The sequence below is a fragment of the Leuciscus leuciscus genome (genome assembly GCF_965113295.1).
Source record: "Leuciscus leuciscus genome assembly, chromosome: 1".
NCBI classification, from domain to species: Eukaryota; Metazoa; Chordata; class Actinopteri; order Cypriniformes; family Leuciscidae; genus Leuciscus; species Leuciscus leuciscus.
The window spans coordinates 21945979-22522694 of NC_138725.1; the positions used below are offsets into that span (position 1 = coordinate 21945979).

The 576716-nt window shown below is 39.0% G+C and overlaps 15 protein-coding genes and 10 long non-coding RNA genes across 45 annotated transcripts in view; 15 read left to right on the forward strand and 10 right to left on the reverse strand.

Moving 5' to 3' along the window:
• Positions 1-56663, reverse strand: part of LOC309493888 (uncharacterized protein) — a gene marked incomplete at its 5' end in the record, with an annotated part of 160197 nt that extends 103534 nt beyond the window's left edge. Inside the window, 8 exons of the mRNA XM_082163171.1 lie at positions 42304-43674; positions 43960-44051; positions 44127-44228; positions 51031-51096; positions 52396-52698; positions 53745-53828; positions 53937-54251; positions 56592-56663. Coding sequence (XP_082019297.1) covers positions 43575-43674; positions 43960-44051; positions 44127-44228; positions 51031-51096; positions 52396-52698; positions 53745-53828; positions 53937-54251; positions 56592-56663 — 1134 coding nt within the window. The 3' untranslated portion in view covers positions 42304-43574. The remainder of the gene's footprint in view (positions 1-42303; positions 43675-43959; positions 44052-44126; positions 44229-51030; positions 51097-52395; positions 52699-53744; positions 53829-53936; positions 54252-56591) is intronic.
• LOC309500899 (uncharacterized protein) lies at positions 2756-22531 on the reverse strand. 3 transcript variants are annotated; one of them, XM_082172715.1, is made up of 4 exons: positions 22410-22497; positions 7746-7999; positions 3743-5628; positions 2756-3413 (listed from the first exon to the last, which is right to left on the reverse strand). In XM_082172715.1, the coding sequence occupies exons 2-3, from the start codon at positions 7801-7803 to the stop codon at positions 4343-4345; spliced, it is 1344 nt and encodes a 447-aa protein (XP_082028841.1). In that variant the 5' UTR covers positions 7804-7999; positions 22410-22497; the 3' UTR covers positions 2756-3413; positions 3743-4342. The 3 variants fall into 3 exon arrangements, with proteins under 3 accessions (XP_082028841.1, XP_082028842.1, XP_082028843.1); XM_082172716.1 differs by lacking the exons at positions 2756-3413; positions 3743-5628; positions 7746-7999 and adding an exon at positions 12650-15052 and having other exon boundaries at positions 22410-22531; XM_082172717.1 differs by lacking the exons at positions 2756-3413; positions 3743-5628; positions 7746-7999 and adding an exon at positions 12650-14992.
• Positions 56664-65079: 8416 nt separating the features above from the next.
• On the reverse strand, positions 65080-65888 carry LOC309482046. The gene is made up of 3 exons (XR_014200177.1): positions 65748-65888; positions 65322-65375; positions 65080-65144 (listed from the first exon to the last, which is right to left on the reverse strand). It is a non-coding gene; the product is annotated as an uncharacterized lncRNA (long non-coding RNA).
• Positions 65889-81512: 15624 nt separating this feature from the next.
• On the forward strand, positions 81513-149005 carry LOC309500794 (uncharacterized protein). The gene is made up of 3 exons (XM_082172528.1): positions 81513-81648; positions 84308-85703; positions 148307-149005. The coding sequence occupies exons 1-2, from the start codon at positions 81570-81572 to the stop codon at positions 85618-85620; spliced, it is 1392 nt and encodes a 463-aa protein (XP_082028654.1). The 5' UTR covers positions 81513-81569; the 3' UTR covers positions 85621-85703; positions 148307-149005.
• On the forward strand, positions 97265-112915 carry LOC309499708 (uncharacterized protein). 2 transcript variants are annotated; one of them, XR_014206321.1, is made up of 3 exons: positions 97265-97545; positions 107046-108658; positions 112019-112915. XR_014206321.1 is itself a non-coding variant. In XM_082171121.1 (2 exons), exons 1-2 carry the CDS (start codon positions 97467-97469, stop codon positions 108590-108592), a joined length of 1626 nt encoding a protein of 541 aa, XP_082027247.1. In that variant the 5' UTR covers positions 97265-97466; the 3' UTR covers positions 108593-108855. The 2 variants fall into 2 exon arrangements, 1 of the variants encoding a protein (XP_082027247.1); XM_082171121.1 differs by lacking the exon at positions 112019-112915 and having other exon boundaries at positions 107046-108855.
• On the forward strand, positions 142646-344493 carry LOC309498402 (uncharacterized protein). The gene is made up of 5 exons (XM_082169118.1): positions 142646-142704; positions 185442-185689; positions 186394-187362; positions 285875-287219; positions 343929-344493. The coding sequence occupies exons 2-5, from the start codon at positions 185632-185634 to the stop codon at positions 344023-344025; spliced, it is 2469 nt and encodes an 822-aa protein (XP_082025244.1). The 5' UTR covers positions 142646-142704; positions 185442-185631; the 3' UTR covers positions 344026-344493.
• Positions 160491-184154, forward strand: LOC309500597 (uncharacterized protein). Of its 4 annotated transcripts, XR_014206633.1 has the most exons (3): positions 161615-161941; positions 180047-183769; positions 183986-184154. XR_014206633.1 is itself a non-coding variant. In XM_082172250.1 (2 exons), the coding sequence occupies exons 1-2, from the start codon at positions 160622-160624 to the stop codon at positions 181399-181401; spliced, it is 1413 nt and encodes a 470-aa protein (XP_082028376.1). In that variant the 5' UTR covers positions 160491-160621; the 3' UTR covers positions 181402-183855. The 4 variants fall into 4 exon arrangements, 3 of the variants coding, with proteins under 3 accessions (XP_082028376.1, XP_082028375.1, XP_082028377.1); XM_082172250.1 differs by lacking the exons at positions 161615-161941; positions 183986-184154 and adding an exon at positions 160491-160679 and having other exon boundaries at positions 180047-183855; XM_082172249.1 differs by lacking the exon at positions 183986-184154 and having other exon boundaries at positions 180047-183855.
• Positions 173147-176151, reverse strand: LOC309503325. Its single transcript, XR_014207613.1, has 2 exons — positions 174860-176151; positions 173147-174812 (listed from the first exon to the last, which is right to left on the reverse strand). It is a non-coding gene; the product is annotated as an uncharacterized lncRNA (long non-coding RNA).
• LOC309503564 lies at positions 215900-221385 on the forward strand. Its single transcript, XR_014207733.1, has 2 exons — positions 215900-216372; positions 217129-221385. It is a non-coding gene; the product is annotated as an uncharacterized lncRNA (long non-coding RNA).
• On the reverse strand, positions 220067-245612 carry LOC309497887 (uncharacterized protein). 7 transcript variants are annotated; one of them, XM_082168291.1, is made up of 15 exons: positions 245531-245612; positions 238718-239069; positions 236999-238631; positions 234207-234566; positions 232752-233186; positions 230012-230446; positions 227108-227554; positions 225237-225494; positions 224894-225148; positions 224564-224806; positions 224155-224412; positions 222568-222870; positions 222226-222474; positions 222064-222147; positions 220067-221761 (listed from the first exon to the last, which is right to left on the reverse strand). In XM_082168291.1, the coding sequence occupies exons 2-15, from the start codon at positions 239049-239051 to the stop codon at positions 221695-221697; spliced, it is 5361 nt and encodes a 1786-aa protein (XP_082024417.1). In that variant the 5' UTR covers positions 239052-239069; positions 245531-245612; the 3' UTR covers positions 220067-221694. The 7 variants fall into 7 exon arrangements, with proteins under 7 accessions (XP_082024417.1, XP_082024418.1, XP_082024421.1 ...); XM_082168292.1 differs by lacking the exon at positions 245531-245612 and adding an exon at positions 244598-245524; XM_082168295.1 differs by lacking the exon at positions 230012-230446.
• Positions 282990-354336, reverse strand: LOC309502391 (uncharacterized protein). 2 transcript variants are annotated; one of them, XM_082174798.1, is made up of 4 exons: positions 354246-354336; positions 284780-285940; positions 284386-284592; positions 282990-284205 (listed from the first exon to the last, which is right to left on the reverse strand). In XM_082174798.1, the coding sequence occupies exons 2-4, from the start codon at positions 284905-284907 to the stop codon at positions 283932-283934; spliced, it is 609 nt and encodes a 202-aa protein (XP_082030924.1). In that variant the 5' UTR covers positions 284908-285940; positions 354246-354336; the 3' UTR covers positions 282990-283931. The 2 variants fall into 2 exon arrangements, with proteins under 2 accessions (XP_082030924.1, XP_082030925.1); XM_082174799.1 differs by lacking the exon at positions 354246-354336 and having other exon boundaries at positions 282994-284205; positions 284386-284495; positions 284544-284592; positions 284780-285082.
• On the forward strand, positions 300779-356369 carry LOC309499641 (uncharacterized protein). 2 transcript variants are annotated; one of them, XM_082171005.1, is made up of 2 exons: positions 300779-301740; positions 354168-356369. In XM_082171005.1, the coding sequence occupies exon 2, from the start codon at positions 354173-354175 to the stop codon at positions 355766-355768; it is 1596 nt and encodes a 531-aa protein (XP_082027131.1). In that variant the 5' UTR covers positions 300779-301740; positions 354168-354172; the 3' UTR covers positions 355769-356369. The 2 variants fall into 2 exon arrangements, with proteins under 2 accessions (XP_082027131.1, XP_082027130.1); XM_082171004.1 differs by lacking the exon at positions 300779-301740 and adding an exon at positions 352055-352144.
• A 6918-nt stretch (positions 356370-363287) lies between these two features.
• Positions 363288-366810, forward strand: LOC309481917. Its single transcript, XR_014200144.1, has 3 exons — positions 363288-363330; positions 363581-363636; positions 366452-366810. It is a non-coding gene; the product is annotated as an uncharacterized lncRNA (long non-coding RNA).
• Positions 366811-383988: 17178 nt separating this feature from the next.
• On the forward strand, positions 383989-390408 carry LOC309499326 (uncharacterized protein). Of its 4 annotated transcripts, none has more exons than XM_082170564.1 (3): positions 383989-384156; positions 385936-389600; positions 390007-390408. In XM_082170564.1, exons 2-3 carry the CDS (start codon positions 389062-389064, stop codon positions 390107-390109), a joined length of 642 nt encoding a protein of 213 aa, XP_082026690.1. In that variant the 5' UTR covers positions 383989-384156; positions 385936-389061; the 3' UTR covers positions 390110-390408. The 4 variants fall into 4 exon arrangements, 3 of the variants coding, with proteins under 3 accessions (XP_082026690.1, XP_082026689.1, XP_082026688.1); XR_014206203.1 differs by having other exon boundaries at positions 383994-384156; XM_082170563.1 differs by having other exon boundaries at positions 385936-390408.
• A 36931-nt stretch (positions 390409-427339) lies between these two features.
• LOC309502181 (uncharacterized protein) lies at positions 427340-437068 on the forward strand. Its single transcript, XM_082174452.1, has 3 exons — positions 427340-427474; positions 435382-435717; positions 435815-437068. The coding sequence occupies exons 1-3, from the start codon at positions 427414-427416 to the stop codon at positions 436243-436245; spliced, it is 828 nt and encodes a 275-aa protein (XP_082030578.1). The 5' UTR covers positions 427340-427413; the 3' UTR covers positions 436246-437068.
• Positions 430591-434105, reverse strand: LOC309497056. 3 transcript variants are annotated; one of them, XR_014205321.1, is made up of 5 exons: positions 433737-434105; positions 433312-433462; positions 432768-432853; positions 431970-432035; positions 430591-430927 (listed from the first exon to the last, which is right to left on the reverse strand). It is a non-coding gene; the product is annotated as an uncharacterized lncRNA (long non-coding RNA). The 3 variants fall into 3 exon arrangements; XR_014205322.1 differs by having other exon boundaries at positions 430591-430743; positions 430791-430927; positions 433312-434105; XR_014205323.1 differs by having other exon boundaries at positions 433312-434105.
• A 996-nt stretch (positions 437069-438064) lies between the features above and the next one.
• LOC309509128 (uncharacterized protein) lies at positions 438065-523872 on the forward strand (the record flags this gene model as incomplete). Its single annotated transcript, XM_082183683.1, has 3 exons — positions 438065-438416; positions 523261-523608; positions 523868-523872. The coding sequence occupies 3 exons, from the start codon at positions 438065-438067 to the stop codon at positions 523870-523872; spliced, it is 705 nt and encodes a 234-aa protein (XP_082039809.1).
• LOC309503384 lies at positions 441703-450530 on the forward strand. Its single transcript, XR_014207627.1, has 6 exons — positions 441703-442104; positions 447499-447561; positions 447993-448073; positions 448238-448266; positions 449770-449838; positions 450155-450530. It is a non-coding gene; the product is annotated as an uncharacterized lncRNA (long non-coding RNA).
• Positions 468860-469521, reverse strand: LOC309510888. Its single transcript, XR_014210452.1, has 2 exons — positions 469453-469521; positions 468860-469048 (listed from the first exon to the last, which is right to left on the reverse strand). It is a non-coding gene; the product is annotated as an uncharacterized lncRNA (long non-coding RNA).
• Positions 501445-502232, forward strand: LOC309509135 (uncharacterized protein; the record flags this gene model as incomplete). Its single annotated transcript, XM_082183697.1, has 3 exons — positions 501445-501840; positions 501938-502144; positions 502228-502232. The coding sequence occupies exons 1-3, from the start codon at positions 501477-501479 to the stop codon at positions 502230-502232; spliced, it is 576 nt and encodes a 191-aa protein (XP_082039823.1). The 5' UTR covers positions 501445-501476.
• On the forward strand, positions 506441-510251 carry LOC309497113. Of its 2 annotated transcripts, none has more exons than XR_014205394.1 (6): positions 506441-506623; positions 506866-506893; positions 507041-507481; positions 507674-507836; positions 509045-509139; positions 509655-510251. It is a non-coding gene; the product is annotated as an uncharacterized lncRNA (long non-coding RNA). The 2 variants fall into 2 exon arrangements; XR_014205395.1 differs by having other exon boundaries at positions 507041-507286; positions 509655-510249.
• Positions 517917-518911, forward strand: LOC309514059 (uncharacterized protein; the record flags this gene model as incomplete). The annotated part of the gene is made up of 3 exons (XM_082190187.1): positions 517917-518284; positions 518382-518729; positions 518898-518911. The coding sequence occupies exons 1-3, from the start codon at positions 517933-517935 to the stop codon at positions 518909-518911; spliced, it is 714 nt and encodes a 237-aa protein (XP_082046313.1). The 5' UTR covers positions 517917-517932.
• A 17-nt stretch (positions 523873-523889) lies between the features above and the next one.
• LOC309503489 lies at positions 523890-530261 on the forward strand. Its single transcript, XR_014207662.1, has 4 exons — positions 523890-524191; positions 526261-526317; positions 526756-527106; positions 530169-530261. It is a non-coding gene; the product is annotated as an uncharacterized lncRNA (long non-coding RNA).
• On the reverse strand, positions 525558-530237 carry LOC309503740. The gene is made up of 4 exons (XR_014207840.1): positions 530164-530237; positions 526753-527102; positions 525992-526077; positions 525558-525868 (listed from the first exon to the last, which is right to left on the reverse strand). It is a non-coding gene; the product is annotated as an uncharacterized lncRNA (long non-coding RNA).
• An 18800-nt stretch (positions 530262-549061) lies between the features above and the next one.
• On the reverse strand, positions 549062-551401 carry LOC309514067 (uncharacterized protein; the record flags this gene model as incomplete). Its single annotated transcript, XM_082190198.1, has 5 exons — positions 549062-549066; positions 549110-549250; positions 549919-550130; positions 550500-550655; positions 551367-551401. 5 exons carry the CDS (start codon positions 551399-551401, stop codon positions 549062-549064), a joined length of 549 nt encoding a protein of 182 aa, XP_082046324.1.
• Between the last annotated feature and the right edge of the window lie 25315 nt (positions 551402-576716).

Sequence of the window (576716 nt, forward strand, 5' to 3'; positions counted from 1 at the left end):
AATAAACCTAGGGGCCACAAATCACGCTTCTTCATTGAAATGCGCCGGTTACTATTCCATTGTTTTTCTATGAAAATACTGGTCTGATGTGCAAAACTGTTCCGCTTGCTACTGTCACATACAATAATCCATAAACCAATTCATGTCCTCATAAACCACGAGTAAACACACAAATGTTGTAATACTCGCGCATGACATGGTGTTCTAAAAACACTGCGCTCAAGTTAAAATCATTTCTACTTGTAAAAAACTCTCGAGACCTTGTGTTTTTCCCCCATTTCACTGCCCATCTCACGTTTTTCTAAGCAAAAACACGTTCTGTATGTATGCTCGTGATTCTTTAGCTCCGCCCACACGGCACGCCTCCAGCCGCTCGATTTTTTCCGGAAAGACTCGGTACAGCCTATCTTTCTTTTATAAATATAATAAAACTAAAGACTTTTTGGAGATATGAAGGATGCAATACTACTCTATAGGTACTCAAGATTAACATGAGATTGACTGAAACTGAGTGTTTCACCTCCCCTTTAAATAACTATTGCACTATATAGTTTTAAATAAAAATAACTCGATCAAGATTTGTCTCTTGTCTCTATGGGGTACAAAAGAAGGATTTCCTACAGTTTTTCTGAATTGCTAAAACACAAAACCCCATTCTCTGAACCAAAATCTCAATAGTCTAAACCAATTTGTCGAATAAATCACTCTTTCTGTAAAACATTAAACAAGTTCAGGTAGTTACAACACTGTTTGCAAATCTCATTCACTTTTTTTTCAAAACTCTAAACACATTCTCACTCACTAAAACACATTTTGCACTGTGATGCACTTATGTTTCAAAATGCTAAACACAGGCAGGCGAAAGTTAAACACAACTGCAACACAGTGGTCATCATTTACACACAACGACTCAAAATTGTTCACACTTATTTCTAATGATGTGACCAAACCAACTGTGCATAATACAAGTCAGTTCAGAGTCCCAACATTTACTCAAAATGTTGCACTGAATGTTGATACCAACAATGGATGGAAACAATATAAGAGGGAGAGAAGGAAGAGGATGAGTAAGAGGAGGTGAACAAGCAGGAAGAGGATGAGGATGAGGACAAGGAAGAGCAAGGTGTGGAGAATTGTCAAGGCTGGATCTGGCTTTAGGGTTTTTCCCTTTGCCTGCAGAGACGACATTGTCTGAGATTTGGAGAAACTCCTCTGGCTGGACCAACATGAAGACATGATGCTGAAGCAGAATAAAATCTCTCTCACTGACCTTGATTCTGCAGTTGCACAACTCTTCTGAGTGTGCTTTACTGTAACATGCTTTTTCATTTAGAGTTTTTTTTACTGTAACCTTTTTGGCTTTTGCAGTTGGGTCACATTTTCACAGTATACAAGTGGTGAATATACAAACATGCGATAAGGCCTACTATTCAATATTCAGTACAATACTATACTTGCAGTGGATACAGTATACAGTTTATTCACCTTACTACTGTAAGTTGTCATTACTAATTGCATGTTTTATGTAATTGCAAAATTTGTTTACTTTGTTACAATATACTTTTTTTTCTGTAACTGCATGCTTTGGATTCTGTGTTGTACATTTTTTGATGTAGTGTCTAATGAATGATCTGTAGTGTTAATAATTTTGACTCGCTGTGTGTATGATCTGAGATCATTGTTTGATTCTGAGCACAGATAAAATGGTTTTGTGGCAATTGTTTGATTTTGCCAGAAGAGTCAGAGGTTCTGTGGATGTGGTTTGAAAATTTGGTTTTGTGTTTAAGGTTTTGAGAAAGTGAGTAATGGTTTCAAGAAATGTGTTTTAGCAATTCAGAAAAACTGTAATTTAAGTTTAAGAAGCATAAAACTAATTTTATAAATGTATCCATTTCATCTAAACTATTTGATAAAAATTGAGTTGGACCAACTCATTTAACTTGGTCAAAATTGAGTTGGACCAACTTAATTTCATTGCATGAATTAGTTTTTTATGAGTTGGGGCTACACAATTTATTGGATGGAAATCCTGCCCTCAATTAAATTGAGTTTGTCCAATGAGTTATTTTTTTGAGTGTGTGGTGAGATGGAGACTCACCACACTGTGTACAAACTGTGTTGTTTAAAGTTCATAGTAATTGTTCTGACTTGTAAATAATAAATGTGAACAATAATACACTGTTGATAAAATGAGTAATGAGTTTAATCAATCATTACATGAAGCAAATACAAACATTAAGTAAAAGTGAAATTGAATGAGATCTCTCTCTTTACTGACACAAAGCATCTCAAGAGAAGAAGAGAAGAAAAGTGTACAGTTTCAAAGATACATGAAAGTATATCTTGCGTTTGCATGGAAGAGTAGAAGTGGAAGAGAAACTAGATGTTCTGATTAAAAAATAAAACAATGAAAAAAAATAGTAATAAAAATTCACGTCTCTCTTAAAAGTGTTATGGCCTTCTTCTCCAGTGTCAATTTTCTGGTGGTCTTTCAGTTCATTTTCTGTAGTAAAGAACTTCTGCACTGAAACACACACCGCTGTGTCTTTTCTGCTGGAATATTACTAATGAATCTTCTCCTTTGAGTGAATCTTCAGGTGTTTCTTCAGGACTGATGCTCAATGAAACTGTTTACCGCACTGATCACAGTTAAATGCTCTTTCTTCAAAATGAGAAGCTGAAGTGATTTCAGAGTGAAAGCCTGAGCCGCTTCTTCCCAGTCTGAACTCTCATGTGTGAATCTTCAGTCTTAAAGCTGCCGTCGGCAACATTTTTTTGATCATATTCAGTGTAATCGACACTATAATCTGACAGAAAAACATAAATAAGGTGGTTTTAGAAAAAAACCCGAGCTTCTAACTCCACCTGGAGCGTGTTATTTGTTTTGCAAAAATCCAGCGCTCCCGCTTCATCAGGTCCAATCAGCGCAGGGGGGTGTGAGATCTGACTGTCAATCACAGGTCGTGCACACGCCACAGATCCCCCCTCACTCGCGCACGTTAATATCACATGCACACGCCACGCCTGAAGTTCGCCTGGAGATTGCATGAAGCGTGATGGCGGAGAGAAAATCTACTAACAAGCTTCCAATTCCTCGGTTATTGCTATCTATGGATAGATTAGCCAGGGCAGCCTACCTCCGAGTCCATGGTGTTGATAGATGCTGAAGAGACGGACGCGTTCACAGAAAATCAGGTACACACGCACAGTGACGCACTGACGAGCACGACCTCGATGGGAGGGTGCTCGCTGGTAGTGGGGAGGGGCATGAGAGTTGTAAACATTCAAAATTTTGGCTAATCGACCCAATCTGCCAGACTTGCAGACGGCAGCTTTAAGCGTTTTTTTACACTGAGGGCAGGAGACAGATTGTTTGGCTTCTGTTTTTCCTTTCTTGTTCACGTCCATCAGATCTAAAAGAAACATTAAATAATGAGATTTCAAATGAGAGACCAATCAAACCTAATTAGACACGAGTGGACCACACTCTGTTAATCAACACAATCAACGAGGTAAGAGGTGTATATATATACTGCAAACTTACCTCCGTTCACTGACAGTTTAACAGCATCCCTCCATCACCTCACTTCAAGTCCTAAATACTCTTACAAAATTTCCAAGCTCGGAGCCCTCCCCGGACAGCACGCCAAATACGCATAATCTTTACTCTGTTTAATTGATGAACCCATGAACTTACACAGGAGAGACTTTAATGCTCAGCACATAAAGATGAACTACTTACTGTGATCTCAGACTGTGATTGTTTTTCATTTGAGTGAGTAACTGAAGATAACTGAAGGAACCTCTCTCCACATGGATCATGGTGATCCGGTTTCTCCATTGTATGGATCCACATGTGACTTTTCAGCTGACTTTTAATAGAGAAACTCTTTCCACACTGATCACACGTGTGCGGCTTCTCTCCAGTGTGGATCCTCTCATGTGTTTTCAGATCTGATGACTGACTGAATCTCTTGTCACAGTGTGAACACTAGTAAAGTTTTCCAGTGTGAATTCTCTGGTGCAGTTTTAAACTGTACGCTAAAGTAAAAGTCTTCCCACACTCAAAGCACATGTACTCTCTCACACCAGTGTGTATTTTCTCATGTTTATGTAAATTATCCAGCAGTGAAAAACTCTTTCCACACACAGAACATGAATGTGGCTTCTCCTTCGTATGAACTGTCAGGTGTGTCTTCAGGTTTGATCCACTATGAAACTCTTCCCGCATTGATCACAAGTGAATGGCTTCTCTCCGGTGTGGATCCTCATGTGAATCTCAAGACTACATTTGTATGTGAAACTCTTTCCACACTAAGTGCAGGTGAAAGATTTCTTGGCTCTACTTTTCTTTAAAAAAAAATTTTTTCTTCTTTGAGTGACTCAAAGGTTTTTCTCCAGTTTTGACACGATGTTCCTCCTTCACTTCACTCAGTTCTTCACTCTCCTCCACTTCACTCAGTTCTTCACTCTCCTCTACTTCACTCAGTTCTTCACTCTCCTCCTTCGCTTCACTCAGCTCTTCACTCTCCTCCTCCACTTCACTCAGTTCTTCACTCTCCTCCTTCGCTTCACTCAGTTCTTCACTCTCCTCCTTCACTTCACTCAGTTCTTCACTCTCCTCCTTCACTTCACTCAGTTCTTCACTCTCCTCCTTCACTTCACTCAGTTCTTCACTCTCCTCCACTTCGCTCAGTTCTTCACTCTCCTCCTTCGCTTCACTCAGCTCTTCACTCTCCTCCTCCACTTCACTCAGTTCTTCACTCTCCTCCTTCGCTTCACTCAGTTCTTCACTCTCCTCCTTCGCTTCACTCAGCTCTTCACTCTCCTCCTTCGCTTCACTCAGTTCTTCACTCTCCTCCTTCGCTTCACTCAGTTCTTCACTCTCCTCCTCCACTTCACTCAGTTCTTCACTCTCCTCCTTCGCTTCACTCAGTTCTTCACTCTCCTCCTTCGCTTCACTCAGCTCTTCACTCTCCTCCTTCGCTTCACTCAGTTCTTCACTCTCCTCCTTCGCTTCACTCAGTTCTTCACTCTCCTCCTTCGCTTCACTCAGCTCTTCACTCTCCTCCTCTACTTCACTCAGCTCTTCACTCTCCTCCTCCGCTTCACTCAGTTCTTCACTCTCCTCCTTCGCTTCACTCAGTTCTTCACTCTCCTCCTTCGCTTCACTCAGCTCTTCACTCTCCTCCTTCGCTTCACTCAGTTCTTCACTCTCCTCCTTCGCTTCACTCAGTTCTTCACTCTCCTCCTTCGCTTCACTCAGCTCTTCACTCTCCTCCTCTACTTCACTCAGTTCTTCACTCTCCTCCTTCGCTTCACTCAGTTCTTCACTCTCCTCCTTCGCTTCACTCAGTTCTTCACTCTCCTCCTTCGCTTCACTCAGCTCTTCACTCTCCTCCTCTACTTCACTCAGTTCTTCACTCTCCTCCTTCACTTCACTCAGTTCTTCACTCTCCTCCTTCGCTTCACTCAGCTCTTCACTCTCCTCCTTCGCTTCACTCAGTTCTTCACTCTCCTCCTCTACTTCACTCAGTTCTTCACTCTCCTCCTTCACTTCACTCAGTTCTTCACTCTCCTCCTTCACTTCACTCAGTTCTTCACTCTCCTCGTTCTCTTCCATCAGGTCTGAAATGAAAGAAAAAAAATCATCAAAAAATAAATAAAAATGAAGTGAAAGGACATTAAAGTAGACAACTGCTATAAAATATTACCATTTTGCTGTTTTTTTTTTTTATATTAATTAAATAAAGGTAAATAAAGTGAGTTTCACTGTGTTCCAGTTTAAGTTTGGCGAATTCAATTCCCGCTCTGCCACAGAAATGTCACACTGTGCCTAAGCCTCTTAGTTTAATTACAAGAACAAGTCAAGTGGAGCAGATTGTATATTATTATATTTTGGATATATTATTTGTTATACATTGAATGTATCCTTGTAAAAAATACACCGCAGAGTGTGACATCTCACGACAGTGTCAGTAGAAATTTCATATGCTGAAAGTCTAGACTGATCGCGGCTTTAACTAGTTTTAAATTACCTATTTTTGAGAATTATCTGTGTCCTACATGTCACTCAACCCTGTTACAGTTGATTTTGAAAACCTTGTGAACCAGATAAATTAAATTAAATAAAAGCTAAAATTATATTTAGTTTGACTTTGACCTGATGTTCACAATCATGGCTGGACTGGCCATTGGGCATACTGGGCATTTTCCCGGTGGGCCGACGTGCTTTTTGGGCCGATACATCTCATACATACTTTTTATTATTATTTATTTTATTTTTTAACGGCCCATAAAATTTGTACATCGGCGGCCCATTCGTTTTGTTTTGTTTTGCTTAATTGGCGGCGCTGGGTTTGTGCCGGTGTAATACATTGGTCAAAAAAAGTCAGTGTAAGTTTTTTTTTTTTCTGACAGACCAGCCCATGAAACATGTAGATCAGCGGCCCATTGGCTCTTTTCTTGATTGACACTGGGCTGGCCCAATCACAACTTTAAACGAGTGAGCGAGCGTGCTGCAGTGTCAGTGTGTATCTGTCAAAATAGTCTGCGAGATGGAGAAGAAACGCCAGGAATGTGCAGAGAAATAGCGTGAAAAAATAGAACCAGGCCCTTGAAGCAGACACTGTAAACTGTGTCAAAATATATGTTTTCTGACCTCCATCAGCTCCAGCGGCAGATGATGATAGTGAGGAGGATCAGGAGAGAGACGAGAAAGTGTAGAGTCCTCGGTAAGCAGAACTACTTTCAAAACACTTAGGCCATGTCATGAGTGTAGGAACCCATAACCCAGTTACAGATTACTTCCACATCTGCATAGTTGACGATTACCGCAATTCACTAGAAATTTAATGAGAGGCGTTTGTAAACCATGTTTTCCGCCAAAATAAAAGCTTGATGCAGTTTGCGTCAAAATAAAAGATCATGTGCTTATCTCTTTCAAGTATAGAAATTGGTACAAAACTAATTATGAAAGTGTCCTTTATTTTTTTGTGCATTTGTTTTACAAAATATGGCTATTACTGTCATTGGATTAATATTATAACTATTATTATGTAGTAGGTGTAATGTAAATAGACACTGTAACTAAAAGAGGTTTGAATTTTTCTTTGTTTAATTTGCACACTGAATATGGGTTGGAGCTTTAAATTTTTAACTCTCAAAGTGCACCAGATTGATGAATTTAACATTAAAATGCACAAAATGTTCTCACACGGGGGGCATGCCCCCGAACCCCCCTAGAAGGACCAAGGTCCCACCACCATAGTTTTAACAAAAATCCTGTAAGAAACACTTGTATTGCTATGCCAATGCAGCTTATAGCTTGTTTCAGGATTCATCACTGTGGAGTATAGTTCAACTGTATTAATAAATGTCAAATTTTACTTATTTAATCTGTTAACTCTCACTCGTTCCTATACTCACTCATTACATTAGTACATTAGGCATTAGTGGTTTTAATGAATAGGAGTTGGTATGCATAAGGGCGTGCAAAGATGGGTGGTGTTTATGATCATATAGTGGGCCGGTCTGGGCCAAAATGCCCGGGCCGATTTTTTGTCCCAGTCCAATAAATATGAACATTTCTCCAACCTCGTTTTACTGACCATTTTTTGAAAACCAAAAATGAAACTTTTGTACCCATTTCAGTTTAACTGTTTATCTAAAAGTGATGAAGAGCGTGAATGTTTCTAACATGAATGTTCTTCAGCATCATGAATGAATGAAGAATAAACACCAACCTCTTTGTTCTTCATGATCTTCAGTGTGTTTCATTCTGCAGGGTTCTGGATCACTCATGTTCTCACTGTCCTCTTTAATAAACTCAGTCTTTACAGATTTCAGCTCTTCCTGATGCTCTGATGCTCGTCTTCACTTGTAGCTGATGGGAATTTACAGCATTTATTGGAGAATTACTGTGGGAGGAGCTTCACTGATGATGTGATTGACATGGGAGGGGCTTTAATTATGGCAAATTTTAGTGGGAGGAGCTGATCTGCCCAAAATAAAAAAAATATATCAGTGACTGAGTTTGTTTCATACTTATTGGTAACAATATAAATAATGTAATTGAATTATTCAAAATATAAATAATGGTAAGAAAAACAGTTAAACGCATAAAGACTAAAGAATTAATGTAACCAAGAAATACCCTCAGCCTGACACCAATTAAATTAGCTTTTAAGTGTCAATTTACAGGAGATCTGAAGACATCAGCATAATAAATGAGGTGAAAACAGGAACTATTGTCATGAAATAAAGAGTGTTTTCAGCAGATCTGTTAATATTGATGAGCCTCAGACTATCAACACTCATTCAACAAGCCATTCAGGATCATCAGCAGATCATCTCACTTTATTCTGAGTGTTTGCTGTTAGAAACACATTATTTGAGTCAGATAGATGACAAAAGCCTGTAAAACTGCTCTATAAGAAAACTTGATAAAGTTTGATTTTATGATAACTACATTGATCACAATGAAGTAATTAGATCATTAAAATGTACAGAAACTGAAAACGATCATTAAACTTTTAAAAACAAAGAGCACCACAAGCAACATTATTCCAAGTGTAATAGATAGAATATTATTTATGTATAGATTTAAAATGTCTCACGTGAGTCATTATAGGCTCAATGTAAAGTATTTAGCAGTATCTGTTGTAGTTTATTTTAACAATGTAAAGTAATTGACACATTTAATCCAAATGTGTTCAAAGAGTAGAAATAAAATGGCAGTAGCAACACTTGAGATCTCAAACCAGTACCAGTTCACCGATATAAAGTTGGTTTGACATTGGAAGTTTGACATTTGTTCAGGTTGTGTTCTGCTTTACTGTATCGCAACCTATACATTTTGTTATGTAAAACAGCAGATAGGGACCGTCTACAAAGTACAAAACGAAGAGGAAAAATGCTCAATTGTTCCATCCATATGCTTTACTCTTAAAAAAGGTGCTCAAACTGTGCACACAAATTTAGGGACTTGTGAACATGTCTGCTGCATATCAAGGGTCAAACTGTTAATAATGTAGACCGACAGCAATCTCATTCAATGTCATTCATGTGTGGTGAATTATCATTTATTAGGCATTTAAAGCTATACTGATAAAAACGTAAAAGTTTAATCAATCATTACATGAAGCAAATACAAACATTAAGTAAAAGTGAAATTGAATGAGATCTCTCTCTTTACTGACTCAAAGCATCTCAAGAGAAGAAGAGAAGAAATGTGTCCAGTTTCAAAGATAAATGAAAGTATATCTTGCGTTTGCATGGAAGAATAGAAGTGGAAGAGAAACTAGATGTTCTGATGAAATTAAAACAATGAAAAAATAGTAATAAAAAAAAAATGTATATCAGATTCATGTCTCTCTTAAAAGTGTTATGGCCTTCTTCTCCAGTGTGAATTTTCTGGTGGTCTTTCAGTTCATCTTCTGTAGTAAAGAACTTCTGCACTGAAACACACACCGCTGTGTCTTTTCTGCTGTAATATTACTAATGAATCTTCTCCTTTGTGTGAATCTTCCAGTGTTTCTTCAGGACTGATGCTCAATGAAACTGTTTACCGCACTGATCACAGTTAAATGCTCTTTCTTCATAAAGAGAAGCAGAAGTGATTTCAGAGTGAAAGCCTGAGCCGCTTCTTCCCGGTCTGAACTCTTATGTGAATCTTCAGACTTGATTTACATGTGAAGCGTTTTTTACACTGAGGGCAGGAGACCTGGGGCCTGTACCATGAAGGTAGCTGAACAAACTCGGGGTTACAGGATTAGTTTTGAGTTGACAAAACCAAACCGATGCAATCAGGCTTTATTGGTACCATGATGCAGCTCATCAACTTTCTCTGTCAACTCAGGCTTTGATCCTCAAGCTATGATTACTCCACGCGCGCGTGCACATAAAAGAGTGACGTCGACACTGAACAACCAATCGCGGGTAGATCGAGAGCGATATATTTTTCCGCGGAGGAGCAAGAGATAATCATTCAGAATTACGATGAATTTAAATATGTATTTCAAGCTCGAAACAATACGGTCTCTGCTGCCAAAGCAAGAGAAGACTGTTGGAGAAAGATTGCTGATTGTTAATGTGTAAGTTAAACAAATAGATATTTATGTAAAATTATGTATATGAATGTAGGCTATGTGTAGCCTATTTATGTGTAATATAGCCTATAGGCTATTTTTATATTATATAAAAAATGTGCATGTATGTACTAAGAAAGATTAATATTCATTGATTTTTAGATGCAACCCCAACTCCAAATGTTCTTGTCAGCAGATAAAGACAAAATATAAAAATATAATTCAAAGTGGTGAGTATTTACCACAACCTTTTATTACTTTTGTGAACATTTTATCACAAACACTTGTTTGCAGCAAACAGAAATAAAGAATTAAATTCAGTAAACCAGAATACACTGTGGCAGAGGAGTTGGCTCTGAGTAGGCAATAAGGGACGGCCGATTATGGATGTGATTACAGGTGCTGTACAATCTGACCCTGGTGCTGGCTCCTCTAAGCAAGTAACACTGGGTATGTGTGCAATACATTACTACTTTTTTAAGTTGTAAATATAGCTGACTATGTTCTGCAGTAGAGGGAAATACAGTGTCCCTGTTGAAGCCAGCACACAGTCTCCCACACAGAGGTCAGTATGCAGCAGACAGAACACCAAACATAACCTGCTTTACAACAGTTATGCTTTACATTGGCCTATTTTTATTTATTAGGGTGGAGAAAATGAAGACACTCTGTCTGTGTGTTCTCAGACAGTTGCTGAGGTGAATGCACTGGGCTTTTTTATTATGGCAAACATTTGAATGTGTGGCATAAAAAAGGGACTGGCCCTTACACATCTCTTTTATTGTAGGATTTTTCACAACCTGCCCCAGAAACTGAGGCCTCTACCTCAATGGGCTTCAGAAGAAATGTGTAAGAATTTAAAACCCTTGACATAAATTACAGTCAGTCCTGTGTTTGTAGGAAGTCAAGGAACTTTTTGTGATTTTGATGAGCCTCCAGAAAACTTGTAATGATCATGTTTGTGGTGGAATTATATTTCAGGTGGAAACCGACTCAGTCAGGGCCCTGTACAAAAGGAGTCTTGAACTAGACTGCACACTAAAGGAGTCTTGAACTTGACTGCACACTAAAGGAGTCTTGAACTAGACTGTTCAGGAGCTGACTGTGAGCTGAGGAGGCTCCAAACAAAATCAAACAGCTTGATAAAACTGATCTCAGTATGTAGTTATATTTTTTATATATATATTAGTATAACTTATTTAACCAAGTAACACTTTAGTATGAATATTTATTAATGCAACTTTCTCTTGCTCTTTCTCCCTCCCATCCCACAAAACCAATAAAACAGTTTGAGACCTATCTGCAGTTTCAGTGTGCTTTTATTAAGTGAAATATTGTATGGTGATTGCATCTACACTGCATACATGTTGCAATGACTTGGGAATCCTATCATAAGATTAACAGAATAATAATAAAAAAGATTCAAAATAATTCTTAACATGTATTATATTGTATAGTAGGCTACATTTGTGAAATTTGCTTTTTAAAAAAAAAAAAACAAGTGTTCATGTGATGTCACCCTATCAATATCTTACTGGCAATTTGATAAAAGCCCTCTTTTATGGACATGATCGATAAATGTCCGGGGAACACTATTAATGAAACTATTCATGTACTCCTGCAGAGCGAGGACCACCTTGCGAATGGTTCGACAAACATATGTTTTCCCCGAGCTTCTGTGCGTCACCCACCGTGCAGGAATGTACCACTTGGGAAAAAAAAACCGCAATACCATTTGCGGTACAGTAAGTGCATGAATTCGACGTGTTAAATTCTTTATGTGCGGCTCAAGAAGTTCGCAAAGATAAGACATTCCTTCCGCGGAAAATCTGTATCTTTCATACAAGTAACTATCAGGAAAGGCAAGGGGATTTTGTCTGGCTAAAAACTCTTTCTCTACGAAGTGCTCGTCAAACAATTTGCGCTGAGATGTCACAGGATTTGGAAGAAAAGGTGAAGTCATTGCAACAGACACTTGGAATAAGTTACGTCACCTATATGTTTCTTTGCTCTCAGCTGATTGGTCAAACTTCAGTCTGAGATCTTGAATCCAGAACATAACCTGCCCCGGAGCAGGTTAGCCGTGCAGCGTAAGATACCATGGCAACGAACACCGATTCAAGCCAAGCTACTTTCATAGTACCTAAAACCCAGGGTTGGCGGAAACTAAGCTGAAACATAGCTGGCTAGCCACCTAATCCGGCTTCATGGTACAGGCCCCTGAAGCGGTGACACATTTTTTGGCTTCTGTTTTTCCTTTCTTGTTCACGTCCATCAGGTCTAAAAGAAACATTAAATCATGAGATTTCAAATGTGAAATAAAAAGTGAATGAGAGTCTAATGAGAGTTAGTAGACATGTAGGTGCAACGCTACTTATAGTCAACAGAATGTGTTAAAGGGACCATCAAAAAAAAATAGTGAAACCTAAATATGTAAGTCAGAATAATGAGAAATGTTGTTATAATTATGACTTAGTATTTTATAATAATTAGAAACGTTCCCGTAATAACTTAACACTGCATAATAATGAGATGCTTTCTCATAATAACGACTTAACATCTCAACATCATCTTTTTTTATTTAATGCCATGTCAGCAATCAGAGCTATCTTCATGGCAAAAATTCAATTACAAAAACACAAATATCATATACAGTGAGGAAAATAAGTATTTGAACACCCTGCTATTTTGCAAGTTCTCCCACTTGGAAATCATGGAGGGGTCTGAAATTGTAGGTGCATGTCCACTGTGAGAGACATAATAAAAAAATTATAATAATAATCCAGAAATCACAATATATGATTTTTTAAAAATATTTATTTTTATGATACAGCTGCAAATAAGTATTTGATCACCTGTCTATCAGCTAGAATTCTGACCCTCAAAGACCTGTTAGTCTGCCTTTAAAATGTCCACCTCCACTCCATTTATTATCCTAAATTAGATGCACCTGTTTGAGGTCGTTAGCTGCATAAAGACACCTGTCCACCCGATACAATCAGTAAGAATCCAACTACTAACATGGCCAAGACCAAAGAGCTGTCCAAAGACACTAGAGACAAAATTGTACACCTCCACAAGGCTGGAAAGGGCTACGGGGAAATTGCCAAGCAGCTTGGTGAAAAAAGGTCCACTGTTGGAGCAATCATTAGAAAATGGAAGAAGCTAAACATGACTGTCAATCTCCCTCGGACTGGGGCTCCATGCAAGATCTCACCTCGTGGGGTCTCAATGATCCTAAGAAAGGTGAGAAATCAGCCCAGAACTACACGGGAGGAGCTGGTCAATGACCTGAAAAGAGCTGGGACCACCGTTTCCAAGGTTACTGTTGGTAATACACTAAGACGTCATGGTTTGAAATCATGCATGGCACGGAAGGTTCCCCTGCTTAAACCAGCAGATGTCAAGGCCCGTTTTAAGTTTGCCAATGACCATTTGGATGATCCAGAGGAGTCATGGGAGAAAGTCATGTGGTCAGATGAGACCAAAATAGAACTTTTTGGTCATAATTCCACTAAACGTGTTTGGAGGAAGAAGAATGATGAGTACCATCCCAAGAACACCATCCCTACTGTGAAGCATGGGGGTGGTAGCATCATGCTTTGGGGGTGTTTTTCTGCACATGGGACAGGGCGACTGCACTGTATTAAGGAGAGGATGACCGGGGCCATGTATTGCGAGATTTTGGGGAACAACCTCCTTCCCTCAGTTAGAGCATTGAAGATAACTAACTGAAGATAACTGAAGGAACCTCTCTCCACATGGATCATGGTGATCCGGTTTCTCCATTGTATGGATACACATGTGTCGCTTCAGGTCACTTTTAAAATAGAAACTCTCTCCACACTGATCACACGTGTGCGGCTTCTTTCTGCTGTGGATCCACTCATGTGATTTCAGATTTGATGGCTGACTGAATCTCTTGTCGCAGTGTGAACAATTGTAAGGTTTCTCTCCAGTGTGGATCATCTCATGGTTTTTCAGATTTGATGACTTATTGAATCTCTTGTCACAGTGTGAACAATTGTAAGGTTTCTCTCCAGTGTGGATTATCTCATGGTTTTTCAGATTTGATGGCTGACTGAATCTCTTGTCACAGTGTGAACACTTGTAAGGTTTCTCTCCAGTGTGGTTCATCTGGTGCAGTTTTAAACAGTTTGCTGTAGTAAAAGTCTTCTCACACTCAAAGCACACGTACTCTCTCACACCAGTGTGAGTTTTCTGATGTCTTTGTAAATATAGCTGCAGTGAAAAACTCTTTCCACACACAGAACATGAATGCGGCTTCTCCTTCATATGAACTGCCAGGTGTTTCTTCAGGTTTGATCCACTATGAAACGTTTTTCCACACTGATCACATGTGAATGGCTTCTCTCCGGTGTGGATCCTCATGTGAATCTTAACGTATGATGATTGTGTGAAACTCTTCCCGCATTGATCGCATGCGTACGGCTTTTCTCCAGTGTGGATCCTCTTGTGAACATTAAGATGTTTTTTTTGTGTGAAGCTCGTCCCGCATTGATCACATGTGAACGGTCTCTCTCCAGTGTGGATCCTCATGTGATGCTCAAGACTTTGTTTGGTTGTGAAACTCTTTCCACACTGATTGCAGGTTTTAGATTTCTTGGCTCTTCTTTTCTTTAAAAATGTTTCTTTAGTCTTTGAGCGACACAAAAGTTTTTTTCCAGGTTTGACATGATGTTCCTCCTTCACTTCACTCAGTTCTTCACTCTCCTCCTTCACTTCACTCAGTTCTTCACTCTCCTCCTTCACTTCACTCAGTTCTTCACTCTCCTCCTTCACTTCACTCAGTTCTTCACTCTCCTCCTTCACTTCACTCAGTTCTTCACTCTCCTCCTCCACTTCACTCAGTTCTTCACTCTCCTCCTTCATTTCACTCAGTTCTTCACTCTCCTCCTTCACTTCACTCAGTTCTTCACTCCCCTCCTTCCCTTCCATCAGGTCTAAAATCAAAGAAAAAAATCATCAAAAAAAAAAGAAAAAAAAAAGAGAAGATGCTTTCCAACAGGTTTTATCGTAGTTTTTGTCCAAGTTTTTTTTTGTGTGTGTTTGACAAAAACTATGATAAAACCTGTTGGAAAGCATCTTTTGCAGCGATTTTTGTGTGAGCATATCAGTAAACACCCCTGACCACTCGGTGAGCTTCACGTCTTTGAATACGAAAGTTTAATGCGTTTTTTGTAAGGATTGTGCCAGTGCCCATAGGCTGCCATTGTGTAGGTGGGGGGGGAGAAGCGAAAGAAACCTAAAATTCTCGGGACAGCAGCATGTGTCCAAATTTTAATCTTAACCATTTTATTTCATCAGAAACGATGTGTAAACAGGGCTTTAAGTGTAAAATACCGAACTTGTCCTTTAACTAGTTTTAAATTACCTATTTTTGAGAATTATCTGTGTCCTACATGTGTCACTCTACATGTGTCACACACAACTGATACAGTTGATTTTAAAAACCTTGTGAAAATCGGACAAACATTCTAGGAGGAATTTGAAAAAGTAGGTTTTAAAAGAAACGCAAGATGGCGGACAGGCAGTTTGGCTGACTATGGCAAAATTGGTATCTATGTTTTCGGCATATCCAAAGGAATCTATTAAGTAGGGGTGTGCACGAATATATTCGATCTGTAATTATTATTCGAAAAATAAAATACTATTCAAATTTTACTACATTGCTTTGCTGGCCGTAAATGCAGTAAATCCATGATAAATCCCAAGCACTAACTCACAGTTATAATTAAATGCACTGGGTAGCGCTGTGGAGTGTGTTAACAAATTGTTTGTATTTGATCACATAATGTTGTTGTCTGCCTCGCAAAGTTTGGAATTACTTGAAAATTATGAAAATTATCTGGAGTCTCTTTAAATAAAGGTGTTGATTACATTATTATTCCAGTAGGTGGCAAAAATCCATTGTTACAATGTTTTTCTTTGAATCATTGAATCAAGACTCGAGAGATTCATTAAAAAATGGTGAATCATTCATTAAATAAGCAAGTATTAATGAATGAGACACTGAATTAATTAATTTTAAAAATGTTTGAATTAATGATTCAAATGAGTTTTTTTTTTTTTTTTTTGACTGGAACATGTTATTCTGATGTATTAATAGGGATCTCCATTTTAAACAAAACAAAAACTATTTTAAACCAAATAGATTCTACGTTTATCCTGAATTAGGGGCTGTTCACATATTGCGTCTAAAAACGTGTGGAAAGCGCAGCTTTGCCGTTGTCCAAAGCGCTTGCGCTCCCGTGGCTTCTGTCGTTGCTATGCAACCATTAACTGCGCTCTCCATGATGACGACGAGGAAGTATCAGCAAAGTATTAATTGATTTCTAGCCCTTGCATTAGCTTTACTACTAGATATATTCATGGAGATGATAAATAAAAACCCGCCCTGTTCGGCCGAGCTTTCGATGTTGTTACGGAAAGGTCGCTTGTTTTTTGTCACATGACCTGCGCACCGCTTGCAGCATTCAGAATCAGAATCAGAAAGAGCTTTATTGCCAAGTGTGCTTGCACCCACAAGGAATTTTTCTTGGTACTGAAGCTTCCAGTGCACATATACAAATACAAATTCAAATACAACAAGAAACATAGTAATGCAAATTCTAAGAATAAAATATATAAAAAAAAATAAAAATAGTATAAAAAGTAAAAAAAGGGGTCACAGTTGGGTTTAGTCTGAATAAACATTTACAGATTATGAACATATTTACAGTATTTTGAGAAGTATGAATAATATAAATATCACCTGAGTTAGAGAATATTACACTAGACAGTGGGAGTCTAGTGCATGTTACAGATTATGAACATATTTACAGTATTTTGAGTAGTATGAATAATATAAATATAAATATCACCTGAGTTAGAGAATATTGCACTAGACAGTGGGAGTATTGCACTTACAGGCATATGCCTTGGGGGACATGTTAAGTGTTCAGAAGGGAAATGGCCTGTGGAAAGAAACTGTTCCTGTGCCTGGATGTTCTTGTGGCCAGTGATCTGTGTCGCCGTCCTGACGGTAACAGTTCAAACAGGGGGTGTCCAGGGTGAGTGGAGTCTGTGATGATTTTACCTGCTCTCTTCCTCACTCTGGAAGAGTACAGGTCCTGGAGGGTTGGCAGGGGGGCACCAATAATCCTCTCTGCAGTCCGGACTGTCCGTTGTAGTCTCCTGATGTCCGATTTGGTAGCTGAACCAAACCAGACAGTGATGGAAGTGCTTAAAACAGACTCAATGACGGCTGAGTAGAACTGGATCAGCAGCTCCTGTGGCAGATTGAACTTCTTCAGCTGGCGAAGGAAGTACAGTCTCTGCTGGGCCTTTTTCACAATGGAGTCAATGTGATTTGCCCACTTCAGGTCCTGAGAGATGGTAGAGCCCAGGAACCTGAATGACTCCACTGCTTCCAGAGTGCTGTTCATGATGGTGAGACGGGGGAGTGCTGGGGATTTTCTCCTGAAATCCACAATCATCTCCACTGTTTTGAGCGTGTTCAGCTCAAGGTTGTTATAGCTGCACCAGACAGCCAGCTGTTCAACCCCCAGTCTGTAAGCAGACTCGTCACCATTTTGGATGAGACCGATGACGGTGGTGTCGTCTGCAAATTTCAGGAGCTTGACAGAGGGGTCTTTAGAAGTGCAGTCATTAGTGTACAGGGAGAAGAGCAGTGGGGAGAGAACGCACCCTTGGGGGGAGCCAGTGCTGATGGTGAGGGTCCTGGATGTGAGCTTCCCCAGTCTCACTCGCTGCTGCCGGTCCGTCAGGAAGCTGGAGATCCACTGACAGATTGAGGATGGCATGGAGAGCTGAGTCAGTTTGGCTGTGAGAAGATCAGGGATGATGGTATTGAAGGCCGAACTGAAGTCCACAAATAAGATCCGTGCATAAGTCCCAGGTCTGTCAAGATGTTGCAGGATATAGTGCAGTCCCATGTTGACTGCATCATCCACAGACCTGTTTGCTCTGTAAGCAAACTGAAAGGGATCCAGAAGGGGTCCAGTGATGTCCTTCAGATAGGCCAACACCAGTCTTTCAAACGACTTCATGACCACAGACGTGAGAGCGACAGGTCTGTAGTCATTAAGTCCAGTGATTTTAGGTTTTTTGGGAACCGGAATGATAGTGGAGCGTTTGAAGCAGCAGGGAACTTCACACTGCTCCAATGATCTGTTGAAGATCTGCGTGAAGACTGGGGCCAGTTGGTCAGCGCAGGCTTTTAGACAAGCAGATGAGATGCCGTCTGGGCCTGAAGCTTTCCTAGTCTTCTGTTTTTTGAAGACTCGGCTCACGTCCTCCACACAGACCTTAAGCTCAGGTTGGATGGCAGAAGGGGGGAGGAGAGGGGTTGCAGGAGGTGATGGTGGATGTGTGAAGTGCACATCAGAGCGGGTGTGAGGTGCGAGTCTGGGCTTCTCAAACCTGCAATAGAATGCATTGAGAGTGTCAGCCAGTTGTTGATTCTCCACAGATTGGGGGGATGGTGATTTGTAGTTGGTGATGTTCCTCAGGCCTCTCAGACTGATGCCGGGTCGTTGGCTGAAAACTGGTTTTTCAAAAGTTAAGATGTTTTCATCTCGCCGAGGCATAGGCGCGCATGGAAAAACAAGCTTGTCGCGACCACGTTGCTTCTATTATGAACGTGCGCCTACATTTGAAATAACGCATTTGCATGCGCAAAAAATATGTGAATGGCCCCAAAGTCAGGAATCGATAAGCGGAAATAGAAATGCGTGCGTCTTATCGAATCGGAAATTTGTTATTGGTTCTAAAATGGAACCGGTTCTCAATACCCAACCCTACATGTGTGTCTAATTTGGTGAAAATATCTTCGTAATTTCGTTTGGGAGTTATGGACATTTATATGTATAAATACATAAAAAATTACCCACACCTGACTCTGTCTGCATTTTCTTGCCACTTACTATTAATATTTTGACATTTGGGCATTAGCGCATAGCCAACGACCTATGTTTACGAACTTCCTTCTGTGGTTTCATTTCAATCGGTCTAACGGTTTCGAAGATATTGGCAAAAGTTTTTTTTAAGCGCTAAATCACAACTTTACACAAATTGTAAGGTATCTTGGTATCTTTGGACTCGGCAAGGATTCAGGAATCTAAGGAGATGACCATGAGTGCTTTGAATGTGAGCATCTTGTATTGAATATGAAAGCAAACGGGTAGCCAATGGAGTCTGCATAGGATAGGAGTTATGTGGTAAGATATATTTGTATATGTGAGTAATGGGCATAACGTGCAAAAAAACATTCAGAGTCTCATCTTCCATTTCTCTTTGAAAGCCAGTTGCGCTCGCGCCATTGCAGATTCGCTATTTACATGACGGAATTTGAAAAAGGAATGACTGAACGCTTCTCTAGCGAAGAAATGGATCTGCTTATGCACGAGGTTAAAGAGCATGTTAGCAGAGTGTGTGTAATAAGTGTATACGCGTTGTGGACCCGCCTATAGGCGCACATTACTAACTCGCTCTTTAATTAACAAAAAAAATATTTGCACAATTGACCTAGACCAGGTTTCACTTGGTCAATGGCTCAGTCTACGTCAGTTTCCTCAAAATAGCAACGCTCCAACAATGCACCTGAACACACTAGTGTTGCACGATGTACCGGTACTAGGAAGGTATCGCCCTAGTACCCTTCTTTCCCAAAGTGCATGGAGAGCTAACTAGGTCATGCACGGCACCTTTTACTGCCGAAAAACGACTTGAGTGGCTCTTGCCCCCTCGCTACCATTGATGGAGGAGCGGTGAAGTGTTATGAGGCTATCCCTCCAGTGGAGTGGTCCGTTGCGACACAACTGTGTCCAACTGCCACTGCATCTTGGACGGGGGATCCTTGTCTCTCCTCACAGGCCTGTGAGCTTGCGTCAGGCTTGACGGTCAGAGCTTACAAAGCTTGCGGGCAAGCCGCTTCCTCTTTGCATGCCATGGCGTTGTTGCAGGTCTACCAGGCCAAGACACTCATGGAAATACACAAGGGTAATCTAGACCGTGCGCTCTTGAGTGAGCTCCGGTGGTACCCAAATTGTCAAGAGAGAAAATTCCTCCGTCCCTGGGTCCCAAGAGGGCGAGGCTGATGGTGTATGACCCTGCAGGACAGCCTTGCACCCCTCAGCCCCCTCTTGTTCGCCAGCCGGCAGCATGGGGTGCTCGAGGACCCGGTTATGCGCCTTCTCATGCATCCCCTGTTGCCCCATGGAGACAGGTAATTGTATGAATACGGAATTAGATGCACGCACCAGTTGCTTTTTAGGTGAGGAGCCAAGTGGCCCCCAAATCAGCAGAGGTCCAGCAGTAGTGGTGAGGGGACTACGTCCTCCGTTCCCTCCTTCAGGGAACGGTGGGTTGCATACGCAACCAGGACATTCCCTTTCAGTCGAGAACGTCAGACGTAGTCGACTGAATGGGGATCTATTTGAAAGCGCTACTAGTGCTGCCACCTTCCAGTGCCTAGACAGAAGCCTCCTGATCCAACTGTGATTTAAGGCAGATAAAGGACAGGGCTTAGGCCAGGGAAGTCAATGCTGTTCCTACAGGACCACTGGGAAAGCGTTCCCTGTACATGGAAGGAAGGGACGCTGCGGAAGCCACATCCTGCTCACAGGGAGATAACATGTGGAGAATACACATATGGACTGGGCGAATTGACAGGCAGTAAAACATAGGAATGTCACTGGGGAGGCTCCAGCCTTTAACCGGGGGGAGCTACTCACCAGACAGTGACGGCGAAAACTCTGCCAAGGGAAGAGAAAGTATACACATATGGGATCACAGTGGGGATCTCAACATATGGACCTAGCCTAGCAAAAGTTCCACTAGTGCATTCGAGTGGTAGGCCTGGCTTCGGATGCTCTGAGTGTTATTGAGTGTCCGTCGCCGGAGGGTGTGGAGGAACTCGACAGGGTTCAGTTTAAGAGGGAACTCTACTGGAGCTGCTCCCGACGAGCTGGATGGCGCCTTGCATGGCTGACACCACCGTCGGTGTATGAATGAGTGAGTAAATGGGTGAATGTGAAGCGCAATATGTAAAGCGCTTTGATGGCCATTGGGTCTGTGAAAGCGCTATATAAATGCAGTCCATTTACCATTTCTGCTGATTTCCTTAACAGACAAGAGCTGGTCTGAGGTCCTAAGGCTTGCATTCTGTGCACGTATAACCGCAATGAAATGGACGGACAGAGAAAGCCAGGACTGGCTTATATTTGTGTACACTCGCAACAAAACAACACCTTGTGCTTTTGTCAAACTGTAAACTTTTTTTTGCAATCGTACACGGTCTAATAATTGGTCTTCAGTGTTAGACTTTTAGTGAAAAGCCTATGGATAGTTTTTGGGGATGCACATAAAAGATTGTATACACCTTCACACACACAAATAAAAAAAATCATACAGACTTGCGAACCCAACCATGCATCCACAAATAAACAAAAAAACACAAACAAAAAATGTATAAAAACCTCGAAATTGCAAGCACAACCATGCACATGCAAACAAACAATACACTCATACAGATGCACACACATTCACTCACAAATATCAATCACACTCAAATCACCTCTCGCTCTCTCTCTCTCTCTCTCTCTCTCCACACACACACTAAAATATAAAAAAGTCAAACTCAACCATGCACATGCAAACAATACACTCTTCACTCATACACACACATTCACTCACTTTAATCATACTCTTTCCTTTTTTTTTTTTTTTTTTAAAAAGGAAACATCTAACTTGAGGATATATAGCCTATGTTCATGTTCCATAAAGGGAATAATTGTTTGAAGAATGCCATTTGGTGGCATACAAACCATTATACTTGCACTGATTAATACGTTTTAACTTCTGAGTTTAATACGTTTTAACTTGCTGTACCTAAATATGAGGCATATTTAGGTACAGCAGCTGTTTCAATATTTTGCATGCTTTTATGTTGGCCTAATTTCAGTTACATTTTAGGCTATGTAGTTTTACATTTTATTTATTTTTTGATTTTTATTGTATTAACAACTCAACTGTATGTGGAGTCCTTTTGAGTAGAGATGCATATTGCAGTTTTTTTTTGTTGCAAATAAAAATCCCATAGTCCGTAACTACTACATTTTTAACTTATTTTAATATATAAATTCAGTTAAATTGTCAAACATTTGTATGACTTGCCAGTGACTTGCTTAACCCAAGCTACGACTCGACTTGAATTGACATAAAGCAGTGACTTGACTTGCTTTTCAGAAAATTGACTTGGACTTGCTTGAGACTTGAAGGTTAAGACTTGAGACTTACTTGTGACTTGCACATGTGTGACTTACTCCCACCTCTGAAATAACACACGCAAACTCGCGGCGGCTTCTGTCAACAGAGATCTCGCGCTTCACCCGGAAGTGATCGGCGCTTCCAGATTCTTGACCTCATGCGGTCAATATCTCCGCCTATGAGAGGTCCGTCTGATGTGTGGCGCGAGCTTAGTTCCGGTTAGATCTGTATTCAAAAGGATTGTCCTTAGTAAAGGCTCGCGCGCTGTGAAGATGGCTTAGAGATTGTGTAAATGCGCACAGAGCGCGTTTCCTCTCAGTTCATTCGAAAAGTTTTTTCTTACCAACGAAAGCTCACAGAAACGTGAAAATGGTCTCATTTGAAAGGTAACATCCTAAGCTAAAAGGTGATATAGATTATGTTTGCGGCTGGCTGAAGCCGTCATCTGAGCTGGAATGTGACACTTTTCTCTGTTATTCCGTTTGATTCTATTTCACTGCGATTCTTTTGAAGATATTTCGATCTATGATTTTCTCACAATGAAATAAACTACATCTAAGGGTGGGCGATATGGTAAAAATATAATATCACGATTCACGATTTTATCACGATTCTTTTTTATGTTGGTTTTGCTATTTTGTGACTGAGCATTACAGCTAAACTAATGTCCATATTTTAAAAATAAAGCCTTAGGTAACAACATATAAAATAAAAAAGAATGGCAGACGGGGCGAAGATAAAAATATTTGTCATTATTTTCTTTGTTATTAAATATTAAGATCAAAGATACACATTACACATATACAAATTAATATACAAATAAACAGTGCTTTATGTTTTCAGCTACAGGTGTATTTAACAGTAGCATTGAAGAAAGTATTTAAACAAACAAATATCAAAATAAAACAAAACAGACTTCACTGTATAAAATATACATTGATACTTATTAAAACTACTATTAAAGTTATCAGTCAAGAGCAGTGAGTGATTTTCTCTTTGCATTTTGTTGTTTTATTAACATTAAAGGAATAGTTCTCCTAAAAATTCTAATTATCATTATTTACTCTCTCAAGTTGTTTTAAACTCGAATAAGTTTCTTTCTTCTGTTGAAAATAAAAGTTATTTGAAAGGATGTGGGTAACCAAACAGTTGATGTACCCCAGTGACTACCATAGTATATTTTTCTCCTGTGGAAGTCAATGGGGACCAGCTACTGTTTGGATAGCCACATTCTTCAAAATATTAATATTAGAAAATATTAGAAGGAAATTAATACAGGTTTGGAACAACATTAGAGTGTTTAAATAATGAGATTTTTATTTGTGGGTGAACTATCCCTTTAAAGGCTTCCGGTAGTGGTCGACACGCGTTCACAGAGATGGATGCTGGCGTAGGACGTAGCGTAGGAAGCGTTGTGACGTAGAACGAACGTAGAGTTTTGTTTTGCTCTGCTCTCTGGCTGCGCTGTCACGTTCATGTTTGCCCAACACTAACTGACATTTGTTAAAGGGCACCTATTATGCAAAATTCACTTTTACATGGTGTTTGAACATAAATGTGTGTTGGCAGTGTGTGAGCAAAACCACCCTAGAATGATAAAAATCCACCCAGTGTTTTTTTTACAATCTCAATAAATCATAAGCACTGTCTCAGAACGAGCTGTTCTAAGATTGCTCTCACTGTGACGTAGAATTGCCTAAGCCCCTCCGACGTGGTTTGATTGACACTGTGGTTTTGGCATAGACCCCGCCCTCGGTGATCTGTACACCATCCTCCATTGTTTCAACGACAGCCAGTAATGTCTTCTAAGAAACATAAGTGTTCTGTTGTGGGATGTAATAATGTACATAGTAGTTTTCACTTACTTCCGACATCAGAGCCACTAAAAACGCAGTGGATGGATTTTATTCACGAAGGAAAGGCGCCACTTAAACTTCCAAAATACGTTTATGTTTGCTCAAATCATTTTCTGACTGACTGTTTTGTGAACGAGGGTCAGTTCAAAGCAGGTCTTGCTTCAAAGTTAATCCTCAAGTTTGGATCGTTGCCTACTGTTCGCGATCCAACATCACCTCCAGAAGAAGTAAGTGTATTTTATGATTTTTGAGCAAATAGTCATTTCAGTCGATGTCAGCCAATTCAACAACAAATGTGTCTAAAGTTGTTGTTGTCGTCGTAGGATGTCTGTGTATTTAATTTAAACCTTGTTTGTATAGTGTGTAACCACACGTTTATAATTTTTTTTTTTAAAAGATATTGTATTAAAAACTGTGTATGTTTTCTGTAAAGACAAGACATCAAAATTGCTATGTTTATACAAAGGCCAGCACATCGACACGAAGCTGTAGAACGAGGGATATTGGCGTGCAGACAGAAACATCACAGCTATGCAGTGTTGGTACACAACTGTCAATGCTTCAAACACACCACAGGAGTATCGGTATGTTGATGTTTTTAACTATATTTATATTATATAAGCCTAGTATGCAATATAATATTATATAATTGTATTAACTAACTGTATTTTTATATGTACATTTCGAAATTCATTTTCTGTAAAGTTGCTTTAAAACAATGTATTGTGAAAAGTACTATACAATTAAATTTGAATTGAATTGAATAGCCACGATAGAGAAAGTGAATCTTTGCTGAAACTTTGCTGAATTATATATTCCAGGTGTCCAGACAGAGACAACATTGTCAAGTTTTGATGTTAGCAAAAAATTAGTTTCTCATACAGCTGTTGTGTATGACTTCCACGACTTCATCAAAGAGACCTTGTCTGGACCTTGAGGAAGATGAAGATATCCTACAGGAATGCTCTCTGTACTGAGTTTGTACAAATTTGTATAATTTGTATTTGTATAGTATCAGAGCCTGAGGAAGCATGGTGTATGATACACTTGTTTTCTGGCATTCCCTTCTCCTTTTCCATGTTGAAGTGGATAGCACCACCACTAAGCCTGAAACAGCATAAAACATTTGATTATCACACCTCCAGAAAAGTACTTGCACAAAATTCTCAAGTAGAATTCCGTGAAAAAGTCCAAATCAGAAAAAGCATGGGATCAAAAGACAAAACAAAACAGCCATATCACCATAAACTTGTTCAATAGAACAATACACTATTTTCAAATCAAAGTTTCTCAGCGCCCCAGAGGCCTAGAAAGGTGGTTGACACATCATTTTAAAGCCCAGACACTGCCTCTTCCAATGCAAATAACAACCGTTTGGATTATAGAAGCATTTTTCTCTCTTGTAGTCACTGAACACCTTACCTTGAGCTAGGATGATATAAGTGTTGATTTATCATGAAAGCTACCATGGATCGGATGCTATCACACATTTTCCAACACTAGAGATGTACCTTCTTGAAAATCAAAAAAAAAATGTAATTCCTCAAAATGGTACCGGTAGCCCAAATTTGGGGTCCCATCTCATGGCCTACATGAGACTAAACATTTATAATGTAAAAAATATTATGTTTATTAATTTACTGTTTACCAACTTTTCTCTATCTGTTGTCAGATATTTGCAGCTATGAAGTTACATCTTTTCAAGTACGACACCTTTCGTCATCATGCACAAATGTGCATTGAGCCTGCTATTGTTTACAAATGGAGAAACTGGCAGGATGAGATGCTACAGCTGTTGGCTCAAAGGGAAAAGGTCATTGTTGGAGGAGATATGAGGGCTGACTCACCAGGTACATTGTGGGACAAATTTACATTGTTTTTTTTAGAAAGAAAAAATAAATAAATAGAATTTTATCTTTTAGACAAGGCACATTGTGTAATAAGAGATTATGTATTTTTGTTTTTGAAGGGCACTCTGCCAAATATGGCAGTTACACAATGATGGACCTGGAGACAAACACCGTTGTTGATGTACAACTGGACAAGGTCTTGACTTTTTGGATGCTCGTGGTGTGACTCTGGTCTGCATTGTGACTGACCGACATCCGCAAATACAAAAATTCCTCAGGGAACGCAATGTCAACCAATTCTATGATGTCTGGCACGTAGAGAAAGGTAAATAACCTTACTACCATCATATCATTTTCTAGATTTTTACAGACTAATAATTGCGATGAAACTGTATTAGCGGATGATTATGTGTTAGCGTAACATTTATTTATATATATATTCATATGTATGTGTATATATATATATATATATATATATATATATATATATATAAACACCACCATTACATTATATGTAATGACACATTGCTCTACTTATTGTGAGTGTTGTCATGTTTGTATTTAATTGCAATCTCCAGGAATTTCAAAGCAGCTGGAAAAAGTGTGCAAGTTGAAGGGTTGTGAGAAAATATGTAAATGGTTGCATAGTATAAAAAAACACATCTATTGGACTGCTGCATCATCAAGCAGTGGACCTGAAAGAGTGGCTAAATGGACGTCTATGCTAAACCATATGCAAAATAAGCACACACACGAAGACAGCAATTTTCCAGCATGTCTACATGGAACAAGGAGAAGTCGAGACACAAAAAAGTGGCTAGCTGCTGGTATGTAGGCTAAAGAAGCAATAGTTACTTTAAAAAAAAATGTATGCAGATCATATAGCTTGCCTTTTTTTTATTTAAAATTACATATCATACTATAATAGGCATGTGCCGGTATCACATTTTCATGCTGCGATTAATTGAGTGATCTTTTATCACGGTATACGGTATTATCACGATATTTTAATTGCACATGAGAAACAGATGGATTTGGGGGGGATGTAAAAAATAAAATAAAACTTGCATCACAAGGTGTAATTGTGATTGTCAAAACATTTGGTAACTAAACTGAATTTTATTAAGTTTAGTGACAACATGTTACAATGACTGGTAGGCTACTGTTTGTATTGCTTAACACAAATTTAACGATTTCAATTCAATACTTGGGATTTGATTTAAATCTTGATTCAATATTGACTTATTTTTGGATAAATATTAGGAAGGCTACAGTAGATAGCCCACATGTTATTTTTTTCTCAATGAAAAAAAAAAAAAATTCACATAATGCTATGTAACCATATAGAGCCCTATCAGCTGGTATTATTAAAGGTTACAAATAACTAATTAAATCAAATATAATGTGGTTTTCATTATAATAACAATTATGTAATGACACAAGTAAAAATATAATAAATATGTAAAAAAGTGCAGAGCACATATTCAGCAAAATACTCCTCTTTATCTATATGTTTTAGTCATCTAACATGCTGCTGGTCATTAAATAGTTTAAATGTAACGTTCTGTGACACAATTGTTCTCCTGTTTCATATTAAAGTAACCTGCTCTGTCTTGTTTGACGGTCTTCGTGTCCTCTTTGCTCCGCGATTTTTCTCTGCGTGAGAAAACGGATGTGTGGCGTGAGCGTGTGAAGAGTCTCAAGCTGAATGCGTCGAGTTGGCAGCTCTGCTTTTAGAAGCGGGATGGATCCGGATAGATCGGCGGCGGCCATAGACTGTAGGCGGCGGCATTCCCCCTTCCGCCATGCTGCTTCTCCATGTGAGGACTGTTTACATTAGACTAGAAGTGCGCACCGGCCGCATGCTTATTATACACGTGGCGATTGTTTACATCAGAGTGCGCACGTGTTTCGCGCAGCATATGCAGTGTTTGTTTAAGCGGTTGATGGAAAATAAGCTATAATGCGCGTTCTAAAAATCTAAATTCGGATCTATTATTTTTCACGGTATTTTGAAGTGCCCGCGATAACAATATCGTGCATATTCATTACCGCGATTTATCGCATTACCGAATACCGGCACATGTCTATACTATAATAACACTTCCAATAATTTAGGAACACTGCCATATTTCAAATTGGAGAGAGTTCTCTCCAACAAGAGAATTTTGAAGGATGTTGCCAAGCTAAGTCCGCACTTCCAGACTTCTTCTATCGAGGTTTTCCACAGTGTAATACTACGGTTTACACCAAAAAATGTGGTTTTTCCATTGTTGTGCAGGTAATGTTATTGTTGTAAAAATAAATTTACTTTTACATACACTGTAGACATTGTATGTTGAAAACGTATTTATTGCTTACAGACTATACCTGGCTGCACTACATTACAATGAGAATGCCGGGCGTCCTCAAGCCACAACAGCAGCTGGTCGACCGGTGTTCAAAGTGACCTTTCCAAAGGCCAAGAAGGGAGAATACCGGGTCAGAGAAGTGAAGACACAAGCAACCTTCAGTATGTATAAAATGAGTTTACTTAACAAATTTAATACAAATGTACATATCTTTTTTGCATTGTTTCTTACAAGCTATTTGAAAACTCAATATTTTACTAATTAAAAATAAAATAAAATGTTATATTGCACAGGATATGTGGATGACCTGCTGGACCTCATATTTGATAAAGTCTTTGTGGATCCTGCACCATATGTGGATGATGTTTTGAGGATACCAATACCACCAGCATTGTGTGCAGAGTATGACCGGCCAGAGAAGGAGGAGGCCATCTCTAGTAGGGTATCTCGGTTTAATCAATAGGTGGTCGAAAACCTACATAACTGCCCTGGGCATCAGGAAACTCTCTTTGAATCCTCAGGACCACACAAGCTGGAATCACAACTCGAACTTTTCGTCCAAGGAAACCCCAGCACCAGCTCACAAAACTCCGATAAGCTAAAAATATGTAACGACTAACGCACACACACAGGCACATTCTCAAAACAGGGTTCAAGGATTTTTCTGTGTTTTTTTCTCTCAAATATCTATCATTTGTTGTCTGGAGTTGAAATATTTGATATTTAATTGATCATGGTTCAATTTATTTTTGGAGGAATGTCCTTTTATTAAAATTATTTTATTTCTAAACTTATATGTATAGTTCAGTGTCTTTATACATAATGTAAAAAAAAAAAATTTGTAATGCAAGTTGTTGTGAAATTATTTAAAGCTATAATATGTTTTGTTTTCACTATAGTTTCCTTTGAATATAACCCGGGAAATGATTGGTTAGCTGGAACAGTGTGTTGTGATTCGCAAAGCTTAGCGTGTATTCAGGAATTGTCCCGCCCCTACATAACCGCAAGCTCTACTCAGATGTAAATATTAACGATCGCATCAATTTCAAACCATTTCAAACCCGTTTCAGACCCTGACAATGTTAACAAACAAGAAGATCGTGCAGAACGGATTTCAAGCATGGACTTTGCAAGCTCGAATTTCACAGGGCATTTCAGAGTGGTATGTTTTTATTTGTATTTTTCTTATAGAAATCAATGAGGTTCATTGTTGTGTTACGCAGCACATCTGTTCTATGATGTATGTTTAAATGTGAATAAAAGTCTAAATTAAATCTGTTCATCATATAAAGCGATTGAGTCTCTTCAGAAAATTTAGACTAAGCCGCTCAATTCATATGGATCAGTTTTGCGATCTCTTTATGCATTTTTTTTTTAAGTGTCAAAGTTGTAGTTGCGTAGCTGTCAATGGAGGAACAGAAATCTACCAGATTTTATTAAAAAGATCTTCATTTGTGTTCTGAAGATGAACGAAAGTCTTACGCGTTTGGAACGACACAAGGGTGAGTAATTAATGACAGAATTTTCATTTTTGGGTGAACTAACCCTTAAAATCTAGTTCCAGACTAAACTGAATGTTTGAGCTGTTTTAACTGAAAGCAACTTGCACTGGCATATCTTAAAATAATTATGTCTGTGCCATTATTTTGTCTCAAAATGCACACCAGTAATGTTTTTTTTTCTTCTAAGACACATTTATAAAAGCTAATTAAAAGTCCTAATTTAACTAAGGCCTAATCCTGGCTTAATCTATGCCCTGTTTGTGAAACCAGGCCTTGAGGTATAAGACAGTGAGAACGTCTTTTATGAGGAAATGAAATGCTTATTACTGATAATCATGTAATTGAATCAGAAACAACAGTATAATGGTCTGTCTTAGAATGGTCTGTTCCTCTATGAATCTTCAAGAAAAAGACTTCTGCTTTGTTGGGAAACAGACTTCTGACCTTAAAAACTGAGGGAGGCCTTCACAGGAAAGAGCTGTTGTGGCAAAAACAATAATTAAACAATCATCAAATTCAAATTGTATTTAAAAGATATTTATTCTCCTCCATGAGGCTTAGTCACAAAATCACAGCAGCTACCCCGTGACGTGAGCAAGACCTGACACCCAGCCCAGGAAATTCCCTTCTTATACTCCTTCTTCAAGGTCTTTTCTCTGTAGTTTTCCACTCACCCAGCATGGCTACATCACATTTAGAATAGAATGACCCCTCTAACCCCCCTTGGCTAAATTATCTTCCATACCTAAAGAGTTAAAGGTTCTTAACCATTTGTCTTACTGTGCATGTCTTGCTTACGCCAGGTGTACAAACATACATATATCCTGTTCACATTCCACAATATAGACATGTGACATTATGTTGCAATATATGTTGAAGATCAATGGAAATCAAATTTTCCCATTACAGAGCCTAGTTGACATTTCAGGACTGCGCTGTCGTCGCAGGTCCTTCATTAGATCTGGATACGGCCTGGATCCGGCGGACTGCGGTAAACCTCGGGATAAAGAGAGAGGCTAATATTAGCGTAGATGACATTCTTCTTATGATGTAATGAGTACATCAGGATTTATGGGAAGTGTTCCTGATTCCGGCTGACCTAATCTATGCAGCCTAACCTTGAATTATAAAAGTCTATAATGTGTTATGTGTATGCTAGGTCAAAGAGATGTGTTTTTAGTCTAGCTTTGAACTGACAGAGTGTGTCTGCTTCCCGGACAATGTTAGGAAGCCTTTTCCAAAGTTTTAGTGCTAAATAGGGAAAGGATCTACCACCAGCAGTCGATTTTGATATTCACTCGTATTGTTTTGAATGGAAGAAAATGCAATGCTCAATATGGCGAATAAGTCCCGCCTTCTAAATAAGAGCCAATCGGAGATTGGTAAAGTTATCGTGTCACTGCAGCTGCTGTTAGAAGCTCCGGTTCCAATAGAAACAATCAGATGCGCTTCCACTGTGCATGTACATTAGCTTGATCCAGCCTGAAAAATGTTGTTCCCTTTCGAGAGGTCTCTCATATTGCGTAAGGCTAGCTTCGCTGACCTCCGGAATAGGAAGCAACTCTCCGCCGTCAAAACACCTCTCAGCGGGATAAAGCTACTGAGGACGCCAGCTTCATTTGCCACCTTCAGCACGCTGTGTCATCCGGCACGCGTATCCTTTTACTGCTTATTCTTGTGTGTTCACCGCTGCGTTCACACTCTAAAAGAGTAATATTTCGAAGGCGTTGTTTCAAATGCCTCGCACCACCTGTGCCTCGTGTAGAGGCCCACTCGTCGGTGGAAACCGCCACATTCTGTGCGCTTCCTGCCTGGGACGCGACCATGCCGAAGCTGCACTCGCTAAGGGCGGCTGCCCTGAATGTGATGCCATGGACTTTACCACTCTGCGGGCTCGACTCGCCTGCTTCGCCAACGATGACCCGCTCCCCGCCCCTTTGCTCGAAGCGGCGCAAGAAGAAGCGCCGCTTACAAGGGAGCTTGAGCGAGCTGAGACGAGCGAGCTCACGCCGGCCCAGTCCCCGCGTGCCTCGGTCTCTCTCCAGCAATCTCCCTCGCCAGTCCTGTTTACACAGGCAGACCAGCGCCCCTCTCTGTGAGCGGTGGACCTTGTGTCGTTCGGGCTTCAGACGAGGAGGAAAAGGATGACAGCCTTTCCCTTGCGGCTTCGGACTGTGATGACTAGGTGGGGTCCGTTTCCGGCCCCCCGCCATCCACACAAGACAGCGTGAGAGCCAACATTGACTCAGAGCTTCTCCGCATGCTCACTAAGGCCGTGGCAGACCTCGGGCTCGACTGGTCTCCACCCAAGCAACCATCACGCAGCAGGATCGACGAGTGGTTCCTACAAGGGCGCTGGCCCCCTTCTTCCCCGAAGTTCACGATGAACTCACGAAATCGTGGAAGGTGCCACACTCCGCTCGCATCAAGCCCTCCTTTTCTTCAGCGCTCTCCAACGCTGACGGCAATAAAGAGAAAGGCTACGAGGCGACCACCCCCCACCTCGAAGAGGCGGTGGGCGCTCACCTTTGCCCAACTACCGCCGCAGGATGGAAGACTAAGGCTTCACATCCCTCCAAGCCTTGCCACGCTACATCCGCCCTCGCTGGCTGTGCCGGTGCTCCATTCGATGGCTGTACTACAAGTCTTCCAGGCCAAACTTCTCCATTCCCTGGACGAGTCTGGACCTGAATCAGAGGCTTTCAAGGACTTGCGCAGCGCCACCGACCTGGCCCTGCGAGGTACTAAGTCTACAGCCCAGGCCATCGTCAGGAGCATGGCCAACCTAACGGTGCTCGAGCGGCACCTATGGTTGAACTTAACGGACATGAAAGAGGCAGATAGGGCGGCTTTCCTGGACTCTCCCATCACCATTTCCGGTCTCTTCGGCCCGGCTGTTAAGAGCTTCTCCGAGCGCTACACGGAGGTGCAGAAAGCATCACAGGCGATGCGCCACTTCCTCCCCAAGTGATCCAGCTCGGCTTCGAGTCACCAGAACAGGAGGAAGCCTCCTCCTCAGCAGCCCAAGCCAGCGCCGCCGGTCACCCAGCCCCGCCCAGCGGCTGAAGTCCGTCGCCGCTCCCGCTCTACTTGACGCGCTCCGTTCCCTGAGAGGCGGGGACCTCGACCCAAGATTGCGTTGGACCCCGGACCTCGTAAGCCGTCCTAGCCACGGGGAGAAAAAGAGAGAATTCGAGTCCCACCGAGGCCTGACCGATCTCTCAAAAATCCCTCAGACATTTTCCAGTTCCCTCTCAGGCGGCTGGAAATGCAAAATCCGCAGCAAATGAGCCTGCCGCGAAGCACGCTCGCCTGCAATCAAACGCCATTTTTAGGCGACACAAATAAAACAAGAAAAGAGCTCTTTTTAAAAGACTGTACGCACAGTGTTTGAGACTGTATGCACAGTGTTTGTGTGTGGAGGTGCAGACCTTGTGGTGGGCACACCTTCTACATCTGTTAAAATCGCAGCCTGTGATGGTGAATTGGTAACTGTGGGGACAGTGCTAGTGTGCAGGTGTGCAAACTTTATAGTGGGCACATGACCTACATATGACACATGGAGAAAAGAGCTCTTTTCTTGTTTTATTTGTGTCGCCGTAAAAACGGCTTTTGATTGCGGGCGAGCGTGCTTCGCGGCAGACTCGTTTGCTGCAGATTTTACATTTCCAGCCGCCTGAGCGGGAACTGGAAAATGTCTGAGGGATTTTTGAGAGATCGGTCCGGCCTCGGCGGGACTCGAATTCTCTCTTTTTCTCCCCGTGGCTAGGACGGCTTATGAGGTTCGGGGTCCAACGCAATCTTCGGTCGGGGTCCCCGCCTATCAGGGAACGGAGCGCGTCTAGCAGAGCGGGAGCGGCGACGGACATCAGCCGCTGGGCGGGGCTGGGTGACCGGCGGCGCTGGCTTGGGCTGCTGAGGAGGAGGCTTCCTCCTGTTCTGGCGACTCGAAGCCGAGCTGGAGCGCTTGGGGAGGAAGTGGCGCATCGCCTGTGATGCTTTCTGCACCTCCGTGTAGCGCTCGGAGAAGCTCTTAACAGCCGGGCCGAAAAGACCGGAAGTGGAGATGGGAGAGTCCAGGAAAGCCGCCCCATCTGCCTCTTTCATGTCCGTTAAGTTCAACCATAGGTGCCGCTTGAGCACCGTTAGGTTGGCCATGCTCCTGCCGATGGCCTGGGCTGTAGACTTTGTAGCTCGCAGGGCCAGGTCGGTGGCGCTGCGCAAGTCCTTGAAAGCCTCAGATTCAGGTCCAGACTCGTCTAGGGAACGGAGAAGTTTGGCCTGGAAGACTTGTAGTACAGCCATCGTATGGAGCGCCGGCACAGCCAGCGAGGGTGGATGTAGCGCGGCAAGGCTTGGAGGGATGTGAAGCCTTAGTCTTCCATCCCGCGGCGGTAGTTGGGCAAAGTTGAACGCCCACCGGCTCTTCGAGGGTGGGGGATCGCCTCGTAGCCTTTCTCTTCAGCGCCGTTGACGTTGGAGAGCGCTGAAGAAAAGGAGGGCTTGATGTGAGCTGAGTGTGGCGCCTTCCACGATTTAGTGAGTTCATCGTGAACTTCGGGGAAGAAGGGGGCGGGCCTCTGCTGAGGGGTCTGCTGGCGCCCTTGCAGGAACCAATCGTCGAGCCTGCTGCGTGATGGTTGTTTGGATGGAGACCAGTCGAGCCCAAGGTCTGCCACAGCCTTAGTGAGCACACGGAGAAGCTCTGAGTCAATGTTGGCTCTCACGCTGTCTTGTGTGGATGGTGGGGGGCCGGAAACGGACCCCACCTAATCATCGCAGTCCGAAGCCGCAAGGGAAAGGCTGTCATCCTTTTCCTCTTCCTCCTCGTCCGAAGCCTGAACGACACAAGGTCCACCGCTCGCAGAGAGGGGCGCTGGTCTGCCTGTGTAAACAGGACTGGCGAGGCAGATTGCTGGAGAGAGACCGAGGCATGCAGGGACTGGGCCGGCGTGAGCTCACTTGTCTCAGCTCGCTCAGGCTCCCTTTGTGAGTGGCGCTTCTTCTTGCGCGGCTCGAGCAAAGGGGCGGGGATCGGGTCGTCGTCGGTGAAGCAGGCAAGTCGAGCCCGCAGAGTGGTAAGGTCCATGGCATCACATTCAGGGCAGCCGCCCTTAGCGAGTGCAGCTTCGGCATGGTCGCGGCCCAGGCAGGAAGCGCACAGAATGTGGCAGTTTCCACCGACGAGTGGGCCTCTACACGAGGCGCAGGTGGTGTGAGGCATTTGAAACAACGCCTTTGAAATATTACTCGTTTAGAGTGTGAACGCAGCGGCGAACACACGAGAATAAGCAGTAAAAGGATACGCGCACTGGATGGCACAGCGACACAGCGTGCTGAAGGTAGCGAATGAAGCCGGCATCTTCAGTAGCTTTACCTGAGAGGCGTTTCGACGGCGGCGAGTTGCTTCCTATTCCAGAGGTCAGCGAAGCTAGCCTTACGCAATACTCGTTCCCTCATTTCAGGGAACTGAGGTTACGTTAGTAACCAAGTAGTTTTCACTGTTATGCTGATGATACTCGGCTCTATATGTCTTCACGCCCAGACGAAACTTACCAATTCACAAAATTAACGGAATGCATAGCTGATATAAAAAAATTGGATGACTAGTAATTTCCTACTACTTAATTCTGAAAAAACAGAGATTCTAATTATTGAACAAAAAAAATCCTCATGTAATAATCTAGAATACTGTCTAACACTTGATGGCTGCTCTGTCAAGTCTTCGTCGTCGGTTAGGAACCTGGGTGTGCTCTTTGATACCAATCTTTCATTTAAAAGTCACGTGTCTAATATCTGTAAAACCGCATTTTTCCATCTTAAAAATATATATAAATTACGTCATATGCTCTCATTGACAAATGCGGAACAATTAGTCCATGTGTTCATGACATCAAGGCTAGATTATTGTAATGCTCTACTGGGTGGTTGCCCTGCATGCTTAATAAACAAATTACAGCTGGTCCAAAACGCAGCAGCTAGAGTTCTTACCAGAACCAGGAAATATGACCATATTAGCTCAGTTCTGTCAACACTGCACTGGCTCCCTATTAAACATCGTATACATTTAAAAATATTGCTGATTACTTACAAAGCACTAAATGGTTTAGCTCCGCAGTACTTGAGCAAGCTCTTAACGCATTATAGTCCTTTACGTCTATTGCGATCTCAAAATTCCGGCCAGTTAATAATACCTAGAATATCAAAATCGACTGCTGGTGGTAGATCCTTTTCCTATTTAGCACCAAAACTTTGGAACAGGCTTCCTAACATTGTCCGGGAAGCAGACACACTCTGTCAGTTCAAAGCTAGACTAAAAACACATCTCTTTGACCTAGCATACACATAACACATAATAGACTTTTATAATTCAATGTTAGGCTGCATAGATTAGGTCAGCCGGAATCAGGAACACTTCCCATAAATCCTGATGTACTCGTTACATCATAAGAAGAATGGCATCTACGCTAATATTAGTCTCTCCGTTTATCCCGAGGTTTACCGCAGTCCGCCGGATCCAGGCCGTATCCAGATCTGATGAAGGACCTGCGCCTGGACGCGACGACAGCGCAGTCCTGAAATGTCCACTAGGCTCTTTCCTGTGAAGGCCTCCCTCCCCTCCCTTTACCTATCTACAGATAAAGCGTTGTCGGGATAATTCCGGTTCACGTGGCTACATAGAAGCGATAAAAATTCTGTATTATTAATTTTAAGGCCAGACAAGTACTATGTTGAGGGTTGATTTGTAGGGAAGGCCATCGGCGTTCTCACTGGTTCGCGTTTTTGAAGTTTGCGCAGAAAGAACGTAATACGCATGTGCACGTCATCGGCATTCTCACTGGTTCGCGTTTTTTGAAGTTTGCGCTGAAAGAACTTAAGAGTTTACTGTTAAAACGTTGTCGTGTTAGCGGCCCCAAAGTTAATAACTAATGATCGTTGTGACGGAAGTGAATCAATCAAACTAACTTAAGCTGGACAATAACTTTATTCTAGAGCTGCTATAAAGCCAAAAACACTTTATTTTAATTTCCTATTATCAATTATCAATATTGTCTGCTTTGGAACAATCTACATTGTTAAAAGCGCTATATAAATGAAGATGACTTGACTTGACTTGACAAGTCATTTCACTCGGCGGCCATCTTTGAGACCCATCTTGGGCATGCAAGTTCAGCTCCTATCTTTTTGAATGGGGAAACATCCAATTCTCCAAAACTGTTCGCCAAGCTTACGATTAAATTTCATACCTTAAATCACCTATGAAATCTGACAACAACTGTCTCATAAATTTAGTTTGTAAACGCTCGAATCATGACAGAAAACTAATGCAATATCTAGATTATAGTCTGTAATCATATCATTAACAATGATTGCTTTTGAAGTAAGTGATCGAATATTCAGTAACCTGAGCTTTATCATTTGTTCATCCGTATTATATCTGTTTTTTATTTGTTGAACATAAATAAAATTTTTACCCTTGAATGGGTTTAGGAGTTTTTTGTATGTACTAATTCGGGGAACAGACACAGTCTCTATATGATGATAGCTAGGTGAAAGAGGCTCTATGTGATGGGATTTATCTGACATTGGTGACGTGACACAGCTAGCAGACGGTCGGTTAAGCCAGTCTGTCTGCTTCCTGACCTGTGCCCCAGATTGTCATGTTTGAGCTCTAAGACTATGTGCCATATTACTAGAGAGAAGAGCAGCACCATCCCAGGAGGGATGAAAACCATCTCTTTTCAACAGGTCAGGTCTGCCCAAAAAACTTTTCCAATTGTCTATGAATTCTATATTATTACGTGGACACCAATCAGACAGCCAGCCATTGAGTGAGGACAATCTACTAACTATCTAATCACTCCAGCGAACAGGAAGGGGGCCAGAGGAAATTACAGTGCCTGACATCGTACTTGCAAGTTCACACACCTCTTTAATGTTAATTTTGGTGATCTCCGACTGGCGGAGTCTAACATCATTAGTGCCGACGTTCAAAACGCCTCTCAGTGGGATAAAGCTACTGAGGACGGCAGCTTCATTTGCCACCTTCAGCACGCTGTGTCGCTGTGCCATCCGGCGCGCGTATCCTTTTACTGCTTATTCTCGTGTGTTCACCGCTGCGTTCACACTCTAAAAGAGTAATATTTCGAAGGCGTTGTTTCAAATGCCTCGCACCACCTGCACCTCGTGTAGAGGCCCACTCGTCGGTGGAAACTGACACATTCTGTGCGCTTCCTGCCTGGGCCGCGACCATGCCGAAGCTGCACTCGCTAAGGGCGGCTGCCCTGAATGTGATGCCATGGACCTTACCACTCTGCGGGCTCGACTCGCCTGCTTCGCCGACGACGACCCGATCCCCGCCCCTTTGCTCGAGCCGCGCAAGAAGAAGCGCCGCTCAAAAGGGAGACTGAGTGAGCTGAGACGAGCGAGCTCACGCCGGCCCAATCCCCGCGTGCCTCGGTCTCTCTCCAGCAATCTCCCTCGCCAGTCCTGTTTACACAGGCCGACCAGCGCCCCTCTCTGCGAGCGGTGGACCTTATGTCAGGCTTCAGACGAGGAGGAAGAGGAAAAGGATGACAGCCTTTCCCTTGCGGCTTCGTACTGTGATGACTAGGTGGGGTCTGTTTCCGGCCCCCCGCCATCCACACAAGACAGCGTGAGAGCCAACATTGACTCAGAGCTTCTCCGCATGCTCACTAAGGCCGTGGCAGACCTCGGCTCGACTGGTCTCCACCCAAGCAACCATCACGCAGCAGGATCGACGAGTGGTTCCTACAAGGGCGCTGGCAGACCCCCCAGCAGAGGCCCGCCCCCTTCTTCCCCGAACTTCACGATGAACTCACTAAATCGTGGAAGGTGCCACACTCCGCTCGCATCAAGCCCTCCTTTTCTTCAGCGCTCTCCAACGCTGACGGCAATAAAGAGAAAGGCTACGAGGCGACCCCCCCCCCCCCTCGAAGAGGCGGTGGGCGCTCACCTTTGCCCAACTACCGCCGCAGGATGGAAGGCTAAGGCTTCACATCCCTCCAAGCCTTGCCACGCTACATCCGCCCTCGCTGGCTGTGCCGGTGCTCCATTCGATGGCTGTACTACAAGTCTTCCAGGCCAAACTTCTCCATTCCCTGGACGAGTCTGGACCTGAATCAGAGGCTTTCAAGGACTTGCGCAGCGCCACCGACCTGGCCCTGCGAGGTACTAAGTCTACAGCCCAGGCCATCGTCAGGAGCATGGCCAACCTAACGGTGCTCGAGCGGCACCTATGGTTGAACTTAACGGACATGAAAGAGGCAGATAGGGCGGCTTTCCTGGACTCTCCCATCACCATTTCAGGTCTCTTCGGCCCGGCTGTTAAGAGCTTCTCCGAGCGCTACACGGAGGTGCAGAAAGCATCACAGGTGATGCGCCACTTCCTCCCCAAGTGATCCAGCTCGGCTTCGAGTCACCAGAACAGGAGGAAGCCTCCTCCTCAGCAGCCCAAGCCAGCACCGCCGGTCACCCAGCCCCGCCCAGCGGCTGAAGTCTGTCGCCGCTCCCGCTCTACTTGACGCGCTCCGTTCCCTGAGAGGCGGGGACCCCGACCCAAAATTGCGTTGGACCCCAGACCTCGTAAGCCGTCCTAGCCACGGGGAGAAAAAGAGAGAATTCGAGTCCTACCGAGTCCTGACCGATCTCTCAAAAATCCCTCAGACATTTTCCAGTTCCCGCTCAGGCGGCTGGAAATGCAAAATCCGTTTGATTGCGGGCGAGCGTGCTTCGCGGCAGACTCGTTTGCTACAGATTTTACATTTCCAGCCGCCTGAGCGGGAACTGGAAAATGTCTGAGGGATTTTTGAGAGATCGGTCCGGCCTCGACGGGACTCGAATTCTCTCTTTTTCTCCCCGTGGCTAGGACGGCTTACGAGGTTCGGGGTCCAACGCAATCTTGGGTCGGGGTCCCCGCCTATCAGGGAACGGAGCGCGTCTAGCAGAGCGGGAGCGGCGACGGACATCAGCCGCTGGGCGGGGCTGGGTGACCGGCGGCGCTGGCTTGGGCTGCTGAGGAGGAGGCTTCCTCCTGTTCTGGCGACTCGAAGCCGAGCTGGAGCGCTTGGGGAGGAAGTGGCGCATCGCCTGTGATGCTTTCTGCACCTCCGTGTAGCGCTCGGAGAAGCTCTTAACAGCCGGGCCGAAAAGACCGGAAGTGGAGATGGGAGAGTCCAGGAAAGCCGCCCCATCTCCCTTTTTCATGTCCGTTAAGTTCAATCATAGGTGCCGCTTGAGCACTGTTAGGTTGGCCATGCTCCTGCCGATGGCCTGGGCTGTAGACTTTGTAGCTCGCAGGGCCAGGTCGGTGGCGCTGCGCAAGTCCTTGAAAGCCTCAGATTCAGGTCCAGACTCGTCTAGGGAACGGAGAAGTTTGGCCTGGAAGACTTGTAGTACAGCCATCGTATGGAGCGCCGGCACAGCCAGCGAGGGTAGATGTAGCGCGGCAAGGCTTGGAGGGATGTGAAGCCTTAGTCTTCCATCCCGCGGCGGTAGTTGGGCAAAGTTGAGCGCCCACCGGCTCTTCGAGGGTGGGGGATCGCCTCGTAGCCTTTCTCTTCAGCGCCGTTGACGTTGGAGAGCGCTGAAGAAAAGGAGGGCTTGATGTGAGCTGAGTGTGGCGCCTTCCACGATTTAGTGAGTTCATCGTGAACTTCGGGGAAGAAGGGGGCGGGCCTCTGCTGAGGTGTCTGCTGGCGCCCTTGCAGGAACCAATCGTCGAGCCTGCTGCGTGATGGTTGCTTGGATGGAGACCAGCCGAGCCCGAGGTCTGCCATGGCCTTAGTGAGCACACGGAGAAGCTCTGAGTCAATGTTGGCTCTCACGCTGTCTTGTGTGGATGGTGGGGGGCCGGAAACGGACCCCACCTAGTCATCACAGTCCGAAGCCGCAAGGGAAAGGCTGTCATCCTTTTCCTCTTCCTCCTCGTCCGAAGCCCGAACGACACAAGGTCCACCGCTCGCAGAGAGGGGCGCTGGTCTGCCTGTGTAAACAGGACTGGCGAGGCAGATTGCTGGAGAGAGACCGAGGCATGCAGGGACTGGGCCGGCGTGAGCTCGCTTGTCTCAGCTCGCTCAGGCTCCCTTTGTGAGCGGCGCTTCTTCTTGCGCGGCTCGAGCAAAGGGGCGGGGATCGGGTCGTCGTCGGCGAAGAAGGCGAGTCAAGCCCGCAGAGTGGTAAGGTCCGTGGCATCACATTCAGGGCAGCCGCCCTTAGCGAGTGCAGCTTCGGCATGGTCGCGGCCCAGGCAGGAAGCGCACAGAATGTGTCGGTTTCCACCGACGAGTGGGCCTCTACACGAGGCGCATGTGGTGTGAGGCATTTGAAACAACGCCTTCGAAATATTACTCGTTTAGAGTGTGAACGCAGCAGTGAACACACGAGAATAAGCAGTAAAAGGATACGCGCACTGGATGGCACAGCGACACAGCGTGCTGAAGGTGGCGAATGAAGCCGGCGTCTTCAGTAGCTTTACCTGAGAGGCGTTTCGACGGCGGCGAGTTGTTAGTAACCAAGTAGTTTTCTGTCATGATTCGAGCGTTTACAAACAAAATTTATGAGACAGTTGTTGTCAGGTTTCATAGGTGATTTAAGGTTAAGGTATGAAATTTAATCGTAAGCTTGGCGAACAGTTTTGGAGGATTGGATTTTTCCCCATTCTAAAAGATAGGAGCTGAACTTGCATGCCCAAGATGGGTCTCAAAGATGGCCGCCGAGTGAAATGACTTGTCAAGTCATCTTCATTTATATAGCGCTTTTAACAATGTAGATTGTTCCAAAGCAGCTTTACATTGATAATAGGAAATTAAAGTAAAGTGTTTTTGGCTTTATAGCAGCTCTAGAATAAAATTATTGTCCAGCTTAAGTTAGTTTGATTGATTCACTTCCGTCACAAGGATCCTTAGTTATTAACTTTGGGGCCGCTAACACGACAACGTTTTAACAGAAAACTCTTAAGTTCTTTCAGCGCAAACTTTAAAAAAACGCGAACCAGTGGGAAACTTCAAAAACGCGAACCAGTGAGAACGCCGATGGCGTGCACGTGCGTATTACGAGTTCAGTCTATAGGTATGCGCGTTTTAATGTGCGCAGGCGTGTAGTCCTTCCCTACAAATCAACCCTCAACATAGTACTTGTCTGGCCTTAAAATTTATAATACCGAATTTTTATCGCTTCCATGTAGCCACGCGAACCGGAATTATCCCGACAATGCTTTATCTGTAGATAGGTAAAGGGAGGGGAGGGAGCCTAGTTGACATTTCAGGACTGCGCTGTCGTCGCGTCCAGGCGCAGGTCCTTCATAAGATCTGGATACGGCCTGGATCCGGCGGACTGCGGTAAACCTCGGGATAAACAGAGAGACTAATATTAGCGTAGATGCCATTCTTCTTATGATGTAACGCGTACATCAGGATTTATGGGAAGTGTTCCCGATTCCGGCTGACCTAATCTATGCAGCCTAACATTGAATTATAAAAAGTCTATAATGTGTTATTGTGTATGCTAGGTCAAAGAGATGTGTTTTTAGTCTAGCTTTGAACTGACAGAGTGTGTCTGCTTCCCGGACAATGTTAGGAAGCCTGTTCCAAAGTTTTGGTGCTAAATAGGAAAAGGATCTACCACCAGCAGTCGATTTTGATATTCTAGGTATTATCTACTGGCCGGAATTTTGAGATCGCAATAGACGTAAAGGACTATAATCCGTTAAGAGCTTGCTCAAGTACTGCGGAGCTAAACCATTTAGTGCTTTGTAAGTAATCAGCAATATTTTAAAATGCATACGATGTTTAATAGGGAGCCAGTGCAGTGTTGACAGAACTGAGCTAATATGGTAATACTTCCTGGTTCTGGTAAGAACTCTAGCTGCTGCGTTTTGGACCAGCTGTAATTTGTTTATTAAGCATGCAGGGCAACCACCCAGTAGAGCATTACAATAATCTAGCCTTGATGTCATGAACACATGGACTAATTGTTCCGCATTTGTCAATGAGAGCATATGACGTAATTTAGATATATTTTTAAGATGGAAAAATGCGGTTTTACAGATATTAGACACGTGACTTTTAAATGAAAGATTGGTATCAAAGAGCACACCCAGGATCCTAACTGACGACGAAGACTTGACAGAGCAGCCATCAAGTGTTAGACAGTATTCTAGATTATTACATGAGGAATTTTTTTGTTCAATAATTAGAATCTCTGTTTTTTCAGAATTAAGTAGTAGGAAATTACTAGTCATCCAATTTTTTATTTCGTTATCTACATGTATATTAAAATCACCAATTAGGACTTTATCTGCAGCCAGTGATAGAAAGTCAGCAAATTGTTTGATAAAGTCTGTATGGTGCACTGGTGGCCTGTATACAGTAGCCAGCACAAATCTCAAAAGTGATTTATCATTTGCAAAAAAAACATTTGCGTATTGCGTGGGCGGAGATTATTAAATGAGAAACATTATGATTTCATAAGATCTGGGAAAATCGCGCTGTAGCCTGAACGAGCCGTTCGTTGCAGTTCTTGAAAAGTGGACTCTGTAAAATAAAATTTAAATATAATATAAAATAATAAAATAGAAAATGGAAAAGCACAACAGGACCCCTTTAAAGCTGGCTCCTCATAACCCAATTGAGTGGCTGCGCTGAGTCTTGGCACTTCCACGGCCAGCATCCACTACACTGGACCTCTGGGACTGCCAGTGGGTCTCTTCCAGTTTCCTGCAACACCATCCATCAACAATCCACATGTCAGGCATGAGGGCAGTGACAGCAACACTGACCTTTATCAGTCAGCTTTGTTCCTGAAGTCAGTCAGCTGTGTTTGTCTAGATCTATTAATTCATTCAGAAATACATTACAAATGCAATTCATACATGCAATGACTAAGATACACCTCTTTTATGATGATCATGTTTAAAATTTCTAAATTAAAATTGATTTTTATATTTTCTTTTCTCTTGAACAAACCCACCAGGTTCCAGATGAATCATATTCCAAACTTACATCCAATCAGAAAAAAAATAAAAGACTTGTGCCCGGTACAGGAGGTTGCTGTCCAGATCAATGGGGTTCATGCCAGGTTTAGTGTGTGGAATCTGCAGAACACAGTGAAGTTGAGTCCCTCTTGTGGACAGGCAGTGGTAAATATGTGTGTGTTCGAGCAGTCTCACCTCCTGTAGTGCTGGCGCACATGCTCCAGCTCGTACACAGAGTAGGGCCGGCTGGACCTGTGAGAGGGCAGTCCCGGGGCAGAGGGCAGGGTGGACATGAGCCTGCAAACATTCACAGACACAAAGCAAAGACGTCTTCTTGAGAATATGACAAGCAGAAACCTTTTAAATATCGATTTAAAATAACAAGTGACAAGGTCTTAGAAAAGTAAATACTGACTCTCAATCCCAGTATTGATTGAATTACTCAAAAAATGTCAAGTGATGCAACCATAAAGTAACATCTTGAATATACTTAAGTATTTTATCTTAATTATCTTAATATATCTTATCTAAAATATTTAACACATAGACATATTAATTCTTAATCATGATATTATACAATTATAATACAATTAGTTGATTTATGTTGTTGTCACAGTGGTGAGTGTTAGGCATTTTACTACGTAATTAATTACTGTAATTTAATTACTTTTCCCTTGAAAAAGTAAAGTAAGGGATTACTCCTAATTTTTCTGTAATTTATTTACAGTTACTTCTGATGTAATTGGATTAAAAACTGTTTTGACTACAACAATTGTATATAAGACAATAGTAACCTCAACATTGATTATGGCCAAGCATGCGCCCTTAAAGATGAACTGAACTGCAAACAAATTTTTTTTATAACGTGTTGTTTATGACAATTAAAAGTAAATTACACTAAAAAAAATTATTAAAAATATCAATATAGCTTTTTTTAAAAGCAACACAAAAATTGCGTTTGTTAGTATAAGAACGCTGGCAATTCTGATGACGTCACTGGAATGGTAGGACCTGCGAAGGTATATGGCAGCTGCAGCTGCAGGTCCTATACACACGAAAATGAGTCATTTTGGTTACGTGTTTGAGCCTGTGAGGGACAGGCCAGTAGTACTGACTACCACCACAAGGAGGACGATCAGTTTCAGGCTCCACCTACAGTACAGGATCGTTTGGGGGGAGAGGCGCGCGCTGTATCGATTCGCCTCACTGATCAAGTGCAAAAGAAACTACGAGCATGCAACGCCGTTACGTTGTAAATTACACGAAATAAAAGTAATGCAGGTATGATCCAGATTGTATTTGCAATGTACATAGTCAATTATTAATGGAGCAATAGTTGTTCATGGTGTTATAAGAGGGAAATGTGGTGGGAGGTTGGAGGGCTGTTGGGTTAGAGGGCCTGTCATGCACTCTCATGTATTGTATACAAGCACATTATGCATTTTATTAAATAGAGACTGCTTATATATGTCGTGTGCATTCAGAGAAAAATACTAAAACATGGTTGAGGTACTGTGCGTTTTAGAAAGTCGAGGCAGATAAATGGCAAATGTGATTGGACGAATTCATCCAATGGGATCGCTTGTTCAGTTAGCTGCACACAAAATGTTAAAATCAAAATACTCCCTGCATCAACAATGTTTCCTGACACGATGAACATCAGCTAGCTTCAGGGTGAGTAGAGAGGGACATTGGATTCTGTTGACAGACCTGCTGTGGTTTAGTTAGCTGCTAGTAATTATTTTTTTTTAATTTACAACTTTACAATAATAATCTGCCAAGTGTCGTTTTTGAAAAGAGATCAAACTCAAGTCTGTGCTCCAAAGCATTCAATATTTATCAGTTTAAGTTAATAAACTACATAAATATAATCTAGTACCATAAAATTGCCTAAAAATACTAAATATTAAATAAAAACTTTATTGAATAAAAATATAGCACAAAATTGGTAAAAACAACTTTTGACTGCCACGCAAGGAACCCCAGAGAGTAAAAAATAAATAAATAAATAATGTGCAATTGGTTGAATCTTTAAAAATAAAATAACAGAAATTATTTTAAAGGTCCCATGACATGCTACTTTTTGTAGGCTTTAATATAGTCCTTAGTGGTCCTTAGTACTGTATCGGAAATCTCTTTCCAAAAACACAGTTATCATCATGTAGCTAACGCGAACCTACTGTTGCCTTTTCATGAGAGATCTGTAACGTCTGTATTTATCTTATTACAATTACATCAAGCTCTGCGATCTTGAAATGCGGATATCGCGCGCGCCATATAACCAACAGGAAAACGGTTATCCAAATAACAAAGAAATGTACAACACTCAGTATGTGTAACTTGATGCTGTCTACCTTTACATTAGCGCAAGTAACTGCATAGCTAATGTGACAGCCACATTACGTGTAAGAAGCTAGGTAACCATAAACAGTAAAGCAACACACTTATATATAATTTGTTGACTTACTTGTCCGACGTTCAGCAAGCCCAGCTCTGTATTGACCATTCGATGTTCATTTGTACATCCAATTATTGAGCAATTATTATGCTTCGCTCGCTCAAAAGCCATGATATCTCTCGTGGACAAACTAAAATCGCGCGCGCGCGTTCTACTTCCTAGCTCATTTTCTCATGGGCGAGAAATATTCTCTGGGCGGGCAAAGCAGAGAAATGGGAGGTAACATTTCTCCTTATGACGTCATAAGGAGGAGATTCAAGATCAGCCCGGTTGAGCCTCCATTTTCTCAAAGGCAGAGAAAAATAGCAAAAGCTCGATTTACACCGATTAAAATTTTTAGAAACTTGGGGACCATATACAGGCTAGGGGAACTCATATTAATGTTAAAAAACCTCAGAAAGTGGAAATTTCATGTCATGGGACCTTTAAATTATTCATTTAAAATATGATTAAAATAGTAGTTAAAGACACTCAATATAAAGTGGGGCTGAAACAAGAAATTATGCCTATTTTAGGATGCATTGTGACATTACAATCAAGGCAATCAAGCACATTTCCACCAAATTCTCATTACCTGTTAAAAATCTCATTCTCATTACTGTAATGGGAAAAATGACCATAATAGCACACTTAACTCTGAACTTATAGAAAAAAGCTGTTATATTAATGTAAAGTTTAGAACAATCCTATCAGTGAGTGATTTAAAATGTACAGGTTCCTAACAGTGGAACAAATATTTCTTACACCATAGCAATGTTAAATGACTTTAAGGAAGAATTGTACCAACAGCACTGCTTCTGTCCATCCTTCTCTCACCTTGCAGTTCATCTCAGTGGAGATCTTCTCGATGAGCTTCTTCTGCCTGCTGATCTTCCCGAGCAGCTCCTGAAACCCTTTATTGTGCTGCTTGATCTGAATGCAGCTCATCTTGCTCTCCATCCTGCTCTTGTTTGTCCGCTTTCTTTTCATCCAGTTCCTCCAAAACAATGGAAAGTCAACATAATTATATAAAACATGTTTGAGTGTGAGGGTACGTTTACATGACAACGATACGCTTAAAAGCGAGAAGTTTTTACTTTGAGTTTTCCGCGCACAGACGACACCATTTTCAAAACGATCCCCATTATTCACACAGATCCGCGGAAACGACTAAAAACGCTGTGTTCTGCTGCCAGTTCATTAGGGGCAGTCATGGCCTAGTGGTTAGGGAGTTGAACTGGTAACCCAAAGGTTGCTGGTTTGATTCCAGGGCCGGTGGGAAATGACTGAGGTGCCCTTGAGCAAGGCACCTAACCCCTAATCGCTCCCCGGGCGCCACACAAAGGCTGCCCGCTGCTCTGGGTGTGTGTATCCACGTTTGCAGTGTGTGTGTGTTAACTACTCACTACTCTGCTCCTAATGTGTGTGCATTAACTTGGATGGGTTAAATGCAGAGGTCAAATTCCAAGTATGGGTTACCATACTTGGCCGTCACGTGTCACTTTCACTTTCACTTAGATGGCGATGAAACACTATAGACTGAACACTAATACGCATGTGCATGACGTCATCGTTTTCACAGATTCATGTTGTTGATGTTTACACGGAGACCGCTTTCAAAAACTTGCACTTTGAAACCCCTTTTTCAAAAGTTGTGTTTTCAGGCACCCAAAACGCCGTTGTCATGTAAACGAAGGACCAAAACGCATAAAAAGTTTTTATGTTTTTAGTTGAAAACGGTGTCGTGTAAACAACTCCTGAGTTTGACCTACATATAATTGATGAAAATAATTGCCAAAATACCAATATGACAGAAGTAAGATAAATCCGACAAAACCATGTGCTGTGTGTCATTCAGAATTGAACTGAGTGAACCATTTAATTTCCAGAATTTTAAAGGAGGTGAAAAAACAGCAATTCGGAACAGAACTTAACAAATTGTCCAAATCATATTTTATAATATAAATCATAAATGCCATTTATAAAATTTGTTTTCCATTTCCACAACTGTACAAAAGTTTGGGGTTGGGAAATGTTTAAATGTTTAAATAAAATAATAAAATAAACTCTTCTGCTCACCAAGCAGTGAGCTTTTGATTAAGCAGTTTTTTTAATACAAAATCCAGTAAAAATAGTAATATTGTAAAATATTAATTTCCCACGGAAAAACATTGTGACGGGTCTAAAATATAAACACTTATAATATGTTTCCCAGACAGCAACATAGTGTCGGCCCAGATCCGGCCCAAATCTGGTACGGCAGGGCTCCAGACGAACTTTTTTTATTAGGAGCGCTGTAGCCCCTGACTTAAAATTTTAGGAGCGCAAGCAGAAAATTTAGGGGCACACCTTAAATCACCTTGCAATGCAATTATTCACATTTCCCCCCCAAATAACTGTATTACTGACACATGCTTTGATAATAAATAGACTTAACATACAGAAATTACAATGTGCATTTTTATTTTAAGTTCAGAGGGCTCCAGACTAACATTTGAGGGCAGCGGCACTAAGTTCTACAGAAAGTATTTGGTAGCACTGTGGGATGACAAAGAACTGAGCTTAATTTGAGGTGTTTTGACAAAGTTAACTTTAATTATTATCATTCATAATGTCTTAATATTAATTCAAAAGCAAAATGAGTGACAAAATAGATATTAGAGAGCAGTGGCGGCTGCTGGTCTTTCAAAGAGGGGAAGCTCATTTTCGGCCTACATCGTAAAAATTGTCAATTTATACGTAAATTCTGCTACTGTTATAACCATAGTATACCATAGTTACAGTTAGTGTTACTACATTAAATCCATGGTGAATGTTGCTGATCTATGGACCTAAAGTCTTCTATAACTTGTTCGTTCATGGCACGATGTTTCTCCTGGTTTCCACGTTAGCGCTGTTTGATCTGATATGGTTTATAACAGAGAATTCTGCGTCGAATCTGAATGTTTCTCACTGGATCTCGCAGCAATGTTATTAATTATGTGGCGAACTCAATGGATTTCTTCACTGGATCTCCACGATGTAACGGTGTTGTCGCGTGATCGAGATCGGCCCGCGACTGGCCAGAGAAGCTCTGCGCTGTCTATTATTGGTTCGAACTATTAAACGGTCCGTGAAGCAGAAATGAGTAGCGCAGTTTTTTTCCACTTTCAACATGTCACGGCATACTCAATGCTTGAGGCTGAGATTGTGTCTATCTAGCGAAGTGCCTGCACTGTCTGCAAACTTTGTGTTCCCCGCAGTTCTGGGGTAGCGCCTGCAACATTCGCAGTTTATGGAGTTCGTCTCCTTACAGTACCTCAACCAGCTGAATTCTCTCAGCCAGTCTTCCCGAAAATGGTGGGTTCGGGCTTTATCACCTCACAAACCTCTGACTCTGAATCATCATCCAACTGTGTCTGTGACATTGATATTTGTCAACAGATGTTTAGGCATGCTCGATTATCTCTAGGACCCTCCCCCTCCACACATTAGCCAGTTACAGTGGCCATTCCCTATTCTTCTCACACTCGTCATCATTGGCCTGCTACACATTCCGGATTCATTGACGCGGCCCTTCCACGTTTAACGTAAAAAAAAAATGACTGGTCGCACATGTGCGACTGGATGTAAAATTCAGTTGCACACTCTCAAATTTTGGTCGCAGTCTGAAGCCCTGTACGCATGTATCAGATGTGGCTCGGATCTGGGCCGACACTATGTTGATGTCAGGGTTACCATAGTGAATCACGGTAAGACAAAAACATGTTTTGGAGGAAGGATTGATGATGTATTTAAATGTTGTTACATAGTGTACCTTCAAATATATTCTCCTATCCCAGTTAGATTGATTGCGCTGAAAAGTGTACAGTGTGTCATTGTGGCTCAATCAATACATTGCTCTGTTTGTTTGAGCATCTCGACATTGGTTGCTCAGTCACCGGCACGAGTTTAGGCTGGACTATCTATTTGACTGACACAAATGACACTTCACCTTTTACAACAATAGAAGTCTAGGGGAAGTTCTGTTTAGATAATTACATAAACTGTACCGATGAAAACAGCCTTTAGAGGAACTTGACTATCATATAATCTGTAGCAGCCCTTGGATCCAAAAAGAGAGTCTCGACTGATGCATAAGGTGTTTCTTTATTTAGTTTGCCAAACCAGCATGACGTTCAACTTTCAATCCATCATCACCTTAGCACCGTGAAAACTCGTTGCGCTCACCAAGGAATGCAAAACAATATACGATAGTCCTTTCTTCCGTCATAAAACGGGCGTCGAGTTCTTTAAGTTCATGAATAAACAATCTCAGATAAAATCCATGTAGGCTCAAACACAGCTGCGTACCATCCACACCTGCCAGCAACTTTTAAAAGCTCATCTTCTCTTGTGCAAACTACGGTGCCACCAAAGGGACAAATTTCAACATCACAGGTGCACAGGATTTCCGGTCAATCACATATAAATAACATTAAAGCGCATACAAAATATAGAATTATCTGAATAAGTTACAAACATTTACACAAATATTTGACCAATAACCCAAACCATATTTCATTTAATCAACAGCATACATTAAAACTCCAAAGTGGTCCTTTACATAATCTAATAACCCTAAACTGTGTTTTTAAAGAGAGGGTTAGAGGAAAGGTTAGGTTGGATTATTTTCTCTCATACCTTCTCTTTATCTTCTAGAAGACTGTCCACAAGAGTCCTCAGATGAATCAGGAATCTGCCGCTCTCCTGCAGATGTCACAAACAAAATGTCAGAAACATACTTACACAAGCATATTAACAAAAAGTAACTTGCCTGTGAATAAAAATTGGGACCCACTTCATATTAAGTGTATTTAAGTGTATTAACTATGCACTTATTGTGTACATTTTTACATTGACCTTGAATTTTTATTAAAAAATACCTGCATGTAATTACAGCTGTAGTTAATTTCTGTAATCACATCTATAATTACACCTTTGCTTTCACCTTAACCCACACTTAAACCTAGCCTGGCTCCGCCCTCCTACATACTTCCGCTCAATTTTCATTTTCCTTCAGTACTCTGACTGGGTTTGCAGTATATTCGTGGGTTTTCTCCGGCCAAATTTTTACCGATCCAATCAGCGAACAGAGGGAGTTGCTGAGAACGATGACGTTAAGGTCGTGCACTAGTTTGAGTTGTACGGTTACGTCACGACCAAACGTTAGCGATTGGTTATGACAGATCCAGAGTGGCTCTGGGCAGATCCAATAGTTTTAAACTTCAACAGAGTACCCGCCTTCAAGGAAGTTAACGCTTGTCAATGGAGTGGCCAGACTCTCTGTACAAATGAAATGTACGAGAGTCTGGTAGGACCAGGCTAACTTAAACCTACCCTTACCACCAAACCTGTCCCTAACCTTACCCGTATCCACCTCAATAGCAGCACAAGTGTTTTGCAATACAACATCAATGCTGTAATTACATTGTACCTAACAAATATTTTTTGATGCAAGTACATAGTAGTTAATATAAAGTGGGACCGATGGATATTTGATTGATTTGCAGGTGTAAAATGCAGATGAAGGCACCTGTAATGCCCATTTTATATTAAAGGGGCTTTATATTGAGTTCAGAAACCCTTGTCATTAGCGACACCGGTGGCTTTTAAGTGAAAAGTCAATTGTTTTTATTATTGTTGTTTTGGACCCCATTGACTTCCATTGAATGGAAAAAAACTGTCTTCAAAATATCTTGTTTTCCATAGATAAAGAAAGCCATACAGGTTTGGAATGCCATGATGGTGAGTAAATAATGACAGAACTATCCTTCTTGTCGGCCCAGATCCGGGCCACATCTGGTACATGTGGATTCGATGTGGGCCGGATCTGGGCCGACACTATGTTGCTGTCTGTGATAAAACTTGTTTTAACATCGGCATCTTTTCAAGCGATAAGCCTCTTTCTATAAATGCCTCTGAATTATAAATGTGATAAGAATTATTATTGAATAATAGAAATAATGCAGGATGTTGTCGGTTGAGACCCTGCTGTGTATGTCGTACCCATTGCAGTGAGGAGATTCTGCAGATGTTGAAGCTGGGTCCGATCAGCCTTGTTTGCTTCCAGCTGTCCCACACGTCCACCTCCTTCAGAGCCTCTACGGCCTCCGGGTAGCGCTTGGCCCCAACGCTGACCCGGCCCGTCGCAGAGCACAGAGCCTCGTCAGACAGGGACTGATGTGGAGAAGAGAGATCTACACCAGGTGTCCCACCTGTACCTGCTCTGTCATCCTTGATCGGGCTACCAAGGTTCAAAGGGAGGACGGGTACGGTGTCTTTAGTGGCTGAGACTGTGCCATGCAAACCCTGAGAACGCAAGAGGGAATGTCATTTACAAAAGCACAGTTCATGCCATCTGAGACTGAGATGAATGTCTTCGTTTTTGGCCTCAGTTTCTGTTTGTAGGTTATAAATTTAGCAAATCATTCATTCAGGTCAATGTTTGCCTCAACTGCAGTTGCCGCCTGCTCTGACAAAACAATGACTGCGATAAGAACCTATGAGATTTAGGATGGTTGTGAAAGGTTACTGGCTTCTGAAAGCTACAGGACACTAAATTGACTGTGTGAATTTAGTGATTACGGCTGTGTGTTGAGTGATTACGGCTGGACGTGCCTCTTGGATCTTCTGCCTCTCGCTGATGAACGTGGTCTGAGAATCGTCCCATGTGACGCTGTATGAGATCAGGGTAGTGGGTTATCTTGTCCTTCAGCACTTTCTGAGAGAGAGGAAAAATGTAATTCGGCATTTTATTAATAAACATGAGTCGACACAATAATTCTCCGACCACATAAAGTCCTTGTTATTGTTCCAGCACAAATCTCGATCATCAGGAACAGTTACCCTCAAGTGGAAAACTCTGACAACACTAACCCTAACATTTACATGAACCCCGCCCCCGGGAATGCGATTTATAGATTATCATGACAGAATATGCTAATCAATGACTAGATTAGAAGATAACTACACATAAGCTACATAAATTCATCAACTAACCATTCAGAAATGTTGTCAACATGTTATGACTTCTTCTTGAGTCTCTTCATCTTTGTCTGACTGCGGTTTGAACATAAAAGGCTAAAAGTTTTTGAAATATTCAGTGCGTGTCTGTGTGAGGTAATCGAAGATGCTCACACGGCGTGTTTTTGCTCACCCTCAAAAAGGGACAATTTTAATATGCTATGCTTTAGGAATCGGCGTGATCTGGAGATCGCGTGAGGGATGTAAAGTGACTTTTGTGTACAAGAGGCTTCATACATTGGCACACTTTTTACAGTGGACTTTCTTTGTTTGTGAAATTTCATGAGGGTGAATTTGAAAAGTTATTTTTGGTTGAACAATTCCTTACTCACCATGGTGTTGTCCCATTCTTGCACTTTGTTGCAATACAGCTCCAATACGGGCACAAGACGGACAACCAGCTCATTCATGTTCAGCTGAGGATGACAACATGTTATCAAGTGCTGAATATAAATGAGCAGAAATGTGAGTGATACTGGTGTGTGTGTGTGTGTGTGTGTGTGTGTGTGTGTGCGCGCGTTCACCTGGCTGAGCTGACCATTCGCCGCATCAGCTTCCAGTCTCAGAGCATTTCTGAACTCTGTGAGCGCCATAACTTCCTGTCTCAGAACATTTGTGAACTGTTCTAGCACCAGAATTTCGTGTCTCAGATCTTCTCTGGACTCTGAGAGCGACTGAACTTCCTGTCTCAGATCATTTCTGGACTCTATGAGCACCTGAACTTCCTTTCTCCAAACATCTCTGGACTCTATGAGCACCTGAACTTTCTTTCTCAGATCATCTCTGGACTCTATGGCCGCCTCGACTTCCTTCAGCAGGTCTTGGATTAAGTCCATACACTGAGGAGGAAACAGTTTTTGAAGATTTACTTGGTTTCATTTCATACCTCTCATACAGTAACTGGGAAACCAACACGCTCTTCAGAGAAAAAGCCCATAATGCCCCTTTGCCTGAACTTTGAAGAGGGATCAAACTCTATGAGAGCACTGCTGAATCAGTTAAGCACATCCTCCGTGTCTCTTTCTTTGGAAAGGCAAGTAATACACTTTCTGAACTTTTGACCTTTAACCCCACCAGAGGTTGCCATGACGGCACACAGCCCTGGGAATCACCCTTGATGTCTAACAGGATGTGGCATCGCTGTCCGCCCACTTTCTGATATGTTTGCGTAACCCCTGATGTCTAACCTGTGTTACTCTTAGTGCTGTTTGCTTCCCTGTGAGCCTCTGTTAGATGGACAAGTTTATCTTGGATGTAACTTTATTAAACTGAAAGGATGACTAGCGTACAGAGTATGGAAGCTTGATTCCACCACAGAATAAGAAATAAAAAAGGTAACTGTGATTTTAATCTCACAATTCTGACTTTTGACACAATTATGAGTTTACATCTCGCCATTGTGAGTTATAAAGTCAGAATTGAGAGATATAAACCCAATTCTGAGAAAAGAAATTCAGTCTTTTTTCCCCTCAGAATTGACCTTTATAACTCTCAATTGCGAGTTTATATGCAAGAAAAAAGGTCTGAAATTGCGAGATAAAAAGTCAGAATTGCGAGATATAAACTCTCAATTGCAGGAATACAGTCAGTATGTCTCGCAATTCTTTATAACTTACTTTATAACTTGCAATTGCAAGTTTATTTCTCACAATTGTGAGATACAAAGTCGCAATTATCTTTTGAATTGTTTTATTCTGTGGAGGAAGTGTAGATGTGTAGATGACAAACATGAATTAGATTATTACACTGACTGTTCAATCCTTCCTTGTCAATGAAAATAAAACTCTAGCAAAAAGAACAAGCTATTAACATGTTTTTGGACAGTACAAGAGTTATACAGTGTTTGTGGACACATAGCATGAAAATATGATTATGTTTTTGAGAATGTTCCATGGTAATATATATATATATATATATAGTTATATGGGAATTTTTTTAGATGTGTATTAATACCCTTTTTATTTATTTATTTATCTATTTTGGTAGTTGGGACATATTACAATGGAAATACTATGCTTATAGACCTTTTTTTTTTAAATCTGGTAATACCCTGTTTTTTTATATAAAATACCATGGAAATACTATGGCTGTGACCTTGTAGTACCTTGTAAACACTATGGTTTATGAATATAGTAATTAGTCAGTTCCATTTCCATATTATGTGATGGTACACCAAATAGTACACCTACAAAACAGTATTAAAAACTACCATGGTAATATTATAGCTTTTGGGAGTACCATGTAAAATACTATTTATAATTCTATTACTATGATATACAGTCATGTGAAAAAGAAAGGATACCCTACTGAATTCTATGGTTTCACGTATTTAGTATTATACATTTACTATAATTTGGGGATTTTGTTTGTTGTCTTAATGTAACATGTTTAGAAAACAATTAGAAAAATTAGAAAAAAAATATTTATTTAAAAGAAAATCATACAGCAAAATGAAAAGGCTTAATTTGCATATTTATTGCAAAAATATTCAGATTATGTTATGCTCCTTATTTATGCAATGCCCTTTTTATACCTAACAGCTGCTGTTATTTCCAAGTGTGATCAAGATGTACATATAGGCTACTCTACTGTTCAAAAGTTTGGGGTCGGTACTGTGTGTGTGTGTGTGTGTGTGTGTGTGTGTGTGTGTGTGTGTGTGTGTGTGTGTGTGTGTGTGTGTGTGTGTGTGTGTGTGTGTGTGTGTGTGCGTGCGTGTGTGTGTGTGTCTTTGAAAATTACAGTAAAAACAGTTATATTGTGAAATATTATTACAATTTTAAAAGCTTTTTCTGTTGTAAAATATATATATATATATTAAAGTGTAATTTATTCCTGTGATCAAAGCTGAGTTTTACAGTACTCTAGTCTTCAGAGTCACATGATCCTTCAGAAATCATTCTTTTGATTATCATATCAATGTTGAGAGGATTTGTGCTGCTTCATATTTCTTTGAAATACACTCTGGGGACATCAAATACTTATTTTACATCTTGTGAAAAGGGCATTATACCACCCCTTTAACTAAAATGTTAACTAACGAACTGTAAAGTGTTACCAGCAAGTTATTAACTGTGTTCTGTGGTGATAGACCTACAGTGTAGTGGAGGTACCATGGTTTTGTAAAGCATACATTTCTAGTTCACATTACTAGATTTTGTAAGTTTCCTCCATTCTCTTACCTGCTCTGACCCTATGTCCTCGTTCCCCAGAGCGATGGGAAGAGCCTTCAGCGCCCGCACTCTCTCCTCCATCAGGGAGGCTCTGATCTGCGGGTGTTCCAGGATGAAGTTTAACAAAGGGCGCAGGGCCCTGAAACCGACCGTTCCGACTTTATATACAATGGAGAGATCCATCAGCTCCTGCAAGCTTTTGTCTGTTGACACGATCTTCAGTAAATCGCACGTTATCGGGCGTTTGCTCTTGTTTGCTCTGTTTACGCTTAGTGTTGTGAGCGGCGGCGTCTTTGGGTGCTTAGCAACTGATTCAGTGGTATGGCGTTCCAATCGAGATGGTGCTCAAGCCTGTTAATGTTAGTGCGAGTTCAACCGTGATGGAAGGACACGTTTTTTTTTGTTTGTTTTTTCGCAAGATGCTGGCATACATAATATTGTATTTTTCTCTAATATTTGTCATGATTATGATTAATTATTTATCGTTTCTGTGACAAACGCGTAAACACTTAATAAGAACATTGCTCACACTATGTGTGTGTTTTTCTAAAAACTGTTGAAACTTTATTTATGTATTATTTTCTCTTTATTACGATGAACAGTTTGGTTGTTTTCCTCACTTTTTAAAGCCACTTTGGACAAAGGCGTCTGCTATATGATTATGTAAATTACTAGACTTAAAAGGCAATGTGAAAGCTTACTATCTTGTCCACCGCATTAACTTGTGTGTTATTTGTGAATTAATCTAAATCATCTGATTAATTTATGAAATAAAAAATAATAAGACTAGGTTACCTAATCTGCCCTTTTTGTACGTAAATGTAAAAGCATAGGCTACTCCAACAGGCCAGTTGTAATTTTTTTTGTTATATTGTAAATTTAAATGGAATATTGACTGTAATTTTGGATAGACTCAACCTTCATGTGATAGGCTATGCATTAAGCTATTTTAATGAAATGGAAACAAGCAGTCCAGTACTCTAAAACCAGCCATGTGACTTCCCACACTAGAGGAAAAACAAGATAACAAATGTGCTCTGAGATTATCCACTCCAACCAAATTTGTGAGAAGATCATTTAAAAGTCACTTGCTCCACTCTCCCACAAGTGTTGAGTTGGATTTATTTGTTTCTATTAGCCTAAATTAGCAAATTGTTCATCTAACATTAAATTAATCCTAAATCCAGATAAAATGTTATAAGAAAAAAAAATATAACATAAGTAGCCTATATCCCAAGAACACAACACTTTTTTTCCACACAACATTTTTGGTATAATAAGATAAAATAATACATTTTAAGAATATATTTCAAGAACACACTACATAACATTGTAACCTTTTACAAAACTCAATCAATATTTATTTTCATAGTACCGGTAGATTCAAGTTCAAGTTGATTTTATTTATACAGCACATTTTATAACAGCCACTGACTGACTTAAGTGCTTTACAGAACTACAAAATTAAAGAGAATAATACTTGCATAACAGCACAACACAGATAAGTGCAGCAAAGCTAAGAGCAGCCTTAAACAGGAGTAGCAAAAACATCATCGGACTTAAAATATAAAATAAGAAAACAGAAATGACAAAACAGTATCGAGACTTATCAATAATAAAACAGAAATGGCAGTGTCAGACTCCGGTAAAAAGGAAAAACAGCATCAGAGTCGTATTCGGACTCTAGAACGCTATCCGTCGCCATCCGTACCAAATATATAGCTCATAAGGAATGAATAATACCTTTTTTTATTTTATTTTCTTCCCCACTGATCTTCAATTGTTTTATTATTAAAGTGTTTTTACCTTGTAAAATTGTATTTTATATTGTACGTATAGCTTTTTTTCAAATAGTAAATAATAATTTACACAAATTACCTTATTACATTTTTTTGTTTGCCATTGTTTCTTGTCAACATATCCGCGCCAGAGAAAAAAGGGCGCCGCCATCTTTAGAATATTGTCTTTGAACTTCCGTTTTCGCAGTCGCTCTGTATATTCCTATGGCATTGCTGTCCAGGAGTAATTCGCTTTTGAAGTGGATTTACTTAATATAAAGTTAACGAAAGTTATCATGAGGATTGTAAGGTTTAAACCAGATGTCTTAACAAATGTCAGTAGACCCGGAAGATTTTAAAACGAGCAGTTCATTCATAAATACGCAAGATCGCTGTGAAAATAAAACCGGAAGTCAAAAGACAACGAGCGCAGCGCTGAAAAGGGGTGGGGCTACATTTACATTTATTCATTTAGCTGACGCTTTTATACAAAGCGACTTACAATTGCTATATATGTCAGAGGTCGCACGCCTCTGGAGCAACTAGGGGTTAAGTGTCTTGCTCAGGGACACATTGGTGTCTCACAGTGGATTCGAACCCGGGTCTCTCACACCAAAGGCATGTGTCTTATCCATTGCGCCACCACCACCCTACATAAGCTACATAAGCTACATAAGGTCTATACTTGTAAAGAACATAGACAGTATAAGAAGGTAAAGAACTTGTAAAAAGTTGTTATAGCATGTATGTAGGCTACTATACACCACTAGGAGTCTCTTGAGTCTTGACCAACACATAATATTTGTAATGTTTAATTTTAGCATTGTAATATTTCGTTTAGAGTTTCGCCGAAGTTTGATTGACAGGTGATTTGACAGTTAACAGAATTATACTTTAAAACAATTATACCTCAAAAGAGAAAGGCGATCACAGTTTATTATTGGGCTGATATTTAGACTAGAATTTAGCAGATACTTAACATTTTAGACCCAGGATTTTTAATTCTCCCTGGTTTTTAACATCACACAAACAACATGTCCTCTGATTCATATGTGCTGTAACTACAAGAGATGATCGATCAGTTCACATGCTGCTTGAACTGAGGCTATACAGTAAAGTCACAAAACAGTCAGTCTATTTATTGTTTTGAATTTATTAAAAGCTGAGCTGCTTCATACGTCCTTCCAGATAGCTAACTACTTATTAACACTATAGCTACTAGGCTACACCTTCACATATAGGAGGAAATTTGAATAGAAAAAACTTATGCTACACCCTTCATTTATTTTACTATTATTATGTTTAAATTAAATGTTCAATAGGCTAATATCTGCTGAACATTTGGAATACAAAATATGCTGAAAACCGAAACACGGCTTAGGCTATTGGTTTATGCTTCTGTTATGAATTTTGAATAGCCTAAATAAATAAACAAACAAACAAACGACGAACTACAGTAAAGTAGGCGTATAGTCTAGCAAGGTCATAAACTGTTTTGTGTTTATACCCTAAAAGTTTGTTTGCAGATTGTAGTTGTAGGCTATTATTTCGGTTATCAGACATTTATTTATTTTTGTTCGTTCTATTCTTACAGGATTTTCAGAAACAATATCATACCAGTCGACAAGATCGAGTTTGGCGACCTCTGATGTTTAAAGGGTAACTAAACCCTAAACCAACTTTTTTTAGTTAATGATCTGTAAGAATGAGGCTTTATTAGTGCTGGTCATTGATTCGAGTAACTTTTTTGACATTTGGGTATGAAGTGTTTTAATTCTACAATATATGGTGTAAAAACCTCTGAGTGCTGCCCTCTTCAGGTTGAACGGTGGCTACTGCAGTTGAATTTTCCTTTTTTTTTTTTTTTTTTTTTTTTTACAGTTTTATAATTTATTTTTAATTTATTTTTATTGCAAAAAAGGTACAAATCACAGGTGACTCACCAAAATATACTTAACAACATAATAAATCATAGAACATAAACAGAGTACAATACAATATTGCCATGGGGAAGCTTATGGGCCATTACAAAGAGAAAGAGGAGCTTTTTGTTGTTGGAGCCAGAAATCAGATTAATATAAAGTACAACTTCATGGGGAAAAATTACAAAATGAGTTTTTTTTGTGCTGAATTTACACTTATGAATGTGAAATTTTGCCAAAAGAATTAATACATTTATAATACAGTACATCTTTTCTTGACTTCTATAAAAGCAAAATACAACATTCATCCACAATAAGGTAAAGTCTTTATAAATATGATCAATGATGAATCTGCTGAAGTTTTGCCAAAATGTTCTGGTGTGTGAGCAAAACCAAAAGAGGTGCAAAGCAGTTTCTGGGTGGTCTTCACAAAAAGAACAGTTTGTATTAATGTCTCTTTTAAATGTAACCATGTAATGATTAGCAGGGTAATATCTGTGAATTATTCTGAACGACACTTCTTTCACCTTGTTTACTATCAAGTATCTGTGAGGAATCATCCAAACCTGTTTGCATTCAATGTCACTAACAAATCGATTCCAATAAAAAGTAACATTTGGAATAGAAACAATTATTTTCTGAAATAATGCACGAATGTTCTTATTATTTTGAGGAAGTTGGGAAAAACTGATTTTTCCAACTGGTGATTCAGCCACATCGGGGAGGGAGACAGAAGTAAGTGTTGTGTTGTGAACTTTTGCAGCACGTTTTTGTATTGTGTTTGTGAGTATTTGGAGCACACTTGTGTTGTGAAACTGAAGAAGATGTTTTCTTAATATGCGGGAGTTTTTTTTCTATTAGCTCTCTCGGCCATCGTATAAAACATTGGTAGACAGCTTGCATTACAGCACTACAAAAAAAGAATAAAGTGAAAAACTGTTGCCTTATCTACTAGTTGTCTTATTGTTGTGGGCTTTGTACAGAGTGAGGCCTAATTGTTATAATACACAAGAGAGCCTAATGGAAATATTATAAATGGGTAGTTGCTTTTTACCTCCAAGCCATAGCCGAGTTCTTTGCCCCGGTAAATAAATACTTTTAAATAAATCTTCGGCACTTATTTTAATAACTCAGCTGTCTGCTATTTGCTCCCAAAATCAAAACGAAATATTAGAACAAGCCTCAGGCCACATAACAAATGAAGTCCTGGAGTGGTTCACATTTTTAAGAAAGAAAGACCCTTGACTTTTAACACTTGTTTTGCTAGCTATTTGAGTAAAACAAAACACAATATTACATTTTAAAAGCACATTCCTCGGCTGCCACAGAACTATCACCCGGCATTTTCTTGTTTTTATTTTATTTTTTAAATCCTGGCGTCACTGGCACGGGATAGGCTAGGCTGCGAAGGATCAACTCGTTCTGTCATTCGTGGCCTTTAAAGGGATACTCCACTTTTTTCGGAAATATGCTCATTTTACAACTCCACCAGAGTTAAACAGTTAAGTTTTACCGTTTTAGAATCCATTCAGCCGAACTCCGGGTCTGACGGTACCACTTTTAGCATAGCTTAGCATAGATCATTGATTCTGACGAGTCCAGTAGCATTTCTTTCAAAATGACCAAAGAGTTTCAATATTATTCCTATTTAAAACTTGACTCTTCTGTAGTTAAACCGTGTACTAAGATCGACGGAAAATGAAAAGTTGCGATTTTCTAAGCCTATATGGCTAGAAACTATACTCTCATTCCTGCGTAATAATCAAGGAACTGTGCGGCCGTACCATGGGTGCAGCAGGCGTAATGATATGACGCAGCACCTGAAAATAGTCCCCAGCTCGGTAACTTCTTCCAACGTGACCGGGACTAAGTTTGTCTAACCTATTAGACCTATTTTCAGGCGCTGCGTCATATCATTACGCCTGCTGCACCCATGGTACGGCTGCACAGTTTTATTCATTTTCTTATCCCAGACATTGTTAAAGATTTAAATCCTTGCCGCCAAGACGCTCCTCTGTCGGTCACGGATTGAAAGTGAAACTTAAATCTGTCACGGGGTGTTTGGATTTATTCACGCACGTTAAAAAATATTTATTAAAAAAGCTTCTTTCTTTGCACATTTTTATATACAGCATTATCATAATAGGCTGAATATTAACGTATTGACAGAAAACCGGTAGTTCTATGTGAAATCAGACATTGAGCGCCCTCATATAGCCAAAGTGGCATGATCCTCGTTTCATAACACCTCTGCGAAGATTCGACCATGAGATCGGTTGTCGAATCAGGCTCCTCCTATCGAAGCATCGAATCTTCGACTATTCGGGGTGACCCCTAGTTTTTGGTATGAACCGATATACTGCCCAGCACTAGCAGAACACATTTTTGTGGAAATTTATGTTGGTGCAGGATGATGTTTTCCCCTCTTTTAATGAGTCTTTTTAGTTTATGTGGCTGTTTCACATCATGCTTGACATTCTCCATTGTGTTTTAAAGCGGTAAATTCTCAATAGAATTCAAATAGCACATTTTATCATCTGCATCGCAATAGGAACGACTCACGCAAACCTTATCACACTTTTTTAGTGCGCTGAGTAGCGGTGATTCACGTTCGTCACTCATTCTCGTTGCTTGTTTTGTTATTACCTCCCCCATCACCTCCACAAACTACGCCCCTAGAGGAGGTGTTGTGTGCGCTGTGTAAACAAACATGATGGTTATTTTAGTCCTAGACTAAATGTGAACATGTATTTACTCATCTCACTTGCAAGATAACATTTAGTATTCCTCAAAATTAATTAAAACAGTCAAATGCAATCTCAGAATTTTATATTTTGAGATTGAGATTGTTATAATTCACTATATTAAATTACACAAATATACTTTATGTACTTAATAAATTCTCACTTTATTAACCAATGTCTTTGCTGCAGACCAATCTGCATTTCCTTTAGCCTGAGAATTATTCATTCCACTTTTGGTGTGAAAGGGCCTTAAAGGTGCTGTATTGCCAATTTTCATTGTCAAATGCACTCTTTCCTGTTGCGTGTCCTCAAACCCCTGGCAACCCGTGTGAGCGACGAGTCTGAGGAAGAAGTAATGTAACATTACTTTTCATAAAAAATAAAAAAATAAAAATATAAATACACACACATATATATATGCATATATATATATAATGCATTACATTTACAAGTAACTTTCCCCAACACTGGGCATTTGTTACCGGGAGATCAACATAAGTGGCCGGTGGGAAACTCTAAGTGACAATGACATCCGCTTGAATAAGTGAAATAAAAATATTTAAACAGAATAATCAAATGTTTACCTAAATTATTGGCATTTCAACCTAAATTCGAGGATGTGAAAAATTGGTCACACTGTTCAAGGGTTTTTTACAGTAACACTGTTGCCAGTAAGTTACTGTAATTAAGAGTTACAGTACCAAACCGTATTTCAGTTTTACAGTACATGGTACTGTAATTGTGTAATACAGTGCATTACTGTAAAAACGAAGCTAATCAGTACACTACTGTAATTATTTTTATTTGTACTAAATATAAATTAGATTTCATAATTTTGATATATGATTAATTTTATTTTTATCCTACATAAGTACCACTGACATACAAACCAATTAGACAAAGTTATCACAGAATACCATTTTTTTATTTAAAACATTTCATATATATCACAAAATTAACATGCCAATGCTGGAAATGATGTGTGAAATTTTTACACATTAATGGGTGAGTTTAGGGACAACATTTTTTGTGTTAATTTTAACTCATTGTGTTAATGATTTTAACAAAGTAAATATGTCAGAAAGGTTAGCACAAAGATGTGTAAACGTGTTAAATTAACACATTATGTGATGTCCTTCACTGCACACATTTTTAAAAACATACATAAAATCCTAAACAAAACGTTAGCATTTGACAAAATGAATGTAGAGTCATTGGTTGTTTAGCTTATACAAGTATTATAATGAAATATCAACCATTACATTCCTAAAACTGCAGAATATAAATACATTTTTAAGCAGTCAAAAAGGAAATGTGCAACACAGGACAAAACACAGTATTGTATTAGTATTCTTTTCACAATACAAGACACATAACCCCACCTTAAAAATAATTTCACTTATTTCCAAAAATGTGTTGGATTCATGTACACTGGTGGCCAAAAGAAGTATTTAAGTGTCTTAATGTTTTTGAAAGAAGTCTCTTTGATGCTCAAGAAACATTTCTTATTATTAACAATGTCTGACTGTCTACTTTTCTACAGCATAGGAATAAAAGTCATCATCAAAATAATCTTTAAAAAGCCAACACAATGTTTTTGTCCACCTTTGCGAATAAATGACCTTCTCCAAAGATTGGTTCCTGTTCAGAACTTGATTGACAACATCAGAATGTTCCCTGGTCTGTATGCGTGTCCACAAACACAAATGTACTCAGTCCTTCAGAGGAGATCCCGGTTCCAACACTATATGAGAGAGAGAGAGAGAGAGAGAGAGAGAGAGAGAGAGAGAGAGAGAGAGAGAGAGAGAGAGAGAGAGAGAGAGAGAGAGAGAGAGAGAGAGAATATTAGTGTCACACTATTTTTAACCTCCTTTTTTGTTAATTTTTATTATTTTCAAAAAAACTTAAGAATATATATTTGTAAACAGCTTTTGTCAATAAATAGCATACAAAAGAACTAAATTAAATTATGCCAGAATAAATTTTAATACTTACAAATCCTAAATTCTAGATTTGGTATGAATGAATTAGTGAGTTTTACTGCAGTGCTTACCTGGATACATTTAATCTGGTGAGACTGAACAAAGACAATGGTCCATCTTCTGATTGGTTCATTTGCTGTGTAATAAATATAAAGTTAGACATGATGCAAAGGTCACTTATTTGATATAAAGTTAGCCAATTTTATAGAGATTTTATAAGATACCTAGTCTGCACCAGTGGCTCCAAAGCAATTTTCACATATTGCTAATCATTTCAGCAAACTTATCTCAAAATATATCCCAAATGGCATACCTCTGGAATCTTGCTAAAAGTCACTGGCGCGAATTGGCGCTTTGTTGCAGTTGCCTTTAAACGCATATAAAAATGGAAGTAAATATTACATTCCATTTAAAAAAAACTATAATATAGTTTGCAAACTAATGCTAAAACTATAAAGGTTCTCAGTAGGCCAACATTATCTACAACCAAAACAGAATTTCACATTAGTTAATTCACATTTATTGGTAATGTAAACGCGTTGCTCGTTGGCATATTTTAACTCGACAATTTAATAATCTAACAAAGTGTGTAAAATGAAACGTTAGCTCAGTTTACCGTGGTAAAGTTCGTTACCGCCATGTTGACGAGTAACGTTAAGCTAACGTTATAACATAGGTTAAACTGGGCACAATCCAGTCAACACACACAGCATGTTTTTTTGTTTTGTTTGTTTTTTACCTTGCTTGCTGATCTCTCTCTCGGTGAAGTGAATTCCGTCTCTTCCCCGGGCCAGACACGAACGTCGCGATCCAACAAAAGACAGACCCCATTACCTACACTGGATGTCTGTCTGACGCGACACGACAAATCCCAGACAGTGTAAAGTGATGCGCCGTGGCCGTTATATTTCTGACGTACGGTACTCCCGAGTCCAAGCGCTCGCGCTATTTCTGACAAGGGACAAACAGGTTTGCATTTTGTATTAAAGGTCCGGTCGCTTCAATGTGTCCAATATAGACAGCCTCTGGGTATTATAGCGTTGTAGACACGCGGTGTAAGGCAAAAATTAGGAAATAAAAAGCACGATGGAATGGTGCCAGCCAGAGAGGCCGTTACGTCAAATACAGTAGTATACAGCAAATTTAAAAAATACAGTAAGTCTCTGTATGTGGTTTTAGACAAATACAGTAGTATACAGCAAATTTAAAAAATACAGTAAGTCTCTGTATGTGGTGTTAGACGTCACAGAAAATTCCCATGATGCAATGGGAATCACAGTTATTTACTGTAAAGAGAAATAGCAGTATAATACTGGGGGATTTAAAGTAAATAACTGTAGAAATTACAGAAAAGTCTAACAGTGCAGATAAATACCTAATTGGAATTAAATTACTTTGTGCACCGAAAATACAGCATGCAGGAAACCTTCTGGATTCAGACGTTGGGACAATTGGTTTGACTACTTTCTGCTATTAAATCGGGCTCATTTTTACGTCCTTTATCTTCATTTCTATCTTATAAGACATGGACTTGCCACCACCTAGTGGTGGTTTAATTGTCATATTTATTTATCCATGACAGGCCTGTACCGAACAAAACAGACTCAGCAAAATAGTTTTTAATTATTGTTATCGGAAAATTCCTAACAAATATTGAGAGATAATTGTATTTCAATATTGCACACCTCTTGGCACTGTTGTATAAATGTTAATATCACATAAAATAATTGTATCATTAATCAAATATATTTAATATTTCTCACTTCAGAAACGTGATTTGTGCCTTAAATGTCTTGAAAATAATAATTGAAATATCAATGTACCTCATTCATGCAATTCATTTATGAAAACAACACCAGAATTATCTTATTTTATAGCAGTCGTCTACTAGTACTATTGCTAAATTAAACCTTTTTCTTTCATTTCAGACCCGATGGAAGTGAAGGAGGAGATTGAAGAACTGAGTGAAGTGAAGGAGGAGAGTGAAGAACTGAGTGAAGTGGAGGAGGAGAGTGAAGAACTGAGTGAAGTGGAGGAGGAGAGTGAAGACCTGAGTGAAGTGGAGGAGGAGAGTGAAGAACTGAGTGAAGTGGAGGAGGAGAGTGAAGAACTGAGTGAAGTGAAGGAGGAGAGTGAAGAACTGAGTGAAGTGGAGGAGGAGAGTGAAGAACTGAGTGAAGTGAAGCAGGAGAGTGAAGAACTGAGTGAAGAACTGAGTGAAGTGGAGGAGGAGAGTGAAGAACTGAGTGAAGTGAAGGAGGAGAGTGAAGAACTGAGTGAAGTGAAGGAGGAGAGTGAAGAACTGAGTGAAGTGGAGGAGGAACATCATATCAAACCTGGAGAAAAACCTTTGAATCGCTCAAAGACTAAAAATAAATTTTTAAAGAAAAGAAGAGCCAAGAAATCTTTCACCTGCACTCAGTGTTGGAAGAGTTTCTCAAACACACGTGATCTTGATCGTCACATGAGGATCCACACTGGAGAGAAACCACACACATGTGACCAGTGCGGGACGAGTTTCACACAATCAGCAAACCTTAAGAAACACATGAGAATCCACACTGGAGAAAAGTCACATATGTGTGTTCAGTGTGGAAACAGTTTCACATTAAAACAAAATCTTGATGTTCACATGAGGGTTCACATCGGAGAGAGAGCGTTCTCATGTGATCACTGTGGAATTTTTTTTTTACTGCATTTAACCTGAAGTCACACCTGTGAGTTCATATGAAGGAGAAGCCACATTCATGTTCTGTGTGTGGAAAGAGTTTTTCAGTGCTGCAAACTCTACATAGACATCAGAAAATTCACACTGATGTGAGAGAGTACGTGTGCTTTGAGTGCGAGAAGACTTTTTCTTCAGTGAACTGTTTGCAACTGCACCAGAGAATTCACACTGGAGAAAAACCTTACAAGTGTTCACGCTGCGACAAGAGATTCAATATGTCAGCAAATCTGACAACACATGAGAGGATCCACACTGGAGAGAAGCCGTTCATATGTGATCAGTGTGGGAAGAGTTTCACACAAAAAACAAATCTGAACGAACACATGATGATCCACACTGGAGAGAAACCACACACATGTGATCAATGTGGGAAGAGTTTTACACGATCAACATCCCTTAGAGTCACATGAAAATCCACACTTGAGAAAAGCCACGTGTGTGTGTTCAGCAGGGTTGGGAGTAATGGAATACATGTAACAGCGTTATGTAATCAGGATACAAAAATCCAGTAACTGTAGTCCGTTACAGTTACGTCAAAAAATGTCGTAATCAGATTACAGTTACATTTTGAAAAAAGGGAATACTTTCAGGATTACAATGGTTTAATTTAAACCTAAATAAATCAGTATTTTGGTATAATATCACTATATTAAGCGCTGCTTGATTATACAATAGTTCCTGGTTCTGTTGCCAGTAATGACTCGCGTGTGCCACCCACTGGTACATGCGCAAATAACAGCTGTCTACAATCTCCTCAGACGCAGATCGAATCACTGCTGCTAGTAGAAGGTAAAAACGCTTTCAGTTCATGGAAATTCCACTGCTATTTTGTTTTCAAAGAAGAAAATGCAAACAACATGGGTGTACTAAAATGTCCTTTCTTAATCTCTTCTCACTTAACAGGATGTTCGCTGTATAGGTAACCGCCAACGCCCCAAGTTCAGTCAGGCAAATTAAGAAAGATCACGGCTTTAGTCAACATGTAGGCCTATTTTAAATAAACTATGTAGATTGTGTAGACATTTTAAATGTTGTGTTTTTATTTTTCCTTGTACATTGTAGATCAATATTGGAATTTTGATAGATATTTTGGACCTACAAATACACTTCCAGATACATACGCACACACACACTTACACTTAGGATGAAAAGGACAGAAGAATGCCCATTAAGGGAGACAATGTTGTCACCAAAAACCCCCTTGACTGAGGCAATAGAAGGTTGATGTCACAAGATTTATTTCCTCTGGAAAAAAACAAAGAAACTGCATAGGAACAATGTAACCCAGTTCTATTGAATCCAATATTGGGTGATAATTCAACATAACAAGTGATTTATAAGCTATTTTTTGTAGGCCGGTCATTTTTGACCGGGAACACCACAAGTGTGACAATGTGTCATTTTGTACAAAATAAAAGTTTTTCAAAACAAAATTTCTGGTGAAATATTAAAGTAGACTAGTGTGATCAACAGTGCCAATTTTCTTCAGATTTTATTTAATATTTCCAAAATTATTATTATTTATTATTATTTTTACAAAATAAATGAGATGCCTACTCTCAAATAAATGAGGCTTACGATTATTCAGATGCAAATTGAAATATAAAACCAGTCCTAATTGAAAGAGAACAAGTTGACAAAAAGATTGAATCCAAGATTCTGTGAAAATATGGTATAATGAGTGATTTATAAGCTATTTATTATAGGCCGGCCATTTTTGTCCGGGAACAACACAGGTGTTATAGGGTTTTGAACACCACATGAGGGTTAAGTCTCTGTTTTACAAAAGATTGAGCTGAACTAAACCACGGAGCAGTCTTTCGACTGAATTATAAGTATGGAAATTTATATACTTATTGTTTAGAACGAATTCGACTGACTTTACCTAACCTGAGAATAAACAAAATAAGGTAGAAGGTGTCTATATTTAAGACCCAAACAAGGGGTTAAATTAAGCACCACAAAACAATAAATATATATATATATATATATATATATATAGGTCTATAGGTCTCCTATAGCAACGAATGAATCTAATTTTTCTTCAAGGAGACTACAATGCACTGCCTGATGCGATACTGTAGTAGACGGTTGTGTAGATATAATTTTCTCCCTGATATTATCAATCTTGTCTTTAAAGAAGTTCATAAAGTCATTACTGCTGTGCTGCTTGGAAACATCTGGGGTTGAAGATTTATTTTTCGTTAGTTTAGCCACCATTTCAAATAAATACCTAGGATTATGTTTATTTTCTTCTAATGGGGTTGAAAAATAAGCAGATCTAGCAGATTTTAAGGCCTCTCTGTATGCAATCGAGCTCTCTTTCTTTTGTTTTCTTCCAGTTGCGCTCCATTTTTCTGGCTGCTCTCTTGAGGTCCTGAGTGTGCTCGTTGTACCACGGCGTTTTACTATTTTCTTTAATCTTCTTTAAGCGCAAAGGAGCAACTGTGTCTAAAGTGCTGGAAAAGAGAGAGTTAAGAGTTTCTGTCGCAAAATCTAGTTCTTCTAAGCTATCTGGGATGCTGAGATGATGAAACTGATCAGGAAGATTATTGATAAAGCAATCTTTAGTGGCATTAGTGATAGGTCTAACATATTGTAACACGGAGTTGGCTTTGAAGCCTTGGCTAAATGAAGTTTACACGAGACTAAATAATGATCTGAGATGTCATCGCTTTGCTGCAGAATTTCAACGGCATCAACATCTATTCCATGTGATAATATTAGATCTAGAGTATGATTGCGACAATGAGTAGGTCCTGACACGTGTTGTCTAACTCCAATAGAGTTCAGAATGTCTTTAAATGCCAATCCTAATGCATCTTTTTCGTTATCCACATGTATATTAAAATCACCAACAATTAGGGCTTTATCTGCAGCCAGTACTAACTCTGATAGAAAGTCCGCAAATTCTTTGATAAAGTCTGTATGGTGCCCTGGTGGCCTGTATACAGTAGCCAGCACAAATGTTAAACGTGATTTATCATTTACACTAGATAGTGTTACATTTAGCAACAACACTTCAAAAGAATTATATTTAAAACAAGACTTCTCAGTAATTCTGAAGATATTACTATAAATTACAGCAACACCTCCCCCTTGCCTTTGAGACAAGATTCATGTTTATAATAGTAATCTTGCGGGGTGGACTCATTTAAAGTAATATAATTGTCTGGTTTTAGCCAGGTTTCTGTCAAACACAGCACATCTAGGTTATAGTCTGTAATCATATCATTAACAATAAGTGCTTTTGAAGTAAGGGATCGAATATTCAGCAACCCAAGCTTTATCAATTGTTCATCTGTATTATATCTGTTATTTATTTGTTGAACATCAATTAAATGTATACCCTTGAATGGGTTTAGGACTTTTTTGTATGTCCTAATTCGGGGAACAGACACATTCTCTATAAGATGATATCTAGTTGAAAGAGGCTCTATGTGATGGGATTTATCTGACCTTGGTGACGCGAGGCCGATAGCAGACGGTCGGTTTAGCCAGTCTGTCTGCTTCCTGACCTGAGCCCCAGATTGTCATGTTTGAGCTCTAAGACTATGTGCCATATTACTAGAGAGAAGAGCAGCACCATCCCAGTAGGGATGAATACCATCTCTTTTCAACAGGTCAGGTCTGCCCCAAAAACTTTTCCAATTGTCTATGAATTCTATATTATTTTGGGGACACCACCGCGACAGCCAGAGATTGAGTGAGGACAATCTACTAACTATCTCATCACTCCGCCGAACAGGAAGGGGGCCAGAGCAAATTACAGTGCCTGACATCGTACTTGCAAGTTCACACACCTCTTTAATATTAATTTTTGTGATCTCCGACTGGCGGAGTCTAACATCATTAGTGTCGACGTGAATAATAATCTTAGAGAATTTACGATTAGCATTAGCCAGCACTTTTAAATTTGCTTTGATGTCAGGCGCTCTGGCTCTCGGCAAACATGTGACTATGGTGGCTGGTGGCTCTATTTTCACGTTCCGTGTAATAGAATCGCCAATAACTAGGGCACAATCAACAGGATTCTCAGTGGGTGTTTCACTGAGTGGGGAGAACCTGTTTGATGTTGTAATCAAAACGGAAGAGTGGTGTTTTGTCCCGCGACTATAGCGTCTCACCGTCACCCAATTGCCCTGCTGCAGAGGCTCTACTTCAGCTGGAACCAAACAATGTACAGAGTTCACTAAGCTAGTCGCATCCAAAGCAGTATCTAAAGCCCTTGCACTCTTACAATTAACCTCGGTTAAAGTTTGGATGCGTGCCTCTAGTTCTGAAATCTTCTCCGCCAGCCTAACTATCTCCCTGCATTTATCACATGTAAAACCTGTGCTGCAGAGAAGGCTATGCTATACATGTTACATGAGGTGCAGGTGACAATGAGAGGAGATGACATGACTCACCGTGTTTGTTGACTGATACTCTTTTTGATGAACTCGTAAAAGGCGCGCGAGAAAAAAATAAATAAATAAAGAGTGCACAGAAGGCGCAAGCGCGCTAGAGAATAAATAAATAAGGAGCGCACGGATGGCGCGCTAACAGGCTAGCGAATTACTAGCGTGTTGTGCTAGCAATAACGATTTAGATTGAAGCTAGCGATGTCAGGTTAATGTGTGATGTTGATTAAGTTATATTTAGCAGTATAAATAACAAGGAATGATAGTAAATAATGATTAAAACAGAAAGATACGAAGTTTACAGACGCAAACTAATGCAACGCAGCAGCAGCAGACAGAAGCAATAGACAGGAGCAATCGATCAAGCCGGTTTCACACTGCACGCGTTAGCAGAGCGTAAGCAGCGCAGGAGCAGTGCGTATGGTGAGCAGGAGCAGGACGTTTTGCTTTCACACTGGCAGCGTTTGTCACGCACGGCTGAACCGCGGCGTGTGTACAGACAGAGTACTCTATAATGGATAAGTTGGCAATGCTTTATTTCGTTTTCAAATACATTTAAGAGAAAAGACTTGTCAAGAAGCTTATTTTATTAATAATTTCATTTATATAACTTTTGGTTCATCTTTGTTTTTATTGTTCTGGCAACAAGTTTGTTTTTGGACATTTGTTTTCTTTTTAAATTGCTGTTGGTCATTTGATTGACTGTTTAAAACACAATAGATATCATCAATGCGCTTTTTGGATAAAACTGCAGTGTTTTTTGGCCATGAACAATGCATTGTCACTTTAATTCAGCGTAAGTGGCGCAGCAAAAATAGACTGGGCGCCGAAACTATCGCGGCACTGCTGCTCCTGCTCTGCTCCTGCTACACACTGCCGCGCCGCCTCTGCGTGCGATGTGAATGCTCTAATCTATTAAAATGGGCGCCGAAAAAAATATGCGCTGCTTACGCTCTGCTAACGCATGCAGTGTGAAACCGGCGTCAGACAGGAGCAATCTGTCTCCTAGAACTTGGGAGAGTGTCCTAGAACTTTTTTGAGTTGGTACAACAGGCCACAAATTTCTGTTTAAAGAAACTACTCTTGGCGTTCCTGACTGCCTGTGTGTACCGGTTCCTTACTTCTCTGAAGAGTTGCATGTCGTATGGATTTTTTTAGGCTAGAGCAGTACGCCACAGGGTGTTTTTGTGCTGGACTAGGGTGGTCAAATCTTGAGCATGTTTGTTCAAAACAGAGAGGAAGGCATTTAAAAAAAATGACCATGCATCCTCAACTGTCGGTATAAGGTCAACGTTCTTCCAAGGTACCCGGGCTAAGTCAATTAGGAAGGCTTGTTCACTAAAGTGCTTCAGTGAGCGTTTCACTCTAATGAGCGGGGGTGGTTTGATTACTGACCCATTACGGATGCATGCAATGAGGCAATGGTCACTGAGATCCTGACTGAAAACAGCAGAGGTATATTTTGAGGGCATATTATTTTTGAGGGCATATAATTATGGAAGTAGAATAATGTCAAATGTTTTTGAAATAAAAAGCCTGTTGAATTGCACTACTTGAAAAAAAATAGGCATTGCATTAACCATGCTTGCATTTTAATGCATTGTATTTTTAGTGCTTACATTTTTATGGGCTGAAATTCAACATGGTTGAATATTTAAGCTGTGAATATTTCAATTAAAAACATTTCAAACACCTTTTCATTATTAAAAATTCAATAATCCATATTCACCTTTCATATTTCACTTCCAAAATATTCAAACTGTTTAAAAATACAACCAATAATATTCAACAGGCAATTTTCGGTCCATTTTATTTCGCTTTGCAAATTCGCTTCCACAAATTCAGTGGTTCAAATTCGACAGTAAATTCAACATTGACGTCCAGGAACTGCAGGAAAAGCAGTAGATTGCCGAGCATACTCTCCATCTGCTGTTAGTCGACCTCACCAGCAGATGGTGCAAAAGCGCGTGTTGAAGACCAGCAACAGTTAGAACAAGTCATTCATTCATAAAACTAATTTACAGCAATGTAAGTCTATTTGTGATTATTATGATGGCTGTTTTATGTTAAATTCAGTGTCTTCACGGTTACTTTTCCTGTGTAGCCTACATGCATCTTTCTCTACCGTGAACGAGATTATAATGTTATTCCCCGATGCGGATACAGATCCAATGTTACATTTTTTAGGTTGACATATATTTCTCTTGGTTGTTTAGTTGCCTTAACTTTATATTGTGGCGATGTGCTGCATGCAGGCCATTAGGGTTTCCCTCAATACTTAAGGATTCCCCTGCTGGACAACGCAACGTAGCTTAAGGGCTACAGTGATGTAAAAGACCAAACTCGCAGGCAAGCAGATGGACTCAGAATAACGCGCAAAGCTTAATGCTGAGCGTTTCCCAGTGATAGACTGGCATACAGATGGCTTGATGTTGGACATTCGCACATTTAGGGACCGTCTCTAAAGTGTATACGACTTTGGTATACACGTTTCTAACTCCGATAGCATTTGAATAGAACGACTTACAGTCATAAAACCAACTGTAAAGTGTTCATGTAGTGTCAGGCATAATGCGCACCCTTTGGATTTTTGATATTTATTCAAATAAATTTAAGTTTGCTATTGAAGTTAGAAACGTGTATGCCAATGTTGTATGCAACTTTAGAGACGGTCCCTAAATGTGCTAATGTCCAATATCAAGCCAATTTTTACATTTAGTCATTTAGCAGACGCTTTTATCCAAAGCGATTTACAGTTAAACTAACAATAGGAGGACAATATGCAAGTGCTGTGACAGTTTAAGCTAATACTGTACACGTATGCATATATATATATATATATATATATATATATATATATATATATATATATATATATATATATATATATATATACATGTATGTGTTGATTTTATGCCAGTATATCACGAAACGCTCAGCATGAAACTTTGCGCGATAAGTTCATATTCTGAGTCCATCTTCTTGCCTGTAGCCTATATAATAGCCTACAGCCTACTTCCCTAATAAGGTGCAAGATTGGTCTTTCATATCATTATCAACGGAAGGGAAATCCTTGAGTATGAGGTATTGAGGGAAACCGATTATAATCCTGTTCATGGTAGAGAAAGCTGATGACATGTAGAATACACAGGGAAAGTAACAATGAAGTTATTGAATGAAACATAAACACAGCTTTTGTGTGTTTATCATCTTTTCCGCATATACTGACACAGATAATCATTTTCATTTTATGAATGAATGTCTTCGTCAGCAACAAGCGCTTTTGCACCATCTGATGGTGAGGTCGACTAACAGCAGATGGAGAGTATGCTCGGCAATCTACTGCTTTTCCTGCAGTTCCTGGACGTCAATGTTGAATTTACTGTCGAATTTGAACCACTGAATTTGTGGAAGCGAATTTGCAAAGCGAAATAAAATGGACCGAAAATTGCCTGTTGAATATTATTGGTTGTATTTTTAAACAGTTTGAATATTTTGGAAGTGAAATATGAAAGGTGAATATGGATTATTGAATTTTTAATAATGAAAAGGTGTTTGAAATGTTTTTAATTGAAATATTCACAGCTTAAATATTCAACCATGTTGAATTTCAGCCCATAAAAATGTAAGCACTAAAAATACAATGCATTAAAATGCAAGCATGGTTAATGCAATGCCTATTTTTTTTTTCAAGTAGTGCAATTCAACAGGCTTTTTATTTCAAAAACATTTGACATTATTCTACTTCCATATATAATGTCAATAAGGGTTCCCATGGACACGTTTTTCAGGTTGTACCGGGTTGGTTCATTGACAATTTGTGTGAGGTTTAGGGCATCTAATTTAGATTGTACATTTGCAGGAATGTTGAGCATGTCCCAGTTTAAATCACCTAATAATATAAACTCAGAGGATAAGTGGGGGGCTAACAATTCACATAAGGTGTCAAGGGCACAACTAGGGGCTGAAGGTGGTCTGTAACAAACAGCAAGAATGAAAGACTTATTTCTGGAAAGGTTCATTTTCAAGACAAGTAACTCAAATTGTTTAGCCACGGACTTAGATAGGACAATAGAACTATCCCTACAAAATACAGCTACCCCCCCTCCTTTAGTGGCTCTATTTTGATGGAAGATGTTATAGTTGGGAATGAGTATATCAAGAGTTTTTTGTTGATTTTCTGAGCCAAGTCTCCGAGACTGCTAAGATGGCAGGGTTAGCGGAATGTACTAGTGTAGTGAGTAGATAAAGTTTGGGCAGTAGGTTTCTAATATTCACGTGCATGAAACCCAAACTGGTACGGTCACAGAAGTCTTTAAATGATAATACCTGAGGGACTGGGGTATTAGTATGGGCTATTGGGCCAGGATTTGACTCTATATCTCCAGAGGATATGAGAAGGACTAGAATGAGCGATCGGGTAATGGCTTTAAAAACTGGTCGTTTAGTACAGTTGTGAACGTGAAAAAGGGGAAAGGATTTCGGGAAAACTAGGATTTCGAGAAGTTAGGTTAACTTGCGTCTCTAAAGTGAATTTACATAAACCATATACATCTTAAAGACGATTATTTTAAATATCTATTTACATCTGACAGGAAAATCTTCAATAAGTATTGCAGAAGAGCACATCACAACATGAAATAGACATCTGAGTGATGTATGTGTGCTATTATGTAGAACAAATCTATAAAGTAACTAAACATAAGTTATCTATTTTATTTGTCCATTAGTACTGTTGATAAATTGAGGAACATTTATGTTGGATAAAAAGTTAAAACAACCTCAACATGTAAATGTAGTGTTGAGCTCATAAATCACAGAGGTAATGTGAATCTTGTCTGGATGTTACAGGGTCAGATGAACAGATGTGTGTTTATCCGGTGGAGAGTGGCTGATGAAGGCTTTGATTGAGTATACTACAGAAATGAATAACAAAATCTATTTAAATATTAAGTTGTAGTTTATTTTAATTATTGTAATTTCAAACAGAGCTATTACATCACTTTTCTGATTCTTGATTTCTGTGCATTTGCTGCAGAGCTTTTGAAGAGCAGGACCTGCAAGGAAAGATGATGGCGGCGTTTGTGAAAAAAAGCGTTTTTGTCTTCTAAATAATACTGAAATCAAATGACATTGTGCGGTTAAAATGACTGCTTTTGTGTTATGTTTGTGCATTTTTGTAGGATCTGAAATGCCAGCAGGCTGGTGTGAAAACTGAGGATGAAGAGCCCAGAGCTGAATCCTTGAGATGGTGCCATAGACGAGTCCCTCCATCACTCCACCTGCCCTTACGAGACCCTCCATCACTCTCCACCTGCCCTTACGAGACCCTCCATCACTCCACCAGCCCTTACGAGTCCCTCCATCACTCCACCTACCCTTACGAGACCCTCCATCACTCTCCACCTGGCCTTACGAGACCCTCCATCACTCCACCAGCCCTTACGAGACCCTCCATCACTCCACCAGCCCTTACGAGACCCTCCATCACTCCACCTGCCCTTACGAGTCCCTCCATCACTCCACCTGCCCTTACGAGTCCCTCCATCACTCCACCAGCCCTTACGAGACCCTCCATCACTCCACCTGCCCTTACGAGACCCTCCATCACTCCACCTGTCCTTACGAGACCCTCCATCACTCCACCACCCCTTACGAGACCCTACATCACTCCACCTGCCCTTACGAGACCCTCCATCACTCCACCAGCCCTTACGAGACCCTCCATCACTCCACCTGTCCTTACGAGACCCTCCATCACTCCACCAGCCCTTACGAGACCCTCCATCACTCCACCTGTCCTTACGAGACCCTCCATCACTCCACCTGCCCTTACGAGACACTCCATCACTCCACCTGTCCTTACGAGACCCTCCATCACTCCACCTGCCCTTACGAGACCCTCCATCACTCCACCAGCCCTTACGAGACCCTCCATCACTCCACCAGCCCTTATTGCCACAGATTGTGAAGCACAACACATCACGCAACAACCTCAGCGCCTTCAGCCTACATACATGATTGTAGTTTCAATAAAGCTTTGTTTCATGTGTTGACTTGTATATGCATTTGTTTATTGTGTGATGGTGACTTTGATTCATTCTTTTACTAATTTATTGTAGAAGAGACTGTAGATGGTTCGCACTCTGAAAAACTAGACAAAGTCTTTAACAAAAAGAATCAATTATTTTAATAGAGCAAGAGCAGACGTTTCAGCCATCCAGCTATTCTCAATGCTCATAGTGAATCAACACCAGACATGCAGTCAATTAATATCCAATAGGTAATCAGGAAACAAGTAACAGGTGCAAAGGGAGGGGCTTCAGCCCAGACCCAGAGAACAAATAGAAACACAATTCTTTATCTCTAAAAAAGAAGAATAAAAGCATTTACAGAAAACATGAATAGTTTATCTCTTCATTCATCCCTTTCGGGAAAAGGCTGTTGAGTTCAAAAATCCAAAAAGATTCTCTCTGTAGCAGTTTTTTATCTACATCACCACCTCTCCTTTTAGGCAAAACTCTTTCAATGCCCAGAAATTTCAGGTCAGAAATTGCATGCTTAGCTGATTGAAAATGTTGGGAAACAGACGAAGTTGCATCACATCTCCTGATTGCACTCAAGTGTTCCAAAATTCTCGTTCGTAAAGCCCTGATAGTTTTGCCTACATACAACAATGGGCAAGGGCAGATCAAAATGTACACCACGTGGGTAGATTTACATGTAATCAATTGCTTGATTTTATATATCTTACGTGTGTGCGGATGTGTAAAAGATTGGAGTTTAAGGTAATGTGAACAAGAAGTGCAACTTTTGCATGGAAAATTACCCTGGGCATTAAAAAGAGTACCAGAAGGAGGCGTGGCAATATCAGCATGGACCAGCCTATCTCTGAGGTTTGAGCTTCTAGAAAAGACACAAAGAGGCAAATTTTGAAAAAGTCCATTCAGTTGATAATCACTTTTAATTATATGCCAATGGGAATTAACAATGTTTCTAATTTCTCTGCTCAAAGGACTGTGGGTCAGTTTTAGAATGCAGCGGTTCTCATTTATTGTAATTTATTGTTCTCATTAATTTATTGTAAAAAACATTGCTGTCAGTAAATAAAATATAATTATTTAATTAATGCTTTATTTATTGTTTGAATGAAAATGTAGATATGTTCACTATATACACATCTAGAATGTATTCATGCATAGCTATTTCATATGACATACATATTAATGATACTTTACCAAAGAAAAATGTTTCGCATATAAAATCAACAGTTTTCTCCAAAGGCAAATCTTTGCACAGCTGCCCTTTGTGCAGACATTACAAATGCTGAGGAAAACCGTTCTAGGTAGAGCTGTCAAGTTACTGATGTTATGAGGTATAGGCTATATATATATATATATATATATATATATATATATATATATATATATATCATGGGTTTGCATACATAATATGATATTTTATACACAGGAAAAAATAACCTACAAGCTTGAATATCTTAATATATCTTTTCTTAAATAGTTCATTATAATACATTTTTAAAAAATGCATTTTTTGTTATTTATACAAGTTTAATCAATATCAAGATATTTACAGATAGATGAATTAAACATGTCGTTCAAATCTTTTAAGTTGTTGCGCTTGTGATAACGCGTCGTGGGTCACATGATAACGTCAACATGGCAGATGTCCGGCTCGCATTCATACTCAACGAGATCTGGCTATAAAGTACCTACTCTTTTAGCGCTCGTTAAGTAAGTACTTATTGAAATTAAGTACCTACTCATTGAGTATGCAGCCAATCTCAATCCATTGTCTCAGTTTTTACACAAACTGTTGCATTGACTATTGATCAACCCTGTTACCAAAGTTACTGTAAGAAGAATCTCTAGAACTATGAAAAAACTTCTACTATTTATGAGAAATGCAACTTCAACAGTAACTATAAATCAGATTTAAACTGAATCTAATGATGATCTAATAATTTTATTGCAATTAATGCAGTTATGAGAAAATCAAACAATGTTTAGATTCATATGGACATATAATGGTGTAGTTATTTACCTGAGTGTCATTCATGTTTTTGTGTTATTGATGTTTTATCCATGTCATATTGTGAACAATACAGTATTGTCTTTCAATAGAGCAGTTTTACAGGCTTTTATCATCTATCCTGACTCAAATAATGTGTTTCTAACAGCAAACACTCAGAATAAAGTGAGATGATCTGCTGATGATCCTGAATGGCTTGTTGAATGAGTGTTGATAGTCTGAGGCTCATCAATATTAACAGATCTGTTGAAAACACTCTTTATTTCATGACAATAGTTCCCGTTTTCACCTCATTTATTATGCTGATGTCTTCAGATCTCCTGTAAATTGACACTTAAAGCTCATTTCATTGGTGTCAGCAGACTGAGGGGATTTGTTGGCTACTATATGTACATTTATTTCTGAGTTTAACTGTTTTTCTTATCATTATTTGTATTTGGAAGAATTTACCTTAAGATATTAATGTTTTTCTTTATTTCTGCATTTTGTAGAATATTATTAACTGGATTAAGTGAAATCTATGAGAATATTATCAAAGAAATGATGCTAGTATATCTGGCTCAGGGCAGAAGCATTAGAGAAGCAAAGCATGCGACTGGACTGGATGGAAATGCTCATATATGGTGAAGGCCTTAGTCTCATTTTCACTGTTTAAAACACAAGTATATGGTATGTATTGATTACCTTTGAGGTGTATATATGTTCGATACTGGACTCTGGAGTTGCTTTTGCAAAAGCACTCGACTTTGTGAGATAAAATAATTTCTTGGATAGTAAAGCTTATTTTCTGGCATCAAAACCCCAAGACCTCAAGATTGATTTTTAATGAAGTGACAGACTCCACAACTATTTTTGAACGAAGAAGGAGAATAATTATGAGAATAATTAGGGTTATGAATTAAATGAGCATCAGTTAATTTATGATAGACAGACAGACATGATGTCCAGATTTTTTAAAGATGTGTCATTTAGTAAAAAAAAAACGAATTTACAGATTTTTGGCAGATCAGCTCCTCCCACAGCAATTGCATCATCAGTGAAGCTCCGCCCACAGCAATTGCATCATTAGTGAAGCTCCTCCCACTGTCATTCATCATCAGTGAAGCTCCTCCCACAGCTCCTCTCCAATAAATGCTGTTGGAGAAACTTTCATATAGATTGTCAACATCAGGTCAAATTATCTCCCTTATTTAGACTTATTTTATATCTGGTTCACCTCTATTTTTTTTTTTACAAACAGTTGTAACAGTTCTGAAAGGCTGTTCCATTTCTTGTGCTGTAATGATACTCCCCGCCTCAAGGGGGATCTAGGGAGGTTTCTACGGGAAGGGCTATCCTTTTAAGAGAGACAAGTAAGAGTGTTTAGAGAGGTACTGGCATGGCTTTGAGTGTTTGCTCAACTGAGCCGGATGCAAGAAACCCTATTATGAGGAACTTTATTGGTTCTACAGCTCAATGTAAGTTGTGTATATTTTGTAATGCTATGTTTATTATGTGTCAGTTGCATATTTTGATTTGTGTGAGCCTATTTGTTCAGAGGGTTCATCAACACATGCATTGATAAAGTAACTCCAATAAAGTAATAGCCTAATTAGCATTTACTTGTTTACATAGGATAATAATGCATTTTATTTGATTTATGCACCTATTGCTAAAAGCACTATATAAATAAAAGTTACTTGACTTAACTAACGTATCAGATTAATGATTTTTTTTAATCAAAGTGCTATGGTAGGTCAAACTACCATTACTTAACATTTTCTTATATTGAACATTTTAATTTCCTGTCATCTCTTGGAATATCTGAAAGCCATGTTTTTGCTAATATGTGTCATTATTAGCAGAACACATTTTGGGGAAATTTATGTTGGTGCAGGATGATGTTTTCCCCTCTTTTAATGAGTCTTTTTAGTTTATGTGGCTTTTTCACATCATGCTTGACATTCTCCATTGTGTTTTAAAGGACACCTATTATGGGATTTAAAATGTTCCTACTATTGTTTTGGGACTCCTACATGCATGCAATGACAAAAAAACACTTTTGTTTTCTTATAATATGCATTTACTTTTACCTGATTTGCTCACCGACTCCCAAATGATTCGTTCAACGACTCATTTTTCCAAACCCCTCCTTTGCGTGACGCTAATCTGCAGTGATTGGTCAGATTACCCAGTCAGTTGTGATTGGTATACTACATAGTTTGTAGTAAAAAATTCAAAATCAGAGAAGGAATTTGAGTTGATTTATGTTAGCGATCATTGCCCAAAGTTCGGTGGTAAACACCCAATCAGTTATTGTTTGCGTTAGCTCAACGCATAAACATATTGATAAAGCACTGCAGTACTACAAGGTATTGCTCTATTCTTTATGACAACTCCAATGACAACTCCATTAACAACGACAAACATTTCACGTATTTCAAAAAAATGGACATTGGAGACCTAGAAGCTGCGCTGAGCGTAACTTGCACAACACAGATACATACTTATTGAGCATGCTACAGAACACATAAAAGCAACAATTATTAATAATACTTACAGGTTGTGATTCGGAGGAGAAAGCTGATCCAAATAAACTTGGTACTGAACCTTCCTTCAGTAGCAACCGGCTCACGAATCCACACTTGAAAGCATTTATGTTTGTAAAGCAATCGTCATTAAAATGACACGAACACAGCACAAGGTTCGGGCTATACTTGTGTGGTATAGTTGTAAATATGAACTCTAGCCACTGATTCTTCACATGCTCGTCCCTGGGTAGTGAAAAAAAGGTCGCTTTTGATTCGCACTTAAGAACACGGCGTCTTGTTGTCGACATGATGTTTTCAAGTTTTCCCTGGTGTCTGCGTGCGCAATGAGTGGACGCGGCCAATTTGATCATTTTTCATCTTGACGTCACAACGAAAAGGAAAATGACTCATTGGAAAACCGATTCATTAAATTGACTCAGATTCGACTCCTACTTTTGAGAGACAATAACTTTTTTTTACGGTGAACTTTCATACATAAAACTTTGCAGGATGTTTTTGTTCACTTAGATCTGTTACACACTACATGAAAGGTAATTTTTTTTATTCCATAATAGGTGCCCTTTAAAGCGATAAATTCTCAATAGAATTCAAATAGAACATTAGTGCGCTGGTGAACGTGTGCTGAGTAGCGGTGATTCACGCGCGTCACTCATTCACATTGCTTGTTTTGTTATTGGGGGGGTTACCTCCCCCCTTCCCCCCCACAAACTACGCCCCTAGAGGAGGTGTTGTGTGCGCTGTGTAAACAAACATGATGGTTATTTTAGTCCTAGACTAAATGTGAACATGTATTTACTCATCTCACTTGCACGATAACATTCATTATTCCTCAAAACTAATAAAAAGTCAAATGCAATCTCAGAATTTTATATTTTGAGATTGAAATTTTTATAATTCACTATTAAATTACACAAATATACTTTATGTACTTAATCTCACTTTATTAACCAATGTCTTTGCTGCTGACCAATATGCATTTCCTTTAGCCTGAGAATTATTCATTCCACTTTTGGTGTGAAAGGGCCTTAAAGGTGCTGTATTGCCAATTTTCATTGTCAAATGCACTCTTTCCTGTTGCGTGTCCTCAAACCCCTGGCAACCCGCGTGAGCGACGAGTCTGAGGAAGAAGTAATGTAACATTACTTTTCATTAAAACAAATAATATATATATATGGGCATTTGTTACCGGGAGATCATCGTTAGTGGCCGGTGGGAAATTCTAAGTGACATTGATATCCGCTTGAATAAGTGAAATAAAAATATTTAAACAGAATAATCAAATGTTTACCTAAATGATTGGCGTTCCCACCTAAATTTGAGGATGTGAAAAATTGGTCAGATAAATAACTAATTGGAATTAAATTACTTTGTGCACCGAAAAGACATTGGATTCAAACGTTGGGGCAATTGGTTTGACCTTGCATTTAAAAAATGTGTCTCCTTTCTGCTATTAAAACGGGCTCATTATTACGTCCTTTATCTTCATATTTCTATCTTATAAGACATGGCCTTGCCACTTTCATATTCGTTTCTTCGAATTATTGATGTGCTGAAAATTAAATTAAACTTTTTTCTTTTATGTCAGACCTGATGGAACTGAAGGAGGAGAGTGAAGAACTGAGCGAAGTGAAGGAGCGAGAAGAACTGAGTGAAGTGAAGGAGGAGAGTGAAGAACTGAGTGAAGTGAAGGAGGAGCGAGAAGAACTGATGGAACTGAAGGAGGAGAGTGAAGAACTGAGCGAAGTGAAGGAGGAGAGTGAAGAACTGAGCGAAGTGAAGGAGGAGAGTGAAGAACTGAGCGAAGTGAAGGAGGAACATCATATCAAACCTGGAGAAAAACCTTTGAGTCGCTCAAAGACTAAAAATACATTTTTAAAGAAAATAAGAGCCAAGAAAACTTTCACCTGCACTCAGTGTGGAAAGAGTTTTTTTGACAAGCGTAATCTTGAGTGTCACATGAGAGTTCATACTGGAGAGAAACCACACACATGTGATCAGTGTGGGAAGAGTTTCACACAATCAGCAAACCTTAAGAAACACATGAGAATCCACACTGGAGAAAAGCCACATATGTGTGTTCAGTGTGGAAAACGTTTCACATTAAAACAAAATCTTGATGTTCACGTGAGAATTCACACCGGAGAGAGACCTTACAAGTGTTCACACTGTAACAAGAGATTCAATATGTCAGCAAATCTGACAACACATGAGAGGATCCACACTGGAGAGAAACCACACACATGTGATCAGTGTGGGAAGAGTTTCACACAATCAGCATCCCTTAAGAGTCACATGAAAATCCACACTGGAGAAAAGCCACATATGTGTGTTCAGTGTGGAAACAGTTTCACATTAAAACAAAATCTTGATGTTCACATGAGAGTTCACATCGGAGAGAGACCGTTCACATGTGATCACTGTGGAAAAACATTTTTTTCTGCATCAAACCTGAAGACACACCTGAGAGTTCATATGAAGGAGAAGCCACATTCATGTTCTGAATGTGGAAAGAGTTTTTCAGTGCTGCAAACTTTACATAGACATGAGAAAATTCACACTGGTGTGAGAGAGTATGTGTGCTTTGAGTGTGAGAAGACTTTTATTACAGCGGACAGTTTAAAACAGCACCAGAGAATTCACACTGGAGAAAAACCTTACAAGTGTTCACACTGTGACAAGAGATTCAATATGTCGGCAAATCTGACAACACATGAGAGGATCCACACTGGAGAGAAGCCGTTCACATGTGATCAGTGTGGGAAGAGATTCACACAAAAAGCAAATCTGAACGAACACATGAGGATCCACACTGGAGAGAAACCACACACATGTGATCAATGTGGGAAGAATTTCACACGATCAACATCCCTTAAGAGTCACATGAAAATCCACACTTGAGAAAAGCCACGTGTGTATTCAGCAGGGTTGAGGAGTAACGGAATACATGTAACGGCGTTATGTAATCAGGATACAAAAATCCAGTAACTGTAATTTGTTACAGTTACGTCAAAAAATGATGTAATCAGATTACAGTTACATTTTGAAAAAAGGAGGAATACATTCAGGATTACGATGGTTTAATTTAAAACTAAATAAATCAGTATTTTGGCATAATATCATTATATAAACCCTCTAGGCGTCACGGTCGAGTTTACTCGACAAGATGCGGCACTGAATAAAATGGCCGATTTTGTCAAATAGGGTGTCAAATTTCATTCGACCTCCCCTCCACTAGATGGCAGACATGTCATACTTCATCCCCGACTCAAAAAAAGTCATGATTCTATACAAAATCTTCGAGCTAGAGCGCATTAAATCAGTGCCAACAAAAGCAGAGCTAGTGTGCGAGTGAACCATTTTATCAGAGCAATATTGTCAATGTCAGCAAGTATTTGCATTAAATTATTATTATTATCATTATTATTATTATCTAATGGCATCAATAAAGCTTACCCGCAATGAAGTGTTGGGTCTTCTATTCGCGGACCCTGATTCTGAAGGGGAATAACGTTATCTGCCTTCAGAAGATGACGGTGATTCTGAAAGTGAAAGTATAGCCCTACACCAAGCACAAACGGTGAATCTTTTGCCCAATGTAGATGGTCCTTTGCCCAATGTCAGTGGTGGGAACAATGTTTCCCAGGGGTCAGAGTGTTCATCGCGAAGTTAGCAGGCCTGTTAGTGTTGTGGGGAACGAGGCAGGAGATTTTTACCGCGCTAGCCATGTAGCTTTGTCTTCTGACCGTGTGCCTCTCTGCAATCGCGGCGACAGTATTGTGGTGGAGACTTTGTCTAATGCCACTGGGTATGTTAGACAAGGTCGAAGTATTCATAGGACAAATAGGGGGCAACGTGGAGGCAGGGTGGGGAGTCGCAATGACAATGACAGTAGTCCGAGCTATGCACACTCGGCGCGCGCGCGCGAGGCAGATCTGGCCGCGCTGCTCGTAGCAGGAGCAGAGGCAGTGTGACACGGAGCAGAGAGGCTATTATGTGTTTGTGTGTCATATGAATAATATATATGTGCCCCATACATGGAATCAGAGTGCCTACTGTATGTAGTAAATGGAAAATCTCTACAGCAAAAGGCCAACCGCTACATGCATTCGGTTTGTTTCTACCATTTATTAGTAATGATTTACACAGTTTGTATACTATTTACTAATTACCTGAGCATTCAGTATTGTGCAATATAGCATACAGAAGGTGAGGGACATTTTGGGGGGAAAGAAGTGCTGCATTTTATCATTTAAACGTGACTTTTCATGAAAATTCAATAATCCAAGATGGCCGCCACCATATGACATCATAATATGCAAATTAGATGGGAAAATGTAATCCCTACATAAACTTTGGGTCATCCTTTTGAAATTAAGATGTCAAAATCGAACGTTTTAGGAAAAAACTCTGGCGCCTAAAGGGTTAAGCGCTGCTTGATTATACAGTAGTTCCTGGTTCTGTTGCCAGTAATGACTCACGTGTGCCACCCGCTGGTACATGCGCAAATACAGCTGTCTACAATCTCCTCAGACGCAGATCGAATCACTGCTGCTAGTAGAAGGTAAAAACGCTTTCAGTTCATGGAAATTCCACTGCTATTTTGTTTTCAAAGAAAAAAATGCAAACAACATGGTTGTACCAAAATGTCCTTTCTTAATTTCTTCTCACTTAACGGGATGTTCGCTGTATAGGTAACGTAGGAACTCCCACTGCCAATGCCCCAAGTTCAGTCAGGCAAATTAAGAAAGATCACGGCTTTAGTCAACATGTAGGCCTATTTTAAAATAAACTGTGAAGATTGTGTAGAAATTTTAAATGTTGTGTTTTTATTTTTTCCTTGTACACTGTAGGACAATATTTGAATTTTGATAGATATTTTGGACCTACAAATACACTTCCAAATACATTCGCACGCACACACTTACACAAAGGCCCAAAGCGCAGAGGATGAAAAGGACGGAAGAATGCTCATTTAAGGGAGACAGGGGGACAAAAAACCCCTTGACTGAGGCAATATAAGGTTGATGTCACAAGATTTATTTCCTCTGGAAAAAACCTAAGAAACTGCATAGGAACAATGTAACCCAGTTCCGTATATATATGACTACTTCTTTGATTTTAAGTAGTTGCATTTTTTTTTTTTTTATGTCGTGTGCATCCCTGGGGAGAAATTGGTTCTCTTCTAGCTCAGTTTTTTTGCTTAAATTGCTCTGCTGTATTTTTATAACTTGAAAAACCTCGGATGAGAACAAGTTATTTTTATTTCTATTGCTTGAATTGCTTACAAGGTAATTAGCCTTTGTAATATCCACTCATACAGGACTGCCCTGTTGAGATTGGATAAGCTGAAGTTTTATAACCTGTAACTTGATGATTTCCTACAAATATTAATCATTGTGTAACCACTATTTTATCTTTTGTTTAAATAAATTTTTATTTCATAAAGACAAGCACTGTTACATTTTTACTTCAGCTTACAAAGACAGTTCTATTAATAATATACAGAGCATTATGATAATTTTTGCAAGACCCAGGACAACAAAGGTTCCAGGAACGATTCTGCTGGAGGGTAAGCATGAATTTGATTCATATGCCTAGTTGTTAATTAATATTATTGTTTATGAGGGTGTAGGGACATCCCTTAGATTTACTGGTATAAATTAAACAAGCTAGTGCTATTCTGGCCTGACAGCAAAATAATACCTAGCAACTTCGATACTAGGGGTTATTCAGGAGGATGAGATAAATACCATAGGGTTGTTCCATAAAAAAAGATTAGAATACAAGCCAGGCTTATTTCGGTTAGTCAGACTTATTGTCAGTTGATTCTGTTTCATAAAGCAAACTTAAAATGGTTAGAACTCAGTTACTCTGGCAACTTATGCTGGGAAACGTCTCAGTTACTAATGTAACCCTCGTTCCCTGAAGGAGGGAACGGGAGACATAACGTCGACGTGACAACGTAAATGGGATGACTTCAGGGAGACCTATCAACTTCGAGTGTCTACAGAATGAGCCAAAGAACGTTGGCGTGCATGAATCGCGTCACACGCCCCCGCCCCACAGTGCGGGTATAAACAGGAAGCGGGCGCACGCACACATTGTTTTTCGCTGAGGAGCCGAGATTTGTGACGGCCATGCAGCGATGGTCAGCAACGGTGGCGATGGGACATTACATCTCCCGTTCCGTCCTTCAGGGAACGAGGGTTACATTAGTAAACGAGACGTTCCCTTTCAGCCGCTCATGTTTGACGTAACTTCGACGTGACGGCGTAATTGGGATCCCTTGAAAAACGCCACGGTTGCTGCCACTTCCAGCGCCCTACGCAAGACTCTCAGACCCCCAATTGGCTGGGGCGGAAGATCTGCGTAGAGGGAGTTCAACGGCTGTTCCATTATACCCCACACAGAGGAACTCTTGGATAACACTGGGAAAGCGTGCCTTTCCAGGGAAAGGACGCTGCGGAGCCACATCCTGCCCGAAGGGAGGTAACGTGGAGAATACAAATATGGACTGGCTGAAGGGGCAGTGCAACATATGGAATGTCACTGGGGTGGCTCCAGCCTGAAGGGGGAGGCTACACTGGACAGTGACCGCAGAGCAGACTCTGCCAAGGGAAAGACACAGCCTCACCGCAGGGAGTTGGTCGTTGAAGAATACACATATGGAACCCAGCCTAGCACAAGTTACACAAGCATACGAGCACTAGGCCTGGCGTCGGACAAACTCACAGAGTTCGCCAAGTGGGGAACTCGACTGGAGCAAAAAACGCACGTATCCGTTCCTAGGAAGGGAGTGGCGCAGCAAGCCGACACTAGAGCGGGAACTTTGGTGTTACTGGCTGATTGAAGCAAGCACACAGGAAGAAACCGGCTCAACACGTAGGCTATAAAACCTAGTGAACGTGTTAGGTGTCGCCCAGGAACCTGATGATCAGGTCGTGCTTTTCCAAAGACTTACCATCAACAGCATTGTGATGTGCGGCAATAGCGGCAACATACACTTTAAGGGTGGAGGGAGACAGCCTTCGCTCCAGCCCTTCTTGCAGGAAGGAAAGCACGGCTCTGATCGAGCAAGATCGGGGGTTCTCCTCATTAGAGGGGGCTCTAGCGGAAGTGATGGTGTCAACTACCGCAGGGGGTAGGTCACCTAGAACCTCCGCGTCCCGTCCAGGGAACAGACATGGAGTTTCCAGAGGTCTGGACACGGGTGCCATAGGGTGCTCCATCTTTGAGAGAGCAGGTCCTCTCTCAGAGGGATGGGCCAGGGAGGGACTGTTGCGAGGAGCACTAGTTCCGGGAACCAGGTCCGGTTGGGCCAATACGGCTCAACTAACAAGACCTGCTCCTCGTCCTCCCTGACTTTGCACAAGGTCTGTGCAAGAAGGCTCACTGGGGGAAACGCATACTTGCGTAGGCCCCGGGGCCAGCTGTGTGCCAGAGCATCCGAGCCAAGGGTCCCCTCGTTCAGGGAATAAAACAACTGGCAGTGAGCCGTGTCCGGGGCAGCAAACAGATCTACCTGTGCGGTCCCGAAGCGCCTGAAAATCAGCTGGACCACCTGGGGATGGAGTCGCCATTCTCCCAGTAGCACCTACTGCCGTGAGAGCTCGTCGGCTGCACGATTGAGCAGGCCCGGAATGTAAACGGCACAAAGCGACCTCAGATGCTTCTGATTCCAGAGGAGGAGATGGCGGGCGAGTTGTGACATGCGGCGGGAGCATAGACCACCTTGGCGGTTGATGTATGCCACGGTCGCCGTGCTGTACGCCGTACGGACCAGTACGTGCTTGCCTAGTAGCAGCGTTTTGAAGCGGCTCAGCGCAAGACGTACTGCTAACAACTCGAGGCAGTTGATGTGCCAATGAAGTTGAGGCCCCGTCCACAGACTTGAAGCTGCATGCCCGTTGTACGTGGCCCCGCAGAGGCATCCGTGGAGACCACAGAGTGCCTGGACACTTGTTACAGGGGAACACCTGCCCGCAGGAACGAAGGGTCCGACCACAAGCTGAGAGTTTAGTGACAGTGCGGAGTCACTTGGACCCGGCACGAGCCGCTCTGCCATGCCCATCTGGGGACTCAATCGTGGAGCCAGTGTTGGAGAGGCCTCATATGAAGCAATCCGAGCGGCGTTACCGCTGCTACAGATGCCATATGCCCCAGGAGCCTCTGAAAAAGTTTCAGTGGTGCCGCTGTTCTGCGTCTGAGCGTGCTCACGCAGTTCAACACTGACTGGACGTGGGCCTCGGTGAGGCACGCTGTCATGTTGATCGAGATCAACTCCATACCGAGAAAAGAGATCCTCTGCCCGGCGGTGAGTTTGCTCTTTTCCCAGCTGACCCGAAGCCATAGGTGGCTGAGGTGATTGAGCACCATGTCCCTGTGTTCGCACAACTGCTCTCCCGACTGGGCCAGAATGAGGTTGAGAATGCGAACGCCACGCTCGCACATGGGAGCAATGGCCGCCTCCGCGACTTTCGTGAAGACATGGGGCGACAGGGCCAGCCCAAAGGGTAAGACCTTGTACTGATATGCCCGTCCCTCGAATGCAAAGCGAAGAAATGGTCTGTGTCGAGGGAGAATCGAGACATGAAAGTACGCGTCCCTCAGGTCGATCGCTGCAAACCAATCTTGGGGAAGGATGCATTGGGGAAAAATGCGTTTCTGCGTAAGCATCTTGAACGGTAGCCTGTGAAGGGACCGGTTCAGGACGCGCAGGTCCAAGATTGGTCATAACCCACCACCTTTCTTGGGTACAATGAAGTACGGGCTGTAGAAGCCGGTCTTCATATCAGCTGGAGGGACCGGCTCGATCGCGTCCTTCACCAGTAGGACAGCGATCTCTGCCCTGAGCACATGGGCATTGTCCGTCAGAATATGGGTGAACAGAATGCCCTTGAAAGCAGGGGGGCGCCGGGCGAACTGAATCGCATAGCCTCGCCGTTAGACCGGACGAGAACTTACAGGCCTTGGACGGGAGGCGTGGATTACCCCACCAAGAGGAGGTGGACGCCGGACACAATTGCATCGTGACGGCCCGCTCCACTAGGGGGATATCCACAAACCCCTTAGCTGCCCCGCCCTCGAGGGTGACAAGGGGGGAGGAGCCACTAGGACGGCTTCGGGCACTATACGGTGCCTTCCACATCCTAGAAAGCTCCTCATGCACCTCCAGAAAGAAAGGTACCGGGGTCGCATACTGAGAACCAGCACGGCCCGCCCCGAGAAACCAATCGCCCAACAGAGAAGGTTCGGGATGTGGTGGAGGGTTCCACGCAAGCCCGACCTTCTCGACGGCCCGGGAAAGCATAGTGTTGAGCTGAATCTCAGAAATGTCTCCTCAGAGAACTACACTTCCCAGAATGCACCAGCAGCAAACCGGCTGCTAGTCACCTGATCAATCATCACTGATTTGGAGCACCTGTGAAGACATGGAGGTCCTCAGTTATTTAGAGGAACAAACTTCACAGAGAAGACACTCCAAGTTCACTCACTCGTAGGTTCGGTCCAAAGACGCCAATGGTTGGTAAAATATTTTATTTACTTTCATGGTGTTTGAAATGGTGTTATTCAATGTAAAAGGCTTAAGTGGGTAATTAATCATAAAATGTATTTAAAATGTTTATTTAAACGTTTAAACTCATTAAAAATGTTTAACTGAAATGTTTAGTTAAAATGATAACTTTTGTTCTCTGTCTTTAAAGGTTTACAACCTAATTCATTGAACATACCAATCAACTGACAAAGCCAAAATAAAAATGATTGAGTTGGAAATTTGAGTTGTCCTTGTGTCCTTTGGAAATTGAACAAGAGTAGGACTGGACAGTTGTAAACCACGCGGAGTGGCCTGGCCCTGAGGATAAACGGCTTCAGATCCAGAAATAAGCTGTTGACGCAGAGGAAGTCAAGATGGCGGAAGATGTCCTGGGGAAGTCGGTCCAGCAGCTCAAAAAGGAGAGGACCACTGCAAAAAGCAGCTTCACCAGACAAGCCAACTTCATTTCAAGAGGAGCAAGGGAAGAGTTAAGGGAAGAATTCACTAAGCTTTCAGTCTGTTTCAGAAAGATGCTCGATGCCAATGATGACTACAGGATTGGACTTGAGGCTGACATTAAGACTGAAGATGATGAAGCAGGTCTTGATGAACAGCAAGAGGCTGACATTGATAGATCTGTAAATGAAGGTGAAGCAAAGTTGGAGGAGATAAGGGACATTGTCCAAACAAACCTGTGGTCGAGGTATGGAAGGAGTGAACTTCTTGTGGCAATCCTGGAAGCAGAAAAAGCTAATGATAAAGCGGCTGATGTACCTGTGGAAAGTGCCAATTTAGAGGGCTATGAAGTGCACCTCGCTCTCTTGGAAAAAAGAATAAAAGAGGCCAGCTCAGTAATGTCAACATGGGAGAGATGGATCCCTGTAGAATTAAAGGACGAATTAGATGGAAGAGTCAAGGACGTAAGAGCATCCTACTACAGGCTTGAGTTAAGGAAAGCCGAATTTGCCACTGCACGGACAATCAACGAGCAAGGCACAGGAGGGAAACTACTACCCCTACCGGCAACATCCACTCCAATAGTGAGAATCAAACCAACCTCTCTACCTATCTTCAATGGAAGCAAGAGAGAATATCACAGATGGAGGAAAGACTGGGAAAGCCTGCAAAAGCACGGAGAGCCATCCGGATCAATTGAAGTGTAGAAAATTCAACTCTTGGGGAGTGTGGATGACAAAATCTCAAAGGACCTCAGACTTTCAACCTACACCACTGCCAGTGACATGTTCAGAGTCCTGGAAAACAGATATGGCTACAAGTCAACCATCATAGTGGAAATCCTTGAGGAGCTGGAGAAGATGCCACATGTGAAAGGGAACCAGCCAAGAAAGGTCATTGACCTCATACAGTCAGTAGAGAAAGCCCTAGCAGATCTTACAGAGTTAGGAAACTCTGGAGCCATAATGAACCCACTGGTAATTAAGACCATTGAAAGCAAGTTGCCTGACTTTATTAAAAGAGACTGGGTGATGTTCATGGTTGAACCCAGAAACAATGTCACATCAGACAACCACTTTGTCATGCTCTTGAAGTTCCTGAAAAGTCAAGAAGAAATACTAGAGAGACTCGAACAGCTCAGAACTGTGGAGAAGGTGGATAAATCAGATCGTTCAGACAAGAAGTATGATCGAAAGATTGCCTCAACAAAAACCACAAAGAAAGAAGAGCTTGATGAGGTATGTGGTGTCTGTGGTGATAGTGGGCACAACAACATAAGCCGCGTTTCCACCGCAGGAACTTTCCCCAGGAACTAGGAACTTTGGGCTGGTACTCGATGCGTTTACACCGCAGGAACCAGGGTCTAAATGAAGTTCCGGGTAAATATTTCCCCTTCCGATAGTCCCTGCTCATGAGGTAGTACTTTTTCAAAGTTCAGGAACTTTCAGGGGTGGGACTTGTGCGCTGCACAAGCTGATTGGTTGTGTTCTCGGCGCATTTTGGTTGGATGATTCCACGCAGCATTTTATTTATTTTTAACCTCCCTTTTAAAAAAATCTATTGTGGTTTGTGTCGTGGCTTCATGCAGTAAGAGTTGTCTATCTGCAAATATGGAATTTAATAAAAAAAACTGGTGGACTGGTGACGAGTTTCAGGCTTTATTAAGGATATTTGTGGAAGAGGAAACTTTCTGCGCGTTCGTCCCAGCCATCTCACGGTCAGTGTCCGCAATAGCTGATAACATACAAACGTTCTGTGTAATAGAATCAGCAATAACTAGGGCACATTCAACAGGATTCTGATTTCTCATAAAATTATCTCGGATTTGGTGAAAAGGACTATAATCTATAATAAGAAAAAGCTATAAAAGTTAACAGAAGCAACCAAAAGCGAGCATAATGTCCAATGACAATAAAAAAAAACAAAAAAAAAACAAAAAAAACAAAAATTTATTTATATATATATATATATATATATATATATATATATATATATATATATATATAAATAGAAAATTGCTATTAGATTTTTCCCCAAATTGTGCAGCCCTAAATGCTTGATATCTGAAAGATACAGTGTATGGAAGAGATTCAATGTTACAAAATCACACTGAGTCTTTCACAGCCTTTCCTTAAGTACTCAGATCAGGATAATTATTCTCCAAATGGAGGCATGGAATAACAGCTGGAGTTTGCATTGACTGGGATCACAGACTGGGGGAGTTCACACCTTGGGAAAAGACACACACACATTAGAAACAGCATCTCTAAACTCTCTCACTTCTTTTACATTTTGTTATGTTTCTCTGGACACGAGAGCATTGTACCAGTCGCACTGAGACTTTTCAAATGATACCAAACATGTAAAGAACATTATATTCTGCTATGATCACTCAGAGTGAACTGAGTGAAGGGGAGAATGGGTAAAGGGACTGAAGTGGGAGAAGGAACGAATGAGAAGGACGGACGGAGGGAAAAAGCTTTCCTGCATCTTCACTCTGTGGGCTGTGAAACAGAAGCCTGTGTGTGTTTGTGTTGTCCGTATCTCAGAAGATCAAAGTATCTGAGGTTATTCCAGCCTTAATCTGTTACTTCTGACATGATTTTCCTCTTTTAAAAACAGAGCATTTGATACATTTAGGAAGCACTATAACAAACTCAAAATGCCGATGTTTTGCGTCGTTTATGGTTGCTCAAATCGATCAAAACACGAGGAGTTTTTATCGTGTATCAAAAGTTGTTGTTCATAAGGGGGACAAATGCAAGAAATTGACCGAAAAACGGTGGAAAAAATGGCTTGCAAACCTACGTCTGTGGTCGGGAGGAGCCGAATCGGAAAACGCCCGTGTGTGCAGTGATAATTTTGTCAAAGGTGAGTTAATACAACTTATGTGGATGTTTGTGTAACGTACCATTTTCAGAACTTTGTAAAGTTAAAGTAATTGTTTCTTCTTTTCTTTGAGTTTGTAAGTTACCCCTGTAACTGAAGACAAACGTAACGTTATTCAGGCAAATCTTTCAATTCAGTTGAAAAATCGCTCCTCTTCATAACGTAAGGATCACGTCCAACATATGTTTCAATTTGTTGTTATATTTTTCTCTTGTAATCGCGTCTAAAGTAGTACAGTTCGGACTTTACTCCATCTCGTCCATTCCGCTCTTCACTTAATGCCCTCCATCTGAATTCCGCGCGTCATCACAATCACGTGACTGCAAACAACCTATAGAGCAGTTTTACAGGCTCTTATCATCGATCCTGACTCAAATAATGTGTTTCTAACAGCAAACACTCAGAATAAAGTGAGATGATCTGCTGATGATCCTGAATGGCTTGTTGAATGAGTGTTGATAGTCTGAGGCTCATCAATATTAACAGATCTGCTGAAAACACTCTTTATTTCATGACAATAGTTCCTGTTTTCACCTCATTTATTATGCTGATGTCTTCAGATCTGCATTAGAGAAGCAAAGCATGCGACTGGAATGGATGGAAATGCTCATATATGGTGAAGCCCTTAATCTAATTTTCACTGTTTAAAACACAAGTATATGGTATGATTTGATTACCTTTGAGGTGTGTATGTTCGATACTGGACTCTGGAGTTGCTTTTGCAAAAGCACTCGACTTTGTGAGATAAAATAATATCTTGGATAGTAAAGCTTATTTTCTGGCATCAAAACCCCAAGACTTCAAGATTGATTTTTAATGAAGTGACAGACTCCACAACAATTTTTGAATGAAGAAGGAGAATAATGATGAGAATAATTAGGGTTATGAATTAAATGAGCATCAGTTACTTTATGATAGATAGACATGATGTCCAGTTTTTTTTTACAGATGTGTCATTTAGTAAAAAAAAAAACGAATTTACTGATTTTTGGCAGATCAGCTCCTCCCACAGCAATCACATCATCAGTGAAGCTCCTCCCACTGTAATTCGCCATCAGTGAAGCTCCCCCCACAGCAATTCTCCAATAAATGCTGTAAATTCCCATCAGCTACAAGTGAAGACGAGCATCAGAGCATCAGGAAGAGCTGAAATCTGCAAAGACTGAGTTTATTAAAGAGGACAGTGAGAACATGAGTGATCCAGAACCCTGCAGAATGAAACACACTGAAGATCCTGAAGAACAAAGAGGTTGGTGTTTATTCTTCATTCATTCATGATGCTGAAGAACATTCATGTTAGAAACATTCAAGCACTTCATCACATTTAGATAAACAGTTCAACTATGAAATGGGTAAATATTTTCAACAAATGTTCAGTAGAGAGAGGTTGGAGAAACTTTCATATAGATTGTCAACATCAGGTCAAATTATCTCCCTTATTTAGACTTATTTTATATCTGGTTCACCTCTTTTTTTTTTTTTTTTTACATACAGTTGTAACAGTTCTGAAAGGCTGTTCCATTTCTTGTGATGTAATGATACTCCCCGCCTCAAGGGGGATCTAGGGAGGTTTCTACGGGAAGGGCTATCCTTTTAAGAGAGACAAATAAGAGTGTTTAGAGAGAAGCAATACGGGCTCTGAGAGAAGCTGGAGGAGCTGAACACGCAGCGCTAGCTGAAGCTTGGGCTCTGATTTCCTTTCTTTTTTTTTTCTTTTTTTTTTTTTTTTTATATATATACATTTATTTATGACTTCCCAATGTGTTCACACCTCAATCCAGTAGATGGCGGTAATGCACAAAGATTGCAAACTGCCAATAAAATTCACTGAAGAAGAAGAAGAAGTGTTTAGAGAGGTACTGGCATGGCTTTGCGTGTTTGCTCAACTGAGCCGGATGCAAGAAACCCTATTATGAGGAACTTTATTGGTTCTACAGCTCAATGTAAGTTTTGTATATTTTGTAATTCTATGTTTATTATCATGTGTCAGTTGCATATTTTGATTTGTGTGAGCCTATTTGTTCAGAGGGTTCATCCCCAGCTAACAAAAAGACGTCCCTAGAACGTCCCTGAACGTCCTCTGCGAACGTCCTCTGGACGTCTTCGTGTAGGGTTCTTTAAACGTTAGCAGGACGTCGCGGGGGACCTTCGCAGGACGTTTGCAGGACCGTCGTGCGACGTCCCGAGGGACCTTAGTGGGACGTTTGGAAAACATTCGGGGACCTTTACAGAACGTTCATTTACATTAGAAGTCCTTTTAACATCCTTGTATCATTTTATTTTACTTCTGGCTAACCAAAGAAAACAGACACGTTGTAAGGAACAAAGTATTTATTTGAACAATTGTAAAGGTGTTGTGCTCTTTCCGTGTGTGTGTGTGTGTGTGTGCGTGTGTCTGTCTTCAAACGCGCTGGCAGCTGTGTGTGTGTGTGTCTCGGTCGGTCAGCTGTGGGGTTAGTCCGTTGGCAATTCTTCCCCCTGGCACCTAAAACAACAAAATGAACACATTCAGTAGTGTTATGATTTTATATGTCTATATATGAATATGTGAAATATAACGTCGTCTCATTTCAGCAACATTTAACGTTAGTTTCGTAGTGTTAGCATAACGGTTAGCAGTGGTAACCCAGCAAACATTTGGACGTGTAATGACCGTTGAAAAGACGTCCGTCCGACATGTCCCGTCATGGTTGAAAAATAGTTCCAAAATGAAAGTTGAACCGACGTCTTTGACGTCATCTGGCCGTGAATTCCACGTCTCTTCAGCGCGTCCCTGGACGTCAGAATTAGTCTTCTTCTGGATGTTTATAAGGTGCGTTGCTGCCAAATGTATATAAGCCTACAAATAAAATAAATCGCACCTATACTGGTTTTACACATCTGAACTTGACAAAGGTCCAAAATCGGTCCGGTCAGACCTGGACGTCTATAGAACGGTTTTAACACGTGTACATGAACACATTATTTGTGGACTAAAGCAAACAAAAAGAATGTCGTAATGTAGCACAACATTTTATTGTGAATATTACACTTGAAATTGTCTCCCAGTTGTTAAACAGCCAGGATTAAAAGAAAGATACAAAAAATAGTTCAATGTGGTAAATTCTGTGGCAATGGCATTTCTCTAACAGTTTTACATCAAGGTTAAGCAACCATGCAATCAAACTAGAATATAACAAAAGTACAGGAACAGTCAACACATTATACGTTACAGTCTTTCTATAATATTCCATCACTGTGTCAGAGCCTTGGCAGTATTAACTTCCAGTTACTAGCAGTCTTGCATTACTGTTAAACAGCCATAAATAAAAGTTTTTAGAGTCTATGAAATTGGTTTATGGCTTTATGGTTTTGTTTATGGCTCATTTTTTATATCCACCACCCCCAACTCTTCTTGGAGTGTGCTTCAGGTGTTCTGCCATTGCTGCATCAATGTCTGAGTCTAGCATTTGTGCTCCTCATCTTCACAGCATCTGAGGGAAGAGAATATGGTTAAACAACAAACAAACAAAAAGGTTAATTTTGAGATAAATGACATGAACTTAAAAAAAAGCCCTCTTCAATACTGTGGTGCCCTTAAGAGAGACCCTTAACTAGGTATGCAACTGTGTAAATGTGAAAAGGACATTTCTGATAAAGACAGGTGGTCTTTTAAAGAATGTCCCCTGAATAGATACAAGTTAATAAAAATTACATTAATATTATACAAAGATTTTTTTTGAATGTCATAAGGCCAAAATTACATCATACAAAGGTGTAGCTTTGAATGGCTTCTTTTGACCACAACACCTCATATTGAAATTTGCTATTACGGCATTTTACATGATTCACACACACACACATTTTTCACCATAAATAGTATGCAGCAATACACTCAAACAATTAAAGGTAAAAACAGACCTTTGTTTACAGATCCACCAACTCTGGACAGCTGCTGAATCTAAATGTGACACCAAAATCAAAATAATGTACGTTAATATATTTTAAAAAGAGCATATATATATACAGTACCAGTCAAAAGTTTGGAAACATTACTATTTTTAATGTTTTTGAAAGAAGTCTCTTATGCTCATCAAGCCTGCAGTAAAAAAAACAAAACAAAAAAAAAAACAGTAATATTATTAAATATTATTACAATTTAAAATAATGGTTCTCTTTTTTAATATACTTTAAAATGTAATTTATTTGTGTGATGCAAAGCTGAATTTTCATCAGCAAGTACTCCAGTCTTTGGTGTCTTATGATCCTTCAGAATTCATTCTAATATGATGATTTATGATCAATGTTGGAAACAGTTGTGCTGCTTAATATTTTTTTTATAACCTGAGATACTTTTTTCAGGATTATTTGATGAATAAAAAGTTAAAAAGAACTGTTATTTATTTAGAATAGAAATCTTTTGTAACAATATACACTACCGTTCAAAAGTTTGGGAACAATAACTATTTTTTTTAAAGAAATTAGTACTTTAATTCAACAAGGATGCATTAAATTGATAAAAGGTGATGGTAACGATTTATATTGTTAGAAATGTTTTTATTTGGAATAAATGCTGTTTTTATGAATAAATGCTGTTAACGTTTTACTCATCAATGAATCCTGAAAAAAGTATTCCAAAAAAATATATTAAACAGCGTAAACTGTTTCCATCATTGATAATAACTGAGTATCAAATCATCATATTAGAATGATTTCTGAAGGATCATAAGACACCAAAGACTGGAGTACTTGCTGATGAAAATTCAGCTTTGCATCACAAAAATAAATTACATTTTAAAATATATTAAAAAAGAGAACCATTATTTTAAATTGTAATAATATTTAATAATATTACGTTTTTTTTTTTTTTTAACTGCAGGCTTGATGAGCATAAGAGACTTCTTTCAAAAACATTAAAAATAGTAATGTTTCCAAACTTTTGACTGGTACTATATATATATGTATATGTATGTGTTTTCCTACAAGTTTAAATGATTTGTGGACTATTATTGGTCCGAACCAATAAACTGTCCGTGAAGCACAAACGAGTAGCGTAGTTTCGTTCCGCTTTCATTTTGTTTACCATTCGCTGCTGGGCAACGTTGCGGTCGCGCCAGCGCGACATATAACACAATTTGGTCACACCAGCAGGAAAAATAGTCGCAAAATGTATAGAACCCTGCCTTTAACCCGATTAACTTTTAGCCTACTAGCTAATTTTATCCAAACTCAAACTACATCTCAGTTGACAATGTGTGAATCATTTATTTTGGTTCCTTCGAGTAAAACTCAATCACATTTATAAAATAACACAAAATGTACTTACCCAAAAGCAGATTTTTTGTAATTCGTCGACTTTCTGTAATTCTGCAACACACGATGCGCCCTCAAGTCCTGCTCGCCTCGTGGTACGGTGGTTGTTCAAAAAGAAAACGCCCCAAATCGCGAGATAATACACTACATCCTATCGCGGGATTTTGCAATATCGCGAGATTTGTTACAACATCTCGGCAGCTGTTTTGACGTCAGTGTACGTCTTTTCAGAACCTCTTAAAAACTACTTGGGGCACTTAAATTAATTATTGTAGTGTTGACCAAGGTGTATGCATAATTGCTTTAGCATATTTCATAGGATTTCATAGAGGGTCATGATGGACTATAAATGCACGTGTAAAGGACGTCACCTAGTGGACGTCCACTTGCGACTGTTTTTGGCCAGGGACACGACGTACGTGCAGTCGGACCAATGTGTGCTGGGTTATTGCAGTATTAATCATGCAAGGATTAAGCATATTTTTTTTGCATATTTCAACACGGATTTCATAGAGGGTCATGATGGACTATAAACGCACGTGTAAAAGACGTCGCCAGGTGACGTCCTCTCACAACCGATACACAACTAGGGTAGATATTGAACTGCACGTAGCTAAAAGTCAAAATAACAACTATACATGCAACCCCAGATAACTGTAGACATGTACAAATGTATCTGAATGCATTTTTAGGAAATGTTCTGTGTTACATATTTTTACCGATTTATGCCGTCCTACCGCGACTATTTTTGGCCAGGGACACGACGTTGCCGTCGGACCAATGTTTGCTGGGAACTTACACGGCGGACAACTTCAGCAAACGTTTTAAAAGGTCAAATTTTCATAATATGTAATGATGTATAGTGGTTACGATAACTAATGTATACTAATCTAAAAATAAAAAATACCTTTTAGACTGTCGAAAGAGAAAACACAAGGCCGCGTCTGAGGAGGACCGTTAACTGTCACTACGCAGCTGAGCGTTGCCATGGATACATGGATACATGCTGCGTGCCACAATGAATGACGTCACTCGCTTAGGTGCATTTGATCGTCACTTGCTAGTGTGTTATGGAAGGGATATTATGCCAAAATTATAGTGTGGGCCAGCTGTATGACACTTTTTTTTTTTTTGTTATTTGAAATGCAATGTGCTATAGGGTTGGGCATCGTTTTGATTTGAACGATTCTGATTCCGATTCCGATTCTTCATTTCGATTTCGGTTCTTTTCGATTCTCGATTCCGATTCTTTGAGGGGTGGAGTCAAAACCTGTCACAGGCTCATTTCACAGAGGAAAATTTTATTTTGATTTAGTTTTAGTTTTGGGAGCTGCAGCCCACGTGGGAGAAAATTAGGAATGCCTCTGCACCAGACCAAAAAACAGATTTATGCAGAACTTGCACCCTGGTCTGGACTCTCTGGACATAACTAACTCAATGTATAAAAGCTCACTTTAAAACACCATTGATTTGTATCATATTCCGGTCGCGGTTTAAAATGGTTTTAAGTAAAAAAAAAAGATGTTGAAATATGTTATATTTAGCATTTTAAATGCAGCTAATAGCTACCTTGCTTAGCACATATACTATAAACATTCTCTATTCATAAAAAAAAAAAACCTCATATCACGTTGGTCCGCGTGAGATGATTTGACAGCTGTACAGCGAATGAGAGAGCGCTGATATCATAAACTGACGCGAATCATTTTACAAACATGTGATGATAAATCATTATTTCTCCAAATATGCGCACCATTGGATTAAGAGCCCTGGCGGATGCTGTTTATTGCATGTATGTGAACACAAATAAACCGGAGGAGACGTGAATGACGCTTTATGAGTGATGATTTCTATTCAAAATAACAAACATTACAGATTAATTATTTTGCACTCGATCCTGGCAACGTTACTAACGTTGGTCGCGCAGGGTTGCCTGAGGAGGACAAGACAGTGGACCAGCGCTCAGAGACAGTGGACATATGTCGAACACGCTACACTCCTTGTAAATTTTGTACACCATGCAGGCGTAACGTTAGGTGTTTAGTCATATTTGTAGTGCATCCGCCCGTGCAAGAAATAAGTTTGTCACATGTGTTGCACTCTGCCGACCCATGCTTTTTTAAGGTGAAATAAAGCCACACTTTTGAGCGCCGCTTACCGTGCTCCATGCCTGCAACAGAACAAGCGGGCGCGGCAAGCACTTCCGGAAATCCAGTGGCCACTATGGAAACCAAAACTTGCGCGTTTGGAACCGATGATCGGAATTGAAAACAAATTTTCTAAACGATTCCAATGGCATCGTTATTTTTTAAACGGTTCCCAGTTGGAACCGGTTCTCGATGCCCAACCCTAATGTGCTATCAGTCTTAAGTGCAATAATTAGAATAATATTTTTCCTAAAATAACTTATTTTGAATAAAACCAGTCATTCGATCGCCTGACTAACATTTTTACAGGTAGCCTAAATTAGGATACTTTTATTTGTCTTACGTGTTATTTTCCACTTTCTTTCCAGCAATGTGCTTTTCCATTCTTCGCATTTTCCTTGGCTGCATTCATCATGTGAAGTCGATGCATTATTTTAGAGCTCCTGAGATTCAACCTTATTTTCTTCATGCGGAATAATAAATTGTAGGCTATTCAATTGAATCACTTCTCATGTTTTTGATGTTTAAATTATTTTGGCTGAAAACAGACTCGTGATTTGATTACATCTTTAATTAGTGATAGAAGTTATAAGTAACATGAAAGTTATTATCTTGACATTAAAATTAAAACACTAACATTTTTAACATTAACTTAATTTTACAATTAATTCAAATAATATTTTTACTATAGTTTATTTGCAGTTATAAAACTGTCAATCTGCAAAACAAAAACATGTTTTTTAGATAAAATCCATTATCACAGTTAATTTAATGGATAAACAAATCCCCATCCACTATGGGTTTATATTTTAGTTTAATTATTCGTTTGTCTGAGTTGCAAGATGTCCGGTCTAATGATAAAAATCAAAGGCATGGGCGACTGGATTGTGTTGTCATGGAAATGGCAGGTGAGGGACGAAATAGACGTTACAAAGCGGACCAAATACGGACGTCCTCCGAAGGTCCGCTCGGGAACGTTACAAAGCGGACCAAATGCGGACGTCCTCCGAACGTCCGCTCGGGAACGTTACATAGCGGACCTAAGGGGACGTTCGAAAAGTCCGGGGGACGTCCCCTGTTAACACATGTGGTATCATCCACACATACATTGATAAAGTAACTGCAATAAAGTAATAGCCTTGTACGCATTTACTTGTTTACATAGGATAATGCATTTTATTTTATTTATGCACCTATTGCTAAAAGCACTATATAAATAAAAGTGACTTGACTTAACTAATGTATCAGTTTAAAGTTTTTTTTTTTTTTATCAAAGTGCTATTGTAGGTCAAACTACCTTTACTTTAACATTTTCTTATATTGATAATGTTAATTTCCTGTCATCTCTTGGAATATCTGAAAGCCATGTTTTTGCTAATATGTGTCATTATTAGCAGAACACATTTGTGTGGAAATTTATGTTGGTGCAGGATGATGTTTTACCCTCTTTTTATTAGTTTTTTTTTTTTGTTTATGTGGCTGTTTCACATCATGCTTGACATTCTCCATTGTGTTTTAAAGCGGTAAATTCTCAACAGAATTCAAATATCAGGATATATTTTAAAGTGTCCAGACTAAAGGCCATTGCACACTGAGTCCGAAATTTTCGTATGCGTATTTTCGTGTTCGTCAGCCTTAAAATTCGTCACGCACAGAAACCTTGCACACTGAGTGCGATGCGTATTTATTAAACCTTTGCGGAAAAAAACGCCAAAAATACAAAATGGATTCGTCAAGCAGTGAGGATGATTTTGTTTTTGTTGCCCTCTTTCTTCTTAAAAAGAGAAAAAGAATGAGGAAATATTGGGTCCATCCAATCCTAAGATTGCGCCGAGAGGAAGGAGAGTTTCACCTCCTTATCAAGGAGTTGCGAAATTATCCCAAACGATTCAAAATTAACCTCAGAATGGAGACTGGCAGTATATGTCTAAGGTATGGGGACGCACGCACGCACGCACGCACGCACGCACGCACACACCAGCGCACACACCAGCACACACCAGCACACACCAGCTGTATACAGGTCATATTTTATACCCAAATAATACATGATTAGTAAGCGAATTGGTTGCTCGATTTTGTCGTTCGCTTGTACGGTTGCTCTGAATTGTCAAAAAACTCTCAAAATACTGGCTGTGGATGCAAAAACGCAGAAAATCGAACCTGATCCGAATTTTTTTTATTACGGACGAAAGTTTCGTAGACAGTGTGCAAGCGTGATTGACATAACGTGATGTTGATTTTTTTTTTTTTTTTTTTTTTGTGCGAAAATTTCGGATGCGAATTTCGGACTCAGTGTGCAATGGCCTTAATACTGCATTATGTTACATGTACTTAAGGAAAGATGTACTGTAGTTTTGTCCGAAGTCAAAGTGCAACACAAAGGCACGAGCATTATTGCTGTTCATTTTTTTTGTTGTCGGATTATCGTACAGGAGGTCTGTGCATCAATGAATTACACGTTTTTGGATATCATGGTGTGTGCATAAACGTGTGTGAAATGCCTGCTAACTAAAACACTTTTTGTTCTTAAATTGGCTCATTCTTACTGTTGACATTGAGAATGATGCATGTGTTTTTCCAAGAGTTAAAGTCATCGGTTAATGAGTTTTTCTTGGAGTGGGCGGGTTTTGGTGAGCTTTTGAGCTGATACTGTGGCACAAATAGCCGAGTGTTTTTATATTATTCATCTCAAGAGTTCGTACAACTTTTTGAGAGTTAAATTTAAAGTTCTTAATATTATCCCATTTAAATGTTCTTTTTAATGTGATGACCAAAAATATACAAATTAGGTTTGTACATGTCAAATGTTTATTCCAAGAATTAAAGCAGCACTCAGTAGCTTTGGGATTTCTTCGCTGTATTCTCGCTTTTTGCTCGCAGGTTTCTCTCTAGAGCTCCCCCCCACGGCTTCGGAATAGATATTTGACAACACTGTTGTAAAAACTCGTTGGTGATTCTCAGACACCAGAGGCTATAGATCAACGACATCAAAGCAGATGGGACATTCTTTAAAACATCTTCTTCATTCGGGTTCGGACAGTGTGAGGGAGCGCAATAATGACAGCATTTTAGCAGATTTCTTTTGGCCGTAAAGCAATTGTTTACATCGCGAGACCTGATATCACGCGAGACTTCCTGATGCAGCGGCCGGCGGCCCGCCGGCTCAAAGTTGCAAGCGCGTATTTTCCGCTCACGGGCACCGGGGGGTGCGAAACGACCACCATTCAACCCGAAATAAGTAATATAACCATTCCAATGACTCCGAAGCTGTTCAGTTAAGGTAAAAAAAAGTTACTTAGTTCACCTTTAAGTGTAATATTATTAGTTACTGCATTTTTTTTATCCAAAACAATAGTAGTTTTATGATTGAATTACCTTGATGATTAAAAATCCCCCCACCCCACCCTAACCTAAACTAAACCATAAATACCTAATTGGAATTAAATTACTTTGTGCACCAAAAAGACAGCATGCAGGAAAGCTTCTACCACACCATTGGATTCAAACGTTGGGACAATTGGTTTGACCTGCATTTAAAAAATGTGTCTCCTTTCTGCCATCACATCGGGCTCATTTTTACATCCTTTATCTTCATATTTCTATCATGGACTTGCCGTCACCTAGTGGTGGTTTAATTGTCATATTTATTTATGACAGGCCTGTACCGAACAAAACACTCAGCAAAATAGTTTTTAATTATTGTTATCGGAAAATTCCTAACAAATATCGAGAGATAATTGTATTTCAATATTGCACACCCCTTGGCAAAATTGTATAAATGTTAATATCACATTAAATAATTGTGTAATTAATCAAATATATTTAATATTTCTCACTTCAGAAACGCGATTTGTGCCTTAAATGTCTTGAAAATAATAATTGAAATATCAATGTACCTCATTCATGCAATTCATTTATGAAAACAACACCAGAATTACCATATTTTATAGTAGTTGTCTACTAGTGCTATTACTAAATTAAACCTTTTTCTTTCATTTCAGACCCGATGGAAGTGAAGGAGAGTGAAGAACTGAGCGAAGTGAAGGAGGAGAGTGAAGAACTGAGCGAAGTGAAGGAGGAGAGTGAAGAACTGAGTGAAGTGAAGGAGGAGAGTGAAGACCTGAGTGAAGTGAAGGAGGAGAGTGAAGAACTGAGTGAAGTGAAGCAGGAGAGTGAAGAACTGAGTGAAGTGAAGGAGGAGAGTGAAGACCTGAGCGAAGTGAAGGAGGAGAGTGAAGACCTGAGCGAAGTGAAGGAGGAGAGTGAAGACCTGAGCGAAGTGAAGGAGGAGAGTGAAGACCTGAGCGAAGTGAAGGAGGAGAGTGAAGACCTGAGCGAAGTGAAGGAGGAGAGTGAAGACCTGAGCGAAGTGAAGGAGGAGAGTGAAGAACTGAGCGAAGTGAAGGAGGAGAGTGAAGAACTGAGTGAAGTGAAGCAGGAGAGTGAAGAACTGAGCGAAGTGAAGCAGGAGAGTGAAGAACTGAGTGAAGTGAAGCAGGAGAGTGAAGAACTGAGTGAAGTGAAGGAGGAGAGTGAAGAACTGAGTGAAGTGAAGGAGGAACATCATGTCAAACCTGGAGAAAAACCTTTGAGTGGTTCAAAGACTAAAAAAACATTTTTAAAGAAAACAAGAGCCAAGAAATCTACAACCTGCACTCAGTGTGGAAAGAGTTTAATGAACAAGCGTAATCTTGAGTGTCACATGAGAATTCACACTGGAAAGAAACCGTTCACGTGTGATCAATGTGGTAAAACATTTGTTGTGTCATCAAACCTGAAGAGACACCTGAGAGTTCATACGATGGAGAAGCCACATTCATGTGTTGTGTGTGGAAAGAGTTATTCACAGCGGTGTCATTTACATAAACATCAGAAAATTCACACTGAGTACGTGTGCTTTAAGTGTGGGAAGACTTTTATTACAGCTCAACAATTAAAACGGCACCAGAAAATTCACACTGGAGAAAAACCTTATAAGTGTTCACACTGTGACAAGAGATTCATCCTGTTTGAAAATCTGAAAACACATGAGAGGATCCACACTGGAGAAAAACCTTACAAGTGTTCACACTGTGACAAGAGATTCAGTCTGTTAGTAAATCTGAAAACACATGAGAGGATCCACACTGGAGAAAAACCTTACAAGTGTTCACACTGTGACAAGAGATTCAATCAGTCAGCAACTCTGAAAACACATGAGAGGATCCACACTGGAGAAAAACCTTACAAGTGTTCACACTGTGACAAGAGATTCAGTCATTCAGCATCTCTGAATACACATAAGAGGATCCACACTGGAGAAAAACCTTACAAGTGTTCACACTGTGACAAGAGATTCAGTCAGTCAGCAACTCTGAATACACATAAGAGGATCCACACTGGAGAAAAACCTTACAAGTGTTCACACTGTGACAAGAGATTCAGTCAGTCATCATCTCTGAAAACACACTGGAGAAAAGCAGTGGAGAGAAGCCAATCTCGTGATCAATGTGGGAAGAGGTTCACACAATCAGCATCCCTTAAGAGTCACATGAAAATCCACACTTGAGAAAAGCCACACGTGTGTTCAGTGTGGAACTAGTTTCAGACACAAAACAACTCTTAACCCCCTGAGGTCTACGGTATCGCCGGCGATACCAGGTCGCTTTTTTTTTATCAATGTAAAAGAAACTCATAAATACTGTTGACTTTGATTTTCCATAGGAGTTTCATACATCAATCGATTCTGTTAAATGTGTATTATTTTTGTGTATACTCACAATAAAAACAAAGTGTTGTGCTTTTTGCCAAATAAAGAAAAATAAACACGAAGCGAGTTCTGCCTTCTCTCTGCCAGTGAAGTCCATTCTGAAACGCGTCCGAAAATGAACAATAACTGAGCGAATACTCAGTCAAACAGGCATACAGACACACAGGCATGAAGCTTGAATTCTCTTCTTTTAAATGAAGTAATTTATATAAAAAACAAATATTCTCATCTTGTGAAATCTGTATTAAAAGAGAGCGATTCCAGTCGAGCTCATCTCATTACGTTATAATCGGCCACGCCCACGGAGAGCGCGCGCTATTCAAACGCAAATGACTGAGACGATCCCATACAAACTGTGAACGCCCACATATCAGCTCGAGAAAACACATCAAGTTTATTCAGATAAGTGTACTTGTCTACACTGTCTCGCAGCGCTGTGAGGAATAATAGTAATGGAAAACTTACCTCAGAAGTGCTGGTATTTCGAGGAGCAACGGATGGAATAATGTAGTACGTTTTTTTTTTCATTCTCAAGTAAATCGCGTTTCTGTGTGAATGAATAAACGCAGAGATGCGCTGTTTACCACAACTCGCAAAAAGACGGTTTAAATTTGAATTGCGTTTCTGTGTGTGAATAAATGATCTGCTTTTAGCAAACTATTTTGCTATACTGAGTAAAATCGATTGAAATATGTTGAAATAAAATGTATTTGTATAAGCAACGTATTAAACTGCAAATTAACATTTATATTCCTTATAATAAAAACGAAAGACCTATGTTACAGACATGAAAGACAACATTTCGTTGATTAGTTTTGGATAGATTACACATTTTTACTGTAAAATATCTGCCACCTCAAATAAGCTTTTGTTTGCCAATTTTTGCTAATATGTTAAATATAGTATGTTTTGTCAATGTAGGCTATATTCGAAGTTTGAAATATGTATGATAAAATGTATACTTTAGTTTTTACAAAGAAAGATTACACTTCAATTGTTGTTGTAATTGTAACCTTTTTAATAAAAAAATATATATTTACAAGGTAGATGTAAACAAATTTTAAAAGGTAAATATAAGCATTTTCTTTAAATAATTTTTATTGTGTTTTATTATTGACAAATTTGGGGAGAGGATACATATTCCAAAACTGAAAATACAGTATGAGAATTAACTGCACAATTAATAGACATGTTTTCCTTGGATATTATACAATTTGCAAGCAAAATTAGTGAAAAAAAAAAAAATTGACATGCTTCCAACTGTGAACCAATTTGGTAGAATATATATATATATATATATATATATATATATATATATATATATAGGCAGGGCCTGAAGTTAACTTTTTTGACCACCAGCCACTGTGGCAGGTGGATTTAAAAAATCCACCTGCCACAGTAACTTTTTACCAGCCAGTTTTTTTTTTTTTTTTTTTTTTTTTTTCATAAAGGTGAAAAATAGAAATCACACAAACATTGTTCTTTAACTTGTAAGAATACACATTTAGGTGCTGCATCTTTTTATTCATTTGTTGTGTCACAGACATAGTCATATGTCATATTCATATATACTGACTGCTGCTAATCTGAGTCCACAAAAAAGGAGCAGATGCACTCCTCTTCCTCCACTGCTGCATCTTCATGAGGTCTGGTCTCCTTGACATGTCCCCACCACTTTTTGACATGTCCCCACCCCCACCAGAACTGGGGCCCCCCACACCCAAGACAAAAATGGTTTGGCCACTGATCAAAATTTGATGTTGTCATTTAATTTGAAGTTCAGTACGCTTAAAATGCCCGTTCAGCACAAGTCCGGTGCTCAGAAGAGGAAAGAAAAGAGAAGAAGAAAATAGAGGTTTTCTAAACATATATAAAAATAAAAAAAAGCGGTGACGGTGAAGCTGGAACTAGTAAAGTCAACGTAAATCAAGGTAAGAAACAGCGCAGCAAACGCTTACGAGCATTGTCAGGAGTTTTCCTGCATTTAAATTTTTGGGGCGGCCGAAGATTTTTGTCCCGCCAAAGCCGTCTCGATTTTTGTCCCGCCCCGCCAAAGCCGTCTCGATTTTTGTCCCGCCAAAGCCTTATTTGATCGGTAAGTGATGTAGAATAGAATGACTGCTGCGCCTGACAGGGCGATAACGAGCAGAGAGAGCCCCGGCCGCGCGCGCGCACTCTCACGTCTTCAAACAACTGGTTGAGCGCTGTCTTGCGCTCTCTCACTCGCGCATATTAATCAAAGTCAGTTGAACCGTTAAGCAGAACTAAATTAATATTAATATTACTGGTAAAGTTACCGGGTACCGGACATTTTCTCACTGGTTCCCAACTCAACATACACACGCACACACATCTGTGTAACTGTCATTGTACCATAACCAACGTCAGCTTTGCTTTATCTCATCTCATCCCATCTCACCAACAGTTTAATACTGTTACTCGCACATCCAAAACATCGTATTTTACGTCGCGGACTTAAAAAAAAAAAAAACAGACGCAAAAAAACCCAACAACTAATGAATCACTCAATTCTCATTGGCTACCCGCCAATGTGGCAGGTAGATTGACAGTTTTACCCGCCAATTGCAAAATTCACCCGCATTTGGCGCGTGGTCGGGTGTTAATTTCAGGCCCTGTATATAGGCCTATACTGTATATATATTGCTCTTGCATTCTTTCTTGTGGCTATAGGTGACACACCTGAATGAATGGCTCATTAAGTATGCGGGCCCCATTGTCTCCTAAGGTGTGAACTACTACATATGCATGATGCTGTTGAATGGTTGACGCCCCTTGCGCATATTGCCTTTACAAACAAAAAGTGTTTTACAAGATTTAAATCAATGTATTGTGTTATGTGAATGATAAGGGCAGGATGATTTTCACATCATTTTGAAGAAAAAACTCTAGGCAAAGACATCAATTAGGCTAGTCAAAAGTCTTATTGACACGTATTTAGTATGTGTTTTGTGGCCTTATTTCAGAAACTTTAGTTTTTAGTTTTTTCAATAACCATGCATAAACATTATTCTCTCAAAAATACAAACATGTACATGCATGTTGCTCACATATTATGGTAGCCCTGTTTGTGCTAAATAGAGTGTAATTATACCTTTGCCATTAATATGTTTATAAGCAACTGAAAAAAGCACAAATGTCAGGGCATGTCAGAACATCTCAAGGACCCCAAAAACCCCTCAGACCTCAGAGGGTTAACCCTCTGAGGTCTGAGCTGTTTTCTGGGCCCTGGAGGTGTTCTGACATGCTCTGACATTTGTGTTTTTTTCTGTTACTTGTGACATTTTCATGGCTAAAGTCTAATTACACTGTATTTAGCACACACTCTGCTACAATAATATATCAGCAGCATGTATGTAAAAGTTTGTAGTTTTGAGATAATGACATTTATGCGTGGTTTGTGAAAATACAAAAAAAAATTTCTCACTGAAATAAGGCCATGAAACCCATACTGATTATTTCTTCACAAGACTTTTGAAAATTGTATGACATAGCCTAGAATATTTGCTCCAAAACTATGTGAAAATCACCCTGACTGCTCATTCAGATAAGACAATATATTGATTTAAAATTTCTAAGACGTGTTTTGTGTGACAAAGCCATATGCGAAGAGGCGTGATCATCTCATGAATATGTAAGCTTTTCACACCTGAGAAAGACAAAGACACTCCCCTAACTGCCCTATTAGGAGCGATCAGGCCCTGTCATTCAGAGCAACCTTGCACAAAGAATGAGGAGATTTAAAAAAGAATGGCTTTTAGATTGTTTGGATTTATTTACAACACAACACAATCCAAAAATACAAATGACAAAAGAGCACATTGAAAACAATGATCCAAAGACAGAGACCTTTGTGCCATTCCTAAAAACATTGTACATACCTTTCATTTCCAAGGTGTTTGATTTTCACTTTACCATGTTCATGTACAGAGACTCATGTGAATGTTGAAGTCAGCAGGACTCAGTTGCATCTGGTCCCTGAAAGAAAAGAATAAAGAAAAAACTGTGAACATACTGATATCAAGAGAAACTATAGGGCTGCACGATTTTGGGAATAGATTTTAGATTTTTCTGGTTAAAATTTCTTTTTAAAATTCACAGAATACACACACACACACATGTTTACAACAATATTTAATGAACACCAGGTTTGTTGTGCCTTGTAGGCATAGGCTACGCAGTGCTGCATAAAATAATAATAACAATAAATTAAATCTTCCAAAAGATTTCAAGAACAACTACGCTAGAGAAAAATATATTGATTATCATATGTTACTTCAAATGTTTCCATTCGTTATGATGATATGAAATGAGATAATAGTAAAAACATAAAGCCTAATGTTTGGTGCATTTTTCCTTTCAAACCACTCGCGCTCCAAAATATGATACATTCAAACGCGATCGCGCTCCAAAATATTAAACATTATGGTTATACGTACATATCTATGTTTGAGCAGATATCCACAAACAGTATTTAACAGGAAACACGGGTCTAAATAGTATAATATTCACCATATATCTAGCAACAGTTCAACTGCAATGTGAAGTTTATGCAACAATACCATAAACTAATAAGTAAGAATTTCTTACCTTACATCTTTCTTGTCATCAAATCGCGTTCTTCTTCTTCTGAGGTAAATTCAATGTAAGCTCAGACGTGTCTTCCAAACTCACGAAAAGCAGAGACTTGTGAAGTGTTTTGGTGTTTTGTGTTTGAGGTAACGAGGGCGTTCGCGTTCCATGTGGAGATTTGCATGTGAATCTCTTTTGCGCGAGTGGGCGTGTCGAATTAAAAAGTAATTAGCAAGCGTTTGAGATACTGGACATCCTGTTGGTTTTATACAAATTACTTAAACAGAGAATATTTGTTTTCAGTTTGAATCCGATCATTTAAAAGTACACACTTAAATGTGTATAAAGGTATATGGCTCATAAATGTGTGAGAAGGATTCGCTGAGTTTTGTTTCAGTTTATAGACGTGCTCAAGAAAAAAAAGTTCACCGCGACGGAGAGGCAGAACGCACACCCTGTTTATTTTCTTTATTTTACAAAAGCACAATGTTTTGATTTGATTGTAAGTGGACACATACAAAAGTAGAAATATCACAGATTATTTTTTTATATTTCTTTTTTCTGTATAACCATAAATGACGGAGTCATTTAAGTTTATGTTGCTGCTATGTGAAAAAAATCCAGCAAAACGCGTCGGCGCGTTTCTCGACCTCAGAGGGTTAAGCGTCACATGAGAGTTCACACTGGGAAGAAGCGGCTCATGCTTTCGCTCTGAAATCACTTCTGCTTCTCATTCTGATGAAAGACCATTTAACTGTGATCAGTGCGGTAAACATTTTCATTGGGCGTCAGTCGTGAAGAAACACTTGAAGATTCACACGAAGGAGAAGATTCATTAATAACATTACGGCAGAAAAGACACAGCAGTGTGTGTTTCAGTGCAGAAGTCCTTTACTACAGAAGATTATTTGAAGATCACCAGAAACTTCACACTGGAGAAGGCCATAAAACACATTTTTGTCTCAGTCCATGCATTGTTTTAGTTTGGCAGCGCCGCCGCTAGCTTAGCTTAGCATAATGAACGGAATCCTTTGTTGCCAGCTAGCATGTCGTGAGTAAAAGGTATGTTAGAGACCTTAGATTATTTTGGTTTTGGAGTATACTTAAAAAAAAAAGCTATTCAGACACTGTACAATGACTGTAACAGCTCAGTTAAGTTATCATATGAAACGTCATCCAGGTTTAAAATCAATAGAGGTATCCGACAAGGCTGTCCCATTTCACTGTTTCTTTTCTTTCTTGTAACACAGACCATGGCCTGAAATAATAATAAAAAAAGCTATTGAGTGCCTTAATATTTTCTCTTCTGTATCTATTTTTTTAAACATTACAAAAAAGTTTGTTATTCCCTTTGAAAACATGTAATCATAATAACATACTTGGTATTCCAGTAAAGGAGATAGTAGATTATTTAGGTATTAATATCTGTAAAGTTAAAAAACAGAGAAATAAATTGAATTTTACACCAATTATTAGGAAAATTAAACAAAAATTAAACTCATGGTTAATGAGAGATCTTTCATTAAAAGGAAGGATATATCCAAAACTGTAAAAATTTATAAAAGAGGTGGATATTTTGTTCAATTTGATTTTGGAAGCACATAAAAAAAATAATAAAAAAAACAGTTTTATGCTAATTGCGTATTTAAGAACAAGTGGATAAAGAACTACTTGAACTCTGTAAATAAGGTTCCGATATCATAAACCGCAAACACTCCATGAGCAAAGCATAGTAGAGCGAGCCTTTAAAGGAACACTCCACCGTTTTTTTGGAATAGGGCTTATTCACCTTCTTTCCTACATTTAGATAGGTGGGCAAATGCATTTTTGTCTCAGTGCATGCGTTGTTTTAGTTTGACAGGGTCAGAGCTAGCTTAGCTTAGCATAATGAAAGGAATCCTTTGTTGCCAGCTAGCATGTCCTGAGTAAAAGTAATAAAAAATAAATTAAAAAAACACCTAATTACTTCTTGTAGCCTGCGTATTCACAACAAGTACTAATAGCGATGCAGATTAACACTAGGCGATTTCCTATGCAGATATTGACTTGGGACTATGTTAGGGGGAAGCACAGGTGAAGCACTGCTACTTGGGCGCAGAGATATCACGCCCAAGTAGCAGTGCTTCGCCTGTGCTTCCCCCTAATATAGTCCCAAGTCAATATCTGCCTAGGAAATCGCCTAGTATTAATCTGCATGTAAGGTACATAAAGGAAATAAAATAGAAGCAAATAAAGTGAGAGACTATACATGTAATAAAGGTCTACACGTATGTCATTTTAATGCTCTGGCCTTTGCAGATATTTAAATATGGCCATCTTTAAGCATGACTCTTTGGATTTATATGAATTGGTAACACTTTACAATACGATTGAATTTTTAGCATTAAAGGTGCTATAAGCGATCGCGGTTGGCGTAACCTCTTGTTGATGTTTGAATTATTATCAAACAAAATGGAGGCTAGCTAGACCCTCCCCCCTCCTCATCCGCGCACTAACCCCCCGAATCCCACCCCACATCATTCTTGTCGGTTATTGGCTGGAACAGTTTGTTATGTTTCGTGCTGCGGGTCGCTCTGTTTGTTGCTCAGTTTGTTTTTGCTGCAGTTTGTGGAGTGTGGGCTGTCTGCAGAGACCGTGTTTTTTTTACAGTGTGTTCAGGGGACAGGCAGCTAGCAGATAGTGAGGAGATGTTTGCGGTATGTGAAAAAAATGTTTTGGCCTAAAAAACGTGTGAGATCGCTTATAGCACCTTTAACTAAGGTTAATTTGTGTTGTAGAAGTATTATTCACTGTTAGTTTATTATTTCAACATTTAGTAATACATTTTAAATTGAGTTGTAATACTATCAGTTATTACCTTAGTTAATGTACTATGAACTAACATGAATGATCAAGGTACAATTGTATCACTCAAAATATTAATACATGCAGTAAAAATGTATATTGCATAATGCATATAGTTCATGAAAGCTAGAATACATCCTTGTTAACAAATGGGACTTGCAAAGTGCAGGGTTTTTCCTGCATAGAGAATTATGAGGCGGTTGCCTCCGTCAAATTTCGTGCCGCCTCCGCTCTCGACAAAACTCGGACAGACAGTCATGGTCAGATACACTTTTTCCACCGGGACGGTTCTGTTGCGGTTACCGCTTGTGTCCATTTTCAAGCCGTATAGTGCTGCGCGGATGATCCGCGGGTCGGGCGGGCCAAGAAATAAAAAAAACATTCCATTCCAATTTTTCAAGGGTGGATGACAGATAAATCATTATGTGTTGAGTTTAATAGAGACACGGAACTCTCATCACGGTAAAACGCAATGAACATATAGTTAAAATTAAGTCACTTGCATTTTAGATGCAATGACTGTTTTTGTTCTGTTTCGGCTGCGAAAATAGTTCCAAACAGATCACAGCAGAACCATAGTGCATCTCACAGCAACACTCAGCCGTGTTTCATTACTGAATGATTCAGCGTTTTGAACGAATCGGTTGAGTTAAAGATTCAATTTCCTATTCACGAGCTGTGTCCCAATGTGAAGGCTACATCCTCCGAAGACCGTATTTGAAGGCCGATTGCGTCACAGCGGCGCGACGAAGGATGTCCCAATTCAAAGGCTGCATCCTTGGAAGGGCGTATTTGAAGGCCGATTGCGTCACCGCGGCGCGATGAAGGCTGTCCCAATTTAATTCTGCATCCTTCGAAGGCCGTATTCGAAGGCCAGTTGCGTCATCGCGACGCGACTAAGGCTACCCTGATTCAAAAGCGACGCCAAATGCACCCTTCGTTTCCCCGTGAAAGTAAGGATACATAAAATGGATCCTAAGTGGCCTTTCCTACCCTATCCTACCCCATGCATTTTTTTTTTTTTTTTTAAAGGCGGCCGCGACTAGAGATCGGTGGTGGACAGCAAATTCACATTTAAATGTAAGTAGTATGTTTCAGAGGTGGGACAAAGTCATTGTTATGCAAGTCACAAGTAAGTCTCAAGTCTTTGCCCTCGAGTCCCGAGTCAAGTCGAGTCAAAGATGAGGCAAGTCCCGAGTCGAGTCAAAAGTCAAAGCCAACAAGTCTCAAGTCGAGTCCAAAGTCCTACCATTTTAGTTTCGAGTCATTTCAAGTCCTCTTACCACAGAAATAAAATTTATACAAATCATGTATGTCTGTAAGATTTGTATTTATTTAAACCTCTTTTTATATAATGACATTAATCAAATACAGTAAAAAACAGAAAATTTTATTTTCACAAATTATTGTATTTCAGCAGCATATTGCACTAGAACAATGCACAGCAGCTTCAGTCCTGTATTGTATTGACCTCATATTGCAAAACAGTTTAACTTTCAAATAGACATGGGTCATTTTAGCCTAAACTTAAACAAAACTTAAGCCTTAACTTAAACATGTCATCAATAAAATCCTCACTCCTCAAAATGATCACTTCTGAAAAACTGGACCAACGTGATAAAATATAATATATATATATATATATATATATATATAGAGAGAGAGAGAGAGAGAGAGAGAGAGAGAGAGAGAGAGAAAATATGCTTGTATTTCAGCAGCATATTGCACTAGAACAATGCACAGCAGCTTCAGTCCTGTATTGTATTGACCTCATATTGCAAAACAGTTTAACTTTCAAATAGACATGGGTCATTTTAGTCTAAACTTAAGGCTAACTTAAACAAAACTTAAGCCTTAACTTAAACATGTCATCAATAAAATCCTCACTCCTCAAAATTATGACTTCTGAAAAACTGGACCAACCTGATAATGAGAGAGAGAGAGAGAGAGAGAGAGAGAGAGAGAGAGAGAGAGAGAGAGAGACGGTGGACAGGTGATGAGCAGAGAGTGAGTGTGTGTGCGCATGCGTGCTGTGGACAGGTGGAGGGAGGCCCCTATACTGCATTGCATTTGCAAAAGATCAAATTGGCCAAAAGTCTGTCAGTCATTTGTGCGCGATGGGGACGCAGAATGATGCCACCATGGCTGAAAACTCGCTCCACTGGAGCACTAGAAGCAGGCACTGCCAAGACTCGGATGGCTACTTGAAAGAGTGAAGGAAGAGTCTTACTGTTCAGTGCCCAGAACAAAAGGGCATTCTGTCCTTCTGCCATGTCAATGTAGTGACTTAGCTGTACTGCTGGTGGGGTCCCAACATCCCTTTTCTGCCTCTTATGGTATGCAGCAAACAGCCCTTCTCCTTCCATGTCTTCTTCAGCAGGCATCGTCACAGGCACAGGTTGCTCCGTCTCTGCAGCATCTTGCAGGATCAATTCTTAAAAAAAAACGTGTCACAACAGTAGAAACAAAAGAGCCCTTATTACCATTACTGATGTTGATGATACTGTGCAAGACTGAAAATTGTTATTATTGTTAAAGTCAGATTAATATCACATTAGATCCTAGATCAGATTAAGATAAAATTATTTTATGTTGCATTTAAGTTGCATTGCAAGTCAATAATATTTACCTTTAACTCGTTGTACCACCTCTGCCTTGATGTCACGGTTGACCAGCACATGGGGCTCAATCCACAGCAGACAAAAGGCTGGATCCAAGGCAGCTGCTTTCAGATAGACTGTGTCTGAAAAGGGGGCAGTGATCCCTTCTTGAGACTGGGCCATCTTCACATTAATGAAGATCCCAAGAAATCTTTTTTTCAGGGATGCCTGCAGACCTCTGACCAGGCCGCTCAGGAAACGAACTTGAGGCTTCAGCTTCTCAAGATGGTGATTGAGGGACAAGACGGATGGAACAACTGCACTGATTGTAATGACTTTCTCCCCCTGTGTCAAATCAGTTGCTTCTCCGAACGGTTTCAAAATGTCCACCAACTCCTTCAGCAGATTCCACTCTCGTGGTGTGAATGACAGTTCTTTATGCCCGGCCTTCTCAAGAACTGCACAGAGCTTTTGCTGATCACAATGAAGGACTGCTTTCACCTGCCGCAGTGTGGAATTCCACCTCGTGCTCACTGCAGCAGGGATGCCTCTGTGCTCCCCAAATTCACCATCGAAGATGTCTTTAAACGTTGTGCTTGTGTGGAGCAGGGAGCTAAGTTTTGATAACTTGGAGAGAGAAGGACATGCCACTTTTGTTTCTTTCAAACCGTCTCCCACAACCAGCTGCAATGTGTGTGCAAAACACTGCAGGCGCTGTTTCTTTGCCATAGCAGCATCGACGGTTTGCTGGTCTTCTAGGGTTAAGTCATGCCATAGCTCAGGATCATCAAGATTATCTCCAGCATCATCATCTTCCTCCTGTTCGCTGGGGAAGCAGACCGTAAATGCCTTGCGCATGTTAGCAGCATTGTCACTAATGATATAGTCCAATTTAGCTTTGATGTTGTATTCATCACATATTGCCTCAAATTGGTCACAGATGCGCTCCGCTGTGTGAGAGCCTTTGAAGCGGTTGCAGGCCAAGAGATTAGTCTTTAGCTGTACCCTCTCTGCATCTCTCTCCATCCAGTGCACAGTGACACCAAGGAATCCCCTCATCTTTCGATCAGACCAAATGTCCACAGTGACTGAAACATAGTCAGTGTTGCTCAATTGAGTTTTTAACTTTAAACGTCTCTCCTCAGCAAGGCTCTCTGTTTTTGTGGTCAGCGTTCGGCGACAGACTGGGGTATACTTGCTGTCCAGCACAGCCAGAAAGTGACGAAAGCTCTTATTTTCCACAATTGACAGAGGAAAATTGCAGTCAATAATCAAGTCAGACAGTATCGCATTGGAGATGGCCTTCTGCTGTGGGTGGCTCATGCTGTAACGCCCTACACGAGTGTCCAGGAATTGTGAGATTGAAGGCTGTTGTGGTTCATCTACGATGCTTTTGTTCATCTGGTATTCTTCATACCTGTAACAGAGAAGAATATGAAACAGATGTCAGAAAATCCCTTATAGCCACACATGTTGTATTTGAAACTATTCTTTACTCATATCAATGTTGTTGTGTTAATATTCATTGTCTATTGTACGCTACGGTATATACGATAATACATATCAGTTTCAGTGTATGCAATATTAAGAATATTTTCACTGCTTCAAAAAAAGTCATAAGAAAGCCCTTTCCCTCAAGAAACTGAAGTCATATGCTTTATAGCAGTGGTTTTCAAAGTGGGGACGGGGACCCCTGGGTGCCGCGAGGGGGTGCTAGGGGGGCCATGGTAAGTTGGCATGAAAAGTATAGCAAAACAAAATAATTGAATAAATTAAATAACTAAAGTAAACCAAATTAAACCAAAAATAAGCTAAACAATATTCCCATTAGTTAATATTATTATTCCAATTAGTTAACACAAATGAAGTAAAAACGATTGAGCCTATTTTGCCGACGTTTTGCACTGGGTGGGGGAGGGGCAAACTTCACGCAATGATTGACAGGGCGGGACGGGCACATGATCGGCTCAGAATGCATTTTCAAATTGCACATTGAATTTTGCTACATTCATTGCGGGACACTTAATGGAAATGCAAATCGCAAGTGTCTTACCTGTGAGTGTAAATGCAATTAAGAAAAAAAATTACATTTAAATTACAATTTTGCTACAGTTTTTGCTTGAATATGTTAAACATATCTAATAATTTCTGTAATACATTTTAATTTTACAACTTATAAAGCGTTAAAATTGTTATTCAATTTACATATTAAAACTAGTGTATGAAATGGCAAATGTATATTATATAATTTAATTTTCATTTTGCACCACACATTGCACAAATGTATGGGGAAATTCAAATTTAAATACAGAAATGCATTGCCATTTTGCATATTACATTTCAAATTGAATATTGCTACACATAAGCTTCCATACAATTCAGCTTAGTTGTGATTAACCAAAATTACATAAACGACCTCAATGAGGCAGCACACCAGCAACTCTGAAACTGAATAATTGAAAGAGTAAAACTGGAAGGCCTGTTTTTGTCTCATGTGTGCTGGAGAGACTGAGATATACATTTGTGTTTATCCGTCTAGCAGCAAGGTAGAAATTGTACTTTAAAACGGACGTTGACATGATGTTGGCGAGGTTTTCCATCTGAGTGTGTTACACTCATGTAACGTTACCTCATATAATCCGGGTTTAAAAATCCCTATTTTTGTTAGCATGAACCAGCAAGGGAGACGTGCGTTTACTGTCTCGTTGATACAGTAAATATGCTGCAGCTATAGTAAGTTACGGTACATCCGATAAGGTGCTTAGCATTCGTTCAAAACTTACCTTTCTTTGTGCAACTTCAGGTGTCGAACAAAGTTGGACGTTGTGGCAGCTCCGTCTGTAATCTTCGACCCGCATGTTTTGCAAATTGCAACTCGTTTTTTGTTGACTACCTCGTAATTTTTATAGCCAAACGAAACTATCTTTGGTATCATTTTGCCAACTGGCGCGTTGTTACTTGTTGCGCTTCAGTGGTTGTCTTTGCTGTCGAATCAAAACGTGGGACTACAGTGATTGGATGTCGTGCAGGCAGCGTGCGCGCTCTCTGCATGCATACAGGTGGTGCACTTTTTTTCACAGATGCAGATACACTGAGAGCGGCGCGGCCGTGTGATTTTTTTTTGGTTTTTTTTTTTTGGTTTTCATGGGAAGTAGCAAGTCTTCTCGAGTCAAAAGGCGCAAGTCCAAGTAAAGTCACGAGTCATTGATGTTAAAGTCCAAGTCGAGTTGCAAGTCTTTGTACATTTTGTCGAGTCGAGTCTGAAGTCATCAAATTCATGACTCGAGTCTGACTCGAGTCCAAGTCACATGACTCGAGTCCACACCTCTGGTATGTTTTCATTTACTCAAATACCTAGCGAAACCAGAGTTAAAGTTTCTTATAAACTTCATCTTAACTCCTTCGTCACCATTGCGTGGCTTCATTTGTCAGGTAGTTGGAGGCAAAACTTGTGCTAATATTAGTTTTACGACCTATTTGTAATATTTGCACTAGTCTATCTCACTTGTTTATTATAAGAAATATCACTCACCCTATAAAGCCCACAACAATAGGAAAAGCAGTAGATTAAGGCAATGGGGTTTCTCTTTTATGTGTTTTTGTAGTGCTGTCATGAAAGCTATGTCTACAAAGGTTTTAACCAAATTTGAGTTTCCAGAAATTATGATTTCTGAAGTATTTTGTATGTGTCACATTCACCGTCTTCTTCCTCATCTGTGTGTGCACTACACTTCCCATCATCCTCCTTGGCACACCTGCACTCTATCAGCCATCATCATCATCACCTGCACTCCCTCGTTGACAAGCCCTATATATTCAGCACTCTCCCTTCACTCCTCGTCTGGTCTCGTCAATACAAGACACACAGACTCCCTTCCTACAAGACTTACCTGAAAACCTACCTGAGACGACCCTCATCAGCCTGTCTACCATCCATCTTCTGAGCCTTCATCATCTGCAAAGAGAGACTTGATTATCATTCAGCTAAGCTTACATTGTTTATCTAATTTCAGTTTACTCACCATTCATCTCTGGATCCAATCCTTTCTGCTAAATAAACAAATTAAACTTACCAACTCGTCTGTTCCCTGTGTGAATCGTGACAGAAAACCAGACCAAGATGCAGAATCCTTCGGATTCCAGAACGAGTCAGCTTTCATTATTCTACGCAGCCCCGTTCATCATCCGGTTGTGTCCAGCCGAGCCGGCATTTCAGTTCGGGTCCAGAACGCCACCCAACCCAGCACTTCACGCCAGTCCAGCCGAGCCTGCCCTTCACACCAGTCCAGCCGAGCCCGCACTTCACGCCAGATCTGCCGAGGCCAAGGCAGTATGCGTCATGCCCGCCGCCCCTGAGACTGTGAGCGTCATGCCCGCCGAGCTAGAGACTGACAGTGTCATGCCCGCAGAGCTAATGTTTTCTTTTATCCCGCCGAGCTTGAAGCTCCCTTCGCCGCTGGTTCCATCCAGCTCAAAGCCCTCTTCACAGCTGGTCCTGCCCAGCTCAAAGCCCTCTTCACCGCTGGTTCCGTCCAGCTCAAAGCCCTCTTCACCGCTGGTTCCGTCCAGCTCAGGGCCGCCTTCGCCGCTGGTCCAGTCCAGCTCAGAGCCCTCTTCCCCGCTGGTCCTGTCCAGTCCTGACCTGCCCTTGCCGCTGGTCTCATCCAGCTCTGACACGCCTTCGCCGCTGGAATTTTCCTACCCGGAACCTAAGCCTGTTAACCAGTGTTAATTTCGTTAACGAAAACTATGACTCAAAATGTTCGTTGATGACCTTTTTTTCCCTGACTAAGACAAGACGATGAGAGACAACACCCACGTCATTAAACAATAACTGTGACTATATCAACACATGCAATATCGTTGACGAATAAAGACAAGACTGAAATGTGTTTAAACATTTTTTTTAAACTTAACCAAAACCACTTGTTTGTGTCAAATAAAGGAGACGACAACACATTGACTGTTTTTTACGTTTTGACTGTAGATTTTAATAATTAAACCTCCAGTCAGAGCTTTTCTGTTAAAAGAACATGTTTTCTACCCGGTCTATTCAATAGTATCTGGCAACCATGCGAGCGCAAGCGTGCGCGCTCTCTACACTGCTGAAGAAGCCCGGATGATCTGAAAACACAGACAAGTAAGCTGGAGTTTAGCGATCTTCATTTGAGATTTTCTACTTAACCCCCTGGGGTTGGCTATCTCGCCGGCGCGATAGGCTCGTTTTTTTCCGTATGAGTGCCAAAAAAAACAAAAAACATTTTTTTATCTTATATGCTTGTGTTATACATCAATCGATCCTGTTTAGTGTGGATTTTTTTTGTGTATGCTCCTAATAAAAACAAAGTGTTGTGCTTTTCGCCAAATAAAGAAAAATAAACATGATGCGAGTTCTGCCTACTCTCCGTCAGTGAAGTCAATTCTGAAACGCGTCCGAAAATGAACTGTAACTCAGCGAATACTCAGTCAAACAGGCATACAGACACACAGGCATGAAGCTTGAATTCTCTTCTTTTAAATGAAGTAATTTTTATAAAAAACAAATATTCACAGTTTATATAATATGTATGTAAAGAGAGAGATGTCAGTCGTTCTCTCAGCTAATTAAGTTTTAATGTGACTCCGCCTACGGAGACCGCGCTATACAAACGCAAATGTGAGGCGATCCATACAAACCTGTGAAACGCCCACATCCGCTGGATAAGGCCGGTGAAACACTGGATGCGTGGCGTAAGCGTCTCAGCTGCGTGGCGTGTCCGTTTTTATTTCGGCTCCCATGTTAACAGTTTAGAGTTTGCACACTGCCTGTGTGAGACGCACGTCTCAGGCGCGGCACGAGCCGCGTGGAAAACGTGTGCATACTAGAAATAGAACCGACGCCTATTTTTCACGCGACACGCAAGCGTCTTGGAAGCGTTTCCATGCAAAATTGAATAGGAAAATCTGTTTATTTGTCATTTTGACACGAATACATATTAATAAATGTCCTTTTGATGTTTAAAAGTGTCTAGGTTTTGACATAAATGCAAATATAAATGTAATTTTACAAAATATGATCGATTTTCAAATACTGCTGTATTGAATGAACAGCTTTTAGCAAACTCTATTGCTATACTGAGATGAGGAATATATACTGTATGTGTTTTGTCAAAAATAAAGTCATCAACTAACTAATGAATCCTTTACTTTGAAATACGTATGATAAAATGTATACTTTAGTTTTGAAAGACGTTGACTAGTTTTGAAAAGATTATAAAGTATGTATGTGCATGCATATATATATATATATATATATATATATATATATGTATATATATATATATATGTGTGTGTGTGTATATATGAAGAGTTCAGATGCAAAAGCCTCTAAATGCCATCTGAAATTTTCTCCTAGAATGATCATTTTTATGAAGCTTGTATATTTAAGTTAGCTATAGGTGACACACCTGAATGAATGGCTCATTAAGTATGCAGGGACATTGTCTCACCAGGTGTGAACTACTAAATATGCATGATGCTGTTGGAGCGTTTACGCCCCATCCGCATATTGGCTTTCCAAACTAAAAGTGTTTCACAAAACTAAAATCAATGTATCGTTTTATGTGAATGATTAGGCAGGATGATTTTCACATCATTTTGAAGAAAAAACTCTAGGCGACGACATCCATTAGTCAAAAGTCTTATTGCCACATATTTAGTATGTGTTTTGTGGCCTTATTTCAGAAACTTTAATTTTTTGTTTTTTCGATAACCATGCATAAACATTATTCTCTCAAAAATGAAAACATGTACATACATGTGGCTCACATATATGAAGTCCTGTTTGTGCTATATAGAGTGAATTTACACCTTTGCCATTAATATGTTTATAAGCAACTGAAAAAAGCACAAATGTCAGGGCATGTCAGAACATCTCAAGGACCCCAAAAACACCCCAGACCCCAGAGGGTTAATTCCGGTCTCTAGTTCATAAACGCCAGAGGAGAACTGGCCCCCGACTGAGCCTGGGTTCTCCCAAGGTTTTTTTTTTCTCCATTAGGTCACCTGACTGAGTTTTTCGGTTACTTGGCACTGTTGCCTTTGGCTTGCTCAGTTGGGGATATTTTGGGGATATTTAATTAAATTTTATCAATCAATAAATTCCACTAGAAACAAAACTTGTTGTATTATTTTAATTTAATACTGTGAAGCTGCTTTGATACAATCTGTATTGTGAAAAGCGCTATACAAATATACTTGACTTGACTTGACTTTAAGATCACTAAATTCGAGGCTTTTGGTCATACCTAGGATATCCAGATCCACCAAAGGAGGGAGAGCATTTTCACATTTAGCTCCAAAACTGATACTGTTTGTTGCTCAGACTCGCTCTCCCAGTTTAAAACTAGATTAAAGACGCATCTCTTCAGCCAGGCATTCATATAATTTTTAATCTTATAGTTAAATCCGGTCTCTAGTTCATAAGCGCCAGAGGAGAACTGGCCCTTTCGCCCCTTTTGCTAACAGAGTCTGTATTTCGGAATGAAGCATGTGACACGCCGCTTCTCACCTAAGTCTCTACAACCGCCTGAAACTTTGGGGGTCTGTGAGCAAATTGGAGCGAGTAGCCTCGCTTTATTGTGTTTATAGCCCAACTCGACACACTGGGAATGGCTTGCCAGGCCAGGGGTCGTGTGGCTAGGGTTTGACACATGTTTTGGGATGGGCCACCTAATGCAGGGTACCCACTGATACCCTTGTTGTTAATAAGGTTCTGACTTTATCTTGTGTTTGTGTTATTATAAGTTATTATCTAGTTTACTGTAGTGTCACTTTCCACTTTACACGTGCCCAGCAACAGTTAGGCCAATCAGCAATCCCCCTTTTTTTTCTCCACCAATCAGACAGTCTCCACTAGTGCATCTCCGGACTGTTGTTAGTATGCATGTAACTTTCATCGGAGACACTCGCTCCATCCCCGATCCGGTATATCTAGGGGGAAATATCTTTTATCTTCAGTTCTGCTTCATGCGTCCATGAGAACGTAAGTCTATGTAAATATTGTTATCTGTTCCTTGATTAGATTAATGTAGTATGTGTACGATTCCTTACACTTTACTTTGCCTATCGATGTGTGCATTCCTGGAGCTAAATAACCAAACCAAATTTAGGCTACATGATAGTTTCACACTTTCCCATATCTTTGATGGTGTTTTGAGCAATTTCACTGTGTTTTTGGCTGTGTGCATCGTAGGCTTTAACTCTGATCACGTGACACCAGCATGCGCTCTCTGCGTGTTTTCGGATGTGGCGTGATTTAACCCCTTCTCGGCCAAATGTTATAGCGCTGAGTTTTGGTGGTTTTCAGCCAACCAGGCAGTTTAATCATTTATGTCTGCGCAATTCAAGACAGTATTATTATGTACCAGTTGTATAGTATTTTGCACTTTTGAGATATATTGTTTATTGTTATATTATATTCATTGTAGTGATTTAGAAATCTTCTTTTCATACCTTAATTGCATTTGGGTCATTCCTGGGATTCGGTAATATTTCAACTTGGACTTTTTAAAATTTTTGAACTACATATGATTACATTTCTAAATACCCCACATTATTAGGCACATATCAAACCTTCAAAAAATCATATTTTCCCATCTCAGGCATTAAAGACTTTTTATTATTTTCAGTTTTTTTCAGATTTGTACACCTTTTATTCTCAACCCCGTAACGGACAAAATTGAATTAGTTTAAACAGGATTTTACACAAAACTTGTTATAAAACAAACATCTACCTACTGCTCATGTGTCCCTCATACCAATTCAATGACTTAAAATGTAACATTTATGATAATTTTCACATTTGTATGTGATGGAAGTTACAAATATCCAAATTGTTTGTCCGTGGTCTCTTTATTTTAGTAAGAAAAAATGTAATTTAGATGTTTCACTAAAACCACAATTTTACTGTGTTAGCCCTTAACATGTCGGGTGGTAATCAGCAAGAAATGCTTTAATTTTTAATTGTCTTCCTTATTTTATTTTCCAAAAATATTAACGTGACAGGGTTGAGAATACTGTGATGGGGTTGAATACTGTAACAGGGTTGAAAGGACACATTGGCCTACTTTTCATTTGTATTTGTTTAATACGAAAATCCCTCTTTGAGACTCAAACAAAACACTATTTTATTTTAGGCAACCATGTAATAAAGACATAGTCATATTTAGTTTTTTTCATTTTTACTTTATTATCTGAACTGCAGTGAGAATTTAAACAAAGAAAACTACTGCAGACAGTACGGTCGTTAGTAACTTTCAAATATTTTTGGTAAGAAAAAAACAAAAATAGATTACCAAACAGAACCTTTTATCAAATGGGCACAATAGGTAAATTTACTAGTGTCTCAAACATTCCTCAATGCTGGAACATAAAACAAAACTGCAGCAGATAACGGCAGATTGGAAGGCCAATCTCTTCCAGCTGGCCTCATAGAGATTCTGGCAAACCGTCCGGCACAGGAGAATACGGCCGATAGTAGAACCTCGGAAGGAACAGTGCGGTTTTCGCCCAGGCCGTGGAACACTGGACCAGCTCTATACCCTTTACAGGGTGCTGGAGGGTTCATGGGAGTTTGCCCAACCAGTCCACATGTGCTTTGTGGATTTGGAAAATGCATTCGACTGTGTCCCTCGCGGCGGCCTGTGGAGGGTGCTCCGGGAGTATGGGGTTCGGGGTCCTTTGCTAAGGGCTGTCCGGTCCCTGTATGACCAAAGCAGGAGCTTGGTTCGCATTGCCGGCAGTAAGTCAGATTTCTTCCCGGTGCATGTTGGACTCCGGCAGGGCTGCCCTTTGTCGCCGGTTCTGTTCATAATTTTTATGGACAGAATTTCTAGGCGCAGCCAGGGGCCGGAGGGTGTCAGGTTTGGGGACAACACGATTTCATCTCTGCTCTTTGCGGATGATGTTGTCGTGCTGGCCCCTTCAGACCAGGACCTTCAGCATGCACTGGGACAGTTTGCAGCCGAGTGTGAAGCGGCTGGGATGAGAATCAGCACCTCCAAATTCAAGGCCATGGTCCTCAGTCGGAAAAGGGTGGCTTGCCCACTTCAGGTTGGTGGAGAGTTCCTGCCTCAAGTGTTTAAGTATCTTGGGGTCTTGTTCACGAGTGAGGGAAGGATGGAACGGCAGATTGACAGACGGATCGGTGCAGCTTCTGCAGTGATGCGGGCGATGTACCAGTCTGTCGTGGTGAAGAAGGAGCTGAGCCGCAAGGCGAAGCTCTCGATTTACTGGTCAATCTACGTTCCTACTCTCACCTATGGTCATGAGCTTTGGGCCATGACCGAAAGACAAGATCCCCGATACAGGCGGCCGAAATGAGCTTTCTCTGCAGGGTGGCTGGGCGATCCCTTAGAGATAGGGTGAGAAGCTCGGTCACTCGGGAGGAGCTCAGAGTAGAGCCGCTGCTCCTCCACATCGAGAGGGGTCAGCTGAGGTGGCTCGGGCATCTGTTCCGGATGCCTCCTGGACGCCTTCCCGGGAAGGTGTTCCCGGCAAGTCCCACTGGGAGGAGTATCCCGGCTGGCCTGGGAATGCCTCGGTGTCCCCCCAGAAGAGCTAGAGGAAGTGTCTAGGGAGAGGGAAGTCTGGGCATCTCTGCTTAGACTGCTACCCCCGCGACCCGGCCCCGGATAAGCGGAAGAAGATGGTATGGTATGGTACATGCTCTAAACTAATTTTCTACTCTCAACTTATTAGTGATGATTTTGGTAATAATATATTTACTGAAATTAAATTTCTAAATTGAAATCATTGACGGTGTTGAGTGTGATGGGGTTGAGTTTTTTTGCTCAAAATGGCCACTGCTCTTAATGTGGTGTAGAAGAGTGGGCCACATGGCAGCAAATGAAATAAGTATATTTTAGATTTTAATGGATTAAAATAAAATTTTGAAAAGTCATCATTTTCCATCTTAATTGTATGTGATGGGGTTGAGTTGTTAAGCTTGACAGTAACCTCCCTGACTATAATACACCTCAAAAAATGAATAAAAAGTGTGATATCACTCATCTTCTTCTGCACCATGCTGTTGAAGAGAGCTGAATGATGCAACTTCCTGTGAATGATGTCACATATGGGTGGAGTCTAAATTATTATGGGCGGAGAATGGTTGGCGTGACGGGGTTGAGTTCAGACTGAGGGACGTAACTTTATAAGTTGTTTTTTATCAAATATCTTGCTTCTTTTTTTTTTCTTTTTTTTTTCAAAAGCAAAGAATACAAATAAATACTTGCATTATTGCCGAAAATTATAGACACTGTGCACATTTGATTAATTATTTTCCAAGTACAAATTCAGCGAAGAACCTCAGGGACATGACAAAATGCTTGCTATAAGACAGAAATAGGTTTTTTTTTTTTATGATAAAAATGATTTAAACGCAATAATTATTTGTATTCATTATAAAGGACATACCAAAGTATTGTGAAAAGCTTTTTCATTTTGGTGAACCACCACTTTCAAAAATCTAGGGGACTGAAATATTACCGAATCCCAGGAATGACCCATTTATTGTTATAATTGTGTATGAATACTTATTATTCATGAGTCCATTCTTTTTCTGTTTTGTTTTAGAAACCATGAACAAAACTCACATCATCTATATCAAACTGTTTCATTAAAGAGTGGCATGAGAGTGTAAAATTCGTCCTCATTATTGTTCTGACCGGACAACCTGGGGAGATTGAGGATTTTGTATCAACCCGAAGTACAGTCCTTCTCAGAGGTCACAAGTTTGGGTCTCCTTCCAGACACCTCCTTTATATTAAGAATACGTTTTATAACGTGCTCTGAGCATTCGACACATCAAGTTGGCTTCAGCCCCGCGACCGTTACTTAGATTAAAACGTACCATTGTATCAGTGCTGCGCGAGCTCTCTCTCTCACACAAACAAGGACGCGCGCACACAGAGAGAGAAGATCATTTTAAAATGAAAATTGACGGGCTATAGTTTAAATTTTGTCCTTGCTTGTTTTTTTTCTGTCAAAATGTCAGAAAACATTTTGTATTATCCATTCATCGTTTTTAAAATTCGTTAAATGACGGACGTTTTACTGTTAACACAGCCCTCGTTATATGTCGGATTTGTCTAACTTATACTTGATATTATTTTTAGAATAAGTGATTCGTTATGCTATTATTGGACTCCTGTCTATTCATTGTCAACTGTTTTCTATAAATATGTTTGTATTGGCTAACATTTATTCAGCTAATGCGTGTCCTGTTTAAAATGTCCAATGTTCAAACGCAAAGACAGCTCGTCACAAATAGAAGCCCTTTTCCAGGTATCATATTTGGATATTGGAATAATAAATTAAGTAGCCTATCTTAATTGTACACAATGTTCCTGTTTTTTGTTTTTGTTTTGTTTTTTACTGTTTTCTAGGGGTTTCTCAATTTTAGACAAGTTGACCAGCACACATTAAATGCAATGCAATGCAATATAATGCATGTGTGTCCTATGTGTGACATATTTTGCACACAGGTAAAGGTGCCCAATATCAGTCATTTCTAAAGTTAAAAAAAAAAGAAAAAAGAAAAAAAAAGTGTTTTGGAAAATAACAGCAATATTAATATCGTTTATTATCGGTATCGGCCACAATTTTCACATCGGTGCATCACTACTTAAGAGTTCAGGAGTCTGCCCATCTGTGCCAACCATAGCATGTTGAAATCCATTTTGCACTTTATTGTGTACTGTATTTTCTATTACAGTAAATCTATCCCAACCAATGTTAAAGAAAACAAAAACAACAAGGCATGTGGTTTAAAAGATGGCAAGTAAAATAAAAAGCACGTCTGTAAATGTCACATTCTCCACCTTCACCGTCTGTCTTCTCTTCACTACACTTCCCAGCATCCCTCGTGTCTTCACACCTGTACCAGAGAATGTCTAATATGGCGAGAAGTTTCACTCTCACTACACTTCCGGCTTCTGAACTGGTTGCAGTTCCACTCTGATTCCATATGAGGGCGCTCACAGGACAAGTGCAGAATGAATGGAGGTCAATGGCGGTATACCCCTCAAAATCCACTTTTCTCAGGATATAATTTTTTGTCTAGTAATTTGAATGTTGTATTCGAAAGGAGATGCAAAGAAATTACACATTGCTGGGTGTTAGATTTTTTAGAGTCACTTATTTGATTTAAAAAAGTCTTTCAAAATGTCAATGACGTCAGAATGCTGACGTCATTAGCAGAATGCTAGCGTGTTATGGGCAACAACAACTCAACCTGTAAGAAATCAAAACGACATAAGTACTCGTTCATTCAACTTTCGACCTAAAACCCATGTTGAACTTGCAAAATCTACAATCACATCTGAGATTTCTCAACGGCAATCGGGTGAAAGAGACAAATTTAGCCGTCTAGCCCCATTGACTCCCATTCATTTTGCACTCATGGCGAGCGCCCCCAGTGGAACTCTGGTGGTACTACAACCAAAATTCGGTACAATAGGGCTTAATAGGGAGTGGACAGGCTCTCCGTAGACGGGCTCTGCCTGTACTCACTCTCCCCTGAGTAATCATCATCACCTGTACCTCGTCATCTCACCCCTTTATATTCAGCACTCACCCTTCAGTCATCGTCTGGTCTCGTCAATTCATGACACTCAGACTCCCCGAACACTCACCTGGTTCCTTACCTGAGACGCGATTGTCACGAGATGACGAAACTCCAACTTTTTCCCTTGCAAGGCGGAACTAATGTTCGCCGAGATTGCCTCCCGCCGGACCCATAACAACGGAACACCGGGCTAGTTCCGGGCAGAGCCATATAGAGAGAGAGTTGCGACAACTCCATTGACAACAATGGAACGCTTTTTTACAGCAATGGCAGCTCGTGGAGCCCCTCAATAGTTCCTGGAAGTAGCAGCAGCGCGGTAGAACGGACCGTTTGTGATGGACTTTTATAAAAGGTGAGACGTTTAAAGAATACGATTGTATATTATCAGTACATCTGAATCAAATTAACTTGTATTAAAGCATGCTAGTTGATTATTGCTCTCTAAATTAATAGTTTTAGGGGACGTTATCAGATAAAAGATAGGTCATTGGATAAAGTTAGTAGCGCATAACAAACCACGAACAGCCTATTAATGGTTAAACCCGTTCTATTAATGCAGTTTTATCCTTTGTTGTGTAATAAGAGGGAAAGGCTTCTAAACGGGTTAAATATAACATTGGGGAATGTGATATGTGGAAGTGATAAAATTAGAATATCCGTTTCATTCCTCATTAAATGTGCAATAACAAAACAAAAAACATTATTTTAGATTGCATTTTTGAGTAACAAAAACGTATGGGTGGAGTTTTTTAGACATTCTGTTTCTGTTGACTATTAGGCTGTCTATATTATGTTTCAGCTCAGCTGATTTTTGGATTGATGGGAAATGGAAGTTTATTTGTGAGATTAAAAACAATGCTTAAAGGCAGCAAGCCATTTTTAAAAACAAATCACACTAGACTTAATGGGGAATCATACTAAATACCACAACATGTAATATATACTACTACTGTATATAATTTGTCCCGTTTTTGTCTCCTTTATCTCTCTCAACACAAGAAGCTCAAAGGGATTCAGTGGATCATGAAGACTCCCTGCACTGACACTGTACCCTCACCTTCAGTTTCAGCATATTTTCTCCTCTCTGTGTCAGACACCACAAGAACAACATAGAGGAAATGACAGACAACATGCTTGACGTGCAGTTAATTAGACATTTATAAATCCCATTGTGCTAAATCAATGCAAAAAAAAAAATATATATATATATATATATATAATATATATTAGGGCTGTCAAAAGATTAATCGTGATTAATCGTATCCAAAATAAAAGTTTGTGTTTAAATAATATATGTGTGTGTACTGTGTATAATTAAATTTGTATCTAGAAATACACACACGCATGTATATATTTAAGAAAAATTTGTTATTTATATATAAAAAAAAATATATTTATATATAATATAAATGATCTATAAATATATTCAGTATGTATGCAAATATTTCTTAAATATATGTGTGTGTATTTATATATACAAAATAATTATACACAGTATACACACATATATTATTTAAACACAAACTTTTATTTTGGATGCGATTAATCGCGATTAATCTTTTGACAGCCCTAATATATATATATATATATATATATATATATATATATATATATATATATATTAAAACTGATGTAATGTATATTTTTGAGTAGTGAACTTTGACTTTTTGAAATTTAAACAAGTTTCAGCTGTAAACATTTCTAAATGTTTAAATTCACCTGACATGGAAAGTGTACCAACCTACCCATACTTGAAAGCAGTTTTTACCATTATTTGAGAGATCTACAACCCTTTTCACTCATCATTAAGGCTCCTCTGGACGATGCATTATCATGTATACTTTAATTACTATAATAAAATAACCAAATAAATAGGTTTTATAGATTAAAGTGATGTAGGTCATGAATTTATCAAATTATGTTAAAAGTAAATGCACATGGACACTAATGAAATAATGTGTGTGTGTGTGTATAATCATGTTTTGTTTGAAAATGTAATATTATACATTAATATTTTATGTATTAATTTATACAGTAATAAGTGCATGGGGTGCATAAGCATTGTAAGCATTAAGATTAATGAAATTTCACTTAAAGGGATAGTTCAGGATTTTAGACATGAATCTCTATAGCTTCCCCATAAGCAGTGTGGTGCATTGACCATGACTTACCCCCGACAGCGTCCTGTGAGCCGAGCTCCGGTCCAGTTTTGGTCAAGATGAAATTAGTCCGGCAAGTTTGCTGGGGTCACGGCAATAAAGTTTTTTTCTTCTCAAATCAATATGTGTTCAAAAGAGTGATATATTTGCAGCACAAAACCGCTGTCTATGGAGAGGTCAGACCTCGTAATGGCTTGGCACTATTTTCTTCCCCGTCATATCACTGCGCGCTGCCGCTACCTACAGCCAGCTGGGAGCCGCGCACGTGTCACTTTGTTTACAGCTCGTAAAGAGAACGATAACATGTCTGACTACAGCAGCGACGATGACAACATTGACTTCGACACACAGCCAAAAGGATATCTTCTTTATCTTCGCCAGTTTGGTGTTCACATTGAAGCCCAGAGCAATGAGCCAAAGTCGCCTCAGAGCAACATCTGCCACAGGAAATCTTTGAAATGTGTGAGGAGAAAGCGCCACATCTTTGTTTGTACAGTCCGGATAGTCACAAGTCCGCACCATTTTCTACAAAGCTTGTACAAACTGATCGCTCTTGGTGAGTAGCTATGTTAGCTCGTTCGTGTAGCTGTTCTGAGCACGTAAACACTGCTGTAAACACTGCCGAACAACTGAAAAAGTGGTGTGCGCCTGCGCAGCTCGCAGCTGGCTGTAGGTAGCGGCAGCGCGCAGTGATATGACAGGGGAGAAAATAGTGCCAAGCCATTACGAGGTCTGACCTCTCCATAGACAACGTTTTAGTGACGCAAATATATCACTCTTTTGAACACATATTGATTTGAGAAGAAAAAAGCTTTATTGCCGTGACCCCAGCAATCTTGCCGGACTAATTTCATCTTGACCAAAACTGGACCGGAGCTCGGCTCACAGGACGCTGTCGGGGGTAAGTCATGGTCAATGCACCACACTGCTTATGGGGAAGCTATGGAGATTCATGTCTAAAATCCTGAACTATCCCTTTAATTAAATTCTACATTTTACTTGTTTGCAATGTATTTTTTTAAGACAATCACGTTACCTGCAAGTCTCTGTCCTTGTGAAACCATAGTGAACATTACGTGATACCTTTAAATATTCTAGTTTAAGAACAAAAAATAGTCAAGTCAAGTCATCTTCATTTATATAGCGCTTTTAACAATGTAGATTGTTTCAAAGCAGCTTTACAGAGATACACGTATAATTTATGGTAACAGGGATTGTTTTGGCTTTATAGCGGTTCTTTAATAAAGTTATTTTCCAGCTAAAGTTATTGTTCATTGATTCGCTTCCGTCGGAACGATCATTTGTTATTAAATTAGGGGCCGCTAAGACGACACCATTCTCTCTACACAGACTTTAAACGCGAAACTAAATGAAATACTTCAAAACAACTGCAACACGGTCTTTAACCAAGGTAACAGTTAACGTACGTAGCCAGAAATATGTTAACAAACGGCAGGCAATGCTGGTTGACCACTATAAACATTAAATACTAGCAGATTTGTATCTTTTAAAAATAAAATTACTGTAACTACAAACACATACTACATTCACATATCAGTGTATTATATACATATTGTAAATCAATTAATTTATTGACTACAAACTACCAAAAGTCAAAGTTCTGCTCTCTAACTCCATCGATTTGAATTGGCGCTGAAGCACTTCCTGGAACTATCTGAGGTCTACGCGAATCACGTGACAACTAAGCATTTTGAACTTCCGTTGTCGCAACTCTCTCTCTATATGGCTCTGGTTCCGGGTTAGCGCAAAATCCCCGCGAATGGGGTGATTAGCCAAAATTGCCGACAGCTGTGCACGAGGGGAATGAAGCCCCGCGATTGGGACACATTGCCATTAGGGGAGGATAAAAGGAGAGAGTACAGACCAAAGAGTGTCAGTTTTGGGGACTGTGTATCTCGGAGGAAGCGTGAGCGGTGGAGAAGAGGAAGTGGGGCTGGCAAACGGGCGTGGCACTGTGAGTTTGGGAGATAGAGCACGCCGACTCAACCGGAAGGAGGAAATTGCTGGACAGTAAGATCGTTTGTGAGAGACTGTGAGTAGTCCAATCGATCTCCATCCTCTCTCTCTTGTCTATGGGACTCCCTGATGTGAATGCCAGGTCAGAAAATGGGCGACGGCCATCTATATATGTATTTCCCACGGAGTGCTGAATTGCAGTGATGAAGTGGTGTGATGCACTGTTTTGATGTGTGAACTTAAACCCGCTGGATGTTCATTACTTGCCTGAGTTTTTTGTCACGTTCTAAAACGTAAAAAGAGGCTAACACTGTTGTACTCCACAGATATTTGAGTGTACTATCTGATAGCCCCTTGTGAAGAGGGGCACGTAGGTGAATGCTTAACCGACTGCTCTACAGTGAAGCCCTCCAGCCGAGAAGAGGATTACGTGCCTGTATACTCACCTGACTGCTTTGCAGTGAAGCTCCCCAGCCGTAAGTTCTCTGTCTGTCATCTGTAGAAGAAGGGGATTGCGTGCCTGTACACTCACCTGACTGCTCTGCAGTGAAGCTCCCCAGCCATGAGTTCTGTCTGTCACCGGTAGAAGAAGAGGATTATGTGCCTGAACACTCACCTGACTGCTCTGCAGTGAAGCTCTCCAGCCGTGAGTTCTCTGTCTGTCATCTGTAGAAGAGGATTACGTGCCTGTATACTTGTAATAGTGTGGAAAATGTATAATTCATCAAACTTTGTTAAATGGATGAGTTGCTTCTCAAATCAGGTGCAGAGAGAGATTGAGCATGATATTGAGAGATGATCCATATTTCATTAAGGTGGGGAAGGTTGGAATATTAATTTGACACAGTATGGAAATTGTAGTATTTAGTCTTTGTGCTTATCAAACGTTATAATTGCACTACTGCCCTGTACTGTATGAGTTTGACTAGAAAGATGTGTTCTTTTGTGTTACCGATTTGGTATAAACCCCCTTTCAACCAATGGTGTATTCCTCACGTGTTGCACTCTTCAGTTTGCGGGAAGCACTCTGAAGAGAGGTATGTGTCTTTGTTAATGGACAACTCGAACAAGGTTTTAGAGCATATTAAATAGCGGTTATGACGAAATCAAAACAAAACATGCTGGTAATACTGTTGATGACCCTGTTGTGTGTTAAATAGATGGTTATTCATGTTTTATATAGTATATAAACTGTATCGCTTTAAAACGTGTGATTGCGTCATATTTCTGTGAGCAGTATAACATCTGAAGTATCAGTTAATGTCCTATGTTAATTTTCATAATTATGAGGACGCTTGTTAATGTTAATCTGAGTTTCACATAAATCTGTTTTGATGACACGAATGGTTAATCTTTGCTGCACAGTGAAATGCGCGCCAGTAAGCGGCGGTGCATTTTGAGTAATGTAGTTCATACTTAAAGCACGTTATGTGTGTTAAGGAGAAGAAACTGAAACTGTGAATTGTTACTTTGATGTTGTAATTCGCCTGCATATTAGAAAGATGGGACAATGTAAATAACTGAATGATGTGCAGATTGTCGATCCAGAACAGATGAATGTAACACTGTCCCATTTTATGCTTGCAGGTATGAGTTGTATTCATTTAGTTTCATTAATGTTTTATTAATTTTCAGAATTCATAAATCTTATTAATTCTACATAAAAAATATGCCTTTAGTGTTATGCATTTTATTAAATGGAACAATTTAAAATACTGTAAAGAAAATACATCTTGTAATATGTGAGTTTGCGGGAAGCACTCTGAAGAGAGATTGTCGATCCAGAACAGATGAATGTAACACTGTCCCATTTTATGCTTGCAGTAAATACACAAGAGCGAAAAGGCATTGCTGGTGTTTCTCTTTATTTGGGCTGATCCTGTGGTGCGTCCAGCGAACTGCTACATACTCACCTGACTGCTTTGCAGTGAAGCCCTCCAGCCGCAAGTTCTCTGTCTGTCATCTGTAGAAGAAGAGGATTACGTGCCTGTACACTCACCTGACTGCTCTGCAGTGAAGCTCTCCAGCCCCAAGTTCTCTGTTTGTCGCCGGACGAAGAAGGGGATTGCATACCCGACTTTCCACCTGACTGCTCGCAGGAATTCCTCTCGTCGTACCCCTCTGTCTACTTCCCGCTGCGAAGAAGAGGAGTACGTACCCGAAGCACGCACTTCAACTGTTCCACCACAGTTCCTCCGGTCGTAAGTCCCGACCCGTCCTCCCCCTGGGAAGAAGGGAGTACGTCACCCGAAATACACACCGGAACTGTCCTGCAGCAGCCTCCTCCCAGTCGTGAGCCCCGACTCGTCCCTTCCATTGGAAGACAGCGAAGCCACTCACTCGAGCACCCCCTATACTGCACCCTGTGGGCCTTCGGCGGGGCTCCGATCCATTCTGCAATTAAACCTTTAAACTAACCATCTTGTCTGTTTCATCTGTAAACCCTGACAGTATGCAGTACAGTTTCATTATTGTTCATTATTATCCAGAGCGGCTTACTATAAATAATTTGTGCGACCAAATCATGTTTTGCACCAGTAACTGAAAAAGTTAGCAGGGCAAGTGCCACCAGTAGAAAAGGTTAGTGTAGTTCCCTGCAAAGAGGGACGTACCTGGAAATTCAAGTTTCGCTTTTCGCGCTTTTACACTCGTGGCACCGTGACGACTGCGAGGGGGAGATTACTCGCGACTGCCGGCAGATTTGAAAGCCTGTTGAAGATGGAGGATCATGCCTATTCTCGAGGACATGTAACAGAGTCGCTAATATACAGAATAACGATAGCACTGATACTTTACTAACATTAGCTTGCCTTCGTTTGGGAACCTGATAGCTGATGTTAGCAATGAAATGGTACCAAAATAACGAAATCGTAAAACTATTATTCGTTTTACATAGAGGTCATAACCTACATGATAACTGACTAAACTAAATGCAATTTGTAATAGTTTTCTAAAGTAACCGCATCAGTTGAAGGAACCCTCATGGTTCTGATATGATATAGCGGTACTGATAGTTGATTGGTGGAACTATTGTTATCAGCAAAAATCCACACTGATGTTTTTTTCCGGGTTGCGTCTGTTGCTGGAGCGGCTGAGAAGAGTGCGCACACAGTGCGAGAGCGCTGAGAAGAGACTGCAGGCATTATACAGAGCGAGAGCGCCCTCTAGAGGACAAATAACAAACTATCACTGGCTGAGTATGTTAACGTGAGGCACGGAAATCACACATACGGCGCTGACACTTCAGATGCACATTTAAAACATTGACAGCGAAACGGTATGAATACAGAACACTACAGTACATGTTGCCATATCATTATAAAGTAATTAATTTGATTAATTAATTTGACTAGATGCTGCATTAGCAGAGAAAGAACAGCCGTGTGTTTGCTGTCGAGGCTGTGAGGACTCTAACATTAGTACCTCAAGCGATTAAAGCAATGTGACAAAAACACATGCAAACCTGATCCAAATGTTTAATGTCGCAATTGTTACCATCTATTTCCATTAGTTTATATCCAGCTGGTCACTTTGTTGCCGGCAAAAGTTGCGTATTTAAAGTGACGTTATTGCTTTCTCAACATTGATAAGTTCATGTAGCCGACAGAAACATAAACAAATCAGAAATGTATTCGATTCAATTCTTTTTTATCACTAAAATACATATTGTAATTTTGATTAAATAATCAAGTGTTCTAATATAAAAGCAAATAAAGTGAGAGACTATGTAATATATATATCTCGGCCACCGTAGAAACAACATCTCTAAACACTCTCACTTCTTTTACATTTTGTTCTGTTTCTCTGGACACGAGATCATTGTACCAGTCGCACTGAGACATTTCAAATGATACCAGACATGTAAAGAACATTATATTCTGCTTTGATCACTCACAGTAAACTGAGTGAAGGGGAGAATGGGTAAAGGGACTGAAGTGGGAGAAAGAATGAATGAGAAGGAAGGACCGGAGGGAAAAAGCTTTCCTGCATCTTCACTCTGTGGGCTGTGAAACAGAAGCCTGTGTGTGTTTGTGTTGTCCGTATCTCAGAAGATCAAAGTATCTGAGGTTATTTCAGCCTTAAACTGTTACTTCTGACATGATTTTCCTCTTTTAAAAGCAGAGCATTTCTAAAATTGTGAAACACTCAGGAAGTGACATCATCTGGACTCTTTCTACTGCATGATGGGAAGACAAGAAAATAATCTCAATCCATTGTCTCAGTTTTGACACAAACTGTAGCATTGACTGTATTCATCAACCTTGTTACCAAAGTTACTGTAAGAAGAATAATCTCTAGAACTATGAATAACTTCTACTATTTATGAGAAATGCAACTTCAACAGTAACTATAAATCAGATTTAAATTGAATATAATGATGATCTAATAATTGTATTGCAATTTGAGAAAATCAAACAATGTTTAGATTAATATGGACATATAATGGTGTAGTTATTTACCTGAGTGTCATTCATGTTTTTGTATTACTGATGTTTTATCCATGTCATATTGTGAGCAATAACAGTATTGTCTTTCAATAGAGTTGTTTTACAGGCTATTATCATCGATCCTGACTCAAATAATGTGTTTCTAACAGCAAACACTCAGAATAAAGTGAGATGATCTGCTGATGATCCTGAATGGCTTGTTGAATGAGTGTTGATAGTCTGAGGCTCATCAATATTAACAGATCTGATGAAAACACTCTTTATTTCATGACAATAGTTCCCGTTTTCACCTCATTTATTATGCTGATGTCTTCAGATCTCCTGTAAATTGACACTTAAAGCTCATTTCATTGGTGTCAACAGACTGAGGGGATTTGATGATTACTATATGTACATTTATTTCTGAGTTTAACTGTTTTTCTTATCATTATTTGTATTTGGAAGAATTTACCCTAAGATATTAATGTTTTTCTTTATTTCTGCATTTTGTAGAATATTATTAACTGGATTAAGTGAAATCTATGAGAATATTATCAAAGACATTATGCTAGTATATCTGGCTCAGGGCAGAAGCATTAGAGAAGCAAAGCATGCGACTGGACTGGATGGAAATGCTCTTATATGGTGAAGCCCTTAGTCTCATTTTCACTGTTTAAAACACAAGTATATAGTATGTATTGATTACCTTTGAGGTGTATATATGTTCGATACTGGACTCTGGAGTTGCTTTTGCAAAAGCACTCGACTTTGTGTGATAAAATAATATCTTGGATAGTAAAGCTTATTTTCTGGCATCAAAACCCCAAGACTTCAAGATTGATTTTTAATGAAGTGACAGACTCCACAACTATTTTTGAATGAAGAAGGAGAATAATTATGAGAATAATTAGGGTTATGAATTGAATGAGCATCAGTTAATTTATGATAGACAGACAGACATGATGTCCAGTTTTTTTACAGATGTGTCATTTAGTTAAAAAAACTCATTTACTGATTTTTGGCAGATCAGCTCCTCCCACTGTAATTCATCATCAGTGAAGCTCCTCCCAGCAATTCTTCAATAAATGCTGTAAATTCCCATCAGCTACAAGTGAAGACGAGCATCAGTGCATCAGGAAGAGCTGAAATCTGCAAAGACTGAGTTTATTAAAGAGGACAGTGAGAACATGAGTGATCCAGAACCCTGCAGAATGAAACACACTGAAGATCCTGAAGAACAAAGAGGTTGGTGTTTATTCTTCATTCATTCATGTTGCTGAAGAACATTCATGTTAGAAACATTCAAGCACTTCATCACTTTTAGATAAACAGTTAAACTATGAAATGGGTAAAGATTTTCAACAAATGTTCAGTAGAGAGAGGTTGGAGAAACTTTCATATAGATTGTCAACTTCAGGTCAGATTATCTCCCTTATTTACACTTATTTTATATCTGGTTCACCTCTTTTTTTTTTTTTTTTTACATACAGTTGTAAGAGTTCTGAAAGGCTGTTCCATTTCTTGTGCTGTAATGTTACTCCCCGCCTCAAGGGGGATCTAGGGAGGTTTCTACGGGAAGGGCTATCCTTTTAAGAGAGACAAGTAAGAGTGTTTGTAGAAGTACTGGCATGGCTCAGTGTTTGCTCAACTGAGCCGGATGCAAGAAACCCTATTATGAGGAACTTTATTGGTTCTACAGCTCAATGTAAGTTGTGTATATTTTGTAATTCTATGTTTATTATGTGCCAGTTGCATATTTTGATTTGTGTGAGCCTATTTGTTCAGAGGGTTAATCAACACATGTGGTATCATCCACACATACATTGATAAAGTAACTGCAATAAAGTAATAGCCTAGTTAGCATTTACTTGTTTACATAGGATAATAATGCATTTTATTTTATTTTATTTTATTTATGCACCTATTGCTAAAAGCACTATATAAATAAAAGTGACTTGACTTAACTAATGTATTAGTTTAAAGTGTTTTTTTTAGTCAAAGTGCTATGGTAGGTCAAACTACCTTTACTTTAACATTTACTTTAACAACATAGTTATCCCATTTCCCCATCACCCCCACAAACTACGCCCCTGGAGGAGGTGTTGTGTGCGCTGTGTAAACAAACATGATGGTTATTTTAGTGTATAAATATAATATAATATAATATATATATATATATATATATTATATTATATATATATATATATATATATATATATATATTATATTATATTATATAAATATATATATATATATATATATATAATATTATATATATATATATATATAGTAATGCATTACATTTACAAGTAACTTTCCCCAACACTGGGCATTTGTTACCGGGAGATCAACGTTAGTGGCCGGTGGGAAACTCTAATGGCGCTTTTCCACTACACAGTACCAGCTCGCCTCGACTCGACTCGGCTCTGTTTGGTTTTCCACTGTGTAAAAGTTGTACCTGTACCTGCTTCCAGGTACTTTTTTTCGTACCACCTCCGGCGAGGTTCTGAGCGAGCTGAGGCGATACTAAAATGTGACGTGAAAACACAGCAGACTGCTGATTGGTCAGAGAGAATCGTCACTATTCACTGCGTCATCATTGCACGCGCCAGACGGAGTATCCTGAATAAAAAACAGCAAAAACAAAAACATGCAAAAACAGCATACACTCGATTTCCTCCATTGTCCTGTGTGTGTGGGTAGCGGGTGTGTCTCGCGTAAAAGATTAAATCACGGCAGTATCCTGCGGCGTCGCTATGACGACCAGGTACTATTGTGGAGGTACTATCTGCAATGGAAAACGGAGCGAAAAGCGAGCCGAGTCGAGTCGACTCGAGTCGAGCTGGTACTGGTAATGGAAAAGCGCCATTAGTGACAATGACATCCGCTTGAATAAGTGAAATAAAAAGATTTAAACAGAATAATCAAATGTTTACCTAAATTATTGGCGTTTCAACCTAAATTCGAGGATGTGGAAAATTGGTCAGATAAATTGGAATTAAATTACTTTGTGCACCGAAAAGACAGCATGCAGGAAACCTTCTACCACACCATTGGATTCAGACGTTGGGACAATTGGTTTGACCTTGCATTTAAAAAATGTGTCTCCTTTCTGCTATTACATCTGGCTCATTTTTACATCATTTATTTTCATATTTCTATTAGGGCTGGGCGATTTAAATCGCGATATTGTTATGCGCATCTCGTCAGTAAAGCCGGTTCCTTGATTAGTAGTAAATCACCATCACCTGCTTTCAGATGGAGCGGCATTTAGGGCTGATGAGATAATTAAGTGATTAATTTAGTGATGATTGAGCATTATTGAAGACACCTGATGTTAACAAGCAGAATCACTGAAGGAGAAAATCACAAATTGTAAGTTACCATTAAGGTGATGGGTGTTTGCTTTAGTTGGGCTCTAGACCATTATGTTTACTTTAATATTTACTGTTGTTTGTCTGCTGTTATTGATTTATAACAGTTAACTGAACAAAGTAAAATGTTATCTTATAGTTTTGGTTATGTTTTGCCATAATCATGCTGTGATCTGAGAAATGAAACTTATTGAGATAGTTTGGTTTAACTTGTTAGCTGCAGTTTTGTGATTCTTCAGCCTATGATTATCAGTACTTTATAATTCAAAATATTTAATAAACATTGTTCTGATCAAAAGACGTTCAGACAAATTCATTTAAAACACAGACATCAATAATCAGCCTGTGAATCTCAACAATGGTGACAATAATAAAGCATGTTGCAGTGGTTGCCACCAATCACAACTCATTAATGGCTCCCATCATGCATTGCGGTATGAATAAATTATGATCTGAATTGTCTATGTAATTTACTTTTCCTAATTGAATATTCTGCTCCTCACCATTGTTGAGATGCATAGACTGAATCTTGACATGTGTGTGTGCCTAAAACAATGTTTCTTTTTTAAACAACTTTTAAGAAATCCTTTATATTATATCAACAATTCTGGGCATTTATGCAGATTCACAGTAATACTGTAACCAACAACAACATAAATCGAAGTCAGAAAGAAGGATTTTAATGAGTTCAGTGATCAAGTTCAAATGATGATTGTCATAATATAACCAACACCATCAGATCACTTTTTTTTCTTTGTTCAACTGGCAGTTATAACTCAGATACCTCAGAGAAACAAAATCTAAAGTTAATAATATATGGGTCAAGAGTCCAACTAAAGCAACCATTGATCGTCATAATGGTGGCTTACAATTTGAGATTTTCTCCTTCAGTGATTCTGCTTGTTAACATCAGGTGTCTTCAATAATGTTCAATCATCACTAAATTAATCACTTAATTATCTCATTAACTTAAACACTTTTGAGTATGGACTCATACACTCCCAGGAGTGTTAATTTAACATTGGAGTTTTTGCTGTGTACAAAGAGCCGTAGTTAACTGACAAGCTGAGCCATATCGCATTAAATATCGCTGGCGATACGTCCGTGATATTGATGTGATTTGGCTCAGCTATTCAGTTAAAGCAGCACTCAGTAGCTTCGGGACTTCTTCGCTGTATTCTCGCTTTTTGCTCGCAGGTTTCTCTCTAGAGCTCCCCCCCACAGCTTCGGAATAGATATTTGACAACACTGTCGTAAAAACTCGTTGGTGATTCTCAGACACCAGAGGCTATAGATCAACGACATCAAAGCAGATGGGACGTTCTTTAAAACGTCTTCTTCATTCGGGTTCGGACAGCGTGAGGGAGCGCAATAATCACCGCATTTTAGCAGATTTCTTTTGGCCGTAAAGCAATTGTTTACATCGCGAGACCTGATATCACGCGAGACTTCCTGACGCAGCGGCCGGCGGCCCGCCGGCTCAAAGTTGCAAGTGCGTATTTTCCGCTCACGGGCACCAGGGGGGTGCGAAACGACCACCATTCAACCCGAAATAAGTAATATAACCATTCCAATGACTCCGAAGCTGTTCAGTTAAGGTAAAAAAAGTTACTTAGTTCACCTTTAACTACGGCTCTTTGTAGTAAATGCCGCTCCATCTGAAAGCAGGTGATGGCGATTTACTACTAATCAAGGAACCGGCTTTACTGACGAGATGTGCATAACAATATCGCGATTTAAATCGCCCAGCCCTAATTTCTATCTTATAAGACATGGACTTGCCGCCACCTAGTGGTGGTTAAATTGTCATATTTATTTATCCATGACAGTACCCTGGTAATCCAGAGTTCTCGCGAGAGCACAAGTTGAATTCAGCGAGTTACTCTGGTGTCGGATAATGTTGCTCATTAAATATGCCCCTTGATCTGAGCTGCACCAATCACATCAGGTTATCTGATATAGGCGGGCCAGAGGTGAGCTAAACAGATGACGACAGCGATGTGACGTCCAAGTCATTAGTAAACATTGCAAGATGGTTATGGATGAACGCCAGTTGTTTGAAACGGCTTTGGCCGCTACAATGAACGAGTTAGACTTGGCTTTTTATCTAAAAAAGGAACAGAAGACGGCGCTCGAATCGTTCCTTTGCAAGAAGGACGTTTTTTGCTGTTTTGCCGACCGGATACAATGAGAGTCTAATCTCCCAGTTAGCTCCGCTGGTAGCTAAGCGTAATGGGTTTATTGCTGTGATTGGTCGTAGTGTTTTTCAATTGTGTGCAGTGAGATTTTCAAATGCATTCTTGGTGCCGCCCCTCGAGCTGGCCGACTTTCATTAGTTGACGCCAGACCATTAATCTTTCAGATTTAGGTCTGGATTTCCAGGCTACCATGACAGGCCTGTACCGAACAAAACAGAATCAGCAAAATAATTGTAATTATTGTTATCGGAAAATTCCTAACACATATCGAGAGAGAATTGTATTTCAATATTGCACACCCCTTGGCACTATAAATGTATAAATGTTAATATCACATTAAATAATTGTGTAATTAATCAAATATATTTAATATTTCTCACTTCAGAAACGTGATTTGTGCCTTAAATGTCTTGAAAATAATAATTGAAATATCAATGTACCTCATTCATGCAATTCATTTATGAAAACAACACCAGAATTATCATATTTTATAGCAGTCGTCTACTAGTACTTTCTGCTATTACTAAATTAAACCTTTTTCTTTTGTGTCAGACCCGATGGAAGTGAAGGAGGAGAGTGGAGAAATGAGTGAAGTGAAAGAGGAGAGTGAAGAACTGAGTGAAGTGAAGGAGGAGAGTGAAGAACTGAGTGAAGTGAAGGAGGAACATCATGTCAAACCTGGAGAAAAACCTTTGAGTCGCTCAAAGACTAAAAAGACATTTTTAAAGAAAAGAAGAGCCAAGAAATCTTTCACCTGCACTCAGTGTGGAAAGAGTTTATTAAAAACACGTGATCTTGACCGTCATATGAGAGTTCACACTGGAGAGAAGCCGTTCTCATGTGATCAGTGTGGGAAGAGCTACTCACGGAAAGATAGTCTAGAGATTCACATGAGGATCCACACTGGAGAGAAGCCGCTCCCCTGCGCTCAGTGTGGGAAGAGTTTCTCAAACACACGTGATCTTGATCGTCACATGAGGATCCACACTGGAGAGAAACCTCACACATGTGATCAGTGTGGGAAGAGTTTCACACTATCATCAAACCTTAAGAAACACATGAGAATCCACACTGGAGAAAAGCCACATGTGTGTGTTCAATGTGGAAACAGTTTCACATTAAAACAAAATCTTGATGTTCACATGAGGATCCACACCGGAGAGAGACCGTTCACATGTGATCACTGTGGAAAAACATTTTTTACTGCATCACACATGAAGAGACACCTGACAGTTCATTCGAAGGAGAAGCCGCATTCATGTTCTGTGTGTGGAAAGAGTTTTTCACTGCTGGAGAATTTACGTAAACATGAGAAAATACATACTGGTGTGAGAGAGTACATGTGCTTTGAGTGTGGGAGGACTTTTAATACAGCTGAACCATTAAAACGGCACCAGAGAATCCACGCTGGAGAAAAACCTTAGAAGTGTTCACACTGTGACAAGAGATTCAATATGTCAGCAAATCTGACAACACATGAGAGGATCCACACTGGAGAGAAGCCGTTCACATGTGATCAGTGTGGGAAGAGATTCACACAAAAAACTAATCTGAACGAACACATGATGATCCACACTGGAGAGAAACCACACACAATGTGATCAATGTGGGAAGAGTTTTACACGATCATCATCCCTTAGAGTCACATGAAAATCCACACCTGAGAAAAGCCACATGTGTGTGTTCAGCAGGGTTGGGGAGTAACAGAATACATGTAACGGCGTTATGTAATCAGAATACAAAAATACAGTAACTGTAATTCGTTACAGTATAGTTTACATTTTGAAAAAAGGGGGAATACTTTCAGGATTACAATGGTTTAATATAAACCTAAATAAATCAGTATTTTGGCATAATATCACTATATTAAAGGGTAACTAAACACTAAACCAACTTTTTAGTTAATGATGTGTTAGAATGGGGCTTTATTAATGTTGTTCATTGATTCAAGTAATTTTTTTTTATGGGCAGAGCAAACTAACAACTTCGAATTAAACTGTAGCGGTATCCGATTATAGATAAAGTTAGATAGATAGCTTTAGTCAACATGTAGGCCTATTTTAAAATAAACTATGTAGATTGTGTTGATAGATCTGCTATTTTCTCTATGATCCTCCTCCTGCTTGTTTCTTCACCTGCAGAACTTCTGACGATTCGGCTGCGCAGTTCCGTCTGGCACTGAGCATGATTCATATGAGCATATGCAAATTTTTGGAGGCGTACATATTAATGATCCCGACTGTTGCGTCACAGTCGGTGTTAAGTGGAGATTCGCCTATTTTTCGGGGGTGTTTTTCAAAAACGAGATTTAAATAAGAAAGAGAAAACTATGGTGTTTGAGACTCACTGTATGTCATCTCCATGTACTGAACTCTTGTTATTTAACTATGCCAAGATAAATTCAATTTCACATTCTAGGGCACCTTTAAGTGATGTATCGGTACTTTTACTGCGCTATTTTCTTTGTACCTGCCGTCACTACATTATATATTTATTTTTATAATAAGTCATGTGACTCCATGCGTGATTCCCGTCAAATCAAATGTCGTGCGCGGAAAACTTAGCATCAGACCAGCATCAAACAGACTTCGAGACACCTGGTGCCAATGTATTTTAATCATGGAGGATGAGGAGGGAGGAAGTGTGGTGGTGGATGCGTCAACATGCAACAGCTCAAATATAGCACTTCAGCATCCTTGGCCATACCTGAAAGAGCTTTTTTGAAGTGAAGACGAAGAAGGGCAATTGTGTGATTGTCATGTCAACTTTGCTTGCCTAAGCCAGTTGAAATCTCGGCATTCAAGAGTTCTTCCTCTAATTTGAAAAAAAACACATTGAGGTAAGTTTCGAATATCTGTATCATATATCTTGTTAAATTGTATAATAAAATTCATCATATAGTGCGCAAGTTTGTTCTTGTAGGCCTATGGGTTTATCATGAGTGTGAATGTTTGACAACCGAAATTATTCTGCCAAAAATAGCAAAAAAAAACCACTGTGAAAAGATCGAATACATTTTACCGGACAATGGTGTTTTTGATGACGCGATCATAGCAACCATGATAGCTACCAGTGAGCCTAGAGTAAGAGGCACGGGCACTTTATAAAGGGATTGTTGCTGGTTAATGTATGATGACTGAAATCATGAAATTGCCTTAAACAATTATTAAAAAAATAAACTGCAAAATGTTACTTTTTTTTAATACACGCACAAATTATATTCTGTTAGCGCTGCACGAGCTTGCGGTGCCATCTGCTGGAAACAGTTCATTTATTTTGTTTGTTTACCAGGCTTCAAAGTGCATTAAGCATAATCTATCATCACTGCTAGATTTTTGTCACTTACATCGATTTCGTTTAGCATGTAAATGCATTAATCTGCTTTCTGTCGACTTATTGAAGTGGATATTTTAATGTAACGTGTTCTCACATGGTGATTTAAAATTTTTGTTCATGTATAGCAAATAACTTTCATAAAACATCAGATTTATATTTAAATCAAGTTTTTTTTTATTTCGTTTTTTTATTTGCGAGCAAAAATGATCAGTGGGGAAAATTGTGTGTTACTCAATTCTGAAGTGTGTTCTTTTTACAGAGAAAACATCCAATGAAATTAAAGCAGTACAATGAATGCATCTTGAAAAGAAAGAAAGAACTCAGAGGAACAGAGGTGTGATTCAGCTGTGAAACAGATGAAGATTAAAGACTTCGCTGTGTCCTGCAGGCAGGTTACTCAGTCCACAATTGACAGGCTTGTAGTTGAGTTTGTCTGTGAGAGCCTTCAGCCCTTTACCATAGTTGAACTTCCTACATTCAAAAATCTAATCTGTACAATGCAACCTAGCTGTACAGTTATGTCCAGACCAACTGTGAAGCTGAGAATCAAGGAAGCAGCCGCAAAGATAAAGAAAAACATCATTGCTGAGATGGCAAAAGTCAGTTATATAGGTACCACTACTGACTGTTGGACAGCACGACAACGCAGTTACATCGGATTGATGAACCTACTCTGGAAAGAAGGTCTGCTTCCATTGCCTTCAGACGCTTGAAAGGTTCACATACATTTGATTTGCTTGCAGGGACCTTGGATGACTTTCACATTTGGAATATGGCAAAAAGATAATGTAATTGATCGTTTAAAAAATGTGTCTTATAAAAGGTCCTAAAAGTATTTCATTTAACTCTGATATGTGCATATCCTTTTAAATCTAACTCATTGTGTTTGTGTTTGTGTTTGTGTTTTTCAGAGACATTGATCTTAGAGGTGGAGAACATGATGGTCATAAAGATGATCATGAAACTGCCTCAGAAGCCATGAATGTGGATCCAGCCAGTGATTCGCTACCACCCAAATGCCCTCGCCTTCTGTCCCGCTACAAGGCACACAAGGAGCGCGGCTCAGTCCAGGATTCAAGTATTGTAACACAGATAAGCAAATTCTTTGCTTATTGACAATGCACTTGTCTTCTGGGCCAAAAACCATGCTAGATTCCCACAACTCCACAATTTGGCATTGAAGGTGCTGTCAGTCCCTGCCTCCTCTGCACCAGTGGAGAGGGTTTACAGTAGAGGAGGCATTATAATGAGACCTCATCGAGCACGTTTAGGTCACAGAATGTTGCAATCTCTCATGTTTCTAAAATGCAACCAAACTTTACTTTAAACTGATTTCCATTGATGTAACTTTTGAGGTGTCCATCTACTCCTCTATTGCAACTACCGTGCAACTATGTGGTTATCCTTGGTCTTGAGCTTGAATTTATGAAGAGTGTTTTGCCACTGCAGTTTTTTAAGGTTTGGCATATGATGAAACTGCTCCCAATTAAACAGTTGTGTATTTTTATGTAGCTTTGAAAACTTATAAAAGCTGACACATTCATTCAAAAGCAAACTTAAATCTGTAAAAGAGAGAAACTTGTGTCTTTAGTTCTTACTGTCGATGATTGTTTCTGAGCATCTACATTTTACATAGACTTACTGTATTCATATTCAGCTTTACTTTTAATGCAGCGGAAACCCCTGGGTGAATGTTTAGATGTTGCTGTATAGATTGACTTTAAAGGTGGGGTAGGTAATCCTGTTCAGAAACACTTTTTTTTATACTGGGTGAAATGGTCCTTCCATCCTGATAGTAGTCAATACATTATGTGTTTAGAAAAAGGAATGAAAAAAATCAGACCTCTGTAGCAGCTGCAGGACAGTAAAAACTCTGACCAATCACTGCCATTCGGTGCGAATGTAAAGAACCAATCAGATGCCTTCATGTCTCGTGCCCGCCCCGAGCCCCACTGCGCGCGCTGCCCTGCGTGCACTCATCACATGTCACCGTTCCCGGAAATATTCAGCTCAAAGCACCTGCATATGCAGTCAGCGAAGGCAAACAAGGCAAAAACTACTTCCTCGGACCCTGCCCGCGCTCTTGAACGACCTCCTCTGCTTCGCCCTCAACCCCGGACCTGTCCTCGAACCGACGATGTGGTACTTTTCTCCGGACTCGGAGTGTACGTTAGTCTTCATTAGAGTCAACAATGTTTTCATCATGGAAACTCTTACATGCAAAACACCGTATATGTTATGAATCTTACACGAAATTCACCTTCATCACAGTGTAACTGATGGTAATGGAAAAACGTGTATCAATGCAACCTGTTTTTAGTTTTGCCTTATAAATATAGCTCGTTACCGAATGAAACTTTACCATTATCGATATGCTAGCTTGATAGTGAGTACTAAAATAAATCTTATTTGTTTATATTCATAGTGATAAAGTTAGGTATTTTATTACATGTGATTCTGACATGATGTCACTGTATGTACTGCGCTCCTTCCTCTCCACTCGTCTCAGGTAATAAATGCGTCTTGTTCCAGCCTGAGCGTTTGGCGTCGCGCGTTCATGTGTTTTGGGGGCGTGGCTTTGGAAGGAGCTCAGAAGGGAGGGGGTGGAGTGAATGGAAATAATGAGCTGTGTTTATTGCAGATTAAAAGGTCTACAGTCACTCGATTTTTAAATTTTCTTTTTCAGAGTACTTACATTTTAATTATGTATTGGTATATAAAGACAGTTTAAACAAATTTGGAATGTTTTTTTTTTAGAAAAATTATTACCTACCCTACCTTTAAAGTTAATGTTTTGAAGTAAGTAATAACTCAAAACAACCATTGAATATGTATCTTGGGCATTTTTGCACACTGTAAAAGATGCTGGATATAATTTACTGTTTTTATAGTTTTTTTTGGTGTTGTGCAACTACTCATCTATGCGTTTATCCATTGCAGTGAGCTTAAATTTATGAAGAGTGTTTTGCCACTGCAGTTTGTTAAGGTTTGGCATATGATGAAACTACTCCCAATTAAATCAACTTTGTACTTTTATAAATCACATGCAGTTAGGCCACTGACTTTCTGACCTCTTTGTATTATATCTTTTGTTGCTTTGATTACACATAAAAGCTATAAAAGACTCTTACTTACAATAGTTGTTCCTAAACATCAACATTTCACATAGAATTACTGTGTTCATTACAATGCACAGCTTCTTTTTTTTTTCTTACACATTTAGCTATGTGGTTAAAAAAAAAAAAAAAAAAAAAGTTTGTTGTTGGTTTAAAAACAACAGAACTTTATGTATTGTTTATAAAAGGCGGAGAAAAGTTAAGACTTTAGTGATGAACAATGAATAATTGTTTTACATTCTGTACTAAATGATGGAAGTCACCCAGGAGTATTGAATAAAGATGGTTAAGTTTATTTTTGCTTTGAGTGTTTAATATCTAGGTGTTTTTTGGGGAATGTGGATCTTTCAGATCAATTTGAGAAGCTCTTTTGATCATGTTTCACATTTTATTGTGTCATGTAGTGTGGGGCGCTGGTCTTGGACTTGACTTGGTCTCAGCCCCTAAAAGTCTTGGTCTTGTCTCGGTCTCGATACACTCTGGTCTTGGTCTTGTCTTGGTCTCGGGTTAGGTGGTCTTGACTACAACACTAGCTAAATCCTGCTGAAGTTTCTTACCTCTCTGAACACTGCATTGTGACGAAGCCTGTATCCATGGCCTTGAACATCCTTCAGTCCGAAAAAAACACTCAGATGGGGTGGCTGCTTCCCACAATCTACCTTTTTGATTCAAAGCTCAAAAAGATGGAGGCTTCAGTCAATGTATGTCTTCCCCTTATTCATGCTCTGCAGCGGGGTCTACAAAAGCGCTTGGGGGAGTTTATGGAAGATCCGGAACTCATCAGTGCTGCAATTCTTCTTTACAAATTCAAAACGTCATGGTCGGATGAGGCCCACATCATAAAAGCAGGTAAGATATTTTGTATATGAGTACAGATTACCTGATGAAATTGATATTATGCCAATATCTGTTAAAGAGCGAAAACATGCAGTTTTTTTTTTTTATGTCAGGAGTCATGGGTACATTTTGCTTATCCATCCCACTTGTAACTTTTCCACTACTGCATATGGGTTTGTGTGGAGTTAAGCTATCGGTTCAATGTTTATTTACTTGCCTACTCTAGCACAGTCAGACTGTGAAACAATGTTAGAAAAGACAAGGGTATAGGGTTATAGGTTGTAAATGCAGCAGTGCTTATGTAGCAAGTGAACAGCTTTATTTAATTTCTAAAATATTCATGAAAACCCCAATACTTGGTCCATACCACACTGGTAAACATGCCATAGTTTGTCTATCAGCATTATCCACAATTATCATTAATTTCTGTATTATGTGTATATGATAGGTATGGATTACATTCTGCGTCATCTTGATGCCATGAAGGACACCCAGGAAAACGAATCACAGCATGTTGTCTCTGACGAGGATGACTTCTTTTCTTCCATTAAGACTGTTCCATCCACAAGAGCATCTGAATTGGATGGATACTTGGTTTGTGCCTCAGAAGAGATGCAACTGCTTCACTCATTTCCTTTGGTGAAAAGGCTAAGCCTTAAACTGAACACACCCTTGCCTGCCTCTGCAGCATGTGAGCGCCTTTTTAGTTGTGCTGGGCAGCTGTTTACACCTAAACGAGCAAGGCTGGACAGTACAAATTTTGAGAATCAGCTCATTGTAAAACTGAACAACAAATTAAAAATGTAAGCTCGTTGACCCCTACATTAAAATTGCAAGTCTTCGTTCATGTTGAGAGACTTTGTCAATTATTGCATGTTATATTCACTTCATTAATCTAATTTGTGCTACCGGCTCATCTTTTTATGTAAAATTGTTAATGTACAATGCTTTGCAACCTTTTTCAATTAACCTGCAAGAAAACCTCTACAGAATGGTTGTCATAAATGTTACCAGATTATTGGTTGCTTTCTCAAATATTACATGGCTGTAGCAGTCAAAAATAAAACTGTTGGAGAAATATTGAAATACTGTTTCTTTTTCTTTCCTTTTTTTTCTTTTTTTTTTTGTTCTTTCTGTGTATCTGGGATAAAAAAGTAAGCTACATTTTCAATTTGCAGGGTATAAGGCTTGCTTTTGGGATTACTAGGGGAGATGTACCTGCTAGAGCGCAGGTTACGGACGGGTAAGGCAATAGTGAGATATTCAGAGAGTTCAGATACAGAGAGTTCAATACAATTTATTTATATATAAAATGGTACCAGTGGGTCAGGCGTCGAGGATGTAGAGGGGGCCAGTCCACTAATGCATATAGGTCGCAATGGTGCATGTTAAAAGCGGAATTGGTGACAAAACAGATGGCACTGTTGTAGACCACATCTAACCTTTTCAGAAGAGAGGTAGAGGCAGTTCTATAAATGACATCGCCAAAATCTAATATTGGTAAGACCAGCGTATGTTTGGCAGCATAAGTGAAAGAGGCTTTGTTTCTGAAAAAGAAGCCAATTCTAGATTTAATTCTGGTTTGAAGCTTGTTAATGTGGAACTGAAAGGTAAGTTAATTATCTAACCAGATACCTAGGTATTTATAGGTGTTCACATAATCTAGTCTAGATCCATCCAGAGTCAAAATACTAGTCAAGTTGGCGGGTACGGGCAGTGTGCGATTTAACAGCATGCATTTAGTTTTGCTGGAATTTAGGAGCAGCTTAAGTCCCCAGAATGCATGTTGAATGGCATCAAAGCTTTTTTGGAGATTGGTTAGCACAGTGTCCAATGTAGGACCAGATATGCATAAAATGGAGTCATCTGCGTAGAGGTGGATCTGAGAGATACCAGCGGCAAGAGCAACATCATTGACATACACAGAGAATAGTATTGGCCAGAGAATCGAACCTTGTGGCACCACCGAGACATCAATAGGTCCAGACATCATACCCTCAGATTTAACAAGTTGAACCCTGTCAGAGAAGTAGTTGGTGAACCAATCGATGCAGTTTTTGATAAACCAAGGCTACCAAGTCTTCCATGAGGATGTGATGGTCGACCGAGTCGAAAGCCTTGGCCAGGTCAATAAATACGGCTGCACAGTAATGTCTTTTATCAATGGCAGTTGTAATGTCATTTAAGACCTTGAGTGTAGCAGAGGTGCAGCCATGACCAGCTCGGAAACCTGATTGCATGGCAGAAAGTGTATTGTGGGATTCAAAATATTTGATCATCTGCTTGTTGATCTGGCTTTCGAAAACTTTGGAGAGACAGGGCAAGATGGATATTGGTCTATAACAGTTGGGGCCCAGTGTGTCACTCCCTTTAAAGAGGGGGATGACTGCTGCTGTTTTCCAATCTTTAGGGATCTCTGAGGATACGATGGAAAGGTTGAACAGACTAGTAATAGGAGTTGCAATGATTGCTGCTGAGAGTTTCAGGAAGGTCGGATTCAGATTATCTAGTCCAGCTGATTTATAAGGCTCAAGCATTTGCAAATCTTTCATGACATCTGCTGGTTGAATTTGTGTGCAGGAAAAATTAGAGGGACTAAGGCAAGGTGATGCGGGGGGTGAAGAGCTTATGGCCATATGGGTAGCCAAATTGAACACATGGCCATCCATAGCAAAATGCTTATTGAGATTTTCAACTATAGCAGTTTTGACAGTGGTGATGGTGTTGTCTAGCCGCAGCGCAATAGGCAGTTGGGAGGAGGTGTTCTTATTCTCCATGGTCTTCACAGTGTCCCAGAACTTTTTTGAGTTGGTACTACAGGCAAATTTCTGTTTAAAGAAACTACTCTTGGCGTTCCTGACTGCCCGTGTGTACCGGTTCCTTACTTCGCTGAAGAGTTGCATGTCGTATGGATGCGTTCAGCCCAGACAAAACGTTGCACAACGTTTTTTAAACAGAAACGGTGATGCGTTGAACACACTGTTCTGATGACGCAAGAGTTGCAACTATGGCAGCTGAGAAGGCCATTCTTTGTGTTCTTTGTGAAGAATTTTCAGAGCCTGATGAAGTCGGTATAAATATGTGTTTAATACTACAAAATATGCCCGATGTTACAGTTACTGCACTTGCCGCCCAGAACAAAAGAGAACATCCCAATCGAGTGAAGGGATTTGTGGAAACTGAAATGGAATGCACACATCTTACCTAATTCAGACTAAAACACATCTATTTAGCCTCACATACTGACTTTATTTGTAGTTCATACTTTTCATATGTAGTTTTAATACCGTGTATTTTCTTTCTCATTTTTAGGAAAAGCACTTAATTACCATTGTTTATTTCTATACCAAATGTCATACACTTGCAATGAAGCTAAAAATATAAACAACTACATCATTATGTTGATATCCTATATTTTTACAATAAAACTTACGACAAACATGTCTTCTAATATCCTCAGTTGTTGCGTATACCGAGCTGCATCGAACACATTTGTAAATTACTTTCCTTGAACCCATTGTGCGAGTTCACTTTAATACCGTGTGCTTTATATACATGTTGCTGCCTATTGGACTGCAGTTCTGACACACCCACCAAACAAGAGAAAACGTATCTCAAACCCCGTTGCACACCGGTGCACGCCGTTTCCAGGAAACATGACGTTCAACCCGGAAACCGTAGCAAAACTTTGCGCACCGTTTTGAACTTGAACATGCCCCTGGTGTGTGCGTGAACCTTCATCGTCTGGAATATACCTCTATTTGTTTGGATCTCTTTTTCTTAATGAACTCCTTTGCATTTGCCCAGCGCTGCGCCGTGACAATATATATAAATGAAAGTTATTATAATATTTGGAATAATAATTTTGTATAATATTTAATACAAATAAATCATAATTATTATTATTAGTCATATTAATATGTTAAGTGCAAACAAGCACAACAAACCTGGTGTTCTTTATAAAAAATATGAAAAATTGGTTAAAAACAATTAAAAAAACAATAATCCAAAATCACAGTTTTAACTAGAAAATTGCAATTAGATGTTTCCCCAAATAGTGCAGCCCTAAATACTTGACTTCTGAAAGATACAGTGTATGGAAGAGATTTAATGTTACAAAATCACACTGAGTCTTTCACAGCCTTTCCTTAAGTACTCAGATCAGGATAATTATTCTCCAAATGGAGGCATGGAATAACAGCTGGAGTTTGCATTGACTGGGATCACATACTGGGGGAGTTCACACCTTATTGAGGAACAGGAGGTCATTTGGTTTTGAGACCCTGGGAAAACACACACACACACACACACACACACACACACACACACACACACACACACACACACACACACACACACACACACACACACACACACACACACACACACACACACACACACACACACACACACACACACACACACATTAGAAACAGCATCTCTAAACTCTCTCACTTCTTTTACATTTTGTTCTGTTTCTCTGGACACGAGAGCATTGTACCAGTCGCACTGAGACATTTCAAATGATACCAAACATGTAAAGAACATTATATTCTGCTATGATCACTCACAGTGAACTGAGTGAAGGGGAGAATGGGTAAAGGGACTGAAGTGGGAGAAGGAACGAATGAGAAGGAAGGACCGGAGGGAAAAAGCTTTCCTGCATCTTCACTCTGTGGGCTGTGAAACAGAAGCCTGTGTGTGTTTGTGTTGTCCGTATCTCAGAAGATCAAAGTATCTGAGGTTATTTCAGCCTTAATCTGTTACTTCTGACATGATTTTCCTCTTTTAAAAACAGAGCATTTCTAAAATTGTGAAACACTCACAAAGTGACATCATCTGGACTCTTTCTACTGCATGATGGGAAGACAAGAAAATAATCTCAATCCATTGTCTCAGTTTTTACACAAACTGTAGCATTGACTGTATTCATCAACCCTGTTACCAAAGTTACTGTAAGAAGAATGATCTCTAGAACTATGATTAACTTCTACTATTTATGAGAAATGCAACTTCAGCAGTAACTTTAAATCAGATTTAAACTGAATCTAATGATGATCTAATAATTTTATTGCAATTAATGCAGCTATGAGAAAATCAAACAATGTTTAGATTCATATGGACATAATGGTGTAGTTATTTACCTGAGTGTCATTCATGTTTTTGTGTTATTGATGTTTTATCCATGTCATATTGTGAGCAATAACAGTATTGTCTTTCAATAGAGCAGTTTTACAGGCTTTTATCATCTATCCTGGCTCAAATAATGTGTTTCTAACAGCAAACACTCAGAATAAAGTGAGATGATCTGCTGATGATCCTGAATGGCTTGTTGAATGAGTGTTGATAGTCTGAGGCTCATCAATATTAACAGATCTGCTGAAAACACTCTTTATTTCATGACAATAGTTCCTGTTTTCACCTCATTTATTATGCTGATGTCTTCAGATCTCCTGTAAATTGACACTTAAAGCTCATTTCATTGGTGTCAACAGACTGAGGGGATTTGTTGGCTACTATATGTACATTTATTTCTGAGTTTAACTGTTTTTCTTATCATTATTTGTATTTGGAAGAATTTACATTAAAGGTGCATTGCGCAAGTCTCTGAGTTTTTGCAGAACTATGCCCCCTCTAGCAGCAAGCGAAACTGCAGCCAGAAGTGTGCACGCTCACGGACAAAAGTTTTCTTTTTTTTATCTTACGTGGAGTTTGCGTTGGTGTTTGAAATGAACTACAAGCCGGTCTCTTAGAATCCATCTTCTACGGAGAATGCCGGCGAATACACAAACCTGCCAGACATAGCCAGGTGAGCGTGCCGTGAACGCGCATGACGTCACGCCCAGTCTAAAATTCCGGCCCGAATCCCTCTTATTTATTTTACTTTACAGGATTATAGAGACAATCTCAGTGATCAGAGAAGGGCTCATTCAGCCCATCAGGCAATTGTTTAAGCATGTATGGGTTAGAAAACGGGTATTTTTAACATGAAAAGTTGCTTAATGCACCTTTAAGATATTAAAGTTTTCTTTATTTCGGCATATTGTAGAATATTTTTTATGATTATTAACTGTATTAAGTGAAATCTATGAGAATATTAACAAAGACATTATACTTTATTATACTTTATTATGCATCAGAGAAGCAAAGCATGCGACTGGAATGGATGGAAATGCTTTAATATGGTGAAGCCCTTAGTCTCATTTTCACTGTTTAAAACACAAGTATATGGTATGTATTGATCATCTTTGAGGTGTATATATTTTTGATACTGGACTCTGGAGTTGCTTTTGCAAAAGCATTCGGCTTTATTAGATAAAATAATTTCTTGGATAGTAAAGCTTATTATCTGGCATCAAAACCCCAAGACTTTAAGATTGATTTTTAATGAAGTGACAGACTCCACAACTATTTTTTAATGAAGAAGGAAAATAATTATGAGAATAATTAGGGTTATGAATTCAACTATAATCAGTTACTTTATGATAGACAGACAGACATGATATCCAGAATTTTTACAGATGTGTCATTAAGTAAAAAGAAAAACTCATTTACTGATTTTTGGCAGATCAGCTCCTCTCACAATTCATCATAAGTGAAGCTCCTCCCACAGCAATTACATCATCAGTGAAGCTCCTCCCACAGCAATTCTTCAATAAATGCTGTAAATTCCCATCAGCTACAAGTGAAGACGAGCATCAGCGCATCAGGAAGAGCTGAAATCTGCAAAGACTGAGTTTATTAAAGAGGACAGTGAGAACATGAGTGATCCAGAACCCTGCAGAATGAAACACACTGAAGATCCTGAAGAACAAAGAGGTTGGTGTTTATTCTTCATTCATTCATGATGCTGAAGAACATTCATGTTAGAAACATTCAAGCACTTCATCACTTTCAGATAAACAGTTAAAGGGATAGTTCACTTTTAAATTAATTTTTGGTATGTTTTAGCTTACCTCAAGGGCATCCAAGATGTAGGTGTCTTTTTTTCCGCAGTAGTTTCAATTTTGATATTTTTAGGTCAAACCGTTCTTGTCTGTCAGTCATATAATGCAGGTCGATGGTCACTGTCTCAAAGAGCATGCACATAGTCCAAATTAAAACAATTCCCCGTTGTCCAAATTAAACAATTCCCCATCATAAGTACACATTGATGGCCTAAGACACGAAACGAGCGGTTTGTGTGAGAAAACGAACAGTATTTATATCGTTTTTACCACTTATACACAGCCATGTCCGAGTGATCTGATCTGACGTGTACGCAGACTGGTGCATAGATATATACACACTAGATGTCGCCTTGTCTACGGCAGTTCATTGGAACGAATGTCTTTAAGGCGACATCTAGTGTATATATCTATGCACCAGTCTGCATACACGTCAGATCAGATCACTCGGACATGGCTGTGTATAAGTGGTAAAAACGATATAAATACTGTTCGTTTTCTCACACAAACCGCTCGTTTCGTGTCTTAGGCCATCAATGTGTACTTACGATAGGGAATTGTTTAATTTGGACGACGGGGAATTGTTTTAATTTGGACTCTGTGCTTGTGTTTTGAGACCGTGACCATAGACCTGCATTATATGACTGACAGACAAGAACGGTTTGACCTAAAAATATAAAAATTGAAACTACTGCGGAAAAAAAGACACCTACATCTTGGATGCCCTTGAGGTAAGCTAAAACATACCAAAAATTAATTTCAAAGTGAACTATCCCTTTAAACTATGAAATGGTACAGATTTTCAACAAATGTTCAGTAAAGGAGGTTGGAGAAACTTTCATATAGATTGTCAACATCAGATCAAATTGTCTCCCTAATTTACACTTATTTTATATCTGTGTCTGGTTTACATACAGTTGTAACAGTTCTGAAAGGCTGTTCCATTTCTTGTGCTGTAATGTTACTCCCCGCCTCAAGGGGGATCTAGGGAGGTTTCTACGGGAAGGGCTATCCTTTTAAGAGAGACAAGTAAGAGTGTTTAGCGAGTTACTGGCATGGCTTTGAGTGTTTGCTCAACTGAGCCGGATGCAAGAAACCCTTTTATGAGGAACTTTATTGGTTCTACAGCTCAATGTAAGTTGTGTATATTTTGTAATTCTATGTTTATTATGTGTCAGTTGCATATTTTGATTTGTGTGAGCCTGTTTGTTCAGAGGGTTAATCAACACATGCATTGATAAAGTAACTCCAATAAAGTAATAGCCTAGTTAGCATTTACTTGTTTACATAGGATAATAATGCATTTTATTTTATTTATGCACCTATTGCTAAAAGCACTATATAAATAAAAGTTACTTGACTTAACTAACGTATCAGTTTAAAGCATTTTTTTTTAATCAAAGTGCAATGGTAGGTCAAACTACCTTTACTTTAACATTTTCTTATATTGAAAATGTTAATTTCCTGTCATCTCTTGGAATATCTGAAAGCCATGTTTTTGCTAATATGTGTCATTATTAGCAGAACACATTTTGGGGAAATTTATGTTGGTGCAGGATGATGTTTTCCCCTCTTTTAATGAGTCTTTTTAGTTTATGTGGCTGTTTCACATCATGCTTGACATTCTCCATTGTGTTTTAAAGGACACCTATTATGGGATTTAAAATGTTCCTACTATTGTTTTGGGACTCCTACATGCATGCAATGACAAAAAAACACTTTTGTTTTCTTATAATATGCATTTACTTTTACCTGATTTGCTCACCGACTCCCAAATGATTCGTTCAACGACTCATTTTTCCAAACCCCTCCTTTGCGTGACGCTAATCTGCTGTGATTGGTCAGATTACCCAGTCAGTTGTGATTGGTATACTACATAGTTTGTAGTAAAAAATTCAAAATCAGAGAAGGAATTTGAGTTGATTTATGTTAGCGATCATTGCCCAAAGTTCGGTGGTAAACACCCAATCAGTTATTGTTTGCGTTAGCTCAACGCATAAACATATTGATAAAGCACTGCAGTACTACAAGGTATTGCTCTATTCTTTATGACAACTCCAATGACAACTCCATTAACAACGACAAACATTTCACGTATTTCAAAAAAATTGACATTGGAGACCTAGAAGCTGCGCTGAGCGTAACTTGCACAACACACATACATACTTATTGAGCATGCTACAGAACACATAAAAGCAACAATTATTAATAATACTTACAGGTTGTGATTCGGATCATAATCGCAATTAATCAAACAAGTTACCTCGATTACGATTATTGAACGATTATAAAAAATAAAAATAAATCTCTCTCATGTCACTGGCAAGGCTTATACTGCAAATATGTTCACGGTAATTTTTTCTAATGAAAGAGTAAATAATCCTATCTTTGTGATTCTAAAATAAGGAAACACACAGATAGCTATTAATGCTTATTTATTAAATATTTCAAACAATTGAATAAAACAAAGCATACAATGCTTGAAATAAAAACGTAATACTTTTTTCTTATAAAAAAGTAATTTAAGTTTTAATGTAAAAAGAAAGTTTCCTAAAAATGTAGAAAATAAAGAACTTTTAAAAATAGTTATTTTTGTAAACAAAATAAATTATTGTAAATATTGCCATGCCATCTTAAAAGTAAAATATAACTTGTATCTCTTGTAAACAAAATAAATTATTGTAAATATTGCCATCTTAACACTTAACAACACTTAACACTTATTGGCACCTTAACACTTAACAATAAGAGTAAAATATAACTTTTATCTCTTGTAAACAAAATAAATTATTGTAAATATTGCCATCTTAAAAGTAGAAAATAACTTGCATCTCTTGTAAACAAATGTTAAATAATGCCATGTGCAAAAATAAGAGCAAGAGCAGGGCTTGGACAAGGCACCTCTGATGGATCAGCAGGCTGTGTATCTTGTGTGCTCATTGCATTATAGATGTGAATCTTACTCATGCTCACTGTATATGATCTTCCTCTCAGGGATCATGTCCTGTCACTCTATGCATAAGCATTTACTCCAGGTTCTTACTCAGAAACACTAGCATGTTTACATTTTCAGGTTTCAGGCAGGATCTGAGGCATGTAACAATGTTTCCTCCAGAGCTGAAAACACGTTCTGATGGGGAGCTAGTGGCTGGTATGCAGAGATACTTTTTTGCCACATTACTTAGATTGGGGAAGTGTACATGATGCTTTCCCCACCATTCCAGTGGATTTTCCTCACTATCCAGCATGGGGAACACCAAGTAGCTGCTCAGCTCTGCTTCTAGTTTTTGCTGAAGTGACAAAGTGGTCACAGTTGAAGGAGTTGCCTCACTTCCTTTGAAAAAACTTCCTAATGACCTCTTTGGCTTCTTTGCTTCTGATGAAGACGTAGAGGGCTGTGTACTCTCAGTGGTACTTTCCATGTGGACTGCAGCTGCTGACACCATCTCTGTTTTCACTTTCTCCTGAATGGTGGCAACATGGTGCGCAGAAATGTATGTTGTTTTAAATCTGGGATCAACAAAACTGGCGGTGTCCAGTAGCTCTTCTGTGATGGGGTCTGAGTACTTCTCCTTAAGGTATGCAAGGATGCTGGTTTTGATTGTTTTGGTCAGCTCCACGTCATCTTCCTCCTCAGCCAGCACTCGTGAATTGAGGATGTGTAGGACAGGCTTCACGAATGAAATGGTCACATACTCTTCTCCTGACAGGCAATCTGTGAACTCCATCAATGGGGAAAGAGCTCTGTTGACAGCCTCCAAGACATCCAGGTCAGCCCAAGATGGAATAAGGTGCCTCGATTTCTTATCATCAGCGAGGACCTGTGTAATGGCTTTCTTTTGCTCAAGGACCCTTGCAGTCATCATTTGCATCGATCCCCATCTGGTGACACAGGCTGTTTTTAGCTTGTGTTGAGGCAGGTTGAGCTCTTGTTGCGCCTTCGCTAGTGCCTTCTTCTTTTTCCAGCTATAGGAAAAGGAACTGACTATGTTTTTGCACACCCTCACTGCTCGCACTACACGTTGATCTTTCATTGCATTTTCTGAAATAAACACACAAAAGAATATTAAATTATTTATGTTTTCAGAGATTTACAAACTGTAGCTCTAGCTAAATTTATACAAGAGGAGAAACGCCTTATTAATCTGATATTATTTAAGCAGTTTAATAACACATCTACAGCTTTTTTAATTTCTACTCTAATGATGACTTAATATAGCGTTTTGTGTAATGTGAGGTTTACATTGTTTTATTGTTGTCACAGTATTTATTTAGTGTGCTGAAGGACAGTTAATATTTATATAGCACCCTTTTAAACACATGTAACAAAGTGATTCAGCACAGAAAAGACATAAAAAAGTCATATAAAAAAAACATTTAGACGTTAAAATGTATGATCTAAACAAATAAAGAATCTAGCAGCCACACCACCCACAAATTCCCAACTAGACTGAATATTATAGCATTGGTGCACTTACCGATTGCCAGGTGCAGCCTGTGTCCAAAACACTGCTGCCGTGTCCATCTGTTGAGCTGTGCAGCTTTGACAACATTAGCGCCGTTGTCTGTTGTAATGGCCACGAGGTTCTCTTCTGTTAGTTCCCACGCAGAAAGCATATCTCTCAGGCCCTGTGCAATCATCTCTGAGTCTGACATGTGATCGACTGGAAAATATGCTGTCTCAAGGCACCTGTTGCGCAGCTTCCATTCATCGTCAATGTAGTGCAATGTAAGACTCAAATATGGTTCCATCGTCCTATGACCACAGATTAGTTGTGGCTGCAAAGTGCTTAACAGACTTCAGTTCAGTAGCTACCTTTTTACGACACGTTTGGTACATGTTGGGCAGCGCAGTTTGGGAAAAATATGGTCGCGATGGCACAGTGTATCTTCTGTCGAGTGTTCTAACGAGTTGTTTAAACCCACTGTGCTCCACTGTAGATATGGGAGCCATGTCCTTCGCAATGTAGTAACAAATGGCGTCAGTTATTTCCTTCCATCTTCTGGAATCCTTTTCATATTGTGTAGCATTTGTAAATGCTTGTTTTATCGACACCTGCTTTGTGGAGGCACTTGTTGCACTTGCTGGGCGTTTGTCAGTCTCTCTCTTTTTTTGAGCCATGCACTGTTCATATTCGGTAATGTGATTGTGCTCCAAGTGTTGAAATAGATTGGTGGTATTACCTTTGGTCGCTATAACAGTTTTTCTGCAGTGTTTGCATTTGACTTGCGTTTGTTCGGTGTCGTCTTTATTGAAGCCAAAATGTGTCCAAACGACGGACACTGCGTGTTTCTTTCTTGGGTACAAGCGGCTCCGGCTGCTGCTGAGTTGACTCGTTTGAGTTCTCCTCCATTTTGCGTCAATGCCGCAGACTGGACGGGGCGGAGTCATGTGACTACACACGCGGTAATATGTTTTAAAGGGAAAGTACATTAATAATATTAATAGGATTAAAAAACCCGAAATAACCGACTTGTTAAAATTACGTCGGTTATAGGCTCTGAATTTCGGTTTCGATTACTTTTCGATTAATCATCCAGCCCTAGGCTGATCCAAATAAACTTGGTACTGAACCTTCCTTCAGTAGCAACCGGCTCGCAAATCCACACTTGAAAGCATTTATGTTTGTAAAGCAATCGTCATTAAAATGACACGAACACAGCACAAGGTTCGGGCTATACTTGTGTGGTATAGTTGTAAATATGAACTCTAGCCACTGATTCTTCACATACTCGTCCCTGGGCAGTGAAAAAAAGGTTGCTTTTGATTCGCACTTAAGAACACGGCGTCTTGTTGTCGACATGATGTTTTCAAGTTTTCCCTGGTGTCTGCGCGCGTGGGCGCGGCCAATTTGATCATTTTTCGTCTTGACGTCACAACGAAAAGGAAAATGACTCATTGGAAAACCGATTCATTAAATTGACTCAGATTCGACTCCTACTTTTGAGAGACAATAACTTTTTTTTACCTCCCTCCTTCCCCCCCACAAACTACGCCCCTAGAGGAGACGCTGTGTTAGGGCTGGGCGATATGGCTGAAAACTGTATCAGTACTGTAAAAGTGTTTCATATCGGTCGATATAGATAATTATTGATATTTTTTATGACATATTTAAAATAAGGACCAGTCCAGGAGACAAATATATTACATTTAAAGATTTTTTTTATTTTAAACTTAACCTACCTCTGATTATAATCCCATCAGTTATAAAGGCAGAAATGTCAACACGACCATGGAAAACACTCAAATAATTAGTCTAAAATCACAATGAACACTTAACAATTATATCTTAACATTAAGGTGCAAAATTAAAGAATACGCAGGGCTCGAGACTAACGGCGTCCTATCGTCCTGGGGACGATAGAAAATGTGTTTAGGACGAACAGAAATATTCTCCAGGACGCCTACAGGACGAAAGACATTTTTGTATGCGTGTTCATTTATTACTAGCCTATTAGGGTAACTTACTTAGAAAATGCCAAAATTAACTGACCAAGCGCTGACTACAACGGAGCGCGTCTTCTCATGCTGTTACTATAGTTACTATCACTGGCCGGCTACTCACCCGGAGACTTGTTTCGCGGTACATCTATCACATGGCTTATTTTCACAGACAAAAACGAGACTATAACTAAATAAAACTAGTTTTGAATGACAAAAACCATGACGAAAATATATTGACATTTTCGTCAACGAATAAAAACTAGACAAAAATGTTAGATAGTGACGATTTGGGAAGCGATCCAGTCAGAACTGATGTTCTGCGTTTGTGGTAGATGCGCACATTTGTACTGTGACGTGCTGATCTAACGTTACCCAGCGGCACACGGGTTGACATGCGCTGAATCCTGCATGTCTCATAAAACGTTAAAAAAACTTAAACGTCTGGGAGAATGAGTAGAGCAGAATAAGAGAGACGACGCAAAAAAAGAGCTCTATTCGGTACGGTTTTCTGTGCGCACACACCCGACCCGAAGCGTGCAGCCATGCACAGAGACACCTATACAGCGAGCGCGCGAGTACAGAATTGAGCTCTCTTTCGTGTCTGAGTGGACAAATACACACAACATTATGTCGAAATGTCCGTTTTGGAGAGTATTCACGTAAACTATGTTGGTTACGTCTTAAACAGTTTTGAGTGTATCGAATGTGCATCAGTGCAATTGGATCCGCATGTCATTGGACATGATCCGATGTCTTAAAGTGACAGTGGGTAATAAACCTAATGCGGTCTGTGTCCTTAATATTGATCAAGCAACAAAAGAAAAAGAGAAAAGCATTCACTGCTCGTTAATAGCTTTAATAATGATTCATTATATTTAATTCATACAAATAAATATGTCTGCTGCTTGAAAGAATAAAGAATGATGATATTTTTGAGATATGTAGACACCAGTATTTATTTGTTATTTTTTAATCCAACCAACTCAAAAACGTTTTGAGCTGTATGTACTTTTATCTTATTTTTCGTATATGTAAAAAAGAAAAAAAAAGATTTGTTCTGCATGAATACAAAAAAGCATTTAACTCCTGTTATTTTTTTATTAAATCTGTTTTTTTACCTGTTTACAGATAACTACTTTGAATGGAGCTAAATAAATATAATAATATCATAAACATTTTAATGGTGTTTTTATTATGTAACTAACAACTATAGATGATAATAACAAAGTACAGAAACAACATGTTTATTTTGGGACGGTTGACATTCACTTTAGGACGGTTCAAATAGTTTTTCAGGACGGTTCCAGGACGGAGTAGGGCTGGGCGATTTAAATCGCGATATTGTTATGTGCATCTCGTCAGTAAAGCCGGTTCCTTGATTAGTAGTAAATCTTCATCACCTGCTTTCAGATGGAGCGGCATTTACTACAAAGAGCCGTAGTTAACTGACAAGCTGAGCCAAATCACATCAATATCGCGGACGTATCGCCAGCGATATTTAATGCGATATGGCTCAGCTTGTCAGTTAAAGGAGAACTCTGTAACTCTAGCGAACTCTAGTCACTTCTTCGCTGATTTTCCCTTTTGTTGTCGCATGTTTTCCCCACGAGCTCCCCCTACAGCTGTGGGGGGGCGTATATTTCACAACACAGTCGTAAAAAACTCACTTGCGGCGGCCTCCTCCCCCTCTCTACCGCTGCTCATGTGCGTTTGTTTTGATCGGAGCAAGCCAACTGTATCGCGTGGAGCTATGTCTACCGAGGTGAGTAATCTGGTAATACATCATACATGTGTGTGTGTTTATGTCGAATTGCCGTAAAGCAATTTGTGTTTCGCGCTCGTTCTCGTTCTAGTTCTCGCTTCTCACGAGACTTCCAATTTCACTTTGCCGGGACGGCAGTGCGCAAGTTGCAAGGTTGGTTTTCCGCCTGGGAACGCTGGGGGGAGCGGGGAAAGTCACCAATATCACCAGAACAGGTTGTTTAACCATCCAAATGATTTCTAGACAGTTTTATTAAGTTAAAAAAGTTACCAAGTTCTCCTTTAACTACGGCTCTTTGTACACAGCAAAAACTCCAGTGTTAAATTAACACTCCTGGGAGTGTATGAGTCCACACTCAAAAGTGTTTAAGTTAATGAGATAATTAAGTGATTAATTTAGTGATGATTGAACATTATTGAAGACACCTGATGTTAACAAGCAGAATCACTGAAGGAGAAAATCTCAAATTGTAAGCCACCGTTATGACGATCAATGGTTGCTTTAGTTGGACTCTTGACCCATATGTTATTAACTTTAGATTTTGTTTGGCTGTTGTATCTGAGTTATAACTGCCAGTTGAACAAAGAAAAAAAAAAGTGATCTGATGGTGTTGGTTATATTATGACAATCATCATTTGAACTTGATCACTGAACTCATTAAAATCCTTTTTTCTGACTTCGATTTATGTTGTTGGTTACAGCATAACTGTGAATCTGCATAAATGCCCAGAATTTTTGATTTAATATAAAGGATTTCTTAAAAGTTGTTTAAAAAAAAAATCATTCTTTTAGGCACACACAGACGTCAAGATTCAGTCTATGCATCTCAAAAATGGTGAGGAGCAGAATATTCAATTAGGAAAAGTAAATTACATAGACAATTCAGATCATAATTTATTCATACCGCAATGCATGATGGGAACCATTAATGAGTTGTGATTGGTGGCAGCCACTGCAACATGCTTTATTATTGTCACCATTGTTGAGATTCACAGGCTGATTATTGATGTCTGTGTTTTAAATGAATTTGTCTGACTGTCTTTTGATCAGAACAATGTTTATTAAATATTTTGAATTATAAATAAAGTACTGATAATCATAGGCTGAAGAATCACAAAACTGCTGCTAACAAGTTAAACCAAACTACCTCAATAAGTTTCATTTTTCAGATCACAGCATGATTATGTCAAAACATAACCAAAACTATAAGATAACATTTTATTTTGTTCAGTTAACTGTTATAAATCAATAACAGCAGACGAACAACAGTAAATATTAAAGTAAACACATAATGGCCTAGAGCCCAACTAAAGCAAACACCCATCACCTTAATGGTAACTTACAATTTGTGATTTTCTCCTTCAGTGATTCTGCTTGTTAACATCAGGTGTCTTCAATAATGCTCAATCATCACTAAATTAATCACTTAATTCTCTCATCAGCCCTAAATGCCGCTCCATCTGAAAGCAGGTGATGGTGATTTACTACTAATCAAGGACCGGCTTTACTGACGAGATGCGCATAACAATATCGCGATTTAAATCGCCCAGCCCTAGGACGGAGGTGAAAAAAGTTAGTCTGGAGCCCTGAGAATACGTAAGAAATGCTTTATAAAAGGGTGGTGGCGATATGGCAAACATATAATATTACGATTTTTTTCAGGAAAATCACGGTTTTACTATTTTGTGACTGTTTTTAAAATATGGACATTAGTTTGGCTGTAATGCTCAAAGCCTTAGGTTACAAAATATAAAATAAAAAAGAATGGCAGACAGGGGCGAAGATAAAAAAATTTCTCATGTTCTTTGTTATTAAATATTAGATCAAAGATACACATTACATGTACACGACTTAAAGGTGCCTTCCTTCCTAGAGTATGAATATGACCTCTTCAAGCTACTCCCCTTCACCTTTACCAGTGAATATGTTCATATTCGTTTTGTTCATATTACATTTTTATTGTTAGTTTGAATAGGCTAACATTAATTTGACAGACAGCATTCGCTGATGTTGACCAAGCTAGTGCCAACGTAACCAGAGCTTCCAACTCTCACGCATTCACCGTGAGACACACGCAATTGACACTTTTCACGCGCTCTCATATATAAATTTTCTCACGCACAGAAAAATCGCGAAGCAAAGAGGACACGGATACCGACAGAATAGACAGAGCAGGTTAGTTATGATATAAAAATAATCTCAGCTCTCAGATTCTGTCAATTTTATTACGCAATTCAAACAATAAATACCGTTTTGGCGCTTGTAATTGTTATACGACAGATCCCTAGCGCACGTGAACCGATCATCTCTACTAACGTTAGCTAATAGTAAAAAAACACGAACACTGTTGAAAGATACAGTAGGCTACAACTTACCAAAATGTATTCCTCATACATAATATCGACCAATCAGTGTTTTTTATCAGCGTGAAGAGGTCAATAACACAGTTGGAGAACAATTATGTCAGATTTACCTCAGGAAAGCCATTTAATAAACATAATATAGGTCACGTAGTTGGCAAGAAAAAGGAGCTATAGAGATTGTGCTATATATGTGTACTATTACAATACTATATTTATGTACGTTATATATACGTTTATCGAACAGCCTTCGATACATTTCTATGTTATAACTTACCGAAAAAACTACACAAACATATAAAACAAACTTCTAACGAAATACTAACAGCATCTTACTTACCAATCCAAAAGAAATGTTGCAAGTTCAGAGTCGAACCTCATTTTTTTCATGTCCATTAGTTGTCTCCAGCGATGGAAAGCAGTGCCAATGTTTACTCTGGTTCTGTTCCTTTTTTTTATCAGATTTTATTTGAATGTAGTAGTTAGCTGTAGGCTACTTTCCACACGATTGACATCAGGTTCAAGTACACCCACAAGCCGTGCGAGTTATTCGTGTATTGCATGTTTGACTGGTGGTTATGTTGCCCGCATACCGCCTCCCATGGCCGAAACTGGTATTACGACACCTGTCGGGCCGTGGCTAGTAATGCTAATGCTAATTCAGGATGATATCTCTGCAGCACTATAACTTGTCATTTTTTTAATGACATCATCGCCCTTATTTCTTCTCATTCTTTTGATGCGTGTAGCAAATTTTTTTGGATATTTTTACCTCAATTCTGACACATGGCACCTTTAATATACGGATTAAATAAACAGTGCTTTGTTTTCAGCTACAGTAGGTGTATTTAACAGTAGCATTGAAGAAAGTAATTAAATGAACAAATATGAAAATAAAACTTCACTGTATAAATTATACATTGATACTTATTAAAGCTACTATTAAAGTTATCAGTCAATAGCAGTAAGTGATTATCTTTGCATTTTGTTTTATTAACATTAAACGGATAGCTCTCCTAAAAATTCAAATTTTCATAATTTACTCTCTCACGTTGTTTTAAACTCGAATAAGTTTATTTCTTCTGTTGAAAATAAAAGTTATTTGGAAGAATGACCAACAGTTGATGTACCCCAGTGACTTCCTTAGTATATTTTTCTCCTATGGAAGTCAATGGGGACCAGCTACTGTTTGGATAGCCACATTCTTCAAAATATTAATATTAAAAAATATAAGAAGGAAATTAATACAGGTTTGGAACAACATTAGAGTGCGTAAATAATGAGAGAATTTTTATTTTTGGGTGAACTATCCCTTTAAGGACAAGCGGCAGCGTGTTTACTATTACTACTGTCTCTTTAAGAGCTGCGCGTGACGCGTCTAAAGCCTTGGTTATACTTTCGCCTGGCTCCGCAGCGCGAGTCTCCGCAGACTGCGCGCGCACCTCCGCAAATGGACGAGGCGTTTATACTTGACGCGCTCGCCGTTGTACTATTCCGTGAAACGATAGGGGGCGACTCGAGTAATTGTCCTCTAAACCATCAGGAATCAGCGGTGAGAAGAAGAAAGCTACACACGTGACCAAGTTTATTTTAGTATACCATCACCAATACCACACTACAAAAAGAATCGTGTAAAACCCAGTAAACCCTGAGATTATTACTCGTGACAATAAAACAAAATATATGGATATGAGAATGTGTATACAATATAACTAAATTAACAATCTTTAACATATTTTCTAATTTCACTAAACATTTCATTAAGTTTCGTGAACATTTTTATTAAACATGGACCTTTATGTTCATTAAAAATACTTTTTATGCTATTGAATGCTCATTTTTTTAAATGTAAGCAACTAATTTAGACGTGCAAACTGGGTGCCGGTGTGGTGAGAAGTTCGAGCTCGGCCAGATTCGGCTCGAAGTCGTTCATCTTCGGATGCGGCGCCGCGCGTGTTGTTACAAAATCTGCCGTGCACACCGCCAGGCGAAATGGGCCCTTGCGCACCCAACGCGCGCGACCGCCCACACCGCGATGACGTCATTTTTGCCGCGCGCACCTTCGCGCTCGTGCGGACGCGTCGAGTATAAACCAGGCTTAATATACACGCATTATGGTGCGTTCACACCGGACGCGAATAGCGCGTCAGGCGCGAGTGATTTCAATGTTAAGTCAATGCAAAGACGTGTTACGCGCGTAAAAAATTCCTGCGGCGCGAATGAGGCGTTTTGCGCGGCGCGGTAGACGCGAATTCGCCTCATTCGCGCGTCAAGTTAGCGCAAATGACGTGAATTGAGCGTCTGGCGCGTACGCGCGAATGATTTTATTAGTGCTATTTGTGCATTCACGCGTTTAGCCGCTTGTCCACCAGCATCTCGATTTCTGACGCGACGTCAAAGCCCATTCATTTCCTATGGAACAACGTCAGGCAGCATAACAGCCCCCGCAAAGCATGATGGGTCGCGTCGCGTCGATTTGGTCAACAACGGCGCTGCAAAAAAGTATCTCGGTGGATACTTTATGCAAATGAGAGCGTCAAAACGCGGGGCAGCAGCCAATGGAAACTCGGCGGCGAGAATTTGTGTATGGCCGTTGCTATGGTTTCATATTTTTTTTTACATTTTTCCCGGCGCGAAAAGCAGCGAAAACGTCACAGGCGTCGCGTCGGAACAAAAATTTATCGGACGCTGGTGGACAAGCGGCTTTTGACGCGAATTCGCGTCTGCCGCCCGAGTTGAAAAATCTGAACTTCTGCATCAATTCGCGCCACGTTAACCAATCAGGAGCCTGCTTGCATGCTGCTGTCACGTGGTGAAGTGACAGTTTGTAATGTTATTTTATGTTTGGCCTCAATAAATTATTTTCTAATATGACTAAAATGCACAACAAAGCAAATCTTTCACATAAAAACTCGATATTAATTTAGAGATACTCATTTTGTATTGAATGCTATTTATTCCATATCTATTCTAGATTATATGAAACATTATTAATCCAATGTAAAGACAACAAACACAATTTAGTGTATAAAAACTTAAAAAAAAAAATCACAGGACAGGTTTCACATTTGGAGGCTGGCTCCATTTATTATCAAAACAAAAATAAATGACAGATTAGGTGCGGGCGAGGGTGAACCTTGCGCCAGGGTGAACCTTGCGCCGGGCTGTACAGCGCGGGCTCGTCAGGCAGCGACCACTCGAGGCCGAGGCATTATACGGCCTACGCTGTCCTCGTCAGCATCCTCACCGTTAGGTCCACCAAACCTACCTCCTGGAGCAAATTGTGAAACTCCTGAAACCCTCCAGAGGGTTTAGTGGACCCGAGTACAGCGACGATGTCCCCAACGCTATCCAGAGCATATACGAGCGGTGACTCTCTCGATTAATGCTAATGCTCGATAAACATCTAAAAAAGATGGCCGCCAACAGGTTTCGAAACTTTCGCCCCTCTGACGCGCGTGACGCGCGTAAATTTCGCTTCAAACTTTTGATTTTACGCACGTCAATTTCGCTCTTGACGCGCGAATGCACACAAAGTGGTCAAGCGTATATCTAGACGCGGCAGGCGCAAATTTGCCGCGCTATTCGCGTCCGGTGTGAACGCACAGTCAAGATTGCTTTCACTTTAGACATATCCAACTAGTTTATGTAAACCTTGTGTGTATATAACAGTATTAGCACAATAAGACTCGAAATATAACTTAGTCCAGTATCCAGGCGCTGGTAGACAGGCTTTTAGTGCATGTGAGCTTCACATGTACGCGCTGAGAAACGCACACGTTAGAACAGCTCATCAGCACGCGAATAAAAGAGAAACTGACGATGGTCTTGCATAATGCAGACGACTTTGGACTGACTACGGTCAGACTTGAAGTCAGGCGAGCTGACTTTTCCTGTTTTATCAACAATCGCTGTATCACTCCACGCCGGTTCTGTTACTGAAGAATCCAACACGAGACAACAATATTGCGCAACCATACTGACTGGCAGTTAAGGCTGATTTATACTTCTGCGTCGGACCTACGCCGGAGCCTCTACGCCGTAGGCAACGCGTTGGTTTTCATTTATACTTCTGCGTCGTTGTCCGCGTTCACGCGCGCAGAGGGAGCATGTGAAGCCCGAGGGAGCGGTCCTAGCAGACCAATCACAGCGCTTGCGTCCACGTAGAGTTGACGCGTTGTTACAATTTTGGAGAGGTGCACATCAGGCTACGCCGAAGGGTACACGCGCTACACACAGCCTACGACGTAGCTACGGCGTAAGTTCGACACACAAGTATAAATTGGGCTTTAGCGTGTCACCCCCTACGTTGCTAGGTTACCAGAGAGTTGAGTGCCTTTGTTCATGCAACCAAATTTGCTTCGCAACCTCTGGTTTCTTCCGACGACGAAGAAAAAAAATTATCGAACGTTTTATCGAACGTATATTCAATATTGATATTGATTACGAGTCTATCGCGATACATATCGTTATCGTTTTATCGCCCAGCCCTACGCTGTGTAAACAAACATGATGGTTATTTTAGTCCTAGACTAAATGTGAACATGCATTTACTCATCTCACTTGCTCGATAACATTCATTATTCCTCAAAACTAATAAAAAGTCAAATGCAATCTCAGAATTTTATATTTTGAGATTGAGATTTTTATAATTCACTATTAAATTACACAAATATACTTTATGTACTTAATCTCACTTTATTAACCAATGTCTTTGCTGCTGACCAATATGCATTTCCTTTAGCCTGAGAATTATTCATTCCACTTTTGGTATGAAAGGGCCTGAAAGGCCAATTTTCATTGTCAAATGCACTCTTTCCTGTTGGGTGTCCTCAAACCCCTGGCAACCCTTGTGAGCGTTGAGTCTGAGGAAGAAGTAATGTAACATTACTTTTCATTAAAACAAATTATATATATATATATATATATATATATATATATATATATGAAGAGTTCAGATGCAAAAGTCTCTAAGTGCTAGGGTTGGGTATCGTTTCATTTTTAGCGATTCCGATTCTGCTTATCGAATCCGGTTCTTATCGATTCTTGTTTCCGATTCCAATATTTTTTGGAGGGAGAAAAAAGGGCAAATAATTGAAGAATAAATATTTCTACCTTTTATTCTTGCCAATTTTAAGCAATAACCAATAAAATGGCTAAAGTGAAAGGAGTCTCTTCATATAAAGGTGTTGATTACATTATTACTCCAGCAGTAGGTGGCAAAAATCAACTTTTATTTTTATTGAATTATTTATTGAAGAAGACTCGAGAGATTCGTTCAAAAACGGTGAATCATTCATTAAACAAGTATTTATGAGACACTGAATTAATTAGTGTTTGAATTAATTATTCAAACTAGTTTTTTTTTTTAAATAGACTATTATACTAAACATGTTATTCTGAGTAGTTGTCTGATGTATGTAATCGTAATCTCCATTTTAAACTAAACAAAAATGATTTTAAGCCACATAGATTCCTGAATTAGAGACCGTTCACATATCGCGTCTAAAAAAGCATGGAAAAGCACGGCCGTCTCCTTCTTTCCACAAGCGCTTGCGCTCCCGTGGCGTCTGTCGTTGCTACGCAACCAACCATTTACTAGGCTACTAGATATATTTATGGAGATGAGAAATAAAAACCCGCCCTGTTCAGCTATGATCAGCTGTTCAGCCGAGCTTTTGATGTTACAGAAAGGTCGGTTGTTTTTTGTCACTTGACCTGCGCACTGCTTGCGCCATTCTGAAAAGTTGAGATGTTTTCATCTCGCCGAGGCATAGGCGCGCCTGCAAAAACGAGCGCCACGCACCGCATGCTCGTCGCGCCCACGGCCCATGTCGCGCCCACGGCCCATGTCGCGCCCACGGCCCATGTCGCGCCCACGGCCCATGTCGCGCCCACGGCCCATGTCGCGCCCACGGCCCATGTCGCGCCCACGGCCCATGTCGCGCCCACGGCCCATGTCGCGCCCACGGCCCATGTCGCGCCCACGGCCCATGTCGCGCCCACGGCCCATGTCGCGCCCACGGCCCATGTCGCGCCCACGGCCCATGTCGCGCCCACGGCCCATGTCGCGCCCACGGCCCATGTCGCGCCCACGGCCCATGTCGCTTCTATTATGAACGTGCTTGCCGCGCGCCTACATTTGAAATAACGGATAGTCAGGAATCGATAAGAGGAATCGTAATGCGTGCGTCTTATCGAATACCCGGTTTTTGGAAATTTGTTACCGGTTCTAAAATGGAACCGGTTCTCGATACCCAACCCTACCAATACCCCTTTTCCACCAACAAGAACCGGGTGCTGGTTCAGAGCTAGAGCTATTGCCAGTTCGGAGTTGGTTCGACTGACGAGCTTACTAAGAACCGGTTTGCGTTTCCACCGGCCAGAGAGCCACAACAGAGCTATATCTTACGTCACTGCATACGTATCATGTTGCCCAGCAACGCTAGTGCGGCAGCGCCAAACACAAACACACCAGACTTGTTCGAGATGCATCGGCTTCTCGCAGAACGATCAGCACATGAAATCAAAGCACTGCAAAAGCGATCAAAAAGCACAAGGAGTCGTATGATCTCCAAACACTCCCTCAGCTCTGATGCATCTCGAACAAGGCATCAACAATAATAGACGTTGCGTTACTATGGATGCTCATGGGTTTGCGAAAATAAATCGGCATCCAAACATGGCGAATCCAACGCGTTCGTGCAGCTCGCCGTAACTTACATAGACGGATATTATAATCGAGCTGCTATTAGCTCGACTAGCTGCTATTTAAAAATGGCGGTCACAAGTTTCTCTTCAGTCTTGTTGGCCACGGTAACCCCGCCCCCAGCCTCTGACGCAAGCGGTTCTTTCTTGGCTCCGTTCTAGACCCTGCAATGATTTGGTGCTACTTAAGAACCAGTTTTACTGGTTCGGAGCTGGTGCTTTGGCGGTGGAAAATCAAAGAACCGATTTGAAACTAGGCTCTGGCTCCGAACCAGCACCAGCTCTGCCTTGGTGGAAAAGGGGTAACTGTGACGTAGAATTGCGCTAAGCCCCACCGACGTGGTTTGATTGACATCTGGTTTTGGCATAGACCCCGCCCTCGGTGATCTGTGTACACCATCCTCCATTGTTTCAACGACAGCCGGTAATGTCTCAAGAAGTGTAACGTTAGGTGTTCTGTTGTGGGATGTAAGAATGGACATACTAGTCTTCACTGACATCAGAGCCACTGAAAACGCAGCGGATGGATTTTATTTATGAAGAAAAGGCACCACTTAAACTTCCTAAATAGACTGACTGACTGTTTAGTGAACGAGGGTCAAAGTTAATCCTCAAGTGTGGATCGTTGCCTACAGTTCGCAATTCAACGTCACCTCCAGAAGAAGTGTATTTTATGATGTTTGAGCAAATAGTCATTTCAATCGATGTCAGCAAGTTCAACAACAAATGCGTCTTAAGCTATTTATTGTCGTCGTCATAGGATGTCTCAACAAACAACGTCAGACAGTTTTATGTCACGTAGGCTATCATTTTTGCAGCAATTACAAATGTAAAGTCTGCTCTATCTCCATAGACAGTATATAAACGTCTATCTCCCTCCCCTTAAGAAAAAAATAAATAAAACGTGTGTGTGTGTGTGTGTGTGTGTGTGTGTGTGTGTGTGTGTGTGTGTGTGTGTGTGTGTGTGTGTGTGTGTGTGTGTGTGTGTGTGTGTGTGTGGTTTCAAAAAATTGCGCGAACGTTATCACAGTTCGTGTGTGTGTGTGTTGCACATCCATAATTGCAAAGGGGACGCGATTAAAACTTTGTAAGTACATAAATGTATCAAATAACCATTCCGAGACGTTTAGTCCATTGCTCCATTCTCATTCGTGTCTCTTCATCATCTGGGTCCAGCAGGGCGGGGATATGCAGCTCATTTACATTTAAGGTGGTACACACCAAAACAGCTCTTTTTAAAACAGGCCCCAAAAATGACATTTTCAAATGGTTATAATAAATTAACTGTGGGGTATTTTGTGCTGAAACTTCACAAATGCATTCTGGGGACACCCAAGACCAATATTACATCTTGTAAAAAGGGGCATAATAGGTGCCCTTTAAATATACAAGCTTGATAAAAATTATCATTCTAGAAGAAAATTTCAGATGGCACTTAGAGACTTTTGCATCTGAACTCTTCATATATATATATATATATATATATAGTAATGCATTGCATTTACAAGTAACTTTCCCCAACACTGGGCATTTGTTACCGGGAGATCAACATTAGTGGCCGGTGGGAAACTCTAAGTGACAATGACATCCGCTTGAATAAGTGAAATAAAAATATTTAAACAGAATAATAAAATGTTTACCTAAATTATTGGCGTTCCAACCTAAATTTGAGGATGTGAAAAATTGGTCCGATAAATAACTAATTGGAATTAAATTACTTTGTGCACCGAAAAGACAGCATGCAGGAAACCTTCTACAACACCATTGGATTCAGACGTTGGGGCAATTGGTTTGACCTTGCATTTAAAAAATTTGTCTCCTTTCTGCTATTACATCTGGCTCATTTTTACATCCTTTATCTTCATATTTCTATCTTATAAGACATGGACTTGCCACTTTCATATTCGTTTCTTCGAATTATTGTTGTGCTGAAAATTAAATTAAACCTTTTTCTTTTATGTCAGACCTGATGGAACTGAAGGAGGAGAGTGAAGAACTGAGCGAAGTGAAGGAGCGAGAAGAACTGAGTGAAGTGAAGGAGGAGAGTGAAGAACTGAGTGAAGTGAAGGAGGAGAGTGAAGAACTGAGTGAAGTGAAGGAGGAGAGTGAAGAACTGAGTGAAGTGGAGGAGGAGAGTGAAGAACTGAGTGAAGTGAAGGAGGAGAGTGAAGAACTGAGCGAAGTGAAGGAGGAGAGTGAAGAACTGAGCGAAGTGAAGGAGGAGAGTGAAGAACTGAGTGAAGTGAAGGAGGAGAGTGAAGAACTGAGTGAAGTGGAGGAGGAGAGTGAAGAACTGAGCGAAGTGGAGGAGGAGAGTGAAGAACTGAGTGAAGTGGAGGAGGAGAGTGAAGAACTGAGTGAAGTGAAGGAGGAGAGTGAAGAACTGAGTGAAGTGGAGGAGAAACATCATGTCAAACCTGGAGAAAAACCTTTGAGTCGCTCAGAGACTAAAAATAAATTTTTAAAGAAAAGAAGAGCCAAGAAATCTTTCACCTGCACTCAGTGTGGAAAGAGTTTCTTACACACACGTGATCTTGATCGTCACATGAGGATCCACACTGGAGAGAAACCTCACACATGTGATCAGTGTGGGAAGAGTTTCACACAATCAGCAAACCTTAAGAAACACATGAGAATCCACACTGGAGAAAAGCCACATATGTGTGTTCAGTGTGGAAACAGTTTCACATTAAAACAAAGTCTTGATGTTCACATGAGGATCCACATCGGAGAGAAGCCATTCTCATGTGATCAATGTGGAAAAACATTTTTTACTGCATCAAACCTGAAGTCACACCTGAGAGTTCATATGAAGGAGAAGCCGCATTCATGTTCTGTATGTGGAAAGAGTTTTTCAGTGCTGCAAACTCTACATAGACATCAGAAAATTCACACTGATGTGAGAGAGTACGTGTGCTTTGAGTGTGAGAAGACTTTTATTTCAGTGAACTGTTTGAAACTGCACCAGAGAATTCACACTGGAGAAAAACCTTACAAGTGTTTCCACTGCGACAAGAGATTCAGTCTGTCTGGAAATCTGAAAAGACATGAGAGGATCCACGCTGGAGAAAAACCTTACAAGTGTTCACACTGTGACAAGAGATTCAATGTGTCTGCAAATCTGACAACACATGAGAGGATCCACACTGGAGAGAAGCCGTTCACATGTGATCAGTGTGGGAAGAGATTCACACAAAAAACAAATCTGAACGAACACATGATGATCCACACTGGAGAGAAACCACACACATGTGATCCATGTGGGAAGAGTTTTACACGATCAACATCCCTTAAGAGACACATGAAAATTCACACTTGAGAAAAGCCACGTGTGTATTCAGCAGGGTTGAGGAGTAACGGAATACATGTAACGGCGTTATGTAATCAGAATACAAAAATTCAGTAACTGTAATTCGTTACAGTTACGTCAAAAAACGTTGTAATCAGATTATAGTTACATTTTGAAAAAAGGGGGAATACTTTCAGGATTACAATGGTTTAATTTAAAACTAAATAAATCAGTATTTTGGCATAATATGACCATATTAAGCGCTGCTTGATTATACAGTAGTTCCTGGTTCTGTTGCCAGTAATGACTCAATGACAGTAATAACAGCCATCTACAATCTCCTCAGACCCAGATTGAATCACTGCTGCTAGTAGAAGGCAATTAATAGGCAAAACCTCTGCAAAAAAAAGGAGAGCAAACATGAATGAATGGAAGGACAGAGCAAGGAAGTCTTTGAGGGATGCTCGGAAACCATATGTGAACCTGAGAGGAGAGCAAAAATGAGGAAAAGGTCCACCAAAAAAGGTGAGTGAAAGAGGGGCATGTAGGCTACTGGGCGTCGTCTACTACGGATCAAGTCATGAATGGGTCGAAATGAAAGCTGTAGGCTACTCCTTATAAACACTGAGAATTTAATCGAAACGTTTTAGCTGCGTTTGCCTACCGGTATGTCTTGTTCATTGTTCACACTGTATTGTCTGTATTTGTTCTGTGATTTACGTTAGCAATAAATAAATAAATTGAAATAAAGAAATGCTTAATATTTTCTTTAAGGTTCTGTTAATGTATTAAAACTAAGATAAAGGAATCAAATCTCCAGTGGTTTAAAGTGATATGATGAATTGGACTTGTAATGTTATTCCACATTAACTGGACATATAGCCTTTCTTCCACATTCCAGAAATGTAAATTACTCTAACTTTTTATTTTTAAGATTGATACTAAAAAATCTTAATTCATTAGAATTGGGAAGCTTTTGTTGTCTATCTTCAAGTAAAAAAATTTAAGTAATATAATATTCAATATAACCCCTTAAACCCTGAGGCCATTTTTGGAGTTGTTTTGTCTGAGTGACACAAAAAAGTAAAGACTCATAACTTCAAAACTATAATTAAAGCTGCAAGCAGCGATGAAAGGGCCCTCGCACTCGTGCCATCGTCACTCGGTGGCTTTAGAAAGACAGAGCATGGTTGGGCAATGTGCATTTAAGGAGGTATGTATAGTAGTTGCTAGCATGTTTAGTATGTTTCTAGCATGCTTAGTACACAATAGTTATGTGGTTAGTACTGCATTACTGTTTTAACCATGTCAGTTTCTGTTGCCAGTAGGTGGGGCTATGTCTACATCTGAATATCGCTATGTAGATGTGTTCAGTGCAGGACTTTTATCAAACATGTGAAGTTTGGGGCAGATTGGACATTGTATGCTTGAGTTACAACAACTTCCTTTAGCATTTCTTGCATGTTTTATGATGTTTCTAGCATATTACATATTAATTTTGGGGTAGATTGGACATTGCATGCCTGAGTTACAGCAAATTCATATTTAATTGCAGTAATAGCATGCTTTAACACTTAGCTAAGTATTTGATAGCATGTTTCTAGTATGTTGCTAACATGTTTAGCAGTTGGTGGCACTTTTTTATGTTATTAGGAGTCCAGAACAATGTTAAACATCACTTCCTGTTGCCAGCAGGCGGCGCTATGACTATATCTGAATATGAGCATGGACTTGGGTTCAGGAGATAATTCTTATCAAACGTGTGAAGTTTGGGGTAGATTGGACATTGTATGCTTAAGTTACAACAACTTTCTTTAGCATTTCTAACATGATTTAGAACTTAGCTATGTGTTGCTAGCATGTTTCTTGCATGTTACAAATTAAGTTTGGGGCAGATTCGACATTGCATGCCTGTGTTACAGCAAATTCCTATTTAATTGCAGCAATAGCATGCTTTAGCACTTAGCTAAGTGTTTGCTAGCATGTTTTAGCATGTTTCTAGTATGTTAGCATGTTTAGCACTTGCTGGCACTTTTAATGTTTTTATATGTCCACAACAGTGTTTAATAGTGATGCTCCGATCAGCATTTTTGGGGCCGATCACCGATTACCGATCACCAAAATCATGATCTGCCGATTGCCGATCACTGCCGATCACAGAATGGAAATATGCTAGTGTCAAGAAAATCTTGAAGAACCACCAATATTTATTTAATTGTAGTTAGAAAACAAGATAACATAAGGCTACTGTAGGCCACCTTTTCCAAATAAGGCACAGTATAATTTTTCTAAACAAAGAGGGGTCAGGCAGACTACAATGGATGTAGTTGAGGAACTAACTACATCAGATCCAAAAAATAAAATAATGACAATGAGATTTGAGGTTATTAAACAGTAAGTCCCGCCCCTCGACTGCCAAAAATAAAAGTGTTCGAGCGAGCAAAATCAGCAGGCGAGAGGAGATCAAGCGCGAGCGTGTGGGGAATGATCATGCGCGCGCGCGAGGGCAGAGATGTCATGCGCCCGCGCAGGGTTTGAATGAGCTCGCGAGTTCCCGTTTCCTCGCGCGTAGATCTGTTATCCTCTCGCGAATGTTATTTACCGCGCGCGCCAGCATCAGTTGTGCGCTCGTTTATAATTGCCATTGAATTGCCGTCATAGGAGAACTCATTTTGCCACTGTTAAGCAAGCTCTGCTCTGCTGTTGTGTTGCCGCGCATGCGGAAAAGTTGTGCGAGTTATTTACGCCACGTGATCGGCTTTTTTGATCGGCGCTTTTGGGAGTTGCCAATCAAGCAATTTTTTGCCAATATCGGCCGATCATGATCGGCGGCCGATCAATCGGAGCATCACTAGTGTTTAACATGTCACTTCCTGTTGACAGCAGGTGGCGCTATGACTGTAACTGAATATGAGCATGGTCATGTGTTCAGGACAGAACGTTTATCAAAAGTGTGAAGTTTGGCGCAGATTGGACATTGCCTTCTTGAGTAACAACAACATCCTGTTTCATTGAATTAGCATGCTTTAGCACTTAGCTAAGTATTGCTAGCATGTTTTAACATGTTTCTAGCATGTTTAGAAGTCAATGGCATTTTTAACATGTTGCTAGAACGGCATCAACGTGTTAAACATGACACTTCCTGTTACCAGTAGGTGGCGCTATTACTATAACTGAATATTCTCATGTAGATGTGTTCAGGCCATGACTCTTATCAAACGTGTGAAGTTTGGGGCACCCTGGTGAACAGGCTACCATCCTTAACATATATTACTGTTGACCAGCATAGTTTCCAATGTTTGTAACCAGCATCTAATGCTGGTGCCTGGTTATCAGCATGAGATGCGGGTGATTGGATGCTGGTCACAAGCATACCAGCACCAAAACACAACATATGCTGGTCTTGCTGGTATGACCCTTGCGGGTTTTTCCAGCATGATCATTGTCAGTTTCTGTAAAAATCTGTAACATGTTAATGATTTAATTACTTTATTGCAATTCATTCATTTAGATTCACATATTATGGTGTTGTAGTTATTTGCCTGTAGAGATTCGTAAATAAAGGTTATTTAATTATTTTGTTATATTATTTATGATTTATCTATGTTATTTTGTGTGAAATAACAGTATTGTCTTTCAATATAGCTATTTTACAGGATTTTGTCTTATATTCTGACACAAATAATGTGTTTCTAACAGCAAACTCTCAGAATAAAGTGAGATGATCTGCTGATGATCCTGAATGGCTTGTTGAATGAGTGTTGATAGTCTGAGGCTCATCAATATTAACAGATCTGCTGAAAACAGTCTTTGTTTCATGACAATAGTTCCTGTTTTCACCTCATTTATTATGCTGATGTCTTCAGATTTCCTGTAAATGGCCACTTAAAACGTATTTCATTGGTGCCAACAGACTGATGGTATTTGTTGGTAACTATATGTAGCCAATATTTATTTGTTTATGCTTTCAACTGTTATTCTTACCATTATTTATATTTACATTATTTTATTCTGTTGTCCACGAGCATAAAAACAAACTCAGTAACTTATATATTTTTTGATTTTACTAGCTCCTCACACTACAATTCTTCATCAGTGAAGCTCCTCCCACTGTAATTCATCATCAGTGAAGCTCCTCCCACTGTAATTATCCAATAAATGCTGTAAATTCCCATCAGCTACAAGTGAAGACGAGCATCAGAGCATCAGGAAGAGCTGATATCTGTAAAGACTGAGTTTATTAAAGAGGACAGTGAGAACATGAGTGATCCAGAACCCTGCAGAATGAAACACACTGAAGATCCTGAAGAACAAAGAGGTTGGTGTTTATTCTTCATTCATTCATGAAGAACATTCATGCTAGAAAGATTCAAGAACATAAACACTTTTAGATTTTTTTTTAAATAAAAGGTTCAGTAAGTGAAGGTTTCATATTGATTTCAGAAGGTTTCAAACTAAATTTAAATATTTTAATTATTTTATTTTACATTTATTTTATATATGGTTTATAATTTGTAACAGTGTTACCAGAATTTTGACCTGAATCTACATCTACTCCGCTTTACTGCAAACATTTGTGTTTTTTTCTCGCAGTGAAATTCACTTGATCTTGTGTTTCTTGAACGGCCTTTAATTAAAGCGTCTTCGTAATTTTTAACACAAATGTTGGTGTCAAAACATGGCAGTATTGTGTATTTTAAAGTTCATATCATGTTAGATAATTGTGTCATTGATCAAACATATTTAATAGTTCCAATACAGAAACATGGGATTTTTGCCTAAATTTTTTTTTTTTTTTAATAACTGTAAGATCAGTGTACCTCATTCATGGAAAGTTTCAGGGACGTATAATTAATTTATAAAAAAGTCTTAAATTATTGTAATATAAATTATTGTAATATTTTATAGTAGTTGTCTGATGCATCTGGGATCATTTTTATCTCCATTCACTCCATATTTATCTCTTTGGATTATTTTGATAATTTAGAAAATGTAAAAATGAATGTTTTTCTTTTATTTCAGACGTGATGGAAGTGAAGGAGGAGAGTGAAGAACTGAGTGAAGTGAAGGAGGAGAGTGAAGAACTGAGTGAAGTGAAGGAGGAGAGTGAAGAACTGAGTGAAGTGAAGGAGGAGAGTGAAGTGGAGGAGGAGAGTGAAGAACTGAGTGAAGTGAAGGAGGAGAGTGAAGAACTGAGTGAAGTGAAGGAGGAACATCATGTTAAACCTGGAGAAAAACCTTTGAGTCGCTCAAAGACTAAAAAAACATTTTTCAAGAAAAGAAGAGCCAATAAATCTTTCACCTGCACTCAGTGTGGAAAGAGTTTCACAAGCAAATATAATCTAGAGCGTCACATGAGAGTTCACACTGGAGAGAAGCCGTTCTCATGTGATCAATGTGGGAAGAGTTTCACACAATCATCATACCTTAAAGCTCACATGAGAGTTCACACTGGAGAGAAGCTGTTCATGTGTGATCAATGTGGAAAGAGTTTCACATACAAATATCTTCTTGAGCTTCACATGAAAGTTCACACTGGAGAGAAGCCGTTCACATGTGATCAATGTGGGAAGAGTTTCAGTCGATCATCATCCTTTAATTTTCACATGAGGATCCACACCGGAGAGAAGCTGTTCACATGTGATCAATGTGAAAAAAAATTCCATAAGGCATCAGACCTGAAGAGACACTTGGCAGTTCATACGAAGGAGAAGCTACATTCATGTTCTGTGTGTGGAAAGAGTTTTTCACTGCTGTATTATTTACAAAGACATCAAAGAATGCATACTGGTGTGAGAGAGTACATGTGCTTTGAGTGTGAGAAGACTTTTATTTCAGTGAGCGTTTTAAAACGGCACAAGAGGATCCACAGCAGAGAGAAACTGCACACACAATCTGCAAAGACTGAGTTTATTAAAGAGGACAGTGAGAACATGAGTGATCCAGAACCCTGCAGAATGAAACACACTGAAGATCCTGAAGAACAAAGAGGTTGGTGTTTATTCTTCATTCATTCATGATGCTGAAGAACATTCATGTTAGAAACATTCAAGCACTTCATCACTTTTAGATTTTTTTTAACAAAAGGTCAGTAAAGGAAGGTTAAAGGGATACTCCACTTTAAGATGAAAATTATGTCATCATATATTCACCCTCATGTTGTTTCAAACCTGTATGAATTTCTTTCTTCTGCTGAACAGAAAAGAAGATATTTAGAAGAATGTCAGTAACCAGACAGTTTTTGGGTCCCATTGACTTCCATAGTAGGAAAAAAATATACTATGGAAGTCAATGGGACCCAAAAACTGTCTGGTTACTGACATTCTTCTAAATATCTTCCTTTCTATTCAGCAGAAGAAAGAAATTCATACAGGTTTGAAACAACATGAGGGTGAGTAGCCTATATGATGACATAATTTTCATTTTAAAAGTGAACTACTCCTTTAACTGTTTTATTTTACATTTTATATATGGTTTACAATTTGTAACAGTGTTACCAGAATTTTGACCTAAATCATTATTTATTTGTATTTTTTTTTTTTTACAAATTTACAATCTACTCCGCTTTACTGCAAACATATGTGTTCTTTCTTGCAGTGATATTTGATCTTGTGTTTCTTGAACGGCCCTTAATAATTAAAGCGTTTTAATAGATTTTAACATAATTAAATATCAATCTAAATGTTGGTCTCAAAATATGGCAATATTGTGTGCTTTAAAGTTCATATGTTAGATAATTGTGTCATTGATCAAACATATTTATGGAAGTAAAATAATGTCAAATGTTTTTGAAACAAAAAGCCTGTTGAATTGCACTACTTGAAAAAAATGTGCTTTGCATTAAGCATGCTTGCATTTTAATGCATTGTATTTTTAGGGCTTGCATTTTTATGGGCTGAAATTCAGCATTGTTGAATATTTAAGCAGTGAATATTTAAATTCAAAACATCTCAAACACATTTTCATTATAAAAAATTCAATAATCCATATTCACCTTTCATATTTCACTTCCAAAATATTCAAACTGTTTAATAAAACAACCTATTCAATATTCAACAGGCAATTTTTGGTCCATTTTATTTCTCTTTGCAAATTCGCTTCCACAAATTCAGTGGTTCAAATTCGACAGAAAATTCTATGCTGATATCCAGGAAAAGCAGTAGATTGCCGAGCATACTCTCCATCTGCGACTAACAGCAGGAGGTGCAAAAGCGTGTGTTGTTGACGAAGACCGAGCAACAGTTAGAGCAAGCCATTCATTCATAAAACTCATTTACAGCAATGTAAGTGTATTTGTGATTATGACGGCTGTTTTATGTTAAATTCAGTGTATTCACGGTTACTTTTCCTGTGTAGCCTACATGCATCTTTCTCTACTGTGAACGAGATTATAATGTTATTCGGATGCGGATGTAGCCTACAGATCCAATGTTACATTTTAGGTTGACATATATTTCTCTTGGTTGTTTCCTGGCCTTAACTTTATATTGCGGCGATGTGCTGCATGCAGGCTATTGGGGTTTCCTTCAATACTTCAGGATTCCCCTACTGGACATATAAAATGCTTAACTTAGCTTAATGGACTAATACAGTGATAAAAAAAAAACAGGCGGGCAGGGTTTCATTAAATATTGAAGCTTCCCCGGGGGCCGCCATTGATTAGCAGACCATCACCTGCTGTTAGCATTCCATTGACTCCCATTCATTTTAGCGTCACTTTGACAGCGAATAACTTTACATCTGAGGCGTTTAAAGACTCCATTTGTCCATTATTTATTTCTAAAGAAACACGAAAATGTATAAAAGGCTCCATTACCTTGTATCTTACGTTATGGCCTCGTAGATGCAATTTTTGTAAAAATAGGCTAACGATTGCGTCATAACCACGCAACTCTCTGTCGCACAGTAGAGAAATTACCGTATAGACAGGAGGAGAAGCTCGCGGGCAATCGGGGGGACGTGGAGGCAAAATGACAAAATAATTCTTCAGAATATTTAGCAAAAGTTTCTCCTGCTCCTAGCTCATGGACACCTCCTACTCACACTCTCCGTCTCTGCAAGTTTCGGAAGGGAATGATTCAGATTTCTCTTGGCACAGCTATTAGAAGACAGACGGGTTGCTCAGTTTGAGTCTGCGCAGTACACTCAGCCATCAGGAAGTGAGTGCTTCTAATTGACTTCACTTTTCTCCGTTGAAACTAGGGATGCACCGAAATGAAAATTCTTGGCCAAAACCGAAAAAGAGGAAACTAAGGCCGAAAACCGAAACACCGAAATAAATTATGCCAATTATTAGTACCATTGCATTTATGGCTATGACTGTGTACTAACTTTACTATAATCAAGGCATTGCATAAATTAATATTAAAGTTTCAAAGAATAAATCAATTAAAATTGTATGCAAATATTTATTTAGCAAATTGCAAAGTATAAAATTAAATGTTTAACTTGACCCCACTCATGTGTACATTAAATAATAATGTAAAAGCCTACTGGCCTGCAGAAAGGTTTAAAAATGAAATGTTCTCTCATAAAAACAAAGTGCATTTAGGTCAATACTGCCATAGCCCATAATAATATCTGCAGCTATATGCTCATGGACGTGAGTTGCAAAAACCATAAACAGCTAAGGTAAACACACACACCTCTGATAAATGACGGCTGCTCTGCAATTCCGGGAGATTTAAACTAATTTGCGGGCATCAGGGAGCCGCTATCAATACGCGGGAGACTCCCGGAACTTCCGGAAGACTTGGGACGTCTGTGTTTTAAAAATCGCTGTCCGTGGGTCACTCTCAGATATATTGAAATACGTCCACACCGCAGATATGTTGCTTCAGACAAGCACGTGCAGGTCGCGATCTGCTGTTTGCGTCATCACAACATTTCGGCCGTATTGTTTCGGTGATAAAAGTCTTTCGGCCGAAAACCGAAAATGCACTTTTGGGCCATTTTCGGCCGAAAATTTTCGGTGGCCGAATATTCGGTGCATCCCTAGTTGAAACCTATGGGGTCGCTGTGTCCAGTTTATATACTGTATGTAAAAAAACAAACTCACATTGGACATTCGCACATTTAGGGACCATCTCTAAAGTTACATACGACATTCGTATACATGTTTCTAAATGAAATAGCAATAGAAGAGAACGACTTACAGTCATAAAACCAACTGTAAGTGTTCATGTAGTGTCAGGCATAATGTGCACCCTTTAGATTTGTGATATTTATTCAAATAAATTAAAGTTTGCTATTGAAGTTAGAAACGTGTATGAATATTTACGTCGTCATTAGGTTAACACTAATTGTTGGAGCTACATTAGTTTGCTTTCAGTAGTGGTAATTTTGTTAATTGATTTGTTTATCATTATAATTTTTCCCACATTAGTAATATATTTTGGTAATATTATTTTGTTGTTTGTTTAGTTAATTGTTTTATTTATATGTTTAGTCTTTATTTTTTGGTTAGTTTATTAACTACAATGTTTTGATTTAGACACCTGAGGGCAGTAGTGTGCACAGGTAAAGGTGAATATAGGTAGGAAGTAGGAGGTGATCTGTAGCACCTGGGTGATGGGCATATGGTTTTTTACCAGCGCGAGAGATGCTGTATTGTTTGCTCCGTTGGGAAAATAAATCAGCCACAACTTTGAATCAGCCTGGAATTGGACTCATTTCTTGCCTGCGTGCATCACCTGCCCAGGGTGCTATAAAGGTTGTCGTTTGAAGTTTGATTTAAGTTTAATTAATGTTTTTTTTTGTTTGTTTTTTTGTTTTGTTTGACAAACGGCCACTACAACAAGTAAAAAACCTGTCCACTGATTAAAGAAAGAAGAAGAACTTTCCTTGGAATTCGCTTCGGATATTATTGGGATACCCGATGGAAAATCAGCATGGATTGTTTTATTCACCATTCATGGATTATCTGCTGGCATGAGACAGAGGCCTGGCCTGAGCTAAGAAATGTCCAGTTGGTATGTACTGATAGAAATGCCGTATAGGAAAACGGTTTCATGAAAAGTTACATGAACTTAAACTTGGACTGCTTTAAATTGGCTGTGTGCTTTGTTGAACTATTAACGCACCGTGTGGCCTACATTCATAAAAAAGTAAAGCCAGCGCAATGTGCGCTTATGTGGATGAAGAGGATTTGTTGGTATCCGATTGTTACCCGATTGTGAACATTCACTGATATTATCAAAAGAGTGGCAATACGTTTGCAGAAAAATGACAGATGTGGAGAGGCCAGAATCAAAGCGGTCAATTAAATTGACTTCTAAAGGAATGTGCTTTTACATACAAACTTGTCAAGAGAAACGCACTGCAAAAATTAACCAGGCAAAAAAGCTTATGGATAAAATCCGTGCCCTAATAGAATTAAATGAAAATGCCGACGCAGTGAACACTCAGCTCGCTTTGTTCATTAAGTGTTATGAAGAAGCGCTTGATATTCATGAAACATTTATGGAATTGCCTCTACCAGAAGATAAAATACTCATCACTAAAACTAAAAGCTTTGAGGAGAAAATTAAATCATGTCATGCATTTATTGAAGATGTGAAGGAGTGGCTGTCTAAAGCTGGTTATCAATACTCACCGCCAAAAGAACCTATCGACGCAGGATGCGTTGATGATGGAATACAACCTGAAGACAGTATTTCTAACGTCTTAAGTGTAAGAGAAAGTTCTGTAAAATCACGTGCCACCGGCATATCAAAGACTTCTGCAATATCCGCGGCGCGCATTAATGCGGAGGCCGAGAGAGCAGCTCTTCTTAAACGCTCCGAAGCTTTAAAAAGGAAACATCATATAGAAGCGCAGGAGGAAAGGCTTCGTAGAGAAAAGGAGCAATTGGTGCTTGAAACAGATTTGGCAGCTACAACGGCAAGGCTTCAGGTTTTAGAAATGAACTCATCACAGCGTGGTTCAAGACGATCTGATGGAATGAACTCTTATTTGGAGAGGAGCAAAGCTCAAAGATCCATCGGTTTAGATCCTCTTGCCAAAGCTTTTGTTCCACCTGAAAATGATGTTCTTGCTGTACCTGATCCTGCATCAGTTGTTAGGCCAAGACAAGGATTTGCTGAACGAATGTATGGAAGGCCGTTTGGGCCAGAAGTTCAATATCAAGAATTACAGACTGCAAATGGACGTCAAATGGGACATATATTAAATTCTCAAACTCAAAGCGGTAACAACCAAAATGACATGGTGGGCATTATGCAAAAACAAAACGAAATCACTGCAATGTTGGTTCAGCAAAATATATCCTCTGTTCTTCCTCCAAGAAATCTGCAAATTTTTGATGGAGACCCTCTTCAATATAAATCCTTCATTAAAGCTTTTGAAAATGTAGTGGAGAAGAAAACGAATAATCCCAGCGACTGTTTGCATTTCCTTGAACAATACACCAGGGGGCAGCCAAAGGATCTTGTGCACAGTTGTCAACATATACCTCCAGATCAAGGCTATCACAGAGCCAAGAGTCTTCTTGCTCAGCATTTTGGAGATGAATATAAAATTGCATCTGCTTACATGGAAAAAATATCTAACTGGACACCCATTAAAGGTGAAGATGTAAAGGGATTACAATCATTCTCTCTGTTTCTCCGAGGATGTTCAAACCTAACAGAACAAGTAATGTATATGAGGGAACTGGATTTACCATCTAACATGCGTAGTATCATTTTAAAACTTCCTTACAAACTAAGAGAAAAATGGAGGAACATTGCATGTGACTTGCAAGAAAGAAGTGGACAGAGAGTTACATTCATTGATCTTGTAAATTTTATTGAGAGACAAGTGAAAATTGCTTTAGATCCAGTTTTTGGAAACATTCAAGATCCTCAACATCCTAATGTGAAGGCCTCCTTTAACAGCCAGCTACGACAAAGAAGGAAGGGAAGCAGCTACGTTACGAATGTCACTCCTGTGAGGGAAGAAGCTATTGTACGGCCTGCAGAACATAGCACCCCCTCCACTCATTGCTGTCTTTTCTGCCTGCAGAGAAACCACACACTAGGTCAGTGTTCACAGTTTAAAGCCAAGACACACCGGGACAAGATCAACTTCATTAAGGACAAGGGTATTTGTTTTGGATGCCTGAAGGTAGGCCATACAAGCAAGGACTGTAGGAGTCGATTGGATTGCCATGTATGTCATCAGAAACATCCTGGGGTCCTTCATATAGAAAGACAGGATAAAGGCACATCTGTAGAACAAGCCAAACATCCTGTGAGCCTTCCAAGTGATTCAACTGTAACCTTTCAGACGTGTGGCCATATTGGGGCCGGTGTGGAAGATGATTCTACCTTCTCTATTGTTGCAGTAAAGGTCAGAAGCAAACTAACTAATAAGATCATGCAGACATATGCTTTCCTGGACCCTGGCAGTTCCGGCACATTCTGTACAGAAACCATGGCGAAAAGGTTAAATTTGCGAGGTAAGAAGACAAGCATTTTGTTGAGAACAATGGGCCAACGAAAGGTTGTGAATGCTCATGTTTTGTCAGGTCTTGAGGTGTCTGGCATGAGTGCTGAAGATTTTATAGAGCTTCCTGATGTTTTGACTCAAAAAACTATACCTGTGTCTACACTTAATATTCCACGACAAGCAGATATTGATCCATGGCCGTATTTGAAGGATGTAATACTCCATGACATTCATGCAAATGTAGATCTGCTAATTGGAACTGATGCCCCTAAGGTTTTGGAGCCGTGGGAAGTAATACATAGCCTAGATGAGGGCCCATACGCTGTCAGAACCAGGGTTGGCTGGGTCATTAATGGTCCTCTTCATGGTAGCTGTAGAGGTAAGAGTGGCTATTCTGCTGTGACAGCAAATCGCATCTCTGTTGAACACCTGCAAGAAATGCTTGTTAAGCAGTATCACCATGACTTTAATGAAAATTCATCAGAAGAGCAGATTGAAATGTCCAGAGAAGATATTAAGTTCATGGATATTGTCAGTAGCACAGCAAAACTAATTGGAGGTCATTACTGCATTGACTTGCCATTCAGAAAGGAAAATGTAACCCTGCCAGACAATCGTTATATAGCAGAGCAGCGCTTATGTAGCCTGAAAAGAAAGTTTGACAGGAACAGTGTTTTTAAGGAGGAATATATCACGTTCCTAAATGAAATGATAACACAGCGACATGCTGAGCCAGTTCCTCTTGACCAGTTGACACAGAGCAATGGGAAATTGTGGTATATCCCACACCATGGGGTGTGTCATCCTCAGAAGGGCAAGCTAAGAGTTGTTTTTGACTGTGCAGCTTCCTACAAAGGAACATCCCTTAATAGTCAGCTTTTGCAAGGCCCCGATCTTACTAACAGCCTCATTGGAGTTTTAGTCCGATTTAGGCAGGAGCCTATTGCAATAGTGGCTGATATCCAATCTATGTTTCACCAGGTTCATGTCTCAAATAAGCACGTTAACTTTCTCCGCTTCCTCTGGTGGCCAGATGGTGACACTGCACAGGCTTCGCAGGAATACCGCATGAAGGTACATCTATTTGGAGCTGCATCATCGCCAAGCTGTGCCAGTTATGCTTTGAGGAGAACGGCAGATGACAACGCAGAACACTTCCCTCCAGAGGTTGTGAGTACAGTGAAAAACAATTTTTATGTCGATGATTGCCTCCGTTCAATGGCCTCAGAAGAGGAAGCTAAGAAAATGATCCAGGATTTAACTGCACTTTGTCAGAAAGGAGGATTCACTCTGTCAAAGTGGGTCAGCAATAGTCGTGCAGTGTTGCGCTCTGTTAGCGAAGGCCGCAGAGCAAAAGACATGATGGAGCTGGATTTGGATACAGATCAACTTCCTGTTGAACGTACATTAGGACTACAGTGGTATGTTGAGACTGACCAATTTGGATTTAAGGCTTCAGCACAAGAGCAACCGCAGACGAGAAGAGGAATTCTTTCGGTGGTCAGCTCCCTCTATGACCCATTGGGTTTCCTTTCTCCATTCAGCATGGTGGCTAAGTTGTTACTGCAGGAACTCTGTAAAAGAAATCTTGGATGGGACGAAGATATTCCCCATGTTCTCGCTAAGCAATGGGCTGGCTGGTTGGAAGATCTCCACAAGGTGGCAAAGTTCAAGATTGACCGTTGCATTAAGCCTAATGACTTTGGCAACCCTGTCACTGTACAACTTCACCACTTCTCTGACGCCAGTGAGGTTGGGTATGGAGCTGTCTCTTACTTAAGATTGGAAAGGAATAATAAAGTACATGTTGCATTTATGATGGGGAAGGCCAGAGTTGCTCCGCTGAAGCAGACAACAATTCCTCGCCTGGAGCTAACAGCTGCAGTCCTTGCTGTTAAGGTAGACCGCATGCTACAGAAGGAGTTGCAACTTAGGCTGGAGAAGTCAGTTTTCTGGACCGACAGTACAACAGTCCTTAAATATATATCAAATGAAAGCCGGCGATTCTATACCTTTGTGGCCAACAGAGTTGCAGTCATCAGAGAGGCAACTGATGTTGATCAGTGGAGATATGTGGGGACGAAGGAAAACCCAGCAGATGAAGCGTCAAGAGGAATGAGGGCAGAAGATCTCCTGAACAGAAGGAGATGGATGATGGGACCTGATTTCCTTTATAAGTCCAAGGATGGATGGCCTAAATTGGATGTAGATCTTCAGGTGATTCCTGGCGCTGACCCTGAGATCAAAAGGGATTTGACAGTGAATGCTGTTGTTAAAGACACAGACAATGCTATGAGCCACCTGATTCATTACTTTTCATCTTGGAAGAGATTGCGAGTAGCTGTAGCTTGGCTTCTTAAGATCAAGGATACTCTTGTGTTATTGGGACATAGGAGAAAGGAGCTTTATGCCTCTGCTGACCTCAGTATGGACACTACAGACTGTTATCAACAGGTGGAAAGCCAAATGCAGAGCTTTAAGGCTACACTCAAAGGACAGAGTCTAACACCTCAAGATGTGACCAGGGCAGAGCTGTCAATCATCCGGTATGTACAACATCAACGGTTTAAGGATGAAATTACCTCGCTGCAGAGTGGTGTAAAATCCGTATCCAAGGACAGTCCACTGTATAGATTGGACCCAGTGATGGATGGTGAGATTCTCAGAGTGGGTGGTCGGTTAAGCAAATCCTCACTGCCAGTGGAATCCAAGCGTCCTGTTATTCTGTCAAAAGACCTGCATGTATCAACATTAGTTCTGCGCCACATTCATCAGCAGATAGGTCATGCTGGAAGAAATTATATGTTGTCCAGTTTAATGCGGAAGTATTGGATTGTAAATGCAAACTCTGCTGCCAGAAAGGTCATATCAGATTGTGTTGTTTGCAGACGCAACAGAGGAAGACTCCTTGAACAAAAAATGGCGGACTTACCTGCTGAAAGAGTGTTGCCTGAGGAAGCCCCTTTTACTCATGTTGGCATTGATTATTTTGGGCCCATTGAAGTTAAAAGAAGCAGATGTCTTCTCAAAAGATACGGAGTACTCTTCACCTGTATGACCAGCCGTGCTGTACACTTGGAAGTAGCATACACATTGGATACAGACTCCTGTATAAATTCAGTGAGAAGGTTCATCTGCAGACGAGGCCCAGTTTCAACTCTCAGGTCGGACAATGGAACTAACTTTGTTGGAGCCAGCCGTGAGCTCAAGGAGAGTCTGGCTGCTCTGAATCATGGTAAAATTCAAAGAGCCTTTCTTCAGGACGGCATAGAATGGAGATTTAACACCCCATCAGCTTCCCATCAAGGTGGCGTTTGGGAGCGCCTGATTCGCTCAGTGAAGAGTGTTCTTAACTCAGTCCTTAAACAGCAGACCCTGGACGATGAAGCACTCCAAACTATTTTTTGCGAAGTTGAAGCAATATTGAATGATAGGCCTATTACAAGGGCCTCCGGTGATTCAAATGACCTGGAAGCTTTGACGCCGAATCACATTCTGTTGTTGAAAGGTAAACCAATTATGCCACCAGGATTGTTTGACAGAAATGATCTGTATGTCAGAAAAAGATGGAAGCAGATACAGTACATGGCGGAACTCTTCTGGAAGAGATGGATTTCTGAGTACCTGCCATTGATGCAACAGAGACAAAAATGGGCAGCACTAAGAAGAAACCTTATACCTGGAGATGTTGTTCTTGTGGCAGATGCTACAGCTTCAAGAGGATCTTGGATGATGGGGAAAGTTTTGGATGTCAGATCGGATGTGAATGGGGTTGTGCGCTCTGTTCGCCTCCAAACGAAGACCAGCATCTTAGAGAGGCCTGTGACGAAGCTGTGCCTGCTGCTGGAGGCGGCAGTGTGATCACATGAACTGACTCTCTCTCTTTCTGTCTGCATCTGTCATTCTCTTTCTTTCTCTTTCCTTGCAGGTGCGGCAAGACATCTGTTCCTGATATAGTTAGAATATATAGTGTGTAGCTCCGTTTTGAGAGTTCAGTAATTGTCATAATGCACAATTAGGGGCCGGAGTGTTGGAGCTACATTAGTTTGCTTTCAGTAGTGGTAATTTTGTTAATTGATTTGTTTATCATTATAATTTTTCCCACATTAGTAATATATTTTGGTAATATTATTTTGTTGTTTGTTTAGTTAATTGTTTTATTTATATGTTTAGTCTTTATTTTTTGGTTAGTTTATTAACTACAATGTTTTGATTTAGACACCTGAGGGCAGTAGTGTGCACAGGTAAAGGTGAATATAGGTAGGAAGTAGGAGGTGATCTGTAGCACCTGGGTGATGGGCATATGGTTTTTTACCAGCGCGAGAGATGCTGTATTGTTTGCTCCGTTGGGAAAATAAATCAGCCACAACTTTGAATCAGCCTGGAATTGGACTCATTTCTTGCCTGCGTGCATCACCTGCCCAGGGTGCTATAAAGGTTGTCGTTTGAAGTTTGATTTAAGTTTAATTAATGTTTTTTTTTGTTTTTTTTTTGTTTTGTTTGACAAACGGCCACTACACTAATGTTGTATGCAACTTTAGAGACGGTCCTAAATGTGCGAATGCCCAATCTCAAGCCAATTTTACATTTAGGCTACATTTATTCATTTAGCAGACGCTTTTATCCAAAACAATTTACAGTTAAACTAAACTAACAATAGGACTACAATATGCAAGTGCTATGGCTCTTTCCAGTTTAATCGAATGAAGTACATGTAGGCATATATAGGAGCAATTTTAAACCTGGGGGGGACAGTAAATGCTGGGGGGTCGGGGGATATATATATAAAAAAGCACTTAAATTCTCAAAATATGTTATCAGTATTTATTTTAGCATTTTAACTTCCACATTACCTTTCCTACGTTACGTCAGTGGCAGATACAGAACGTCATTAATAGGTGGGCCTGGTGAATATACGGAGGGGCAATATCAATATTAGGTACAATAACATTACGATGTCCAGCAATCGATTTAAATAGTAGGCTACATGGGGTTTAAGTTGTTGTTTAATGAGATGCAGCCTAATATATGTCATATACCTTAATGGTCCAGTGATAGAGCTTTCGCCAACCTTGTCAGAAGTTCTGGGTTCTAATCCGCACTCGTATATTTTTTTTTTTTTTTTTATCAAAACCGATTATGTTCATCAGTGGTTGTATATCAAGCAGGGACACATTTGTTTGCATTATGTTTTTGTGATTTCACCAGAATGAATAGAGAGTATCAACAACGGATTGAAGCACGCGTCCGAGTGAAGACAGTGGGGCGTGTGCACGAGCCACACGAGAAAACACTGAATCCGCACCACTGATCGCATCGGCATCAAGCACTTGATTTAAAAAATCAGGGTTTTAACTTCATTCAGGAGATTTTGGGTTACTGCACAACTGACAGATGACTAGAGAGAGAGAGAGAGAGAGAGAGAGAGAGAATTAATTGATCAAGTGTTGATTTTATGCCAGTATATCATTGGGAAATGCTCAGCATTAAACTTTGCGCGTTAACTTCATATTCGTTAAAGTCATATTCTGCTTGCCTGTAGCCTATAGTAGCCTACAGCCTACTTCCCAAATAAGGTGCAATCTTGGTCTTTTATATCACTGTATTAGTCCATTAAGCTGCTTTTTTTCCCTGGATCTCAACATAGAATTTTCTGTTGAATTTGAACCACTGAATTTGTGGAAGCAAATTTGCAAAGAGAAAGAAAATTGCCTGTGGAATATTATAGGTTGTATTTTTAAACAGTTTAAATATTTTGAAAGTGAAATATGAAAGATTAATATGGATTATTGATTTTTTAATAATGAAAATGTGTTTGAGATGTTTTTAATTGAAATATTCACAGCTTAAATATTCAACCATTCTGAATTTCAGGCCATAAAAATGAAAGCCCTAAAAATACAATGCATTAAAATGCAAGCAGGCTTAATGCAATGCATTTTTTTTCCAAGTAGTGCAATTCAACAGGCTTTTTGTTTCAAAAACATTTGACATTATTTTACTTCCATACATATTTAATAGTTCTCAATGCAGAAACAATGCCTAAAATGTTTTTGTTTTTTTTATTTTTTTAATAACTGGAAGATCAGTGTACTTCATTCATGGAAAGTTTCAGACGTATAATTAATTTATAAAAAGTTTTAAATTATTGTAATATTTTAGTAGTTGCATCTGGGATCATTTTTATCTCCATTCACTCCATATTTCTCTCTTTTAAGTATTTTGATTATTTAGAAAATTTGAAAATGAATGTTTTTCTTTCATTTCAGACCTGATGGAAGTGAAGGAGGAGAGAGAAGAACTGAGTGAAGTGAAGGAGGAGAAACATATCAAACCTGGAGAAAAACCTTTGAGTCGCTCAAAGACTAAAAATACATTTTTAAAGAAAAGAAGAGCCAAGAAATCTTTCACCTGCACTCAGTGTGGAAAGAGTTTCACAACCAAACAAAATCTAGAGTGTCACATGAGAATTCACACTGGAGAGAAGCCGTTCTCATGTGATCAATGTGGGAAGAGTTTCATACAATCATCAAACCTTAAAGCTCACATGAGAGTTCACACCGGAGAGAAGCTGTTCACGTGTGATCAGTGTGGGAAGAGTTTCACATACAAACATCATCTTGAGCTTCACATGAGAGTTCACACGGGAGAAAAGCCATTCACATGTGATCAGTGTGGAAAGAGTTTTACAATCAAACATAGTCTAGAGCGTCACATGATAGTTCACACTGGAGAGAAGCCGTTCACATGTGATCAATGTGGGAAGAGTTTCACATACAAAAATAATGTTGAGCTTCACGTGAGAGTAGTTCACACAGGAGAGAAGCCGTTCACATGTGATCAATGTGAAAAAAAATTCCCTAAGGCATCAGACCTGAAGAGACACCTGACAGTTCATACGAAGGAGAAGCCACATTCATGTCCTGTATGTGGAAAGTGTTTCTCTATTAAAAGTAACGTGAAGCCACATATGAAGATCCATGCAGTGGAGAAACACATCAACACAGTCTGAAGCCCCGTTCACACCGCCAGCGCCACGCAGCGACAAAGCGACACAATCCCATTCGTTCCAATGGAGCGCTGGCGACTTCCGGCGACATGAGCAACAGTGACCGTTGGCGACAGAATGTGGGCGTGTCAAGTGACAAGAGACAAGTGACAAAAGTTGAAAAATTTCAACTTTATGCAAATGAGAAGCGATTTTCGCGAGCGACAACCAATAGGAAAAAAGACTTTTCTTCTCACGGAGCTCACGTCACCGTCTCAAGTGCAGGCAACACAAAAGAGTTCGAGGCCGATTTCACTGTTATGATTTGACTGCCCACATACATGGATGGCTATGATAAAATGATGCATGGAAAATAAACATACATTTATATATACATTTAGTTTGAGTGTTGTAATTTTATGATGTAAGTTTTCAGCACTGCTGCAGTTCATTTTACAGTTTCCCCTGCATTATGTGGATTATAAGGGACAAGAAAATGGATTATTTGTCAAATTCGAATGACGTTTTAGTAACTGTTGACAGTATGAGTGAGTTTAATTTGTTGATTGATCTAGCGTTAATGTAGTGAAATATTTAATGCACTGCACTGCTGTGGTTAATATAACAACACTCTCCCAACAGCATAATATTACTTTTAAATCTGTTAAGACTAATTCCTAGTCAAATTAGAATCATATATCTTAGTTTTATATAACACTTGTGATGGTATTTTCTATAGATATGCTCAGACGTGTAGTCTACCAATAGCATTAGAGCAGTAATTCTTAAAGTGTGGTCCGCCAAAAGATGACCTAAACTAGGCAAGTGTTTATAAAATCGTCACTTATTTAAGTAGATTTTTAATGCACTTGCCAAACTGTGATAACAGTTCTTGCCATTCTGTTTTAATAACATAAAAATGGTAGGGCTGTCAACTTTAGTCGTTTAGTCGACTAATTGGTCGATGCCGTCTTGGTATGAGAACTGACATTCTCATTGGTCGACCAGTCACATAATTTTTTTTTTTCACCAATAAAGAAATTTTCATTGATTTACTCCTTGTTATTTATTCCTTTATAAGCAGTTATATATTACTGTATTCTAAATATAATTAGCCTATGTTTTATGCTCAACTTTAAATGCTTTAATTTAGGCTATTTTGTAACAGCGCCACAGTTTAGCGCGCACCACGTAGAACACTCGGGAACCGCACCTGTGGCTGGCTGCACTGCTGCTTCGCGCTCAGTAAGGAATATAGGTAGTAATCTCTATGTGTCTGTCTGTCCGTTTGCATTTTGATTATTTCGAGAACCGCAATCGACTTTACAAGGGAGTGCAGTGTCGCATTTGGTGCAATATAGACAGACGCGCGAGACGCGACATGTTCAGAATTAATAGTAAACTACAGAACAGCGCGAGCGGGAAGCGGCGCACCTCACGCGAGCAGGGCTATATTCTCCGAGAACGGACACTGCACTAGTGATATAAAACCATAGACTGTAAAAAATTTATAAAACGCACACAGTCTGTTAACTTAAGCAATACTTAAGGTAGTCTAATATTTTTCTGACTAACAAATTACTGACACAGTAAAGGGTAGATTTAAATAAAGAAAAACGAAATTTAAATAAAGAACAAAACGAAATTTAAATACAGAAAAAATGAAATTTAAATAAAGAAAAACGAAATTTAAATAGGCCTAAGAAAAACGAAATTTAAATAAAGAAGAACGAAATTAAGTTAGCCTAAATTAAAAACGAGATTAATTTAGATTGATAATTACGGGTAAAAAGTCGAATACATTGCACTTCGGTCCATACAAACTCCGCTGTTCTGCGCTCCAGCCAGAGAACACTCCCGTTGCTGGAACACTCAGGCGTCGGTTCTATAGCATGCACGTGTTTTCCGCGTGGCTCGAGCCGCGCCTGAGTGTGCAAACTCCAACCTGTTAACATGGGAGCCGAAATAAAAACAGACACTTATATTTGGGGATATTTTGGGGATATTTAATTTAATTTAATCAATAAATTCCTCTTGAAACAAACTTTGTTGTATTATTTTAATTTAATACTGTGAAGCTGCTTTGATACAATCTGTGTTGTGAAAAAGCGCTATACAAATAAACTTGACTTGACTTGACACCCAACGCAGCTGAGACTCTCACGCCAGCAGCCAGTGTGTCGCCGGCCTTATTCAAGCGCGAATGAGAACCGTTTCGCGGGGGATCCCAGGTGTCAAAAAAACTAACTTTTTTCGTTGTTGTTTTATAAATGCTCTATGACAATTGTTTAATAAATGTTTAATCAAAATGCAAAACATCGCGTCTTTTTTTTTTTTAGTCGACTAATCGTTGTGCAGGACAGGACTTTGGTCGACTAAGCATTTCTTTGGTTGACTACAGCCCTAAAAAATGGATCGGTGGCTAAACCAAAGAGGAGTCAAAAGAAAAGATCAAGCGTCCACTGAAAGCAGCAAAACTACAGCACCACAAAGGCCCACTGAAGCCGGTACCGAAGATACCGAGTCACAGCCACTGGCCACTAGTGATGGCAAAATCGAGGCCTCGTGAACCAATGAAACAGTTGAACCAAATGTGCCATATTGTTTCGAGGCTTCGAATCAATCCGACACCCGTCTCAACGGTGACACCTAGTGGTCACTTGCAGGTGTTGATCTGAAATAACCTTGACGAGCCATTAAAAAAATTTGTTGTTTTTTTATTATTATAATGTTCTAATATGTGAAGCTTGTAACCTATAGGCTCCTCACTGTGCATAATGTTATTTTGGTCATGAAAAATGAATATTAATAAAAGAAATCAAGCCACAATGTCTCACTTTTTTTGAGATTTTTATTCAAAAATATTAATTTATCTGCTGTGGAAGGACTTAGCCTACTTCTTTTTTTACAGATAATTTCTCCAGCCTTTGAAAAAATCCTCTCACAAGGGACACTTGTTGCTGGCATACAAAGATATTTTTTTGCAAGGACATACAAATGAGGAAAGATTACTGCTCTCTCTTTCCAGTAAGTTAGTGGATCATGAGTTCTGGGCAAATACGCATCGTTGATGTATTTTTTCACTTCCACTGTGGCATCAGCTGTAGCATTGTGTATCATCTTGGTTTGATGGATGCGAGTATCAAAAAGTTCCCATAAACTGTCCTGTGTTTCTACTGGTGTTGATGGTGATGGTGATGGTGATGATGATGATGATGATGGGTGTGATGTTGACATTTCTGGGTCTGAATAAAAATGAAAACAGCAATTAGTAACAAATCCTAAACTGACGGCATATATGAAGGATATATTATATTACATGATTCAGATTACATAACATAACACAGACTGAAACTGTCACCACCATGTTTATAAGAGCCTCATCCAATTCCCTCTGTCTGACTTTTAAAAGAGAAGATAAAACATACTTTCAGACAAATACATTGGAAAAATACAGCTTCAATTAGTGCACATCTATTAAAAGTATAGCCTACTGGTTCATTATTTGGAAACCTTCCAGTGTTTATAATCAGTGCTTTATATAACTTATAAACTTTATAAACAGTGTCCCAAAAGGTTGTAATTATATTTCAATTATAATTATATTTCAAACAATGCATACCTTGCTTAGATGGCCCAGCAGAGTCAGTAGCAGGCCTAGGTACAGGGGGAATGCCATCCTCTGCACCCTGCAAAATGGCAGGATGAGTGCTCCTCAAATGGCGCATCATGGATGATGTATTGTTGCAGTAGGCTAGCTGCCGATCACAATACACACATCTCACTTTATTTGGGGTTTCTAAATGGAAATGCTCCCACACCACTGATGTACAGCATCTCTTCTGGGGAGCCTCCATTTTATCTATCTATCCAAATCTATCTATCTATATATGAATCGATCTATGTATCTAGATATGTATCTATAATCTATGTATCTATATATGTATCGATCTATAATATATGTATTTATATATGTATCTATAATCTATCTATATATGTATCGATCTATAATATATGTATTTATATATGTATCTGAAATCTATATATGTATCTATCTATTAATCTAGCTGTCTATATATATATATATATATCTATGTATCTATTAATGTGTCACTTTATATACTCTGTCTGTCTCTAGCCTATCAGTCAATGTGTTGTGTAAATTTAAATGTAAGTCTAAATTGCCTATAACTAATCAAATCGCACTATGTCACTATATCACCAAAAATCCGCTATCTCAAAGTCAAACAAAAACCCACGAGGTCAAAATGCGTTTATTTCACTTTTATACAGATGTGCGATTGTGTGGTCTGTTCCCCACCGTTCCAATCAAACGCTGATTCGGCGGACCACACCTGATGAAACACTTAGTGAAACACTTCGAGGCTTCGTTTGGTCATAGTCACGTGACATGGGTGTTTCGAATCACGCTTCGGATCAGTGTTTCGACACATCTGCGCTTCGGGATCTCGCAAAGCTTCGGAACGACTGTTTCGCTTCAGCCATCCTTACTGGCCACCACACTCCCGCAGAACACGGAGCTAGTGCACCGTGGAAAACCATGTGAGAAAGTTAAAAAAAATATCACGAAAATATCACAATGAGTACATAAAGTTTGGATTTCCCTGGACTGGGGATCTTGAGGATCCTAGACCTCCCTATGTTTTGTGTTATGAAATATTGGCTAATGAAGCAATGAAACCATCTAAACTCGCATCCCAAGCGTCACTTTGAGTCTAATGTAACCCAGGTTACTAAAGATGTTTTTATTTTTGAAATAGAAAAGAAAGAGACTGACACTTATGTGAATGAACAGTTATTTTATTAAATATCTGTAAAGAAAAGGGAGAATAAGAATACATAAATTAGAGAAGAGTGATTTGATTTAATGAGACGATGATTGGAATCTGTTCGTGTTGATTTAGAGATTCCAGTGAGAGGAGAACCAGAAATTGATCCCTGCTCTGAGTTTCCTTCTCAGGAAGCTGAAACAGAAATTGGTTGTGAAGGTGAAAACAGAAATGAAGAGAATCCAGTTCTGAGTGAAGCTAAAGATACTGAAACTGATCAAAGTGAACGAGAGAATGACACAGAGTCTGAAGAGGGAGTTATTCCCAGACGTTCGCAAAGAGAGCGAAGACCTGCAAAAAGGCTTGAATATCCCCAGTTAGGGAATCCACTTACCGTAGTGATTCAATCTCTGTTGCAAAGTCTAAGTGTGGCATTCAGTACTGCCTTAGAGGAAGTAAATGCTTCTTCTGTTGATGATGTACCTGTGGTTTCGATTCAATCCCAAAACATGTAGATGCAGCAGGACGTGCATGTATTCAAGAGGGGAGGGTGTAACCCAGGTTACTAAAGAGGTTTTTATTTTTGAAATAGAAAAGAAAGAGACTGACACTTATGTGAATGAACAGTTATTTTATTAAATATCTGTAAAGAAAAGAGAAAATAAGAATACATAAATTAGAGAAGAGTGATTTGATTTAATGAGATGATGATTGGTCCTAATAAAACGAATCAGAGTTGGCCGCCTTAGTGGGTGGAGTCATCGGAGTCGAGAGATGATGCAATGATCATTTTTTCCGAGAGAAGCACCGAAAAAGAAGCAGCGAGCGCGATCTGAGAAGAGAAAGAATTAGACTGAGTGAGCTAGTAGTTTGTTTAGAGAGATTTAGAGATATAGAACATGATTTTGAGAAATAGAAACAGAACTTGATACTGTGATGATTGATTTTGAGTAAAAGTAAAACTAGCTTTTTGTACGTGCATTGAAGTACGGGCCTAAAGCTGAAAGAGCTGCCGCGAACTTTTTCTAATTGATATTAGAGTACTCTTGGTAAGTGAAGTTTTCGTTTTATTGTTATTACTAAGGTTCATGCATAAATATCCGATAAAATGTGTTCAAATGCCAGATATGTGTGTTATATTTAGCTAAGTGTATGTAAGAGTCAACCTTCTGAAAAAAAGGGAAAAATATAGAAGATTTCTTCATAAATGTGTTAAGTGATATTGTCACAGGTCGGGGTGGGCCGAGCCAGACTGCACCCACCCCTGGAAACCGGGTACCACCTCGAGGAACGTGTCAAGGACCAGACAGACAAGGGAATAAAGGAATAACAGGTTTCTTTATTAAGTTAAGAGCAGTAATTTGAAAGATCCTAATTAAAATCTTCTTGTCACCAGAGGGAATTCGATGGCCCCCTGGACCGTAGAGGGGAGAACGATCGTGGCGGCCCTGCAACTCGTTGGAGAGGGATCAGAGGGAAACTCACACCGTCTAGGTAGGTCACTGGGTAAGTACTCTTTACAGGACTCCAGAGGAAGTCGTGGTTATACGGACCCCATTCGGACTGGAACCAGGTAAGTACTCATGGGCGGGGATGGAACAAGTCCCGGATGCTGCCCCAGAGGTAAGTACCCAGGGAGCGGTTGCCTCAGCCTCGGACGAAGCACAGGGACACAGGTGGCGAGCGGACCGGGCCAGAAGAGGAAACAGGTAAGTATATCCCGGTAGGTGTCCTTTATGCCAGACCAAGTAGAACGGGGGCCTTTAGCCGGGACGTGAGGGAACCTTGGACAACAGGAAGACACTTCGATCGAGGCACGTGCCGCAGCTATTTCCTTTCCTTCTCAACAGGGGCAGCGGCTTGCGACGTAGGCATGGAAGACTTCTCTCTTTCTGAACAGGGCGGAGGCCTTCAATGGGGCATGTGGGGACCACCAGGCGGACGAACACTTTGAGCGAGACGCTCCCCTTCGGCTGTGTACTGCAACAATACAACAGAGTTCAACGGTTCAACGGTATACAAGCACTCGACAGTGATACCTTCTCTCTTTCTGAACAGGGCGGAGGCCTTCAATGGGACATATGGAGACCACCAGGCAGGGAGGACACTTTGAGCGAGACACTCCACTTCGGCTGTGCGCTGTAACCAGGTAGCAGGATTTAACTATTCAACAACATATGAAACATTCAGTTGAAATACCTTCTCTCTTTCTGAACAAGGCGGAGGCCTTCAATGGGGCATGTGGGGACCACCAGACGGAATAACACTTTGAGCGAGACGCTCCCCTTCGACTGTGTACTGCAACAATACAACAGGGTTCAACGGTATACAAGCACTCGACAGTGATACCTGCTCTCTTTCTGAACAGGGCAGAGGCCTTCAATAGGGCATGTGGAGACCACCAGGCGGGGAGGACACTTCGAGCGAGACACTCCACTTCGGCTGTGCGCTGCAACCAGGTAGCAGGGTTTAACTATTCAACAGCATATGAAACATTCAGTTGAAATACCTTCTCTCTTTCTGAACAGGGCGGAAGCTTTCGATGGGGCGTGTGAAGACCACCAAGCGGGGAGGATGCTTTAAGCGAGACACTTCACTTCAGCTGTACACTGTAACAATGCAACAGGATTTAACCATTCAACAGTAGATGAAACATTCAGCTGCAATACCTCCTCTCGTTCTGAACAGGGCAGCGGCTTTCGATAGGAGAGTGTGGAGACCACCAGGCAGAGAGGATGCTTTAAGCGAGACACTCCGCTTCAGCTGTACACTGTAACAATGTAGCAGGGTTTAACAGTTCAACAGCATATAAAACATTCAACATTAACAGAGCCGGGCTGTCTCAAAATGGTAAGTTGGGCACTCGATATATCAAAACCTTCCTTGGAGACAGCGGGTGAAAGACTGTAAGGAGAGAGTGCACAGCAGACTACTATTACGTCTCCACACGATGAACTTCACTCATAACACAAACCGTGTGAATCGTCACTTCAGGCACTGCATTCCACTCGCACACCGTGCATTCGGGCCAGCACTCACCCACCGGTCTTTCTCCCACCAGATCAACTCTCGTCTCTCGCAAGGGCTCAACTTCTCTCCAGAGACAGCAGAAGACGGGTGCAGCGATCGTCACATTCAGCGAGGAGCGGACAAAAGTTGGAGACAGATCAACAATTCAACAATTCGGTGTACTAATTCACTCGTGCCACACACTTTCCAAACTCTCAACACCACTTCAGTGTTAGTGCATATAAACAACGAATCCAATACTCATCACTTTGCGTCTTTCCCACTGCTGACGATATTCCTTGAGTTTTCGCTGACAAATACTTCACTCTCTTCTCTCTACTTCTCTACTTCTCAACTTCGAGCTTCACCCGCTTCACCCGCTTCACCCGCTTCACCCGCTTCACCCGCTTCACCCGCTTCACCCGCTTCACCCGCTTCACAGCCCAGCCTCCATAAAAGAACAACCCGTCAACAAAAACACAGTATCTCACAGGAGGAGAACCACACGACAGTCTGCTTCCTCTCTATTTTTAAAGCCCCATCTCAATACGTGTCCCTCTCACAACACTCTCTGTAATTACTCCACACCTGCTGTAAATCGGGCAATTGGCCTTGCTGCCATGGCAACAGATTCGCAGTGCAATAGAGACGGGTGTCCACTGGAGGTCTCCACAACAACACTGCATCACAAGGACTTTAGTCTTTTCTCTAATTTTTGTCACACCGTGACAATATTATAAAGGAGGAAGTTATTTTTGATGATTTGTGAAATGTGAATTTATAGGTTTTGTCGAATAACTGAGTTTGAGCAAACGGATGAGTGTGACGCACGTGTAGATTGAGCAGATGAGGCCTAGCGCGTCATTTGAAATCCTGTTTTTATATATAAATGAGAAGTTAATGTGTTAATATTATATGAAAAGTGAAGTTTGAAACGTTAATAGTTGAATATATTGATATTAAGTGTGGTAATATGTGTATTTTTGAGAAAAGGGCCTAATTGTACTTTTGGCCTTGTTTTTTTTCAAGGTTGGGTTGTTTCCTTTTTTCCTTTTTTTTTTTTTTTTCCTTGAGAACTAGTACAATCTCATATCACATTGAGATTTCTGTGAACACTGAGATAATTTGAACGTGATTTATTTTCCTTGTTGTTATTTTGTTTCAATTTGTGATTATTTCTTTTGAATTATTAAGAGTTCATAATTTCTATTTTTGGGTAATAAGAGTGAACTGAAAGGTAATTTGAAAGGTTGAAATTGAAAAGAGTTACATTTAAATCAGACCAAAAGAGAAAAGTATTCTTAATATAAATAAGCCAAATTAGGAATAACTCAAATAACTAAAGAAACCATATATCTTAATTATACCAAAATAAGTTAATTAGGTAAAATTAGATTTAAAATTAAATAGACCGTATAAATTATAGTAGATAAAAAGAAAGACTAAAAAGGGGTTATAATTAGGATATAAATAAGAGCTTATTTATTTCTGGTTTATTTTCTTTTATTGACGTGTTGAGTTTAATTTTATTGTCTTTTTGAACATTTTCTTTCGTTTTAATTGCTTGTTATTCCTTTTAAATACAACTTGCCTGTTCCCTTTCAAGGCGGTCACTTCGACATTACGTCACTGACGTATATGGGAACTCCCTTCCTTCTCCGTTTTCACTGAAATCTTATAGGCTAACGCCAGCTGGAGACAGCTGGCCAATTGACGCGAAACATGCAAATGCTGACCGGTCCGCGGGCAGTAAATAGCATGGGCGCGACAATTACGTCAGAATCTCTTTCTTCACGCTAGAAGTCTTATCTGAAGCCATCGTGGAAGTTGCAATAGAGGTTACTCACCATGTTTCCTCCCCGCATCCGATGGCTGCTACATGCCAGATATGTGCGGGTCCTATTGACTCGCTCTACCCTAACAAGGATCAACCGAGGCCGCACTCGCGGACGACAGGCAATGTGCCGGACAGTGCGCGCCCTCAGGGGAATAAACCCGGGCATCAGCGGGGATGAGGCCCACTGCCGCCAGCAGGCCGCTGGTGGGCCCTCTCCTGCCCAAAGACGAGTTTAGCGCTGCCCGTCGCCACTCCGGTCCTTTTCGCGTGCTCGCTAGAAGGACTCGACGCGATAGGCTCTGTGGAGGATACTTAGCCCGGTATCTCAGCCAGGCTACTTCAAGAAAGACTCCGTCTTCCACGACGTCCTATGGATAGTCATGCGCAAAGACGCGCGTCTAGAGGGATGAGGCAAAGGCCATGGCTCCGTGTCTAAAAGGCGCAAAGTGCGGATGCTATGAGTCTCTAGACGCCCCACCCTGACAATGGAAAAGTGCACAACCGCAATTCGGTGAGTGTTTACCTCCCTTCTAGTCAGTATTGACTACGGGGTTGCGCAGTCGTTACCGCTTATGCTGTTGACGCTGGGCCTACGTAACATTACATATTGATGTGCTTACAGCTTATGTTGTCAGGCTGCCCTGTATCCTTCAGTGCAACTGGCCATTCTGATTTAACTACGTATTCACAGTTGTTGTCGCTATGCCACTGACGCTGTGTTTATGTACACACTGCACACTGATATGTGCTATGATTTGTGCCGTTATATTGCCCTGTACCCTTCAGTGCAACTGGCCATTCTGATTTAACTACGTATTCACAGTTGTTGTGCAACGCAAATGACACTGTGTTTATGTACACACTGCACACTGATATGTGTTCATGATTTATGCCGCTATACATTGCCCTGTTTCCTTCAGTGCAAATGGCTATTCTGATTACCACGTATTCACAGTTGTTGTGCGATGCCACTGACGCTGTGTTTATGTACCTGATTGTGTGTGTTATGCTTATGCCACGATATTGCCCTGTATCCTTCAGTGCAACTGGCTATTCTGATTACTACGTATTCACAGTTGTTGCGCGATGCAACTTACGCTGTGTTACGTACACACTACACACTGTTATGTGTATGATTTATGCCACTTATATTGCCCTGTATTTTCAGTGCAAATGGCTATTCTGATTACTACGCAGTACGTATTCACAGTTGCTGCGCGATGCAACTTACGCTGTGTTACGTACACACTACACACTGATATGTGTTATGAATTTTGCCGTTGTATATTTCCCTGTTCCTTCAGTGCAAATGGCTATTCTGATTACTACGTATTCACAGTTGTTGCGCGATGCAACTGACGCTGTGTTACGTACACTCCGCACTCTGTTATGTGTAATGATTTATGCCATTATATATTGCCCTGTGTCATTCAGTGCAAATGGCTATTCTGATTACTACGCAGTGCGTATTCACAGTTGTCGTGCGATGCAACTGACGCTGTGTTTACGTACACACTACACACTGATATGTGTATGAATTTTGCCGTTGTATATTGCCCTGTTCCTTCAGTGCAAATGGCTATTCTGATTACTACGTATTCACAGTTGTTGCGCGATGCAACTGACGCTGTTACGTACACTCCGCACTCTGTTATGTGTAATGATTTATGCCATTATATATTGCCCTGTGTCATTCAGTGCAAATGGCTATTCTGATTACTACGCAGTGCGTATTCACAGTTGTCGTGCGATGCAACTGACGCTGTGTTTATGTGCACACTACACACTGATGTGTTATGATTTATGCCGTCATATATTGCCCTGTATCCTTCAGTGCAAATGGCTATTCTGATTACTACGTATTCACAGTTGTTGTGCGATGCAACTGACGCTGTGCACACACTACGCACTGATATGTGTTACGATTACGCCGCTATATATTGCCCTGTATCCTTCAGTGCAACTGGCTACTCTGATTACTGTGTATTCACAGTTGTTGTGCGATGCCACTGACGCTGTGTTATGTACATTGATATGTGTCTATGATTTATGCCATTATATATTGCCCTGTATCCTCAGTGCAACCGGCTATTCTGATAACTACGTATTCACAGTCGATGTCGCTATGCCTCTGACGCTGTGGTTTTTGTACACAAAATATAACTATGCCTATGCATAGTCTCAGTCGTCGCTACGGCGACTTGCGCTGCATCTGTGTACACACTGAAGCGTTATGCTGTTATGTTGCCCTTCAACGTAACTGACCATTGTGTTTGAACTGAGCATATTCATGCAGTTTCGGTCGCTTCAGCAACTTGCGCTGCATTATACACACAGATGTTTAAAATGTGCACACTGATGTGTTATGCTGTTATGTTGCCCTCTATCCTTCAGTGCAACAACCAGCTATCCTATCTACTGTGCATATTCACAGTTCTGTCGCTACGGCGACTACACTGCACTTATGTACGTACAAGGACGTGTTTTTGCTATTTTGTTGCCCTGTTTCCTTCAGTGCAAAACTAGCTATCCTAATCTAACCGTGCATGTTCACAGTTTCTGGATGTAGGTACGTACACGGATGTGTTATGCTGTAATGCTGCCCCGTTTCCTTTGTTGCAGCTAGCCATCCTGATCTAACTGTACATCTCAGTTCTGTCTCTACACAGTTTCTGTCGCTACGGCGACTTGCGCTGCGTTTATGTACATACATGGATGCGCTACAGCGACCGATGCTGTTACGTACATGGGCTACGCTGTTATGTTGCCCCGTTTCCTTCAGTGCAACTGGCTATTGTGTGTTAACTCGTTTACTCACAGTTGTAGCTACGGCTACGACTGTGTTTGTGTACTTACTGAGGTGCTATGCTATTATGGGGATATTATCTAACTGCGTATATTCACAGTTGTTGTCGCTACGGCCACTAGCACTGTGTTTGTGTACATTCAGTTATGTGTTGGTTTGCACTTCTGTGCATCGGCTTAGAACATTGGCTATGTTCTACAAGGGAGTGTCAGTTCCTCGTGACCCCCTTACTAGCCTATCATCCCCAAGCTGTGAAACCTTCTTGTGTGTCCGCTGCTGGGTCCATAGTTGAGCAAGACACTTACACTAACAAGTGTTGAGAGCTCTCTTTGAGATGGCCTTAATCCACCTGCTCTCGCCCCAGTGAAGCACGTTGGAGACCTACGCTCATTCTAAGCGAATGATGTTGCATTGTCTCGGACCTGGTGACTGCAGCGTCACTCTCCGTCCGATACCAAGCTGCGTTCCGAAGTCGCTTACACCGTTCAGAGCACAGATTGATCCCTGCCCGCCTTATCTGCTGAGCCGTCAGCCTCGCATGATGCCGATGCTCAGAGTGCTGTTGGCCCTGTAAGGGCTTTGCGGATGTACGTGGATCACTAGGCAGCAGTCTGACCAGCTGTTTGTGTGCTTGATGGATGGTACTAGGGACGCGCTGTTTTATACTGAGACTTTCTCACTGAATTCGACGCTTTCAATGTTGGCTAAATGCCTATGGGATTTAGGTATGCTGGCTGTCTTCTCAGAACACGTTCGCCAGGGTTTCAAGTTTGATGCACTGCCTATAGCGTCGTGGGTTCGGTGAGTTTTATTAATGTACTCATGAACTGTTACCACCAGCTGTGCAGTAGTCTGCATTATGCAGAGTTACCATTGCTGCTAACTCTGTGTTATGACTATAATGTTACATAGCTGTTTCCGCATTACGCAGTAGTTTTCAATTCCTGTTAACTCTGTGTATGGCTATAAGGTTATGCAGCTGTCACCGCTATTGCCGTCGACACTGTGTTAACTCTTGTGCTCGAGTGCTTATGGTGTTGTGCTGCCCTCTCCAGTGCAGTCTTCGCTTCATTGCATTGGATATGCAACTTTGGTAAGGTCGGAGCAGACGTTCTTGGTCTAGTTTCGCCTATCAGTTTCGAGTGCTCCTAGCGGCGCTGCTGGCTTAGAACTGTTGTCTCTCGTGGGAGTGTAGCTTGACCCCGTTCAGGGCTTATCTTCACTGCGCTCACGGCGGGATTCTATACAGTTCCCATATACGTCAGTGACGTAATGTCGAAGTGACCGCCTTGAAAGGGAACGTCTCCGGTTACTATCGTAACCTCGGTTCCCTGAGAGGCGGGAACGAGACATTACGTCAGCCGCCGTGCTCGCCGTTTGATCAGCTGTGCTAGCGTTCAGTCTTGATTCTGACGTAATTGTCAGAATCACAATTAACAATAACTCTAGCCCATGCTATTTACTGCCCGCGGACCGGTCAGCATTTGCATGTTTCGCGTCAATTGGCCAGCTGTCTCCAGCTGGCGTTAGCCTATAAGATTTCAGTGAAAACGGAGAAGGAAGGGAGTTCCCATATACGTCAGTGACGTAATGTCTCGTTCCCGCCTCTCAGGGAACCGAGGTTACGATAGTAACCGGAGACGTTTTTCAAACTTAAACAGTGTGTCCCTGTGCTTCTTTGCTGCTAACACAGTCTCTTGAGCGAATTCTGGTCTTCTGATCGTTGGTCCATAGATTGAAGCAGTGTCTTCTTTCACGCCCCTCTGTGTCTTTTACTGAGGAGGGTGAGGGTAACACACTTGCCACGACACGGGTTACACTAAGCACAAAGATTGTACAGATAAACCAGTGTCATTTTATGAGAGAAAACGGGATGAGCTTGAGCGACACATGAGTAAAAACACCTCACAGTTTTTTTATGCCCAGTGAAAATGCAAAGGCTACTGAGGCATCATACAAAGTATCTCTACTCATTGCAAAAACGGGAAAACCCCATTCAATAGGAGAGACTCTAGTTAAGCCTGCTGCAGAAGTTATGGCAAACATAATGCTAGATACTATAACTTAACTATTTTGTCTACCTTGTACTTTTCTGTGCCATTGCCTGAAATGAATGAATAAATGAAACGAAACGAAAAGTCCAAAAAATGTGAACCAGATATAAATTAAAAATAAAAGAGCTAAAATAATAGGCTGATGTTGACCTGATGTTGACAATAAATATGAAAATTTCTCAAACCTTGCGTTACTGACCTTTTTTTGAAAACCAAAAATGAAACTTTTTTACCCATTTCATAGTTGACCTGTTTAAAGGGGGGGTGAAATGCTATTTCATGCATAGCCTACTGAGTTTTTGTACACTGTTAAAGAGTTGGATTCCCATGCTAAACATGGACAAAGTTTCAAAAATTAAGTTGTATGTTTGATGGGAGCATTTCTGTACCAGAAATACTCCTTCCGGTTTGTCACAAGTTTCTGAATTTTTTCCCCATCTGTGTGACGTCAGATGGGGCGGAATTTCCTTATACAGGTCCTAAGGGCACTTCTCCCGGAAGGGGGCGCGTGCACCCGTAGACCAGAGCGAGAGAGCGAAAGCAGTATGCCCATCAAAGCGCTGTGCACGGCTTTAGGGAAGTATTTGCCGGCCCGGATTTGCAGATCTAATGCTTAAAGGGGCTATATGCTTTTTTCTGAAATTTAAACTCGCGACTGACACCTGTGGCCAAAAAACAGAACTGCTCTTCCTTTCTGCTCGCTCTCGCAGCGCGCGCTCGTACGTACACACTTCACAAGTCATCTGCTGCAAGGAGGTCAACATTATGTTTACTGAGGTAAGAATTCTTTATCTGAAATTAGTGATCTGAAACGTTTAACATGAACGCGCTTGACGTCACATCCGCAGACAGCGCGGGAAAAATCCGACCCGACAGAAAATAGGAAAAATAGGATACAGGCTTATAGGTGCACCCACTGTGAGTGGACAAGGTGTCAGTATGCTCATCAGGAGATGTTTGAGTCATAAATGGTAAAATAAAAAGGCTATTGTTACGTTTATTTTGGGGAAAAAGATGCATATAGCCCCTTTAAGGATGGAGCAGTCCCAACGATAAAGGTTCACAATCGTGCGTTGGAACCGCAGGCGGTGAGTAAAACTGCTTCAAATGTCTGTGTGTTGTTAGCTATCGGCGCGTAAGCACAGCAAGTAAACAACAAGATCACGTATAACTTATTTAATGTATATGGAGCATGCGATGTATGGTGTGTGTGTGTGTTTAAATACATTTGTTTAGCTGGCCACTGTAGGTGTCTGTTTGTTTAATGTAAAGCCACTCCAAACAACAATACACAATCCCCCATTTCACTGCCCATCTCACGTTTTTCTAAGCAAAAAACGCGTTCTGTATGTATGCTCGTGATTCTTTTTTTAAGACATGGTTTCAGCCCGCTAGTGGTCAGGTGGTAATACTCAACAAAAAATAAACAACTAGATGTCCATGTTCGATTTTGGGAGGCTGGTTGTGTCCAGTCCCGTTATCTGGGATCACAGTTCATGGTACATTTAAAGAGTGAGGATCTACTGCACCATTTCAAAGAGATTAGGCTTCCTATCCTAAGCCTCCGTCTAATGGACAACCTTAGTATTGCAGTCTTCATTTTGTCAGTTGTCTAATGGTTTATAATTTGCTGTTAGGCCACAGAGCATCAGACATTCATTACATTAAGCATGTTTCCTCAGAATAACTTGTTCTCCCTATGTAAAAAAGGTTTTAGGAGTTTGGACAATGCACTCTACAGGATTTTTTTTAATTAAAGCAAATTTGCAATTACCAAACATGTCTGTAACATCTTTTAAGCATTTTTTGTTGGTGTCTCATCATTTATTTATTTCTGTTCTCAGAAATGTGTGCACCTACTAGACCTGAAACATCTCACTTCCATTAGTATGGATGGCCCCAACCAACGTGAACTTTAAGTTCCTCAATAATCTCCAGCAAGAACATGGTGAACTACATGGAGGTCGGCAGCTAGTTTCGGGTGGGAGCTGTGGACTGCACACGGTACACAATTCATTCATGACTGGCTTCTCCACGTGGAATATTGAGAAACTTCTGAGAGCAATGTTTTTCACAATGTCCCTGCAAGAAGGGAAGATTATACAAAACTTACTGGCTCATCTCTTTTTCCACTCCCATTCTGTGGACATAGATGGCTGGACAATCTGCCTGTTGCAGAGAGAGCCATTAATGTATGGCCAAAGCTGAAAGAATATGTGGTAGCAGTCCGTAGAAAAGAACTATCAAACCCTGGAACCTCTTCTTTTGATACCATTGAAGCAGCAAATAAAGATCCCCTGATCTCAGCCAAACTTCAGTTTTTCATGGCGTTATCCAGGACGTTTAGTCCATTCTTGAAGAAATACCAGACTGATGAGGCAGTCTTGCCATTTCTGTGCAGAGACTTGACAGAGTTAATGATGGTGGTAATCTAATTTCTGCTTTGACTATGTTTTGTTTTATGATGACTTTTGAAGTGAATATACCACATTGAATAACTGTATACCCGTGTAGGATGGAATAACAAAGCTTGTTAACAGGATGCTAAATAATTAGACAAATTTGTTTTTCCTTTTTGTAGAGTCTGCCCAGCAGGCACAGGATATATTAATTTTATATTATGATAATTTTATACTATAAAGTCAAGGGTCAAGAGCACAACTAAAGCAAACGCTAACCACCATTATGGTGTCTTTAAAATACAACTATTGATTTCATTAAACCAGAAATGAAATAAAGTCAGTCTGGTTAGTAATAAGTGAAGCTGGTAATGCTGTTTGTGGAGTTGTTTACTCCTCCTCTGCTGAGATCTTCACAGATTTAATGTTCTGCCATGCATGTCACATTTTTTTGCGGTGCTTATTCCGACCACAATTCAACATCTGTCTGACGTTGGAGCTTGACGCCAAACAAACGTTGGGTTTAGACGTCAACCTGACTTTCATTTTCAACCAAAATATGACGTCTGACTGACGATGGATTAGTTGGAGTCCAACTGTGCCTGCTGGGTATACAAATATATGGGAAAAAAATACATTGCGAATACTTTTGGCTGACAAATTTCTTGTGTCTCATTTTTTAAGTCAGAAATGTCCATGTATAACAAGCTTTACTTTTTTCCCAACCCCTTAGATGCCGAAAGGGGGTCAAACTGATCTGACAATGTTTTGTTTATTTGCAGAAGATTTTCGATAAAATAATTAAATTCCCCATTATTCTGTGTATTCTTTTTTTTTTCCAGCTTGTAGGTGCTTATAGACTATATAGAGCAATGGCATTTTCATATTTATTGTTGCCACACCATGATATTTTATGTTCTTACTTGTGTCATTGTAATTTCTTGACACTCCATAGACTATTAAACATTTTGGTTTGTGACTGTCAATTTAATATTTTCAGCATTTTATAGGCATATTTCTTACATACAATCACATGCTACGCATATGAAATCAAAACTACAAGACTAAGGGTTTGCTGTTTATTTCCGACTTATTTAAAAACTGATTGTAAAAAAGCCACTGTTGTCATTTAACCTTAATGCAAGCCCTTCGTCAGATTGAACTTTAACCTAATGGCTTTACTTTAACTTTAAAGGCATATTAATCAGTTTCAGTTTTTGTCAAACAGCAACTTGTATTTAAAGTCTGCGTGAACCAGAAGTTGCAAATGACTTTACTCCAGTTTTGTGACGTATTTTCCACTGAAAGGGAATATTGAACAGAGGGCAGGGTTTTAGTGTCAGCACTCTTCCTCTCCATCTCTCGCTCATAGCAGACTAACGGTTTGAGGAGTGGTTAAGAGTTTTCCAACCCAAGCCGTCAAACTGACGTCATCAGAAAAGAAACGCCATTTCAGACCGGAAGTGACTTTTCAGACTTTGATTAAAGATTACTATGCGGCAAACAAATTTTTTCTGTGTATTAACTTCACAGATTAATTGTTCACCACAAGACTAGTAACATGCGCTAACAAAGTAAATAGGGTCAATTTTGATTTCATGTCGACTTTAACATTACTGTCGTAAATACCACTCACGCAGAGCCGTCTCTGCACTCACGGCCTGATCCCCTCTTCGTTTTCTTCGTCGACTCTGCCATGATTCACGTCTGAAATGCGTGCTAGTGTCTTCCATAGAGGCTGCTTCATTATGTTGTTGATGTACGTGACGTCGTGCCGTAAAGCAAGGGGGAACTGAGAAGACTGTGGTTGTGAATGAATCATCTGTAGAAGTTAGCAAATCCGAGAAAGCGTTGGAGTTCCTTGATGTGCAGAAATATAAAACAACGTTTCTCTCCTCAAAACAAACCTCAGTGAAGTGTAATATATTAGTGAACACGAATGGAAGACACTTCAACAGCTGCTCATCTCTTTCTCAAAGATGTTGAGATGTTTTATGTTCTGTAAGCTCTCAGTCGTCCTACTGAGATTCCCTCATACAGACACATTCAACATCAGCTGAAAAACACTGAGATTGTTTCAGTGATTGGAGCCGTTGTTCCAACATGTCTGTGGAAATGGAATCGCCATGGCAACAGCAACGATCATAAACTCTGAAGAGGAAAACACAAGTGCCCTTATCATCTAATGTGCATCTCGATCAGATCGTCCTTTGTTTCTCTACCTGAATATTGTTCAAAAGAACTGCTAAAATCTGATGAATATGTTAAAAAAAACTAAGTTCAGTAGCTTTAAATTCAGAAAAACTTTTATTAAATTCTAGCACAATATCATGTTTCAAAATGAATGTATGCTGGATATGACACGAATACGGAAAATGTCAGATTAAATTTCAATCAGTAACAGTTTATTAAAGCTATGAATACAACACAGAATTGAATGCAAAAGTTATCAAAAATACATCTGAAAACCAGTCAAGTAACAGTATGACACCTTGTAAACGCCCTGTAAACATTTGTAATACATTATATTTTAACTGCCTCAGTACCATAACATTCAGGAAGAACTAGAAGATATAAAAACTAAATCAAGTTTTACTCGCTTAACAGACCAATCATTTTAGTCAGAGGAATGAGGTAAGTGTGTTTTCCTGAGTAAAACGTCTCTCTTGTATTCTGTCTGCAGTAAACACTAGAGTTCAGGCAGTCAAACGGTTTCTACTCTTCTTCATGATGAAGAGGAGAAGATCAGGTAATCAATGGTGTAAATACATTATCTGTACAATAACCCTGTTTTTATTTTAAACGATTCCAGTTAGCAGATTTACTTTAGAAGACTACAAATACTAAAACTAAAAACTAAATTATATATTATATACTATATTAACTACAATAAAACTAAATTAAAGTGAAAACTAAACTAAATTGAATATGTAAGGGATAATGTAGAGCGAGGCAGTTGTTATAGCGAATACAACCCCGACAGGCTGACCGGGAACCCGATGTATTCGATATAACAACCGCCTCGCTCTACATTATCCCGCTTATAACATGGCTACCTACCAAATAAATCAATAAATTGACACAAAATATTGATTTAAAAAGGAGTTTATTGATTTAAAGCTACACTGTGTCATTTTTTAAGCTGATTCTTAGCAAAAAACACTTTGTTCTTTCAAAATAATATGTGCTCATTAATGTGTAATTACTTCTACCAACTAATCAAGTATTCTCGTAAGCGTAGAATCTGCCATTTAGAATACATACAAGCGAGTCACTCGACTGGCGGCAGCCATGTTGCGCCTCCATCTTGAAAATACATCAGCCAAAGAGGGACATACCTGGAAATTCAAGCTTCGCCTTTCGCGTTTTTACACTCAGTGGCACCGTGACGGATGCGAGAGGGAGATTACTCGCGACTGCCGGCAGATTTGAAATAATACGGCCACTGTAGGAGTTAAAACGCCCTTGGAATGGGAGGGGCTAGAAAGTAATATTCAGTTGGTAGTCATAAACAATTTCACCGCTAGATGGGAGAAAATCTTACACAGTGTAGCTTTAAAAACTATTGTATTGCTTCTGCTAAAGAAAATAGTCTGTTCCGTCTCTAAGGTTAGAATCCTGCGTCCATAGCAATGCTCTGTTTTTCATGGCAACGGTGTGTTATACTTAGCAGCGGTTATCAAGAAATAACACACCGCATTCTACATTAGAATTCAACCAAGCCATGTAATAAAACAGAAATAAAAACTAAATTCAAAACTATAACAGTTTAACAGTATAACTAAGACGGTTTACAGATGGATTTAGTCATTTTACAAAACAGTTAATGCAACAGAAACCCACTGTTGATTATGACTGAAGATGAATATGGTCAAAAATCTGCTGCTAGATTAATCTCTGGGACTCTGATGGGCCGATTCTTCAAAAGTGTTCACACCTGTTACCTTTTCACCAGCCTCTAGATCTCTCTAGATGTGCAGTGGTTGTTTCGCCAGAGAGAGTTTATTATCATCACCAGATCTCAAATCGTTGGTCTGTGAGGAAGAGCTTTCTGGATTCAATCCTGTTGTTAAAGAGCCTACAGATGCAAACACACACTGATATTAGAAACAGCAGCTGAAACAAACACACCATCATGAACAGAAATCAGATTTATAGACATATAAATTGTTCCAATGTTTACATTTCTTTTTTAATGGATGATAAATTGTAGTAGATAGCAAAGGAAAAACAGTAACGAAATGGCTTTGAATAAAAGAGAAAGCACTTCAACTCAGAGATTGCAGTTTTATTTCTGAGCCTCGTGTTTGTTGCTACTGTAAGACTTCAGCTCAAATAACTTGAGAAGGGAATGTGATTCTGTGACGTTCAGACACACACCTCACTGTCTTTATGTCACTGTTGCGACAGACGATACTGTAGATTCTCTGAGCCCCAGTGTCACTGATGCTATTGCCACTAAAACTGCAGATCAAACAAACAAATCAGACAAAATGCAAAAAAATGACATACTTTATACTTCTTTGTGTCTCAGTCACTCACTCAATGTTTTGTGCTTTGTGGAGGTTTGGGAGCAGCAGATCCAGGCTGGGATCGGTGAGACGGCACTGACTCAGATCCAGTTCAGTCAGTCCTTCAGAATATTCCAGAATCAGCGCCAGACCTCGACAGACCTGCGGCTCCAGAGGAGTCTGACTGAGGTCCACCTCGTCACCCAGAGCTCGAGAAAGAGACTCCGCTTCCTCAGGACTCACATGAGCCAGAAACTGAAGCAGCAGAGATTTATCACAGCTGAAACACACAGAGAAAGAGATGATTTACATATATATTTATATTAGATTTCTGTCTGTGTGTGTATGAATGTAATCTGTTGATGTTCCTCACCAGAGTTTCACAGCATGTAACACTGGGAACAGCTGGTCCATTCCAGCTGTGTTAATCTCACAGTCCTGTAGAATCAGCTGTGTGTGTGTGTGAGCTCTCTGAATGACTGTGGTCATCACACGGCAGTCCTCAGTGGTCAGATGTAGAGTCTCAGAGTGTGTGTTTGTTGTCAGATCCAGAGCAGAACGGCAGGAGAAGTCCAGCTTGTGTTGCAGGACGGAGAGCAGAACTGAGGAGAACTCCTGCTGGACATCAGAGACACTGCAGCAGCGAAGCATCTTCAGTAACAGCAGCCTGTCCACCCTGAACACACACACACACACACACACACACACACACACACATCATCATCAACACTGCAGCAGCGAAGCATCTTCAGTAACAGCAGCCTGTCAACCCTGAACACACACACACACACACACACACATCATCAACACTACAGCAGCGAAGCATCTTCAGTAACAGCAGCCTGTCAACCCTGAACACACACACACACACACACACATCATCATCAACACTGCAGCAGCGAAGCATCTTCAGTAACAGCAGCCTGTCAACCCTGAACACACACACACACACACACACACATCATCAACACTACAGCAGCGAAGCATCTTCAGTAACAGCAGCCTGTCAACCCTGAACACACACACACACACACACACACATCATCAACACTACAGCAGCGAAGCATCTTCAGTAACAGCAGCCTGTCAACCCTGAACACACACACACACACACACACACACACACACACACACACACACACACACACACACACACACACACACACACACACACACATCATCAACACTACAGCAGCGAAGCATCTTCAGTAACAGCAGCCTGTCAACCCTGTACACACACACACACACATCATCAACACTACAGCAGCGAAGCATCTTCAGTAACAGCAGCCTGTCAACCCTGAACACACACACACACACACACACACACACACACACATCATCAACACTACAGCAGCGAAGCATCTTCAGTAACAGCAGCCTGTCAACACTGAACACACAGACACACATCAGAGACACTGCAGCAGCGAAGCATCTTCAGTAACAGCAGCCTGTCAACCCTGAACACACAGTATCTTAAAACACTAAGTATGGATGGGAATACATTTTTCTTTCATTTTTTTCCCTATAAAATACAACTAACAAAATAATTTGTCTTTAACTAGTTGCAAAATAATGCAAGCTTTTATCCACAAGGCTTTTATATCACACACAATCTGTTGAATGTAAGAAACAGGCCGAGAGAAAGAGGAGAAGAGAGAAATCAGGAGTTCCTCAAATGAAAGGCTGCATATCTCGACTTTCACGTCATCAACACTGTCGACGGCTGTTTCCATTTGTAGGATCTTTGGGAAGCAGCCTTTGAGACCGCAGATTATTGCCATTTAGCACTACATTAAGTCATTTTTAATATATATATATATATATATTTTTTTTTTTTTCAAAATATATTTTTAATATCAGATACACTAGACTCCAGTGTTCAACGCTCCAGAAGGACTGTTAAAGGAGGAACGCAGCCTTCGCATTGAGAAGCCTCTCCAGAGAGAAGCAGCGAGACCTGATGTGGGAGACGTGTCTGAAGAGAGGCACAATGCTCTCCAGCTCCTCCTCTGGTATGGAGGTCCACAGCAGGTCGAGTGAAACTACAGTGCAGTGCTGGAGTGTGAAGCGCAGCGCCGCACAGTGGACAGAGTCCAGATCTCTGCTCTGCAGGGTGATGTAGTTCTTCACTGAACTCAACAGACTGGACACACACTCAACAGAGCCGCTCTCATAGATCTCTGTGATTACAGACAGCATGAAGACAGAGCTCATCCTGTACACACACACAAATCATCATGATTAAAGACTGATCCTTCGTATCATTTCATGTATCATTAAAACCTTTAAATCTTGCCATTCATTTAGAAGTTTTATATCATTTCTAAAGTGTTTTTGAGATAGAACAAATTTATTGAATAGCTTACCGTTTAAACTGAATCCTGTTCAGAAACGGCAGCATTTCTCTGATGTTGCACTGAATGTTGCTCTTTCTGAAGTTCACAGTGATTTGTTGAATTCTGTGCTGCAGGAAATAGTGAAGCTCTTCCCAGCTCAAGGAACAGGAAGTCAGATCTCCACCCACTTTCTGCAGGAAGTGCTGAGTCAGTTCCTCTTCCTGAGCTTCATACACACATTCAACCAGCTTCTGGAGACTCTCTTTAGATGGTCTACACACACAGAGTTTAATGTTGTATTTCTATACCATGATAAATATAAGGTCAAACACTGCTGAAATGTGTCTTATAGTCTAATACCTGAGCATCACTGGGCCCTGGTGACACAGTAGGACACATAGAGAAACAGACGCCATCTTGCATTCAGTCAGGTTCAAACACCGGACAGTCCAGAGTCTCAGAAAGATGGCCAAACTGCTCAGGACTCTGGACCACTTCCTCTCTGACAGCCGTTCACCATTCAGATCAAGTGTGAGTTCATTAACAGTGACAGGAGTTTGAACCCTCATTGACCTCAACACCTGCACTATTCTCAGCACCATATAACCACTCAACCTAAACACAACAATACGCACTGTAAATATTAGCAGGAAAATCAATCAAGATCAACATCTGAAATGATTATTAATAATCCTGTCTGTACCTGAGTGTGTGTATGTGTGTGATGTGTCTGAAGAGAAGCCTTGTTCCTCTTAGAGAGATGGCTTCGGGTTTTAGAGTGAGGCTGAGTCTGTCAGAAGAGAAACGTAAGACTCTTCCCACAGACCTGCAGGATTTACTGGGTAAACTTCCTTCCAGACTGACGGAGGAGCCGAGAACCTCCAACAGTGAAGTCACCAGCTCTGGATTCTCTCTGAGCTGAACCACTTTAACTAAAGTTAACAAACACCGCTCAGAACAGCTGAAAAATACAATACATACTCGATTACAATGACATATGACTCATTACAATTGGAAAACGAAATGAACAATGCATTGTATTTCATGTGTAAAATCTAAAGGCTCTTAGGGCCAGTTCACACAGAATGTGTTTCTCCATTCACTGCGTTACTTGTCCATTGATTTTCAATGTAATCATGCGCTAGACGGACGTGTCTGACCGCTGCGCTCGCGTCTCACACAGACCCCGTTCTAGGATTGCGTGACTTGGGGGGAATTTCAAAAACTTATGTTTGTTGGTCAGTGGTCACACTTGATTCAATTTATGATTCATTGTTTTGTTTTTCTTTTCTTTTTTTGCAAATTCAGAATGATTCACTTTGATTTCTAATGAAATTGTATTAAATACTAGATAAAATGCATTTTTTGCAGTTTTTTAATACCTTCTTTGTCTTTTTAATACTTTCTATGAAAAACAAACTACTTAGTATTGTTTATTGCAAGAACAGTAATTTTAGAGGAACTTTAAATATATGTACAGTTCCAGTCACATGATATTTGTTTACATATAGACCACAAGACATAATAATAACTGAATTTACACAGAAGATCCAGTTCATATGTGTTGTTTCCTGAATGATCAAAAGCTGCAAACATTCACTGATGCTCAAGGCAACACAACACATCAAGAGCCGGTGGGTTTGAAAGGGAGGATTGGATCATCTTTATTTTATTTTAAGATCTTATTTTTTTGCGCTGCCCTGCAGAAGCTGCATAAATACTTACATATTTCCAGATGACAAAATAAGAGCAATTTACCCCCAATCATCCTGTAAATATTTACACACCCCTGAATTTTAATGCATTGTGTTTCCTTCTGGAGCGTCAGTAAATGTTTTCAGTTTATAAATTATGACTTCAACTAATAGTCTAATGTTGAACTATAGACAATATATGAATATATATGCAATATTCTATGCAACAAAGAGTGCAAAATATTGATAAAATATTTTAGAGCTGAGTATAACTGAGCAAAACAATTGCATATTTTAATAGAATAGTTACATATTTAATTTTTTGTCCATTTATTTTCTAGATTTTTCATGGGCTAAATCACAATTTTAAAATTCCAAGTTTTCCATGATCGTGTAGCAATGCATCAATGGTGTGAGCGCGTTTAAATACAAGAGCGCAATTATGAAGAAGCTGTCATCTGTCTCTAATATTTCATGTTTGTAACTGATTTAATGTTTATATATTTTTTAAATAATGTGTGCTATCACAAAAAAATAATTGTAGCCTGGGAATACACAGACACTGTGTCTAAACCAGACGTGAGCGGCAAATATAAGCCATTATAATCAGTGATGCTGTCTACACTGGATGCAGCGAGACAACAAATTCCTGACAGTAAACTGATGCCCTGTTCCATTCCTGATGTACTTCCAGCGCTAGCTCTAGTTCTGAAGAACGAATTTGCAACGGTCGCTTTGTCGCGTCCAGTGTAGACAGCTTTGAGCTGTGACTGCGCTGCATGACAACTGTAGCGTCCAATGTTGACACATTCTGTCACCAAACTAAGAATAATATCAACCTGAGAACACTGACACTGTAAGTTGTTGTAGATTCTCTTACCTCAGCTGTGAGATGTAGGACAGACACTGAAGGAAACTCTTCATTTCACTGTCTTCCTCTGGACATCCTCTCAGATCTACTGGTTTCTTCTCTGTCTGGAGTTTCAGCACTTCCAGGAGGTCGGAGGTCTTTCTCTCTGAGAGATCTATGATCCAGACATCAGGTAACTGGAAAACTGACTGTAATGCTGGAAGGAAACTCCTGCCTGTTTGAGTCTCATAGTCCTTCACATGTGAGCAAAGATCCAGCAGGAAATCACTCTGATAATAAGGATCATATTCATCCCACTCTTGATCAAAAGGGAAGGATTTGTAACTGCACACAGACGACAGCAGAGTAGAGAATCTTGTTCCTGTAACTGTGTCATTTTCTACAGCAGCAACACTGAGATTACGCAGGAGTTTCACTGCAGACTTCTTCATTTCTTCATCATGATAGAACCAAAACCTGATAAAATACAGAGAAATAAAAATCTCATTAATTAATGACAACATGCAGCATTTCCAAATCAAATATATAGTAGATAAAACAATTATTCTGATAAGAAGAAACATAACAGCAAAATTTATTTAAGAGGACTAAATCTAATGACATTCATTACACTGTTTTCCAAGGTCCATATACAGTATAACGTGTAGCGTCTGGACAGAATCACGATGACCGATTCAGTTCTAAACTTCAGAAAGCTTTTAACCTTTTTGTTCTTCTTCATTTGAGTAAAAATTAACCAATTCTGACATCATAATTAAACATGCAGATTAGACTGTCAGAAGGAGACGAAGAAACTCTCTCTCGCTAAACGTTCCTAACTACTATTGGTCATTTCAGCCAAAATAGGTGTGGACTGATTTATCCTTAAAGGATGATGACAATAGCTCAATTTCACTCATCCCTTCTTCCCTGTCCGCTCTTTCTCCTGTCCTTCGGATGAGACAACATCTTCTTGATTTATGAACCTTTTAAACTTCCCGCAGACGAACAGAAGAACCCAAAGAACACTTTAAGCTCATGAACCACACACCGAGGATCCACACACACACACACACACACACACACACACACACACACACACACACACACACACACACACACACACACACAAACTCGCTGTGCACCAAAGAATAAGTGCAAGTATTATTTCTATTGATATTTAGATGTGTTTAAGATTGTTTGCCCCTGTCTTAAGGTGATTTGATTCTTTGCTGGCTCTCATAGATTAACTGTTTGTGATATTTGCCATTCCTTGATCTCCTCTATCTTTCTTTCTTTCTTTCTTTCTTTCTTTCTTTACTTTTCGTTATTCTGAATATATGTATTCTTTTTTTACATGTAGTCGTATGTATTTATAGTTTCATTTATTAAAAACCATTATACGCTTGATTGTCTCACAGATCATTAGCCGCGTTTCCACTGTCGGGCCAGGGCCGGGCCAGGGCTTTAAACGGGCCGTGCCGGGCTGATAGCCTCGGGCTAATAGCACCAGGCCTGCGTTTCCACTGTCGTGCCAGAGGCTCCACAGCGCTTCACTAAAACACGCCCGTAACACGCCTCTCTGGAACAACGTCACACTAACCCATTCACCAACAAATGGAAGTTTTATCAGAAAACTAATCAGAAATAACTGGAAACAGCGTTGAAAACAAACATGATAAAAGCGTCCGTTTGCTCGCATTTTTGTTGTTTACTTGAATATTTAAAACCCAAGCATCGATGTTTTACCACAGGTTTACAATAAAAAGTGATACATTGATCATAATGAATTCATTTATGTCAAAATTGCACATTAGTCACTCAGAAATAAATTACCATTAGGTCTATTTCACAAAAGAAAAAGGACACACTTACTTCTTCAGTCGCGTCTGTTTCTGTTTATCTGGTAGTTACAGGACATATTTACATCACATTTAGAAAGAATGATAATTTCTACAAATATATGCCACCAAAAATACGACCTGAGGAGCTTTAGCACTCTCTCGACTCCCATACAGATATTTTCAGTCAGAGAAACAGAGGAAGCTCCCGAAAAAAAAGTTGCTTTATTTTATGATATTCCGGTATAAAGAGACGAGACGTAGGCGACTGACAGATAAAATAAAAACATGATTGTGATAGCCTTTATGATTGGTCTGATTTCTTCAAGCGTATGTTTTTTTTTTACTATGCGTATCTTCAAGCGTTTACTATGTTTACCATGGTAATGGTTAGCGCGCATAGTCTTTTGCATCACAAACACAAGGCATTCAAACATGAACGCGAGTTAAATTATTTTAAAAGTCTTTAATGCTGACAGAATCATCCGGCGCTGCCGTCTCCCGACTCAGGTGAACTCCGCCTCTGTTCGTAACCACTCCTCTAGCCCGCTCTGGCCCAAGGTATTCGACGGGCCAGAAATCCTGGCCGCTGGCCCCGAGTAAGCCCCGATCAAGCCCCGGAAGTGACAGTGGAAACGCGACTGGCCCTGGCACGCACCAGCACGGCCCGGCCCTGGCCCGACAGTGGAAACGCGGCTACTGTCACTGAAATGTTTGATCTTCAGCCACCAGCTTTTACACTGTTGAGTGCTTTAGTTAGTAATCTAATAGAACAGAAAAGTTATTCTTCATGACCAGAAGAATAATCTTTCTCAAGAGTTGATATGAAGATCGTACTGTTTCCTTTTTGAGCTAATCTGGTACAAAAGTTAGTTGAGGTTTCTAGAACCAGTCAGTTTAATTTTCCTGACTATTTTCCAGCTTCTCTGTGACCCTTAGGATAACAAGGTTTTTTTTTTTCAATCAATTTTACACATTTCTGCATCTAAAGGTAAATCAAAAACAATATATTTTTTTAATGATCCATTTAATACACAAAGACCTACTTCAGCTTTTTTAAACATGTTGAGCAAAAGGCTGTCCAATATCTTACCTCAGCTGTGAGATGTAGGACAGACACTGAAGGAAACTCTTCACTTCCTCTGGACATCCTCTCAGATCTACTGGTTTCTTCTCTGTCTGGAGTTTCAGCACTTCCAGGAGGTCGGAGGTCTTTCTCTCTGAGAGATCTATGATCCAGACATCAGGTGACTGGAAAACTGACTGTAATGCTGGAAGGAAACTCCTGCCTGTTTGAGTCTCATAGTTCTTCACATGTGAGCAAAGATCCAGCAGGAAATCACACTGATCAACAGGATCATAATCATGCCACTCTTCATCAAAAGGGAAGGATTTGTAACTGCACACAGACGACAGCAGAGTAGAGAATCTTGTTCCTGTAACTGTGTCATTTTCTACAGCAGCAACACTGAGATTACGCAGGAGTTTCACTGCAGACTTCTTCATTTCTTCATGATAGAACCTAAACCTGATAAAATACAGAGAAATAAAAATCTCATTAATTAATGACAACATGCAGCATTTCCAAATCAAATATATAGTAGATAAAACAATTATTCTGATAATAAGAAACATAACAGCAAAATGTATTTAAGAGGACTAAATCTAATGACATTTATTACACTTTTTCCCAAGGTCCATATACAGTATAACGTGTAGCGTCTGGACAGAATCACGATGACCGATTCAGTTCTAAACTTCAGAAAGCTTTTAACCTTTTTGTTCTTCTTCATGTAAATCACAGGCCTAGCGCCGATGAGTCTGGATCAAATTGCCCTCATTGTCACTTTAGTGTCCTGGCGGAGGCTGAACAGAAACACCTTCGTGAGCTTCAGAAAGATCTGAATCAACTCAACTTCCCTCCAATATACAGAGACATAGATATTCTTTCCATTTAACTCATAATTAAGTCATCCCAAAATGTATATGATATATTCCTGTGTGTATGAATGTCCCCAGCTTATATTAGCCTAGTTACAACTTTCTAGTTGTGTTAGTTAAGCTCTAAGTGCTTATAGACACGTGTAAGAATGTTTCTCTGCTTCTAGCAGTAGTAGTGACTGACCAGGCTTTCAAATGCAGATTCTACTGTGGAAAATAGTATTGATTGGTGATAGTATGTGTTACCATGTTGTTACAGTTAAACCTAGCAGCAGCAATCTTTCAACTAAGGTTAAGAGTATTGATTAGGCTGTGCAGCACTGATAGACTCATAGAAGTCACGCTATCATGATAGAATGCTACGTTAGCAAGTCACTGAATGTTAATTAGCTGACCTTAACTTAGAATCTTGCAGTCAACATAAACAGTGGATCTGAGACATTTTTCGTTTCTACATTCTATTTATGTAATGTATTTGTGAGTGAGTGTAGCCCAGGGGTTCTCAGACTTTTTCGGTAATTCCCCACTTTGGACAAGGGGGAATTTTCAAGCCCCACCTGCCCCCATCGCCCCAACATGCTAAACATGCTTCAAATTTATTGAATTAACAAGTAGTATCAGTATAGTAACAAGTTATATCTAAATACAAACTAACTATCTACATCAAATAACAGCAAGTTAAAAAAATAAATAAAATAAAAGTGCAGCTGTGTCATAATTTTCATGAAATTCAAAAATGGAGAAAATAAAAGTGCAGCTGTCAAAATTTGTATCAAGTTCAAAAATAGAAAAGCAATAAAAGTGCCACTTTGCAATCTGTTAAAAAAGAAAAGAAGATAAATCCATTTGGCAAGACTGGTCTATTTATCCCTGCATTAGTGGCTGCAATGAGCCTGTTTTGCATTGCACAATTTATTTATTGCCCACACTAGCCTGCTACCCATCGGCACGAAACATAGATATAGCTACACATATATCTATGGGCGCGAAAGTTTGTTCTGCTAATATTAATATGCACGTCAACCATTATTTTGGGGGTGGGGAGGGGAATTCCTGTAATACTTGGTGTCGCCCCCGGGGGTGATCGGTCTAGTAAGCGGCAACACACAGCTATAAGGACGGTTTGCTCTCACACGCGCTGCATTTATAGTCACACAAACACACACACACACACACACACACACACACACACACACACACACAGACACATAAACTCGCTGTGCACCAAAGAATAAGTGCAAGTATTATTTCTATTGATATTTAGATGTGTTTAAGATTGTTTGCCCCTGTCTTAAGGTGATTTGATTCTTTGCTGGCTCTCATAGATTAACTGTTTGTGATATTTGCCATTCCTTGATCTCCTCTATCTTTCTTTCTTTCTTTCTTTACTTTTCGTTATTCTGTATATATATGCTTTTTTTACATGTAGTCGTATGTATTTATAGTTTCATTTATTAAAAACCATTATACGCTTGATTGTCTCACAGATCATAGTCACTGAAATGTTTGATCTTCAGCCACCAGCTTTTACACTGTTGAGTGCTTTAGTTAGTAATCTAATAGAACAGAAAAGTTATTCTTCATGACCAGAAGAATAATCTTTCTCAAGAGTTGATAAGAAGATAGTACTGTTTCCTTTTTGAGCTAATTTGGTTCAAAACTTAGTTGAGGTTTCTAGAACCAGTCAGTTTAATTTTCCTGACTATTTTCCAGCTTCTCTGTGACCCTTAGGATAACAGTTTCTTTTTTTATTTCTTTTTTATCAATCTGACACATTTCTGCATCTAAAGGTAAATCAAAAACAATATATTTTTTTAATGATCCATTTAATACACAAAGACTTACTTCAGCTTTTTTAAACATGTTGAGCAAAAGGCTGTACAATATCTTACCTCAGCTGTGAGATGTAGGACAGACACTGAAGGAAACTCTTCACTTCACTCTCTTCCTCTGGACATCCTCTCAGATCTACTGGTTTCTTCTCTGTCTGGAGTTTCAGCACTTCCAGGAGGTCGGAGGTCTTTCTCTCTGAGAGATCTATGATCCAGACATCAGGTGACTGGAAAACTGACTGTAATGCTGGAAGGAAACTCCTGCCTGTTTGAGTCTCATAGTTCTTCACATGTGAGCAAAGATCCAGCAGGAAATCACTCTGATAATCAGGATCATAATCATACCCCTCTTCATCAAAAGGGAAGGATTTGTAACTGCACACAGACGACAGCAGAGTAGAGAATCTTGTTCCTGTAACTGTGTCATTTTCTACAGCAGCAACACTGAGATTCAGCAGGAGATTCACTGCAGACTTCAGATTATAGAACCTAAACCTGATAAAATACAGAGAAATAAAAATCTCATTAATTAATGACAACATGCAGCATTTCCAAATCAAATATATAGTAGATAAAACAATTATTCTGATAAGAAGAAACATAACAGCAAAATTTATTTAAGAGGACTAAATCTAATGACATTCATTACACTGTTTTCCAAGGTCCATATACAGTATAACGTGTAGCGTCTGGACAGAATCACGATGACCGATTCAGTTCTAAACTTCAGAAAGCTTTTAACCTTTTTGTTCTTCTTCATTTGAGTAAAAATTAACCAATTCTGACATCATAATTAAACATGCAGATTAGACTGTCAGAAGGAGACGAAGAAACTCTCTCCCGCTAAACGTTCCTAACTACTATTGGTCATTTCAGCCAAAACTGATTTAGGTGTGGACTGATTTATCCTTAAAGGATGATGACAATAGCTCATTTTCATTCATCCCTTCTTCCCTGTCCGCTCTTTCTCCTGTCCTTCGGATGAGACAACATCTTCTTGATTTATGAACCTTTTAAACTTCCCACAGACGAACAGAAGAACCCAAAGAACACTTAAAGCTCTTGAACCACACACCGAGGATCCACACACACACACACACACACACACACACACACACACACTGAAATGTTTGATCTTCAGCCACCAGCTTTTACACTGTTGAGTGCTTTAGTTAGTAATCTAATAGAACAGAAAAGTTATTCTTCATGACCAGAAGAATAATCTTTCTCAAGAGTTGATATGAAGATCGTACTGTTTCCTTTTTGAGCTAATCTGGTACAAAAGTTAGTTGAGGTTTCTAGAACCAGTCAGTTTAATTTTCCTGACTATTTTCCAGCTTCTCTGTGACCCTTAGGATAACAGTTTCTTTTTTTTTTTTTTTTTATCAATCTGACACATTTCTGCATCTAAAGGTAAATCAAAAACAATATATTTTTTTAATGATCCATTTAATACACAAAGACCTACTTCAGCTTTTTTAAACATGTTGAGCAAAAGGCTGTCCAATATCTTACCTCAGCTGTGAGATGTAGGACAGACACTGAAGGAAACTCTTCACTTCACTGTCTTCCTCTGAACATCCTCTCAGATCTACTGGTTTCTTCTCTGTCTGGAGTTTCAGCACTTCCAGGAGGTCGGAGGTCTTTCTCTGTGAGAGATCTATGATCCAGACATCAGGTGACTGGAAAACTGACTGTAATGCTGGAAGGAAACTCCTGCCTGTTTGAGTCTCATAGTTCTTCACATGTGAGCAAAGATCCAGCAGGAAATCACACAGTCTTCGGTGGTTAATTGAGCAACTGCACTGAGATGCTTTATGGAAGAATTCACGAAAGAATGTGATTTGCTTCAGTGGTTCTTTCCAAATCTTTAATCTGCAAATTAATAAAGAAATACATTACTATGGCAATAATTCTATTGTACTGTAAAATAAAGACATTTATTAATAATAATAATAATAATAATACAATTTAAATGTACAAAACATCAGTAAAAGTATAACACTAATATTCATGTCTTAATTTCTTTGTTTTTTAATATTTTTGTGAAGACCTTAGAGCTTCTCTTTAGTTCATAAATCTCATTGCAGAAGATTGAAACATGTTGCCTTTTTTAATGCATGTTACAAGCGATCCAAACTTACAGCACTAGCAGAGAAGAGTTTGTTTTAAGACGATTTTTATATTGTGAATGTGACGTATATCCAAGTGAAACGGGAATTGCTTGTTGGATTGTTGTTTGCTACTGCTTTGATCTCATGTGAGTGACAGAAGTTTGCTGGAGTTTATATTCCCGTCCTCACGCCAGTAAACACGTCATCAGAGACGAGATGAGATGTCAGTGCGTGGAGGAGGGGAAGTTATTCTGAATAATTATTATGATATTTATGATTTAAAAAAAAAGTTATGTGCACAAATAAATATTTCATAATAAACACTGCAATATTCCATTTTGATTTCATGGTGACCCTGGCTGAGATGCTAAGCGTGTTCTGCATACAATCGCTGATGGCACCGTCCGCTACCTTGTGCGGTCCTGACGTTTTTCTTGCATTTTGCGTTGTAAAAAACCATAGGGGTGGCCGCAGACTGTTTTACGTGGTTTATAGCCCCCTGCGTGGACGTCGAAAAGTATATAGTAGTCAAACACAGAGAATCACCTTTATTCGCAATTGTTTTTGTGCTAAATTTAAAGTCTCCTATGTATCATGTATTATGCATTGGAGTGCATTTATTTACTCCAATGTATATGGGTAGGACGCTCTTTTAAATTCAGGTATGCCCAATTCTATAAAAAATCCAAAATATGTTGCAAAGCAGCTGAAGTAGTTAAAAAATGCAATAGTGTGAATCTTGTTTCAGCAAATGACATCTCATTGTTGCATCTATCCCCAGCCAGTTGTGGGGTATTGTAACAACTGTACTCTTTGTATTTGACTTTAACTCACATAATCTGTGATTGTTTTGTATATGTCCAATTGAGTTATATTTGTAGCAGACGAATGTGGCCACCATGTATCAAATTTTGAGAGTTACAGATGCTCAAAGGTGTTACTTTATCCCCGGTCTCCCCTATACAAAATATTTAGGCCTACATAGTAAACTCTCCAGATGCAGATATTTTCACTCGCTAGTGGGCATCATTGTTCGTTTCCATGGCAACATTGAACTTCCGTGCTTCTCGTTCCCTTAAATTCAGCACAGTCATTTACTCTCGGTTCATTACAATACAATCATAAGTTATCATTTATATCGTACTGCATGGACGTTGAGAAGTATTAGTTAATTAGTATAGTTTAAAAGGCTAACACAGCACAAAATGCAAGAAAAAAAGGTAAAATATTGAATATTATTCAAAAGGTAATTTCTTAAGTCACAATTTAGCAAAAGTAAAATTGAAAAAAAGGAGAGGAAATGGCAATTTTCCATTGATAAAGTAACCGGGGGGAGAAAAACTATTTTTTTAATGGACAATAGCCCATATAAACCCAATAAACCATTAATCCGCTGTAGTTTGGACTGCAACGCTATTATTTACCTCATCTCTGATAAAGGGCTTCTGCATGCAATAGAAAAACCCTACATGCATTTTGCCAACATTTGTTTTACATCGTTTATAGCCTCCTGCATGGACGTCGAAAAGTATATAGTTTAAAAGTCAAACACAGAGGATTACGCAGTAAAAACGCTTGAATGCAGGCATTCACTGGATCTCTTACAAACCGCGCGCACAACAACTCTTGCGCTCCGCACTATTTCCCCTCTCTCCCTCTATAAATGCACTTACATAAGAATAAACCATCTAAAAAGCTTTGAATTATCCTAATAAACCTGCAAATGTGATATGGTGATTTAGATGATGTTTGTGCTTTCACTGTGATGAGTATGTGCTTCAGATGAACAATGCAATCAATCATCACAGTTTAAAAACGTGTCAAAATAAATATTCCCAAACGTTAAGAGGTTAGTTAATACAAAAATTTTAATTCTGTCTTCACACACATACATACAGTACATATTTGAACGTCTGTGTTTACTACAATATGTGTGTTGATCAGGTTTCATAAAAAATCTCTCAGGTTTCATTAAAAAATGTGATGAATGAAAATCTTATGGGTTTAAAAGGACACGGGGTTGAGTGCATGATGGAAGAATAAATATTTATTCTTAAGTTATTTATAATACCTTATAAATACAGTAAGTTCAGTCTTGGAGTGAAAAAAAACAAAAAACTATTGTGATGAAAAAGTATTGTCACATTTTTTTTTTATATTGCTATATATCATTTCACCCCGATTCCCTAGTACCTGATCTTGGGTGAGCAGCTGAGCATCATGTCCGTTCCTGCGTCAGTCATGTTACAGTCCTCCAGATTCAGATACACCTCTTTATCTCTGGACTGAGTGATCACGTAAGCCAAAGCACAACACTGATGAGGGTCGAGATCCTCTTCAGGCTCAAGCTGATGGTCCATCTTCTCCAGGAACTTTAAGCACGCTTCAGGAGACTGGAGCTCATACAAGCACTGAATCACATAGAGATCAAACTCTTCACTTTCACTCTGAGGTTGGAGGAAAGTTTCCAAAAACTTCTCAATGAACCAGTCAGATGTTTTCTTTATCTGATCCTCTGGGAAGAGACATTTGATGAGTTTAATGTTGTGTTCTCCCAGAAGTCCACATAGGAAGGGAAGAACATGTTTCATGTGCTTATTCTCCTCAGTCTGACAGAGTTGTAGGACTTTCTCAATTTCATCTGGATGTCCAAGAAGCCACAAAGCTGAGAAGAATTCCTGCATTGTGTTGTGGAGAAACACACAGCATGTCATTGCTGAAGATAGTGAGTCTGTGGTTGTGATCATTTTCAAAAAAGCATGACAAATATCTTCCTCATTACTGCTTATGTCTGGAAGGTTCAGGGTTTTCTTCATAGTTGCTTTGAATGCTTTTTCCATCAAGAGATGAACCTGATCTTTGTTCTCTCTCAGATATTTATCTATTTGCTGAACTGTTTTCTTTCCATGTTTCTTCACTGCAAGACGGAAAATGTGTATGTACATTTCTGTGACTGTGTGTGGATGGTTGAAATCTGTGTCTTTTTTAAATGGAATGAACGTGACAACCATGAATGCATACATTGGCACATGGCTGAGACTGAACAGCTCTTGATTCTTCAAAACAACATCTAGAAGAACAGGATCGTGACCCAACATCTTCTGATAGTATGTCCGAATAGACTCCTCACTGAATCCTTCAACATACACTTTCAGTGTCGGCCAGTTGAAACGAGGCTCATCTTCTTCTTCTGATCTGCATGTTATTATAATCTTTGCTTCAGGTAGAAGCTCGTGATCCATGATCTTCTTTAAGACAGAATGCTCTTGCACACAAGTGACTCCATCAAATACAATGACAACATTCTCAGAGTTTTCCTCAATATCTTGAAACACGTCCTTTCTGTCTTTTTCCATTGGTGTCAAATACACTTTAAACAAAATAGATTCCAAATCGTCATTGCTAGAACCAGACAAAACACTTTCATCAAAGTAAAACATGTAGTCCAGCTTTCGGTTATCTTTCTCTGCCCACAGATGCAACGTTTCCTGGACAACTGTAGTCTTTCCTATTCCAGGTTTTCCTATGAGGAGGATGTTCTTCTCTTGGCATCTCAGCAGATCCTCAGGTGAAAGTGCTTGTTGCTCAGTAGGAATGTAAGAGATAAGCTTTTTGGGCCGCAACTTTTTGCATTTTTTGTTTTTCCATTTTATTTTGCTTTGAGGAGTTTTCATCACAGAGTGTCTCTCTAAAACGACAGGTATAAAATGGAAGTTTCTTTGTGCCTTGTCATCCCGATATTTACCGTAACGTTCTCTTTGGTCCTTCAGAATCCTTTTTGCTTTCTTTTTGAGTGCTGTCTGGTAGTTTTGACAGGGGTTTGTACCTAAAACAGCAATAAAAACACAATTTATATTGGAAATGCGTTAATTTCGCCAAAATGTTATTTTTTTTTTTCATTTATCTATTTACCAAATGAAAAGCTGGTCTCTTCATCTTCCACTCTGAATGGAAAACAGCTGATCCAGGGGTGTAAATCAGGATGTAATGTCCTCTTCTTAGTGACATCCAAAATCTTGAGTAATATATAACTGGCCTCTTCCCCTTTTTTAGTGACCCAGTCCAATATACATCTGGCTTTATCAAACTCTGTCCTCTCGGCTTTGAGAACGTCGACCTCATGGTCACTGAAAACCCTCTGCTGATAAAGATTGTCAACGATCAGAGGAGGGTTCTGAATATGGGTCACCAGTTTTGCAAAAGTATTTCTGAGGTACTCCGTAGGAGACTGCCGTGCACAAGCCATGCTGTAGGCATTTCAAACCTGAGGTACAAGACAGATGTACTTAAACAATATTACAATTATCAATCAAATTTCCACATTTGAGCAATTTCACACAGGAGTGTCCTATAGAAAACGTCTTAATACACTAGGTTTATGTGAACTTAATTCTCTATATAATCATACTACTCAAAGTGCAATTACTGTGTATGTTTAGCTCTATCAGATGGCAAAAGCAAACAAAACATGGTGCTAATATAAACTCATGCCATCTGCTGTCATACTACCAAATCATGATTCTAAAGCCTGGTTCACACGTGACGATTTTAAAATTGTCGGCCGATTTTCCAAACCTGAGAGACCCCACACACGGGGATAAAAAATCAGGGTCTAACAGTTTTGGTCGTACAGTGTGTGGTGCGCAGCCACACGTAAAAATCAACACATCACACACGAACCGATTTGACTCCCGAGCATTCCCAGATCAGACGGGAAATCACGCAAAATACCTCGAGATCAAACGTGACTTCAGAGTAAACAATCATGGCGGACGAAGAGGATGCAGTGGCAATAGTTTGTAGTTTGTTTTTAACCGAAAAAAAAAACGTTATCAAAAGAAAAGGCGATGATCTCTGACGTCCACCGGACTTTCTGGTGCGCGATGCCGCCGGCTGTTTTGATTATATTTCCCAGTGTTTCCTCGCTGCCTCGTCACCTCGCTTTCTGATTGGCTACACTCCACAGTCCACAGGCTGCGTGCTCGGGGGACACCACACACGAGAAGAAATCGGGCCAAATAAATCCAACATGTTGGATATCCCCGATTTGAGATCGGAGCGGTCCCGACGTCCTTCCGAGCAGACGAGAGCAGCCTTAACACACCACACACGGCAGGAATATCTGATCAGATTATTTTACGATAATCGGAGCATCCTTAAGATTGTCGGAAGGGGTGAATCGGGGCTAAAATCGGCCTAATTATCCTGCCGTGTGAACCAGGCTTAACCTTTATTTTCATACCAAAATCTCAGATGGCCATTGATTCCTCTTTAATGAATCGTTAAAATATTGGTGTCCAGGATGCAGTGAGCCTAGAGACTGAACACTGTGAGTTTTTAACGTGAGAATTAACTAACACAGAAGCACAGAGGTCTTTGAGCAAAAAAAATAAAATAATGCCAGTCACAAATTCGAAGTTTGAAGGGAAAAAAAAATGCCAGAGGATTTCGATATAAGAGAAGAGGAGATCCATCTTACGCCGGGTCAGAGGTCACCCTTCCGCCAGAACTCGACTCTCTCATGAACGTGCGTATACAGCCTTTGCTGGAAGCCAGTGATTATAGTTTATAAAGTTTTAAATATGGATATTTTTCTCTAAAAACCCATCGCTTCGATTCAGAAGGCATTTATTAACCCACTGGAGTCGTATGGATTACTTTTATGATGGATGGATGAACTTTTTGGAGTCTCAAAAACTCGGGCACTATTCAATGCAATTACAAAACGGGGACAAGCCAGGATATTATTTAATATGTTCCTTTAATTAAATGGCTAAAATATGATTATTACAATAAATTAAAATGTAATATAATACAAAATATATCTGTTGTAAACTTGTCTTTAACTTCAAGTTGTAATATGAAAAACATGACAGGAATTACTGATGTAGGCTACACTACACATTTTAGAACGGTAAGATTTTGTAACGTTTTTTAGAAAAGTCTCCTCTGTTCACCAAAGCTGCATTTATTTGATCTAAACTACAGCAAAAACAGTAATATTGTGAAATATTATTACAATTTAAAATAACTGCCTTGGTGAGAAGAAGAGACTCTTTTTAAAAACATTTACAAATCTTACAGTTCTAAAACTTTTGAACGGTAGTTTACATTACATTTTACATTACATTAAATGTAAAGGCTAGTTTCATGAAAAGAACACAAAAGACTGAAAGTAATGATAACTTGAATTGTTTGTTGCTTGTTTAAGTTCAGCCAGCGCCCAGCGAGCAAAACTGTTTTTATCGCATTCAATGCAGACAGCAAACTTGCATTGACAACTTAAATATTTACAGGCTGTAGGGGAGAGTCGGGACAGTTGAAACACTTTTCAGATAAATGTCGTTTTCTAAGATAAGGTTACAGATAGATTTTAAATTTTTTTGTGATTAACAACTCACATATGTGTTCTCTTAGTATCATCTGTTATTCGATACAAATATAGAATGATTTAGTTAAAAATTGACTTTGAACGGTAGTTGTGCTTTGTTTGGCGGGAAGACTGCAACACGGGTGGGACGGATGAAACATAACAGTTTAAACGGCAACTATTCATCTAATGCTTATTTTTGTGAACAATACCTGACAAGAAACTTATGTACATATAGTTACAAACATATTTTGTAATTTATTTTAATTTAAAGGTTCATATTAACCATTTCTGTTATGTCGCCCAATAAACAATAGGCGATAAGCCTATGCGCATTTTGTAATCTTTCTAACAGGCTATTTTGACGAAGATAGACAAATCCGTTTACAATAAATTTTCTTACATTTCTTCCTTGAGTCATATTGAGTGTTTGCTAGTTGAATAGCCTGTTATTATGATGAAATCGAGGTCAACCAGAAGATGATAAATGAAATTTATTGAAGATTGGACAATTGATGATTATTACAGAGATAGCATGTGTTGTGTAATTGAAAATTAATTTGCATTAAAAGAAATACAAGTCTAGGAACAATATATGAATCTATGAACAGTATAGGCTATGACCAGGTTTAACTGATAATGAATGAAACTAACTTTACTGAAGCTAACGTCTGTCATTTTTGTCTATAGTCTTACGTTATAATCGTAACGTTACATGCCTGAGTGTTTTGTACCAGACTGCACACATACGATATTGGTGACGTACATAGTGCGAGACGAGCGATGTAGTTCACTGAACGATTTTCACATAAAACTAAATGTTACTCTTCTGTTTTATGACAAACTGAAGACTAAAATTTCATCTTTTAATATAATTTCATTATTTAATTATTGAATATTATGTATCTGTACTATTATTCTTTATTAATATTCATAATCAGTTGTATTATCTTATAGAGTTATGAGTTTTATGTGTGCATGACAGTTTGAGTGCATGAGAGACTATAGATAGCATGGGTGCATGTGAAGATCATGTCAGAGACGGAGGGAGACAGAGAGATGTACTGTATACTGTACATGTTTTCAACTGATGCAGATGTAAACCACAGAGATAGTTTCTTAATATGGAAGTGAATTGTGCCATGTGTTCGTAGCTCAAGCAATATAGTTTGTTACCATGAATGGAAGTCGCTCAGTGATGCATATAAGCTCTATCTTATTGCACAACTTCAGAGAACGCATAGACCTGGCATGAATGTAACATCTTCTGAAAGTTTCTCTCCTGACATATAAGAATAAAAATTCTTCTTGGCAAGATAACTGGTGTCCGGCCCTGTGAATCTAATAATAAGGGGAAAGACTAAATTTGAAGTCTACACAAACTGTGACTTTCTTGACTTTCATAATTATCTTTTAAATTGACAAACATCATATATGTAATTCAGGGCACAGTTCAGACGGAATAAAAGTTGTCTCTCGCCATTGACTACCATACATATTTTTTCCAAATAAGGTCCCATGAGCCGGAAGCGGAGGGGAGGGACTTAGGCTCACTATAACTGCTAATATTGCCCACAACCCATTGCGCGTTGGACGAGAATTTGGTTAGAACTACAAACATGGAGGACGCGCGAGTCCGGCGGTTATGTAGAGAGGTTTAGATAAAGGGGTTTGAGTGATTAATTATCAGTATCTAACCTGACAAAATTTGATTTATTCAATGTTGTCCACATTATATTGCATCTGAAGGAGGCGAGCATTATGAACTTTTGTGAAGATACGTTTAGCCATTAACTTTTAAATGCTTCATTATATTCAAATTGCAAACACATGAGGAGAGTCTCCGCATGAAAGACCCATGACTGGCAGATCAACGTGCAACTACATTTCTCTCTGAAACAGTAAGAAATTAAATTAGATTGAATGGAGGATTTTAACTGTGACAAGATGATTGACAGGGCAGTTTCCGGTGACAGGACGCACGCGATCTGTCCGTTAAGATAGTGTGTCCCAAAGCTTGCCTACTCTTTTGCTACACACTCAAAAGTATACTTTGTCTTCACAAAAAGAGTACATACTTTTAGGGCGTAGCCTAGTATAAGTAGGCGACTTGGGACGCAGCCTCAGTGTTTCATCCGTCCCGCGTTTCAATCGTCCCAGCTCTCCCCTACTTAAATTCACAAAGTATGTTGTTTGTTGTTGTTTTTTTTTGTTTGTTTTTTAAGCGGCGCAAGAAAGCTGTAATCATCATTTACACTACAGTATATACAGACTTACAGACCTCAGTTCCTTTTAAGGACAAGTTCGGTATTTTACACTTAAAGCCCTGTTTACAGATCGTTTCTGATGAAATAGTACGGTTAAGATTAAAATTTGGACAAATACAGCTGTCCCGAAAATGTTAGGTTTCTTTCGCTTCTCCCCCCACCTACGCACTGGAACAATCCTTCCTAAAACGCATTAAACCTTCGATTACAAAGACGTGAAACTCACCGAGTGGTCAGGGGTGTTCAATGATATGGTCACACAAAAATCGCTGCAAAAGATGCTTTCCAACAGGTTTTATCGTAGTTTTTGTCCAAGTTTTTTGTTTGTTTGTGTTTGACAAAAACTACGATAAAACCTGTTGGAAAGCATCTTTTGCAGCGATTTTTGTGTGACCATATCAGTGAACACCCCTGACCACTCGGTGAGTTTCACCAGAGCCCGTCTACGGAGAGCCTTGGCACTTCCTATTAGCCCCATTGTATCGATCTTCCATTAGAATTCCACTGGAGGTGATCGCAGGCGAGTGCAGACTGAATGGGAGTCTATGGGGCTAGACGGCTAAATGTGTCTCTTTCACCCGATTGCCGTTGAGAAATCTCCGATTTTATTGTAGGTTTTGCAAGTTCAAAATGGGTTAAAGGTTGAAAGTTGAATGAACAAGTACTTATGTCCTTTCGATTTCTTACAGGTTGAGTTGTTGTTGCCCATAACACACTAGCATTCTGCTAATGAATGCTGATTGGTCAGTGAAGTACTGATTACGACCAGAGATACCGCTTGATGGCATCGTGGCATCAGAAGCGGGACCAGAAACAAACAAAACAAAAACTCTTCTAGCACGTGTATTTACCTGTGTCAGCTGTGTTGTCGATGCCTTGAGTGAAAAGAAAGTGCAGAGCGCGAAAGCACCAGAGTGACTGAAGGATTGCCGTAAAGCAGTATCTCTGGTCGTACGATGTGTATGACGTCATTGACACGTTAAAAGACTTTTTAAAGCAAATAAGTGACTCTAAAAAATCTAACACCCAGCAATGTGTAATTTCTTTGCATCTCCTTTCGAATATAACATTCAAATTACTAGAAAAAAAATTATATCCTGAGAAAAGTGGATTTTGATGGGTAGCTCCATAGACCTCCATTCATTCTGCACTCACCTGCGAGCGCCCCCGCATGGACAGAGACGTGTTACTGCAGCCAGTCCAGAAACCAGAAGTAACCAGAGAGTGCCAATTCTCTTCCTATTAGACATTCTCTGGTTTCACGTCTTTGTAAACGATAGTTTAATGCGTTTTTTGGAACAGCAGCATGTGTCCAAATTTTAATCTTAACCGTTCTATTTCATCAGAAACGATATGTAAACAGGGCTTTAAGTGTAAAAAATGCCGAACTTGTCCTTTAATAGAAGCAACCAAAACGAAACCGAAACCACATCGAAATTTTCTGGAAAGAGAATACACGGAGATGGGCTATTGCTGTAATAATTGCTGTAAAATTATGGTAATCATGTTTATAACCATGTTTTTAAACCTTGGTTGTTGTGAAACCATTTTGTTAGCAACTATGGTTTTACTGCAAATGCTGTGGTAAAACCATGGTTAATTTTCATAAGGGTACAAATGATCCTATAATGTACTTGACTAATAGTCACATTGGATAAAAGAATCTGATAAATGTAATGCAAATGTATCCATTTCATCTGTTCACTGAAAATGTATTTAATAAAAATAAATTTGCAACTGCTATTGAGACTGGTGTACATTGCTTATTTTTTTATCCATTATAGTGAATTTTGGTAAGCATGAGTAACTGATTATAAACCGTGGTCCGCCAGAAAACACTTATTATAAACCAGCGGCACGATAGCGGACCACCGTCGGGAAAGTCCGCTAGAATAACGATCGGCCGCCGGTGGGCCGCCAACTTTGCCACCGGTGGTCCGCCACTGGCCCTCTGGACTCATGTTAGCTGAAGCTTGTTCATGCGACGCGAAAACTGACATAAAATGAAACAAAGCATGAAAGCATACGTACAAACGATTTGTTTCTATCAAAATGCAAAATATAGCTATTTTAAAATTTAAAATTTACCCGCAGCAAACTTCAGACAGCACAGTAAACAAGACGAACCTCAGCCGACTTCTTCTTCTTTTGTTTTTTGTGGTTGGCAAACGAGCTTGAGGTGCGTTACGCCTCCTACTGGAATGGAGTGTGAAGCCTCGATGAAAGAAAGAAAGAAAGAAAGAAAGAAAGAAAGAAAGAAAGAAAGAAAGAAAGAAAGAAAGAAAGAAAGAAAGAAAGAAAGAAAGAAAGAAAGAAAGAAAGAAAGAAAGAAAGAAAGAAAGAAAGAATCGTGTCCTTCTAATCAAATCTGTATCTCTTAAATACTTTATAATAATATTATACACCCTTAACTTTTTCTGTGCATTCAAAAATATTAAATATATTGTGTAATAGACTAAATAATTTAGGGGATTTTACATCATTAATTCAGGTACATTTAATTAAATAAATCAAGCCTTAAAAACTACTCAAAAATATCATGTGTAATATTGTTACCATATTTTTTAAGTAAATAGCACATAACATTTTACAGTGTTGTGGGGTCCCGTTATTTGCTGAATAAGTCATAGAGTAACTTGTTCCAACCCTTGGTCCAATTCATAAAAAAAAAAAAAAATCCATTATCCAATAGGCCTATTTAAATGTTTCCTTTAATTCCCATCTTATCTAATTTAATTTAAAGTCCCTCTTTCCAAAGCATATCATTTTACAACATCAATGAAAACCCCTAACACCTCCTTATTCGATATTGCCTTTCTAATTTTAGATTCTAGATATTATTGAATTCATTGTATTACACCCTTTTCTAAAGCCACTCTGAAATGAGCGTAGTAAGTTTTTCCTTTCTAGTTTAATCTGGTTATTATCACTCTCTCCGTCACTTTGCATAAATTAGATGTTAAAGCAATTGGTCTAAAATTTGATGCTATTGCAGTGATCCTTTCCAGGCTTGGCAATTGGAGTTATCAGGGCCGTAGCTCGAGGAAAAAAATATTGCTGTGGGCCCCCTCCACCCTGGAGCAAATGCAAATGAAATCTGAAACTAAAGCAGCTTGCATGTCTCAAGGGTGATTTATGTGCATCAGAGCAGTCCATTGGGTGCAAATGTGACTTAACCTTTTACTTCTAGACTGTGTGTGTGTGTGTGTGTGTGTGTGTGTGTGTGTGTGTGTGTGTGTGTGTGTGTGTGTGTGTGTGTGTGTGTGTGTGTGTGTGTGTGTGTGTGTGTGTGTGTGTGTGTGTGTGTGTGTGAGAGAGAGAGTCCTGTATTCAGTCAGGCAGTGCTGCTCACACTTGATCATCCCTGTAAGGGGGGTTTTGGAGGGAGAGAAAATTCGATAAAAACCTTAAATGCTTCATATTTCTGCTTTGTATGTCAGCTGTATACAAGCAAATGACTGCATTATTTTTTGGAAGAATAAAAACAAAAAGGTCAAAATCATGAATATATTAAAAGCATGGATGTTATGTTTACAGCACTAGAAATTGAACCAGTTCTGTTTCTGATCATTGATGTTTTTTTTGCAAAAGTATATTATTGTTTATACTTTAGTGTTATAGATCTAAACGAACCACTAACAATTAACTATCTATTTTAAGTGTAACTCGCTCTGCAAAATTTGTACTACAGACTGAAATTGAGATCTGTGCTAAACCCTCCGATTTATGATTTCTGCAAAAAAAAAAAAAAAAAAATTCCCATAGACTTACATTGATGAAGTACCCATAACCAGAGATGGCAAAAGTACTCACTTCCCGTACTCAAGTTGAAGTACAGATACTTATGTTAAAAAATACTCTGGTAAAAGTAGAAGTACTGATTTAACTTCTTTACCCTAGTAAAAGTAACAAAGTACAGGCTTGGAAATTTACTTAAAGTAATAAAGTAAAAGTAGCCATTGATAATCTTTTTTTTTTTTTTTTTTTTGCAAAAGCTACCTGGACCACACTAATGTTACTAGAGTGCAAGCTGAGAAACTTAAGTGGAAATGGAAAAAAGGTTCTTTATAAGCCATTGCCTACATTTTAAATGGATGTCTGCCAATAGGCCTGAAACATCACATATATGATTATTGTGACAGAGACTGGGACTCCAGGTTAATGAGATTCTGACTGAGTAGCAAGATATGAATTCAATTGTGAATTCAATTGTGATTCTGTGAGAATTCACAGATCCAGTTTCTCTTTTTTAATCTTCCCCTTAACATTTAAAAGAATCTACATGTAGGCTTTGTAATTTTTCCGCGAATGAATACCGCTGAATCTGTCGAGTTGTCTTGTAGTGATTGGTTATATTGTATATTCTCATTCAATTGACCATTCGCAAAGATCGGTTTGCGAACAGTTCCAAACCATTCCCTTCCGTTCCCTTTAGTTACTCTTGCTATGTCCGAGAAGCGACGCCGCTCTCACGCCACAGAATGTTCTCACACAGTGAAAAATACATTGTGGAGCAGAGAGGACACTGACAAGGCGCTGACAGACAGGACAGACCTGGTTATTTTTTATATGAAACAAATTCTCACCTTTCAAATTCAAATGAGTTCAGTGATTCAAGTCAAATTATAATTATGTCAAAACATAACCAACACCACCTGATCAACTTTTCTCTTTGATCATCTGAGAATTATAACTCAGATACAACAGCCAAACAAAATCCAATATTAACAGTTTAAGGGTCAAGAGCCCAACTAAAGCAAACACTGATCAACATAACAGTGTCTTTAAAAATGATATTTTCTCCTTCAGTGATTCTGCTTGTTAACATCAGGTGTCTTCAATAATGCTCAATCATCACTCAATGAATCACTTAATTGTCTCATTAACTTTAACACTCTTGAGTGTTAATTTAACACTCATATTTTAACACTTTAACACTCTTGAGTCTGGAGCCATATAAACTCCCAGGAGAGTTCATTTAACACTGGAGTTTTTGATTTAATATCAGCAAATTGACTTACAAAACTTTAATTTCCTTTATTTCAAGGCTACTCAAATATAGTGATAAGTTAAAATCTACCTTAAATTATGAAGGTATCATTAAAACCTTTAAACAACAACTTTTACAAAAAAATTGGCTTAGCAGAGGCTGTCTCTTGATATTGTACCTTAACCTTTAAAGGAACACTCCACCGTTTTTTGAAATAGGGCTTATTCACCTTCTTTCCTACATTTAGATAGGTGGGCAAACGCATTTTTGTCTCAGTGCATGGATTGTTTTAGTTTGACAGGGTCGGCGCTAGCTTAGCTTAGAATGGAATCCTTTGTTGCCAGCTAGCATGTCCTGAGTAAAAGGACACTTGCACTTCGATTGGTCAGAATTAACGTGCGGGAAAATTCCAACAGAACTCCCGGAAGTAAACAAAGAGGTGGAAAATCTGGCAGGCAACACGCCGCTGTTTACTATGGAGAGACGACTGCGTGAGCTGATTGTATCCCTGGTCATATTTTATTATATAGTATGTCTACACCACTTTAGACAAACAATAATATTTGAGAATGAAGCGATATGCGGCTCGAAAATAATGTGTTAATGCACTGCACGCGGCGAAGGCAAGTCACTTCAGGAGGAGCAACATTAATGTTGCTAAACAGTGACATGCTCATCATCCAAAAAAATTCCAATGATCCATCAGGTAATGTTGTGCCCTTTCTCTCTTTAAAATTGTTTTTGACAGTTGGGACATATGGTCATCAGACCAAATTTCTATCAGGCTTCCGCACCTCCTCACAACTCCAAGTTTGTCCGCGAGCTGCCATGCTTAAAGTGCAAACTGTCAACAAACATTTCTCCTCATCCCATAATCACAGCGCAGCTGACTACAGCAACTGGTTTAGTCCAAAAATGCGCAGTTGGTTCTGTTCACGTTCTCACCCCAAACAAACCGCTCCAGAGTTCGTTTGAAAGCGTACCAAGACCACCTCTTCGAGGAGGTCTCGGTATGCTTGTTTGGTCCACTTTTGGTGCGCACCCGAGTGCGATTGCCGCATTCACACCTGCCCAAACGAACCGCTATAAAGTATAGAGCAGAATAAAGTAGGATATAAAATAATAGAATAGAGCAGAATAAAGTAGGATATAAAATAATAGAATAGAGTAGAATAGAGCAGAATAACTTGTTCCCTCTCCCCGGAAGTCTGATTCACCGCTCCTGCACATCATCACCGACTCACAGTATAAAGAGACACTTCCCTAGTGATGGTGAAATGAAGCTTCCTGAACCACTGAGACCTCGCAGCCCATTGCTTCACTCAAAGGGTCATTACTCGAAGCTTCATTCAGCATTGCTCACTAGTGACACCTAGCGACTGTGAAAAGAAATAGCAGACAAATAAATCAATACTGAACCAATGACCTGAGCAGACATTTGTCCATTGCCTGGGTATAAAATAAAATATGTTTCTTTCTCTGTCTGAATTTACTTGTGCAGAGAAAACGGTCACACACAGTTCATTCATTATTCATAAATTGTTTGGATAGTGACAGTATGAACAAAAAAAAGGTGAGACTGTGTTGAGTGCAGTGCTTAAGGTGGAGAGAGTGTAATAAAGCAAACTGCAACAGAAAAGTGTGGGGTGGGAAAGGTTAAGAATTGTTTCTGGGTTGTTTAGTGCATTGAATTATTACTAGTTTTAGTGCAGTGTTGTGCTTATGGGACTCTGGATATAGTGGAGCAAACTGCAACACTTCAGGTTGGGGTGGGTGAAGGAAGGATTACAAATAATGTTTATTGAGGAACAGAATTGTTTCAAGTGTGTTGGGGTTTAGACGATTCCTCTTCTTGGACAAAACCTCTCCAGCCTTGGAAAAGATCCTTTCGCATGGAACAGAGGATGCAGGGGAACATAAAAACGCCAGTGCCAGCTGATATAAATGAGGATACTGATGCTTATGTTGAGCCCAATATACTAGTGGATCCTCAGATCTTGTGAGACTCACTTCTGATAAATATCGGTCCACTTCTACAGTAGCATCTGCTGTTGCACTTGAGCTCCTTCTACTGTGATCAACCGTGCTATCCAGCAGATGCCAAAGGTCACCTAATAATAAAGGTACAAAGTAAAAAAAAAAAATCCATTAACAATTGTTCCCAGTACTACTCACTAATGTGAACATTCACACAACAAAGACATATACTACTTACTGTTGTTTGAAGATTGCCCTGCTTCTGAAGAGACTGGCAGCTGAGCTGGGGGTGTGTTGGTGGAAGCAGAATGGAGACCAGAACTTCTGATTACAGAAGCACATTCAGATTTTAATCTTGATACCGCTTCTTGCAGTTTCCCTTGACTTAAGAATCCCAGTTTTTTTAATCTGGGATCCAATAACGTAGGTCATCACACTTATTGATTCTAAATGTACCGCATGTTCCCTGACCCTTCGTACAAGGCTGTCACCCAGCTGATGTTAAATTTGAATTGAGGCCTTCTAGCTTGCTCGTTACAGCGTGATTAAGCATCTTCATCAGATGTATCACTTTGGAGGCAGACACCCTTTTCTCTCCCGAAAGCTCTACTGTATCCTGGCGGAAAGGGGCAAGAAGCATCCTGGACTGCCTCATACTCCAGGGCTGTAGGAGAGGTGACGTCAGCCTTTAGAGAGGCCAGGGCTGCCCCCCACTGGCTCTCTCAGCTGACAGAGACGTTCCAGCATGTTACAAGTGCTGGTCTAGCGAGTGTCCACTTCAATTATCATTTTCAGAACTGTCTCCCCATCTGCTCCTGTACTTGGGCCAGTCTCTCTTTTGCTGTAGTGCTGGTTGGAAAGTAGGTCACCAGTTTCCTACATTTGGATTGAATGTCGTTGAAGCTACTGATGTCATCAAAAGATTTCCTCACAATAAGGTTTAGTGCATATCACATGCCTAACATTCAATGATCTTACACACACTATCATGTTGGCTGCAGCATCAGTTACCAGGCACTTCACTTCATCCTTTATGCCCCACTCCTCCATGAGCTTGATATGTCCAGTAGCCAAGTTCTCAGCAGAATGGCTCTTGGGGAAATGCTCTACACCTATTAAAAAGTGCAGAGCTTGTCATTGTCATCTATAAAAGGGCAAGTTACTGCTAGGTAGGCATCCATGTTTAGGGATGTCCACATGTCCAAGGTAAGGCTTATAGCCGCAACTTTCTGCAAATGCTCTCTGGCCTTCTCCTTAGCCTCCTTGTGTTTATGATCAACCATGACCTTCAAAGCCTGTGGATTAAAATAAATGCAGCTACTCTTACTTTTAACTTGTTAAATAATGATGAACCACTTTATTAATCACATACCTTTCGAGTTGGGATAACATAAGTGGGATCCAACACATGCAGGAGCTCCCTAAACCCATCATCATCCACAATAGAAAAGGGTTGGGAGTCCATGATGACCATGTTAACCAGGGCCTCATTCACCATTTCTTTTTGGAAATCTATAATAAAATAAAATGCAGGTGTATTGTAGGAGCCTAAAATATTATTTAAATAATGTTTTATTATTATTATTATTATTATTATCAATTACTTTGACTACTGTGTGGATTGTTAGTAGTTTGCGTGCTCATGCAGTGCTCGATAATGCCTGAGCATGGAGGAGGTGTTATTGCTGTATGTCAGCTCCTTTAGGCACAGCAAGCATTTCACCTTGAAACAGAAATGAATAGACATGAAATATAATACAGCCATATAGTAAGGATTATTTTAATATCAAGACAGAAAAAAATAATAAACATAATAATAATACACATACCTTATTGTGAACAACCATTTCAAAATACTCCCAGACAGGGGAGGATTTCCTCTTTCTTGCTGGCTCCATTACAAGGAAAAAGGTCACAAAAAGCAAACAAACCCAAAAGGGTAATCCAAATCAAAAAGCAGTCCAGTCCAGATCCAAAAATCCAAAGCAATCCAAATAATCTTATCTAATTAATATAATACTATAATTAATAATAACAATATACTCTAACTAATCTAACCTGATATAATGTAATAATATACAGACCTAACACATATTTGACACAATAATGACGATGACACAACTCTCTAACTCTGACTCTCTGACTCTACAACTGCTTCTACTACTCCTGCAACACCCACAAGGAGGCGCGAGTTTCAAACCCCCTTTTTTTTTATCCGGAAGCGACACTCAGACCGAACCGATGACGTATCCACACAAACCAAGGGTTCGTTTGTCATTAGTCATGTGATTTCCACGTAAACACACGGCTTCATCTGGGACGCCCATTTTTCCTCTACACAAGCTCCGACGCCTCGCTTCAAATGTCACACCACTACACTTCCCATTCACTTCCTTGTCTGGTCTCCTCCTTATGTGACCTCACAGACTCCTACCTAACACTTACCTGTTGCTGCCTACCTGGAAGATTCCTCATCAGTGCTTTATCTCCGGTCATCCGCTTCCTGTCCTCCGTCACCCGTCTTCTGTCTCCAGCCATCTGCCTGCTGTATCCACATTCATCTACAAACAAGAGATTAAGATTATCATGCAGTTCAGGTTCTTCAATATATACTCACCAGTCATCTCTGCTGATCCTCTGTTCAATAAAACTCTGTTTATGAACTACTCCCCTGTCTGCTTCTCTCTATACCGGGACAGAGTGAAGCTGGTAATGCTGTCTGTGACAGGGTATTTATGAGTTTTGGAGGGCTCTTATTTTGGAATACAACATCAGAATGTCCTGAAAAGGTGCAGTTGACTCTGTGAGAAGGTGTACTCTTCACCTGAGCTGAAATTGATCTGTGGAAACTAATGAATGTATAGACACAACAGCATATTTATGAATTTTGGAGGGCTCTTATTTTGGAATAGATAGATAAAAAAAATGGATGGATGGATGGATGGATGGATGGATTTTAACGTCATGCTGGAAACTGCTAAAATAAAGAAGTGAGACTAACAGTAATTCTCTCGTGTGCAAAAGTAGCCAATAAACTGTTCAGAGCAGATGTGTGAGACAGTGTGTTCACAGTATATGCATTTCTCACACGTTTCACACAAACGTAAAGCAACACTTTAGTGGCACTATAGCAACTCTAGCAGGATTTCAATACTCATTTGATCAGATGACAGGAAGTTACCAACCAGAGGAAGAGCTGATGATGTTTAAAGGAAGAGCTGTAACTATATATAATGAAGAGAAAGGCTGACAGAAACAGAAAATGGCTGATAAGTGTGATCTGTGTCTGCTGGGACTGACCATTCTCTCTTCACTTCTCACAGGAAAAGAAATCTGTATTTTCTCTAAAGACATTGTAGGATTGAAAATAATCCAAGATATTTGAAATGAACAAAGACGTTTGCTTTACTGTTTTCCACCCCCTCTTTCTACCACAATGACCATTTGTAGTTCCTGAAGGCACAGAGGGGCTGATAGTGATCACTGTAGGCCAAGATGTTTTGGGGGTCGATGAATTGTCACACATTTAGTACTGTGGGGGAAGTTGTAATTATCTGATTGGTCAGTTTGAACGTCTCACATTTGGGTTTTAGTCACATGGTCGGGAAAGGATAATTGTAAGGAAGATTGTAACTGTTGCTCTGTCTCTTTTATTCTTTAGGTTGGATGGGTCGCGGGAATGGGGGTGTTTCATTAATGATAATATTATTAGTGTTTTTGTTGTTGTTATTAATAATTGCTCAGACTTGCAGAAGAAAAGATGTGACACATGGCACAACAATTCAACCAAATATAAAGTATTTATTCAATTTCCGCATATGTGTGTGTGTGTGTGTGTGAGAGAGAGAGAGAGAGAGAGAGAGAGAGAGATTGATTTTGACTGGTGTTGTTTATTGTAAGTGTTTGTTGCCTTTTTGGACTTGTTGCCTTCAACCTGCACTGTCTCTTCCTCTGTCTCCTCCTCTAGTGGGCCCTTTTCGCCACCTACTCTGGGCCAGCATCCTCTAACCTGGCCTTTTTAGGGGGTTTTAGTCACATGGTCAGGGAAAGGATACAAGAAAATTGTAACTGTTGTTCTGTCTCTTTTATTGTCTGGGTCCATTTCTTGGGGCTCTCTCTCTTTGCCTCCTCTTTTTCTCTCTCTCTCTCTCTCTGGAATTATGGGAGTTTCCACGTGCGAGGGTGGTGGTGGTGGTCGTGGTGGGGGGCGAAGACTGAGTGGTGGATTTTAACCTATTTTCTTTTTTCCCCATTTCAACTTGTTTCTGCATGGTTTGGTAAGTGTTTATTTTTTATTTATTGTTGCTGTTACGGCGAGTGTTTGTGTGGAGGGATGGCTGTTTTATCATTGTTGCCTGAAAAGGGAGATTTGTCTCTTTTGAAGAACTGGAGACCAGTTGCCCTATTGACACTGAATACAAAATGTTATCCAAATGCCTTGCAAATAGGCAATTATTTAATTTAATTTAATCTCCATTTAATTGTACTCAGTGACCAAACATATTGTGTTCCAGAAAGGACAATATCGGACTATTTGTTTTTGATACGGGATGTTTTCGATATCTGCAGAGTTTCTAAAACAGAAATTGGTTTAATCTCCCTGGACCAAGAAAAAGCGTTTGATCGTGTTGACCACAACTATCTCTTTAAAGTTTTGAATGTTTTTGGTTTTGGAGAAGGTTTTTTGAAATGGGTGAAATTGTTGTATGCAGGGGCTTCTTTTATTGTCAAGGTGGGAGGTGGATTGAGCCGTCCCATTTCTGTAATAAGGGGCATAAGACAGGGGTGTCCTTTATCAGGACAGCTATATAGTATAGCAATTAAACCTTTTCTTTGCAAATTACGAGAAAAAATGTCTGGCTTGCATATACCTGTTATTTTTAAGACTTCAAGAACAGTTTTCAGTGCATATGCCAATAATATTATAATAATACCGGTGGTAGTGGCGCAATGGATAAGACACATGCCTTTGGTGTGAGAGACCCGGGTTCGAATCCACTGTGAGACACCAATGTGTCCCTGAGCAAGACACTTAACCCCTAGTTGCTCCAGAGGCGTGCGACCTCTGACATATATAGCAATTGTAAGTCGCTTTGGATAAAAGCGTCAGCTAAATGAATAAATGTAAATGTATTACCGTATTTGCTAAAAACAGGTGTTGTCTGATGCACTTTATGTTTATGAGAAGGCTTCAACAGCCAAGGTGAACTGGGATAAAAGTGAAGCTCTCTGGGTAGGTCAAGGTATTTCAGAGAACCTCCCACAATTGCCTAGTGACCTCAGATGGAAATTAGATTAGGGGTTTTGGTTCTAATGAGTTAAAAAAATTAAATTGGGAGGGCGTAGAGGAAAAAGTATGCACACGATTGTCTAGGTGGAAATGGTTGCTACCCCAGTTGTCCTACAGGGGAAGAGTTTTGGTGGCCAATAATTTGGTGGCATCCACTCTGTGGCATAAATTCAATGTACTGCAACCACCAGCAGGTCTAGTTCAAGCGATTCAGAGGCACTTGGTAAACTTTTTCTGGTCTGGATACCATTGGGTCCGATCTGCTGTACTGTATCTTCCTGTACAAGAAGGGGGACAGGGTTTGGTGGACCTCAAGGCAAGACTAATGACTTTTCGTTTATGAACTGTTCAAAGACTGCTATACAACAGCAGTTTTGCTTGTATGAACACTGCAATAGCCCTTTTGCGGAGGGTAGGTGGAATGGGACTCGATAAACACTTATTTCTTATGGATTTACAAGAGTCCGAGTTGGTAGACCTTACCCCATATTATGAATCTATGCTTGAAGCTTGAAAAGTTTTTAATGTGTCAAGATCACCTGATTTGTCAGTTGGGCCCTGGCTGCTGGAAGAACCTTTGTTTTTTAACCCTCTCCTGTCTTCAAGACTTTTATCATTTGCATGCTTACGCTCACGGTTGCTGCACAGTAAATTCCACAGTGTTAAATCAACACTGCTCAGAGCAAATATGGTCCCACTCTACAGAGTGTTAAAGTAACACTAAAGCGGTGTTAAAGTTAATGATATAATTAAGTGATTAATTTAGTGATGATTGAACATTATTGAAGACACCTGCAGTTAACAAGCAGAATCACTGAAGGAGAAAAGCACAAATTGTAAGCCACCGTTATGGTGATGGGTGTTTGCTTTAGTTGGGCTCTTGACCCTTATATGTTTACTTCAGAATTAGTTTGGCTGTTGTATCTGAGTTATAACTGCCAGATGAACAAAGAAAAAAAAAAGTGATCTGATGGTGTTGGTTATATTATGAAATTCATCATTTGAACTTGATCACTGAACTCATTATGATTCTTATTTCTGACTTCGATTTATGTTGTTGGTTACAAAATAACTGTGAATCTGCATAAATATCCAGAATTTTTTATATAATATAAAGGATTTCTTAAAAGTTGTTTAAAACAAAAAAATCTTTCCTTTAGGCACACACAGACGTCAAGATTCAGTCTATGCATCTCAACAATGGTGACGAGCAGAATATTCAATTAGGGAAAGTAAATTAAATAGACAATTCAGATCATAATTTATTCATACCGCAATGCATGATGGGAGCCATTAATGAGTTGTGATTGGTGGCAGCCACTGCAACATGCTTTATTATTGTCACCATTGTTGAGATTCACAGGTTGATTATTAATGTCTGTGTTTCTAAATAAATTAATTTGAAAGTGTTTTGATCAGAACAATGTTTATGAAATATTTTGGATTATAAGTAAAGTATTGATAATCATATGCTGTTAAAATCACAAAGCTGCTGGTAACAAGATAAACCAAACTATCTCAATAAGTTTCATTTTTCAGATCACAGCATGATTATGTCAAAACATAACCAACACTATCAGATCACACTTTACTTTGTTCATTTGACTGTTATACATCAATAACAGCAGACAAACAACAGTAACATTTAAAGTAAACATATAAGGGTCAAGAGCCCAACTAAAGCAAACACCCATCACCATAATGGTAACTTACAATTTATGATTTTCTCCTTCAGTGATTCTGCTTGTTAACATCAGGTGTCTTCAATAATGCTCAATCATCACTAAATTAATCACTTAATTATCTCATTAACTTTAACACCGCTTTAGTGTTACTTTAACACTCTGTAGAGTGGGACCATATTTGCTCTGAGCAGTGTTGATTTAACACTGTGGAATTTACTGTGTGGCTGCTGGATATATGAAGTTGTGCCATATATTGAGTAGCAGTGTGGAAGCTATAAGCCAAAGGACTGAAGTGAAATCCACAAGAATGATACAGCAGTTTGTTGCAAAAGTACGTGGGGCGTTAAAGGAGAACTCCGGTCAATTTTAACATTGAGCTAATTTTTTTGTAAATTTGGAGTGCTGTCAATACAGAGAACAACGACAAAAATCGGTGTTGCCTACACCGTGTTATCCTCTTTTTAAAATTTGCACCCTGTTGACTTCAATGGGGAAATATTTAAACCTGCTTTTAGCCTCTTAACATCCTTGATGTTGTAATAAAGAGAAAAGGCTTTATTCTCTGAGGATTCCTTCACAAGCCGCAGCCACCCAGCTTGTAAACAAACAATCCCAAAAACATAATAAAACTGAGACATTTTATACAGGTTTTCTAACATCTTGACCACACCTCTTAGTTCTCTGTAATTTTCCAAAAAGATACCCCCTATCTTCAACTGGCCTGGGCTGGTTTCCTACCCCCCCTGAGCAGGTCACACTGTTCTTTGTCCCTGAGAAGCCAAAAGGCCTTTACTTATGACCTAAATTACCTCCTGCTTCCCTCAGTTGCTAGAAACCCTCACAGAAACACACAGTCAAATGAAGTTAACAGGTTTAAACCAATGAACATAATAATGAATTTTTTCATTTACAGCGCCTAACAATATCGTGCGATATATCGCCCAGCCCTAAACTATCACCATGTTGTCAATATACCCTTTCAATTACAAATAATGTGCTAACTAGTTTTGATTTGGTATATTGACTTATATATATAATAGTGCTTTCTATTGCAACACAATATTGTCACTCTCTACAGCAACGCACTCCCAGTCCCACATATTAATCTATTGTAACTGCGCTTATTTCCGTCGTTGGTATAAGTGGCAGTGGGTGGAATAGACAAGAAATGTACAGTTTTCTACCATCTTGCCGACAATGTTTCTTTAGTCATTCGGCAGTCCTGCAGGAAATCATTTACAACATTTAGTGGAATTAGTCTGGAAAGAGTTCATTTGTACATGCTCAGTTTATTCTTGCACACAATGGGTCTCATTCATGAAACATTCATAAATATACGAGTAAATATGTGAGTGATTTGTGCGTAAAGAGACCTTCCCGAAAATTCTTCTCCTGATTCACAAATACTTCATAAACAGGACCTCTAGGACCAGACCTTGGTTTATTTGTAGAATTTTTCAGATTTATAATGGATTTACTTTTTTTTTTTTTTGACAAACATTTCATTTTTCATTTTCCCATTCATTTTCAATGTGGGGTCATTTTGACCCCAAACACCTTAAAAGGAAAAAAAAAAAAAATTACACACCTTTAGAACAATCAAATCAAGCCCAGTTTTTTTTGTGCATGTTTAGATAGATTATTTAGGAAAAGTCACAGAGTTTCATGCCCCTGAGATGAAGGTAACACTTTAAAAAAAAATGAAGGAAAAGTCCATTGGGGTCAGATTGACCCCAAAGAGTGATTAAGGGCTAGTGGCACAGATCTCATTCATTGTCTAATGTATTTTATCAGCGCAGTTTTTTATAGTGTGTATTTTAGTTTTCTGCTTTTTCTGCTGGTATGTTTTATATTTTCATTTATTAGCATATATCATAATGATCACTGAGATATACTGTGTTTCAGGAACCAGTGGAGTGGATGATGTGTTCATCAGTTCTGGTGAAAATGTGTGTCTGCCCTGTAATAAAGCTCGTTCTGGCTGCAAATCAACTACATGGATCTACTCTAACAGAGTCAGACATTCAGAGGTAGTTGAACTGATTACTTTAGGGGGAAAAAATGAATACAAAGAGAGGCATGAGAGACTGAGTCTGGAGTCTGACTGCTCTCTGAACATCAAGAATGTCACAGAAGAAGATTATGGATTATACATCTGCCGACAATATGTGAATAACGGACAAGGAACTGATGCACATGTTTATCTGCATATTCTTCATGGTAAGTTTATGATTATGTGGTCAATTTAAAAGTCTCCCTTTAAACTCAGATGATGATTGAAGAGTCTGTGATTTGTGTCTTGTGTTCAGTTTCAGTGTCTTCATCATCATCATCATCATCATCATCATCCTCACAGACTGAGATCAGTCCAGGTCGCTCTGTGACTCTCTCCTGTCAGTTGTATTCAGTCGACTGTGATTATTGGGTTCGTTCTAAGGGAATTGAGCTGTTGTGGGTGAATCAGACTGGTGTTGATCTGAAGACAGACTCCAGATATCAGATATCATCATCATCAGATCAATATCACTGTATCATCACTCTGACTACAACACTCCTGAATGAAGATAAGAACAGAGAGTGGAGATGTCGGCTTACTCACAGAAATCAACTCCAGACCTCAGTCAGATACACTGTCAAGTATTCAGGTGAGAAAACAGTGTTAGAAGACCCTCATAATGTCAGTAACACTAAGGTCTATCAGTATCACTGAACCAGAACAAGCTGAGGGAACAAAAGCTTCTTTGACTCTCACAGAAGAGTAACTCAAAGCATTGCTTCAAACTAATGAGCTGCAGTGAAGTAACAGTCCAAAACGTGATGCTGGAAATAATAAAGGAATTGAAACTTGACAGCAAAAATATTAACTTTTTATGTAATGTGATGATCAGAGTTTAAATATGAATGTCATATTGTACAGTATTAATCATCTGAACTAACATTCATCTTCACAGCTCAAGCTGATTCAACGACAGCAGTGAATCCAGTCCACATCACACACTCTCAGGATCCCTCAACTATAAACACACACGTTTCTAAAGGTACATCATCACTGTCTTTCGAACATCAGTGTTTTTCAGTGCATAATGCTAGAGTTATCTTCAGTGTTAACTTAAAGGAGGGGTGAAATACTCATTTTCACTCAATCTCCTGTTAATCTTGAGTACCTATAGAGTAGTATTGCATCCTTCATATCTACAAAAAGTATTTAGTTTTATTATATTTATAAAAGACAGATAGGCTGTACCGAATTTTTCCGGAAAAATTCGAGCGGCTGGAGGCGGGCCGTGTGCTATACTGTCTATGGCCGTGTGTGGGCGAAGCTAAAGCTATGTGCTAACGCACCACACTAACAACACAGAGACATTTGAAGCAGTTTTATCAGTTTTACTCACCTTTATTATTGCGACTGCTCGATCCTTAAGCATTAGACGATCTGCAAATCCGTCGATCTGGGCTTTGTTTAACTTATAAAACAATCATCGTCGAAATCCAGGGAACAAAGTCTTACACAGCTCCGTTGATGATGCTCAGAAAAAAAAAAAACGCCTGGTCCCTTAACGCTGGGTTCTTTGGGAATATGTGCAGGGTTTTCTTGCCCTGGCAACCAAAAACCCACTTCTTTGGTGACATTGACTTCCAAGGCCGAGCAGAGCGCTTTGATGGCGAACTGCTTTCGCTCTCTCTCTCTCTGTCTGTCTGGTCTACGGATGCGCGCGCGCACACGGAGAAGTGCCCTTAGGACCCATATAAGGAAATTCCGCCCCATCTTACGTCACACAGACCCATACTCGAAAAAAACTTTTCGAAACTTGTGACAAACCAGAAGGACAATTTTTGGCACAGAAATACTCCTTCAAACGTACAATTTCATTTTTGAAACTTTGTCCATGTTTAGCATGGGAATCCAACTCTTTAACAGTGTAAAAAACTCAGTATGCATGAAATAGCTTTTCACCCCCCCTTTAACTTAACAGTGTTAACATATGACTGTCATATTCTACAGTATGATTGTCACATTGAGTTGTTGTTTTAGTTTCATTTCATGGACTTTTATGGTCTGTCCCAATTAGCGTACTTATGCATATTCTATGACATGTTTAGTATAAACAGTGAGAGTAGTGTGTTCATATAACACTCCGGTTCTTTCACTCGATTCTCCCAGAAAGCATCACATGAAGACGATATGTTGAGCTCATCCATGCAGCGCATTCACTGTAGATCCATGAAAAACACCAAACAGACATAAAATACTGCTCATCTACTCACAAAATTATCAAAAAACATACATGTAAAAGTAAACAAAACAAATATACAAAAAGAGAGAAACACAAAATAAGCCGTACACTCGTAATGCTCGGCAACAAGTTTAACATATAAAACTTCAGTTATTCATCAAGTCTGGGTGTCTTATGACCCCAATATGAAATAAACTGATTTAAATATATTTTTTAAAATATATATTTTTGAAATATATGCGAGAGTAGGCGGCTGCAGTGAGAGGAGGAGTGAAAAAAGCGCAGGCAAGACGGACAGTTCTCTCTTCTCGTTGTGGATCAGACACCTGCGAGATCAAAGATGGATATCGCGGGATCTACGCTCGTGCACAGTGTTGCTAATAAACTGGATGTCATTTAAAGGGATGGTTCGGAGTAAAATCAACCTAGGGTCCTTTGCACCATGACCTCGAGCCAAACACCCCCACAGAAGCCTTTTTTCCCCTGGTTGAACATTATTAAAGTCAGAGCTTATTTAGAGATATCAGCCGGATGGCTTAGTCCTGGCGCTAATGGATCCAATGATGTATCTTGTAAATTACTCCACTAATAATGCCCGGAATGGTACCAAACTTCTACAGTAGTACAAATAGGTTCTGTACTCATAAAATGAGGCATTGGAAAGTTTGTAAGTACATCAGGAGTTTATTTAAATAACACTTGCCTGACGGCTCATGCTACCGCTAACCCAGATGTCGAGGTCACTTCAGTGATTTGAGAAAAGTATGTAAAAGTCCTGACAGAAAGCGATGCAGTGTAACAACGAATTATTATTTTTTCCGAAGTGTTGGCAACTTAGTGTTAACTAATAATTGTTATAAACTGGTACTACTATCAAAGTATGAGTGGAACGTATGAATGCGACAATACAGAGGTAACAATATTTTAATTTAATTATTTTCACACTGATAACAATTTTGCAAATAACTAGCCATTTATGTATTTAAGTAGAGCATGATAATAGAAATGCTAAATTCATTGTTTCATTTCCTAGAAAATGCACTTACTGAATATGTACACTCAATACACATTATTAAAATTTGATAAAAATGTGTGCTAGATGCATGATTGTAAATGTTCCTTCCTGACTGCTTTGAACCTGAAAATAATGTTATTATATTACCAGATCCCTTTGCAAGCTTGTAAGAGACAAGCCCAATGAATGGGATAGACATCTAGATGCAGTAATGTTTGGGCTTAGGACAAAGCGTCAGGTACTTTTTAATGTTTGGGAGGGAGGCCCGGTACCCTTCAGAAATTCCTGAGCACTATCAGGTAACTGCCGATTGTTACAATTTTCATATAAATATAATTAATGATAAATAGGTAGCACTTTTTTAACAGTATTGTCCTGCCCTTTTTGTCAGATTGACAAGAATGTGCAGGATACAATGTCTGTTGAACAGCTGACAGAATCGGCGATTGCTATGAGTGAGGTCTTAAATGAGGCTCATACTAACACTAGAGCTTCCCAAGAAAGGGTTAGGCAACAATCCAAACAGAAGAAAGCCCAGAAGGGGGGGGTGAAATTCCCAAGAATAAATATTGATCACTTGAGGCTACATGTTGAGGAACAACCCCGGATCCCACATAAAATAAAGTCTTCTCCACCACCACTCCCTGTGGTCTCTACAGGCCCCTCTTCAACGGCATCTCCACCACTACTCCCTGGCCCGTCCTTACCGGCATCTCCACCACCACCACTCCCTGGCCCGTCCTCACCGGTGTCTCCACCACTACTTCCTGGCCCCTCCTCACCGGCATCTCCACCACCACCACTCCCTGTGGTCTCTACAGGCCCCTCCTCACCGGCATCTCCACCACCACTCCCTGGCCCGTCCTCACCGGCGTCTCCACCACTACTTCCTGGCCCCTCCTCACCGGCATCTCCACGACCAGTCATGTGGTCTCTTCAGGCCCCTCCTCACTGGCATCTCCTCCACCACCACTCCCTGTGGTCTCTACAGGCCCCTCCTCACCGGGATCTCCACCACCACTCCCTGGCCCCTCCTCACCGGCATCTCCACGACCAGTTCATGTGGTCTCTTCAGGCCCCTCCTCACCAGCATCTCCTCCACCACCACTCCCTGTGGTCTCTACAGGCCCCTCCTCACCGGGATCTCCACCACCACCACTCCCTGTGGTCTCTACAGGCCCCTCCTCACCAGCATCTCCTCCACCACCACTCCCTGTGGTCTCTACAGGCCCCTCCTCACCGGGATCTCCACCACCACTCCCTGGCCCCTCCTCACCGGCATCTCCACGACCAGTTCATGTGGTCTCTTCAGGCCCCTCCTCACCAGCATCTCCTCCACCACCACTCCCTGTGGTCTCTACAGGCCCCTCCTCACCGGGATCTCCACCACCACCACTCCCTGTGGTCTCTACAGGCCCCTCCTCACCAGCATCTCCTCCACCACCACTCCCTGTGGTCTCTACAGGCCCCTCCTCACCGGGATCTCCACCACCACTCCCTGGCCCCTCCTCACCAGCATCTCCTCCACCACCACTCCCTGTGGTCTCTACAGGCCCCTCCTCACCGGGATCTCCACCACCACTCCCTGGCCCCTCCTCACCGGCATCTCCACGACCAGTTCATGTGGTCTCTTCAGGCCCCTCCTCACCAGCATCTCCTCCACCACCACTCCCTGTGGTATCTACAGGCCCCTCCTCACCGGCATCTCCACCACCACCACTCTCTGTGGTCTCTTCAGGCCCCTCCTCACCGGCATCTCCACCTCTAGCCAATGCCACAGTATCTTCAGGAGCTTTAATTTTTTCAGGGTCTTCAGATATAGAATTACGTATGTACTTGACAATTTAGACAACAAATTAGACAGTTATAATACTACTACTACTGATAATAATACAAAATTCACATAGTAGTTACACATGAATTCACCAGTTGTGAGTAACACCATTGCATAATTTAAGATAGACATGTAACCTCAATTGGGATTTTTCCTCAGAGTTTCATTTTCTAACTTTTCTGGACTTTGTTTTTTCAGGTGTCAAAGCAGCCTGGGAAGGAAAAAGCTTATATGTGCTAATTTCCAAAATAGGGCCTTTCAAATTGTTTTACTCGGATATTCATCAGACTGCACCCACACGACATTTTGAAAGTGAGGTGAGTTGATTCTTTTAGAAGCACCAACTGACTTGGAAATTGTTATCTTGCTAGGTTCTAAAGTTTTAACTAATAATGTGTTTGTACAACATGTTATGTTGGCAAAATAAGTAAATATGTTTTTGTTTCTGAAATGGTTTGTGTTTTCTTATTGGTTTCCACAGTGTACATATTTGTATACGTTAAGTACACATCTTAATTGTGTTAATAAAATCGAACAGTTTGTGAATGAAGCCACTTCATATCCAACTGTTTCAACATTTTATTCATTATTTTGTTAAAATAATGTTTTACAAACACATATTGTCCAAAGAAAACTATCTAAAGTTCAAAATGAAAAAGTAAACATTAAACATCATTAAACAGATCACCTCTGTGAATATTTTTTTCTAATAGGAAACTAATATGTCTTAATTTATTGCTGTCAGGTCATGAATGCTTATATGTACCTTTTGGTACAAAAATACAATAAGGATTCAACAAAAAAGGCTGTGTGCATTGATTCATATGAAATGAGCGACATCTGGAAGCATAAAAAAGCAAAGGTCAAGGTAAGTACAACACTTTTTGAAAACTGCAATATAAATGTGATTAACATAGATGTAACTCATGTAGTGATCTTCATACAAACATCAGTTGAATATATTAATCAGAAATACGTTTTTTTCCTTATACCAAAACTCACATTAGCCTACCTCTATTGTCTGTTGTATGATATAATACATATCATACAACAGACAATAGAGGTAATGTGAGTTTTGGTATAAGGAAAAAAACTTATTTCTGATGAATATATTAATGAATTATTATTATTATTATATCAATAATAATTATATATGAATTTCTGATTCTAAATAAACAGTCCAGTGTGGCAATGTCAGGCCGGGCCATGTCACATTGGAGAAAGTGTCAGATTTCTTTTAACAGCAATCAAACATGGGTCATGGAATGCTTTTTTGTTTGTTGCTCACTAGATCTTAAAATACTTGTTGATTTTATTTTAAATGAAATTTCAGATGGATCCAAACAAATTTAGGTACATTTTTGGGGTCATTAATGAGAACCATCACTGGACTCTGACGGTACATTTTATATGTTTTATAAGCAGTCTTAATTATCTTTTAAGTGGTTGGATACAATATTTGTTTAGCGTTTAAGGTTTTGTTGTAATTATTTGCAATATCTTTATTATTAAGATAATGATCCCACAAGAGAAGAGGGCTCTGTTCTTTGATCCTCTTGGAGAGTCCACAACGGACATCCAGAGGTGTCAGAATGTAACGAGGTAAATCAACAGTTTAAACAAGATCTTCTGAAATTCTAAAGGTGTTTCTTAGTATTCTATTTACTTTAATAAATTCCAAATTCAAGATTTTTATTGCCATGTGTACCTATGTACAATGAAATTCTTATTTTGTTTTTACCCCATAATCATAAATATTACCGGTCCTTTATGATACAGAAGGGCTACAACCTGCCCAAATGGGCATGTGGCACGTTACCCCATTCGTGCCAACAAGATGGCAGTTCCTGTGGGCCTTTTGTTTTGAAAGTATGTTAAATTGATCATTATGCCATACATGACTTTCTTTCCTTAGTGTAACACCAGAGGTAAATATTAATGGAGATGGTCATCCTAGATGGTAAATGAATATCAATGATAAATATTGAAATGAATGTGACTTCCATTGAAAAACAACACAAGGAGATATTTGGAAGACAATAGAAGATAAGGGGGACTTCCTTGTAGTTATCATTCTAGTAGTGACATCATTCTTTAGAATTCCCTTACTTCTATTTTATTAAAGACAGTCTTGCAGCCTTAAATCATCAAGAAAAAAATAGATAAAATATCATTCTCAATTACATAATCACTTTTCTTTTTTAGTTTGCAGAATGTTTTCTAAATAATGAGCCGCTACTTTTTTCCACATCTGAGAAAAGTATGGCAGCCTTGAGGATGACCATAGCGGCTTGTGTCTTACAGAACACTGGTAAGTTTCACATTTCCAATATTCATTAATTCTTTGGTACCTTAACCATTTAACAGTGTTGGTAAATATGTGATTATTCATGTGCTTGTAAAAAAATGTTGATGTTTTAAGAACTTGTTTTATGACAACAATGTTTCTTCTGCCTTGGCATGATCCTCAACTAGCTAACCTTAAGGACTTGTGCCATCTGTGTGGGGACAAGAATAGTGGGAAAAAAGTAACTAACTGGGTAAGCATTGGAAGAAAGAATGTTTTCCTTTATCAAACTTTTATTGAATTTGCCATATGAATTGAACGTGATATAATAATGTTCATGTAAGTATTGTTTGATATGGATTAAAGAAATACCTATGCTTGACTTCAAAATTTGTTTGTCGACATGTTTAGATTGGCTGTGATGTGTGCCCACGCTGGTTTCATTGCAACTGCGTGCAACGCTCCAGGAAAAACAAACACTTCATATTTATAATGATTTATGTTGACCATTCATTTTATTTAATGTAAAGTATCTTTTTTTTTTTTTTTTACTAAATTGTACACTTAAAATATACCATTTGTGTGCTAGCTTATTTAAATATCTTTATTCTAAATCAACAAAATGTATGTAAATAGTTAATTAAACCCAAATCAGAAACAGATTTTCCAATGTATAATGTAAATAAAAATATTTAATGATTTTCCCATGACATGTTATTCACAATAGAACAGTGAATTTATAAAAAAAAAAAGTACTAAAAGTATACTGATTAGTAAAACTGGCAACTGATAAGTGACATGATTTGGGGTTAAAGAGGTCTGCGAGAGACAGTAACATTGTTAGTGGCATTGAAAAAAGTGTTTGCCTGAAATCAGTTATAAATAGTTACAAAATTATATAAATGTACCTAAAGGCACAGGGTCATCAGGACACTGTAGTCTATTTTCATTATTTTAATTTTGGCAGTACTGCTTAAATTCATAATATTAGATGGGTCAGACACCCCAAAAACTCATTCTGGAGACACATCTCATCCTAAAGACTACCTAGAAAAAAGCACAAGTGTTTATATTCAACAATAAGTATTTTACACAGGGCAGATATGATTTTGGCAGCACTGTTTTGTTTTCATAAAGAAAATGTGCAGGCAGTAAAGTCAAATCTCTTTAGTAATGATGTTTATGTTTAGGTGTAGAAACTTTACCAGAAACTAAACCATTGTTTTACTACAAAAAACACTGTAGTGTTTAAAAAAAAAACACTGATTTATACTGTAGTAAAAAACACAATACAAGCGAAAAAGCACAGCTAGACAGTCATACGAGTTTGATCAAATAATAATAAATAATAATACATCATCAAAAAATAATAAAATACATGATCAAAGACACATAACTAATAAATACATGATCAAAGATCAACACACAAATTGTTATCATGTAATTTCTTACGCCATCTGATGCGTTTCTGTTTTAGCAGCTGGCAAGGCGACACAAATTGACGTCATGCGCGTGCTCGCGAGAGGAGTCAGATTCTGGCAGGGAGTAAAAATTCGGCACAACACCGGAAGCGGTCTGGTTACCAGTTGCATGTGCTCCGGTGTATTATAAACAGAGGCGTCAATATTGCTATACCAACTTGAGCCCGAATCAGACTCAGAGAATATTAGTGGAGAGGAATCTAGCAGAACTTGTGCACGAACGGCTGTTACAGGATGTTTCAGAAAGGTATGTTTTTTTTTGTTTTTTTTTAAGATGTCTCATACTTTTTCTATACGCGGTTATTCTATGTTAAAACACGCAAAAAAGTGCATGCATTTCTATGAGGCGCCACGTAGGATTTAAATCAAACTTCGCTTATCAATACATACATAACACACGTGCATATACACCTATAAATTACTCGCATATACATGTATACTATTGGATGTTCAAAATACATATATGAAATACACGTGCACACTAATATGAAATCCATACCAATACATATTATGTTAGTCATGAATGCATACACTTGTGAATAACTTGCATATACATATAAACTTGACGCACGCATACACCTATAAACACTCGCATATACATATAAACTTCCATGCATATACACCTATAAACACTCGCATATACATATAAACTTCCATGCATATACACCTATAAACACTCGCACATTCATATAAACTTCCATGCATATACACATATAAACACTCGCACATACATATAAACTTCCATGCATATACACCTATAAACACTCGCACATACATATAAACTTCCATGCATATACACCTATAAACACTCGCACATACATATAAACTTCCATGCATATACACCTATAAACACTCGCACATTCATATAAACTTCCATGCATATACACCTATAAACACTCGCATATACATATAAACTTCCATGCATATACACCTATAAACACTCGCACATTCATATAAACTTCCATGCATATACACATATAAACACTCGCACATACATATAAACTTCCATGCATATACACATATAAACACTCGCACATACATATAAACTTCCATGCATATACACCTATAAACACTCGCACATACATATAAACTTCCATGCATATACACCTATAAACACTCGCACATACATATAAACTTCCATGCATATACACCTATAAACACTCGCACATACATATAAACTTCCATGCATATACACCTATAAACACTCGCACATACATATAAACTTCCATGCATATACACCTATAAACACTCGCACATACATATAAACTTCCATGCATATACACATATAAACACTCGCACATACATATAAACTTCCATGCATATACACCTATAAACACTCGCACATACATATAAACTTCCATGCATATACACCTATAAACACTCGCACATACATATAAACTTCCATGCATATACACCTATAAACACTCGCACATACATATAAACTTCCATGCATATACACCTATAAACACTCGCACATACATATAAACTTCCATGCATATACACCTATAAACACTCGCACATACATATAAACTTCCATGCATATACACCTATAAACACTCGCACATTCATATAAACTTCCATGCATATACACATATTAACACTCGCACATACATATAAACTTCCATGCATATACACCTATAAACACTCGCACATACATATAAACTTCCATGCATATACACCTATAAACACTTGCACATACATATAAACTTCCATGCATATACACCTATAAACACTCGCACATACATATACACTTCCATGCATATACACCTATAAACACTCGCACATACATATAAACTTCCATGCATATACACCTATAAACACTCGCACATACATATAAACTTCCATGCATATACACCTATAAACACTCGCACATACATATAAACTTCCATGCATATACACCTATAAACACTCGCACATACATATAAGGGTGATTCTCCAACTAGGAGCACTTTTGGCACTGTGAGTTTATGGAAAATTCACTCTCTTAAAACACTCTTAAAACAATCTTCCTAGCTTCATTCATTTGTCTTCTAACACAATATAATAGTGGGCAGTTTTAGAATTCCATGGATTATTATTATTTTTAACAGTTTTTCTGTAGAGCGCTTATAAAGATGTCATTTCCACCACTTTTCAATTTATGTATTTTATTACAATATAATATTGTAAAACTGTTATATAAGAATATGTATCTGTCAACAACATCAGTGGCTACCTAATCATGTAACAAAATAAATCTTAATACTTCATGACCTTAATGCATTTATTTAAAGTTGCTAAATGCCACGAGTTGCCACGAGTTGGGATTTTTGCCTACAGTATCTCATTTTTGCTCAGGTCTATGTTTATTCTAAGTCACTCACACATATATTGTAAGTAATGAACTATTACTACTTGATTTAAAATACTTTTAGATCCACATCATTGGTTTTTCTTAAAAACTGTAGTGGTGGAAATGACGGTTTATGGTGGAAAGATTGTTTCTGTTTATTTTTACTTAAATTGCCAGTCCAAAATATTTTTAACCATGTATTTTATTATTTAACATATATGAGTTGAACAGTATACCTAATAGTTTTAAAAATAATGATTACAAATGATATGCAAATTATATAAACCTGCTCAAAACATTCATATAAATATAGATAAATAAAAATACATTTAGAGTGTACTGGAATGGTGATATATAAAGTTCTCAGTCCAAAAGCACAAATATGTCATGAGAACATGCAAATAGCGCACAAAAACAGCATATATCATGTCCAAAGCTACGCCTCTAATTTCTCAGTGGTGGAAATGACATTTTAGCAGTTTTTCTGCAATATTAGCAGTCCCTCATGTCAGGCTTAGCTACTTTTGGACTTAGCATGTTGTTTACTCGTAATAAACATAAATACATTATTTTCATATTTGTTGTACATAATTCAACTGAACTACAGCCAAGGTGGAAATGACGCTGAATAAAAATACTCTGTATAAAAGCTTGAGTTACCTTGATTTATTTTCTTGTGCTGAAGAGCACATGTGCCTGAAGTTTCATCTTCAACTAATACGTCCTTTTCACTATTATTTCCATGATTACCAAGTAAATAAAATATTTAAGGTGGATCTATTAAAGTGGATTTTGTTGATGGAGGTGGAAATGACGGAAAACCTGAGGACAGACTTATTTCATTCCAAAAATAGTTAAAAATTATGATATACATATGGAATTTCGATGGTATGATATTATTTTATTTGTCGTTAAGACAAACATGTTAAAAAATATTTTTAAATCGATCCTTTAATATAATTTTCTAACATTCAAAGAGGGCCAGTCTGGGTTGGGGACAAGCATAAAACTGCAAAATCTGCTAATAAACAGCCATGCAAAAGCATTTTTAAAAGAAAAAAGGGGAAAGATTTGGTGGTTACTAGGATGTTGGAGCATGAACTTCATAATGACAGTTTATTTTTGCACTTGTTTGTTTATTTATTTACAAAAAAAGGCCAAGGACACAAAAGTGCCTGTAGTTGGAGAATCACCCATAAACTTCCATGCATATACACCTATAAACACTCGCACATACATATAAACTTCCATGCATATAGGGACGTCCCGCGTGACGTCACGCCATTTGGAGCAGCCATCTTGACGGAATAGAAAATGCTAAACCGCTGGTGATAATACAGCTCGTCGCGAAATATTCATCCATTTACCAACCTTTGCGGTGATGATTGAAAAATCCTTCCCCGCTGGCGTCCAAATCAAAGAGTTGCTGACCCATCCGGACTCGTGATACCGATAGCCTGCTAAGCTTTTGTGTGCTTTTAATGAAGCTCCGGTGTAGCGTGATGGGAAGTGAATAAGGTAGCTGTAAATGTCACCGAACTCAATGTCAGGATGTTTTTCTACACATTTAATGCCTGTAAAAAGAACTCGTGGTGCTTCATATGGATCTATGATTCCTAATTATTTTATCTTCCTCTTGTATATTTCTTTTTATGATGACATGACGTGAAGAGTTGACGGCCGCTGCGCTAATAATAGATAGTGGCCAGTGACCGCGACGCTGAAGTGTGTGAGAACAAATGAATAACATCAGTGCGAACCACGAACATTTATTTATTTGGATTAAATATTTAAATATTAAATTTTAATCATTCTGTGTCATTTTTCAATGTCAGTCTTTTCACTATTTACATGTTTATGCCCAAAATGCTATAATATTCAAAGTAGTTGACTGTCGTTCTCCTCTACCCTGTGTACATTATTGATTAAATAGCCTAACGTTAGCCTATTTAAAATCGTTACAGGCACCTCGCGAGCATTCATTCATTCACCTATTTTAAAAGACTGGAATGAACACCAGCACACACAAGCAATCTTTTTTGTAGTCAATTTAATAAAAAAAAAATGTAACAACAGGTATGAAATGTCAGAAAGAGAAAAAAAAACTTAATGGGACGACGAGCATAGGACTGCTGCAGCTTAGTGGATAAATATATTTAGCCTATTTATTATTAAGATTGCACAGTACGTTGGAAAGAAAATATATTTATAGGAACATTTCAGCAGGCTCAAGATAATTATACAGTGACCATTATTCATTATTTTAATCAATTCGCAGCCATAAAACGTGATAATCCGCATTCTCATGTATGTGCGCTTGTGCAAAAGTATTCCGTCAAAATGGCTGACACGCGGCTAGGGGTCACGTGACTGGGAGATCCCTATACACCTATAAACACTCGCACATACATATAAACTTCCATGCATATACACCTATAAACACTCGCACATACATATACACTCGCTGCATGCAGACACACCTAAACACTCGCACATACATATAAACTTCCATGCATATACACCTATAAACACTCGCACATACATATAAACTCGATGCGCGCATACACATCCATAAAACACTCGCGCATACATAACGTGGATGTGTGCTTTGTGTATATATGTATATGCGAGTGATTTCATATGTGTATGTGCGTGAACTTTTCAGTGCAAACGGAAGGCATCTCAGTGTAACCGGAAGGCATTTCAGTGTAAAAGGAAGGCATTTCAGTGTAACCGGAAGGCATTTCAGTGTAAAAGTCATTTGTGTCATTTTGATAGTTTGTTTTCCAATTTGAAATGAAATAAGCATAAACGAGAAAACGGCCCCTTTATTCGTTTTTTCGAAAAAAAAAAAACGAAAAAAACGAGATTTCGGCTTGATTTTTCGTTTTTTAGTTCACAGGCAAAAAACAAATAAATTACTTCAAAATTCGTTTTCCACATGTGGGCGGCCTGACACGCCCCCTTCCGCCGATTGGTCAAGCAAGTCTGAGCATGTGACGTCATCAGTTGTCGCTCGGGTCTGTTCTACAAAATAATAGTCCTCTACTATGGCTACAGAATCTTAAACTGTACAGGGCAGGTCCTATTGGGCTTTCTTCTGTGCAACTTTACGCGTTTCACAGGAATCTTTACATCAGAGATATTAATTATTAGTCTGCCACCAGCCTGTTTTATTTAGCTCTGCGGAGTTAAATCTGTGTGGTGAAGCTGCGCTTGACAGCGCCGAGCGGGAGAGGCTCACTGACCAACAGTCAGCAGTCAGAACTTTTCTTTTAGACGCTCCGTTTTGACACGGGATGGTGATTGCAAATACTGTAATGCCAATCGGCTGAGGGTGGGTACCGATGATGGTGAATACAGTTTTACTGAAACTGTAATCATATCCGCGACCCGCAAGAATGAGACAGATGATTGACAGGACGATAGCGAAGGCAATTAAAGGTGCTAGATATAACTTCTGTTAACAAATAAATCAATAAAAAAGTGTTTAATATAAGTGACTTTGTCTTTGTTTTATTGTTTTTGTTGTTTTTAATCAAATAATTGTGAACCACAAACTGAGCCTTAGTTTTAAAGGGCAATTTCCAAATATATTTATTTGTTATAATATGGGTATTTTATAATACTGCATAAATAAAAACAAACACACGTAATATGTATGCCTATAGGCTAAACACCACAGTTTTTCGTTTTTGTTTGTGTGAACTTTTATCCCCAACCATATTTCTTCATCGGCTCCACTCCAGGGGTCACATCAGGACCCCTATTTCCCATGGTATGCTACTAACTGTAATTAACAGTATGCTGACCCAGTTTATATGTAAAATATTTGGTATATGTGATCTATATGTTATATCTAAAAACACTTTACAGTGTGATGGAAATAAACTTTTCTTAAAGCATGTTGTATATCACCACAGAATTATTGGCACCCTTCTATCTGTGTTGTATACTGTAATAGACAATTGTCCTGCAAAATGATGAGGTTTTTTTTGTAAGAAAAACATTGCGAGCAAATGTCGAATTCTTGTTTGAAATATAAATCAACAACGTAAGAGGCTTTAGGCTTTTTTTTTTTTTTTACGAAAAAAACGAATAAAGGGGCCGTTTTCTCGTTTATGCTTATTTCATTTCAAATTGGAAAACAAACTATCAAAAAGGCAGGTTAATTCCGTGTACGCACAAATGCCTTCCTTTTACACTGAAAAGTTCACGCACATCCACATATGAAATCACTCGCATATGTATATATACACAAAGCATGCATCCACATTTTATTTTGTATGTATGCACGAGTGTTTTATGGATGTGTATGCGCGCATCGAGTTTATATGTATGTGCGAGTGTTTATAGGTGTATATGCATGGAAGTTTATATGTATGTGCAAGTGTTTATAGGTGTATATGCATGGAAGTGTATATGTATGTGCGAGTGTTTATAGGTGTATATGCATGGAAGTTTATATGTATGTGCGAGTGTTTATAGGTGTATATGCATGGAAGTTTATATGTATGTGCGAGTGTTTATAGGTGTATATGCATGGAAGTTTATATGTATGTGCGAGTGTTTATAGGTGTATATGCATGGAAGTTTATATGTATGTGCAAGTGTTTATAGGTGTATATGCATGGAAGTTTATATGTATGTGCGAGTGTTTATAGGTGTATATGCATGGAAGTGTATATGTATGTGCGAGTGTTTATAGGTGTATATGCATGGAAGTTTATATGTATGTGCAAGTGTTTATAGGTGTATATGCATGGAAGTTTATATGTATGTGCAAGTGTTTATAGGTGTATATGCATGGAAGTTTATATGTATGTGCAAGTGTTTATAGGTGTATATGCATGGAAGTTTATATGTATATGCGAGTATTTATAGGTGTATGCGTGCGTCAAGTTTATATGTATATGCAAGTTCACAAGTGTATATGCATTCATTACTAACATAATATGTATTGGTATGGATTTCATATTAGTGTGCACGTTTATTTCATATATGTATTTTGAACATCCAATAGTATACATGTATATGCGAGTAATTTATAGGTGTATATGCACATGTGTTATGTATGTATTGATAAGCGAAGTTTGATTTAAATCCTACGTGGCGCCTCATACATTTCATACAATCGTTCTACCTCATAATATTACAATCCTCGAAGCGATTATTTGATCAACACACAAACACACACACACACACACACACACACACACTCTCACTCTCTCTCTCTCTCTCTCTCTCTCTCTCTCTCTCTCTCTCTCTCTCTCTCTCTCTCTCTCTCTCTCTCTCTCTCTCTCTCTCTCTCTCAAACTGTAGACAAATATCTGTCCAGAACTATGAGAGTACAGTCTAACCATGGTTTTACCACAGTAAAGAAAATGTTTACATTGTAGAATCATGTTTAACGTTTCTGTAGTCAAGCGAGCATGTGAGTAAACACTACATAAAAGCTCTAATAAACACCAACATTCAAAGTTCGCTGGTGGGATTAAAATAAAGTTTGTATGTGTTTGAAACAGCGTTGCTACAACATAAATAAAACGATAGAAACTAGCGATGGAAAACACACCAACAAAGGCAAAGCATAAAACGCACATGTTGTGGTCCAAAACAACAGCTTCTGCTTTTAAAGTGGGAACTGCTCCATCTTTCAGGACAAGCTTTTGTGAATCTGGTGTGAACTCGCTTAAGATCCACGTAATGACTCTAATGCAGCTCTTCCTCTTCTCAACATGGGTGTGTGTGTCTGTATACAGCTGTATAGCTACTACTAGCCCTGAGTGAATTGATAGAATTATTTTATGCCGTATTTCACACTTATCCCTTGATAAAACATGAACAAATACATACAGTGAACTAGAGTATGTGTATTATCTGGCATACATTTGGCAGTAATATATTATTTATCCACAGCCAAAAATGTAACACTAAACTGAAAATGGTATTTTTAGTTTTACAATATAATTGTATTAAGAAACAGTGCAACAAATATATCTAGGAATATAAAAAATGATATATGAACAGTAAAAAAAAAAAAAAATCTCTTTAAAACTTAATGTCCAGAAACAATTTTGTTAAAGCTACAATATGTAAGATTTTTGTAATAAAAAAATCACTTGCACAGTGTGATATATTTCCTGCAGTTGTGTACTTAGAATATCCCAAAAGTCTACAAAGATTTGTATTTGTAATAATGGATCGTCCCGGAAAAAAATGTCGCCTGTCAATGACCCAATATCCATGCAATCCTCGGTTTCCGCGATATCACGTGGACAAATATGCGGAAGTGCTGGTCATAGCTGTTGCTCAACGGAGAAAAGTGAAGCCAATTAGAAGCACTCACTTTCCTAATGGCCGAGCGTAGTGCGCAGGCTCAAACCAGGGGTTGTTATTATTTTATTGTTTCATTAAATATTGAAGCTTCCCCGGGCGCCGCCATTGATTAGCAGACCATCACCTGCTGTTAGCATTCCATTGACTTCCATTCATTTTAGCGTCACTTTGACAGCGAATAACTTCACATCTGAGGCGTTTAAAGACTCCATTTGTCCATTATTTATTTCTAAAGAAACACGGAAATGTAAAAAAGGCTCTATTACCTTGTATCTTATGTTATGGCCCCGTAGAAGCAATTTTTGTAAAAATAGGCTAACGATTGCGTCATAACCACGCAACTCTCTGTCGCACAGTAGAGAGATTAACGTATGGACAGGAGGAGAAGCTTGCGCGCAATCGGGGGGACGTGGAGGCATAGAGTCGAGGGAGAAGCCCATAGAGAGTCATAAAGTTGCTCCTGCTCCTAGTTCATGGACAGCTCCTACTCACGCTCTCCGTCTCTGCAAGTTTCGGAAGGGAATGATTCAGATTTCTCTCGGCACAGCTACTAGAAGACAGAAGGGTTGCTCACGTCACATCTACGTCGTCAAGCTCAGTTTGAGTCTGCGCAGTACGCTCGACCATCAGGAAGAAAGTGCTTCTAATTGACTTCACTTGACTCCGTCGAATCCAATGGGGTCGCTGTGTCCATTTCTTTTACTGTCTATGGTTTAAACTGAGCTTGACGATGTAGATGTGACGTGAGCAACCCGTCTGTCTTCTAGTAGCTGTGCCGAGAGAAATCTGAATCATTCCCTTCCGAAACTTGCAGAGACGGAGAATGTGAGTAGGAGCTGTCCATGAGCTAGGAGCAGGAGCAAATTTATGATTCTCTATGGGCTTCTCCCTTGACTTTATCGGACTTTATGCCTCCATGCCCCCCTGTGAGATTCTCCTCCTGTCTATACGGTAATTTCCAGAGAGTCGCGTGGTTATGACGCAATCATTAACCTTTTTTCACAAAAACGGCTTCTACGGGACCATAACGTAAGATACAAGGTAATAGAGCCTTTTATACATTGTCGTGATTCTCCAGAAAAAAACAATGGAAAAATTTAGTCTTTAAACACCTCAGATGTAAAGTTATTCACTGTCAAAGTGACGCCAAAATGCAAGCATGAAATCACAAAGGCTGTGATTCAGTTAAAAAAAGATATGCGCTGTTTTTTTGTTTTGTTTTTCACAGAGAAGCACTGCGCTTTAATTATTTACATGCGTGCAGATTGTATTAAAAGTATCTAAGCTCCGTTCACAGTGAACGCTGCTCCACACATACTCAGTCTCTGCATGTGCTGTTTGTTTAGGAACGCGGCGGCGCGTTCATTTGAATGAAGAGCGCTTCTCGCTCATGTGAGCGAACACACGTTGGAACGTTTGGCCATTTCGAAACGAGTAAAGTCTAACTAGCGTACTGTGTTTAAACTGCTAAGTGCCTGCACTGTCTGCAAACTTCGTGTTCCCCGCAGTTCTGGGGTAGCGACTGCAACATTCACAGTTCATGGAGTTCGTCTCCTTACAGTACCTCAACCAGCTGAGTTCTCTCAGCCAGTCTTCCCGAAAATGGTGGGTTCGGGCCTTTATCACCTCACAAACCTCTGAATCATCATCCGACTGTGTCTGTGACACTGATATTTTTCTCCGTTTCCTTCCCACAGACGTTTACGTGCACTCGATTATCTCTAGGACCCTCCCCCTCCACACATTAGCCAGTTACAGTGGCCATTCCCTATTCTTCTCACACTCGTCATCATTGGCCTGCTACACATTCTGGATTCATTGACGCGCTTAACGTTTAACGTAAAAAAAAAAAGACTGGTCGCACATGTGCGACTGGATGTAAAATTCAGTCGCACACTCTCAAATTTTGGTGGCAAAATGCTCGCAGTCTGGAGCCCTGGATCTTGGCCACTAAAACATTCATCCTCATCGTACGTTAAGACAATATATACACACGTCCTCTTCCTGGCAGATTCGTAACATCTTTAGTTGATTGGAACTTCTTAATTATTGCCCTGATGATGGAAATGGGGATTTTCAATACTTTATCAGCACCTGGAAATAGGCTACTGAGCTGGGGACTATTTTCAGGCGCTGCGTCATATCATTACACCTGCTGCACACATTGTATTATGATTATTACGCAGGAATGAGAGTATAGTTCCTAGCCATATCAGGCTAGAAAATCGCGACTTTACATTTTCCGTCGGTCTTAGTACACGATGTAAAACAAGGCTGTAAAACTCAAAACAGGGCGATGCAAAATAAAATTACAAAGTGCACATGTAAGGTACACTAAGACTTAAAGGGATAGGCCTAGTTCACCCAAAAATGAAAATTCTGTCATCATTTACTCACCCTCAAGTTGTTCCAAACCTGGGGTGCGTTTCCCGAAAGCATCTTTAGCCAACTATGGTCGCAAGTTTCCTCATTACCAATAGAGTTCAATGGACATTGCGATGAACTTGCGACCGTAGTTGGCTAACGATACTTTCGGGAAACACACCCCTGTATGAGTTTCTTTGTTCTGCTGAACACAAAGGAAGATATTTGGAAGAATGTTTGTAATCAAACAGATCTCGGTCCCCATTGACTACCATATAGGGCTGGGCGATTTAAATCGCGATATTGTTATGCGCATCTCGTCAGTAAAGCCGGTTCCTTGATTAGTAGTAAATCACCATCACCTGCTTTCAGATGAAGCGGCATTTAGGGCTGATGAGAGAATTAAGTGATTTAGTGATGATTGAGCATTATTGAAGACACCTGATGTTAACAAGCAGAATCACTGAAGGAGAAAATCACAAATTGTAAGTTACCATTAAGGTGATGGGTGTTTGCTTTAGTTGGGCTCTAGACCATTATATGTTTACTTTAATATTTACTGTTGTTTGTCTGCTGTTATTGATTTATGACAGTTAAATGAACAAAGTAAAATGTTATCTTATAGTATTGGTTATGTTTTGACATAATCATACTGTGATCTGAAAAAGGAAACTTATTGAGATAGTTTGGTTTAACTTGTTTTAACTTGTTAAACCAGTTGCTGGCGAGAGAGAAAGAGTGTCTGGTGAAAGGGGCTGTTGCTCTGGTGTTATAGGAGGCTGGGATATGCTGTCCTGGCTTCCCTGGCTGTTTTCCAGGAAGTCGTCCTTGGGTGCTGAATCTTGGAGCAGTTTTGATGTGTCTGTCTGTGGTGAGCTCTGTGGGCATGGCTCAGCTGAGATTGTGTCCGTGAGCAGAGGTTGTTGTGGCTCAGTGGTGTTATCATTGTCCTTGTGTGATATGTCAACATCATGTCCATTCTGAAGTGAAGTCCTGTGGTCATTCATACTGTGTCCAGGTGTGTGTGTGCCTTTCTGATTGAGTGGATTGGCACACACTGCAGAAGGATGATTGAGGGAGAAGTAGATATTGTCCTTTAACACTCTTGATCCAAGTTTGTTTGGATGGCGGCCATCCTGATGAAACAGTTGTCTCTGACTCCAGAAGAGATTGAAGTTGTCAATGAAGTTTACTCCTTTTATATTGCAGGTTTTTTGCAGCCATGTATTAATCCCAAGCAACCGTGAAAACCTGTTTGTTCCTCTTGCTGGGAGTGGTCCAGAGATCAGATGTGCTCCTACAGTGGTCACATTCAAATCCAGACTCAAAACACTTCTGGTTAGCTATGCATTTACTGAATGAGCACTGTGCCGCTGTTCGTCCGACTGTACTGTACTGTATTTCATTTTATTTTTCTAAACTGTTTTAATTATTCTTATTTCTTTTTATTATTTTAATTTCTTCTATGTAAAGCACTTTGAATTGCCATTGTGTATGAAATGTGCTATATAAATAAACTTGCCTTGCCTTGTTAGCAGCAGTTTTGTGATTCTTCAGCCTATGATTATCAATACTTTACAATACAAAATATTTAATAAACATTGTTCTGATCAAATGACATTCAGATAAATTCATTTAAAACACAGACATCAATAATCAGCCTGTGAATCTCAACAATGGTGACAATAATAAAGCATGTTGCAGTGGCTGCCACCAATCACAACTCATTAATGGCTCCCATCATGCATTGCGGTATGAATAAATTATGATCTGAATTGTCTATGTAATTTACTTTTCCTAATTGAATATTCTGCTCCTCACCATTGTTGAGATGCATAGACTGAATCTTGACATCTGTGTGTGCCTAAAAGAATGATTTTTTTTTTTAAGAAATCCTTTATATTATATCAAAAATTCTGGCCATTTATGCTGAGTCACAGTTATGCTGTAACCAACAACATAAATCGAAGTCAGAAAGAAGGATTTGAATGAGTTCAGTGATCAAGTTCAAATGATGATTGTCATAATATAACCAACACCATCAGATCACTTTTTTTTCTTTGTTCAACTGGCAGTTATAACTCAGATACAGCAGACAAACAAAATCTAAAGTTAATAACATATGGGTCAAGAGTCCAACTAAAGCAACCATTGATCGTCATAACGGTGGCTTACAATTTGAGATTTTCTCCTTCAGTGATTCTGCTTGTTAACATCAGGTGTCTTCAATAATGTTCAATCATCACTAAATTAATCACTTAATTATCTCTAGTGATGCTCCGATCAGCATTTTTGGGGCCGATCACCGATTACCGATCACCAAAATCATGATCTGCCGATTGCCGATCACTGCCGATCACAGAATGGAAATATGCTAGAGTCAAGAAAATCTTGAAGAACCACCAATATTTATTTAATTGTAGTTAGAAAACAAGATAACATAAGGCTACTGTAGGACACCTTTTCCAAATAAAGCACAATATAATTTTTCAAAACAAAGAGGGGTCAGGCAGACTACAATGGATGTAGTTGAGGAACTAACTACATCAGATCCAAAAAATAAAATAATGACAATGACATTTGAGGTTATTAAAACAGTAAGTCCTACCCCTCGACTGCCAAAAATAAAAGTGTTCGAGCGAGCAAAATCAGCAGGCGAGAGGAGATCAAGCGCGAGCGTGTGGGGAATGATCATGCGCGCGCGCGAGGGCAGAGATGTCATGCGCCCGCGCAGGGTTTGAATGAGCTCGCGAGTTCCCGTTTCCTCGCGCGTAGATCTGTTATCCTCTCGCGAATGTCATTTACCGCGCGCGCCAGCATCAGTTGTGCGCTCGTTTATAATTGCCATTGAATTGCCGTCATAGGAGAACTCATTTTGCCACTGTTAAGCAAGCTCTGCTCTGCTGTTGTGTTGCCGCGCATGCGGAAAAGTTGCGCGAGTTATTTACGTCACGTGATCGGCTTTTTTGATCGGCGCTTTTGGGGGTTGCCGATCAAGCTATTTTTTGCCAATATCGGCCGATCATGATCGGCGGCCGATCAATCGGAGCATCACTAATTATCTCATTAACTTAAACACTCTTGAGTGTGGACTCATACACTCCCAGGAGTGTTAATTTAACACTGGAGTTTTTGCTGTGACAAAGAGCCGTAGTTAACTGACAAGCTGAGCCATATCGCATTAATTATCGCTGGCGATACGTCCGCGATATTAACCCTTTCACACGTAAGTTTAAAATATTCTGGCTGACCCCCCAGCTTGAGTTTTTCAAGGCGACCGTTATTTAGAATGTGTCACTTTATGGTTTCCATGGTGACGCGTCATTGTTTGTCACGTGACACACCGCAGCAACAACAGAGCTGAATGAATGACGATCTGCTTTTATGTCATTTTTCCTTTTTTATTCAAAATATTCACAAATTTGTTAGATATGACATGAAATATCTGATATTCCGATTGTCAAATATATGCAAGTGGAAGTGTTTTGTTGTTTTAAACACATTTATAACGATCGCGTTAGTTCAGCTGTATTCGCGATGGGCGCCGCCATCTTAGTTTGTGCCGCAGACGCAGTTCAGCTCAAAAGCTCATTTGAATTTAGCAGTTGATCACGTGATGCACTGACCGTTCTAATCACACCGGTGTGATCGTACGCTCCAGGGACCAGCTTAGACTGATCACACCGGTGTGATCGTACGTGCGAAAGGGTTAATGCGATATGGCTCAGCTTGTCAGTTAACTACGGCTCTTTGTAGTAAATTCTGCTCCATCTGAAAGCAGGTGATGGCGATTTACTACTAATCAAGGAACCGGCTTTACTGACGAGATGCGCATAACAATATCGCGATTTAAATCGCCCAGCCCTACTACCATAGTATATTTTTTTCCTACTATGGAAGTCAATGGGGATCGAGATCTGTTTGATTACCGACATTCTTCCAAATATCTTCCTTTGTGTTCAGCAGAACAAAGAAACTCATACAGGTTTGAAACAACTTGAGGTTGAGTAAATGATGACAGAATTTTCATTTTTGGGTGAACTATCCCTTTAAGGCCTCATTATACTTCTGCGTCGGACCTACGCCGGAGCCTATACGCCGTAGGCAACGTGTTGGTTTTAATTTATACTTCTGCGTCGTTGTCCGCGTTGATGCGCACCGGGAGCATGTGAAACCCCGAGGGAGGGGTTCTGGCAAACCAATCACAGCGCTTGCGTCCGCGTAGAATTGACGCGTTGTTACATTTTTGGAGAGGTGCACGTAAGGGTACGCCGTAGGGTACGCGCGCTACACACAGCCTACGACGTAGCTACGGCGGCAGTTCGACGCAGAAGTATAAATAGGCCTTTAGCCTATAGTGCAGTTAAACCATGGCTTAATACTACACTTTTTTTCAAGTTTGTTTTGAACATATCAACCCAGCCTCTTATTTCAGAAAGAATGAACAGTAACGGTTAACAATAAAAGGTAAGCCTACTACTTCTTTGCTTTGAGCCAGTTACTCAAACAGACGAGCCTGTTGACATTTTCAGACAACAGGGAAGCTTGCTTCTTTTGTACAACATGCCCAGACAGTGAAAACAACCTTTCAGAATGAACTGATGTGGCCGGTGTTGCTAAGTACTTGTGTGCAAGGTGGGCCATTTCACCGTGTGCCCCTTCATGTGTGGACCACCATTTCCTGGGGACAGTCATCCATGCCAATAAGAGGCTCTGCCTTGTAGCGCTCCAGACATTGCTCAATACTGTCCTCCTCTTCATCAGACGAAGACTCGTGTGCAAGCATGAGAGTTGGTTTCTTCGTAGGAGGCTTAGTCGTGACTTGGTTATCCGGCAGTGCAGGTCTCTCCATCTCCATCTCCTGGAGCAAGGCGCGGATCGTACCCCTCACCTCAGCCCTGTCAGTTTTGCTCAGACACTTGAGGTCCTTAAACCTCGAAATGAAATGAAATGCAACTTTAATACAAGTGCAGGTGCAGAAATTGAAATAATACCCCTATATCTACAGTGCTGAATTCAGAAATACAAAGTAAAGAAGCAAAAAAACTAACAAAACAAACACACAGAGAAACACAATGCTGAGGATGAGTAAGAATGAAGCATGGCAATCTGACCTTGGGTCAAGTGCTGTCGCAACTCTCAGCCATGTGATGTTGGTCTTCTTGCGACCCTCCATGTCTGCTGCGAAGGTTCCCTTGAACTTGATCATGTAAGTTGTGTCATCCTCAGTGACCTCCATCACTCGCGACAGATGACACAACGCTGGCAGCACCGCTGAGCAAGACACAAACTTCTCTCCTCCCAGAAGTTCAGACACATACCTGCAATAATATAGAGAAGCACTTTAGTGGGGATCTAGTTAGGCCTATTGTAATTCACACAGAGTTCTCTCACTCACTCGCCACACTCACTCACTCGCCCAATCATTAACGTTATTGTTCTGACACAGACCTACTTTGATTATTAAACAAACAGATATACACAAGACATGGATAGACAATAAAGTACCTGCAGTACTCCAGCACAGCCTCCAGCTTCTTCAGTTTCTCCAGCTCAGTATCTGTTGGCATGGCGACGTTGGTTGTGTGCAGGGCCAGTGCATCTCTCAGAGGTTCAGCATATTCCTCTGAACACATTTGATCATTTCCAGGGTACTATTCCATCTGGTTGATACTTCCTGTGCGAGTGACTCTTTCTTCTGATGATGTGCGACTTGTTGCTGCTCGAGCTCCGCTTGGTTTGCTGGGCTGTGCTTAAAATGTCCCACAACTTTTCTGCATTTTGCCAATGCGCCGTCAAACGGTGCACGTTATGGCACTGTTGTTGGTTAGAAAAATAGATCTGTGTGTTATTTTGAATGTAGCCTATTAAATCTCCTGCTGTTTATGATGTCATCTGTTATAATAAACAACAGTTCATCTGAAAAAATAACAGCTCTTGAATTGAAAACGTTATGGCACTGTTGTATATGTTTATTTTGTTTATTACATTAGATAATTGTGTCATTGATCAAATATTTTTAATAGTTCTCTTGACAGGAACATGAGATTTGTGCCTATAATGTTTTAAAAGTAATAATTGGAAGATCTACTGTATGTTCCTCATTCATGGAGATTTTCAGGACATGCATAATTAATTCATAAAAACTCATCAAAATGATGGGAATATTTAAGGGCTCAGTTTACAGTATGTCCTATGACTTTATAATCATATTTCTCTCTTTGAATTTGGATGTTGTCACGCGTTGGTTGAAGCAGGGAAGAATGCAGGATCTTAATTGCTGCAGGATTTATTTAAACAAACTCTAATACTCACAAACTGGATCAAAAGAAACATGAACAGAACAAACAAACATATAGCAACGACAACAGACAAGGAACAGACTGAAACACATTGCTTAAATACACAGAACAGAAGACTGGAAAGCGAGACACAGCTGGGACAAATGAACTCATAACGACTAATTAACAAATCAGGTGACAGATTAAATCACAGAGACACGTGGGCAAACTGGGTGTCACAGGCAAACATAACATGAACACAAACACTAAACGTGACAGATGTACTGGAAATGCAATTCAACTTTTTTTTTTTTCATTTCAGAGCTAATGGAAGAGAGCGAGGAGAGTGAACAACTGAGTGAAGTGGAGGAGGAACATCATGTCAAACCTGGAGAAAAGAGTTTCACACGCAAACATAGTCTAGAGCGTCACATTAGAGTTCACACTGGAGAGAAGCCGTTCACATGTGATCAATGTGGGAAGATATTCGGCCGATCAACACACCTTGAAATTCACATGAGAATCCACACTGGAGAGAAGCCGTTCACATGTGATCAGTGTGAGAAGAGATTCACAAGCAAACAAAGTATTGAGCGTCACATGAGAGTTCACACTGGAGAGAAGCCATTCACATGTGATCAGTGTGGAAAAACATTTCTCAGGGCATCAAGCCTGAAGTCACACCTGACAGTTCATACGAAGGAGAAGCCACATTCATGTTCTGTGTGTGGAAAGAGTTTTTCACGGCTGGACTCTTTACATGCACATCAGAAAACTCATGACAGCGAGAGAGTGAGGGAGTACATGTGCTTTGAGTGTGAGAAGACTTTTATTACAGCGAAATGTTTAAAACTGCATCAGAGAATTCACACTGGAGAAAAACCTTACAAGTGTTCACACTGTGACAAGAGATTCAGACGATCAGAAAATCTGAAATCACATGAGAGGATCCACAGCGGAGAGAAGCCGCACACGTGTGATCAGTGTGGAAAGAGTTTCACATACAAACAAAGTCTTGAGATTCACATTAGAGTTCACACTGGAGAAAAGCCATTTACATGTGATAAATGTGGAAAGAGTTTCACAACCAAACAAAGTCTTAATCTTCACATGAGGATCCACACTGGAGAGAAGCCGTTCTCATGCAATCAATGTGGAAAGAGATTCGGCCGATCAGCACACCTTAAAAGTCACATGATGATCCACATCAGAGAGAAGCCATTCACATGTGATCAGTGCAGCAAAACATTTCTTTGGGCATTAAGCCTGAAGAACCACCTGACAGTTCATACGAAGGAGAAGCCACATTCATGTTCTGTGTGTGGAAAGAGTTTTTCACTGCTGAAATATTTACAAAGTCATCAGAAAATACACACTGGTGTGAGAGAGTACATGTGCTTTGAGTGTGAGAAGACTTTTATTACAGCAAGCTGTTTAAAACTGCACCAGAGGATTCACACTGGAGAAAAACCTTACAAGTGTTCACACTGTGACAAGAGATTCAATTTGTCACACCATTTGAAATCACATGAGAGGAGGATCCACACCAGAGAGAAGCCGCACACGTGTGATCAGTGTGGAACGAGTTTCTCTTTTAAAAGTCACTTGAAGAGACACATGAAGATCCATACAGTGGAGAAACCACATCACCACAGTCTGAGATCACGGTGAGTAGTTCATCTTTATGTGCTGAGCAACAAAATCTCTTCTGTGTAAGTTAGTCTCAGTCAAATATCTCTTCTCCACCTATAGTTGGCGCTGTTTCACTGTGGCTGCTGTTGAATCATCCAGGTTGTGAATGAGGCCGACACCTGGGGCTCGTTCTTCGTACGTTGCTTATTACATCCGCGATCAAATTACACATCCAAGATGATATCATCGTGCTAATCATGATCTGGCTAACTCGGTTCTTCGAACACACTTGCCGGATATGATTAGTATCGCTGGATTGAGTTATCTGAGATAATTGCGCGTTCATGCGCTGGTTATAAGGGGATATGTATCGATAGTAGAAACATTGATCAGCAACGCTGCTATTGGCTGTTCAGCGTGGCCAAAGAGCGCGCTCAGTTTTTCTCCTCAGCAGAGCAAGAACTAATAGTCGAAGTTTATTCGGAATCTTAATGTTTAATTAAAACGCCAGGGAACACCTCAAAGTCTGCAAAAGCCAGGAGAGAGGGCTGGCAAAAAGTAGCAGACAATTGAAATCCGTTAGAAGTGGCCATGTTAGATGTTTTTATCACTTATTAGCCTATATTTTTGTATTTGAATAATTGCATAATTACTTTGTTCATTGTAATGTCAGAGTCACCACACTAGAACATGGGAACAAATAAAAGTGAAGTACAAAAATATTCTACATAATGGTAATTTTTAGTTATTATAGTCTCTTCTATAAAAGGAACTGTTAAATAAATGGTTGTCTGTTTATAAAAGCAACCAAGAAAAAGGCTGGAAAAAAAGAAAAGATCTTAGTTGTATAGTCATTTCAACTGTTAAATCTTGAGTAATGATGAATTGCTTTGACTTGTGAAAGTGAAAACTGATAAACTTATGTTAATGTAAAAAATATTTTGCCATGAGTTATTGATCACATGTTTCCCGAGTGTAGTTCATTGTAATGACATTGTGTTTTCCTCTTTTGTGCACTTTTACATAATACACCATCACTTGTATCTGTTCCCAAGAAAGTGGTGGCTGAAATATGTGCAGTAAGTGGACATTTTTTTTATAACTTTCCAAAGGAAAGAAAGTATAAGACTTTGTAATGTCCATTTGTTTCCATTGCACTGGACAGTGAATAAACCCTCTCAGATAACTGTCATATGGAGGAACTAGCCTACCTGCAAGTGCATAAAGAACTTTACTTAATTTATACTTGTATGCTTTATGGCAGCAATATAAGTTGCAGGATTCCACATCTACAGAAAGGTCTTCAGAAGAGTCTGCACAGACAGAGGAGACATAGGCCTACAGGTGGGCAGTGTATAGACAACTTTTCCTTATTTGTTGCATGAGGCATGTGTCTAATATCTCTTGTTGCAGGCACTTGACCACTGGCTTTTCTTTACAAAGAACAATTGAAATAAAACTCAAGGAACTAAGCATATTTGTCTTTTATTAAACATTTAATGAAAAGGTTTTTTTTTATTTTTTTTTATTTTTTTTTATGTTGTGTAATATGGCACATGCAACAATGTCCCAGGCCCTGTCAGGTGTGCAAACCTCAGACTTATCAGACACTGAAATCTTCCCTTTAGTTAGCCAAAGTTCATTTCATTGTGTGCCCTTGTCCTGGCTAGAGCTGCATTGTAACTGGTTTGGGTCAGGGAATGGGGTCATAAAACACCTGTCTGCAGGCAGGAACATGTCATAATCACCTATGAAAAAATGCAGTTCTGTTAGGATCAGCATAAGTGTATGTAATACAGTGAGCTTGATATTTAATTGTGGAACTTTCCTTACCACTTTCAAATAATGTGCATAAATGTGAATCTCTGAAAATTCTTAAGTCATGCACAGATCCTGGCCATTTTGCTTTCACATTTGTGATATGGAAGATTTTAGTCAACTGCCTTTTTTAAATTTGATATAATATTATTAATCTGGAATATTAAGAATCCCAATAGTAACTGGGCTGCACATTTACATTGTGAACCCCCTTTCTGTTCACATAATCCCCTTCATTGAGGCCTTGATGGCAGTCTATGGAAGCCTATAGTCTATGGTACCAATCACGTTAGTGAAGCCTGAGTGACATATACTGTAATCGGCATGGTCATGATGGCATGATCTTCATAAAAAATTATGATAGCCTAAAAAAAAAACCTGCTTTAAAAAACACTGCTTTACAACATTGGGTCTTCAGTGGCTTGGAAATGCCACAAAAAAAACCTAAAACTGTTTTTTAAACCTAAAAGCGCCAGGTAAACTCCGAATGACACGACAGACAACACTTTCCATCAAGTTCTCCGCATCTCCAATAGTGTAAAGGAAAGAGCCACTCGCAAATAATCTTAGGGCAATGCAAACAGTTTGTGCTGCAGTTAAAGCCAGACTCCGACAAGTCGAAAATAAATGTGCGTTTCCAACAATTTTATAATGTGTTAAACGACAATCTCACGAGTCACGAAAAAATATATACATCTCAGAAAGTGCACTATCGCGCTGCGCTGGACTTCCCATATCAGCTCCGCTTATGAAGCCGCAGTCTAATCCTGTTTACATGAAATAAGCCTGCTCCCGAGCAGGTTCAAGTTTGCGCACCTGTTGCTATGACAGCAAGTTCAGGATGAGCGTCGAAGAACCAAACAATCCAAGATCATGCCAAATCGTCAACAATCAAATCCAGCTAACTGAGTTAGCGACGTACGAAGAACGGGCCCCAGATGTGATTGTAAAGCGCTTGGTGTGTACAGTAGTAAATAGTAGCGCTATATATGCCTCATTCATTTGTTTCTTAACAGCCACGATGAGCAACAGACATTTTGTTGTTTGGTTTCTATTAACTCGTGTTCAACCCAACATGAATGTGTGATATAAAAAAAATCAGTCAGTTTTTGACGTGATTTGTATGAAGAATATAAGTGTTTTTTAAATGTGATTTGTCTGTTCAGAGCACTGCAAAATCACTCTCTGACAGTAGGTGGCGCTCATGTCAAAACAAGTAGAAATAAAGCAAAATACATAGCAGCGCTGTGCAACTTTCTCTTTCTAACAGCAGTTCATGTTTTTGTATTTGCTCTGGTGCTTATCAAGAATACAGAGACGATTCTTCCTCTGTTAATGTTAGAAAGGTGTTGGAAATGATGTGATTGATTACAGATTACATGTCAGGTATGCGCCATCTAGAGTTTCATGACCAAACTAGTGATTTATAACACAAATCATCTTCATGATATTAAAATAGATCATAATCGTGCACAGCAGTTGTTGACCAGATATGATTGGATTAAAATGACTATTGAACTCATCAGTGATCTTGACTTTGGGCTTCACATTTCATTTCACATTTGTCTCTCATTTGAAATCTCACTTGATTTAATGTTTCTTTTAGACCTGATGGACGCGAACAAGAAAGGAAAACAGAAGCCAAAAAATCTGTCACCGCTTCAGGTCTCCTGCCCTCAGTGTAAAAAACGCTTCACATGTAAATCAAGTCTGAAGATTCACATGAGAGTTCACACTGGGAAGAAGCGGCTCAGGCTTTCTCTCTGAAATAGCAATGGAGAAGATTCATTCGTAATATTACAACCCTGCAACAAGAGATTCAGTCTGTCAGAAATGCATGAAAGGAGAGAAACAGATTTGTATTCTGAATTTGTATCACTCAGTTTCTCTCCCACTTCTACTCTTCCAAGCAAATGCAAGATATACTCTCATGTACCTCTGAAACTGGACACTTTTCTTCTCTTCTTCTCACAAGATGTTTGGCTCTTATCAGTCAGTAAAGAGAGAGATATGTCTCATTCACTTTTACTCGGTGTTTGTATTTGCTTCAAAAAAATGATTGATTAAACTTGTTACTCATTTTATCAATGACTCAATGACTCATTTGATCAATAAATTTACATTTTTATCAATGTAGCTTTCAAATGCCTAATAATTGATATTTTACCACACACGACTGACATTGAATGAGATTGCTGTCTGTCTAATCAAGTCAAGTATATTTATATTGCGCTTTTCACAATACAGATTGCATCAAAGCAGCTTCACAGCATTAAACCAAAATAACACAACAAGGTTTGTTTCTAGTGTAAATTTATTGATTGATAACATTTAATTAAATATCCCCAAAATATCCCCAACTGAGCAAGCCAAAGGCAACAGTGGCAAGGAACCGAAAACTCCATCAAGTGACCTAATGGTGTCCTAAAACTCCATCAGGTGACCTAATGGAGAAAAAAAAAACCTTGGGAGAACCCAGGCTCAGTCTGGGGCCAGTTCTCCTCTGGCATTTATGAAATAGAGGCCAGATTGTAGTTTGAACAGTAAGATTTAAAATGTTATATGAATGCCTGGCTGAAGAGATGCGTCTTTAATCTAGTTTTAAACTGGGAGAGCGAGTCTGAGCAACGAACAGTATCAGGAAGACTATTCCAGAGTTTTGGAGCCAAATGTGAAAATGCTCTCCCTCCTTTGGTGGTTCTGGATATCCTAGGTATGACCAAAAGCCTTGAATTTAGTGATCTTAAAGAGCGCGATGGATTATAGGGCGATAGAAGATCCGTTAAATAGACTGGAGCTAAGCCGTTTAGGGCTTTATCACTGCAACGTTTTATGTGATGGGAATAGATCTAAATACTTAAAAAACTTCTCACGATTCGTTAATCCCGATAGCTGTAATAGTAAAAACGTATAATAGTAAATGTTTTCGAGAGAGTTTCGCATGTAATGCTAAATATTTCATATGCAAGCATGTCAGCCAATCACAGCAGTGGGCGTTTACACTGAAGTCTCACAGCAGCCAATCACAGCAGAGGGTGTTTGCACTGAAGTCTCACACAGACACGCCCCTTCAAACAGAGCGTTCAGAGGCTAAAATCAGGCTAGGAAAAATGCCTTTTATTTCTAAATTATAACAACTTTTGATAAAAAAAAAACATACTAACATTATAAGGGCACCCCAGGAAACATTCTAAAATAATAAAATAATCCATGCAATGGGACCTTTAAAGAGTTTCTGTTGAGTTTTGTGGGTCACCATTGTGCTGAAGAGTAGAGCCTGAGCTTCAGTTCAGGATGAGCAGAGGAACACTGATGTTATGTTGCATGTTGCTTTATTTAACAGGCAGTGATTATGTACTTGTTAATGCATTGATGTGTGCTGTTGTTAACTAACACTTATCTGCAAAAGGATTGAATTAAATCGATGTTTTGTGAACTCATTTAAATTAATTATATTTTTTAGAAAAATATATTTTTTAGTGGACTCAAATGAAATAAGATCACAGTATAAATATGAAATGGCAATTGATCAATTTAAGATAGAATCAGTTAAATCAGTTTACAACATCATGATGTCTTGACGTCAAATAAATGTTGAATTGACATCAAATACCAACAAACAAAGCATGTCAATCAAAATAACATAAAAATAACATCAGCAGAGGTCAAAATCTTGACATCAAATTGACCGACACTTTGACGTCAATATGACTTTCATTTTTGACCTATTTCGTGACGTAATTTTGACATCAATGTTTGATGTCACATTGATGTTAAATTGACATCAAATGCCCACTGGGAAGTCAGTAGCAATACCTTGTAATTAATACGGAACTTTATAGGTAACCAATGCAGTGATGATAAAATCGGTGTTATATGATCATATTTTCTTGATCTAGTAAGAACTCTAGCGGCGGCATTTTGGACTAACTGTAGCTTGTTTATTGAGGATGCAGGACAACCAGCTAATAAAGCATTACAGTAATCCAGTCTCGAGGTCATGAATGCATGAACTAACTTTTCTGCATCATAAACTGATAGCATATTACGTAGCTTAGCAATGTTTCTAAGGTGGAAAAAGGCTGTTCTTGTAACATATGAAATATGATTTTCAAAAGACAGGTTGCAATCGAGTATAACACCCAGGTCTTTTACTGTAGAGGATAAAGTAACAGGACATCCTATGATGTTAAAGTTGTATTGTGAGAGGTTTTGTGGGCGGTTTTTTGAACCGATAAGTATTACCTCTGTCTTGTCTGGATTTAATAAAAGAAAATTACGCGTCATCCAATCTTTGATATCTTTAACACATTCTGTCAATTAGGATAATTTAGCGTTTTCATCCGGCCGTGATGAAATATATATTTGAGTGCATAACAGTGGAAACTAATTCCATGTTTCCTTATAATATTTCCAAGTGGCATCATATATATTGAGAATAATAGAGTGCCTAACACAGATCCATTATTAATTGTCTACATTATTAACAGTTTCACCCTTAATATCCAGCAGACACAAGCCTTTTTTCTATTTTTAGCAATAGATATTTCGGCTAGTTATTGTAATTAACTGACATGTTTTAAGTAGAAATCAGTTTTGATTTTTCACAACACTTAAGTATTATTTAAATCATTAATTTAATTTTTATTCACAATAAAAAACATTACTTTCAATCTATATAACATTTATACTATTTGGAATGCAGGGACTGTTGTAACTCTGTAAAATAAAAATTAATTACAAAAAGGAATTAATTAAAGAGTTGTTAAAATAATAAAATAACCAGAAATTAGTAACGCGTGTAAGGAATTATAAAAGCAAAAAGAAATGCATGTCAGTGAGATGATTGACATTTTATTGTCCAATTACGTGAAGTTTATGTCGAAGTCCCGCCCCACCGCATTAGTTGCTGTATGGAGGAAGCCATTTTCTTTTCTCTGCGTGACTGTGAGAGGAGCAGCAGCATAACTTTATGTAAAAGTTAAGATTGTCAGAAAGGATTGAAAAAGAGACATTTATATGGTTGATTTTCTTTGGATTTGGTCAGGTTTTTGACCTACGCTGGAACTGCGTTCATTTCAGCGTTACGATCTAAGATGGCGAGACTGCTCAGAGTATTTTGTTTACCTGCGCAAACAGATTTCTGACCTGAAATTAACTGTTTGTTTACAGTATGCATTTTGTTCAATTCCGATGAGTTAATTTTGAATGTGATTTAGTGAACTGTCCAATTTTACAATTGTGAACATTTGTAAATGTTTATGGGGTTGTATTTGACACTGGTATTGAAGGTGTAGGATTCTAGGAATCCTTATAGCCTAGAGGGTGCAAACCAATCGGTTGAACGAACAACAGAGTCTAGTGAAATTGTTAATTTATTGTGAATTTAATTGAATCCCTATAACTCTTACAATTTGTTGATTTTTATTTTATTTTTATTTGTTTCTTTTGCTTCTCTTATTATTTAACCAGTGTTGCCTTTATTATACCTCCATAGTGGAACCTACTGGCCTATGGGTAATATTAGTAACAAGTGCAATATTATTTGACACGTGTGCTACACTGTCACCATGAGAAAAATAAATCTGCTGTGTATTTTGAGCTATTTGAGTTGCCATAGTTTGCTGTAGTTCTCAAGCAGTGAATGGATAATGTAGTCTTCCAGTGAGTGCCGGCAGTAACAAAACCTGTGTATAAACAAGCGTTACAGTAAACAACACAAAGAACAAAATTCACGTGTGATTCAAGCAGGGCCGTGCACAGACATTTTGAGGGGCAGTGGCTTAAACCAAAAAAGGGGGCACTATAAGGAGTTTGAATGAGGCAGTATCATCTTAATATAGAAAATTAAAAACAACTCTTTTATATGGGCAATAAGATTACAATTAGGATTTAGTGCAAAATCAAGTTATGTTGTTATAATTACTCTTCCAATTAAATAATTCAATGTCAATGCCAGTTTAACTGTCTGATGCTCAGTGTGGGCTCTCACTCTCTGAGCTGCATCATCCTATGGAAGTAGTATAGACATTTAATTTAATATTATACAGTTAAAGTATAAATTGAAATGATATACAGGTTACAACAGTTATAAAGTCACACCGGGGTAAAATGCGCATTTGACTTCATTCTCTTTTATACCACTCAATGGCACAAATTCTGCTCAGCACTTTTTTTCATAAACGCTTTTGATGATGGACTTGGAAATTTGGCTGATCATTGACTTGATCAAAGTTGATTCTGTGCTAATTTAATCTAATATTTTATATATATTTTTTAATGTTTTAGACTTATGTAGCAATTTAAATACAAAGATCTCAAGAATCTTGTTTCTGTATTTTTAAAATGAAAATTATGACAGATAGCCTATATTTATTGAACAAACATTTATTATTTAATTTATCAAAATAACTCCAACATTTTTATAAACTTTGCTAAAGTGATTGGTTTGAACAAGTATCAACTTAGACATTATTAAAAGCATATTCATTTAGCTTAAGTATTTGTATCAATACTTCTTTACCGTGCTGGCTTCACCCCGTGTGTACCTCCTTGCCACCTCATACATTAATACCATTTTTAAACAAACCACCTTTCTGATTTATTTTCACACAAAATCTGTTGTTTCATCAATTTTCAAACATATATTGTTCTGCAATCATACACTGGGAGTAGTGAAAATTATAATTCTTGTTCAATCAAATTATTTAACCTGATCTAATCTAATATAAATAACACTAATAAATAAATCACGAATAAATAAATACAATTTTCTGTTGTCTGCAGGTTTTGTAGACAAAAAAACAATGCCTTCACAAAATTAGAAGAACAGAGTGAGAAAGAGCAAAGACAAAGACTATTCAACATTGCAAAAATTGAATCAAAGTTCTAGAAAGCCAGAGGGTAAATCATTATGTATAGAATATTTAGCAGACAGTTTTTCACACTTTAACTCCTGTAAATATATTTCCCATTATAATCAGTTGCCTTAGTTGATATACTAGCCTAGTATCTATCTATAACATACATCATATTTATAATATTTTAATGAGACCATATTAACATTATACATAATAAAAAGGTAATATACTATATTATCTAAATGTGTTCTAATCTAAATGAATAGTAGGCTACCTTAGTATAGTAGGTTACAAGGGGGCTAACGGCACGAAACACATTTGCTTTTCTTCCAAGAACATGGATGTTGCACGAGTTGTAACTTGTTAGCACTATTTGAAGACCAGGAGCAAAACATTTTGCGACAGAAATACAAAAACATATTACCAAAATACAAATTTTGTGGATCGACTACTGTCTGTAATGTGGATTGTAATTTGTAATCCACCTGTGAATGGGACGACATTCTATTCTGAAACTGTCGTCGGAGAGCGGGCACATGCTTGTCTACGAGTGACGCTGCGGAGCGAGCAGAAAAACATGGAGCGGATGAGCGGAATCAGTGGATCTTTAGCGGAGCGATAACAGAACGTTTTTATGGGAATCTTCTGGAGGGTTAGGGAGGGGGGCGAGAGGGGCACCTCAGCTGATGAGGGCAGAAGGGCAGTGGCTCTAGCCACCGGGCCACCCCCCTGTGCACGGCCCTGGATTCAAGTTTCCATCTCTGATATCCAGTTTCATATATATATTGTGTATTGTGAAACTGCAGCTCCATGCTAATGCAAAATAAATATGATCTGTATTCCTCGGACCTCCATTTTTCCCACGCTTAGACTTTCTGCAAGGTTTTTTTTTTCCCAAAATATGGCCTAAAGCATAGCAAGCCTGTGAACAGTAATTTGCATGCTAAACTCCAGTGTTAAATGAACACTCCTGGGAGTGTATATGAGTCCACACTCAAGAGTGTAAAGTGTTAAAATATGAGTGTTAAATTAACACTCAAGAGTGTTAAAGTTAATGAGATAATTAAGTGATTAATTTAGTGATGATTGATCATTATTGAAGACACCTGATGTTAACAAGCAGAATCACAGAAGGAGAAAATCACAAATTGTAAGTTACCATTATGGTGATCAGTGTTAGACTTAGTTGGGCTCTTGACCAATAGGCCTATGTTTACTTTATGTTTACTTTAATGCTATAATTATTGATTTATAACAGTCAGATGAACAAAGAGACAATGTGATCTGATGGTATTGGTTATGTTTTGACATAATCATGTTGTAATCCGAAAAACAAAACTTATTTAGATGGCTTAACTTGTTAATTACAGCAACTCTGTGATTCCACAGCATATGATTTTCAGTATTTTTCATATAATCCAAAAATATTTAATAAACATTGTTCTGATCGAAAGACTTTCAAATTGAATTAATTTAGAAACACAGACATCAATAATCAGCCTGTGAATCTCAACAATGGTGACAATAATAAAGCATGTTGCAGTGGCTGCCACCAATCACAACTCATTAATGGCTCCCATCATGTATTGCGGTATGAATAAATTATGATCTGAATTGTCTATGTAATTTACTTTTCCTAATTGAATAATTCTGCTTGTCACCATTGTTGAGATGCATAGACTGAATCTTGATGTCTGTGTGTGCCTAAAAGAAAGATTTTTTTTTTTTAAAACAACTTTTACAAAATCCATTGTATTATATCTAAAATTCTGGAATTTTTGCAGAATCACAGTTATGCTGTAACCAACAACATAAATCGAAGTCAGAAAGAAGGATCTTAATGAGTTCAGTGGTAAATTTCAAATGATGATTGTCATAATATAACCAACACCATCAGATCACTTTTTTTTCTTTGTTCATCTGGCAGTTATAAATCAATTACAGCAGACAAGCAGAATTTAGAGTAATCATATAATGGTCAAGAGCCCAACTAAAGCAAACACAAATCACCATAATGGTGGCTTATAATTTGAGATTTTCTCCTTCAGTGATTCTGCTTGTTAACATCAGGTGTCTTCAATAATGATCAATCATCACTAAATTAATCACTTAATTAGCTCATTAACTTTAACACTCTTGGGTGTTAATTTAACCAAGGGCGAAATTGTCAATCACACATTGGGGGGGACAGCTGTGTACTTGGTACCTCTAGGGGGGTCCGGGGGCATGCTCCCCCGGAAGAAAATTTTGTACATTTTAAAGGTAAATTCATTAATCTGGTGCACTTTGAGTCACCCGAATCCACTGTTAAAAATAAATAATCCACCCGCAAACCGCCCGAACCTATGATATTCTCTGATTTAGATATCTGCATCTGATCATCACATTACAATTATTCAAATTCTTAGTGTTAAGCATGATAATATGGTAACATATCACACTGACAGGCTGATTTAAAATGAACATTTATTTAAAATAAAAGTTCTTCTTTTGGCAAAATTATATTTCCTTAATAGCCTAAACAGAGGCTTTACTCCCTTCAAACTTAAAATTGTCAATTTTTCATTACATCACTGTTTGAAAACACTCAGAATAGTTTTTTGTACCTTTATAAAGGGCATTTTCCCCCCTAATTTTATTAACTGTATGCTCCATCTTTCATTTCAAATTCTTAAATTTGATAAATATATCCAATTAAAATAATAAGAGGCTGTTACCAATCAAATTAAATAATTTACATTGAAAAATTATAACTGTATTAAATTAGATTATTTTAAATATTTTTATAACCGCAACAGAACCATCACGGTGGGGAAAGTGTATCTGACCATGTGACTGTCTGTCCGAGTTTTGTCGAGAGCCGGAGGCGGCACGAAATTTGACGGAGGCAGCCGCCTTATAATTCTTTATGCAGGAAAAACTCTGGCAATACCCATAAATGGAAACATAAATTTACAACTGTACTTCGGTTTCTCTGCGAGGACACCGCCGTCACCTGCCATATGAGATTTCACCATGTGAGACGACACCGCCGTCACCTGCTCTGTCAGATTTCGCGCTCCTAACTCTTCTTCTGTTTGGTTTTTCCTAACTCACTGACGGTGCACGAGCTACTAAAGGTATAGGGAAAACATGACATGGATTTCAGGAGAAATAGGTTTTGTTATTGTATAGTGTAAGGCCAGTCGAATGGATTTGGGAAATGGACCGGCCGGGATTTTATATTTTCGGAGCTGGAAAGAAAGACATATTTGCAATCACATCGATATTGCACGCATAATCATACAGTATGATCAAATATTGGGGGGGACAAATTGTCCTTCTTTGAATATTGGGGGGGACGTGTCCCCCTGTCCCCCCATAGAATTACGCCTATGAATTTAACACTCATATTTTAACACTTTACACTCTTGAGTGTGGACTCATATACACTCCCAGGAGTGTTAATTTAACACTGGAGTTTTTGCTGTGTATAACAACAGAGTCTGGACCTGCAGAACAGATTGACCGTGTAAAACAAATTTTTGTGTAAAAAAATTAACTGCCAAATGTCTGAACAACTTGTTGTGTACATAGGGCAAAACAGGGTAAAAGTTCCCAAAATAACCCGATATGTACCATTCTGTCTTTTAGCTGTACTTAGAGTTTTGGCACGATTCTCATTGAGTTTTGCAAGCGTGAGGAAGGCGGGTCCACCTTCTTCTTGTAGCCAATCAAATGAGGTTCTGTAGAATTTTTATATTAATCAAAATATCAATTAAACAAGTATAATCAATGAGAATATAGCCATTTACTTTATTAAGTTCTTCTACTATTATAACCAACTGTATGTGAGTGCTCACATATGATGAGTGGCCATAAAGAGAAGACATGTGATCTTATGCTCAGCCATATAATCATCTGTCATGGGATAGTTCACTTACAAATTCACACTTTATGTAGCTACCATTTCAGTGTTGTTGTTTTTTTGTTTTTTTTATCTCATTTTAGGGAAACCGGGGACAGTTTCAACATGGGCATGGTTGCAACATGTAATTTTTCTCCTATCAGTCTCTACTTTAACCTGAAATACAGCATTAATTTAAAAAAATAAAAAAAATAAAAATGTTATATTATATTCAATGGGTAAAATGGATCATAATTATTGCATAAATATTAATTATTATCATAAAATTCTCTAAAAACACCAAAGAAAAAAAGAACAAATATTATTGAACAAAAATACATTTGATTGATTAAAAAAAAAAAAAAAAAATTTAAAAAAAGATTTCAGGGCTCCGGTCACTTTTGACCGCGAAGGTCCTGAGTGTGACTGGAAAACGAAGAACCTCAGAGGGTTAGACCCTCTCCCCACTAAGAAGACATTAGACATATTCAACATTTGCTGCTGCATTTATTGAACAAAACTTGTTTTGGAGGTATGAAAGTAAATTTTTTCATGAGATATATTTTTGTCATACTGTCCAGAAATTCTGTATGAATTAATCAAAACTTACTTCGTTTGAATTATTGTTTTGTTGACTTCTAAGTGTCATGGTTAGCATGTGTCAGAGTCAGTGTGTCTAGCAGGCGTATGATGTTCTGTCATGGCTGATAGAGTTTGGGACAGTTGCAACAAGTTATAAATTGCATGTTTAATAAAAGTTTGTTGCATTGCATATTGTTCAATTCTTCCTGTCTGACACTGAGATATGGAGAGATTGAATAGCATCTGTAACACCTGCACACTGAATCTATGTATGCCTATGTTCTACACATAAAAAAAAAAAACTCAATAACTGTTATTTGATAAATGACTAAATAAATAAATGATAGGCTACAATAATATTATTGAAATAAATAATACTATAATATTATAGTAGGCCTAAAACAGTTAATATTTGTAGAATTATATGCTCATTAAGACAAAAAGCTAAAATGAATTAGAGAAATTTAAGGTATTTTTTACGTGTTGCAACTGTCCCTGGGTTGTGTTGCAACCGTCCCCTGGGTCGGGGTCAGTTGCAACATCTGACTTCTTCCATTCAAATAAATACTGTGAACGATATGTCATATATAATCATCTTTAAATGGTATGGGTAATTAGCAGACAGATGCAAGTTTAATATATACAAATTTGGTTGGTGTGGCAGGATTTGTGAATTTTAATAGGTATTGCGAACCTACAAATACACTTCCAAATACATATGCACGCACACACATACATAGAAGTCCAAAGCGCAGAGGACGGAAAGGACGCAAGAATACCCATATGGGAAACAGAGATATCAGCGAAAACCCCCGTCTGAAGCAAGAGACGATTGATGTTGCAAGGCTCAGTCATGAGACTGAGTTCCTCTGGAAAAAACCCAAGAAACTGCATTAGAACAATGTAACCCAGTTCTGTATAAATATGACTGCATTTTTGACTGTAAGTTGCTGCATTTTTGATTTTGATGTCGATTGCATCCCTAGAGAGAAATCAAATCTCTTCTAGTTTAAACCTAGTTGAATTTCTTTTGGTTTAATTTGCTCTGCTGTATTATTGTAACTTGGAAAACCTCGGATGAGAACAAGTTCGTATTTACTCCAATTGCTTGAACTGCTTCAAGGTAATTAGCCTTTGTAATATTCACTCATACAGGACTGCCCTGTTGAGATTGAATAAGCTGAAGTTTTATAACCTGTAACATTTTCTTTTAATTTGCTACGAGTTTTAATTTTGTATAACCAGTGTTTTAATCTTTTGTATAAATAAATTTTTATTTCTAAAAGACAATCACTGTTAAGTTTTTACTTCAGCTATTACAAACAGTTCTAAAAAGCAAGAAACAGAGCAATTTATTAATCCTTTTCTAAACAAAGAGAACAAGGATTCCAAGAGCGATTCTGCTGAATGGTAAACATGAATTTTATTCATATGTCTAGTAAATGATGATTATTATTGTTTCCTGGGAGTGTAGGGACTACACCTAGATTTACTGGTATGAATTATAACAAGCTAATGAGGGAATTATATCTATTCTGACCTGACAGCAAAAGACCACCTAGACACAGAGATACCAGGGGTTATTCAGGAAAGTGAGAGTAGTACCAGATCTCACCACATTGGTCTAGTCCAAATAGTCTCTGAGTAACTGAGAGAAATGCAAAAAGTGTTGCAACTGTCCCCGGTCTCCCCCTAAATAGCAAATTGCAAATTTTTACCAGAAAATAGCCATTCGTTTTTTTCCTCCAAATCGTGCAGCCCTACATTTAAATTTGCATGCGCAAGAGAAGATTTTGTAAAGCTGTACAAAAAAATATTTGCAGCATTTTACTGTTGCAACCAAAAAAAACAGAGTCAGGAACTGCAAAACAGACTGATCACAAAAAGTTCCCGGAATAACACGATTTGTACTGTTGCGTCTTTCTTTTAATAATACAATAATAATAATACATTTTATTTATATTGCGCTTTTCTTGTACTCAAAGCACTACAAGTACAGTACAAAAGTAAATACATTAAAAATACATTTAAAAAAAAAAAAAAAAAAACAAGAAGTATAATAGAATATACATCGAGTGTCACCAATTAAGACACAGACATCTTTAAAAGATGGGTTTTTAACTGTTTCTTAACTTGTTAGTGTTGGTGCATTCCTAACAGTTAAAGGAAGTGCATTCCACAACCTGGGGGCGGACACAGAGAAAGCTCTTTCACCCATCGTTTTCAGTCTGCAAGAAGGCTGTTTAAGTAGAAGAGAGTTGGCAGAACGGATAGATCGAGAGGGCATATATAACGTAATTAAATCACATATATATGATGGTGCAATTCCATGTACAGCTTTATATGTTAAAGCTGCCGTCGGCAAGTCTGGCAGATTGAGTGGACTTAGGCAAAATTTTGAATGTTTACAACTCTCATGCCCCTCCCCCACTACCAACGAGCACCCGCCCATCGTCAGTGCGATTCTATCCATAGATAGCAATAACCGAGGAATTGGAAGCTTGTTATTAGATTTTCTCTCTGCCATCACGCTTCGTACAATCTTCAGGCGAACTTCAGGCATGTCGTGTGCATGTGATTTGTAACGTGCGCGAGGGAGAGGGGATCTGTGGCGTGTGCATGACCTGTGATTGACAGTCAGATCTCACACCCCCCTGCGCTGATTGGACCCGATGATCCGGGACGGTGGATTTTTGCAAAACAAAATAACACGCTCCAGGTGGAGTTAGAAGCTCTGTGTTTTTTCTAAAACCACCTTATTTATGTTGTTCTGTCGGATTATAGTGTCAATTTCACTGAATTTGATCAAAAAAATGTTGCCGACGGCAGCTTTAAGATAAGAGTTTTCAAATCAATACGGTCATGGACCGGAAGCCAATGCAGGTTCCTAAGCACCCCAGAGATATGCTGACGAAAAGGAGTATGTGTAAGAACACGGGCACCTGAATTCTGTATATGTTGCAGGCGCTTAATAGATTTTGCTGGTAGCCCAAGATAAAGGGCATTACAATAATCAAGCCTAGAGGTCACAAGTGCATGGACAAGCCTTTCTGCATCAGGTAATGAAAGAGAGGACCTGATCCTAGCAATATTCCTTAGATGGAAAAATGCCGATTTTGAAATGCTCTTGATATGTGCTTCAAGTGTCAAGTGAGAATCAAAAATTACTCCAAGGTTGCGTACTTGTGGTGATGCAGACAGTACATTGTTTTCAATCTCCAAATTAAAATGTTTACCATTACAGGTAGCTGCAGGGGTACCAACTAAAAGAACCTCGGACTTTGTACCATTTAATTTAAGAAAATGTTGGTACATCCATAATTTAATTTCCTGGAGACAGTCAGAAAGGGTTTCTAATACACCTGTGATATTAGTTTTTGTGCTAATATAAATCTGTGTATCATCAGCATAGAAGTGGAACCCGAGACCATGCTTTCTGATAATCTGCCCTAAAGGAAGCATGTAAATATTAAAAAGTATCGGGCCAAGGACAGACCCCTGTGGAACACCATGACACACCTGTCCAACGTTAGATTTATTATTTTCTAAAATAACAAACTGGGTACGATCAGTCAGGTAAGATTTAAACCACTCCAGCACTGTACTCGCCAGGTCTCAAATACCAAGCCAGGTCTCGAGTCTCTCAAGCAGTATAGAGTGACACACCGTGTCGAAGGCTGCACTCAAATCTATCAGCACCAAGATAGTAAGGGCACCAGAGTCAGCAGAGACGAGGAGATCGTTCATAACCCGGACCAAGGCAGTCTCAGTACTATGTCCCAAACGAAACCCAGATTGAAAAGGTTCTAAAAGCTCGTTCGTGGACAAGTGAGAATGAAGTTGTGACACAACAACACGTTCCAAAACCTTCGCCAAAAAAGGAAGATTAGATATTGGCCTGTAATTAGACAGATCAGACACATCACACCCAGGCTTTTTAAGAACTGGTGTGATGGAGGCAACCTTAAGGGCTTGAGGAACAAGTCCAGTAGTAATGGAAGTATTACCAATGTTCAAAATGAGAGGACTGATAGCTGGCAGACACTCTTTGAGAACATGAGTTGGAATAGGATCCAAGGTGCAGGTATTGGAACTCATGGTCATAATTAATTTGGAAATGTAATCAATGGTGACCGTTTTAAAACTAGAAAACCAAGTAGACTGACAATTTAAAGGCTGAATCTCAGGAGGTGCACTCAGAGAGGCACAAGTAATAGACTGCTTTTATAGCTGCGCTTACAGTTTTGCAAGTGCAAAGAGGAGGGTGGGTTTATTTATTATCCCCATTTATTTATTTATTTAACATGTATGTGTGCATTAAAAGTACCATTTCGGCAACAAGAACGTTTCTGAGCCAAAAGAAGATAAAGATGTGTTCTGGCGAATGGTGTGTGTGGTGTAATCTTCTCTTGCGCATCCAAATTTAATTTACACTTGCAAACTTATACACTTTCACAAATCTTACCCTGTGCATGCAATTCTTTATTGCATCATATTACCTTCATACTCTCAGTTCAGTACTTTGAAAATCAACAATTATTAAGTCAAGTCAAGTCATCCTCATTTATATAGCGCTTTTAACAATGTAGATTGTTTCAAAGTAGCTTTACAGAGATAAACTTCTTTACTGTTCTACTGAAGAAAAAAAGTCACCTACATCTTGGATGGCCTGAAGGTGAGTAAAACAGCTTTTTTTTTTTTTATGAGTGAACTATCACTTTTAAATTGTCCATTTTGATTGGGTGGTGATGACAATTTCAAATTTCTATGCTATAAAACAAGTATTTAACAATTAAATGTTACTGTTAAACCGTGCCTAAAATAAGATTGTGTAGTTGATATTAATGTAAAACACAGACTTACATGATCCAAAATTTGAAAAATTGCAGCAGTCTTCTCACGGGTTGCTCCTCCTTTTGAACAGATTACTCTGATTAGTTGACTCATGTACACATCTAACTGGACAAAGAACATGTCTTCCAGTGGAACAGCCATAAGCCTAAGGAACTTTGCATTGATCTGAAATCAAAAAAAAAAAAAAAAAACTGTCAACAACAATCAAACTGCACATGCAATTTTTTTTTATATTGTATTATATCAACTCAAATATAGCCAGTAAAACTAGAACTAACTTCTTTTTTCAATACCTCGTAATGTCTGAAAAGCGCAGGCCACCTCGCCTTGAAATCCCTGACACTGGGCTCCTAATTCACTATCTCCTACCATCTGTAAGGAAACGTGATAAGATGCTACTTATTTAACGGCTATATAATAATATTGAAATAATTTTAAATCTTTTATAACAAACTCCCTTTCAATGCAAGTCACGCTAACATTATCTTAGCATTTGTCTTTGAAATGCCTCCGGGCAGCTATTTTGGCTCATGCAAACTGTGGCGAGATCTGGTATTTACCTCATTGCCTGAATAACCCCTAGTTAGGTAGTCTTGTGCTGTCAGGTCAGGTTGTGTCTGCTTACGTGTCGTGTCTGTTTAAAGGTGCTCTAAGTAACTTTTTTACCTTAACTGAACAGCTTCGGAGTCATTGGAATGGTTCTATTACTTATTTCGGGTTGAATGGTGGTCGTTTCGCACCCCCCTGGTGCCCGTGAGCGGAAAATCCGCACTTGCAACTTTGAGTGTCAGGAAGTATCGCGTGATATCAGGTCTCGCGATGTAAACAATTGCTTTACGGCCAAAAGAAATCTGCTAAAATGCTGTCATTATTGCGCTCCCTCACGCTGTTGGAACCCGAAAGAAGAAGACGTTTTAAAGAACGTCCCATCTGCTTTGATGTCGTTGATCTACTAGCCTCTGGTGTCTGAGAATCACCAACGAGTTTTTACAACAGTGTTGTCAAATATCTATTCCGAAGCTGTGGGGGGAGCTCTAGAGAGAAACCTGCGAGCAAAAAGCGAGAATACAGCGAAGAAATCTCGAAACTACTGAGCCCTGCATTAAAAGGGCTATTATGTGGGTGCGTATTTCTGAGTGTATTTGGAGGTATATTTAATTCCATATTCAAATCTTCTCCTACAAAACATGAAAAAAAATAATCTGCAAGAAAAACTGTCACAAACACTGTTTAAATTTGGTCTTTTTCATAATAAATCACCCAGTACTTGTGCACCTTTTACATGCAGTGTGTTTCATTCTGCGGGGTTCTGGATCACTCATGTTCTCACTGTCCTCTTTAATAAACTCAGTCTTTACAGATTTCAGCTCTTCCTGATGCTTTGTTGCTCGTCTTCACTTGTAGACTGATGGGAATATTCCAGCATTTATTGGAGAATTACAGTGGGAGGAGCTTCACTGATGATGTGATTGCTGTGGGAAGAGCTTCACTGATGATGTGATTGCTGTGGGAGGAGCTTCACTGATGATGTGATTGCTGTGGGAAGAGCTTCACTGATGATGTGATTGCTGTGGGAGGAGCTTCACTGATGATGTGATTGCTGTGGGAGGAGCTGATCTGCAAAAATCTAAATATATCAGTTACTGAGTTTATTTTAACACTAAAAGACACATCTAAGCATTTATGCCTGTTTGTCTGTCTATTGTAAAGTAACTGATGCTAATTCACAACTTATTTTATTACTAACCTGAACATTATCCTGCTTCTTCATTAAAATTAAGGGTGGAAAAAAAAAATTTGGTACTCAGATCACGATTCTCTCTCCAACTATTCTGAATCGATTCTGTGGGGGAATTTTTTAATTGTGGACCTCCAAATACACACACATACACACAACACTTGAGAATAGCAGCTCCAGAGATTGCTTAACACAGACACGTTACAAGCGCAAAGGAAGGAAGAACGACCATACAGGCCTAAGGCCAAGAGTGACGCAAGAGGATGTTCTAGTTGAAGCCATGGAAGACTAAGTTCCTGTTCCCCGCACCAAGATTTCGTTACTCACACAGCTTAAGAGGAAGTGCATCTCTAGTGAGAGTTAATTCTCTCTTCTAGATCTTTTTTCTTTTTATTGCTCAGACCGCCTTGCTGTTATTTTTTGGCTTTTTTGACTCGAAAGCTTGATAGCTTAATTTTTAACAGATTTATCGCTTGGACTGCTTATAGGGAAGTAGCTCTTTGTAAATCATAGGACTGCCGTAAAAATGGATAAGCTGAAGTACTATAATCTGTAACCTTTTGATATTTTGCTACAATAATTGATCATTGTGTAACCAGTATTTTTCTCTTTTGTTTAAATAAACCTTTATTTTATAAAGACAAAAAGTTTTCAGTCTTACTTCAGCTCTACAAAGAAAGTCTTATAGCAATAGAAAAGGCAGTGGTACATCTTACCGACTGGGACAAGAAGGATCCAGAAGCTTCCACAGGAGGGTAAGCATAAAATATATTTAAGTCAAAGATTGTTAATGTTTCATATGGTGTTGGTACATATTAACTGGTATAACAAACAAGCTAGTGAGGATAAAACCTATTCTGCCCTGACAGCACAAGTCTGCCTAGCAACAGCGATAATAGGGGTTAATCAGGCAATGAGGTAAATACCAGATCTCACCAGAATTATGAAGTTAGTTTTTTGACCACTCTCTCTCTCTTTCACACACACACACACACACACACACACACACACACACACACACACACACACACACACACACACACACACACACACACACACACACACACACACACACACACACACACACACACACACACACATCGAACCTTCCATAAAATAATCTTTCATGAAGGTCGGAAAGGTTGAAGCGAACATTTGCGGGCTTGATAGCACAGGATATGCTGTGAGAAACGCACGCTTTGCTTGATGTTACGCTTGTAGTGATGCTTGTAACACGTTTCTTTGTTCCTCTTTATTATTTACTACTTGCTTTAATGCTTTCAAGCTATGTTAGTTTAAAATGTATTAATTTCAATTAAATTTTTCAATTGTAAATATTTCAAAAAGTACTAATAATTATGTGATTAAATAAAAAAAGATTTTAAGATCTTCAAGGTAAACTAATGAATGAATTAAAAAGAAAAAAAAGTAATCGGATCGGATTTGTGAGGTGCCTAAAGATTCCCACCCCTAATTAAAATATATAATAAATAATAAATGAGGTGAAAACAGGAACTATTGACATGAAATGGATAGAACTATTTACTGCCCTAGTACGACAGTTATCAGTTTAGAAGTATACGTGAATTAAACGTGGGACAATGGCCTTCATCATCACAGTATGCTAATGCTGTGAATCAGATGTGAGGGAATCGTCATTATGCAGATTGAGGACTGATGTGTCTCTTCCACCTCTAACACACATACTGTATGTGCCATTTGCTTCACAGGACACACACGCTTATTCCCACTACATACTACTGATCTACTAGTGTGTTCTAACATGTTTGGTCTCATCTGACAGCTTATGAACTGAACAGAATTGTGCTGAACCTAATAGAGATATTAAAGTATCCTAATGTATAAGGGTCAATGACATGGCGTGTCAATGGTGTCCAAAGCATATGCATAATATTTAAAAAAATATACATTTTTAAATGCACTTCATTAAGTGACTCAATAATAATAATAATAATAATAATAATTTGTTACATATATAGCGCTTTTTCTGGGACCTCAAAGCTCTTCACATATGGAAGGGTGGAATCTCCTCAACCACCACCAAAATGCAGCCTCCACCTGGATATATACACCCATACTTGTGTGTTAGATTACACAATTCTGTTTTTTTTTTTTTTTTTTGAGTTAATGATAAAACAAGTCTTTTTATTTACTTTATTGGAAAACATTTTTGAACAATTTAAAGATTTTTTTTAAAGTTAATTTTTGAGTTATCAGCAGCCAAACCTGAGCCCATGTCTATATGAAATCCCAAATTGATTATATTAATTGTGATTAAGAAATGTAGTTTTATGAGCACTAGTTGTTTATTGAGCTCAAATTATGGATATCAGTACATTTGTATATGCCAACAATGGTAGAAATGCTATTCATTAAAAAATTCATTACGTTACCCAGGAAATTGCAGGAATGACATTTTCATGGGGAAAAAGTGCATAATTATATTCTTGGGTACGTGTCATTGCATTACATACATAACACTCTAATAGGTATAGAAAGTCCTAAAATTAGATTTTTTTGACAGTTTTTTTCCACATTTAAATCCTTATCCGTCATTCACCCATAATCTAGAGATACTGAAACATGTTAAAGAACAACAATAACTTTAATGGAGTCAGATGACTATTATTGGAGTCAGATAACTAAATGCTCATTCTCCCACAAGTGATTTTTGATCCAATTATTGGTTCAAAATAGCAGTGTAAGCATTCAAGATTTAAAAAATAAATGAAAAATAGAGTATTTTCAGCAGCTGTTAAATGGTTGATCAGCATTTTCGAAGGCTTGGTTGTGTTTATGGGGTGCAGAACATGTGTTCATGCTTAATTAAAAAAAAAAAAAAAATTATTTTTCATATAATTTATTCTACACCGCTGTGTCCCTTCTCCTAAAACGGTCTGATGATTTCCTGGTTATAAGAAGCCTCTCCCTCCGAAATACAACGGGCTCTTATTGGTCAGCTTGGCCCAGTGTGTTGTGATTCGCTTACCTCCTAGGCTATAGCTCACGCTGTCCGTTACCAGTTACATGTGCTCCGGTGTGTTATAAACACTGGCGTCAATTTTGCCTTCTCAATTTCAGCCTGAATCAGACTAAGAGAATATTAGTGGAGAGGAATCGAGCAGAACTTGCGCACATTTCAGAACGGTATGTTTTTTTTTTTTTTTGAAGATGTCTCATGCTCTTTATATAGGCTACGCTGTTATTTGTAAATATGTTAAAACACGCAAATTAATGCACTTTATACTCTCTCTCTCTCTTTATTTATTATAGCCTACTTAAAATAAATTTGTATATTTGTTTATTTCGTTTTTTTCTTTTTTCACAAATGTATGACTTTTGGAAGTGCAATTTGATTATATGCAGTTTTAATAAAGTCTCTCTCTCTCTCTCTCTCTCTCTCTCTCTCTCTCTCTCTCTCTCTCTCTCTCTCTCTCTCTCTCTCTCTCTCTTTCTCTCTCTCTCTCTTTCTTTCTTTCTCTCTCTCTCTCGATCTCTCTCTCTCTCTCTCTCTCTCTCTCTCTCTCTCTCAAAATGTAGAGAAAAATCTGTCCAGAACTATGAGTACATTACGAGTCTAACCATGGTTTACCACAGTAAAGATGTTTGCTATAGAATCATGTTTAACGTACCGTTTCTGTAAGCGAGAGTAAACAGTATACCCAGCAAACACATTTACGTTGTGGCAACGTCTCTGGCACGTTGCATTTCTGCTCTGGCAACGTCGCTGTCTACGTGCTCGCAACATTGTAACAACGTAGAATTGGAAGACGTGACAGGGCTGTAGCAACGTTGTTGCGCAACATTCAGCAACTGAGAGACGACGTTCTGACAATATTTTTATATGGTGCATTTTGTTAGATAATTATATACTTTTTATCGTTTATTGTTTTTCTATATTATTATTTAATGGGGCTATCAACACCTGCAAGTGTAGCCTACACTTTGAAGAGTAAAAATGACAGAAGGTTTCGTTAATTCAACTTTATTAAAACTGCATATAATCAAATTGCACTTCCAAAAGTCATACATTTGTGAAAAAAGAAATAAACAAATATACAAATTTATTTTAAGTAGGCTATAATAAATAAAACATAAAAAGCAAAGGCAGAAAAGAACATTAACATTTAATGAACCAAACCGGGTCTTTATGGCGGACAGTAGCAGTGTCACCGGGGAAACATCCACAAATCCAGAGGAGCAAAGAAACGAATGAGACTAAATAGTGGGTAAATCAAACGAAAAACTAAACAGTGCAGGCAATACATTAATCACATTAGAAATTAAAGTTGTAGGTTGTGTTTGATAGCTGAGGTAGGCTAAACGCAATACTCACGTATCCTTGCCCGATGAATGAGAACACAATGAGCCCAACAAAAGGTGGTTGAAATTTAAAAGGCTGATTTTCGCGCTTCAGGGCAGAGACGAGTACATTATGTAGTCCAGTGGTTGTCCAGACACACTAGGCACAACCTTAAGCAATGGCCCTGAACGGTGGTTCAATGGCAACATTGTGACAACGCTGTAACAACCTTCACCACTCAACGTAGTTATAGCAACCTTTTGGCCATGTTGATAAAACGTTGTTAGGCTACGTTGTGCCAACGTTCTGTGTTTGTTGGGTAAAAGCTCTAAACACCATCATTCAACGTTCGCTGGTGGGATTAAAATAATGTTTGTATGTGTTTGAAACAGCGTTGCTACAACATAAATAAAACGATAGAAACTAGTGATGGAAAACACACCAACAAAGGCAAAGCATTAAACGTACATAGGACATGTTGTGGTCCATAAACATCAGCTTCTGCTTTTAAAGTGGGAACTGCTCCATCTTTCAGGACAAACTTTTTTTGTGAATCCGGTGTGAACTTGCTTAGATCCACATTATGACTCTAATGCAGCTCTTCCTCTTCTCAACATGGGTGGGTGTGTGTGTGTGTACAGCTGTATCTAGTACTACTAGCCCTGAGTGAATTGATCGAATTAGTTTATGCCGTGTTTTAGACTAATCCCTCAATAAAACATGAACAAATGCATACAGTGAACTAGAGTATGTGTATTATCTGGCATACATTTGGCAGTAATATATGATTTAGCCACAGACAAAAATGTAACACTAAACTGAAAAAAATTTATTTTTAGTTTTACAATATAACTGTATTAAGAAACAGTGCAACAAATATATCATAAATAAATATATATGAATAGTAAATAAAAAAATCTCTTTAAAACTTGATGTCTAGAAACAATTATTATTATTTTTTTAACAATTACAATTTTTGTAATAAAATATCCAAAAATCACTTGCACGGTGTGATATATTTCCTGGAGTTGTGTACTTAGAATATCCCAAAAGTCCACAAAGATTTTTAATTTCAGAGAAATTCCAATTTTAAATAATGGATCGTCCTGGAAAAAAATGTTGCCTGTCAATGATGCAATATCCATGCTATCCTCGGTTTCCGCAATATCACGTGGACAAATATGCGGAAGTGGTGGTCATAGCTGTTGTTCAACGGAGTGAACGGGGTCTAAAAGTGAAGCCAAATTAGAAGCTCTCACTTCCTGATGGCTGAGCGTACTGCGCAGGCTCAAACTAGAAACCGGTCTGTCTTCTAGTAGCTGTGCCGTGAGAAATCTGAATCATTCCCTTCTGAAACTTGCAGAGACGGAGATTGTGAGTATTAGCTGTCCATGAGCTAGGAGCAGGAGCAACTTTATGACTCTCTATGGGCTTCTCCCTTGACTTTTTGCCTCCACGTCCCCCCTATTGCGCGCGAGCTTCTCCTCCTGTCCATACGGTAATTTCTCTACTGTGCGACAGAGAGTCGCGTGGTTATGTTAATATGGTAATAGGTATATATGGTATAATATGGTTATGGTAATCGTTAGCCTATTTTTACAAAAATTGCTTCTACGGGGCCATAACGTAAGATACAAGGTAATGGAGCCTTTTAAACATTGTCGTGTTTCTTTAGAAATAAATAATGGACAAATGGAGTCTTTAAACACCTCAGATGTAAAGTTATTCGCTGTCAAAGTGACGCCAAAATGAATGGGAGTCAATTGAATGCTAACAGCAGGTGATGGTCTGCTAATCAATGGCGGCGCCTGCTGGGAAATCTTCGGTTTCCGGCCTTGATTATTACACCGTTTTCTAAGGCTACGCAATCTATTTAAAACTATTTACAATCATAATATAGCATAGTGCTATCATGAGATCACAAAGGCTGTGATTCAGTTAAAAAAAGATATGCACTGTGTTTTTGTTTTTGTTTCACAGAGAAGCACTGCGCTTTAATTATTTACATGCGTGCAGATTGTGTTAAAAGTATCTAAGCTCCGTTCACAGTAAACGCTGCTCCACACATACTCAGTCTCTGCATGTGCTTTTTGTTTAGGTTTCCAATAATGTGCATTTGGGAACACAAAACCTCTGACGCGTGTTTCATAGTTGCACTGTCATCATTTATATGCGTGTCAGCGTCTCGTGTTTCTCAAACTCCATCTCTGTGTGCTGTGAGTTTGTGTGGCTTATAACGTTCATCTGCATGCAGTGTGCGCCATTTGACAAGATTCGTAACGCAACTAATTTGTAAATCTACGCCAACACAGGAGAATAATACAGAAATATCTTTCTGAAATATGTGGAGGGTTTTTATCGCGATTTCAAAATAAAAGTTTAACCCTTGCACTGAGTTTGCATGTTTTAATGTGCACATGTTCTTGTTCAAGAAATTACAGCAGCTGTTGCATATCGTACTGAAGTGACCAAATATTAAAGATTAAGTTGACATTTGAATTAAATTTTGTATGGCCAATATTAAACAAGGATTTGATCATGCCTTAGGCTTAGTGTAACCAGTGTGTCATTTTAAAGGCTGTTCACCTGGATCTATTTTTATTACCACAATTTGTTATCTGATTAATCGATGGAATAATCAGTAGAATGCTCGATTACTAAAATAAGTGATAGCTACAGCCCTAGTTTTTATCATGACTGGTATGAAGCAGGGCGCGATTACTAACAAGAGACATCAGCGCCACACGCGAGTCCCGCAAGCCTCGGCATTTGAAAGGACATCTAATTCTACCGAACAGCAAGTGCTGAATTACTCCTCACACAGGTCAGTTTATTTGACGAATTAAACTTGTGATGTAACGCAGCGCTATTTCACTTGCTCTACAAAATCACACTAAATTGCTTTCGAGTGTGGTGAACGTTATAATGTTATTCTATGTGTTAGTCTGTTGGCTATATGAGATTAGCAGTAAGATAGATCAACATTAGAATAACATACAAATCATATTCTAACATTTCATCAGGTTGAACTAAATAACATTGATTAGTTTTATGTACATTTTCCCACCTGTCTAATAAAGTACAAGAGCTCTGTCAAGTCGAAGTTTGTCACGGATGTGGAGCTCTTGGCGTCTTGAAAATGCCACGCTGATAATGATCCTTGTTTTAATTCTCCTTTTTCCCAAAGTCTGCTTGCCATGGTCCATACCCAGACAGCAAACTTACTACGAAACGCATCCGCCGCGGAGGTACAGTGAACTCCGGAACGGATCCAGAAAGCGGATCCGAAACTGCGTCCACTTGCACACCGCGGCGGATACGCCCCGGTGGCGGCGGATACGCCCCGGTGGCGGCTCGCGGATAAATCCCGTGCATAAATGTATACATCCGCCCCGGCTTCGCTTTGGATCCGCGAATGAGCCGCATATCCGCTCCGGGTCCGTTTTGGACCCGTTCATATGAGCATCGTATCCAGCCCGGGTCCGTTTTGGACCCGTTCATATGAGCATCGTATCCAGCCCGGGTCCGTTTTGGACCCGTTCATATGAGCATCGTATCCAGCCCGGGTCCGTTTTGGACCCGTTCATAAAATTCCGTCTGCAATGACACTTTTTCCCCACACTGCCTGATAACATCCTCCTCATCCAAAATTAATGCAATTAATCCATTTTTAACATGGTAGCCTACAGTTTGCATTTTAAGGCAATTCTCTCAACAATTATATATATATTAAAAAGGTAGAGTACAATAAGAATAAGTGCATCAGTGTCGAGTGCTGTTTTTGAACAGTCGAGTGTCAGTTCTAAGTGCTAGGATCAGCAAGACTAGTTGTAAGTAGTGCTACGAGAGGAGATGTTCTCTGATTATAAATGGGCTACAGGCCAATGGAATTTGTAAAGGGCATGGTCTCTGAATTGGAAAATAATGTGTAGCCTGCTGCGACAGACTATTTAAATTAAAACAAACAATTTGAAAGAAATAAAACATTTTATTTAACAAAAGAACACATAAACATAACAAAAGAACACATACAAATAAGTAGCCTAATCTTCGGCCTCAGCCTGGTTAGACCGGTTGGTCAGGCGCCTCCTCGCCGCACCACGGTCTGCAGCCAAATTGAACCATCTTATGGCATACCGTTGAATGTCTGTGTCTGTGGCTGTACGACACAAACCATTTGCACGTACAGCACCTGTAAGCACAAAATGAGGTTTTAAATTCAACATGTATTTGGTAGGCTACTTATGACTTAAGCCCGGGCTGCCTAAATATCTGGCTAAATCAAGTTGAAAAAGTATTAAATCTTACTTTACTCAGATATTCGGATAGATGAAACTGTTGATCAGACTGGTAGCACTTGAACAAACTGTAAGCTGAAACAGAACACACACACACACAGTCTCTTAACCCTTAAAGACCTAGAACATTTTTGGGGCGCCTGACTCACCTGTACTTTTCTTTGTTTTTCTAACCCATTCTAGCAGCAAGCATCAAGTGCCATATATCATTTTAAACAGGAGAACCTAAAGTTTCCAGCTAGCTCATTTAAAGTCCCAGTTTTACATTTCTTTTGTCAGAGAATTTATGAAATTAACAGGATTTTAAGAAAAACGGCAGCAAAAAATGTGGTGTTTTCAGTGTGAACTCAAACAGAACTTCCTGAAGTTTTGTTTTTTTCTTTTAGAAAGTTAGACTTGGTTGTTTTAGACTTCCAGATGAAATTTTGTCTACATGTAACAATCCCTCAGCAAGTTATAGCCATTTATTATAATATTATTCTAGGCGTTTTTGAGTAAAAACAGGTGTATTACATTTACTGACAATGTAGATGTGTCCAAATAAGTTCAGGAAGTAAAGTAAATAGAAAAGTTGTTATATTACAACAGAACACTGAAGCAAACATTTTTCTTCAGACAATTATATTATAATTTGAACATGAACAACAAATGCAAACAATATAACAAGTAGTGACAACTGTGCAATATAAATACTAACAATACAATATACAGAGTGTAAATGAACAAATGGTTCAAATAATCTTCACAAACTAAATACCAAAAAGAAATAAACAGTGCAAATGAAGAAATGGTTCATTGAGGGTAATATACTGAGTGCTAATGAACAAATAGTGCAAATAATCTTCACAAACTAAATATAAATAAACAGTGCAAATGATTCAAACAATCTTCTGAATCGGAAGGTTCCACCAGGTCTAACGACTCGTTTAAAAAAAAAAATTCTAACACATCCTCCGATTTGTACTGCTGTTTTTTTTTACATACAAATGCTCTTTCGTGTTTTATGCTCTTTCATGTTTTGCGCTCTTTCGTGTTTCGCGCTATGGTCAAAAACTTTGCATCCGTTAGTTTTCATGCGTAGTTTTCAATGCATTGCGTTTGTTAAAAATTTATAAAGAAACGTGATTAGTTGTTAAAATCACCAATCACTATGTTTGTTGGTTGAGTTGATGACCGTTTGGACGAATCTGGGCATGGGGGTGGGACTAAGCATCAACAATCGTTCCTGTTTGGCTCAGAGAAAGAAACCACATGTGTTTCCTTGACGAATCACTGCTGCAGATTTTGATGACGCAATCACCGGCACTACGAAGCCACTGAATGACCAATAGAGACACCCGTGATAACACAGGAAAGCTGAGAATCTCATATTTACGGTGCATTTTAAAGCATACAGATTGGATTAGCGACTCAAAAGTTATTAAACATTTTAGAACGATAGTTATTTTATGCCGCGGGCGGCCGTATCGGTCTTTAAGGGTTAATATGATATTAAATAATTATCTGAAACAACATTACATGGGGAGGTGGTTGAAAATATATTTGTCATGATGTAAACCAAAATGAACTCAACCTAACCAAACCAGTGTACAGTGTTAAATGCTGTAGTGGGGACCAGTGTCAGTATTTGACTAAATATCTGGCTAAATCAAGTTGAAAAAGTATTAAATCTTACTTTACTCAGATATTCGGATAGATGAAACTGTTGATCAGACTGGTAGCACTTGAACAAACTGTAAGCTGAAACAGAACACACACACACAGTCTCTTAATATGATATTAAATAATTATCTGAAACAACATTACATGGGGAGGTGGTTGAAAATATATTTGTCATGATGTAAACCAAAATGAACTCAACCTAACCAAACCAGTGTACAGTGTTAAATGCTGTAGTGCTGTAGTGTCAGTATTTGACTAAATATCTGGCTAAATCAAGTTGGAAAAGTATTAAATCTTACTTTACTCAGATATAGGCCTATGTCACACTTCCTGCTTCCGGAACGCGGAGTAGGGATTCAGAACTTCCGGTCAACAGTATTTCTCGATAAGGATTTAGATTATCAGCCATAATGTCTAAACCATCCGAGGTAGACTGACCACGAGCTATGAGGTTGTGAAACTAATGTTTTTGCTCCTGTAGAAGCTTTAAGTTCGTATGAAATCAACCTTGTTTTAAGAAAAACATGTTTTATCCGCGATCTTATGAAGAAAAACTACACTACCCACAATCCTAAGCGTAGCAGCAACGTCTGCTGATTGGTCCAACTCGCTGTAACCATAGAAACGTTTACCTTACTGGCGAACGGCCCGCCGCTGTTGTTGTAGTGCACCGGGTTGCTCTGCGTCAGGCCATTCCTCAGCAAAACGCTTTTCCACTCGAGAGTTTTCATTTACCATCCTAACCACACATCGTCATATGTGACTTCAGGCAGGTTGTGGAGATATTTGGTCCCGCGATATCTATCGGACTCACCATTGTAAAAAGCTAACCGGAAGAGTCGTATCCCCACTAAAAGACGTACTTCCGGTCTTCAATTTTTTCGTGACATAGGCCTATTGGGGAGGTGGTTGAAAATATATTTAGGCGGTCTCTGACGTGCCAGGGCGGGAAGTGCCCTGATTGGCTCAAGCGTCTGAGCCACCTCGCCATAGGTTCGTGCAGCATTTGCTGCAGCACAGCCAATGACCGCTCTAGACTCTAGACCGCAAATTTACTGCGTCACAAAAAAATTGGCTTCAATATTCTCGAGAAAAGGAGTTTTCCCGCCGTAATACGAGACCTCTCGGAACACAAATTTAATTGAGAAAGGTCATAACACTTGTATATTGTTACTGTTAGTCTAACTGATTTTATTGTTCTCATTTGTAAGTCGCTTTGAATAAAAGCGTATGCTATATGAATAAATGTAAATAATATAAAAGTCATTAGGTGTCCTTCCGCTGTTTATGAAAAGTCATAAAGTCGTAATTACACGACTCTGCAGAGCAGTCTGCTCTAACGTTAACGTTACTGAACTCAAGCGAAATGTCATCCGCTCCCTCGAGCAACTAACAGTGACAAGACGTCGTCACTCGCGTAGTTATGGCAACCAAATAACAACAATATATTGTATATAATATATTATAATATATATAATATTTGCCTATAGGGAAAGTGACAAACAGCGATGAAAGCCGTGACATGAAATCCGCACTCACGGGTCCCGTGAAATATGACAGCTAATGTACAGCTTATTGGAAAATACATAGCATTGTGGACACTGAATTTGATTAAAGGTCCCATGACATGCTACTTTTTGTAGGCTTTAATATAGTCATTAGTGGTCCCTAGTACTGTATCTGAAATCTCTTTCCAAAAATTCAGCCTCAGTGCAGAATTATAGCCACTACAAGCCAGTCCCAGAATGAGCTTCCTTCAGACAGGCCGTTTCGGTGTCTGTAGCTTTAAATACTAATAAGGAGGAGAAAGGCGGCGCAAGGTGGAGGGTGGGTGTGGCCTTGGCCATCTTGCGCAACGGTAACGTGGCGTGCATGTTTACGTTGGATATAGCACGAAGACACGCAGTCTTTCAAGCATTTCAGTTTGACCCAGAATCTGATCCAGATGGAGAAGCAACGGATGAAGAAGTTGCAACTCAGCGGCTCCAGCAGGACGTTTCCGAATGGTCAGTTTAAAATATTATGTCTGGATACGGTACTTTATTCGGATGGTTTACAGTTATTATTATGTAGCTAACGCGAACCTACTGTTGCCTTTTCATGAGAGATCTGTAACGTCTGTATTTATCTTATTACAATTACATCAAGCTCTGCGATCTTGAAATGCGGATATCGCTCGCGCCATATAACCAACAGGAAAACGGTTATCCAAATAACAAAGAAGTGTACAACACTCGCGTTACAGTGTGTGTATTCACACACATAAACTGCATAGCTGCATAGCTAATGTTACAGCCACATTCTACGTGTAAAATCTAGGTAACCATAAACAGTAAAGCAACATACTTATATATCATTAGTTGACTTACTTGTCCGAGGTGTGTAGCTGAGCCAAAGAGAGTGATCTAGACTTTAGTTTCAGACGTTCAGCAAGCACAGCTCTGTATTGACCCTTCTGTGTTCATTTGTACATTCAATTAGTGAGCAATTGTTATGCTTCGCTCGCTCAAAAGCCATGATATCTCTCGTGGACAAACTAAAATCGCGCGCGCGTTCCTACTTCCTAGCGCATTTTCTCATGGGCGGAAAATATTCTCTGGGCGGGCAAAGCAGAGACAGGGGAGGTAACATTTCCTCCTTATGACGTCATAAGGAGGAGATTCAAGATCAGCGCATATGAGCCTCCATTTTCTCAAAGGCAGAGAAAGATAGCAAAAGCTCGATTTACACCGATTGAAATTTTTAGAAACTTGGGGACCATATACAGGCTAGGGGAACTCATATTAATGTTAAAAAACCTCAGAAAGTGAAAATTTCATGTCATGGGACCTTTAATTTAACTTAACGTTACTGTTTATTAGACCCCAGACGACACAAGAAATGTTTATGTTCACAAGGTATGGTTTCAATGTAACTTAGACGGTATAACTAACATTAGCAAAAGCCTGCACTTTTGAGTTTGACGATCAAATAGGCGGCATAGTTGTCTGAACCGACTCAAACAGTGATTAAAATGCCGTAACTTAATTTTCATTATATAAGAGGATGGCAGACACACACACGAGACCAAAATTGGCAAAATGCAAACTTAATAATGCACAGCTAGCTAGAAGCTAGCGCTAAACCATTAAGTGAACATTCTAAAGTTGTCCTAATATTACAATCATTACAATCATTAGTATACAGTGATTTAAAAAGGTTACTGTGAATGTCGCAATATATCAATAAATCAATATACTTACTCAAAAGAGGGTTCAACACAACCGTGTCACAGCAAACATATTCTCGACTGATATATCGGCGCTTGGTGACGTGCTGTAGTAGTCCAACCGTTGCAGTAAAAGGCGCGTCCGAAGTGCGGATCCGTATGTGATTCGTTCTGGGTCCGCCGATTAAAACCGCAGGCGGGGCCGATCCTGGATTTATTATTTTATTAATAAATAAACCCAAATACTTTAGAAATGAAAAGTACTTCACTTTGTTTGAATTTTCTTTTTCTTTTATTTGGTAAATTATTTCTTTGGTAAACTATTTTTAATAGCTAAATATAACAAACAAAACACTCTCATCAACTTTTAGATGAACTGCCCCCAACTTATTGATAATAAATACAACTCATAGGTGCAATTCAACTTTAAATAAAGTGTTGCTGAATAATTTTTCAATCTCATGTTATTGCTTTACTTCATCAATCAGTTTATAATATCTGAATATTTTATATTGAACTGAATAGATAAATACTAGTTATGTTTAAATGGTTTCCCGGTACATTTTTGCCATGTCTGCTTTTGGGGCTTGTTTTGTTCTTTTTGTAATATCTGGCAACCCGTCACCTAAAGCTTTAACCAAGAGATGTTCAGAAGCGTCAAGTTCATAAGTGACTAGGAGAACAGCAGTATGAAAACTGAACAGCAGCTACTGTTAGTGTTGACTAAGTATTGTAAATTATACACATACCTTGTAACTGCGTCATTATTTTACATAGCTCGGTGAACACCGACACACCGCGCTCCCTCTCAGTGCGTGTGCACGTGCGCATCTTTTACATCAGTAAAATGCGATCGGTTAATTTTAGTGACAAGTTGTAAGCACGCATTGAATCGAAGCAAGATTTTATCAGCTGTTTCAGTGGCCAATTGTTTGGAGTTAGAAATATACAACTCGCGCTGCATATTTAGTCATTTTGCCTCAGATACAGGATTACACATTCGCAGGTTGTTCATTACCACGGCAACCGCTCTCGTGTCATACTGAATGCGAGTTTCATGTTTAAAAAGTAACTATACATAAGAGACAGAAAGATGATAACTATACATTATTTAAGGTTATTTCTATTCGTTACGATATTGATATATGAACTGTTCTGTTGTTGTCAAGTAAGCTTCATGCTTTCCCCGCTGCGATCGTGCACTCCTCTAACTGTAGCCTACGGGTGCCGCACTGCTCTAGTTGACTGCTGCGCCTTTCCCACCCCCAAAAATATCACTTTAACAACAACCCTTTAGAAAACGTAATTCCTTTGTGGATCCTCTTGATCTGCTTTCTCCATGTTTCTTAGACAAATCTCAGTGTCTCAGTCTCTCGCACGCTGCATGTGAGTTAACCACGCCCACTTATTTACATGTCGCGGTATCACGGAATGAAAAAATCTGTTACGGTTGACATTTTCTACCGCGGTAACGATATATACCGTCATACCGCCCAGCCCTAGTTCTTCATACCTGCAAACTTGTCGCTTTTCGGCGACAATCGCCGTTTTCTTGGTCAATTGGGTCATTTACGTGAATCGCGTAGAACCGGAGAGTTTTTGTTTGGGGGGGGGTATACATTTGAAATCTCGTTATTTCAAACGTAGGCGCATTGCGCGTGGTGAGCGCGCTCATAATCCGCCGGCGCGACCACAACATTGTCCAACATCAAATGGCAAACGTAATGCAAGCGGAACGAAACTGCTCGTTATTGTGTGGTTGACGGACCGTTTATCAGTTTGGACCAAAGCAGCGCGAGCCGATCTTGATCATGCGACACTGTTACTACACAGCGCTAATAAGAGATCCAGCAAAGAAAGCATTTTAATTCGCAACAGAAGTAACGTTAATAACATCGCTGCGAGATCTAGTGACAAACATTCACATTTCTCCGTTATTAACGGATCAAACAGCGCTGACGTGGAAACCAGGAAGAAACATTGTGGCATGAAACTATCCAGTGTCCACAGATCTGCAACATTCACCATGGATTTACTGTAGTAACACTCACTGCAACCATAGAAGTTTGGCAGGAATAGTGGCTATAATGCCTTCAAGTAACGTCGGTTTTATTTTGACATTATGAATACAATTGCTGCCCTCAAATGTTAATCATTCTGAACTAAAATAAACCTTTGTTTATAACTACTACAATATTTTTTCCAAGGAGCTGTTTTGTTTTATATGCTCCTAAGAAGAGTCAATTATAGCTCCAGAATTGCTCAAAGTAAAAAAAAAAATCATACTTTATGATGTTAGTTTTAATAATAATAAAAAAAAATTATAAAAAAATTAAATCAAGGAAATTTCTCTGGCATTTCTTTCTTTTTGCTGTATCAAAAATGTACCAAACCGAACCGTGACACAAGTGTATCGTATCGAACCGTGAATTTTGTGAACCGTTATTGGCAACCGTGTTAATCTCTTGTTGCATGGGATACGCTGCATACCTGGTAAACAGTAATTTCCCGGTCACTGTCACCTTTTTTACTCTGAGGAGTTTGCAGGTCTGGTTCCTAGAACTATTGGCTAAAGTACCCGTATGTTCCTGTGGTGCGAACACGCAGACTAGGAACAACTTTAGTTCTAGGAACTCCATTTGGAGGAACTAATTTAGCTCCTACTTCAGAGTAGGGTCTAAACCAGCACTATAGGAACCACCTGTGACGTTAGTGTACGCTGATGACCGAACACACGCAAAACACCAGCACCTGCCATTTTTAAAACAGCTATACGTAAACACATATTATAGCCTATATATTTACTCCAGAAACTACCGTAAATCCTCTAATATTGGCCTGTATTCCATTAGCAGCCGGGTCTCTAACATTGGCCGATCTCGCTGTCGGCTGAGGTAAATAAAGGCCGGTCTCTAATAGTGGCCGAGGCTATTATTAGAACCAACGTTTTTCTGGGCAGGCCACAACATTATGCTTGTGATAGTAACAAGCAAATACCACAGGGGGGCAATGTTTGCTAATGAATCCAAGCCATAGCCACGGTAGCCTGGTCATGTCAATCACTCAGCTCTTGACTCGCACGTGAGACTTCAGTCACCGGTAGGCTAATGTTGTTTACCATGGCAGCTGCGGAGCCAAAGAGGATTTTTGGCAAAAATCAATTTTTTAACCCCCTGGGATCGACAATCACGTTGGCACGATAGGCTCGCTTTTTTTCTTAAGTGCAAAAGAGATTCAAAATACTCTGTTGACTTTGATCTTAATTACGGAGAGCGCGCGCTATTCAAACGCAAATAATCTGAGGCGATCCACGCAAACCTGTGAACGCCCACAATCAGCTTGATAACACACATCTATCTAAGTAATAATAATCCTGGAAAATTTACCTCAGAAGTGCTTGGAAGTATTATTTCGAGGAGCAACGGGTCCAGCTGAGAAATAGGTCAGTTCTATTTGCTTTGTTCTAATCGCAATAGTGTCTGTAAGTTACACGCAAAAAGACTTTTTAAATATGAATCGCGTTTCTAGTGTGTGAATGAATGAATGAATGAATGCACAGATGAGCGCTGTTGTGGATCTACTACTGGAACAAATACTGTTTCAAAATGAATCATTGCTTTTCACAAAAAATATAATTTATATTATATTTATTTGTTGTTAATGTTCTGTATGCATACCATAATGTTATATGGTAACTGTACATTTTCAATAAATGAACCTAGTATTTTATAGTTTCAAATAGACACAAAATCTTATTTTTATTCATTCTACTGATAGTCCGTTTTGCTCAAATAGAAATAAAGGCCTGTCTCTAATTCTGGCCTCCTTCCAATAAAGGCCTGGGCCGCGATGCGCTTGAGTAAAATAAAGGCCCGGGCCTATATTAGAGGATTTACGGTAGATACAAACATGGAAAACAGTGATAGATGGGTCTCTAAACCTTTATGCTGAAGAGAAAATACAACGCAACTTTGAGGGGACCAAGTCAAACATGATTATGTTTATCTGCCCAGCTAGCAACACTGGACATCAACCACAAGGCATAGGCTAATAACTTTTTTTCATATACTCTGAGTACTTTCTATAACAATTATGATCTAATAACATGTTAGACAGATCGCTAACTAATGAACACAGAGAATGCGAGCATTGTTTGCTCTGGCGTTTCTCAGCGCCGTCAAAATAAAGGTCTGTCGCGCCATCAAAATAAAAGTCGCTGTGCTTGTGTCACTCTCTTACCCCTCCTACCAGTTCTTATGGCCACTTGGCCAGTGCGAACGCAAACAGCAAAACCGAGTTTGGGGGAGAGTAGTTCATAGAATTGTTTAGAAGTGGACAGTTCCTAGAACTAAGTTCCTGTAACTACTTGGTCGGAAAGTGGCTAAAGTTTGAACGAAACAACAACAGCGTGCAGCTGGACGTTACGCACTATGCAGTTGTCCACTTCTGTCACCATGTTTACTATGGCAATACTACGAGTGGAAACCAGGGTTACCGGAACTTACCGCGGATATTACGTCATTGACAGGCGACAAGTGAACAGGGATTTCGGGACAGAAAATTTAATTTGGATTATTTAAAATTGGAATTTCTCTGAAATTAAAAATCTTTGGGAACTTTTGGGATATTGTAAGTACACAACTGCAGGAAATATATCACACTGTGCAAGTGATTTTTGGATATTTTATTACAAAATTCTTACAAATTGTACCTTTAACATTGCAAAACAGAATACAACATTGTTCCAACCTCTATTTTTTCAGCCACAAAGAACAGGACTGCTGCAATAGAGGTAGAGGGACCAAAACGGTAGCCTATTTATTGTTTGAATTTCGTAATAAAATTGACAGAATCCGAGAATTAGTTTCATTTCAAAAGTAACCTGCTCTGTCTTGTCTGTCGGTGTCCTCTTTGTTCGCAATTTTTCTCTGTGTGAGAAAATGGATGTATGGTGTGAGAGCGTGTGAAAAGGGCCAATCTCACGGTGAATGCGTGAGAGTTGGCAGCTCTGATGGCAAGTTCTTCTTCAAGAAAATGAGCATTTCTGCTCTCTCTCCTCTAGCCTGTTTCTCCTTGCATCCACAATGTTAGATGCTGTGCTGAACAGTCTCTCACTGTCCACACTGTCCAGGGCCACAGAGAAACTTGAAGAGTGGGAAACGAACTTGGTTGACTGCCCAGTACATATAAAGTTGAAGATTGTTATATTTGTATACCGCTGTAACCTCTAAACCATCCTAAAAAATTTCCCAAAACCTGTTGCAATTATAAATTGTCCTTTCCTGTAGGGTAAAGATGCTAGACGTTGTTTCAGGGTCCTCGGTGGTGTCCTTTAACCAGCTCAGTCCTGGATCTGTTTCACTGGGTGTTTGCTAGTATCAAAATACAAACTTCATCAAAATAAATAGATTTCTGGGAATAATCACTCTTAGACTTTTCTTGAAAGTTTTCCGAATCACCACATAATGGTTTTGTTTAACTAAAGAAAAATTCAGAATAATACCAAGACAATAAATTAAAAAAAGGGAAAAAATAACAGAAAAGCATGTTGGTCTTCAACCGAAATTGCGGCGAAACAGGGAATAAAGCCTTTTATACTGTCCCTGTCATTGGGGCAATTCAAGGCAAGTTTTTTTAATGCAACAGTTCTTTACAAGGTAAGCAATTGGCCTTGTAATTGTCCGAGTTTAAAACAAGTTTGCAAGAAGCACACATGCATCTTATTTTCTGTAGCTTGCGCCGGAAAAGCTTAATATTCATCTAACTGTTTCTTCACCAGCAACTGTTAAAACCCCATTCGGCTTCGTTCAGCTTGTTTCTTGCCTCCCAATGTAGACAGACAGCAATCTCATTCAATGTCACTCATGCGTGTGATGAAAGATCACACTGATTCAGAGTTGGCGTCATCTGAAGTCCTGTCAAGAGTTGGTCTCTTCACAGGTGTTGGGCATCTCAAGTCTTCATTATAGGCTGGATCCAGACTGGAGCTGACGTACTCTCTAGTTACCTCAGGATGGGCAGCCCGAGATAACACAGAGAAGCAAAATGAATACAGTGGACAAAATTGTTGGTTCCCTTGGTAAATATGAACAAAAAATCCTGTGCAAATAAATCTGCATTAAATCTGCATGCGTTAATCCTTTTAGATCTTTTATTTAAAACAATTCACAAAATTCTAACCTTTCATTGATGTATAATAATTTAAAAATGGGGGTAAATCTCATTATGAAATGTTTTTTTTTCTGTAATACACGTTGGAAACCATTTTATTCAATACTTCTTGTATTGAACCTCCTTTTGCCAAGATAACGGCTCTGAGTCTTCGACTATAATGCTTGATGAGTTTGGAGAACACCTGACAAGAGATCAGAGACCATTCCTTCATACAGGATCTCTCCAGATCCTTCAGATTCCCAGATCCATGTTGGTGCTTCTCTTCAGTTCAGCCCACTCGTTTTCTATAGGGTTCAGGTCTAGGGACTGGGATGGTCATGGCAGAAGCTTCCTTTTGTGTTGATTTTGATGTTTGTTTTGGATCAGTGTCCTGATGGAAGATCCAACCATGGCCCATTATAAGATTTCTAGCAGAGGCCATCAGTTTTTTATTTTATTTTTTTTTATCTGTTGGTATTTGCTAGAATCCACAATGCCATGTATCTAAACAAGATGTCCAGAACCCCCAGCAGAGAAATAGGCCCACAACATTAAAGATCCAGCATTATATTTAACAGTGGGCATGGGGTACTTTTTGTCACTGTAGCACCAAACCCATCTGTTGGGTTTGCTGGCCAAATTCTTTTTGTTTTTGTTTCATTCTACATTTGTAAAAAAAAATTCACTGCATTTGTAATTTTTAAATGTAGCCTATTGGTAGAGAAACCAAAAGAATATTCATCATATTTAGTTGTTTATTAAATTTAAACTTAATTTGTTCCTCAAATATACATTTAATGCACTGCATATTCATTACTGTATAAATTGCATATACATGGATCTTTTTGTAGTTTTGTAAAGTTCACAGTGCATAACTGTATTTAATAGTTATCAGCTGCAACTTGTACAGTAATTTATTGTGTTTCAGCTGTAAAAGTAATGCAATTAGTAGCCAGTAATTAACTGTAAAGTTACAATTAAATACAGCATGCAATGTGATGACAGAAAAGTAGAAGTAAAAAAAAGATTAAACAATGCTTTCCTCAATTGTTTTATTTTTTACAATTGATACAATAATATCATAACAAACATGTTGCATACGTGTTGTTCTTCTTCTTCTGTGTTTTGACTCGTTGCAATGCACACCGGTATGTTGACGGAAGTCGTGGGATTTCATGTGTTGCGTGATATCTCTGCGCCCAAGTAGCAGTGCTTCGCCTAAGTAGCTGTGCTTCGCCTGTGCTTCGCCTGTGCTTCCCCCTAATATAGTCCCAAGTCAATATCTGCCTAGGAAACCACCTAGTGTTAGGCTACGTTTACACGGAAACGATCTGAAGAGAAAACGCAAAAGTGATCACTTTTTATTCTGCGTTTAGACGAGCGTTATCGGGGGGAAATCTGCGTGCATATGGTGACGCAAAAATGTGTGAAATTCAATGTAGTATGCACTCCAGGCGGCTAGGTGGCAATGAGAAGCACTGATTGGTGCCTTCACTGTCTAGCAAACTTTTGCATTTTTACCATTTAGACGGAAACGCGACGGTGGAGCGTTTTTAAGATTTCCACTCTGGAGGGTGGTTTCACTTTTTTGCGTTTTTAAGCTCCGAAAACGCCGTCGCCGCCTAAACGAAAGGCACATCTGATAAAATATTTTTACGTTTTCACCCGCGAGCGTTCTCGTGTAAACAGGGCCTTAATCTGCATCGCTATTTGTACTCGTTGTGAATACGCAGGCCACAAGAAGTAATTACGTGTTTTTTTTGTTTTTTTTTATCACTTTTACTCAGGCCATGCTAGCTGGCAACAAAGGATTCCATTCATTATGCTAAGCTTAGCTAGCGCCGACCCTGTCAAACTAAAACAATGCATGCACTGAGACAAAAATGCATTTACCCACCTATCTAAATGTATGAAAGAATGTGAATAAGCCCTATTTAAAAAAAACGGTGGAGTGTTCCTTTAAGGATTAGTTTAAGTGCATAGGTTTGATAAATGAGTTGTCAGAGTTCATGCAGCAGTATGCAAAATATCGGTAACAGTTTACAATGTCTCATTTGTTCACATTAGTTAATGTGTTAACTAATATTACCAATACATTTGTTACAGTAGGCTATTTGTTAACATTAGTTAATACAAGTACAACTGTTCAATGTTTGTTCTTGTAGTTCACAGTGCATTAACTAATGTTAACAAATACTGTATAACTTTTGATTTTAAATGTAAAAATGAAAATGAACTAAGATGAATAAATTCTGAAATATAAGGCCTACGCATTCTTACTCTGTTAATAATGTTGAAAACTAATATTAACAAATACAACCTTATTGTAAAGTGTTTCCAAGACTGTAAAAACTGTTGGTGTCAGATTCCAAACAGTGTGTTCAGATAAACATCAGTTAAAGGGTTAGTTCACCCAAAAATGAAAATTATGTCATTAATGACTCACCCTCATGTCACTCCAAACCCGTAAGACCTCCGTTTCTCTTCTGAAGACATCTTTTGATATTTGATATTTATTCCGAGAGCTTTCTGTCCCTCCATTGTAAGTCAATGGACGTGTCACTGTTCACATCCATAAAGGTCATAAAGACATCATCAAAGTAGTCCATTTGACATCAGTGGGTTATTTAGAATGTTTTGAAGCATTGAAAATACATTTCGGTCCAAAATTAACAAAAACTATGACTTTATTCAACGTTCATATTCTCTTCCGGTCTGTTTTCCATCCGCGTTCACGAGTCCACATCACTGATAGATCAGTGGTCCACATTGACGCTGCTGACGTAAGACGCTGCTGACGTGTTGTCTGGTGCGTCAATGTGGACACGTCACATGGACTACTTTGATGATGTCTTTATTACCTTTATGGACGTGAACAGTGACACGTCCATTGACTTACAATGGAGGGACAGAAAGCTCTCGGAAATAAATCTAAAATATCTTAAGATGTCTTCAGAAGAGAAACGGAGGTCTTACGGGTTTGTAGTGACATGAGGGTGAGTCATTAATGACATAATTTTCATTTTTGGGTGAACTAACCATTTAACGTTAGTATGTTCGCTCATAATCATATATCCCCACTGCAGTCAAATGTTAAAGGCACACTATGCAAGAATTGTACCTTAATATAACAGCTTCAAAGTCATTTTGGTGGTAATCAAACTCCTAGTAGGGCGAATAATCCTGATAGTAAAGCTTGGGGGGGACGCCTCTGGAAAAACCAGCAATGCAAGTTTGAGAGAGGCGCCCCCGACAAATCTCGCGAGAACACGACTTGCTTTACGGCAACGATGTCACACACATCAACAACAACATGAAGCACGAAGACACTTGCGCGCATTTCAGACGTGATTCTTGGAAGACTCGACGATGGAAAAAAAACAAAGAAAGTGCAGTCGGAAGAGTGTAGGAAAAGGAAGAGAGAATCTGACTGTGAGGAACCGGACAAGAGTCTCATAGTCCCACTCGGTCAGGCTTTCACTCGTTGGTGCGAGCTAAAAAGCAGCACTGGATGCAACAGCGATGCTGACCTGGCGATCTTGTTGATTGACTATTAAGTAAATCTCTTTTTTGTAAACGACGCTGTTGACGTTGATTCCTGCGATTTACATGAGAACAGTTGTCAATATCTCACGCAATTATCAGGACATAAATAAGTCTAGAGGTTGTAAATAGTGTAAACGAGCACAATTTACAAACTATTACAAACAGGACAAGCGGTCAGTGGACGCGGCGAGAGCGCGCAAGTGTTTTTTCTAAATACACCAGTTCTGCTGTTATTCAGTGTTCTATTTGACTCAAGGTAAGCCTCTTCGATTCTCTGCTTATTTTTAATTTTTACCTTCTCACAAATCTGTATTTTATCTAGACGCGTTATAACTTAAATAACAGCCGCGAGTGAAAATTATTATTGTATTGTATTGTATTATTGTAGTTTAATTGCACTGAAATATTGCCTGCTAGCAGCTAGTTTTGATTTGGGCCATTTTCGCTGTATTTGCTTAATTGCTCGCCGAGACAGCAACTGTAAAGATATAAATACCGAGGAGATTCAGATCACAACCAGGACAAGCGGTCAGTTAGTGGACGCGGCGAGAGCACGCAAGTGGTTTTTCTAAATACACCAGTTCTGCTGTTATTCAGTGTTCTTTTTGACTCAAGGTCATTTTAGCCTATCTTGGATTCTATGCTTATTTTTCATTTTCTTTCAGTCTTCAACTCTCTACCCCCAGCTGAAAACCCATCTCTTCCGTGAGCTCTTATGAGGAAAAACCATCCAAAACAAAATAAAACTATGTAGCCTAATAAATGTGCATTTCTCCGGTGCGTTCACTAGCCTACTGCGAAGATCGCGAGTCAATAGCCTATCGTCAACTTCATCTTTGCAGCCGACACAGAAATTAATAAACAACTAAAATGTCTTATTGCATTATTTTACATATTCATAATTATTACTTTTGCTGGTTCTTTGAGGCAGCTTTTTATGTTTATTGCGTTTTGGAAAAGAGCTCTTCACATACAAACACTGTTTCACCAAGGCACAGCGGCCCTTCAGCACATAAGAAAAAAAGCACGGACTTACTAATCACGAAACTTTGATGTGGTTGAACCGGTGAAACAGTCACAAATTCCTCTGCAACTCAAACCTTCTCAGTATGAGTTATGAAGGAAGAGAACAGCATTACAGTTTTCAGCGCGTCCTCTGATTGCTGTGTTGTGACCGTCTATGGTTGTGACTGAATTTACGACAGTGCAAGTATTCCACAGCGACTCTAGGGGTCGCTGTTTGACAAAAACAAATTTTTTGCGTAGTGTGCCTTTAAGTTCTACCATTTTAATCGCATTATACAGTGATATATAGCCTACTCTTCAATATTTTTCTTTCAATCTAAAGTCTGCTCTAAAGCAAATTACGTTAACGTTACATTCAATAACACAAGTCGAGCAAAAGACAGCGAATAAGCTGCACTTATCTAAAACGCTTTTCCGTTTCGGAGCTTCCCACAGGAGTGTTACAACAAAATAAATCTTATTTTTTATTTCAGATTGTACATATTAATGAGTTGTCTCCGCGGGTGTTATGCAGCAGCCTGGTGGTCAGTGTAATTCGATTCACAAATAAATGACTCCTTTGAAATGTTAGTGAATCAAATCAGATAGAGTCGCCTCTATAGATAACTATGGCGCCGAAAGCATAGTCCGACTCCTATGATTCGATAACTAATCACTCGTTGAAAAAGATGAACTGACTGACTAAATTTGAGCAAACAAAATGGAATATAACTACTAAATATAATTTCATTAGCCAACATTACAGTGCACTGGATACAGCTCAGCAGTTTTTTTTAATAAAACAAATACACAATCATCCTAAAATGAAACCGTAAAGTTATAGGCCTTTTCATCAAAACTCTGTATCTCCGCGACCGAATGGGTATTCTGATGTTATGAAGGCCTAATCATCGCAAACCATCTTCTAGATATAAAAAAAACCCCTAATTTATCTTGCAAATTAAAACATCAATCAATATAACAATAAATGAATTAAATTACTTACTCGTTTTTTCCAGCTGTATGATTCCTCTCGGAAACGAAATTGTCTGCGACGCGTCTGCTGGATCCTCCTCAGGATTTAACCGCCAAAACCTTTTTTTTTCGGGCGGCTGAGTTCCTAAATTCTAGTAGTAGCCCGCAAAAGACAAAACGAACTCGGGTCGAAGGTACACACAGCTACACCGAGTATAGACCTGACACCCAGTACAACCGATTTCAGCCGAGGCTCAAGCTGGCCCATACCGAAAAAGCCGTTGGCTCAACTCTGTGCTTGCTATCTGGGTGGGATCTTCGTTCTCAGCTGAATAGCCTATTTTTTACAGTAATTTGCTGTCATATCACAGCAGATAGTTAAAAGTCAGTGAGCGAATCCACATTACTGTGAAATTACAGTAAAACAATTGAAACAGTATTTTACTGTAAAAAACAGTTAAATATTGTGAAAGTCTGGAAATATTTTATAGTGTAGTGGTTGAAGATGAGTGACATTAGTGTTTGTTTTTGTGTTATTTAGTTTGTATTAATGTCATATTGAGAGAAATAACTGCATCTTTCAATTGAGCAGTTTTATAGTCTTTTGTCATCTTCCTGACACAAATGTGTTGCTAACAGCAAACACTCAGAATAAAGTGAGAAGATCTGCTGATGATCCTGAATGGCTTGTTGAATGAGTGTTGATAGTCTGAGGCTCATCAATATTAACAGATCTGCTGAAAACACTCTTTATTTCATGACAATGGTTCCTGTTTTCACATCATTTATTATGCTGATGTCTTCAGATCTCCTGTAAATTGACACTTAAAGCTCATTTCATTGGTGTCAATAGACTGAGGGTAATTGTTGGTTGCTATAGAGATACAGACATAAATGCTTACATTTAGTATTAAAACAAACTCATCAACTGATAACTTTGATAACTCCCACAGCAATCACATCATCAGTGAAGCTCCTCCCACAACAGTCACATCATCAGTGAAGCTCCTCCCACTGTAATTCTCCAATAAATTCTGGAATATTCCCATCAGTCTACAAGTGAAGACGAGCATCAAAGCATCAGGAAGAGCTGAAAGGACAGTGAGAACATGAGTGATCCAGAACCCTGCAGAATGAAACACACTGAAGATCCTGAAGAACAAAGAGGTTGGTGTTTATTCAGGGTAGCCGCGGGGTCTTAAAAGTCTTAAATAGGTCTTAAATGTCATGTTCCTAAATTAAGGCCTTAAAAGGGTTAGGCGTAACGTCAGAGAATGTCTAATTTCTAGTATGCAAACAATAGTTTGGGTTTTCGCGCCGGCGGCAATGGATCAACATTCTACTTAATCAGTCGAGAGGAGAGACATCATGGGGAAGTGTCGTTCGGTTCGGTCGGTGTACGCATTTTCAAACCGAACGGTTCGTTGGACCATTTTTCCTGCCGACCAAAATTTCATTATTTCAAATGTAGGCTCGTTGCGTGTGGCAAGCGCGCTAATAAAGACCCGCCGGCGTGACCACAACATTGTCCAACATCAAATGTCCAACATCAAATGTGCAAACGTAATGTAAGCGGAATGAAACTGAGCTACTCGTTATTGTGTGGTTGAAGGACCATTTATCAGTTTGGACCAGTGCAGCACGAGCTGATCTTGATCATGCAACACTTACTACAAAGCGCTAAGAGATCCAGTAAATAAAGCATTTGAATTCAGCAACATTCACCATGGATTTACTGTAGTAACACTTAACTGCAACCATGGAAGTTTGGCAGGAATTGTAGGCTATAATGCCATCAAGTAACATTATGTTGGTTTTATTTTGACAATATGAATACATTGCTGCCCTCAAATGTTAATCTGAACTAAAATAAACCTTTGTTACTACAATATTACATTTTATTTTTTTTCCAAGGAGCTGTTTTGTTTTATATGCTCCTAAGAAGAGTCAATTATAGCTCTAGAATTGCTCAAAGTAAAAAAAAAAAAATCACACTTTATGATGATAAATTTTAATAAAAAAAAAGATATCAAGGAAATTTCTTTGGCATTTCTTTCTTTTTGTTGTATCAAAAACGCATCGAACCGTGAATTTTGTGAACCGTTACACCCCTAATAAATAAATAAATAAATATAAATATATATATATATATATATATATATATATATATATATATATATATATATATATATATATATATATATATATATCCCTTTTTAAGCTAATTTGCTGGCGTTGTGTGTGCACTTATTCATTACATAACATTCAAAAAGGTTGAATCACAGGATTCATTGCACAGGATATGCGCTGTGAGAAACACACTTTCCTTGATGATCCGCTTGCAGTGTGTGTTCTCCCCGACGGTATTTATCCTTAAAAATGCTCTACAAAGGCATAATTTATGTTGATGGGAATGCAGTGGGATTATATTATAAAAATATTAAACTCAATGACAGAAGGCTGCTTTCGATGATAACGAACTCTTTGTGAAGAGTGATCATCTGTGTAAGCGGTTGAATGTTATTTCATTTCAAAATGCTTTCATGATGCAAAATTAATGTGAGAAAGAGTCAGCTTGGTTTGTCAGCATGTCTTTAAGCTGGGATTAAACATACAAGACAAAAAACATTGTTCATTTCAAAATAGATCTGTGCATTTATTTTAAATGTAGCCTATTAAATCTTCTGCTGTTTATGATGTCATCTGTTCTGTTGTAATAAACAAAAGAATAACAGTTCTTGAATTAAAAACGTTATGGCACTGTTGTATATGTTTATTGTGTTTATTACATTAGATAATTGCGTCATTGATCAAATATTTTTAATAGTTCTCTTGACAGAAACATGGGATTTGTGCCTATAATGTTTTAAAAGTAAAAATTGGAAGATCTATGTTCCTCATTCATGGAGATTTTCAGGACATGCATAATTAATTTATAAACTCATCAAAATGATGGGAATATTTTAGGGCTCCGTTTATGTCCTTTGACATTATAATCATATTTATCTCTTTGAATTTGGATGTTGTCACGCGTTGGTTGAAGCGGGGAAGAATGCAGGATCTTAATTCAGCAGAATTTATTTAAACAAACTCTAATACTCACAAACTGGATCAAAAGAAACATGAACAGAACAAACAAACATATAGCAACGACAACAGACAAGGAACAGACTGAAACACATTGCTTAAATACACAGAACAGAAGACTGGAAAGCAAGACACAGCTGGGACAAATTAACTCATAACGACTAGTTAACAAATCAGGTGACGGATTAAATCACAGAGACACGTGGGCAAACTGGGTGTCACAGGCAAACATAACATGAACACAAACACCAAACGTGACAGATGTACTGGAAATGCAATTACACTTTTTTTCTTTCATTTCAGAGCAAATGGAAGAGAGCGAGGAGAGTGAAGAACTGAGTGAAGGGGAGGAGGAGAATGAAGAACTGAGTGAAGTGGAGGAGGAACATCATGTAAAACCTGGAGAAAAACCTTTGAGTCACTCTAAGACTAGAAAGACATTTATAAAGAAAAGAGCCAAGAAATATTACACATGCACTCAGTGTGGAAAGAGTTTAACAAGGCTAGACCGTCACATGAGAGTTCACATGGGAGAAAAGCCGTTTACATGTGATCAATGTGGGAAGAGTTTCACACACAAACAAAGTCTTGCTTGTCACATGAAGATCCACACTGGAGAGAAGCCGTTCTCATGTGATCAATGTGGAAAAACATTTATTGTGTCATCAAACCTGAAGGCACACCTGAAAGTTCATACGAAGGAGAAGCCACATTCATGTTCTGTATGTGGAAAGAGTTTTTCAATGCTGACATATTTACATAGACATCAGAAAACTCATACTGGTGTGAGAGAGTACATGTGCTTTGAGTGTGAGAAGACTTTTACTACAGCAGAATGTTTAAAACAGCACGAGAGAATTCACACTGGAGAAAAACCTTACAAGTGTTCACACTGTGACAAGAGATTCAGTCATCCAGCAAATCTGAAAACACATGAGAGGATCCACACTGGAGAAAAACCTTACAAGTGTTCACACTGTGACAAGAGATTCAGTGTGTCAACATCTCTGAAATCACATGAGAGGATTCACACTGGAGAAAAACCTTACAAGTGTTCACACTGTGACAAGAGATTCAGTGAGTCAGCAAATCTGAAATCACATGAGAGGATCCACACTGGAGAAAAACAGCACATGTGTGATCAGTGTGGAAAGAGTTTCACATGGAAACACAATCGGAATATTCACATGAGAGTTCACACGGGAGAGAAGCCGTTCACATGTGATCAGTGTGGAAAGAGTTTCACAACGAAACGAAGTCTTGAGATTCACATGAGGATCCACACTGGAGAGAAGCCGTTCTCATGCAATCAATGTGGGAAGATATTCGGCCGATCAGCACACCTTAAAAGTCACTTGAGAGTTCACACCGGAGAGAAGCCGTTCTCATGTGATCAGTGCGGGAAAACATTTATTAGTGCATCAAACCTGAAGTCACACCTGACAGTTCATGCGAAGGAGAAGCCACATTCATGTTCTGTGTGTGGAAAGAGTTTTTCATGGCTGCAAACTTTACAAAGACATCAGAAAACTCATACTGGTGTGAGAGAGTACATGTGCTTTGAGTGTGAGAAGACTTTTACTACAGCTGATAATTTAAAACAGCACCAGAGAATTCACACTGGAGAAAAACCTTACAAGTGTTCACACTGTGAAAAGAGATTCAGTCAGTCAACACATCTGAAAACACATGAGAGGATCCACACTGGAGAAAAACCCTACAAGTGTTCACACTGTGACAAGAGATTCAATTTGTCACACCATTTGAAATCACATGAGAGGATTCACACTGGAGAGAAGCCGCACACGTGTGATCAATGTGGAAAGAGTTTCTCTATTAAACGTCAGCTGAAGCGACACATGAAGATCCATGCAGTGCAGAAACCACATCACCACAGTCTGAAATCACAGTAAGTAGTTCATCTTTATGTGCAGAGCAACAAAATCTCTTCTGTGTAAGTTAGTCTCAGTCAAATATCTCTTCTCCACCTATAGTTGGTGCTGATTCGTAAAGCGCTTGGTGTGTACAGTAGTAAATATTAGCACCAGGGATGTGGTTGAGGCTGAACGCACATAAACGCCGTTTACGCACCTCCCAAAATTTGGAAATAGCGTTTACCCAACTCCAAAGTGCGTTTATCCACCTCTAAATAGCCTATAGTTCCTAAGCAAACAACACAACAAGATGACATTTAATAACAATAATAATAATTTAAGCTCCTTATTATGTAGCCGAATCTGTGCTGGTTTGTATTGGTCGCCTCCAGTTTTCCCTTTGTTTTCCCACCAGCTAATGCTGTGACGTAACTGTGACGTCGGCTTGATATTGGTCTATTGTAAAAATGGATACCCGGAAATGTTTTAAGCGCCGTCAAGACAGCAGCCCTCCTCCCGATGCCAACAAACGGCTTCGGCTACAAGCCCAAAGTGAGTGAGCTTGGAAAACAGTACTAAACTTAATTTGGTTCACGGTAGATTCATGCCACTGACTCAACAAGTCACCTCTACCTTTTCCCATTAGCCAATATTACAAGTAAAATTCAGGATACATTATCAGATAAATAACTGGATGTAATTATTTGCATTATCTGGCATTTAAACCTCTCTTCAACCTCCCTTTACGAGTCAGCTAGTTAATGTTATCGCTATAGCCGTTCGCGGTTTTGCGGGTATGGTAAACATTAGTTTATAATAATAAAAATATTGTTTGTTATTTTGAATAGAAATCATCACTCATACCCCTTTTCCACCAAGGCAGAGCTGGTGCTGGTTCGGAGCCAGAGCCTAGTTTCAAATCGGTTCTTTGTTTTTCCACCGCCAAAGCACCAGCTCCGAACCAGTAAAACTGGTTCTTAAGTAGCACCAAATCATCGCAGGGTCTAGAACGGAGCCAAGAAAGAACCGCTTGCGTCAGAGGCTGGGGGCGGGGTTACCGTGGCCAACAAGACTGAAGAGAAACTTGTGACCGCCATTTTTAAATAGCAGCTAGTCGAGCTAATAGCAGCTCGATTATAATATCCGTCTATGTAAGTTACGGCGAGCTGCACGAACGCGTTGGATTCGCCGTGTTTGGATGCCGATTTATTTTCGCAAACCCATGAGCATCCATAGTAACGCAACGTCTATTATTGTTGATGCCTTGTTCGAGATGCATCGGAGCAGCGTGGACTGATCAGAGCTGCAGGAGTGTTTGGAGATCACACGACTCCTTGTGCTTTTTGATCGCTTTTGCAGTGCTTTGATTTCATGTGCTGATCGTTCTGCGAGAAGCCGATGCATCTCGAACAAGTCTGGTGTGTTTGTGTTTGGCGCTGCCGCACTAGCGTTGCTGGGCAACATGATACGTTTGCAGTGACGTAAGATATAGCTCTGTTGTGGCTCTCTGGCCGGTGGAAACGCAAACCGGTTCGTCAGTCGAACCAACTCCGAACCGGCACTAGCTCTAGCTCCGAACCAGCACCCGGTTCTTGTTGGTGGAAAAGGGGTATCATACAGCAGCCATTCATCTCATCTCCGGTTTTTTTGTGTTCGTATACATACAATATCCACGATCCTCCAGGGCTGTTAGTCCAATGGTGCACACATTTGGAGAAATAATGATTAATTATGACATGTTTGTAAAATATCTCCTCTTCCTGATTCGTGTCAGCTATGACATCAGTGCGATATCATTAGTTTGTAAAGCTGTCAATCATCTCACGTGATCCACGTGACCATAAGGCTGTACTTCTGTAATGACGCTATCTGTGTATACTTCCTCATTCTGAGCTACGAGACAAACAAAACAAAACGAAATCTCTTCATCTGATTCAAGAAGCTAATAAATGCAGGATTCAAGTATATCTGGTTTGTGTGTAATCCGTGTATCATTCGTTCAGTCGTTTTTTGATTTAATGTTGAAAGTAGAAAATGAGAAAACGGTTTCTTTTTCCATTTTTTTTTCCATTTTTTCCAAAAAAACAACAACGAAAAACAAGAATTCAGCTTGATTTTTTTTTTTCATTGTGAGGTAGAAAAAATAATAAACAGCTTGAATATTCGATTTCTACACGTGGGCGGGATTGAAACGCCCCTTTCCTCTGATTTGTCAGCCGAAGATCAAACTTTCCCGTCATCAGTTCTTCCTCAGTTCTGCACTGCAGAATAAGAGTCCTCTGGATTCTTAACGCGTTGATTGTAAATACATTTAATCTTTTTTTTCATCAAACAACAAAATGGTTCGACACAAACCATACTGGGGAATAGACTAGACGGGGCTTTCTTCTGTGTAGATATAAACAGTGTTCGAATTGTGTCAAAGCACCACCTCCCACCACTACCACCACCACCACCAAAAAAAATTAAAAAACGGAATAATAAACTGTGACTATCAGCGGCTGGAGTGCCCGCGTGAGCCACTGGGGGGCACTCCTTCTCTATTTATCATTTCTTCTTATGGCTTTACCTGGACTGATTATGCTGTATGTCTTTCACCTGTTTTAGATTATGCTTGTTAGCTTCTCTGATTTAAGCCTTGGTTTTCCTTTGTGTACTTTTCGAAGTCATGTTACACTGCAAGCGGTTCACTACAAGCTGATTATCGGTTCACATCATCGCTTCCGGAACGAGACACGAATTCGAATTCGAATGCGCATGCGTCGTGTCTGAACGCGTTGTTGTCTTTTGGAGCTCTATCGATTTGATTTATAATTCTTGATTTTCTCTTTAAACTCAACATTTTCTACTTTTCCTCACTGAGAAGCACTACTGCTCAAACTTCATAGTTACATCGCGAACTGTTGAGCAGACGCGTCTCAAGCCTATTAGTGATCCAACGTTGGATACTCTTATAGGTTATGTCCGTGGATCACGGCTGAACGCGTCTTCTCCACACTCACTGAGAAACAGATCCACGACCTTTTAGTAAGACAAGCTGAGCTGATAGACCGGCGGTTAGCTCTTGAAAAATCACGCGCCGATGCACACAAATCAGTGATTGACGTTACTAACCCGCTGACTCCGACCTCGTCTACTCCGTGCGTTACTCAGCATCGGTCCCGAGCGCCGAGGTCGCGATCAGCCATGGTCTCGTTCACTCCGGCTCCAACACGCCACCACGAAGCCTGGATGGTTTCGCAGCGGAAGACGCGAGTCAGGTCTAGACCAAGACTCTCTCCGCCCCTCCCGGTTTTCGAGTTATCCACACAAAACCGCTTCTCCCCTCTACACGAAACAGAACGCGATGCTGTGATCATCGGCGATTCCATCGTTCGGCACGTACACACTACGTTAGGTAAAAGTAAGGTGCACAGTCACTGCTTTCCTGGTGCTCGTGTTTCTGAAATCGCTGCTCGTGTTCCCGAGATTCTGAACGGTGACGAGCGCGTCGGAACTGTGGTCCTGCACGCGGGAGTGAACGACATCAGGCTGCGCCAGACGGAGATTCTGAAGAAAGACTTCAGGAATCTAATCGATACGGTACGCAGCACATCGCCCGAAACAACGATTATTGTGTCAGGACCGCTTCCCACGTACCGACTAGGTCATGAAAAGTTTAGTAGACTATTCGCGCTAAATGAATGGTTAATGTCATGGTGCAATGAGCAGAAACTGCTATTTTTTAAATAATTGGAATCTGTTTTGGGAGCGTCCTAGGCTTTTCCGTGCCGATGGCTTACACCCAAGCAGATTCTCCAAAATGTTAAATACCGTTAGATGACTAGTAACCAAAAGTAACTAGTAACTCTGCCGGCCCCGCCTCTGCGCCTCGCAGTAGGTACCCTGCGAGGGCCATGAAGGTGGCGCTGACATGGACCTTGTCTGTGCTATCTCCACCTGAGCCTCCTATGCCTTTAGTCCCATCTGGTCCTGTGCTTCCTATGCCACTGGTCACGTCCAGTCCTGAGTCTGTTCCGCCCTTGTCTCCATCTAAGTGTGCTCAACCCTGGTCTCCTGTCAAGTGTGTTCCACCCTGGTTGCCTACGACGCGTGCTTCCCCATGGTCTCTTGCCCTGCTCCTGTCTCCAGGTCCCCTGCCTCTCCACGGGCCTGGCCCTCCATCCCATCCCCCGTTGACCTCCCCCCGGAGCTCTTAGGAGCGTTTGGAAGCCGTCCAGAGCGTCCGGGGGCATGCCCCCCCGTAAGAAAATTTTGTACATTTTAAAGATAAATTAATTAATCTGGTGCATTTTGAGTCCCCCGAATCTGCTGTTAAAAATAAATATGATATTCTCTGATTTAGATATCTGCATCTGATCATCACATTTCAATTATTCAAATTCTCAGTGTTAAGCATAAATATATGATAAAAGTAGGCTGATTTTAAAATAAAGATTTATTTAAAATAAAAGTTCTTCTTTTGTCAAAATTACATTTCTAGTCTAAACAGAGGCTTTACTCCCTTCAAACTTAAAATGGTTCATTACATCACTGTTGGAAAACACTCTTTTCAGAATATTTGTTTAGCTTTATAAAGGGAATTTATTTCCCTAATTTGTACTCTCTATATCTACTCTTTCCTTACTCTCAGGGAACTGAAGTTACGTTAGTAACCGAGTACGTTATTTCTTATTTTATTTATTTTTATACTGAAAATTGTTTTAACCCTTGTGTGGTGTTCACAACCCAATTACCCCTGTGGTGTTCCCGGACAAAAATGGCCGGACTATAAAAAATAGCTTATAAATCTCTCATTATACTATATTTTCACCCAATATTGGATTCAATCTTTTTGTCAACTTGTTCGCTTTCAGTTAGGACTGGTTTTATATTTCTATTTGCATCTGATTAATCGTAGGCCTCATTTATTTGAGAGTAGGCATCTCATTTTTTAAGTAAAAAAAACATTATTTTTGAATAATTTTGGAAATATTTAATAAAATCTGAAGAAAATTGGCACTGTTTATCACACTAGTCTACTTTAATTTTTCACCAGGAATTTTGTTTTGAAAAACTTTTAACGCCGTTTCCAGGAAACATGACGTTCAACCCGGAAACCGTAGCAAAACGTTGCACACCGTTTTGAACTTGAACATGCCCCTGATGATGGGACAGTTTGATCTTCGGCTGACAAATCAGAGGAAAGGGGCATTTCATTCCCGCCCACGTGTAGAAATCGAATATTCAAGCTGTTTATTAATTTTGGTACCTCAGAACGAAAACCGAAAAAATAAAGCTGAATTCTTGTTTTTCGGTTTTTTTTTTTTTTTTTTAAGATAAAAAACTAAATAGGAACTGTTTTCTCATTTTTCTACTTTAAATATTAAATAAAAAAATGACTGAACAAATGATACACGAATTGTGTGTGATTTCTGTTCGATTTAGGTTATTTTATAGGAACAAAGAATGTTTACAGTATGCATGCTAGTAAAGATAGCCCCTAGCTTCATATTAAATGCTAAATATAACACATTTTCAAAATGAAACCATGACTTGAAACCATTTTAAACCGCGACCGGAATATGATACAAATTCTCCATGGTGTTTTAAAGTGAGCTTTAAGTAAAATTGTAATATTAATAAATGATATTGTGTCATGTAGCTTGAGGCTACCTGTTGAGCTAATGCACCTGCTGCAGGAGCATCCTATTCCATACAGTATTTTTTTTAAAGAATTTTCAAGAACAGTTATTTTTTTGTTGGTTTTCTAACAAGACTTAAGATAATAGATGGATTACTCTTTTATACTAGTGAAATGACAGAGATTTAGATGGTTAAGCAAAGAATACAGGAATACAGGCTATGATGGCTGAATTCAAACAAAAGAACAAGGATAAAAGAATAATGAAGATTAAGTCTCTCTCTTGCAAATGTGTTAAATGTTCGGCGATTTACATGAATGGGCCATTTCTCCTCACAGACATTAGTCAAAGACTGTAAATGGGTGTTTACAGGGCAATAAAATATCTGAAAACATCTTATCAGCTTTTTCTAAAACTTCTCAAGCCTCCCATGATATGGTCTTACAATAGGCTTCATAAAATGCATAATTTTAGAGATATCATCCTCAGATTTGAAATGAAGCATGACCACACTTGTAGTAGGCAGTGGCCCATCTTACCAGGTCCACCAGAATTTATACCGTAGTTTACCCACCTCTTTTTTTTTACCACTACACCTCTGATTAGCACTATATAAATGCCTCATTCATTCATTAGATTCTTAACAGCCACGATGAGCAACGGACATTTTGTTGTTTAATTGGTTTCTATTAACTCATGTTCAACCCAACATGAATGTGTGAGATAAAACAATTTTGACGTGATTTGTCTGTTCAGAGCACTGCAAAATCACTCTCTGACAGTAGGTGGCGCTCATGTAGAAATAAAGCAATGTACATAGCAGCGCTGTGCAACTTTCTCTTTCTGACACTGCTTATTATGGTGAAGATAAAACGTCAAACAGTATTTTCATGTTTTCTAACAGAAGTTCATGTTTTTGTATTTGCTCTGGTGCTTATCAACAATACAGAGACGAGAAGCTTCCAGATTCTTCCTCTCTTAATGTTAGAAAGGTGTTGGAAATGATGTGATTGCTTACAGATTACATGTCAGGTATGCGCCATCTAGAGTTTCATGACCAAACTAGTGATTTAAAACATAAATCATCTTCATGATATTAAAATAGATCATAATTGTGCACAGCAGTTGTTGACCAGATATGATTGGATTAAAATTACTATTGAACTCATCAGTGATCTTGACTTTGAGCTTCACTTTTCATTTCACTTTTGTCTCATTTGAAATCTCACTTGATTTATTGTTTCTTTTAGACCTGATGGACGTGAACAAGAAAGGAAAAACAGAAGCCAAAAAAATCGGTCTCCTGCCCTCAGTGTAAAAAACGCTTCACATGTAAATCAAGTCTGAAGATTCACATGAGAGTTCACACTGGGAAGAAGCGGCTCAGGCTTTCTCTCTGAAATCACATCTACTCTCATTCTGAAGAAAGACAGTTTAACTGTGATCAGTGCGGTAAACAGTTTCATTGAGCTTCAGTCCTGAAGAAACACCTGAAGATTAACACAAAGGAGAAGATTCATTCGTAATATTACAACACTGCAACAAGAGATTCAGTCTGTCAGAGACGCATGAAAGGAGAGAAACAGATTTGTATTATAAATGAATTTGTATCACTCAGCTTCTCTCCCACTTCTACTCTTCCAAGCAAATGCAAGATATACTCTCATGTACCTCTGAAACTGGACACTTTTCTTCTCTTCTTCTCTTGAGATGCTTTGGGTCTTATCAGTCAGTAAAGAGAGAGATCTGTCTAATTCACTTTTACTTAGTGTTTGTATTTGCTTCAAAAAATTATTGATTAAACTTATTATTCTTTTTATAAATGACTCATTGTTATTTTACATTTTTATCAATATAGCTATTAAATGCCTAATTGATATTTTACCACACACATGACTGACATTGAATGAGATTGCTGTCTGTCTACATTATTAACAGTTTCACCCTTGATATCCAGCAGACATGTTCACAAGTCCCTAAAGGCCAAGTCAAGTCCCAAGCCTTTTTTTCTATTTTTAGCAATAGATATTTCGGCTAGTTATTGTAATTAACTGACATTTTAGACTGACAAGTAGAAATCAGTTTTGACAACACTTCACAACACTTAAGTATTATTTAAATCATTAATAAAATTTTTACTCACAATAAAAAAACATTAGGCTACTTTCAATCTATATAACATTTATACCATTTGGAATGCAGGGACTGTTGTAACTCTGTAAAATAAAATAAAAATAATTACAAAAAGGATTAAAGAGTTGTTAAAATAATAAAATAACCAGAAATTAGTAAAGAGTGCAAGGAATTATAAAATCAAAAAGAAATGCATGTCAGTGAGATGATTGACATTTTATTGTCCAATTACGTGAAGTTTATGTCGAAGTCCCGCCCCACCGCATTAGTTGCTGTATGGAGGAAGCCATTTTCTTTTCTCTGCGTGACTGTGTATGGAAGTAAAATAATGTCAAATATTTTTTTTAAATAAAAAAGCCTGTTGAATTGCACTATTTAGAAAATTTTTTACATTGGATCTGTAGGCTACATCCACATCGGGCAATAACATTAATCTCGTTCACAGTAGAGAAAGATGCATGTAGGCTACACAGGAAAAGTAACCGTGAAGACACTGAATTTAACATAGTTGTCATAATAATGACAAATACACATTGCCGTAAAGGAGTTTTTTGAATAAATGGCTTGTTCTAATTTTGCTGGTCTTTGTCAACAACACGCGCATGCACCTCCTGCTAGTGAGGTTGACTAACAGCAGATAGAGAGAATGCTCAGCAATCTACTGCTTTTCCTCTAGTTCCTGGATGTCAATGTAGAAGTTTCTGTCGAATTTGAACCACTGAATTTGTAAAAGCGAATTTGCAAAGCGAAATAAAATGGACCGGAAATTTTTGTATAAAATAAGGTGATTACATGCGAATGATTTCGTCATGCGCTGAATACTCAGTCAGCGCTGTGGCGATAGTTGTGCTGTCATAGACAGCGAGTCCAGTTCTGTGCCCAGAAAAGATATTCTCTGACTGGGAGACAGTGAACTCTTCGCCCAATTGACTTTGAGACCTAGATTCTCGAGATGTTCGAGTAATATGGTCCTGTGTTCTATGAGCTCTGAATGTGATCGAGCTAGAATCAGCCAATCATCCAAGTAGTTCAAAACTCGTATGCCCCGAAGCTTCAGGGGTGCAAGCGCCGCGTCCATGCACATTGTAAGTGTACGGGGTGCTAGGGACAGCGCGAACGGCAGGACTGTGTATATGCCTGGCCCTCGAAGGCGAATCTCAAAAATCGCCTGTGAATGTGACGCTATTTGTATTTGGAAATATGCGTCCTTCAGATCTATTTACATAAACCAGTCCCCTTGGCGAATTTGCGTAGAATTTTCCTGGTTGTGAGCATTCTGAACCGGCGTTTCAAAAGCATTTTGTTCAGCTGTCTTAGATCTAGAATGGGTCTGAGACCCCCGTCTTTTTTCGGTACCAGAAAATATCTGCTGTATAGGCCCCCTTCGCTCTAAGCTTGAGATAAAGGCTCTATGGCCCCTTTGCTCAACAGTTTCGCTATTTCGGTTCTAAGTAGATGTGCTACTTCCTTTTCTACCGTAGTTTCGATTCGTGCCGCGTAACGGCGGGGACTTCGAGCGAACTGTAGCAAATAGCCTCTTTTTATAATGTCCAGCACCCATTCTGATACCCCGGTGAGCTTTGCCCATGCACTTGCATGAATAGCTAGGGGTTGAATGAGATCTGGGCTCTGGCCGCGACATGGTGGCGACCGGAGAGCTTCGGTATGCTGTAACATTGACGCCGTGCTTGCAGCGTTCGAGGCGGGGGGCACACTGATCACAGCGGGCAGCCTGCCCGCGCTCGACTCTCCTATGGCAGCGGGGGGAGCCCCGTGGGGCTTGTCATGTCTGTGAGTAAATGTGGGCGCGGGACAGCGGGCACATCTACTACACTGAAAACACCGTCGGCTTGAGCTGACTGTATGTGTGTTGGTTTCGTTTTTACAGAAACTGTGAGACATGCAGTGTGTAGTGTTTGTGGGCACTGGGTTGTGGGCACATTCACTACATTTAATGCACGATTGACATGAGTTGCGTTTATGCGAGCGAGCCCTGTGTGGCGGGCTGTACTTGTGTGTAGGAATGAGCACTGGGCCGTGGGCATTTTTTCTACACTCATAACACCATCGGCCGTGGCCGGAATACCAGAAAATACACTCTTTATGGGATTTACCTGGGTCGCCGTACCTGGGTCGCCGTAAAAACGGTGTTTGAGTGCAGGCAAACGGGCTGTGGTACCGGCTTGTTTTCTGCAAAATACACTGGAACAGTCGCATTTTCTGGAACTGAACGAGCGAGTAGTTTTGGTGGAAGTCTGGCCGCAGCAGGACTTGAACACCGTCGTTTTCCTAGGCGGGCTAGGAAGACTTTGAGACCTCTGGCTTTATCTCAATCTTAGGCCGGGGGCCCACGCGGAGGGGGGCAGCGGCCAGCAGACCGAGAGCGTGGTCTCGGGTCCCGGGCCTGTCGATGCTGAGAAGCGTCGGCGGGCTGCGGCTGCGGCTGGGAGCTTCGAGCAGACGGCTGTTTTGAACGGCCTGCTGTGAAGCTGGAGCGCTTAGGCAGGAAGTGTTTCATTGCCTGTGACATTTTCTGCACCTCAGCGAATCTGTCCGCGAAATCCTTGACAGACGATCCAAAGAGGCCGGCAGAAGAGGTGATGGCGTCAAGGAACTGAACCATAAGTGTCTCTCCGCTACGGTGAGAGAGGCCATGCTCCGCCTTATGGCCTGTGCAGCGGACTTAGTGGCGCGAAGAGCTAGGTCCGTGGCGCTCCTTAAGTCCGGCACGCTGATAGCTCCCGGTCCTTCCTCATCCAGTTTACGGAGAAGTTCGGCCTGGAAGATCTGCAGGGTGGCCATTGAGTGCAGCGCAGAAGCAGCCTGTTCAGCGGCGGTGTAAGCGCAACTGTGCATGGCTGAGGTCGTGCGGCAGGCTTTAGATGGTAGCGCTATCTTGGCACGCCGTCCAGCGGAGGGAGGGCAAAGATGGGCCGCTACAGCTTCTTCCACGGGAGGAAGGGAATGGTATCCTCTGTCTTTAGCACCGTCCACCACGGAGAATGCTGCTGAGACAGAGGTACACATTCTGGCTGAGAAGGGGGCGTTCCAAGATTTTGCGACTTCTTCGTGAAGCTCAGGAAGAAAGGGCGCGGGTCTTGAAGATGGCGAAATGCGGTCCCTTTGGAGGAAACATCCATCCAGCCAGTTGTGTGCAGGGTCCTCAGGCGCCGACCATGAAGCAGTGAGAGCTATAGGCCCATCAGGACAGCAGTGATGTGTGAACTGAATTTGGCAACAATACAGTGAATTACAGTTACGTTATTGAATATTTTTCATAAAAATTCTACATTTACAATTGTATATACAATTTTAAATATATATTTTTCCCAAAATAAGTGTTGTAGTATAACCACCAGGACAGCAGTGATGTGTGAACTGAATTTGGCAACAATACAGTAAATTACAGTGAAGTTATTGAATATTTTTCATAAAAATAATAAATTTACAATTGTATATACTAATTAAAATTAAAATTTTTCCCCAAATAAGTGTTGTAATATAACCATCAGGACAGCAGTGATGTGTGAACTGAATTTGGCAAGAATACAGTAAATTACAATTTATTGATTTTTTTTCATAAAAATCATAAAAATTCTACATTTACAATTGTATATACAATTTAAAATATATATTTTTCCCAAAATAAGTGTTGTAGTATAACCATCAGGACAGCAGTGATGTGTGAACTGAATTTGGCAACAATACAGTGAATTACAGTGAAGTTATTGAATATTTGTCATAAAAATTATAGCCTACATTTACAATTGTATGGGCCATTCTACCAGAAACGTACATTTCCACTTATAAAAAATCTTGGGGGAAAAAATATATTTTTCTTAAATCTGAATGTTGAGTCATATGGAGGACATGTTAATTTATGAGAAATACATATCATGCCATCTCAGCATGTTTTTATGATTAAATCAAATACATTTTTATATGCATTTCACCCCTAAAATGTCAGGCCCTGTCACAGACAAATTTGTATATGTTAGAACGGTTTCCTTATGAATTTCTTTGATACAAATAGCATTTTCTTATTGATCACATGTCCCTGATTGTATCTAACATGGTTTTATAATTCCTTTAAGAAATATAAGTAACTTTTCGGTCAACTGAAAATAACCACATAGGAGATTTTTATAAAAACATAGTACCCCCACCTTCATCTACACAGTTAAAGAGATTCATTAATTAATATTTCCTCAAATAGTAAACTTTTGTCATAATTTCCTGTGTGACAGGACTGACCATGGCGTGACAGGACTGACGGTACTGTGACAGGACTGACTTTATGGATTTTGATGATGCAGAACAAGTTATGTTTTGTGTTCTTTATTTAAGTTTTGATTGGCATTTCTTTTTTTAATTATTATTATAATTTTAATGTTAATGTAATATTAGACTATGGCAAAATTCAGCCAAGGACATCATTTTACTATTGCATGCGTTAAATACATAATATATGCAATAAAATTAATAAAAAAGAACAATAACATTAATTTGTATGGCCGTGTCGCACAGGAATGTGACAGGGCCTGACGGTTGGCCATTTTACACTGCCATTAGCCTACTCAGCCTGCTAGCATGCTAGCATAAAAACTGTTAACATGCAAGCAAGGAATTTCCTCTGAGTGATACCCTTTAAAGCGTATTTCACACATTTTTTGTAGAGTTTTATGTAAATGTGACACGACTGACCAAAACATAGGAACAGTTGTAAAATAGAATTTATTTTTAGAATTTATATATAATTTCATGTTTTTGATCCGTTGATGTGAATGATAACAGCTTAAACTTGTTATTGATGGAGTTTTTTTTTCCCTAAATATCATTTTTTAGCATAACAAAACTATGAAAGACGTAGCTCCAATTTGGTTGAAGACAAGGACATGGACAGGTTTTGTAATTTTCAAAAGTGTTTTTAATAAAGAAAAACATATTTGAGAACCTATAATGAATGACATATTCCTTTACAGAACAACTCACAGAAATCAACTATGAGCCAGTTTTAGAATTTTTTGGAAGAAATACTTTTTTATTCACTGTAACAATTCAAGGACAGATAATGTACGTTTCTGGTAGATTTAAAATATATTTTCCAAAAACAAGTGTTGTAGTATAACCATCAGGACAGCAGTGATGTGTGAACTGAATTTGATGACAGTGAAGTAAAGTTACTGACTGTTTTCGTAACGCTTTTCGGGTTTTGCACTTTGCAGACGGTCCCTTCGGATCTGTCTCGCTGCCGCCTGCGCATAGAGATCAATGTATTTTGTCCACTGCGAGGGAAAGCTCGTTTGGAGGAAAATTAGGTCGTAGCTGCTTGTCTACATTACTACGAATAAAAAGAGGTGTTATTTGTGCAGTAACAACATTTAGCTCACAAGTTATTGACCCGGGAAGTTCGAATCTGTGAATTTACTGCCAAACTTTACTCAACTGTCTAACTTGTCTGAGGTGAGGAGATCAGTTCACGGTATTTCTCACATTTACAAAACCATCACACACACTTTATACAGTTTGATTAAGCGACAGGCTCATTTCTGTATTGTTTGCATCGATCACAGCGATACTTGTGCGTCTTTTCTGGCGTCTTCCTTCTGAAATAAACATTTAGTGCAGCAGCAGCGAGCATGAGGAGAATATGTGGAGTTCATTCAGACCTGAGCGATTGTGTGTTCGTTTGTGTGATTGTTTCTTCAAGTCAAAAGTCAAAGTTTGAGATCAGTGAGGGGAATTGATGGGAATCGATCTCAAATAAATCAAGTGAAAATCAAATTAATCAAAAATCAAGGGTCATACTGGAACAGAGACTGCTAAATGCTTTACATTGAGCCACGTGAGGCATTAAATTAATACTAATATATATGAAAAGCGTTTTACTCTTGGAATATTTGGAACAAAACAAAGTTTTATGATAATTTTCTATTTCTGCGCATATACATTTTTTTTAATGATCTAACTACTATATAGCAATTAATGTAGTTATCATAAGATCAAACTAGCTATATTTAGATTAATTTGGACATATTATGTTGCTGTAATTAAGAAGATACGTGTCATAGTGATGTTTTATCCATGTCATAGTGTGAGAAATAACAGTATAATCTTTCAATAGAGCAGTTTTACAGGCTTTTGTCATCTATCTGACTCAAATAATGTGTTTCTAACAGCAAACACTCAGAATAAAGTGAGATGATCTGCTGATGATCCTGAATGGCTTGTTGAATGAGTGTTGATAGTCTGAGGCTCATCAATATTAACAGATCTGCTGAAAACACTCTTTGTTTCATGACAATAGTTCCTGTTTTCACCTCATTTATTATGCTGATGTCTTCAGATCTCCTGTAAATTGACACTTAAAGCTCATTTCATTGGTGTCAACAGACTGAGGGGATTTGTTGACTATACTGTACCTTTATTTCTGTTTTTATGATTTTAACTGTTTTTACCATTATTTTTATATTTGGAAGAATTTAAATTATTTATATAATTTTCTTTAATTCTAGATACCTGTCTTTTAATGAAGAAGCAGAATAATGTTAGGATTAGCCATACAAATAATGAATTGATTGGCATCAGTTACTGTAGGATGAATAGATAGACAGACATAAATGCATACATACAAACATAAGTCCAACATATAAGAAATAATAATAAAATAAACAACCCACTCCACTTGAATGCAAAACGCTTGTGTTATTTCTCACAGGGTTATTCATTTGAGCTTGTGTTTCTGGTGTCCCACTTTCACATAGAAGTCAGTGAAGGAAAAGTCTAGTGTGAACGGCCATTACTAATTCAAACGTTTTTTGTCAAATAAATATAAATCTCAAAGTTGGTGTCAACATATGGCAGTATTGTATATTTTAATTGTAATATCATGTTAGATAATTGAGTCATTTATCAAATCAAGTATATTTAAAAGTGTTTGCTAAAGAAACATGGGATTTGTGCCTATAATGTTTTAAAAAATTATAATTGGAAGATAAATGTACCTCATTCATGGAAAGTTTCAAGGACATATAATCAATTTATAAAAAGGCATTCTGCAAATGATCATAATATTCTAGAAGTGCTATTTATGTTACATAGAAGTGTCATTTATTATAATAAAGTCAGTAGGCTAATTGATATGTTTTTGATTTTGGGCAGATCAGCTCCTCCTACACCAATTACATCATCAGTGAAGCTCCTCCCACAGAAGTTCAGCAATAAATGCTGTAAATTCCTGCAAAGACTGAGTTTATTAAAGAGGACAGTGAGAACATGAGTGATCCAGAACCCTGCAGAATGAAACACACTGAAGATCCTGAAGAACAAAGAGGTTGGTGTTTATTCTTCATTCTTTCATGATCCTGAAGAACATTCATGTTAGAAACATTCAAGCACTTCATCACATTTAGACAAACAGGTAAACTATGAAATGGTACAGAATGTTCTTTTTTTTTTTTTTTTTTTACAAATGGTCAGTAAAGGGAGGTTTGAGACATTTTTATATTGATTGTCAACATCAGATCAAGCTAAATACTATTTTAACTTTTATATTACAATTATTTTATATCTGGTTCCCATTTTGCAACAAAGTTACATGAATTTTAGTCATTTTCAACATAGTTTACAAAATTACATATTTTTTTAGGAATACCAAGTTACTGATAAAGTTGTATTTGTCAAATATCATACAAGTTATTCATAGTTATAGAGATTCTTCTTACATAACTTTGGTAACAGGGTTGATGGTTCAACACTGTACAGTTTGTGTAAAAACAAAGACAATGGATTTAGATTATTCTCTTGTCCTCCCATCATGCAGTAGAACGAGCCCAGATGATGTCACTTCCTGAGTGTCACAATTTTAAGAAATGCTCTGTTTTCAAAAGAAGGAAAATCATGTCAGGAGTCACAGGGTTGAGTGAAACAAGTAGGACACTGGTTTCTGGTGTCCCACTTTCACAGGTATATGAATAGAAGTTAGTGGAAGGAAAAGTCTAGTGTGAACGGCCATTAATAATTAAAAATGTTTTAGTAAAATAAATATTAATCTCAAAGTTGGTGTCAAAATATGGCAATATTGTATATTTTAATGCTGACTTTTTAAATGTTTTTATATTGTTGACTGAGGTCAACTTATGACGTTCGCTTAGTTTTTACATTCAACAGCATCAAAATGAATAAGTCATAGGCTATTTTCTACCCTGGTTTTGAGCCTAGCTCCTGAACGCTTGGTTTTTATTGGCGTGCCACATTAAAGACTTGGAAGTAAACGCCCACTGCTATGATTGGATAACAGTTTTGCATATTATAATGAGTTTCATGTAATGCGAGAATCGGTGGGTGGGGCTAAACAGGCAGTGTTGAAGTAGGCGTTGATAATCTTCTGCGGAGGCGGTGTTTGACACCCTTTGGCGTCATAGATCCCCACTTTGAAATACCTATCGTTCGCTGTGCCTGGTGTCAATAAAAGCTTTTTATTGGACTAACAAGGAAGTTTTCAGTTCTGAAACTTATAGAATATTCTTATAGTATGATGACCTCTTATACTGTATGTCAAAAGCTCAAGGAAAATTGTATTTCTCAGTTCATCACCCCTTTAATATCATGTTAGATAATTGTGTCATTGATCAAATATATTTAATAGTTCTTGCTAAAGAAACATGGGATTCGGGCCTATAATGTTTTTAAAATAATTGGAAGATAAATTTACCTCATTCATGGAAACTTGACCATATGTGACCCTGGATCACAAAACCAGTCTTAAGTTGCACGGGTATATTTGTGGCAAAAGCCAACAAAACATTGTATGGGTCAAAATTATCGATTTTTCTTTTATGCCAAAAATCATCAGGATATTAAGTAAAGATCATGATCCATGAAGATATTTTGTAAATTTCCCACCTTAAATTTATAAAAAAAAATATTTTTGTGAGTGGATGCAGCACAATCGCCTATAGAAATGGACAACTTTAAAGGCGATTTTCTCAATATTTCGATTTTTCTGCACCCTCAGTTTCCAGATTTTCAAATAGTTGTATCTAGGCCAAATATTGTCATATCCTAACAAACCTAATATCAATGGAAAGATTATGTATTCCGCTTTCAGATGATGTATAAATCTCAATTTAAAAAAAATTACACATAAGACTGATTTTGTGGTCCAGGGTCACATATAATCAACATATAATCAACTTAATAAAAGGCATCAAATTATCATAATATTTTATAACATTTGTCTACTTTCTACTATTACATCAGGGCTCTATTTCATGTCCTTTTAACTTTATATTTCTCTCATTGAATTATTTTTATGTACTGAAAATTAAATTTATAAATTTTTTCTTTCATGTCAGACCTGATGGAAGAGAGCGATGAGAGTGAAGAACTGAGTGAAGTGGAGGAGGAACATCATCTCAAACCTGGAGAAAAACTTTTGAGTCGCACAAAGACTAAACAGACATTTTTAAAGAAAAGAAGAGCCAAGAAATCTTTCACCTGCACTCAGTGTGGAAAGAGTTTCACAAGAAAATGTAGTCTTGAGCGTCACATGAGAGTTCACACTGGAGAGAAGCCGTTCACATGTGATCAGTGTGGGAAGAGATGCTCTTGCAAACAAAATCTTGCACATCACATGAAGATCCACACTGGAGAGAAGCCGTTCTCATGTGATCAATGCAGCAAAACATTTCGTAGGGCATCAGACCTGAAGTCACACCTGACAGTTCATATGAAGGAGAAGCCACATTCATGTTCTGTGTGTGGAAAGAGTTTTTCACTGCGGCAACATTTAAAAGTACATCAAAAAAATCACACTGGTGTGAGAGAGTACATGTGCTTTGAGTGTGAGAAGACTTTTATGACAGCGAACTGTTTAAAACTGCACCAGAGAATTCACACTGGAGAAAAACCTTACAAGTGTTCACACTGTGACAAGAGATTCAGTCAGTTGGCCAATCTGAAAACACATGGGAGGATTCACACTGGAGAAAAAACCTACAAGTGTTCACATTGTGACAAGAGATTCAGTCACTCATCATCTCTGAAAACACATGAGATGATCCACACTGGAGAGAAACCTTACAAGTGTTCACATTGTGACAAGAGATTCAGTCAGTCATCATATCTGAAAACACATGAGATGATCCACACTGGAGAAAAACCTTACAAGTGTTCACATTGTGACAAGAGATTCAGTCACTCATCATATCTGAAAACACATGAGATGATCCACACTGGAGAGAAACCGCATGAATGCCATCAATGTGGAAACAATTTCACATACAAACATATTCTTGACCGTCACATGAGAGTTCACACCGTAGAGAAGCCGTTCACATGTGATCAATGTGGGAAAAGTTTCAGTGATTCTTCACACCTTAAAGAACACATGAAGATCCACACCGGAGAGAAGCCATTCACATGTGATCAATGCGGCAAAACATTTATCTGTGCATCAGCAATGAAGACACACCTGACAGTTCATACGAAGGAGAAGCCGCATTCATGTTCTTTATGTGGAAAGAGGTTTTCACAGCGGCAAACTTTACATGCACATGAGAAAACTCATACTGGTGTGAGAGAGTACATGTGCTTTGAGTGTGAGAAGACTTTTATTACAGCGAAATGTTTAAAACGGCACCAGAGAATTCACACTGGAGAAAAACCTTACAAGTGTTCACACTGTGACAAGAGATTCAGTCAGTCAACACATCTGAAAACACATGAGAGGATCCACAGTGGAGAAAAACCTTACAAGTGTTCACATTGTGACAAGAGATTCAGTCAATCGGCAGATCATAAAAGACACGAGAGGATTCACAGCAGAGAGAAGCCGCACACGTGTGATCAGTGTGGAACAAGTTTCGCTGTTAAAAGTCTCCTGAAGCGACACATGAAGATCCATGCAGTGGAGAAACCACATCACCGCAGTCTGAAATACGAACACGTTAAGTAGTTTATTTTCATGTGCTGAGCAACATGAAGTCTCTTCTGTGCAAGTTAGTCACACATCACCCTATAGCCAAATCTCTCCTCTCCACCTATAGCTGGTGTGTGGTGAGCACAGGACACTTTGTTGATTTGATTGATATCTATTAACTTGTGTTCAACCAACAGGAATCTGTTATTTGTCAGTTCAGATCTATGCTAAAAAACAAAACAAATTCGCTCTCTGACAGTAGGTGGCGCTCATGTAAAAGCAGAAAAAAGCACTATACAGGGCTCTAGACTGCTACTAAATGGTCACATTTTGCGACTTTTTTTTTTCTGCCGGTGCGAGAGAGCTGCCATTTCTGCTGCATATGAGAAACCTCACATGGCAAACAAAAGCAGAATGGATCCACGCTACTCGCTTGAGCTGCGCAGTGCAAACATTTTATCAGCTCAGAGCAATAGACAGCGGTTTACTCGTGGGCCGATCTCGATCACGAAACAACGTTACTACACAGCGCTGGCAGATCCATTGAGAAAGCATTTCACCCAAAAAGGAAAAATAGCCCATGATTTACCCACCCTCAAGTCATCTGTAACGGTCACCAGCTGGAGTGCCCTTGAGAGCCACCAGAGGACACTCCACACAGATCACTGGCCACAAGAACATCCAGGCACAGGAACAGTTTCTTTCCACAGGCCATTTCCCTTCTGAACACTTAACATGCCCCCCAATGCATATGCCTGTAAGTGCAATACTCCCACTGTCTAGTGCAATATTCTATTCTCTAAGTCAGGTGATATTTATATTTATATTATTCATACTACTCAAAATACTGTAAATATGTTCATAATCTGTAACATGCACTAGACTCCCACTGTCTAGTGTAATATTCTCTAACTCAGGTGATATTTATATTTATATTATAATTCATATTACTCAACATACTGTAAATATGTTCATAATCTGTAAATGTTTATTCAGACTAAACCCAACTGTGACCCCTTTTTTGACTTTTTATACTATTTTTATTTTTTTTATATATTTTATTCTTAGAATTTGTATTACTATGTTTCTTGTTGTATTTGTATTTGTATATGTGCACTGGAAGCTTCAGTACCAAGAAAAATTCCTTGTGGGTGCAAGCACACTTGGCAATAAAGCTCTTTCTGATTCTGATTCTGATTCTGACATCAGGCTATTATCACTCCCTCACAAACTACATTTCCCATAACTCACTGCCTGGACTTATCATCACTGATTGCATTCACCTGTGCCTCATCACCCTGTTAGTCTCAGCCTATTTATGCCATGTTCACTCATTCACTCACTGCAAAATTTTGTTTTAGTGCGACACTGCAATTCCGAGCATTCTCCTGGTTTTCTTGTCTCTTGGTTTTGGATTTCTTGCCCTGTTCCCTGGATTACTCTTTAACCTCTGCCCCCTGCCTGTTTTGTTTGTTTGTTTGTTTGTACGGACTGCCTGCCTGTGTTATTGACCCATTGCCTGTACTTTCTATTATGCCTTTGGATTGCCCATAATAAAGCTGTGTTTGGATTCTCCACCTTCGTGTCTTGGAGTAGTTTGTGACATCATCCTAGGTGTATATGACATTCTTCTATCAGATGAATACAATCCAAAGTTATATTATAAAAATGTACTGGCTCTTCCAAGCTTTATAATGCAGTGAATTGCAGTTTCTGTTTTGAAGTCCATAAAAGTGCATCTATCCATGATAAAAGTGCTCCACACATCTCCGGGGGGTTAATACAGGCCTTTTGAGAAGAATGTAAAATACAAATCAGATGACTTTAGGGTGAGTAAATCATGGGCTAATTTAAATTTTGGGGTAAAATATCCCTTTAATTCAGTTTTAAAAACATTACAGCGAGATCTAGTGAGAAAGCATTTGAATTCAGTGCAGTTTTAACAACACAACACAGAATTATCTGTTATTAACCATACACTGTATATCAGATCAAACAACACTGACTTGGAAGCCAGGAGAAACATTGTGCCATGAACGAATAAGTTCATGAAGTTTTAACCCTTGTCCCAGCCAGCACAGCCATGTGGGGCCCAAATGGGTTTGACCTGGGCTATCTAACTGGGGCCCAGCCAGTTTTGCACCCAGTTTCCATGTAGGCCCCACATGGGTTTGCCCAGATGAAATGAACACTGCTTAGTGTGCACACTACAGGCTGTTTAATGTAACACTTCAAATCAGTGTTGGTGGTAATGAGATAATTAAGTGATTGAATAATGATTGTGCATTATTGATGAACACCTGCTGTTAACAAGCATAATCACTGAAGGAAAGAGAAACACAAGAACTACTTCCAGCTAGGGCTGGGCGATATATCGCACGATGTTGTTATGCGCATCTCATCAGTAAAGCCAGTTCCTTTATTAGTAGTAAATCACCATCACCTGCTTTCAGATGGAGCGGCATTTACTACAAAGAGCCGTAATTAACTGACAAGCTGAGCCATATCGCATTAATATCGCGGACGTATCGCCAACGATAATTAATGCGATATGGCTCAGCTTGTCAGTTAACTACGGCTCTTTGTACACAGCAAAAACTCCCGTGTTAAATTAACACTCCTGGGAGTGTATGAGTCCACACTCAAGAGTGTTGAAGTTAATGAGATAATTAAGTGATTAATTTAGTGATGATTGAACATTATTGACGACATCTGATGTTAACAAGCAGAATCACTGAAGGAGAAAATCTCAAATTGTAAGCCACCGTTATGGTGATCAGTGTTTGCTTTAGTTGGACTCTTGACCCTTATATTATTAACTTTAGATTTTGTTTGTCTGCTGTATCTGAGTTATAACTGCCAGATGAACAAAGAAAAAAAGTGATCTGATGGTGTTGGTTATATTATGATAATCATCATTTGAACTTGATCACTGAACTCATTAAGATCCTTCTTTCTGACTTCGATTTATGTTGTTGATTACAGCATAACTGTGATTCTGCATAAATATCCAGAATTTTAGATATAATACAAAGGATTTCTTAAAAGTTGTTTAAAAAAAAAAACTTTCTTTTAGGCACACACAGACGTCAAGATTCAGTCTATGCATCTCAACAATGGTGATGAGCAGAATATTCAGTTAGGAAAAGTAAATTACATAGACAATTCAGATCATAATTTATTCATACCACAATGCATGATTGGAGCCATTAATGAGTTGTGATTGGTGGCAGCCACTGCAACATGCTTTATTATTGTCACCATTGTTGAGATTCACAGGCTGATTATTGATGTATGTGTTACTAAATAAATTATTTTGAAAGTCTTTTTGATAAGAACAATGTTTAATAAATATTTTGGATTATATGAAAAATACTGAAAATCATATGCTGTAGAATCACAAAGCTGCTGCTAACAAGTTAAATTCCCTGTGTTTCTATAAGTTTGGATATGTGGGAATTTGATTAAGAGGGGAGACATTTATGTTTTTGTGTTAATTTAAACTTACCTGATGCCACTGAAGGGCAGATGCTGACAAGTAATAAGAGAAGAACAAGTTGTTTTCCCCATTTCCGTGGTGTTGCGTCTGTTACTGGAAAGAATATATATATATACATATAAAAAATCAGTGTTGTATATTGATGCAGACATAACATAAAATTTGATTTTCTAATCAAACCGTTTTTGGAACGATAATGTTACAGGAGGACGCATGGACAGAAACGTTAAAGGTAACACTTTTGTTCCGTCATTAATGAATAACTACACAGGAACAAATGAGTAATGCAATTTTAACACTATAGTAACTACAATTAACTAACAAGAAACTCTGATTAACGAATTAGTAATTAATAGTGCTTAGTTGAATGTGGTAGAAATCAATACAATTTGTTCCATACCTCCCAGAAAACTAAAGTGAAAAGCATGATAACTCCTTAAAACTGACTAAAGTCATTGTAAACTTTTAAGATTTTGTAAGGTTTTGGATAGTAATGACTCAAGTGTTACTCCATCCTTCTAAATAAATGATTACCTCTTTACTTTAAGAATTTTTCTTAGACAATTGAAATTAAATAAGTTCACAGTTGTAATATGCTCATGTTATTGGTACATTAGTTTATAAACCTAAATGGCATTTGGACATTTTATGGCAGTCAGTTTCTGCCAATAAAGTGAATTATCTTGAGTTTTAATAAAAGTGTACTCCTCATGGCTGTGCACAGAAGCAAGGTTCCCACCAGTAGAGGCGGAGACATGAAGAAACACCACTATGTATAATAATAATAATAATAATAATAATAATATATTATTTCAAATTAATTACAAAATCTGTGACGTGCCTTCAATTACCATCAAAATATTTTTTACTTGTGCTGTTTACTTTCTAAATAAAGTCTAAATTGTGCCTTTTGAGGCAGGATTACTTTTGTAGAAAAGGTTCATACTGTATATATATGTATATATATTAGATTAGATATAACTTCACATACAAAGGTTTTAAGTGATCCTCTCATGATAACATGAAATGTGTTGAGTCTGTATTTTGTATTTTCAGCATTTGTATTTTGTATGTCAGCTCCATTGTATTTTCTTTACTGTATTATTGTTAACATATTTAAACTGAGGAACAAGTTGAAATTATTTTCCTGCGATAATTGACAGTTGTCCCAGATGTTTACAGAGCTTAAGTTTTTTAACCAAGAATATTTGTTTATGATTTTTATGTCATCTTAGAAGATGAATGTATCATACCTCGGCATCATTCCACGTGAGAGCGTTATTGAAAAACCTGAAGCATCTTCATCCATTGGCAGACCATCCAGCCTGACAAACTGTTAAAGGGAAGTTTTGTGTGTTATTATAATTTTTTACCATTAATGACATTTCATGTAATTAAATTAACAACTTTCATTTAAAGGTACACTATGTAATTTTTATCCCTTTACCGGTTAAAACACAAAAAGGCAACCTAACCCCTGCCACTCACACACCAGACACATGGCAAAGTAGCCGGAGCAACTTTTCTCTATTTACGTATATGACGCGACACGCACGGGTGAGTGATGTATGTACGCAATTCCCTATGAAAACCATTCCGACAGGTCTAACATATAAACACTTATAACAGGCTTACCATAGTGAATCAGCGAATCATGTTTGTTTGAATCATGTAATGACTCATTAATTAAACAAGAAAAACTACCTTAAATAAAATAAAATTAAAAATAAATAAAAATATATGAACAAAGAAGCATCATGATGTGAAAAGACATTTAAGATTTTGCACTAATCAAATAAGTATTTTTTAGTTTTTGTTTACATTAATCATGCAAACTTGTTTTTGAGTCAAATTTTCTTGTTTCCAAGATGCTCTTTATGACATTTTGAAAGCATGCTGGAGAACATGATCATCAGGCATCACACACACTTGTTAAGGTAGAGAAATGCAAAGGTTTTGGACTTTTGGACTGTACACACTGACAAGAGAAGTAGAAGACAAGAGAAGCCTTACCGCCAACAATCGTCAACAATAAAACTATAAAATACATTCATAAGAATCAATAACTTTAGCTGATAATAATAATAATATGAATAAATATACTACAGATTTAACATGCATATTTGTTGTTGTTTTTTATTGTCAACAATAAAAATATACAATACATTAATATGAATCAACTTTAACTGACATAATTGTCGTTGTTTTATTGTCTAATGTCATCATTATAATTAAGAAACAAACTCAGGTTTTCTTTAGTGCACATACTGTATTAGATCATTCTTCTGATTAGTCATTACAGAGTCCCAGGTGTGCTACAATTCATGTTAAAATAACAGTTATGATGTGAAACGTTGAATAATGCTCTTACCTGAAGCTCTCAAAGCTATGAGAAGACAGAGAGACAGGTAGACAGTCCAGACCGCCATTCAGAGATGGGCATTAATACATGGAAATGTATTTAAAATACAAATACAAAATACTGTGTGAAAAAATGTATTTAAATACAAATACAGTATTTTGTATTTTGAAAATACACAAAATACATGTGAAATTGGCCATCCAGTGCAGGGATAGGTCACAGTGAACGAAGAAACTACATAGCTACATAACTACCTCATCTTTCTTTCTTTCTTTCTTTCTTTCTTTCTTTCTTTCTGACAATTACAAATAAACTTGTGCAAAATATCAGCCATTTATATAGGCTACTTATTTCTGGTTACAATGTAGTCTATTACTTGTGGTGAACACTATTCAAAAATTCATAATGTAAAACTGGGAACCTTTTTCTGCTATCTAGCAAAGAATATGGATGGGCGATATGACTGAAATCTCATTTTACTTCACAGTAACAATATCATGGTTTCACAATTCTCAATATCAGTTTTGATTCCTCAGAGTTTTTTTTTATTTTATTTTTTTTGCAGGTAGTCCAATGCTTTTTAAGTAATTTTATGTTTATTTTATGTAAAGTTTATTTGTTTCTATAAGTTTATCAAAATTATAAAGTGTATCTAAAATTTAAAATTAGAATTAATTTAGATTCATTTGACACTATTTACCCCTTTTTGATTATTATTTTTTTATGTATAATAAAACTAAAAGCTGAAGATGTTTGTGGTGTATCATTCATCAGTGCTTCTTTTTTCACTATATAAGATTTCACTATATATTTCAATATATATTTCACTATTTTTCTTTTTCCACTCCAACGTTCCAATAATTTCTGCCCACTAAAAGCTGCACAGATATTTGCTTACCCCACAAATAGGCCCATCCATGTAAACGATTTAGAAGAAGTTCCATCAATTCAAACTTTATATCACTGCTATGATATGTAGTGTCGTATCACCCAGTCCTAACATGCAGTGATGCTTTAAACACGTTTGACAAGCTAGTTGATAAAAATCAACAACCGGTCAAGACTGATTGGCTCACGCTATTTTCCCATTTGCCTGAATTCTTTTATTCTTTCATGTTAAGTGACAATTAACAGGAGATGTGAAGACATCAGCATAATAAATGAGGTGAAAACAGGAACTATTGTCATGAAATAAAGAGTGTTTTCAGCAGATCTGTTAATATTGATGAGCCTCAGACTATCAACACTCATTCAACAAGCCATTCAGGATCATCAGCAGAATACATTTATGAGATGATCTGCTGATGATGTGTTTATGATTTAACTGTTTTTCTTACCATTATTTATATTTGGAAGAATTCAAATCACTTATATTCTTTTCTATATTTCTAGATACCTGGATTTTAATGAAGAAGCAGAATAATGTTATGATTAGCAATACAAATTGTTAAAAATAATGAATGAATTGGCACCAGTTACTGTAGGATGAATAGATAGACAGACATAAATGCTTATTTAACAGGTTAAAGAATGACAAATGTTTTTGCAACCTCTCATTTTCTATTTTGTGGGTATGTGAGTTTTATGTGAGTCTTGTATTGTTCAGTCATTTCATAGGTATCGGGAGAGTTGTTTGTTGTGTAAGTGCGCCCTCTATTGGATAGAGGCTCGAGTGGTGGTCATATACTGAAGCTTCGCGTTCGTTTCTCAGTCTGCATTTCTACTGGACTGAGAGAGGTAGGTGTTCACATCAGTGCGATGTAAGCTTGGAATATACCGTTTGTAACTTTAGCTTTAGTGCACATGGTAACTTGTACGTGTATTTTATGATGAGTGCACATACATTTAGTTGAGATGTGTCGAGAACTGCTGTTTTGAGAGCTTAAGAAATTGCTAACCTCGTGGTTTGTTTTGCTGTGTGCTAGCGCTCGCCAGTCTATCATCTAATGCAGTCCACATGTTTCAGTTGTCCTTTTTCTTATGTTAGGCTGATTCTGAATGGAGATAGAATCCTGAACGTTTGCTCTCTTTGAAATTGTACAGGTATGTACTCCCAATACCAGGTTTAGAATGTAATGTGTTCATTTAAAATAGGGATGGGACGATTACCGGTTTCACTATAAACCACGATAAAATGTACTGACGGTTAGTATTATCGTTCAAATTTCAATTATCATTAAAACCGTGTTTGATTATCGCGATTTTAATAACTCACTGTAAATCCGCTCCAGCCAGCAACAGTGTGACGCAGGCGCAGCGCGCAATGTTGTTTTTTCTATTCGAGAAGGAATGGCGAAAGGCAATGACCGTACTCGGGAGATTTTTCAGCGTTTTAAGAGGACCAAATCTGAGGTGTGGTCATATTTAGGCTTTTACAAAAGTGTTGAGTGAAACTTAATCGAGGATGGTCACTACAATAGGGGGGAAACACTTCAAATCTGCCGAGTCCTCTTGTGTGACCATCACCCACTGTTTATAGCGAACGCAAGGCAAGTTAAAGGGATAGTTCACTTTGAAATAAAATTTTGGTATGTTTTAGCTTACCTCAAGGGCATCCAAGATGTAGGTGTCTTTTTTTCCGCAGTAGTTTCAATTTTGATATTTTTAGGTCAAACCGTTCTTGTCTGTCAGTCATGCAGGTCGATGGTCACTTGTCTCAAACAGCATGCACAGAGTCCAAATTAAAACAATTCCCCGTCGTCCAAATTAAACAATTTCCCATCGTAAGTACACATTGATGGCCTAAGACACGAAACGAGCGGTTTGTGTGAGAAAACAAACAGTTTTTATATCGTTTTTACCTCTTGAACTCAGCCACGTCCAAGTGATCTGAGAGCGCGGGCGGGTATAGATACAATAGATGTCGCCTTGGCTACGGTTTCGCAGTAGCCAAGGCGACATCTATTGTATATATCTATACCCGCCCGCGCTCTCAGATCACTTGGACGTGGCTGAGTTCAAGAGGTAAAAACGATATAAAAACTGTTCGTTTTCTCACACAAACCGCTCGTTTCGTGTCTTATGAATTGAGATTAACGTTTTAAATCTTACCTGTTTATAAATCAGTTTTGTACAGCGTACAAAACAATCGCCCAAGAATTGAGACGCAAGACGGCAAGTTGTATTTGAATGAAACGAGAGAGCGCGTGCGCGTCCGTTGCGATACATGGATGTGCGCTGTGTTATAATGCGTTGCTATTGACGACGGTCATTATAAGGAAGGAAATGCCTTTAAAGCAAGCTTTAAATATGCTTTTAAGCATATCTTGCTTAAAGGTGCCATGTGTAAAATTGAGGTAAAAATATCCAAAAAATGAGCTACACGCATCAAAAGAATGAGAAGAAATAAGGGCGATGATGTCATTAAAAAAATGTCAAGTTATAGTGCTGCAGAGATATCAACCTTAATTAGCATTAGCATTACTAGCCACGGCCCGACAGGTGTCGTAATACCAGTTTCGGCCATGGGAGGCGGTATGCGGGCAACATAACCACCAGCCAACCTGCAATACACGAATAACTCGCACGGCTTGTGGGCGTACTTGAACCTGATGTCAATCGTGTGGAAAGTACAGCCCACTACTTAATTTCAATTCAGGGAAGAGAGCGGAAGGATGGCTGAAGCCCTTGGCAAGAGACCCCTACCACCACCACCACCCGCTGCACGGAAAAAAACGCGCTCTGAAGCACAAATCAAATCAGATAAGAAAAGGACCGCTCGTCACAGTCCGGGCTCGAAAGCGCGGGGGACGGCGAGCGAACTGCAGCGCATAGCCCTGTTTTACAACGTTCAGCACCCATTCTGACACGCCCGGGATCGCTTCCCATGCTTTCGCACGCATAGCTAGGGGCAGAATGGTCTCCGTGTTCTGACCGCCGCACTGCGCGGGTTCGAGAAACTGAAACGGAGGTATCAACGCGGCGCGCGCGCCCTCGTTGTCTGAATATTGCTGCTCGCTGACGACAGCAGCCGGCTGTTTCACATTCAATGACTCGGTCGCTAAGGACAGAGAACAATTTGTGGCGCGAACAGGTCATTTGTAGCCTACTGTATCTTTCAACAGTGTTCGTGTTTTTTTTACTATAGTAGAGATGATCGGTTCACGTGCGCTGTCTGATGTTGACCAATGATGTTGACAGAATGCTGTCTGTCAAATTAATTTAATTCAAACAATGTGTATATACAACTCAAAATGTAATATGAACAAAACGAATATGAACATATTCACTGGTAAAGGTGAAGGGGAGTAGCTTGAAGATGTCATGTTTCAAAATCACTTGACATCACCCAACGTTCCTCTGGAGGCAAAACGTCCTCTATTAGGCTTCGGCTATGGCTCTAGGGTTGTTGTGAAGGTAGGGGCGGAGCATAGAGACTATGCCATTTCTCGTCTGTTACTCTAGAGTAGACCAATTCACTTTATGGAGGTATACTGCCCCCATCTGGTATGGAATGTGGAGTATGACTTGATTTTTTTGCCAGACAATCCACATGGCACCTTTAAAAAAGTGCATAGAGCTGCTTGTTTTATTTGTTGTTTGTTGATTTTCAAATATTAAACTGTTTTTAGTGTGAGCATCAGTTCTTTTTGAACACTTTAATCTCGTTTTAACAAAACCGTGATAATATTGATAATCACGATAATTTTGGTCACTATAATCGTGATATGAAATTTTCATACCGTCCCATCCCTAATTTAAAAGTTTTCTTTATTGATGTCCAATGGCACTGAACAGCCCAGATGTAAAGCATGTACATTATTGCTTCATGCATGTTATTGTGTGTGCTAACTAGTGAAAGGAAGATGGTTCAAAAAACAAAAACAAACTCAGTAATTGATACTTTTGATTTTGGCAGATCAGCTCCCCCAACTCTGGAATTCATCATCAGTTAAGCTCCTCCCACTGAAATTACATCATCAGTGAAGCTCCTCCCACTGCAATTCTCCAATAAAAGCTGTAAATTCCCATCAGCTACAAGTGAAGATGAGCATCAGAGCATCAGGAAGAGCTGAAATCTGCAAAGACTGAGTTTATTAAAGAGGACAGAGAGAACATGAGTGATCCAGAACCCTGCAGAATGAAACACACTGAAGATCCTGAAGAACAAAGAGGTTGGTGTTTATTCTTCATTCATTCATGATGCTGAAGAACATTCATGTTAGAAACATTCAAGAACTTCATCACTTTTAGATAAACAGTTAAACTATGAAATGGTACAGATTTGAAGACTAAAAATGTACTGTTTAATGTTATGTATCTGTATTATTTTTCTTTATTCATTTTCATGATAATTTCATAATGTATCTTGTCAAGTCAGATTTTCATGAGTTTCGTGTTGAGTGCATGAGGAGACTAGATAGCTCAGAACCATGTGAAGATCATATGTCAGAGACCAGAGGGAAGCTATATTTTGTAGAGGGTGTGTACAGGGTGTGTACAATGTAACATACAATGTAACATGTTGCAACAGATGCAGATGTAAACAACGAAGATAGTTCTTAATATGGAAGTGAATTGTGCCATGTGTTCGCATGACATATACGTTCCATTTTTAAAGCTCAAGCAATATAGTTTGCTACCTTAAAAGGAAGCTGCTCTGTAATGTATATAAGCTCAACCTTACTTTACCACCTTAGAGAAACTTAGAGGGAGAGACAGAGGCATGATGGCAGAGAAACTTAAGGTCAGAGAAACATAATGGCAGAGAGACAGAGCCATGAGGGCAGAGAAGCATAATGGCAGAGAAACATAAAGTTGGAGAAACCATTTACATCTAGAATGATGGGATGAGAAGATAAAGAAATGGGGAACAGAGAAATCTGGAATGAAGACCTCTCATGTAGCCTTATTCTTATATACCTCTTCTCTCTGTCTGACACATGATACATAATAAATAGAGAACGCATAGACCTGGCATGAATGTAACATCTTCTGAAAGTTTCTCTCCTGACATATAAGAATAAAAAAATTCTTCTTGGCAAGATAACTGGTGTTCGGCCCTGTTAATCTAATAATAAGGGGAAAGACTAAATTCCAAGTCAACAGATTGTTCAGGCTTTTCTTCAACAAATGGTCAGTAAAGGGAGGTTTGAGACTTTTTTTATATTGATTATCAATATTAGAACAAGCTAAATACTGTTTTACATTTATATTATATCTGGTTTCCAATTTGCAACAACGTTACCAGAATTTTAGTCATTTTCAACATAGTTAAAACAATTATAATTTTTTAAGAATAATCAGTAAACACCAAGTCACTGATAAAGTTGTATTTGTCAAATATCATACAAGTTATTCATAGTTATAGAGATTCTTCTTACAGTGACTTTGGTAACAGGGTTGATGAATACAGTCAATGCTACAGTTTCCCATACAGAAATGTAATATATGTCAATATATGTAAATTACATATATAATGTCAGTGCAGAATATATGCAAAATTCATATATGTAAAACACATAGACATATATGAAACATATATTTCAAAATATAGCAAAAATGGCCGTTTTCATGTAAGTGCCATATATTTTCCTGTATATGCACATAAATGTGAAATATATGTAAGACGCATATATGTATACATGCATATATGTACTTATTTCTATAGTACATACTTTCACTTATATTAGGGATACAAATCTTATATCTGAATGCCTTGTAATTAAATGCCTATAGTTGGAGATTTTGTGTCTATTGTGTGAATACCAAATATAGTATTTTAATACAATAATGCAGTGTTTTTGACAAATACTGTACATCCACAAAGTACCATAACCATATGCCACAGCTTTAAAAATGCATGCATGTACACTGTAAAACTTTTCACTGTAAATTTACAGTAAAATACTGGCAGCTGGGTTGTCATCCACATGCTGTATTTTTACAGCACTAGTACAGTAAACAGCATTTACAGTACTCCACTGTAATTACCAAATAAGGTATATACCACATACTTTTACAATATTAAACTTGTCTACAGCAATAAATTGTATTTTTACAGGGAATACTGCTTTTATTATTACATAATTAAAATATTATACTTTAAGGTTTCATAAGAGTAGTCACACTAGGAAAAAGAAAACAACATTTTCTGGGTTTTAAAACATTTATTTAGGTTAAAAGCAAAGATCAGAAAATTGCTTTCTGTGAACATGTTGGCTGAATTATGTTTTAATTAAATATTTTTTAAACATAAAATGCAATTTAACACTTAACAACAAACAGGTAACAGTTAGCACTTAATTAAAGGAATAGTTCACCCAAACATTTTAATTAGCCCATGATTTACTCACTCAAGTCATCCTAGGTCTATATGACATTCTTCTTTCAGACGAATACTGTCGGAGTTCTATTAAAAAATGTCCTGGTTCTTCCAAGCTTTATAATGGCAGTGAATAGCTGTTTCTGTTTTGAAGTCCATAAAAGTGCAAACGAAATCCCATTCAAAGTCTGCAAGTTTTCGCAGAAGTGAGGAAACCTGTAGGCTTACAGTGGTGTTCTTGTTTTGCACAACTTGGCCAGTTTTCTTTGAAGTTACTTGTCCTTTCTTTGTTTTTGATCCACGTTCAGGATTGATGTCAAGAAAGCGTCTAAAAGGCAAAAAAAAAAATATGAACTGAGTGTATATTTTTATGTGTCTGTGAGTAAATGTGGGCGCGGGACAGCGGGCACATCTACTACACTGAAAACACCGTCGGCTTGAGCTGACTGTATGTGTGTTGGTTTCGTTTTTACAGAAACTGTGAGACATGCAGTGTGTAGTGTTTGTGGGCACTGGGTTGTGGGCACATTCACTACATTAAATGCACGATTGTACAATACATTTTTTCTACACTCATAACACCATCGGCCGTGGCCGGAATACCAGAAAATACACTCTTTATGGGATTTACCTGGGTCGCCGTAAAAACGGTGTTTGTGTGCAGGCAAACGGGCTGTGGTACCGGCTTGTTTTCTGCAAAATACACTGGAACAGTCGCATTTTCTGGAACTGAACGAGCGAGAAGTTTTGGTGGAAGTCTGGCCGCAGCAGGACTTGAACACCGTCGTTTTCCTAGGCGGGCTAGGAAGACTTTGAGACCTCTGGCTTTATCTCAATCTTAGGCCGGGGCCCACGCGGAGGGGGGCAGCGGCCAGTAGACCGAGAGCGTGGTCTCGGGTCCCGGGCCTGTCGATGCTGAGAAGCGTCGGCGGGCTGCGGCTGCGGCTGGGAGCTTCGAGCAGACGGCTGTTTTGAACGGCCTGCTGTGGAGCTGGAGCGCTTAGGCAGGAAGCGTTTCATTGCCTGTGACATTTTCTGCACCTCAGCGAATCTGTCCGCGAAATCCTTGACAGACGATCCAAAGAGGCCGGCAGAAGAGGTGATGGCGTCGAGGAACTCAACCATAAGTGTCTCTCCGCTACGGTGAGAGAGGCCATGCTCCGCCTTATGGCCTGTGCAGCGGACTTAGTGGCGCGAAGAGCTAGGTCCGTGGCGCTCCTTAAGTCCGGCACGCTGATAGCTCCCGGTCCTTCCTCATCCAGTTTACGGAGAAGTTCGGCCTGGAAGATCTGCAGGGTGGCCATTGAGTGCAGCGCAGAAGCAGCCTGTTCAGCGGCGGTGTAAGCGCAACTGTGCATGGCTGAGGTCGTGCGGCAGGCTTTAGATGGTAGCGCTATCTTGGCACGCCGTCCAGCGGAGGGAGGGCAAAGATGGGCCGCTACAGCTTCTTCCACGGGAGGAAGGGAATGGTATCCTCTGTCTTTAGCACCGTCCACCACGGAGAATGCTGCTGAGACAGAGGTACACATTCTGGCTGAGAAGGGGGCGTTCCAAGATTTTGCGACTTCTTCGTGAAGCTCAGGAAGAAAGGGCGCGGGTCTTGAAGATGGCGAAATGCGGTCCTCAGGCGCCGACCATGAAGCAGTGAGAGCTATAGGCCCATCAGGACAGCAGTGATGTGTGAACTGAATTTGGCAACAATACAGTGAATTACAGTTATGTTATTGAATATTTTTCATAAAAATTCTACATTTACAATTGTATATACAATTTTAAATATATATTTTTCCCAAAATAAGTGTTGTAGTATAACCACCAGGACAGCAGTGATGTGTGAACTAGGGCCGCAACGACGCGTCGACGTCATCGATTACGTCGACTATGAAAATACGTCGATACGCATGAAATGCGTCGACGCGTCACATTAATTATTTAGGTTTAAATATTGAGTAATGGCGGCTTCTGCTCCCTCTCATGGTGAGAATGACAGACCACGATCATCCAAAGTATGGGAATACTTTAAACTACGGCTGAACAGAAAGGTGCTTTGTTCACTATGCAAACTATGCCCCATTCGGCGACGATAAAATGGACTTTAATTTATAACTTCAAATCTGTTAACGAAGCTTTCAGTGCATTTGTCAGTTTTTAAAAGTTGTGTATGCACATGTAGACTAGAGACCTGCACTCCCGCGGGACCCACGATCTGATGGCCGAGTGCGGCGCGGGAATATAGATCTGTCAAGCCGCCTTTCCACTGCGCACGACATTCGCATTCGATTGTCGCATTTTGCCCCCTGGTGTCAGTCGCACGGAACTTTGAAATTGGTCGTGATGCAACCGTTACCCTCCGCTGTTCACAATGGTAAAATTAATGATTTTAATGAATGTAATGCATGCATGAATATATCCACACAAAACAAATGACCCTCAATACATCTTATATATAAAAAACAGTCGATTTTATAGAGCTAATCAATATAAATATTGATTTAATAATGATACAAATATTTTTTTCAGCCATAATTATTAATAACCGTCATTTTGCAGGAATAGCGTTTACATTAAAGTATTAAAATATTGGTAATTCTAGCTTCGCGCTCATAGTTTTGATTAGAATACATCACATCCGGTCGACCGGTCGCATACGGTCTAGCCGCAGAAGTTCAGATATTTCAACGCATCCGAAGCTCAAATCGGATCCGAAATTTCCGCATACGCATATGATCGGAACTCCCCGCAGCTCCCGTACGTCTCTCCATAGGAAATGAATGACTTCCGGTCCGACGGCTGTCGTTTGTCGTTTGCAGTGGAAAGGCGGCTTGATGGCCGAGTGCGGGCGCGGGAATGTAGATCTGATGGCCGAGTGCGGCGCGGGACCCACGATCTGATGGCCGAGTGCGGCGCGGGAATGTAGATCTGATGGCCGAGTGCGGCGCGGGACCCACGATCTGATGGCCGAGTGCGGCGCGGGAATATAGATCTGATGGCCGAGTGCGGGCGCGGGCGGTAATGCACTCGTGTGTGTGCTGGTTGCGGGAGAATAAAACGATTCGCGGGACTCCCGCAAAATAGAATTATCTATAAATTGAACATCTAAAAACTAATAAATTGTCATTCATCTGTTGCACAAAAGCAACAAGAACAACTAAAACAAAATAGAGACTCTGGCCTGTAAATCGTTTCTATCTATTTATAACATGTTTGCAGCGTTGAACAATGTAGCCAATCACAGACATATGTGTTGATTTCTTGAACGCCAATCAGATGCATTTAAGATAGAATCCCCTCACCGCTCAAAATGGACTTTTTGTTCAGTGCTGAATTCTGCATACTGGCAAATCATCGCATTATAGCAGATTATAGCTGATTATACTGATTATAGTGTAGATATTATGAAAGATTCATTGTGCAGCCAGTTTCATTTATAATAACAGAGATTTGTGAGATCGCGATGAACTGTGATGTCAGCTTTTTAGGAATTATTAAGGGAGAAATCCGTCCCGCGCAGGTCTCTAATGTAGACTTTAAAAACAAACGACTAACATTATATTTAACAGTAGCCTAGGCTGCAATCTAGTGTATGTGAACCTTTTTGCAGATAAACACAAGTGCATTTTCGGACAAGTTAATTGAGTAAATCATACTCCCACTACGGTAATTAATAACAGACTATAGTAAACACATTTCCTAAATAGGCCTGTGTATCTTACATTTTATGAAATAGTACCATTAGTTAAGAATAAAGTTTAAAATGCTTCCTGTTCGCATATTTCATAATAAAATGACAATTTCTGAAATAATTTTTTTTTTGTCATCATTCATAGATTTCATGTTAAAATAATATACAGATGCACTACCCTCTTCAAAATACAGCTGATATATTGTTGTACTTATTATTTATTGGAAAGTTTGCCAATGGATAAATCAGCTAATCCCAAAAACAATCATTAGATTAATCGGAAAAAGAATCGTTAGATTAGTCGACTAATCGAAGAAATAATCGATAGATTAATCGACAACAAAAATAATCGTTAGATGCAGCCCTAGTGTGAACTGAATTTGGCAACAATACAGTAAATTACAGTGAAGTTATTGAATATTTTTCATAAAAATAATAAATTTACAATTGTATATACTAATTAAAATTAAAAATTTTCCCCAAATAAGTGTTGTAATATAACCATCAGGACAGCAGTGATGTGTGAACTGAATTTGGCAAGAATACAGTAAATTACAATTTATTGATTTTTTTTTTTCATAAAAATCATAAAAATTCTACATTTACAATTGTATATACAATTTAAAATATATATTTTTCCCAAAATAAGTGTTGTAGTATAACCATCAGGACAGCAGTGATGTGTGAACTGAATTTGGCAACAATACAGTGAATTACAGTGAAGTTATTGAATATTTGTCATAAAAATTCTAGCCTACATTTACAATTGTATGGGCCATTCTACCAGAAACGTACATTTCCACTTATAAAAAATCTTGGGGGAAAAAATATATTTTTCTTAAATCTGAATGTTGAGTCATATGGAGGACATGTTAATTTATGAGAAATACATATCATGCCATCTCAGCATGTTTTTATGATTAAATCAAATACATTTTTATATGCATTTCACCCCTAAAATGTCAGGCCCTGTCACAGACAAATTTGTATATGTTAGAACGGTTTCCTTATGAATTTCTTTGATACAAATCTCCAGACGGAGATTCTGAAGAAAGACTTCAGGAATCTAATCGATACGGTACGCAGCACATCGCCTGAAACAACGATCATTGTGTCAGGACCGCTTCCCACGTACCGACTAGGGCATGAAAAGTTCAGCAGATTATTTGCGCTAAATGAATGGTTAATGTCATGGTGCAATGAGCAGAAACTGCTCTTTGTAAATAATTGGAATCTGTTTTGGGAGCGTCCTAGGCTTTTCCGTGCTGATGGCTTACACCCAAGCAGATTCGGAGCGGATCTTCTGTCAGATAACATCTCCAAAATGTTAAATACCCTTTGACTAGTAACCAAAAGTCCAAATCATAGTCTCTGCTGCACCAATTCAACTGATATAAATACTAGTGTAGAACATTGCATAGAAACCGTGTCTATTCCTCGTTTAGTGAGATCAAATAATAAATCTAATGCAGGATCTAGGAAAAATCTAATTGTTATTAAAACAGAAAATGTTGCTATTAGTAAACAAAAACTATTTCTAAAGCTAGGTCTTCTAAACATTAGATCACTCACACCTAAGGCAGTTATTGTAAATGAAATAGTCACAGATAATAGCTTCGATATACTTTGCCTTACTGAAACCTGGCTTAAACCAAATGATTATTTCGGTATTAATGAGTCTACTCCTCCTGGATACTGTTATAAGCATGAGCCCCGTCTGATTGGTCGTGGCGGAGGTGTTGCAACCATTTATAAAGATATTCTAAATGTTACCCAGAAAACGGGTTATAAGTTTATTTCATTTGAAGTACTTGTACTAAATGTTACGCTCTTAGATGTTAGAAAAACATCCCTATTATCTCTAGCCTTGGCTACCGTATATAGACCGCCAGGGCCTTACGCTGATTTCCTAAAAGAGTTTGCAGATTTTCTCTCAGACCTATTAGTCAATGTCGATAAAGCACTAATTGTTGGAGATTTTAACATACACGTAGATAATCCAAATGATGCGTTAGGAGCTGCGTTTACAGATTTATTAAATTAATTTGGGGTCAAGCAAAACGTCACCGGACCAACTCACCGTCTTAATCATACACTCGATTTAATTATATCACATGGAACCGATCCAACCGATATAGATATCATTCCACAAAGTGATGAAGTCACTGATCACTACATTGTAACTTGCATATTACGTACTGCTGTAATATGTCATGCGGCGTCGCGTTATCAACCAGGCAGAACAATCCTCCCATCCACCATAGATAATTTCTCAAATTGCTTATCTAATCTGTCTCAGCTGCTGCCTGAACCCAAACAAACAGATGAACTAGAAGAACTAACTAGCACTATGAGCACCATTCTCTCTAGAACATTGGATGTGGTTGCACCTATTAAATTAAAAAAGGTCAGAGAGAAAAATAAAGCACCATGGTATAACAATACTACGCATGTTTTAAAGAGAGAAACGCGTATTTTAGAGCGTAAATGGAAACAAACTAATTTAGAGGTCTTTAGAATCGCGTGGAAAGACAGTATGTCACGTTATAAAAAGGCCCTAAAAGCGGCCAGGGCTGAGCACCTCCGCAAACTAATAGAAAACAACCAAAACAATCCAAGGTTTTTATTTAACACCGTGGCTAGACTAACAAATAAACAGACGTCACCCGAACAAAATATCCCGTTACAGTTCAGTAGTAATGATTTCATGAACTTCTTCACTGAGAAAATAGAAAGCATCAGAACCACAATTGTAAACGTTCAATCTTCAATCGCGCCTTATAATTCAGCTTCAATTATCACCCCGAAAGAACAATTACAGTGCTTTACAACTATAGAACAAAAAGAGTTAAATAAACTTATCACTTCATCTAAAACAACAACATGTTTATTAGATCCTATACCAACTAAACTACTGAAAGAAGTGTTACCTGTAGTGGAAGATCCTCTCCTCAATATTATTAATTCGTCTTTATCTTTAGGTCATGTTCCAAGAACATTTAAACTGGCAGTTATAAAACCTCTCATTAAGAAACCACAATTAGATCATAATAATCGAGCAAATTATAGACCCATTTCAAATCTTCCATTTATGTCTAACATATTAGAAAAAGTGGTGTCCGCTCAACTGGGCTCTTTCTTGCAACAAAATGAGATCTATGAAAAGTTTCAGTCTGGATTCAGACCGCATCATAGCACTGAAACTGCGCTCGTTAAAATCACAAATGATTTACTTTTAGCTTCTGACCAAGGCTGTATCTCAATACTAGTTTTACTTGATCTTAGTGCTGCGTTCGATACTATAGATCATACATTACTCTTAGATCGACTACAAAATTATACTGGTGTTCAAGGACAAGCACTAAGCTGGTTCAAATCATACCTATCTGACCGCTACCATTTTGTCTATTTAAATGGAGAAAAATCGATCATAACTCCAGTAAACTGATGTTATACTTATAGGTAATACTTATCGGTTCAAAAAACCGCCCACAAAACCTCGCACAATACAACTTTAACATCATAGGATGTCCTGTTACTTTATCCTCTACAGTAAAAGACCTGGGTGTCATACTCGATTGCAACCTGTCTTTTGAAAATCATATTTCATATGTTACAAAAACAGCATTTTTCCACCTTAGAAACATTGCTAAGCTACGTAATATGCTATCAGTTTCTGATGCAGAAAAGTTAGTTCATGCATTCATGACCTCGAGACTGGATTACTGTAATGCTTTACTAGCTGGTTGTCCTGCATCCTCAATAAACAAGCTACAGTTAGTCCAAAATGCCGCCGCTAGAGTTCTTACTAGATCAAGAAAATATGATCATATAACACCGATTTTATCATCACTGCATTGGTTACCTATAAAGTTCCGTATTAATTACAAGGTATTGCTACTGACCTATAAAGCCCTAAACGGCTTAGCTCCAGTCTATTTAACGGATCTTTTATCACCCTATAATCCATCGCGCTCTTTAAGATCACTAAATTCAAGGCTTTTGGTCATACCTAGGATATCCAGAACCACCAAAGGAGGGAGAGCATTCTCACATTTGGCTCCAAAACTCTGGAATAGTCTTCCTGATACTGTTCGTTGCTCAGACTCGCTCTCCCAGTTTAAAACTAGATTAAAGTCGCATCTCTTCAGCCAGGCATTCATATAATCCTACAGTTCAAACTACAATCCGGCCTCTAGCTCATAAATGCCAGAGGAGAACTGGCCCCCGACTGAGCCTGGGTTCTCCCAAGGTTTTTTTTCCTCCATTAGGTCACCTGATGGAGTTTTAGGACACCATTAGGTCACTTGATGAAGTTTTTCGGTTCCTTGCCACTGTTGCCTTTGGCTTGCTCAGTTGGGGATATTTTGGGGATATTTAATTTAATTTTATCAATCAATAAATTCCTCTTGAAACAAACTTTGTTGTATTATTTTAATTTAATACTGTGAAGCTGCTTTGATACAATCTGTATTGTGAAAAGCGCTATACAAATAAACTTGACTTGACTTGACTTGATACAAATAGCATTTTCTTATTCATCACATGTCCCTGATTGTATCTAACATGGTTTTATAATTCCTTTAAGAAATATAAGTAACTTTTCGGTCAACTGTAGTACACAAAATCACAGAATACCCACCAGGCACTTATATAGTTGTAAAATAACCTTTACATAGGAGATTTTTATAAAAACATAGTAGTGGATATATACCCCCACCTTCATCTACACAGTTAAAGAGATTCATTAATTATATTCATTAATCATAATTTCCTGTGTGACAGGACTGACCATGGCGTGACAGGACTGACGGTACTGTGACAGGACTGACTTTATGAATTTTGATGATGCAGAACAAGTTATGTTTTGTGTTCTTTATTTAAGTTTTGATTGGCATTTCTTTTTTTAATTATTATTATAATTTTAATGTTAATGTAATATTAGACTATGGCAAAATTCAGCCAAGGACATCATTTTACTATTGCATGCGTTAAATACATAATATATGCAATACAATTAATAAAAAAGAACAATAACATTAATTTAAAACATTTTCATTATTTTCTGGAATGTTTTACCATGACAGGGCCTGACCCTTTAGCTCGTCTTCCTAAAAAAAACATACACAAACAAGCTTAAAATCATACAATTCAATGACAGAATTCAGCCTTGATCAATGTAAGCTTCACCTGGGTCAAATGATGTCACTTCCTCTGAGTGATACCCTTTAAAGCGTATTTCACACATTTTTTGTAGAGTTTTATGTAAATGTGACACGACTGACCAAAACATAGGGACAGTTGTAAAATAGAATTTATTTTTAGAATTTATATATAATTTTATGTTTTTGATCAGTTGATGTGAATGATAACAGCTTAAACTTGTTATTGATGGAGTTTTTTTTCCCTAAATAACAGTTTGTAGCATAACAAAACTATGAAAGCTGTAGCTCCAATTTGGTTGAGGACATGGACAGGATTTGTAATTTTCAAAAGAGTTTTTAATAAAGAAAAAAATATTTGAGAACCTATAATGAATGACATATTCCTTTACAGAACAACTCACAGAAATCAACTATGAGCCAGTTTTAGAATTTTTTGGAAGAAATACTTTTTTATTCACTGTAACAATTCAAGGACAGATAATGTACGTTTCTGGTAGATTTAAAATATATTTTCCAAAAACAAGTGTTGTAGTATAACCATCAGGACAGCAGTGATGTGTGAACTGAATTTGATGACAGTGACAGTGAAGTAAAGTTATTGACTGTTTTCGTAACGCTTCTCGGGTTTTGCACTTTGCAGACGGTCCCTTCGGATCTGTCTCGCTGCCGCCTGCGCATAGAGATCAATGTATTTTGTCCACTGCGAGGGAAAGCTCGTTTGGAGGAAAATTAGGTTGTAGCTGCTTGTCTACATTACTACGAATAAAAAGAGGTGTTATTTGTGCAGTAACATGTAGTAGACTGGGTTTCTCATGTTGTGAAGTGCTGTTATGTGATTGGTTCTTTGGGATCACGTGGTTAGGGGGGGAATCAGGAAGCTCGGAAGTGAGCTGCAGAGCAGTGAGTGTATCTGCTGATGTTCAGCTGTTTTTCAGTAAACGTGATTGAGTTATTCAAACCACCGTCTACCGCGTCTTGTTCTAAACTCAATATATTACATTGGCGACGAGGATGGCGCTAATAGGACGAGTGGAAGAGTTCAAGGAGTCACGGGAGGATTTCGCATCTTACTTGGAGAGATTTGAACTATGGCTATTGGCAAACGAAATAAAAGCAGAAAAACAGGTCAGTGTATTTTTAGCGTGCATTGGACCAGAAACTTATGGACTGCTTAAGAATTTGGTCATACCAAAGAAGCCCGCAGAAATGACGTATAAAGAGTTGACTGACGCATTGAAATCACATTATCAGCCGAAGCCTTTGGTCATAGCGGAGAGATTCCGTTTTCAAAAACGTGATCAAAAAGGAGAGTCAGTGACGGATTACATAGTGGCAATAAGACAATTGTCGAAGGATTGTGAATATGGAACGCACTTAGATGACGCACTGAGAGATCGCCTGGTGAGTGGACTGTCCGCTGAGTCGATTCAAAGGAAATTACTGGCGGAAAGAGAGCTGACGTTTGCCCGAGCATGTGAGATAGCGTTGACAATGGAGATGGCATCGAAGAATTCTCTTGAAATCTTGGGAAAAGTACAGGCTGCAGCTGTAAATCAAGTCTCTAAATCATATCTTGGAAGCAAAGGACAACGCCAGTTTAGACATGGAAATGAGAATCCAATACTGAAAAATTATCAGGAAGGGGACAGCGAACAGAGATGCTACCGTTGTGGGGGAGGGGGACACTCAACTCAGGAATGCCGATTCAAAAATGAGAAATGTCATGCGTGCTCCAAGACAGGGCATATTTCCAGAGCATGTCGGAATAGGAGACAGACCGCCAAGGCCCAGTACGTGGAAACGGAGGATCACAATGTAGACAGTGAAGATGACCCATTAGGGGTCTTTACAGTTTACATGGCATCCAGTGGGGATGGAGGCATTAAAGTTAATGTGAAAGTGTGTGATGAGGACATTAGCATGCAGTTGGATACTGGTGCGGCAGTGTCCCTTGCATCTGAAGTGTTGCACCAAAATAAGTTTTCGCATTTACCCATTGAAAAGTCCAACATCAGATTAAAAGCGTACTCAGGAGAAATAATTCCCCTTCTTGGCTATGTTCAGGCACCAGTGCAGTATGGGGACCAGAAAGCTACACTGCCGCTCATCATAGTGAAAGGTAACAGGCCTGCTCTGTTTGGCCGAAATTGGCTGGAGAAGCTGAAGCTGGACTGGAGGAATATTTTTACAGTCGAAAAAGGAACTAAACACAGCGACCCGGAATTACAAGCAGTGCTGCAGCGCCACGCGGTGGTGTTTTCGGAGAAGGTCAGTGCCATAGAGGAGTTTAGAGCAACAATAAGAATGCAGCCGGATGCGCAGCCAGTCTTTTGCAAAGCCCGCCCTGTGCCATATTCATTGAAAGAGGCTGTGGAAAAAGAACTGGATAGGTTAGAAAAAGAGGGAATAGTTTCCAAAGTGGATCGTAGCAAATGGGGGGCCCCGATCGTAGTTGTACCGAAGGCCGATAAATCCATCCGCATCTGTGGGGATTACAAGGTTACAATAAATAACCAGCTGGAAGTAGAGACTTACCCTCTGCCCAACACTGAGGATTTATTTGCGACCTTAGCAGGAGGGAAGTGGTTTTCAAAGTTAGATCTCTCTCATGCTTACCAGCAGTTGAAATTGGACAAAGACTCTGAAGAGTATTTAACCATTAATACTCACAGAGGACTGTACCGCTACCATCGTCTCAGCTATGGGGTTGCCAGCGCACCGTCAATTTTCCAATCAGTGATGGATCAGATTCTTCAAGGGCAAGAAGGGGTGACTTGTTTCCTGGATGACATCTTGATCACAGGAGCTATACTATGAATGTATGGCCTAATTACCTGAATGATGAAAGCCTGAAACCGTACTTTGTCAGGAGGCATGAGCTGTCAGCAGATCAAGGTTGTGTTTTGTGGGGTCTCAGAGTCATTGTTCCTCAAATGCACCGGCCGCAGATTCTCAAAGACCTGCACCATGAACACCCGGGCATCTGTAAGATGAAGGCCCTAGCTCGCAGTTATGTATGGTGGCCAGGATTGGATGGCGAGATTGAGAACATGGTCCAAAACTGTGCTGTGTGTCAAGCCGTGCAGAAGGTACCTTCGGTGGCACCGCTCCATCCCTGGCGGTGGCCTGTCAGAGTGTGGCAGAGGATCCATCTGGACTTCGCGGAGAAGGATAGACAGTACTACCTAGTGATAGTGGATAGTCATTCTAAATGGCTGGAGGTTTTCCACATGACCTCCACAACGTCAAGCCGAACCATAGAGGTGTTGCGCAACCTATTTGCGGCATATGGTCTTCCGGAAGAGGTCGTGTCGGATAATGGACCCCAGTTTGTCTCCGCAGAATTCAAGCAGTTCCTTGACAAAAATGGAGTAAAACAAACTCTGGTCCCACCATATCATCCAGCATCGAATGGAGCGGCTGAGAGGTCGGTGCAAATACTGAAGCGTGCTCTTGTGAAGCAGGTTCTAGACGCAAGTGGACAGCCCAGCATCTCGCTGCAGCACAGGCTGTCAAACTTCCTGCTCATGTACAGGGCTACGCCGCACTCAGTCACAGGTCGCTCTCCAGCTGAGCTGTTTTTAAAGAGAGAGCTTCGCACCCGTTTCAGTCTTTTGAGACCAGATATGTCGCGCACTATAGAGCACCAGCAGGCAAAACAAAAGTTGTATCATGACAAAGAGAGACTGAAATTGAGAGAGTTTCAGGAAAACGACCAAGTCCGAGTGAAAAATTTAAGGGGAGGAGAAGAGAAATGGACGGCCGCTACTGTCATAAAGCGCTTAGGTCCTGTGACATACCGTGTCTGGGAAGGAAACAAACAGCGGTCCGTTCATGTTGACCACATGCTGGGAAGAAGAGGAGAACTCAAGGAACTGGAGCCATGCATACTTTCTGAGGGCCAAAACTTTACATCAGATGCTTCACCAGAGCCTGACCTAGTATCGGCCAGTGGAGTGAAACTGCCTGACTCCGACACTTCAGAGGAGGGCGTCGGCCTGGGTCCAGCATGGTCAGGAAATGTTACGTCTCCTCTGGGCAGCCATAACAGCACTGCCGCTGTACCTCCAGGAGTGCAGCCAAGGAGAAATCCAGAGAGACTCAGAAATGCTCCCAAGAGACTGGACTTGTAAGGTGTTAAATTGAGGCAGTAAAAAAAAAAAAAAAAAAAAAACAGAGTTGAAGGACTGTTCCTGGTTCATGATGACCTAGTGAGTTAAGGTTGTTAATTTTAGTAAACAGGTATTAAACTTAAAGGGGAGGAATGTAGTAGACTGGGTTTCTCATGTTGTGAAGTGCTGTTATGTGATTGGTTCTTTGGGATCACGTGGTTAGGGGGGGAATCAGGAAGCTCGGAAGTGAGCTGCAGAGCAGTGAGTGTATCTGCTGATGTTCAGCTGTTTTTCAGTAAACGTGATTGAGTTATTCAAACCACCGTCTACCGCGTCTTGTTCTAAACTCAATATATTACATAACAATGTTTAGCTCACGAGTTATTGACCCGGGAAGTTCGAATCTGTGAATTTACTGCCAAACTTTACTCAACTGTCTAAGTTGTCTGAGGTGAGGAGAGCAGTTCACGGTATTTCTCACATTTACAAAACCATCAAACACAATTAAATACAGTTTGATTAAGCGACAGGCTCATTTCTGTATTGTTTTCATCGATCACAGCGATACTTGTGCGTCTTTTCTGGCGTCTTCCTACTGAAATAAACATTTAGTGCAGCAGCAGCGAGCATGAGGAGAATATGTGGAGTTCATTCAGACCTGAGCGATTGTGTGTTCGTTTGTGTGATTGTTTCTTCAAGTCAAAAGTCAAAGTTTGAGATCAGTGAGGGGAATTGATGGGAATCGATCTCAAATAAATCAAGTGAAAATCAAATTAATCAAAAATCAAGGGTCATACTGGAACAGAGACTGCTAAATGCTTTACATTGAGCCTCATGAGCCACGTGAGGCATTAAATTAATACTAATATATATGAAAAGCGTTTTACTCTTGAACTATTTGGAACAAAACAAAGTTTTATGATAATTTTCTATTTCTGCGCATATAAAATGTTTTTTTTTTAATGATCTAACTACTATATAGCAATTAATGTAGTTATCATAAGATCAAACTAGCTATATTTAGATTAATTTGGACATATTATGTTGCTGTAATTAAGAACATACGTGTCATAGTGATGTTTTATCCATGTCATAGTGTGAGAAATAACAGTATAATCTTTCAATAGAGCAGTTTTATAGGCTTTTGTCATCTATCTGACTCAAATAATGTGTTTCTAACAGTTAAACACTCAGAATAAAGTGAGATGATCTGCTGATGATCCTGAATGGCTTGTTGAATGAGTGTTGATAGTCTGAGGCTCATCAATATTAACAGATCTGCTGAAAACACTCTTTGTTTCATGACAATAGTTCCTGTTTTCACCTCATTTATTATGCTGATGTCTTCAGATCTCCTGTAAATTGACACTTAAAGCTCATTTCATTGGTGTCAACAGACTGAGGGGATTTGATGACTATACTGTACCTTTATTTCTGTTTTTATGATTTTAACTGTTTTTACCATTATTTTTATATTTGGAAGAATTTAAATTATTTATATAATTTTCTTTAATTCTAGATACCTGTCTTTTAATGAAGAAGCAGAATAATGTTAGGATTAGCCATACAAATAATGAATTGATTGGCATCAGTTACTGTAGGATGAATAGATAGACAGACATAAATGCATACATACAAACATAAGTCCAACATATAAGAAATAATAATCAAATAAACAACCCACTCCACTTGAATGCAAAACGCTTGTGTTATTTCTCACAGGGTTATTCATTTGAGCTTGTGTTTCTGGTGTCCCACTTTCACATAGAAGTCAGTGAAGGAAAAGTCTAGTGTGAACGGCCATTACTAATTCAAACGTTTTTAGTAAAATAAATATAAATCTCAAAGTTGGTGTCAACATATGGCAGTATTGTATATTTTAATTGTAATATCATGTTAGATAATTGAGTCATTTATCAAATCAAGTATATTTAAAAGTGTTTGCTAAAGAAACATGGGATTTGTGCCTATAATGTTTAAAAAAATTATAATTGGAAGATAAATTTACCTCATTCATGGAAAGTTTCAAGGACATATAATCAATTTATAAAAAGGCATTCTGCAAATGATCATAATATTCTAGAAGTGCTATTTATGTTACATAGAAGTGTCATTTATTATAATAACATACTCAGTAGGCTAATTGATATGTTTTTGATTTCGGGCAGATCAGCTCCTCCTACACCAATTACATCATCAGTGAAGCTCCTCCCACAGCAGTTCAGCAATAAATGCTGTAAATTCCTGCAAAGACTGAGTTTATTAAAGAGGACAGTGAGAACATGAGTGATCCAGAACCCTGCAGAATGAAACACACTGAAGATCCTGAAGAACAAAGAGGTTGGTGTTTATTCTTCATTCATTCATGATCCTGAAGAACATTCATGTTAGAAACATTCAAGCACTTCTTCACATTTAGACAAACAGGTAAACTATGAAATGGTACAGAATGTTCTTGTTTTTTTGTTGTTTTTTTTAAAAATGGTCAGTAAAGGGAGATTTGAGACATTTTTATATTTATTGTCAACATCAGATCAAGCTAAATACTATTTTAACTTTTATATTACAATTATTTTATATCTGGTTCCCATTTTGCAACAAAGTTACATGAATTTTAGTCATTTTCAACATAGTTTACAAAATTACATATTTTTTTAGGAATACCAAGTTACTGATAAAGTTGTATTTGTCAAATATCATACAAGTTATTCATAGTTATAGAGATTCTTCTTACATAACTTTGGTAACAGGGTTGATGACACTGTACAGTTTGTGTAAAAACAAAGGATTGAGATTATTTTATTGTCCTCCCATCATGCAGTAGAACGAGCCCAGATGATGGCACTTCCTGAGTGTCACAATTTTAAGAAATGCTCTGTTTTCAAAAGAAGGAAAATCATGTCAGGAGTCACAGGGTTGAGTGAAACAAGTAGGACACTGGTTTCTGGTGTCCCACTTTCACAGGTATATGAATAGAAGTCAGTGGAAGGAAAAGTCTAGTGTGAACGGCCATTAATAATTCATTTTTTTTTTACATTTATTCATTTAGCTGACGCTTCTATCCAAAGCGACTTACAATTGCTATATATGTCAGAGGTCGCACGCCTCTGGAGCAACTAGGGGTTAAGTGTCTTGCTCAGGGACACATTGGTGTCTCACAGTGGATTCGAACCCGGGTCTCTCACACCAAAGGCATGTGTCTTATCCATTGCGCCACTACCACCCCACCCCTTTTTGTAAAATAAATATTAATCTCAAAGTTGGTGTCAAAATATGGCAATATTGTATATTTTAATGCTGACTTTTTAAATGTTTTTATATTGTTGACTGAGGTCAACTTATGACGTTCGCTTAGTTTTTACATTCAACAGCATCAAAATGAATAAGTCATAGGCTATTTTCTACCCTGGTTTTGAGCCTAGCTCCTGAACGCTTGGTTTTTATTGGCGTGCCACATTAAAGACTTGGAAGTAAACGCCCACTGCTATGATTGGATAACAGTTTTGCATATTATAATGAGTTTCATGTAATGCGAGAATCGGTGGGTGGGGCTAAACAGGCAGTGTTGAAGTAGGCGTTGATAATCTTCTGCGGAGGCGGTGTTTCACACCCTTTGGCGTCATAGATCCCCACTTTGAAATACCTATCGTTCGCTGTGCCTGGTGTCAATAAAAGCTTTTTATTGGACTAACAAGGAAGTTTTCAGTTCTGAAACTTATAGAATATTCTTATAGTATGATGACCTCTTATACTGTATGTCAAAAGCTCAAGGAAAATTGTATTTCTCAGTTCATCACCCCTTTAATATCATGTTAGATAATTGTGTCATTGATCAAATATATTTAATAGTTCTTGCTAAAGAAACATGGGATTCGGGCCTATAATGTTTTTAAAATAATTGGAAGATAAATTTACCTCATTCATGGAAACTTGACCATATAATCAACATATAATCAACTTAATAAAAGGCATCAAATTATCATAATATTTTATAACATTTGTCTACTTTCTACTATTACATCAGGGCTCTATTTCATGTCCTTTTAACTTAATATTTCTCTCATTTAATTATTTTTATGTACTGAAAATTAAATGTATAAATTTTTTCTTTCATGTCAGACCTGATGGAAGAGAGCGATGAGAGTGAAGAACTGAGTGAAGTGGAGGAGGAACATCATCTCAAACCTGGAGAAAAACTTTTGAGTCGCACAAAGACTAAACAGACATTTTTAAAGAAAAGAAGAGCCAAGAAATCTTTCACCTGCACTCAGTGTGGAAAGAGTTTCACAAGAAAATGTAGTCTTGAGCGTCACATGAGAGTTCACACTGGAGAGAAGCCGTTCACATGTGATCAATGTGAAAAGAGATTCTCTTGCAAACGAAATCTTGCGCATCACATGAAGATCCACACTGGAGAGAAGCCGCATGTATGCCATCAATGTGGGAAGAGTTTCATACGATCAGAAAAGATTAAATTACACATGAGAATCCACACAGGAGAGAAGCCGTTCTCATGTGATCAGTGTGGAAAGAGTTTCACAAACAAACAAAGTCTTGAGCGTCACATGAGGATCCACACCGGAGAGAAGCCGTTCTCATGTGATCAATGCAGCAAAACATTTCGTAGGGCATCAGACCTGAAGGCACACCTGACAGTTCATACGAAGGAGAAGCCACATTCATGTTCTGTGTGTGGAAAGAGGTTTTCACTGCGGCAACATTTAAAAGTACATCAAAAAAATCACACTGGTGTGAGAGAGTACATGTGCTTTGAGTGTGAGAAGACTTTTATGACAGCGAACTGTTTAAAACTGCACCAGAGAATTCACACTGGCGAAAAACCTTACAAGTGTTCACACTGTGACAAGAGATTCAGTCAGTTGGCCAATCTGAAAACACATGGGAGGATTCACACTGGAGAAAAACCCTACAAGTGTTCATGCTGTGACAAGAGATTCAGTCAGTTGGCCAATCTGAAAACACATGGGAGGATTCACACTGGAGAAAAAACCTACAAGTGTTCACATTGTGACAAGAGATTCAGTCACTCATCATCTCTGAAAACACATGAGATGATCCACACTGGAGAGAAACCGCATGAATGCCATCAATGTGGAAACAATTTCACACACAAACATATTCTTGACCGTCACATGAGAGTTCACACCGGAGAGAAGCCGTTCACATGTGATCAATGTGGGAAAAGTTTCAGTAATTCTTCACACCTTAAAGAACACATGAAGATCCACACCGGAGAGAAGCCGTTCACATGTGATCAATGCGGCAAAACATTTATCTGTGCATCAGCAATGAAGAGACACCTGACAGTTCATACGAAGGAGAAGCCGCATTCATGTTCTTTATGTGGAAAGAGGTTTTCACAGCGGCAAACTTTACATGCACATGAGAAAACTCATACTGGTGTGAGAGAGTACATGTGCTTTGAGTGTGAGAAGACTTTTATGACAGCAAACTGTTTAAAACTGCACCAGAGAATTCACACTGGAGAAAAACCTTACAAGTGTTCACACTGTGACAAGAGATTCAGTGTGTCAACATATCTGAAAAAACATGAGAGGATCCACACTGGAGAAAAACCTTACAAGTGTTCACACTGTGACAAGAGATTCAGTCAGTCAACAAATCTGAAAACACATGAGATGATCCACAGTGGAGAGAAACCTTACAAGTGTTCACATTGTGACAAGAGATTCAGTCAATCGGCAGATCATAAAAGACACGAGAGGATTCACAGCAGAGAGAGCCGCACACGTGTGATCAGTGTGGAACAAGTTTCGCTGTTAAAAGTCTCCTGAAGCTACACATGAAGATCCATACAGTGGAGAAACCACATCACCGCAGTCTGAAATACGAACACGTTAAGTAGTTTATTTTCATGTGCTGAGCAACATGAAGTCTCTTCTGTGCAAGTTAGTCACACATCACCCTATAGCCAAATCTCTCCTCTCCACCTATAGCTGGTGTGTGGTGAGCACAGGACACTTTGTTGATTTGATTGATATCTATTAACTTGTGTTCAACCAACAGGAATCTGTTATTTGTCAGTTCAGATCTATGCTAAAAAACAAAACAAATTCGCTCTCTGACAGTAGGTGGCGCTCATGTAAAAGCAGAAAAAAGCACTATACAGGGCTCTAGACTGCTACTAAATGGTCACATTTTGCGACTTTTTTTTTTCTGCCGGTGCGAGAGAGCTGCCATTTCTGCTGCATATGAGAAACCTTACATGGCAAACGAAAGCAGAATGGAACCACGCTACTCGCTTGAGCTGCGCAGTGCAAACATTTTATCAGCTCAGAGCAATACTAGACAGCGGTTTACTCGTGGGCCGATCTCGATCACGAAACAACGTTACTACACAGCGCTGGCAGATCCATTGAGAAAGCATTTCACCCAAAAAGGAAAAATAGCCCATGATTTACCCACCCTCAAGTCATCTGTAACGGTCACCAGCTGGAGTGCCCTTGAGAGCCACCAGAGGACACTCCACATCAGGCTATTATCACTCCCTCACAAACTACATTTCCCATAACTCACTGCCTGGACTTATCATCACTGATTGCATTCACGTGTGTCTCATCACGCCTTGTTCACTCATTCACTCACTGCAAAGTTTTGTTTTAGTGTCACACTGCAATTCCGAGCATTTTCCTGGTTTTCTTGTCTCTTGGTTTTGGATTTCTTGCCCTGTTCCCTGGATTACTCTTTTGCCTCTGCCCCCTGCCTGTTTTGTTTGTTTGTTTGTTTGTTTGTACGGACTGCCTGCCTGTGTTTTGAGCCAATGCCTGTACTTTGGATTATGCCTTTGGATTGCCCATAATAAAGCTGCGTTTGGATTCTCCACCTTCGTGTCTTGGAGCAGTTTGTGACAGAAAACTTTGCCACATCAAGATCCAGCAGCGATACCCATCATGAATCCAGCAGCACAAATTATGCGTCTCCATCAAGGAGATCGACCCATTGAAAAATACGTGGTCGACTTTTTGGAGCTTGCTCACCTGACTTGCATGGATGAGGTATGCTTGATGATATTTTTTCGGGGAGGTCTATCTGAGCCGCTTAGCTACCTTATGCCATTGCATGACCCTAGCTGGACTCTGAAACAGTATGTTGACTTAGCCCTGCAACTGAGCGGTCCAACTTTTTCTGTGGGCATCACTTCTGCCGATCCAGAGACTGTTCACATCACTTCTGCCGATCCAGAGACTGTTCACGTCACTTCTGATGGTCTCCGCTGAGCCAGTGTCTCTGGACAGTATGGCCGCCGCCGAGCCAGTGTCTCAGGGCAAGATGGTCTCCGATGAGCCAGTGTCTCTGGACAAGATGGCCGCCGCTACGTCGCCTGAGCCCTCAGCAGAGATGGCCGCCGCCACGTCACCTGAGCCCTCAGCAGAGATGGCCGCCGACACGCCTGAACCTGAGCCCTCAGCAGAGATGGCCGCCGACACGCCTGATCCTGAGCCCTCAGCAGAGATGGCCGCCGCCACGCCTGAACCTGAGCCCTCAGCAGAGATGGCCGCCGACACGCCTGATCCTGAGCCCTCAGCAGAGATGGCCGCCGCCACGCCTGAACCTGAGCCCTCAGCAGAGATTGCCGCCGACACGCCTGAACCTGAGCCCTCAGCAGAGATTGCCGCCGACACGCCTGATCCTGAGCCCTCAGCAGAGATGGCCGCTGCCACGCCTGATCCTGAGCCCTCAGCAGAGATGGCCGCTGCCACGCCTGAACCTGAGCCCTCATCAGAGATGGCCGCTGCCACGCAGTCTGTTCCTGTTCCTGAGCCGGTGTCTGTTCCTGGGCCGGTATCTCTTCCTGAGCCAGTGTCTGTTCCTGCCCATAACCCCATAGCCGCCCCCAAGGGGGGGGGGCAGGAGGTCCCTTGATAGGACCATGGAGGCCGCGCCGCCATGGTTTCCTGAACTGTCTGGTCTGCCCTGTAGCCCTGAACTGCCTGGTCCCCCTGAACCGTCGTCTCCTCCCTGGCCGCCTGAAGGGTCGTCTCCTCCCTGGCCGCCTGAACTGCCTGCTCCGTCCTGGCCTCCCGTGTTGCCGCAGTCTCCAAGTCCTCTTCCGTTCCATGGGTCTGGGCCTCCATCCCTCCCCCGGGTCCGCTCCGCTCCACCTCCCTCCTGGACAATTTTAGAGCGTCTGAAAGCCGCTCCTTTGAGGAGGGGCCATGTAATGGTCACCAGCTGGAGTGCCCTTGAGAGCCACCAGAGGATACTCCACATCAGACTATTATCACTCCCTCACAAACTATATTTCCCATAACTCACTGCCTGGACTTATCATCACTGATTGCATTCACCTGTGCCTCATCACCCTGTTAGTCTCAGCCTATTTATGCCATGTTCACTCATTCACTCACTGCGAAGTTTTGTTTTAGTGCGACACTGCAATTCCGAGCATTCTCCTGGTTTTCTTGTCTCTTGGTTTTGGATTTCTTGCCCTGTTCCCTGGATTACTCTTTAACCTCTGCCCCCTGCCTGTTTTGTTTGTTTGTTTGTTTGCACGGACTGCCTGCCTGTGTTATTGACCCATTGCCTGTACTTTCTATTATGCCTTTGGATTGCCCATAATAAAGCTGTGTTTGGATTCTCCACCTTCGTGTCTTGGAGTAGTTTGTGACATCATTCTAGGTGTATATGACATTCTTCTATCAGATGAATACAATCCAAAGTTATATTATAAAAATGTACTGGCTCTTCCAAGCTTTATAATGCAGTGAATTGCAGTTTCTGTTTTGAAGTCCATAAAAGTGCATCTATCCATGATAAAAGTGCTCCACACATCTCCGGGGGGGTTAATACAGGCCTTTTGAGAAGAATGTAAAATACAAGTCAGATGACTTTAGGGTGAGTAAATCATGGGCTAATTTAAATTTTGGGGTAAAATATCCCTTTAATTCAGTTTTAAAAACATTACAGCGAGATCTAGTGAGAAAGCATTTGAATTCAGTGCAGTTTTAACAACACAACACAGAATTATCTGTTATTAACCATACACTGTATATCAGATCAAACAACACTGACTTGGAAGCCAGGAGAAACATTGTGCCATGAACGAATAAGTTCATGAAGTTTTAACCCTTGTCCCAGCCAGCACAGCCATGTGGGGCCCAAATGGGTTTGACCTGGGCTATCTAACTGGGGCCCAGCCAGTTTTGCAGCCAGTTTCCATGTAGGCCCCACATGGGTTTGCCCAGATGAAATGAACACTGCTTAGTGTGCACACTACAGGCTGTTTAATGTAACACTTCAAATCAGTGTTGGTGGTAATGAGATAATTAAGTGATTGAATAATGATTGTGCATTATTGATGAACACCTGCTGTTAACAAGCATAATCACTGAAGGAAAGAGAAACACAAGAACTACTTCCAGCTAGGGCTGGGCGATATATCGCACCAGAGCCGATCCGCCCTATACGCACACTACGCAAGCTGCGTAGGGCCCCGCAAATTACTCAAGGCCCCGCCTCCCCCTCGTGTCAAAGCGCGTCAATCAAAGATTACAACATCGTTGAGACGTGAGAAAATGAAGCGGAACTATCCTTCTGGTCACGAAGAAAGAGGAAAAAACACTATGCGAGTGAATTGTGGGAACAGCAATCAGGTAGACTGAGTTTGCTTGTTTATAAACTGCAGCTGGGAAAAGATAACCGCGTCGCACGTTAACATGCGTTCATATGCGCGTGCACGAAATGAAACGCGCACTTTCCAAAATAAACTACAATAGCGGGATGACAATCCTCATTGTAGGCGTAGGCACACATACTTTTAAAACAAGACAATGATCATCTACTCTCCAAGTCAAGGTTAAGTTACAACTCTGCCATGCCAGATGGAAAACAATGTATTGGCTTTATAGTCTATATTGCAATTAAGATGCTGATTGACTGGACATACTGGTCAATATGGATGCACATCCCTCAGTAAATAATAACCTTCAAGTATTAAGTATTGCTGTTATCATTTAAAACACAGTGACATGCTGTGGCAATTTTAGCTACTTTTATTCATTCACAGCACAGGATGCATTTGTGATTTCAAGAATTCAATTTGTTCTATTTGAAGTGTGAATACTTAATATTTTACTAGTAACACTGTCTATTTCTGATATCAGGAATTACCTTTATTATATTACCTTTATAATATTATTACTCAGCAAGTAAACAAAAGCGTAAATATCTACGTAATAAAATACAAATTCTGATATTGGGGTTCCAATCATGCACTGAACCTTGATTAATTAACAAGGTTAATTCTTCACTGTTTTCCAGCTGTATTTACAGTTTTATCTTTGCTTTTGTTGTCAGGATTAGTAACTTGCCATTTTGTGACATTTGGAGTTAATTTTCTATCAAATGTTATTGGCATTGTGTATTGTCTACAAGTATTGAGGTCTCTGCATTCACATTATGCTTAACATCTGACATGTAGATATGGTGTCTCGCAAAAATATCTGTAGTATAAAGTACATGGATTTCCCAAGTAAAGCACATACCATAAATGTGTGGTATAATTTAATATTATATTGTTTGAGTGAAATGTAATGCAAAGGAAATTTCAACTAAATTGATACTACCCAACCTTTTACTAGCCAAGTTAAAATACTTTCACCTAACTTAGTTAAGTAACGTATACTTAATTCCATATGTGAAATTAACTTAAAAAATATGCGTGTGAAATAAAAAAAAAAGAAGTAAATTTTACTTATTGTTTATTTAGTGTGAGTCAGGTAGGAGGGCCCCTTAATTTTTTTTTGCTTAGGGCCCCAGGGAGGTCAGGATCGGCTCTGTATCGCACGATGTTGTTATGCGCATCTCATCAGTAAAGCCGGTTCCTTGATTAGTAGTAAATCACCATCACCTGCTTTCAGATGGAGCGACATTTACTACAAAGAGCCGTAATTAACTGACAAGCTGAGCCATATCGCATTAATATCGCGGACTATCGCCAACGATAATTAATGCGATATGGCTCAGCTTGTCAGTTAACTACGGCTCTTTGTACACAGCAAAAACTCCAGTGTTAAATTAACACTCCTGGGAGTGTAAGAGTCCACACTCAAGAGTGTTGAAGTTTATGAGATAATTAAGTGATTAATTGAGTGATGATTGAACATTATTGACGACATCTGATGTTAACAAGCAGAATCACTGAAGGAGAAAATCTCAAATTGTAAGCCACCGTTATGGTGATCAGTGTTTGCTTTAGTTGGACTCTTGACCCTTATATTATTAACTTTAGATTTTGTTTGGCTCCTGTAACTGAGTTATAACTGCCAGATGAACAAAGAAAAAAAGTTTTCTGATGGTGTTGGTTATATTATGATAATCATCATTTGAACTTGATCACAGAACTCATTAAGATCCTTCTTTCTGACTTAGATTTATGTTGTTGATTACAGCATAACTGTGATTCTGCATAAATATCCAGAATTTTAGATACAATACAAAGGATTTCTTAAAAGTTGTTTAAAAAAAAAAACTTTCTTTTAGGCACACACAGACGTCAAGATTCAGTCTATGCATCTCAACAATGGTGACGAGCAGAATTACAATTTGGAAAAGGAAATTACATAGACAATTCAGTTCATAATTTATTCATACCGCAATGCATGATGGGAGCCATTAATGAGTTGTGATTGGTGGCAGCCAGAGGAAAAGTTATTGTCACCATTGTTGAGATTCACAGGCTGATTATTGATGTCTGTGTTTCTAAATAAATTTATTTAAAAGTCTTTTGATCAGACCAATGTTTATTAATTATTTTGGATTATATTAAAAATACTGAAAATCATATGCTGTAGAATCACAGAGCTGCTGTAATTAACAAGTTAAACCAAATTATCTCAATAAGTTTAATTTTTCAGATCACAGCATGATTATGTCTAAACATAACCAACACCATCAGATCACATTAGTTTTTTGTTCATCTGACTGTTATAAATCAACAACAGCATAAATCCTTCAGTGATTCTGCTTGTTAACATCAGGTGTCTTCAATAATGCTCAATCATCACTCAATTAATCACTTAATTATCTCATTAAAGCCACAATATGTAACTTTTTTGCTTTAAAAATAGCAAAAATCACTATATCTATGTTATATATTTTTTTTAGTTGTGTACTTACATTATCCCGACTGTTTCCAACAACTTTCAAACCAGGAGAAATTTGTAATTTAATTCGAGAAACGTCCCGTTTCTTTATTTCCGTTTTGTCGCCGTCAATGGCGTCATATCCGCGTTGTCCCTGGTTTCCGCTCGTACTGCCATGGCAACCAGAGCTATGAACCAGAGCCCTCTGATAGTAACCAAAGCGACTGACGGTAGTTCGCAATGTCTATTTGCACGCTGTTGTTGTTTCGTTCAAACATTATGGACCATGGCAAGCAGACTTTGGATACAAAAGGAGAACTAAAACGAGAATCAATATCAGCGCGGTGTTTTCGAGATGCCGAGAGCTCCCATAGACAGTATATAAACGAGAGCTCCACGTCCGAGACTTCGACCGCTCCTACATGTACTTTATTAAACAGGTGAGCACATTTACATAAAACTAATCAATGTTATACAGCTCAACATGATGAAATGTTAGAATATGATCTGTATGTTATTCTAATGTTAATCTAGCTTACTGCTAGTCTCATACAGACAAACTAACACATACATTTCAACACATTCAAATGCAGTTTAGTGTGATAGTGTAATGTTAGACCAAGTGAAACAACGCTGCGTTACCTCACAAGTTTAATTTGTCTAATAAACTGACCTGTGACTGTGAGTAGTAATTCTGCACTCGCGTGTAACGTTAGTTCAGTAGAATGAAATGTCCATATCGCGTCGCGTGTGGAGCTGATAGCTGTCTCTTAGCAATCCCGAACTGCTTCATATCACAGTCATGATAAAAGCATCGATGTATTCAGTCATCCATAAACATTATTAGATCCATAGATTAGATCGGTCAGCTTGACGTTGACGACAAGATCCATAATTCTTAGCAAATGTTGCGTCATCAAACTATGCCTTTGTTATTGTAAATAGGTTAGCGACCCCTAGTGGCGAAAAATTCGATACTGTACGTTTAACTTTAACACTGCTTCAGTGTTCATTTAACACTCTGCTCAGAGTTTATATAATTCACACTTTTCAGTGTTAATTTAACACTGGGGATTTTACTGTGTATTCACTTAGCTAAAGTCGAGGGCCGGATAATCAAATCGAAAAGTTGCGGTGGGCCGGTGGTTTAGCTTATTTATTGAACACCCATTAATTATTATTTATTGAAACATAACAGTTTAAATAAATAAGCTAAAGAAAACCTAAACAAGTATTGCATTTTTTAAGTTTGGATATTGCTATAGTTTAAGTTAAATTCCCTGTGTTTCTATAAGTTTGGATATGTGGGAATTTGATTAAGAGGGGAGACATTTATGTTTTTGTGGTAATTTAAACTTACCTGATGCCACTGAAGGGCAGATGCTGACAAGTAATAAGAGAAGAACAAGTTGTTTTCCCCATTTCCGTGGTGTTGCGTCTGTTACTGGAAAGAATATATATATATACATATAAAAAATCAGTGTTGTATATTGATGCAGACATAACATAAAATTTGATTTTCTAATCAAACCGTTTTTGGAACGATAATGTTACAGGAGGACGCATGGACAGAAACGTTAAAGGTAACACTTTTGTTCCGTCATTAATGAATAACTACACAGGAACAAATGAGTAATGCAATTTTAACACTATAGTAACTACAATTAACTAACAAGAAACTCTGATTAACGAATTAGTAATTAATAGTGCTTAGTCGAATGTGGTAGAAATCAATACAATTTGTTCCATACCTCCCAGAAAACTAAAGTGAAAAGCATGATAACTCCTTAAAACTGACTAAAGTCATTGTAAACTTTTAAGATTTTTGAAAGGTTTTGGATAGTAATGACTCAAGTGTTACTCCATCCTTCTAAATAAATTATTACCTCTTTACTTTAAGAATTTTTCTTAGACAATTGAAATTAAATAAGTTCACAGTTGTAATATGCTCATGTTATTGGTACATTAGTTTATAAACCTAAATGGCATTTGGACATTTTATGGCAGTCAGTTTCTGCCAATAAAGTGAATTATCTTGAGTTTTAATAAAAGTGTACTCCTCATGGCTGTGCACAGAAGCAAGGTTCCCACCAGTAGAGGCGGAGACATGAAGAAACACCACTATAATAATAATAATAATAATAATATATTATTTCAAATTAATTACAAAATCTGTGACATGCCTTCAATTACCATCAAAATATTTTTTACTTGTGCTGTTTACTTTCTAAATAAAGTCTAAATTGTGCCTTTTGAGGCAGGATTACTTTTGTAGAAAAGGTTCATACTGTATATATATATGTATATATATTAGATTAGATATAACTTCACATACAAAGGTTTTAAGTGATCCTCTCATGATAACATGAAATGTGTTGAGTCTGTATTTTGTATTTTCAGCATTTGTATTTTGTATGTCAGCTCCATTGTATTTTCTTTACTGTATTATTGTTAACATATTTAAACTGAGGAACAAGTTGAAATTATTTTCCTGCGATAATTGACAGTTGTCACAGATGTTTACAGAGCTTAAGTTTTTTAACCAAGAATATTTGTTTATGATTTTTATGTCATCTTAGAAGATGAATGTATCATACCTCGGCATCAATCCACGTGAGAGCGTTATTGAAAAACCTGAAGCATCTTCATCCATTGGCAGACCATCCAGCCCGACACACTGTTAAAGGGAAGTTTTGTGTGTTATTATTATTTTTTACCATTAATGACATTTCATGTAATTAAATGAACAACTTTCATTTAAAGGTACACTATGTAATTTTTATCCCTTTACCGGTTAAAACACAAAAAGGCAACCTAACCCCTGCCACTCACACACCAGACACATGGCAAAGTAGCCGGAGCAACTTTTCTCTATTTACGTATATGACGAGACACGCACGGGCGAGTGTATGTACGCAATGGGCTTTATGCACAGCTACACTACTTCCTGAACTTCAGCCAGCTCTTTGTTTCCTGTCTGCCATTATTGGACAAACTGATTAATCCAGGTGTGTCTGATTATTGTTACTGAGGCCCATTCCCCATGAAAACCATTCCGACAGGTCTAACATATAAACACTTATAACAGGCTTACCATAGTGAATCAGTGAATCATGTTTGTTTGAATCATGTAATGACTCATTAATTAAACAAGAAAAACTACCTTAAAAAAAAAAAAAAATATATAAAAAAAAATATATATGAACAAAGAAACATCATGATGTGAAAAGACATTTAAGATGTTGCACTAATCAAATAAGTATTTTTTAGTTTTTGTTTACATTAATCATGCAAACTTGTTTTTGAGTCAAATTTTCTTGTTTCCAAGATGCTCTTTATGACATTTTGAAAGCATGCTGGAGAACATGATCATCAGGCATCACACACACTTGTTAAGGTAGAGAAATGCAAAGGTTTTGGACTTTTGGACTGTATACACACTGACAAGAGAAGTAGAAGACAAGAGAAGCCTTACCGCCAACAATCGTCAACAATAAAACTATAAAATACATTCATAAGAATCAATAACTTTAGCTGATAATAATAATAATAAATATACTACAGATTTAACATGCATATTTGTTGTTGTTTTTTATTGTCAACAATAAAAATATACAATACATTAATATGAATCAACTTTAACTGACATAATTGTCGTTGTTTTATTGTCTAAATGTCATCATTATAATTAAGAAACAAACTCAGGTTTACTTTAGTGCACATACTGTATTAGATCATTCTTCTGATTAGTCATTACAGAGTCCCAGGTGTGCTACAATTCATGTTAAAATAACAGTTATGATGTGAAACGTTGAATAATGCTCTTACCTGAAGCTCTCAAAGCTATGAGAAGACAGAGAGACAGGAAGACAGTCCAGACCGCCATTCAGAGATGGGCATTAATACATGGAAATGTATTTAAAATACAAATACAAAATACTGTGTGAAAAAATGTATTTAAATACAAATACAGTATTTTGTATTTTGAAAATACACAAAATACATGTGAAATTGGCCATCCAGTGCAGGGATAGGTCACAGTGAACGAAGAAACTACATAGCTACATAACTACCTCATCTTTCTTTCTTTCTTTCTTTCTTTCTTTCTGACAATTACAAATAAACTTGTGCAAAATATCAGCCATTTATATAGGCTACTTATTTCTGGTTACAATGTAGTCTATTACTTGTGGTGAACACTATTCAAAAATTCATAATGTAAAACTGGGAACCTTTTTCTGCTATCTAGCAAAGAATATGGATGGGCGATATGACTGAAATCTCATTTTACTTCACAGTAACAATATCATGGTTTCACAATTCTCAATATCAGTTTTGATTCCACAGTTTTGTTTTTGTTTTTTTTTGTTTGTTTTTTTTGCAGGTAGTCCAATGCTTTTTAAGTAATTTTATGTTTATTTTATGTAAAGTTTATTTGTTTCTATAAGTTTATCAAAATTATAAAGTGTATCTAAAATTTAAAATTAGAATTCATTTAGATTCATTTGACACTATTTACCCCTTTTTGATTATTATTTTTTTTATGTATAATAAAACTAAAAGCTGAAGATGTTTGTGGTGTATCATTCATCAGTGCTTCTTTTTTCACTATATAAGATTTCACTATATATTTCAATATATATTTCACTATTTTTCTTTTTCCACTCCAACGTTCCAATAATTTCTGCCCACTAAAAGCTGCACAGATATTTGCTTACCCCACAAATAGGCCCATCCATGTAAACGATTTAGAAGAAGTTCCATCAATTCAAACTTTATATCACTGCTATGATATGTAGTGTCATATCACCCAGTCCTAACATGCAGTGATGCTTTAAACACGTTTGACAAGCTAGCTGATAAAAATCAACAACCGGTCAAGACTGATTGGCTAACGCTATTTTCCCATTTGCCTGTATTCTTTTATTCTTTCATGTTAAGTGACAATTAACAGGAGATCTGAAGACATCAGCATAATAAATGAGGTGAAAACAGGAACTATTGTCGTGAAATAAAGAGTGTTTTCAGCAGATCTGTTAATATTGATGAGCCTCAGACTATCAACACTCATTCAACAAGCCATTCAGGATCATCAGCAGAATACATTTATGAGATGATCTGCTGATGATGTGTTTATGATTTAACTGTTTTTCTTACCATTATTTATATTTGGAAGAATTCAAATCACTTATATTCTTTTCTATATTTCTAGATACCTGGATTTTAATGAAGAAGCAGAATAATGTTATGATTAGCAATACAAATTGTTAAAAATAATTAATGAATTTGCACCAGTTACTGTAGGATGAATAGATAGACAGACATAAATGCTTATTTAACAGGTTAAAGAATGACAAATGTTTTTGCAACCTCTCATTTTCTATTTTGTGGGTATGTGAGTTTTATGTGAGTCTTGTATTGTTCAGTCATTTCATAGGTATCGGGAGAGTTGTTTGTTGTGTAAGTGCGCCCTCTATTGGATAGAGGCTCGAGTGGTGGTCATATACTGAAGCTTCGCGTTCGTTTCTCAGTCTGCATTTCTACTGGACCGAGAGAGGTATGTGTTCACATCAGTGCGATGTAAGCTTGGAATATACCGGTTGTAACTTTAGCTTTAGTGCACATGGTAACTTGTACGTGTATTTTATGGTGAGTGCACATACATTTAGTTGAAATGTGTCGAGAACTGCTGTTTTGAGTGCTTAAGAAATTGCTAACCTCGTGGTTTGTTTTGCTGTGTGCTAGCGCTCGCCAGTCTATCATCTAATGCAGCCCACATGTTTCAGTTGTCCTTTTTCTTATGTTAGGCTGATTCTGAATGGAGATAGAATCCTGAACGTTTGCTCTCTTTGAAATTGTACAGGACAGGTATGTACTCCCAATACCAGGTTTAGAATGTAATGTGTTCATTTAAAAGTTTTCTTGTATTTATTGATGTCCAATGGCACTGAACAGCCCAGATGTAAAGCATGTACATTATTGCTTCATGCATGTTATTGTGTGTGCTAACTAGTGAAAGGAAGATGGTTCAAAAAACAAAAACAAACTCAGTAATTGATACTTTTGATTTTGGCAGATCAGCTCCCCCAACTCTGGAATTCATCATCAGTTAAGCTCCTCCCACTGAAATTACATCATCAGTGAAGCTCCTCCCACTGTAATTCTCCAATAAATGCTGTAAATTCCCATCAGCTACAAGTGAAGACGAGCATCAGCGCATCAGGAAGAGCTGAAATCTGCAAAGACTGAGTTTATTAAAGAGGACAGTGAGAACATGAGTGATCCAGAACCCTGCAGAATGAAACACACTGAAGATCCTGAAGAACAAAGAGGTTGGTGTTTATTCTTCATTCATTCATGATGCTGAAGAACATTCATGTTAGAAACATTCAAGAACTACATCACTTTTAGATAAACAGTTAAACTATGAAATGGTACAGATTTGAAGACTAAAAAATTACTGTTTAATGTTATGTATCTGTATTATTTTTCTTTATTATTTTTCATGATAATTTCATAATGTATCTTGTCAAGTCAGATTTTCATGAGTTTCGTGTTGAGTGCATGAGGAGACTAGATAGCTCAGAACCATGTGAAGATCATATGTCAGAGACCAGAGGGAAGCTATTTTGTAGAGGGTGTGTACAATGTAACATACAATGTAACATGTTGCAACAGATGCAGATGTAAACAACAAAGATAGTTCTTAATATGGAAGTGAATTGTGCCATGTGTTCGCATGACATATACGTTCCATTTTTAAAGGTCAAGCAATATAGTTTGCTACCTTAAAAGGAAGCTGCTCTGTAATGTATATAAGCTCAACCTTACTTTACCACCTTAGAGAAACTTAGAGGGAGAGACAGAGGCATGATGGCAGAGAAACTTAAGGTCAGAGAAACATAATGGCAGAGAGACAGAGCCATGAGGGCAGAGAAGCATAATGGCAGAGAAACATAAAGTTGGAGAAACCATTTACATCTAGAATGATGGGATGAGAAGATAAAGAAATGGGGAACAGAGAAATCTGGAATGAAGACCTCTCATGTAGCCTTATTCTTATATACCTCTTCTCTCTGTCTGACACAATACATAATAAATAGAGAACGCATAGACCTGGCATGAATGTAACATCTTCTGAAAGTTTCTCTCCTGACATATAAGAATAAAAAAAATCTTCTTGGCAAGATAACTGGTGTTCGGCCCTGTTAATCTAATAATAAGGGGAAAGACTAAATTCCAAGTCAACAGATTGTTCAGACTTTTCTTCAACAAATGGTCAGTAAAGGGAGGTTTGAGACTTTTTTTTATATTGATTATCAATATTAGAACAAGCTAAATACTGTTTTACATTTATATTATATCTGGTTTCCAATTTGCAACAACGTTACCAGAATTTTAGTCATTTTCAACATAGTTAAAACAATTATTATTTTTTAAGAATAATCAGTAAACACCAAGTCACTGATAAAGTTGTATTTGTCAAATATCATACAAGTTATTCATAGTTATAGAGATTCTTCTTACAGTGACTTTGGTAACAGGGTTGATGAATACAGTCAATGCTACAGTTTCCCATACAGAAATGTAATATATGTCAATATATGTAAATTACATATATAATGTCAGTGCAGAATATATGCAAAATTCATATATGTAAAACACATAGACATATATGAAACATATATTTCAAAATATAGCAAAAATGTCCGTTTTCATGTAAGTGCCATATATTTTCCTGTATATGCACATAAATGTGAAATATATGTAAGACGCATATGTATACATGCATATATGTACTTATTTCTATAGTACATACTTTCACTTATATTAGGGATACAAATCTTATATCTGAATGCCTTGTAATTAAATGCCTATAGTTGGAGATTTTGTGTCTATTGTGTGAATACCAAATATAGTATTTTAATACAATAATGCAGTGTTTTTGACAAATACTGTACATCCACAAAGTACCATAACCATATGCCACAGCTTTAAAAATGCATGCATGTACACTGTAAAACTTTTCACTGTAAATTTACAGTAAAATACTGGCAGCTGGGTTGTCATCCACATACTGTATTTTTACAGCACTAGTACAGTAAACAGCATTTACAGTACTCCACTGTAATTACCAAATAAGGTATATACCACATACTTTTACAATATTAAACTTGTCTACAGCAATACATTTTATTTTTACAGGGAATACTGCTTTTATTATTACATAATTAAAATATTATACTTTAAGGTTTCATAAGAGTAGTCACACTAGGAAAAAGAAAACAACATTTTCTGGGTTTTAAAACATTTATTTAGGTTAAAAGCAAAGATCAGAAAATTGCTTTCTGTGAACATGTTGGCTGAATTATTTTTTAATTAAATATTTTTTAAACATAAAATGCAATTTAACACTTAACAACAAACAGGTAACAGTTAGCACTTAATTAAAGGAATAGTTCACCCAAACATTTTAATTAGTCCATGATTTACTCACTCAAGTCATCCTAGGTCTATATGACATTCTTCTTTCAGACGAATACTGTCGGAGTTATATTAAAAAATGTCCTGGCTCTTCCAAGCTTTATAATGGCAGTGAATAGCTGTTTCTGTTTTGAAGTCCATAAAAGTGCAAACGAAATCCCATTCAAAGTCTGCAAGTTTTCGCAGAAGTGAGGAAACCTGTAGGCTTACAGTGGTGTTCTTGTTTTGCACAACTTGGCCAGTTTTCTTTGAAGTTACCTGTCCTTTCTTTGTGTTTGATCCACGTTCAGGATTGATGTCAAGAAAGCGTCTAAAAGGCAAAAAAAAAAAAATATTATGAACTGAGTGTATATATTTTGACAGAGAGAGACAGCACAAAAGATGTGTAAAAAGAAACCAGATATCGGTTTTAACGACTACCGTATTTTCCGGACTATAAGTCGCATCAGTCAAAAAATGTGTCATGAAGAGGAACAAAACATATATAAGTCGCACTGGACTATAAGTCATATTTATTTAGAAATTAATTTCACAAAATCCAAGACCAAGAACAGACAAGGCAATCTTGGAAAGGCAAGATTATTTAACCTTGTTTGGTTAAAACTGAACAACATGAAAAAAAAATGCATTGTTGGATGTTGTGATCAATAACTGATATTTTTTCTGCCCTGGTTAAAATACATCAACTCCATGTGTCCGTTTACATGTGCACGGTCAACTAACTAAACTTTTGGAAGTGGGATTGCCAGATTTAAAGTTTCACTCTACAACTTTTGTCTACGCATCACCCAGCTCATTAAAGCTGCCGTCGACACTATAATCCGACAGAACAACATAAATAAGGTGGTTTTAGAAAAAAAACAGAGCTTCTAACTCCACCTGGAGCGTGTTATTTGTTTTGCAAAAATCCACCGCTCCCGGATCATCGGGTCCAATCAGCGCAGGGGGGGGTGACTGTGAGATCTGACTGTCAATCACAGGTTGTGCACATGCCACAGATCCCCCCTCCCTCGCGCACGTTACAATATCTCACATGCACACGCCTGAAGTTCGCCTGAAGATTGCACGAATCGTGATGGCGGAGAGAAATCTGCCAGACTTGCCGATTGCAGCTTTAACAATATCATCCCCTCATCAGGTCCATCAGAGTATCAGTGGAAAGGCAGTCATAGACTCTCAGTTTATATAGAGCACACATTGCCAGAATCCAGCCCAAACCTTTGTGACAGAAATAATTTAACTTAATTGCAAGCCTTGCAATGTTTATTGCATATATGACTACATGATAATGTTACACTCAAAAATGAAAATTCTTACATGAATTTTTGCACCCAAAAATGAAAATTCTGTCATTATTACTCACCCTCAAGACTTTCGTTCATCTTCGGGACACAAATGAAGATATTTTTGATGAAATATGATAGGTTTCTGTCCTTCCATTGATATCAATGTCATTGCAACTGTCAAAGCCCAGGAAGGTGGTAAAAACATTGGTAAATAGTACATATAACATCTCGGTTACGTATGTAACCCTCGTTCCCTGAGTAGGGAACGGAGACGTTACGTCGGATGACGACGAATGGGGTTTCGCTTAGAAAGCCTATCATCTTCGAGTATATAAAACGAGCCAATGGCAATGAAATGCCATGGGTCTGCGGAATTTGCATAGCGTATCTCCGCCCCACCCTGGGGGTATATAAGGAAGTACGCCAGCAACATGCAGATATGTCTTCGCTGAGGAGCCGAGACTGAACTCAGGCATTCCAGCGGTACAGCGGAAGTGGCAGGGAGACGTAACGTCTCCGTTCCCTACTCAGGGAACGAGGGTTACATACGTAACCGAGACGTTCCCTTTCGTAGTCACTCCGAGTTATGCCGGATGACGACGAATGGGGTTCCCAGTGTAATCACGCCACCTATCGACTGTCTTCCAGTGCCCTGTGTAGGTCTGAGCTCCCTGTCATGAGACTGGCACGGACGAAGGAGTCCTACTTAACACAGGAATACCAAGGTACACTGGGAAGCATATCTCAGTGGAAATATGCAATTATGCCCAGCCCGAAGGGGGGGACTTGGAATACACATATGACCCCAGGGGGCTGCATATGGAGTATCACTGGGGTGTCCAGCTGCAGGTGGAATATTTCAACCCCAGGGGTGGCAAGGTGGCGAACTGAATCGCGTAGCCGAGCCTGATGGTCCTCGCGACCCAGCGGGACAGTCTGGGAAGCTCTAACCAGGCTCCCAAAAACTGTACCAGCGGGGTCATGCGGACCACAGACGTACCCTCGGTGGTGCAGCGAGGCGGAATGACCGGCCCAGGCGTGGGTGGCATAGCGGCCCGGTGTGGGGGCACGGTCATTAGCCGCGTCCTGCCAGAGGAGGACCAGCGTTCCACGGGGCCGTGCTCTGGCAGGGGTCTGGCGACAGAGGGGGACGAGAGTGGCGAGGCTCATGAGCGGCGCGCACTGTCATCCGAGAACTCTGTGCTCAGAGATGGGAGAGTCAGTTCTTTCTTTAACCACAATAGGGCACAGTGGGAAAACCAAGGATTCTCCCCCGGCCCTCCACCGGGGGAAGGAGCACCCCTGCTACCGTCTCCTGAAAGGAACTCAACGCCATCTCTGAGCAGCCCGTCTCAGGAGCGCCGCTTTGCCTGGCGTGTAGCGGGGCGGGAGAAGGCTGTGGCGCCTTCCTGCGGCTTCCTCCACGACGCGACCCGGAAGCAGCTTGCTGCAGGGGCCGATCGGCAGGTGCGGGAGCCGCAGGAGGGCGCCCTCGGCGGCGAGTGGACGGAGGCACCTGTGCCGACGACTGCGCTGCCGGAGCAGCGGGCTGCCGGGGCAGGACATGTTTTAAAGCCTCAGTCTGCTTCTGAGCAGTCGAGAACTGCTGGGCAAAGTCCTCGACTGCACCGCCAAAGAGGCCAGCCTGGGATATGGGGGTGTCGAGGAACCGGGTCCGCTCGGCCTCCCGCATATTGGCCAGGTTGAGCCACAGGTATCGCTCCTGGACCACGCAAGTGGACATCACCTGACCCAGTGAGCGTGCGGTCACCTTCGTCGCCTGGAGAGCAAGGTTGGTGGCGGCATGCAACTCATCAAAGAGTGCTGGGTCAGTCCTCCCCTCGTGCATGTCATGTAACAGCTGGGCCTGGTAGACCTGCAGCGTCGCCATGGCATGCAGTGAGGAGGCTGCCAGCCCCGCAGCTCTATAGGTCTTCGCCACGAGAGTGGAGGAGAACCTACAGGCCTTGGAGGGGTGCTTTTGGTCGCCACGGGAATAAGCACTCTGAGGACATAGTTGCATGGCAACCCCAGTGTACCCTTTGGCAGCCGCCTGATCGAGAGAAGGCAAGGCGGAGGAGGTCGCCGGGCGATCACGGGAAGACAAGGGTGCCTTCCAGGACCTCGTGACCTCCTCATGCACATCCGGGAAGAATGGCATTGGGGTTGGACGCTGACGGGGATCAGCGGCCGCACCCAAAAACCATTTGTCCAGCCGCGAGCGCACTGGACCGGGTGGTGGAGACCACTCGAGGCCAATGGCCGCGGTTGCCCGGGAAAGCATGGCCGTCAGCTCGGGATCTGACTCAGGCAATGCTGGCACACCCGAAGGCAGCAGCACAGCCGAATCGTCACTTCCCAAGGACTCCTGCCCACCTTGTGATGCAGTGATCGACATTTGATCGTCATCTGGAGCGCCAAATGAGACCCGCGGTGCGCCGTGAGACTGCACGGTGGGCTCATTTGGAACACTCATGGGTTGCACTGTGCTAGAGGAGGGTGTGGAGCGTGGAAGAGTCGGCGCTTTGTTCCACACCATCACCGTCAGGTCACCCTGGCCGCCAGCCGAAGTACCAGCTCTCGTGGAGCTCGTAGATCGGGGTGCGGATGAGAGGACTCTACCTCGAACGAGGTAATTTTTTCTCGACCGCAACAGTGCGATGGTCATGTTCCCGCAATGGGAACATGATTCATCCACAAAAGCTGCCTTAGCGTGGTCAACACCCAGACACGCAAGACAACGATTGTGCCCATCAGAATCGGAAACTAGTCGACCGCAAAGACGTACCGCGTGCAATGCTCTTTTTGTGAAAGGAAATTCTCCTTTCGTAACTCGGAGTGACTACGAAAGGGAACTACAGTGGTTCAACCTAAATATTATGAAGTGATGAGAATACTTTTGTGCGCAAAAAAACCCCCCAAAATAACAACATTGTTGAATAATCTCTTCTTTTCCATGTCATTCTCCTACACGGTTGACGTAGTGTAAACAGTGCAGCGCTTCTGGGTTCTACATCAGAACGTAGGCTCACTATTGGCTAGCTCATGGCTCATCTCACACGACCAGAGTCGGACAATAATAAGCCTACGTTCTGACGTAGAACCTAGAAGCGCTGCACTGGCTTTTTCTACCTGAGGCAAACTTTCGTCTAAAAGCATAATTAGAATGGAAACGCCACTTTTAAGTTTGACCGTATTTTCGTTTTTGGTCAAATTGCCTTTTGAATAGGAGTGCTTGGGGCACTTCTATGATAGCATCAAAAATCACTATTTTTTAAAGGGCACCTATTATGACCCTTTTTACAAGATGTAATATTGGTCTTGGGTGTCCCCAGAATGTATTTGTGAAGTTTCAGCACAAAATACCCCACAGTTAATTTATTATAACCATTTGAAAATGTCATTTTTCGGGCCTGTTTTAAAAAGAGCTGTTTTAGTGTGTACCACCTTAAATGTAAATGAGCTGCATAATCCCGGCCGGACCCGGATGATGAAGAGACTCCGGCAGAATAAACACGAATGAGAATGGACCAGGGCGTCTCGGAATGTTTTTTTTAATACATTTATGTACTTATAGAGTTTTAATCGCGTCCCCTTTCACTGCATGAAAAGACTCAAATCCGGCAAAATACGGGCATGGTAAACTCCTGTGTAATTTGATGTTTGCCGGATGTATGTGGGAAAAAGCGGATCAGAGTAACATGGAACAGTATATTTCCAGATAAACCCGGAAACCTCACATATGCAGACATATTCAGGAATCCGTGAAATTTCACGGACGTATACAGCTGAAACACTGCTGGGTGGGAGAGGACTGACAACTGTTAGGTGTGAAGACCTTTCATATGTTAATGACTGACACTAACACAGTGCTGGCTGTTCTCAGCGGGAGGGGTGGCCAGGGAGGACTTCAGGATTGAATTATCTCTGGACTACTAGGTTAGGCTACAGCAAACAAGCTTTTTGTACAGAAAAATAAATAAATTCTTAAGGCCCTGAAACACAAAACCGACGTCAAAGAACTAGCAATGACTACGTTTACATGCAGCCAATAACGCGTTCAAAACCGGGATATTAGCAATAACCCGGTCGCGCACGGCCATGTAAACACCGGCAAAAACCCGGATATGCTCATATCCCGGTTTTTAAAAACCCGGATATTATACCTGGGGTACCCCTTTTCTAACCCGAATATTTGGTCATGTAAACGCGTATCGGCATATCCCCATCAAAAGGAACATTGACTACGTTTACAAGCTGTTAAAATTCGGGTTATGGTCGGGTTAAGGTCACTATTTGGGTTTCTGAAACATTAGGAATAACCGGCAATATCCCGATGTAAACGGCGACGCACGGTTAGCGTCTGGACGTACGGACAACCTTAAGACGCAATGTGCGTCATTTCCGATTCTTCTTCCTGTATCCAAAGACAACAACAACAACAGCAGCACGCGGATAATGAATAGTTCAGGGCAGATAGCGATCGCCTTTGTTTGCACTTTCCTCCTCGCTCCAAAAGTGTGGTGCTGTGCTGCGTCTCGCCATGTTTACCTCTACTTCTTGTTTACTTCCGGTATACTGCACGCGGGTTTTTGTATGCGCCGTCTCTACTCAAAAGACCAAGATTCCTTGCGAATAGAACATGTGCAGATCACAAATCAATGTTCCTTTTCCTAAACAAAGTACTGGTCTTTCGTTATACATTTTGATACAGAATTTTATTTTATTTTCTCATTTCGGGGTAGGTACGCGAATTGAGTTTTCCCGACAACGCTTTATCTGTTGAGTGGTAAAAGGATCCTCCATAGGGAGAGACTAGTTGGCACTTCAGCACTGTGTTGTCGTCGGGTCCAGGCGAAGGTCCTTCATCAGATCTGGATACGGCCTGGATCCGGCAGGCTGCGGGAAAACCTTGGGATAAACAAAGACACTAAAATTAGCGTAGATGCCATTCTTCTTGTGTCACGAGTACATCAGGATTTATGGGAAGTGTTCCCAATTCCGGCTGACCTAAACTATGCAGCCTAATTGGATGCACACTTCCAAGCGCGTCTGTGTTACACGTCAGACACATGACCAGCGTCGGCCAATAGTGAGCCTACGTGGTGACGTGTAACACAGACGCGCTACGCAAAAACACTACGAGGCCCAGAGAGAAGGAAATTAATAGTGGAATAAAGTCGTTATTTTTGTTTGTTTTTGCGCACAAAAAGTATTCTCGTCGCTTGATATACTTAAGATTGAGCCACTGTAGTCACTTGGACTATATTAACGATCTCTTTAATAACTTTTCTGGGCCAGCAAGTTTGGGCCACCTAGCAGCTTGAAGTTTATCAAGGCAAGGCAAGGCAAGTTTATTTATATAGCACATTTCATACACAATGGCAATTCAAAGTGCTTTACATAGAAGAAATAAAAAAAATAATGAAAAGAAATAAGAATAATTAAAACAGTTTAGAAAAATAAAATACAGTACTTTTAAAAAAATAAAAAAAAGAATATTATTATAGATCATTCCTTCAAAGGATTCCCTTAAGACTTAAATCTTTCAACCTTCTTTTAACCTTCAATCTTCTTACGACTTCCATCTATCAACTTTCCTTTAACTTTCTTTTCTCTCTCAATTACTCACACGTTCTTTTCACTTTCTTTAGCACTGCGTTTACATTCTTTCTCAGACGAAAACTTTAATATCGTCATTTAAATACTGTTCTACTTTCAAACCCACATTAATACACGTCACTTTCACATTATCACTTTCTTTTACACCTGAGTGGGCATTTACAGTTACGGGCTAAATACCCTGCTGACATAGGAGAAATTAAAATAATTAAAAGAAATAAGAATAATTAAAACAGTTTAGAAAAATAAAATACAGTACAGTACAAACAGTCGGACGAACAGCGGCACAGTGCTCATTCAGTAAATGCACAGCTAAACAGAAGTGTTTTGAGTCTGGATTTGAATGTGACCACTGTAGGAGCACATCTGATCTCTTCTGGAAGCTGGTTCCAGCTGTGGCTGGCATAATAGCTAAAAGCAGACTCGCTATGTTTAGAGTGAACCCTTGGTATTTCTAGCTGATATGATCCTAATGATCTGAGTGATCTGTTGGGTTTATATTCCTTGAGCATATCTGCAATGTATTGAGGTCCTAGGCCATTGAATGATTTATATACCAGTAATAATACTTTAAAATCAATCCTAAATCTAACTGGGAGCCAGTGTAAAGACCTGAGGACTGGTGTGATATGTTCATATTTTCTGGTTCTGCTCAGAATCCTGGCGGCAGCGTTCTGTATGAGCTGCAACTGTCTTATGGTCTTTTTGGGAAGGCCAGTGAGGAGTCCATTACAATAATCCACCCTGCTGGTGATGAAAGCATGCACAAGTTTCTCTAAGTCTTGTCTGGAAACAAAGCATCTAATTCTTGCAATATTTTTCAGATGATAGTATGCTGATTTAGTTATTGCTTTGACATGACTACTGAAACTAAGGTCTGACTCTAGTGTCACACCAAGATTCCTGACTTGATGTTTAGTTGTTTGACCCCTAGAGTGAAGGTATGCGTTCACTTTGAGAACTTCATCTTTGTTTCCAAACGCAATAACTTCAGTTTTGTCTTTGTTTAATTGAAGAAAGTTTTGACACATCCAACTGTTGACTTCATCAATGCATTGGCACAAGGAGTCAATGGGGCTGTAATCATTAGGCGATAGGGCTAAGTACAGCTGTGTGTCGTCTGCATAGCTGTGGTAAGCAATTTGGTTATTTCTCATTATTTGGCTCATTGGGAGCATATACAGGTTGAACAGGAGTGGCGCAAGAATTGAGCCTTGAGGGACTCCGCATGTCATGGATGTCCACTCAGACTTATGGTCTCCTATACTAACATAATAACCTCTCCCATCTAAGTATGACCTGAACCATTTTAGGACTATCCCAGAAAGCCCCACCCAGTTTTCCAGCCTGTCAAGAAGTATGTTATGATCGACAGTGTCAAATGCAGCACTGAGGTCGAGTGGTACCAGCACTGATAATTTTCCTGAATCAGTATTTAAGCGAATATCGTTTATTATCTTTATGAGCGCTGTCTCTGTGCTGTGGTGCGGTCGGAAACCAGATTGAAAATTGTCAAAGTATCCATTCGAGCTTAAGAATTTGTTCAGCTGATTGAAGATAACTTTTTCAATGATCTTGCCTATGAAAGGAAGATTTGAGATCGGTCTATAGTTGCTTAATATGGTCTTATCCAGATTGCTCTTTTTCAGGAGGGGCTTGACAACTGCAGTTTTCAGGGAGTTTGGAAAACTCCCAGAGAGAAGTGAGGCATTTACCACTTCTAGAAGATCTGCTTCTAAACTGTTTAGCACACTTTTGAAAAAAGATGTGGGAAGTGTGTCAAGGGCGCATGTTGATGTTTTAAGGTGTTGTACGGTTTCTTCCAAAATTTTGCCATCAATTTCTTTGAAGTCAGACATAGTAACTACTTTCTCAGGTGGTCTGATCTGTCTGACCTCAGTGCAACTCAAGGATGTGCTGATCACCTTTCTGATATTATTGATTTTCTCAGAGAAGAAAGAAGCAAACTCACTGCACTTGCTGTTTGAGAGCATTTCAATAGGAATCTGGCTTGGGGGGTTTGTCAGTCTCTCTACAGTAGCAAAAAGAGTGCGTGTGTTGTTTAAATTGCTGTTTATAATATTTGAGAAGAAAGTCTGTCTAGCTTTGCCTAGTTCCATATTGAAAGCATGCAGGCTGTCTTTGTAGATGTTATAATGGACTACAAGTTTTGTCTTCCGCCACATGCGCTCTGCTTTTCTGCATTGTCTTTTCATATTTTGCACTGCTGTTGAGTTTCTCCAAGGTGCTTTTTGTCTGCCACTCTTCTTCCTGACTTTAACAGGAGCAATATCATCAATTATATTTTTAACTTTTGAGTTAAAAGAATCAAGGAGAAAATCAACAGAGTCAGCAGATATGCTTGGTGTTAAGGATATAGCCTTCATAAATAGTACACTAGTGTTCTCATTTAAGCATCTCTTCTTGACAGACACAGATCTAGCTTCAATGGCATGAGAGATCAATATATCAAAGAAAATACAGAAATGATCAGACAGTGCTATATCCTTAATAACAATCGATGAAATGTTTAGACCCTTACTGATAAGTAAATCTAGAGTGTGTCCATGATTGTGTGTGGGTCCATGTACATGCTGAGTCAGATCAAAAGTTTTTAAAACAGTTTTGATTTCTTTTGCCATATTGTTTTCTGCATTATCTATGTGAATGTTAAAATCTCCAGCAATGGCAAAACAGTCAAACTCTGAGGTAATTGTTGATAACAGTTCTGTAAAGTCCTCAGCAAAGGCTGGAGAATATTTTGGAGACCTGTAAATAATAATAAGTAAAATGCGAGGAGCACCCTTTTAACACAGTACCCAGATATTCGAAAGACGGGTAATTCCCAAATGATATTTGCTTACATTGATAGATATCTTTAAAAAGAGCAGCTAGACCCCCACCTCTCTTAACAGCTCTGCAGACACTCATAAAAGTAAAGTTAGGAGGGGCTGTTTCATTGAGGATTGTTGCACTGCAGCTGTCTTCTAGCCAGGTTTCATTTAGAAACATAAAGTCCAGGTTGTTTGTGGTTATTAAGTCGTTGACTAGAAGTGATTTATTTTTAAGTGAGCGAATGTTTAAAAGTGCTAACTTAACAGTCTTACTTTTTGTCCCCACAGCAATCTTAGTTTGACATGTAATAGGCACCAGATTAGTTGGGTTTGCTGTACGGCTATTGAAGGCCTTAGACTTTCTATCTTGTAATAGAACAGCAATAGAGAAAGATAGAGGCACACTGGGTTCCCGCTTGTTCTGTAAACATTTGAGAAAGTTACTGTTATCAAAGCGGGGACCCGACACACATCACTGAGAGCTGGTATCAGTTGTTTTTGGTTCACCTCGAGCAGATGGAGGAGGGTGTGGGCCCTGGCGTTTTGGCCGAAGAGGCCGAAGAGCTCTCACCGGAGGGGGCGGGCGAGCTCGGCGCGCAGGCTTCGGTGTTTGAGGTGCCTGACGTTTTTTGGTTGGTATCTGGGGGCTTGCAGCAAAAGAGTGGGATAGTCTGGTTCCAGCATCCACCAGTTCTTCCATTTTCTGTGAGAAGCACAAAAGTGGAGTTGCTGGCGAGAGGGAGAAAGTATCTGGTGAAAGGGGCTGTTGCTCAGGTGTTATCGGAGGCTGGGATATGCTGTCCTGGCTTCCCTGGCTGTTTTCCAGGAAGTCGTCCTTGGGTGCTGAATCTTGGAGCAGTTCTAATATGTCTGTGGTGAGCTCTGTGGGCAGGGCTCAGCTGAGATTGTGTCCGTGAGCAGAGGTTGTTGTGGCTCAGTGGTGTTATCATTGTCCCTGTGTGATATGTCAACCGCATGTCCATTTTGCTGCTGAAGTGAAGTCCTGTGTTCATTCATACTGTTTCCAGGTGTGTGTGTGTCGTTCAGATTGACACACACTGCAGAAGGATGATTGAGGGAGAAGTCGATATTGTCCTTTAACACTCTTGAACCAAGTTTGTTTGGGTGATGGCCATCCCGATGAAATAGTTGTCTCTGACTCCAGAAAAGATTGAAGTTGTCAATGAAGTTTACTCCTTTTATATTGCAGGTTTTTTGCAGCCATGTATTAATCCCAAGCAGCCGTGAAAACCTGTTTGTTCCTCTTGCTGGGAGTGGTCCACTGATGAATGTCTGAACTTTCAGTCTTTTAAGTGTTTCAAAAAGTTCATTGAAATCCTTCTTAAGGAGTTCTGACTGCTCTTTATGAATATCATTCTTCCCCACATGAATGATGAGTCGATTTGCAGTCTTATGTTTCATCAGAATGTTCTGAAGTTCCCTGTTTATATCCGAAATTGTAGCTTGTGGAAGGCAGCATGTAGTCGTATCCCTGCCGCTAATGTTTCTGATTATGGAGTCCCCCACTATCAGAGTCCTGGGCTCGGCTGCGCTCTGAGCTGAGTGCCGCTGTCTGCTCGACCTTGAGCGCCAGTTAGCATCAGTGTTAGCTACTGGCTGATACAGTCTGTGTTCGATCACATTCATCACGTTTGGGGATTCCTCATTTATATTCATTAGTACTTCAAATCTGTTCTCAAGATGTATAGGTGTTGGTAGGAGACCAGTGTTTGCAGTCCTTGTCAGAGCTGTATCTGGGGTAGAGGATGCTACTGCGGCAATATGTGGGGCTCGTGACAATCTGATGTCTCGAGTGCCTTTGGGTCTCGCTCCCTGTTTGTGCCATCGATTTGTAAGTCGATCGGCTTGTTTCTCTACCTGTCGAGGAGCACTAGTTTCATGGAACTCACCGGCTATATGCTGAGGGTGTCCATGACGAAGCTCTGTTGTGTGTTCCGTCTGGTTTGGTGGTCCCGTAAATAACTTTGTTTCAAGAACTGCAATCCTTTGTAAAAGTCTGTGGCAGTTAGTGCAGCAAGTAGATTCCAGAAGAGGCATTTTCTCTCTTATCCTTGTAGGCAGTTGTGTTTTCCTTTCCCCGGAATGTAAGCTGGTCAGGTAGAAGAATTCTGCGTTTTTGTGGTAATCCAAACTTTGTCGTTTGAGCACTGTGCTGATTTGCTGAAGTTAAAATTAGGTGATAAAAGGAGCTAAAATATAAAAATATAGAAGATAAAATATAAAAGCGATAGAGCAAAGCGCGGAGCAGTAAGCAAGAGCGTCCGAACGGTAGCTGAGCTGAGCAGGAAGTCAAGCGACGAGAATACTTTTTGTGCGCAAAAAGTAAACAAAAATAACGACTTTATTCCACTATTCATTTCCTTCTCTCTGGGCCTCGAACTATTGCACGTAGTGTTTTTGCGTAGCGCGTCTGTGTTGTACGTCACACGTAGGCTCACTATTGGCCGACGCTGGTCATGATGTCACATGGACTACTTTGATGATGTCTGTATTGCCTTTCTGGACATGGACAGTATGCCGTCCATTGACTTTCAATGGAGGAACAGAAGGCTCTCGGACTAAATCTAAAATATCTTAAATAATAAAAAATGAAAAAGTTGATTGGCACTGATGTATACCACAGGTGATATTAAAATTTGGTTCATGTGCATGTTCAACTCCAACATGTTGGATTAACTTCACAAGAGTGAATGTCCTTCGAGTGCACTTTGGGCAATTGTACAGTTGAGGCATGGTGAGGATCTAATACAAAAGGTTAATCATCCGGACTAAAGTTACTGGCAGTGGCTTGTCTCCCTCTTCCACAATGTTGACAATGCGCCTCTGAAGAAAAGTCAGTGTGTTTTTCAGGGGTGGTGGATATGCAATGTTGAAGGTAAAGAACATACAGAAGGCAGTTAAGAAGGCTTCATCAAGGCTGGTGCACTGGCACACATCTATTCCATCTACATTCACCACACTGAGCCCTCCTCCAATGATCGCCGTTTTTCAGTCTTTATCCATCAGTTGTATGGTTGGAAAGGGTGAAGCAGGGTCTTCCTACATTAAAAGAAAACAGATTTTCAAATTCAAATAAACAAACAAGTAAATATAGTTTATTGGCATTTTTATTGCAAGCACTTGTCATAGTTTTGTCATACGCGCATGTCGGTGATGTCGCAAGTGTGGTTATGTCTTTATGAATTAAGGCAAGGGAAATTAATTGTAGGTCTTATTAATTTAATAGCAATACTAGCTTTATAATAATAATAATTTAATGGGAAAACTAGCCAATTATCGTATTGATATCGTCAAAGGCATCAGCCCCGTTTTGTGCGTACGCCACGTTTATAAATGAGGCGCCAGCTGTTACTGTTGCTATGTCCGACAAGCCACGCCGCTCTCACGCGCTGAAAAATACATTGCGGAGCAGAGAGGACACTGACAACGCGCTGACAGACAGGACAGACCAGGTTACTTTTGATATGAAACAAAGTCACAACTTTAAAATTTGGGTCATTTTTTAAATAAATTAAAACAATAAATAACGTTTTGTGGCTCTTTAACATGTCTGACAGATCACTGTAGAGCCTCAGTTAAAGCTGCTCGTGAACCGATCATCTCTTCCTTCTAGTTAACTTATAGCATCAAATTAATATAAGGAGAAGTGTTGTTTTAACCGCGGAAAGGCATCAGTACACTCCTTTTTTCCAAGTTTAAATCCTCCAACGTTAATCTACTAACTCTCCTGATTGCTTTGTCAGACAAAAACGGCGGATTATGATTGGTCAGATCGCCTGTCAATCAAACTCCCTGCGAAGGGTCAATTGTGGGTGGATCCTATTGCATAAAAAGAGATAAAATTCACCATCCAGCAAAAGCCCAAACGAGCAGACAAACTCTTGTTGAACACATTTACCATTTACACATTTATCTTGTGAAAACGGGACCCTCATAATGCTGCCCTTACCTTGGATTAGTGAATGGATGAGGCTGGGGTTCTTCCGTAGACTGAGCGACTTCAACTGGTACGGGCTCTAATACAACAGTGGTCTCAGACTCCTTATATTGGCGTACAAATTGTTGAAATTTTAGTTGCTTTTTGAAGGAACCATCAAACAGGTAGCCAACCATGGCTTCAGTGAGTCCACAGTCCACTGTTTCTCCATCCACGTCATTTTCTGAACAAACGCAAAATTACAACAGTTATACACTGATAACTGTAAAACACACACAGAATTAAGTGACTTTACGCCCAAATGTGTGGAAAACGAGAATCGACAGAAAATGGCAGTTTTGCTCAACTATGAACTGCTAAAATGAGCTAAACCAAATACGGTGCACTCATTACTTATGAATTGGAGAAAGTGCAAAATAGGGGCAAGTCCAAAACACCTAAATAAATACCCATCCATGACTGATTAAGTTATCATTCACTGCCGCTGCCACTGAAGCTCCGGTTGCTATAGAAACCGTGTTCTTAAGGCGAGACACAGCAAGGCAAAAACATCGGGTTTTTTTACTGGTCAATTTTGAGATTTCTGGATATTTGTCTTCAATAACATGTCTTCTTTCAGACTTGTGGTGAAAAAAAGTCCAAAATACACATTTAGGTCTTTATTTTACTACACTTTGTCTGTTTGCGTCTGTAGTAGGGATGGGACGGTATGAAAATTTCATATCACGATTATAGTGACCAAAATTATCGTGATTATCAATATTATCACGGTTTTGTTAAAACGAGATTAAAGTGTTCAAAAAGAACTGATGCTCACACTAAAAACAGTTTCATATTTGAAAATCAACAAACAACAAATAAAACAAGCAGCTCTATGCACTTTTTTAAGCAAGATAATTATGCTTAAAAGCATATTTAAAGCTTGCTTTAAAGGCATTTCCTTCCTTATAATGACCGTCGTCAATAGCAACGCATTATAACACAGCGCACATCCATGTATCGCAACGGACGCGCACGCGCTCTCTCGTTTCATTCAAATACAACTTGCCGTCTTGCGTCTCAATTCTTGGGCGATTGTTTTGTACGCTGTACAAAACTGATTTATAAACAGGTAAGATTTAAAACGTTAATCTCAATTCAATATGTCCCTGTAATTGTGTGGTAAAAAAAAAAAAAAAAATTTGGTGTAATAAGTGTACAATGATAGTCTTGTTTGAACTTGTTCGTTTTTGGCTCAAAGCCACTTGCTGCGAACTTTTCTTCGCGGAAGCTTCACGTTTATTTCAAGTGAGTGAGCTAAAATATTTCAACTCAAAACAACATTTGTGCCCAATTATTTCCCAGACGTAGTTTTTGGTAAGTTAACTTGCCTTGCGTTCGCTATAAACAGTGGGTGATGGTCACACAAGAGGACTCGGCAGATTTGAAGTGTTTCCCCCCTATTGTAGTGACCATCCTCGATTAAGTTTCACTCAACACTTTTGTAAAAGGCCCAATGACGTGACGTGCAATTTTGATGTCCAAACCCCTTTATGAAGTCAAAATAAGGAAATGTTTAATAAAAAGCACATTTATTGAATCTATTGATCTCTGTTTATCAAATGATATAAACATATATTGAGGGTATTACAAAGTGTAAGAATTATTAGACATTATAGTCACATAATGTCATACCGGATAACTGTCCGGACCTTAGAGTGACATACAAAAAAGCCAAACAAACTGTAAAAAATCTAATAAACCCTAACATCTCTGCCACAGGCATTATTGTATGAGTCTTGACAACAATATATTTAAATATTACAAAGAATATGACATCCAGTTGATTGTTATGCTTTGGAGCATTCTGTCCCAAAACTGGTTGTCAGCCAATGTCATCCGGGATAACAAGCAAACTGGAGCAATTTTATTGTGAATATTATTTTGACACGATGTGAGATAGCATGTTACCCAATCAGGAAGACCCTGATGGACCCCCAAACAATGGTGAAAGGTAAGTATGTCTTTCATAAAATGTGTTTAACTTACCCTTTTTCTTCACTAGCACACTATGTAGTAAAATCCTGTGTCATATGGGATAACGCTAAAATAACATATATAATGTGGATTTTATGTAAATATGTTTATTTAGCATGAATTTACATATTTGGAAGTTGAAGGTAAAGGTTGCAGATTTCTATAGGTAGCCAAATACTGCCTGATTAAGATTTAAACTGAGTTTTGTCATACCGGATAACAATTTTGTCATATAGGATAACAGTTACTTTCTGTTTGACAATATATTATTATACAGTTTTCAGCTTTAATTTGTATAATTTCCATTAAAATTGTGATATTAACATATCATTAACATTGTTTAGTTAAATATTAGCAAATTATATAATTCATAATAATATTCAATTACACTTAATTATTGTCCAACCTGTCATATTGGGGAATCAGCCCCTTTAAGTCTATAAAAATATAGTGTTCATTTAATGAAACTAATGAAATTTAGTGATTCAAGGTACTTCAACCCATTAATAAGATTTTTCTTTATAAATATGTTGTTCAATTACATGCTTTTGTAAATTTGTTGTTCAAATAAATGATGTTCAGTGAAATGAGTGAAGATCGCCTACTTTAACCCTTTACATTATTTATGAATATTGATGTAGAGTGACTATGATCATCAATAAAATGATTCACGGTACTTTTCAGTACTAATTTAAACCTAATGTTGAAAAGTTGTGCTGTTCTGATATTCATAAACATGAAAAAATGTTTAAATGTATTTGTATACTTGCCAAATCTGGGAAGAAACCACACTGAGTTTGTGTGTAACAGTTTACACACTGAAAACCACATCTGTATTTCTTTACAGTGGAGCCTAATTAATTTCCTTGGAAAAACATTGCATAACATAAACATTAATTATTTATGAACATTATTAAGTGTTGTAAAAATGACAATTCATGTGTTAACTCATATGGTGTCATACCGAGTAACAACTTAAGTCAGGCGGGATAACGCTGTTTTTTTCCCATTGAAATGCATTATTTCACTTCATGGAGTTGAGGAAACAATAATAACATGTTACCAAGTCCTGTAAAACATTTTCAGACATTTCACATTTTAAATCACATTGCAGTGTTAAAATGTGAGTAAAGAACTTGAACAAGTAGGGTCACGTTTAAAGAAATCACAATATAATGAGAAAAAATTGTTGTGCAAAACATTTTTTTCTGTGCTCCAAATATTGTTTACTGCATCACTTTATATATTAATTAAGTATTATTGATTTGAAAAGTTTTAATATCGTATTTAGAAAATGCATTAACGTTATCCCGTATGACATTTTGACTGGTGTCGTCACATGATTCTCAGTTAAACCGCTTAAAATACATTGTTTAAAATTGAGATTTTAGTAATAAGTAAAAAACATCCCCATAAAGATAATAACTACTTTGATGTGCAGTTTTAACCTTTTTGAATTTTTTATCAGTTGAAAACCTTATTTGTCACTGGCCCAAAAGCCAAAATATGACCACACCTCAGATTTGGTCCTCTTAAAACGCTGAAAAATCTCCCGAGTACGGTCATTGCCTTTCGCCATTCCTTCTCGAATAGAAAAAACAACATTGCGCGCTGCGCCTGCGTCACACTGTTGCTGGCTGGAGCGGATTTACAGTGAGTTATTAAAATCGCGATAATCAAACACGGTTTTAATGATATTTTAATGATAATTAAAATTTGAACGATAATACTAACCGTCAGTACATTTTATCGTGGTTTATAGTGAAACCGGTAATCGTCCCATCCCTATTTACTAGTGTGTTCTAACATGTGACTATGTCATGTTTGGTCTCATCTGACAGATTAAAAACTGAATTGAACTGAACGGTGGTGAACTTAATAGAGATATTAAAGTATCTTAATGTACAATCTAGGTATTTTTGCTTACACATGCATTGAGGAGAATGTTAAAGGGATAGTTCACTTTGAAATTAATTTTTGGTATGTTTTAGCTTACCTCAAGGGCATCCAAGATGTAGGTGTCTTTGTTTCCGCAGTAGTTTCAATTTTGATATTTTTAGGTCAAACCGTTCTTGTCTGTCAGTCATATAATGCAGGTCGATGGTCACTGTCTCAAAGAGCATGCATAAATAATGCTAGGTAGAAATATATGAGAATTGTTTAATTTGGACGACGGGGAATTGTTTTAATTTGGACTAATATCAAATAAATATCAAAATTGAAACTACTGCGGAAAAAAAGACACCTACATCTTGGATGCCCTTGAGGTAAGCTAAAACATACCAAAAATTAATTTCAAAGTGAACTATCCCTTTAATGTTCTTCTCCCCCTCTTGATCACTACCCATCTGCCTCATCTTTCGGTTTCCTGTCGGTAAGGTTCGGTGTTGATATTCCACTCATGTTTAACAATGCTTTGCTCAGGGTATAAGAAGGAAAGGTAACTGTGTATCTGGGAGAAAGGCTGTAACCCCGCCACTCCCACACACCGGTGCGTAACCTCATACTATGAGAAAGGCTTTTACGGCCTCTTCTGTACAACAGTGCACTATTTGTTACAACTAAGTTTTCTTTACAGTATGTTGTTCCAATTTACTGTCTGTATATTTACACATGTAACTTAATAAATAACTTTGCCTGCTTTAAAGACTTTGAGAATCTTTCCTTTTTTCACTGATGATATTGAAAGCTAAAGTGATTATAACTTTATCTAAACATTCAGGTTAAAGGGTTAGTTCACCCAAAAATGAAAATTCTGTCAGTAATTACTCACCCTCATGTTGTTCCAACCCCGTAAGACCTTCGTTCATCTTCGGAACACAAATTAAGATATTTTTGATTAAATCTGAGAGCTGTCTCACTCCTCCATAGGCTTCTAAGACATGCAATGCAATGCAATGCAAATAAAGAGATCGTTAATATAGTCCAAGTGACTACAGTGACTCAATCTTAAGTATATCAAGCGACGAGAATACTTTTTGTGCGCAAAAAACAACAAAAATAACGACTTTATTCCACTATTCATTTCCTTCTCTATGGGCCTCGAGTTTTTTCACGTAGAATAACTGCGTAGCGCGTCTGTGTTATACGTCACACGTAGGCTCACTATTGGCCGACGCTGGTCATGTGTGTGATGCGTGTGATGCAAGAAAATAATCTCAATCCATCGACTCAGTTTTTACCGAAAATGTAGTGTTGACCACATTCATCAACCCTGTTACCAAAGTTATTTGTAAGAAAAATAATCACTATAATTAGAATAGCTTCTATAATTTATGGGAAATACAACTTTATCAGTAACTAAGAATCATATTTCACTTACGTTATGATTAAAACCCTGTCAGCCATTCTCTTCATTTACTTGATAAAGTTTACTGTTTATTGCTAAAAAAGAATTGTAAACTATACTGAGAAATATCCAACATTTGGGTAATTAATTTGTTTTTTGGAATTCACAATTCATAAAACATTTGGTATATTCCAACATGGTTGCAAAGAAAATGTTAACATAAACAAGAGCTAAAATTATACTTAGTTTGACCTGATGTTGACAATATGAAAGTTTCTCAAACCTCCCTTTACTGACCATTTGTTGAAAATTCAGTATCTATTTGATAGTTGAACTGCATATATAAAAGTGATGAAGTGCTTGAATCTTTCTAACATGAATGAAGAATGAAGAATAAACACCAACCTCTTTGTTCTTCAGGATCTTCAGTGTGTTTCATTCTGCAGGGTTCTGGATCACTCATGTTCTCACTGTCCTCTTTAATAAACTCAGTCTTTGCAGATTTCAGCTCTTCCTGATGCTCGTCTTCACTTGTAGCTGATGGGAATTTACAGCATTTATTGGGTAATTGCTGTGGGAGGAGCTTCACTGATGATGAATTGTTGTGGGAGGAGCTTCACTGATGATGTGACTGTAGTGGGAGGAGCTTCACTGTCCATGTGACTGCTGTGGGAGGAGCTTCACTGACTGAACTGCAGATTGGTTGGAGGAGATGATCTGCCAAAATCAAAAATATATCAGTAACTAGCTTTGTTTTTATAGGGTCAAAGAACAGATGTCAAATGTTAGTGTCTGCATCAAATAAAATGTAAAAGTGATTTTATACATAGAAAATAGCATTATATGCAAGTAAACTGTCCATTTTAATCTTGAAAATATATTTTGTGATAAAATGTCAAAACATAGGTTACATAATGTTAGCGTAACAGATATATTTGTGTAAAAATTAAGCAACCTTGTTATTCTGACCTGTATTACATATATACCTGTATATAAAGTATTTATAAAAGATTAAGTGATCATAGTCCTATAGTCCCATAGATCAAGTGTTCATTTAAATTATTAAAAATGTATTGGTGACAAATGGGTAAAACTTAATGGTTTGAAGGACAGTGGCAATATATAAAGATTTAAAATGACAATTAATGAGTATTTTTAGGCTGCACTATGATCCCTAAAAACAGTGTTTTAGTGTGTCATCAAATGATTTTTGTTCTAAATATGCCAGATTATTATTATTATTATTTTTTTTTTGCTGTATACCTTTTTGTCTTTTATCCATATGCCAATTGTCACATGTCATCATTTATCTGTCTATCGTAAAACAATGTATGCTAATTTACACATTTTTATTTCTAATTCTAACATTATTGTGTTTATTTATTAAAAGGAGGGCAAATATCTAGAAAGTGGGAAAGAACTGTAAGAAACATAAAAGTAATATTTGTAACCAACAAATCCCCTCAGTCTGCTGACACCAATGAAATGAGCTTTAAGTGTCAATTTACAGGAGATCTGAAGACATCAGCATAATAAATGAGGTGAAAACAGGAACTATTGTCATGAAATAAAGAGTGTTTTCAGCAGATCTGTTAATATTGATGAGCCTCAGACTATCAACACTCATTCAACAAGCCATTCAGGATCATCAGCAGATCATCTCACTTTATTCGGAGTGTTTGCTGTTAGAAACACATTATTTGAGTCAGGATACATGATAAAAGCCTTTATCGAAAGACAGTTATTTCTCACAATATTCAAGAAAAACAATCACTAATGTCTCTCATCTTCATCATCCACTACAGATAAATAACTACATAAGCATCATACTGTATGTCCATATGAATCTAAATATATATTTTTTCCCCAATACTTTATTAACTTAGTTAATAAAGTATTGGAAATTTGTACTTAATTAAATTAAGTACATTAATTGAAATTAAATAATTAAAATATATACATGCGCAGAAACCGACAACATAAAACCTCCAAAAATAAAAAGCATCAGCGTCAAACTGTAATCATATTTATTATCTATATTAATATTTATGTATAATTTAAAATGTCACATGGCTCATTATAGGCTCAATGTAAAGTATTTAGCAGTATCTGTTCCAGTATATTTTAATAATGTAAAGTCAAGTCAAGTCACATTTATTGATATAGCGCTTTTTACAATACAGATTGTTTCAAAGCAGCTTTACAGAGATAGCAGGAAAATAATGCAACACAGTTTGTTTCCAGAAGAAAATAGCCAAAAAGTCATACGTTAAAGTCATAAGTTAATTTATCCTCCACCTGAATATTTTATTCATATTTGCTTATTCTCTTTCATGTATTTGCCCTGTTCTGATCCGTTTTCCTTGAATTTGTCTAATTGCAATACTTAGTTACCTTTTTAGAAAAAAGTAATGCGCTATGTTACTTTTGCATTACTTTTTTTCACCTGGGCTTTTTTTTATAACAAAAATATATTTTTTGGGGGCAAATGTAAAGACACTTTTTTCACACCAAAAGTGAAATAATAAGCCTGAGGTTGAAGGAAATGCAGATTTACTCCTGTACAGTAGAGGACGCCGCTCAAACAAACCTTTCAGCTGCTGCTGTTCTGGATAACAGAAGAATTAGTCAGGTTCATTATATTCAGATTTTAACCTTTGTGGGAATTTTTTGGGGGATTTGCTAAACTATACATTTTTGGAAAGGTTATTGTATAAGGAGTCAGAAAATCAATGTTTGCATTTGCTCAGATGTCTATATAGCGGCCATATTGAAGTAAAAAAAATGGCCGCCGTAAAATGTAATATCTCAACTTCTGAATAAACTGGAATGTTGATTTTTACTGCTAAACTCACACTGTAAGGGTCAAGGAATCCAATGGTGCTAGTTACACTTTACCATATTGACCCTTCGATGCATGAGTAGGAAAATGTGGTTGTTTTCTTGCAATATCTTTGTAATGAAAAGTTATCATTTCATATTCCAACTGTTCTTCAAAATATTTTTTATATCACTCATTAAAACATTTAATATTTATTGTGGGAATTACAAAGACATGCACATTGCAAACCTACTAGAATGGGTGCTGAGAGTGATCCACACACAAAGTAGTTCCTGTTGAAAGATTTTATTTGCAGTGATGTTTCGAGCCAATGGCCCTTCCTCAGACTTGCTATATCAGAAGTGTCATCCCTTAAAGGACAAGTTCGGTATTTTACACTTAAAGCCCTGTTTACTGATCGTTTCTGATGAAATAGAACGGTTAAGATTAAATTTTGGACACATGCTGCTGTCCCGAGAATTTTAGGTTTCTTTCGCTCAACTGGCTGTGTCCGTATTTCGGTTAAAAATAAGGTGAATAGAATGTTGGTATTTCAGCCAGTCCTGCAGGGGGCGCAATGCAGCAGACCCAGCAGAAGGACTGTCGAGGCCATGAGGCCTAGCATCCTTTGAAGGTTCTGAGAGGGCAACGGGCCCCTACTCTGAACAAAGTCAAAAGCCGTTGAATGGTCTGAGCGCGCTCGGGTGTCAGCCAAACCTTCATTCGGCTGAGTCTATTACTGAACCCAGGAAGAGATTCTCTGACTGGGGAGCAGTGAGCTCTTGGTTACATTGATTCTGAGTCCTAGGCACCCAAATGGCTGAGGAGCACAGATCTGAGAGAGTTTAATTCCGTCTCTGACTGGGCCAGAATGAGCCAGTCATCGAGATAGTTGAGGATGTGCATTCCCTTCTGTCTCAGGGGAAAAACACCACACCCATGAACATCTTAAACATGCGTCGTGCCAGAGACAGTCCAATGGTAGGACTGTATACTGGTATGCAACCCCTTCGAAATGCAAACCTCAAGAACGGTCTGTGAAGGGGGGCAATCTGGATATGAAAGTATTCATCTTTCAGATCCACTGAGAAAAAACAAGCCCCTGGGCATACTAGCGTGAGGATTCGTTTCAAAGTTAGCATCTTGAACAGCCATTTCGTGAGGACATAGTTCAGATGTCTGAGGTCTGGGATGGGCCTGATGCCGCCATCTTTCTTGGGAAAGAGGAAGTAACGGCCATAGAAGCCTGACAGCATTTTCGCCAGTAAGCTCAGTACTTCAGTGCGGAGGACATGAGCCACGTTGCTCTTCACTGAAGCATTGACTATATCTGCGAAGCGGGGTGGTCTGTGAGTGAATTGGAGCGAGTAACCTCATGTCATCATGTCCAGAACCCATTTTGACACACCGGGGATACCTTTCCAAGGCTCGGCGCGGGTGGCTAAGGGCTGAATTCGTTCAGATGTACTGTTTGGCCGGGTGGAGGCACGGCTTACGGCTTTGCTTCGGGGTCTGGGTCGCTGCTGAGCTGCAGAACACGAGCGCAGAGATGCGAGACTTGCGCTTTGCCATGAGTGTTCATCCTTGATGAATGGGCTTGCGTGGGCACAGCCCTAGCCAGTGACACGCACATTGGCGCAGGGCTGTAAAACAACCACTGGCTAAAGATGCTCTTTAGAGAGTGATATGTTCAATAATTGTCCCTGATAGCCACAGACATCTTTTTCAGTTGCAGACCCTTAAGCACTGTGCTTGCTCCAGCAGGAGAGTGAGAGAGGATGTGGCTTGCGTGGGCATAGACACACTCAGAGGCGTTTAAGAATAAACAGCGGCGAAAGACGTTCTAATGAGTCTCAACTGATAATCACAGCGGAGAACATCACACTTAGCACTGTGCTCAGCTGAGCGTAGTCAGCGTTGTGCTCGCTCTCACTGTTTTTGGAGTTTTCCTGCTACAGAGATAGTGAGACACGCGGGAAATAGACCGGCGTGAGCTCACTTAGTCCCGTTTATTCAGCCCTGTATTCACACGGATCTGCGAAAACGACTAAAACCCTGTATTCTGCTGCCACGCCATCAGATGGAGATGAAACAGTATAGACTGAACATATAATATGCATGTGCATGATCTCATCGTCTTCAGAGATTCACATTTTGATTATTTACGAGGAGACCGTTTTCAAACGTTTGCGTTATCAGGCCCCAAAACACCATTGTCGTGTAAATGAACGTAAAAAGTGTAACGTTGAAAACGGTGTTGTGTAAACAGCCCCTAAGAGAGTTAAAATAACAGTGAAGCAGTGTTAAAGTTATAATTAAGATATGACTAAGTTATAATTAATTATTCAGTGATTAATTGAGTGATAATTGACAATTATTGAAGACACCTGATGTTAACAAGCAGAATCACTGAAGGAGACAATCACACCGTTATGGTGATCAGTGTTTGCTTTAGTCGGGCCCTTGACTTTTTAATGTACCCTTATTTTAACACTTTTGAGTGTGGTCTAAGATAAATTCCCAGGAGAGTTAATTTAACACTGGAGTTTTTGCTGTGTATATATAGATGAAGTGTGATCTTGACACATCTGTCAGTGCAACACTTCTGGAGGTTGTGAATTTGTGGTTTCACAAGCACAAACTTAGTAGTCTAATAAAAGCTTCATGGTACACACACACATATAGCAACACAATGTGTTAGTGGTGTGATGGGGGGAAAAGAGTGTCAATGAAAAAAAAACGTAACGTTTATAAATTTTGCGTTTCCATCACTCGTTTCTGATGCGATACTTCAAAATATGCATAAAAACAGGGTGATGGAAACATAGCTAATGAGAGGATAAATATATGTTTGTATTGATTTGTGTGGATCTGTTCATTCAAAGCACTTTGTTCAGTGTCAAACATAACACTTCTTTATGGACTTGGTTGGTTTCTGGACGCCACTGTACAGTTCAGCTCACTTTCTGATCCAGAGCTTTTCAAAGTCAACACAGTTTTACACCAGAGATCTTTCTGATCGCTTCTTCAGCTGTGTCATAGAGTCAGGACTAAACACTGATGAGATTTAGAGGAAGTAACCAACCAGAGGAGGAGCTGATGATGTTTAAAGGAAGAGCTGTAACTATATATAATGAAGAGAAAGACTGACAGAAACACAAAATGGCTGATAAGTGTGATCTGTGTCTGCTGGGACTGATCATTCTCTCTTCACTTCTCACAGGTAAAGAAATCTGTATTTTCTCTAAAGACATTTAGTGGAATTAGTCTGGAAAGAGTTCATTTGAACATGCTCAGTTTATTCTTGCACACATTCACGTTGTGATCTCAGAGTTGTGTATTGATACACACAGATCATACTGTATTATTCCTGATACTGGACATAGTGTCACTCAAACATCTGATGATGAAGAATTATCTTCATATTAAGAGTGTAACGTCCGTTTCACACATACTCCGTGTGCATATTTTTTTCCGCACCCATGTTAACAGGTTAGAGCTTTCAAACTTCATGTGGATGCGGTCCGGCGATCCGTTCGAGGTAGCGATCGTTTTCGCACCGAGTCTAATTTTTGCACGCGGTGGTTCGTGGTCAAAATGAACACAGATTGACATGAAAATATAATAATCTCACCATAAATGCATTTAATTAAATAAAATGTAGTAATCTCACCATAAATCATCTCATTCGTGGAGGTGGAAAAACAAGTCCTTTGTAACATGCAAGATTGCATTATTGTATTAAAATTTAAATGCAAAAGAAAAGGCATGAGTCGGCTGTTTTTGTCAATTTTAAGTTTTAATTTAAAATGTTTGCGACTTTAATATAAGTAGGCTACATGGTTAATATTTTACCACTTGCTTGAGCAACTTTATATATATATATATATAAAGTAGCATTGAATAATACGTTGTTTAAATTGTGTTTAAACGTCTATTAAAGAGTGTATATGTGTACAAAGAGAATCGCAATGCTGACAAAACTTGTGTTTGTGGTACAGCCGCGGATCAGTTACTGTATGCATATGTGAAAGCACTACGCACTGCAAATGGAGTATGTGTGAAACGGGCGTAAGGGTGGATTTCCTGCAGAGGTTCAAGCTGCAAGACTGCCGAATGACTAAAGAAAAGTTGTCAGCAAGATGGTAGAAAACTGTACATTTCTTGTCTATTCCACCCACTGCTACTTATACCAACGACGGAAATAAGTGCAGTTACAATAGATTAATATGTGGGAGAGCGTTGCTATTGAGAGTGATGATATTGTATTGCAATATGTAGCACTTCAAAGTCAATACCAAATCAAAACTGTTTAGAACATAAAATAGCGATTTTTGATGCATAGTCGAGCCCCATTCACTCCCATTCACTCCCATTCACTCCCATTCAAGAGGCAATTTGACTGAAAACGTAAATACGGTCAAACTTAAAAGTGCCGTTTCCATTTTAATTATGCTTTTAGACGAAGGTTCGCCTCGGGTAGATTAACAAAAAGTCAGTTTGTCAGTTTGAGTCTTGATGTTTTAATGTTAGTTTTTCTCTGGCTGCTGGAACTGTGTGTTATGGCAAGAACAGTAAGAGTAAATGTGTTCTAGTGATGGGTCGGTCATGAACGATTCGTTTATTTTGAACAAATCTTTAATATGACTCAGGACTACTGAGTTGTCTCAGAGAGTGATTTGTTCATCTTGTGTCGACCGCACATGTGCAAAATCCTATGGGTTCTGTACCGGAAAGAGAAATGATTAGTTCATCTCTTGAGTCTTCGGGTCTGATTCTTCTGAGTCTTTCGTTCTTTTGACACCTGACGTGATGTGACAGCGCTGGACACATAAATGAGTTAATAATTCCCAAACTTTCTTATAAACAAGCGTGTAGTCAGTTTTTTAACAGTTACATGCTGCGTTTTTGGTCTCAATCTCAGTTTCTTATAGCTTTCTTATTTCTTTCAATTCAAATTTTTTTAATTTCTATCATGATGGTTCTTCTCCATATGAATGTACCAAAAGAGTTGGTAATTTAAACTTTATCTATAATGAGGAAAATCACTTTGATAAATATACTACTACTAGATTCCCACTACTAATGTGATCAGATGATGTCATCTACTTGATGATGATGATAATGATATAGTCATCATGTAGTGCTCTGATCAGCTGACCTCTTCTAGACTGTCATGTGTGTTATTCATTACATATAATTGATTAGAGTAAAACATATAGAAAAACACTAAACATTTTGAACTACTGTTTCACTTTGATACACTCAAACCTCAAGAATCAGCGCGTGAATCTCAATAACGGTGACGTGCTTCATAAAGAAAACCAGGGATGGGCAAACTCGGTCCTGGAGGGCCACTGTCCTGCAGAGTTTCTCTCCAACCCTGATAAACTCTCCTGTCTGTAGCTTTCTAGTGATCCTGGAGACATTGATTAGCTGTGTTTGATGAGGGTCCCAGATAGCAAGCAACCATCCAAACAATGTTAAATCAGTGTTAATGTGTCAATGTAAACTGCATTGAATCAACATCACTTTTACACCCATCATTTTGATGAGATTTAAGATTTCAACCAAAAATCAATGATAATAGCATTGAATTTATGTTACAATGTGATGATGATGATTCAACATCATGCTTGCACTCTCAAAAATAAAACACAACAAATATAACAGTATAACAGTGGCCCTCCAGGACCGAACCCTAATTTGTCCTTTAGGGTCAATATGACCCAGTCGACTTTTCTTTAGTTTAAAAAAATGGTTTCCTTCTTATCAGTGCAATAAGATTTTGTGACTTTTTCTATCTATACACACAAAACTGTTCTTGATTCGGTTGTCCTGAAGGTTTTTTTTTTAAGTCACACTCAAACTTTAACCTTTGAAATGAATGTCTTTGAAATGAAAATTGTTTTTTATTTTTCATTTGTCAAAAAAAAATCAATAAATCCAGAATAAATCAGAAAATTTCCATACGTCAATGTACTAGAGCACAAAAGCAATGTGGAATGAACATGATCACACACACACATGCACGCGCACACACACACACACACACACACACACACACACACACACACACACACACACACACACACACACACACACACACACACACACACACACACACACACACACACACAGGTGTGTTTACTCTTTACTCGTGTTCCTATCTGCTTTTATGTACTAAAATGTGTTTCTTATTCTAAAGTTAATAATTATATACATTTGGATTATTGAAATAAATAATATGTAACTGCATTCAAGTCTTTTCTTTCACTCTCAGAAAAAAAGGTACAATTTTGTACCAAAGAAGGTACAAAATTGTACAAGGTACAAAGACTTCACAATACAATAAAGACTTAGCAAAATTAGCAGAATATCACTTCTTTAAAAAGATTTGAAAGAATTAAAAATTAAATTACACTAAAATGTTACAGTACATAAAATATATTTTCTCATCTACAACAAAGCTAGACTTGTTTTTTTTTTTCACTTTAAACACAATACCGTTGCATTTATTAAACTTTTTTTTAAAACACCATCCTCCAACCGAACTGCTCAGCAATTTCAGATCCCTCCATTTATACACTGCTGAAGATTCTCCTCTCACTGAAGACACGTCCAGTCAAGAAGTTCCCAAGAGCTGCACAGTGGGTTGAGATGTAGCCGGTTCTTCCTGAACATAATGAAGAATCAATATTAGAAAAGACAGATGTAAATTTATTAAATTTGTACTCCCAATGACAAGCTCAAATTTGACCTCTAGACTTTAAGGGATAGTTCACCTAGAACTTAAAATTCTGTCATTTACTCGCCCTCAAGTTGTTCCAAAATCTGTTTGAGTTTCTTTCTTTACTTGAACAAAAAAGAAGATATTTTGAGAATTGAAAATGAAACAGTCAATGGGGCCCCATTAACGTCCATAGAATCTTTTTCAATTTTTTTCATACTATGGAAGTCAATGGGGCCCCATTGACTGTTTTATTTTTTGGGTGAACTACAAATCCTGCAACATCTCATTTGGCATTCATGTAATGTGCTTCTATAACGGATTAGCCAACCTCAACACATTGGACAATTTTACTTAAAGAGTTAGTTCACCCAAAAATGAAAATTATTTTGTTAATTACTCACCCTCATGTCATTTCACACAAGACCTTTGTTCATCTTCAGAACTCAAATGAAGATATTTTTAATGAAATTCTGAGAGCTTTCTGTCCTTCCATTGGGAGAAATGCAACTACTGTAACACATTCAAGGCCCAGAACGATAGACATCATTGAAGTAATCCATGTGACTCCAGTGGTTTAACCAATTTTATGAAGCGATGCAGGTGCTTTGTTTTAGCAAAAAACACAATTTACCACTTTATTTACGAAAATACTGACCTGCAATCCAGTAGGGGGAGCACTACGACGCATGCGAATTGTGTTGACTCAAGACCGGGTGTTGTTCCGTGAATGTGCTTTAGATAATATTATTTTGTAAATATAGAGGTAAATTATTATTATTAATTTTTTGGGGGCAAAACAAAGCTTACATCGCTTCATAAGATTGAGGTTAAACCACTGGAGTCACATGGATTAGTTTAATGGTGTCTTTAATGTATTAGTTGCGTAGGAGGAACAGAAAGCTCTTGGAGTGGTCTTACAGGTTCGGAATGACATGAGGGTGTATAATTAATGACAGAATTAAAAAACATTTTTGCTGAACTATACCTTAAAGGAATCCTGGAAACACCTTAAATCAACCACAGCATGCATTCGGTCCATTTTCTGGAATAACTGAAATGCAGATAAGAAAACATGTTTCACAAAAAGAAAAAACTTTCTGCATTTTTACATTTTCCACAAAAAAAAGAAAAGTAGTTTTAAATTATTCACTTAAAGCTTCACATAAAACACCCAGAAAAGTAAAAAGTTAAACTAATCCATTTGAATTGAGAAGTTTAGTAAAAAATGTCACAAAGACACCCACTTTATATAATAAACAGATAAAATTTAGGATTTTATTCACATTTAAACATTGAACAAACAGAAGCTCAACTGCACTTGCTTTGACAAGCGAGAACAAACCTCAATGGTTCTTGCGGAAGCTCAAACGTGCTGCAAAACACACGAGAATGAACATCATCGGTTTTCGCACATCAAGCAAACATGCTTGAACTTCCGTTTACCGCAACTGATGTGTGAATTGATGAATATTTATGTGAATAAAAGCCTAAATTAAATCTGAAATACATTGCCATTTTACACATTGCATTGCCATTTTGCATGTTACATTTCCTATTGACATTTGGTACCTGTATGCTACCATATATATGAATATACTTTCAGTTAAGTGACAAAAATGTTCATTTGAAGTGCAGTTACTGTGCTTTATCAAGATTGACATCACTCTGTCATTATGGCAAACATTTTGTCTTAGGAATTCTTAGAAATATAAATTCAACCTCATCAGAAAAAAGAATATCATAAGATTAAGAAACTCAAATAACACATTGTACTGATACTTGCCTCACAGATGAGGATGCAGGAAGACTTTCAGACGTGTGATAATCAGTGAGACCAGCACTGGTAGTTTACCCCATCATCTTCATGATCTAAAAATCAAAGACACATTTCCTGAGTTTCAACAAAGGTCTATGATAAAATGAATGTATATGACATGTATATGCCTTAGGACAGAATCAGGTAATCGCATTCATTTAAACACAGAACGAGTGATAAATTATTTTATCTGCGCACTGTTCGTTGGCGTTCAATCACGTTGTTCCAAAACCGCACAGAAACCGCACACTGTTCTTCACAGAAAATGAGCCAAGGCCAATGAGTTTGAGGTTGAAAAAATTATTAATCGTATCATTTTTCTTTTGATAAAAAATGAAAACGGGTCCTACAGACCCGAACACCATACAAGGGTTAAAAAATATTTGCAGACGGCTAATATCACTGACTGAATTCGTACCTAATTAAGCTATTTACACTCGCTATTATCATGTTGAGTAGCTGTAACGTTTTATACATTTTTTATTTGGTTAAACATAAACATAAAACCCACCTTTGAAAGTACTTCTGACAATAAAGAGGGCGAAGCCATGGCTTGTGGTGGTGCTCGTGCTTGTAATCTTCTTCCCGAAGTTCCCGCTCTCCGGTCTATTTGAAAATGCAGTAACGGCTGCAGCAACCTTGGGCAATCAGTTTCATGTTGCCTAATAGCAAAGTTAAGATTTAACAGTTATAGTGGATAATGGAGAACAAACGCCATATAATGTACAAGGATGACTTAATACTAGTCAATAATTGCATAAAAAAAATTAAAAAGTGTAGCAGCTAACGTTATACAAGTCTAGGCTATAACGTACAAATGGCTAAAAGGCATTTGGTGCTATTTTAACTCTAACTCGCTAAATTAACGTTAAGAGGTCGAAACATTTATATTTTAGACTTGTGAACTAAATATATACATAAATTATCAGAACTCACCTTTAAATTTCGTCTTCAAGTTTGATAAAAAAAACTCTCGACCGCGCTGCAGTCGTGTAACAGCTTCCCGCTGTCAGTTCGGAAAATTCCGCGGCTGAAGCGATTTCGACCAATCAGTGTCTTGTTGCTATGCCAAATACTAAACACAGCAACCAATCATGAATGAAACAGTAATTTGGCCCATAACTGTACCCTTGATGTGAGAACAATTATGTACCTTAATTTCAATTGTACCTTAACAGGTACCAAACAGTATCGTCAGTGGTCTTTCCTGTACCATTAAAGGTACTATTATTGAAAAGGTACAAAACTGTTCTTTGAGGAACATTATTTGTACCACCGTGTACCTTTTTTTCTGAGAGTGTTTAGTGTCATTACTGCAAATTTATGTGGCATTATTGCAAAAACAAGACACTTCAAAAGACCTCAAATAACAGCAAAAAAATACTGATTTAATGTATTTTAAAATGTTTAAATATATATATTCATAACAAAAGCTGTAATAAGAGCAGTCAGTCATCCAAAAAAATGAATGGATCTCTATGGCGCCTCTGCTGGAAGTGTATGGTAATTACACTTTTTGGCAAAACTATATTATCTGCAAAACAAATTCTAACCAGCAGATGAAGAATTATGCATCTCACACCGAGATCAATATCCAGAAACAACTCATATTTCATTTCGATCATCATTAATGTGTTTTTTTTATTAATTTTTTTCATAAAAAGGTAATATTTAATATGGATGCTAATGGTGTAGCTGAGGTATTTTGCAGTAAATAGGCACAAAAGTACTTCACATCTCCCAAAACATAGCATTAATGTATAGATGAGAAGTAAAAAAATAATATATATATAATATTTGTATTATTAAAAATGTAAAAAAATAAAATAAAATAAAAATACAATCACTCTCCTAGTGCATGTTTAATCATATTGTATTAAATGATTTGTTAATGCATTATTTTGTCATGACTTTACTTGAGAGGGCCCTAATCATGATCAAATTCACTGTTAACTACTTCCCAAACTCAGCTCATGATTGATCATAAACTTACTATCAAACACACAACGAGTGTTCAGCTCAGTGAAGTGATGTTGTGTGGTCAGAGAACAGAAGTACAGTATCATCACGACTGTGTCTGGATGGAGAGTGAACTACTGATCCCAGCAAACCTTCCCTGAGTTTTGCTCCTTCCTTTGGGAACTGTTCCACAAATATTCTTTGTGGGTTTTGAATTGTTATTTTGTATTTAGCTGTGCATAAGTCACAGTAGGGTGAGTTTGAAGGACAGAGAGAAACACAGAACAGATAAAGAGCTTTTAAGGGCAGTTATTAGTGTATTTTCTACGGTTGAAGAGGAGGATCAACTAATCCTGTGCCGTCCAGTAATGTTTATGACAAAGCTGACATCAAGAGTTCAAGATATGATGATATTACATTATTTACATTTGTTTCAAACTCAGGGTATTTCTTATTCCTTCTAAAAAGAGGCGTTTGATTTGGCTTATCCATAAATGTTTATTAATGCATTAACTATCAAACACAGGAAAAATACTGTATGATTTGATTCTTCTGGTTTTTATGCTGGTATGGTTTATATTTATTAATATCATAATGATGACTGAGATATACTGTGTTTCAGGTATCAGTGGAGTGGAGGATCATGTGTTCATCAGTTCTGGTGAAAATGCTCGTCTGTCCTGTAATAATGCTCTTCCTGACTGCAAATCTAAAACTACATGGATCTACTCTTACAGAGTCAGACATTCAGTAGTAGTTGCACTGATTACTAAAGGGATAAAGAATAAAGACACAGAGAGACATGAGAGACTGAGTCTGGAGTCTGACTGCTCTCTGAACATCAAGAACGTCACAGAAGAAGATTATGGATTTTACAGCTGCCAACAATGGATAAATGTGTATGGAAGAGACCAACAACAAAGACCTGATGCTGATGTTTATCTGCATGTTCTTCATGGTAAGTTTATGATTATGTGATCAATTTAAAAACAGCAGATTCTCCCTTTAAACTCAGATGATGATTGAAGAGTCTGTGATTTGTGTCTTGTGTTCAGTTTCAGTGTCTTCATCATCATCATCTTCATCATCATCATCATCTTCATCCTCACAGACTGAGATCAGTCCAGGCCGCTCTGTGACTCTCTCCTGTCAGTTGTATTCAGATACTGGATTCTCCTGTGATGATCGGGTTCGTTCTGAGGGAGTTGAGCTGTTGTGGGTGAATCAGGCTGGTGTTGATCTGAAGACAGACTCCAGATATCAGATATCATCATCATCATCATCATCATCAGATCAATATCACTGTAACATCACTCTGACTACAACACTCCTGAATGAAGATAACAACAGAGAGTGGAGATGTCGGCTTACTCAGAGAAATCAACTCAAGACCTCAGTCAGATACACTGTCAAGTATTCAGGTGAGAAAACACTCTTTTCTGACAGATTTGTCAAAACTTTCACACACTGGCTCTACTCTTCCTGATGGCTTCATACGTTTGGCAATTGTAAAATATTAGTGGTCAAAGTCCTAAACTGCATAACAATCCTTATAATCCCCAATATTGACCTCCTATGGGTCATGTGTAGCATACAATTACAGATATAACAAATTAGATATAGCTAAATATAATTAGAAATAATTGTAATTAAATATAACTAAAGATTTTGAGGATAAACATTTGTAAAATTCACAAATATATTGCACAGACAATTCTCATTATTACATTTCTGTACTAAGTGTTAATGTTTATAACATAAATAAGGAACAAAAGTAAAACAGCATGTATTTATATTCTTAACATTTTGTATAAGATATTGGTAAACATGAGAGTTTAAATCTGCCTAAATGCTACAAGAACAACATACACATATCAGAGGATCACTGTGTGTTCAACTGTTATCTATTACATTCATTAGAGCATCAAAGGAAACAACAGAAAGAAAAAAAGAGAAAACTATACAGTGGAAAATTTATTAAAACAAATCTAAAAAGAAAAGGATTCAAAAATGACATCCGTTTGCTTTTTTTTTTTTTTTTTTTTTTTTTTTTGCTTCTTTTAGGTCCTCAATATAATGCTTAAGTTCAGTTTAAATAATATAATGTTAGGTTTATTATTGGTCCATTTCTGTTTATGGTATTTTACATAATTATTAAGTTAATCACCACATTTTGCTCAAAACTCTTATTTTTATTCAACAAAATTATATCTTTACCAGACAGTCGAATATTTGATTTTGTGAATTTAAATATTAGATATTCAATATCAATCCAAAACAATATATATTCATAAAATAAATGTTTTATGGATTCTTCTTCTAAATTACAAAAGACGCATTTAGTCTCCATGTCTCTAAAACATCTTGAGCTCTTCTCACTGGATAAATCAAATGAATGGCCTTATATGTAACTTCTTTAACTTTATTTGAAATTGATTTTGTTCTATATCTTACAGTAGGATAATGTTGAGATGTGCTGTGGATTAAATATAGCCTTTATTCCCAAACGAACACATTTAAAACCAGTAAGCATTTGTGTAGGCCTGATTGAACTCATGGTTAATGAGAGATCATTAAAAGGAAGAATATCCAAAACTGAAGGGTTGTGACACTTAGTGTATAAAGCTCTTGCATTAGATGTTCCACAATCTGTCAAAAATAGAAGAGGTGGAAACTATTTAGTTCAACTTAAAATATCTTCACTACAGGTGCTCTCGGCGTGTTAGTTGTGTTGCTACGGTAACGCTGCCATTTTACTCTAATATATGTTGACTGATGAGTCTGTGTTTAATGATGTCAATAAATAATAAAAGAACTACAAATAACCTTTATCTTTTGTTTGTTTGTTTTGTTGTACTGGTGGTGTAAAGGAATACAAATATTCTCCTAGTGCATGTTTAATCATATTGTATTAAATGATTTGTTAATGCATTATTTTGTCATGACTTTACTTGAGAGGGCCCTAATCATGATCAAATTCACTGTTAACTACTTCCCAAACTCAGCTCATGATTGATCATAAACTTACTATCAAACACACAACGAGTGTTCAGCTCAGTGAAGTGATGTTGTGTGGTCAGAGAACAGAAGTACAGTATCATCACGACTGTGTCTGGATGATGATATTACATTATTTAAATTTGTTTCAGAGTCAGGGTATTTCTTATTCCTTCTTAAAGAGGCGTTTGATTTGGTTTATCCATAAATGTTTATTAATGCATTAACTATCAAACACAGGAAAAAGACTGTATGATTTGATTCTTCTGGTTTTTATGCTGGTATGGTTTATATTTATTAATATCATAATGATCACTGAGATATACTGTGTTTCAGGTATCAGTGGAGTGGAGGATCATGTGTTCATCAGTTCTGGTGAAAATGCTCGTCTGTCCTGTAATAATGCTCTTCCTCACTGCAAATCTAAAACTACATGGACCTACTCTTACAGATTCAGACAGTCAGCAGGAGTTGAACTGATTGCTGGAGGGATAAAGAAGAAAGACATAGAGAGACATGAGAGACTGAGTCTGGAGTCTGACTGCTCTCTGAACATCAAGAACGTCACAGAAGAAGATTATGGATCTTACATCTGCCAACAATATGTGAACGGACAGAAACAAGGACCTGATGCACGTGTTTCTCTGCATGTTCTTCATGGTAAGTTTATGATTATGTGGTCAATTAACTAAAATTATTTATTAAACTCAGATGATGATTGAAGAGTCTGTGATTTGTGTCTTGTGTTCAGTTTCAGTGTCTCCATCATCATCATCTTCTTCATCATCATCTTCATCCTCACAGACTGAGATCAGTCCAGGCCGCTCTGTGACTCTCTCCTGTCAGTTGTATTCAGATACTGGATTATCCTGTGATGATCGGGTTCGTTCTGAGGGAGTTGAGCTGTTGTGGGTGAATCAGGCTGGTGTTGATCTGAAGACAGACTCCAGATATCAGATATTATCATCATCAGATCAATATCAATATCCCTGTATCATCACTCTGACTACAACACTCCTGAATGAAGATAACAACAGAGAGTGGAGATGTCGGCTTACTCTCAGAAATCAACTCCAGACCTCAGTCAGATACACTGTCAAGTATTCAGGTGAGAAAACACTCTTTTCAGACGTTGTCAAAACGTTCACACACTGGCTCTACTCTTCCTGACGGCTTCATACGTTTGGCAATAGTAAAATATTAATGGTCAAAGTCCTAAACTGCATAAAAATCCTTATAATCCCCAATATTGATCTCCTATGGGTCATCCCAGCTAGAAATGTTTTGTTCTAAAAACGTTCTGAGAACATTACTATGAAGTTCTAATAATGTTTTCAGCGGGTAGTTTTATTTTGGTTCCCAGAATGTTCTCCTAAAACATACACAGCAAAAAAAAAAAAATCCAGTGATAAAAGTTAATGAGATAACTAAGTGATTAATTGAGTGATGAGTGAGCATTATTGAAGACACCTGATGTTAACAAGCAGAATCACTGAAGGAGAAAATCACAATTTTAAGTCACCATTATTGTGATCCGTGTTTGTTTTAGTTGGGTTCTTGACCCTTACAATTTTAACTTTAGATTTTGTTTGGCTGTTGTAACTGAGTTATAACTCCCAGATAAACAAAGAGAAAAGGTGATCAGATGTTGTTGGTTATGTTTTGACATAATCATCATTTTACCTGAATCACAAAACTCATTTAGAGCCTAATCTCTGACTTAAATTTATATTGTTGGTTACATCATGAAGTGATTCTACAACATAAGATCCAGAATTTTCTATTTATTCCAAAGGATTTCTTAAAAGTTTTTTGATTTAATAAAAAAAAAAAAAAAAAACTTTAGGCACAAACAGACATCAAGATTGAGTGTATGAATCTCAACAATGGTGACAAACGAAATATTTAATTAGGAAAAGGAAATTACTAAGACAATTTCAGATCATAATTTATTCATAACGCAATGCATGATGGGAGCCATGAATGAGTTTTGATTGGTGGCACCCAGAATGCACTGCAACATGCTTTATTATTGTCACCATTGTTGAGATTTACAGGCTGAATCTTGATGTCTGTGTGTCTAAATAAAATCTTTTGAACAGAACTTTTAAGAAATATTTTGGATTTTATAGAAAATGCTACAAATCGTATGCTATTAAATCACCAGGCTGCTGCAATTAACAAGGAAAACTTAACTCTCTAAACTTTAGTCCCCTGTTGTAAGTCACTTTGGATAAAAGCATCTGCTAAATGACTGAGTGTGAATGAGTTTGGTGTTTCAGGTCAAAATGATGATTACATCAAAACATAACCAACACCACCTGATCACCTTTTATCTTTGTTCATCTGAGAGTTATAACTCAGATACAACAGCCAGACAAAATATAAAGTTAGTAGTTTAAGGGTCAAGAGCCCAACTAAAGCAAGCACTAATCACCTTAATGGTAACTTAAAATTAGATTTTCTCCTTTGGTGATTCTGCTTGTTAACATCAGGTGTCTTCAATAATGGTCAATCATCACACAATTAATCACTTAATTATCTCATTCATTTTAACACTCTTCAGTGTTCCTTTAACACTCATATTTGAACACTTTAACCCTTTGAGTGTGGAGTCTAATAAATTCCCAGGAGAGTTAATTTAAGTTTTTGCTGTGTAGGATAACATTCTCTAAAAACATCCTCAAAATGTTACAGTTAAAAGTTATATCTTAGTTTACATTTAACCTTATAGAAACATTATTTGGAATGAGAAAACATCCTCAAAACATTATTTGAACATTACATTCAAATGTTTTCTTTAAAACATTAACCTAACTTGTAGGGAATGTTAGCCAAGGCCATCCTTAAAAATATTCTTGTTTGCCGTAACCCGACCGACCCTGTCAATTTAGTACCGACCCAATTATTTATTTTTTTTCCCTTTTAGTCCGACTGACTTGCCGGTTGTAAACTTGCGTTAAGACCGACCGATTTTTTTTTAACTCTTAAAACAACTAATACAAATGCAATAAAATAATATTAGTTATTAAGTATTGTGAATATAAATTGCCTAGACCTACATACAAACATAAGCTACGTTCTTTCTTTTAAATAAAAACCTGTGGCGCGTCATCTATGATTATGTTTACACCATTGGTTAACGCATCACACTACAGCCTGTAGGCTAAGTTCGCTTCGTTTCATTCACTGTCAATGGTTCGCGCTTGGTAATGATGGCTGCGGCTTTACTCTAAAGATTATTTCATTTTTATATGTTGTTGAATATGGTTTATTAAAAAATAAACATGCGAGAGCGTGTTATAGGCTATATGTCATGTTTTAGTCAGATATGACGACGCTACTGCAACACACTCGCCGCAGATGAGAAGCTGCATCAACGTGCAAACTATCGCAAATCAAAGTGAAAGTAAGTCGCTGACGCTTAACACACAATCATCTTCATTAAATGTAAAGAAACGAAATGATCTTACCAGGGCTGTTACTGCTCTCTCTTATTACGGGCTTTGATTCAGAAATTTTAGCTAATGATCAATAAAATAATGGTGACGTGCACTCCATTAAATCTGCATATAGCGGGAGTTGAAGATCGGATTTATATCAGCAAAAAACAACAACACACATTTATGTAACCAGGTGTAAATGGAATCGTTTTGATAAATCAGATTGGAATCCGATCTGAGAAAACGCATGAAGTGGCCTGGTGTAAACAGCCCCTAGACATAGGTGAAAAATGTATCCCGACCCGACCCCGATTTTTTTTTTTTTTTAATAAAAAAAATAGACTTTTTTATATTATTTTTTTTATATATAAAAAAATATAGACCTACCTACCGTCCCTTTTTTTCTTTTTTTTTTTGCTGTTACTGCAAACCAAAATATTTTTAAGGATGGCCCAACGTTCTGAGAATGTTCCCTGCTAGCTGGGATACTAGGCTAAAATAGACTCTTCTGATTTATGCAATATTTCATGTATGACCCATGAGGGACGTCAATATTGGGAATTATAAGGATTTGTATGCAGTTTGAGGAATTCTAAGGCTTAATAATGTCATTGATTCAGGAAAGCTGAAGGTTTATGGGAAGCAGCTCACTGTGTTTCACTCTCATATAAACCAGGAATAAATGATACAGTAACATCTCTCTTCTCAACTACTGCCACTGTAAGCTGTGATGATTGAACACAAACTGCATGTCATGATCAATATGAAAATATGATGTTAATGTCCTGATGCGTCTGAACATTCATCTTCTGCAGCTCCAGTCGCTTCAACAACACTGACTCCAGTCAGAAGCTCAAACTCTGAGAAGACATCAAGCCGAACTACAGCAGCAGCTTCTACACAAGGTTCATGATCACATGATCACTGTCACACATCATCAGTCTCTCGCTTCAGTGGTTTGCACTGGCTCTCACAGACTGCTTTATCATCACACATATTATCATAAAAAAAAGCTCTTTAGTCAGATTTGTCAGTGAGTTTTGATACATATGACCGGTCTTGTACAGTCTGTTGTCTGATACAAAATAATCATAATATATAGCTAGATATTATGTAGAAATACCAACTTATTGTGTTGAAATAACGGGATATTACGTCGAAATAACGACTTAATATCTCGAAATAACAAGAAATAGTTTTCTTTTTTTCTTCTCCACCATGCGGTTCAGGGCTTCCATAGAGTCCTTTTGCGGCGACGTCACAGTTACGTCACGGCGCTAGCTGGAGGCAAAACAAACGGAAAACTGGCCAATACAAACCAACACAGATTCGGCTACATAATAAGGAGCTTAAATTATTATTTTTATTATTAAATGTCATCTTGTTGTGTTGTTGGGTGCAAGAATCGATGAAAAATGAGTATGCTGTTTATTTCTAGAAAATATTCACATCATTAAATTGCACCGTAATGTCACTCTTTACATTGTCGTCTTCTTGACGCTGGCTAGGCAGAACTGCGGATCGTACCACACAAGTCTTTACATGACCATTCAGCACATAGTTATAGGCATCTAAATATAGATATATATATGCCCTCAGTTTCTCTTCACCCTCGGTTTCTCTAACGGGTAGGTGTAGAAGTCAGGCCACTCAACCAGAGGTAGCGTTAACGTTAATCCTGTCAGATCGTCCATTGACTGAGCGCGTGTACGGTCATCTGGTTCCGTCCGTTAAAATTAACTTTTGCAAATAACAATCGCGGTCCTGGACAGTGAGTGACCTTGCACATTAAGACAAAATCGGATTTTCTACAGTCATTGTTAAAAAACAAGCTAACAAAACTGCAAACTAGCGTTAGTGAAGCGGCCAGAGGGATCTTTCTGCCTCCAGCTAAGCCCCGCCCACACAAATACGTCACCATGTTTACCAACTGTAAAAGGGTCTATACAGCCTGAATATAATTGCTTCCAGAAATGATTTGTGGGGGTGCTATCGGGGTGCTTTGGTCTTTCTTAGGGGTGCTGAAGCACCTGCTAACCCCTCCCTATAGCGTCATCTTCATCTTCATCTTCATCAAGTCATCTTCGTGAAAAGGTAGCCGTGACATAGGAAAGCAAAATCACATGGTCACATGGTCAATACAATGAATCAATGCCATTGATCTCTCTGAAGTGACGCATCAGCTTCAGCATTGCCCATGTGCTGCATTGCTGCTCAGCTGAGCCTTGTAAAGTGGAGCTCAACGTTATTTATTTAAATATTAATATAATGACATCTATCTTTGAATGAATCCGCATTTTTTATACATTTCCATTGAATGAACAGTTTAAAGGTGCAATGTGTGATATTTCTGAGGATCTATTGACAGAAATGCAATATAAGATCCATAACTATGTTTTCAGTGGTGTATAAAGACCTCACTTAATGAACCGTTATGTTTTTATTACCTTAGAATGAGTCATTTATATCTACATAACCGCGGCCACCCCCTTCTATGAAGGTCGACATACTGTGACGTCAAACATGGAGAAAAACATGCTGTCTGAACGACGCCTCGGACATCGTAACGTTAGCTATTTCCCCTTACCTAAGTTAGCTGCTTTGATGCTCTTATCTTATACTAACTAGCATGGAAACAAGCTATGGTAAAGTCAGTGAATAAAAGACTAACACAATGATAAACAAGTAAAAATATCAATCGCAATAACATGTGGTTTTACTGAATAATTAAGTAAATATAATTTAATATAAAATATAATATAGAGAAACCTCATTGCTTGACTTGCTACTCTCTGCTGACTCAGACGACGACATCTTCCGATCCTACGTCGGCCACCGTAGTTTCTCATTCGAGTTTGCAATTTGAAGGAAAGGCCGCGAGTTATTGACCGGTTGCAATTCGCAAATCTCACCACTAGATGCCGCTAAAAATCACACACTGCACCTTTAATGACTCACTCAAAGACGGTCCCTTCCCGACACCTAGTGGCGTAACAGTGTAACTGGACTGAGTGACAGCGTGTCTAGAATGCGCTGAGACGAGCAATGCCTATACTGGTGAAATATCAGCAGAAAGCCTCTCGTAAAGTGAGATTCAAGGATCCGAACTAATATATAACTGTTATATTACAATGGATTAACAAGCTTATTGTTAGGTTTATGTTCTGTAATTATATTATGTGCAGGGCCGGCGCGTCCATATAGGCGAACTAGGCAATTGCCTAGAGCGGCACTTTACCTAGGGCGGCAAAATGTGTACCAATCGGGAATGAACAATTCACAAAATAGGCTATATGATTTGCTGAGCTGCCGCTGCGCCGCCCTGCGCCGCCCCGCGCCGCCCCGCCCCGCCCCCTGCTCTCACGAGTGACTCATGACTGAGTGATGGGAAGTTCGGATAATTTTACTGACTCTCTTGTTCGATCTCGTTCATAAAAATGAACGAATCTTTATTTGAGTCATTTCGTTAATTTAAGTGGCTTTAAATGTTACACAGCCAAAATCCCCGATCACATCCACCTGCTACGCATATAGTATATGTATATATTTGCTTCCTCTTGGCCTAAAGTGTTCCTGCAACGGGAGTGTTCTCTGGCTAGAGCGCAGAACAGCGGAGTTTGTATGGACAGAAGTGCATGCCTGAGCTTGTGTTTTGGGTTAAGCTGCGTTGCTTTGACATTGTGGAAAATATAACAATAGAAACAAAATATAGGCTATTAGCCTTTTTACCCATTATTATCAATCTAAATTAATCTCGATTTTAATTTAACTTAATTTCGTTTTTCTTTATGTAAATTTCGTTTTTCTTTATTTAAATTTCGTTTTACTTTATTTAAATTTAGTTTTTTCTTTATTTAAATTTTAAATTTAGTTTTTTCATTATTTAAATGTTTTTTTTTCTTTATTTAAATTTAGTTTTTTCTTTATTTAAATTTAAAATTTTGTTTTTTATTTATTTAAATGTTTTTTTTCTTTATTTAAATTTCGTTTTTTCTTTATTTAAATTTTACATTTTGTTTTTTTCTTTATTTAAATTTTGTTTTTCTTTATTGAAATTTTGTTTTTCTTAATTTAAATCTACCCTTTACTGTGTCAGTAATTTGTTAGGGACTGTTCGTTTTTTATTTAAGGGGCCACCGGAGGAGTTTTGAGATCTGTTGTCAAAAAAGACATGACCCTCCCTTCGCCAGCAATACATTTTTCTATGACCCTCCAAAATGTTTGTGAAAAAAGGCATGACCCTCCCCGATAATTTATTGATTAGCCTACTTCTGTACTGGTTTGCGCTTGGCAAAGATGTTCAGATAGCCATTGTTTTGTTTTTTTTTGTTTTTTTTTAAACCATAAACTCTTGCTTTCTCATCTTACTAGGGCTGTAACGATAGACCAAACCTAAGATTCGGTTCGTATCACGATTTTTGATTTTAGATTTGAAAAAAATCATGTTTTCGGTGCTGATGGTGAACATGTGGGTGGCGCTGCCAATAAAGCATCTAAAAGCTGTCACAAAGAACCAGCAAAAGTAATGATTATTAATATGTCAAATATAGCAAGGAAACATTTTAATTGTTTATTAATAAACAAGTGTTTTCTGTGTCGACTGCAAAGATGAAGTTGACGATGCGTCGCGATCTTCTCAGAACGCGCCAGAGAGAAATGCACATTTCATAAGCAGAAAGCAGTCTGTTTTTTTAATTGTTCTGTTTAAAAGTAGACATTTCAAGCTTTCTATATATTTCTCAGGTCTGTGAGGCAAGTAGCATACCTTACGCTGAGTTTCAGTTCATTTATGAGACAAGAGTCCAGTTCACTCGCCCGCGCCTCCGTGATTATCTATTTTCTACTATATTTACTTCTTATTTATTAAATCCAGATGAAACATTGATTAAAATTAAGATACAATTAATAAAAAAACGAAATTCACTTTAAAGAAAGGCTTTGTGCTTTCTGTTTGAGGTCTCTGTGAAATTTTTAAAGTCGCTTTCAGAGCAGCCCGTAACATTGTTTTTTTTTGTTTTGTTTTTTTTTCACATAAATGCGAACACGAAAAATAAAATAAAAATAATATTTTATGTTCTGTCAGAAATGATCTTAGTCAGAAAATACCTTAAAGTATAGACTACCAGACATGTGTGTGTGCGTTTTATATTGCTAGTGCAGCGCGCGTCAAGTATATAAGCCCTGCCCGCTTGAGGTGCGCCGCTTCCCGCTCGAGGTGTTCTGTAGTTTACTAAAAGTTTATTAATTCTGAACGTGTCGTGTCTCGCGTGTCCATCTATATTGCACCACCAAATGCGACACTGCACTCCCTTGTGAAGTCGGTTGGATGAACGGTTCTCGAAATAATCAAAATGCAAACGGACATACAGACACATAGAGATTCCTGCCTTTATTAGAGAGAAGAATATGTTCAGCACCCTCTCGAAGCTTTGAATATTCGATGTTCATTACTACCGCAGCTTCGAAGCTCAAAAAATGGTATTCGGACCAGCCCTATAGGGGCGGCACAAATGTTTTTCGCCTAGAGCGGCAGAAGTGCACGCGCCGGCCCTGATTATGTGGACAATAATATATTATTATATTATTGTATCTTCTGTTTACTCCACTTCGTTTCAGTGCGGTTTATATTTTCATCTCATTACTGAACATGTACTCGTCTTCGTGCCTGCTGACCACAGCCTAACACTTATTTATTTAGGAATAAATATATAAATAAATAAATGGAGATAATACCGCATATCGCGCTGTTGAGTCACTCAAAATTACCTCAATGGAAATTCCTTCACCACAACAGCCCTGTTGTTTCTTATTGGCTATTGTGACAGTACTGACATAATCAACAAACATGTTTGATATGATCGGGGCGAGCCCGATTTGTGTGAGAGCAGATCGGGAGGGGCAAGATTCGATCTGTGAACGCCTCACATTACCAGATAATCTGCGCCGAACATCGGAACCGATCGAGGTCCTCGACACGATTTTGTCTCCGATTCTCGGGAGGGGAAAATCAGGCATAAATCGGCCTAAAACTCCTGTAGTGTGAGCCAGGCATTAGTGTGTAAGTCTCCTCGCCTTTCATTGTCAATTGCGCTCTTTCTGTTGGCGACCCGTGTGAGCGGCGAGTAACAACGATCTCTGATATTTTTAGCATATCTCATCCCATGTTAGTGTGAGCAGCCTTCAGCACTGATACGGAGTCTGGACTATCTGGACTACAGCAGTTTGTACAATAAATGCCTTGATATTGTGTTCATGCATTCAAATATTATATATTTCTATTTCCATTTTGTTTTTAATAGTTGTAACATCAACTACAGCAACAGCACTTACTCCAGATACCACAGCAAACTCTCTGAATCCAGGTGTGTGTGAACATCATCCTCATTTGACCGACTCGTTGTTCGAGCAGCTGATCACAGATTTTGACTCAAGCCATGTTTAATTTGTAATCTACATCACTTTCTAATTCCATTCTCTTGTACATCACCAACAATCATAAACATGAAAACTAATACCGTAATGTAAAAAGTAACTGTCATTAAATGTCACACACATCATTCTCATCCAGACAATCCTAAACAATCATCATTCATTTAGTGAACATATGAGGTACAGTCTGTTAGTGTACAAATGGCTTTTAATACATATCAATTTCTATAAAATCGTCATCACAAGCATCAATTTACATGATAAATAAGGATAATTATGCTATTCAACGTGCCGTTTTTATGTATTTGGTTAAACACAGTAATATAGTCCTGCTGAATGTGTATCTCTATACTCTCTCTCTCAGTGATTGTGATTGTTGTTGCCGCTTCATTCGCTCTTCTCCTTCTGGCTCTTATTCTCTGGGTGATTCGTAAAAAAAGAGCAGGTGAATTTTTCATATTTCATATTTCAGAAATCAATGAGTTACAAAAATAATGTTTCTATTCTACAGCACTAGATTCTTCTAGACTCTTTTAAAACTGATTGTCATCTGCATTAGAGACTGTGTGTGTGTTTGATCATAAACTTTCCCGTGACATTATGTTTCAGGCAACAGAAGAGGGACTGGTGACTCTGTGGTAAGTATTACAGGCTGATCCATGAGTTATTAATGTTCATAAGGACTGACCCTGAAATATGACACTCTTATTACTCAGATTATAAAATGTCAGGGTTCTCAGCAGACAGTTCTGTCAGTCTTGTCTTAGTTTAATGTGTCTCTGTGTGTGTTGTGTTTGAGCACATGGCTCTGTCTCTATTTGTGTTGGCCATGTGTTCCTCTTGTCCCGCCTCCTAGTTTCCCGTGATCACGCCCTCTTGTTTAGTCGTTGATGAGTCCTCGTCAAGCGGGAAGGAAGTCGACCGGAAGTTGAAGCCGCGTGCCACCATCTTGTAGCAGAACTTCACTTGCGTTAGCATCCCATTGACTCCCATTCATTTTGGCGTCACTTTGACAGTGAATAACTTTGCATCTGAGGCGTTTGAAGACTCCATTTGTCCATTATTTATTTCTAAAGAAACACGACAATGTATAAAATGCTCCATTACCTTGTAGCTTACGTTATGGCCCCGTAGAAGCAGTTTTTGTAAAAGTAGGCTAACGATTGCGTCATAACCACGCGACTCTCTGTCGCACAGTAGAGAGATTACCGTATTCACGGGAGGAGAAGCTCGCGGGCAATCGGGGAGACGTGGAGGCAAAAAGACAAAATAATTAATCAGAATACCTAGCAAAAGTTTCTCCTGCTCCTAGCTCATGGACTCACGATCTCCGTCTCTGCAAAATTCGGAAGGGAATGATTCAGATTTCTCATGCCACAGCCACTAGAAGACAGACGGGTTGCTCACGTCACATCTACGTCGTCAAGCTCAGTTTGAGTCAGGAACGGAAGTCCTAAACAAACGCTGAAAATGGGCTTCACTTGCCTCAATTGAGTTCCAATGAGATGACTCTGTCCATTTCTTATACTGTCTATGGTCCTCGTCAGTCTGAGTGTGTGTTCACCTGTTCTTTGTCTGAGAGGCTGTTCACACGACAAAAACGTAAAACTTTTTATGCATTTTGGCCTTTCATTTACACGACAATGGTGTTTTGGGGCCTGAAAACGTAAAGTTTTGAAAATGGGTTTCAAAGTGCAAGATTTTGAAAACGGTCTCCGTGTAAAATAACAAAAACGTGAATCTGTGAAGACTATGAGGTCATGCACATGCGTATTACGTGTTCAGTCTATAGTGTTTCATCGCCATCTAGTGGCCTGGCAGCAGAATACAGCGTTTTTAGTTGTTTTCGCGGATCCGTGTGAATGGGGATCGTTTTGACAACGGTGTCGTCTGTACACGGAAAACTCACAGGAAAAACGTCTCCGTTTTAAGCATATTGTTTTCGTGTGAACGTACCCTGAGTGTGTTGTGCTATTGTTACTAACTGCCCATTCAAACATCATGTTTGTATAATAGATTTTCACAAAACATTTATGTGAAATTGCCAGGACATGTTTTACATATATATTACCTGAACATTTGCAGAACCTGATGGATGGCATTTAACAGCTTGATTTTTCCATATTTCCATTGATGTTTAGGAGCAGACAGATGATGAGACTTATACTGAAGTCGCTGCGCACAGTAAAAAACGAAGTAAAAAGAACAAGGTGAGCGAACACTTCCTCGATGTTGTCCAGCTTCTCTCAACATATTTTATTGCCCATTGTTCTAGTTGTGGATTTCATCATGTGTTGTTCCTGTTGTGTGGGTCAAGTCAAGTCAATCATCCTGTCATGTTACAATAGGATCTGTCATCATAACTTTATGTGTCTTTATAAGTGATTTTCACAAAACATTAATGTGAAATTGCCAGGACACACGTTTTACACATATATTACCTGAACATTTGCAGAACCTGAGGAAAATATCATTGATGGATGGCATTTAATAGCTTGATTTTTCCATATTTCCATTGATGTTTAGGAGAAGACAGATGATGGGACTTATACTGAAGTCATCTTCTCTCAACATGATAGTTTGTATTTTCCTCTTATATGCCGTTCTTCTTGATTTGTGTGATTATATGCAGTTCTTCATGAATTGTGTGATTATATGCAGTTCTTCATGAATTGAGCTCAAACAACATGCTGTAATAATCGTGGGTTGAAACAACTGTGATGTTCATTCAGGTTTGCTGTGATGATAAAGTGACTTATGCTTCCATCAGAGGAGCAAAAGCTGGAGCTCAGGAGAACTGCAGTCAACTTTATGAATATCAATCTAATATAACTCAATCCTAATTGTTTCATTCATTGTTAATACTTTCAATGTATTTTACATGTTAACAAACAAATTGTAATGAATTGTTGTCTTTTGTCCTCTTTGTGTTCTGGCTTTGAGTTCTAGCGCTTCCAGAACTGTTTTAATAACCTTTGGTCTAGTTTTAATTTAGTAATGTGGAACTAGTGTGTCTACTTATTTTCAGTAGTATTTTCAGAGCGATGAACTCACTGTTGAGGTTTGGGAACATGTTTCTGCTGAGTGTGAGAACTCTGTTAGTTTAACCACACATGTTATTAGAGAAACACATGTGGTTAAAGAAGAAAGAAAGAAGAGGAACTGACATCTTAACCCACACAGAACTGATCATCTCTGAACCCAGTTTGAATTAATTTGCATTAAAAACATGCTAAGGAATACATAAAGGATCTGCAATATATGGAAGTTAATTTTCTCTTGTTTTGTCTTATTCACCAATAAAAGGAACCAGACAAATATATCCATTAAATAAGTTATTTTTGTTTGACCAGGTTCAGTCCAAACTGGGTTCAGAGATGATCAGTTCTGTGTGGGTTAAGATGTCAGTTCCTCTTCTTTCTTTCTTCTTTAACCACATGTGTTGCTCTAATAACATGTGTGGTTAAACTAACTGAGTTCTCACACTCAGCAGAAGATGATTAAGAGTTATAGATATCCAGGTTTCCAGGATTGTTTCCAAAACAATTAAAAAAATTGCTGATTTTTTTGTTGTTTTAGCTTATTTTATTTTGTACAACGTCTGTGCTTTTGTCATTTGGAAGCCCAAATAACCACTGAAACAGACATTGAAATGTTAAGTTGAATGGCCGTATTCTGTTGTTTAATATGATTAATTGTGGAAAAAAACACTGAATTGAGGCTGAAATGTACAGTATGTGTAATAAGCAAAGCTTCTGTCTACTCCTTTTGGGTCACTGCGAGTTGTTTTGATCACATAGATTATGATTATATATATATATATATATATATGCCTACAGTTTGTTTTGAGCTTTTATTTTGTTTTTGTTTTTTCTAACCCTATGGACCAAAATAAACAAATTTATTTATTTATTTTTACAAAGAGCCCATTTTCTTGTGCATTTTCCCAGTAAAATTATTAACTCCCTACTAGGCTATCTATTGATAGAGTTTTCAAACACACTGTTCACAAAAAGAATTGAAATAGAAACAGAGTGTATTTAGGCATTTAGGCCAACCGTCTCCATTGGCTTTGTATTGCCTGAAGCTTTTGACTTATAACAAAAAACAATGTCTAAAAGCTGCTATGTGACAAGGTGTACAGAAAACAAGCTACAAAAGCCTAGAAACAAGTTTTTATAAGTTTTTAGTGCATACTGAGTGTCAGGATCCCACAATTAGCCCATTCTTCAAAATATTCTACGTGGTATTAAAATACAGAAGTAGTACAAGTGCATTACAAGTCCAACAGTCGCAACTCGCAAGTACAATATCACTTGTGAAGCAATATCTGTGCCGTCGGAGAGGGTGTTTTCTGTCAACAGGCTGCGCTCCAGACTAACCCCACATCATGTAGACATGTTACTTTTTAAAATAAAACTAGACAAGGTGTGGATTGAGGTAGGCCTGCTATTTTTATTTGACGAAAAACTTATTCTGACGGAAAAAAATTGCCATTTTTCAAAGCTTCAAACGGATTCAGTGTTTTCTTTTTGTCATCTTAATTAGTTAATTATTTAAGTAAAAAATAAATAATTAGTGTAGGCCTATTTTATGTTTTTTATTTATATTATTTTATTGTGTTTTTCTCTGTTGTCACTGTGTAAATTTGATGTGAATCCAGATTCTGTTGTTGATCTGTTCTGTGTGCTGCTGTTTGCACGTTAAAATAAACATGTGAAAAATATAATGAGCCCCTTGGAAACACAAGACTCAATGCTGTTTGCTCTGTGACCTCTGCCGTTTTTATTAACGTCGACTGTCATTGAGGTTTGAGTCAGTTGCTCAGTTTGACCTCTAGATGCCAGAAAAGCTCTGAAGTCTGAGGACTGACTTTACATTAGCAAGTGAAGGGTTTTCTTACACACCAATTTATTACTTTATTTAAGAATAAATGTGATTCACACAGGTTTCTAACTTCTTCCACTCTATGACACAACGCTTCAACTGTAGAAACGACAGTAATGATGGCGGATCAGTCCACAGCTCTTAAACAGCACTATTGTAACTCAAGCATTTAGTGTTTAACGGCATAAACTACAAACATTAAATGTGTTATTCAGACATTTGTGTTCTATCAAGAGTTAAAAATAACAATAAATCCATTAGATCTGTTGAGATTTATGAAAAACTGTAAGTGTGTGTCTGATCTTCAGCAGCATCTGATCATCTTCATTTCATCGCCTCTTATAGTCTGTGTATCGGTTTAAACAGTTTACTCTTACCGTCTGTTCTGTTTGACTTACTAACTAACTAGGTTGGCTTTATAAATAACAATTTTTATGATTATTATTATTATTATTATAAGCTTTCCTGTAGCTCAAACAGTAAAGCTTTGGCACTTGCAACACCAAGGTCATGGGTTCGATTCCCAGGGAAAGCAAGAACTGATAAGAATGTAAATGTGTGCCTTGAAATGCAATGTAAGTCGCTTTGAATAAAAGCATCTGCCAAATGCATAATAATTGTAACTCCTCCTGACATCCACCAAACTTGGCTCAGACCTTCAGACTGTTCTGACTCGAGCTGCTTTATCTTTTATAACTGATCAGACTTTACGTTTTTCCAAAAATGACGATCAAAAACTCTGAAAAGTCCCACAGACTGTCATTGATGGAATGTTCAAATGAGCCAAAACTGATCAAACTCTAAATGACAATAATTCACATTAAAACAGACAGAAGCCCATTAGACTCAATTAAACTGCCATTATATCTAATATTTCAGCTCCTGTGACAGGTTGAACTTCATCAGCCGGCGAAGGAAGTACATTGCTTTTTGCAATAGAGTCTGTGTGGAACTCCTCCTTCAGGTCCTGAGAGATGGTGCTGAAAGACTCATGCTGTTCATGATGGTGAGTGGGAATGATGCTGAGGCGTTTCTCCTGAAGTCCACGATCATCTCCACTGTTTTAAGCATATAAAGGGTTAGTTCACCCAAAAATGAAAATTAGCCCATGATTTACTCACCCTCAAGTCATCCTAGGTGTGTATGACATTCTTCTTTCAGACGAATACAATCAGAGTTACATTAAAAAATGTCCTGGCTCTTCCAAGCTTTATAAACATATTATGCTATTTGTATGCTTTAGTAGAGTGAAAAAGTTACACACAGCACCTTTACACTCAGATCTGGAAGAATTTGCAGTCCTGTGGCTCCCTCTAGTGCACAACATTAGTGGGTTATGAATCGCATTGATATATATGGCTGATTTTTTTTAATGATTACAATGGGTTTTTTTTTTATGATTACTTTTTACTGATAATATACCCACATTAAAGGTGCATTAAGCAACTTTTTCATGTTAAAAATACCCGTTTTCTAACCCATACATGCTTAAACAATTGCCTGATGGGCTGAATGAGCCCTTCTCTGATCACTGCGATTGTCTCTATAATCCTGTACAGTAAAATAACCCACTAAACATTGGACGTCGGATAGACGTGCAGATCATGTCTATATTGGGTCCGTCGGTCCATGACCAATTCTGGACATCTATTCGACGTCCAAACTAGGTCCACTATTTGGACGTCCAACCATGACCCAACTTGGACGTCATATAGACGTTCAACATTGGACCTTTGAACTGGGTAATTTTTTTCGACGTCCAAACTAGGTCCACTATTTGGACGTCCAACCATGACCCAACTTGGACGTCATATAGACGTTCAACATTGGACCTTTGAACTGGGTAATTTTTTTCGACGTCCAAACTAGGTCCACTATTTGGACGTCCAACCATGACCCAACTTGGACGTCATATAGACGTTCAACATTGGACCTTTGAACTGGGTAATTTTTTTCGACGTCCAAACTAGGTCCACTATTTGGACGTCCAACCATGACCCAACTTGGACGTCATATTGACGTTCAACATTGGACCTTTGAACTGGGTAATTTTTTTCGACGTCCAAACTAGGTCCACTATTTGGACGTCCAACCATGACCCAACTTGGACGTCATATTGACGTTCAACATTGGACCTTTGAACTGGGTGATTTTTTTCGACGTCCAAACTAGGTCCACTATTTGGACGTCCAACCATGACCCAACTTGGACGTCATATTTACGTTCAACATTGGACCTGAACTGGGTAATTTTTTGGACGTCTATGACAGGTGCAGGAAATGTACATGATTATTATAATTTTTTTTAATTTACAAATGAAGAGCTCTTTTCCAAAACGCGAGTTTGTCGTGTCATTTTGCTGTGTAATGAACCTATTCACTGCTCCATCCACGTTTCCAAATCGCTATATTTAAAATGTAATATATTTTTAAAATATTTAAAATATTATATTTTAAATATTTTAAATGTACTGCAAGATGCTCGTGATCCAAGCGCCGAACCTATTTTTAGCCTAAACGCGATAATCATAAATTATATCACTCTCTCTGTAGCTCAAACAGTAGGGCGTTGGCACGTGGAGCAGATGATCACGAGTTCGAGTCCCAGGTAAAGCAAGGTGTGTGTGTGTGTGTGTGTGTGTGTGTGTGTGTGTGTGTGTGTGTGTGTGTGTGTGTGTGTGTGTGTGTGTGTGTGTGTGTGTGTGTGTGTGAGAGAAGCCGATGTTTTGTTTGAGAGCACTGAGCGCGATTTATTGTAAACAAACTTTTGTGGATGGACGTCGAAAAATGACGTGCGGAAGACGTCGAAAAATGACGTGCGAAAGACGTCGAAAAATGACGTGCGGAAGACGTCGAAAAAAGACGTCGCCTGGCGTTACAAAACAACCCCTTCAATGGACCAAATTTGGACGTCCAAAAATTACATGAAAATGACGTCACTACGACGTCACATTGCGCAGTGGGAAATAAGAGGGATTCGGGTCGGAATTTGAGACTGGGCGTGACGTCATGCGCGTTCACGGCACGCTCACCTGGCTGTCTGGCAGGTTTGTGTATTCGCCGCCATTCTCCGTAGAAGATGGATTCTAAGAGACCGGCTAGTAGTTCATTTCAAACACCAACGCAAACTCCACGTAAGATAAAAAAAAGAAAACTTTTGTCCGTGAGCGTGCACACTTCTGGCTGCAGTTTCGCTTGCCGCCAGAGGGGGCATAGTTCTGCAAAAACTCAGAGACTTGCGCAATGCACCTTTAAGCTCAAATTCACTAATTTGTGGAACCTTATTTTAACAGTTGAATTATAAACTTGCTATGAACTCTAAACAAACCAGCTTAAAAAAAAAAAAAAAAAACTTTTTTTTGTGATCATGTTGATGTTTATAGATGTTTGTCTTTTTTGTACATTTATTATTGTAGACAAAAAATGTTAAGAACACACAGGCATTTGGTTGTAGATAGTAAAACATTTCTGCAACCTTTATCAAGTTCATGGATGATAGTGCTTGCACGTGTTGATCATTTTGATACTATATTCATCCCATATAGTTCTCACTACAGAAACATGGGATTTGTCTATAATGTATAAAAAAAATAATTATTAATTAATTAAATCACAGTTAAGACACTTGCGATTGCATTTCCATTAAGTGGAGGGGGCGTGTTCGGCTCGGAATGCATTTTCAATTTGCACATTGAATTTTGCTACATTCATTGCGGGACATTTAATGAAAATGCAATGGCAAGTGCACTGTTAGAAATTTCTTGTAATTTTACAGGAAATTCCTGGCTAATAGTTGCCGTAAATTTACTGTAAACAGCATACAGGACTGTTATTGTAAAATAACTACAACAAGGTATTGTACTTAATAGAATTTCCTGTAATTTTACAGGATAGAATACTGTAAATATTACAGCAAAATTTTATATTTACGGCAACTTAGTAGCCAGGAATTTCCTGTAATTTTAGGGATTTCCTGTAATTTCACAGGACATAATATTGTAAATATTACAATTAAATGTTGTAATTTAGATAAATGTCCTCTTTCAGATTATTTCAAAAAAAGGTAAATATAGTACAATTGTGCATCATTTCATAAAGATCAAATACTTTTTGAAATAAAATTAAGCACAATTGTATTTTAAGTTTGCGCTAAAACTATATTTACCTTTTTTTTAAATAATCCATTAAACCTGCTGAGAACCGATCGCGTGAACTAAAATGAGCAGTTAGACACGCGCATGCTCGGGGAAACTCATGAATATTAATGCCCACTGCCTCTACAGATGCACAACTCACTTTTGAACCAAATATCACAGTGCAAAATGGAGAGCACGTGAAACTTGTCACTTAAAAGGGAAAAACAGTGTTTGAGATTCGTTGCAGCAGATTCAAGCAGCTGTAGTTACAGTATGTACTTGTGTTTGTGCTAGAAACATACAAGACATATACAAGAAATATTTTTCAAGTGTGCAACTCTCATTGGATGGATTTACATACTGATTTGCGGATGTGCAAAATTTCTCCACGACTTCACATTTCTTGATACGGGTGTGTAAATGCGTTTGGCACCATATTCACTGCAGCAATTGTATCAAAAATGTGAGCGTACGAGTTTCTAAATTTGTGATTTGTAGAATAGGATTTGTGAACCTGCAATGAAGAATTTAAGAAGGTGTAACTGTTGTGTTGTGTTTGTGGGAGAGAGAAAAAAAAATTCTACAAGTTTGCAACTCTTAAAACATTTCTCTCTTTGACTTCAAATTTACTGCAAAACAACTACAAATTGCACTGTCACAGGTGTTCAGTTGATTTAAATCAAATATACCTCCATAATTGCTATGATCGTTTTCATGACAGTGCCATGTTTAAACTCACCTCTGAATGAATTCAAGTGTGCTTGCGGCTTCTGCCGGATATTGCAAGTTGAATACATAGTAGGCAGCGAAGACTGCTGCCAATCCATGCAGGAGGTTGCTGTGGGGCCCCATCACACATGCTCCTTCCATGGACATAATCCAAGTGTCTGCGCCAAGCAATATCTCTCCTGAAACCCATTAACAATATGATAACTAAAAGCTGCAGGGTGACAGCTCTCTCAATATCGGCAGTCGTGGCAGAGGGCTGGAGAATAAAAACCATAAGTTAACCATGGGTAAGTTGAGTAAACAACGACAAAGAAAACTTGCCCCAAAATCTGTAAAGTTCTGCTCAACACCAAGGGGGAAATCAGCTTTAAATTATGGTGCAAATGTAGAAACATTTGAACATGGCAATTCTTTTTTTTAAATATGGATGCCATGTCAATAAAACAGTAAATTAAAATTATTTTATGAACTACATGGCAGGAAGCAATGGCTAACCCATCAGAGTATAGCCTGGATCAGACCATGGACTCCGCCCACTTTGCTGAGTAGGCTCCGTCTCGGGTCTACATTCCCCATTCAGAGCAACGAGTACAGCCAGATCGGAAGAATGTTAGCCCAATGAGCGCTGGGGGTGGATGGGAATAAACGTGATGAACCAATTAGCTGGGGGCCCATTTTCAAGCAATGTCTGCCTGTGCGCTGACTGCCTCGAAGAACGGAGAATATAGATTGAGGCAGTTTTAGTAAAAAAACAGACTGTTTACTCGAATAACTGTGAAACCAGACCAGTATTCTGCATGGATAGCTTTTTTAGAAGGGGTGACGTTTTGGAAATGGGACAAGTTTTCTTTTGAAAAGGTATCTAAAGCCCTCCCCCTTTGTAAACACTTTGAATGAGACAGGTGTCAGACTGAAGCGCTAGCTTTGGTCTGATACTCAGGCTGTTCAGAGTCTATGGCATATTAGAATAACTTTTGCAAAGTGTGTTCAATTCAAAGGATGGGGCTGGTGACTGATTTCTGGTAATTAACAATTACAAAATAGCAGGACAGAGATTGGAGGGAGGGGGTGAGGGAATGGTTAATTTATGTATATGCACTGCAAGTTATACTCACATCAGCCGTAAGGAAGATACCATCCCCCTCTTTGAAGTGAGCAAGCAGGCACATGATGGTGCAGATAGCTTTGTTGCCACTCTCTTCATTGTAGGCTTCCAGAACCTTCCCCACTCCTGGTGTCTTCTGCTGTTGGAAGTACTCTATGATGTTCTGACTCCTGTTGTCTATGGCAGCTGGCAGCTTCTCCTGGATAGGAATTCCGGTCAGCTCACTGAAATGCAAGAACAGGCCCTTCAAGGAGAAGAGAAAGGGCCAGTCATCCTTCATTTTTGAGATGCTGTGTGGAGGGTCAGCATTAAGGTCACAACGCTGGAGAATGTAGGTTCTCTGAAGCCATCTCTGAAGCGCTCCTCTCTCCACACCTGACATTCCTTCCTAGGGGAGGGGGGAGTCAAAATTTGGATGCATCAATACTCAAAAATAAAATATAGGTTTGTGCCCAAGTATGCCTAAATATAATTTCCACTATTCCTACCTGGGCATATAGCTGCTGCATCTGAGTCTTCATCTCTTGTAAGGTTTCATCAGTCTCCCCTGAGGGGAGTTCTTGAGGTGCCCATCGGAGACATCCATACTGATCAACAGGACCTCTTCCATTTGTCCTCGCCTGGCGATTGCTGTGCTTATTCTTCCTTAACCGTGCCAATGTGTTGTTTCGGTTGACGTGCTCGATTCTGGTTTTTATTTGCTGGATGAGCGATGCCCCAGCTGTATTTTCATCATCATCCACATCCCCAAAACATGTGGGGTACTTCTGTATTATATCGTTTACAACTTTCAAACAGATCCCTCTATTTGGATTTGCATTGTGCACCCTCATTTGATCTACAACCTCTCTGACCATCGCTCTTCTGGCAGCAGGATTCGGTCTAGTAGATTTTGCAATGGCTGACTGGATCTCTGGCGTCATCTTCTCCCAGTTAACCTTCAAGGATGCAAACAGAAAATGGCGAAAAAAGAGAGAAGGATACAAGGATATAAGCTTTTAAGGGTGCATTTATAGTAAAATTCAGCATCAGACTCAAACGAAGTAGTGATCTAATTCTAAGATCTAAATGTAATCTAAGAGGTCTGTTTGTAGCCAGTTGTTGAGAGTTTCACTAAGTGGCCTGTCAAAAACGATCGTACGTAGCGAGTTAAGTGGCTCCAAAGATGTTTTTTTCCAGGATATTTCAAAGAGAATTGAGATGCCTGAACGCGATTAGAATAGTAGGCTTTATGAATTTTTATCTAATCCTCCTCACTCCCAACAATAGTACAAATCAAGAAATTAACTCACAGGGAAATGGGGTACCTTAGGCTAAGTTCTGCATTATGTTTGTGATCCAAAATATAGCCTGCAATAGATGATTTTACAGAACCCTGTCGCTCAGTATTTTAATCTCTCTCTCTCTCTGATGTAGGCTAGGTATACGTCACCAACATTACACCTCGCTGTGTAAGCAGGTTGAGTTGCAGTCCATCTGCAATAAATGTAATATTTAATATTTCGTGATATGGGGGAAATGTGCCTAAGTGAAGCATTAACTGTCCACAAAAGAGGAGGAGAGTTGATCATGTTCCTTACGGCCCCGGCATCCTACACGAACGCACCTAGAAATTCCTGATCATAGACAGACTTCTTGCTGCGTCACTTAGAAAACGAAAACGAGGCTGAGGTTAACATGGGGTTAACCAATAATGTACAAAGCGTAGCCTACCCAGCCCATTCTATTCCATTTATTATTGTGTTTTTTTTTTGTTTTTTTGTTTTTTTTAAGTATAACAAAATATGATAAAAAACAAACATCGGCCATTGCCATCGGCCAACGGCCACATTGCTATTTTGAACATCGGCATCGGCCCAGAATTTTGCCATCGGTGCATCCCTATCGAGTAAAATAGAAATATATTTTAGGAATCGCCAAGACCCGCCCCACCTTAAAATGTACAGGCCATGGTGTGCGTGGTGAGGGCATTGGGTTGGACGTTCGAGGTGTCTCAGGTGAGGAGAGTTGTGGACTTCCTGCGGGGGACAGGGTTGAGGAGAGTTGTGGAGAGCCAAGAGGAGACAGGGCTGAGAAGGAACCTGAAAAATATTTACCATTAGACCCCTATGATTCAGATATATTATGGTGTATTTAAACACCAATCATATTTTCTATACAATAAAACCATTCATTTTTCATTTATTTCAAACTTTTTGTCGTGGTAGCCCCAAAAAACAACTGTAGAAAGCCACCTGACAGCCAAGGTCACATCATGTCACGTTTCAAAAAATTTTTTATTGGTGACCAGGGTGGGAATTCCATTTGGCCATCGATGTTGCAACTTTTAGGGCACAAAACGAAAGTGGATTTCACAATCTGCCAAACACATCAGTTAATACATCACGCCACAATCATACCGTATTAAAAAAATAAAAAACACCGTCATCACAATCATATTAGAACACATTAAGCTACATAACAAAAGCACACTCAGGGCATAGTTCATGAAATAGGCTAGTAAGGCTACATAATCAATACATTTTTACCGGGTGTGATGGGGTGGCTATGGCAGAGAGGCTATGATGGTGGAGCAATGATGGGAGTGGCACCATAAAAGTAGTCTAGAGATCGCATAGTTAAGAGATTAGGGGTGCGTTCATAAATTAACTCTGAGTGCAGTTTCCGAACCGTCTAGAGTGTAGCAGAGCGTGCTCGGAGTGAATTTACAAACGCACCCTAGGTTTACAAGTTCAATTGTGAACATTTCAATGTGTAGCCCTAATATACTTAGAATTAAAAACAGTTAAATCATTAAATAGGATGAAGGATAAAAGTGCCTTGTGTCACTCCATGCAGACGACCACCCCCACCCCCATCCCGGAACCCGAACCACCCAACCTACGGTTACCTTGAGATGAAAAGGCACAGAGAAGCTTTCTAGACTGGACCACACGGAGAAAGGGCAGAAGATTTTCTTCACTTAGAAGGCTCATGTCCTCCTTGTTCTCCACACCAAGTTCCTCCAGGCCTGCCATCAAGGTAGTTAGTGTGTCTGCGGGGAGGTCCGGAAGTACTGCCAAGACAGCCCTCCTGAGCTCCTCCTGTGCTGCAGCCATGTCTCTGCAAAGGAGTGATGGAGACAGATCATTGTAATGTCACACATTGTGTAGGCTGGCAAAGGATAATAATCCAGTAGATCATCATGCCTCATGCAAATAAACTGCTCTTGAGGTGTCCCCAAAACACTATAGACCCCAATGTCCCTCAACTTAACAAAACAATATTTTTCTGTGACAAACGACACAGAGCCACGGTGCACAATGACTAGCTCTATCTTGCCAACCTCCAAATCTTCTTCAGTTTTCCCCAGCAAAATAAACATGCCCTTTTTGTATGATGTGCCCTTCACCGTCACTGTGTAAGATGCTACTGTATCTTTGGATTCAAAATGCAAACCAACAACAGCCTCTCGGATTTTGTCGCTGTAGTCATTTACATAGAATGTCATCTCTTTATCCAGTAACACACTCGGCTGAAACATTTCACCTGTACTCAAGTATGCCTGGAAGAGCAGTCTTGCAGATGTTCTTGAAATTATGTAACTTCCTAGCACATCTTTTGAAGAATGTGTGCTTACTCTCAAACCTGAGAGTCCAAAGGCGAATAAGGGGACCAAAGTGGGTAATGAGCTCTGGATAATGAAGTAAATAGTGGTGTTTGGGCTTCAGGGGCTCATTGGGAAAGAGCTGCCTTCGAAAGTAGATATACTCCTCAATGAGTATTTTAAGATAAGCAACCTGATCTGTAGTAATTGCTGGTGCACAAATGAGCTCTACAATTTCTCTGAGCTGCAGCACAAGTTGCCAGGCAGCATTCTCACATGGATTCCTAATCCTATCTCCTATCAGGAGAGGGAGCAAACGCAGAAAGCACCAGTTCTGGACTGCATGTCCACTAAGTCTTCTGCTACCTGGTGAAACATCGGCTGGTTTGTCCTGGGCATCATTTCCCTGATAGTTGAACTGATCTTTGCACCTGTTGAGTTGTGTATAGTTAAAATGTTTCTCCTCAACTAGATAACCAATCAACAAACTAAGGTCACAGGAAACAATGCCTTCAAACAGGTCATGGCCAAGACATGGGGGTAATCCAGGCTGGCAGACATGAAAGAAGGACAGTTGGTTAAAAGGAGAGTTTGATTTGATACCACATTCAGAATTGGTACCAGTGTTTTCTAATTCTTGTAGATGATTCAGAAAAGACTGTTCTGTACGCTTGTTGCCACATAATAATGGAGAGCTCTCAAAAATTGATCTTTTTATATCACAATACCTGCAGAAGTAATGGCTAACACTAAAGTTCTCAACAAATCCGCCTATACAGTGAGACCCTAAATTGTCACCCGAAATAGCACACAGTCGACCTCTGACAATTTGTCCATTATTTATCTCGATGCCAGTTTCCTCAAGAGCTTTCAGGTCTTTAATGAGGGGCTCAAATACCTTGTCCATCCCAAAATATTTGAAGTCCTGCTCCTTACACAAGAGAACAAGCTGCATTTGATCTATGGATGATCTGTTATGAGGCAAAATATCTGTTAAAGTGAGATAAACTGCTAGAATCTTGTGTTTCTTTTTAGAAGAACCAAGTGGATTAACCACTTCAAATGCATCCTGATAAAGTATAAGACCAAGAGAAGATGGCTCTGCTTTAAATAAAGGGTTGCACTGAGCTCCCTTCCCATCATTTACATCCTGGAAAATACCCTCTGATGATGGTTGGGAACGTGTTGCTGCATACTGTTCCTGCATGGACTTGCTTTTAAAAAGTGCAGCCAATGTTTCTTTAATAGGCACATACTGGGCAAACAATTCCTTGCCTTTCTCATTGATACCTAATAACTGAGGCACCGGCTCAACATAATTAAAATGTTTTTTAAAAGCCGTCTTTCTTTTCTGATCTGTGCTCAAAGGCCCACTGTTACAGGCTGTGAGGAGATCGTCTTTTCTCATTTCATCCATAATGTTACTAATTGTGGCCTCTGGGATTCCAAGGACAGTTAGTTTCTCACTCAAGGTATTAAGCAGATTTGTCAGACTGACATGATGGACATCTTGATATCCCTCAATAATAGTTTGTATTGTAGTAGCCGGCAATAGTAGTTTAGCCTGAAGTTTTAGATAGAAAAGTGTGATATTCTGAAGAAAAAGGGATTCATCAACTGCAACAGGCACTTCTTGCTCATCATCAGAATAATTAACGTTAGATGGTTCACACTCACTCACTGATTCACTGGCAACAGGTCTTTCTACATTAGAGGGGTTTTCTACATGTTCAACACTGTCATTGCGGTGCTTCTTAGAAAGATGGGATGCAAAACTCGACAAAACAGAGAACCTTCTGTCACATCCTCTAAATGGGCATTCAATGTGTAACCCTTCACGCAAATGCGACCTCAAGTGACAAACTAGTAAAGATGATGTTTCACACCTTACTGCACAAAAGTCACATTGTATAGGAGTACATGGTCGCTGACTGTTCCTCAAAGGCACATCTGGTTTGTGGTCTCTGTACATGTGAGCTTTAAGTACAGGAATTTTAACATACTGTCTGGAGCATTCAGGCACACCACACTGATATCTGTAATTAGCACTATTACTATGCAACTTAATGTGCTGAGTAAACTCACAAACTTTATTAAATTCCTTACCACATGTGCTAAACTTGCAAATAAACATTTTGAACTGTTGCTGTGTGAAGCTTGCTAGCAGCTAGCTAACGTTAGTTGGCTGCTGGTCGAGCTCACCCTCACAACACGTGGTGGTTGTCTGAAAATGTTCGGCAAAACAGCGAAACGGACAAAAAAAAAGAGAAATTTATACGATAATGTTATAAAATATGTTCTTGATATATGCTTTAACAGTTATAATAAGATAGCAAAAATACAAGCTACCCTTTTACGGCTAACTAACCAACTCACTGATGACAGGAGGCAGACGTGACGTTCTTCAAGAGCGCAATAAAAACTTTCCACAGAATATTGGACTTTCAGCACGTGCAGTGCACGTTGCCACAAATCACGTGAGTCGCAAGCTCGCAACTGTGTGGGCGTCTCCGCAAAGTGGGTGTTGTAAACTCAGCTCTGAAAAAATAGTCTGCAATAGGAGTGCAAATGTAATGTAATGTAATAAGTTTCGCCCTTTCGAGCCTCAGTTTTCAGAGTTTCAAATCACTTTTTTTTCACACATTCGCACACCAGTTTTCAGATCACCATTTACAAGGTTTCAAACCTGGAAAACAAACTAATACAGTGGGAGAACACTGACAAATTTGAAACTCTGAAAAATTGTTTGCGCAACATCGTAAAAATTGTTTTGCAGTTCTGAAGAAGGAAATCTCAAAAACAACATAATGTTTGCAGAGATATTTTTATTTATTTTTAACATTTTGCAAACTTGCAAATCTTATTTTTCGATCTTGCTTAACTTTTTTTTTTTACGATTTTGAGTTTTCAAACACTTAGTTTCAACCTTTCAGAACTTTATTTTCAGTTTTGAATCATGGCAGGATATTAATCCCATAGTGTAAGAGCTGACATGTGCTTTGAGTGTGAGAAGACTTTTACTTCAGCGAACAGTTTAAAACTGCACCAGAGAATTCACACTGGAGAAAAACCTTACAAGTGTTCACACTGCGACGAGAGATTCAGTCACTCATCAAATCTGAAAACACATGAGAGTTCACACTGGAGAGAAGCCGCACACGTGTGATCAGTGTGGAACCAGTTTCTATTATAAAACTCACCTGAAGCGACACATGAAGATCCATACAGTGCAGAAACCACATCACCACAGTCTGAGATCACAGTGAGTAGTTCATCTTTATGTGCTGAGAAACAAAAGTCTCTTCTGTGTAAGTTAGTTTCCCAACAGCCATGATGAGCGAGAGGACATTATCTACTAACTCATGTTCACACCAACACGAAAGTTCAGTCCGATTTTCACATGCAATTTGTCTGTTCAGACCAATGCATAAAATAGCAGTAGATGCAAATTCACTCTCTCACTGTAGGTGGCGCTCCTGGAAAAGCAGAAATAAAGCACTATACAACTTTCTGTTTCTGACACCGACTTGTTAAGAAGAAGAATGTCAAACAGTATTTGCATGTTTTCAAACAGCCGTTCAGAATTTTGTTTTTGCTATGGTGATTATTATGATTGTTATGGTATTAAGAATACAGAGACGAGAGAGACGCATCCAGATTATTTCTCTGTTAATCAAGTATATTTAGTTTTTTATGTGTATGTTAGGCTCCTCGTACAGTGGATGTGATACAGTTCATCACCAGAATAGTACACGCACCACCTGATTTAACCTTGCCATGCAGGTCGCACCTGTGCTTTGAATTGCATTGTTTTGCAGTAATCGGTTGTTCCACAAGGTGGCAGCACTGGCCCAGGCTGTTGATTCCCAGTATAAAACCAAGCTAAAGGGATGGAACAACAACATACGCCTGCATTGACAAGTGATTGTGTGAGGGGGTCAAGAGATAGCCATAACTTTAGTTTAAAAGATTACAAAACATGGTTTCACTTTATTTTAATGGTCCCTTTTACACATTCTGTTGAGTATAAGTAATGTTGCACCTACATGTCTTACTATCTCTCATTAGAGTGTTAGTAGAGTATTAGTAGAGTGTTAGTAGAGTATTAGTAGAGTATTAGTAGAGTCAGTAGAATGTCTAGAACGTCACTTTGAACTACATGAGTAAGCCATGATTAGCTGGATGTTTGCATAAAATAGTCCATAGAAACTCACTTGATTTAATTTGTCTTTTAATTTTGAATTTATCTCCTATGACCACTTGCTTCTGACAGCCTTGTTATATTAGGTGATTTTAATATTCATATCTGCTGCCCGGATAGGCCCCTAGTACAAGATTTTGTAACTGTGTTTATTTTAACCTTACTCAGTCTGTAGTGGGATCTACTCACTTACAAGGCCACACTTTAGATTTGGTTTTGTCCTGGGGTGTTCCGGTGTGTGAGCTTGTTATAGAAAACATTGGGCTATTAGATCATTATATTATTAACCCCTTAAACCCTAAGCGTCCCGCCGGCGGGACGCCACCCCATGAAAAATATTCATAATCAAATTACTAAGCAACCACTGAATGGAACAACACAAAATATGTATCATTTTAGCTTAGAATCTCAGCTTTTTAATGCATCTAATTACTTCGATCAACTTCTAATGATTGCAGAGTTATTCCACTAAATACGAGTGCACCCGCCGCAGGCGCCACCTAGCTGCAAAATTAATAATCATAATTTTTTTTCAAAAATATTACCTGGATCAACTTAAAATAGATGTCATTTGAAAGCTTAGAGTCTGAAATTTACAATGAATGTAGCCAATTTGATAAACTCCAATGTAGTGCTGAGTTATTTGCTGATAAATAGAAAAAAAATGTTTTCATAATTTATAAACTACTTTTTTTGTACCACATACTGCAATATGTCAAAAACATCATACAGCTCAGATAGTCCTGTGTCATATGTCATTTGAAAGGTCTCAATGAGTAGAATACAACAAGCATAATTGTTCCAGGGTTTTTAATAAACTTGAGCAAGGTTTTTGTAAAATAACCCCTTAAGAGACCCATGTGTAAACCATATATGGATGCTGCATTTTAGACACATTTCCGCTTGTAACTTCATGAAACATGCTCCAATTGTGGAAAATGACACATCATTATTTACAGCAGATGCTTACAATTAAAAAGAGTCCAAACTCAACATAATCCATCACTCAGAACTAAAGATATTCCTCATGGAGTTCTAAAACACAAAAAATCCACTGATTCACGTAGCCTAGCAAGGTAGCTTAGACTTGGCCTTTTTACTCGTATCTTCATGAAACATTCGCCGATCATGAAAAATTATACATCGTTATTTACAGCAGGAGCTCACGATTACAAAGAGCCCAAACTTAATATATTCCATCAATCAGATCTAAAGATATTTCCTCATGGCGTTCTAAAACAAAAAATACCTCAGACGCGCCTATCCTAGTATATACTCATGAAGCACTCGCGTTTGGTTTTCACTTATAACTTCACAAAGCATGCACAGATCGTAGAACAATGCACATCATTATTTTCAGCAGACTCTCACGATTAAAAAGAGCCCAAACTCAGCAAAATCCATCACTCAGATCTAAAGATATTCCTCGTGGGAGTTATAACACACGAACCACCACCGGCGCGCATAGATCGTTTATTATAGTGTAGCACTTGTCGCGTTTTAACTCATAACTCAATGAAGCATGCATCAATTGTGGCAAATGGCACATCATTATTTACAGCAGATTGTTAAGATTAAAAAGAGCCCAAACTCGCCATAATCCATCACTCAGATCTAAATATATTCCTTATGGCGTTCTAACACAAAAAATTCCACAGGCGGATCTATGAAGTAGCAATAGCAGTGATGCGATGTTGTTTTGATGTGACGTTTCAGCTCATAACTCAATGAAACATGCATGGATTGTGAAAAATCACACATCTTTATTGACAGCAGATTCTCACGATTACAAAGAGCCCAAACACAACATAATCCATTGCTTTGATCACGAGATATTCCTCACGAAGTGATGCATACTTGGCTAAAAAACAAGTCTCTCATCCTCCCGGGGTGCAAAGTGTTTTCCAGTTTTCCCGGAACCATCCGTGCTCGATTTCAAACGTGGAATAACACAAAATATGTATCATATTAAAGCTTAGAATCTCAGCTTTTTAATGCATCCAACCACTTCGATCAACTCTGAACGAGTGCTGACTAGTCTCTCTCAACCGGAGTGTACCGCCCGTAGACGCCCCACAGACGCCACCTAGCTGCGAAAATATTAATTATCATATTTTTCCAAAATATTGCCTTGATTCAAACAAAATTGGTGTCATTTGAAAGCTTAGAGTCTGAACTTTACAGTGAATGTAGCCAATTCGAAAAACTCCTAAGTACTGCTGAGTTATTTGTTGATAAATAGAATATTTTTTTTCATAATCTATAAAATAGTTTTTTGTACTATGTACTGCAATGTGTCAAAAACATCATACATCTCATGAAACATTCAAAAATCATTGAAAATTGCACTTAATTTTTTACAGCATATTAATACAATTCAAATGAGCCCAAAATTTACTTAATCTATTGCTTTTATGACAAGATTTTCTTCATGGTGAAACAATTTTAAAAATGCCCATGAGGGGGCGTCAAGGTCTCAACAAAAAGGCTATCTTGGTTCCAAATGCTATAACTTTTGATTGCTTTATCCAATCACCACAAAATTTGATCGAGATGCAGCTCATATGTAGAGGGACTTCCCCAAAAAAGAATTTTCCTTCTACCTTATTTCCTTCCTGAGTTATTCCATGTCAAATAAGAAAGATATGCATTATCATTATAAAAATTATATATATTTTTTGTCTTTTATCAGCAGTTTCTCGGCAGGAGAATGTCCAAATGTAATGTAATGTATATTTTCAAAAAATTTGAAAAGTGTTCTTTCAAACGATACCTACCTTTAGAATCTCCTTGCTATAGTTTTGAAGTTATGAGTATTTAGTTTTGTGTATGTCACTAAGAAAACTCATTTTTTTATTGCCTTCCAAATGTGTGAGGACTTAACAAAAAGGCTCCCTTTGTTCCAAGTACTGTAACTTTGGATTACTTTATGCTATCATCATAAAATAACGATCCAGACGCAGACCACACATAGGGGAACATCACAAAAAAAGAATTATTTTGCCACCGTATTTCCTTCCTGAATTATTGCATTTCAAATAAGAAAGATATCTAAATTATTAAAAAATATTATTAATATTTTTGTCTTTTATCAGCATTTTCTCAGCATTAGATTGTCCAAAAGTAATAAAAATTTATATTTTCTAAAAATATAAAAAGTTTCCTAACAAATGATATCTACCTTTTGACTCTCCTCTCTATAGTTTTGAAGTTATGAGTCTTTACTTTTTTGTGTGTCACTCAGACAAAAAACTCCAAAAATGGCCTCAGTGTTTAAGGGGTTAATTGTAATGTTTTTTACTAGGCCCACTCGAGGCTGTGAGTCAGTTGGCCGTCGTGTTAGGCCCATTAATGCTTTGACTGCCTCTGAGTTTTCTGAGGCGTTTGCTCGAGGGTTTTTGTTCCTCTACATTGCTGCTGTAGTTCCAGTGTAGAAAAGGGAACCGATCGCACGTATAACCCGGCGTGCTGTGAGTGACTGCTACTTTACTGCTCGGTGCGTGAGTAAATGGGATGAGGGAATGGTCTGCCGGATATTCGAACGGAAGTCCGGCTGATCGGAGCAGGGGTGACCCAAAAGCGGGCAGGCTAGCCATCCTGTGCATGGTGAACAGAAGTTCTCCTCTGAGTGTGCGGTAGAGGTTTTCTTGTAGTGGATTTCACAAGTGTGTGTGTGTGCTTTGGAAGTTTTGGGCACGGTGTACTCCTTGCGGGCTGATTTGAGGCCTAGTGCTCAGCCTGCCCAGCTAATGGTACACCCCAGCTTCGTCACGAGAGTCGACATGTCTGTTTACTGATTGAACTTTGTTGCTCATATACAAAGTAGTGGCCTTGCCATCCAGCCCCATTGTTTGACTGACTCTAGTACCCTTTTTTAAAAATGATTTATGATCATTAAATAAAGAATTATATATATTTTTGTACGTATTCACGTCTCAGTGTCTTGTGATTGTGGGAGGGAGAAACGAACTTGTGTGCCCTTTTTTTATGGGTATTTCCCCAGCTGGGTTAATGCTGGGGTGGCGTAGTCGTGATTCATTATAGCTCTGTATTTGAGAGCGTGCCCCTTAACCATTCAGCTCCCTCGTATCGCCACACATGCCCCACCCGTATTGCTTTGTACCACTGTATGTTCTTTTACAGAAAAATATAGTTTATTTCATTTGTTTTACACTCATTTGTTTTTTGTATAATAGTTATTTGTTCAAACATGGCTGTTTCTTTCACTATAAATAATTGTTTTATTAATTTTACATTTAAAAAAATAAAGCAATGTTAATTCTGTTCTCAATTTGTTCCTTAAAAAAAAAAAGAGGAACTTGCCAGAGTTCTGTCACTTCTGTTTGGGTTACATCTTGGGTTGGTGACAGAGCTCTGGCATTCCCGGTCTGTCATGCGTTGGGTATAGTCTGGTTTGTTGTGAGCACATGGCTTGTCGTGTTTTTCCTTGTGCCATGTGCTCTCCTGTCAGTTGTCTAGCCCCTCCCATCTTGTTACCTGATTATTGATTCATTTGCCCCTCCTGCCTTTCTCGTTACCCTCTTTTGTTTGCTTCCTATTAAGTCTCCCTGTGTTTGCTGTCCTGTGCTAGTTCGTTGTCTAAGTTCCCTTGTGTTTCCTGTTCCTGCTGATGCCTGTCCTGTTTTCCCCCATGGGGAGTTTTTGTTTGTAGTGTTGTATTATTTGTTTTGTTAATAAATACCTATTTGTTTTCTGCACTTGAGTTCTCGCTAGTGGTGGGCAGATCGAGGCTTCGTGAAGCAATGAAACAGTTGAACCAAATGGGCCATATTGTTTTGAGGCTTCGAATCAATCCGACACCCGTCTCAACGGTGACACCTAGTGGTCACTTGCAGGTGTTGATCTGAAACAACCTTGATGAGCCATTAAAAAAATATATTTTTTTTATTATTGTTTTTTTCTAATAATGTGAAGCTTGTAACCTATAGGCTCCTCACTGTGCATAATGTTATTTTGGTCCTGCAAAATGAATATTAATAAAAGAAATCAAGCCACAATGTCTCACTTTTTTAGAGATTTTTATTAAAATATTCATTTCTCTGCTGTGGAAGGACTTAGCCTACTTCTTTTTTTACAGATAATTTCTCCAGCCTTTGAAAAAATCCTCTCACAAGGGACACTTGTTGCTGGCATGCAAAGATATTTTTTAGCTAGGACATACAAATGAGGAAAGATTACTGCTCTCTCTTTCCAGTAAGTTAGTGGATCATGAGTTCTGGGCAAATACGCAAATTTCAAATTCTCCTCAAATGGCGCATCATGGATGATGTATTGTTGCAGTAGGCTAGCTGCCGATCACAATACATGCATCTCACTTTATTTGGGGTTTCTAAACGGAAATGCTCCCAAACCACAGATGTACGGCATCTCTTCTGGGGAGCCTCCATTTTATCTATCTATCCAAATCTATCTATATATGTACCTATCTATATGAATCTAGATATGTATCTATAATCTATCTATGTATCTAGATATAATTATGTATCTATATATGTATCTATCTATAATCTATGTATTTATATTATGTATCTATAATATATCTATTAATCTAGCTGTCTATATATATTTATATCTATGTATCTATTAATGTCACTATACTCTGTCTGTCTCTAGCCTATCAATCAATGTGTTGTGTAAATTTAAATGTAAGCCTAAACAGCCTATAACTAATCAAATCGTTATATCGCTGTATGTCACTATATCAGCAAAAATCCGCCATCTCAAAATCAAACTCCTCTCATAAAAAGTCATAAAAGGTCAATATGCGTTGATTTCACTTTTATACAGATGTGCGATTGTGTGGTCTGTTCCCGACCGTGTCAATCAAACGCTGATTCGGCGGACCACACCTGATGAAACACTTAGTGAAACACTTCGAGGCTTCGTTTGGCCATAGTCACGTGACATGGGTGTTTTGAATCACGCTTCGGATCAGTGTTTCGAAACATCTGCGCTTCGGGATCTCACAAAGCTTCGGAACGACTGTTTCACGTCAGCCATCCCTAGCAACACCCCCAGCAACACACCCACTAAAGACGACACCAGCCGGTGTTTGGTGTTTTTAGGGGTGTTGCTAGGGATGGCTGACACACAACGCAAGGAAAGTTTTTCAAATGAGCCAGGGTTACAACATCGCATCTTACAGCAAATTAAATTCAAAATAGCCTTTAAAGCATCTCTGAATCGCTTTAAACAGCTCCGTCTGTGTCACAGCACACAAAACCAGCTGACCGAGAATTATCCCCATCAGAGCGGCTCGTGCCACTGCCAAATCCACCGGCCAAAGGGAAAATGACTGGCCTTTGGTGTTTGTAGTGTTAATAAAGGAGTCTGGATCTGATCTATTTTCTCAGGGCTGGAGAGAGTAAAGCAGAACATTATAATCCATGTGTAGAAACTCTTCCTGAAGACATTTAATATCTGCTTTACAGACGCTCATGAAGTGTGTGCAAATACTTTCTGTTTCACCAAACTGGAGCTGATGTTAATTATTTCAAAATAAAACTGTTTTAGAATTCATTTCCTACAAGTTAGTCATGGATAGTGGAAACCTTTTCAGTAGCAAACAAATTTTATTACTAATAATGTAATTATTTTATTTCTAGATTTTAACGGCATGTGGGAAACTGCTAAAAGAAAGAAGTGAGACTAACAGTAAGTCTCTCGTGTGCAAAAGTAGCCAATAAACTGTTCAGATCAGATGTGTGAGACAGTGTGGTTCACAGTATATGCACTTCTCACACGTTTCACACGCACTTAAGGCAACACTTCACTGTGGCATCGGGTCACTAAACAGCAACTCTAGCAGAATTTAAACACTCATTTGATGAGAACAGAGGAAGTTACCAACCAGAGGAGGAGCTGATGGTGGGTCATTCCACGAAATTGGTGCCTTTTGTGTCCCTGAGAAATAATCAGACGTAGAATTACTATAACACCAAATAAATTTGTGATTTAAAAACATAATAGTAGTATTATTTCCTCAATATTACATTAAATTAAAGTAATTTATATATTATTTTAAATAATTAAAATTGCATTTATGCTGATAAGGGTAAGGTTTTTGGCCTGTCCCTCCCTGTGATTGTTCTTTTTCTGCAGGACTTTTAATTTGCAAATTGAAGGCAAAATTATACAAAAATCACATTTTCATATTGTTCTAAGTATAGTGTCACTGTTAAGCAATGTTTTGGCATAAATATACATTATTTTTAATAAAATATAAACCATTTTATCGGTGTCCCCTGATTTCATGTCATGCCTGTTACCCTCACCAAAAAACCTTTGTAAAATAATGGTACATTCCTGTGACATCACTTCCAGGAAGTTACATCATCTCTCAATCAGTAGGCTTGTTTGAGATGAGCAAAATCTGCGCAGAATCGATCAGCGGTGATCAGCGCGAGATGCATGCCGGTTAGAAATGTGTCCGAGTGCGGACCGCCTGGCTCTGATGTCATGCTGACGTATGTCAAAAATCTCTCGCGAGCGCAAGGCGGACTTGTCGGATTCTGCAGTCGAGCGCAGTTGCTCTCCACCGACTGCGCTGATCAAAAGCACGATGGGAAACGACTTGCTGACGACACAGCTTAATGCTCATTGGTTTAAACAACTGTGATGTATTGTTCTCTTTTAAAATGTTTGATTTTAAAACTCTAATATCAGGTTTTATGTGTGAATATTCCCAAACTATCTGACAGTGCGATCTCTTTGGGTTATGCAATTTAATTTTTATAAAAAAAGAAAATAAATAAAAACACATATGTCTGTATTAAAGAAAAAAAATATTGATAAACATGTATTTGGAATGGAATTAAATAACAAGTACTTTGGGTGTCTTGTTCATTATATTTATTTTCATATAAAAGCAACAGAACTTAAATTCCATCCAATTTATTAGCAACACTGTGCACGAGCGTGAATCCGGTGAATCCCGCGATATCCATCTTTGATCTCGCAGGTATCAGATCCACTACGAGAAGAGAGATCTGTCCGGCTTGCCTGCGCTTTTTTCACTCCTCCTCTCACTGCAGCCGCCTACTCTCGACTACATTTCAGGCGAGGCAAGGCGCATCTCAAACAAGCCTATTATTCCAACAGTTAAAACACAAGTAAGTTTCTCTCTCTCTTCTATAATGCTCTATTTTGATGATTTATTAGGTATAACTGAGGTGGGGACATCATGCAATGTCAAAACTGTTACTGATTTTTAAAGTATAAATTTAAACAATTATTTATTTAACTTAATGTAATCAATATCTACAAGTAATATCCTTTCAAAGTGTACAACATGTGCTTTTGTGGCCTTGCCCTAATAGCTAGCAATTAGCAAATTAGCTTGAATTTGTCAAACCTGTTACTGTCAGGCCTGTTACTTTTGTATAGTAACAGGTTTTGACATGTGGGGTAACAGGGATGACATAGATTAGGTGTCACCTTAGCCACACTGTTTTTAAAGTTTATCTGTGTAAATTGCTAACATTTTTAAAGGTCATCCTGGGTGTTTTATTGAGCTAATGCCTATACATTCAGAGTTGGTATTGCTGGTGCATCTGGCAATTGAAGTATTAACCCTCTGATGGTCTTCGGGGTCTTTTTGACCCGCAAATGACTTTTGCTGAATTAAAAAAAAAAATGTCTCTTTGTCTAAATGGCATGAAACTTTGTACGGCTCTCAACCCTTTCTAGATGTACAATAAAATAAAAAAAATTGTAATGATATCTGTTTTTATGTTAGCGTGAAAAAAATAGTGACTTTCGTGGTCTTCGGGGTCTCCAGAGACCCCAGACAATAACATGTAATTTTGTAACAGAATAATATTTTTTTTTTAACAAATGTAATTTTACTCTGTTTATTAATGTTTTTACTCCACATTTGTGCAGTTTTGGGAGGATTTATGATATATTTAAAATTTGTATAAAAAAAAATAAAAATAAAATAAATTAAATAGGTTTTTATACAAAACAGTTTAAACAGTTTTTTTAAATGTAAAATTCACTTTATAAATGTTCATTCATGGGGATAACATGGATAATTTGACATGGTTTTGTGTAAAATGTTTGCCCATATTTTGGAAAATGTAGTTTTAAAAGTAAATTTTTTTAATTTTAGCCACTAGATGGCTATAGAGCCCCATTATATGCTATTTGCTATTTGACTAACTGAAAGATATCTTTTCACAAGTTTTTTTCCAGTTGGATTCATATCTAAATATTATGAAATCACAATTCTAACAATAAAAATGACTTTTATTGTGCGATTACAAACAATAGCAGTAAGGTGACTGCAGACCCTCGCCCCAATCTTGTAATGTTCAAGAAAGTGAAACCAAATGTTAGCATCTGTTTTCAGATCATCATAGAAAGACCAAGATCTGATTATCTTCCTTGCCTAATAATTGAACCAGATCAGTATATTTTAAGTTCTGTGAGGGGACATACTCACACAGACAAACAGATGGACGCATGGGTCTAATTACTCTAATTACAATACCCTTAAATCTTTAGATCTCTTAGAAATGTAATGTGCTTCACTAATACAACTAGGCTATGTCAAGTAATACAATTTAAAAAGGTAAAACTTTACAAAATTATGTAAACAAATATGTGCAGTGTACGCTGAAGAATGTGTGTCCTGTCATCCCTGTTACTCTGGTCAGTCCTGTTACTATGATGTCAATCCTGTTACTGTCATTAATTTCATAAAAAATATAAAAATTATATTTGAAATGGCCTTCCAAGTTTTTCCATTGTAACCCTATCTATATTGTATTTTTGACAAAGCCCTTCTTTTAATATCTCTCTTGTAAAAATATATATTTTTCTTAATTGACATGTGATCACCCTCCAAAATGTGTATGTTCTTGGTCATCTGAATGGCAAATATAAGATTAAAAAAAAAAATCTAAATTTTGAAACAATTCCAGTGAAAAGAGCGACTAAAATACTGCTCATATATGTGAAAACTATAACATATTTCTAATTAAAACTATAGTATATAGTAATGCATGTGTCTGTAACAGGCATGACAAAAATATCAAAACATGAGGTAGATTCATAAAATAAAAAATTACATAGCCTGAGATGGCACAATACGATTTCTTGTTATTTTATGCTGTCTTCATTTAATGGATATTTAAAAAAAATTGTTTAAACTCATTTTATATTTTAATTTTTCAAAGTTGAAAAGGCACTGATTTCGTGGAATGATAATGAAGAGGAAGACTGACAGAAACACAAAATGGCTGATAAGTGTGATCTGTGTCTGCTGGGACTGATCATTCTCTCTTCACTTCTCACAGGTAAAGAAATCTGTATTTTCTCTAAAGACATAATTAAGTCTGGAAAGAGTTCATTTGAACATGCTCAGTTTATTCTTGCACACAGTGCTTGAAGTGGGGGGAAAAAGGTGCCGGTACTCTCTAGTAAGGAGGGGGGCGGAGAGGGGGCAGCTGGGCCCTCATTAAATTATGGAATAATTTTTTTTAAACATTTAAAAATAGTCCTATTTGTGGAAAAAAAATGTAATATTTGAGTTACATAAAAGCTTTTTATTTGTTTTCTTCCTAATAGGCCATTATCACGCTGATACGTAGTACTTCCGCATTCGGTGATCTTTGTGCACTGCCACTTCCGGTGAATCACTCATCACTCTGGCGAACCCACAATGGACGACCCTAAGTTTACGTATACTGCATCCCTGGTAAATTTACCCAAAATAACTTTTTCTGACGTACATCGACTAACTGAACAACACTCCATCACAGCCCGCTCCAAAGTGGACAAGGGATACAGTTTCTTTTTCGAGAACTTCATCTACGACTACGAAGGTGAGTGGCTACTAGCTAGCTAACATAACATTACATTAGCTAGGTAGGTTAGCTTATGCCAACGTCAGTTTGGCGTCAGCTCAGATGTTCGTATGGTTATAAGGTGTTTAACCTACGTTAAACCCAACTAAAGTAAGATTATTCACAGGCTGAGTCAATACTACGGAGTCCGGGAAGTCCCCGCTACAATTGAGAATCACTTTAGGAATGCAGACGCAGTTAAGACAATTTTATGTATTCCACTTAATACACAATAAAACAATATACAATAAGATTCGTTAACAACGTATACCTCCTGGAGTTCTTCTAAAATGAGGGCGAGCCACAAATCCGTGAGTACAGTTTACAAACCCGTGGGAACGGATTGCGAAAGCGTGGGCACGGTTTATGAATTTGTGGGTAACGTACAGATTGCAAAAACTGAAGGCTCGGTTTACAAAACCTGAGAGCGCGGATTATAAACTCGTGGGTTCGGTTTATTAATCCGTGGGCACGATTTGTTAAACCAAGGGAACAGTTTGATAATTCGTGAGTACGGTTTATAAACTGAGCGGACAGATTTTAAGACCGTCGCCACGGATTTTTTTTTCTCTGACAGGTGACTTCCCGGGCTCCGTACTATTCACCCATTTCATTTGTATTCTGATAGGAAGAACGTTATCCTCTATCTCTGTCAGTGTCAGCTAGCTAACATCAACATACGAGTGTCCCTTTTGCTACAAAGAACAATCCACAGTATATGCATTAATTATAGTTTTGTCTACCAGTGTCCAACATCATTGGCAGGGCGGTGGTTGTCAGGTCTAGGTGTTACAGGTCGATGAGGAAGCGAGAACAGCCCCATTATTTGAAGGTTTTTTTAGGAAGCTAAGGCATAATGGCAAGAAGTTTAACCCCTTACACTGTTACCTGTTTACATTAAGTCAGTCAACAGCCATGTGCAATAAATTGCTATACCTTTGTGACATACGTACGGTGTGCAAAATATCAATATCATGATAATGTAACTTTGCATTTAAATTATTTAATATCCTGTTTGTTGAATCCAACATGTTAATGGTGTAAGGGGTTAACTACTCTACTGCGGTTGCAGTTTTCCTAGGATTTTTGGTTAATTGAAATGCTCTTCCTTACATTTCTATATCATTTGCAGCAAGATTTTCATTTTAGTTTAACTTTATCAACTAAAATTATTAGTGTTGTGTCTTTAATGTAGATTGTTTTCCAAGCTGATGCAGCCGAACTTCAAGAAACCTCATGCAGCTGTACAGCAGGCAAGGTTCTGTGCAACCATCTAGTGGCCTTGTTGTTCCAGAGTGCCAATTACAGCATGTTGCAGGTAAGAGCTGTGGTCTGGGATGATGTTTACATGGGCAGGTTGATTGGAGTGACACTGGTTCTAGAGGTCTACCTTTGACTGTTAACAAGCACATCCTCAATCCCGGTTTGCTGTTCTATCTCTTGTTTTGCAGGTGAGAGCTGTACCACCACCTGTGGCCTGCACAGGCTCTCTGCAAACATGGCATCGACCAAGGACAAAGGTAAGATTGTAGCCGCGTGGAGCTGCACCGCATTGAATAGACTTCCAGTCTATTTTTCAGCCGTGGCGTGAGCTGCCCCGCGTGCCACCCTTCGCTCCACGAGCAGTGTGTCCCAAACGTTACACCTGGGACACACTGTTCACGGAGCGAAGCGTGGTGCGCGTGGCAGCTCACGCCATGGCTGAAAAATAGACTGGAAGTCTATTCAGTGCGGTGCAGCGCGTGGGGCAAGATACTGTCAAGCAAGATACTATTACAATCATGGCTACTTGTTAATATCATTCCCAGGGGATCCATGCAGAGCCGGTTCAGGACTTGGTTGTTAGGAGACCAAAGCCATCCGCCAGGAGTGTATGCAAATCAACACTCTATCAAGCATACACAGGTAATGTTACTACTGTAACTAATATCATACTGTTGGCTGCCGTATAATACATAATTGTATCTTGCCACTTTTATACACATAGATTATGTAGCAAATATAACACTGCAGTGAGCAAATCTCCAGAAAGACTCTTGACATCAGAATTGAAAACCAAAACAAGCTGCAAGAGATGTGTGGATAATTTAACTCTTACTGTTTTTAATTTTACGTTTCAGGATCCCTCCCTGACCCACAAGTCTTGTCTCTTGGGAAAGGACTGAAAAACCTCAGGCCGCAACCACTAATATCCTCAGTGCTGCATGGCTTGTCTCAACTCTCCATGGTCGACTCCAGGTTCGGACCTGTGCCGCGAGGTTCACCCCTGTCCTACCAGTGTCCTCCTGTGGTCAAACGCGGAAATTATGTCCAACACCCAGATACACCAACATTCCCTAAACTGCCTTTAGAGGGGTCAACATTTCCCACTACTTTTCCAAACTTTGACCCAAACTCCCAACAGTTTCTCCATTTTGACATCTTAACTGTGACACACGAGATGGCAGCTGAGAGAGAAGAGCAGACACGTGAGCAGTCTGAGTGCCCATTATGGCAAGCTTTACGCAAGCCTAGAGTGACAGCTAGTAGGTTCTATGAGGTTAGCCATGTGAAAGGGCCATCTTCTGGCCAGACCCTGGCAGGGCGGATACTTAAGGGAGTAGGCCAAACTCCCGCCATGAAGAGGGGCCTTGAACGCGAGCCACAGGTGCTGGAACAATATTCAAAACATTTTAATGTAAATGTCTCACGCTGTGGATTTGTTATCCATCCTGATGCTCCTCACCTCGGGGCTAGCCCCGATGCAAGGGTATATGACCCTAGTGCCATTCCCTGTTTTGGGCTTGCTGAAGTTAAATGCCCAGACATCTGTAGCATTTCTGAGGCAGGACATGTAAAAATGGTGAATGGTCAGGCAAAACTGAAGCAGAATCATAAATACCACTGGCAGGTTCAAGGTCAATTGGCAGTAACTGGATTGAGTTGGTGTGATTTTATAACAGACACTGAGGGAGACTTCACCGTTGAAAGAGTCTGGAGGGATGATGAAATGATAAAAGAGATGAAAAAGAAGGTGGACCTGTACTTCTTTGGTACGTATATGAATGTGTATCTTCAGCAGAAAGTGAAATGAACAATGAATAAAGGAACTGAATTGATTTTATTAATTCCCTTTTTCTGAGTACATTATTTACATTATTTTGAATACTTTCAGGACGGACTGACATTTAGAATTGATTATAGAGGAATGACTTCTCATTAAATTATATACATCTCATTAAATTATATACATCTCATTAAATTGTATACATCTCATTCAATTATATACATCTCATTCAATTATATACAATGTTTTCAGTATACAGTTAAATGCATGTGATCGAGGGAAACACTATTCAACAGGGATGTAGCCTTTTAAATCAAGTGGTCCCTGGAAGTTGGTCATCACACAGCAGACGGTCCACAGCTGGTTGACTGTCCCAGACAAGGTTAGAGGAACAGTGTGTTGCCAGATGCGGTATTCCTTGACTCTGCGTATTGCTCTTTCCAAGAGGATTCGAAGTCGGGCGATTGCTTGTGTTTTTAGAGCATCCTCTTTGGTGAACTGCGCTGTGGTTAGAGATGAAATAAGTTAATTTCTATTATTTCAGTGAGTGCCTCAGTCCTTTATAAACATTTGTCTGCACATCTTAATGATTATCATTTTGGTCACAGTTTTAATTTGAAATGTTCATTCCTTTCATGCCTACCTGTCATCTTGAAGGGTGGTATAATCAGCGTTGCCCCACGGTCAGCTAGCAGCTTCTCGATGGTGAAACCCTTGTCTGCCATGCAGCCATCTCCTGGCTCCAGTAAGTCGAGCAGTCCACTTCGTTCAGTCAGCTCTCGGTCAGAGATGGAGCCGGTGAAGAGACTTGACACAAAAGTCACAGCACCACATGGGGCAATCCCAATTAATCCCTTAAAGGTCGTCGTGTTTTTGTACGATGAGAAAACCTCTGACTGGAGAGTGAGGGATGATGGATTCTGGCATCGCACCTCGGTGCAGTCGATGATTACCCGAACATCTGGACTGTACTGCACAAATTTGCTTGGCATGGTGTTCTTGACTTGCTGTTTACTCATCCAGATGGGAAGGGAGCCAAGGAGCAGGTAAAGGTAGTTGGCCCACGTTATAACAACACGTGAGACAGTGGACACACTGACCTGAAACATGTCAGCCAGCACCTTCTCTTGCAGGCCTGCAGCAACTCGACAGCAGAAAAGAAAAAACTCATCAACCAGTTGCAGTCTATGCGTTGGACTGGGAGAAAGCGGTTCAAATGTTTGTCCCTTTTTCTGAGCTTTCGACCAATAAACCACCATGGAGGCAGATGGTTGAATAGCCTCCCAGAAGTAACAAAAAACATCTCTTGAAGTGAATCTTGTGTAAAAAAGGATGTCCTTGTCTGAGACACAAAATCGGTGAAAAAGCACTTGACTCACTTTCAGCTGTGACAGCTCTGTTGTCAGCTCCTTGACTTCGTCTTCCAATTGCTGTATGCGTGCAGCAGCAGCATCCAGTGCACCTGTATGAGATGAGAGAAAATTTTTTTTTTCTTAATTACAAAAATCAACACAAAAATAAACGTTAAAATACTCAACAAATGTTTACTTCATCCCAATTACAAGCAATATAAACTGCATATATGGTTAATATTTGAAGAGTTCAGATGCAAAAGCCTCTAAGTGCCATCTGAAATGTTCTTCTAGAATAATAATTTTTATGAAGCTCGTATATTTAAGTTCAGTAATTTTCACTTAAATGGCAATGAAAATGAATTGCCATTTAAGTGAAATAACTGAACTTAAATAAGCTTGATCAAAATTATCATTCTAGAAGAAAATTTCAGATGGCACTTAGAGGCTTTTGCATCTGAACTCTTCATTTTCTCTTTACCTTTGTTAGATCACATTTAAGAATTACAACCCTGTGCGGGAACGGCAGGTGTATAAACACAAAACTCACTCTTGCACTCACACAAAATCTCTCTCAAACGTACGTACACACTCACGCGCACGCGCACGCGCACGCGCGCACACACACACACACACTTGGATATGTGGTTTACGGGGACTTTCCATAGGCGTTATGGTTTTTCTAATGTACAAACTGTATAATCTATCACCCTACAAACCCTACCCCTAAACCTACCAATCAGAGAAAACTTTTGGCCTTTTTGGATTTCAAAAAACACCATTTAGTTTGTTTTTTTTAAGCCGTTTGGTTTATGAGGACACAGATGTCCTCATAAACCACATTTCAGAACACAAGCAAGGCGGCAAACAAGGACATACCTGGTTTAGGAGCAGAACCGTAATCATGTTCAGTCATCACCACCGAAGCTGCGACCTCCTCCATCGCCTCTTCCTCACATGGAAGGGACTGCTCCAGAGGAAGGGCTGGGCAAATGTCATGGCCTAAGCAAGTTGATGCTCTTTTATAAGCGGACTCCCTTCTTGGAGTCCCTTCTCCCCAGTTGTTCCACTGGAAACGGGAGGGCACAGACCCGATTTTCAGACGCTTGATGCGACCCCGGTTGGTAAAGTTAGCCATGTCAGCTAACGCTAGCCTGCTATCGTTAGTGTAGTAGTCTGATTCACTAAAGTGCCGGCTACAAACAAACGTGCTACCTTGTTTTATTTTAAAGTTTGGCCCTTCATCCCGACGAACCACTTTAATCCACTTCTTCCTTAGACTCAATTCAGTCGGGAATCCATGAAAACTTAAGTAGGGTTGGCGTTGTTTGTTTGATTTACAAAGTGGAACAGAGCAGTGACATCTAGCCTTCGTTTCAGCCATTGTTGAACTGCGCCGGAAGTGGATATGCACAGAGTTGACAAATCCCGCCCATGAAACCCGGAAGCGTGATAATCCCCTATTGTCCTTGAAATAGTGGTAAAAACAAACAACAACAACAACAACAACAAAAAAAACACCCCCAACACAAAAATGGTTTGGCCACTGATCAAAATTTGATGTCATTTGATTTGAAGTTCAGTACGCTCAAAATGTCCGGTGCTCAGAAAAGAGAAGAAGAGAAAAGGAAAATAGAGGTCTGGGAGATTTTCTAAACAAATATTTTAAAAAAGGTGGTGACGGTGAAGCTGGAACTAGTAAAGTCAACTTAGAGCAAGGTACAAAACAGCGCAGCCGATACAATGTTCCCGAGCCTTGTCAGCGGTTTTCCTGCATTGAAATTTTTTTGGTGGCCGCCAAAGCAAATTTTTGTCCCGTCAAAGCCTTATTTGATCTGCGAGTGATAGAATAGAATGAGTGCTGATCGCCTGACAAGGCGCATAACGAGCATATATATATATATATATATATATATATATATAGAGAGAGAGAGAGAGAGAGAGAGAGAGAGAGAGAGAGAGAGAGAGAGAGAGAGAGAGAGCCCCAGCCGCGCGCGCGCACTCACGTCTTCAAACAACACGTCGAGTGCTGTCTTGCTCTCTCTCCCTCGCGCATATATTAATCAAAATAATTTTTGACATGATAGTAAAAGGTTGGAAGACCGCAGTTTCACGTGGAGCATTTGGAGATTTTTTTTCTCTTCAATTAACGCGGGGTGTGCATTGTGCGCATCTAAGATTATCTCGTCCAGGGCCCAGGCAAGACTGTCAGCTGGCCTGCACTTTTGCATTGGCAAATCATGACATTTGAAATTTCTACAGTGAAAAACTAAACTTGGAGATATTGCAGGTACAACAACAATTTATTGTTTGTTATTTATTAACAACATATTTAAACAAGTCGTGCGTGCAAACGGAACTCCTCCAAGTCTGCAAGTCCAAAAATACAATTATGGTGAGATTACTACATTTTATTTTATTTAAATGCATTTATGGTGAAATTATTATACTTTCATGTCATTCTGTGTTCATTTTGACCACGAACCATGTGCTGTTACTTTAATTCAGCGCGTGCAGCACAGCAGAAATAGATCTGTGCGGAAATGAACGCTGCATTACTGTATACGAACCGCACCTGGAACGGATCGCCGGACCGCATCCGCATGCAGTGTGAAAGCTGTTAACATGGGTGCGGAAAAAAATACGCACTGCAAACGGAGTATATGTGAAACGGGCGTGACACTGACGCTTTTTCTGTCAGTGGTAGAGTACCGGCTACATGCGAGAAGTAGCGGTACACAAGAAAAAGTGCAGGTACGCTTAAGAGTAAAATGTAGAAGTGCCGGTACTGCGTACCGGTGAGTACCGCCCCACTTCGAGCACTGCTTGCACACATTCACGTTGTGATCTCAGAGTTGTGTATTGATACACACAGACACAGATCATACTGTATTATTCCTGATACTGGACATAGTGTCACTCAAACATCTGATGATGAAGAATTATCTTCATATTAAGAGTGTGTCAGTGATTTGAACAGCTCATAAAGACTAATAGTTTGACACTAATGATAATTGAAAGCATGAACGATGGAGTCATTATGGATTCACGCATGAATAGCGGCAGCCTGAACTACATGTTAGTACATGTTTGATAGTTAATGCATTCATTAACATTTATGGATAAACCAAATCAAAGTGCCACTTTAAGAAGGAATAAGAAGTACCCTGACTGCACCTCCGTTCTCTGACTTCTGGAAAAGTCACACAACAACTTAACTGGGCTGCATACTTGTTGTATCTCAAACATATTGAGATTAACAGAGGTTTAGATGATGATGATTTATTGCCTTTGGCTTGCCCAGTTGGGGATATTTTGGGGATATTTAATTTAATTTTATCTTTAAATAAATTCCTCTTGAAACAACCTTTGTTGTATTATTTTCATTTAATACTGTGAAGCTGCTTTGATACAATCTGTATTGTGAAAAGCGCTATACAAATAAACTTGACTTGACTTGACTTATTGAAAATAATCACCATTATGGTGATCAGTGTTCATTTTAATGTTAGTTTTTCTCTCTCTGCTGGAACTGTGTGTGTGTGGCAAGAACAGTAAGAGGAAATGTGATCAGATGATGTCATCTGGCATCGTCTGGTCTGTCAAATGTGTTAATTATGAATATGGTGTCGAGTGCAAGGCACGCACTTTTCTTTTTTCTTTTTGCATCCTTTTCCTTCATCTAAAAAAAAAAATAATAAAAAAATCTGCTTTAATGCAGTGCACATATACAGACAGCCTACACAATCATGTGAATTTCTCTAATTGTCCATTAGGCCAAAATAAAAGCAAATGTGATCTTCTGGATCATAACAATCTGTTATGCTTGTGTCTCTTGTGTATGGATACGTCCAGAAAACATTGTTGTGGAGTTGTGAAATGTGGAGCTTTTAGGGTTTGGAGCTGTTATCAGTCCGACTGGCAGGAGCGTGTAGTGGGTGTAGCCAAACTATCGCATATCACTATCACATCTATTCAACACTTTTCAAGCAAAGGTTTTAGCCAGGAATGGGTAAACTCTGTCCTGGAGGGCCACTGTCCTGCAGAGTTTATCTCCAACCCTGATAAACTCTCCTGCCTGTATCTTTCTAGTAATCCTGAAGACATTGATTTGCTGCTTCAGGGGTGTTTGATGAGGGTCCCAGATAGCAAGCAACCATCAAAACAATCAATGTTAATGTGTCAATGTTAAATGCATTGAATCAACATCACTTTTGCACCAGCAAGTAATGCGTGAACTCGTGAATAAAGTCTATAGTCTAAATATAAAGTCTAAATATAACTGAATTTAGTCTGACTGCAACGCTATAGCCTACCTAATGCAGCGACCCATGTGGCGTTTCCTGATGGATCGAGGTCGTTCCTTAACTTCCTTTTCTACGTGCGATTAACACAAGCTCTAAGCACGTGCGAGTATGCACCTATCCTGCTATAGGACCGCGAGTTGTCCTCAACTCTGGACCGCGAGATCCACTGGACTGGCTCACCAGACGACAACAGTTCAAAGAGGAAGTGGCGCTGGTCTACTCTTTTGCTACACACTCAAAAGTATGTAATTTTTCTTCACAAAAGGAGTACATACTTTTAAGGGCGTAGTATAAGTAGGCGAGTTGGGACGCAGCATAAGTCACATAAATCACAGAAATTTATATTAATGGCAGGGAAAGAGTTAATCCCAAAAATTTGACCCCTGGGTGTGAGGGGTCCAGGGTGATTCTGCCAGCTCTTTACTCACTCTGGATGAGTACAGTTCTTGGAGAGTGGGGAAGGGTGTACCAGTGATTCGCTCAGCAGACTATCCGCTGTAGTCTTCTGAGATCTGATAGCTGAGCTGAACCAGACAGTTCTAGAAGTGCAGAGGATTCAGTGACTGCAGAGCAGAATTGTATCAGCAGCTCCTGTGACAGGTTTAACTTCTTCAGTTGGGCCTTTTTGACAACGGAGTCAATGTGATTGTCCCACTTCAGGTCCTGAGAGATGGTGGTGCCCAGGAACCTGAATGACTCCACTGCTTCCACAGTGCTGTTCATGATGCTGAGAGTGGGGAGTGCAGGGGGTTTATCCTAAAGTCCATGATCATCTCCACTGTTTTGAGTGTGTTAAGTTCAAGGTTGTTATAACTGCACCAGACAGCTAGCTGTTCAACCTCCAGTCTGTAAGCAGACTCATCACCGTCCTGGATGAGGCCGATAAGTGTGGTGTTGCCTGCTAACTTCAGGAGTTTGACAGAGGGGTCTTTTGCGGTGCAGTCGTTGGTGTACAGGGAGAAGAGCAGTGGGGAGAGAACGCACCCCTGGAGGGCGCCAGTGCTGATTATGAAGGTGTGGATGAGAATTTCCCCAGCCTCACTAACTGTTGCCTGTCTGTCAGGAAGTTGGTGATCCACTGACAGATGGAGGCGGGCACAGGGAGCTGGGTTAGTTTGGACAGGAGGATGTTTGGTATGATGGTGTTGAAGGCCGAGTTGAAGTCCACAAATAGGATCCTCACATAAGTCCCTGATTTGTCCAGATGTTGTAGGATATAATGCAGTCCCATGTTGTGACCAAAACACTGTAGTCGTGTCCAATCATTTATGGACATGGCCTTTACAATGTTGGCTCCATTGTCTATAGTTATGCAAACAAGATTTTCCTCCTCCAATTTCCAGTTTATGAGAGCATTCTTTAATCCCTGTGCCAATGCTTCGCCAGTGTGGTCCTCAGGAAAAAACCCAGTCTGTAGGCACCGACTTTTCAACTCAAAATCATGAATAATGAAATGAATCGTTATGCTCATGTATAACTTTGCTCTGCTGGACCATAAATCTGAAGTTGCTGCAAAATACTGTACATCTCGCAGTTCCGCTTCAATTGCTCACCCAACACTTGTTGTACAGAGAAGGTATTGCAACATGTGAAAAATAATTATGAGAGGGCATGCAATAGCGCTTATCAAGGGTTTTAATCAGCTTTTTAAAGCCATCTTTTTCAACAGTGGTCACGGGAGCCATATCTTTTGCCAGGTGAAATGCTATTGCATCTGTAATTTCTTTGAGCCTGAGGGAGTTTGATGGGTATGGTGTTGCGTTGAATTGCGTTGCTTTTCTAGACGTTTGTTTCGTCTGGCCGCTGGTACTTTGTGATTGAGCAGTTTTGTTTTTAATCATCTCATTTCAGGAGATTAATGCATCTAGCTCAAGCACATCTGGCTCTCGCAATACCCAATGAGACGTCAAGGCGTCATCGCGCCCGCTGTGAGTTATGGCACATTATCTCGTTGAATATCATTGGCAGAATCGTAGAAATGCAAGATTAAGATCGCGTGGGGGGTTGAATCGAAATCGGGATCTTTTAACGATTAATCGTGCAGCTCTACTCTTCTCTGACAAGCGTTACAGGTTCTAATCCGCATTCGTATGTTTGTTGTTTTTTTCATCAAAACCGAATATGTTCATCTCTGGTTGTATATTAAGCACGGACGCGTTTGTGTGCATTTTGTTTTGTGATTTTACCAGAACGAATAGAAAGTCTCCGCTAGGGGTGTGAACCTACACTGGTTCGATTACGATTATCATGTCATCGATTCAGTTCAATTCGATATCACGATGCACTGCATCCTCAATTAATACAATTAATACAAATTAATTAATCAATACAATTAATCAGTGTATTATGTTACCATTAAAGATGCACGCATCAACCGTCGCCGAATCTGCTGTTGAAGGTGACGATCATCCATTTATAATCACGCGTAACAACACAGAATAATTGTAATTTGACCATCGGGTGTGGATACTTAAATCAGAGAAAATTATTGGGGCGGGTGGATGATTTGTTTTTGGCTGCGGATTCGGCGTTGGAGCTCATCCGCTGACTCTAAAGCAGTCAGACTCTGCCAGGCGTTAACAGCTCGGGGTGAAAATCGTGGTTTATCAAGTTAGTGGTATTACCTCCTGCATATTATATTTGTGCATGACATGAGCGCACACAGTGCGTGTCTTCTGCAGGTCGTGCTTACCAGGTTGTTCATAAAAGCCGAAATGTGCCCAGATGTAGGCTTTTAAAGTAGTTGGATCATTTTTAATTACTTGCACTCGCGTCTCGTCTCCCTCTGCCACTGTATGCTACCGCGACAAAGCACGTACGTGACAAATGACGTCAGAAAAGCGTCAGTACATTATAATCGGTTATGGTCTATTACTGAACCGATACCGAATCGTCCTCGTCTGCATCGCGATGCATCGTAGAAACGATTAATTCCGACACCCCTAGTCTCCGCAACGGCGTTAAGTGATAGATTGAAGCGCGGGTCTGTGTGAAGACTGTGAGCGAGCCACAAGAGAACACACTGTATCCGCTCCACTGATATCAGCGGCAACAAGCACTTTGTTCACTTGATTTCAATAGCAACACATTTTAAGCGCTAGATCGCCTCTTATTTAACAGACGAACTAAATGAATGCTCTGCTAGTTAACTGGAGATGTTTTATTTATTTGTAATGATACATACAAATTTTAAAAAGTGGTGGGGACAAAATGGACCCTGGCAAAAAGTGATGGGGACATATCACACCCGTCCCACCCGCCCCACCCACAAATTACGCCTATGCCTCCACCGAAGACCATTTCTGACCCAGGAAAAACCCTGGTATGGTAGTTTTGAGATTGTTGTTTTGTGAAGTTGTTACATGGTATTTTAGCATGCTCTCTAAATTCATGACTTTTATCACACACAAAAATAAACCACTTGCTGATTCACTTCTCCCAGCCTAGATTTCGGCCCAAAATTGCAGATTGCATTAAATAATCGTTTTAACTAATTGTATATCAGTGAGGGTTAGGAATTGTTGGGAACCAGTACTGTACAATTTTAGAAAATCATTTTAGGGACAAAAACCACATAAACCTGAAAAATGTTTATGGAGTAAAGAAATTTCTCTAAACTGTATAATTATTGAAAATTTATTTTTCAGTAATTCAATGACCCATTACCAATGATTCCTCTATTATACTATGCAGTGGCATTCAGTTACGCTGTACTATTTATTTTCCCTTGCAGGAAAGTTGAGATGTGCATTCCCTGATGTGGACTTGCAACAAACTCTCAAATGAGTGAAAACTTAGCAGCAGTGACATATACAGATTTTTTACTAATTTAAACTAATAAAAGTATTGTCAACATAATTGCCATTTACTTGGTTGGTTTCTGGACGCCACTGTACAGTTCAGCTCACTTTCTGATCCAGAGCTTTTCAAAGTCAACACAGTTTTACACCAGATATCTTTCTGATCGCTTCTTCAGCTGTGTCATAGAGTCAGGACTAAACACTGATGAGATCAGAGGAAGTAACCAACCAGAGGAGGAGCTGATGATGTTTAAAGGAAGAGCTGTAACTATATATAATGAAGAGGAAGACTGACAGAAACACAAAATGGCTGATAAGTGTGATCTGTGTCTGCTGGGACTGATCATTCTCTCTTCACTTCTCACAGGTAAAGAAATCTGTATTTTCTCTAAAGACATTTAGTGGAATTAGTCTGGAAAGAGTTCATTTGAACATGCTCAGTTTATTCTTGCACACATTCACGTTGTGATCTCAGAGTTGTGTATTGATACACAAAGATCATACTGTATTATTCCTGATACTGGACATAGTGTCACTCAAACATCTGATGATGAAGAATTATCTTCATATTAAGAGTGTAACGCCCGTTTCACACATACTCCGTGTGCATATTTTTTTCCGCACCCATGTTAACAGGTTAGAGCTTTCAAACTTCATGTGGATGCGGTCCGGCGATCCATTCGAGGTAGCGATCGTTTTCACACCGAGTCTAATTATGCTGTGCTGCACGCGCTGAATTAAAATGAGTCAAAATGAACACAGATTGACATGAAAATATAATAATCTCACCATAAATGCATTTAATTAAATAAAATGTAGTAATCTCACCATAAATCATCTCATTCGTGGAGGTGGAAAAACAAGTCCTTTGTGACATGCAAGATTTATTGTATTAAAATTTAAATGCAAAAGAAAAGGCATGAGTCGGCTGTGTTTGTCCATTTTAAGTTTTAATTTAAAATGTTTGCGACTTTAATATAAGTAGGCTACATGGTTAATATTTTACCACTTGCTTGAGCAACTTTATATATATATATATAAAGTAGCATTGAATAATACGTTGTTTAAATTGTGTTTAAACGTCTAATAAAGAGTGTATATATGTACAAAGAGAATCGTAATACTGACAAAACTTGTGTTTGTGGTTCAGCCGCGGATCAGTTAGTGTATGCATATGTGAAAGCACTACACACTGCAAATGGAGTATGTGTGAAATGGGCGTAAGGGTGGATTTCCTGTAGAGGTTCAAGCTGCAAGACTGCCGAATGACTAAAGAAAAGTTGTCAGCAAGATGGTAGAAAACTGTACATTTCTTGTCTATTCCACCCACTGCTACTTATACCAACGACGGAAATAAGCGCAGTTACAATAGATTAATATGTGGAAGAGCATTGCTATAGAGAGTGATGATATTGTATTGCAATATGTAGCACTTCAAAGTCAATACCAAATCAAAACTGTTTAGAACATTATTTGTAATTGAAAAGGTTTAATGACAAAATATGGTTATAGTTATACTTAAAATAGTAACAAAATAGATGTATGAGATGATGATAACTTATACCATTAATCTTACCCAGCATGTACATGTTTCCTGAGAGAGAGAGAGAGAGAGAGAGAGAGAGAGAGAAAGAGAGTGTAAGACAAAGAAAAGAGGAAGTAAAGAGAGAGAGAGAGAGAGAGAAAATTGAATTTTACACTCCTTTATTATCACATTCTTCTTTTTACAACTCCAACTCCTTTAAAACATAAAAATTTACAACTTTTTCCTCCAAATTAAAACCTTACAAAAAAAACTTAAATAAAAAAGAAAATTACAAAAGAAAAATTAATTGTTCCTCTTCATCAACTGTAAGGCAAGGCAAGGCAAGTTTATTTATATAGCACATTTCGTACACAATGGCAATTCAAAGTGCTTTACATAGAAGAAATTAAAATAATAAAAAAAAATTAAGAATAATTAAGAATAATTAAAACCGTTTAGAAAAATAAAATAAAATACAGTACTTAAAAAAAATACAAAAATAAAAAGAATATTATTATAGATCTTTCCTTCAAAAGGATTCCCTTAAGACTTAAATCTTTCAACCTTCTTTTAACCTTCAATCTTCTTACGACTTCCATCTATCAACTTTCCTTTAACTTCCTTTTCTCCCTCATTTACTCGTCACTTTCTTTAGCACTGCGTTCACATTCTTTCTCAGACGAAAACTTTAATATTGTCATTTAACTACTTTCAAACCCACATTAATACACGTCACTTTCACATTATCACTTTCTTTTACACCTTCTGAGTGTGCATTTACAGTTTCGGGCTAAATGCCCTGCTTTTGAAAGGAAAACAAACAGTCGGACAAACAGCGGCACAGTGCTCATTCAGTAAATGCATAGCTAAACAGAAGTGTTTTGAGTCTGGATTTGAATGTGACCACTGTAGGAGCACATCTGATCTCTTCTGGGAGCTGGTTCCAGCATAATAGCTAAAAGCAGACTCACCATGCTTAGAGTGAACCCTTGGTATATCTAGCTGATATGATCCTAATGATCTGAGTGATCTGTTGGGTTTATATTCAGTGAGCATATCTGCATTGTATTGAGGTCCTAGGCCATTGAATGATTTATATACCAGTAATAATACCTTAAAATCAATCCTAAATCTAACTGGGAGCCAGTGTAAAGACCTGTACACAAAGCTTTTCCTATTCCCCAAATTTCATTAAAAACCATTAAATGATTTGTCATTTTATAGTACACAAATTCTGCTCTAATTCTTGCCGTTATTATGGCCTTTAAAGTCAGATCAGGGTCCCCTGAAACTTCACCTTTTAGTTTCCGCTTCCTTGTCAACCATATTGCCAACTTTGCCTCGCCCACTATAAAGTTTATCAAGGAAATATTCTTCCTCTTTGCAGCAACATATTTAAGACCAAAAATAAAATTCACTGTGCTAAACACTTCTCCCAATTTTATAAACCAATCTTCCAAGGTCTGAAATAATCTTCTTAATCTAAAACATAGCAATAAAACATGATCTATTGACTCCTCGGCATTGCAAAAAACACATCCCTTTACCACATTGGGATCAAAATGTGCCACATGTTTATTCGTGGCTATCGCCCAGTGAACTACTCTCCACTGGAGATGTGCAGTCCTTTTCTCCAGGGGAGGTTTATAAAAAGTCCTCCAACATCCCTTAGGGGAGGAATCTTCCCCAAAAAGATCTGTCCATTTTGATTCCCTTACTGTCGTTAGGGAGGAGTAGTGTGTCACTTTCACACATGTTATGTAGATTGCTTTCTTAGATGTTTCTTCAAACGTTTTTAACTGAGGAGTTCTGAAATTGAGAATTGAATCATCCTCTGGTTGTTCTTCAATGGCTGCAGAAATATTTAAGTCTGGAAATTCATAATGTTCTTCATTGTTCTGTGGAGTCATCTCATTCGCTTCTTGAAACTGTCTCAATGCAGAAGGTAAAACCGAAAAGATTCTCTGTAGTATTATATTCATGAACCTCACAGACTTGATGCCAGTCAGACAACACATCTCCTCAGGACTTTTCCATTTGTTGCCAGTTCTCAAATCGGATACTTTTGTACAATGAGCTTTTGCCATTACAGATCTCAAGCTCTTCAGACTTAGTTCCTTGGCTTCTATCAGAGGGTTGCTGAAAAGAGGTTCATGTTGTATCCAGCTTCCAGGATCTGAAAACTCTCTCTCTACTTTAAAAGCAGATTTCCATGCTTTTAAAACTGACTGATAAAAGGATGAAGTACCACTCAAATTCAGATCAGTCAGCCTTATTAAAAACAACTGTTTATCATATTTAAAAATGTCCACTTTTTGCAATAAAGCACAAGCCGTATCAGTCCACATGGAATTCCCAGAATACAACAGTCTTTGCACTGCTTGGATTCTAAAGGTCTTAATTCGACTTTGTATGTCCATTAGTCCATGTCCACCTTCATTGACGGGCAAAAAAAGCACAGCAGCCTTTGTCCAGTGATATCCAGACCAAAAGAAATCAATCTCTTTGGGATTTCACAAACAACATCATTTGGTGGGTTCATTACAATCATTTTATGCCAGATCATAGAGGCAACTAAGTTGTTTGTCACTAGTGCCCTCCCCCTATATGATATCTTAGGCAACAACCACTTCCATTTGGACAATTTTCCACACACTTTTTCAACCATTCCCTCCCAGTTCTGTTCCTGATATCTTTCCCTCCCAAGAAATACCCCTAAAAACTTCAATCCTTCATTTCCCCATTTAATTTCACCTGGGAGTACTGGAGGATGCTTCTCTTGCCAATTCCCCATAATGAACCCTTCACTTTTGTTCCAGTTGACCCTTGCAGATGAGGCCTTTTCATAAATATTAAGACTTTCTTTTAATGCTTCAACATCATTTTTGTTTTTGATAAAAACAGTGATATCATCTGCATAAGCGGATACTTTAATAGGCCTTTTTTCAAACCCTTTAACCATAAAACCTTGTAATTTTTTTCTTAATTGACATAATCGGCTGTTTTTGTACATTTTACGTTTTAATTTAAAATGTTTGCGACTTTAATATAAGTAGGCTACATGGTTAATATTTTACCACTTGCTTAAACATCTATTAAAGAGTGTATATATGTACAAAGAGAATCGCAATACTGACAAAACTTGTGTTTGTGGTACAGCCGCAGATCAGTTACTGTATGCATATGTGAAAGCACTACACACTGCAAATGGAGTATGTGTGAAACAGGCGTAAGGGTGGATTTCCTGCAGAGGTTCAAGCTGCAAGACTGCCGAATGACTAAAGAAAAGTTGTCAGCAAGATGGTAGAAAACTGTACATTTCTTGTCTATTCCACCCACTGCTACTTATACCAACGACGGAAATAAGCGCAGTTACAATAGATTAATATGTGGGAGAGCGTTGCTATAGAGAGGGATGATATTGTATTCCAATATGTAGCACTTCAAAGTCAACACCAAATCAAAACTGTTTAGAACATTATTTGTAATTGAAAAGGTTTAATGACAAAATATGGTTATAGTTATACTTAAAATAGTAACAAAATAGATGTATGAGATGATAACTTATACCATTAATCTTAGCCAGCATGTACATGTTTCCTGAGAGAGAGATAGTGAGAGAGAGAGAGAGAGAGAGAGAGAGAGAGAGAGCCCTAACTGTGCGTTCACACCGGACGCGAATAGCGCGTCAAATTCGCGTCTACCGCGTCTAGTTTGACGCTTGACCACTTTGTGTTAATTCGCGTGTCTAACGCGCGTAAAAACAAAAGTTTGAAGCGAAATTTACGCGCGTCAGAGGTGAAAGTTTTGGCGGCCATCTTTTTTAGATGTTTATCGAGCATTAGCATTAATCGAGAGAGTCACCGCTCGTATATGCTCTGGAGAGCAGAAACAGCTGCGTAGGGGACATCGTCGCTGTACTCGGGTCCACCAGACCCTCCGGAGGGTTTCAGGAGTTTCACAATTTGCTCCAGGAGCTAGGTTTGGTGGACCTAACGGTGAGGACGCTGACGAGGACAGCGTAGGCCGTATAAGGCCTCGACCTCGAGTGGTCTATGCCTGTCGAGCCCGCCCTCTTTTACCACTTGCTTGAGCAACTTTATATATATATATATAAAGTAGCATTGAATAATACGTTGTTTAAATTGTGTTTAAACGTCTATTAAAGAGTGTATATGTGTACAAAGAGAATCGCAATGCTGACAAAACTTGTGTTTGTGGTACAGCCGCGGATCAGTTACTGTATGCATATGTGAAAGCACTACACACTGCAAATGGAGTATGTGTGAAACGGGCGTAAGGGTGGATTTCCTGTAGAGGTTCAAGCTGCAAGACTGCCGAATGACTAAAGAAAAGTTGTCAGCAAGATGGTAGAAAACTGTACATTTCTTGTCTATTCCACCCACTGCTACTTATACCAACGACGGAAATAAGCGCAGTTACAATAGATTAATATGTGGGAGAGCGTTGCTATAGAGAGTGACGATATTGTATTGCAATATGTAGCACTTCAAAGTCAATAGCAAATCAAAACAGTTTAGCACATTAGTTGTAATTGAAATGGTTTAATTACAAAATATGGTTATAGTTACACTTAACATAGTTACAAAATATATGCATGAGATGATGATAACTTATACCATTAATCTTAGCCAGCATGTACATGTTTCCTGAGAGAGAGAGAGAGAGAGAGAGAGAGAGAGAGTGAGAGTAAGAGACAAAGAAAAGAGGAAGTAAAGAGAGAGAGAGAGAGAGAGAGAGAGAGAGAGAGAGAGAGAGAGAGTAAGAGACAAAGAAAAGAGGAAGTAAAGAGAGAGAGAGAGAGAGAGAGAGAGAGAGCCCTAAGAACTATCAACTATTTTTGACTGTCAAAATGCCGGCGGAGCTGCAGTGAGTTGTTCAAAATCTTTCTTTTTAGTGAACTCTGGGTACACAATGTTTTTGGTCTCAATCTCAATTTCTTATAGCTTTCTTATTTCTTTCAATTCAATTTTTTTTAGAATTTCTATCATGATGGTTCTTCTCCATATGAATGTACCAAAAGAGTTGGTAATTTAAACTTTATCTATGATGGGGAAAATCACTTTGATAAATATACTACTACTACTAGATTCCCACTACTAATGTGATCAGATGATGTCAGCTTTTTGATGATGATGATAACGATATAGTCATCATGTAGTGCTCTGATCAGCTGACCTCTTCTAGACTGTCATGCGTGTTATTCATTTCATATAATTGATTAGAGTAAAACATATAGAAAAACACTAAACATTTTGAACTACTGTTTCACTTTGATACACTCAAACCTCAAGAATCAGCGCGTGAATCTCAATAACGGTGACGTGCTTCATAAAGAAAACCAGGGATGGGCAAACTCGGTCCTGGAGGGCCACTGTCCTGCAGAGTTTCTCTCCAACCCTGATAAACTCTCCTGTCTGTAGCTTTCTAGTAATCCTGGAGACAGTGACTACGTTTACATGCTGACAAATATCGGGTTATGGTCGGGTTATGGTCGGGTTAAGGTCACTATTTGGGTTTCTGAAACATTCGGAATAACCCGTTTACATGCGTGAGTAGAGAGAGTTACTCCTGTATACATGGAATTTGTAATCAATTGGCAATATCCCGATGTAAACGGCGACGCACGGTTAGCGTTTGGACGTACGGACAACGTTAAGACGCAATGTGCGTCATTTCCGATTCTTCTTCCTGTATCCAAAGGCAACAACAACAGCAGAAGCACGCGGATAATGAATAGCTCGGGGCAGATAGCGATCGCCTTTGTTTGCGCTTTCCTCCTCGCTCCAAAAGTGTGGTGCTGTGCTGTGTCTCGCCATGTTTACCTCTACTTCTTGTTTACTTCCGTTATACTGCACGCGGGTTTTTGTATGCGCCGTCTCTACTCAAAAGACCAAGATTCCTTGCGAATAGAACATGCGCAGAACACAAATCAATGTTCCTTTTGATGGGGATATGCCGATACGCGTTTACATGACCAAATATTCGGGTTAGAAAAGGGGTACCCCAGGGATAATATCCGGGTTTTTAAAAACCGGGATATGAGCATATCCGGGTTTTTGCCGGTGTTTACATGGCCGTGCGCGACCGGGTTATTGCTAATATCCCGGTTTTGAACGGGTTATTGGCTGCATGTAAACGTAGTCATTGATTAGCTGTGTTTGATGAGGGTCCCAGATAGCAAGCAACCATCCAAACAATGTTAAATCAGTGTTAATGTGTCAATGTTACTGCATTGAATCAACATCACTTTTACACCCATAATGTTTTTTTAGATTTCATCCGAAAATCAATGATAATGGCATTGAATTTATGTTACAATGTGATGATGATGATTCAACATCATGCTTGCACTCTCAGAAAATAAAACACAACAAATATAACAGTATAACAGTGGCCCTCCAGGACCGAACCCTAATTTGTCGACTTTTCTTTAGTTAAAAAAAAATGGTTTCCTTCATCTCAGTGCAATAAGATTTTGTGACTTTTTCTAAATGATCTATCTTTACACACACAAAAACTGGGCTTGATTCGGTTGTTCTGAAGGTATTTAAAAAAAAAAAGTCAGACTCAAGACCTTTGAAATGAATGTCTTTGAAATGAAAATTGTTTTTTTATTTTTCATTTGTCAAAAAAAAATCAATAAATCCAGAATAAATCTGAAAATTTCCATACGTCAATGTACTAGAGCACAAATAGTCCAGGCGGTTTAAGCCAAAATGGGGGTCAACCGTGAACAAATTGCAACAGAATCAAACTCAACTGATTTTGTATCCTCAATATGTCCTGAGTAAGGGGAAAAAAGCTCAGAAGAATCCCATTAGGGGAAAGTTCTGAAAAAGACCCAAATATATCCTATTCATACGCCTATTCATTATCTTTCTCACATGAATAGGGTAAAAAATTTAAACTTTAGATATCACCATGAAAATTACTGAGTTGATTACTTATATCAAGACAAACAAAAAATGTTTTTTTTTGTTTTTTTTGTTTGTTAACATGGACAAACGGTGCATAATCTAATTACAGATGTGCTAATTTGCATAAATCCCACAACAGATCTAAACATTGGGTCTAGCCAGGAGAAAATGTCTTGTTGAATCTTGTTGACATATAACAGTAAAAGACTAAATGTTAAGGTCTGAATGGAACCCATTTAGGCTACCCATGAGCATTAATACATAGAGGCAGGAAGAAGTACTTTAAAACAGCCTTTATTAATTATTATTGCAGAGATGGGGTTTGGGGCTGGGTCCGTGGGACTGTTTCTGGGGGACGAGAAGATGTTTCATGAGATGCTTCGCGTCGGGGTCCCGTTCAGCCTGTCGGGGTTGTTATCCGCTATAACAACCGCCTCGCTATACATTATCCCTTACTTAAGACATGGATACATGGATTATTGTAGGCATTACACTGCCATGTATGTAATTCAAGTCGATTAATCTCAAGACAGCTAACAAGTTATTTGCTGCTGCTAGCCGTGTTAGCTATCTAATGAAACTATTCGCTAATCCTAAACTTGACATCGTTTCACCAAAAATAGTCGTACAACAGCTCAACACACATCCAGATGTTCCCAATAAATTGTAGTTGATCACCAGGTATGTTTTATTAATGTATATTAATGAATAATCCATGTAGGAAAAACAAAAGGACATATTTCTTACCTGAGGGACAGCTTAGTGACAGTTGAAAGTTGAGAGTTGATAGTTGAGTGGACCTTGAATTAATGACTGACTGAATCTCTGAATGTTTTAAAAACGCTATTCCCAATGTTTAGATCTGTTGTGGTATTTATGCAAATTAGCACATCTGTAATTAGATTATGCACCATTTGTCCATGTTAACAAACAATTAAAAAAAAACTTGTAATACATTTTTTGTTTGTCTTGATATAAGTAATCAACTCAGTAATTTTCATGGTGATATCTAAAGGTTACATTTTTTACCCTATTCATGTGAGAAAGATAATGAATAGGCGTATGAATAGGATATATTTGGGTCTTTTTCAGAACTTTCCCCTAATGGGATTCTTTGGGGCTTTTTTTTCCCCTTACTCAGGACATATTGAGGATACAAAATCAGTTGAGTTTGATTCTGTTGCAATTTGTTCACCCTTTTTTCCTAAAACTCCTGGACTAAAATACAATGTGGAACGAACGTGATCACTTACACACACACACACACACACACACACACACACACACACACACACACACACACACACACACACACACACACACACACACACACACACACACACACACAAACACACACACACACACACACACACACACACACACACACACACACACACACACACACACACACAGAGACACACAAAGGTATTTACTTTCATGTACTAAAATGTGTTTCTTATTCTAAAGTTAATAATTATATACATTTGGATTATTGAATTAAATAATATGTAACTGCATTCAAGTCTTTTCTTTTAGTGTCATTACTGGAAATTTATGTGGCATTATTGCAAAAACAAGACGCTTCAAAAGACCTCAAATAACAACAAAAAAAATACTGATTTAATGTGTTTTAAAATGTTTAAATATATATATATATTCATAACAAAAGCTGTAATAAGAGCAGTCAGTCACATCCAAAAAAATGAATGGATCTCTATGGCGCCTCTGCTGGAAGTGTATGGTAATTACACTTTTTGGCAAAACTATATTATCTGCACAAAAAATTCTAATCAGCAGATGAAGAATTATGCATCTCACACCGAGATCAATATCCAGAAACAACTCATATTTCATTTCGATCATCATTAATGGTTTTTTTTATTTTTTTATTTTTATAAAAAGGTAATATTTCATATGCATGCTAATGGTGTAGCTGAGGTCTTTTGCAGTAAATAGGCACAAAAGTACTTCACATCTCCCAAAACATAGCATTAATTCATAGATGTTATAAAAAACATAAGTAAAAAAAAAAAATATATATAATATTTGTATTATTAAAAATGTAAAAAATAAAAATAAAAAATACAATCACTCTCCTAGTGCATGTTTAATCATATTGTTTTAAATGATTTGTTAATGCATTATTTTGTCATACCTTTACTTGAGAGGGCCCTAATCATGATCAAATTCACTGTTAACTACTTCCCAAACTCAGCTCATGATTGATCATATTGACCCCAAATGCACTGAGTGTAAACAGGAAACTAGAGACATATGAGGAAAAGATGGTTCAGTCCTGTGTCTGCTGGGAAACTTCCGCTAAAACTGTATAAGAATGTTTAGAGAGTGTTATCCTTCCTTTTAGGAGAACATTCTGGTAACAAAAATAAAATTATCTACAGAAAACATTACAAGAACAAAACATAATGCTCTCAAAACATTCATAGAACAACAACATTTCTATCTGGGATGAGCTCATATTGTCAAATCAAGTCAAGTCACCTTAATTTATATAGAGCTTTTAACAATATTGATATGGAGATCATAGTATGAGCACACAGTGAATGCGCTGTGAGTAAAAGAACTACAAATAACCTTTATCTTTTGTTTGTTTGTTTTGTTGTACTGGTGGTGTAAAGGAATACAAATATTCTCCTAGTGCATGTTTAATGATATTTTATTAAATGATTTGTTAATGCATTATTTTGTCATGACTTTACTTGAGAGGGCCCTAATCATGATCAAATTCACTGTTAACTACTTCCCAAACTCAGCTCATGATTGATCATAAACTTACTATCAAACACACAACGAGTGTTCAGCTCAGTGAAGTGATGTTGTGTGGTCAGAGAACAGAAGTACAGTATCATCACGACTGTGTCTGGATGGAGAGTGAACTACTGATCCCAGCAAACCTTCCCTGAGTTTTGCTCCTTCCTTTGGGAACTGTTCCACAAATATTCTTTGTGGGTTTTGAATTGTTATTTTGTATTTAGCTGTGCATAAGTCACAGTAGGGTGAGTTTGAAGGAAAGAGAGAAACACAGAACAGATAAAGAGCTTTTAAGGGCAGTTATTAGTGTATTTTCTACGGTTGAAGAGGATTATCAACTAATCCTGTGCCGTCCAGTAATGTTTATGACAAAGCTGACATCAAGAGTTCAAGATATGATGATATTACATTATTTACATTTGTTTCAAAGTCAGGGTATTTCTTATTCCTTCTTAAAGAGGCGTTTGATTTGGTTTATCATAAATGTTAATGAATGCATTTACCATCAAACATCGGAAAAAGACTGTATGATTTGATTCTTCTGCTTTTTATGCTGGTATGGTTTATGTTTTTTCATTTATTAATATCATAATGATCACTGAGATATACTGTGTTTCAGGTATCAGTGGAGTGGAGGATCATGTGTTCATCAGTTCTGGTGAAAATGTGCGTCTGTCCTGTAATAATGCTCTTCCTGACTGCAAATTTAAAACTACATGGACCTACGCTAACAGATTCAGAAACTCAGGGACAGTTGCACTGATTACTAAAGGGATAAAGAAGAAAGACACAGAGAGACATGAGAGACTGAGTCTGGAGTCTGACTGCTCTCTGAACATCAAGAACGTCACAGAAGAAGATTATGGATTTTACATCTGCCAACAATGGATAAATGTGTATGGAGGAGACCAAAAACAAGGACCTGATGCACATGTTTTTCTGCATGTTCTTCATGGTAAGTTTATGATTATGTGGTCAATTTAAAAACAGCAGATTCTCCCTTTAAACTCAGATGATGATTGAAGAGTCTGTGATTTGTGTCTTGTGTTCAGTTTCAGTGTCTTCATCATCATCATCATCATCATCATCATCCTCATCTTCATCCTCACAGACTGAGATCAGTCCAGGCCGCTCTGTGACTCTCTCCTGTCAGTTGTATTCAGATACTGGATTCTCCTGTGATTATTGGGTTCGTTCTGAGGGAGTTGAGCTGTTGTGGGTGAATCAGGCTGGTGTTGATCTGAAGACAGACTTCATATGTATTTGTTTTTAAACTTAAATGGTTTGCCGCAATTAGTTTCCTCAATCGGTTTGAGTTGAGTTAACTTATTGGGTTTTACAGTGTAGAACAACAACATTTCTATCTGGGATGAGCTCATATTGTCAAATCAAGTCAAGTCACCTTCATTTATATAGAGCTTTTAACAATATTGATATGGAGATCATAGTACGGGCCCCTACTCTGAACGAAGTCAAAAGCCGTTGAATGGTCTGAGCGCGCTCGGGTGTCAGCCAAACCTTCATTCGGCTGAGTCTATTACTGAACCCAGGAAGAGATTCTCTGACTGGGGAGCAGTGAGCTCTTGGATACGTTGATTCTGAGTCCTAGGCATCCCAAATGGCTGAGGAGCACAGATCTGAGAGAGTTTAATTCCGTCTCTGACTGGGCCAGAATGAGCCAGTCATCGAGATAGTTGAGGATGCGCATTCCCTTCTGTCTCAGGGGAAATACACCACACCCATGAACATCTTAAACATGCGTCGTGCCAGAGACAGTCCAATGGTAGGACTGTATACTGGTATGCAACCCCTTCGAAATGCAAACCTCAAGAACGGTCTGTGAAGGGGGGCAATCTGGATATGAAAGTGTGCATCTTTCAGATCCACTGAGAAAAAACAAGCCCCTGGGCATACTAGCATGAGGATTCGTTTCAAAGTTAGCATCTTGAACAGCCATTTCGTGAGGACATAGTTCAGATGTCTGAGGTCTGGGATTGGCCTGATGCCGCCATCCTTCTTGGGAAAGAGGAAGTAACGGCCATAGAAGCCTGACAGCATTTTCGCCAGTATACTGGACATGATGACATGAGGTTACTCGCTCCAATTCGCTCACAGACCACCCCGCTTCGCAGATATAGTCAATGCTTCAGTGAAGAGCAACGTGGCTCACGTCCTCCGCACTGAAGAACTGAGCTTATAGTTTATTTTCATGTGCCGAGAAACAAAGTCTTCTGTGTAAGTTAGACACACATCACTCTATAGCCAAATCTCTCCTCTCCATCTATAGCCGGTGTGTGGAGAGCACAGGACACTTTGTTGATTGATTGATATCTATTAACTCGTGTTCAACCAACAGGAATGTCTAATTTGTCAGTTCAGATCAAAGCAAAAAACGCAAATTCATTATAATCCATTACAAAACTGGGAATAAAAAAAAAATATATATAACTCTGATTGTTCATCTAAAAGAAGAATGTCATATACACCTAGGATGACTTAAGGGTGAGTAAATCATGAGCTAATTAACATTTTTGGGTGAACTATCCCTTTAATTCAGTATTAATAACATCGCAGCGAGATCTAGTGAGAAAGCATTTGAATTCAGCGCAGTATTAACAACACAACACAGAATTCTCTGTTATTAACCATATACTGTATATCAGATCAAACAGCACTGACTTGAAAGTAGGGTTGGGTACTGAAACCTGGCACCGATATGGAACCGGTACCTAAGGGGGTATTCACACCTGACTTGTTTGGTTCGATTGAATTGAACTCAAGTTCGTTTCCCCCCTTGGTGCGAATCTTTTGGGCAGGTGTGAATACAGCAATCACACTCGGGTGAGGACCAAACAACCGAACCGAGACCCAGCTGAAGAGGTACGTTCTCGGTACGGTTCCAAACGAACTCTGGTACGGTTTGTTTACGGTGTGAACATGAACCGACCCAATTGCAAAAAGCACTCCACCTTTTTTGACAGGGTCAGATTTGTAATTTGGGGTGATAAAATGCCTATAGGCTACATTAATCTGTGATCTGTAAGGACCAGCTGCCACACGGTTCGGCACGCATGTGATTTGCGGACTAACTACTAAATTTAACCATCATAGAGTGAAAGTTTGTCATTTGGATGTGTTCAAACAATTTTAAACGCAAAAGAGGCGAAAATCGGGATTCACTCATTACCCGAAGTGCGTGCGAACACCGAATTGATTCCTCTTTTGTGTTTCCTTGCCTTTGAATGGACACACATGCACACAAAATGATGTTAAAAACTCGTCTACCCGTCTCAGCAAGTATTTTTTTTTTTTTTGGTTATGTCATAGGTGTAATTTACAGAATAATTTCTGTAGCCTATTGGAATACAACTGTTAGACTTTGTAACTTTGTTATTTAGTATTTATCTCTGCTTGTAATTTGTGATTCCAACGAATCAGTAAAAGCACAAATATTGCATTACGAAATATCTCCATGCAAAAATGTAATATATGGCCATATATGTACTTATATTTTAAATAGCATGACATATATGTATACATATATTTGACTTATCTGAGAACACAATATATGCCTGAAACATATATCTATACATATATTTGACTTATGAGAACACAATATATGCCTGCAACATATATCTATACATATATTTGACTTATGAGAACACAATATATGCCTGCAACATATATCTATACATATATTTGACTTATGAGAACACAATATATGCCTGCAACATATATCTATACATATATTTGACTTATGAGAACACAATATATGCCTGCAACATATATCTATACATATATTTGACTTATGAGAACACAATATATGCCTGCAACATATATCTATACATATATTTGACTTATCTGAGAACACAATATATGCCTGCAACATATATGAACATTTATGTGTCCAAACATGTGAAGAAAATATTTGAGTTCATCCATATATGATACCATATATCTGCATATATTACAGTATAGTATTGGTTTCTCGCATATATGGACAACATTAATTATAAATATGTGACATACATATTTGTTTTCCACATATTTAATAAATGTATGTAAACATACACTGTAACCCTTTACTGTAAATTTACAACGAATTTCTTACAGAATTGTACTGTATTTCCATAATACAGTATTAAGCTGTATCTTTTACAGAACAGCTGTAAATATACAGCACATTTCTGTTTTCGTCCTGATAAATTCGTTATATAGGGACGTCCCGCGTGACGTCACGCCATTTGGAGCAGCCATCTTGACGGAATAGAAAATGCTAAACCGCTGGTGATAATACAGCTCGTCGCGAAATATTCATCTATTTACCAACCTTTGCGGTGATGATTGAAAAATCCTTCCCCGCTGGCGTCCAAATCAAAGAGTTGCTGACCCATCCGGACTCGTGATACCGATAGCCTGCTAAGCTTTTGTATGCTTTTAATGAAGCTCCGGTGTAGCGTGATGGGAAGTGAATAAGGTAGCTGTAAATGTCACCGAACTCAATGTCAGGAAGTTTTTCTACACATTTAATGCCTGTAAAAAGAACTCGTGGTGCTTCATATGGATCTATGATTCCTAATTATTTTATCTTCCTCTTGTATATTTCTTTTTATGATGACATGACGTGAAGAGTTAGCTGACGGCCGCTGCGCTAATAATAGATAGTGGCCAGTGACCGCGACGCTGAAGTGTGTGAGAACAAATGAATAACATCAGTGCAAACCACGAAAATTTATTTATTTGGATTAAATATTTAAATATTAAATTTTAATCATTCTGTGTCATTTTTCAATGTCAGTCTTTTCACTATTTACATGTTTATGTCCAAAATGCTATAATATTCAAAGTAGTTGACTGTCGTTCTCCTCTACCCTGTGTACATTATTGATTAAATAGCCTAACGTCGTTAGCCTATTCAAAATCGTTACAGGCACCTCGCGAGCATTCATTCATTCAACTATTTTAAAAGACTGGAATAAACACTAGCACACACAAGCAATCTTTTTATAGTCAATTTAATAAATAAAAAATGTAACAACAGGTATGAAATGTCAGAAAGAGAAAAAAAACGTAATGGGAAGACGACAATAGGACTGCTGTAGCTTAGTGGATAAATATATTTAGCCTATTTATTAAGATTGCACAGTTGGAAAGAAAATATATTTATAGGAACATTTCAGCAGGCTCAAGATAATTAATACAGTGACCATTATTCGTTATTTTAATCAATTCGCAGCCATAAAACGTGATAATTCGCATTCTCATGTATGTGCGCTTGTGCAATAGTATTCCGTCAAAATGGCTGACACGCGGCTAGGGGTCACGTGACTGGGAGATCCCTATAGGATCATACCATCATACTGACTGAAAAGGCATTGCATTGTGGGATTGATTTCTTTCGCGCTCAATTCAGTTCAAATGTGACGCGACATGCGAGCAGACAGTAACGTTAGGCAGCTACAACAGGCAAACTTGTTTCGTCAGCGGGATTCAACTGAACAAATAATCATTCCTGTTATCAAGATAAACAATGTCTGTGAATCTGTGAGCAATTTTAAAGCTTTTTTGAGGTTCGGTTCGTGTTTCAAACATTAGTTGCCTGTGACGCAGCTGGACGACGTTAAAGGTAGCAGCTACCTGAGGACGGATGGAAGAATTTGTCATTGAATAATCTGCGCGTGACGATAAGTGGGATTTAGAGTTTGAGAAGATGGAGAATTGTTCAACTGAGTGATACGGTAAGCCAATATATAAGTTATTATTTATCTTTTTTTGCGTTCGCATTTCTACATTGTTTTCACGTAACGTTATTTTTGGTTTGATTTTGCGAACGCGGTTTACTACCGTGGCCGCGCAAGCAATTCACTGACTCTGTTCACCTGTTTACCAAGTAACGTTAACTTCGACATTTCATATAATAGGCAACCTTTACCATGCTATTTGCATGACGTGCATTTGATATATATTTTTTTCGTTTTAGGCTTTGTAATCTGATGGCCATTGTTAATGTAAGTGCTTTTAAGTAGTGTTACATAGTCTATGTGGTAAAAAAAAAAATGCTGTCAAATTCTGTCAGGTCTGTGATCGTGCTTTTCGTTGTCAGAATTTTGCTAGCACATGAAAATCCATGTTCCTAATGCTGTTTTCAAATGTAGTGGGCCTATTCCTGATTGCCATCCCATGGTCCTACAACTACTCCCTAATTCAAAGAAGTTAGACGGTGTTATCCTTCAAGCAGATAAGTAGAGATTATTAAGCAAATCTCATTAATCTGTAATATGTTTTATGTTTTGGTTCTGTTGATCAAGGTTGTGCTGTCCTTTTTAAAAATTGTTTCAGGAATTTGCATCGCTGATGTCCAGCAATCTACATTTGCCAGAAAGTCCACGACTTATTTCCTGGTATGTAAACATTAAAGGGGTAGATGAAACCTAAAATGAAAAGCCATCATTTACTCACCCCACTGCAAAATATGTTTTTCTTAATTAGTGTTTTTATTTTGTTTCCAGTCCAGATATCTACAATTCTTACATGAAGAAGCATTTAATAGACAAGTAAAAATGGTCTTGTTTTCTGAAAGAATAAGTCAAAATTAAGTGAGTTTATGCTTAAAACAAACATAATTATATGCCAGTGCATTTTAGCATTCTAACCAATTTTAATTTTTAGTTGAAAAATTTAATTCATAGAACTATGAATAGACAACTACATCGAACCACAGTGGAACCCACAGTAGTTATTTTAATTATTATTATTTTATTTATTTATTTATTTTTATTCCATTACAGGTCAATCTCTAAGCAACCAGTGCTGGATATTAAGTTTGGAAGGTCAAGGTGTGTGTGAAGGATCACAGCCTGACTTCATCATGGCCTGGCAGCGCTGTTTGCCTCCTCCTATGAGTTCAGCTTGCAGTACCAGGAAGAGGCAGCACCTTGAGTTTGTTCAGAGGTTAGTCATTGGCATATTTGTCATTCATATATATATATATATATATATATATATATATATATATATATATATATATATATATATATATATATATTAGACTGAATTGTGTCACTAACCTTGACTTGACAGTATTTATTATGTTGACTACTGGTATGAACAATATGGCCCTGGGTTCCATACAGGGCTTAGCTTAAGCCAGGTCTAGGCCTTAATAAAATTAGGGTATTTAAGCAGCTTTTATAATAATGTATCATAAAAAATAAAAACCTTACTGGTGTGCATCTTGAGATAAAACAGTGGCAGTCATATATTTTAAGATATGTCAGTGCAAGTTGTTTTCAGTTGAAGGATTAGTGAAAATTCTGTCATTAATTACTCACCCTCATGTCGTTCCAAACCTGTAAGACCTTCGTTCATCTTCAGAACACAGATTAAGATATTTTTGATGAAATCTGAGAGGTTTCTGAACCACCCATAGACAGCAACGTCTTTGCAACTTTTAAGGCCCAGAAAGCATTTTTTTTGTAAATTTGGAGTGCTGTCAATACAGAGAACAACGACAAAAATCAGTGTTGCCTACACCGTGTTATCCTCTTTTTAAAATTTTCACCCTGTTGACTTCAATGGGGCAATGTTTAAACCTGCTTTTAGCCTCTTAATATCCTTGATGTGTCATACAAGTGCCCAGCCATGTGAGTGATTCCTTCAGCGTGAACACGGGTGAATCTGACTGCAGTAGATGTGAAAGATATCTTGTTGAAACATCTACAAATGTCCATATATGGGTGAAAATGCCCCTTGAAATCAATTTAAGGTGGCAAATATTACCCCTTAATAAAAAATGTTAATTTCTGTCAGTGCTGTAAACTGACCACTGCATAGAATATGAAAAATATGAATATCTTTGTCAGTCAGCTGTCAACAGGCCTAAACAAGCCATGGCACCAAGCACAGAAACACAATCAGTAAAATGTTATCTAATTATTATCAAGAAAACTTTGAAAATATCGATCGAGACATATTTTGTCAATATTGCGCACCCCTAATGCATGGTATTAATTTTGATTTCTTCGGGTCTTAAAAAGGTCTTAAAAAGCCTTAAATTTGACTTTAAAAAATGTGCAGAAACCCTGCTTCATAATATTTAGGTTGAACCACTGTAGCTATATATTTACCATTGTTTTTACCACTTTTCTGGGCTTTGACAGTTGCAATGATATTGTTATCAATGGAAGGACAAAACTATCGGATTTCATCAAAAATATCTTCATTTGTGTCCCGAAGATGAACAAAAGTCTTGAGGGTGAGTAATAATGACAGAATTAAAATTTTTGGGTGCAAACATGCATTTTAGTCTGGTAGATCATGTTGTCATATATGCAATAAACATTGCAAGGCTTGCAATTAAGTTAAATTATTTCTGTCACAAATGTTTGGGCTGGATTCTGGCAGTGTGTGCTCTATATAAACTGAGAGTCTATGACTGCCTTTCCACTGATACTCTGATGGACCTGATGAGGGGATGATATTGTTAATGAGCTGGGTGATGAGTAGACAAAAGTTGTAGAATAAAACTTTAAATCTGGCAACCCCACTTCCAAAAGTTTAGTTAGTTGACAGTGTTGCATGTAAACAGACACATTGAGTTGATGCATTTTACCAGGGCAGAAAAAATATCAGTTATTGATCACAACATCCAACATTGCATTTTTTTTTTTCATGTTGTTCAGTTTTAGACAGCTTTTGTGCTTTCTCTCTTTGTCAAAATATATACACTCAGTTAATAATATTTAATTGTTGTTTTTTTCTGCCTTTTAGACGCTTTCTTGACATCAATCCTGAACGTGGATCAAACACAAAGAAAGGACAAGTAACTTCAAAGAAAACTGGCCAAGTTGTGCAAAACAAGAACACCACTGTAAGCCTACAGGTGTCCTCACTTCTGCGAAAACTTGCAGACTTTGAATGGGATTTCGTTTGCACTTTTATGGACTTCAAAAAAGAAACAGAATTTCACTGTCGTTATAAAGCTTGGAAGAGCCAGGACATTTTTTAATATAACTCCGACAGTATTCGTCTGAAAGCAGAATGTCATATAGACCTAGGATGACTTGAGTGAGTAAATCATGGGCTAATTTAAATTTTTGGGTGAACTATTCCTTTAATTAAGTGCTAACTGTTACCTGTTTGTTGTTAAGTGTTAAAATTGCATTTTATGTTTAAAAAGTAATTCAGCCAACATGTTCACAGATGGCATTTTAACTAAATAAATGTTTTAAAACCCAGAAAATGTTGTTTTCTTTTTCCTAGTGTGACTACTCTTATGAAACCTTAAAGTATAATATTTTAATTATGTAATAATAAAAGCAGTATTCCCTGTAAAAATACAATGTATTGCTGTCGACAAGTTTAATAATGTAAAATGTGGTATAATTGGTAATTACAGTGGAGTACTGTAAATGCTGTTTACTGTACTAGTGTTGTAAAAATACAGTATGTGGATGGCAACCCAGCTGCCAGTATTTTACTGTAAATTTACAGTGAAAAGTTTTACAGTGTACATGCATGTGATACTGATGCATTTTTAAAGCTGTGGCATATGGTTATGGTGCTTTGTGGATGTATTTGTCAAAAAATATTTGGTATTCACACAATAGACAATCTCCAACTATAGGCATTTAATTTCAAGGCATTCAGATATAAGATTTGTATCCCTAATATATGTGAAAGTATGTACTATAGAAATAAGTACATATATGCATGTATACATATATGCGTCTTACATATATTTCACATTTATGTGCATATACGGGAAAATATATGGCACTTACATGAAAACGGCCATTTTTGCTATATTTTGAAATATATGTTTCATATATGTCTATGTGTTTTACATATATGAATTTTGCATATATTCTCATATATGCAGCAGACATACATGGGCACTAACATTATATATGTAATTTACATATACTGTATTGACATATATTACATTTCTGTATGGGTAATTAAATATTCAGTGATTAATTGAGTGATAATTGACAATTATTGAAGACACCTGATGTTAACAAGCAGAATCACTGAAGGAGAAAATCTCACCGTTATGGTGATCAGTGTTTGCTTTAGTTGGGCTTTTGACTTTTAATGTACCCTTATTTTAACACTTTTGAGTGTGGTCTAAGATAAATTCCCAGGAGAGTTAATTTAACACTGGAGTTTTTGCTGTGTATAGATGAAGTGTGATCTTGACGCATCTGTCAGTGAAACACTTCTGGAGGTTGTGAATTTGTGGTTTCACAAGCACAAACTTAGTAGCCTAATAAAAGCTTCATGGTACACACACACATATAGCAACACAATGTGTTAGTGATGTGATGGGAAAAAAAGTGTCAATAATAAAAATTTAAAAAATAGACATAAAAATGACCCTGAGGACACTGTATTGGGTCACTTAAAAATAACTATATTTCATTATGTTGAAATTGTTTTCTCTGACAAATAATCAGTAGCTACAATAGCTGGGTTTCCATCCAAACTTAAAGTTTATAAATTTTGCGTTTCCATCACTCGTTTCTGATGCGATACTTCAAAATATGCATAAAAACAGGGTGATGGAAACATTGCTAATGAGAGGATAAATATATGTTTGTATTGATTTGTGTGGAACTGTTCATTCAAAGTACTTTGTTCAGTGTCAAACATAACACTTCTTTATGGACTTGGTTGGTTTCTGGACGCCACTGTACAGTTCAGCTTACTTTCTGATCCAGAGCTTTTCAAAGTCAACACAGTTTTACACCAGAGATCTTTCTGATCGCTTCTTCAGCTGTGTCATAGAGTCAGGACTAAACACTGATGAGATCAGAGGAAGTAACCAACCAGAGGAGGAGCTGATGATGTTTCAAGGAAGAGCTGTAACTATATATAGTGAAGAGGAAGACTGACAGAAACACAAAATGGCTGATAAGTGTGATCTGTGTCTGCTGGGACTGATCATTCTCTCTTCACTTCTCACAGGTAAAGAAATCTGTATTTTCTCTAAAGACATTTAGTGGAATTAGTCTGGAAAGAGTTCATTTGAACATGCTCAGTTTATTCTTGCACACATTCACGTTGTGATCTCAGAGTTGTGTATTGATACACACAGATCATACTGTATTATTCCTGATACTGGACATAGTGTCACTCAAACATCTGATGATGAAGAATTATCTTCATATTAAGAGTGTAACGCCCGTTTCACACATACTCCGTGTGCATATTTTTTTCCACACCCATGTTAACAGGTTAGAGCTTTCAAACTTCATGTGGATGCGGTCCGGCGATCCGTTCGAGGTAGCGATCGTTTTCACACCGAGTCTAATTTTGCTGTGCTGCACGCGCTGAATTAAAATGAGTCAAAATGAACACAGATTGACATGAAAATATAATAATCTCACCATAAATGCATTTAATTAAATAAAATGTAGTAATCTCACCATAATTTATATTTAATATTTTACCACTTGCTTGAGCAACTTTATAGATATATATATAAAGTAGCATTGAATAATACGTTGTTTAAATTGTGTTTAAACGTCTATTAAAGAGTGTATATGTGTACAAAGAGAATCGCAATGCTGACAAAACTTGTGTTTGTGGTACAGCCGCAGATCAGTTACTGTATGCATATGTGAAAGCACTACGCACTGCAAATGGAGTATGTGTGAAACGGACGTAAGGGTGGATTTCCTGTAGAGGTTCAAGCTGCAAGACTGCCGAATGACTAAAGAAAAGTTGTCAGCAAGATGGTAGAAAACTGTACATTTCTTGTCTATTCCACCCACTGCTACTTATACCAACGACGGAAATAAGCGCAGTTACAATAGATTAATATGTGGGAGAGCGTTGCTATAGAGAGTGATGATATTGAATTGCAATTAGACATGTGCCGGTATTATTTTCCATCAACCGCTTAAACAAACACTGCGTATATGCTGCGCAAAACACGTGCGCACTCTGATGTAAACAATCCCCACATGTATTAGCACTGTGTGCATGAGGCGCCGTGCGCACTCTAGTCTAATGTAATGAATCCTCACATGGAGAAGAAGCATGGCGGAAGGAGGAACGCTGCCGACGATTTATTCCCCTTCTAAAAGTAGGGCTGTCAACTCTACGCATTCAGCGTGAGACTCACGCAATTTACACTTTTCACACGCTCTCGCGCCACACATCCATTTTCTCACGCAGAGAAAAATCGTGGAGCAAAGAGGACACTGACACCGACAGACTAGTCAGAGCAGGTTACTACTGATATGAAAACAATTCTCAGCTCTCAGGTTATGTCCATTTTATTACGAAATTCAGACAATAAATACCGTTTTGGTGCTTGTAAATGTGACGGGACCGATCGCTGTAACGCCTCAGTTCAAGTAAACCGATCATCTGTTACTTTTTATTTAAAGATACAGTACAACTTACCGAAAGGTATTTATGCCTCATACATAATATCGATCAATCAGTGTTTTTCAACCATGGAAAGATGTCAATAAAACTGCAGGTGAACAATTATGTCACAGAACATTAGTTACATTTACCTCAGGAAAGCCATTTAATGACCAACACTAGTTGACTAGAAAAAATAGCTATAGAGAGGAGTATTTTGCTAAATATGTGCACTATATTACATTTGTATTATATTTTTACTTGTCATAATTGTTATTATAATGAAAACCAATTATTTTTTAACCTTTAATAATACCAGCTGACAGGGCTCTCTGTATGTTTACAGCATTATGTGAGATATTTTTTCTTGAGAAAAATTAACATGTAGGCTCTCTACTGTAGTAGCCTACCTAATATGTATCCAAAGAGTCAATATTGAATCAAGATTGAAATCAAATCCCAAGAATTCAATTGAAATCGTGAAAATTGTGTAAAATTCTGTTTAGTTACCAAATGTTTTGACAATCACAATTACACCTGCAATTACACAATTACAATTGCAATATTGTGATGCAAGTTGTTGTTTTTCCTACAGTACAGAGAGTGATTTGTTCATCTTGTGTCGACCGCGCATGCGCAAAATCCTCTGGGTTCTGTACCGGAAAGAGAAATGATTAGTTCATCTCTTGAGTCTTCGGGTCTGATTCTTCTGAGTCTTTCGTTCTTTTGACACCTGACGTGATGTGACAGCGCTGGACACATAAATGAGTTAATAATTCCCAAACTTTCTTATAAACAAGCGTGTAGTCAGTTTTTTAACAGTTACATGCTGCGTTTTTGCTCTCAATCTCCATTTCTTATAGCTTTCTTATTTCTTTCAATTCAAATTTAATTCAAATTCAAATGATGGTTCTTCTCTAGCCTGGTTAAAACCAGACCCTTCTCAGTTGAAACTGAGTATAGGGTCTGGCGAAGCTATGTAGACAAATCATTTCCAAAGGGGCGTCACCAACCGACGTAGCTCAAATTCCTCTGGGAGCAATTGGATAGTCATAAAATCAGATCGATGAAGGAGATGACGTATGCTTCGAGTGTTGTTCTTTGCTCCGGTTTTAACGAAAACGGTAAGTTTAAATCGCTCAAAACAGACGCGATAACTGATTCGTTTATATACGGTCTATGATTCGAACGAGTGATGTTCCACGGCGGCATCCATCTTTGTAATGAAATCTCCTTCAGCGTCGCTGCGCTATCGTCATCATGTAAATCCCTCCCCAAACGTTTCTGATTGGTGCCGCGATTTCGGCGGCACAGAAATGAGTTTGAATGGGCTCTTCTCCAGACTATCCTGGAGAGAGAATTAAAATTCGCCGGAAGTAGTCTGGGTTTTCCCAGGCTAGTTCTTCTCCATATGAATGTACCAAAAGAGTTGGTAATTTAAACTTTATCTATAATGGGGGAAATCACTTTGATAAATATACTACTACTACTAGATTCCCACTACTAATGTGATCAGATGATGTCATCTACTTGATGATGATGATAGCGATATAGTCATCATGTAGTGCTCTGAAACTTGTAATACATTTTTTGTTTGTCTTGATATAAGTAATCAACTCAGTAATTTTCATGGTGATATCTAAAGGTTACATTTTTTACCCTATTCATGTGAGAAAGATAATGAATAGGCGTATGAATAGGATATATTTGGGTCTTTTTCAGAACTTTCCCCTAATGGGATTCTTCAGAGCTTTTTTCCCCTTACTCAGGACATATTGAGGATACAAAATCAGTTGAGTTTGATTCTGTTGCAATTTGTTCACCCTTTTTTCCTAAAACTCCTGGACTAAAATACAATGTGGAACGAACATGATCACTTACACACACACACACACACACACACACACACGCGCGCGCGCACACACACACACACAGGTATTTACTTTGATGTACTAAAATGTGTTTCTTATTCTAAAGTTAATAATTATATACATTTCGATTATTGAAATAAATAATATGTAACTGCATTCAAGTCTTTTCTTTTAGTGGCATTACTGGAAATTTATGTGGCATTATTGCAAAAACAAGACACTTCAAAAGTACTGATTTAATGTGTTTTAAAATGTTTAAATATATATATTCATAACAAAAGCTGTTATAAGAGCAGTCAGTCACATCCAAAAAAATGAATGGATCTCTATGGCGCCTCTGCTGGAAGTGTATGGTAATTACACTTTTTGGTAAAACTATATTATCTGCCAAAAAAATTCTAACCAGCAGATGAAGAATTATGCATCTCACACCGAGATCAATATCCAGAAACAACTCAGATTTCATTTCGATCATCATTAATGTGTTTTTTTTATTTATTTTTTTTTATAAAAAGGTAATATTTCGTATGCATGCTAATGGTGTAGCTGAGGTATTTTGCAGTAAATAGGCACAAAAGTACTTCACATCTCCCAAAACATAGCATTAATTCATAGATGTTATAAAAAACATAAGTAAAAAAAAAATGTATATAATATTTGTATTATTAAAAATGTAAAAAATAAAAATAAAAAATACAATCACTCTCCTAGTGCATGTTTAATCATATTTTATTAAATGATTTGTTAAAGCCACACTAAGTAGAAATTGTGTTTTTGTCAAACAGCGACCCCTAGAGTCGCTGTGGAATACTTGCACTGTCGTAAATATATTATATTATAACGTTTTTACATGATTGCAGCTAAATCACAAGTAAATAGTCTATAGTCTAGGCCTACTGTATAATTTAATTTGTGTTGTTTTTATTGGAATGTAAACATTACAAAATGCCAGATAACATCAATTAAGTTAAATGTACGTCGCATTATTTCATAACATTGGCCGTTATGATGTCATTAGACATGATTACTGCAATTTATCATAATAGTTTGCAAATTGTGCTCGTTTACACTATTTACAACCTCTACGTTAGGCTTATTTATGATAATTATGTGAGATATTGAAAGCTGTTCTCATGATAATTGCAGGAATCAACGTCAACAGCGTCGTCTGATATCCCTCAGGACTACGTGATAAATACACCTCACAACACCTGAGTTCAGCTGGCAAACTAATTCGTGAGGCATAGCTATCTGATTTATCAAAACGATTCCATTTACACCTGGTCACATAAATGTATTTTTGCGAAACGGATTTAAATTCATCGGATTGGAGTTCACGTCACCGAAAGCAACAGATATGAGCTGCATTTTATAGATCATCAGCTAAAATTTAAAAATCAAAGACCGCAATAAGAGAGAGCAGTAACAGCCCTGGTAAGATCATTTCGTTTCTTTACTTTTAATGATGAAGATTGTGTGTTAAGCGTCTGCGACTTACTTTCACTTTGATTTGCGATAGTTTGCACGTTGGCTTGATGCAGTTGCTCATCTGCGGTGATGCGTGTTCCAGCGCGTCGTCATATCTGGAAATAACATAATAGCCTATACAACGCTCTCACACTTTTTTTTTTTTTTTTTTTTTTTTTTTTTTTGCATTTTTGGGAGGAGTACAATTTACATATGTGGTTTCAACAACCATATGCATTTACACTTGTCCAGTTTCGTCTGGAATGCGTCTCAGATCTCCTCCTGAAGTGGTTTGAGGGATCGGATTCAAATCTGTCTCAAATGCGTTTCGGAGGGCATTTAAACCTGGACTTTTCACGATCGGATAGCTATCCGATCTGAGAAAATGCATGAAGTGGCCAGGTGTAAACAACCCCCATGACAAAAACATACGCACGAAAGCTGAAAACAAACGCTGGTTGGCCTCTCACGTCCAAATTTGAGGAAGTGGTGGGGGAAGTGACGTATGCCGTAAAGCAGTCGAATTTTGTAGTTCTTTTTGTGCTCTGGTTACTACCGACCCTGTCAGGCTATGGCAGACGTGTCATTCAACCTATTGTAAGTTGATGTACCATCACAAGGATCTTGGAAATATATTATGAAGGTTGAAAAGTTACATAGTGTTGCTTTAATGCATTATTTTGTCATGACTTTACTTGAGAGGGCCCTAATCATGATCAAATTCACTGTTAACTACTTCCCAAACTCAGCTCATGATTGATCATAAACTTACTATCAAACACACAACGAGTGTTCAGCTCAGTGAAGTGATGTTGTGTGGTCAGAGAACAGAAGTACAGTATCATCACGACTGTGTCTGGATGGAGAGTGAACTACTGATCCCAGCAAACCTTCCCTGAGTTTTGCTCCTTCCTTTGGGAACTGTTCCACAAATATTCTTTGTGGGTTTTGAATTGTTATTTTGTATTTAGCTGTGCATAAGTCACAGTAGGGTGAGTTTGAAGGAAAGAGAGAAACACAGAACAGATAAAGAGCTTTTAAGGGCAGTTATTAGTGTATTTTCTACGCTTGAAGAGGAGGATCAACTAATCCTGTGCCGTCCAGTAATGTTTATGACAAAGCTGAAATCAAGAGTTCAAGATATGATGATATTACATTATTTACATTTGTTTCAAAGTCAGGGTATTTCTTATTCCTTCTTAAAGAGGCGTTTGATTTGGTTTATCCATAAATGTTTATTAATGCATTAACTATCAAACACGGGAAAAAGACTGTATGATTTGATTCTTCTGGTTTTTATGCTGGTATGGTTTATATTTATTAATATCATAATGATCACTGAGATATACTGTGTTTCAGGTATCAGTGGAGTGGAGGATCATGTGTTCATCAGTTCTGGTGAAAATGTGCGTCTGTCCTGTAATAATGCTCTTCCTGACTGCAAATCTAAAACTACATGGACCTACTCTAACAGCTTCAGACATTCAGGGACAGTTGAACTGATTGCTGGAGGGATAAAGAGGAAAAACACAGAGAGACATGAGAGACTGAGTCTGGAGTCTGACTGCTCTCTGAACATCAAGAACGTCACAGAAGAATATTATGGATTATACATCTGCCAACAATATGTGAACGGACAGAAACAAGGACCTGATGCACGTGTTTTTCTGCATGTTCTTCATGGTAAGTTTATGATTATGTGATCAATTTAAAAAGGGCAGATTCTCCTTTTAAACTCAGATGATGATTGAAGAGTCTGTGATTTGTGTCTTGTGTTCAGTTTCAGTGTCTTCATCATCATCATCATCATCATCATCATCCTCACAGACTGAGATCAGTCCAGGCCGCTCTGTGACTCTCTCCTGTCAGTTATATTCAGATACTGGATCTCCCTGTGGTGATTGGGTCAGTTCTGAGGGAGTTGAGCTGTTGTGGGTGAATCAGGCTGGTGTTGATCTGAAGACAGACTCCAGATATCAGATATTATCATCATCATCAGATCAATATCACTGTATCATCACTCTGACTACAACACTCCTGAATGAAGATAACAACAGAGAGTGGAGATGTCGGCTTACTCACAGAAATCAACTCAAGACCTCAGTCAGATACACTGTCAAGTATTCAGGTGAGAAAACACTCTTTTCAGACAGATTTGTCAAAACTTTCACACACTGGCTCTACTCTTCCTGATGGGTTCTGTACCGGAAAGAGAAATGATTAGTTCATCTCTTGAGTCTTCGGGTCTGATTCTTCTGAGTCTTTCGTTCTTTTGACACCTGACGTGATGTGACAGCGCTGGACACATAAATGAGTTAATAATTCCCAAACTTTCTTATAAACAAGCGTGTAGTCAGTTTTTTAACAGTTACATGCTGCGTTTTTGCTCTCAATCTCCATTTCTTATAGCTTTCTTATTTCTTTCAATTCAAATTTAATTCAAATTCAAATGATGGTTCTTCTCTAGCCTGGTTAAAACCAGACCCTTCTCAGTTGAAACTGAGTATAGGGTCTGGCGAAGCTATGTAGACAAATCATTTCCAAAGGGGCGTCACCAACCGACGTAGCTCAAATTCCTCTGGGAGCAATTGGATAGTCATAAAATCAGATCGATGAAGGAGATGACGTATGCTTCGAGTGTTGTTCTTTGCTCCGGTTTTAACGAAAACGGTAAGTTTAAATCGCTCAAAACAGACGCGATAACTGATTCGTTTATATACGGTCTATGATTCGAACGAGTGATGTTCCACGGCGGCATCCATCTTTGTAATGAAATCTCCTTCAGCGTCGCTGCGCTATCGTCATCATGTAAATCCCTCCCCAAACGTTTCTGATTGGTGCCGCGATTTCGGCGGCACAGAAATGAGTTTGAATGGGCTCTTCTCCAGACTATCCTGGAGAGAGAATTAAAATTCGCCGGAAGTAGTCTGGGTTTTCCCAGGCTAGTTCTTCTCCATATGAATGTACCAAAAGAGTTGGTAATTTAAACTTTATCTATAATGGGGGAAATCACTTTGATAAATATACTACTACTACTAGATTCCCACTACTAATGTGATCAGATGATGTCATCTACTTGATGATGATGATAGCGATATAGTCATCATGTAGTGCTCTGAAACTTGTAATACATTTTTTGTTTGTCTTGATATAAGTAATCAACTCAGTAATTTTCATGGTGATATCTAAAGGTTACATTTTTTACCCTATTCATGTGAGAAAGATAATGAATAGGCGTATGAATAGGATATATTTGGGTCTTTTTCAGAACTTTCCCCTAATGGGATTCTTCAGAGCTTTTTTCCCCTTACTCAGGACATATTGAGGATACAAAATCAGTTGAGTTTGATTCTGTTGCAATTTGTTCACCCTTTTTTCCTAAAACTCCTGGACTAAAATACAATGTGGAACGAACATGATCACTTACACACACACACACACACACACACACACACACACGCGCGCGCGCGCACACACACACACACAGGTATTTACTTTGATGTACTAAAATGTGTTTCTTATTCTAAAGTTAATAATTATATACATTTCGATTATTGAAATAAATAATATGTAACTGCATTCAAGTCTTTTCTTTTAGTGTCATTACTGGAAATTTATGTGGCATTATTGCAAAAACAAGACACTTCAAAAGTACTGATTTAATGTGTTTTAAAATGTTTAAATATATATATTCATAACAAAAGCTGTTATAAGAGCAGTCAGTCACATCCAAAAAAATGAATGGATCTCTATGGCGCCTCTGCTGGAAGTGTATGGTAATTACACTTTTTGGTAAAACTATATTATCTGCCAAAAAAATTCTAACCAGCAGATGAAGAATTATGCATCTCACACCGAGATCAATATCCAGAAACAACTCAGATTTCATTTCGATCATCATTAATGTGTTTTTTTTATTTTTTTTTTTTATAAAAAGGTAATATTTCGTATGCATGCTAATGGTGTAGCTGAGGTATTTTGCAGTAAATAGGCACAAAAGTACTTCACATCTCCCAAAACATAGCATTAATTCATAGATGTTATAAAAAACATAAGTAAAAAAAAAATGTATATAATATTTGTATTATTAAAAATGTAAAAAATAAAAATAAAAAATACAATCACTCTCCTAGTGCATGTTTAATCATATTTTATTAAATGATTTGTTAAAGCCACACTAAGTAGAAATTGTGTTTTTGTCAAACAGCGACCCCTAGAGTCGCTGTGGAATACTTGCACTGTCGTAAATATATTATATTATAACGTTTTTACATGATTGCAGCTAAATCACAAGTAAATAGTCTATAGTCTAGGCCTACTGTATAATTTAATTTGTGTTGTTTTTATTGGAATGTAAACATTACAAAATGCCAGATAACATCAATTAAGTTAAATGTACGTCGCATTATTTCATAACATTGGCCGTTATGATGTCATTAGACATGATTACTGCAATTTATCATAATAGTTTGCAAATTGTGCTCGTTTACACTATTTACAACCTCTACGTTAGGCTTATTTATGATAATTATGTGAGATATTGAAAGCTGTTCTCATGATAATTGCAGGAATCAACGTCAACAGCGTCGTCTGATATCCCTCAGGACTACGTGATAAATACACCTCACAACACCTGAGTTCAGCTGGCAAACTAATTCGTGAGGCATAGCTATCTGATTTATCAAAACGATTCCATTTACACCTGGTCACATAAATGTATTTTTGCGAAACGGATTTAAATTCATCGGATTGGAGTTCACGTCACCGAAAGCAACAGATATGAGCTGCATTTTATAGATCATCAGCTAAAATTTAAAAATCAAAGACCGCAATAAGAGAGAGCAGTAACAGCCCTGGTAAGATCATTTCGTTTCTTTACTTTTAATGATGAAGATTGTGTGTTAAGCGTCTGCGACTTACTTTCACTTTGATTTGCGATAGTTTGCACGTTGGCTTGATGCAGTTGCTCATCTGCGGTGATGCGTGTTCCAGCGCGTCGTCATATCTGGATATAACATAATAGCCTATACAACGCTCTCACACTTTTTTTTTTTTTTTTTTTTTGCATTTTTGGGAGGAGTACAATTTACATATGTGGTTTCAACAACCATATGCATTTACACTTGTCCAGTTTCGTCTGGAATGCGTCTCAGATCTCCTCCTGAAGTGGTTTGAGGGATCGGATTCAAATCTGTCTCAAATGCGTTTCGGAGGGCATTTAAACCTGGACTTTTCACGATCGGATAGCTATCCGATCTGAGAAAATGCATGAAGTGGCCAGGTGTAAACAACCCCCATGACAAAAACATACGCACGAAAGCTGAAAACAAACGCTGGTTGGCCTCTCACGTCCAAATTTGAGGAAGTGGTGGGGGAAGTGACGTATGCCGTAAAGCAGTCGAATTTTGTAGTTCTTTTTGTGCTCTGGTTACTACCGACCCTGTCAGGCTATGGCAGACGTGTCATTCAACCTATTGTAAGTTGATGTACCATCACAAGGATCTTGGAAATATATTATGAAGGTTGAAAAGTTACATAGTGTTGCTTTAATGCATTATTTTGTCATGACTTTACTTGAGAGGGCCCTAATCATGATCAAATTCACTGTTAACTACTTCCCAAACTCAGCTCATGATTGATCATAAACTTACTATCAAACACACAACGAGTGTTCAGCTCAGTGAAGTGATGTTGTGTGGTCAGAGAACAGAAGTACAGTATCATCACGACTGTGTCTGGATGGAGAGTGAACTACTGATCCCAGCAAACCTTCCCTGAGTTTTGCTCCTTCCTTTGGGAACTGTTCCACAAATATTCTTTGTGGGTTTTGAATTGTTATTTTGTATTTAGCTGTGCATAAGTCACAGTAGGGTGAGTTTGAAGGAAAGAGAGAAACACAGAACAGATAAAGAGCTTTTAAGGGCAGTTATTAGTGTATTTTCTACGCTTGAAGAGGAGGATCAACTAATCCTGTGCCGTCCAGTAATGTTTATGACAAAGCTGAAATCAAGAGTTCAAGATATGATGATATTACATTATTTACATTTGTTTCAAAGTCAGGGTATTTCTTATTCCTTCTTAAAGAGGCGTTTGATTTGGTTTATCCATAAATGTTTATTAATGCATTAACTATCAAACACGGGAAAAAGACTGTATGATTTGATTCTTCTGGTTTTTATGCTGGTATGGTTTATATTTATTAATATCATAATGATCACTGAGATATACTGTGTTTCAGGTATCAGTGGAGTGGAGGATCATGTGTTCATCAGTTCTGGTGAAAATGTGCGTCTGTCCTGTAATAATGCTCTTCCTGACTGCAAATCTAAAACTACATGGACCTACTCTAACAGCTTCAGACATTCAGGGACAGTTGAACTGATTGCTGGAGGGATAAAGAGGAAAAACACAGAGAGACATGAGAGACTGAGTCTGGAGTCTGACTGCTCTCTGAACATCAAGAACGTCACAGAAGAATATTATGGATTATACATCTGCCAACAATATGTGAACGGACAGAAACAAGGACCTGATGCACGTGTTTTTCTGCATGTTCTTCATGGTAAGTTTATGATTATGTGATCAATTTAAAAAGGGCAGATTCTCCTTTTAAACTCAGATGATGATTGAAGAGTCTGTGATTTGTGTCTTGTGTTCAGTTTCAGTGTCTCCATCATCATCATCATCATCATCTTCATCCTCACAGACTGAGATCAGTCCAGGCCGCTCTGTGACTCTCTCCTGTCAGTTGTATTCAGATACTGGATTCTCCTGTGATGAATGGGTCAGTTCTGAGGGAGTTGAGCTGTTGTGGGTGAATCAGGCTGGTGTTGATCTGAAGACAGACTCCAGATATCAGATATCATCATCATCATCAGATCAATATCGCTGTATCATCACTCTGACTACAACACTCCTGAATGAAGATAACAACAGAGAGTGGAGATGTCGGCTTACTCACAGAAATCAACTCAAGACCTCAGTCAGATACACTGTCAAGTATTCAGGTGAGAAAACACTCTTTTCAAACAGATTTGTCAAAACTTTCACACACACTGACTCTACTCTTCCTGATGGCTTCATATGTTTGGCAATTGTAAAATATTAGTGGTCAATGTCATAAACTGCATAAAAATTATTATAATTCCCAATATTGACCTCCTATGGGTCATACTAGGCTAAAATAGACTCTTCTGATTTATGCAATATTTCATGTATGACCCATGAGGGACGTCAATATTGGGAATTATAAGGATTTGTATGCAGTTTGAGGAATTCTAAGGCTTAATAATGTCATTGATTCAGGAAAGCTGAAGGTTTATGGGAAGCAGCTCACTGTGTTTCACTCTCATATAAACCAGGAATAAATGATACAGTAACATCTCTCTTCTCAACTACTGCCACTGTAAGCTGTGATGATTGAACACAAACTGCATGTCATGATCAATATGAAAATATGATGTTAATGTCCTGATGCGTCTGAACATTCATCTTCTGCAGCTCCAGTCGCTTCAACAACACTGACTCCAGTCAGAAGCTCAAACTCTGAGAAGACATCAAGCCGAACTACAGCAGCAGCTTCTACACAAGGTTCATGATCACATGATCACTGTCACACATCATCAGTCTCTCGCTTCAGTGGTTTGCACTGGCTCTCACAGACTGCTTTATCATCACACATATTATCATCAAAAAAAGCTCTTTGTCAGATTTGTCAGTGAGTTTTGATACATATGACCGGTCTTGTACAGTCTGTTGTCTGATGCAAAATAATCATAATATACAGCTAGTGTAACTCACACCATCCCATGATAAATTAATCAAATCATAGTGAGGATTTATTAACACTAGAAGTGCCATGGCGGTCATTTTGACCGTTTTGAATTTTATATCTGCAATAACTTTGTTGAAAAAATAAATAAAATCCTGCCGGTTCCTGACTTTTCCTAAAAGTGTCTGTATTTTCATTTAAAATGTTTTTCATATAAATTGCACATAAGGCAAAAAAACAAATGAACATATTTACCTATTTCGGCCATAGACGGTCATATTGACCGCACTGAATTTCGCGGTATTATTATAGGCTATACCAATATACACAACAATAAAATGTGGTAAAAATACACAAAACATATTCAACAACAAATAATTTAAATGTAATGATATTCAGAACAGAACAAGAATGAAAAAATAACTATAAACAAGCCAAAATGAAATACTTTATAAGCGAAAGTGAAAGTAAGCGGCGTTAGGCTCACCTAATTCTCTAATTAGAATCAAAATGTTTCAACATTTGCGATGTATTTGGATGGTAAACTATTTTAAACTAAACTACTTTATTATAGGCTTTGTACTTCACTCACGTTCCAATATCGACGGAAAAAATCATCCTCTTCACACGTGCAAAATGGTACGAATTGTACGAGGCTATACTGACTATATAAACAGAGCAGTGGAATTTTTATATGTTAGGTTGACTATTTTATTATGGCTATAATGAACAGGCTGCAATGTCAAGACTGCAATGCTGTAATATGGTGTGTGTGTGTGTGTGTGTGTGTGTGTGTGTGTGTGTGTGTGTGTGTGTGTGTGTGTGTGTGTCGGCGGGCGCGATCGAACAGTGGAAACATGAAAACATAGGCTACTCCGTTATTTTGTTCAGGACATCTACAGATATTATTTATAAATGTATAATTAAACTTGTTTAAATGTACAGTTTGGTGTTGTTTTGTTTTTAAAATATATCCTAATACAATAAATGCATTAATCTCTCAATTGGGTATGTATCATTAAAGATATAGAGTTTGGAATCTAGCGGTCAAAATGACCGCTTGCGGCAGTTCTAGTAGTTATGGAATTCTGGCACTTCTAGTGTTAAACACAACTCATCCCATGTTAGTGTGAGCAGATTTAAGCACTGATACTGATACAGTTTGTAAAATAAATGCCTAGATATTATGTTCATGCATTAAAATATTATATATTTCTATTTCAATTTAGTTTTTAACAGTTGTAACATCAACTACAGAAACAACTCCACATACCACAGCAAACTCTCCAAATCCAGGTGTTTATGGTCATCATCTTCATTTGACCGACTCATGGAGTTTTCTAGAATCAGTATCTGAATCCTCTCTGGATTACACTTTCCGTGTTGTCAGTCGGATTTTGATTTTGGTCTGTGTGACTCCGCCCACTGCCAGTTCAGCCAATAGTATTTTGACACGCCTGGATGCCAGATAGCAGGAAAACACAGCGTATCGCAGCCTTGGAAACGACCAAACAAACTGGGTCAGGGATCGCAGATTCTACACAACCTAAAAAGCCTCGGTATCCATCTAAACATCTCTATGAACGAGAGCTTATTAAAACACGGATAAATCAACTTACAGTGTATAAGTCTCCTCGGCTTTCATTGTCAATTGCGCTCGTTCTGTTGCGTGTCCTCAAACTGGCAACCGGCGTAAGTGTCGAGTCTGAGGAGGCGGGGAAACAAAGATATCTGATATTTTGAACACAACTCATCCCATGTTAGTGTGAGCAGCTTTCAGCACTGATACTGTAGCTCTGGACTACAGCAGTTTGTGAAATAAATGCCTTGATATTATGTTCATGCATTAAAATATTATATATTTATATTTCCATTTTGTTTTTAACAGTTGTAACATCAACTACAGAAACAACTCCAGATATCACACCAAACCCTCCGATTCCAGGTGTGTATGAACATCATCCTCATCCTCATCCTCAACGACTCGTTGTTCGAACAGCCGATCACAGGTTTTGACTCAAGCCATGTTTAATTTGTAATCTACATCACTTTATAATTCCATTCTCTTGTACATCAGCAACAACCCATAAACATGAAAACTAATACCGTAATGTAAAAAGTAACTGTCATTAAATGTCAGACACATCATTCTCATCCAGACAATCCTAAACAATCATGTCACATTCATTTAGTGAACATATGAGGTACAGTCTGTTAGTGTACAGATGGCTTTCAATACATATACATTTCTATAAAATCATCATCACAAGCATCAATTAGATGATAAATAAAGATAATTATGCTATTCAACGTGCCGTGTTTATGTATTTGGTTAAACACAGTAATATAAAATAAGTTAAATAAGTTATTTTTGTTTTACCAGGTTCAGTCCAAACCGGGTTCAGAGATGACCAGTTCTGTGTGGGTTAAGATGTCAGTTCCTCTTCTTTCTTTCTTCTTTAACCACACGTGTTTCTCTAATAAACGAATAAACTCTTCCAAACCTCAACAGTGAGCTCATCGCTCTTAAAATACTCCTGAAAATATGTAGTCACACTAGTTCCACATTGCTAAATTAAAACTTTACCAAAGGTTATTAAAACAGTTGTGAAAGCACTAGAACAAAAGTCAACAATTAGGCAGAAACACATGTGTGTTAGTTTGACCATACTGGTTTTAGACATTGATAATTGAAAAAACCATAGTTCTATTTGCATATTAAAAAAAAATCTCGGTTACGTATGTAACCCTCATTCCCTAAGTTCAGGGAATGGAGACGTGTCGTCGGGGGTGTTCCCTGATGAATTGGGATCATGCTAGGGAGCCAATTGCCTTCGAGAGAATTAAAACGAGCCAATGAACAGTGGCATGCAAGATTTGCATTCCGCGACCCGCCTACCAGCGCGGGTATAAATGGCGGAAGTAAACATTGCGTCAGTGCTTTTCGCTGAGGAGCCGAACAGTGTCCAGTCCTCCGCGAAGGTACAGCCACATGGCGAAGGGATGACACGTCTCCGTTCCCTGAACTCAGGGAACGAGGGTTACATACGTAACCGAGACGTTCCCTTTCGTCCTGGGAACTCCGACGTGTCGTCGAGGGAGTTCCCTGACGAATTGGGATCCCTAATAAAACGCCATGGTGCTGGCCCTTTCCAGCGCCCAGCTAAGCTACCCTGCAGCAGTTTCTTGAATAAGTTGCGGGAGCTAGCTAGGGAATCACACTGCTGTTCCGCAAGACCCGCTCAGTGGATATTGAATAACACTGGGAAAGCGTGCCCTAAGTTCGGGGGTCCTCCTGACGGGAGGAACACCATTCGACGAACAAGTTCCACTTCAACGCATAGAGGCGCCTCGTAGAGGGGGCTCTAGAGGAAGTGATGGTGTCTACCACTGCCTGTGGTAGACCACCTAGAACCTCCGTGTCCCGTCCAGGGACCAGACATGGAGTTTCCAGAGGTCTGGACGCGGGTGCCATAGAGTGCCCCGTCTCTGAGAAAGAAGGTCCTTCCTCAGAGGGATTGGCCAAGGAGGGACTGTCGCGAGGAGCATGAGTTCCGTGAACCAAGTCCTGGTGGGCCAATACGGCGCCACTAGAAGGACCTGCTCCTCGTCCTCCCTGACCTTGCACAGGGTCTGTGCAAGAAGGCTCACTGGGGGAAACGCATACTTGCGCAAGTCCCGGGGCCAGCTGTGAGCCAGGGCGTCCGTGCCGAGGGTCCCCTCGGTCAGGGAGTAAAACCACTGGCAATGGGTCGTGTCTGGAGAGGCAAACAGGTCTACCTGTGCGACTCTGAAGACACTCCAAATCAGCTGAACCTCCTGGGGATGGAGTCGCCATTCTCCTGGAAGGGGGGGCTGCCGTGAGAGCTCGTCTGCCACACGGTTGAGCGCCCCTGGAACATGAACGGCACGAAGCGACCTCAGATGCTTCTGACTCCATAGGAGGAGTTGGGAGGCGAGTCGCACACGGGTGAAGTGGACGCCCCTGAACTTGGGAGGCCGGCGTGCAAACTGAATTGCATAGCCGAACCGAATGGTGCGGATGAGCCATCGGGACGGACCCGGAAGCGCTAGCCAGGCCTCCAGATACCGTCCCAACAAACCCACCCGAACCACCGGCGTACCCGCGGAGGGGCAGCGAGGTGGAAGACGGACCCGGCACTGGTGGCGTTGTAGCGACCGAGCGCGGGGTCTGGGTGTGAAACTTGACACCAACCTGCTTCCACCGGGGGGCAGACAGTAGAGAAGGCCCGTGGGCATTCTGCTGCGGGCTGCCCGGTGGCGAGGGGAGGGGGAGAGACGAGGAACGAGGCCCTGACTCCTCGTGTCCTGGTCTCTGCGCCTCCGGGCCCAGCTGCAGACCGGAGCGACGCGTCACTGCTATCTGCAAACTGGGGAGAGGGGAACGGGAGTGGTGCCGCTCGGGGGTGGCGCACACTGCCATTCTGGTTCTCTTGGACGGGAGAGACTGTGTGCCCGCCAGTCTCAGCCGTGGATGACCTGAAGGAGGAAGTAGAAACTGCTCTTTCATTGAAATTTTGGGTACCGCTGACTGAGTGGTCAGCAGCGGAACAGAAATAAAACTCAAAACAGGATTCTCCACCCGGCCCTCCCCCGGGAGAAGGAGGTGTGCAAAGGCACCCTCCCCGTGAGCAGCATCCAGGTCCTCCTCCAGGTCGCCCATCTCAGGAACGCTTCCCGCCCTTCTTCCTCCGAGAAGGGGCCGGAGGTGCCTGAGCGGGCTGGGCCGCCCTCTTATGACCAGACCTCCACCCCCCAGGTTTAGACTGCTGCCCTGAAGGAGGAGCGGCCATAGGAGGGCACCCTCGGCGACGAGCAGCCGGAGGCTCTACGGCCACAGAAGATGGACCAGCAGCAGTCTGCCTCCTGTGCAGGACGTGCCGTATTGCCTCCGACTGCTTCTGGGCGGTGGAGAACTCTTGGGCGAAGCTCTCCACCGTGTCGCCGAAGAGGCCGCCTTGGGATATGGGGAAGTTGAGAAGTTTGTTTTTCTCTGCTTCCCGCATATCCACAAGGGTAAGCCATAGGTGGCGCTCCTGGACCACCAGAGTGGACATCGCCCGACCCAGGGAACATGCGGTGACTCCACTGGGGGGATTCCCTCATACCCGTGCGCCGCTCCGCCATCAAGAGTGGTGAGGAAGGAGGAGCGAGGTTGTCTGCGTCTGGTCGCCAGAGGGGCCAGCCAGGACTTACTAAACTCCTCATGCACTTCCGGGAAGAATGGTACGAATGAAACGCTGCCTCAGCGTGCTTTAAGCCCAAACACGAGAGGCAGTGTTTGTGACCATCTTCCTGAGGGAGAAGTCGACCGCATCCAGAAACGCACGGGTGAAACGACATCCTGAAAAGGACGCGAAACGCCTGTAATGCTCTTTTAGAAAGAGAATTACTCTCTGTCATGTGCCGACGCACCGAGGGACCACCGCGGCAGACACGACGGGGAAACTGCAAGGTGCACTCACCACTACCAGCTGTGAAAACAGCTCTTTTTTTCTTTTTTTTAAGAAGCGATGGTCGCTGAAGCGCTGTCACACCAGCACCAGAAAGGCTCTTCTTCCCAAAAGAGGACTCGTTTTTTCAGTTAAAGTCTTCAGGCAAAAGAACAGCAGCTCACACAGAGACACACTGGATGGCTCCGAAGCAAAAAGCACTGACGCAATGTTTACTTCCGCCTTTTATACCCGCGCTGGTAGGCGGGTCGCGGCTCCCTAGCGTGATCCCAATTCGTCAGGGAACTCCCCCAATGACACGTCGGAGTTCCCAGGACGAAAGGGAACTACATTTTTTACATTGACAATGCATAACTATAAGTTGTATAGCTCATTTTACACACATGGGAAATAAGCACACAGTTACTCACAATGTCTTCCCAATTAATTATTTTAGGCGTTGGCATAACTAGAAAGATTTTTGTAATTTACATGACTTTTCCAGGTCTAGAAAATCCCTCTTTTAAATGTAGGCTATCTTGTATATCCAGGTTTCCAGGATTGTTTCCAAAACAATTAAAAAAATTGCTGAATTTTTTGTTGTTTTAGCTTATTTTAATGTTAGTTTTTTTTTTTTTTTTTTTTTTTTTTTACTGTTTGTACAACGTCTGTGCTTTTGTAATTTGGAAGCCCAAAGAACCACTGAAACAGACATTGAAATGTAAAATATCTATCGACAGCATCCAAACTGCACAAAATCTTATGATTGAAAACGTATCAGACATACAGTACAAATGTATATGAATCATCTAAGGTTCACAGAAAAAATTGAATAATGGAATTAATACATTTATGTTAAAGGAAGGTTATTCTTTACATTTTTGTTAAAGTTGAATGGCCGTATTCTGTTGTTTAATATGATTAATGGTGGAAAAAAACACTGAATTGAGGCTGAAATGTACAGTATGTGTAATAAGCAAAGCTTCTGCCTACTGCTTTTGGGTCACTGCGAGTTGTTTTGATCACATAGATTATATGATTATATATAGGCCTACAGTTTGTTTTGAGCTTTTATTCTGTTTTTGTTTTTTTCTAACCATATGGAGCAAAATAAACAAATATTTTTTTTTTTTACAAAGAGCCCATTTTCTTGTAAATTTTCCCAGTAAAATTATTAACTCCCTACTAGGCTATCTATTGATAGAGTTTTAAAACACACTGTTCACAAAAATAATTTAAATAATTTAGTAAATAAAACCGTCTCCATTGATTTGTATTGCCTGAACCTTTTGACTTATAACAAAAAACAATGTCTAAAAGCTGCTATGTTACAAAGTGTACAGAAAACAAGCTACAAAAGCCTAGAAACAAGTTTTTATAAGCTGTTGAACCCAAAAAACAAGCGTTTAAGGACAAAAGTGGATACTATGGAGCTTATAATATGACTAAACTATTTGAATTTGAATTGTGTAAATTTGAATTATTTGCAAGTGTAATCTAACAAAATAGAATTTTAGGTGGTAGTTTAAATAGTTCTGAATTAGATTTTTTTTAAACGAATATTGAACATTTGAAATTTAACAAACTGAAATGTTTTTATGGCTGAATTTTATAGACATGTATTTTCAAACAGCTAGTTTTTTTGTTCTGAATTCTTATACTGCAAATATTCAGTTTTCTAAAATTCAATCTCAAAAATTCAAGTTAAAAAAATTCAGATCTTACAGAAAGTAGGTCACAGGTCATCCACAGGGAAGAGTAAAGGATCTCAGATAAGTCGAACAGAGCATTTTGGCTGCACTGCAGTAGTTTTCTGCCGCAAACGCGGTGGTGGTTCAAGAGAATCCGTGTATCTTTTGTTCAGTCGTTAATATTAAGAGTAAAAATGAGAAAACAGCTTGAGTATTAGATTTCTAATATTCTAGTAATAGTCCGCTGTTGCATGGAGCTTACAAAACTTAACGCGTGTCTTGCAACTATAGGCTATATTTCATTTCCTCATCAAACAACTAGACTAACGAATGGCTCGGTACAACAGAAGAGCCCAGAAAAGGGCTTTTTCTCTGAGTAGACCAGCAGTTGGTCTGAATTTGCTATAACCTATAGCCTATTTTCCGGACTGTATAGGCTAAGTCACGTTTTATGAAACACGCTGTGATTTATTCCAAAGTGACTCTGGCATATATAATGCATTTAACGTTAAATAATCTAAATGTTGACTTTCAAAAGTAGGCGCGCCAAGAAGGCTATTCTCTGTATTTTGGTTCATTTTTGGTGAGCGCCAGAAAGATAAAGAGACCGAGACGCGCTAAAGCAGCGCATCATGTTGTTTTATTTATTTTTCAATGGCATTATATTTTGTAGTCATTTTGAATGTACACAAATAAAAATATACATTTTACTGTTTCGAATGATGTCATATTATCTGTATGACTATAAATAACAGAGTATTACGTTATAATATCCCAGCAGTGGAACAAATCCAAGTGATGGCGCTCGCGCATCGAGCTCTCACACAACATATCAGTTCTGGCGTTGCTTCATATCGCAGACTGATCATTATCAAAATGAAACAGTCAACCAAACATATAAAAAGTTATTCTGCCTAATTTAATTGGTCTGTTGTACAATATAAAGGGCAAGCTGTGCCGCACACAGTTCTACTTGTTATTCCAAACATTTCCCTTGCTGTGAAGACGCTGATTTAGCCTAGGCTACGTGTATTTTGGGACTCGACTGACGCCTTTTTATTTGTATTATAATATAATATATTAAAAAAACATAATCTTCTGAGTTTTATGATGTAGGCCTTTTGTGTTTTATTTTAATTAAAATGTATTGTAATTTACATCTCAAAAGGATGCGCTTTGTGCAGTGGCGTAACGAGCCAACACCGGGCCCTTAAGCAGGATTATCAAGGCGGGCCTCCCTACTACAACACGTGATGACGCTACGCGCCAAAAAAAAAAAAAAATGCTGGTGACGGCGCACCATAATAACACATTGTTACTGTTACTGTCACTGCTACTGCTATATACACATAGGCCTAGGTCCAAATACATAAAAAAAAAAAAAAATGCTCACTTACATTATAGCTGCATTTAACCACGGAGGTGCTACTACCAACGGTCGCTTCAGGTGCTTTACTCGCTTCACTCTCTTGCTCCATCTCAATCTCCCCCTGTGTCATCTTTTTAAAGAAGCTTCCTATTTTTGGTAATTTATTAATTAATTTATCAAATTCCTCTTTTCGTTTGCGCTTTTGAAAGCCACTTTTGTGTTTAAAATTTGACGACTCCATATCTGTCTCAAGTTCAAAGTTTTTTACTGTTTTGCACGCAATGCGCATGTTCACCCGGGGATTCCCCAGTCCCAATTCGAAACAAATTACACCAAACTCATCATTGTTCGTTTCAAACATTTATTTAATGATCAGTCAAATATGTTGTTGATATTATTTATTCAAATCAATTCGCAAAAAATTTAAATGCGATCAGACTAAAAGTAGTAAAATGCGATAGGGGGACACGGCTGTCAATCAATATCTTCAGTAACGCGGCCGGGCCCCTGATTGGTCCGGGCCCGTAAGCAACCGCTTACCCTGCTTACCGATAGTTACGCCTGTGGCTTTGTGCATTCTCTGACATTACATTTATTTATTTAATTAATATGCAATATTGATAGAGTTTTCAAACACACTGTTCACAGAGAGAATTGAAATAGAAACAGAGCGCATTTAGGCATTTAGGCCAACCGTCTCCATTGGCTTTGTATTGCCTGAAGCTTTTGACTTATAACCAAAAACAATGTCTAAAAGCTGCTATGTGACAAGGTGTACAGAAAACAAGCTACAAAAGCCTAGAAACAAGTTTTTATACGTTTTTAGTGCATACTGAGTGTCAGGATCCCACAATTAACCCATTCTTCCAGCGGATGCTTCACGTCTTATTGCCTGTATCCACTGTGGCATCATGAGAGGTAGAGGATCACCAAAGTGTGGGTTGCTTCACAAATCGAGTCCAGGCAGAGATCAAGTCACTGGTTTCTTTTTAATAATCAACTCAAAACCAAATCAACTAAAAAACACTTTTTAACCAAAACACTTTTCCAGCTTCTCTTTATGCTCTCTAACAAAAAACAGCCAGTCTCTCTGTCCTCAGCTCATTAACAGCTTTTCTCCTTCACTCACAACAGTTGTGTCCCTGGTAACTGTAGTCCAGGACCAGGTGGCCATCTTGGTTTGTAGTCCCCATTGCTGCAACCACCTAGATGGCACATACCTTGTCTCTATGACATACCCTCTCACGATGCCACACCACCTTTGTCTCGCCACACACCACCTTTGGGTCAACACCAATATATATATAGCCTATATTTGTTACGCACAACCACACATGCCTATGGACATATTTCACTGCAAGCAAAATGAAGCGAGTGAAAAGAAGAACTGTGTGGGACCATTTCGACAGAAAGGGCGACAAAGTTACTTGCAAAATATGCTACGTGGTATTAATTAAAATACAGAAGTAGTACAAGTACATTACAAGTCCACCAGTCGCAACTCGCAAGTACAATATCACTTGCGAAGCAATATCTGTGCCGTCGGAGAGGGTGTTTTCTGTCAACAGGCTGCGCTCCAGACTAACCCCACATCATGTACACATGTTACTTTTTTTAAATAAAAACTAGACAAGGTGTGGATTGAGGCAGGCCTGCTATTTTTATTTGACGAAAAAAATTAAAAAACTTAAACTTAAAAATAGCCGGGTTTTTTTTTCAAAGCTTCAAACGGATTCAGTGTTTTCTTTTTGTCATCTTAATTAGTTAATTATTTAAGTAAAAATAAATAAAAAATACTGTAGGCCTATTTTGGTGGGCCTTTAGTGTAGGCCTATTTTATGGTTTTTATTTACATTATTTTATTGTGTTTTTCTCTGTTGTCACTGTGTAAATTTGATGTGAATCCAGATTCTGTGGTTGATCTGTTCTGTGTGCTGCTGTTTGCACGTTAAAATAAACATGTGGAAAAAATAATGAGCCCCTTGGAAACACAAGACTCAATGCTGTTTGCTCTGTGACCTCTGCCGTTTTTATTAACGTCGACTGTCATTGAGGTTTGAGTCAGTTGCTCAGTTTGACCTCTAGATGCCAGAAAAGCTCTGAAGTCTGAGGACTGACTTTACATTAGCAAGTGAAGGGTTTTCTTACACACCAATTCATTACTTTATTTCTAGACTGAAGAATAAATGTGATTCACACAGGTTTCTAACTTCTTCCACTCTATGACACAACGCTTCAACTGTAGAAACGACAGTAATGATGGCGGATCAGTCCACAGCTCTTAAACAGCACTATTGTAACTCAAGCATTTAGTGTTTAACGGCATAAACTACAAACATTAAATGTGTGATTCAGACATTTGTGTTCTATCAAGAGTTAAAAATAACAATACATCCATTAGATCTGTTGAGATTTATGAAAAACTGTAAGTGTGTGTCTGATCTTCAGCAGCATCTGATCATCTTCATTTCATCGCCTCTTATAGTCTGTGTATCGGTTTAAAACAGTTTACTCTTACCGTCTGTTCTGTTTGACTTACTAACTAACTAGGTTGGCTTTATAAATAATAATTATTATTATTATTATTATTATAAGTTTTCCTGTAGCTCAAACAGTAAAGCTTTGGCACTTGCAACACCAAGGTCATGGGTTTGATTCCCAGGGAAAGCAAGAACTGATAAGAATGTAAATGTGTGCCTTGAAATGCAATGTAAGTCGCTTTGAATAAAAACGTCTGCCAAATGCATAAATGTAAATTATTATTCTGAGACTATATTTTCTAACTGTAACTCCTCCTAACATCCACCAAACTTGGCTCAGATCTTCAGACTGTTCTGACTCGAGCTGCTTTATCTTTTATAACTGATCAGACTTACGTTTTTCCAGAAATGACGATCAAAAACTCTGAAAAGTCCCACAGACTGTCATTGATGGAATGTTCAAATGAGCCAAAACTGATCAAACTCTAAATGACAATAATTCACATTAAAACAGACAGAAGCCCATTAGACTCAATTAAACTGCCATTATATCTAATATTTCAGCTCCTGTGACAGGTTGAACTTCATCAGCCGGTTGAAGGAAGTACATTACTTTTTGCAATAGAGTCTATGTGGAACTCCTCCTTCAGGTCCTGAGAGATGGTGCTGAAAGACTCATGCTGTTCATGATGGTGAGTGGGAATGATGCTGAGGCGTTTCTCCTCAAGTCCACGACCATCTCCACTGTTTTAAGCGTATTAAAGGGTTAGTTCACCCAAAAATGAAAATTAGCCCATGATTTACTCACCCTCAAGTCATCCTAGGTGTGTATGACATTCTTCTTTCAGACGAATACAATCAGAGTTACATTAAAAAATGTTCTGGCTCTTCCAAGCTTTATAAACATATTATGCTATTTGTATGCTTTACTAGAGTAAAAAAGTTACATACAGCACCTTTACACTCAGATCTGGAAGAATTTGCAGTCCTGTGGCTCCCTCTAGTGCACAACATTATCAGGTTATGAATCGCATTGATATATATGGCTGATTTTTTTTAATGATTACAATTTTTTTTAATGATTACTTTTTACTGATAATATACCCACATTAAGCTCAAATTCACTAATTCGTGGAACCTTATTTCATGCTTTAACAGTTGAATTATAAACTTGCTATGAACTCTAAACAAACCAGCTTAAAAAAATTAAAAATAAACTTTTTTGTGTGATCATGTTGATGTTTATAGATGTTTGTCTTTTTTGTACATTTATTATTGCAGACAAAATATGTTTAGAACACACAGGCATTTGGTTGTAAATAGTAAAACATTTCTGCAACCTTTATCAAGTTCATGGATGATAGTGCTTGCACGTGTTAATCATTTTGATACTATAGTCATCCCATATTCTCACTACAGAAACATGGGATTTGTCTATAATGTATAAAAAATGTATTATTAATGAATTAAATCACAGTTAAGACACTTGTGATTGCATTTCCATTAAGTGGAGGGGGCGTGTTCGGCTCGGAATGCATTTTCAATTTGCACATTGAATTTTGCTGCATTCATTGCGGGACATTTAATGAAAATGCAATGGCAAGTGTCTCAACTGTGAGTGTAAATGCAATTAAGAAAAATAACATTTAAATTATTTATTTATCTGTGCATCACACCTGAAGATTTTTTCACTTCAACTTTAAAAAGTACATCAGAAAATTCACACTGGTGTAAGAGCTGACATGTGCTTTGAGTGTGAGAATACTTTTACTTCAGTGAACAATTAAAACTGCACCAGAGAATCCACACTGGAGAAAAACCTTACAAGTGTTCACACTGTGACAAGAGATTCAGTCACTCATCAAATCTGAAAACACATGAGAGGATCCACAGCGGAGAGAAGCCGCACACGTGTGATCATTTGAAAAGTAACTTCACTACTTATTACTTTACTTTCCCATTTCTTAATTTACCCTGTAGATAAGGACAAACATCATAGCCCTATCATCACTTAGCCTGTCCACATAGTGTTTATAAATGTAGCCTATACAAAATGGCATGTAAAACCATATGAAAGAACAATATCCATGTCTGCACAAAGAAATATGCCTCACTGTAAAATCCACAAACAACAGGATAAAGGACAAATGTCCGCGGTGGTAGACACATAATCTGGACTGGGACAAAAAAAATCGGCCCTGGCATTTTGGCCATAAAAATAATAGCACACTAATAGACATATATTGTAAAACAAATGAACTGAAAAATAAAGGAAACTTTCATAATTAGTTTTGTACTAATTTATATACTTGAAAGAGCTATAAGCACATGATTTTTTATTTTGACGGAAAACATGGTTTACAAACGCGTCTCATTAAATTTATAGTAAATTACGGTAATCGTCAACTATGCAGATGTGGAAATAATGCGTTACTGGGTAATGGGTTCCTGCACTCATGACATAGCCTAAGTGTTTTGAAAGTAACTGTTAGTTCTGCTTACCGCAGGCTCTACACTTTCTCATCTCTGTCCTGATCCTCCTCACTATCCTCATCATCAGTCACAGGAGCTGATGAAGGTCATGCTGCTGCAGAAAACATTTTGACACATTTTACAGCGTCTGCTTGAAGGGCCTGTGTCTATTTTTCACGCTATTTCTCTGCACAATCCTTGCGTTTCTTCTCCATCTCTCTGACTATTTTGACAGATACACACTGACACACTGCACGCTCGCTCAAAGCCCAAAGGGGGAGGTGTTTAAAGATGTGATTGGACCAGCCCAGTGTCAATCAAGAAAAGATCCAATGGGCCAAGGTGTTTCATGGGCCGGTCCGCTATCAGGAAAAACAAACTGACGAAGACTTTTTTAACTAATGCATTACACCGGCACTTACTTAACCCAGCGCCGCCAATTAAGCAAAACGAATGGGCCGCCGATGTACGAGTTTTATGGTCCGTTAAGACAAAAAAACAGAAAAAGAAAAAAAAGTATGAGATGTCTGTCACAGTGTCTGGTTTGTGTTTCCCCGGGTGTCCACTAGAGGTCTCTTTCCCATACTATCACCATTCACTCTGGAACTGCATTTCCCATAATCCTTTGTCTGTTCTCATCACTCGTGATTGCACTCAGCTGTTCCCTATCACATTGTTAGTGTCTGTGTATAAATACCCTGTCTGTTTTAGTCCTTGTCACGGAGTCATTGTTTAAATGTCACTAACACTTCTGAAGTCTGTTTCCTTGCCTGTTCTTGTTTTGTTTCTTGTTTATTTGTTTATTGGACTGCTAAAATGGATTTTGACCCCTGCATGGATGACTACGAGTTGGATTGCCCTGACAATAAATATGCTACATTTGGATCCACCTGTTTCTCTGTGTGTTCCCGTGACAGAATGACTCCGTCAACAAATGGATCCAGTAGTATGAACATTTTTCAGGGCTTTGCTTTATGGGCCTGCCAGACTGAGGAGGCCATGGCGCTCAAATCCCCTAAAAACCCTTCCATCGATGACAGAGAGTCTTTTAGGGGAACCCGTCTGGCCAGATTTTCGGCGACTCGTGGAGGCCGTAGGGGAGGAGGTGCTAGAGGTGAGCCCCGGACCCACTCTCCACTTCGGTCTTTCTTCGACCATGGGCCGGTGATGCTCAGCCCAGAGCTCCCTTCGCCGCTGGTCCTGTCCAGCCCGGAGCCTGCACCTCGCCATAAGAAACGGCGAAGGAGGAGGAAGACTTCCCGTCTCCCTAACGTCCCGGAGATCGTCCCCATGCAGCCCGCGGTCGTCCCGGAGATCGTCCCCGCGCAGCCCGCTGTCATCCCTGAGGTTGTCCCCGCGCAGGCCGCTGTGGTACCGGAGGTTGTCCCCGCGCAGGCCGCTGTGGTACCGGAGGTTGTCCCCGTGCAGCCCGCTGTCGTCCCGGAGGTCATCCCCGTGCAAGCCGTCGTCCCCGTGCAAGCCGCTGTGGTCCCGGAGGTTGACCCCGTGCAGGCCACTGTCGTCCCGGAGGTTGTCCCCGTGCAGCCCGCTGTCATCCCGGAGGTTGTCCCCGTGCAGCCCGCTGTCATCCCAGAGATAGTCCCGGAGCTACCCACCATCAGTCCTGCCACGGCAAAGAGGGCTGTCTTCCTCTTTTATGCAGTAGCAGTACTGCATGCCTGGAGGAGACACAGCAGGTCTGCTGATCCAGAGACTGTTCAGGTCCCGTCTGCCGATCCAGAGACCGCTCAGGTCCCGTCTGCCGATCCAGAGACCGCTCAGGTCCCGTCTGCCGATCCAGAGACCGCTCAGGTCCCGTCTGCCGATCCAGAGACCGCTCAGGTCCCGTCTGCCGATCCAGAGACCGCTCAGGTCCCGTCTGCCGATCCAGAGACCGCTCAGGTCCCGTCTGCCGATCCAGAGACCGCTCAGGTCCCGTCTGCCGATCCAGAGACCGTTCGCGTCACGTCTGTCGATGCAGAGACTGTTCCTGTGCCGGAGGCTGTACCCGTCAGCCCTGCCACGGCCAAGAGGGCTGTCTTCACTTTTTATATGGTTGCTGTCCTGCGTGCCTGGGCTGCACACACCACCAAGATGGCAGCCTCCAGTCCGGTTGGAACCCCGGACACTGTGCTGGAGCCGGTGTCTGTTCCTGTTCCCGAGCCGGTGTCTGTTCCTGTTCCTGAGCCGGGGTCTGTTCCCGTTCCTGATCCGGTGCCTGAGCCGGTGTCAATTCCTGTGCCTGGACCGGTGTCTGTTTCTCCACCGTGGCCGCCCGAGGGGTCGTCTCCACCCTGGCCGCCCGATGGACTATATGCTCCCCCCTGGCCGCCTGAGGGGAATTCTCCGCCCTGGTCGCCCGATGGACTATCTGCTCCCCCCTGGCCGCCTGAGGGGAAGTCTCCACCCTGGCCGCCCGATGGGTCGTCTGCTCCGCCCTGGCCGCCCGATGGACTGTCTGCTCCGCCCTGGCCGCCCGATGAACTGTCTGCTCCGCCCTGGCCGCCCGATGGGTCGTCTGCTTCGCCCTGGTCACCTGATGGACTATCTGCTTTGCCCTGGCCGCCGGCTAAACCGTCACCCCCTGTTTCCGTTCCCTTCCATGGACCTGGCCCCCCATCCCTCCCCCTGATCCTCCACCGTTCCACCTCCCTCCTGGACTCTTATGTTAGTTGTTTTTTGTGGGTCGTGGAGCGTCTGGCATAGAGTGCATTTCACGCGAATATTTTTGTCCTTTCAAGCAATAAACTGAAAGAAATGTGAATATCGCCACTGGCCGAAACCCCCTGTCTCCGTCTCCGTCTCCATTTCCTGCTCCCCTTAGCACCAGCAGCTACGTCACTCAAATCGATCTATGACAACGGTGCAAGCGCGCGCGCACACACACACACACACACAGACAGACATGCACGCAACACAAACAGATCAGAGCTTTACACGCAGGCAAACACGGCTTGGGTAACGCAGGAAAGCGCGTTCCTATAGTCTAGTAAAGTAGTGTAGTTACCGATATTTTTAGTGTAATGCGTTACTTTATTTCGTTACCCAAAAAAGTTATATCATTACTGTAATCCGTTACCTTGTAACTCGTTACCCCCAACACTGTGTGTCACTATATGTATACTCTGTCTGTCTCTAGCCTATCAGTCAATGTGTTGTGTAAATTTAAATGTAAGCCTAAATAGCCTATAACTAATCAAATCGCACTATATCACCAAAAATCCGCTATCTCAAAATCAAACTCCTCTCACAAAAACCCACGAGGTCAATATGCGTTGATTTCACTTAATACAGATGTGCGATTGTGTGGTCTGTTCCCGACCGTGTCAATCAAACGCTGATTCGGCGGACCACACCTGATGAAACACTTAGTGAAACACTTCGAGGCTTCGTTTGGCCATAGTCACGTGACATGGGTGTTTTGAATCACGCTTCGGATCAGTGTTTCGAAACATCTGCGCTTCGGGATCTCGCAAAGCTTCGGAACGACTGTTTCGCGTCAGCCATCCCTAGTTCTCGCTCCTTTCACCAACCCAGTCCGTGACAGAAGTGTTTTCTGAATGTGTGAGAATTCGCACCGGTCCACCTAAACTGGGTTCAGAGATGATCACAGTTGTGTGTGGGTTAAACCAGTGCGGTCAAACTAACTGAGTTCTCACAGCCAGCGATGACATGCTTCTGAAAATACTAGAACTCAAAGCCACAACACAAAGAGACTGTCACACAGGTGTAGAAACACACACGAAGATGGAGATGAATATTTAATTAAACCAACAGGTAATCCAAACAGGAACAGAATAATATGCAACACATCCACTAAAGACGACACCAGACGGTGTTTGGTGTTTTTAGCCCCCAACGGCGCCTTCCAGGCAGCGAGGGGATGGGTAGGTTTAACCCTTAAAGACCGATACAGCCGCCCGCGGCATAAAATAACTATCGTTCTAAAATGTTTAATAACTTTTGAGTCGCTAATCCAATCTGTATGCTTTAAAATGCACCGTAAAGATGAGATTCTCAGCTTTCCCGTGTTATCACTGTTGTCTCTATTGGTAATTCAGTGGCTCCTTGGTGCCGGTGATTGCGTCATCAAAATCTGCAGCAGTGATTCGTCAAGGAAACACATGTGGTTTCTTTCTCTGAGCCAAACAGGAACGATTGTTGATGCTTAGTCCCACCCCCATGCCCAGATTCGTCCAAACGGTCATCAACTCAACCAATAAACATAGTGATTGGTGTTTTTAACAACCAGTCTCGTTTCTTTATACATTTTAACAAACGCAATGCATTGAAAACTACGCATGAAAACGAACGGATGCAAAGTTTTTGACCATAGCGCAAAACACGAAAGAGCATGAGTATGTCAAAAAAACAGCAGTACAAATCGGAGGATGTGTTAGAATAGATTTTTTTTTAAACGAGTTGTTAGACGATGACCTGGTGGTGGAACCTTCCGATTCAGAAAATTGTTTGAATCATTTGCACGGTTTATTTATCTATTTGTATTTAGTTTGTGAAGATTATTTGCACTATTTGTTCATTAGCACTCAGTATATTACCCTCAATGAACCATTTCTTCATTTGCACTGTTTATTTCTTTTTGTATTTAGTTTGTGAAGATTATTTGTGAACCATTTGTTCATTTACACTCTGTATATTGTATTGTTAGTATTTATATTGCACAGCTGTCAGTACTTGTTATATTGTTTGCATTTGTTGTTCATGTTCAAATTATAATATTTTCTGAAGAAAAATGTTTGCTTCAGTGTTCTGTTGTAATATAACAACTTTTCTAATTACTTTACTTCCTAAACTTATTTGGACACATCTACATTGTCAGTAAATGTAATACACCTGTTTTTACTCAAAAACGCCTAGAATAATATTATAATAAATGGCTATAACTTGCTGAGGGATTGTTACATGTAGACAAAATTTCATCTGGAAGTCTAAAACAACCAAGTCTAACTTTCTAAAGGAAAAAAACAAAACTTCAGGAAGTTCTGTTTGAGTTCACACTGAAAACACCACATTTTTTGCTGCCGTTTTTCTTAAAATCCTGTTAATTTCATAAATTCTCTGACAAAAGAAATGTAAAACTGTGACTTTAAATGGGCTAGATGGAAACTTTAGGCTCTCCTGTTTAAAATGATATATGGCACTTGATGCTTGCTGCTAGAATGGGTTAGAAAAACAAAGAAAAGTACAGGTGAGTCAGGCGCCCCAAAAATGTTCTAGGTCTTTAAGGGTTAAGGTTGAGGTTAGGGTTAGCTATCTGGAAGGAGCCATTGGGGGCTAAAAACACCATCGAGCCCACAGTAATGGTTGTCTTTTGTGTCGGTCACAGTCAGGTTTGTTTGGACTCGTTGTGTTTCATCAGCGTCTGCCTTAATCACTCTTTTGTTGTCATGGACACTAATGATTTTCAGCTTTACACTCATCAATCACTATCATCATCACCTGTACTTGTGTTCAGTTCTGGTTCAGTCAGTGTCTGGTGTGCTCGATGGTGTATCAAGTTCGGTCCGACAACAGCATGATTGGTATCATTATTCTCGGTGTGACTCAAGAAATCTGTCAAGGCCCGTTTCATTACAAAAGGAAAAAAATTAAAGATATTATCTTATTATATTATATAATGATATTACCATTATATTTTTACAAGGAAGAAATATCTTGAGTATCTTCAGAGCATAGTGCCGATGACACATACTGACTCTCATAATGACACACCAAGGTATTCATAAAATATAGCCAACACTGACTCATTGGAAAAACGTTGTAAAACACAAAATACGTACCAATATGTACATATGTGGCGAGCAGGATGAGGCCGAGGGCCGTGGGAGAGCGGCATGAGGCCGGTGGCGTGATTACTGATGAGTGACACCTGCGCGACGCACCGGTCTCGTATCTCTCACGGAGGAGCAGAAGCATAAAGAGGAGCGATGACAGTGGAGATCGAGAGAGGACAGGCCTGAACTTGTGTTGTGTTTTGTTTTATTGTGACAGCAGTCGTCCGTGAGGGGCTGCTGTCTTTTACTTTCGTTTTATATTTGTTTTATTTTTATCATTAAAATGTGTTTGAATGTTCGCCGGTTCCTGCCTCCTTCTTCCCGCAGTTTCTAAACGAAATGAAGACTAGAGGCAGTAAAACAGCAAGCACCTTTAATCGTTTTCACACACATTTATGATAACTTATTAAGCTTGCTCAGTAGCTCAACTGGAAGACCTTGGGTTCGAATCCCGTGAAAGACGAGTCATGATGTAAGAGCTCAAAGTTCATAAATAATCTTAAATACCATGGCTACGATTACATTTTCATGTCGCATTTGCTTTTGTTAACACTATCGGGTAGGTTTAGGGTATAGTGTAGGTGTACGTTATTTTAAAGCGTGATGGTTAATCTTTTAGCGCCACTCACCGGACATTTCAACTCAGAACTGCAATGATACGGACAAACTTCGACGTAATAAAACGTCGCCATATTCACGTTCATCTGTTCCGGAAAAAAGAGTAAACACGATTTTAGCGCCACTCTCTGGTCATTTCACTTTGAAACTTTTGTGAAACGTGCACAACGCAAGGAACGTTTTTTCAAATGAGCCAGGGTTACAACATCGCATCTTACAGCAAATTAAATTCAAAATAGCCTTTAAAGCATCTCTGAATCGCTTTAAACAGCTCCGTCTGTGTCACAGCACACAAAACCAGCTGACCGAGAATTATCCCCATCAGAGCGGCTCGTGCCACTGCCAAATCCACCGGCCAAAGGGAAAATGACTGGCATTTGGTGTTTGTAGTGTTAATAAAGGAGTCTGGATCTGATCTATTTTCTCAGGGGTGGAGAGAGTAAAGCAGAACATTATAATCCATGTGTAGAAACTCTTCCTGAAGACATTTAATATCTGCTTTACAGACGCTCATGAAGTGTGTGCAATCTCGCGAGTGTATTGATAGACAGGTAAGCAAATCAAAAAAATGTTTATTGTACAAGTACGGTTTTTATACAATTTTTTTTGTAAATGTTTACAAAACACTAAATAGCCTACGTTAGGATGTTTTACTTTATATTTCGAAGTGCTTAAATTGTATTTTAAGTTTCAAATGACCACGCAATCCAGGCATTCTGAACACGTGATCTTCTGCGATGGCCACATGTAACACAGACACTCCTGCCTCGGTAATAAAAACGTATCGCTTTACGGCCGTCACGTGACCATAGGCTCTGATATACTCATGGAGCTAAGGCATTTGCTACTATTTTCCCACCTGCTCGGCTCGCGGACATGGCTGAGGCAATAAAAAAAATGAAAACTCTCCCTCGTCGTCCTCCGCGTCCTCCTCGTCCTCTCCCTGTTTCGGGAGATTCTTCAAGCGGTGAAGAAAATGACTGACAATAAAACGAACATCGGCATAAATGTGGATATATAATGTAATATTTACTGCGAAGTCTGGAAATCGTGTTACAAAACTGATATAAGTCACAACATAGCCTACTGCCGTTATTTGTAGGCTTCAGTTTCTTTGTCCTTTTACACATTCATATATGTGTGTATTATTATTAGTGGCTTATATGATTTTAGATACAAACGTGTATGTATTATTAGAGGCTTATATGATTTTAGATTCAAATTCATAGGAATTCTACAGGAAAAACACAAATAAAACGATGTAAGTCCGATCTAAAGATAAAATGACTCCAAAACAAGCACAATAACAACTTAGTTTTAGGTACAACATGTCTATAACCTGCTCCCGCCGATCGACTGTCCTGACCTGCAGTTTATCTCCAACCCTAATCAAACACACCTGAAGCAACCAATTAACGTATTCAGGATCTCTTGAAAATTAAAGACATATGTGTTTGATTGGAGATGAACTGTGCAGGACAGACGATCGGCAGGAGCAGGGTTGTGCTATAGGCTATACTATTCTATTTTCCTATGTAGATCTTATATATTTAAGACCGCGTTAGCCTTCTGTAGTCATGTTAGCGATGTCATGGTTGCAAGCAATAAATGTCACTAAAGTTACCAAGCTTCGTATAATTCAAATGAAGTGAATGTAAAAAAAACCATAGGACTAATAACGTAACAAAACAAGAAAAGGCGGGTAAACGACAGCAAACTATTTCACAGGTCTCTTAAATTTAAAAAATAACAGGGGAACATCGCACTGAGTAACGTTAGCTACTATTTTGCTTAGCTATGGAAGAGTGCAACATACCTTTCATTTGGCGCTGACATTTCTCCTGCGTCGTCTTCTGTGCCTCTTCTTTTTCTGTGCACACCCAAAAGCAGTTATTGAGTTAATGTTAGATATAAATAACTTTGTTTCCCGACCAAAGCTGTACTCAGGGTTTTTATACAAGTTAGTTTTGGACACTTTGTAACATTGACAATATTACACAATAAGCCATTCTTATATGTTATGCGTAAAGATGCTTGAAATATATATGTATAATTTCAATATATAGCAACAATGTATATTCACATTGTATTATATTCACATTGATAATTGAGTCGATAATTTATTGTAAAATGCATAATCACGGAAATATTATAAATTTTTAAAATATTTTGCAATTACGATCACTGATTGCTATCGTTGCTATTGTAAATCCGCTTATATAATATTAAATGAATTGTAGGCCCTACTTACCAACAGTCTCTACGTCGTGCACGTTAAAGTGAAGTTTCGTGGTTCGCGCTTTTTTTTTTTTTTTTTTTTTTTGAGCAGCGAAGCCCTGCCTTCTTTTTTTTGATTGGCCGGCTATCTCTGCATTTCATTTTTTTATGCTTCTTGCTTGTTTCATATTTATAAACAAACTTTGTCTACATATTCTTATTTCATTTAAAAAAGTCAGATTATTCGTTTTAAAAATAGGTCCCTATTCTTTCAGAACTGGTAGGCTTAGCCTAGATAAACTGTCTATGGATAAAGGTTGTGAAAGGGCTCTTTTTACTTTTCCTCCTTTACTTGATCCCTTCCCAACAGCAGTGGGCAAGAGTTGTTACATAATCTAGTAATAGGTCTATTTGTGCAATTTTTGAAAGAGATATTGTCACTAAACCTTATGTAATTTCCTATTGGAGCAATTTTGTCAATATAGTGGATTGGAATTTTTTTTGACACAAATACCTCATTGTAAATAAAGTCAGAAGTTTCTTTTGAATTAATAGATTCTGTAATTTACAAAACGTTACTACTGTATTTAGGTTACTGGTCAGCAAATATGTGCAGAATGTGAATTCAAAGCACTCACTTAATGTAATATTAGACTCCGTTTACTTTCCTATAGGAGAGATAGGGGACATAGAGTTTATCGTAAACGAGTTAATACTATGGGCATATCTTTATTTTACATAAGTGTAGCTGGGTTTTGGTGTTTTTTCTACTGTACTAATGCTTTAAGCCAAGTAATAGTTTTATTAAATTTACATCACCACGATTGAGTCTTTCATTATTGTTCATCCAGACAAATTTTGAAGTTAAAATATAGAATGTTCAATAGGTAAAAATAGTTTTTTTATTAAGTTATCTTGAGAAAGCCAAATTACTGAAATCCTATCTATCTATCTATCTATCTATCTATCTATCTATCTATCTATCTATCTATCTATCTATCTATCTATCTATCTATCTATCTATCTATCTATCTATCTATCTATCTATCTATCTATCTACTAAACTAAAACTATTTCAAACTTAAAACTTAAAACTTTAAGGTTCTAAAACATTTTTAAAACTTCTGGATATGCTTTCTCAAGCCAACTTAAAGTTTGAGGGGAGTGGTTAAGCGTTTCCCAACCCAAGCAGTCAAGCCTACGTCATCAGAGAAAGGCCTCCACTGCAGAGGGGAGGTGCATGGTCAGATTTTGATTAAAGATTACGAAGCCAAAACATTTTTTTGTGTGTAACAAAGTAAGTATGGTCAATTTTGATTTCAGCTGGACTTTAAATTCATTGATAACAGTAAGAACAAGTTTCTCAAGAACTATGTAAATTTTTTTCTCACTTGTTGAGGAGTCAGTTCTTTTTTTAAATGTATATAGTGCTGTTTCTTCTTTGTAAAAGAAATAATAATAATAATGATAAAAAAAACTTTGCGACAATATGGTTTCGGGAAACAGTCGTGACTAGCTTGATTTCTTCAACGAGTTACGTAGTTGTACGGGAAACGCACCCCTGATCGGTAATATTATTTAAAGTATGATTATTCATTCTTTATTAAGCTGCAGAACAGTGTTATGGGTTATTAATGATATGATGTTGGTCTGTTAAGATGTTATAATACCAGACGAGTGATTAGCGTCATGTTTGTTTGAATGCTATATGAGCCACAAGGTTATCCATATATGGGCCATATATAAAATTATTGATGACAAATGGTTGCTTACAGCCTATCTTCCTGTGGAATATCTTGTTTCTGTTTATTTAACTGGATGTTGAGTAGAGAAATGTCACTGATGTAAATTAAGAATAATTATTTTACATTATGTGACAGTGAATGCTTATTACTGTATATATATATATGTTGTTTATTCATAATCTTTATTGTACTTATTTTCCAGACTATGTACATCATTGAAACATCTACCTCCAATACACAGAGTTAATCTGATCACCTGTCTCCTTATTATTTGTGCTCTGAGCGGCATCCCGAAGGATTTACTCATCTATTACCAACTCAGAACCTAACAATTCAAAAGCCTTTCCAACACATATGGTAGGACAATGAGGTTCAGATCCATTTTAGTGATTGTTCACTACTAAATGTTGTTCAAAACACTTCGAGCCACCATCAGTGCCTCCTGGTAAATATCCACACCAAACAAGTCACTGGGTTTGAAAGGGTCAATGCTACCCTGGAGCTGGGCCTCCAGCATCTCTCGAAGTGCTGGTTGCGTCATTGGAATGTCAGTTTGTTGCCGCGGATCTTCAACAGGAACCGGTCCATCCCAATCAATACCCCAGTCAGACATTTCGACCTATAAGAACAACAAATAATAAGGTAAGTTAATAATTTGTAATCAGATTTGTCAATAAACATTGGTCAAGTATTAACATTGATGTACATCTGGAACTGTCTATACCTCTTCAGGAAGCTGTTGTGGTGCAACAAGTAGCCCTGCCACCCACAGCTGCTGGGGAGACCTGTAGCCCTCCGAAGACAGGGGATGTCAGGCCCAGCTGTCAGAAAAGAACTTCAGATGCCAGTTCAGCCTCGGAATCATCACAAAGTGAAGGCATGTGATATGAACATCACTGTTCGGGTCAAGAACCCCAATGTCCTCCAGGTGCCGGAAGGCCGCATAGTAAATATGGATGACTGTGCACCATAAGTCCCGCCATAGCCTCTCTATGCGTTGATTATGGACACTCTTGCCGGTGATGTAGCTCTTGCGCTCTGAAAGAAAATGAACACATTTAATAATCATAATTTAACAGAAAACGCACTTTTCAAACAACAAAAAACGGCAATCAATGGAAATATGCACTGATAATCTGTTGATTTATTCAACAGCCAATCCTTTTCTAAATGTAATACAACAATAAACACATGTAGAGAATTTTATATACTAGTGCAAAGTGCCCGTGCAAAATCAGTTTTTGTGTATGTTTTTAGTTAAAACATCGAGAAAATGATACGCTTGAGCAAACAGTTTGTATATAGGTTACTACAAATGATGGCAAAGTGACACAACCTTTCTTTGTGCTTCTTTTACAGATACAACCCTCTAATGTCAGCATGTTTTTAAACCACAACCTTCTAAAAATTATATATTTAACAATATCATTTGTATTTCTCATCCAAACGACGTCAAACTCGGCACTGCACTTACTCGTGCCCGTAGCAAGACACCTGCACAGTTTGAACGGTTAACAGACAGATAGACAGACAGACAGATAGACAGACAGACAGACTTTTATGGAATTTATAGATAGATGTATAAAATAATAATCCAACATTGCAGATATGAAGTACTGAAATGTACAACTAACACCAGTGATGCAGATTTGTATTAACAAGTCATAAGACTCTAGTATTTTGTAATCTTGTCTTACTGCACCTACCAGGTCCTCGATCAGGATGTTCAAGCATGAACCTTGCCACATCTACATTTTCCCCACCATGGTCACTGCGGACACGCTGAGGCAGACCATGAACATGCACAGCTTCCAAGAAGCATTGCAGTACAGTAGAGGCCCTGTTGTTATCGCTGGCTTTCAGGAACATTATTTTACGGCTAAAGCCATCAATGCCCCCATGGACAACTATTCTCCAACTGTGAAAACAGGGATGAAAAGAGAATATACAATTAGAACAAATGATTTAACAGGAACAGTTGACAATGTGCTGGTATTGATTTGATTGCTGATTATTGTAATGCCTCAAATGATAAATCAAGTTTTAAAATGTATGTTGTGTATTTGCAAATAGACAGATTTACAGTCGGCTCGTTTTTTCCCCCACACTAGAAGAATAATAAAAAATAAAAATAAAATAAAAATACAACAACAATAGGATCCTCTCACCATCGGTGCTCAGGCCCTAAAAAGATTGTTGACCAGAACAAATACTACTAATACTAATAATGTTACTAATTACAAAAAAATTATAATAATTAAACGGTACCTTCTTTTATAAGTCTTACCGGATGAGTTTATGGTTGCCATCAATATGCCACAGGGAGAGAGGTGCTGGAACTGAATAAGGGCGTCTTGGCACAATATTCAGTTCCAGTCCACGTAACATAGTCCCAACCGGATCAATGGCTCTCATAACCTCACGGACTCTTCGTTGCTGTACCCTGTAGAAACAGAACTGTTATAATGACATGCAAAAGTTTCTCCTCCGTCCTTAGTCAAAATATATTGCTATGCATATCAAAGTCTCATTTCCTAAAAATCATAAAATTAATTCTTGAAGGTGTTGATGTATTGTATGACAACAACTAGGGGTCTGCAACCATGCTTCTGGGTTACCGTCCTACAGATTGTAGCTCCAACCCTAATCAAACACACCCGAAGTAGCTAGTCGATATGTTCACGGTTGCTTGATAATTACAGAGTTAGAGCAGGGTTGGGACTGAAGTCTGAAGGACAGTAGCTCTCCAGGAGCAGGGTTGAAGATCCCTGCTACTAGGGTAAACACCATAACCAAATATATAGCAGATTAATGTTCCTATTGGCAATACTTAATTTGACAAATTAATCTGATTTGAATATCAGAAGGCAAAGTCCTACTTTCAACGAGAGGTGCATGGAGCTGGGAATGGAGGAGGGTGATTAGCTCCTGAGGAACACACTAAGCTACTAAATAATTCTGAATGGTCCATAGAAATACCATGATAGGAATTGTACTCCTAGGTAGACGTAGATCAGCTGAGTCAGCTAATGCAAGTTTGACAAACGTGACCTGCCAGAAGTATAAATCATTTCTCTACATGGTTAAACGTGATGTTGTGTATACGTTTAAACAGTTATCTGAAGAAGTAACATACTCATAGCTTGAAACATACCTTATACCTCTTGCTTTAAGATGTCCCATGACCATCTTTTGTCCTGTATTAGGACAACTGGCAATGAATTCCATCACATGTTCTTTTAAAGGGTTAGTTCACCCAAAAATGAAAATTCTGTCAGTAATTACTCACCCTCATGTTGTTCCAACCGCGTAAGACCTTCGTTCATCTTCAGAACACAAATTAAGATATTTTTGATGAAATCTGAGTGCTGGATTCACTCCTCCATAGGCTGCTAGGTGGCCCAAACTTGCTGGCCCAGAAAAGTTATTAAAGAGATCGTTAATATAGTCCAAGTGACTACAGTGGCTCAATCTTAAGTATATCAAGCGACGAGAATACTTTTTGTGCGCAAAAACAAACAACAATAACGACTTTATTCCACTATTCATTTCCTTCTCTCTGGGCCTCGTACACTCTAAACAAAAATGGTGCTAAATAGCACTAAAAGTGGTTCATTGGCTTGTAATCATAGGGGAACCACTTTAAGTGCCATATAGCACCTACCTTTGTCAAATGGTGCTATGTAGAACCATAAGAGGTGCCATATAGCACCTTAACCACCCCAACAAACCGCTAAAGAACCGCTGAAGAACCAAACTGGGCTTAACAGGTTCTTTAAATGGTAGTGGTGCTATATAGCACCTTAACCACCGCAAAGAACCCCTGAAGAACCGCTGAAGAACCATTTTTTTTTAGTGTGTAGTGTTTTTGAGCAGCGCGTCTGTGTTATACGTCATCACGCATCACACACGAGACCAGCGTCGGCCAATAGTGAGCCTACGTGGTGACGTATAACACAGACGTGCTGCGTAAAAACTCTACGCGAACCAACTAGAGGCCCAGAGAGAAGGAAATGAATAGTGGAATAAAGTCGTTATTTTTGTTTGTTTTTGCGCACAAAAAGTATTCTCGTCGCTTGATATACTTAAGATTGAGCCACTGTAGTCACTTGGACTATATTAACGATCTCTTTAATAACTTTTCTGGGCCAGCAAGTTTGGGCCACCTAGCAGCCTATGGAGAAGTGATCAGCTCTCAGATTTCATCAAAAATATCTTAATTTGTGTTCCGAAGATGAACGAAGGTCTTACGCGGTTGGAACAACATGAGGGTGAGTAATTACTGACAGAATTTTCATTTTTGGGTGAACTAACCCTTTAAGTCTACATCAGAGATTTCACTGTAAGTCTGCCTCACAGATAACTGATACTGGGTCATTCTGTTTCGGATTGTTCGTTGACTTACAGAATACATTGCAGCAATTTCTTTAACTGTGAAATGTTCGTCAAGCAAATATTTCAGTTGCTGTTCACCGAGAAAGAAAAATCTTTCACAGGTTTGGACTGGCAAAGAATATATATGTAGCTCATGTAATGCAGCATTTAAGAGTGAAACTATCTCCTCCTCTTGACCGTGGTCTGTACACAACAAATCTGGACAAAACATGGACAATGTTTTCCAGTCTAAAGAAAAAGTGATCGCAGTGTGTATCAGCAGCAGCCTGTCTCAGCTCTACAGCTAATGACTGCAGGCTCTCAGAGATGGCACTCAGCACATTCAGATGTGCTCCTTCACTGAAGAGAGAGACAGAAAAAAAGAAAAAAAACATCAGATCAATTAATTGCAGTCCAGTGTTTAGACTATATAAATTTCAGCCCAGTGCAGTCTGCACTTTATCATGGTAAAATCATGTTTATTGGGCGTATTGACTACCATTTGTATAGCGACAAAAAAGGATTTGTAAAGTGCCAAGGTTTTAGTGGTTCCCATGGCAACGAGCAAAAATGCTTACTGTAATTACACTGGTAAAAAAATAGACAAGTAAAACCGTTTATATTTTATTTTATGTTTAGGTCTGTATAAAAAATTTAACACACACAAAAAAAAACTATTAAAAAGAGAGAGAGATCTTTATTCAAATTACTTTATTCATGAAAGTAACTGAAACATATACAATTGTAAACCAGTTTTTCACTTGAATGTTAATGGTGCGAACTGACCAAAGAACTATAAAGCCAACATTATTAATGGGTTTCATACTTTCAGAAATACAAACTACAGCCAATACATAACTGACTTTTAGTTATGTGAATGAATCAAGTTGTGTGACCATACTAACTACACAATGAGTGGAAAATACACAAAATGTTATAAACGTTTTGTGGCGCATGCGCCAAAACTACGTCATGATAATGCACTTTACCAGAGTTTTAGTGGATTTTCAATTCCCTTACCCTGATAGATAATAAGAAAAGTAATAGACTTATAGAGTGTTATAAAAATATATTTGGTAAGCTTACCTGACACTATGGCGATTCATTTACCCTTCCTATATTGTTTGAGTAAGATTAATTTATTATTCCTGTACTTTGTGGCTAACTAATTGTTTTTTTTTTTGTATTTTACTTTTCTGAAATACATGTAGGCTTAAGGCCAATTTATACTTCTGCGTCGGGTTCGCGTAGAAGGTACGGCGTAGCATACGCATTGACGTGTACCATACGTCGTACCCTTCGCCGTACCCTGACGCGCACCTCCTCAAAAATGTAACTACGCGTCGCGGCGACGCGGACCGCAAGATCTGTGATTGGTCGGCTGGATAGCATCGCATTTCCTCCTACGCATTTCCGGAAGGATCTTCTGCACTCTGCACCGCCCGCCCGCCATTTTTAAATTCCGAAGATCAGTGAAGAGCCATGGAAATAGACCAAGTGACCAAGAGATTGCTTGAAGAAGTGCGGAAATACAGCCATCTGTATGACTCCTGTCCTTCAGTCGCCATTGCTCGTAGAAACCTAAACTCAAAACAGCCGCGAGGAATGTAAACACAGTGGAACTGGAACATTAAAACCCACCCGCGCCAACTAGCGTTTCGGCGGTGTAACTGCAGAGCAACACAGACATTCGCAGAAGTATAAATGCTCACGACGGCGTCGCCTACGTGCGTACCCTACGACGTACACTACGGCGTACACTCGACGCAGAAGTATAAATTGGCCTTTACTGTCTGTATATGTTTATGTGGGTATATATATATATATATATTCTTTTTTTACATACTTATGTTATGAGAATGGTGTTAACTCTTTGAACTCTGTTATGTGTTTGTGTTACTGACTAATTTTTTAAATCTATATTAAAACTCAATAAAAAAATTTAAAGTTTGCGCTGTCTGCCACAGGCACACACACACACAAAAACTTTTAATATATTCGAATTTTCTCAAGAATTATAAAAAATCGGCAATAAGATAATAATTTGTGTTAAAATAGTCTAAATTTTTAGTTTTAGGAACAATTTTAACTGTTCGGTTCTAGGCTAATCAGTATCAGTAAACAACCATAAAAGAAAGAAATATTATCTTACCGTCATCGTGAGGTGAAAATGAGGATCCATTCTGCCAGATTATCGCGAAAGTGCACATATCTATAGCACGAAATTTAGGGCTAAAGAAATTTTTAATTTTTGATTAATTAGTAAGAAAATGTAATTGATTGACAGCACTAGTTAATTTGTCACGAACTGCTCCGTGACACGAAGGTTGAGATCCAAAAGCAGCTTTTAATTAGGGGTAATCCAAAGAAAAGGCAATAGGTCTAAAAAACAGATAGGCAGTCCGTAAAAACAAACAAACAAACAAACAAAACAGGCATGAGGCAAAAGAGTAGGGAACAGGTAGGGAACAGGACAAGGAAAAAAAAACAAAAAAAAAAAACAAGAGACATGAAACCAGGGAGAATGCTCAGAAATGCAGTGTGACAAACTATAGGCTATAGCTAATATATATATATAATTATTACATTATTATGCAATGCTTATTAGCCTATTATTATTATTATTTGTAGTTTCAATATTATGAGTTGAGTTGCTACAACATAGGCTATTTAAATTTTGGCATTATCCAGTCACCAAACCCTGTTGTTGTGCAAATGAACGGCCGAAACGCATTAAAAGTTGTTCTGTTTTCAGTTAAAACAGTGTCTTGTAAGCGCCACCGATAATACATAATAATTTTAACAATGGAATTGAATCAATCCAAATTTTAATTTAGCTGGACATGAACCTTTTTCTAGAGCCGCTATAGGCTACAAGTCGAAACAATCTCTGTTGCATTCATTTCCTACTGTAAAGTGCGTTGAAACAATCTGTAGCCTATCGTAGCGCTATATAATTGACTTGATGGATTGATTACACTGCTTCATCAGGGCATTTTTATGATACCTCTTAAATGATTAACATTTTGCAGAAACTGCAAGCTGTAAACTTTAGACCACATGTGCATCTATCGCTTTCATTCAATTGAGACAATTATAATAATGGACTGGATCTGTTTTTTAAACAATTATTTTCCTTCTGGGTTCCTCTTAAGGTATTTTTAGTGACTTTCCTGCCTCTTTGGAACATGTCCATTCACATATGGAGAGATGGTGTGCAGCTTCATGGACATTTTAAGTTTTTTTTTTTTTTTTTTTTTTTTTTTTTTTGCCAATGGAGAAATTCACTGCAATGCTGCAGTAATATTTTAGAAGAAACATTTTGGTCGGTTTTAATGTTGGTGCTATTAACAAGGTTTGGTAACACTTAACAATAAGGCTCATTAGTTAACATTATTCATGTATTAACCAACATCATCTAACAATGTGCATATATTTTTACAATATTTATTCATCTTTGTTAACATTAGGTAATACAAATATAGTTTGTTAAAGTTAGTTAATAAAATGTATAATCATTGCTCATGTTGGTTCATAGTGCATTTAGTAATTAACATACAGCTATGCAATACAATAATGCATTAATAAAAAATAACATATAACTATAATAAATGCTTCAGTATTATTCATTCTTAATTCTTGTTAACTGAATAAAACCTTATTGTAAAGCTTACCCAAAGTTTTGAATCTTAGTGTTGTACAAGTAATATTTTTCATAGTTTGTAATTCATGGGTGGTGTTGTGTGTTTGCTTCTGAAATTGTGTGTGTGTGCGTTGGTAATCCCTACGTTCTGGGGACCAAATGACCCCATGGACAAATATAGTAATACCAATACATTTTGACCTTGAGGGGAGTGTTCCACAAGGAAACAATCTTAGAAATAGGTTTTCTAAAATGTTAAAATGCAGAATGTTCAGATGAGTGTGCATATAAGCCTCATTGTCCTCCAGACTCTTTCTAAATGAGAGTTAAAGTGTTGTCTGTTTGTAGTTGTGTATTGTGTTTCTTGGGTTCTGTTGGCACAACACCATTCATTCAGTGCAAAACCATAATTTTCAAATGCATGAAAACATTTCCCCTGTTTACACACACATTATAATTTTATTCATTTGGTTCTGCTAACCTCTACAAAAAAAGAAGGAAAAAATTAAATAAATTCCCAAACTTCACATTAAAAAAATGTAGAAGATAATAGAATATGTTGTAACCATTATCCAATGGCACATGAAAGGTATCACTGCCATTGTTCACAACATCAAGTGTTTGTAATTGAATCAAGTAAAGGGTTAATTTATTTTTATTTAGTTTATTTTTAATTTAGTTTGATTAATCAGCCGAAAAAGACATATTCTAACTCTAAAAGGATTAACAGTTTTATTTTCAATTTCTTTAAACTCTATAAAATTAAATAATTACATAAATATAAAAAAGATGTCACATACGTGAAAAGGCTATACATTGAAAGTTTAACTTATCTAAAAGGGTGTTTTGAGACAGTATACACATACATAAACCTTGTGGGGTTTATATCAAATAAAATATAAGCAATCAAGCAAGGTAACAAATATTTATTTCTTGTTTTTTTCACACAGGATAAATGTGGGTGCTGGACATCGGTAGGCCTAATACGTGTAGAATGTCTATGCTTTACTATTGCAAACTGGGTGTAAAACTGTGCTTGTTGGACACTTGAGTGAAGTTATTTTAAGAAACTTTAAAAATTATATGATTATTATCCTATTACTCTGGAGGAGAACTTTAAATACAGTCTTGATCACTCAGTTGAAATGAATGACAGTTTTCAAATGGCTGTTAATAATCTGAGCTTTATTTTTTTTTTTGGAACCAAGTCAGTTTGACTTGTTCTCAAGATATAGGCATTTTGTTGAGGAATGACCAGACCAAACAAATAAAAACAAGATAAAATATAGCTGCGAGCAGCGATTGCGGGCCCAAGCCGGTGGCACCGCCACCCTGGTGCCTTTAGTTACACTAAAGGCACCGGGGTGGCGGTGTCACCGGCTTGGGCCGTCCATCGCTGCTCGCAGCTATATTTATGTATACATATATATATATATATATATATATATATATATATATATATTTATATATATTTATATATATATATATATATATATATATATATTTATATATATATATATATATATATATATACACACACACACACACACACACACATATATATATATATATATATATATATATAATAAAGATGGGAAATTTTACTTGTCTTACCTTATTCTGATTTTATGATACACTCAAAATATTCCACAACAAATCCTTTAAATTTAATGTAAAAATAAAAACGAAAGTAAGTGTTGGGCTCACGTAACCCTTTCATTAGAATCAAAACATTTCAACAGTTGCGATGTATTTGGATGCTAAACTATTCTTTATTATAGGCTTTGTACTTCACTCGTGTTCCAATATCGACGGAAAAAATCATCCTCTTCACACGCGCAAAAATGTGCTTGGAAAAATCACAGTGGAGCAGTGCTTACTGTGAATGTACGAATTGTACTACTGACTATTTAAACAGAGCAGTGTGTATATGTTAGGTTTACTATTTTATTATATTTTATTAAGGCTATAATGAACAGGCTGCGATGTCAAGTTTGCAATGCTGGAATGTGTGTGTGATTTAACAGTAGACACATAAAAACATAATTGGCACACAATTTTGTTCATACAGGACATCATTCAAACTGCAAAGTGTTTGCTTATATTTATATACACTCGCAATAAAACACAACATTGTGCTTTTGTAAAATAAATTCAAGCAATCCACCCCCCGAAATGGCGTTCATTTTAAAATTAAACTAAAAGCTCTTGGCTAAACAGGCATTCATAACTGTGAGCGCCCACGGCGAGGAACAAGCAGAACAGAGCGAACGTTTTTTAGTTAATTCCTACTTCCATAGGAATTCATTGAAAATGCTCGCTCTACTCAGCACCATTATTAAAGTCTGTGCAGCCATCTGTATTTTACTTTAAGTTAGCGATTTAAAAGCCCCCAGCGGTGTCACACGTCGATTAACCGACATCCCTAATATATTTATATATATATACAATAGGCCTACCTAATTTGGCTTGCCCGACCAGAGTAGCCTGATTTGAACGTCAATGACAAAAAATAACTTGGGAATCACTAAAACGAGAGATTATTCTAATTTTATTACATTCATTTTAAGTTGCAATCAACAGTTGATAATAAATGTATTACTGATCAATGGTAACAAGGTTGCGCTGCTGAGGCTCGTGCAGCTTCTCCAGGAGAAACGTAAACAAATGAGCGCAGCACACAAAAAAGAAACCCAGTTAACAACATACTGACTATAAAAATTACAAATATGGAGTTTTTATATATTTTATAACCTATGATAGAGTTAAGCAACCTCACTTGACGAGTAGGCTACCGTTTCCTGAATACAATCACGATTGAAACTGTGACATTGATTTCATACAACAGGTTAATAAACAGTTATCATTAAGTCACTTACATTTTAGATGCAATATTGACTGTTTTTGTTCTGTTTCAGTAGCAAAAGTAGTTAAACAAAGATCACAGCAGAACCGTCGCGCATCTCACGGCAACTTGTTTTCTCATTACTGAATGATTCAGCATTTTGAACGAATCGGTTGACTCAAAGATTCAATGATCAATCCATAAACATCTGTCTCAATCATGAATGACTCAGTCATTCGAACGAATCGTTTGAACGAATGAATCAATGACTCGCTCATTAAGACGGTCGCCTGGCGACACCTAATGGCGGTTTAGTGTTATGTTTAAAAGTATCATTCTTTCCAACGTGTGTGCACCATTATCAATGTCCGTGCGGACGTCCGAATTTTACTTTCACTTTTATATTAGCGATTTAAAAGCACCCGCTCGTGTCACACGTCGATTAACCGATGGGAAAATATCCTCACAGTCATATACCTAATACATTTATATTTAAATACAATATAGGCCTACCTAGTAAAAAGTTTAATATACTATTTGTATATCCTTTTGGACACAAGAGGGCAGAATAGCCCTATGTTTGCTTTTTTGTTGAACCAAATAGCACTAAATAGCCTGTTTTTAACTTTTTTTATACTTCTTGAATTGCAAAAACAGAATAAAATGGGTTTAGTTCTAATATTTGTATAATTTTATATAAAAATAAACGGTGTATAATTACATTTGTAGAAGATATGAGATGTTTTCTGATTCCTTTTTTGACATTACTTTAATCCCTCGCCATATCAAAACCGTTTGAGATATTCAATATCCGTTCACAATTTAGCATCTTTAATGTATTTTCATCATGTTGAAAAAGTTTGGTGTGAATAAAATAAACCACTTAGCAGGACTGGGTAAAAATTCAGAGGCTGATTTTGCAAAGAAATCCACATTCAAACCAAAATATCTGACTTCCTGATGGCCGGAGCTAATGAATGTAAATTAGAAAGTTGTCCGGCTTGATGAGTACAATATACAAACTATTTTTTTTTTACTGTAGTTAAAACTAACCCGCCCACTTTTGTCAAAAGCATGTTGAAAGTGACACACTTCCTGCTGCCACTTGGTGGCGCTATAACTTTGACTCACAATAGTTACATCCATCTGATCGGCCTCTTACCACGAACACACTGCTGAAGTTTCATCAAGATCAGTTAATGTATGCAGAAGTTATTCCACTTCGTGTTTCTCTTTTCTCGCCATAAATTCGTTTCCTCGCCACGGCCAAACCGTTCGAGATATCAAAAATCCGTCCGCAATTTAGAATCCTCAATGTCTTGACTTCATGCACACCGAGTTTGGTGGGGATTGGATGAATTCTCTAGGAGGAGTACTTCGCATTCCACAGCAAGCGTTTTCCAAACAACCCATAATAGCCGACTTCCTGTTGGGCTGGCGTAAAACTTGACCGGGGGAAAGTTGTTCGGCCCGATGATATCTATATGTGTACCGAGTTTCAAATTAATTCATGCAAGCGTGTTTGATCTATGGACCAAGTTTTGGGACCCCGTTCAAGGGGGCGCTGTTGAGCCCCCCTGCCACGCCCGGGTACCAGCTTCAACCCGTCCCTGATGGCAGGGGGTTCCGACTTGTATGTAAAGTTTCAAGAGTTTTTGAGCACGTTAAGGACCCCAAAAGCCCCTGAAACCTTGATTAACAATATAAAAGCAATAGTCAAATCCCCCCTCCCCTCACACACACAGAGACACAGAGAGAGGGAGAGAAAATTCTTCAGAAAATCCACATTCAAACCAAAATATCTCTCTTCCTGTTGGTCGGAGATCGTTAATGTAAATTAGAAAGTTGTCCGTCTTGATGAGAACAATACACATACCAAGTTTTGTTGCTGTTGATTAAACTAACCCCCCCACTTATGACTAAAGGTGGCGCTACTGAGCCCCTCACCACGCCCGTTTCTGAAACTTTGCACATGTCTACGGGCTAATAAATGTGATGTGTCTGTCGAGTTTCATCCAATTTCAAGTATGTTAAGAGTCTCAAAAGCATCAAAAAAGAATATTAAAGTTTGAAGCGTTGCCATGGCAACAGTATTAAAGATATCAAAAATCGTTTCACAGGTCTACATCTGCCGTGTGTTTACATTATACACATAAACTTTGAAGCAAATCGGGTAAAAATAAGAGGGTGATTTCAAAGCATTTTGAAAGGGACATACTTCCTGCTGCCAGTTGGTGGCGCTATAACTTTGACTCACAATAGTTACATCCATCTGATCGGCCTCTTACCACGAACACACTGCTGAAGTTTCATCAAGATCAGATAATGTGTGCAGAAGTTATAACACACTTCCTGTTTGCATTATTCGCCATAAATTCGTTTCCTCGCCACGGCCAAACCGTTCGAGATATCAAAAATCCGTCCGCAATTTAGCATCCTCAATGCCTTGACTTCATGCACACCGAGTTTTGTGGTGATCGGGTGAATTCCCTAGGAGAAGTGTTTCAAATAACAGACCATGCGTTTCCAAACAACCCTTAATAGCCGACTTCCTGTTGGGCTGGCGTAAAAAGTAGAAGTACGAAAGTTGTTCGGCCCGATGAGATCTATATGTGTACCGAGTTTCATATTATTACATGCAAGCGTGTCTGATGTATGGACCAAGTTTTCGGACCCCGTTCAAGGGGGCGCTGTGGAGCCCCCCTGCCACGCCCGGGTACCAGCTTCAGCCCGGCCCTGATGGCCGCGGGTTCTGACCCGTGTGCAAAGTTTCAAGAGTTTTCGAGCACGTTAAGGGTCTCAAAAGTGCCCGAAAGGTTGACAGAAAAATAAGAATAAGAAGAAGAATTAAAGCTGCAAGCAGCGATGAAAGGGCCCTCGCACTCGTGCCATCGTCACTCGGTGGCTTTAGAAAGACAGAGCATGGTTGGGCAATGTGCATTTAAGGAGGTATAGTAGTTGCTAGCATGTTTAGTATGTTTCTAGCATGCTTAGTACACAATAGTTATGTGGTTAGTACTGCATTACTGTTTTAACCATGTCAGTTTCTGTTGCCAGTAGGTGGGGCTATGTCTACATCTGAATATCGCTATGTAGATGTGTTTAGTGCAGGACTTTTATCAAACATGTGAAGTTTGGGGCAGATTGGACATTGTATGCTTGAGTTACAATAACTTCCTTTAGCATTTCTTGCATGTTTTATGATGTTTCTAGCATATTACATATTAATTTTGGGGTAGATTGGACATTGCATGCCTGAGTTACAGCAAATTCATATTTAATTGCAGTAATAGCATGCTTTAACACTTAGCTAAGTATTTGATAGCATGTTTCTAGTATGTTGCTAACATGTTTAGCAGTTGGTGGCACTTTTTTATATGTTATTAGGAGTCCAGAACAATGTTAAACATCACTTCCTGTTGCCAGCAGGCGGCGCTATGACTATATCTGAATATGAGCATGGACTTGTGTTCAGGAGATAATTCTTATCAAACGTGTGAAGTTTGGGGTAGATTGGACATTGTATGCTTAAGTTACAACAACTTTCTTTAGCATTTCTAGCATGATTTAGAACTTAGCTATGTGTTGCTAGCATGTTTCTTGCATGTTACATATTAAGTTTGGGGCAGATTCGACATTGCATGCCTGTGTTACAGCAAATTCCTATTTAATTGCAGCAATAGCATGCTTTAGCACTTAGCTAAGTGTTTGCTAGCATGTTTTAGCAAGTTTCTAGTATGTTGTTAGCATGTTTAACACTTGCTGGCACTTTTTAATGTTTTTATATGTCCACAACAGTGTTTAACATGTCACTTCCTGTTGACAGCAGGTGGCGCTATGACTGTAACTGAATATGAGCATGGTCATGTGTTCAGGACAGAACGTTTATCAAAAGTGTGAAGTTTGGCGCAGATTGGACATTGCCTTCTTGAGTAACAACAACATCCTGTTTCATTGAATTAGCATGCTTTAGCACTTAGCTAAGTATTGCTAGCATGTTTTAACATGTTTCTAGCATGTTTAGAAGTCAATGGCATTTTTAACATGTTGCTAGAACGGCATCAACGTGTTAAACATGACACTTCCTGTTACCAGTAGGTGGCGCTATTACTATAACTGAATATTCTCATGTAGATGTGTTCAGGCCATGCCTCTTATCAAACGTGTGAAGTTTGGGGCAGACTGGACATTCCGTGCCTGTGTTACAGCAAATTCCTATTTAATTGCAGTATTAGCATGCTTTAGCACTAAGCTAAGTATTTGCTAGCATGTTTTAACATGTTTCTAGTATGTTGTTAGCATGCTTAGCACATGCTGGAACTTTTGTATATGTTATCAGGAGTTCACAACAGTGTTAAACATGTCACTTCCTGTTGCCAGCAGGTGGAGCTATGACTGTAACTGAATATGAGCATGGTCATGTGTCCAGGACAGAACGCTTATCAAAAGTGTTAAGTTTGGCGCAGATTGGACATTGCCTTCTTGAGTAACAACAACATCCTGTTTCATTGAATTAGCATGCTTTAGCACTTAGCTAAGTATTGCTAGCAAGTTTTAACATGTTTCTAGCATGTTTAGAAGTCAATGGCATTTTTAACATGTTGCTAGAATGGCATCAACGTGTTAAACATGACACTTCCTGTTACCAGTAGGTGGCGCTATTACTATAACTGAATATTCTCATGTAGATGTGTTCAGGACAGAACGATTATCAAAAGTGTGAAGTTTGGGGCAGATTGGACATTCCATGCCTGAGTTACAGCAAATTCCTATTTAATTGCAAAAATAGCATGCTTTAGCACTTAGCTAAGAGTTTGCTAGCATGTTTTAGCATGCTTCTAGTATGTTGTTAGCATGTTTAGCACTTGCTGGCACTTTTTTATATGTTATTAGGAGTCCATAACAGTGTTAAACATGTCACTTCCTGTTGCCAGCAGGTGGCGCTATGACTATAACTGAATATGAGCATGGTCATGTGTTCAGGACAGAACGCTTATCAAACGTGTGAAGTTTGGGGCAGATTGGACATTCCATGCCTGAGTTACAGCAACTTCCTGTTTCATGGCGAAACATCGAAATTTGTCAGGACGCCGAGGACCCGCCCTTCGACGAAAACTCAAGATCTTCGCAATTTAACGTCGCAAAGGCCTTAAGATTACACTCACCAAATTTGAAGATGATCAGATTAAAACTGTAGGAGGAGTTCGTTTAAGTACGAGGCCTGAAAATGGCAAAAACTGCACAAAAATCTGAGAGGAAGTTCAAAATGGCTGACTTCCTGTTGTGTTTAGGGCTATGCTCCAAGAGACTTTTTTGTAGGTATTAGGTGATTACATGTATGTACCGAATTTCGTGCACGTACGTGGAACGTTGCGGGAGGCGCACTCCGTTGAACTTTTATAGGTGGCGCTATCGAGCCATTTTGCCCCGTCCAATTCTGAAACCTATATCAGATGTAAATTTTCGCCAATTCTGACGCGTGTGCAAAGTTTTGTGAGTTTTCGAGCATGTTTAGGCCCTCAAAAATGCAATTAAATGCGGAGAAGAATAATAATAATAATTAAAGCTGCAAGCAGCGATGAAAGGGCCCTCGCACCCGTGCCATCGTCACTCGTTGGCTTTAGGAAGACAGAGCATGGTTGGGCAATGTGCATTTAAGGAGGTATACAGTATATAGTAGTTGCTAGCATGTTTAGTATGTTTTTAGCATGCTTAGTACACAATAGGTATGTGGTTAGTACTGCATTACTGTGTTAACCAGTTCAGTTTCTGTTGGCAGTAGGTGGGGTTATATATCTGAATATTGCTTTGTAGATGTGTTCAGTGCAGGACTTTTATGAAGTATGTGAAGTTTGGGGCAGATTGGATATTGTATGTTTGAGTTACAACAACTTCCTTTAGCATTTCTAACATGCTTTAGAACTTAGCTATGTGTTTCTAGCATGTTTCTTGCATGTTACATATTAAGTTTGGGGCAGATTGGACATTCCATGCCTGTGTTACAGCAAATTCCTATTTAATTGCAGCAATAGCATGCTTTAGCAATTAGCTAAGTGTTTGCTAGCATGTTTTAGCATGTTTCTAGAATGTTGTTAGCATGTTTAGCACTTGCTGGCACTTTTTTATATGTTATTAGGAGTCCACAACAGTGTTTAACATGTCACTTCCTGTTGCCAGCAGGTGGCGCTTTGACTGTAACTGAATATGAGCATTGTAATGTGTTCAAGACAGAACGCTTATCAAAAGTGTGAAGTTTGGCGCAGATTGGACATTGCCTTCTTGAGTAACAACAACATCCTGTTTCATTATATTAGCATGCTTTAGCACTTAGCTTAGTATTGCTAGCATGTTTTAACATGTTTCTAGCATGTTTAGAAGTCAATGGTATTTTTAACATGTTGCTAGAACGGCATCAACGTGTTAAACATGACACTTCCTGTTACCAGTAGGTGGCGCTATTACTATAACTGAATATTCTCATGTAGATGTGTTCAGGCCATGACTCTTATCAAACGTGTGAAGTTTGGGGCAGACTGGACATTCCGTGCCTGTGTTACAGCAAATTCCTATTTAATTGCAGTATTAGCATGCTTTAGCACTAAGCTAAGTGTTTGCTAGCATGTTTTAACATGTTTCTAGTATGTTGTTAGCATGTTTAACACATGCTGGAACTTTTTTATATGTTATTAGGAGTCCACAACAGTGTTTAACATGTCACTTCCTGTTGCCAGCAGGTGGCGCTATGACTGTAACTGAATATGAGCATGGTCATGTGTTCAGGACAGAACGCTTATCAAACGTGTGAAGTTTGGCGCAGATTGGACATTGCCTTCTTGAGTAACAACAACATCCTGTTTCATTGAATTAACATGCTTTAGCACTTAGCTAAGTTTTGCTAGCATGTTTTAACATGTTTCTAGCATGTTTAGAAGTCAATGGCATTTTTAACATGTTGCTAGAACGGCATCAACGTGTTAAACATGACACTTCCTGTTACCAGTAGGTGGCGCTATTACTATAACTGAATATTCTCATGTAGATGTGTTCAGGCCATGACTCTTATCAAATGTGTGACGTTTGGGGCAGATTAGACATTCCGTGCCTGAGTTACAGCAAATTCCTATTTAATTGCAGTAATAGCATGCTTTAGCAATTAGCTAAGTGTTTGCTAGCATGTTTTAGCATGTGTCTAGTATGTTGTTAGCATGCTTAGCACTTGCTGGCACTTTTTTATATGTTATCAGGAGTTCACAACAATGTTAAACATGTCACTTCCTGTTGCCAGCAGGTGGCGCTATGACTGTAACTGAATATGAGCATGGTCATGTGTTCAGGACAGAACGCTTATCAAACGTGTGAAGTTTGGGGCAGATTGGACATTCCATGCCTGAGTTTCAGCAACTTCCTGTTTCATGGCGAAACATCGAAATTTGTCAGGCCGCCGAGGACCCGCCCTTCGACGAAAACTCAAGATCTTCGCAATTTAACGTCGCAAAGGCCTTAAGATTACACTCACCAAATTTGAAGATGATCAGATTAAAACTGTAGGAGGAGTTCGTTAAAGTATGAGGCATGAAAATGGCAAAAACTGCACAAAAATCTGAGAGGAAGTTGAAAATGGCTGACTTCCTGTTGTGTTTAGGGCTACGCTCCAAGAGACTTTTTTGTAGGTATTAGGTCCTTACATGTATGTACCGAATTTCGTAAACGTACGTGGAACATAGCGGGAGGCGCACTCCGTTGAACTTGTATAGGTGGCGCTATCGAGCCATTTTGCCCCGCCCAATTCTGAAACCTATATCAGATGTAAATTTTCGCCAGTTCTGACACGTGTGCAAAGTTTCGTGAGTTTTCGAGCATGTTTAGGCCCTCAAAAATGCGATTAAATGCGGAGAAGAATAATAATAATAATAAACAGAGCAATTCCAAGAGGGTCCTCACACCATCGGTGCTCGGGCCCTAATAATAATAAACAGAGCAATTCCAAGAGGGTCCTCACACCATCGGTGCTCGGGCCCTAATAATAAATATAGCTGCGAGCAGCGATTGCGGGCCCAAGCCGGTGGCACCGCCACCCTGGTGCCTTTAGTTACACTAAAGGCACCGGGGTGGCGGTTTCACCGGCTTGGGCCCTCCATCGCTGCTCGCAGCTATATTTATATATATATATATATATATATATATATAACAACAAAAACAAAAACAAAATATATATATATATATTTTTTTTAAGTGTGTTTATATATATATATATATATATATATATTACATTTTTTGGATGCTAAACATTTGTTTATTATAGGCTTTGTACTTCATATGTGCTTGGAAACATCACAGTTTAGCGGTGATTACTGTGTTTAAATAGTCAGTACAATTCATACTATTCAGAGCAGTGTAATTTTTATATGTTAGGTTGACTATTTTATTATTATATTTTATAAAGGCTATAATGAACAGACTGCGATATCAAGATTGCAATGCGCTCCCTCTGCACCATTATCAATGTCCGTGCGGACGAACATATTTTACTTTCGTTTTTAAGTTACCGATTCAAAAGCCCCCAGCGTTGTCTCACATCGATTAACCGGTGGGAAAATTTTCCCACAGTCACATCCCTAATATATTTATATATAAATACAATAGGCCAACCTGAAAGAGAATTTTACTTGCCCGACCAGAGTAGCCTGATTAGAACGTCAATGACAAAAAAATAACTTGGGAATCACTAAAACGAGAGATTATTCTAATTTTATTACATTCATTTTAAGTTGCAATCAACAGTTGTTAATAAATGGATTACCAGTAATCAGTTGATCAATGGTAACAAGGTTGCGCTGCTGAGGCTCATGCAGCTTCTCCAGAAGAAATGTAAACAAATGAGATCAGCACACAAAAAACAAACTCAGTTAACAACTTACTGACTATAAAAATTATAAATATGGAGTTTTGATATATTTTATAACAGTTAAGCAACCTCACTTGACGAGAAGGCTGTTTCCTGAATACAATCACGATTGAAACTGTGACATTGATTTCATACAACAGGTTAAAAAACAGTTACAATCAAGTCACTTACATTTTAGATGCAATATTGACTGTTTTTGTTCTGTTTCAGCAGCGAAAATAGTTAAACAAAAAGATCACAGCAGAATCATCACGCGCATCTCTCAGCAATGTGTTTTCTCATTTCTGAATGTTTCAGCATTTTGAACGAATCGGTTGACTCAAAGATTGAATGATCAATCCATAAACATATGTCTTAATCATGAATGACTCAGTCATTCAAACGAATCGTTTGAACGAATGAATCACTGACTCACTCATTAAGACGGTCGCCTGGCGACACTTAATGGCGGTTTAGTGTTATGTTTAAAAGTATCATTCTTTCCAACGTGTGTGTGATTTGTGTGTGCAACATTATCAATGTCCGTGCGGACGTCCGTTTTTTACTTTCACTTTTATATTAGCGATTTAAAAGCACCCGCTCGTGTCACACGTCGATTAACCGTTGGGAAAATATCCTCACAGTCATATACCTAATACATTTATATTTAAATACAATATAGGCCTACCTAGTAAAAAGTTTTATATACTATATTTATATCCTTTTGGACACAAGAGGGCAGTATAGCCCTATATTTGCTTTTTTTGTTGAACCAAATAGCACTAAATAGCCTGTTTTTAACTTTTTTATACTTCTTGAATTGCAAAAACAGAATAAAATGGGTTTAGTTCTAATATTTGTATAATTTTATATAAAAATAAACGGTGTATAATTACATTTGTAGAAGATATGAGATGTTTTCTGATTCCTTTTTTGACATTACTTTAATCCCTCGCCATATCAAAACCATTTAAAAGCACCCGCTCGTGTCACACGTCGATTAACCGGTGGGAAAATATCCTCAGACACATACCTAATAAATGTATATTTAAATACAATATTGGCCTACCTAGTAAAAAGTTGTATATACTATTTTGATGTCCTTTTGGACACAAGAGGGCAGAATAGCCCTATGCATGACTTTTTTTTTTTTTTTTTACTTTACTGTTTTTAATTTTAGAATAAAATTAGAATAAAATTATTTTTAAAAACAGAAAAAAATGGGTTTAGTTGTAATATTTGTATACTTTTATATAGAAATAAATGGTATATAATTACATTTTTAGAAGATTTGAGGCTTTTTAGTGTTTCCTTTTTGGACATTAATCCCTTGCCATAGCAAAACCGTTTGAGATATTTATTATCCGTTCACAATTTAGCATATTTAATGTATTTTCATCATGTTGAAAAAGTTTGGTGGGAATAAAATAAATAGTTTAAGAGGAGTGGCTAAAAATTCAGAGGCTGATTTAGCAAAAAAATCCACATTCAGACCAAAATATCTGACTTCCTGATGGCCGGAGCTAATGAATGTAAATGAGAAAGTTGTCCGGCTTGATGAGTACAATATACAAACTATTTTTTTTTTACTGTAGTTAAAACTAACCCCCCCACTTTTGTCAAAAGCATGTTGAAAGTGACACACTTCCTGCTGCCAGTTGGTGGCGCTATAACTTTGACTCACAATAGTTACATCCATCTGATCGGCCTCTTACCACGAACACACTGCTGAAGTTTCATCAAGATCAGTTAAAGTAACAACATGTAACTTTTCAACCTTCATAATATATTTCCAAGACCCTTGTGATAGTACATCGACTTACAATAGGTTGAATGAGACGTCTGCCAGAGCCTGACGGGGTCTGTATCGCTTTTACTGGCACTATGTAACTTCGGGGTGCGGGTAGTAACCAGCGCTCAAAAAGAACTACAAAATTCGACTGCTTTACGGCATACGTCACTTCGCCCACCACTTCCTCAAATGTGGCCAACCAGCGCGTTTGTTTTCGTACGTCTGTTTTCGTCATGGCTGAAGCAGCAGCGAAACGTAAGAAGCCAAAGGTTTTGTCGGAGTAGAGTCGGAAGAGGAAAAGGGAGAGTGATAAACTGAAAGGCAGGACGAGGATCAATATTGGTCGAGCGTTTGCTCGCTGGCGTGAGCTTATGGAGGAGGAGAGTTACCAGACCGATGCTGACTTGGCCGTCATGCTGTTGAACTAGTAAGTAACTGTAAATTGCTTGCATACTATCTATAGTTTTTCTAATCTGTTGTCTGCCTGGCTACGTTACGGAAACTATCTGGTCCTCCATTTATTTATCTTCATGAATCAGCTAGTAGATGAGCGAATTATCAATCTGGTAGCTAGTAAACACTAACATGGTAGTTTTAGATGGTTAGGATGCTATCGCTATCATTCTCGTTCAGATTTGAGCATTGCAATCGACATGCAAATCGCAAATGTTTGAGTTAAAATGTTTAGTCTAATAAACATGTATAAATTATGAAAGGGGGAAGATTAATATTATCATTGCCCATATGAAAAAAACCTGCATGCTTCATATACAGTAACCGTAAATCATTTTACGACAGCGGTAATGGACAATTCCGCTTCCAACCTGTAGGGCGACCGCAGAGGAAAAGTTCCATGTTGTTGCTTTAATGTATGCAGAAGTTATTCCACTTCGTGTTTCTCTTTTCTCGCCATAAATTCGTTTCCTCGCCACGGCCAAACCGTTTGAGATATCAAAAATCCGTCCGCAATTTAGCATCCTCAATGTCTTGACTTCATGCACACCGAGTTTGGTGGGGATTGGATGAATTATCTAGGAGGAGTACTTCGCATTCCACAGCAAGCGTTTTCCAAACAACCCATAATAGCCGACTTCCTGTTGGGCTGGCGTAAAACTTAGAGCACGAAAGTTGTTCGGCCCGATGAGATCTATATGTGTACCGAGTTTCATATAATTACATGCAAGTGTGTTTGATTTATGGACAAGTGTTCGGATCCCGTTCCAGGGGGCGCTGTTGAGCCCCCCTGCCACGCCCGGGTACCAGCTTCAGCCCGGCCCTGATGGCCGCACGTTCTGACCTGTGTGCAAAGTTTCAAGAGTTTTCGAGCACGTTTAAGGCCCCAAAAGCCCCTGAAACCTTGAAAAACAGGAATTTTAAACAAATCTCACTCAAAAGACAAATCCCCCCACCCCTCACACACACAGAGACGCAGAGGCAGAGAGAGAGAGGGAGAGAATTCTCCAAAAAATCACATTCAAACCAAAATATCTCACTTCCTGTTGGTCACAGCTTATGACTATAAATTAGAAAGTTGTCCGGCTTGATGAGAACAATATACATAACGATTTTTGTGACTCTACTTAAAACTAAGCCCCCACTTATGACTAAAGGTGGCGCTACTGAGCCCCTCACCACGCCCGTTTCTGAAACTTTGCACATGTCTACGGGCTAATAAATGTGATGTGTCTGTCGAGTTTCATCCAATTTCAAGTATGTTAAGAGTCTCAAAAGCATCAAAAAAGAATATTAAAGTTTGAAGCGTTGCCATGGCAACAGTATTAAAGATATAAAAAATCCTTTCACAGGTCTACATCTGCCGTGTGTTTACATTATACACTTAAAGTTTGAAGCAAATCGGGTAAAAATAAGAGGGTGATTTCAAAGCATTTTGAAAGGGACACACTTCCTGCTGCCAGTTGGTGGCGCTATAACTTTGACTCACAATAGTCACATCCATGTGATCGGCCTCTTACAACGAACACACTGCTGAAGTTTCATCAAGATCAGTTAATGTATGCTGAAGTTATAACACACTTCCTGTTTGCATTATTCGCCATAAATTCGTTTCCTCGCCACGGCCAAACCGTTCGAGATATCAAAAATCCGTCCGCAATTTAGCATCCTCAATGTCTTGACTTCATGCACACCGAGTTTGGAGGCGAATGGATCAATTCCCTAGGAGGAGTAGATCAAATTCCACAGCGTGCGTTTCCAAACAACCCATAATAGCCGACTTCCTGTTGGGCTGGCGTAAAACTTAGAGCACGAAAGTTGTTCGGCCCGATGAGATCTATATGTGTACCGAGTTTCATATTATTACATGCAAGTGTGTTTGATTTATGGACAAGTTTTCGGATCCCGTTCCAGGGGGCGCTGTCGAGCCCCCCTGCCACGCCCGGGTACCAGCTTCAGCCCGGCCCTGATGGCCGCGGGTTCTGACCTGTGTGCAAAGTTTCAAGAGTTTTCGAGCATGTTAAGGGCCCCAAAAGTGCCCGAAAGGTTGACAAAATAATAATAATAATAATAATAATAATAAATATAGCTGCGAGCAGCGATTGCGGGCCCAAGCCGGTGGCACCGCAACCCCGGTGCCTTTAGTTACCTAAAGGCACCGGGGTGGCGGTGCCGCCGGCTTTGGCCCTCCATCGCTGCTCGCAGCTATATTTATATATATATTTATATATATATATATATATATATATATATATTTATGTATATATATATATATATATATATATATATATATTTATGTATATATATATATATATATATATATATATATATATATATACACACACACACACACACACACACACACACACATATATATATATATAAATATCTATCTATCTATATCTATATCTCTCTATATATATATATACACACACACACGAAAAACGAAAGTAAGTGTTGGGCTCACGTAACCCTATCATTAGAATCAAAACGTTTCAACAGTTGTGATGTATTTGGATGCTAAACTATTCTTTATTATAGGCTTTGTACTTCACTCGTGTTCCAATATCGATGGAAAAAATCATCCTCTTCACACGCGCAAAAATGTGCTTGGAAACATCACAGTGGAGCTCTGCTTACTGTGAATGGTACAAATTGTACTACTTACTATTTAAACAGAGCAGTGTAATTCGTATATGTTATGTTGACTATTTTTATTATTATATTGTATTAGGGCTATAATGAACAGGCTGCGATGTCAAGATTGCAATTCTGGAATGTGTGTGTGTGTGTGTGACGCGGTTGCAGTTGAACAGTGGACACATAAAAACATAAATAAAATGTATTAGTTTATTCCTACTTCCATAGGTGGGAAAATGTTATCACAGTCACATCCCTAATATATTTATATATAAATACAATAGGCCTACCTGAAAGAGAATTTTACTTGCCCGACCAGAGTATAGCCTGATTAGAACGTCAAGAACAAAAAAAAATTACTTGGGAATCACTAAAACGAGAGATTATTCTAATTTCATTACATTCATTTTAAGTTCCAATCAGCAGTTAATAATAAATGTATTACTGATCAATGGTAACAAGGTTGCCCTGCTGAGGCTCATGCAGCTTCTCCAGGAGAAATGTAAACAAATGTGCGCAGCACACAAAAAAGCAACCCAGTTAACAACATACTGACTATAAAAATTACAAATATGGAGTTTTTATATATTTTATAACAGAGTTAAGCAACCTCACTTGACGAGTAGGCTACTATTTCCTGAATACAATCAAGATTGAAACTGTGACATTGATTTCATACAACAGGTTAATAAACAGTTACAATTAAGTCACTTACATTTTAGATGCAATATTGACTGTTTTTGTTCTGTTTCAGCAGCATAAATAGTTAAACAAAGATCACAGCCGAACCATCGCGCATCTCACAGCAACTTGTTTTCTCATTACTGAATGATTCAGCATTTTGAAACGAATCGGTTGACTCAAAGATTCAATGGTCAATCCATAAACATCTGTCTCAATCATGAATGACTCAGTCATTCGAATGAATCGTTTGAACGAATGAATCAATGACTCGCTCATTAAGATGGTCGCCTGGCGACACCTAATGGCGGTTTAGTGTTATGTTTAAAAGTATCATTCTTTCCAACGTGCACCATTATCAATGTCAGTGCGGACGTCCGTTTTTTACTTTCACTTTTATATTAGCGATTTAAAAGCACCCGCTCGTGTCACACGTCGATTAACCGATGGGAAAATATCCTCACAGTCATATACCTAATACATTTATATTTAAATACAATAGGCCTACCTAGTAAAACGTTTTATATACTATTTTGATATCCTTTTGGACACAAGAGGGCAGTATAGCCCTATGTTTGCTTTTTTGTTGAACCAAATAGCACTAAATAGCCTGTTTTTAACTTTTTTTATACTTCTTGAATTGCAAAACAGAATAACAGAATAAAATGGGTTTAGTTCTAATATTTGTATAATTTGATATAAAAATAAACGGTGTATAATTACATTTGTAGAAGATATGAGATGTTTTCTGATTCCTTTTTTGACATTACTTTAATCCCTCGCCATATCAAAACCGTTTGAGATATTCAATATCCGTTCATAATTTAGAATCTTTAAGGTATTTTCATCATGTTGAAAAAGTTTGGTGGGAATAAAATAAATAGTTTAAGAGGAGTGGCTAAAAATTCAGAGGATGATTTTGCAAAAAAATCCACATTCAGACCAAAATATCTGACTTCCTGATGGCCGGAGCTAATGAATGTAAATTAGAAAGTTGTCCGGCTTGATGAGTACAATATACAAACAATTTTTTTTTTACTGTAGTTAAAACTAACCCGCCCACTTTTGTCAAAAGCATGTTGAAAGTGACACACTTCCTGCTGCCAGTTGGTGGCGCTATAACTTTGACTCACAATAGTTACATCCATCTGATCGGCCTCTTACCACGAACACACTGCTGAAGTTTCATCAAGATCAGTTAATGTATGCAGAAGTTATTCCACTTCGTGTTTCTCTTTTCTCGCCATAAATTCGTTTCCTCGCCACGGCCAAACCGTTCGAGATATCAAAAATCCGTCCGCAATTTAGAATCCTCAATGTCTTGACTTCATGCACACCGAGTTTGGTGGGGATTGGATGAATTCTCTAGGAGGAGTACTTCGCATTCCACAGCAAGCGTTTTCCAAACAACCCATAATAGCCGACTTCCTGTTGGGCTGGCGTAAAACTTAGAGCACGAAAGTTGTTCGGCCCGATGAGATCTATATGTGTACCGAGTTTCATATAATTACATGCAAGTGTGTTTGATCTATGGACCAAGTTTTGGGACCCCGTTCAAGGGGGCGCTGTTGAGCCCCCCTGCCACGCCCGGGTACCAGCTTCAACCCGTCCCTGATGGCAGGGGGTTCCGACTTGTATGTAAAGTTTCAAGAGTTTTTGACCACGTTAAGGACCCCAAAAGCCCCTGAAACCTTGATTAACAATATAAAAGCAATAGTCAAATCCCCCCTCCGCTCACACACACAGAGACACAGAGAGAGGGAGAGAAAATTCTTCAGAAAATCCACATTCAAACCAAAATATCTCTCTTCCTGTTGGTCGGAGATCGTTAATGTAAATTAGAAAGTTGTCCGTCTTGATGAGAACAATACACATTTCCAAGTTTTGTTGTTGTTGATAAAACTAACCCCCCCACTTATGACTAAAGGTGGCGCTACTGAGCCCCTCACCACGCCCGTTTCTGAAACTTTGCACATGTCTACGGGCTAATAAATGTGATGTGTCTGTCGAGTTTCATCCAATTTCAAGTATGTTAAGAGTCTCAAAAGCATCAAAAAAGAATATTAAAGTTTGAAGCGTTGCCATGGCAACAGTATTAAAGATATCAAAAATCCTTTCACAGGTCTACATCTGCCGTGTGTTTACATTATACACATAAACTTTGAAGCAAATCGGGTAAAAATAAGAGGGTGATTTCAAAGCATTTTGAAAGGGACACACTTCCTGCTGCCAGTTGGTGGCGCTATAACTTTGACTCACAATAGTCACATCCATGTGATCGGCCTCTTACAACGAACACACTGCTGAAGTTTAATCAAGATCAGTTAATGTATGCAGAAGTTATAACACACTTCCTGTTTCCATTATTCGCCATCAATTCGTGTCCTCGCCACGGCCAAACCGTTCGAGATATCAAAAATCTGTCCGCAATTTAGCATCCTCAATGTCTTGACTTCATGCTGACTGAGTTTGGAGGCGAATGGATGAATTCCCTAGGAGGAGTACATTAAATTCCACAGCATGCGTTTCCAAACAACCCATAATAGCCGACTTCCTGTTGGGCTGGCGTAAAAAGTAAAAGTACGAAAGTTGTTCGGCCCGATGAGATCTATATGTGTACCGAGTTTCATATTATTACATGCAAGCGTGTCTGATTTATGGACCAAGTTTTCGGACCCCGTTCAAGGGGGCGCTGTTGAGCCCCCCTGCCACGCCCGGGTACCAGCTTCAGCCCGGCCCTGATGGCCGCGGGTTCTGACCCGTGTGCAAAGTTTCAAGAGTTTTCGAGCACGTTAAGGGTCTCAAAAGTGCCCGAAAGGTTGACAGAAAAATAAGAATAAGAAGAAGAATAATAATAATTAAAGCTGCAAGCAGCGATGAAAGGGCCCTCGCACCCGTGCCATCGTCACTCGTTGGCTTTAGGAAGACAGAGCATGGTTGGGCAATGTGCATTTAAGGAGGTATACAGTATATAGTAGTTGCTAGCATGTTTAGTATGTTTTTAGCATGCTTAGTACACAATAGGTATGTGGTTAGTACTGCATTACTGTGTTAACCAGTTCAGTTTCTGTTGGCAGTAGGTGGGGTTATATATCTGAATATTGCTTTGTAGATGTGTTCAGTGCAGGACTTTTATCAAGTATGTGAAGTTTGGGGCAGATTGGATATTGTATGTTTGAGTTACAGCAAATT

Excerpts from the sequence above, each read along its gene's own strand:
- LOC309500899 (XM_082172715.1), bottom strand. The coding sequence starts at position 7,803 with ATGAGTGATCCAGAACCCTGCAGAATGAAACACACTGAAGATCATGAA. Across the intron at positions 5,629-7,745 it reads AGATCATGAAGAACAAAGAG|ACCTGATGGAAGAGAACGAG; the intron begins GTTGGTGTTTAT and ends CTTTCATTTCAG.
- LOC309500794 (XM_082172528.1), top strand. The coding sequence starts at position 81,570 with ATGGCTTTGAGTGTTTGCTCAACTGAGCCGGATGCAAGAAACCCTATT. Across the intron at positions 81,649-84,307 it reads TATTGGTTCTACAGCTCAAT|ACCTGATGGAACTGAAGGAG; the intron begins GTAAGTTGTGTA and ends CTTTTATGTCAG.
- LOC309499708 (XM_082171121.1), top strand. The coding sequence starts at position 97,467 with ATGGCTTTGCGTGTTTGCTCAACTGAGCCGGATGCAAGAAACCCTATT. Across the intron at positions 97,546-107,045 it reads TATTGGTTCTACAGCTCAAT|ACCCGATGGAAGTGAAGGAG; the intron begins GTAAGTTTTGTA and ends CTTTCATTTCAG.
- LOC309500597 (XM_082172249.1), top strand. The coding sequence starts at position 161,863 with ATGGCTTTGAGTGTTTGCTCAACTGAGCCGGATGCAAGAAACCCTTTT. Across the intron at positions 161,942-180,046 it reads TATTGGTTCTACAGCTCAAT|ACCTGATGGAACTGAAGGAG; the intron begins GTAAGTTGTGTA and ends CTTTTATGTCAG.
- LOC309498402 (XM_082169118.1), top strand. The coding sequence starts at position 185,632 with ATGAGTGATCCAGAACCCTGCAGAATGAAACACACTGAAGATCCTGAA. Across the intron at positions 185,690-186,393 it reads AGATCCTGAAGAACAAAGAG|ACGTGATGGAAGTGAAGGAG; the intron begins GTTGGTGTTTAT and ends CTTTTATTTCAG. Across the intron at positions 287,220-343,928 it reads CACCACAGTCTGAGATCACG|ACCTGATGGACGTGAACAAG; the intron begins GTGAGTAGTTCA and ends TGTTTCTTTTAG.
- LOC309497887 (XM_082168291.1), bottom strand. The coding sequence starts at position 239,051 with ATGGCTTGTGCACGGCAGTCTCCTACGGAGTACCTCAGAAATACTTTT. Across the intron at positions 225,495-227,107 it reads TCCTACATCTCACAGCTGAG|CTGTTCTGAGCGGTGTTTGT; the intron begins GTAAGAGAATCT and ends TGTATTTTTCAG. Across the intron at positions 221,762-222,063 it reads AGTGACATAAAGACAGTGAG|GCTCTTTAACAACAGGATTG; the intron begins GTGTGTGTCTGA and ends TTGCATCTGTAG.
- LOC309502391 (XM_082174798.1), bottom strand. The coding sequence starts at position 284,907 with ATGTGTTCAGAGGAATATGCTGAACCTCTGAGAGATGCACTGGCCCTG. Across the intron at positions 284,593-284,779 it reads GCTGTGCTGGAGTACTGCAG|GTATGTGTCTGAACTTCTGG; the intron begins GTACTTTATTGT and ends ATATTATTGCAG. Across the intron at positions 284,206-284,385 it reads GCGACAGCACTTGACCCAAG|GTTTAAGGACCTCAAGTGTC; the intron begins GTCAGATTGCCA and ends TTTCATTTCGAG.
- LOC309499641 (XM_082171004.1), top strand. The coding sequence starts at position 352,087 with ATGAGTGATCCAGAACCCTGCAGAATGAAACACACTGAAGATCCTGAA. Across the intron at positions 352,145-354,167 it reads AGATCCTGAAGAACAAAGAG|ACCTGATGGAAGAGAGCGAT; the intron begins GTTGGTGTTTAT and ends CTTTCATGTCAG.
- LOC309499326 (XM_082170562.1), top strand. The coding sequence starts at position 384,099 with ATGAGTGATCCAGAACCCTGCAGAATGAAACACACTGAAGATCCTGAA. Across the intron at positions 384,157-385,935 it reads AGATCCTGAAGAACAAAGAG|ACCTGATGGAAGAGAGCGAT; the intron begins GTTGGTGTTTAT and ends CTTTCATGTCAG.
- LOC309502181 (XM_082174452.1), top strand. The coding sequence starts at position 427,414 with ATGGCTGATAAGTGTGATCTGTGTCTGCTGGGACTGATCATTCTCTCT. Across the intron at positions 427,475-435,381 it reads TCTCTCTTCACTTCTCACAG|GTATCAGTGGAGTGGAGGAT; the intron begins GTAAAGAAATCT and ends ACTGTGTTTCAG. Across the intron at positions 435,718-435,814 it reads TTATCTGCATGTTCTTCATG|TTTCAGTGTCTTCATCATCA; the intron begins GTAAGTTTATGA and ends TCTTGTGTTCAG.